Genomic DNA, 576716 nt, shown 5'->3' with positions numbered 1-576716 from the left:
AATTTGATCCTGAGACTGGTATTTCTCATCTAACAATGTTAAGGTCCAAAGCAAGCTCCTCATAACAGCTATGAGCATGAATTGATACAGAAGGGATCACAGGTGCAACAGCTTTCTGAGCACTAGAAGTAGCATTCTCTGAAACTTGAGCAGGTGTGGCTTGTGTAAACAGACTTCTCTTTTCCTAGGTTATAAAAAATGTAGGGCTTGATTCTCTGTTGCCCTGAACCTTCTGCAGTCACTTAAACCAGTGCAAAGCGGGCTCACAGTGCTACTGAATCAAAATAGTAGTACTTGGGACCTGCTCTGTGCTATTGCATATGACTACACAAGGTGCAGTGCTATCAAGAATCAGGCCTATGATGGTTCTGTGCATTCTGAATGGTTTATATAATGTTTAGCAAGACAGAGTGAAGCCTACTTTAAAGCTTCTGCAGTTCTCACATAAGCATGATTTTTCGGAAACCAAACTTTCCAATACCAGAATATATATATATGTGTGTGTGTGTGTGTGTGTGTGTGTGTGTGTGTGTGTGTGTGTGTGTGTGTGTGTGTGTGTGTGTGTGTGTAAGGTGTCTCATTATGGCTCATGTGAGTAGGAAAATCAAGTTCCCAGACATCCAGTTTAGAGCTTTGACCCCACATTTGTAAATAAATATGATCAAACCATATTCCTCTTATCAAAGATGCAGCAGAAACTTTTTTCCTCCTCTCTGTTGTTCCCCTCAAAGAGACAACTTTTCTAGGTAGATTTTAGGAGGAACGTGGGATATTAGTGTTCTTACAGGGACCACAAACTCAGTACATCCCTCCTTTCTGACACCGTAGTTCTCTGTACCTGAAGTGCTCCTTACTGAGATGTTACACAAACCCTGTGGATGAAGACAGAACTTTCTTTTATAGCTCATAAAGGCTAAATTTCCTAAACTGCCCAGTGCTTGCTGCTCCCAGCAATTTTCAGTTTTAAATATAAAATATTTTGAATGTCAACTGAAACCTAGATTTTAAATATTCATGTACAATAATTTAATATGGTTTACTCTTCTAGGTCATTGACTTCTCCTGTTCCTTAAGACCAGAGTATTTTCATGCTTACCATCCTAACATGTTGCTAGTGTGGGATACCAATGGAATATTACCTATAACTATTACACTCCCCTTTTTCCTGCACCTCAGCTTAACTCTTTGCTGAGGCACAGGCCAGAGTTCTGTCCTTTCAAGACTTTCTGTAAAGTATTACATCTCAGGGCTACTGTGTGTAAAACACCGCATATAGACATTAATAACAGTTCCTAGTCAGCTTCAAAGGGGGTACTATCCAATTTCTTAGTAAAAAAGCATTTAATACTCAAACATTGTAAAAAATATTCAGAATACTTATGAATAACTTAAACTAAAGCTAGGCAGTATGCATTATGGTGTTCTTTATACAAAATCCCCCCTTGTTGCTGTTACTGATATTTAAATGCAGAGTGTCAACATAATATTTACATTTCTATACTTTAGCCCATACTTATGAACACATTGCCTTCCGATCTTCTTCCAGAGAGGAATTCTCAGCCTTTATAATGTGATCATAATATGTCTTGTGACCCAGTTGGGCTCTTCAGAGCTTGAGCAGAAAGGCAGCATCTCAGTTCTTTTCCAAACACTTCAAAGCTTTGTTAATAAACTAAAGTCTGAGATCCTTACTGCTAGCAGCATTCAAGCCCTTGGGTTAATAGTGGACTGGTCTCCATTTCTGGTCAGACAAGAAATCTGTAGCCCATATCCAAAGAGGTACAGGTATTGAGATCAGCATATATGATATCCCTTCCCCAGATATCTATAAGGTTCTCACTCTACATGACAGTGTCTTTTCCCCATAAGCCCAGCTAAAACAGGTAAGAACTTATAAAACCTTCACCTCACTGAGCTATGTTCCTATTCTCTTTAATTGGGACCAAATGACACTTTAAAGCAGTTAACTAATAAATTCCATGGCCTGAGTAATCTCTAGGGGTGACAGATGCTCCTCTCCCAATTCTGCCTCTTGCTGTATAAAATACCACAACAGTGGACAAAATATTTTCTTAATGAAGAACTTCTCTAGTAAGTAAATCTAGAATGTATCCCCACAACTGCCATAGGGGTTTTTGTCTTGAGTGGTGTGGTGGGGGAAGAGTAGAGGCTTCTTTAAGGGTTGCTCCCATCTTGGGTTAGGAGACGGGTGTAGGAGAAGGAGAAGGCATCACCTGAGCAGGTGTGCAGGGCAGTGGAGTTTAGGTAAGCTGGAGAAAGGTACATAAACCCTGTCCCTCCAGCCAGACCCTTTCACGCCCAGATTACCAATACGAGATATCCAGGGTAGTTATTCATTCTGTAGCCAGTCCGTTAACCTGATAATCTGGAGTCAGAAGTGGATTTAGAGGAAGAAAACCCTTAAAGAAGATCAAGAATGGGATCTGGGCTATTAATGTCTGGTACAGTGAGAAAACAGACCCCTTTTCCCAGCCTCTTAATCCTTATGTATGATGGCAAGTATGATGGGTCCCAGCCATGGACTGGGGATCAGCTGTGAAGGAGTAGGCGGCTGATGGCAGCCCTCCACCAGGTGGGAGCAATTAAGAAAGGAATTATGACCTGCACTGTATGTGCTATTCCTAATAGTTCCCAGATAAATTCAATAAATAAAGTTGTAGCCTAATTAAACCATATTTCTCACTTTTTGTCTTTCTTCCTGTGTGTCTGGGACAATAACACCTCTATTCAAAGCAGTAGGGGAAGTGAAACCCATCCCTCACAGCAGACATCTCTTGGTCCTGCTTTGATCAGCTGCTAAGTGCACACAGGGCTATGTTTAAAACCTATAGCCACCCACTCTGAGTGGCTTGGTTCTCAAATGGTGAATTTGTGGTACCTACAAAAATATTTGTCCTGCATGAGAACTTCTTATGTAGCTTCAGAAACAGCTACTGAGCATGTCTAAAGAAAAGAACAGGAGTATTCGTGGCACTTTAGAGACTAACAAATTTATTTGAGCAGAAGTTTTCGTGGGCTACAGCCCACTTCATCGGATGCATGCAGTGGAAAATACAGTAGGAAGATATCTATATATAGATATACACACACACACACACACACACACACACAGAACATGAAACTATGGGTGTTACCATACACACTCTAACGAGAGTGATCAGTTAAGGTGAGCTATTACCAGCAGGAGAGAATAAAACATTTTGTGGTGGTAATCAAAATGGTCCATTTGCAGCAGTTGACAAGAAGGTGTGAGAAACAGTGGGGGTCGGGGATAAATATGGGGAAATAGCTTTATTTGTGTAATGACCCATCCACTCCCAGTCTTTATTCAAGCCTAATTTAATGGTGTCCATTTTGCAAATTAATTCCAATTCAGCAGTCTCTTGTTGGAGTCTGTTTCTGAAGTGTTTTTGTTGTAATATTGCAACTTTTAGGTCTGTAATCGAGTGACCAGGGAGATTGAAATGTTCGGCTGAATTTTGAATGTTATAATTCTTGATGTCTGATTTGTGTCCATTTATTCTTTTACGCAGAGACTGTCCAATTTGGCCAATATACATGGCAGAGGGACATTGCTGGCACATGATGGCATATATCACATTGGTAGATGTGCAGGTGAACGAACCTGGAAATCCTGGACTCCCCATCATCTCAGGCATTGTACCCTGACAGCAGGATTGTCTGGCTATGTAGACTCCCTCCTCAGGCCCTATGCTACCAGCACTCCTAGCTATCTTTGAGACACCACTGACTTCCTGAGGAAACTACAATCCATTGGTGATCTTCCTGAAAATACCATCCTGGCCACTATGGATGTGGAAGCTCTCTACACCAACATTCCACACAAAGATGGACTACAAGCCATCAGGAACAGTATCCCCGATAATGTCACGGCAAACCTGGTGGCAGAACTTTGTGACTTTGTGTTCACGCATAACTATTTCACATTGGGGGACAACGTATACCTTCAAATCAGCGGCACTGCTATGGGTACCCACATGGCCCCACAGCATGCCAACATTTTTATGGCTGACTTAGAACAACACTTCCTCAGCTCTCGTCCCCTAACACCTGTGCTCTACTTGCGCTACATTGATGACATCTTCATCATCTGGACCCATGGAAAAGAAGCCCTTGAGGAATTCCACCATGATTTCAACAATTTCCACCTCACCATCAACCTCAGCCTGGACCAGTCCACACAAGAGATCCACTTCCTGGACACTACAGTGCTAATAAGCGATGGTCATATAAACACCACCCTATACTGGAAACCTACTGATCGCTATACTTACCTACATGCCTCCAGCTTTCATCCAGACCACACCACACAATCCATACAGCCAAGCTCTATGATACAATCACATTTGCTCCTACCCCTCAGACAGAGACAAACACCTACAAGATCTCTATCAAGCATTCTTTCAACTACAATACCCACCTGCTGAAGTGAAGAAACAGATTGACAGAGCCAAAAGAGTACCCAGAAGTCACCTACTACAGGACAGACCCAACAAAGAAAGTAACAGAACGCCACTAGCCGTCACCTTCAGTCCCCAACTAAAACCTCTCCAGCACATCATGAAGGATCTACAACCTATCCTGAAGGATGATCCATCACTTTCATAGATCTTGGGAGACAGGCCAGTCCTTGCTTACAGACAGCCCCCCAAACCTGAAGAAAATACTCACCAGCAACCACAGACCACACAACAAAAACACTAACCCAGGAACCTATCCTTGCAACAAAGCCCGTTGCCAACTCTGTCCACATATCTATTCAGGGGACACCATCATAGGACCTAAATCACATCAGCCACACTATCAGAGGCGTCACAAGTACTCCTGTTCTTTTTGCAGATACAGACTAACACGGCTGCTACTCTGAAACCTGAGCATGTCTAGTAACTGCCACACACTATTACCGAATGCTTGTCCTTCTAGACTAAACAAGGTGAATGAGGCACCCCCTGTAGAACCCTCTAGATTCACTTGCATTTGTGTAATCTTTCATTCTAAAACCTAACAAAGCTGATGACCAGGCATCGTCTCTCACAACTAACAGAGGTTTGTTTCCTGGTCACTTCTGCTCTTACTATTTCCTCAGTTTCTTTTTCAAACTGATATTCTTTCTATCGCAGCTTCTTTTTTTCAATGCATTTAAATATTTTAGAGTCCTTACTTGACTACACAAGTAAAAGGAATTTGAGGGAAGATGATCTTATGCTCTCTTGATCGCAGCTTATGCATTTTATTAACCATTTTGTGTTGAAATTAGGCACAATCTGTTGGTAAAAATATCAGCAAAATTCAACACAGGCCTAGACATCCACTCTTTCTAGCCAGAAAGCCATTTGGTAGCACAGTATGTGTTTACAATCCTTTCCATCATTGGTCACACTGAGGGGTCCTATTTCGCCTTGATATACTCACATAGTTCCCATTAACATTAATGAAAGTCCCAGGCGCACACTGAGATGGGAATATAACCCATTAGTTAAAACATTGTGCTGCTGCAGGCATCATGCCAAAGGGAACAAGGCCTTGTTGACTGTCTCATAAGACTGGATTTCCAAAGTGGAAAAAGACAAATGTTAATCAAAGGAAGGAGAAAAAATATCAATAGCATAAGAAGTCAAGGTGCAGGAATGAGCCCTGAGAAATAACCTCTAAGCACTTGACTAGGGGTGAGGACACTTTGTTATATAACCAAGACTCAACTGTTATTTCAATAGAGAGGTCTCTAAATACACAACCCTTGACTGATACTTACAATAAATAAATGAGTATGTCTTTTCTTGGTCAAAAAAGGAAAAATAAATCTTACCACCATTATAGCATGTGTTTTATTAATTTTATATTGATCTCTATTCATATCAATAATAATATTGTCTAAACATGTTTTTAATTATATGGATTTAGATTTTTAATTAGAGTAAATTGTAAGTTTAGCTCCTTCTACCTATCCTTGGAACATGGAACTATATGACTTCCAAATAAACTGGATTCTACCTCTATTTCTTCTCTTCTTGCCTTCTCACTCCATTCCAGTTCTTTCTCATCTGCTTGCACATGCAGCCATGGCAAGAATTTGTGTATGCTTTACCACAGTGACCCCTGGCACTGTATCGTCTCTTTTCTTTGAGTAACCTTGAAACTACTGTTAAATCGTTTTCAGTTCTGATCTAGCCAGATTTCAGATGCTAAATATGGTTAGGCTTCACTAACACTTGTACTAGTTGACTATAAAGAAACACCAGACACTGCAGTGGAAGAACAGTCTTACAGTTAAGACAGTAGACTGGGAACCAGGAGATGGGGGTTTAATTCCTGGTTCTGTCACATTCTTGTGTCATTTGGGGCAAATCACTTAATCCTTTAGTACCTCATGTACCCATATGAAAAATGGGGAATCACTTCCTTTCTCCGATTCTTTGTCTGATTTGTCTATTTAGATCAGGGGTGGGCAAACTTTTTGGCCCGAGGGCCATATTGGGATTGCAAAATTGTATGGAGGGCCGGGTAGGGAAGGCTATGCCTCCCCAAACAGCCTGGCCCCCGCTCCCTAGCCACTCCTCCCACTTCCCACCCCCTGACTGCCCCCCTCAGAACCTCCTACCCATCCAGCCGCCCTGCTCCTTGTCCCCTAACCACCTCCTACCGGGACCCCCACCCCTAACCGCCCCCGGGACCCCACCCCCTATCCAACCCTCCTGCTCCCAGTCCCCTGACTGCTTGACTCCTTTACATACCCCTGCCCCTCGACAGGCCCCCCGGGACCCCACCCCTATCCAACCCTCCCTGTTCCCCAACTCTTATCCACACCCCTGCCCCGACAAGCCCCCAGAACCTCCGCCCCATCCAACTGACCCCTGCTCCCTGTCCCCTGACTGCCCCGTCCCTTATGCTGCTCTGAGAGGCATGGTGTCTGGCAGCCATGCCTCCTGGCCAGAGCCAGACACACTGCCATGCTGCTCGGCAGGAGCACACAACCCCGCCGCCCAGAGCACTGCCCATGTGGCGGTGTGGCTGTGGGGGAGGAGGTATAGTGGGGGGAGGGGCCAGGAGCTAGCCTCCCCAGCCAGGAGCTCAAGGGCTGGGCAGGACGGTCCCGCGGGCCAGATGTGGCCCGCAGGCCATAGTTTGCCCACCTCTGATTTAGATTGTAAACGCCTTAGCGGCACAGAATATTATGTGTAATCTAGAATCCCCAGCACAATGTGGCCTCTGGGAGTACTTTGTAATACTGATCACAATGACATCTAAATATTGCACAAAAATCAACCACTGACTAACAAGAACATTTCTATCTGAACCAGTTCTGTACTAAAATAGGACTGGAGTTGTTTTACTGAAGTTATGGTCTTTCAGACCAAAAGCTTTTTTTTAAAGTTCATATAAAAAATTCTCTCCTACCATGGAGAACAGATACATCTGAGGATTCATAAAAAACACACCCCTACATCTCACCCCACTGGACGTTTCAGGCTGGTTACAGTTCTTAATGCACAGGCTGAATTTCCTTCTCAGCCTGGGACCAGTCTTCTCAGTTCAAAGTCTTTGTGTTCCCAGCATTCTTGTTGCCTTCAGCATAGGTGGGGAAGGTGATAGGTTGTCTTATGATGCTATTGTCCTTTATTTTATACTCTCAGTTCATCTCCCAGGGAAGATACTGGCCCAGGCATATCCTGGTGGGCTTTGAGAGTCACAGAGTTGAGCAATCCCCATTGTGTGGTGCTTGCGCAACTGTCTTTTACAGAATTGTAAATCTCTTGTTTACAATTTCCCTGCTGATCAATGGTCATTAAATGCCTGCATGGGTGTGGGTCACAACCTTTTTAGTCTCTCCCAAACTCACAACATATTTCAACAACCACCACATAGCAAAATCCCATAACTTCATGCACAATAGTGATATACATATTTTGACAGAACAATGAGTTTCAGATGATCATGACCTTTCATATGGTATCTTACATGGTGTGCTTATATGAAATATCACAACCATATACATATGATGAACACAGGGGTTAAAGGGTGCTACTTTGAGGGCTAACATCACAGATGGTTAGAAATCTTCATCTAATTGCAAGTCTACACTTGTTATTGGCCAGTTTATATCCATTTGTTCTTGTCTTTGAAGTGATGTTTATGAGAGATACTTCTTTCTTGTGGCTGGAACTACCCACTGGTTCTGAATTGGGTTAGACAAAATGTGAACCAGCCTGCTTAACTTTCATGCAAGACTCCATCTCAACTCCCAGTTTCCAGAAAACGTAATTTCCAAACCAGAGAGGTTTAGATAAACCAAGGATAAACAGCTAAAAGTCTGGATGATTATCAAAACAAAATCCAACCAGATCTCCATGTTATTTTATGTTGCCCATACCTTATGCATAACAAACAATTCAGTCTATTCTAGACAAAATAATTAGAGTTGTTGCAGGTCTACTAATCTCTACACAGATCTTTGTCAGAGAGAAATGGCCAAGCATAGTTTATTAGATTAGAGAACTGCTGTTAGGAAATTCACTTCTTTCGTTAAAAATGTACTAATGCTGATTTATATTGGATAGATGCGCTGAATTTTCTTTAAAACTAGACTTTTTCCAGTGGAATACAGCTGGATTCTGAAGCTTACACTATAGCACCCAAATGACACCCATTCCCTCAGTGTTCTGCCACCTTCCACTGCAGACCTGTCAATGTGAAAATTGTTTTTCTTCCTAAAGTTCCTCTACAGAATGTAAAGAGACACTTAAGCAAAAACACACATGACTCAGCCAGAAAGGGAGGAATACGTCAAGGCAAATGAGACAGAGCAGTTGAACTACAGATAATAGTGAAACATCACTTTGTAATCTCAGTGGATAATATCTCTGAATTTCAGCATCTAGTCACAGAGCCCCAGGCTTCACATTCTAGTCATCAGAAACTTTGCATGAATGTTTAAAAGATTCCCTTGCCCCAAGTTCTTCACCTTCTATGCACATTGTTCATGGATCCAGGAAAAAGAGAAAGTAAAATCTAGAGCAGTAGTTCTCAATCTATTTACCATTGTGTTATGTGGGCCAATACTACCTGTATGGCCCTAAGGATGTCACATGGGCCGCAGCTCTGTGCTGATTGGGATGCAAGCAGCCTGTGGGTCACAGGTTGAGAACTAATGATATAGAGTAATAGCAGCATATCTCCTATATCCTGGCTAAAGGTTCTATAGGAGAAAAAAAAATCAGTCCAACACTAATTATTAAAATCAAATGAAGATAAAAGAGGATTAGAACTAGTCAAAATACACATACATTAAGAAAAGAGTGTATTTTTCCCTGTTGCCCTGCTACTTCTTGTCCATTTAAGAAGGGTGAGACAAATTAATGCCTGTGTTCTGACCACTTAAAATTGTTTCCCATACAACAGAAAGAGCCAACTTAAATCATTTGCCTTTTCTCAAATCCAGCTTTGTCAGGTGGTTAGAACAGATATGCCCACAATGCATATGTACGTGTAAGAGATCCTGTGCCATGCCCTCATGAATCAAGGGTAATAGGTAATAATTGGAGATATACCAATCTCCTAGAACTGGAAGGGACCTTGAAAGGTCATCAAGTCCAGCCCCCTGCCTTCACTAGCAGGACCAATTTTTGCCCCAGATCCCTAAGTGGCCTCCTCAAGGATTGAACTCACAACCCTGGGTTTAGCAGACCAATGCTCAAACCACTGAGCTATCCCTCCCCCCTTTACTTGTAAAGGGTCTTGAACCCTTTACAAGTAAAATTAAATACAAAAGTAATATGGAGAGGCAATGGGTCTAGTGGACAGGGCACTGGGCTGAGAATCAGGAGACCTGGGTGATATTCCAAGTTCTACCCCTACCCTACAATTTGATGGTGGACGAGTCATTTAATCTCTCTAGGTGAAATTTCCTTATATGTAAAATGAGGATAATGGTATTTCCCTTCCTTTGCAAAATGCATTGAGATCTATGTATGGGAGGTGCAAAGGGAAATTCTTCAGAATTCCCTTATTAAGCACAGCAGAATTCAGTGCACTCCTCTAAAGGGTTCCAGCAATCAGCTCTAGTTCTTTCTTGAGAGTTAGAAGATGAACACAGATATTCCCCTTAGGCGGGGTCAGTCCTGGATGTCCAAACAACAGGGATGCTTCCTTTCTCGGATCGGCGGGTAGCAATCGATTTCTCGGAGTTCGATATATCGCGTCTTATCTAGACGCGATATATCCAACCCCGAATGCGCTCCCATCGACTCCAGAACTCCACCGGAGCGAGTGGCGGTAGCGGAGTCGACGGGGGAGCCGCGGACGTCGATCCCGCGCCGTGAGGACGGGTAAGTAATTCGAGCTAAGGTACTTCGACTTCAGCTACGCTATTCACGTAGCTGAAGTTGCGTACCTTAGATCGACTCCCTCCCCCCCAGTGTAGATGAGGCCTAAGACTATTTTGTCCATCTTACTACCCCCCAGGACTACATAGAGGTAGAAGTTGTGCAGATCCCTGAAGTTTTGATTCACAAGGGTCTATGCAACTGCTTTTGCTTTGAGTTTCGGGTTCAAAGGCAAAATTGTGAATCAAACTTGGTCAAAATTGCTGGGTTCCACCTAGTTTATTTCACTCAGCCCTGGCCTACACTATGAATTTAGGTTTAATTTAGCAGCGTTACATCGATTTAACCCTGCACCCGTCCACACGACAAAGCCGTTTTTTTGACTTAAAGGGCTCTTAAAATCGATTTCTGTACTCCTCCCCCAAGGAGGGGATTAGCGCTGAAATCGACCTTGCTGGGTCGAATTTGGGGTAGTGTGGTCACAATTCGATGGTATTGGCCTCCGGGAGCTATCCCAGAGTGCTCCATTGCGACTGCTCTGGACAGCACTCTCAACTCCGATGCACTAGCCAGGTAGACAGGAAAAGGCCTGCAAACTTTTGAATCTCATTTCCTGTTTGGCCAGCGTGGCAATCTGCAGGTGAGTGCAGATCTCATCAGCAAAGGTGACCATGACTGAGTCCCCGAATCACAAAAGACCCCCAGTATGGAGCGAACAGGACGTACGGGATCTGATGGCTGTATGGGGAGACAAATCCCGTGCTAAAACCACTAATTGATCCAACCTTGCTCAGAAATGGTACCAGATTCACTTAAGATGTGCAAAACCTTAGAAACCATTTGGATTAACCTGATCTGAGGTTTGAGTTTGTAACAAAACCTTAAACCACACAAAGCTCAACTTGGGTAAGACTTTAGCAACTTGAGGACAAGTTATTAATTACAAAACTTGGTAAAAGCTGGCAGATAAATGAATGGCATATCTATAGCTGTAAATTATATGTACACAATGCAGGGGTGGTATCCATATTAGACTATAAACATTTACTGCATCCACTCTCTGACACTGGGCTATGCCTTGAATCTGCGATGACCTTCCCACAGGCAAACCCCTTCCATTGTACTACAGAAGGTGAGTAGTGTTCAATTACTTCAACAGGGGTCCATGAAGACATAGGGATCCATTCACCCAGAGCTCATTGTTCGGCAAAGGCCATAATTCATACTGTGCCTCTTTGTGCTATAGCTAATATTCTAGTGCATAGTTATGCCACTACTGATTTTTCATCTCCCTCCTGTTGTAACAGCCTCAATAACTGGAATATTGGCTCCTCTGTAAGCCATAGGAGCGATAAGCCAGATTCTTAGCCTAGCTACAAGTTCTGCAATAGTGTTCTCCCCCCAAATAACAGATTGAACATGCCACCATAATAATGTCATAAAATAAAGAAGCTGAATGGGTGGCTAAATGCAACCCCACATTATTGATAGGCTGTAAGTCTCTAGTGTTGTCAATTATATTTTGATACCTGGATATATCTCCTCTAGTGATATCTTTTTAGGGCTCTGCATAGTTGGCTCCTAATATCTTTTTGATATCAATAGCCAATCTCCTGAGATACTCCCTATACATATAAAACTCAGATAAACAGGCATACAATTTTTTTGCTTGCAATACATGTGTATATTGAGAGTCCTCATCTCAATATTTCTGACAAACTTCTTTAGTGAAAGGAATGAGTTCCTCAATAGGAGGAAAGAAATCTTGAGGCAAAGGTTTAACATTTTCTAAAGCTAACATAACTACAGGATCCATATAGAAGAAGATCAGACAAATAAAATTCATTATATCACGTCACTACTGAATTTTAAAGAATCACATCACAAGATGAAACAAAATATCTAGCATATAAAGTTCAACAGTGTGGATGTTACTCAACTTCCAGGAGTTTACTTGCAAAATACAAGGGTTTGTTTTTACACTCTGGAATATATCTATACATTTTTAGAATTTTTTCTTTTGTGAGACTCTTCACCTTCCTTGTTCTGTGGATGAGAAATATGAGTGTCTGTTTCCAAGAGATTCTGAAGTTAACCTGACAATTATTTTAAATACCATTTTATCCTTAAACTTTCAGGTTCAGTTCAATGGTAAAGTGTAACATGCATGAAAAATTTTCTACGGATGCTGCTTTTTAATGATGGAAGGTACAAACGGTGCTAAAGGGTTTTGTTGGTATTTGTCAGACAGTGTAACATCAGGGCCAAAACTACAGTCCTCACTCAGTCAAAATTTCCACTAATGTCAGACTTTATTTGTGGGGGTAGCTTGAGAAAGACTGTACATTGAAATCAACAGAAGTTTTGCCTTTGTGAGAACTGAGTAATGACTGCAGAATATGGCTTCTTGTAAGAATCTTTAAACCTAATTTTTTTCTTCATCTTTGTAAAGAAAATCAAAATTCAGTATTTAAATACCAAACGTTTCCCAAATCCAACAGCTGAAGCTTAGACTTAGAGATAAAAAATAGAAGGCTCTGAAAGACTTTTCAAGAGAGAGAGAAAGAGTATTTTGATAGAATGGAAATGCTAAAGAAGAGATTAGCAACTTGAAAAAATGGCCATTTCAAAGCAGCTCATTGATTTCTAAAGAACCATTCACTAAAAAGACATTTTAAACACAAATGGCAAAGTTTCTACCTGTAGGACAGTGGCCAAACCAAACCTGCAGTACTGTGTAAGGAGAGGGGAAACAATAATAATCTCACCAGTGAGTGAGCACTTGCGGGCACAGTAAGTGACAACACAGAGAAAAAAGGGTGCTACTAAATACAGCTGTTCCCAAATGCAGTATAACTAACTCTAAAATAATGTTACATTTTAAGGGAATTTAGTGGTTGTGAAAAATGCAAGGTTGATAGTACTGAAAACTGAAGTTCTTTATTCATAGAACATGTATATTATATGTGCAGCAGAACTAAATGATTCTTCACACTGCTATAAAATTTCTCTGACTTCTCTTCTAAAATTGAGAACGAAGGAACCAGTTAGTGCCACAAGATCAGAGTCATATAGTTGTGATCTTGTTTTTTGTGGTGTGGGACCTGTACACAGGGAAGTGGAACGAGACCATCACCATATTTCACACAGGACAATGAACAGCCACATCAGGTAGTAACTTTGTGGCTAGTACCTACTACTGTATGTTGGACTGTACTTAGCATAGTGACTTACAGAAACACTTCTTCTGAGCTATTCAGTCACCTCCCAGATAACATTTTAGAATACATTATGGAAGTGCCAGTCATGACACCATAGTGAAGTCTGAGTTCATTTTGCACTTAAAAACAGAGATACGGCATATCCTCCCCAAACTTACAGTACATACTCTGAGTATAGAATAAATTTTCCTGATGATTTACAAGTAAATCTGTTAGAGTTAAAATAAAAATTGAATCCTCTAAGAAATTTAGCTGCTGTGTCCATCTGTGCGTGTGTGAGAGAGTTGAATGATTTTTACAGAATGTTGCAGATTCTTCAGACTTTCAATGTATTTAATATTAATTAAAATCTTGTGTGTAGGCTAAATTTGAAGAAAGAGGCTCTACTTATGTCATTAATTAATATGGTATCTAATTGTTATGATTAGATAGCCTACAGGCAGACTCAGGTCACGAGCTCAGGCAACTCTCAAGAGTGGGCCATCGTAACTCAACCAATCACCATGCCTAATTCACCTACAATTTTATTGGTTATAATGAGTCAGTGACATGAGGGAGATTGAATAGTCCAGTCCTGCTTTAAGTGTAAAATGTGTTAAGATTTCTCAATGGTAAATGGCTTTGCCCAAATGTCACTGCTCTGCAAAACTTTCATGGCCACAGACTAACTTGGACATCAGTGCCTGAAGGCTCCCCATGATGATGGATTGAGGAAGTATTGCTAAGAGAACTGAGGCAACAGTGAATGGGGACCATTGAAAGACAGAGACATTGAGAGTCAAGAATGGAGCTCTCCCAGCTCCCTTTCACAAAGCATTGGTCTCTAACAATATTTCAATGGGCCTTATTCACTTGTCTGTTTTTGGCTGCTTTGCTCTGCTCTGGAGATTGTGTGGATTAGACACCATTTACACCTGGAGTGGGATCCTAAAGGCGCAAAGCCAAGAACAATGCATAGACTCTACCCATCCGCAGCAAGTGAAGAGCACATGGGATTCAGCATTTGGAGTCCCTCAGGACAGACTGGGGAGCATCCAACAGGGAGAACTAACAAGATCTGTGACAGTATTCTTTCTTATTTGATCTCCATAACCACTATCATTTCTACTTTGAATGTAGTTTACTTATCCCATTAGTTCACTTACACCAGGGGTGGCCAACCTGTGGCTCCGGAGCCACATGCGGCTCTTCAGAAGTTAATATGCAGCTCCTTGTATAGGCACCGACTCCAGGGCTGGAGCTACAGGCACCAGCTTTCCAATGTGCCGGGGGATGCTCACTGCTCAACCCCTAGCTCTGCCACAGGTCCTGCCCCCACTGCATCCCTTCCTGCCTCCTCCCTGAGCCTGCCATGCTCTCACTCCTCCCCTCTCCTCCAGAGCCTCCTGCATGCCATGAAACAGCTGATTGGGAGGTGCAGGGAGGGAGGAAGGGGGAGGCGCTGATCAGCGGGGCTGCCAGTGGGCAAGAGGCACTGGGAGCATGGGTGGGGGAGGGAGCTGATGGGGGGCTGCTGACGTATTACTGTGGATCTTTGGCAATGTACATTGGTAAATTCTGGCTCCTTCTCTGGCTCAGGTTGGCCACCCCTGACTTACACCATTACATTTAGGAAAAAACTCGGAGTTAAATTCACAATCACAAGTAGGACGAGATTTTAAAATTGCTAAACATGTATCCAGAGAGTCTTGTCTGAGTATAATGTTCCAAAATTATTCACAAGGTATGCAAGATGCTAGCATGACTTCAGACAGACAGGTTAAAGTGAAAATTTTTCAAAATCGCCTCACTTAAGAGCCTGTGTGACCTTGGTGAACGACAGAGATGTGCTCAGGATGTCAGTACTTTGAAATAGTCTTGTCATCAAAATGATGAGTTTTGCAGTAAGCTAATAGAAAACACTGAGAAGGTATATGACACTGTACATTTACTGCAAAGACCCCAGATAATGATTTTAAGCAGAAACCTCACAACATTATTGAATGTAGTCTATTCTTTTGTTGAGAAAATGGAGGACTATAGTACACTGAGGTTAATGATTAATGACTGGTGCACAGATGTGATAGAAATTGCTACCAATGCACACACAGGTTTCTGTCTGATTCCCCTTGACCCTTGTGCCTAAGTGGAACCCCAGTGAAGTCCCCTGCTCTGATCACCAGAACAGGTTGTGCCACGAAAACAGGAGCTACCATTTTGAAAATGTCATGTAATTAAAAGTTGTAAAGTGTTCAGACTTTAAATAAAGTGTAACAGTTAATCTGATTTTGGAGGGTTCTAAAGTAATTTCAAATTCTTAGATGAAACACACTATACAAGTTATAAGCACCATTTTTAATAAATAGTCTTACTTGTGCACCCAAATATTTGCCGTTGATTGACAGTAATCCAAATTGAATCTCAAGGCTACAAGAGTAAGTACAAATGATTCACACTTAGAAGTGCTCAGCATAATCAATTCAGAAATCTTAAGTGTGTATGACCTGAAACAAGCTTAGTTAATTGTTAGTCAATGGGATGTATCCTGGGAGAGAGAAAGTTTTGAAACAGGATATGGATAATAGTAAACCTCATATGCAGTCTTGGAAAAAGAGGTTAAAATACACAGCCTAAAAAGATTAGAGAGACACAAAGGCTTGGGAAAGACAGTATTAGATCTTCCTGTTTAATAGTGAATAATATCCCACTGTTAATACCTCACCACAGTTTTCACCTCTTTTTCTGGTTTAATAAAACAGACAAATCTAGGGGGGGAAATTACTTATTCTCTGTATTTAGTATATGCAAAGTGCATAGACATCAATATTTAAACTTTATAGCGTGATGCGAGTTAGCTGCTGGTTGCCACATTTGGATATTTGGAAATGCATTTAGAATTCTGTTTATAATGACTTAGTAAGTGTGGCATTTATTGTATGAGAAGTTTCAATCTCACAGAACTGCACATGAAATAAGACATGTCCCTATCATTTAGTCTGTAGTGTAGCAAACTGTTGCCCCATATCTTTGATGGATACACTGTGATGGAGTCAAAAGTGAGAGTCAGTAGGTGGGATTTGGAAGTAGTAAAGGGAAGGTGAATTTGAGAATTTAGATGGCAATGAATGAGATTTAATCAGCCACTTTATATTAGCATTATAGATTAAATGAAGCAGGGCCGCCCAGAGGATTCACAGGGACTGGGGCAAAGCCATAAAAAAAATTGGGGGCCCCTTCCATAAAAAAAATTTTGGGGGCCCCTTCCATAAAAAAAATTGCAATACTATATTCTCCTGGGGGCCCCTGTGGGGCCTGGGCAAATTGCCCCACTTGCACCCCACCACGGGCGGCCCTGGGAAAAATAAACCTTCCGCATCTCGGCACAAACCCAGTTTTGAGAAAACTTCTTTACAAGATATCACTGGTTCTCAGAATCAGCTAGTGCTAAAAGGCACTAAAGCTCATTAAAAGGGTTGGACAAATATTTTCTCTCAAAACTTTTTTTAGATCGAAAACTAGGGGTTTTTAAAAAGCAGAAAAAATCATGGAGAATGTCTGCTTTCCTTCAAAATTTGTTGTGGATTTTTAATTGAAAAGCTGAAATTAGTCTGCCAAAACCTGAATATGGTTTGGGGTTTCAGAAGCGTGTGGCCAAATATTTGCTGCTTGCTGTGTTTGATTGTTTAAAGAAGCAATAAAAAAATTCTGCTTAACAAAAATCCAAAACTTTTGAACTACCTCAGCTTGTGACCAAACGCCTGAGCACATCCAGTCAGAGATTTTTCCAGGTTTCTGATACTCTGTTGGCTTCCTTGACTCATATCTGTCTCCATAACTTTGGGTTCATTTAGGTTAGAACATAAGAACAGCCATACTGGGTCAAAGAAAAGGTCCATCCAGCCCAGTATCCTGTCTACCGACAATGGCCAATGCCAAGTGCCCCAGAGGGAGTGAATCTAACAGGTAACGATCAAGTGATCTCTCCCCTGCCATCCATCTCCACCCTCTGACAAACAGAGGCTAGGGACACCATTCCTTACCCATCCTGGCTAATAGCCATTAATGGACTTAACCTCCATGCATTTATCTGTTTCCTAGAGACTGGCTCCATGGGGTCCCTCACAAACTGGAGATGGTTACTGTGGGTTTGTCTTTAGTATAGCTTATGTACATACTCCATGAACTGAGCATTTAAGCTTGTTCCAGAATCTGGGATGAGCCTATCTTGTGAAAACTGACATTCTCAAAATAGCACATGCATGTGAATGGACACAGGGTGCTAAAATTAAATTAATCCAGGGGTTCTCAAACTGGGGTTTGGGACCCCTCAGGGGGTCACAAGGTTATTACTGGGGGTCGCGAGCTGTCAGTCTCCACCTCAAACCTCGCTTTGCCTACAGCATTTATGATAGTGTTTAATATATAAAAAAGTGTTTTCAATTTATAAGGGGGGGGTCGCACTCAGAGGTTTGCTATGTGAAAGGGGTCACCAGGACAAAAGTTTGAGAACCACTGAATTAACACCTCTGAAGCCTCAGGGAATGCAGGGGAGAGGGGTCTCCCTTGGTAGGGTTGGGAAGGATATTGCTCTTCTCATGTGATCCCTCCCCCAGTGGCTAATTTTAAATGAAGCTACCCTCCCCTGACATGAATCTCCCTATGGCACTGAAATTAAATGTAGACTATAATTTGGCATTTGAGAAGTGAAAGGGATGGTAGCCCTAATGGAAAAGCTAACAGCTTGGCTCTTCTGCAAGCCTCAAACTGCTGAATGAGTTTTAGGGTAGGGAAGGTTGTGCCTCCCAAACAGCCTGGCCTTGCCCCCTATCTGACCTCACCTACTTCCTGCCCCCCCAACTGCCTGCCCCCCTCAGAATTCCCAACCCATCCTGCTCCTTGCCCCCTCACCGTCCCCCAGAGACCCCCACCCCCACAGGACCCCACCCCTGCTCCCTGTCCCCTGCCTGCCACAACCCCTATCCACCCCCCACTGAGTCCTGACAGACCCCCCAGAACGCCCACGATCCAACCTCCCCTGTTCCCTGACCGCCCCCCCAACCTCTGCCCCCTCCCTGTCCCCTGACTATCCCCGGAACTCCCTGCCCTTATCCAACCCCCCGACCCCCCCCCCTCACCCGGAGCCTCAGCATGTCGAGCGTCCCTGAACAGCAGTGCAGCGTGCCTCCAGCGAGGCCTGAGCTTCTCCCCCTCAGAGCCGCATGGTAAGGGAGTGGGGCTGCGAGCTCCAGCGGGGCCTGAGGCATGCTGCACAGCTGTTCAGGGATGCTCCTGGATGCGCTGAGGCTCCGGGAAAGGGGCGGAGGCAGGGTTGGGCCGGGGCCGGAGCCACACCCGTTCTCTTGGGGCCCTTGTGGAGCCCGGCGCCTGGGGCAAATTGCCCCACTTCCCCCCCCCCCCCCGGGCGGCCCTGACATGAAGGGTTTTAACTGTCATAGGCAAATGTCAGGTACTCTGTTTTATATGCGATCCAGTGTGCAGTTTAATTTATACACAAGATGTGTAGTAATCTAAGTGAATTTGTGTCTGACATTTTTCTTAAGATTGCTTTCTCTCACCGGATCTTTTACATCTGTCAGATGAAGCAAATGCAGTTGCTGAATGCAGATTTTTGGTGGGATGCTCACTAATATTAAACATTCAGACAATGTGATTCTTATCTCTGGCATACTAAGAGTTCTGCATAGCCTCACAAAGATTAATTACAGCTCACATCAATTTTGGCCTCTAGATGTCATGTAAAGAACATAACACCAAAGAGGAAGCTGCAGAATTTTGATTATGTCCATCAGAAAGAGAGAGTAAGAGGAATGTAGTCCAATTTTTAACAGGTGTGGGTTTTGTTTTGGCTTTTCTTTTTTTCCCCTGAGCGGAGTATTTAAAATGCAAGTAGGAAGAAATAAGTATAGTGGAAGAAATGTTACTGAATGGACAGCATTTCAACAAGTCTGCTCATAAGATTAAAGGAAAATAGATGAGGTTAGAGAGCTCATGTACTTCACATCACTGATTTCCAGGACTGGAAATGATACAGATAAGAGTTGTCAAGGGGATAGCACAAATATATCTGTATGTCTGACCCTTTGTGGGAAACTCTACCTTACATTTCCAGGCTTTTTTTCAAAAGCACAAGTGAAATATTTTTCCATCAAACATTTTTATCCACATTTTCAAATCATGTGGCACAATATGCAGTACAAATACTTTATTCCTTGATACTTTTTATCCAAGAACTGCTTTACAATCAATAACTATATAAGACAGACATGTAAGTTTCCTAGCAGAAACTGATACGGACGAGCTTTTATGACCAAACTAAAGAATAGCTGTTGTGGACAATTACAATTTAGTAGGATTCTCTTTCTGTTTTAAAGCACACTTTCTATGGTGTTTGTAAAAGGTGCTGGATTGACAAGCCCTGGGGGCTGTGACTACAATAGTTAAAATAAAAGAGGGCAGTAACTCACTAGAAAATTTGGGCCATCAGGCAAAATCCAAACTTATTTTTGCTCTGGAGATCAGCTGCCAGATCTTTCTGCTGATTCAGACCAGGCAGGAGAATGGCATTTAGCTGCCCTGGGACTGCTCTCGCTTAGTACGAATGGGCAAGAAGGATTGTAGATGACCAAGAACTCTGACCTTTTAATGGGATCCCACCCACTCATGTTCTACAGCTCATGATGCAGGTAGGCACCCAGCTACTTATCTCACCCCTGGGGACCTCCTCTACCCTTCTTGCTCAAGCAGTCCCTGGAGAAAGGGCAGGCTCCCAAGAAGAGAAGCAGCTGAGGAGGCATGTGACTTTCTCTTTGGTGAGATGGAACAAGGAAACTGAGTCTGATGCTGAAGTTATTCTTGTGGCACAGCAGGAGAGAAACCAGTCTGGTCCCTCCTGCACCCAATAGCTTGCCCAAAATATAACAGTCCTATTGGCCTGTCTCCAGAGGGAATAAACTTTTTTTAAAAAAATATGCAGACTCCAAACAGAGAAAAAATCTAAATGCACATTACTCTAGTGATTAGGGAATCTTTAAATATTTAGCATTTAGATGTTTACCCAACCTTGTGAAGAAACCTCACCAGAGACCACATGCATTATACCCCTATGGAATTCCCTTTCACATATATATATATATATATCTGTCTATAATATTTTGCCAGACCTTTTAGTATTTTCAGAGGCCTGCCATGCTCAGCAACTGCCCCCCCACCCCAGTCACAGATGGCCTTGGTGGTATAAGGCCAATAAGTAAATTTACCTACACAGTCCCCACCTACACTGCAACTTAGAGTAAAAGAAAGCAATTCTCTGTTACTGTCATTGACCAATTTTTTTCCCTCACTGGCTCAGAACGAGAACACGAAATATTCTTCCTCTGAAAAAGTGTATCCACATCTCATCAGCTAATCTTCCCTTCCTGGTCACATGGAATAGATTCAATCTATCAGGGAACCAGAGTACTTTCTACATACTTTAAAAAAAATGGGATGAAATCGGAGGGCCCAGATAATCTTCATCCAAGAATATTAAAGGAACTGGCACATGAAATTGCAAGCCTATTAGCAAGAATTTTTAATGAATCAGTAAACTCAGGGGTTGTACCTTACGACTGGAGAATTGCTAACATAGGGTACGTCTACACTAAGGGATTATTCCGATTTTACATAAACCGGTTTAGCAAAACAGATTGTATAAAATCGAGTGCACGCGGCCACACTAAACACATTAAATCGGTGGTGTGTGTCCACGGTCCGAGGCTAGCGTCGACTTCTGGAGCATTGCACTGTGGGTAGCTATTCTGTAGCTATCCCATAGTTCCCGCAGCCTCCCCCGCCCCTTGGAATTTCCGGGTTGAGATCCCAGTGCCTGATGGGGCAAAAATCATTGTCGCGGGTGGTTCTGGGTAAATGTCGTCAGTCACTCCTTCCTCTGGGAAAGCAATGGGTGGCGATGCAGTCTGAAATCAAAATAAAAAAAGAGCTCCAGCAATGGCGTCTGTGTGGAGATTTTTTAAAAATGATTTTGAATTTCGTCTTCTGTAACGGAGCGCTGATAGAACAGATTTCCCTGCCCTTACTGCGATCACATCCGCATGGTCCATGCTGGAGCTCTTTTTTTATTTTGATTTCGGACTGCATCGCCATCTGTGCTGATCGGAGCTCCACGCTGGGCAAACAGGAAATATTCAAAAGTTCGCGGGGCTTTTCCTGTCTACCTGGCCACTGCATCCGAGTTCAGATTCCTGTCCAGAGCAGTCAGTGGTGCACTGTGGGATACCGCCCGGAGGCCAATACCGTCGATTTGCGGCCACACTAACCCTAATCCGATATGGTAATACCGATACTAGCGCTACTCCTCTCGTTAGGGAGGAGTACAGAAACCGGTTTAAAGAGCCCTTTATATCGATATAAAGGGCCTCTTAGTATGGACGGGTGTGGCGTTAAATCGGTTTTACACTCCTTAAACCGGTTTAAACGCGTAGTGTAGACCAGGCCATAGTTCCTATTTTTAAGAAAGGGAAAAAAAGGTGATCCGAGTAACTATAGGCCTGTTAGTTTGACATCTGTAGTATGTAAGGTCTTGGAAAAATTTTTGAAGGAGAAAGTAGTTAAGGACAGTGAGGTCAATGGTAATTGGGACAAAATACAACATGGTTTTATAAAAGATAGATTGTGCCAAACCAATCTGATCTCTTTCTTTGAGAAGGTAACAGATGTCTTAGACAAAGGAAACACAGTGGATCTAATTTACCTCAATTTCAGTAAGGCATTTGATACAGTTCCACATGGGGAATTATTAGTTAAATTGGAAAAGATGGGGATCAATATGAAAATTGAAAGGTGGATAAGGAACTGGTTAAAGGGAAGACTACAACGTGTCATACTGAAAGGTGAACTATCAGGCTCGAAGGAGGTTACTAGTGGAGTTCCTCAGGGATCGGTTTTGGGACCAATCTTATTTAATCTTTTTATTACTGACCTTGGCACAAAAAGTGGGAATGTGCTAATAAAGTTTGCAGACGACACAAAGCTGGGAGGTATTGCTAACACAGAGAAGGACTGGGATATCATACAGGAAGATCTGAATGACCTTGTAAACTGGAGTAATAGTAATAGGATGAAATTTAATAGTGAAAAGTGCAAGGTCATGCATTTAGGGATTAGTAACAAGAATTTTAGTTATAAATTGGGGACATATCAGTTGCAAGTAACAGAGGAGAAGGACCTCGGAGTATTGGTTGATCACAGGTTGACTATGAGCCGCCAATGTGATATGGCCATTAAAAAAGCTAATGCGGTTTTAGGATGCATCAGGCGAGGTATTTCCAGCAAAGATAAGGATGTGTTAGTACCGTTATACAAGGCACTGGTGAGACCTCATCTGGAATCCTGTGTGCAGTTCTGGTCTCCCATGTTTAAGAAGGATGAATTCAAACTGGAATAGGTACAGAGAAGAGCTACCAGCATGATCCGAGGAATGGAAAACATATCTTATGAAAGGAGACTGAACGAGCTTGGCTTGTTTAGCTTAACCAAAAGAAGGCTGAGGGGAGATATGATTGCTCTTTATAAATATATCACAGAGATAAATATCAGGGAGGGAGAGGAATTATTTAAGCTTAGTACCAATGTGGACGCAAGAACAAATGGATATAAACTGGACACTAGAAAGTTTAGACTTGAAATTAGACGAAGGTTTCTAACCATTAGAGGAGTGAAATTCTGGAACAGCCTTCCAAGGGGAGTAGTGGGGGCAAAAGACATATCTGGCTTTAAGACTAAGCTTGATACATTTATGGAGGGGATGGTATGATGGGATACCTAATTTTGGCAATTAATTTGGCAACTGATCTTTGATTATCAGCAGGTAAGTATGCCCAGTGGTCTATGATGGGATGTTAGATGGGGTGGGATCTGAGTTACTACGGAGAAATCTTTCCTGGGTGCTGGCTGGTAAGTCTTGCCCAAATGCTCAGGGTTTAACTGATCACCATATTTGGGGTTGGGAAGGAATTTTCCTCCAGGGCAGATTGGCAGAAGCCCTGGAGCTTTTCTGCCTTCCTCTGCAGCATGGGGCACGGGTCACTTGCTGGAGGATTCTCTGCAGCTTGAGGTCTTCAAACCACAATTTGAAGACTTCAATAACTCAGACATAGGTTAGGGGTTTGTTACAGGAGTGGGTGGGTGAGATTCTGTGCCCTGCATTGTGCAGGAGGTCAGACTAGATGATCATAATGGTCCCTTCTGACCTTAAAGTCTATGAATCTATAATAACTAATAAAATGAGACTGTAAACAAATCACAACCAACAAACTCAGCTTGAAATAGAAAAGTAACGTGAAAGTTTGTCATTCCAACATTTTTTTAAATAGATGAAAATGTTTAAATATTTGTAATATTGCCGCAGGTCTGTGAAAAGTGAGAAATGGAAGCAAGGCAAATTTCAATTAAAATTGTTGTGAATATTTCATCCAGTTTTTGTTACTCATCTGACATGAAGCCCTCTCCCTAAATACTGCTTTGCTACTGGAGTGAGAGATCACAAAGTACTGTGAATTTGAACTAACCACCATAATCTGTTAGTGTTAGTCTATAAATTATCTCTAAGGCCTGCAAAAAAGAAGCATTACAGAGTAGTCCAATAAAAACCAAACATGTCACCTTTATGACATACCTATTTGATCTTAACTATGTAGTTAGGTTCCTATCATTTCCCCATGACTTGGCCACCATCCATATCCCCCTACTACAAATTGACCAGACTGTATTTCATGCTCCTCCCCCCCACCCCTGAAACTATTACACGTAGTTTTGTTCTCATGCTGATCATTGCTGCAACTGAATACAAATCATATCTCTAAGACTCTTTGTGGATACCAATGTATCATGTGATACAGTCAAAACAGCTAATGTTATGTGACACTAGTTTGTAATGAAACACATAACAAAGCAGTTACATTTGTACAAATATATGGGGTAAATGATACCAACTCAAGGCCTTTCATAGATAATTGGCAGAGATTTCTGCTGGCAGGTTCTATTTTGAAGAGTCCCAGATTTCTGCTAAGTTATTTGGCATCTGGCACATCAATGCTTTGTAGGATGAGTTCAGAAATGTTTTGACTCATAATTTATAAGTGACCAGGTTTTTCTCTATAATATTGTGAAAAGAAGAAAAAAGAAAACTTTAAAAGACAAAGGAATCAAGTGATTTATGTTGCTGGTGATGTGTTCTTGTTTTTGCTTTAATAAAGGGTTCTAAATCTGAGAAAGAGCGAACATTTCTCCCATTGGAAGTTATTGAGAGTGAAATACAAATGTACTTCTAAAAACATTGGTTTTATATCCTGAAATTAAGTGAAAATATATAGTTCAACCCCTGGTTAATTTGATCCTCCCTTTCATTTGATCAAAACCTCAGGAATCATATCAGTTGTATTAAAAATAGCAAAACTTTCACTCTTTATTTTGATTAATTTTGACCACCTTAGGCAAGCAATATAGGATAATTTAATCACTGTCTATAAAACATCATCATTTTAATTAATTATGAAGATTAACATTTTGAATGAGATCAGAGATAAAAGCCCAAGGAAGAAAACCCATTTGGTAATAAAAATTACAACTAAAAGTTGTGCTATTAAGACGTTGTGACTAAAAAATGTTAGTCCTACTATGTTATTGCAACCCATTTCCTGCCACCTTCACCATGCCATACAATCTGTGATGTGCATCCTGACATCTAGTTATAGTGTATGGATACAGATGGTCAAGATTTCAATGAATATGATAGGAACATCTTTTATCAAAATAAGGGGAAATCAATGTGTGCTCCTCAGCTGCAGGTATCTCATGAGTATTTCTGGCTTTCTAAAGGCCATATTTTTAAAAGAGCTCAGTGTTGGGGGATGAAATATTTTGAAAATCTGGCAGTCTCTCTCTCCCACTCTCTTTCTTCATAGACATTGCTCCCAGAGATAGATATGGTGATAAGAGTGCTGGAAGCCACTAAAGGTTTGTGACTACTAGGGCATTGACACCAACACCAGTTTCATTTTGAACTTGTTCAACAAAACTTCCAACTTCATTACCCTCTCAGTGCCTTGCCTTATGGGAGTTGTAGTCTTCAGGCAAACTGGCCCCATAGAAGAGAATGGTGGGAGGAAGGGCTCAAACTACATCACCCAGTGTAGATTTCTGACAGCACTGCATCATAGGAGTTATGATCCAGGGTGCATTATGGGAGATGTAGTCCAACCGGGGAACCTATCTGGCCCATAGAGAAGAATGGGGGCATCAGGCTCCCAAGCTACAACTTCCATGAGATAACATGCTACTATAGGAAAATTCAGTATCATATTGAACAGACTTGAATCAAAGTGTTGCAGATAAATTCAATCAACTGAAACACTGGAAATAACAAAAAGTGAACATTTTTCAAAATCATCATGTTGCAGAAAAAATATGAAATTTCAATTTTTCATTCTTATTGGGGACAAAAATAAATGTTGAAATGTCAGAATTTCCCATGGGATGGGATTCTATTGTTGTGTAAGGATATGGGCATGGCTGAAGGAAACAAAGGTCATCCTCCATTTTGGTTGGAAGGGTTCTACACTGCTGAGCTCTGAACAGACTGTGGCTTACAACTACTGTGTTATGTACTGTTTCAAGAAAAATAATTTAACTAAGAAAATAAATTGTGGTAGTATTTATTTGTCTACTCATCCAGGCCTTCCTCCCCTTTCTCCCTTGCAAGCTCCTGCTCCTCAATACTTCCTCTTGAACCTTTTTACTGTTAAACAGTCACATGCTGACAATTCATATGAGGATGATCAATAACACGAAGCATGCAGCCATAATGATTTTCTTTGCATCAATGTAACAGTATCATTCTGGATAGCCATTGTGACTGAATTTTTAACTAAATAAGTTCCAAAATTTACTCTGGTTTTTAAACTGAAATTGCTGAAAGGCTCCAACATAGGATAATCCTTTGGAGTGGGCTCAGAATGTACTCAAACACTCAAATTCATCTTAAGTGAGAAACTCTGATAGTTGGGGGGAAAAATTCTCCCAGATTGGTACATCAGTCTAATTACATGTATTGTACATTGCTCAACTTTAATTGTAGTTGCTCAGTATAGCCCTAAGTATAACCTCTGTCCTCTGGTGCAGCATGTTTGCATCATAGCTTGTAAAATCATCAGTTGTTCAAAAGCATACGTGCAGCAGCTGATTTTACAAAAGATGTGTTCAGTTATGATGTGTACTGCAAGCAAGCCAGAATTGAGCCCTACATTTTGAGTAAGATTATTTACAGTAAACTTATCGTATGTTTTACATGCAGTCTACAATGATTATAAACAAGACAGTTTATCCTTCTTTCATTAAATTATCTTTTTTAAAAAAGAGTATAAGTTTTGATTATTAATCAATCTGTGGCTACAAAGATTCTCTGTAATTGATATGGGGACAGGGACAAGTTTGTTTTTTCACAAGCTTGCAAAGTTTAGGCCCATAGGGGAGAAAATCTTTCTATCTTTTGGTTCAAAATTGTATTCTGATTTCTTTTCCCAGCCTCTCACTACATGTTTTTTCATGAACAGAGAGCGCTGCTGTAGAGACAATGCTTGGAGTAACATTCACTGAAACATTCCTCCTCTTTCTCTCCTTCCTACAATGGTTATGCAAGCTACCCAATTTTTCAAATATTCTTAGTAGTTTTAGTATTTTAAATTCAAATCCCAAACACTATTGAAATAGATTGTTTAGGAAGAGTACCAGATTTTAACTTTAAGCCTTTCTTTAGTTTTGAAAATGTAAGTTTATAATATACTTTTATTATTTTTTAAATTTAATTATTATAAGAACAGTATCACCGTATTAAAACTTAATTACCTTACTCTCTTTTTGGCTTCATGACAATGTTCCTAAAGTGCTAAATATTCATGTAACATGCTACCTCACCCTGTAATATCACCATATTTATGGAAAGAAATTGTAATCCCCTTTACTGACTCAGGTTAATTCCAATAAAATATTAAATCCATTTTCTAATCTAAATGAGTTCATTAGGAGAGGCATGGTACTGAGAATACCATACTCTCTACAGAGTTCAGCTTCATTACATTTCAGCACTGTGCATTTCCAGAGATGATGTACTACATTTATGAGAATTTATTTGTACTGTTCCAAAAACATTCATCCTAATTCTACTCCTTCTGTGCATGCTAATCATGAATATGTTAAGTGGAAATACTAAGCTTGCAGCCAATCTCATCCCCAGATGGGTTCAGGTTATGATTACAGAAGCAAATTTGCCATAAGCACTCTTAAAGCAGGGCCAGTGAGGAGGAAATGAAGGTTTGGAGCTACACTGAAGAGAAAAAACAATTTGATACAAAGGAGAAATGTCATAAGATGCTTGGGGGACTGGTATTTCCAGTTTGCTGTAAACCATTTAGCTTGTACCGAGCTTTGAAATGTTATAAATAGAACTGTCTGAAAGAATATAAAACAAAGCTACACATTAAGGGCCAGATTCTGACACCCTACTGAAGTTGTGTAGCACCTTGCTACGTAAGTAGGTTCTATGGATTCCAATAGAACTACTGATGGAATAAGGTACTACTCAATGTAAGGGCCTCAGAATCTGGTTCTAAATCATCAACATTAGTTTCACGTAATCCATAAAGCCAGGCATGTTTGTTTGTTTATTTTTTACTACCGGCTTTACAAAAAACATTGTGGTAGCAGTGTTTGATGTTATTTCCCTATTAATATATTGGGCTTTTAAAAAGCTTAGGAACAAGCAATGGCCTAAATTTTAGGTAACAAAGGATATTCTCAAATCAGTTCTATTCAAGCAGTAAATAACATGCATTCACACTGTTTGCCAGTAAAGTAAAATGACCCGTTTCTTGCAGATACGTAGTAGCTTTTTTCTTTTCATTCAGGAGAAGAAAAAAAAATCATTCCCTTTACATTGTTGATGAGATTTGATTTGTGTGTCATGCTGCATCAGAGAGTCAATGATACTTTTAAACACACACACACACACACACGTGACAGAATTGCGGATGACAGCATGGGTTAGCAGTTCTCTCATTTGACTTACATTTAGGAACCGTACCATGTATTGTTAAAAACAAAGATCTTCTCAAGGAGACAAGCAGTGACTTTCTACTCCTAAGCAGAGTTCAGATACACATGGGCAATAAATTGGCTCTGTCTTCTACCTCTAAAGAGCGGAAGTGGATTGCTAATAACTTGGAAGACATCCATAGTGAAAACTCGTCAGATTAAACAAACTGGCCACTGGTTGTCACTGTTGTCCTATAAAACCATAGCTGCAGAAGCATGCTTTCAAAAGTGGCCCTTAAACACCAAAATTTAGAAACAAAATTTATTAGCTGCATACAATATTTAGAAGAGACTGATTAGGAGTTTTTAGATCATCTAATCACATGATCTGATATAAGCAGTCGCTGAATTCCAGTAGTTTTCCAAATTGTCTGAGGGTGTTAAATAGAGTAGGTTGTCAAAGACAGATGATTTTAATCAAACAAGAATATTCTGTTTAAGATTAGCAGGATGAGAGATCAATAGGATTATGAACCCTACATCCTGCAATATTCTGATACAATTCTTATTCTGCTGTTAGAGTTGCAGGGGGCACATGATATTGAAGGAACTAATTCCATAACCATCTATGAAAACCAGAGAAAGGGAGAGAGAAAGAGCTTGGCAGGAGCCAAGAAATCACTTTGACATTTTCAGTCATGGACTCCTACTTTGCCAGAGAGGGAAAGGATTTTAATGAAGTATGTTAGAAAAACAGATTGGGATCCACTTACGTGAGAGGAGAAACTAAGTTTTGAAGGTCAAAGAATGTTGATGGAATTTCTTTATGCAAAAGTGTTCCTGAAAATATGATTGCAATACTCCATCAGAGGGAAAAGACATACAATAACATCCAGTTAAATATCCTCCTGATAAGTGTCACACCTGCTTAATTGGAAGGACTACTAAGGCACACACTCAGTGCAGCATATTTCAGTGACTAATTAATGGATAAGTGGCACATCAAATCTACTTAATTGGTACTTCCAGTGTTGCCCAGTTGCATACTTTTTCACTGTAGTTATTTCCTCGATTCAAACTGCTTGAATATCTCCCTCTCACAGTATATTCCTATGAGTCCAAATAATCATTTGATTGACCCAATTATTTCTCAAGTATCAGAGGGGTAGCCGTGTTAATCTGGATCTATAACAAGCGACAAACAGTCCTGTGGCACCTTATAGACTAAAAGATGTATTGGAGCATAAGCTTTCGTAGGTGAATACCCACTTCACCTACGCCAATTATTTCTGTTTCCACTGAAAAATGCCAACAAACTGGATTCCACTATAGAGAAATTCTCATACTTCCAACACTGAAACTTGCTTTCTATGAGCTCAAAAGGTAAGAAATAAAAATGAAAAATAAAAATCAGACTAAAAGAAAATACACCAGACACAGTAGGTGATGGAATCACAAAAGTTTCTGGGGAATGAACGGGCCAGAAGACAACAAGCTTTCCATTTAATAACATACACAGTTCTACCTTAAAATAAAATGTCAGCTATAATTTATCATAACAATGTAGCTTCCTCAATAACCCAATGGCAAAGGGATATGAATTAATAGCTCATTAGAAATCCTTGTTTTCTAAAATGTGGAAATTTTCCTGTTCTTGTAAGAGAGGGATTCATCGTACTGTCTAGAGCCAGGTACAGTACAGTGATTTTTTGTGCACATTTTATACTATGCCCCTCACACCTGACCTTAATTATTATTCTTCGCTTACTCTAGTCCTTATTAACTCATTTGTGTATGTTGCCAGTTGCTCTGACTGAACTGTGTGGGGTGGTTTTGTAATGCAGGTGAGCATCCAGTGAGTTCTACAGTGAACACCTACTTTTTCTTGTAACATAAGCCAAAATTTCAGACTTATTGGGTTTTTAATAACTACCTTCATTTCAACTATATGTTCAGTAATAGGGTAAACATTTAGTTGAACTGTGGGAATATGTTTTAAAGCTCTATGTATATATGTGAATTTCGGATGATTCATAATTTTACGTTTCGTTATTTTCACTTACTTTCCCCTCCCAAAACAGCTGCTGTGGGTTTCTACAGTATGTTCTATTCTTATACAAACCATTTCAAGTCAGAAAAGAGGAACTTCTATGCCAATTGTTTTATTTTAACACTTTTAGAAAGAAGTAACAACAGTATAATCACTTTTCATCAGTATAGCAGAATGGAAAGTTGGTAGGGTATTCATAAGCCATATAAGATAATTTGCCCTAAATTTGATTCCTTCTGAGGTATATGCATGGTTCCCCATAAAACTAGTGGGATCCATGCAGATATATCTGAGGGCAGAATTTAGCCCTCAATATATCTCCATTTCCAAAGCAGAGAGCTCGGGATATGAAAGAAGTAGTACTGAAGTAAAAACCTAAGTACAAGAATTCTCATTTAGAGATCAAAATGACTCAGTTTAGTCACCCTGACATTTACAGGAACCATTAATAGGAAGTTCTTTCAAATATCACTTGCCATAAAAGTGCTGCAGACTTGAAATTTGAATTTCCCTTTTAAACCTGCTAGCTAATATGTAAACTTCTTGGCATACAATTTTAAATGGATGTTATAGGCTACAGCATTAGAGCCTCTTAATGATGTTTGTAACTAGAGCTCACTAGAAAAAAAAAATCCTTCTTCCCTGCCAGAAATTTAAACTTTTTGGCAAAAAAATAGAAACCAACCTTTTTTTGGTTGAAAATTAAAATTTGGATTCAGAAACATTTTTCCTTTGATTCATAGGAGTTGTCTCATACCTCATTGTCTTCTATGGGCCAGGCTTCCTGGTCAAACCACATCTCCTCTGATACTTTCTGGTGTCCCCCCTTGCTGAGCTACTGCAGTGCATCATTGGAGTCCCTGAGCATCAGAGGGGGACCAGGTTTTTATTAAGGTGGCCCCACATCAGTGACAAACCCAGACCCAATAGCTCCCCAAGGCTCTAGTGCAACAAAAGCAAAAAACACAGATTTGCAAGTTAAATCCATGCCAGTTTTTCAGAGTCATCCCACTTCCAGTAGCAAATGATCAGGTGCCACATAATCTAGATAGGCTCAAAGACTTAAATAGAGGCTGGACTACTGTTAAGAGAAACAAAAGGATTTTGCCACCTAGAAGACAGAAGAGGACGTTCCAGAGACAGAAGAACAGTTCTGCTCATATTCTTTTATGTAACCAGGCACTTCTGTTTTGTTGGTGTTTAAGCATTTAAGTAATGGGAAGGGAATGTTGCCAAAGACTGTGATGGGAGTTGGGTTCTTGTGTCCATCTCTCTACATGTCAGTTGCAAAAGAGCACAGTGAAAACTAAACCTGAAACTCCAATGAGTGTCTTGTCTTAACCTGGGCCACCTTGACTCCTAGCTCTGTCCCTCATTGCTAATGACATTTTAGAAACTGATTAGCTTCTAGATTCATTTGTATAGTCTTATTCTCAATGAAAAAATAAGGAATAAAAACATATGCGCCAATTCAGCAAAGCAGTTAAGTATGTCCTTAAATACTATTGAAATAAATGGATAACTCTTTTGCTGAAACATGGCCACAGTCAAGTAGCGGATGTAACAGGTCTGTCATGCTCCAACTTTGGGCTAAATCAAAATTTACAGAAAAGTGCCAAGTCAAGTACTAGGCTAAAGCAAACAGAAAATTCTCAAAAGTAGCAGCAGTTGAAAGCAGCAACAATTTTCTTTAAATGTACTCTGGTCATTTCTTACTGTTTATCTTAACTGTTTTATTTTTTCGAGTGTATTTAAGACATCTCTATAGGGACATTCTGGATTTTACCATACTCAAGTATAATCCAGAAAAAATTGGATAAAAACTAATCTATTTCCAACTCAGGAGAAGACTGCATTGCCAGATTCTCAGGTGTCATAACTCTATTGATGATGATTTCTCCAGCTGAGGATCTGGCCTTGCATTCCTCCTTGGCTCTCCAGACAGAATATGCTGACCAAGTCACAATAGCACAGCTCCAAACAGCTGCCTGCTCTGCACCTGTTTCTTCATCTCACATGAAGACATGCCCCAAGGGTCCACCACAGATCCATAATGAATCTCCTCCCTGCAGCAGAGCTCCTCCCTGTCAGCTCCATACCATGAAACAAGCTGTTCACTTACCTTACATATTAATACGTTAGAGCTCCCACCAAATAAAGGGCTTGTTCTCCAAGGACACTACCTCAGTCTTGCTCTGAATCCAATAGATAAGAATTACACTACATGAAAAGTCGGGAGGAAGAAGAGGCATTCACTCTGAAGCAGTCAGAATAGTGCATTTCCCTTCTTTCTCCTTGTGTTTCAATCCCCAGCCCAAATACTGTTTCAAAAAATTTTGGTCACTACTGAGCACGTTAGCTATTCTTTTGCATCTGTGCTACAATACTTCATTTCTCTAGTTATGAAGTGTACAGTAATTGGCTTAGCAGCAGCAAAAGCAGAGCCTGTGCCCATCCAGGTCCTCCCAACCAGGAAGATCCAAAACAAAGCCTTTTACCCATTCTGGTAACTGTTTACTGCTTAGAGGCATTTGACTGGAAGTGAGATTATGTTTCAGTCAGTTTACTGAGTGGTATCTAGAAAGGCCAGTCAGCAGAAGCTGAGCAGCCAAATGTGAGTGAAGAATACAGTGCAGGATAATGGAGAATAAGTGGGGAAAGGTCTAGGGCAAAAGCAAAGCGCACACAGCACAGTAGAAATTATTTCCTGAAAAGGACTAGTCAGTCAAGCCAGCAATTAAAGGAGAAACTAATTTCCAGTTACTAAGGAGGGAAACCAAAGTGATATTACTAGGGTCTGGGCTCATTCTTTTCACAAAGATTTCAATCAGAGTGGTACTGTATCTTATTGTTTAATTATCCATATTAAGAATTTTCCCCCTAAATCTACAGATATCACAAATAAAAAAAGTTTCACATCTACAGAGATAGACCCCAGATTAGATACAGTTTAATTGGTTAAAAAAAAACTCATTCCAAAATCTGTGAAAAGGAAATTATGGATAAAATTTACAAAACTATTGGAGGGAGGGATAGCTCAGTGGTTTGAGCACTACCCCTCTGATACTTGAAACCCAGGGTTGTGAGTTCAACCCTTGAGGGGGCTACTTAGGGATCTGGGGCAAAAAATTGGTCCTGCTAGTGAAGGCAGGGGCTGGACTCAATGACCTTTCAAGGTCCCTTCCAGTTCTAGGAGATTGGTATATCTCCAATTATTACCTAAGTGATTTAGGAGCCAAAGTCTTATTTTCAAAGTGACTTAGCCACTTGGGAATCCACAAGACTTGGCTCTGAAGTGTCTAAATCATTTTAGAAAATGAGATATTTTTGAAAATGTTTACTGTTTTTGTTGGGGTTTTTTAATTACATGCTTTTTTAAAATTGATAAAATGTTCTACTGAGTATAGTGTGTCTGTCTTGTGAATTTCATTGCTAACATGTGTGATGTATTTGTCAAACATATGCCAACAAAATAAATATTTATAAATGTACTTAATATCAGTGGGTGAATTGATCTCAGCTTGAGAAGTAGTACCAAAAAGCATATGAAAGATTGTGTGAGCAATAGCATGGGTTGCCCATTACTAATTCAGTCCCCATCTTTCCCTATGCATTTATTGCAACTTTTCCTAGCAACATATAAAAAAGGCACCAATTTGCTACAATGGTGCCTTTGACATTATTCAAAACAACAATACATGAACAACAAGAAAAAGTCAGCAACAAACCACTAGACAAATTCCAGCAAATTTTCACTCCCAAAACATCCTGAGAGGTGACATTTTCCGCACCAAAACAATCACCCTCAGTTAAGTCAGCCACTAATAATATTGACTATTCTCCAAGTAAATTATGCACAAATCGTGAAGGCCCAGAGGAAATACTGTTCTAATAAAGTGGTTGTTGTGCTATTATTTTCAACACACTTTTTGAGAAAAGTTTAGAACACACATTTCTCTCTCCGTGATTTCTGGAATATGTTCCACACTTAGAACAGGATCCCAGATATGGCTGTGTGATAACTTTGCATAAATTACAAGGAGTCCGGTGGCATCCATTTTTTGTGGATACAGACTAACAGGGCTACCCCCGATACGCTGAATAAATGTTGATCACTATATCTGTGCATTCTGAGCATGTTATTTCAGTGTTTGTACAGTATTGCAGAATCTGCAATTTCTCTCTAGTCCAAAACATGTTTTTTGAGGAATAGGCAGGAGAGAGTGAAAAAGGAGAGTGCAGTTTACCATATACCTTCATGAAAGGCCACTTTTTTTCTCTCCCCATCTAGCCTTCACCGTGATTTATGATGTTTCACAAAGCTCGGAACCAGATTTTCAGTATGCAGTTCCCACTCTTTCATTAGAAAAGCCTTAGTAATCATAGAACCCTGCAATAAGCATTCAGAACCAGACACACTCCACAGCACTAATCCCAATGCAACCTTTAGCCGTCAGGGTTGACATAGCAGTAGTTAAGGTTCTTCCCTGCTCTGCAGAATTGCAAGTAACTGCTGGGAAGAGAAGTCCTTACATTTTTTTTTAAAATTCTCCACAGTTCACTAAATATTTTGCTGCAATTCAGAAGATTTTTAGGGTCATAATGTTGCAAGACTTGCACTAGACACAAACTACAATGGCTGTCTTCATCCAGGCAAGTGGTATTCAAAACAAGAGAAAGTCTGTAACAGTCAAGACATTTTTTATCATATTTCCTGTTTGTCAAGAACTATTATTATAAGTGAGTTGCATATTCCTATCCCTCTTCTAGGATACACACAAACACAGACATTAGCATACTGATCATGACACATTTTTTCAAAAGTACTTAAGTCACTTTCAGTAGGACATAGGTGCTTTAGAAATTGGGACTTAGGCACATAGATCAGTTAGCTAAGAGCTTATTAAAAATTTACCCTACATGCTTTGTACACCTTTATTAACCTATTTTTAGAACATATCAAAGACACTCAGGTCTGATTTCAGAGACCCTGTTCTTTCTTGGGATATTTTAAGTGTCAGACTTTCAGACAAAAGTATGTCTTATACAGCACATTTGATTATAGATGGATGATATTAGAATCCTTCTAAAAGGACCCACCTAACTCAGTTACTGAGCCATTGTCTGTTATGAATTATTTTTCCACTGATAATATCTGACTGTTGAATAATTAAATCAACTCAGAGGTAATGCACCTTTCAAAACTGTATTCAAGTTCAGTATTTTCTTTCTGGACCTTTAAGTGGCGCCTTGAGAAAAGGAAATAGAGTACTTGTATGTTTGCTGATATAGCTGCCAATAATTGTACTACTGTAATTAAATAAAAGTATCCATAATTTTAAAGTTATGAATGAGTTTAGCGATTAAACAAAATTCCAGGGAGGAGCCAGCCCTGGCAGCCAGAGAAACAAGTCAGCAGGAGCACACACAGAAGCAGCTTTAGCAGGGATTGTTGGACACTGATGTCACCCGAGATTTCTATAGTTTTCTCTCTGGACACTTTCTCCCCTGTGCTGAATGCCTGTTTACTCCAATCCTCTTTCTCTGCCCCTTTCCTTACAATCTCTTCATTTCAGTCTCAGTTCATCGGCCCTCCATGCTCTCCTTCCCTCCCTCCCTTTTCTCTCTCCCCTACCATGTCTATTGCTCCTCTTCCTTTGTCTTTCCAGTTAACTAATCCCTCCCCAACAAAATCCCACCCCAGAAATATTAACAAAAAGCACCAAAACCCCAACCCTGGGGGGAAAACTGTGAAACTAAATGTTTGTAAACACTCACTCTGTTCACTCTGCTTGTGTGTTGTTTTTCTTCTGCCTCCCCTTTGTCTTGACTATTTAGATTATAAACATTTTGGGGAAAGACTGTCTCACAGCAGGATGCCTAGCACAATAGGGCCCCATTCTCAGTTGGTTGCTAGACACTACCATAAAACCCACTAACAATAATAATTTATAGTATTACACAGATCTGAAGTTATCATTGTGAAGAAAGATTAATATGCTAGCTAAAGAGATACTGAAGCCTAACCTCAATGTCTCATAAATATACTGCTTGTTGAGATATATGAATCTTTATTCAAAAGGATAAGCTGACTTTTAGTAGCATTCCTTTCAGGATGAAAAGACTAAATTATTACTCTGAAAGATGCAAACATTAGTGAATATAGATGAATTAGTTTCTGACCTTCCATTTTATTTCAATCCAATTTAGTTCAATCTAACTTTCAATCTACACCGATCTCTGGCTACTGCAGGAATGTTTATGTAGTGTGATGGGTTCCCCCCAGGGTGACACCTGAAACTGGGGTACCACTGAACCCCCAGACCGACCAACCTGGGCTCTCTTTTACACTGCACTGCTATGACAAGCTACAAAAGCCTTCCAGCCTGCACTTTCACCAGCATACATACAGGTAGGGACAGCCCTAGCTGCAGTTACAAGCAGGCTCTCTGACTAGCCCCTGCATGGGCAAGCTACTCCCAGCTACTTAGGCACGCACCCCGTCTAGAGTATAAACCCAAATTATATCGTCTTGTGCTGCACAAGGAACTGTACAACACAAGCTCATAAAATCTGTCCCCTCCCTCAATGCGGAGAAAAATATGCAACAGCCTTTTCCCCCCTGAGTTATGATTCCCCCCCACTGGTTTAGTTAAAGCAAAAATAAGTTTAACAACTAGAAAAGATAGATTTTAAGTGATTATAAGTGATAGCAAACAGATCAAAGTAGATCACCTAGCAAATAAACAAAAAAGGCAAACTAAACTTAATGTACTGAATAGGTTGGATATGAATAGCAGATTCTCACCCTAAGAGACGATACAAGCAGGCTGCAGATTCCTAAGGGGCAAGCTGCACTTGCTTTGCAGCTTGGAATCTCCAGGTGTTCCATTCACCCTTTAGCCTGGGTCCAGCACTTGCCCCAGTTTAGTCTTTGTTCCTCAGGTGTTTCCAGGAGTCTTCTTGGATGGGGAGCGAAGAACAACCAGATGATGTCACTCCCCCCTTATATAGATTTTGCATATGATGGGAACCCTTTGGTTCCAAAGCTTGGTTCCCAGACTGGTCTATGGAAAAACACTGACATCCCAAAATGGAGTTTAGAGACATGTGGTCACATCACATGTCTTTGTAGAATCATAGCAGCCATTACTCTGAGTCCTTCTGTAGCATTCTCAGGAAGGCTTCCCAGGTGGAGATAAACTTCTCCTAAGGCCTATTGTTTTTTTTCCTAATGGCTCATTGCCCTGAATAGGCCTTTCCCCCACACAGATATCGAGTCTGAAAGCATCTTCTCTAGTGGGCATTACCCAGATGTAACTACATTTGAAATACAGATACAGTCAATATTTATAACTTCAGATACAAAAATGATACAGGCATACAAATAGGATAATCATATTCAGCAAATCAGCCTTTTCAATGACATTTCACATGACTTACCTTGCATAAAATACATTATAATTATGTCATAATCATATCCTAATAATATCATTGTGAAGAATATGGGATGGAGTGTCACAGGCAGAATGAAATACTTCGTCTCTGATTCCTTCCTGATGACAGTTATAGTAAAAGAAACTAATCCAATTATTGTTAAGAGTCAGGACTGGGTATTCAGCAATGGCTGACTCAGCTGAGCAATGTTCATTTCAGCTGGGATTATGGAAACAAGTGCACAAGTTTCCATGTTCTGGCAAAGCTGGGGCTTTCCAAAGCTGGGGCTGACTGTCCCTAGTATAAATTAGTGCAGCCTAAAGGCTCTTCTAATCTATACTGGTTGTCAACAACCCCAAGAGGTTGTTCTGGAAGCCATAGAGTGGCTGGCATGTATGAATCCTATGCTACCTGATGACTTCCCTACTCAAGGGAATTTTCTGAGCTTTAGGACTGCTTTATGTTGCCTGAGTGGATGGGTCAAGGCCTTAGTGTATGTGGGAGGCCATCAATGAGAATGTTTGCAATACTGGTTCATATCAGTACAACTGCAAAAAATAAAGTAATAATGTTAATCATGTATTTGTAATTTCCACTCAGTCTCTGCTTCTATAGTTTATATTCTGGACACTGGCTGTTTGCTCCAACCCTCCCCCACATCTATAACTTCCAGAATGTACGAAGTTCTGAGAAAAAATTGTCTAAAATCCTGAGTAATTCTGGAAAATTCTGCAGATGCAAAGTTGCATAGAAGAAAAGTATTTCCTGTAATTCACCCTACCTGGTATCAGTGATACAATCTAAATACGTCAACTTTGATGCAACTTTGATGTTCGCTAATCCGGGAAGTCATAATATTAAACACATAACCAACGGTCTGCGGCTATGAATGCAGAAAGATTATAACTGCTGTGGCTTAGGTAGTGTAACCTGAACAAGGTGCAGAGCAGATATCTTTGGCTTTAAGAACTGAATCTACACATATATTATAACATTCTCTACAGAATTTGCTAGATCATTTAGAATAATAGGTTTTACAATTTTGGGTTTCTTTTATAAGTTTAACAAAATGGAATATGAGTTTACAAGCACACAAAATGGGTACATTTTGCAACAAAAGCATATATTGACCGTGAGCATTAAGTGCCATAAAAAATGAACATTTACTTCACCACACTATTGACTTAACCCCCAAATCTGTGATATTTCCTACTCATAACCTATCAAATTCAGCACCATGATAATCTTTTATAAAATCGTGCCCACTTGGAAAATGCTTGTGTCATCAGATAGAGTTAATCAGCATAATTATTTAGCAGAAGTTGCAAAGTTTAGTAAAACAACAATCACAATGAGTCAATTTTAGAGCTAGGTGAATAACTGATTGTTTAGTTCACTAGTAGTCACTGGAGGTTCTGAGGGTGGGAAAAACGATCAGTCCAGGTTGAACCAAAACAAAAGTTTTTGGAATTTTCAACTAAAAAAGTCAGAAAAAACAGCTTGGGGGTTGAATGAAACATTTTTTTCGACCTGAAAGAAAATATCTAATTGTGGGCACTTCTGATAAAAAACAAAGGAAATGAAGGGCTCTATTCACAAAACTGAAGGTGATGGTGCCACAGCTACACTTATACCACATATTCCAGTGGTTAGGCCATTCACCTGAGGTGTGGGACACACACACCCCACAAAATTCAGTCCAGCTGAATCCACAGATTTTGGTGAAAAAAAATTCATCTGGAAAATTTCACTCTGCTCTAGTCAATATTTCTTATGGCAGTATTTATTCAATCTATATTCAAAGTCAATGTTCCTTGTTAAGCCTGTATTATCTTCTTGACACTTTCAGGGAAAACCTACAAGTTACGCCACCAGTGTTATGGACTGGCTTTGCATATACTATTGTAACTGATATACCAGAGTCTCTCTCCTTCACAACTAAATATTTTAATCACCATGACCATTTTTAGGGGCTAAGAAGAGAATGAAAAGAATATAAATGGAATTATAATTGAGTATCAGGGTCCTTTTGCTAAGTTCATATTTTTAAAATAGCTGTGAAGTATGTTTATTAATCTTGTACCTATGTATCTGGATGTAATAGAAATATTTCTATCTTCAAACATTTGAAATAAAAAAAATAATTAATGGCACCATTATCCAGGGATAGGACACTAGGCAGACTTGGACCTGGTTATATTCCCAGGTCAGCCACTAACCCACTATGTGATGTTAGTCAAGTCACTTCACCTTTCTGTGCCTTTGATTCCCGTCCCACTCTGACTGCCTTGTTCATTCAGTTTGTAACATCTTTGGGGCAAAGACTGTCTCTTCCTGTGTTTAGATGGTGCCTAACACAAGGGGGCTCTGATCTCAGCTGGAGCTGCTAGGCATAATGCCATAATAAACAAAAAGCCCTAAAAATGTGAAACCTCTTGTTACACATTCCTCAACCATATCCTGAGGTTTAGCTCTTAAAATTAAGATTTGGGATGTTGGAATGAATCATGTTATTCTAGAAAAGGCAGGCAAACCTCCTAGTTATTGGTCTGAGATTACCATATCTGTGTATCAATCAAAGCAATTAACTACACAAATCTTTCCACTTACTATGGAGACCTACAGCTACTAGATCAAATTATTTTTTATGGTGAAAATATTTTAAGCGTGACAAACCTTGAAATAGCATAATTAATTTTAAACATTACTGATCTTAAAATACTAGCAGCCAGTTTCAAAAAAAGACTGCAAAGGAGATATTGCAAATACTATAGTGATGCATCTTAATATGCATTGAAGACACATATCAGAAGCCAGAATGAGCTGGGCAAAAAAAAATGTAACCTGACTATTTTGTAAGTTTCGACTCGTGCTTTTTGCAAAAAAAAACAGAAGCCAGTCTTAGTGGCAAGCTTCTGAAAACTTGCACAGCTATGATAAGAAAGGACATTTCTCATAAATATTCATTAAAAATTACCTTTTCTGGATCATGAATTTTTCAAGCAGACACTGATTTGACCTCTACAAGGAACAAAAGCCAACCTATAGCATAGTGTCTCCGCTTTCTGTCCCAAAAGTTTTTCCAGCTAAGCATCTACTTTGCACACTGCATATTATCTCAGGTCAGTTACCTTTGTGGTCCAAGCACTTCTGCATTAATATTAATTCAAATTACCATCTAAAGTATGGCTCATATTTCCTGGAAAAATTGATTGTAAGGCAGGACCAGGATTTGCATTTTAAATAATTTTCTAAACTAACATGTCTGTCCCTCCACAATCTACTGATTTGAACCCAGAACCATTTTACTTGTATTTGTAATGATTGCAGCATTTTCCTAATAATACAGTAATAGGGCCTGATCTTCCAAAGCTGCTAAACTCCTGCTTCCTTCAGTGAAGTCAGTGGGAGTGAACTGTGCTCAGCAAACCAATGGAAGTGCATAGCACCTCACAGGGTCAGAGTCCAGCCTCATCTCCCACTCTCACAGCATGAGGGACCACTTCACATCCAGAAGAGTCAGTTTGGCTAAATGCTGGGAGTGGGGGGGGGGGGTGAGCCCAGCCTCCTTTCTTCATGAGGCCACCTAACAGTGGCACAAATATTTCCACCCTCCCCGTGGGACTCAACAGAAGCAATTACATTTACGTTTGTTACACATACACACATTTTCTCAGTCAGACATTCCTTTCCATTTCTATTGAGTGCATACACAACACGTAAGTTTTGCTCTTAATAGCATCCATTGCATGTATGTACATAGATAAAAACAAATTGCATCTTCACACAATTTTTAATCATATTCAAACAGTACAGAAACTTAATGCACATCTTTTTTTTCCCTCCCTTTTCTCCACTTTTTCCCTTTCTTAGATCCCTAGCCTCAGAAAGGTTGCTGACCACTAGAAATCCCCAAGTGGCAGAGACCCTTCATAGCTGGATGTATACCTCACAATGACCCCAGCATAGAAGACATGTTGGGACTTGGCTAGAGGTATACAAGTGAGTGGATCACTGGTGCACTCCTCCAAACCACAGCCATAAAATGGCCTCTTGGGGTGGGATGGGGGGTGTTAATATACCAGAGCCTTGAGTCTAATATAAATTACACCAAGGGCTGAATCAGCCCCAAGGAATGGAGAAGTACAAAGATGGCTGAGAGCTGCCTCTGCTCCCACCCAGCCTCCTCATCTGCACAAAGTAGAGATCTGGTTCAGCAGAGGTTCTAGCCCTGTGTTTTTGCTTGTGCCCTCATATCTTTTCATGTCTCTTTTCTCCAAGTTTATTTTTTCTATTATTTTTTTCATAGCTTTTATAATTTTTACTCTCTCTCTCTCTCCAAACATTTTCATTTCATTTTTCCATTCTGCTTCCTGCTTCACATTTTACTCCTTTACTTTCTTTTTTCTCCCTCTATCCTCTGTTTCCATTACTTTCCCATCACTCAACCTCTCATTTACCTTTCTCCCCTTGCCCAAGCTCTCAGTTTTCACTGCCTCTCTTCTCCCTGCCCCCATTCTTCTCAGCTTCCACCCTCCTCATGCTCTGCCCTTGACCAGTTTTACAGCTCCAATTCATTTCCCCCTCCACTTCCACAGATGCTCTATTCTCCCATCATTCTGTTTTCACACTTCTCTGGCTCTTTTTCAGTCTTCTCTCCTTCTGCCCAGTCCCTTGTCTCCCCCACCTTGGGTACTTTGCCTCCCCTATTCCCTGGGTATGCCCTTCTCCCTTTTTGTGACAGATTTGGAAAATGGATTAGCCCTGTCCACACTATTGGACAAATCGTTTCATGCTTGGTTAAGAAATATAGAGGGGACAATGTCTGAGATCCATATAATTTCCTAGTGTTGATAAAGTATTGATACAAACCCTTCATAACTGGATGACTTCAGAATGGTTCTTCCTTCACTATTGACATTTTTCAGACTTCTTGCAGTTTGTTTAGACAAGGGACAACGTTGTTAAAACTGACCCTCAAACACAGTTTTTAAAACCTGTTTAGGAGTATTGGCCTAGATCTGTGGCTCCTTTACAACTGTGTTTCACTGCTAACCATCTGAAAAATAAGAATTCCCCTTGTGTAGGGGAATCACCAGATGGTATAAAGCAGGTGTATCAAATGCTTCTGGTCACCCTAACATAAGGGGTGTGATGGAGCTGGAACCAGAGTATGATGCAGTTCAGAGACCATTAACGTCATAGTGGCTCCTAGGGGAACGTTACATGCAAATGCTTAGGCTACCTAACTTGCACTAATTGATGGTTCAGGGCTTGTGATGATGACCTAAAGCCATATTTGTCTTCCTGCTCACTTAGCTTTGCCAAATTTAGCTCCAGAAGAGGTATATGAACTGAAATGCTTCTAAAGACATTAGTGTAATGGGGCCAGTAGGTCGCACTTCAGCATCTTATACAAAGTAGTGACTGAGTAGGGTATAAAGCAGTTCCTAAAATTCTGTTTCAAGTTTGCAGCATGCAGGAACAAAGGCACTGTACTTTGTAGCACAGTAGAGTGTATCAGCACCACATGATGCTTATATATCTAATTTCTGCATAGGATCTTGTATATAGGTTTTACAATCTACTGCACCTCTTCAGCTAAAAATCACCCCCAGTGACTTTACTTGATTATGAAAAATCCATGCAATGGAGGTATGAATCAAAACAGATAATATTTTTTTAAATGCCCAGGTCAATATCTCCTCTAGCTTCCATGATAGTGTCCTTTACAAATGGAGTTTTAAATGTGAGAACACTGACTAACAGGAGGGGGAAGTGGGGGTGGGGGTGGAAACTTTAGATTTTGGCATAAATAAAATTCAGTCTCCCACCCTGCCTCCCAAACCAGATTATTTTATTTAAGCAAAATTGCATGATGTGTTGGTTAAGAGGAATATAAAATCCTTCTAGTATGGAAACATATTGGGACATGTTAGCAGGATTTAAACTTATGTATTCAGACACTTTTAGCAAAAAGAAAAGATTGCATTAGAAAAATCAGACTATGAATTGTACCCCTTCTAGCTTGGTGGAGACATTTGCCTGCATCGTTCCACAGAGATCTAGGCACAATAATAGCTACATTTAATCAAATGCTAAAAACAAACATTCAATATTGAATGTATCCTTTACAAATGTTAATCTTGCTTTAACTTTCTTTTTACATGGCATTTTAAATTAGTCTGTGACAGACAAAATGTATATGGCCCGAACATTGAAGAAAGCCAATTTGTTTGGCATGGGAGGCAGAAATCTGACAGCGACTTTTATTGTATTTTACATTTTAATGCTTACATACAGCACTGAGAAGAGATGAAGCAAGCTGGTTGCCAAACATCTGAGTTGTGGCAAATAATACACTCTTCGTGCCTCCATCTGAGGCAAGGTGTATACACACATACCAGCTACTCTTTATGAACAGAATTGCTATTTGCCTATTTCAAATAGTATCCAAATGTGCCAAGCACTGCAAGAATACTGAGAGCAAAGAATGCTTAATATTCCAGCCCAGCTCACTGAAAAAAGCATTGAAGTGACAGAGCAGTGTTCTGTAGAGCAACATGATGTGTCTGCTTTAAATGGAGAATAATGGATTTAAGTTTAGTGCAGAACTAAAGGGCTCAATTACTATTCATGAATTCTGAAATGTTCTACTACAGAAATTCCTTTTGCATGAAATGTTCATCAGTAGCACTGTGTGAAACTACAAAAAACCCGTAAAGCTTGGCCCCTCGCACAATACCGTACTTACCTCGATTTGTGCATTTACAAAGAATATTTCTATGGAGTTTATCAAAAGTCACCCATGTCTGTAAACTAACCATTTAAAACAAATAAGTTTTGGATTGATGCTGTATGAAAAGAAATCCTACTGGTACCACTTGGAACCAGTCATTTTCCTATTACTAAATGGCCTACCATTTGTCTACAGGAGGACATACCCAATACTTTAGAAAAGCAGTTGCCATGGGGACTGAAGGTAACCTTTTGGTTAGCAAAGCGGGAATGTTAATTTGTCACTCCATAAAGGGATCATAATAACAGAATTGCATCTTTATCAGTAATTATTTTAACACTGAATGAGCTCCAGAGATACATTTTTCCCCATATACAAAAATAACCATTATTTAAAGAGCAAACTACCCATTCACCATGAAAACAACATTGTCATTTATGCTCCGTGCACTTGAGCATTTAGTTTGAAATACATGACTTGATCCTGTAGTTAAAATCCATTTAACTCAGTGAGAATCTTGCATAACTAATGTCTAAAGGATTGTGGCCATAGTATTTTGGTAGACTAGGACTTATGATCAATTCTTAGAACACAAGCAGTATTTATTTCACATCATAGGATAATTCTTGAAAACGAAAATACTATTAAAGGTTCAGCTTTTGTTGCACTTAAAATCACTGATACCCGATTTCAGCAGGACTGCTCACAGAGAAAGGTACTACTCAAGTTTGAGTAAGGGTGGCAAAAAATGATCCTAAAATAAGCAGTTTTGTATATCCATTTCTGATTGCTTGCAAATAGGAGTTTCTCTCCCCGCTTCATGCATGTGCAGCATAATGCCTAAGTAACTTAGGGCCAAGTGAATCCTCTATCTGCTTAGGAAACATCTTAGTATTTCTATTTGCATGCAAAAAATACTAATTATTCCAACATTTTTGTTTGCTGGGTTGTCTACTTATAATTACATTTCATGTGGTATTTTAAAAAATGTCCTATCTAAAAACCAAATAAAAAAAGGTTTGTTTGTTTTTTGTTTTTGTTTTTTTTTTTAAGTGTACAGGAGATTGGGAAAGTACTGAAGGCAGTTTCTAAAGTCTTAGTTAACTAGCTCCTTCTGTTTCCATATTCAATTCCTCAAAGTAACATATGCATAATTTTATCATCATTGTGTGCCATCTGGAGTATATTGATTGAACTGCAGTTTTAAAATGAGGTCTAATAGATAATTTGGTTGCATACATTTGGAAATAAAGTGATTATACTCAAACTGAATATAGCTTTTTAAGAATGGAGCTATAACTAAAAGATTAAACTTGAAAATGCATCCACTGTACCTGAGCAGACCAAGGAAGAAAGTCAAATCCTTACAGTTTTACACTTTACTATTATCTAATTTAAGTAAGAAAGGCTGTTTTAGGGAAGACTGCACCTTCATTTTACAGTGTATTATTGAAAAGGAGCCACTGTGATACTCTACTCAAACCCTTTAATTCAGACTACCTAAAGAGAGAGAGAGAGAGAGACACAGACAGACAGACACACACACACACAATAAGCTAGAACAATTTATTTTATACAATATCCTGTCAATTGGGCTTCACTTGATATTACACTACATGGAAAATTTTATCAGGAGTTCATCCATCCTAAACATTATAGTGAACTCTGTTGCTATAGGAACACAGGAATTGTCATAGCACAACAGAGGAATGGTACATCTAGTCTGATATTTTGTTTCTGACTGTGGCCAATGTCAGATTCATCAAGGAAATGTTTCAAACAAACGCCTCACATTTTCCCTCCTCTCCACAAATACTATTGGATTATCAAAACACAGTGGCCACAGGGTTATTCTGTAAATGAATATACAAAACTAAGCCAGCCACACACGTGGAAACACAAAAATCCAGTTCATAGAGCACAGAACGTCAGTTAGCTTACTGAAAGAGAAGTTTGCTGAACCTTTTTCCTGTTACTGAAGGCTAATTGGTCTATAATTCCTTGGGACACCCATCAAACACTCTTAGGTACATTTTGTAAAGATGGGTACAGTGTTGGTCACCTTACAGACAATGCTAAACTAAAGTTACATATTTCCATAGTAGCTCAGCTATTTTGCGCTCAGTGATTTTGTTCCATCAGAACTCTTGGATGAGTGCTATTTGATGCTGGTGATTTCCTTCAATTTAATATCTTGAATTGTTAACATCACTCTGATGCCTCTGTCTCAGAGATTGTCCCACCGCCTCTGCCTATAAAGAGCAACTACAGGCAGTTATTTTTCTTTTTTATCTGTGGTAAAGACAGATGCAAAGAAATTCAGATTTTTAACACCAAAAGCAACAATTACAATCATCTAGTCTGACCTCCTGTGTAACACAGGCCATAGAATTGCATTCTGAGTCCTGCAGTAAGCCTAACAATTTGTGGTTGAACTCGATCATGTCTCAGACATTTAGCCTTGATTTAAAGATGCCAAATAATGGAGATTTAGCAAATCTCTTGGTATTATGTTCCAATGGTTAATCACCCTAACTGCTAAAATTGTGTCTTATTTTTAGTTTGAAATTCACTAACTTTCAGTCACTGGATCCTGTAACGCCTATGTCTGCTAGATTAACATACCCTTGTGTGTCAGATATCTTTTGCCTCAGTTAGCACATATGGACTGTGATCACATTGCCTCATAACCTTTTCTTCAATAAACTAAATAGCCAGAGCTCCTTTAGTTTCTCTGCCTAAGTTGTATTCCCTCAGATTTCTGAACCAGGTTTTAATATGTTACGAAAACAAAGCAGAACTGACTTACAGAGTGAGGTTGTATTTTACCCTTCGAACAGCTTCACAATAAGTTTATTCTAACCAAAAATGGGACATGCAAATTGCAATTATTGAGATTATCTTGATCCAAACATACTCTTGCATCCTACCATATAATGAGAGTTTTTTTTCCTGACCCCACTGGATCATAGATATGCAGGGCTGGGAGGGACCTTAAGATGTAGTTTAGTCCAGCCCCCTGCACTGAGGCCAGATCAAGTATACCTGTCAGGATGGTCTAGGTGTTTGTCTAACTTGTTCTTAACTTCCAATGAGAGGGATTCCACAATCTCCCTTGGAAGTCTGTGCCAGTATATTTTCCTAATATCTAACCCAGGGGTTGGCAACCTATGGCATGCGTGCCAAAGACAGCACATGAGCTGATTTTTAATGGCACACTGCTGCCTGCCAGGACTCCATTAAAAATCCTGCCCTGCCCGGCCCAGCCCACTCTTCTCCACCCTCCGCTCCCCCCGGCAGGGCAGAAGCTTGGTCCTGCCGGCTCCCCTGCCTCTTCCCGTAGTGTGCTGGGTTCCTGCCCCTCCTCCGCCTTTCTGTCCATCCCTCTCTGGCAGCTGATCAGCTGATGGCCCTTGTGAGGGAGGGGAGGCTGCAGCTGTCGAGAGAAGTTCCTGGATGCGCTGAGGCTCCGAATGAGGCGGGGAGCCGGGGGTAAGGGCTGGGGGGGTTTGGCTAAGGGGCAAGGAGTCCTGGGGATAGGGAGGGGGCAGAGGTTGGAGGGGCGGTCAGGGGACAGGGGGTTGGATTGTGGGCATTCCGGGGGTCTGTCAGGACTCAGCGGGGGGGTGGATAGGGATTGGGGCAGTCAGGGGACAGGGAGCAGGGGCTGGGTTCTGGGGTGGTGAGGGGACAAGGAGCAGGATGGGTCGGGGATTCTGAGGGGGGTGGGAAGTCAGGGGGCAGGAAGTGGGTGGGAGTCGGATAGGGGGCAGGGCCAGGCTGTTTGGAGAGGCACAGCCTTCCCTACCCTAAAGTTCATTCAGCAGTTTGAGGCTTGCAGAAGAGCCAAGCTGTTAGCTTTTACATTAGGGCTACCATCCCCTTCACTTCTCAAATGTCAAATTATAGTCTATATTTAATTTCAGTGCCATAGGGAGCAGGGGCGGCTCTAGCCATTTCGCCGCCCCAAGCACGGCGGCATGCCGCGGGGGGCGCTCTGTTGGTCGCCAGTCCCACGGACGTGGTTGCGGAGGGTCCACTGGTCCCGCGGCTCCAGTGGATCTCCCACAGACGTGCCTGCGGATGCTCCACCGAAGCCGCGGGATCAGCGGACCCTCCGCAGGAATGCCTGCGGGAGGTCCACCGGAGCTGCCTGCCGCCCTCCCGGGACCGGCAGAGCACCCCCCACGGCATGCCGCCCCAAGCACGCGCTTGGCGTGCTGGGGTCTGGAGCCGCCCCTGATAGGGAGATTCATGTCAGGGGAGGGTAGCTTCATTTAAAATTAGCCACTGGGGGAGGGATCACATGAGAAGAGCAATGTCCTTCCCAACCCTACCAAGGGAGACCCCCCGTCCCCTGCATGCCCTGAGGTTTCAGAGGGGTTAATTCAATGGTTCTCAGACTTTTATACTGGTGACCCCTTTCACATAGCAAACCTCTGAGTGTGACCCCCCCCTTATAAATTAAAAACACTTTTTTATATATTTAACACTACTATTAATTCTTGAGGCAAAGGGGGGTTTGAGGTAGAAACTGACAGCTCGTGACTCCCAGTAATAACCTCGTGACCCCCTGAGGGGTCCCGACTCCCAGTTTGAGAACCTCTGGGTTAATTTAATTTTAGCACCCTGTGTCCATTCACATGCATGTGCTATTTTGAGCATTTCAGTTTTCACAACATAGGCTCATCCCAGATTCTGGAACAAGCTCAAATGCTCAGTTTGTGGAGCATTTACATAAGCTATACTAAAGACAAACCCACAGTAACCATCTCCAGTTTGTGAGGAACCCCATGGAGCCAGTCTCTAGGAAACAGATAAATGCATGGAGGTTAAGTCCATTAATGGCTATTAGCCAAGATGGGTAAGGAATGGTGTCCCTAGCCTCTGTTTGTCAGAGGGTGGAGATGGATGGCAGGAGAGAGATCATTTGATCATTACCTGTTAGGTTCACTCCCTCTGGGGCACTTGGCATTGGCCATTGTCGGTAGACAGGATACTGGGCTGGATGGACCTTTGGTTTGACCCAGTATGGCTGTTCTTATGTTCTAATCTAAATGAACCCAAAGTTATGGAGACAGATGAGAGTCAAGGAAGCCAACAGAGTATCAGAAACCTGGAAAAATCTCTGACTGGATGGGCTCAGGCGTTTGGTCACAAGCTGAGGTGGTTCAAAAGTTTTGGATTTTTTTTAAGCAGAATTTTTTTATTGTTTCTTTAAACAATCAAACACAGCAAGCAGCAAATATTTGGCCACACGCTTCTGAAACTCCAAACCATATTCAGGTTTTGGCAGACTAATTTCAGCTTTTCAATTAAAAAAAAACAACAAATTTTGAAGGAAAGCAGACATTGTCCATGATTTTTTTCTGCTTTTTAAAAACCCCTAGTTTTTGATCCAAAAAAAGTTTTGACGGAAAATATTTGTCCAACGCTTTTAATGAGCTTTAGTGCCTTTTAGCACTAGCTGATGCTCAGAACCAGTGATACCTTGTAAAGAAGTTTTCTCAAAACTGGGTTTGTACCGAGATGCAGGTGGTTTATTTTCCCAGAGCCGCCTGTCGGTGCGGAGCAAGTGGGGCAATTTGCGCCGGGCCCCGCAGGGGCCCCCACGAGAATATCATATTGTATAGTATTGCAATTTTTTTATGGAAGGGGCCCCCAAAATTGCTTTGCCCCAGGCCCCCTGAATCCTCTGGGCAGCCCTGCTGCAATGTGTAATAACCATGTCATTTTGAAGCCCATGCAGATCATCTTCCATGGAGTGCTGTTTGCACATCACCCCCCAAAACTTGTTTTCATTAAGTATTTACCTAATTTGAATATATTCAGAGTTGCAGCCTTTCAGCTGTCTTCCACAGACTGTTCCACACATTAATTATCCCCCTTTCCTTTTTTTTTTTTTTTTAAATAAAACTTATTTTGGAGCATGTTATGCTCTCCTGCAGTTTTGTTGCACCTGCCTTCTTTGTGTCATTCATAATAGTAAACATCTCAATCATGGCTTCTCTTAATCTCCCTTTTCATAATGACTTAAAGCCTAATTTGCCTATCCTTCCAATTATACCCCTGAAGCCATTTGTCACCCTAATGAAGATATGCTTCAATATTCCTTCAATATGGTGCCCAAAATTGTGCCCAGTAGTTTTTAAATGTGGTCTCACCAGCTTTTTGTATAGTCAGACTTATTACTCCAGGTTTCACTCATATATTGATATTTTTTGCTAATTGTTATCTAATATTGATATTTTTCTTATTCTCTTTTTAGATTAGAAACAAGTGACTAGAAAGACATTAAATCATCTTTAAATTGACCTAATTAATTTCAATAGCTTGGATTTTCCATCTTCAGTTCTATAGGCCATGTATCAGATTATGCCTCTGTTGCATGTGTAGGCCAGCACACAAACACAAACAAGTTTCTTTAGATCCAGGCTACCTCTTCATATTGATTTACCCTGTTTAAGAACATAAAAACAGCCAATACTGGATCAGACCAATGGTCCATTTAGCCCAGAATCCTGTCTTCTGACAGTGACCAATGACAGATGCTTCACAGGGAATGAAAAGAACAGGGCAATCCATCCCCTGTCGTGAAGCTTCTGGCTGTCAGAGGCTTGGTGAAAACAAAGCATGGGATTGCATCCCTGACCATCTTGGATAACAGTGTTGATAGACCTGTCCTCCGTGAATGTACATAGTTCTTTTTATAACCCTGTCATACTTTTGGCCTTCACAACATCCCCTAGCAACAAGTTCCACAGGTTGACAGTGCATTGGGTGAAGAAGCACTTATGTTTGTTTTAAACTTTCTGCCTATTAATTTCATTGGGAGAGCCCTGATTCTTGTGTTATGTGAAAGGGTAAATAACTCTTCCTTATTCACTTTCTCCACACCATTCAGATTATAACATTTTATTTTATCCCCCTCCCCGTCATCTCTTTTACTCCAAGCTGAAAAGTCTCAGTCTTTTTAACCTCTCCTCATATGAAAGCTGTTTCATACTCCCTAATCATTTTTGTGGCCCTTCTCTTATTTTTTCCAAATTCGAATATATCTGTTTTTAGATGGGGTGGCCAGAACTGCCATGTTTGTTGTCCCTCTCAGAGACCAGGGTCTGATTTAACAACTAAAGTTCAAAAACAACAAGTCTTCCCTAGCACCTTAAGCTGGGCACAACTGCAAACTTCTCTGGTCTATTCAGGGTCTTTCCTGCCTTAGCAGTATACTCCCAGCTCTTCTTGGCTAGTGCCACTGCCCTTGTCCCAGGATCTTCCTTGTAGGAGTCTCTCTCTCTCTGCAGTCTCTCTACAGCTCCTGAGCTTCTTTTCCATTTCTGCAATTTTCTGCTGCCCTTTATAGGAGTATCACCTCCTCCATAGATAGCTAGTTTTAACTAAATTGAATACTTCATCCCAGATGTAGCACCCAGGGCTAGACAGCACCAGACATCTGATCCTTAAAAAAGCAGGCCACACCTCTGACACCACTGGTGTTAGGTCTATACCAGGGCTGTCACCAATTCTACGACTGGTGTAGCTGAGCCAATTATAGTGCTGGTGTGTGAGAGAGAGAGAGAGAGAGTGTGTGTAGAATTCCATATTGTAGACAAGCACTAAGGGCATATTTTTTTTACCCATTGGCATTAATGGAAATTTTGCCATTGGCTTCAGTAGAACCAATCCATTTCAGCAGCTCCATTTTGCTGCTTGCTATAATACTTGGCACTAGTATGGCCTCTGGTTCCTAAGTTACATATGTCAACAGTGGCAAACGCTTTGGCGAGGCTTCCTCCTACTTTGGCATTTTGTAGAAAACTTACAACCTTCCATTGAATGCAACACACCTATTAAAATAGAAAGCCACAGTAAAACTACTTGCTTCTTCCTACGCCGCCACCTAATTTTTAATTTCAGGGAATGAAAATTAGTGCAGCTTCTACAGACAAGAAGAAGCCATCTCTTTTTCTCATCAGAGAAATCTTTTTCCCTCCAATCCAGTGAGAAAATTCTATAACTATGGGGCCTGTGACTCATGTCTATTACACTGCCTACACATCTGGTGATCATTAGCATTATGCTATTATGCACTTCGGCATGCCCAGGATAAAAATGCCTGTGAGATTACAATACACCTAATGTTATAATTAACACTTAAATAAGTTTTAAAACGTGCTTGTTTGCTTTTTCCTTTAAATCACAGCTGGGCAGTAGAATTATCTGTAGTCAAAGGTCAAATATTTGAGTTTCAAAATAGCCCTATATTTATTTAATATTTTTAAACATTGTTCTACCTTTTATACCAAGTACATGTTTCAAGGCAGATCTATAACATGGTCCAGATAAGTGCAGAGCATTCATGAAGGACGTGTCTGGCGATATTTCATAATTCTTGGGACTAATTAAGCCATCCAAATCCTTACAGGCGCTGATGCTCTGCGGGTGCAACTTGTCGATAAATTGTCTAGTCAATTGCTTGGCCACACTTTGGTTCAATATGTAATATATTCACAAGACCAAATAACCAATATCAGCCAGGTTCATTGCCAAAAGCCAATAAACAAACAACAATAATAAAGTATAGGAAGAAAAGTTTAATACCTGTTTCATGGAAGCCATCTCATGCAGTGTTATATTCACCTTATCCAGAAGATGTACTCCCAAGTTACATTTCTAAAGCCATTTTTTATAACCTACCTATTTACAAATAAAAGGTACAGTATGTCATCTGAAACTAGATTTACCCAATCAACTTTTTCCTTGTTTTTCTGATACCTTGGTATACTCTTATCTCTGTTCTGAACACATGCATTCCAGGTACCAAGGAGCATGAAGACAGCTCCTAGTTTTGTACCAGGTAGAAGATTGATATATCTTGTTCTTTTCCTTTGGGACATTCCAGTATTAGTCTGAGAATGTAACTCCCTACCTGTTACTATGGTAAAACAGTCATGTCCTGATCCTGACAGCATTCTGTCTCCTTAAGCCAAAGCTTACTACTTCAGCTAATGCAAAGTGTTAGGTAATACTTGACATGGATGAACAGAATTGTTAACATAACTTCCCAATACTTATATTAATACTATACCCAACATATGTATTGGCTAGCATCATCATATGTCTAGTGATTACCACGGGCTTCAGTGGAGCTATGACCATTTACCCCAGATGAAGATTTACCCCACAGTGCTTCCAGACATTCTTTGTACATGGACTATTACTATGTTTCCTTCTCCCAACAAGTTTAAAAGGCTTGTTCTATTACATAGTTTTCAATTTTAAAGCTTCTTGTTTAAAAAGTGTGGATACTTGGCCAAGTGTGTACTCTGTTAATGAAATAACGTATTATACTACGACATACAAAGAGGTTCCATTCCCACCGGCTAATTACTCTTATGCTACTATAACTTGCTTGAACTATGCAAAACAAGACATGGAATTATTCTAGCTATAACAAACTGAAACATACAGTACTGTAGTCTAAATATATTAACTCATAACCAGAGCTGAAATGCTGCTATTCTGTTCAGTATGCAAGGAATGTCATGCATTCCACAGCAGTAGGAACTGCATATAAAGTCCTATATATGTTAAATTTGCTCTAAGTGTTCTCCAATGACCATAAAAGGGAATAAAACTGACATTTTACTGGTTCTGTCCCTCTAACTCTCTACTGATCCTGGATAATCTTTAGATGCTATCGTCCTTTGGAGGTCAGAGTTAAAAAATAATATCTACTGTGTCCATATGGCAGAACATTAATAGAATCCATGCAACAGCATTTACTTATTTAACTATATCGCACTTCACCATCAAAAGAGCCAATCATCATAGTGAATAGGTTATTCTGGAAATGTTTAAGATGATTTTTCAATTTGATTTGGAGCCAACATACAGCCAATTTATTACAAGCAGCAATATATAAACACACACACACACACACACAAGCACTTATTCCATATGAAAATTTTGTCATTTTTCAAATCTTCTGCACAGAATAATTGTTAAGAGGTAATTGTCTCCATCATTTCATTTTACAAAAACCTTTGACAATTTTTTTCCATGTGTGAACTAATACTCCTAGAATTTTGAATTGAGGGGAGAAAAAAAATCTTGCTTTATTCTCAAAGAAACAAACTTCCCTTATTAATGTAGTTCTCAGCATGATTGGTAAAAGCCAGGAATAACAATACATAATGGTGGCAGACACTCAGTCAATTTAAAAACAAAAAGACATCCTTTTATGAATGCATCTTTGCCCTTGAAACAGCTCACTTTTAATATAGTGTTTGTAAATGCTCTCTACATTATGGTCAAAAAAACACTTATAAAGTGCAAAGCATGCGGAATACTTAAATCTTTATATTCCCTTCCCCCACACTGCATTTATTGTCATTCTTTGCCATACTGGGCTGACTATTCTGCTGAGCCAAGTTTGCACTGGGAGTATCGTAAAGCAGAGGGCCATATGAGAAATAGAAGTGCCCTCAGGCTGCTCTAATCTATGCCAGCTGGTTAACAAGTTGCTGAAGTGCATCAAGTTCCAGCCATACCCCATCTGTCCTCTGAGCCTATGACATACTCATGAAGTGTTGGAGGGGGAAGAAAGTGGGCATCAAAGCCAGATATTCCAGTGGAAGATTCCCTCACACTGAGAAATTCCCGTCTTAGAAGCACCCCCCACCTTACATCACCACCCCTCCCTCAACACTAGAAGGATACCAGTATGCTGTTTTAAAAAAATAACTATTCAAAGAAGAGAGGAAACAGTCATAAAATGGAAGATTTTATAATTGTTTGTAACATGTTACATTCTCAGGCAGCAGGCACATGATTTTAAGCACCAAGTCATGCATTAAGTAGAAGTCATGGTTTCCAGAAGAAACAATGGAATCTTGATGTATTAATTTATATAATGTCACAGGACGATGATACTGGGGAAGAAATTATGCCAAAAAAACAGAAAAGTGATTTCTAGAAAAGTGTGTACACATTACATAAGTTACTGTGGTATCCAGTATGAACTGTCACAGATACAGTTCTAAAGAGTTTTCATTCTAACCCCATTTTCACATGTTCTTAACTTTTCAAAATATTTACTAATAGGGCTGTTTCCATGTTTTGTTTCTGCCCAAAAGGTGACAATGTAGACAATTTTCTTTTAGCCAGTTTTGAGAGATGAGGAGATTAAAGGGCATTTTTCATGAAGTAATTCTTCTCATACTTTAGGGGGCAGATAATTCAAAACTGGCTGACCCTTTAAACTGAAAGGTTCAGCTGCTGTAAATTATCACAGCTCAAATTAAGTCACTGGAGCTGTAAGAATTTACACCAAAGATCTGCCTCAAAATATATATGAACATAGCCTATAATGGCAAATGTGTTTGCAAAATATGAAAGTTATGTGCATACTGAAATTAGGAAAATACACCATGGCATATCTAACAGCTATAATCTAAAGAATCACTGAAACGAGCCACCTAGTTATGATGGAGTACAGGGCAGAAGACAATCCCTCAAACAGACTGGTTCTATATTACAAATTTTATAGAAACACAGTGTGACTATGTTTACGTCTGAAAAAGGGGTCTTATCAGTGATTAGGTGCATTTCTGTGAGTAGCTAGAGAAGAGAACAAGCAAACCAGTCAAGTAGAAGTGACAACAGATCATCAGAATCTGAAGCCAATACATGACCATCAGCATCTCTGCTCTCAGAGAATATGTATGTCTTCTGCTTTATATGCAGCTAGCTTGTGGCTGTCTATCTTGTAAGTCTCATTTGTTGCATAGTTTAATATTTACAGTCTCCACAGGATAATGCTACAGAACATAGACATGCATACATTTGGCCTGAAAACTTTTAAAAGAGTGTTTTATATTATATAAAAGCAGCAAAGAGTCCTGTGGCACCTTATAGACAGACAGACGTATTGGAGCATGAGCTTTCGTGGGTGAATACCCACTTTGTCACATGCATCCGACGAAGTGGATATTCACCCACGAAAGCTCATGCTCCAATACGTCTGTCTGTCTATAAGGTGCCACAGGACTCTTTGCTGCTTTTATAGATCCAGACTAACACGGCTACCCCTCTGATACTTTATATTATATAGTCTCGTCAAATGGAAATAGGTCTGAAGGATTCATGCCACTAGCTCTTGATCACCTATAGATCTCAGTCTTCTAAGAGATACAAACCCTTAACTATCAAGTTTTATGCAGTTGCCCTCTTGTTTTGGACAGGCTGTCTGCCTATGCCATTCTGAGAACCTCTAAGACACATATGTTGTTTTATCTTTTTTTTACTATATAATTCAGCATACAGCTAACTGACAGAAAGGCCAGAGTGATAGGAAGCCACAATAAAGTGAATAAAGACTATCGCATATAAAAAGAATACCTGACGAATATGGCCCTACCAAATTCACAGCCCATTTTGGTCAATTTCACAGTCATAGAATTTAAAGAATTGTAAATTACATGATTTCAGCTATTTAAATCTGAAATTTCATGGCGTTGTAATTGTAGGGGTCCTGATTCATAAAGGAGTTGTGGAAGGGTCGCAAGGTTATTGTGGGGGCGGGTTTGCGTTATTGCTACAATGCTGCCTTCAGAGCTGGGTAGCTGGAGAGCAGCGGCGTCTGCTAGTATGGTATTGCCACCCTTACTTCTGCGCTGCTGCTGGCAGGGTGCTGCCTTCAGAGCTGGGCACCTGGCCAACAGTCACCACTCTCTGGATGCCCAGCTCTGAAGGCAGCACAAAAGTAAGGGTGGCAATACCACTACCTTAAAATAACCTTGCAACCCCCCTGCAACTCCCTTTTGGGTCAGGCCCCCCAGCCTGAGAAATGCTGGTCTCCCCCGTGAAATCTGTATAGTACAGGGTAAAAGCACAGACCAGATTTCACGGTCCGTGATGCATTTTTCATGGCCATGAATTTGATAGGGCCCTAACGATGAAATTAGAAGCTAAAACCTTGAGAAGGTGAATCAAACAAAAACAAATCAATGACGCTTTGAAGTTATACATTGTAGCCCCCACAATCAAGGCCCCTCCCCCCCCCAAAAAAACACACAAAAAAACAAAAAACCCTCGAGGGAGAAGAGTATTAGTCTGACTTTATAGATGGGGAAGGGAAAATGAACAGAGAGTTTACATGGTATTGGTTCTAAGGTCATGCAGGAAGTCAAAGGCATAGACAGGAAGTGAGTTTATAACCCCCAGCTCTCCAACCTGTGCTTTAGTCACAAGTCCATCCTCCCTTTTAAGGAAACCAAAAAAGGAATAATTTTTTGCATCTTTTATATTTAAATGGAATACAGTTGTGTAACCTCTGGCTCCCCCACCCTATCCTCAGAAAAAGATTACTGTTTCTCCTCCTAGCCTTCTGTGGATCCAGCCCATTGAAGGCTTCCAGGCTTGGTCACAGGAATTCCTCCATAATGATGCAAAACACTTTGCCACAGAATGAATACGCTGATGGCATAGCATTCCTCCAGGGTAACTGGATGAAATTCTGTGACTTGTGTTATATAGGAGGTCAGATTAAATTATCCATTCTGGCTTTAAAACAAATCTGTAAATCTAAATCTTAACCTAGAAAGGGTGAATCAGAACTAGGGGACACATTTTCTAAAATGCCCAAAGACAGGTTTTCAGATGCTCAGCACCCACTATTGAACTAAGTTTTCAAAGGAGCTCAGCTTCTATTTAGGCACCTACACAAGGGCCAGATTATCTAAAGTGCTCAGCACAGTAGCTCTCATTGTGACACAGATGGCCAGATTTTCAAAAGAACTCAAACCCCAATGAGCCTGGCACTTTTCAAAATTCAGCCACTTATTTGATGCCTAAATGGCAGCTGAGCAGTTCTGAAATTCTGTCCCCAAGGAAGCTCATGTAGAACTTTAAGCATGTGAGTAATTGTCCTATTTCCTGCCCCGCCTCCCCAGTGGAGCTACTCGTGTGCTTAGTGTTATGCTCATGCTTTGCTAATCAGAGCTTACATCTGGGTTATAAGCAGCACTATCCCACTCTAATTTCTCAAAGGCAAACTGTTCTATCATGTAAAAAGCAGACATAAGAATTACAGGAGAAACCTGTACTTAAGCTTTATATGAGGATCTTTTATGTAAAAAAATGTTGATCTATAGGTCAGTCGAACTAGGTTGACCTGTTCTCTTGGCTTTTTTTAGGCTTTTGTACTCCTCAGTCTCTGGCCCCTGCGCTCATCAATAAGTCTTTAATAACAAGAACATAATGAAGCATCATCTGTTTTGGGTAAATGCATGGTAAACACAGCTGTGCATGAGAAAACAAGGAAAGTAAGATGTCATATGCCATTCTCATGCAGAGGACAAAAGAAACAGCATCTGTTCACTAGCAATCTCACTTTAAACTAGCCTAGTATTTATTGCAACATTTAAAACATTTTCTTTACTGATATTTTAAGAAAAAATACAAAGTTCTCAAAAAACTCCCAAATGCCATAATTACTATGGACAAGAAAGTAAGGCAAAATGTACAAGTCTATTGCTTTATATGTTCAGCTTTTCTCTCCTCCCCACCCCCATCCCCACTTGCTTTAGGCACATGCACAGTAAAGTGTACAAAATTACAGAACATAAGAATGGCCATACTGGGTCAGACCAAAGGTCTATCTAGCCCAGTATCATGTCTTCCGACAGTGGCCAATGTGAAGTGCTTCAGAGGTAATGAACAGAACTGAACAGGTAATCATCAGTCATCCATCCCCTGTCTCCCATTCCCAGCTTCTTATAGGAGTCTAAGCCCTATTGACTTTCAATGAAATTTAGGCTCCTAAATGCCCAAGTCCCCTTTGAAAATGGGATTTAGGTGCTTCCAAAAATGTTACTCCTAATCTGAAAGTCAGTGTGACTTGTGCTCCTAACTCAGGTATTTTAGAACACACACACACACACCCATCAATGACATATTTCAGAGTTGTAGCCATGTTAGTCTGTATCAACAGAAACGAGGGGTCCTTGTGGCACCTTAGAGACTAACAAATTTATTTGGGCATAAGCTTTCGTGGGCTAGAACCTACTTCATCAGATTCATGGAGTGGAAAATACAGGTGCAGGTATAAATACATGAAAATATGGGAGTTGCCTTACCAAGTGTGAGGTCAGTCTAACGAGACAATTCAATTAACAGTAGGATATGAAAGGAGGAAAAAACTTTTGTAGTGGTAATGAGAGTGGCCCATTTCAAACAGTTGACAAGAAGGTGTAAAGTAACAGTATGGGGAAATTAGGTTTAGGTTTTGTAATGACCCAACCACTCTTTATTCAGGCCTAATTTCATGGTGTCCAGTTTGCAAATTAATTCCAGTTCTGCTGTTTCACGTTGGAGTCTGTTTTTGAAGGGTTTTTTTGTTGTTGTTGAAGAATTGCCACTTTTAGGTCTGTTACTGAGTGACCAGGGAGATTAAAGTGTTCTCCTACTGGTTTTTTAATGTTATATTCCTGATGTCAGATTTGTGTACATTTATTCTTTTGCATAGAGACTGTCCGGTTTGGCCAATATACATGGCAGATGGGGCATTGCTGACACATAATGGCATATATCACATTGGTAGATGTGCAGGTGAACGAGCCCCTGATGGTGTGGCTGATGTAGTTAGGTCCTATGATGGTGTCCCTTGAATAGATGTGGACAGAGTTGGCACTGGGGTTTGTTGCAGGGTTTGGTCTCTGGGTTGGTGTTTTTGTTGCGTGGTGTGTAGTTGCCAGTGAGTATTTGCTTCAGGTTGGCGGGCTGTCTGCAAGTGAGGACTAGCCTGTCTCCCAAGGTCTGTGAGAGTGAGGGATCATCCTTCAGGATAGGTTGTTGATCTTTGATGATGCGCTGGAGAGGTTTTAGTTGGGGGCTGTAGGTGACAGTTAGCGGCGTTCTGTTACTTTCTTTGTTGGGCCTGTCTTATAGTAGGTGACTTCTGGGTACCCTTCCGGCTCCGTCAATCTGTTTCTTCACTTCACCCCTAGGTATTGTAGTTTTAAGAATGCTTGATAGAGATCCTGTAGCTGTTTGTCTCTGTCTGAGGGATCGGAGCAAATGCGGCTGTATCTTAGAGCTTGGCTGTAGACAATGGATCGTGTGATGTGGTCTGGATTAAAGCTGGAGGCATGTAGGTAAGTATAGCGGTCAGTAGGTTTCCAGTATAGGGTGGTGTTTATGTGACCATCATTTATTAGTGCTGTAGTGTCTAGGAAGTGGATCTCTTGTGTGGACTGGTCCAGGCAGAGGTTGATGGTGGGATGGAAATTGTTGAAATCCTGGTGGAATTCCTCCAGGGCCTCCTTCCTATGGGTCCAGATGATGAAGATGTCATCAACGTAGCGCAAGTACAGTAGGGGCGTTAGGGGACAAGAGCTGAGGAAGCGTTCTTCTAGTCAGACATAAAAATGTTGGCATACTGTGTGGCCATGCAGGTACCCATAGCAGTCCCGCTGACTTGAAGGTATAAATTGTCCCCAAATCTGAAATAGTTGTGGGTGAGGACAAAGTCACAAAGTTCAGCCACCAGATTTGCCGTTGTAGTATTGGGGATGCTATTCCTGATGGCTTGTAGTCCATCTTTGTGTGGAATGTTCGTATAGAGAGCTTCTACATCCATAGTGGCTAGGATGGTGTTTTCTCGAAGATCACCAAAGGACTGTAGTTTCCTCAGGAAGTCAGTGGTGTCTTGAAGATAGCTGGGAGTGCTGGTAGCATAGGGCCTGAGGAGGGAATCTACATAGCCAGATAATCCTGCTGTCAGGATGCCAGAATCTCAGCTAAAAACTGGCAAATTTTGTGCTACTGGAAAACTATGCCTTATAGATGCAATGCCTCCCACTGAACTCACTGTACAGTTATTGGAAGGATACAGCCCTCATCAGATGGCTTCTGAGTCAGGCAGCAGAAGGAATGAGCAGGATGCCCTGTTACATAACTGCTTGCAGTAGCTTCCCTATTTTTATCTATTTGAAGAAACAAATTGTTGACAGAATGATGATGAACCTCTTAGAAGAACAAAGGAGCCTTAGGAAAGTTAGAAACCTAAGGATGATGGAACTGTAAATCAATCAGGTGGGACATGAAGACTTAAAGGATTGATGGTGTGATTTATTTATTTATTTTTAAAAAAAGATGCTCAAGCCCCTCTTCTTCAACATTTCAACTGCTTAGTTACTGTCTTCACCCACATAGCAAACATAATTAACAGGCCATATGAAAGCCTGATTGGTGGATGTCCAGTGCAGTAGTATTATATTGTCACTTTTTCCTCCTAGCTGAGAACCAAAGTCCAGAAATGTCAGCCCACTCTTTCCCCTATCTATAAGACTATAATCAATTCTATTTAAACAAAATAGCGTATACTAGACATTTTTAAGACTCTTCAGCAAAAAGGGTAATAGGATCTAAACATAGGCTTCTCCTGTCTGAGTCATTTCTAGACTTTATCAGAAAAAGCAATATTGTGTTACTAGTCATTTTTCTTGATAACCATAGATGACTGATTATTTTCCTCCTACTGGTGATAACATTTGGATGCATTCTATTCCTAGTAAAATGCCCTACTTTATCTGAATGACATTCTATTTTACCATGCAAGATCCTCTAACTCCAACCCTAAATGCAGAAGAACTGAGCAGAAAATAATTCTTCTGCTCTGCTCTTCTTCTAATGCTGCTATAGAAAGCTACATCCTTCAGGTTGGATTTTTTTTGTGTGGCTAAAGTCTTTAGGATCTAATCATAGGCTTTCCCATGATCCCCATAACCCCCATAAAAGGGCAAATGTCAAGCAAGGGAATTCTTTAATATTAGATGGGACAATTTTCAAAAAAATATATAAACAATCCTGAACTCATAGGGGAAAGGATTTGATGCTGAATTAATTATTTGCTCTGTCCTGGGTAACAGGTTCTTTCCATTTCTATCTCAGGAATCAGTGATTAACCTCCTCAAAGAAGTTATTGAAGATAATCAGTCTCAATGAAAGCATTAGGATTTTCACATATCCTTTTATTTGGACACTGTTGTTCCACAGAGGCCCCTTCTCCACCCCCATGTCTCAGTAGTCACAATCAATCTACTCATTTAGAGGTTGGCACTACAGAGTCTCTCCTCAAGATGGCAGCAACATTCTGTCACCAGGTACAAGATGTGTATAGTGTGCTATATTTTCCTCCCTTTAGGCAGAATGTGTCACCTTCTTGGCACACCCACACTCCTTTGCTAGGCTAGGTAACTTTATTGGTCACAAACAAGTTGTGGATATATCACATTTGTTCAACAGGCCATCAGGCTGTCCCTTATGAACCCCATTTTTAGCATATATCACCTACAAAGGAATCAACAACAAAAATGTGTACTTGAGATCACCTTGAACCCAAACACCACCTTAGACTTAAATAACACAAAAAAGGAGCAAGTATTTCATTTTATTCCTGTTCTATAAAAAAAACTTTTGTTTGTATTGCTACACTGTCATATTTTTGTATATCCACAGCATCAGCCACTAGCTTTCAGTCTTTTTCTGCATCAAGTTCCTACTCCTTATATGATGCCTTCTCCCTCCAGGTCAGTTCTCTTCTCTCATGGAGCGGCCACCACTTTGGAAACAGGCTGCCACAATTTGATTAAACTAGTTTAAGTTTTGGAGGTCACAAAACTAGTCCATATACAGAAATAAACAGATTCCAGAGATCAGCAAATTAGAAGCAGCCAAAGCCACTTGGGATTCCAGGATTAATCTGGGCTGCAAAAGTATTTCTGCATTGCAATATCCTGTTGAAGGGTGATTAATTTCCCACAGCCCAATAATAGAATAAAACATCCTAAACTCTTGCCCAAAACAATCTGAATCAGCTTCATATTATCTAGATTAAGCTAAATCACACCACTCTCACTCAAGTTTCTACATTGGTCTGACATCAGGGACATCACATTGTCTCACTCTGATGAATAAATACAGCAACAAGCTAAAGGCACCAGACGTAAAACTACTAACTGGTCTCCTATCAACCTATGTATGAGGTGTAGTTGTAGCTGTGTCGGTCCAAGGATATTAGAGATACAAGGTGGGAGAGGTGATATCTTTTATTGGATCAAATTCTGTTGGTGAGGGACAAGTTTTGAAGCCACATGGAGCTCCTCTTCAGGTCTGGGAAAGGTACACTCTATATCACAGCTAAATGCTAAACAATCTGTTCCGCCTTGCATAATTAGTTAACATACATATTCTAAAGGACCATTCATTTAACCTATCAGTCCTCATCCTCAAAGGAAACCTGCACAACATTTTCAAAAGGTAAGTCTGGAAACTTAAATTTATAACATTGCTAGACAGTCATGGGCTGAACAGAGACACTGGATATATGGCTTATTACAACAATCTATAACCCACTAAATCCCTCTTTTTGTCCTATGACTGCAGAGGTGTTAACAGGACACTCTCCTTTGAATGGTTCCTTAGAACATGTGCCAACTACTTATGGTAAACAATCTGTTCTGCTTTGCACTCATTTGTGACTCTTAGCATACCTTTCCCAGCCCTAAAGAGGTCTGTGTGGTTGGTCCAATAAAAAGATATTACCTCACCTCTGTGGTCTCCCATCAACATCACATACATGTTGGAGTGGCAAGGGAATTTTAAAAATACATTTTAAAAAATGTAATATGAGCATTCAAAAGCATCATCTTAAACAATTATCAATGTACAACTTACAAGGAGCATTCATGTCTGCTCCAAACTAACAGCAAGTCATCAAAAACAGACAAGCAGTCAAAATATTGTTACTTATAAGCTTCCTAACTAAAGTTAAGTAAACATGTTTTTTTTCCCCCACAATGTTGTAGAACATAGTAGGCATACAAGTGATAAGGTGTTTAGTTTTTTGGTATGACAGTAGTAGTGACAGAGCTCTCAAGATAGCTCAGTAATTATCCAATGCAGCTCCCTCAGGTCGCTCTAAAAGGAAAGAATGAAACCTAGCCACTTCTGCTGGGATCTATAATTGGAGTCCATGAAACATTATGCTGAAGAGAATCAAAAGCTGAAGACAGATCTAAAAGAATCAGCATGAATACCCGAACTTTGTCCATCATTAGAAAGTGATTAATATGGAGTGAAACGTATAGTACAACCAGGATTAAAACTAAGAGTGTGAGGACCATATATAAGGGGGTAGGAAAATAACTCTCCTTGATATCCATAGCCAAGAGAGATAGGTTGGAGACATAGCAATAGTTAGCAGATGCTTTCTGGGGCAAGGGCATAACAACCTTTTAAAAAAAGAAAAAAAGAAGAAAAAAAAAGACATTGGCACTCTGTTTATCCTGTGGAATGTGTTACAGATCTCTTCAAACAAGCCTAACCCCTTCTTTGTTCCTGATTTTACAAGCCCAAGGGATATGTGCGTCCAAACTGCAAAGTTAGAGGAAACCCCAATACAGGCACCTCAGCAGCACAGGTGCAACCTTTGTTATGGGCTGATGAAGGAGAAACTGAGTCAAACCCCTGCTCCTGGGGACCTACTGCTGCTTCTAGGCTCAGCATGCTCTGACCAAGTTGGTTCTTCTCCTGGTTCTGAGGGGCTTCTCCAGAAGCTTTCCTGCAACTCAGCAGATTCTCCAGCTCTTGCCAATCCTCCCAACAGCTCTCCTCAGAATGCAGCAGGTCCCAGTTATTCCCCTCCTTCAGCTCTTCTCCTCAGGCAACTTTTCTGCCACTTCTGTCTCTCTTTTGCTCTCAAGAAGCTCTCACCAGGGCCACCCAGGGGATTATGGGGACCTGGGGCAAAGCAATTTCAGGGGGCCCCTTCCATAAGAAAAAGTTGCAATACTATATAATATTATATTCTCATGGGGGCCCCTGCAGGGCCCGGGCCAAATTGCCCCACTTGCACACAGCCCCTTTGGGCAGCGCTGGCTCTCACCTGCTCCTTCCTGATTCTCCCAGTCTGCTCCCTTTATATGGCTCAGGTGCTCTCTCAGGCCCAATGGGTAGGCTTTTGCACCAGACCCTGCTCTCTCTTAAAGGGGCTGGTCACCCTGTGACAAGCAGGTGATAGGGGGGAAACAAATAGCATGGCTAGAAGCTGAGGGTACATTTCTTTAACCCTTACTTTGAGTAGACTGCGCAGATAGGAAAGCACTATTCAATGCAATAAGGGTTGCAGAATCAGGCCCTCAGTGAGCAAAACGTGTAAAAATTCAGTCTAAAAGAACATGGTATTGGTCTCCTCCAGATACAGACTTGTCCCAAGGGATGTGTGGTCCATCCATTCAAAACCTTTTTTTAAAAGAGTTAGAAATCTCATCAGAATTAGACATGTTTGATTAAGATTCCTGACCACGATAGACCTGATTCACCATACCTAGTACCCTTCATCCCAAAAGATCCTTATGTACTTTATAGGCAGAACGTTTAGACTAGTCATTCACAAATGCAGCTCTCTTGGGTATGACACATCAGTCACTTTGTATCAGCATCACTGCCCAACCAATTTTAGAAAGGGAGATGAAGAATATCTTCTCCAAGTGAAATTATAAAGGGAATTGTTTCATAGTCAGGATGTAATTACCCAGTATAGAATTTGGTCAGGAAACCAGAAATCAACACTCCCTCTACAAAAAATAAGTGATCTTTAATGGCCAGTGAGTCAGGGCTTTGTTTTGAGTCTCCTGTGAAATACACTTCCTCTAGAAGCACAGTGCCTCCTTGTATTATTTTCAAGTAACAGGTTGCTTTGGTATAAACTCAGAGGGCAGGGTGTCACTGACTGCAGTATGTGAATCTTTCCCACAGGACTCCCACCCAGATAAGCATCATGGGGCCTATGCAGTAACTTCTTTTTCATGAGACCCCTTAGCTTATGATATAGGACAAGGTGGTATGGATTTCTGTTTATGTAAATTGTGGTCTATGAAGCATCTCAAAGCCCATGAAAGAAGACAGTGGAGAAAAGGGGGGCGGGTATGAGGTGAGAAGGAAGAATTTGAAAACAGTATTTGTGATGGCTACATGACAGCACTATATTCTGAAATCAAATCCCCAAATTCAACCTTCCCCTTCTCAAATGCCCTTTTTTCTTTTCTTTTTTTAAATATTACCACCTCCTATTTTTCATATTCTCCGTTCTCCCTTATGGTGGCAGTTGTGTAGATCTGACAAATGCCTGAAAACTTTCAACTCTGTATTCTTCTTTGCTTTCTCAGTTCAATTACTGTTAACTTCTTAAAAGCTTTTCTCAAAAGCAGTCACTTAAGGTGACATGTTTCCAGATTTTTCAAGTATTACACAGGTAATATTGCTACTATTTATGTTGCTTGCCCTGTTTTAATGCATATCGTTATTGCTTCCAGATTACACTAATAGGCAGACACTTTATAGAATAATATTCACAAACGACCCCATTGTTCAGTATGCTACATCCCATCCATTTACTCATAGCAATAAATTCAATCACATTACTCCAGCTATGGCAGATTTACACCTGCTTCCTATCAGTCAATGCATTGTCTTTAAAATTTTACTCAGTTTTTCATTACCTATCTGAAGCATCCCTTTTAAACCTATCAGAATTGGTCTCCACTTACACATGCCCTCAATCCTTGCTTTCTAATAATAAATCTCAAATTCATCAGCCCCCTTGTCAGGTCTCTCATCCATGGGTAACAGAGCATTCACCTGTTATGCCCCTGAACTGTGGAATTCCCTGAACTAAACTCTCATCTCCAAATCCCTTGAGCTTTTAAAATACCTCTTTGATTCCTACTTATTAAAATTTGCTTTTAATATTTGATCCACTGCTGACACATGCTGTAGGCTTGACTGGTATAAAAATATATATATATTTTTATTTCCCTTAGTGCATGGCAAGTCCATTGACATTTTCTAGAACGAAAAGGGTTTTTTAATGCATTTTATTGGTGTTCCATACATTCAGTTCTCTTCCATCTTTCATTTCTGGGTTAAACTTTTCTTCATCTGCTGATGAAGTCTGATCTCTGACTAAAGTCAACTTATAATAATTCCAAATTGTTCTTGTAAACAGACCAGGAAAAAATACAGCAATGTTGACTAGCTCAATCTCTTTAGAATGCCTTGGTTGTGGAGGAGTAATATAATAAAAATAAAAACAGCACATCAGGGCATTTTACAAACATTAACAAGTTAAGCTCTCACCATGAGGGAATTAAGTATTATCCCCAAGGAAACTGAGGCAGAGAGAATGACTTGTCAAAGGACACATGCCAGAGTCTGTTTTGGAATTCAGGAATTCTGATGTCCCAGTTCTAGGCTTAGACCATGTCTGTTTATTTGCCCCTGATAAGTCTGTCTCTTTCCAAGCTATATTGAATTGAATCAGTCTCCATTCTATCACTTTTTGGAGAGTCATTTTTTATTGAAAAAGTTCATTATTTATTTGAATATTCTAAATTAAAGCATACACAGCTTTGAGCATAGTGGAATTATTATTCCTGAAGGCAGGTACAGTCTTGATTCAGAATCTTCACACAAGTAACTTGGCATTTCATCTCACTGATTCAGGGACAAGGCAATAGTTATTTTGAGAACTAATGACAAGCAGCAGTAAAAAGCAACATGTTTTTATACTTTGGGGTACTTGCTTCATCCTTGAAAGTGTTTTTTTAATCAAATTGTTTGGTATAAACTGCTGTATAGATGCCACACCATAGAAAACTAAAAACTCATTTTTAGGAATTGCCTGCAGGAGGAAGTTAATAGGATATTGTCTGCCTCTTTTGGTAAACTCACTGGGGTTTGGGGTGGAAGGTTAATATCAGAGTGTGATACTGTATGAAATTTAACAGCAGGTGGAGCTCCGTAGAGTATATTTGTAGAAAGTGAGTATGAGAGTGGGATTTATTGTCTGGTCAAGTGAAATGGCTGCTCTTCAAAATCTTTCTGTTCCCAGGATGTTTTTAAAAGATGGATTCAGCACATGGCAATTGTCATAGAATCATAGAATCATAGAATCTCAGGGTTGGAAGGGACCTCAGGAGGTCATCTAGTCCAACCCCCTGCTCAAAGCAGGACCAAACCCAACTAAATCATCCCAGCCAGGGCTTTGTCAAGCCTGACCTTAAAAGCCTCTAAGGAAGGAGATTCCACTACCTCCCTAGGTAACCCATTCCAGTTCTTCACCACCCTACTAGTGAAAAAGTTTTTCCTAATATCCAACCTAAACCTCCCCCTCTGCAACTTGAGACCATTACTCCTTGTTCTGTCATCTTCTACCACTGAGAACAGTCTAGATCCATCCTCTTTGGAACCCCCTTTCAGGTAGTTGAAAGCAGCTATCAAATCCCCCCTCATTCTTCTCTTCTGCAGACTAAACAATCCCAGTTCCCTCAGCCTCTCCTCATAAGTCATGTGCTCCAGCCCCCTAATCATTTTTGTTGCCCTCCGCTGGACTCTCTCCAATTTATCCACATCCTTCTTGTAGTGTGGGGCCCAAAACTGGACACAGTACTCCAAATGAGGCCTCACCAGTGCTGAGTAGAGGGGGATGATCACATCCCTTGATCTGCTGGAAATGCCCCTACTTATACAACCCAAAATGCCATTAGCCTTCTTGGCAACAAGGGCACACTGTTGACTCATATTCAGCTTTTCGTCCACCGTAACCCCTAGGTCCTTTTCTGCAGAACTGCTACCCAGCCATTCGGTCCCTAGTCTGTAGCAGTGCATGGGATTCTTCCGTCCTAAGTGCAGGACTCTGCACTTGTCCTTGTTGAACCTCATCATATTTCTTTTGGCCCAATCCTCTAATTTGTCTAGGTCCCTCTGTATCCTATCCCTACCCTCCAGCGTATCAACCACTTCTCCCAGTTTAGTGTCATCTGCAAACTTGCTAAGGGTGCAGTCCACACCATCCTCCAGATCGTTAATGAAGATATTGAACAAAACCGGCCCCAGCACCGACCCTTGGGGCACTCCACTTGATACCGGCTGCCATCTAGACATGGAACCATTGATCACTACCCGTTGAGCCCGACCATCTAGCCAGTTTTCTATCCACCTTACCGTCCATTCATCCAGCCCAGACTTCTTTAACTTGCTGGCAAGAATACTGTGGGAGACTGTATCAAAAGCTTTGCTAAAATCCAGAAATAGTACATCCGCTGCTTTCCCCTCATCCACAGAGCCGGTTATCTCGTCATAGAAGGCAATTAGGTTAGTCAGGCATGACTTGCCCTTGGTGAATCCATGCTGACTGTTCCTGATCACTTTCCCCTCCTTTAAGTGGTTCAGGATTGATTCCTTGAGGACCTGTTCCATGATTTTTCCAGGGACTGAGGTGACACTGACTGGCCTGTAGTTCCCTGGATCTTCCTTCTTCCCTTTTTTAAAGATGGGCACTACATTAGCTTTTTTCCAGTCATCCGGGACCTCCCCCGATCGCCATGATTTTTCAAAGATAATGGCCAATGGCTCTGCAATCTCATCGGCCAACTCCTTTAGCACCCTCGGATGCAGCGCATCCGGCCCCATGGACTTGTGCTCGTCCAGCTTTCCTAAATAGCCCCGAACTACTTCTTTCTCCACAGAGAGCTGGTCACCTCCTCCCCATACCGTGCTGCAGAGTGCAGCTGTCTGGGAGCTGACCTTGTCTGTGAAGACAGAGGCAAAAAAAGCATTGAGTACACTAGCTTTCTCCACATCCTCTGTCACTAGGTTCCCTCCCTCATTCAGCAAGGGGCCCACACTTTCCTTGACTTTCTTCCTGTTGCTAACATACCTAAAGAAACCCTTCTTGTTACTCCTAACATCTCCAGCTAGCTGCAACTCCAAGTGTGATTTGGCCTTCCTGATTTCACACCTGCATGCCTGAACAATACTTTTATACTCCTCCCTGGTTATTTGTCCAATCTTCCACTTCTTGTAAGCTGTTCTTTTGTGTTTAAGACGAGCAAGGATTTCACTGTTAAGCCAAGCTGGTCGCCTGCCATATTTACTTCTCTTCCTACACATCGGGATGGTTTGTTCCTGCAACCTCAATAAGGTTTCTTTGAAATACAGCCAGCTTTCCTCGACTCCCATAAACAGATAGTTAAGGGTTAAGGTCTCTTTTACCTGTAAAGGGTTAACAAGCTCAGTAACCTGAGGAACACCTGACCAGAGGACCAAGTATTAGAGGTCCTCTAATACTTGGATTCTTTTTTCAGGCCCTTTGGTAAGGGAGGGAGAAGCCTGGGCCTTCTAGCTCCAAGCAAGAAAGAGGACGGGCAAAGGAGGACACACACTACTTCCCCCAGCAACAGTAGGCATACACAGAGAACTATAAAAGTAGGAGTAGGGAGGTGGCACTGCTTCTGTATATGGCATTAGTGAGACCCTTAGTGGAATATTGTGTATAGTTCTGATGTCCACGTTTCAAAAACAAGGTTGAAAAATTGGAGAGGGTTGAGAAAATAGTTATATGATTGATTTGGAGATTCAGAAACCAACCTTATAAACAAGAGACATTTAGTTTATTCAAGAGAAGGTTGAGAGGTAACTTGATCACAGTTTCAAGTACCTACATGGGGAAAAAGTTAGAGACAGTAGACAGATATTTGCCTAATATAGCTGATGTAGCAGAAAAAGGCATAACAAGATTGACGATTGGAAGCTGAAGCCAGACAAATTCAGATTAGAAAAGAGTAAAAAACTACAGTGAGAGTAGTTAACCACTGGAACAACTTACACAGGGTCATGGTGGAGTCTGTCACTATGGCCTGTATTACACAGAAAGTCAAATTGCATCATCATAATGGGGCTTTTCTGGCCTTATCTCTGTCAGTGTGGGTCAACACTGGAGAGATGTTCTGTTTCCTGGCTTGATATCACTACTTCTCCCCTCTGGTTTTGAGGGAGGGGAGGGTTTGGATTACATTATTCCTTACTGGTTTCCGGTTTCTTTAGCTGAAGAGTTGCCGTAGCCACAGTGCTTGAACCAAATATGGCACACACCAATTTTGGTATTTTATCTGCTATGCATAGCTGCTTAGTTTAATATCACTTTTTTTCAGGTTATGATCCACATGCCAAAACTATCAACTCCAATTATCTTGATCTAGCCCAGTGATCCTCCTTACAAATATATTCTCCAAATGTAGTCCTCACCAAAGATTAGAAAGTCTCTTATGGAATCTCCATTAAATGTTTTCCACGTCCATTCATGCTGGGATTTGCTGCTTTGGATGCACTTTCAGGTTTTTTTATACCACATTCCCAACTTAAAGCTACAATGAAGGTATAAAAACAATGGTGGTCTCCCATCTCACATTTGCAGCTTACTTGCAAATAAACATTCCTCTCCCCTTCTCTGTATCTATCTGTTCTTAATTCACATCTAACTATGTTTTTCACATGGATTGTCTGGCTAGATGTGTTTAATCTGAATTCAGTTCACAATCTGATTTAAAAGAAACAAGACTTATTTTCTTATATTATAACTTCCTGTTAACATTGTTGTATGCTATATCAAAAATGGATTGCCTATGAGCACTTCACAGAGCCATCAAAGTGAACATAAAGAGATCTCATCTCTTTCTGCCTATTGTGTAGCAAGGTGGTCACTGTTTGTATGTGTTTGAATGAGATTGCTGAGGGGTGACTAGGAAGAAGTTGGTTTTAAATTTTGTACTGAAGATGGAAGTTGAGGAAATGCACAGAAAGTAGATATCAGACTCCAACTGTATACGGAAATCTAATTTGAAAAAAAGGCATCTCTGGGGGGGGGGGAGAAACCCTACATTTTATCTCTCAAATGATGCATGAGAACCTGCAAAGGTCAGAAGAAATGTGAAGCCAGTGTGTGAATCTAATGGCTAGTGTAGCAGTAACTGTTACAGAAATATAGGCAACAGAACTGCTTAAAGATAGACTAAACAGTGCCTCCCCTCCCTTTGTTAAACATTTTAATATCTTACAGCATCCAGAGCCCATCACCCCCCAAGTCCAGCACTGCAGGTAAGTGACTGGGTCACCTGTCCCTAAATCCGGCCCTGCTCAGTGCTACAGCTATTATTGCTTCCAGTACCACGTTGAACAAATCTTGTGATAATATGCATCCATGTCTCACTCCCACGGTCGTCTTGAAATATTCTGCCAGCTTCTTGTCTACTCTTATTGCACTCATTAACTCATTGATCAAGCTGATAGAAAATATCTACAATCTCTCGAGGATGCACATATATTCTCAAGATTTACCATAGTCCTTTCTGACAAATGCTATCAAATGCCTGTATAAGGTCTATAAAGTTGTTTAACAGGTTTGGTTGTGGCCTGTGTACTTCTTGGATATGTCTTATCACAAATAGCAGATTTATTGTGCTGTGTTCCTGGTGTGAATCTGGCCTGTTCCTCTGGAACCTCTTCATTCTCCTCAGCAATGTTTTGGGGAATGCTTTTTCAAGCATGCTCAATAAGTTTATTCCTCTGTGGTTCTTGCACTCACTGTTCTCTCTCTTTATACTATTATTACTTCGCCACCCCCTATTTGCTCAGTACTAGCACAAGCTGTTCAGCAAGAGTTAGAGTATCACCTTTACTGTGTGTTTCTCACCTGCTTGCAACAACTCTGTGGCTGTCACTTCCCCCGGTATCTCTCTTTTTCAAACTCTCTTCATTTCTTCTTTTAAGAATTCCGGCATCTGCTCTTACCCATTTATAATAGAAGCTTCTCCAGCACCATTTTATCTACTGTGTTCTGCATGTTGTACAGCTCTTGAAAATATTATTTTCATTGCTTATTCTTTACTTGTTTGTCCTCAGTTATTTGCCCCCACTTGTCTTTCACTATTGATGAACTCATACATCCCACTTAGTTCTCTTATTTTGCGATGCATCCTGTGTCTCATGTCTCTTCACGTATTCTGCTTCTTTACATCGTTCACTTATCCAGTTGTCTCTCTCTCTCTTCACTTACCTGTTTTATCTCTCTAGTCAACCTATTATACTCGGTTCTTAGACTTGCATCTTCCTTTTTTTTCCTCCTGCAGCTTCCTGTGCTTGTCACTCAACTGCAGCACTTCATCCGTTATCCACCTTGCTTCCTTTGTTCTGGCCTTGTGGCCCAACACTTGTTCAGCCGCTCTTGTAATCCCATTTTTTACACTATTCCATGTCTCTTCAACATTAATTTCTTCTTTCACCACAGACATGTATTTTCCACGTGGTTTCTTCGTATCTTTCCTTTGTATTAGTTCAAATTGTCCAAATTATATCTTAATTCTTGACACTTTTTGGTTGCTCTCAGCCTCAACTAATTGATGATCCAGTCCCATATTGACTGCAAATGATTTGCATGACAACACACTTGATTTCAATCTGTGATTCACAAGTTATGACATCATTATATTTGTTTGCTCACTGGGTGATATCCAAGTCTACTTCTGTGATGCTTCTCAGGGCACCCAGGGCTGGGAGTCATCTTGTTGCCACCTGCCGCCAGCAGGAGAGAGTCTTGCTGTGCCAGCTGGGTGTCAGCTCCCTAACACAACTAACCTCAGTCACTCAAACATTCTCCTCTGGGCTACACCAGCCCTGCCTTTGCCCTGCAGGTTGACAGATGCACGCAGCCCAAGTCCCTTCACAGTGTCCCTCTCTGATGTCCAGTCCCTGATCACTGGATACCCACAGAAGTCACAGATCTTCTTCTCTCAAAGTAACAGCGTAACTTGATTTACCAGCTTTTACTTTAGACATTTGCCATTTACCTTGTGACTCACTTCTACCAGAAGATAATTAGGGCATAATTTTCAATATATTTATGTTCTTTCTTAATTACCCATACACACATCTCATGATTATGAACATTAATAAATTACAAGCTTCCAGTAGAGACTTCACATGCTATCCTTTATGGATAAAGGCCATGAATGCAGTGTATTAGGTACAGTGAGTTTGTGAGGTCTGACTCACAAGTTGCTTGGCAAGAACTGTGAACCCTTTGCCAGTAGGCCCCAATGGGACTCTGTCACAACTTCCTCTGCAGCTCTCTTTATTGAAATAGCTTGTTATTATCAGTAGGATGTTCTTTATGTTATTAAATCTCTCCCCTTCTCCTCTTTTGGTTTCTTCACTGAGTCCGAATCTGCCAATTGCTCCAGCCCAAGAATTTCAGTCTGATTCTACTTTCTCTGTAAAATCTCCAACCACCACATCTTGTCTTCAAATTTCTCGTATTGCATTCTGTAGATCCTTATAAAGTTTGTCATTCTGTTCCTTGTGCAGTGCTGAAGTTGGCACATATACATGGACTGTCTTAACTGCACCAGATTTGATTCTGGGTCTCACCTTCAATAGATGAGAAGATATTGGGTTAAATGTCATAAAAGCCTGGCTCGCTGTCGGCTTTAAGCTCCGTGCACATGACGTCCATCATCTTCTCTTCCTGATGAATAAAGGATGTTTACATCATGATAGAATTCTCCTTGGCCTTCCCACCCTGCTTCACATAGACTAATGTCTTCTCATTCAGTGTCCTAATTACTGAGTTTAGGGGGGCACCACCACCAAAACCCAGAATTTCTCTAGTCTGACAAATTGAAACATTTTGTATTAGAAAAAAGTCAAAACAGTTCATTTCAACATTTCTTTTTTTAATATTAACCAAAACAAGAATTCACCTTTTTTCTTCTCCCAGAACAAAACACCCACTTGAAAAAATGTCACCCACTTCTACTTAGAAGGAACTGCACCAAATCCAACCCTGATGTAACACCTTTGAAATTAGTGAAATGCATAGATGGTCAGTGGGGTGAAGGAGTCCATTGGCATGGATTAGTGCCTATGGTTCTCTTACTAAAGATCCAAGGTACGTGAAGCAATATCTTTTAGTAGACCCACTTCAGTCTAGTAAAGTGAGAGAGAAACAAAGCTTTTGAGTTACACAGGAGCGCTTGCTAAGATCTGTGTCTAAAGATGGCACTTAAGTTTGATGAGCTGCCAGCTCAAGTGATCAGACCTAGAAAAATCAGGTCAGGCAATAAGGGAGCTAAACAAACAAACAAACCAATAAGCAAATAGCTATTTCTTAAAATGCTTCAACCAGAAGAGAGTTGGAAGCATTCAAATATTTCATGGAGGAGTGTATGTACTTGACACTCAGCCAGAAAAATGCAGTCTATTGTTTTCAGTCTAGACTTCAACAGCACAAGAAACAGCTCCCTAAATTGCTGTGACCCTTATTTTCATTTGTTAGGATAAGCTGACCACCTGCTGTGGAAGGAGAGAATGACTGCACTCTCTCTCTTATACTAGAGATGTTGGGTTTAAGCAAATAATCCCAGAATTGAAAATTTTTTAGATAGAGAAAGATGAGAGAAGAGGGTTGCCCTATTTATTGTCAGCAAAGTTTTATGAGGACGTCGGTTTTAACCACTACTCTTAAAAAGAAAAAGAATGTACAGGAAATAAACAGTCTTATCTAAAAGCAGTCCCATTCCTTTACATCATATTCGTGGCTCCAAGAAACACACTAGTTTCCCATAAGTCAAAATGTTTCACTGTATCTGTCATAAATGGTGCAAGAACACAGAAGAATGTTTCAAATGATCCTTTCCCTTTCCTCCCCCAATCCCAGCAACTAGCTTCTGAACTAGTTAGCTGCAGATGATAGTATTGAAAAGCCTGAACACAACTCAAAAACCATGAATGGATTTTACCACACAGGGGAGGAATTATTCCCATTTTCAGGTGGGAAACAGATACACCAAGAGATTTAATTTGCCGTCAAGTTCACACAAGGAATCTGATGGAAGACCTGGATTCTATTCCTGTCTCTGAGAACTAGGCTAGTGCCTTTAAAAACAAGACTCACTTTCCCCTCTATCACGTTTCCTCACAGGCACACTCATCTGTAGCAAATCCAGCCTTGTGAACAAAATTCATCATGAATCACAAAGCCCCCTCCACTCCTATATAAACAATTGTAATACATAGATGCTTACATTCTAAGACCATTTCTTAAAGTTGCTAAGCATAGAGAAAAAGAGATAGGAGTGCAGTGTGTTCCTTGTACGTCGTCCTCTTGAGATGCAGCCAGTGCATAGCACACCAAAATACGTTCCATGCCTTTTCATTAATGTCGGAACCTTAATAGCGAAATTTTCCACTAGCTGCAGGCATCTGATCTGACTTCCAGGCACGCCCACATAAAGTGTGTTTCAATAGTCTAACCCATTTTTCAACAAAAGTCTGAGATAATATCTAAAGTCATCCCTGAAAAGAGTAGAAAAATGAAATTCAAGTGACAGTACATGACTGAAGAAGTCACCCAAATTGTGAATTCAGCCTGCATCAGCCAGAGCCATGCATGTGAAGCAGCCATTTTCCACAAACCAGTGACCAGAACCTACCCGTATCCCTGCCTGGGAGAAGAATATCAATGGGTGCTGAGGAAAGATGTGGCGCAATAAGGGATAGTGCAGAGTTTAAAAACAAAATGGAGATTTTATACAGTTCTGATGTCAGATCATCTTACACATGGTTAATTTACAGCAGGGGCACAAGATGTGAAATTCTTGGGGAGCATGGTTCTTCCAGAATGTTTGCAACTTGGAAAGAAGATTGATGTTATGTTGACCCAGATATGAGAGCAAACAGGGTTGTCATTTTAATAGCAGAAGTGGATTTTGAAATTAAACATGGCAGGTAGCAACTAGATGCTGTAGAAATGCCAAAAAGGATAATTCATCTGTGCGAACTAACTATTCCCCCTACATAGAGCAAAAAAAAAAAAAAAACCAAACAGAAACAAAAAAGCCAACTGCCGTTGGTCACTGCCCTAGGGAGATCAGGGGGCAGAAAACAAGAGAGATCAAATTCATAGTGTCTCTAGTGTGAAGGAATTCAAAAGCAGGTTACAGAGACTTGAAAGATTTTTTTTTTAAATATAGCTGATCTTTCCTTACCAAAAAGGTAATATTTCCACATTTTTGAATGATCACACTTCAGGCAGAACACTAAGGAACATGCAGTCAGTGAGTGTCAGAGCAAAGAATTGCCTCCAGTATTCATGTTAGTGTCTATGAGAAGAGGTAATGGTTGGGTCACACACAGTAGAGCCAGGATTTTAAGGTGACACTTCATCAAACAATTTGAATAATGGTTCTTTTGACATGTAAACTGCTTCTCCAAAAAGAGCTGCCTTATCCTTCTCCCTACCTTCTTTCATACCGGAGAAGTGGAAGAGCAATTTCATATCTGATTTCCTGTTGAATTCTTTTCTTAGCTTAGTTAGAGCGAGCAAAGAGATAAAGTATTGTATTATCCAACTCCTCATTGCTTATCATTGTTTCACAGGAAAAACTTGTGGAGTTCTCCCTCTCACACACACACTTTTCTATAGGAATCTGATTTTTATTTTTACTTGTCTCCTTGCTTTTCAGAATATACAAGTGACTGCCAACAGAAACATACACAAACAACAAGCCTTCCATGTTTAGAAGACTCAAGAGAATTGATGCAAAATGAGAAATTTTAAATGGCCATTTTCCATTTTTATAAAATATAATTGATTTGAAACATAGGCCATGATTTTTCAAAAATCTTGACTAGTGGGTTGGATGCCTTTGTGGTAGTGGTGTTTTTTTAATATATATATATATATATATATATTCAGCATTCTACCACTTGAACAGCTAACCTTTTTAAGGTTTCTCAAATTAGGCACCCAAAAATTAAGGGACATATCACTTGTTATTTTTTAAAATCTTGCACAAATCTTCTTGAAAAGAACCAAAGTACCTTGACTTGGAAATGACTGCTAGAGAGGAGATGTCATATCTGGCTATATTAATGACTTTCTAGAGAAGCAAAAACCTATTTGCATTAAATTATACTCATTTTAAGTGAACTTTTATAAAAGAAGACCCTTCAACAGGCATAAAATCAAATTACATGCAACTAACTGTGACAGATATGGCAGTTTCCTGTGATATCTTTCGGAAATCTTTCTGTATTAAGTTTACATATTGTTGTGAGCCACTGATTGTATGTAATTCATGGGGGAGAGTAACTACCTCTCAGGGCCAGATTAATCTTTGGTTGTCCCCAGCACCCAGACTGTGGCTTCACCTGTGCTCCGCTCCAAGGCTCTGCACCCACTCAGCCTCTTCCCCCACCCACCGCTCATACAGGAGGGGAAGAAGAGGGCAGAGGAGCGAGCAGGGCTTTGGGGGAGGGGGAAGAGGCCAAGCAGGGGGCCATGGTCCAGGCACCGGGGCCCCTTCTGAGCATGGGCCCAGCACCATCGTGCCATTGGCACCATAGTAAACCCAGTACTGCCACCTCTTGGGGAAGGCTTCCCTAACTAATTCAAACTGGATTCTCAAGAGGCCAGACAGAGAAAGGATTTTTCAATTAACAGCCTGAGTTTAAACAGGCTCAGGGCCTTCTTGTTGATCCAGCAGATGGACAGGACCTTCTGGTCAAAAGGAGGCCCCCAATCCCTGAGGAAGGGTTGGATGGACTGACACCAAGCAGAGCCCTCGTGGAGATGGGGAGGGAGATGATCTCTGGTAAGCTGCACATTCTTTCATATGTTTTCTCTGTAACTTTTTTAATCTTAAAAATAAATGTGCTTGGTCAAAAAAGCTGTTTGGTAATTTAATGTGGGCAGTTACCCTGTTCATAGCCTTCAAAAGCAAAGCAGAGATGCAGGCCTGTTTAGGGAGCCTGCTTTGCTGGGGATAGCAGAGTGTAGGTAGGGAACGGGGTTGCCCGGAAAAACCCTGGTCAGGAGATGCAGGGCCCCACCGAAGAGAGGTGATAACTGGGAGCCAGAAGCCTAAAAGTAGGTGCACTCTTACTGGACCATAGAGGGGGAATACAGGTGCAGTGGCCCTGAAGTCTGACACTAACCATGGATTTTTTTTTAAATTAGGCAAGCCTGTGTACACAGTACAATGACAAGGTCCGCCAGGATGCTGGATGCAAGATGTAGCAATACCTACAGAAAATGGTGGGGAAAAGTCAAGACTCTTTAGTGGAAAAAAAAAATAAAAATAAAAAATAAATAAATAAAAAGGTTCAAGGCCAAATCTTTTACAGATTAGGACGTATGTGACAAGTTTTCCATTTTATAATCAATCCAGGTTGTGCAAAGTTTAAACTATAATTGTTTCTGCTATTGTTATAACTGACAAATATAGGGCTTTCTTCTGGAATTTTCAAAGAAATATAAAAGGAGTTATGTTAAATTAAATAGGCACATAACTCCTTTAGACCCCTTCGGAAATTCCAACTTAATACATTGTCTCCCAGTTAGAACAGGCAGTTGACTGAGCTAAAAATCTGCCGATTTATCTTATGTTTATTTGTCTCACTCTCTCAGATCACTTCTCAAGTACATGCTTTTGAATTTAGGCCAACTGCCATGGATTGAAAAGGCAAAAAACAAACAAAACCAAAACCTCCTGGTATGAACCTCAGTGTCACACTGAATTTGTACTTTTTAAAAAGTGAAAACAATTAGGAGGCTCCATTTTAGCTACTTGACAGCAATTAAGGAAAGGGGGAAATAGCTAGAGCAAATAGGAGGGAAATTATTGAACTCCATTAGGGGCAGATTAAAATGATTTTCAATTACTTGCTCTCTCTTTCTGTCTGCCTTCTGTAGCACATAACCAACAAGCAGCCTAGTGCATCAGCCACCTTCTTTGTGAATCAGCATATCACAGAAGGGGTCCATTACCACCAATATGTGGGGCTGCATCTCACATACTTCTGCTGAGGAGTAGAAAGCATCACATTCCAACACCATTAGGCTGCTTTCAACTCTGGTCTCTCCTATTGTGGTTCTTATACCACAGCTATCATGCCATGTAAATCCCAGATTTACACTAAATTGTGCTGGATTGTTTTACTTGATTTGTGCTTTTAAAAAGAGAAGAAGGTTGGTCTTGAGCAGTGGTGAGAAACCTGGGCCCACACACGGCCAATCAGGGTAATCCGCTGGAGGGCCACCAAACAGTTTATTTACATTTGCACGGCTGCCCACAGCTCCCAATGGCTGCAGTTTGCCATTCCCAACCAATGGGAGCTGTGGAAAGCAGTGGCCAGCAAGTCCCCGCGGCTCGCGCCACTTCCCGCAACTCCCATTGGCCAGGAACAGCGAACCGCGGCCACTGGGAGGTGCAGGCAGACGTGCAAATGTAAACAATCTGTCTGATGGCCCACCATGTGCGGGCTGCAGGTTGCTCACCACTGGTCTCGAGGTTAAGGTCCTTTCCTTGCACTCAAGAAGTCTAGGTTCAGTTATGCTCCCAGCTCTGCCACATACTCCCTGAGTGGCCATCAACAAGTCATTTAACCTCTCTGAGCTTCACTTCCACATCTGTAAAGCAGGGAAGAACTAGAAAGTAGTAGCTTTTCTCCTACTCTTTGACCATGTTGTCTATTTAGATTGTAAGCTCGTTGGGGCAGGAGTTATCTGCAGTAAGTTACAGCACTGCAATATTTATTAACAAAGATACCAGATCTCCTGTGTAAAATGAGTAGTTCAGGATTTTTATTTCTATACCTAAAATGATGATCATCACTACCAGACTGAATGCAAAAGGTTTTTAAAATGCAGGTAAATTGTTCCACGTTGACTGCAGAATATAGACAGACTAACAGTGGAGTATGAGCAGCACTGTGACTAGATTCTTGATTGCCAACAGCTGAGAGTCTTATAGCTAAAGAGGGAATTAGGAACTCTGACTGCCTTGTCTCAGAATTCCCTTGCTTTCTTGTTTAGTTCATCACCAGTGTTGTTTTAATGTAGCTTTCCTGTTTCATTTTTTACTTGTTGCAATGGTGTAGATGTGCATATCAGGCATTAGAAATATATGTAGTATTTCTTCTGAAAGCCCAGCATTTGAGACAGATTTAGGGTTTGGAATCCTACACCATTACTGCATCCATCAGACAGATTGTACCCCTGTGTTCACATTATTGTAATGTTTTTTGTACAGAGCATGTCTTGCACGGTATCATTTGAAAACTCATGATTTGCTAGTCAGTATTGACCTAAGAAGTTTGGTCAGTAATGCTGAAAGAATGTGGTGAGAACTTTGCTTTGACTTTAACATAGTTTGTTAAAATGCAACTGGTGCCTAACTTCTTTATTTTTCTTGTAACCATTTCTGCTTTTTATGCCTCATTACTTGTACTCACTTAAATTATCTCTTTGTAGTTAATAGACTTGTTTTATTATTTTATCTAATCCAGTGTGTTTAACTTGAAGTGTTTGGGAAACTTCATTTAGGGTGGCAAGTTGTGTGCATATTATTTCTATTAAAGAAATCATGAACTTTATATAAACTTGCATTGCCCAGGAGAGAGCTGGGCAGTACAGGACATACATTTCAGGGGAAAATCTAAGGTCGAGTGTATTGGCGTCACCAAGGCTGGTGAGAGCCAGAGCGTAACCCAACCATGGCTGACAAGCTGCAGTTACACACTCCGGGTGGCGCTTGTATCCTGGAAGCTGTTTGTGAGCAGCCCAAGTGGGGATTCCTTCGGCAAAGCATGGTCAGGTATCCAAAGTTGCTGGGCATGAGGTGACACAGCTACTCATTAATCTAGATTGTACCCTGGTATGTCACACCATTTTATTATCTGGGAGTAAATTACAAAGAGGGGGAAAAAACCACACACCCCCTTAACTGTTCAGAATTCTGACTCTTATTAAATCATGTTTGGAGCCACTTAGCAAGTCACTATTACTCAATCTAAATTGCCTTATAGGTGCTTGCTGAAAATTTGGCCTTTAGCAAGACATGGGGCTAAATACTGATGCAATTGGACTCAAATGTGTTTGGGCTTGGATATGGCTTTGCATGGGTAATTGAGATCTATGACTCAGATACGAAAGTGTTTTGTGCATAAATTGGCCTGATTTATGACAGACAGTGGCTTTGCATGAAACACATACAAATTAATATTTTTCTATGCAAACATGGCTAGATCAAAGAGAAACCTGGGGTGTACAACACTGCACAAAAACAAAACTGCAAATATTTTCGTACTAAATCCCATGAAACAATTCTGAATTTCAGACAACTGTAGAAGGAGGCCATTGGTTCTAATTCACCATTTTAAAAAAAGGCTTCAGGTTCGGTTGAACCAGCCGTGTGTGCTTGTAGCTAGCTTCACTGTTTGAGTAAACAATGCTTTGATAGGCAGATACTACTTGATCCCACTGCTTCTCAAAAGACTGATAAATGTCCAGTTCGGGCCTCTGTGGGCTAGATTTATGGTTCCAGATACAGTATCACCTTTACATGCAGGTAGTCACGCATTATTTAATTCAAAGTATTAAAAAAACCAGGTGGAGCTTCATCTACAGCCAGCTCTCTCCTCCACACCATCATAGACCATCATCAAATCCTGCAGTATGGACTTAGACTCGGAGGAACATAAACCTGGAAGGGACCTCAAGAGGTTATTCAGCCCATCCCCTTCCCTAAGGCCTGCCTCTTTCTTCAACAGATTTCAAAAGCTAGGAACTTTCGTACATAATAGAAATACATTTTCTACAAAACAATGAAAATGAATGAGCCTGCATTTTCCCCTCCTGCTGCAGATGATGCCAATCTTACTTGAGGCATAATTGCTAAAATGATCCTTCAAACCCATATTCACAAATTCAAGGGGGGAAACCCATTCCCTATCAAAACAAAAAACACCAAAAATAAGAGAGGCAAAATGTATTTCTAAATGTTTCCATCACAGTCACAAGAAAAACCACCATGGGGAAATCTGGTCAAGGTTAAAAGCAGTGCCAAAGAGCTGTTCATTTAGTAAACAGTAGATGTAATATGTAATTATCCCAAAAGCAAACTTTACTAAGAGGATAACTGTCAGAGCTGTTACAGTAAAAGGTCTCTTTACAATTTTAATCCGACAGGCTGAGAGTTCCCTGGTGAAAACAATTCTTATTAAAACCACAAATGCAAGAGTTCTTTTCAGCCTCTACTCCCCGCCGTGCCTCTTGTAACAAGCTTATAATGCAATTTAAGCTGACTTGCTTGCCACACTGACCATGCAGAGAACATGAACAATGGCCTTGCTCAGTATTATTTTACCAAAAAAAAGTAAATCAGATTTCAGAAAACAAAATCATTCTTAGTTTACAGGATGCAATGCTCATCTAAATTCTAATGGCTTCTTGTTCCAGCCTCTGAAAATGGGGATAGTTTTCTAAATTCACTTTTAGCAGTAAAGCAAAAAGGGTTGATCAGAATTAAAAAAAGCTCATTCCTTCTGAGAGCAGTCTTCCAAGCCTCAAAATGGGCCTAGGATATAGTTATCAGAAAGAGTAGGGCCTAATTCAGCTTTTATTGAAATCAATGGCAAAATTCTTATTGACTGCTATGATATAGCATCTGGCTGATGAACAGGTGGATGGGGTCCAGGTCAGGACAATACAGCCAGATGTGGGTAGTGAAAGGAGCCCCACAAGAGGCAAAAAGGTGGTGAGTACTGCCTATACTCTCCTTTTGTGGGCATTTTCACAAGCTTCTCGGTGTTCATGTTAATACATTTACTGTTGCAAACCGCAAAACAAAATGTCACCACTTCTGTATTTTCTCCAAAAGGCATGAGTGTCTCTGATTTTGCCATAAAGCTTGCAGAGCCATTATCAAACCCAATTAACTAGCCACATTACTCCATCCTAAAACTGCACTAAATGCCAAATGCTGATTGTGTAAAGGGCATTGTACTATGGACTAATGAACAATGAATTCCCAGAGGACCTTTCAAAGGCCTTGTTCCATGCAGCCCCTTCCCTGCATGAAGTCCCATTGAAGACAATTGATGATTGCTCACACATAGGTCTGTAGGATCAAGGCCATAGACTGCAACAGGACAAACAAGTCAGTCAATAAGATATTTCCAAGAGGAATATTCTCAGCAGCCTTTTCCATTTATATTTATTTAAAAAAACAGAAACCAAGATATAATATTTTAGCAAGTGAAGAGGCTTGGAACAACCAGGAGCAATCAGAAGCTTTACATCTCAAGGGATCCCCTTTACAAATCCCTGCAACACATGTCAAACTCCCTCCTGCTTCTTGAGGGGCCAAAAGGTCTTTTGACAAGGACTCAGAATTGTTTCATCTGCTTAAGCTGTCCTGTCTGAAGCAAGCAGTTCTGATGCGCTGAACATCAGCATTTATCTCTAGAGCTCCCAGTCCCCAAGGATCAGAATTTCTTTGAATTGAACAATCAGTGATGTTACCAGGGTGGTCTATTTAAAGACAATTTTGGTTTTGGTATGTAAGCTTAGTCCTATGACAGCTACTGTTCGATGGGTAATTCTTCTGATGTTGCTGCTGCCTATTATTTTGTGCCCAATTCTGTTGCTCTCAGTCAGGCAAAGGAACTGAAGGAAGTTAAGCATCTAGTAAGTATCCCCATAATGGGTATGTCTACATTGCAATTACACACTTATGGCTGGCCTACATCAGCAGACTCAGACTCACAGGGCTCAGGCTGCCAGGCTGTAAAACTGTGGTGTAGATGCAGGGTCCCAGAGCTGGACCCTGAGCTCTGAGACCCCATGAGAACGGAGGGTCCCACAGCCAGTCTCAGCCCTGCAAGCCCAAGTCAACTGGCCCGCCAACCACAGGTGTTTAATTGCAATGTAGGCATACCCTATATTTCTCTGTAATTTAGTTTAGTAACCTTTCCTTTGCCTGCAGATTGGTGGTCTGTGTGAGCATCCTAATCACATCACCTGAAGTGCTTAAGTGTCATCGTCTTCGGTTTCAGGGGCCTATCACACCATTGATTTTTAAGCAGAACTCCCTGTTGATTTCCATAGGGAGCTCTACTTTTTAAAAAAACGTAATCGATGGCATAATATGACCCTTAGACAGTAAACAGAACAAGAGAAATTGTTTGAAGATGATTCTAGCACTACAAAGTGAGCTTGGTTCAAAACATAAGAAAACCGAGGCAGCTACATAGTCTGAAGGTTTTATTGATTTTCGAGCACAAACAATGCATAAGAGGACCGTGAACAAATACACCAGAATAGCTCTGTCTCAGGGAAAGATACACACAATTTAGTAAGAACTGTGGTACCAACCCTTAGATGTGTGCACAGACAAAATAACTGCACAATGGGGAGATATGCAACAGCAGAGCATTCCCCTTCCCACTGGGTTGTGGATTTGCAGTTAAAAAAAGTATGGATTAGATGAATGGACTATAAGGTGGATAGAAAGCTGGCTAGATTGTTGGGCTTAACAGGTAGTGATCAATGGCTCAATGTCTAGTTGGTAGCCAGTATCAAGCGGAGTGCCCCAGGGGTCGGTCCTGGGGCCAGTTTTGTTCCACATCTTTATTAATGATCTGGACAATGGGATAGATTGCACCCTCAGCAAGTTTGCAGATGACACTAAGCTGGCGGGAAGAGACAGATACCCTGGAGGGTAGGGATAGGATCCAGAGTGACCTAGACAGATTGAAGGATTGGGCCAAAAGAAATCTGAGGTTCAACAAGGACAAGTGCAGAGTCCTGCAAGTAGGACGGAAGAATCCCATGCACCACTACAGGCTGGGGACTGACTGGCTAAGTGGCAGTTCTACAGAAAAGGACCTGGGGATTACAGTGGATGAGAAGCTGGATACGAGTCAGCAGTGTGCCCTTGTTGCCAAGAAGTCTAACAGGATATTGGGTTGCATTAGTAGCATTACCAGCAGATTGAGGGAAGTGATTATTCCCCTCTACTCAGCACTGGTGAGGCCACATCTGGAGTATTGAGTCCAGTGTTGGGGCCCCCATTACAGAACTGTGGACACATTGGAGAGAGTCCAGCGGAGGGCAATGAAAATGATCAGGGGGCTGGGGCACATGACTTATAAGGAGAGGCTGAGGGAACTGGGGTTATTTAGTCTGCAGAAGAGTGAGGGGGGATTTGATAGCAGCCTTCAACAACCTGAAGGGGGGTTCCAAAAAGGATGGAGCTAGGCTGTTCTCAGTGGTGGCAGATGACAGAACAAGGAGCGATGGTCTCAAGTTGCAGTGGGGGAGGTCTAGGTTGGATATTAGGAAACACTATTTCTCTAGGAGGGTGGTGAAGCACTGGAATGGGTTACCTAGAGAGGTGGTGGAATCTCCATCCTTATAGGTTTTTAAGGCCTGGCTTGACAAAGCCCTGGCTGGGATGATTTAGTTAGTGTTGGTCCCGCTTTGAGCAGGGGGTTGAACTAGATGACCTCCTTAGGTCTCTTCCAACCCTAATCTATGATTCTATTATTCTAAAACCTTAAAGAGCACAGTTCTGTCAAAGATAATGAATTACAATTTTTTGCTAATCCATTCTTTGTACATCCTAGTGTTGTTTTCTTATTGGATTATCATTACATTGCCTTTTGACCAAGTTGTCCCCTACATGATTAAGAGTAATCTTATCCCAGCCATGTGACTATAAGACTATTAGAGTTGGTTGGGAAATGTTTATCAGCCCTTGAGGAAAATTTTGACTGACAGAACACAAACCCAAAAGTTTTGGGGTTTTGTTTTTTCTACAAAGTCAATTTTTTCCACAGAAAGCAGACACTTCACACAAAAAAGTGTGTGAAAACCTGGTTTTCCAACATAAAAAAGCCCCTAAAACCTATTCTTTCTCATCTGTATCGCCTTACATTTGCAATAAAGGATTTCATCTGCCATCATGCTATCCATTCACCTCACTTTAGTAAGTGGCTCTAAATTTTCTCATTGTCTTCTCTACTCTATTTTTAAATCATCTGCAGATTTTATAAAAAGATATTAACAATGAGGTGGAAAAATCACAGTATTGAATACCCATCACATGTGACATACCTCCTTACCAAAAAGTTTAATAATGGTAATAGTGAACATTCCTACTCTGTGTTTTGTGGCATAACCAATCTGAAATCCATGGTGGCACTTCACCTCCCACCCTGGTATCTTTTTCTTAGTAGCCTCTTTGAGGAACTCAGTCCAAGTCTAATGTAAACTTATGAAAATATACACAGGAATGACTGGGAATTAAAAGCAACATTTTGGAAACATCTACAAACAAAAACCTCAAAATTATGGAAAAAGATTGAAAATATCTGAAGCAAGGTTAAAGCATTAGAGCTCAAAAGCCTCTCTGACTTGAAGTCAGAAGGATAGAAATATTTTAAGCAACAAGGAAAAATCTGTTCTCTCTCTAGAGCAATCAAAGCGGCTAACTTGACATTTCTGATCCCCAGACTGATCGAGATTAGGTTTGCCAGAGAAGCTACATTTAGTAATATTCCCCAGAGATCAATACATGGAACGGCTGCCATTCACATTAGCCTTCAAGAAGACCTGTAGCTCTGTCTGTCTAACCATAGGCAAAGTATTTCATAGACAGTCAAACTAGGAGGGGAGCAGTCTGGAGAAAGTCCAGGGAGAAATGGTAACCGCAGAATGATCTGTCGGTACTGCCAGTGCTCTGCTGTATACAATCCCCTGCTGCCAAATTAAGATTTATAGCTATGTCATTCATACCACTGCTTATCAAATATCTGCCAGGTTTTAATGATAAAACACTATTTTTGGTGGGTTTAAGAGCTTGGCTAAGTTTTACTCTAGAATGGATCATCATCATCTGATGTAAAGTAATCGCAGTTCCATTGACTTGACTAGCTGAGGATCTTGTCCAATGAGCTTAAAGTTATTAGGGTCTTGAGCAGGGTAGGGAACTATTTAAAAAAAACACACACACACACACACACAATTTTAATAGCAAAATGTAGAGGGTAAGAGACATCAGTACTTGGAAGCCATGGCTTTAAATAAGATAGTTTTACGGTAATTAAAAACATTCAGACCTTTTGCTCATAACGTGTAGGGGTTCGATTAAAACATAACAAGAACAGAAACAAAAGAAAAAGTAAGTCCCTCAAGATCTGACATCTGATCTTCTATGAGAAGTGTAATTCTACCGTGCAATTCCTAGATTATCCAGCCAGAGGGGACCATGATGATAATCTACAGTAGTTTGACCTCCTGCATAACAAGTCGGAGTTTTACTCTGCATCAAGCCCATAACTCTTGGCTGAGCTAGAGCACACTGTTTAGAAACAGATCTAGTCTTGATTTGAAGGCTTCAAGTGAAAAGGAATACTCCACATCCCGAGGGCTACATTTTTCCATTGGTTAATTATCCTCAAGGTTGTAAATACGCACTATTCCCAGTCTAAATTTTGAGCTTTTTTCAAGTTCTCTACAATCAGAAGGGCTAGAAATGTACTTTTTTTAAAAAAGGAAATGCAAAATTCTCATGTACTCACCCTTTTCTCCAGGAGCTGAGGCTTTAAAGTAAAACTCTTAGTACCCCTAGGCTCATATCAGTGGTGCAAGTAAAATCCATTTCTTACCGGTATGGGGGTGGGGGGGAGGAGGGAGACCAGTTAAGTTGGGCACATGACCTCCCCACATGACCCTCCTCACTACCTCCAGTCCGGGACCCCCCCACACACTCTCCCCATCCTCTCCCCACGTCCATCCCATGTTACTGGGAGGGGCAGGCTTTGTCCTCCTCCTGCTGCACAGGAGACTTTGGGGCAGAGATCTCTCAGGAACTGCAGTGGGGAAAGGAGCAGAACCCCCAGCCCTGCCCCCTGCCCTTCTACGGAGCTGCCTTCCTCCCTCTGTGTACCAAAGCAGCAGCCCTGCTGGAGGACAGGGCTGGAGGGGAGAGGCTGGGGACGGTACAGCCACTGGAGTAGCTGTTGGCATTCTGCTCCTTTCCCCACTACTGTCCTTCCCAACGGGGAAAGAAGCAGAACTCCCAGCCCCACCCCCCCAGCCCTCTCCTCTGATGGTGCACAGACGGAGACACAGCTCCATAGAAGGGCAGGGCCCTGCTGAGAAGGGCAGCAGGGAAAGGAGCAGAACCCCTAGCCCCACCACTCCACCCCCCAGCCCTCTCCTCCAGAGGGGCTGCTGCTCTGTCTTTCCGGTATGCCATACCGACTATAAATAGCTTACTGGTATGGCGTACTGGCCTACTTGCACTGCTTGCTCACATTAAAATAATTAGAATTGGCAACACTGATTGTTTGGTTGCTCTCAATCTAAAACAAAATAATTCAGACTGGAAGCAGCTATTTGATCTCTGCTTTGTGGAAAACATGCAAAATTTGTTGTCCTCTGAAATCTCTCTCAATTTTGTGATGTCTGCAAGGCCTACTCTGCCTCCATCCTGGCTCTAGTCCTGAGGCACAACGTAGCATACCCACATGGTTGTTCTGAGCTGCTTCAGCTGGTAACAGCTTGCACACACCCACCCCAAGGGAAGGGGCCATCGCATCAGCTGCAGATCAACTGGCTGCAGCAGCTCCCTGGCCACACCCATTTCACCTGGTCATGCACTGTTGTCCAGGGATGTGGAAGAAGGGGTTAAATGGGAGTCACTACATCATCCCTATAGACAGGGAAGCCAGTTTACCAGTTCCTTTGCCCTACTCCTGCAGACCAGTTGTTAGAAACCCTGAACTGTTTTCAGGTACTTAAAGGAGGTGGGAGGGGGGAGGGAGGAGGAATGTGACAATTTTTATTTTATTTCAGAGTGATGCTTGGAATGCAATGCCTTGTCCACTAAAACTTTCATGGGGATTTTCACCTTGCAGACCTAGTGCACATACATGATAGGTGAACAAGCTATGGATTTCAAGGTTTGTACACTCATGAATATGTTGCACTATGACTACTCAAAAAAAATCTATTAAGTCAAAAAATAGCTTTTTAAAGAAGTCCTTGAATACAGATGTAAACCAGGGTCTGAATGAGCTCTCCCCTACCATCTACTAATGAATTTGGGGAAAAGAACTCAGGAGCAGGCCAGATTTGCACAGCTACACCTACTTTGCATAGGTGATCAATTCTGACAAAGTGATCAACTTTGGCAGTTTGGGGTTAAAATTCACTTTAGTCTTGAATGCAGGGGTAATGAAATGTTATCATCCTTACTATATGACTAAAGGGCAGGAGAACAATACTTAATATACTTTAAGGGAAGGGGTCACTAACTTTAACCTCACTCATTAAACAGGGGGCAATGAGGCTAAATGCAAGCAAAAGTCAGAGAGGGTGTGGCTGTTACTGCAGTGTAACCAGTGTTGCAGTGAAAAAAAACCCCACAAAGGATGCAGTAGCAGTGAGGTTCCCCTCTAGCCATTGAAATCAAAGAACTAAAAATCATGAATATCTGGCCTAAGTTGTGGAGCCTCAGAACAAAGAATTGCAGGTAAAGTCTTCACCAAGCAGCAGCAAAGACAGGCTAATCAGTAGAAAGATAACAGTAGCAATGATGGGTGGCAGCAGGCAGCATCAGAAACAGTAGTGATCATCATCAAAGGTGGCAGAGGCAATGGTAAGCAGCAGTAGAGAGACCTTGCTTAAACCCTCCCACTCCTGCCGCCCCCTCAGAGGTAAGTGGGGAACTCATCCCTAATTTCTCAGAGACTTTGCTGACTTTGGAAATCAACAGTAACTGGTGTGGTTTGGATGTTAGAAGGGAGTGGTATGTTCAAGGAACATTGGTCTGTCAAAATTTCACACTGCAAGGGGGAAACGGAGGCAAAGAAGGCACACCTGCGATACTGACAAGGCAGTGTTTACTTGTGGCTTGCATACTTTGAAATAGTTATACTGTTCCAAATTAATGCTGAGATCACACTCACTTTTATTAAAAGTTAGTTATAGACAAAGTACTTGATGATAGACATGTATTGCCCCTTTAAACACCATTCCTGAGTGCCTCTCACCCCGCAGATTTCATGAAAGAGCATAAACCAGGGGTCATCAACCTCTGGCATGCGGCTCACCAAGGTAAGCACCCTGGCGGGCCGGGCCAGTTTGTTTATCTGCCGCGTCGGCCTGCCAGGGTGCTTACCCTGGCGAGCCACGTGCCAGAGGTTGCTGACCCCTGGCATAAAACACTTCCAAAGTAGATAGCTAATCAGATAGACAGTGTATTGTATGAATACACAATATTTAATAGTTTCTAAAAATCAGTGTTACATTTACTGGGCCAATTTTAATGGCTCCTACTGAGCAATTACGGTGTTCCAATTATGTTATTTTTAAAAAAAAATTCTATTCTCTCTCTTTTTTTTTTTAAATAAAACTGTATGTATGTTTTCAGGGTGTGCATCAAGCCACAAAAGCCAAATTCAGAACTGAAACTCAAGCTGTGTCATTAGTTGCTGTATCATACAAGGAAATTGGGGATTCCTGCTGTTCTGAGGCCAGCTGAAAGGAAATCCACATGATATGTGATCTTAAGCACTTTAGGATGAAACATTTTTTTTTAAAAGGTCATCCTAAATGGTATTCCTCAGTATCTGCAGATGCAAAGTGACCCATTGAATTTTACCTCTAACTCAGGTGATAGTCTGTCCCTGAAAATTGAGCCAGGGGAGTTTTCCTAATCTTTCTTTACTATTAAGAAAAGTGCTTCTAACATAGAGCTGAAATATTCAAAATATTCTATATGGTTCCATTCTTGCTGTTGTCTCAGAGTGTAAGTGTCACCAAATAACTCTGCTGTTATTTTCCCCCAAGTTATATCTTGAGTTAAAAGATTTGGCTGCTATACATTCCAAGGCTATGTTATTCCATTGCAATTCTTCTACTTTCCAGCTTACATAATTTATATTGTTCTGTCTGCAGCCTTCATACCCACTGTCTTGTTCGTAAATATTTAAGTAATATAAGCAACTTCCGGCCATTCTTTATACATAAAACCATATCATAACACGAATGCAACCCTTGTGTTGTCAAAGTACTACAAATCACAACGTACCCCACCTTTATTTCAATTCTGTTTAGCTTCCAGCTGAACTATTCTCACATACACAATTTTGCTTTGTTTACATTTGAAAACCAAAACAGAAGTATTACCAAATGGTACTCTAATCAAAGATGATTAAGCCAAGATGGATCAAATAAGTCATTAAGTTGGAGGCAAAGAAAAGGTTAGTACATGTTTAAAAAAAACCCCAAACATAAAATGGGCACCAAAATTAAGAAGAATTACCCATCACACAGTATCTGTCGTAGAACTAAGGTTACATAGCAACAACAAAAAAGTTTCTTTAAATAAACCACCTAGGTAACATTATCGATTCTTCAGTTAAAATAAATTCCGATCCTTGGGGACTTGAAATAAATGCTGGTGTTCAGAGCATCAAAACTGTTTGCTTCTGAGAGGACAGCTCAAACAGATGAAACAATTCTGAATCCTTGTCAAAAGACCTTTTGGCCCTCTAAGGAGCAGGGTGGAATTTGACATGCAGGGATTTGCAAAGTAGCTCTCTTGAGACGTACAGCTGGAGCTTTTGACTCATTCTAGATGAATGGATGTGGGCTTGGCAGCTGTGAGCCGGGCAGAATAAGGAGGCTTTGCAGCAAAGAAGATGATCTGGCACCATACAGAAAGAGATGATGCACTTGCAACAAAAGAAAGGGTCTCTGCATAAAACTAAGGTCAGCTTTTCACGAAAGCAGCGCCAGTTTTGCCCTGTTGCTCTTCTCTAAGCTTCCTCCAAATTAACTAGATTTTTTTCTAGTAAATGCAATGCCTAGAACTGAAGATTGTACATGTGGCCCCACTGTCACCTCGCTACTCGGCATTACATATGCAGCCTGAAATTTAATTAGTTTTTCTTGTAACTTATCTCAATCAAAATTATGTTTATGGTCCCATTGTTCTGGAACTAGGAGATAGGCAGGTGGATTATCTCCCTGCAAAAGTAAGAGATGAGAATAAATATGATTACATTGGATTATACGGTGGACAAACTCACTGATGACTAGAGTCTTTGGAGAGGGGGTGAGCCTCTGCAGTATTTGCGTGTAGCAATCAACAGCAATTAACAGGCAAAGCTTGCCAGCTCTCAGGCCTAGCACAAGACTCCTTTCAATTCACTGAAAGGGTTGTTGAACATCTGGGAGTTCCACATTTTTAATGATAAAAGGTTTGTTCATTACTAGTCAGCATGTCTACAATTAAAACATCAGCAGAGGCAGCAAAGTGCAGCTGCTGACTAATACTGCTGGATCCCACTTATTTTATTTTTCAATTTGCAAAAAAGTGGAAAGAGATCTTATTAAAACTTTCTAATACTCATGAAACATTGGGCCTTAACCTAACCAAATAACAGTGGTTAAAGGCTAAAGTTAAGGTTATAGGCATAATTGTTTAAATATTTGCATGTATCAATTATTTTAAGATGAGACAGGATGAATCTCAGTGGAGAGATTTTTTACAGCGATAATCAGCAGAATTTTAAATAGCTTCATTCCCAGTCCTCATCAGTGAATGTGTGATCTCTAATCATTGTTGCATGCGTAGATAGTGATGGAAAGAAAGCCAGGTGCGATAAACATGATGTTCTTTTGGACATTAAATAAATTTTTAATTGTGCAATGGTGTTTAGATTTGTTTAAGAACATTATTCAAATACGAGAATAAACATGCACACAAGATCCATTATTAGATAAGATTTCTCTCTCATTTTTGTGCATATCTTCAAGTTCAGCACTTCAGAAAATAAGTGATCTCTATGTTTAGAGGAACAAACATTTCAGCTGGGACAGTGTTCCCTGACGCAAATGAGTACTGAATACTAATTATGAAATACCATGCAGCCTTCATTAGTGTATGGCAACATTTTCTAAAAACAGTAATGTAAGCTTTAAAAGTCTACAACCTCAAACATCAAATTAGCCTATTTCTTTTAAAGAAAAAAGGAAAAGAAAATTATTTTCAAATTTCAACTATTTCTTACATGAAAAAAGAAGAAGCTGCACATATAGAATTCTGCCTTTGGCTAGAGTTGCTGTGACAAAACCAGCTCCCGATAATTATACAGTATCATGCAAACCCTCTCAGGATATGGATTCTATTATATTTTATTGTTCCTGAGTTCAGTGAAACTCTTTACAAAGAGCATTTTACTAATCAAGCTAACAGCATATGAAAACCTTATAGTGATCTGTATTGTTTATTAAGTATGCATTTGCTGACTAAACAAGTGACTTGTTTATTTCCACAGGATAACAATGCTGGTGCTTTACTCGTCTGAAAGTCTATTGCTTTATTTGCCGCAGCGAGAAAATAGGAGTTCTGGGAATGAACAAGATCTAACTGCAAAAAAACAAACCTTAATTTCATAGCAGCCACCTGATCACGCCATAAAATGGTTACATTCTGCTGTTCTTTATTAACAAGGCTGAACATTTAAGTCTATTAAAATGCATTTCATTACCTCTGCCAAATGCAAATAGCTTTCAACCTTTTCAGAGCTGCAAGATTTATTGTACAGTTTAAAGAATGATTGTGACTTCTTTCATACACAAACAGGATTTGTTTTCAGGAATGCAATTTAAAAGCTATGATTCAATGGGCTTGATATATTCCTGTAAATATTTGCTAAGGAATTTCAGTAACAGTACTAGCACACCTACTTTGATTTACCATAAGATAATTGAATCAGGAATATTACCAGGAATCACAGTATAGTTAACATTGTTGCAAGTGAAGTAACTCCAGTTATCATGAGTACCACACAGGACATGGAGGTAACTCACATCATAAACAAGGAAATTTTCTGGTAGTTCATTGGATGGAGTTCTGGCCAAAAGCCACTTTCCTAACCTCATCCTTCCTCCCACAGAATCTTGATTGGATTAATATAAACATCTGAATTTCTTCTAACACCTTTCATTTTGGTGGGAAGGGAAAAAAAACCTCTAGAGAAGCAGTAAGAAGGAAATAGTACTCTCAGACTCCAATCCAAGTTCAGAAAGCACATAGTTGTTCACATGACCTGGGCCTTAAAGGAAACAAGGAAACTGGTATCCAGATGAGCAGGAAATAGCCCATGATAAAATACCAGAAGCAGCCAACGCAGGTACTGCTGCACTGCAGGGGTGGGGGTAAAATGAGTTCCAGCCACAGCAATCCTCAGCGCTGAAATGTGTAGAGGAGACTACACAAACACACACACCAGGGAAAATAGGACCTAGATGGTGCACCTCCTCTCTCTCTTTCTCCCCTCCCAACCATGTAGCCATGGAGAAAAAACTGAGGACTTGGAGGAAGCCAGCCAGAGACTCCAGCTAGTTGGAACTAAGGTAGAAGCAGCAAAAGCAGGAACCTCTGGACATTGAGAACTTTTTACAGTTTTTCTGGATTTCTCTTCTGTATGCTGATTAGCTATCTACTCAAAGACTTTCACCTTTCCTTCCCCCATCCCTTCACCTCAGCATCACTTCACATCTGCCCCCTAACTCTCTTCTCCCCTGCCCCTCTCACTTCCTTCCCTTCAGCTCACCCTAACATGCAGGGCTGGCTCTAGGTTTTTTGCCGCCCCAAACAAAAAAAAATTCTGGCTGGCCCCCACCCCAGCCCTGGTCTCTCACCCCACCACCAGTGCCCTCCCCCACCCACACCTCCATTCACCCCAGCCCTGGGCTCTCTCTCCCCCCACCCACACCCCCTACTGCCCCAGCCATGGGCTGCTGCTCCAGCCCACCCCACCCGCACCCTCTGCCACCCCAATGCTGGGCTCTCCCCCCCACTCCATCCCACCCGCACCCCCTGCCACCACAGCCCTGGGCTCCCCCCTCCCCTCCAGCCAGTCCAGCGCTGGCAGGGTCGGGGTAAGCAGTGGGGCTCCCAGGCCACACCTCAGCCCAGGGTCCTCCAGCCAGGGCTCCCGCCTCCAGGACCGGCCGGGACCCGGGAGGGCAGAGCCAGGGGCCCGCCCCGGCAGGGAGCTGAGGAGCCAGGGCAGGGTAGCCCCAGAGGGAGCGGAGCCCCGGAGAGTAGGACAGCAGGCCCTGCACAGCAGCGCCCTGCCCTCTATGGCCCCGCTGCTGCTGCTTGTGGCTGCCCTGCTGCAGTCCCTGGGCAGCTCAGGCGGCTTCACCCAGCCCCAGCTGCGGTGCTTGGGGGTGGCTGCCCTGCAGCACCTGCAGGTGGCTCCGTGTGCCCCACGGGGCAGCCTCCAGCCCGAGTGTCCCCCGCTTGGAGCCTGCCCAGCCCAGCCACAAGGTGCGGGCGCTGCTCCCCTGCAGCGCGAACTGCAGCGGCCCCAGGGCGCCCTCACGCATGACGCGCTGCTGCTGCCAGGGCTGGCTCTAGGCTTTTGCTGCCGGAAGGAAAAAAAAGATGGCCGGAATGCTGCCCCTGGAAATGTGCCGCCCCAAGCACATGCTTGGTTTGCTGGTGCCTAGAGCCGGCCCTGCTAACATCATATTTGCCACTATCACATTGTGCACTCTCTTTCCGCCCCCCCTCCTCCCTGTGTCTGCTTTGTCTACATAGATTGTAAGCACAGGCCATCTATTACTCTGTGTTTGTATAGTCCATAACACACTGGGGGCCCCCATTCTTGGTTGATCCTTACCACCACCGTAATAAACAGTATTAATAAAGGCATCAAGACACCCCTCCAATCACAAAGGACATACTATTGTAAGCTTCACTTCTCTCCCCTCCCCTTCACGGATGAATATTAATTGAAAAATAGGATTACTCTAAGGAGTGGCCTATAGAAAGCATTGGAAATATCCCAGTGCCTCAGCAACTGCAGAAGAAAAGGAGCAAATAGCTATTTTTCTTGCCTACTAAGAAAAGTAAAACTACTTTCAAAGTGCACATTTATTTCATTGCTTTATTAAATTTGTATCTCTAAAGGCTCCCTTGCCTATTTCCTCATGGAATTAGGAAGTGTCTTTGCTTGAAATTAATTCTAAAAACTGCCTATTTGCAGTGTGCACCACTTGGTATAAGTCAAATGACAGCACTTTGAATTTAAATAAGAGACAAGCAGAGGGACCCTAAAGAAGATACAGGTCTCCCCACTGTAAAAAGAGTGCAATAGGCCTGCACTGGGTTATTCAGCCAGGAATCATCTCAGTTCTGTTTCTGATCCCTGCTAAACATCTCCCACTCTCAGATACAGTATTCTCAAACTTCCTACCACATCTGCAAAAAGCGACAGAGAGTCCTGTGGCACCTTATCGACTAACAGGCATTTTGGAGCACACGCTTTTGTGGGTGAATACTCACTTCATCAGACGCATGTAATGGAAATTTCCAGAGGCAGGTATAAATATGCAGGCAAGAATCAGTCTAGAGATAACGAGGTTAGTTCAATCAGGGAGGATGAAGCCCTCTTCTAGCAGTTGAGGTGTGAACACCAAGGGAGGAGAAACTGCTTTTGTAGTTGGCTAGCCATTCACAGTCTTTGTTTAATCCTGAGTTGATGTCAAATTTGCAAATGAACTGAAGCTCAGCAGTTTCTCTTTGAAGTCTGATCCTGAAGTTTTTTTCAGCAGGATGGTTACCTTTAAATCTGCTATTGTGTGGCCAGGAAGGTTGAAGTGTTCTCCTACAGGTTTTTGTATATTGCCATTCCTAATATCTGATTTGTGTCCATTTATCCTTTTATGTAGGGACTGTCCAGTTTGGCCGATGTACATAGCAGAGGGGCATTGCTGGCATATGATGGCGTATATTACATTGGTAGACGTGCAGATGAATGAACCGATGATGTTGTGGCTGATCTGGTTAGGTCCTGTGATGGTGTCGCTGGTGTAGATATGTGGGCAGAGCTGGCATCGAGGTTTGTTGCATGGATTGGTTTCTGAGTTAGAGTTACTATGGTGTGGTGTATTGTTGCTGGTGAGAATATGCTTAAGATTGGCGGGTTGTCTGTGGGCGAGGACTGGCCTGCCTCCCAAGGCCTGTGAAAGTGAGGGATCATTGTCCAGGATGGGTTGTAGATCACTGATGATGCGTTGGAGAGGTTTTAGCTGAGGACTGTAGGTGATGGCCAGTGGAGTTCTGTTGGTTTCTTTCTTGGGCTTGTCTTGCAGCAGGAGGCTTCTGGGTACATGTCTGGCTCTGTTGATTTGTTTCCTTATTTCCTCACGTGGGTATTGTAGTTTTGAGAATGCTTGGTGAAGATCTTGTAGGTATTGGTCTATGTCTGAGGGGTTGGAGCAAATACGGTTGTACTTCAGCACTTGGCTGTAGACGATGGATCGTGTGGTGTGTCCGGGATGGAAGCTGGAGGCATGAAGGTAGGCATAGCGGTTGGTGGGTTTTCGGTATAGGGTGGCGTTAACGTGACCATCACTTATTTGTACTGTGGTGTCTAGGAAGTGGATGTCCCATGTAGATTGGTCCAGGCTGAGGTTGATGGTGGAGTGGAAGCTCTTGAAATTGTGGTGGAATTCTTCCAGTGTCTCTTTCCCATGGGTCCAGATGATGAAGATGTCATCAATGTAGCGTAGGTAGAGAAGGGGCATGAGTGGACAAGACCTGAGGAAGCGTTGTTCCAGGTCAGCCATAAAAATGTTGGCACATTATGGGGCCATGTGGGTGCCCATAGCGGTGCCACTGGTCTGGAGGTATACATTGTCACCAAATTTGAAATAATTGTGCATGAGGATAAAGTCACAGAGCTCAGCAACCAGTCGTGCTGTGGCATCATCAGGGATATTGTTCCTGACAGCTTGTATTCCATCTGTGTGTGTGATGTTTGTGTAGAGAGCCTCCACATCCATGGTGGCTAGGATGGTGTTTTCTGGAAGATCACCAATGCATTGTAGTTTTCTCAGGAAATCAGTGGTATCACGGAGATAGCTGGGAGTGCTGGTGGCGTAGGATCTGAGTAGAGAGTCCACATATCCGGACAGTCCTTCAGTGAGAGTGCCAATTCCAGAGATGATGGGGCATCCAGGATTTCCAGGTTTGTGGATCTTGGGTAGTAGATAGAATAACCCTGGTCGGGGCTCTAAGGGCATGTTGATTTGTTCTGTGTTAGTGTAGGGAGTGTCCTGAGTAGATGATGCAGTTTCTTAGTGTTTCCTCAGTGGGATCTGAGGAAAGTGATCTGTAGCATTTGGTGTTGGAGAGTTGTCTGGTAGCCTTCTTTTGGTAGTCAGACCTGTTCATGATGACAACAGCACCTCCTTTATCAGCCTCTTTGATTATAATGTCAGGGTTGTTTCTGAGGCTGTGGATGGCATTGCATTCTGCATGACTTAGGTTATGAGGCAAGCGATGTTGTTTTTCCACAATTTCTGCCTGTGCACGTCAGCAGAAGCATTCTATATATAGGTCCAGACTGTTGTTTCGATCCTCAGGAGGAGTCCACGTGGAGGAGTTCTTCTTGTGCTGTTGGTGGGAGGGTATTTGTGTATCAGTGCGCTGTTCAGTGTTATCTTGAAAGTATTTTTGGAGTCGGAGATGGCAAAAGTAGGCTTCCAGATCACTGCAGAACTGTATCATGTTTGTGGAGGTAATGGGGCAAAAAGAGTCCCCGAGAAAGGACGACTTTTCTGCCAGGTTGAGTGTGTAGCTGGATAAATTGACTATTGTTGGGTGAGTTAGGGGTACCACTGTTGTGGCCCCAGGTGGCAGGTAGAATTTTAGACAGCTTCCTTTGTAGAGAGGTGAAGTGTGTAATGTAGATCTCCTGTCTTATTTTAGTAAAGTCTGTTTGTGTGGAAGGTTGGTTATTTATGAAAGTCTCCAGGTTGGAGAGCTCTTTTTTGATATTTTCTTGTTCACTGTATAGGATGCTGATCAGGTGGTTCCTTAGTTTCTTTGATAGTGTATGGCATAATCTCTCACTGTGGTCTGTGCAGTATGTAGATAGCAATGGATTTTTCACCTTCAGTTCATTTGGTATGATGTCCATCCATTTGCATTTGGAAAGAAAGATATCTGTCTGTACTTGTGCAAGTTTCTTCATGAGGTTGATGGATTTCCATGCCATATGGATAAATGCAGTGCCTTGCATGGTGTCAAGTATCAGAGTGGTAGCCATACCTCAGGACCAGAATTCAAAGAGAAACTGCTGAGCTTCAGTTCATTTGCAAATTTGACACCATCAGCTCAGGATTAAACAAAGACTGTGAATGGCTAGTCAACTACAAAAGCAGTTTCTCCTCCTTTGGCGTTCACACCTCAACTGCTAGAAGAGGGCCTCACCCTCCCTGATTGAACTAACCTTGTTATCTCTAAACTGATTCTTGCCTGCATATTTATACCTGCCTCTGGAAATTTTCATTACATGCATCTGACAAAGTGAGTATTCACCCATGAAAGCTTATGCTCCAAAATGTCTGTCAGTCTATAAGGTGCCACAGGACTCTTTGTTGCTTTTTACAGATCCAGACTAACACGGCTACCCCTCCGATACTTACCACATCTGCGTACAGCTGGATCTGGATCATAATTTTTAACACATGCTGCTGCCCCTTGAATCCACTGGAGAGGCAGATTACTTCATGAACCATTACTGTGGGCTTCTCGTGTATTGCAACAACTTCAGCATACTGATACTATTTTGTTTTCAGTTTTATGTTTGTAATGCATTTAATACTTGCAGCAAGGCTACTAGATCAGCCTCTTATAAGTACATGTCTCTCTCTATTTTGGTTGTGGGCACTTTGGGGCAGGATCTAGCTTTAAACCCTGTTTACCCTTTGGGCGGCGGGAAGGGTTGACAGATGTGCAGTTTTCAACCAGAAAGATGTACTGACTGGACAACAAAAATCCAGTTACCTCTGGAGGGAGGTAAAGATGGAGGGGTGCATCAGGTCATCAACCCACACCAGGCCCTGCTCAGCTGGGGCTGCCTCCTACCTGCATCTCATGGGCGGGCAGGCAAGCTCCATGTCAGGGGTGCAGCTCCCAGCCTAGCTCCGAAGCAGAGGGAGCCCAGCTGGGGGAGGGAGGGAGGGAGGTGGAGAAGCAAAGAGCAATGAGGAAGAGGGAGGGAGGAGAGCAGCGAGAGACAGGGGAGGGGGAAGAGAGGAAGGGCTGGGATCTCAGGCTGAAGAGTTGGAGCAGGGGAAGGTTCCAGCCGTCGTGCTGTAGTGTCGGGTTTCCAGAAATTAGAAAGATGGCAAGCCTCTGGCGGGTAGGGTTCATGTAGCTATAAGACTCAGCAATAGGCAGGCTGCATCCCCATCACCAAGATGTGTAGCCATATGCTGCAATGAAAGTTCCAGCAGGGAGGAGGCAGCAGGGAAAACGTCTAGCAGCTCCCCAGTGCCAGAGCCTTTTCACTGCCAAAACCTTTCCCTACTGCTTGGGCCTTTTAGCACTTCAGGAACCTTCTCTGCAGTGGGAAAAGGCCCTGGCAATGGGACACTGCTAAAAATAGCACGTAGACCTGGAAGACACTGCTTGAGTGCATAGAGATCTATGGAGGTCACCTTATTGTACTCACCTAAGGTGTGGCTAACTACACTGCTCTTTATACCCATGCTAGTTGGATGTGCAGTGTCTAGACACTGCTGTAAGTGTAGACATACTCTTAAAATACTGCGAACATTTACAGCACTAAAGGACAGATTTTCAGATTGGTCAGATCTGGCTTAGGCCCTAAATGAGTGGCCAGATTTTCAAATTAGCTCAGGATATTGGATGCTGAGCACTTTCAGGACTCTGGCCATTAAGTGTCACCCTGGCAGCTAGCTCCAATTGGCAGCACTGAGCACTTGAGAACCTGGACCTATGAAAAGATTAAGTTATAAATGGGGCTGTCACTGACTTTGCCCCCTATTTCTCTTCTTACATGTGTCAGAGGTTGAAATCATGCCTATGTATGTTCCAACAAGAGCCCACTATAGTTATATAAATACAGAAGTGGCAGCCTGTAATATTAAGGATAGGAGGTTTCATTCACTTAACTTTTAAGTCCATTCAGATCTGTAACTTTTTTGTGTTTACTATCTCCAGTGCTGATCCTTTGGAGGAGGTACCATGGATGTGGATCTGTTCAAAAGGGTGCTGGTTCTACAAGATTAAACCTTTAAATCAAGTCTCTTTCTGGCTCGATTTGAATTAGTGATCCAAAGTGCTGCTACCATTAAGTAGCATCTATGCAAGATGATTTATATCTCACATTTTCTTTCATTCGCACCATAAACTGTACACTTTGCAAGCATGGAGTTCAGGGTAGGTGGTGCCACCCTTCACATGTCTACATTACCACGTATGTCAGCAAAACGTACGGTGCTCAAGGATGTGTATATTCCACCCCCGAGCAACATCAGTCCTGTTGGTATAAGTGGTAGCGTGCACAGCAATATGTCAGTGGTGAAGCTTCTCCTGCTGACACCACTCATTGTGGGTGGTTTAATTATGTCGACAGGAGCGCTCTCTCCCATTGGCACAGAGAGACTACATGAGAGATCTGACAGTGGTGCAGCTGCATCAGTACAGCTGTGCTGCTGTAAGCTCACTAGCATAGACATGGCCTAGGTGGGTGAGGTAATATCTTTCATTGGACCAGCTTCTGTTGGTAAGAGAGACAAGCTTTTGAGCTCCACAGAGCTCTTCTTTAGCTCTGGGAAAGGTACTCAGTGTCTCAGCCAAATATAAGATTAGAACAGATTGTTTAGCATAAGAAGTTAACATATGTTCAATGGAACCATTCACAGTGAACTGCCCCATTAACATGCCTATATTTCTTGTCACACCTAGAAACTCTGCTATGCCACCCAGGGAACAGAAATGCCGCAAGGGATGCTGCACATGTATCCACATCTCCATTACGTAATAAGCAGCCAGATGAAGTCCAAGCCAAACACATGGGTCCTAGGCAGCCCCCTGATTTGGGAGAATCTCAGCTTTCATTTTACAATAGCATTTTTTAGCACTTTTCCTTGCAATGTTAGCTTGAAAACAAATATTAATGTGAGTCATTCGCTAGCGCTGTAAGGAACAATAATCTGGGATCCACTTGTGTAGCTGGAGTGTGGTGTAAAGCCTGAAGATTGATACGTAAGTTTAGTGTAAAATAAGTCAGCTATAATTGGGGCATGGGGGGGGGGGGAGGGAAGCAGATCACTAACACTGTCCAAAAATCTTAGGCCAATCCAGTGCATAGTGGTGTGATATTAAGTCTGTTAGAATCCACTATTTCATGGGATGGAAGTGAGGGAGGAGAAACAACAATGTTTTCCAGACTAATTCAAAAGTGAAAAGGCCATTTTAATTCACTCCATCCTGGTACAGCCCAGTTTCTCCAGGGTAGGTGAAGAAATGGTCAGCAGATCTTACTCCACAGTGGCTATGGTCAAGCCTTTAGTTTCAGTGCCCTTATAAACCTCCCTATTCTCCCCCAGGCAGAAGGAAGAATGATTCTGCCTCTTCCCAATAGCCGTGAGCCCAGCACTGCCCTGCTCCATGTCCTATGTTTGAATGGGCCCCGGCTGCAGAGCTCTCCCTATCACCCTTAGCAGTCCTGCAAGTTCCTCACTTCAAAGCAGTTTAACTCTTTCCTTGCTAATCTGTGCATAAAGTGAGATCCCTGCTTACTGTTTCATAGTTGTTTCTGGAATTTATCTAGTTTTGTACAGAAAGGTTGAGCAGTAGGGAAAGATGCAGGCGGGGCTCATAAAAATACACATACTTATCTTGAGAGGTTTAATCATCATTTGTCCATTCTGTGACTGCAGCTCAACTGACCAGACTTCAGCTGGTTGAGAAAATAGAAGTCCCTAGGATACATGAGAGATCATTGGTAAAACCATATCTTACCTTGATTATGGAACCAGATTGCACCTCAAGTAGAACAGGCTACATAAATACAGCTAATGGCCTAACTTCCAGAGATGCTGAGTCCTCACAGATCTAATTAAGTCAATGGGAGCTGTAGGTGTTCAGCACCTCAGATAATCAGGCCCTAAATCTTTCCAATGCCTCAGCCACAGATCTAACAGTGCCATTTAGCCAATGGACCTCCAGACATACTCATGCTAAATTCCAACAGAACACCCTTAAAACTTAGGAATTTTGTCTTAAATACACTAGGTTACTTCAATAATTGCATTGCCCCCTATGGTTTCTTATACTTTAAGTAGTGAATCCTGCAAATTCTGAGGTAACATTTGTTTCTGTGATGCAATGGCGGGTTTTTAAGGATAGTGGTTGCCATTAAAGAATGAGCATTTGGTAAACAGTGATATCCTCTAAGTATAGGGCAGTTTTAAAGAAAAAACGCTGGTCTATAATGGCAACCAGTACAAAACTGCTTCAAGAGGTAATAAATAATTGAAGGTTTCCATATACATGTACAACATCTATCTGAAATACCCCAGTGTGCTTCAGAAACTACACTCATACCACCACTGAAAAGCAGCTATTCACTGGGGCAGACAGCAAAAGTCAACAAGCACACTGTACCCAGTATAATAATAATAATGCAGAGTGGACATTTCGGTCAACACTATGGGCCATACCTACATTTATGAGGTCTACTGCATACCACATGACCATCCTTCTTATGTGCTCTAGCCATAACTTGAAAATTAGATGATGGAATTAACCTCATAGAATTGTAGGACTGGAAGAGACTTTGAGAAGCCAGCTAGTCCAGTCCCCTGCACTCATAGCAGGACTAAGTATTATCTAGACCATCTCTGACAGGTGTTGGTCTAAACTGCTCTTAAAAATCTCCAATGATGGAGATTCCACAACCTCCCTAGGCAATTTATTCCAGTGCTTAACCACACTGACAGTTAGGAAGTTTTTCTTGATGTCCAACCTAAACCTCCCTTGCTGCAGTTTAAGCCCATTGCTTCTTGTCCTATCCTCAGAGGTTAAGGAGAAATTTTTCTCTCCCTCCTCCTTGTAGCAATCTTTTATGTACTTGAAAACCATTATCATGGCCCCTCTCAGTCTTCTCTTTTCCAGACTAAACAAACCCTTTTTTTCAGTTTTCTAGACCTTTAATCATTGTTGTTGCTCCTTTCTGGACTTTATCCTATTTGTCCACATCTTTCCTGAAGTGTGGTGCTCAGAACTGGACACAATACTCCAGTTAAGGCCTAATCAGCACAGAGTAGAGCAGAATTACTTCTCGTGTCTTGCTTACAACACTCCTGCTAATACATCCCAGAATGATGTTTGCTTTTTTTTTTTTCCAACAGCATTACACTTTTGACTTATATTTAGCTTGTGATCCACTGTGACCCCCAGATCCCTTTTTGTCGTACTCCTTCCTAGGCAGTCATTTCCCGTTTTGTATGTGTGCAACCAATTGTTCCTTCCTCAGTGGAGTACTTTGCATTTGCCCTTATTGAATTTCATCCTATTTACTTTAGACCATTTCTGCAGTTTGTCCAGATCATTTTGAATTTTAATCCTATCCTCCAAAGCACTTGCAACCCCTCCCAGCTTGGTATCGTCCGCAAAACTTTATAAGTGTACTCTCAGCACAATCCTTTCTTTCTGCTAATAACAGCTGCCACTCATCTTCCTTGACTTCTATGAAGTCTATTTTTAAAAGGATCCACACAGTTTCATGATTTTTTCCATATCTCTTCTACCCAATGAGATAAATAAGAAAAAAAAGTTAAGAGCAAGGCAAACTTCTATAATGCACTGTATAAGGAGGTTTGGTCAGTCACTTTCCAAGTCTCATCTTCCATTAGGATACTATGGAAGTAGAGAAAGAACTGACAGGGATTTGTAGGGGATCTTAATGCAAGACAGTCTCTGTTAGCAAGAGTTAGGCTAGCTGTAACCCTACTAATGCGAGATTTGTAGAAGTGAGTATGGTGTGAGGCGAGTGGGAAAGAACTGTGTGAGAAGTTGTTGCGACCTTGTGTCGATAATGAGGAATGTAGACTGGCATCTAAATAGAAATGAGACAAATAAGATATCAAGATGGCCTATGTATAAACAAAATGCACCTGTTGCTTATTATTGTATGTAACAAAAAGTATAAATGCTACTGTAATTGTTTACCTGTAGAGAAACCTGCCTGGGACTGGGGCAACGCTGTGTCCTAGGGCACTCCCTCCCTCTATACTTTATTTTCTCTTTACAATTGTATCTGACTCTGCTGCACCCAACCAAAAAGTGAGAACTAAGTTTTTCTCCGACAATACATACAAGAAGGATTTGGCAAGTGTAGACTTTGTGGGAAGAGGGGCCTTAAATGTCATTTGAAAGTAAAAGTATGTGGATGGACATTTCCATTCAGCTTATTATTTTAAAGCTAGTCGAGTTGTTGTGCTCCTACTTGCAGATCTTTAAATGTGTAAAGCTCTATATATATGATAAAAATTATCTATGGCCATTCACAAAAGGAACATAATTTCAACTGGAGAACTATATACACTAGACTTCATGAAATGAAAACGAAGCAGAATGAAAACTGCAAGTTCAATATCACTTCACCAAGTTTCCTAAGTCATGTAATTACACCAAGGAACACTGAACTGGAGCTACAGCAGCTCATAATAATTCTATCATGGAAGCACTTAACTCAAGTGGATCTACTACCCTGCAATCCCCTTCCTAAGAGCATGTTACTCAAGTTCAGTAACTAATTTTGTTAGAGTAGTATAGCACCTCTCAGAGCATGGCTTGGGAGTGATGTTGCATTTTCATGGAGACATCCTTTGTATCTGAGCATTTGGTGTCAAACCACTATCAGAAGACAATTAGGAGAGCACTATACCACCCCAGTGCTCTTCAATCCATACTTGGAGATGGATTCCAGACTGACTTGTATTTCACCACCTGTAGGGTTTACTAATATTTTGGTAATATTATGACATAGGGACCATTAAGTCAAGTTAGGCAATGACAAGAATTTGCACCCCGCAAATGATCAGAAAGTGAGAGGAAGCATTCAGTGCATTAACAGGAACTATTTTGTCTCTACATGAGCCTATGAGAAACTGCAAGTGAGCAAAAATTTTCCTCACAGAATGAATAGTCTTTACCACAGTTTTACGATAAGGAATGATTCATGAATGATCAATAGAAATTCCCAGATATCTTTCCATCACTGTTAGCATGTAATAATATGATATTTAAATCTGAAGCTAACTTCATCATTTGAAATCCCAGAGTACAAAAAATGAAGGGGATGTTTGAGGCAAACTGGACAAGACATTTTACTTCTTTGAAAATGAGTTGGTTTTAGTATTTTGTTATTAGTTCCTGATTGTAGCTTGGGAGCTGGGATTGGATTTAGGGTTTGTGTCTCAAAAGGGCTTGGCATAAAACCTCCTCCAGTGACTTCCACGAGGACTTGTGCCTTTGGCTAGTTTAGGAGAATGTGGTGAGTTAATAATTAAAATATTGGTATGGCTTTCATGAACATTTATTCACTGAATTATTCAAAAGGGGTATTATAATGTTCAAATAAACCCATCACAGAGCAAATGTTAATAATAGATATTTCTAAGTAAGAGAATCTTTGCTATTAAAGTTGAAAATACATACTGGTAATCTCAGGAGAGATGTCTTAGAAGAATATCATGGTTTTTTTTTTAAATACACACATAATGCACATACATTATTTGACAGTTATATTGAATGATCACCATTTTTAGTTTCCATTCAGAAGTTAGGAGCATAAATACCTGTGATGACCTGGGCCCTGATCCCAAGCACTTGAGGCCAAACTCTGATGTGTGGGCTTTAACAGAGTCACACACATGAGGGAAGAGTTTGGTTCAGTGCAGAGATGTGCTTAAAAATATTAATTTGAAATCTGTCTCCCTCATTGGATGATACATGTGATAACCCTGGATAATATACTTTTTGCTGTTCAAAAAAAAAATCTATTAACTCCATATTCTTCTCCCCACCACACACACAGTCACATATCCTTCCACAACTCATCCCTTGACAAGCATATTTCAATCCCCGATACTTTCTCCTCCTCAGTACAACATCACAGTGGGTTTTCTAGATGGCTCCCTACCTGGTAGCCGCATGTCCTAGGGTCTGTACTGACAGGAGCAAGTAAACTTCTTGTGGCATCTGGCTGTGGATGATTGGCTGGATGGGATGCAGGTCCCTTTAAGTGTTGAGCTGGAGGGCCAGTTGGGGGATGGATCCTTTTTGTTCTTGATCTGTGTGGGTGGTCCCTGGCTAGCATGGAAAGACCAGGTGAGGGATTGGAGGATAGATGAATAAGGAGGTCTCATCTTGGTAGGGACAGGATGAAAGTAGGGGAGCAGGCAACCCCTGGATATCAAAAGAGCAGGACTTCATTGACACATAGGAGAAAAGGGATCAGCAGTCAGGTTCCCTCCCAGTATAGGTTCTTCAAATTCCAGGCAGGGATGCATCAGGTGGACACTGATGGCAGGGGAGGGAGAGGTGAGCTGCAATACTTTTATTCAATGTAGCAACAGATTGCCCTGCCTCCTATCCTCATGCACTGCTTTTGTGGCCTGTGATGGGAGCCGGGAGGAGGCACGGAGGGGGATGAGAACTACAGCCTGAATGCCCCCAGTGGTTAGAGTTGCCTCTGTGGCCTTCATTCAAGATACTTTCAAGAACTCAGTCGCCAGTGACCTTCTGAGTTCAGTCCTTTAATTCACTCTTCAGCACTTCTCCTCTTCCTGTCAAAAGAGGATACCAAAAAACAGAAATCCAAACAAAACACAAAGTTTTTCAGCTCATCTTCCCTTCTTTAACTTCCACTCACAGGCTTTATCTGGCATGGGCTTTCCAGGAACCAAGCTTCTTTCCCATAGCTGCCTCTTCCACCTGCCCCAGATCCACACAGTCTCCCATTTCTTGAGCTTCCCCAGCTTACTAGACGGTCTCCTGCCTCTAGCAATCTCAGCTACACTCTCTCTCAGCCACACTCCCTCCCTACAGTTTCCTTTTGTCTTTTATATTAGAATCACCTGGCCTCATTCCTCTCAGGTGGTGCTCATCTTGTAATCAGGGCTGGCTTAGCCCCTGGGCAAGCCACTCTGTTACAAGCCTGCACAGTCTCAGCTTCAGAAAGGGTTGAACAATTAACAATTAGAGCCAGCGTTACCATTTTCAGGCAGGCTTGTGAGAGAATAATATACTGTGCTTCTCCCTGCCAAATATAAATGACTCCTGTCTTCTATTGTCATACCCCTCTGCACAGGGCTAGCCTAAGGACTCTGGGGAGGGTTAGCAAGATAATTATTTGGGGTACAGTCCAAACTTAACTAACCCATTTTACATTAAAATTGTGTGTGTGAGAGAAGTGGAGGAGAAGGGAGGGAATTCTTAGGCGTTCCTATCTCATATTCCTGCAGCAGAAGCAGAGACGAGTGTACTGTTCTCTTTCATCCCAGTGACTAGTTTACAACATCTCTGTGATGAAACAGGCTAGAAACTTATTTTCATTTTAAATGAAAGCTGAGATTGTACTCAAAGGCTAGTATTGTTAAAAAGAAGGTTGTGCAAACCCATTCCAGTTCATAATTATCTGGAACAAGAATATTGTCCATTAAAATCCAGCTCGTGCAAAGATGTTTTCTTTTCTGTACAAAACTAGTTAAATTCCAGAAACTAAAGTGACCAATGCATTTTGTCATGGGAAACATAGCTAAATATTATGGCTATCTAATAAGTGGCAAAGAGAGCTTAATGTAAGGTAATTTCTAGACCCAAGAACATTTCTATCCCACTGTGAAAGGATTTTTTAAAAATGTTGATAGCTTTCTGTCCAATTTCTGACCGAGTTACACACACTTGCCTAACACCATACATTATGTGACCCAGATACGTAACTTACTGCTTTGCAAAGCACATTCTCCTGCACTGACAGATAAATCAGTTTCTTGTAGCTGCTTAAAAATAGCAGCTAGATGTTGGAGAAGTTCTCTGCCAGCACAGAGCAGTTGAAACAGAAAATTGTTAGAGCAATCTACTGCATTCTTGACATGCCAAAGGAAAACCTGATTCACATGGTATCAGACATTTGCATGAGCCCCCCTCATGCAATTCCATTGGCATAGCAACAAAGCTGAAAAATCCTGGAAGTTACAGTGAAGGGGTTCAACAGTTTAATATGATTAATTAAGGGGATCTGCTTGTTCCCCTTACACAAATCTGAAGTGCTAATATTGTTAACTTGAGCATTCCTGTTAACTAGGTCATGCCTGTTGTGGGACTAAAATAGACATAAAACCTTCCTGATAACATTTCAAAATCCATTCTAAAGCTGTCAAAACTAGTTTAATAATCTTGTCCTTATTTTCTTAGGTGTCAATATAATTGGGCTTGACCAAAAGGTAATTGGGTTACTTGGGCATTCAATATAGCTGTAACTTTTTGCCTAAGGGGTTTGTTCCATTTCACTATGGCATGTTCCATTAAATACGGAGTATAGCTGAATAGCTCAAAAGACTTGCCCTGATCATTCTCTCCATCTGACCCCCCCTGCATTTAGCACTCAGGAGGCAGAATGGAACAGAGTGAATGGGAAGAAAAGAGGCTCTTTTCATTTAATCAGATCACAAACTTGGCCCAGCGTTTCTTCTGAGGTATTTGCAAATGTGTCTAGACCACAAAGAAAGATTTTTGTAAACTGTAATGATATGAGCAGATTACAGTAGTAATAGTATTAATAGAATGAAAAGGAGGCTAAATTGAATACATAACTCCCCTTGGTCCCTTTGAAAATCCCCTTCTTCACAGGGGAAGTTTATTATTTTAAATTCTATGGTCTGTTTTATACAGGAGATCAGACTAGTTGATCATAGTGGTCCCTTCTGGCCTTAAAACAATATCTGCCAAAATAATAAAGGAAATTAACACAATATTCATTATGAACAGTCTATAATTTGGAGCCTGAAACGCTCTCCAGTATTTCTTTTAAACTTTTCATTGTTCCTGTCATGTTCAAAATTTGACTAAAATTCACAAACTTTAAAGTAATATAGCTATTTTTACAATGAACAGCAAGGAGATAAAGAATATTTCCTTAATTATCTGACAGCATATTAACACTTATGCCAAATGACACTAGAAATGAAGAGAGATGGTTATATTAATCTTCATTAAAAATGTCTGCATATAACTTTTCTGTAGCTCCATTCTGCCATGTAGTGGGGTGGTGGTGTTTTTTTTGTTTTGTTTTTCATTTGCCTCTTACAAAAATTAGTAGCCAGAACTTGGATAACCACCACTGGGTACTGATCTCAATTTTTCTGTTTGTTCCAGTTTGACTGGCTGTTTTTTGGATTTTCATGGCCCCATGTCCTACTTCGTACAAATGGCTTCAATACAACTGAATGGCAAACTGACCTTCTGTTCACCTCCTGAGGAAACCCCACTTCCTTTCATTTCCAGGAGCTTTTAAAACTAACCTCTTCAATAAAACACTTCTTCATTATTCATTGGGAACTAACATCAGACTTTTAGCTAATATTTGTTTTCTTGGTAGATTTCAATATTAGATTTACTTAAAAACTAAAAGGCAACCTCATGCTCTGGGTGTCTAATCCTCTGACTGCTAGAAGCTGGGCCTGGATGACAGGGGGATGGATCACTCAGTAAATTGCCCTGGTCAATTCATTCCCTTTGAAGTATCTGGCACCGGCCACTGTTGGAACACAGGATACTGGGCTAGCTGGACCATTGGTCTGACCCAGTATGACTGACCTTATGTTCTTACATAATATTTATATAATTAAGCCTCACATCATCCTTGTGGAATAGGTAAGTATTATTAATGCTGTGTTACAGCTGGGGAACCTGATGCACAGAGAAGTGCCCTTGCAAAGGGAATTAAAACTAATAGTAAAAGGTTCTATCACTGTATAAATAAAAAAACAAGGAAAGAAGTGGGACCACTAACTACTAAGGATGGTGTGGAGAATAAAGAATAATCTAGGCATGGCCAAACACCTAAACAAATACTTTGCCTCAGTTTTTAATAAGACTAATGAAGAGCTTAGAGATAGTAGCAGGGTGGTTAATGGAATGAGGATATGGAGGTAGAAATTACCACATCCGAAGTGGAAGTCAAATTCAAACATTTTAATGGGACTAACTTAGTGGGGAGGTGAAGAGATAATCTTGATCCAAGAATATTAAAGGAACTTTCACATGAAATTGAAAGGCCAGTAGCAAGGATTTTTAATGAATCTGTAAACTTGTGGGCCATTACCTATGACTGGAGAATTGCTAATATAGTTCTGTGACAGGTTCGGTCACAGAAACTCCCTTGGGACTGTGCTGAGACTACCTCTGAGCCCATTTTCCCTGCCAGCTTGGGACTTCAGTACCCTATCTTGTTGAGCCAGACACACTACTCAGCTGCAAACATAGACCAAGGTCTGAACCATGCCCCCAAAAGATGCAGACTTAACTGAAAACATCTTAAGAAGTGTTCCTGTCTCTAGCACCCAGATACCCAGTTCCAAATGGGATCCAACCCCCAAATAAATCTGTTTTACTCTGTATAAAGCTTATACAGGGTAAACTCATAAATTGTCTGCCCTCTATAACACTGATAGAGAGAGATGCACAGCTGTTTGCTCCCCCACATGTTAGTCACTAACTCTGGGTTCAATAATAAGCAAAAAAGTGATTTTATTAAGTATAAAAAGTAGGAGCTAAGTGGTTCCAAGTAATAACAGACAGAACAAAGTAAGTTACCAAGCAAAATAAAACAAAAACATGCAAGGCTAAGCCTAATACATTAAGAAACTGATTACAGATAAATCTCACCCTCAGAGATGTTCCAATAAGCTTCTTTCACAGACTAGACTCCTTTCTAGTCTGGGCCCAATCCTTTCCCCTGATACAGTCCTTGTTCCAGCTCAGGTGGTAGCTAGGGGATTTATCATGACTGCAGTCCTCTTTTGTTCTGTTCCACCCCTTTATATAGCTTTAGCACAAGGCAGGAATATTTTGTCTCTCTGGGTCCCCACCCATCCTTCTAAATGGAAAAGCCCCAGGTTTAAGATGGATTCCAGTACCGGGTGACCTGGTCACATGTCCTGTGAGACCCCAAGCATTCATTCTTCCCAGCCTGACTCACAGGAAGACTTGCAAGTAAACAGAGCCATCTAGAGTCAATTGTCCTTGTTAATGGACACTATCAAGATTCCAAACCACCATTAATGGCCCACACTTTGCATAATTACAATAGGACCTCAGAGTTATATTTCATATTTTTAGTTTCAAATACATTTATACAAATAGGATGACCACACTCAGTAGATTATAAACTTTGTAATGATATCTTACAAGAGACCTTTTGCATGAAGCATATTCCAATTACATTATATTCACACTCATAAGCATATTTTCATAAAATCATACAGAGTGCAACTTCACAAGTTTCTATTTTAAAGAAAGGGGAAAAAAGTGATCCAGGAAACTACAGGCCTATCAGCTGGATGTCAATTGTATGCACGGTCTTGAAACTGATTTTGAAAGAGGAAGTAGTTAAGGACATAGAGGTGAATAGTAATTGGGATAAACTACAACATGATTTTACAAACGATAGATCATCCCAGACCAATCTGAGCTCCTTCTTTGAGAAGATAACTGATGCAGTAGATCTGATTTACCTGGATCTCAGTAAGGCATTTGATACAGTTCCACATGGGAAATTATTAAAATCAAGAAACTGGAGATTAATATGAGACTTGAAAGGTGGCTAAGGAACTGGTTAAAGGGGAGACTACAATGGATCATACTGAAAGGTGAACAGGCAGGCTGGAAGGAGGTTACTAGTGGAGTTTCTCAGGGATCAGTCTTGGGACCAAACTTATTTGACATTTTTATTACTGAGCTTTGCACCAAAAGTGAGAATGTGCTAATAAAATTTACGGACAACACAAAGGAGGTATTGCCAATATAGAGGATGACCAGAATATCAAACAATATGATCTGGATAATCTTGCAAACTTAAGTATTAGAAATGGACTGAAATTTAATAGTGCAAAGGACAAGATCATGCATTTAGGGACTAACAACAAGAATTTTTTATATAAGCTCGGGACATGTCAGCAGGAAGTGACAGAGAGGGAGAAAGACCTGGGTACATTGGTTGATCACAGGAGGCCTATGAGCCACCAATGTGATGCAGCTGTGAAAAAAAGGCTAATGCAATCCTAGAATGCATCAGATAAGGTATTTCCTGTAGAGACAGGGAAGTGTTAATATCATTATACACGGCACTGGTGAGACCTCATCTCTAATGTTGTGTGCAATTCTGGTCTCCAGTGTTTAAGAAAGATGAATTCAAACTGGAACAGGAGCAAAGAAGGGTTACTAGGATGATCCTAGGAATGGATAACCTACCTTATGAGAGGAGACTGAAGGAGCTTTGCTTGCTGAGAGGAGATAAATTAGAGAGATAAATATTAGGGAGGGAGAGGACTTATTTAAGTTCATTGTCAATGTGGACACAAGAACAACAACAACTTTAGGTTTGAAATGAGATGAAGGTTTCTAACTAGCGGAGGAGTGAAGTTCTGGAACAGCCTTCGAAGGGGAGCAGTGGGGGCAAAAAATATAACTGGCTTCAAGATTGAGCTTGATAAATTTATGTAGGGGATGATATGATGATACTGCCTACAATGGCATGTAGCCCATCTGTGACTGCTAGCAGCAAATATCTCCAATGGCCGGTGATGGGACACTAGATGGTGATGGCTCCGAGTTACTACAGATAATTTTTTTAGTGGTGTCTGGCTAGCAGGTCTTGCCCACATGCTCACGGTCTAACTGAGCGCCTATTTGGGGTCAGGAAGGAATTTTCCCCTGGGTCAGATTGGCAGAGACCCTCAGGGGTTTTCACCTTCCTCTGCAGCATGAGGTATGGATCACTTGCACATTTAAATGAGTTTAAATGGTGGCTCCTCTGTAATTTTGAAGTCTTTAAATCGTGATTTGAGAAATTCAGTAACTCAGCCAGAGGTTAGGGGTCAATTAGAGGAGTGGGTGTGTGAGGTTCTGTGGCCTGCAATGTGCAGGAGGTCAGACTAGATTAAGGTCAGAAGGGACCATCATGATAAAGTCTATGAGACTTGCCTTTGGTCACACACTGAATCTGTGGCAGAGATGTGCATGAAATCCATATCGGTTCTTTGCTATATCATGCACCCTCAATAATACATCGCTCACTAACAGCGCTATTTTACTGTTTTCCAGCAATTCTATAATAGTTCAAGAAAGAAAGGCTAAAAACAAGACAACATTTAAATAACCTTAAGCAATATAAAACTGAAGTGACAGATTTTTTCATAGTCTGAAATTGTTTGCCTAAAGAATTTTCTTCTAAATCACATAGAAAAGGAAATTAAGTTTGCTTTCAAAAGTGGTCTGTTTTTGCAATTATTTGGAAAATGTTGTCAGAGGGAGGATTTAGAAGCCCAAGTCCCAGTTAATAAATCTCAATAAAAGCCAGTCTTTCCTGAGACTGAAGATGTGTGTTGCTTTTCCAAATTTAAAAAATAAAAAAAGTCTATAGGTGAGATTCTATGCTGCTTCTTTAAATGGCACAGCACAGAACTCACAGTGTGTGTGGCAGAGGGAGGACAGAGCGGACTAAGGCACCATTCAGTCCTCCTATTGAAAAGGGCTGTCCAGGACAGTCCTAATGCAACAGATACCCATCCCCAAGGAACTGTCTAAATCATGCCAGCCTGTCCCTGCCTGCCTGTGGAGAGACACTACCCAGAGACTCCACAATGCTGCCTGTTGTGGACTCCACAATGCCGCCAACAGTCCCCCCACCCCGTCCCCCAAGGCTATAGCCTTTGAGGGGGTTCTTGGGAGACAGCCTGTGACTGTCTTTCTCAATTCCTGAGCTAAATGAATTCTTTCCCAGCTGGAACTGGGACTTTTAGAGTCCCTTTCTGCCACTCCAGGTCTTTTACCAGTCTTCAGATCAGGAGTGAGAATTTCACTCTTAGCTTCCAAAGTGACATTCCCAACATACCATATATGTTATAAAAAAAACTGGACTCAGAATTTTAGTATTTGCTATAGATGAGTTGCATGGTAAGTAGTTATGGACCTGAAGCAAAGCCCAGAATCTGAAAACCCATCACAAATTTTGGAAATGTCAGCTTTGAACGTAATGTCTTGGGCTCATTTACAATTTCTAGTAGATTCATCAAGGAGCTTAAACAAAAAATTTCATTAGAACTGATCATGCAGCACTTTCCTGCCTGAATAGTTCCTTCCCTTTCTCTTGCTCTAGAAATATACATTAGCCTCACTAGGCCTTATTGTATGTCTTTAATATCAATCTCATGCTCTGGCTGTTCTCCAATATTGATCATGCCCCCAGCAAAAGTAAATTTCTGAATTTGCCAGCACAGATTTTAATCACACCTCAACTCTCCTTTGTTTTTATTTTTGTAAGGTTCAATTCAGAATACATTCATTTTTAGTTAGACTTTAAGTTGATGCAGCACATAAAAAAATCCATTATATCAACCCGCAATAAATACATTTTTCTTACAGATTTATTCCTTTACTAGGCATGTGTTCTTCTCTAGACACACTCCAAGGTTTATTGTAATACATCTGGCTAAACAATCTTGGTTTATTTCCTACTAAAAATTTGGATTCCCGCTGTCAGCAAAATTTTATTACACAAGGTAATATTTGTTCAGTATAACACCCCCTAAATCCATTCTATCAACCAGAAACCTAGGTTATGGGCTATTCATTTTGTCTTTTTATTCCTCTTAAGTAAATGTAATTAGAGCCCGAGCAGAAAGGCAGCCTTGAAAGAGAGATCTCAAGATACTCAAATGGTCTGCTTTCAAAAGAGTTGAGTTATGTAGCTTGCCCCTTAGGATGCAAGTGGTCAATGTGCCTCTCTTCCCCCTTAGTGTGAAGAGACTGCCTGTCTTGCATTTCCACTGCATTTTGGCAGCTTGAGTTCACTTTCAGTTCTCAGAAATGGCATATTTACTGACCAATGCACCTGTTCTTATTATCAAAGAAAACATATGAGCTAGTAACTCTTCTTTATTGAGGCAAATCATCTTCAATTCAGTGACAGTATTCTATATTCAAGACAATATCGGCTACATTTGAAAAACGAGGCTGGATATGAAAAATGTACAGTCTCCCCTACTAGGCCACATTTTCAAACACTTGTCTCAATTTTTGAGATTGCAAGTGTTGTGTACATTCTGGAGTTAGGTATCTATGTTCCTCATTTGGGCATGCACAAATGTAGGACTTACACATCTAATTGATCTAAATTACAAGCACAAGTAATTGTGGATGTTAATTAGCACATTAGTTAATCTGGTTAATGCTACGCTAAAAATATTTAAACACCGAGCAAGTTTGTGTAAGCATGTGCTGAATGCACAATGAAAAAATGATGGGTCAGATTCTGAGCTGTGATTGTGCTCCTTTTCACTACTCAGGCATCAAACATTTTCCAGATTCTGGCTGCAAATTATTCCCTTGAAAATCCCTGCTGGCATGAACCTGTCAGAGATGGCTCCTGTGCCAATTGTCCACCCCCATCACAGGGGTCAAGTCAGAGGCTAGGAAGGGGCATGGTGGAGGTCTTCCTCTTCATGGCTATTCTCCAGTGACAGAGGCTTGATTAAGAACCCTACCCTAGTGGCATAGGTTAGAGAGTCCCTCATTTACTCTGACTCTCATTATTGCTGATGGCAGCTCTAACTAATTCTCTGAGCTATAGGAAAGAATGTGAGAGAGCCCTGTCACAGAGGCATACCAGGCACAGCTGCTCATCAGTGACTGTAGTATGGGGACATACATAGCAGATTCAAAACATCAGCAGAGAGGTTTATGCAAGGACTGGCTGGAAAACAACAATTCTGTTTAATGAAAAATGTTAAGGTTTTGACATTTGTTTCCATTCCAATGCAGAACAAATACAAGGGCTTTTGAAATTTCGTGAAAAAGCATGACACCCACCCCAGAATAGCTAATAGTTTAATATTTAGGGTGCTCACCTGGGATATGGAAGACTCAGGGTCAGGTCCCTGCTCTGCCTGATCTGAACAACTTCCCTAAACACTAGGCTATAGAGTCAGTCTCTCACTCTCTCTCTTTGGCCCAATGATATTTAATTATTTATGCGAAGTGGAACAGTTTCAACATCAGAGTGTAAGACACAAAGCCTGAATCTATAGCCAGATGGTCTGAGCATTTGCCTGGGATCTAAAGCAGGGACCTGAACCTGAGTGCCCTAACCATCAGGTTATTGGCTATTCTGGGTCTCTCTCCATCATAACCGGAGAAACCTTCCTGATGAAATTTTAATACAAAATTATACATTTCTTTGAAACATTGTTTCTACCAATTGATATTTTTCAATGGAAAACAATTTCATCAAAAAATAATGTCAACCATCTCTAATTTATACCATTCCCCTACTCCTAAGGAACATTTTTCAACATGAGCAATTTCGATACTTAGCTTCCACTGACAATTAATAAAAGTTAAAATTCCACAAAGCAGTGGTTTTCAACCCTTTTTAATTTGCAGAGTCCTAAAAAATTTTGAATGGAGGTGCAGACCTCTTTGGAAATCTTAGACACAGTCTGCAAACCCCAAGGGTCCAAGGACCACAGGTTAAAAACTACTGCCAAAGGGTATTCTGAAAGAACATGCTTTAAGCACATCTTGTCTCCTGCGGCAATGGGTGCTGTAGATAAGATGAGCTTCAAAGAAGAAAGCTTCCTTAAAAATCTTCAGGCTGATTCTCCTCTCACATGTACCAGTTTTACACTGGCATAATTACACTGGCTATATCATAAGGATTTATTACATGGAAAGGAGTTTATACATATTATGTACACACACACAAAACTTTATTATATCATATAGTTTTGTACTCTACTCTGATCCCAAATGTTAAGCTTCAGTGACCACTTTTGGTTAAGAATATTTCAGCTGTACTATGTGTAGGTTAAATCTAAAATTATGTCCCAGTCAGACAGATGTTTAAGAACACACTAAAAGTAAAAGAGACGGGAGGATAAATTGTTGATCCAAGGAATAAAAAGTATGCCAAGACAAATGGTTCAGTTGATAGCTGAAACTGAAAGGAAATTTGCCTACTGATAAAATTATTATATTGGAAAGTCAAACTCTTTTATCATAAGATATAAGGGCAAAATGAATTCAGTGAGAGCCTTGTCTTAAATATGTTATTATTATTCTTTGTTCCTGGGAATACAGATTACTTCAGTTAGAAAGCCAGAGGAAAGAAATGTAGCAGCACATCACTAGCCTTATTTATACAAGAGGAAATATTGCATATATCACCTAGTGAATCTCTATTTAATTCACCCCATGCTTTAAAAAATTATTTAACATTTATCTTCTCCAAAAATTTAGTGAAAGGGACCAGATCTGGTCTCGGTTACACAGATGCAATTCCCACTTAAGTCAATAGGATTTTTACCATGCAGCAGAGAACAGAATTAGACCCAAAGTAATTAGACCCAAATAAAAGTAATTAGACCCAAATAAAAAGGTTGATAGAAGATACTGGAACCTATGAGTATTCTAGCCAACATTATTTTACAGTGTTGCCTAACCAGAAAAAAGCAGCTACTTACCTTAAGGATGATCTCACACACCTTCCTCAGGCAAGATTCAAATTCATTTCAAAGGATCACCACCCACAATCCCTTGAGCATTGCTGGCCTTACGCATTTTCAGAAGTGCAAGAATTCAACAGGGATTCAGTGCCATTTTCTTCAAGCCACACCCCTCCTCCCTATGAGCATGTTCCCTCTGCTATCTTCATCCCATGCAAAAGGGAACAGCTCCAAAATCTGACCACTAAAGAAGTGCAATGGGCAGGAAACAGCTCTAAAACTGACTCTGCTTATGAGTACTAGTACAATAGCCATTTTTCAAGTTACACAGCCTGTTTGAGTGCTGGGCTGAACCCTCACAGTTATTATGGGCCTGATTTGCCACTGCCTTGCACCAGGTGTAGTAACTTTACTTTTGTGCAGAATGCCTGTAAGATGCTACCAATTCTACTTTGGTGGTATTTTAACAGCACTTTGCACAGGTGCAAATGATTACACGAGGTGCAAGGCACTGGAGGCCTACAGCACTGATCTAGATATATCCATTTAGAGAAAAGCTGGAAGACCAGATTAATATTTATGCTTTTTATGAATGCTAGGTAGCGTAAACAAGACCGGGAGAGTTGAACTCCATTAAACTGAATGCTAAATGTTGTAGAAATATTGGATTCTAAAGAGGACTATAAGAACATGATAGTTTATCTCTAAGTCATTTAACAGATGTTGAGCTAAACACATACCAAAATCTGGCCGCCTGAAGGCTTCCTGCTGATGTTGTTCATATCTCAAATCCTGATGACAAGAGCGCCACCCTTATCTGCAGAATTTATTAAATCAAACATGGATCTGTGCTCAGAGATTTATGGGATTGCCAATCATCTTTGGTAAGCCTAGAAAATGTTTGCATCTCTCCATCTTGTTACGAAAGCAAGAGATACCCCTCCACTGATCTACAAAAAAGTGTCTATGAATTAATTCAAGCTTGTTGAAGGCCAGACCTTTGTTTCTTAAGAGAGAAATGTTTGTACAGTAAGAAGTATCTTGCATATCAGCAGGAGCAGCCGCTGAGATAAAATTGTAGGCAAAAGGGACACATTTCATTCCCATTACATCACACAAGGTGAATGTCAAATGTTTATATTTTAATTCTAAATGCAGCCAAAGGCAGTTCAATGAAATACTTATTTAGATGACAACCTCAAACTGTGGTAGCACCCAGCCCCTTTGAATATAGTGTGATACTGAAATCTCAAAACTTCAGGAAATACTAGGACTTATTGTTGGTGCCTCAGAGAGTGAGATTCACTGCTGGAGGCTGTGAAGCCAATCATACAGTTGTATTGTAAAATGCCAGGAAAGTCTCTTTCAACGCTAAAGCTTGGAAAGTATGTGTTAACCCATTTCTGCCAGCACTTTTTCCAGTTTCCCAGCCAAATAATTACTACATCAAGAGACTGATACTGGAGGATTAAAAGGAAAAAAAAAAGAAAGAACACCTGGTACTTACATAGAAAAAAAATCTCATAATTGTGATTGAAAGATGGTTCAGTATTCAGTGTTATTATAGTATTAATGTTGCATGTTAAAAAAAGGGGTGAGTAAAGCTATGTTCCTAAATCCATCTTGCAAAGTACTTAACATCAAGTACTGAGTCATCCCATTGATTTCACTGGGACTAGACACCGGCTTAAAGTTAAGCACATACTGAAGTGCTTTGCTGGGCTGTAGCCTTAGACATCTAAACAACATTGACCTGATTTTCAGAGACTTCCAGAATGGCTTGTCTACACGGGACAATTACATCAATCTGAAATACAACTTTGAGGAACCAAGGTAATTAACACCATGTTACACACACTGTGCTGGGGATTGTTATGTTTAACAGTTTCTACTGGCCATGGTTACGTCTAGGGTCCTGGTTTCCACAACCAACTGACACTCTGCAGTATGACAGCCCCTCTTGATACTGAGACCTTGCCATCACTAGAAAAAAATATATGGTCTTACCTCATGTTAGCTGCAATGTGATAACTAACATGAGGTACAATCCAAGAGAAGAGAAGGAAGTCATAGTATTAACAGATATTAGTAGGTTGAGGTATTAGTTGTATTACTGTTGGGCCAGAACCCCATTGTGCTAGTCAGTGTACCAACTGCCTGCCCCAAAAGGATGGACCCTGCCCCAAAGAGCTTACAATATAAGTAAATTCTGGGATCCCACTCTGAGTGCTAAATCATAAGAAGAGCCATATTGGGTCAGACCAGTGATCCATCTAGTCCAGTATCCCATCTTCCAACAGTGGCCAATGTCAAATGCTTCAGAAGAACTTAACAGACCAGGGCAATTTATCAATGTATCCATCCCCAATTGTCCATTCCCAGCTTCTGGCAGTCAGAAGTTTAGGGATACCCAGAGCATGGGGTTGTATCCCTGACCATCTTGGCCGATAGCCATTGATGGACCTTGTGACACTGTCAGACCAGGTGCCAGCTCATGCCAAGGCCCCAGTCCTCACTAAACACTGAAAAATACATAGTTGGAAACCAGTCTGATCCATCTCAGTGGTAGCATTGTTAAAATTAGATGTTAAGTTGATAAGAATATGTTTAGACCTTATGAATGGCTTGTAGGATGCATATATTGGTCTCAATTATCTGCACCCCATGTCAGAGAGTGATAACAAATGTTTGCATTAAAAACATCCGTAATTATGTAACTCATCAAACAGGAAAGAAGCATGAATTAAAGTAAAGTGCTCATCCTGCACAAATGGCCCAATGAAAGCATATGACCCATTGTGATGCATCCAAGGACAGAGACCTGGTTGATTGTATTCCTCACACCCACCAGGAAGACCTGCCCATAAACTCATCCCGTCAGCTTGGACTCTGGGGTGAAGGGGATAAACATTCCTGACAAAGAGCAACTTGGTTCTTTTTTCTGCTCAGACTCTAAAGCAGCAGCTGTTTTGCCTGGGTTAGACCCAAAGGACATATAGAGTCTACTTATGATAGACATTTTTCTTATCTTTTGAAACCCAAGACTATTAGTCATTTGTGAGTATGTGTGTGTTACCTGCTTTATCTTTGTAAATAACTCTCATTTCTTAATTAATCTTTAGTTTATTACAGGATTGCCTCCCTTTGGTTTGACATCTGACATACAATTTAACATGGGGTCCTTTGGGACTGGGAGTAACCTGAATATTCAAGCTTACCTGAGTGGCGAGATAGATTGGAATGTCCAAAGGGACTGTCTGAGACTCCACAGTAAGACTGTTATAGTTCTTTAGGAGTTAACACTTGTTTCTGTGTTGGTGAAATGTAATTATAAAACATACAACTAGTTTGGGGGGGGTTGCCTTGCTTCTTGACAATCTGCCCTGAGGTTGGCACTCACAGTCATGAGCCACTCCAGGCAGCATGACAGATTCTAATTGTCTAATTCTTTTTTAAACCCAGGTATATTTTTGGCCTTCAAAAATCCCCTGGCAATGGGTTCCACAGATTGACAGTGCATTGTGTGGAGAAGCACTTTTCTTATGCTTGTTTTAAACATACTGCCTATTGATTTCATTGAATAACCCCCGGTTCTTGTATTATGTGAAGGGGAAAATAACACTTCCTTAATCAGTCTCCATAGCAGTTATGATTCTGTAGACCTCTAATATATCCCTCTTTAGTCATCTCTTTTCTAAGCTGCACATTCCCCATCATATTGAAGCTGTTCCATTTTTATTGCCCTTTGTTGTACTTTTTCCAATTCTAATGTTTCTTTATTGAGCTGCGGGCAAGCAGAACAGTATGCAAGGTGTACCAGAGATTTTATATAGTGGCATGATATTTACTGTCTTATTATCTATTGCTTTCCTAAAAGATATTACCTCACCCATCTTGTCACTCTAATTTTGTTGCCCTGTCACCCAATTTTGTAAGATCCCTTTGTACCTCTTCACAGTATGCTTTGGACTTTAACTATCTTGAGTAATTTCATACCATCTGCAAACTTTGCCAACTCATTCTTTACCTCTTTTTTCAGGCCATATATGAATATGTTGAAAAGCATTCCTCCCAGTATAGATCATTGAAGGACCCTGGCTATTTACCTCTCTCCATAGTGAAAAATGACTATTTTTACTTTATACCCTCTGTTTCATATCTTTTAACCACTTACCGATCCATGAATGGACTTTCCCTCTTATCCATGACTGCTTACTTTGCTTAAGAGCCTTTGGTGAGGTACTTTGTCTAAATACACTATATCCATTGAATCATCCTTGTCCATTTTTGTTGACTCCCTCAAAGAATTCTGAGAGATTGCTGATGCATGATTTCCCTTTACAAAAGCTGTGTTGACTCTTCATCAACATATCATGTTCAGCTATGTGTCTAATCATTCTGTTCTTTATTTTAGTTTCAACTAATTTGCTTGGTATTGAAGTTAGGCTTAGTGGCCTTCAACTGCCAAAATTGCCTCTGGAGCCTTTTTTACTGGCACAGAGGCTGATTTGAGTGATAGGTTACATACCCACAGTGGTAGTTCTCTATTGACCCCTCAATCTGGGACAGTTCCTCAGATTTGTCACCTAAAAACAGTGGCTCAGATATGGGAATCTCTCTCATATCTGCTGCCATGAAGACTGGTGCAAAAAATTCATTTAGCTTCTCTGCAATGGCCTTGTCTTCCTTGAGTGCTTTGGTAGAACCTCGATCATCCAGTGGCCCCGCTGATTGTTTGACAGGGTTATGGCTTTTGATGTACTTAAAAAAAATTGCTGTTCATTTTTGTGTCTTTCGCTTTAGTTGCTCTTTAAATTCTTTTTTGGCCTGCCTAACTATACTTTTACACTTGACTTGTCGGGGTTTATGTTCCTTTCTATTTTCCTCAGTAGGATTTGACATCCTAGTTGTAAAAGATGTGTTTTTGTTTCCAACAGCCTCTTTTACTCTGTTGTGTAGCTATGGTGGCATTTTTTGATCCTCTTACTGTTTTATTTTACTTGGGGCTTATACACATACAGTTTGAGCCTCTATTATGATGCTTTTAAAAAGTTCCATGCATCATGTAGGCATTTCACTTCTGTGACTGTTCCTTTTAATTTCCATTTAACTAGCTTCCTCATTTTTGTGTACTCCCCCTTTCTAAAGTTAAATGCTACTTTTGTGGGGTTCTTTGATATTTTCCCCATTACAAGGATGTTAAATTTAATTACATTATGGTCAGTATTACTGAGCAGTTAAGCTATATTCACCTCTTGGACAAGATCTTATGCGCCACTTAAGACTAAATCAAGAATTGCTTCTCGCCCGGACTAGCTGCTCCAAGAAGCACTCATCAATAGTGATTAGAAATTTTCTCTCTCCATCCCATTTTGAGATGACAAGTTCCCAGTCAATATGGGGATAGTGGAAATCCTCCATTATTATTGGGTTTTCTGTTTTTGTAGCCTCTCTAGTCTCCCTGAGCATTACACAGTCACCATCACCATCCTGGTCAGGTGGCTGGTAATATATTCCTACTGCTAGACTCTTATTATTCAAGCAACAAATTATATCCATAGATATGCTGTGGTTTTGTTTCATTCCTTTAGAATTTTTACATTATTTGACTCAATACTTTCTTTCACATATAGTGCCACTCCCCCACCAATGTTACCTACTCTGTCATTTGACTGTTTCTCTTCAGTTGTTGCCTGTACTTTACCAACTTCGATACTCTCCTCTCTACTAGGATGTAGACAATCCCCTTTAATAAATCCTCCCCTAAGGGATGTCTCTGTCCAAACTATGTGCTCCTCCAAATTTGCTGGCTTTCCCTTAACCTTTAATGTAAAAACTCCTTTACGACCTTTTTAATTTGCATGCCACCAATCTGGCTCCATTTTGGTTTAGGTGGAGCCCATCCTTCCTGAATAGACTTCTCCTTTCCCAGAAAGTTCCCCAGTTCATACTGAACCTAAATCTGACCAGACAAACATCATTGTCTCATCCACTCATGGAGACCTGAATTTCTGCCTTTCTAACTGGCCTTATGCCTGGAACTGGAAGCATTTTAGAGATTGTTATCATGGAGGTCCTTGACATTGATTTCTTAAGTCCTGTTTAACATTGTGTTAGTCATCAAGATTCATCAAGGTTATGTTCTAACATGGTGTAATTTTCTCAAGCTTAAAATGGGCTGGGAAGGGGTAGAGGAATGATCCTGCACATCCCTACACACCAGCAAACAAAGCTGATGAGGGAAGAAGGAAATGGAGACTGCAACCTCTGCAATGCAAAGTAACCAAAAAGCTTCACAGAGCTCGCAGTGGGATGGTGACTCTTCACCCAGCACCCAAAGCATTGCTTTTGCCTAAAAGACATAATATAGTTGAAAATAATGTTTAATGTGATAAATGGGTATTAACAGAATAAATGATTTTGGACAAAACAGAGTAGAATAGAAGTGGATTTTTTAAACCCTGAAAAGTTGTTAGGTCAGGTTAATAAATTACTTGCCCACTTTGGTCTCTATAATATCTTTGGGAACATATTTGACCATACCCAATTTGACCGTACACAATAATTTATATGTAGATTCCCTAGTACTGAAAACCAGGACAGAACACTACTAATCAGACATACAAAGGCAGAATGCAATTATAAAATGAATTAGAAAATATCCACTACTCCTGTCAGTCTATTCTGAGATGATATTACTGGGGAAATATTAAGGAAGATCACAAGTGTTCTGAGAGTCACTCTGGGAGATATTCTCAAATCTTTAATCTTTTTTTCCTTTCTACTGGAGAGAAAAGATTTCCCCCCCTTTCTTTTTAAAACAACGGTAGCCAGGCATGTTGTAGAGGGGATGAAAATGTCAAAGCATGGTGTATGGGGAATGAAATGCTAACTAAAATGTGGGGATGAAAAGAGGGGAGCTTGTGGTGTTTCTCTCTCTCTCTATCTCATTGTTACTCAGTGCACACTATCCAGAATGATCACAAATGGAAGGCCTGTGTTTTCAAACACTACACTCAGAGTGAATTTCCAGCAGGGCTATGAGAGATTGGAAAAAATCACCTTCCAGGTCAGTTCATTTTATTTTTAAAAGCTCACCATGGTCACAAGCCCAAGAAAAGCTTAATTAAAGTCAATGTAAGATGCAGAAGTGAGGCAGAAAGAATAAGATGACAAGGAAAAAATCATTATTTAAAAATATATTAGATTATGATAAGCCAGAAAAGCCTGACCCCATCAATTTCGGAAATGGGTTAAAAATAAGGAATTAAATATTGTAGGAATTACAATGAGGCAAGATGGGCTGGGAACACCTGCTGCACATATATCCACCTTCTAATTCCACCAAAAACAATTAGGCCTGGAATTTCAAAGGAGTTAGGATCCCAAATCCCATTGGTTTTCACTGGGGAGTTAGACACCTAACTCTCTTATGCTTAGGGTGACCAGGTGTACTGATTTTATAGGGACAGTCCTGGTATTTGGGACTTTGTCTTGTATAGGCACCTATTGCCCCCCACCCCCGTCCTGATTTTTCACACTTGGTTAGGTGCCAATGAAAATCTCACCTTCATATTATAGAGCAGATATTTTAGTCTCTGTTTGCTAAATACTGCTGATAAAAATAGTAAATCTTCTCCCATACGTTAGAGTACCTAATTGTATGCCCCCCCTACTCTTAGAAAAGTCTAATTATAATTATTTGCTACCTCAGAAGATGAGTCTACATTTTCTTGCCGGCTGGGAGGTGGCTTGAGGAAAGGTGTTGGTAGTAGTGGTGGGACAGTAGGGAATGTGAATTAACAAACTAATAAGAAACTCCTATGCTTAAAGGGGATGATTGTAATTATTGCCTTTCCTTAGTCAGCTTCTATTCAGAAATGTTAGAGCCCTTAAGTGAGGCTATGGTGCCATGATATTCACACTCAGAGGATTCCTTTACACTAATATGTCTTGAACTGACAAGATACACCATTCATCCTCAATATCAGTGTCAGCAACTATATTCTCATCTGTTGTAGCAGTAGTATCTTCTGGGTGAAAAGTTTCCATGTTAACCCCTAAGAATGTCAATCGTTCTCCGCTGTCATGCTTCACTATAGTGCTCTGATATGTTATGTCATCCCTAATGACAGAGCCACAGAAGGTGGGCTCTAAATAGATGGTCACTGACAGCTATTGTTATGATGGCCCAGTTTTGAACTTCATAAACCAGCATGGAAGTGTATCGTGCTAGCAAGTTTGTACATGAATCTTGAAAGTCCTCAAGCATGAATTCCCACTGTAATCAAGAGGAGTTTCTTGGCTGGAAGGCTTGCAGGATCACATCCTTAGTCTTTTCAGTAGGATTATAGCACACGCATACCTTGTAAAAACAGCCCATGGGTATTTGTAAAAAGTGCCGTTCTCTTTTTATCAGCTCAGAGCTACAGTTTGGAAGCAGCATCTGCTAGAAATGGTGGAGGAGGCAGAAAGAGAGTTGATTTTCTTCATTTCCTTTCTAGATTCAGACTATGCTTTCTGAAGTATTAGGCTAGCAACTGATTTTACTAAACCCTCTCTGAATTTTTCCAAGTGTGTCTTGAATATTGTTCTTAATCTTAAAACTTGCTCTGACTAAAGTACAAATAAATAAGAATGAAAATGAAATTTAATTAGTGTTTTTCATGCTGAGGAAGCTGACATGCTTCACATATGACAAAATCACCTCAGCCACCACTGTAATGCAAATTCCTCTGAGGAAAATGTCACTGTTGCTTTATAGCATGCAGCAAAACCACACAATATAAGAGGAAAGCTACATCCATCTGAATCTACAAGAGGAATTTTAAGCAACAGGAATATTCTGGTAATTATTTGAGTAATTATTAGTCAAAGAAAGAATTTAGTCAGAGACAAGGTCCAATATTCCTACCCAGTTATTTTGGGCATGGAATCGTCTAATGACCACAGGCAGTCAGGGTCTTGGCTCTCATTGAAAGAAGCCACTTCTGGAAGCGAAGTGCCTGCACTGAAAATCCTGTACTGTCACTTGATCTCAGTGAACTACCTGCAGCAAACAATTTATTTAATGAATTATTCACATACATACTTTGATTTTTCTGAATTTGGTTGTTATCTATAATTATTTGGAGACCTCATGTTAACAAAGTTTAGCATATGGGTTGTTTGCAAATTTTGTTCAGTGACTATTTGTTACTATCTTATGGTAGGTCACCTACTTCTGTTTTTCTAGTGGGCGATTAACTATAATGAAGAGAAACGATATTCAAGTCACTGGGCATTTGATTCTCTCAGGGAGAGGGTATGAGCAGTTTGTGGAGTTGAAGGCACCTAGGAAATTCAAAGTAAGGATTATTTTAGGGTATTATAAATCTTTGTTATTCTGGACCACTTCAAACACCACTGCTAGAAAAAATAGGCTATTGTAATAGTATAGGCTGGAGTCTTTTAAAAATTAAGATTTAAAATTAATTCTCTTATCACAGTCCCATAAAGTAACTATATGTGCATGCATATCGTGAATGGAAAAGGGTGTGACCAGATCCTCGTTTGGTTTAAATAACTGATTCCAAGACAAGGCTCTGACTAGAGTTTTTGCACAGCCTTCATCAGAAGAGGTGTGGCTCCATTCCCTTGTCCCTCTTGTTTAAGTGTGTTTGTGCCAGGGCTGTGGGCTGGGATTTGGGGAATAGACTTACCCTGTGATATTGTGGTGGGAAAGCCCCAGGCAGCAGTTCTTCATATACTTACCAAGACCATTTATTGGATTTACTGGTTTTCAGCTTCCTAACACTCATCACATGCACCACACTGATTTTAACAACCAAGCAAGCAATAAACTCAGGAATATACAGGCAAGTTCCACGTAAAAGAGGTGCGGCCTTGTCCCTCTGATATCATCTGCTTAGGGCTCTGGCCAGGGAACCTTTCAGCAAATCTGGCCTGCTGTGTTAAAGCAATCTTCTGTTTGATATACCTTTCCTGGTCATCAAGAGTGAACAAGAGAAGTACCAGTAGAGAGAAAGAAGGGTCTGCCAAGACAAACACCCTAATGCCTCATGCAGACAGAGGACATTCCAAACATGGATACAACCAACACAACTACCTCTTCACAGCCAATCACTTCTGCTTGTGGCAGACCATTCTGATTGGCTGGGGGAGGAAAGAGAGAGAGATGAGTCTTTTTCACAAATTGGGTTAGAAAAGCAGGAATCTATTACTTCCACCTAAAATGAATTTGGTTTCTCCATGAAATAAATTCCAGTTGCAGGCTCCCACATCCATTTCCCATAAACTCTCATGTAAACAAAACTTCACACACAAGAATGTTTGCAAAGAGGAAATTTTAGAAAAGGCAAACATGGTGAGCTGTAGCTCAGTTTCTAATTCCTCAAAGTATTTCTCAATAAAATTTTCCTATTATTTGCCCAGCTGGCAGCTGTAACTGTCACTTTACAACCCACCCACCGACAGACAACTTTAGGTGTAGACCTAAGGAGTTCTGTTGAGTGGCTGTGAAGCTTGTCTACTCTAGCTCATGTCAACAGAGCGCACACTGTTTAATTTGTTCATCACTGTACCTAGTAATTCCTTCCAGTGATCTAGTGACTGCATCTGGATTATAGGAAATAGCTACCACAGTTTCAGGGTTAATTGCACCTTTGACTCCTCCTTCTCTCCAGTTTTCCTCGAGGGCACCGCTTAATGTTTTCAGCTCCCAGTCATCATCTCTCATATGGAGCCACATATTTCTCTCCCTCCAGACCAGGCATTCAGGCTCGCAGTCCCTCTACACCTTTCTGTGGTTTCCCCAGCAGGTCTGACTGGAGTCCAGCATTTGTGGTTAACCTCTCTCCAGAGGCTATAATGGTGTACACCAGTTACCAGCCAGTCTTCACACAGTAAACTACATTTATTCTTAAGGTAAAAAGTATTACAAGAGAAAAATTATACAAAATAATAAAAGTTCCTATATGCATGCTAAAAGCTTACCAGAGGACTCTCCCAACTCCAGTCTTTCAAATCCCACAACTGGGTTTGTCCCCTTGGTTACAAGTCAATTTTTAGATTAGCAACAAGAACCTTGACTGGACAGTTCATTTATACAGCTCAGGCCTTTGATCCCCAGTCGCCAGTCAATGGCCCTCTGCTCAGGGCACAGTTTCAAAAGGCTAAGCTTTTGCATAAAACTGGAGTTGTGGAAGTTGTATTAGCAGGGGCTCCCTGACTTAACACTTATTGTCCCAAAAGTCTATGCCTGTCTGGCACATCTCAATAATCTTTTTAACTCCTTACATTTCCCAGGACTCTCACCTGTCACAGTAACCTCTTAAGGTTCCCTTAATTTTGCATTAAGCTGCTTAGTTGACCTTGTCAGTATATTTGAGTTCTATTTTGTTTTGTCAATAGAACATATTTTAATTTAACCCCAAAATCTCCTTTAGTTCTCTAGAACTTTCAGAGTTCATTGCTAAACAAGTGCAGAAACTGGAAAGCTTCTGCCAAGAGAGATGTAATATTGCCATACTTAATATCCTGCATTGTCAGATTCAGGTAGCTTTCATCATAGCATAATGGGAACATTTGCCAGTAGGCCCTGCCCTTATAGCCATGCCTCCATTATCAGTGATGATAAAATAAGAAAGAGAAGAGCCACATTTACTTAGTGTTAAACTTTGATAGGGTAGCAGCTCCCATGAAAGCCAGAGCTGCAAAGCACAATTTGATTCTAAAAGTCATTTCAGTGGCAGAGATGGATGCTTTTTGGAATAATGCCCAGTGAACTGCAACTTTCATGCAGTCAAGATTTTGTCCTATTAAATCTAAAAGAATGGTTTGGCTGGTGTACGGTAGATGTTAAACTCACACTAGAAAAGTTACTTTGACTTACTGAGACATTTATCTATTGAAACTCTAGTCCACCTTCTGCTCTGTTCTACTGTACTACCATGCTTCTATTCAGGTTCTTATTTCTCTTTAGGTACATAAGTGCCCAATAAGTTAAGTGTCAGACCCAAAAATTGGATACAGGTCTTCTGGCTGCATAGTCAATGCTTAACCCACTAGACCAGAATACCTCGCATAGGCATATTGCAAAAGATGTCCTGTTGACATATGGCACTCAAAAGTAAATGTTACTGTAACCCCTGGGCTTAAGCTTTCTCTCTGTTGCCTGCTGCTTGGAGCAGCTTCTAGTGCCTGGAATATAAGTGGTGCTGTCTCTTGAGAAAATGTTTACTGTCAAATAATATACTAGCACTGTAGTCCAATAGGCTAGGAATAAAATAATTATCACAATCCCCAGAGGAACAATACAATTACAGCAGGAACTTTATTAAGTACAGGGAACAAAGGATAAGTGATAAGGAAAAAAATAGGCGTAAATAGAATAATAAAATATCAGTATCTTAAACACTCCACCTCCTAACACTAACAATGGACCCAAACCACCCTGCTCCCTCACAGCACTGCCTAGGCAGATAGTGAGATGAGAATCAATTGTTTTGTGGGTGATGCAGCACTGTAATCATTGGCTGGCTTATAACTTACAAACAAAATAAATAGACATGGGATTTCTTACAAGGTCATCACCTTTAAAAGGGTAGTATTGTCCTGAGGCTTCCTGGTCTGGAGTCAGGGACACCAGAACTGGGGGGAAGCAGGGGGACTATGGCCAGGCACACACTTTTTAACACAGGCATAGTTGGGGGGGCACTATGGGGATCCCCATAGTTCTAGACCCTCCACCTGCCCTGGGCACCCTAGCCCCCCGCACAGGGCAAGTGGAGGGTCCAGGGCTCCCCAGAGTGGCCTGGGCTCTCTGGGTGGCTCTTATCACAGCCAGGCTCCAGTTTCTGGCCACGGATGAGGTCTGGGGAGAAGAGAAGGAGTGGGGCCGGGCCACTGAGCGGGGCAGGGCCTTGTTTCTCCCCCACTTCTACCGAGGTTCCGGCGCTCCTGCCTGGCATCCAATAGAAAATTAGGCTGGATCTTGGGAGCCTGACCTGGAGTCATTTGTCAACCTCCTGGGTTGCTGATCTCTGCTGCATGGACACCTTTCAATGACCCAGTAACTACCAACGGAATTCAAAATTTACCTGTGGGTGGGGGTTACATTACCAGTATAGGCTCTCACCTAGCTAGCTGATGGTTTGCTTTTTACCGCCAGATGATATTGTTCTTTTCATGGGCACAGCAGCACTATTTCCACTTTTTTTGACCCTGCTCATCTACTAAGGGGATGAAAAATAAAATATTTTCAGCTTTAATAAGGGGATATTTTTCCTGTTCGTAGGACTTCTTTATTGGTTGTGACTTATTCCTCTCCCTGCATATTTTCTTGTTGAGTTAACTTTTTATGACTCTGCTTTCCTTCTTAAGTCACAATGGGGAGGGAGAAGGGAGAGCATGGTCTAGAATCTCTCCCACATTGAGCTACACATAGTGCGGGAGGAACAGGCTGTCTGGGAGCTAGTTACACCTCCCTGATTCTCATGATGCATCAGTGCTAGCCCCAGCCTGCAATATAAATTAGAGAATCGTACCAGCAGCTCTAAATTATGTCATCTCACTATGGTCCTCATGGGACTATACACCATTTGTGAACTGATCTAGTGCTGTTGCTCTCATCTCATCTCCATCAGGTCTGAATGTAAGGTCTGAGGCCTTCTTCTTAGCCATGAGCTAAGTTGCAGAAAGACACATTCTCACATTCCATCAAAATTCCACCAAAATAATGTAATACCAGATTGTTAAGAAGGCACTCCTGTCCTAGTAGTACCCACCATCACCAGATAAAGCAACAGATCTTAAGGTATAGCTAAGTAGGACCCAAGTTTTTACTGTATAAACTGGGGTCCAAAAGAAAGTTCTTTGGAACCTAACTTCAGGACACAGCCTAAGATCAGAGCTGCCAGACCTCAACACTCTGCCGACCATATCATGCAGAAACTGGAGCCCTGGACGATCTAATCTTGACTGGCCCTCAAGAAAAGTTCATCTGTCTTACTAGGAGTGGTGAGCATTGTATGCTTAGCATGTGTATTCTGTTTTGGTAACTGTTAATAAATAGAGGTTAAGGATATTAGTGTGTAAGCCTCTTTCACTAGTAAAAGGCCCTGCAGACCTGTAAAGTCCCGAGTCCACCAGGAATGGGTGTTAGCCCTGAGCCACTGGGAATGGGTGTTAGCTCTGAGCCTACAGAGGGATAGACCCCAGAGCCCAGAGAGAGGTAAAGTTGGGTCCCTTACTTCCCGAGAACCCGAGAGAGGGTAGAGGGGTGAGAGCTCTACATTGTGTGGATAACACAAACCGACACCATTCTCACTTCTGCCATCAGGGTGTCAGGGGAGCAGCTGGCGTAGGAGTAAGCTATACGCCCTCCCTTTAAAAAAAAAGCACAGCAGAGAGCTTCTTTACACAGTTAGCAACAGATTCTACCACTTTGCAGTGCCACCTGAGCATATTCACCTTTCTATTTTCAGTCTGAGACTTGTAATGAAGATTAAACTGAAATGGCAATTACGTCACAAGCTTGAAGTGCGTGTGTGGGGGAGGGAGGGGAGGGAAATCAACAATGTAAACAATTTGTCCCAGTTCTTCTTTAAAGTCAGACAAGAAAAGCAGATCCTGATGCTCAAACCCAGTTCTTGGTTTTAACAAGCAGGGGAAAATTACAATGAAGGGACCTGTACATTTCAAGTCTCAATACATCAAGCTGTCAGAAACAATGGAATCCTACATACCTAATCGCTTCCACTCATCATAACGCAGACAGTGCTATTATATTATTGCAGCAAACTGGCAAGAATTAGGGAGGAAATTAATGTAGAAAACCTATAAAATCTGTGTTCCAGTAAATTGTTCCATTTACTTTTAAAAATTAAATAAAGGGATATTAAGAAAGTATGAAATAAGTCAATTTCCTTTTTTCCAGCACTGGAAAGTGTGAGTGTGTGTACGCGTGTGTGTGTGTGTGTGTACGTGTGCACACACTGGTGAAATCATCTGTAATACCACGAGGGACAGAGAGGAAAAAATGTTCATATTAAAGCTAGATCAGACCTGTAATTTTAAATCCAATACAAAACAGCAAATAAATTTGATATGTCATGCTATGAATATAGATGGTTTGCAACAGATATGAAGGTCAATAAAAGCAATATTAAAATAGAAAAACTGAAACTATACACAGAAGATACAGTCGGTTTTACTCAGCTGAACAGCCTGTTTTTAAGCAGTATCTTTGCCCCCCTCCCCTTTTTTTTTGCATCATTTTCCACACTAAATACATTGCTGTCTAACAAATAGGTAATAGTAAATAATAAAGTAATAGCTTGAAATATCTAGCCTGCCTTCAGGCTCACTATAGTTACGGTAATCCCATTCAGAAATTTTTCAGCTTAGTTTTTAAGCTTCCAAAATTAATCTAGGATGGAGCAAGCATATATGTCTCAGTGCAGCCACACAGGAAATGAATGTGTGATTGTAGCACAGGTGGGCATAAAAATGCTACCTTTAATTAAGCAAGTGTAACAATGGTAGAGAAGGCACCCTAGCATGAACTACATTGTGAGCTAACTGACCCAGTACAAGCTAGATTAAAGTTAATGTAGGGCATGCCTATCTGAGCTACAATCATACCTTTATTGGCTCTGTAGATGTGCTCTCAGGTTTTAAACTCTTTGGGGTAGGAGGAGACTGTTGGTTTTTGGGTGGGGGGAGGGGCACCTAGCACAATGGGGTCCTGCTTCATGACTATGGCTGCCAGACATGACGACAATATAAATAATTAATAATCAGCCATCATTAATAATAATAAATAATAAATAAATAATAAAAATAAAAATTGGAGATATACCAATCTCCTAGAACTGGAAGGGACCTCGAAAGGTCATCGAGTCCAGCCCCCTGCCTTCACTAGCATTGTCATCCAAAGAACAATGGTTCATAAATAGCAACACTTCCACTTGTTTGACTCCAGGAACTGGAAGGAATTATCCTAATGGTGAGTTGTCCAGCACTACCAACTCAAATGAGATTTTTAAAAGATTTAGGAGTAAGCAAAGAACTGTGATTCATCAGGCCTTAGGAAAATCCCACATCTATCACAGTGGCGAGAGCTGAGGAACTACTTTTGTAATTTGATTCAGTTTTTGAGATACATTATTAAACACAATTGAGCCTTTAAAGGCATATTTAGATTAGAGTATATAGTCCTGTTTTAATTTGAGTTAATGGAATGACTCAAATGGTGTATATGATTGTATAGATTAGGAAAAAGTTTGGAATTAGTTAACAACTCAACCTTTTTTCCTTATCTGGATAAACCCAAAGCCACAGCCTAGGGTAAATCACACACATTTGTGTCCTGGAGTATCTGGTCTAGCATTTACAGTCTTTTTTATTAATAATCATTTTTATTATGGTGGTGCCCAGTGGCCAACCAAGAATGTGCTAGGCATTGTGCTAGGCATTGCATAAACACAGAGCAATAGATGCTCCTTCCCAGGAAAGCTTACAGTCTACATAGACGAGGCAGGACAGCGGGTGGGGAAAGAGGTAGAACACACAGACAGAGTGAACTTTGTGATGGTAGCAAATGGCATGTTAGTTCCACATTTTTTTTGAGTGGGGGAGGTAGGTTTAGTTAGGAGGGGATCAGCTAAATGCAAATGAAAGGGAAAGGAAGGGAAAGGAAGGGGTGAGGGGCACAGTCAAGGGAAAAGAGGGACAGGTATGAATTGAAATTGAGGTTGTGAGGAATTCAGAGGGTTGCAGCAAACAGCCAATCTGCACAGGACAGAGAAAGTCCAGTCAAAAGTGAGAAAGGTCTCTGGATGTCCAAAAGTTTCTACTTTGGCTGTTTCTGGTCCTGACATTTGGAGTTTCTTGTTGGATCTCTCTCATTTCTCCCCAAGGCATGGTGGTAGGAGAGGCACTACCTGAGTCTCTGTGCCCCAGAGTGGGAAGGGGTCTCCCCTGTGCAGTTCTGGATCCACAGGGCTCCAGAGAGGTGGCCCTGGCTGGGCCCCATTTTACCTCCCCCTCCCACAGTACAACAGTCTCTGTTTTGGCTGCCTCTGGATTTACCAACTGGAGTCTCTGGTAGTTAACTTGAGTTAACTGACAATCAGTTAACTCAGACTGAAACAGGATCACAAACTTTAATCTAAATTTATCTTGTTTGCTGTAACTTTGAACCTAAGGCTAGAGGGGGGTTCCTCAGGGCTATCTGAATCTGATTACCCTGTAAAATATTTTCCATCCTGATTTTACAGAGATGATTTTTACCTTTCTTTTTCTTTAATTAAAAGGTTTTTTTTTTAAAAAAAAACCTGATTGATTTTTTTCCTTGTGTTAAGATCCAAGGGGATTGGATCTGGACTCACCAGGAATTGGTGGGGGAAGACAGGGGGGATGGTTAATTTCTCCTTGTGTTAAGATCCAAGGGGTTGGATCGGTATCACCATGGACTTGGTGGAAAAGCCTCAAGGCTATCCAGGGAGGAGAAAGTTTTGGGGGGAAAGGGAGTGTGCCAGACACTGGAATTCTGGCTGGTGGCAGTGTTACCAGATCTAAGCTTGTAATTAAGCTTAGAAGTGTCCATGCAGGTCCCCACATCTGTACCCTAAAGTTCAGAGTGGGGGAGGAACCTTGACATGGTGGCAGAGCGGTGGGATCATTTTAAACCAAAAGCCAGTAGGATTTTTTTTCTCCTTTCTAGCTGCTTAGAAAGCAGCCTGAGGGCAGAGGTGTTAAGTTTTTTTAACAAGGGTCTTTGTTAAGAGAAGGCTTCAAGCTGTGAGCAAACAGCCAGCAAAAGGAATTTACAAGCTGAATTGTTTTTTTCTTTCTTTCTACCTCTCGGGTATAGCTAGTTAGAAAGTCTCTGTTAACCAAACTGCCCTGAGCTGAATACATCCCAGTTTCAGTGAACTGCAGAGGGGTGTGGCCAGCACAAGAAAGCAGGAAAATGAGTACCAGTGGCGCAACTAACAAACTAGAACTGGCTAGGCTGGAAGCAACAGAGAAAAACAACGAACATAGGAGACGGATGGAACTAATTAATGCAGAAACAGCCAGGGAAGAAGCTGCCCACAAGAGAGCTATGGAGATAAAACAAACAGAAATGGAGATGAAAGAAAGAGAGGGGAAAAGAGAGAAAGCATGAACTGGACTTAGCAAGGGCTAGGCAGGATGCACCAGCCAGCCCTAATAACCCTTCTCCAGGTATTGTTTCCCATCCCAGAAAATTCCCCACCTACAAGGCAGGTGATGATACTGAGGCCTTCTTAGAAAATTTTGAAAGGGTCTGCCTTGGGTACAGCATCTCTACAGACCAGTACATGATAGAGCTGAGGCCACAGCTCAGTGGACCCTTAGCAGAGGTGGCGGCTGAAATGCCTAAGGCACAAATGAACGATTATAAACTTTTTCAAACCAAGGCCAGAATCAGAATGGGGCTAAAACCTGAGCATGCCCGTCGGCGGTTCAGAGCCCTAAGGTGGAAACCCGATGTGTCATTTACCCGACACGCCTACCACATTGAAAAGAATTGGGAGGCCTGGATATCAGAAGCAAGTGCTAACTCTCTGGGAGAGCTGTCCTTCCTAATGCAAATGGAACAGTTCTTAGAGGGTGTTCCTGAGGAAATAGAAAGGTACATCCTAGATGGGAAGCCCAAAACTGTAACCAAGGCAGGGGAGATTAAAGCCAGATGGGTGGAAGTGACAAAAAAGAAAAAAACTACTAGCAAAGGGAGTGAATATCAGAGGGGGCAAACCGAAAATAAACCCTATCACTGGGGGCAACCCAAGACCCCACCTACAACCCAAGGAAAGCCCCAGACACCCTATTGTCCCACCCCACCAGTCTCCAGCAACCCACCTCGTCCCAGTGACCAGTCAGCTGGGCAATGTTTTAAATGTAATGAACTGGGACACAAAGGCTCACTGCCCCAAGAACCCCAACCAATTACAGTTCATTACACCACAATCACACCAAAGATCCCCAGGCACAGATGCCTCTCAAATACCCTTGGAGTGAAGGGAAAACTTGAGAGTGAGCGGAAAGAAGGTTATCATGTGGAGAGACATGGGGGCACAAGTGTCAGCTATCCACCAATCCTTTGTAGACCCCAAATTCATCAACCCAGAGGCCCAAGTGACAATTCACCCATTAATGTCAAAATCTGTAAACTTGCCTACAGCTGAGTTGCCTGTCCAGTACAAGGGCTGGTCAGGAATGTGGACTTTTGCAGTCTATGACAATTATCCCATCCCCATGCTACTAGGGGAAGACTTGGCCAACCATGTGAAGCTGGCCAAGAGGGTGGGAATGGTCACACGCAGCCAGGCCAAGCAAGCTTCCACACCCATCCCTGTTCCTGAGCCGTCCACCAGGGCACCGTCTGTGTTACCAGAGACCCAGACCAAGGTGGTGGAACCAGATTCCCTGCCAACAACTGAAACAGCCATAGTGCATCCAGTCCCAGAACCGGAACTGGAAAAGCAACCAGCACCAGAACCGTTGCCAGCACTGACTCCAGCGCTTGCAAGCCCATCTACAACTCCAACGCCAGAGGGCACCAGCGGGCCTGAACTGGCAGAAGCAGCAGACAACCCTCCCCAAGAGGCTCAGCCAGAGCCTGAAATATCACCTAGTGCACCAGCGGAGAGCGGTTCACAGTCAATGGAAACAACCTCATCACCTACATCGCTTTCACAGGGACCAAGCCCAAGTCCACAGTCTAAGGAGGAACTGATGTCTCCAGCATCAAGGGAACAGTTCCAGGCTGAGCAGAAAGCAGATGACAGCCTTCAGAAAGCTTGGATGGCGGCATGGAGCACCCCACCACCTCTCAGCTCTCCTAACCGATCCCGGTTTGTTGTAGAACAAGGACTTTTATACAAGAAGACTCTTTCTGGTGGACACCAGAAAAACTGGCATTCTCAAAGACAGTTGGTAGTTCCAACTAAGTACTGGGTAAAGCTCTTAAGCTTAGCCCATGATCATCCCACTGGCCATTCTGGGGTGAATAGAACCAAAGACCGTTTGGGGAAGTCCTTCCACTGGGAGGGAATGGGCAAGAACGTTGCTAATTATGTCCGGTCTTGTGAGGTGTGCCAACGAGTGGGAAAGCCCCAAGACCAGGTCAAAGCCCCTCTCCAGCCACTTCCCATAATTGAGGTCCCATTTCAGCGAGTAGCTGTGGATATTCTGGGTCCTTTCTCAAAGAAGACCCCCAGAGGAAAGCAGTACATACTGACTTTCATGGATTTTGCTACCCGATGGCCGGAAGCAGTAGCTCTAAGCAACACCAGGGCTAAAAATGTGTGCCAGGCCTTAGCAGACATTTTTGCTGGGGTAGGTTGGCCCTCCGCCATCCTTACCGATTTGGGAACTAATTTCCTGGCAGGGACCATAAAAAATCTGTCGGAAGCTCATGGGGTAAATCACTTGGTTGCCACCCCTTACCACCATCAAACCAATGGCCTGGTGGAGAGATTTAGTGGAACTTTGGGGGCCATGATACGTAAATTCGTAAATGAACACTCCAATGATTGGGATTTAGTGTTGCAGCAGTTGCTTTTTGCCTACAGGGCTGTACCACATCCCAGTTTAGGGTTTTCACCATTCGAACTTGTGTATGGCCACGAGGTTAAGGGGCCATTACAGTTGGTGAAGCAGCAATGGGTGGGGTTTACACCTTCTCCAGGAACTAACATTCTAGACTTTGTAAGCAACCTACAAAGCACCCTCTGACACTCTTTAGCTCTTGCTAAAGAAAACCTAAAGGATGCTCAGGAGGAGCAAAAGGCCTGGTATGATAAACATACCAGAGAGCGTTCCTTCAAAGTAGGGGACCAGGTTATGGTCTTAAAGGTGCTACAGGCCCATAAGATGGAGGCATCATGGGAAGAGCCATTCATGGTCCAAGAGCACCTGGGAGCTGTCAACTATCTCATAGCATTCCCCACCTCAACCCTAAAGCCTAAAGTGTACCATGTTAATTCTCTAAAGCCCTTTTACTCCACAGACTTAAAGGTTTGTCAGTTTACAGCCCAGGGAGGAGATGACGCTGAGTGGCCTGAAGGTGTCTACTACGACGGAAAAAGTGACGGTGGCGTGGAAGAAGTGAACCTCTCTACAACCCTGGAACGTCTGCAGCGGCAACAGATCAAGGAGCTGTGCACTAGCTTCGCACCAATGTTCTCAGCCACTCCAGGATGGACTGAACGGGCATACCACTCCATTGACATAGGTAATGCTCATCCAATTAGAACCCCACCCTACCGGGTGTCTCCTCATGCCCAAGCTGCTATAAAACAGGAAATCCAAAGCATGCTACAAAAGGGTATAATCCGCCCCTCTAACAGTGCATGGGCATCTCCAGTGGTTCTAGTTCCCAAACCAGATTGGGAAATATGCTTTTGCGTGGACTACCGTAAGCTAAATGCTGTAACTCATCCCGACAACTATCCAATGCCATGCACCGATGAGCTATTGAAGAAATTGGGATGTGCCCAGTTCATCTCTACATTAGACTTAACCAAGGGGTACTGGCAAGTACCGCTAAATGAACCCGCCAAAGAAAGATCAGCCTTCATCACCCATGCATGGGTGTATAAATTTAATGTGCTTTCTTTCGGGCTGCGAAATGTACCTGCCACCTTCCAAAGACTTGTAGATGGTCTCCTGGCAGGATTGGGAGAATCTGCAGTTGCCTACCTCGATGATGTGGCCATTTTTTCTAATTCATGGGCAGAACACCTGGAGCACCTGAAAAAAGTCTTTGGGCAGGCAGGACTAACTGTTAAGGCTAAAAAGTGTCAAATAGGCCAAAACAGAGTGACTTACCTTGGACACCAGGTGGGTTAAGGAACGATAAATCCCCCAATCCTTCTTAGGCTTGGCCGGATATTACAGGCAATTTGTACCACACTACAGCCAAATCGCTGCCCCGCTAACAGACCTGACCAGAAAGACACAGCCAAATGCAGTTAAGTGGACTAATGAGTGTCAGAAGGCCTTTAACCAGCTTAAAGCAACACTCATGTCTGACCCTGTGCTAAGGGCCCCAGACTTTGACAAACCACAGATGTGTCTGAACGTGGTGTAGGAGCAGTTCTAATGCAGGAAGGACCGGATCAAGAATTTCATCCTGTAGTGTTTCTCAGCAAAAAACTGTCTGAGAGAAAAAGCCACTGGTCAATCAGTAAAAAAGAATGCTACACCATTGTGTATGCCCTGGAAAAGCTACGCCCATACGTTTGGGGACAGCGTTTCCGGCTACAAACTGACCATGCTGCGCTAAAGTGTCTTCATACTGCCAAGGGAAACAACAAAAAACTTCTTCGATGGACTTTAGCTCTCCAAGATTTTGATTTCGACATTCAACACATTTCAGGAGCTTCTAACAAAGTAGCTGATGCACTCTCCCATGAAAGTTTCCCAAAATAAACTGGTTAAAAATTGTCCCTGAAATGTGAAAAATCTTGTAGTTTTACATAATTAGTAGTATATGTAAAGGTGCATGTGTTTTATTAATCTGTTTATTCTAAAGTTCTAGGAAGAAATCACCGTCAGTGTGGTTCCACACTGTCTGAGATTTGGGGGGCGTGTCTTAAACAGATAGTTAAGGGTTAATGTCTCTTTTACCTGTAAAGGGTTAAGAAGCTCAGTAAACCTGGCTGACACCTGACCAGAGGACCAATAAGGGGACAAAATACTTTCAGATCTTGGTGGAGGGAAGTTTTTTGTTTGTGCTCTTTGTTTGGGGGTTGTTCGTTCTCGGGACTGAGAGGGACCAGACATCAATCCAGGCTCTCCAAATCTTTCTAAATCAGTCTTTCATGTTTCAAACTTGTAAGTAATAGCCAGGCAAGGCGTGTTAGTCTTCTTTTTGTTTTCTCAACTTGTAAATGTTCCTTTTTGCTGAGACGATTTTACTTCTGTTTGCTGTAACTTTGAACCTAAGGCTAGAGGGGGGTTCCTCAGGGCTATTTGAATCTGATTACCCTGTAAAATATTTTCCATCCTGATTTTACAGAGATGATTTTTACCTTTCTTTTTCTTTAATTAAAAGTTTTTTTTAAAAAAACCTGATTGATTTTTTTTCCTTGTGTTAAGATCCATGGGGATTGGATCTGGACTTACCAGGAATTGGTGGGGGAAGAGAGGGGGGATGGTTAATTTCTCCTTGTGTTAAGATCCAAGGGGTTGGATTGGTGTCACCAGGGACTTGGTGGAAAAGCCTCAAGGTTATCCAGGGAGGAGAAAGTTTTGGGGGGAAAGGGAGTGTGCCAGACACTGGAATTATGGCTGGTGGCAGTGTTACCGGATCTAAGCTTGTAATTAAACTTAGAAGTGTCCATTCAGGTCCCCACATCTGTACCCAAAATTCAGAGTGGGGGAGAAACCTTGACAAGGGGAAATAATATCTCCCTGACTCACAGGGGTGGTGTAAGGATAATTGCATTAAAGATAGTGAATCAAGAAGATACCATGGTAATGGAGCCATATAAGAACCTAAGCTAGACAGACTCTTGTTCATGTGATTAAATCATCCAGAGGAAGATTCAAGGCAAAATGTAAAAGGAAGTGTTGATATTTCCCTTTAATAACTAAAGTCCCTGTTCTTAAAACCATAGATGTTAAAAGAGCTGTTCACCCATTCAATACTGATCTGGTGCATTCTGACTGGCTTAGAGAATGTAGGTTTTTTTCCCCATAAGAGTACAGGTTTGAATGTGTTTATGGATAGGCTGTTTTCTGGCTTGTGAAAGATTAGTCTGCGAATAACAGTCAGGCATCCATCAATCTGATTGGCTGGCACCCCAAGTCCTTTTGGTATATAAATTAGCAAGTCTTGGCCTTTTGTCGTTGTCCTTTTAGGAGGCTTGAAATTGTGTTTGTTAGGCCTGGTCTACACTAGGAGTTTATGTTGAATTTAGCAGCGTTAATTCAACTTAACCATGCACCCGTCCACACCAGGAAGCTAATTAGTTCGACCTAGAGGGCTCTTTAGTTCGAATTCTGTACTCCTCCCCGACGAGGGGAGTAGCGCTAAATTCGACATGGCTATGTCGAATTAGGCTATGTGTGGACGGAAATCGACCTTAGTAGCTCCGGGAGCTATCCCACAGTGCACCACTCTGTTGACGCTCTGGACAGCAGTCCAAGCTTGGATGTTCTGACCAGCCACACAGGAAATGCCCAGGGAAAATTTGAATTCCTTTTCCTGTCTGGCCAGTTTGAATCTCATTTCCTGGTTGGACATCGTGGCGAGCTCAGCAGCACTGGCAACGATGCAGAGCTCTCCAGCACAGGAGTCCATGCAATCTCAGAGTAGAAAGAGGGCCCCAGCATGGACTGACCGGGAAGTTTTGGATCTGATCGCGGGGTGATGAGTCTGTGCTTTCGGAGCTGCGCTCCAAAAAACGGAATGCAAAGACCTACGATAAGGTCTCCAAAGCCATGGCAGACAGAGGATACAGCAGGGATGCAACGCAGTGCCGTGTGAAAATCAAGGACCTGAGACAAGGCTACCAAAAAAATCAAAGCGGCAAACGGACGCTCCGGAGCCCAGCCCCAGACATGCCGCTTCTACGAGGCACTGCATGCCATTCTCGGTGGGTCTGCCACAACTGCCCCACCAGTGTCCATGGACTCCGACGATGGGATAGTGTCGACGGCCAGTTCCTCGGCGATTTCGCGGACGGGGAAGATAAGGAAGGAGATGAGGAGGAGGAGGCAGTCGACAGCGCTTACAACACTGATTTCCCCAACAGCCAGGATCTCTTCATCACCCTCACGGAGATCCCCTACCAACCCTCCCCAGCAGTTACCCCGGACCCTGAATCAGGGGAAGGATCAGTCGGTAAGTGCTTTAAGCATGTAAACTTTTATTATTAATGTAACAGGAATCTGAACTATGTGAAAAGGAGGTCTATATATATGGGGATAGAACAGAAATCCTCCTGGGAGATCTCCACGAAGCTCTCCTGGAGGTAATCGAAAAGCCTCCGCATGAGGTTCCTGGGGAGAGCTGCCTTATTGGGTGCTCCGTGGTAGCACACTTTTCTGCACCAGGCTTTCATGAGGTATTCTGGGAGCATTGCCTCCACGAGCATTGCAGCCCCTGGTTTGTGCTGGCTTTCACGCAGCATGCGCTCTCTATCTCGCTCTGTGATCCTCCTCAGGGTGATCTCGCTCGGAGACTCCTGCATTTAATTAGAGTAATTTGTGTACTGTTAGTATTGGGAATGCTTGACTGTTCCTTTGCATGACAATAAGCCTCCGTTTAGAGCCACATGGTGGAGGCTGCAGAGGGGCAGCATACAGGGATCTTTCCCAGAGAACAGCCGCGAGATGCTTGGAACAGGGGCAGAGTTTATGCTTTCCGGATTGCCTGCAGCAAGAGGACAGTGCCATACATTCAGTTTTAAGCAGCCTAAAGTCTATGGCTTACCATGCCTGCCTGCTGCACGGATTCTGCTGTCCTGCCCCGCTTGTCTGATCTCCAGTGCAAGACCCCTGGCAATGAAAGCGAAAGCCAAAAATTAGAACTTGTCCTGAGTCAGTGCTCATGAGATAGGTGCTGTGCATGGTCTTGTTCACAGAGACTGACTAGACTATGTTCATAGTTCACAAAAATGTATCTTTGTAAGGAATTCACTCCCTTTTTCCCATCACACAGCTGCCACTGTATCCAGACCTGTACCAGCATCCCCCTCACAGAGGCTGGCGCAGATTAGGAGGCACAAGACAAGGACAAGGGACGAGATGTTTGCTGAACTTACGGGCTGCTCCTGAGCCGAGGCGGCCCAGCAGAGCCAGTGGAGGGAGAACCTCTCTCAGTGCCAGCGCTCACACAGCGAACGGGAGGACAGGTGGCGTCAGGAGGACCAGCAGGCGACTCAAACGCTGCTTGGACTAATGAGGGAGCAAACGGACACGCTCCGGCGCCTTGTGGATGTTCTGCAGGACCGCAGGCAGGAGGACAGAGCCCCCCTGCACTGTATCTGCAACCGCCCTCCCCCGCCACAAAGTCCCAAACCCCCCTCACCCAAAGTTACAAGAAGGAGGGGCGACAGGGGCTGTGAAAACTGTCACTGCACCCCTGCAGAGTGCACAAATACAAGAAGGCTCTCATTCCCTAAATGTTGAGAAGTCCTTCCCTTCCTGGCTCACCCAAGCCCCAATCCCAGTTTCATCCCCTAACTGTGTAGTTGATTATTAAAAGTAGTTTGCTGTTAATTACTATTTCCGTCAAGTTTTTCTACAGAAGATTGTCTGTGAAGGGGGGGGAAGGGGGTTGTTAACTGCATAGGACAGTCACCTTTACCCGGGTACAGACATGGGGGCAGGATCAACAGCAGGTCACACACACAGTGCAGTCAGTAGGCACCCTGGTCGGTCTGGGAGGTGTTTTCCATGTTCTGTGTGGGTGGGGGTGACGTTGTGGCATGGGAGGGCAGTTACAGAACTTATGCAGCGGTCCTTGTCCCGGACCACAGAGCCACGCAGCAGGGGAATCTGTAACCGGAGGGATGGCAGGCTCCGTTGAAACAACCAGTCCGGCACTGCAGACCGCTCTAGGAGCAGGAGCCTATCATTCCTCGAGTGTAGAAGCAGTGTTAACATCACTGCACACCCTACCCACCACAGTCTGCGTCCCTGTTTCAACCCTTTAACGCGAATTCATTAATAAAGAAAACGTTGTTAATTAACAATGTTCCATTAACTTTATTTTTAAACGTGTGTTGGAAGGGGGGAAACGTGGTGAACGGGGTATGTAACCGCGGAAGGAAGTCAACAGTAACTGAAGCAGGGGCAGGGTCAGCTTCTGTGTAAAGAAACTGAACAGTCACAGGTTACCCTGCTCCCTGAGGAACCTAGCTTTCAAAGCCTCCCGGATGCACAGCGCTTCCCGCTGGGCTCTTCTAATTGCACGGCTCTCTGGCTGAGCATAATCAGCAGCCAGGCGATTTGCCTCAACCTCCCATCCCGCCATAAAGGTCTCCCCCTTGCTCTCACAGACATTGTGGAGCACACAGCAAGCTGCAATAACAATGGGGATATTGGTTTCGCTGAGATCCGAGCGAGTGAGTAAGCTCCTCCATCTCCCCTTGAGACGTCCAAAAGCACACTCCACCACCATTCTGCACTTGCTCAGCCAGTAGTTGAAGAGTTCCTTGTCACTGTCCAAGGCGCCTGTATAGGGCTTCATGAGCCAATGGCATCAGCGGGTAGGCTGGGTCCCCGAGGATCACTGTAGGCATCTGCACATCCCCAACAGTTATTTTGTGGTCCGGGAAGAAACTACCTTCCTGCAGGCGTCTAAACAGACCAGAGTTCCTGAACACACGTGCGTCATGAACCTTGCCCGGCCACCCGACGTTGATGTTGGTAAAGCGTCCCCTATGGTCCACCAGTGCTTGCAGCACCATTGAAAAGTAGCCCTTTCGGTTGATATACTGGCTGGCCTGGTGGGCCGGTCCCAGGATAGGAATGTGAGTCCCATCTATAGCCCCACCGCAGTTTGAGAATCCCATCGCGGCGAAGCCATCTATGATGACCTGAACGTTTCCCAGGGTCACTACCTTCGAGAGCAGGAGCTCAACGATTGCGTGGGCTACTTGCATCACAGCAACCCCCACGGTAGATTTGCCCACGCCAAAGTGGTTCGCTACTGACCGGTAGCTGTCTGGCGTTGCAAGTTTCCAGAGGGCTATGGCCACTCGCTTCTGCACACTCAGGGCTGCTTGCATCCGGGTGTCCTTGCGCTTCAGGGCAGGGGACAGCAACTCACAGAGTTCAAGGAAAGTACCCTTACACATCCTGAAGTTTCGCAGCCACTGTGATTCATCCCAGACCTGCAGCACTATGCGGTCCCACCAGTCCGTGCTTGTTTCCCGGGCCCAGAATCACCATTCCACAGCATGAACGTGACCCATTGCCACCATGATCTCCACGGCGCGGCGTACCGTGCTTTGTGAGAGGTCTGAGCCACTCTCTGACTTCATGTCCTCACCACGCTGCCGTTGCCTCCTTCCCCGATTTCTCAGCATCTGACTGTGGAAGAGGTGGACGATAAGGTGCGAGGAGTTGACAACGGCCATAAGTGCAGCGATGATCGCAGCGGGCTCCATGATCGCAGTGGAGTGCTGTGGCGTCCGCGCTTTCACTAACAGGAAAAGTGTGCGAACTGATGTCCCGCCGGCGGGAGTGACGGTTGAATGATGACAGTTACCCAAGACCACCCTCGACACATTTTTCCCCCCAGCATGCATTGTGGGGAAATCCCAGAATTCAAATGGGCAGCAGGGACTGTGGGAACTGTGGGATAGCTTCCCACAGTGTACCGCTTCCAATGTCGACGCTTGCCCCGTTAGTGTGGACTCACAAAGTCGAATTAGTGTCCTTACTGTGGACGCACAAATTCGACTTTGTAAGGTCGATTCCACAAATTCGAATTAAGTTAAATCGAACTAATCTGGTAGTGTAGACATACCCTTAGTTAACAATCATCCCTTGGGCTCCTCATAAACATTTTTCCTCAGTTATGTAACCGCCCAGGAAGTGCTCTGTGTGTTTTTTGTGAAATCATACCATTGTTCAGGGTAAAGAGAGCACTTCATTATACTGGGAAACACCTCACAGGATGGTGTTTTATGCATTTTTTAAATCCATTTTGCAGAAACAAACAAGCAAATTCATATTGGAGTGGCTAAGCCATTTTCATACATCCCTGTAATCCCAACATTTAATTCAAACCTAGAAAGATCATATTCTTCGTGAAATATTTTTCTCCTCCCATTTTTGGTGATTAGCTATAGAATGAAATAAAGTGCCTGATGTACCACATTAAGACATATTAAGTGGTTTACAAGTCTCAGTAATTAATGACTATTTTTATGACAAGAATATAGACTCCCTTCTTATAGCTATCTGAAACTCAATATAAGCCTCTGCAAGCCTCCAGGCTGCATAATTGGTGCAACAGAGCTGCAACGAGATGGAGGATATAATACAGCTCAAGTAATCCTGCCTTTAGCTGAAATGGAAGAGTGGAAGCTCCTAGCATCCAGAAATGTTGTTGTCACTAAGATTTAAAGCCAGCCAGCTGTCGGTTGCTGCAGTGAAAATCACATCATTTGCTTTCTTTAGTATATTTTAATTATTTCAAGTAACAACTGTATTTATGGGCATGATTTATGATAATAAATTAAACAGTTTCAATACTTTGCCTTAACTGATAAATTTACAGTTGTTTCTTGTTAAGGAGCAATTGAGTGCTATAGTCTTCCTATGAATTTCAGTTGAACCACTCTGGAATTTATTCCCATTTAAAGTTCCTGGGACTGAAGAAATTGGTTTTACCTTCTCTGTATGGTGGTTGTTAGAAATCAAATGCTTTTAAAATCATAATGGGGTTATAGAAGGTTTAGAGAAAGAAGGGAAAATGGAAATGCTTTATACAAAGGTGACATTTTAAGATTCAAAGATAAAGTGAGTGCTCATTATAAAGTGAGCTGATGTAATTTGGCAGATTGGGATTTACTCTTGTGCCTATTTACCACACTACTAAAAAATAATTTCAGCACAACCATCTGTCCTTACCTCCTTTCTTAGTACTACACATATCAGATTGGAATTTAGCGATGGTGAAATCATTAATCATTTTATGCTTCTTTATCACTCATAATAATTGAACATCCTCTCTCTGTATTCAGTAAGCAAGATCATTTTCTGGAAAAAAATAAATATATATCTATATATATCCCTGACTGAAAGTAAGGCATTTAAATTAGTGCAACTTGGAGGGGGTGGGGTCAAAACACATCTAAACATTCTTATGATTTTAAAGTTATAGGAGTGAAAGCAATGTAGATTTCAATATGCTGTCTGGGATAGGAGCCGTCTTTTTATTATATGTATGCACAGAGGGGGTTCTCCAGGGCACTGCTGTAATAGAATGATGTAAATAATAATAAGCAGTCTGCTACAGACAAGTGAAGATCAGTATAACCCCTTGTACACTGTGAATTCCAGAGATTGTCCTCATGTCCAAAATGCCCAGATTCCTTAGACTGTGACTATTGGTCTGACTGAACCCCAGACTTTGACTGCAACAGGAAAATCCCATTTTGTTTGTACAGGAACATACCCCATACTAACAAATCACACATTCTCCCCTTGGTGCCCTAATAAAATCTCATCACCAATAGAAAGGATGGCTTTCTGCCTAAAGCACAGGATGGAGATTAAGTAGTTAAGGTTTCTGTTCCTGACACTGTCACTGCCTCATTGCATACATGCTCAGGATTAATAGCTGACCGGGCCTCTCAGTTGCTGGTGAAACAGATGCTGGTGGTAGCCTATAGCCAAAGTACTACAGGGACTGGGACCCAGCCCTCACCGCAAAGGAGAGTCACTCACTGAACCTCTCTTGGTTCTGCATCAGCCATTGACTCCAAGGGCTGTTTTTAATTCCTGCATTTATAACATTTCCTCCTCTTGCACTCTGTTTGGAGGGTAACAAGTGTTACATCTACACTAGCATCTGTGCACATGTCCATGCACGTGGTTGTGCCATAAGCCCCCAATAGTCCACACTTAAACCCCAGAAGCATGCGTCTGAAGGTGAGTAACTAGAATGCTGGAGGAGTGTGGTTAAGTACACACCACCTGTGTGCCATGATCCCATACCCGTGTGCAGTGTGGACGGGGTAAGGGTGTGCACCAGCTCTTGAGTTTCAATAGTTTCCCACCTCCAGTCTCACAATGCATTGAACCCTTTTCTTCTGGACCCTTAACTAATCTATAAAGGCTCCTGTCCCACCGTTTTCACTGGTAGTAGCGAGCTGAGCTCACCACATCTGAACAGTGCACTCTTTAGATCAATACAGGTGAAAATGGATCCTGCTCTTAGAGCTGTTTCTTGGCCCACCAACTACGCCCATGTGCTTATCACTATGTGGTCAGAGTTCACCATCCTCCATGACTTCTTCCGGGATGGCAGGACTGTTCATGTGTATTGGGAAACTTCACAGAGGCTGGAGCAGGAGGGCAGCGAGCAAACAACTGAAGCTCCTTACAGAAAGGCCAAAGACTAGAACCATCTCTTTGGGAAGGCTCGTCATACATGCCTCCTTAATGATGAACTGTAGTGGGTGCTGTCAAAGGCTCCCAGTATGAAGCGGCTCACAATTCCCTCCTCAACCTAGCCAGCCTCATTGTCTGATACGATGCTTATGAGGGCCAGGGCGAGGAGGCAGCAGGGACCCTGGAGGAAGGCCCAGAAGCCCCAGAAAAGGAGGAGCATGTGATTGTGCACATCTACCTGGAGGAGCTGGTGGAGGAAGCTCCCCAACAAACCAAAGGAGGGCCTCAAGCCATGGAAGGAATCAGAACCTGAGACTATAAGTTACAATGGACCCTCACCCTTCCCACCAATATCCCCTCTTGCTGTGGTGCTAAATTCCTGATTTTAAGAACCAGGCATTTGAAGCACTGTGCACTGGTGTTTCCTCCCTAGGCAATATGCCATGCATTGCCACGTCTGTCTAAATTTGAACTGCAATGCTGAAGCCACAGCAATAAGAAGCAGGAGCCAGATCATCATCCCACCGCTCCACATCTTCCATCCATTTAGCAAGGAACAACAGTGAGAGGTGATGATCAGGAACTGCCATCAGCAAATGTGTGATGGTGGGGGACAGTGCCAAGAACACACAGCAAAGCGGTTCCTAGAGTTTCTCCCTGTGATGCACAGATCTCTGGACTACCACCCCTGAAATGGTAGCTCTAATGTAGCATAACACCAGCATTGTGGATGTGGGTATATGCACGTACACAGCATTATAGCTGTGTCCAGCACAGAATAATGTGGACACTCAGCATGGGTTTGGGGAGCATGTACAAGCATGTACATGTGTGCATGTCAGAGCAGACATAGCCTGGGGTATGACCTGCCAGATGGACTGCTCTCACTGAAAGCTTTCTATACAGCTTCAGAAACAGCTACTGAGTACACCTGTTAACTGCCATGCTTATTTCTGGCTGTTTCTCAACCTGTCTAGCTGAGTTGCCTTGCAAGACACAGAGTATTCCAGCTAAAATCCATGTTTTCTCCTCCTCATTGCTTCTCTCCCCTTCTGAAGGAGAAACATAGTCAAAAGCTGCAGTATAAAGCATGTGGCTTACACAAGCATTTGGCTTGGGACAGGAGGAATCAAGGTGCTTCCCAGCTTTTGCAGAGGTTTGTATCTGACTGCCTTCCCCCAAATGGCACAGGCTAAGCAAGCATGGTCCCCAAGGAAGGCAGAAGCTGACTGCCTCTCTTTTGTATTGCTCAGTCTGCCTTCATGAGCTACTCACACGGCTGAAGAACTACTAAGCATTATGCAGACAGCCAAAGATAATATAGAATATTTGCTGGAAAATTGGTTAATTAATACTTACATTAAATCAATGTTACCAAATATCTGTTTTAATATTTACTGGGGTCATATACCAATGCCCCCGCTCTCTCATTTTTTTTTTTTTTTTTTATGTTTCTGCGGTTTCCCCTGGATCAGATTTGAAATGCTGTGCCTGACTGTTGTTTTTGTTTTGTTTTGTTTTGTTTTCAAACTCCAGCTACACTAGGGATGGGTGAACCTTGTTAAATTGCACATTGTGTGCACCTCTCACATTATTGTTTTTGCTCACAAGCAGGGCCAGCTCCAGTTTTCTGCCGCTCCACGCGGGAAAAAAAAAAAAAAAAAAAAGATGAGCTGCAGCACTTCGGCGGCAGCTCAACCGCACCGCTTCTTCTGCAGCATTTCGGCAGCGGGTCCTCCCTCTCTTCCTCTTCGGCAGCTCAAAGATGAAGAGAGGGAATGAGGGACCCGCCGCCGAATTTCCGCCGAAGATCTAAATGTGCCGAACCGATACTGGACGGAGTGCCACCCCTTTGAATTGGCCGCACCAAGCACCTGCTTGCTATGCTGGTGCCTGGAGCCGGCCCTGCTCACAAGGCCAGTTTGAGTTTGTGAAACATTTTCTCCAGTAATTTAAACCCACTGTTTTGAAAGCCAATTCAACTTGTACAAGGTGGTCCTGTAAGCTATACCATGAACCTTCTGGAACTGTTGGCGACCAAAGCAGAAGTAACGTGGTGAAAAAGAATATAGTATTGCTACAAAAAGCCTCCAGCAGAGAAAATCTGCAGATGAGGAGTCAGGAATGAGTGGTCAGCTTCTAAGAGTAAAAGCTATAGAGATGTTCTCACAGATCTGGGTAGGCTCCTCCTGCTAGGAGCTCACTAGATTGCTGTGGGGGAATCCAACTGGGTGTTTTAAGCCTCCAGAATCTGATCAGAACCTAAACTCTGTTCCAGTTTTTGAATCCCCAGACACACACTCTGGGTGGAGATCTTCAGTCTAGCATTCTCTCCTGACAGCTGTGGCCACACAGCCTGGCTGCCTAGCCCTTACGCTCTACACTGGGCCCTTAAACTCAGAATCAAGCTTAAATACACCATGTCACGGAATACCACCAAACGTATGATCTTTTGGGCTACAATTTAACTTTCTCAGGGAACATGTGGTAGATGTATCTCACACTTGCACAGACATCTAACACATTATTGTTCTTTACTTAATCACACAAGAAATAAACATACAAAAATAATTAACTCTACACACATTTTCCTGCCTCCGTGTCCTCACTGCTCCAGAGAGACTATCTATTGTCCAGTCAAAGTGCAGATGTTACAGTGAAATACCTCCCCGACACACACAGTCCAATGTGTACCTGTTGCAGGTCTTGTCATGGTTGATACCCAATGACACTGGGGATTTCCATGATGCAGCAATTTCATGGTATCAATCAGAATTCATAAAATTGCACAGACAGCTCCCCAAATCATCACAGGTGTCCTTAAAAAAGACCATGTCTTCCAGTTTTATCTCTATGTAAGTTCATCAAAATCTGCACTTTTGTTTTGTGTCTGTTTTAATGACTTATAGAGAGAGAAGCACCACTAAAAGCTAGCGTAGCACAAGTGGGAGTCTTGTATATAGATGGCATTTCTTTATTAGAATATTCTCCCCCATCTTTCAATTGACACCTACACCTTCCTTCCCCCCCTCCCTGCTTTCTGCTCCATTTAACACTATTTTTTCTACTGGATTTATTTTTCTTCTCTCTGCTGCCTCCCCACCTTTTCTGTCTCTCTTTCCTTTTAAAACAGTCTCTCCTATGCAGAATGTGAACCCAATTATGTACAAATTAGCATCAAACACAGTACAAAACTGGGTTGGAATTTCAGAAAAAAAAATATTTCACCCACCTTTAGTTGTCTTAATAGCAATCAAAATGACAGCATTTCTGGAGGATTATATATGTATTTTTGCTATTGTATTTTAAGATGTTATGTAGATTGTTTATATAGGATTCTGGGCTCTGATTAGAATTTGGTAGCATGAAGGTAGCATGCAAACCCCCATTGACTTTAATTGCAGGATTGGGGTCCTAGGGTACACATTTTGAAGAAAACTTTGTTTTCTTGTAAGTCCACAAGAACCACACTGGGATACTCAGATTCTCTTTCTGGGACTTTAACAACACACTTCCCTGAGACCTTCCTGGATATCAGGCAGCAGGCAAAGTGGATAGGGCACCAGACCTGGCTTCAAGAAACTTGATTTCTACTTCCTGGTTGTTTCATCAACTATACAATGGGGTTATGAAAGCTATCCCACCTTTGTAAACTACTTTGAGATCTCCAGATGAAAAGGACCATTCATGATGCTCTACACAGACAAACTGAGTCACAGTTTGCCTAAGGACTCCCAGATTGCAGGAGGTGCAAGCTTTGGAAATGTGAGCCAAGCAAAGGAAGGTTTCTGCCACTGCCATTTAAATGTTTTGCCTGCCTAGCAGTAATTTCCACAATATTAATCTAAGGCAAGTCGGTGTTTACATTCATGACCTCATATTTTATTATTCTCTATTTTTTCTAATAAGCAGTGCTTTGTGTGACCCTGAATTAGACATAGTAACTTTTACAGAGGACAATCATTAATAGGTACTCCAGACAGAAGAGAATAGAGAGAGAATTTTATCACAGAAAAGGTGGAGTGAGGAAGAACATTCTGTGTTCTAATTATGTCTACCTGATCTTGGAATATTTCTGAGTTTGTTTATAGCTGCAGGCCTTTTTTTATCCTGACATGCTGTAAAATCATTTCTAAAATTAGTCAGGTAATATGTTTTTCCTGCTATGGCAGGCACAGCAGTATGAGAATAGGGAAGTTCGGAGACCACAGCTATGAACCGATGATTGAAAATCTCAGGCAAGTGTGTGTGTGCGGGGGGAGCAATAGAAAGGGAAATTAAAGTGCTCAAGGGGAAGGAACATACTTCATGCTGGGTACGGAAAGAAAACCCACTATATACAAATAAGGGGCTAGCAGACCAGTAGGGCAAGAAGAAACAATAGGATGCAGAAAAAGAAGGCAGAAGAGGAATGAAGGTAACAGAGAGAGTTAAAGTCCAGGATTAAAATATTTGCGATTTCTGACTAACACTACACTTTCCTCCTTTTGATATCTCCTTAAAGCTGATCTGTGCCATGATCTGCCCCCAAGGATTCAGACAATTAATAATGCTTGGGTCAGGGGGAGATGGTGGATAGGTGACACTTTAAATTATTTAACCAATATTAAATATTATAATAAATAAACTGTGTATGTCTCTTGCATTGTATATATTTGATTGTCTAAGCCTTCCCTTACACTTTGCATGTTGCCTGTATTACCAGAGTGTAAGGTATTGGAGGCAAGGACTGTCTTTTCATATTTCACAGTACAGCAGTTTACATCATGGGGCCTGATCCTGGTTGAGGCATCTGAGACTACTGCAACATAAATAGTTAATGAGTATAGTAGGGCAAAGGAAGGAGAGATGTCTTACTCTTGAAGGAGCACAACATGGAGCACTAATACTTATACACAGCTCCAATCTGCGGTTGATAGGAAAAGGACCTGAGAAATAAAACTTACAGGTTTCTAGTGGAAGTTCTGAAAAATACTTTCTTTCTCACCTTTCAACTCCCAGGCCATGATTGAGATCCAGCTCAAGTTCCTGTAAATTGGATGGCTCTCCACATCACGGGCAGGATTCCACATTGCTAAGGTAATAAACAGAACGTTGCTCACCATTAACCCTCTCTTCCCAAGTGATCAGGACTTGGTGAATGCCTCTGACTTGCATCCAGAGTGGCCTCCCAAGGCCATGTCTGCAATAGGGAAAAGACGACTCACGTTAACGTATCTCTGACAGTGGTCAGCACTGGATGCTCCACAGGAAGGTGAAAGAACCTCACAGCAGGCAGGGGCGGCTCCAGGCACCAGCACACCAAGCGCGTGCTTGGGGGGGCAAGCCGTGGGGGGTGCTCTGCCGGTCGCCGCGAGGGCAGCAGGCAGGTTGCCTTCGGCGGCATGCCTGTGGAGGGTCTGCTGGTCCCGCGGCTTCAGCGGACATCCCGCAGGCTGCCGCCGAATCTGCGGGACCGGGGACCTCCCGCAGGCAAGCCACCGAAGGCAGCCTGCCTGCCATGCTTGGGGTGGCAAAATGCCTAGAGCCACCCCTGATAGTAGGCAGCTGTGGGATACTCTGCACACACACACACACACACGCACACGCCGAGGTTTCATCCTGGTCCCTCATAGGCCTGGTCTACACTAAGGGGGGGGTGTCGAACTAAGGTACGCGACTTCAGCTACGCGAATAGCGTAGCTGAAGTTGAAGTACCTTAGTTCAGGCTACTCACGCGTCCAGACGCCGCGGGATCGAAGTCCGCGGCTCCAAGGTCGACTCCGCCACCGCCGTTTGCGGTGGTGGAGTTCTGGAGTCGACCGGAGCGCATGGGGAGTTTGAACTATCGCGTCTTGATTAGACGCGATAGTTCGAACTCCGAGAAGTCGAACTCTCCGCGTCGACCCGCGCGGTAAGTATAGACCTGCCCATAGTTAGAGATTGGCTTATACCCTGGAGCAGTAGGTTTAATATCCCTTCCAACCAGTTTGTCATCGTTAATTATGCTAACTCTGTGTATTCTTGATGTTCATATCAACCTCCAATACCCTTTGTGAATCTTAACTTTCAACAAGGCTTAGGCTCCTAAATGCCTGAGTGACGTCTTAAAATGGAATACAGACTCCACGTACAGTTTTTTACTCCGAGCCTAAGTGAGGTAGTAGTCATTAGCAGGGCAGGGTAAGGTCATCTACACGGCAGATGCCTCATTCTACCAAAAAGAAAAAAAATCCATTGACAGAAGGAAGGAGATAAAAACAATTTCCCAAGAAAACTTTTCACCCTGACAGACATGAAAAATGAAAAGGCAAATTAGGTATATTAATTTTTTAAAAATCTGATCTCTTTCATACCAGAAAGTAAACAAGTATTTCTAGTATTATACTAGAAAGTACAGTTGATGTTAGCACAAATGTTTGGCAAAAGAAAAAAGTAAATGTTTGTGAAATAAATTTGCAGGGACAGTTCATCTTCATCCTTCCCATAGCTGTGTCCATAACAAGAAAAGTACTAATTACATAAAACATCACCACATCCCAAGGAGACAGGGTTGGTCTGTAGAAAGGACAGTGTAAGTCAAGGGCAAGCTGATTATGTAATTGATATTCAGCCCAGAGACACATGATGTATATGCTAACAATTTATACAGTGTTCGATCTATTAGAGGACACCTTTAAAATAAATTTAATCTTTAATTGAATTGTTTGAAAAACTGTGGTTGTTTAATTGACTGTTTTAATAACAATCCTCTTGATGCTGACTTTTTGAGTGTTTGGACACTTAGTTTCCTGTTTTTAATTATTAATTCACTATAGCATGTGGAATTTCACTGTGGCAACATAGAGGTCTGTATGCATAGATGACTGGATAATTTAAAAACCCCAGGAATAGTAATCTAACTTTCATTACCTGTTAATATCCCTGTCATGGTTACAGGACTGATTGCATCTCTGTCTCCTCTCTGGTCTCTCCAAAGGCACTGCCTCAGGTGTTTGGGCTCTTGCCCATTCCTGTATTGGGATGGTATTTCACAATCCTCCCATCCAGATCGTAGGACCCTGTCCACTGCCATCTGCTTTATTACCATACAGGCCCAAGCAGACACCTGACTGATCCTCTCAGGAACCTGTGACCTTGTACATTGACCAACAACCTTTCTGAAACAAGTATGTACCTTTCTTAATAAAACAGAGCAAAGCTTTCGGGAAAATTATTTCAAAACATGCAGCCTACACCCATACTCTTCACTAATATTATGCTTCACTACAGACTAAGTCAGACAGCTTCCTTCTTCAATTACAGGGGAAAAAACAGGGGAAAAAACAAACCCAATTTACAGTCTTTTAAGAAGACAAGTAGCTCTTTTGGCTCCCTGCCTGGTCCCAGTTGTCTTCCAGACAATCTCCAACCATCTAATTTTCTTTTTTCAGGGAAGCTAGCTTTTCTCCAACCCACCCAACCCTATCCTCCCTGTGTACCTCTGGATCCTACTTGTTATATTCCTCAACAACCCTTGTTACAAGGCCCAGGTATGAAGTCTTCCTTTTGCCCCAGGCTTTCTTTTTCTCCAGATGACCAACCAGGCCTTCTAGGAAAATGTCTCCTTGATAGTAGCTCTTTGGCAGTTAGACCCATTCAGCCCTAACAGCATGAAATCACAGGGTTTGTGAAAGTGGGGGAGTGTGCTAAAAGTGTCTGTTCCCCTCTGACAGTCTAACACCCCATATCAGAAATCCAGTACATGAACCACATTTTGGAATACAGATCAATATTCATTATTGAGACACCCCATATTTGTCACCATCACAATGCAAAAAAATATTTTAAATGGTGTATGCACTCCACTTCAGATTTTTTTTTTAAAAGAACAAACCTCTTTTGGTTCTACACACTGACCCTAAGGTTATCAACAGGATGGCATATTTCCATAAGAACAGCCATATTGGGTCAGACCAATGGTCCATCTAGCACAGTATTCTGTCTTCCAACAGTGGCCAATGCCAGATGCTTCAGATAGCATGAACAGAACAGGTAATCATCAAGTGATCTATACCCCATCTTCCATTCCCAGCATCTGGCAAACAAAGGCTAGGGACACTGCCGAGTATGGTTTTGCATCCCTGCCCATCCTGGCTTATAGCCATGGATGGACCTATCCTTCATGAACTTCTCTAGTTCTTTTTTGAACCCCGTTACAGTTATTTAGCTCATCAGCAGACTTATTTGATTACTACACAGAAAATTAAATCACAACACTAGAAACTATAAAAGAGGTAGAGAAAATACCCTTAACTAATGTAAACACAATTAATCACATCTAGAGTTAAGTCTGAGTCAAAGTTTGGATCAGAACTTTGGATCTGGAGTTTTGAGACTATTGCTACTTAAATCTATGCATCATCTTTGTGTATTTGGGGCCTGGCAATGCCCTATAAAAATGATTCAAACTGCGGGCACTGTACCAAGATTTCCCTCTTCCCAGTATTATGTGAGAGTAAATCTAAACGCTGTAATTAGGAAACCTGCAGTTTGCTAATATTTACATCTATAGTAAGCCCTCAAAGAGTCCAAGATATCTGTGCCTTTTTGTGTACCCCACCCATTGTTTGTTTGTTTGTTTAAAAATACATATAGTTCTTACATACACTGCAACATACCCCCTAGCAAATTAACACATGACGTAAGCTTGTCTAAAGCGACTGTGTACTGTAGCTCATTGCAGCCAGTAGGGACAGAGGTAGCCAAAGCAGGGACTCTTGTGCTGAGGGGGGAAGGGAGGGGGAATGGGATTGAGCTGGGGCATCTCCTACCCCAGGCAAAGCCCTGGACCCAGAACTGTGCATAGGAGACCCACATCTCCACTCTAGAAACACCAAAATCCAGGCAGTATCCCCCTTGCCTGACACCGTGAGGACCTTAGAGAAAGTTACAAAGAAGAACCACCTAGAGACTCCAAGTTTTGCATTGGTGATCCCTTTCACACAGCAAACCTATGAGCGTGACCCTCCCACCCCCATAAATTAAAAACACATGTTTTATATTTAACCCTATTATAAATGCTGGAGGTGAAGCGGGGCCTGGGAGTGGAAACTGATAGCTCACGATCCCCCATGTAATAACTCTGCGACCCCAAGTTTGAGATCCCCTGCAGTAAAGGCAGAAGCAGACAAGACAGGTACCATTAGTCCTTTGGAGAAATTTTCTACAATTTTGACTGGACTTTCTCTGCCCTGTGCTGATTGGATGTTTGCTCCAATCTTCGCTGTTCCCATCCCTCAATTTCTTCACCTTAAGCATCACTCCTCTTATTCTCTTCTCACCTGCTCCCTAACTCTTCTCTTAAGGGTCTACCTCTTCCTTTCTTGTTAAGCTCCCTACCCCACCACAACACAAACAGTGGAACTAACATGCTATTGCTGACATTTACTCTGTGCATTATGCCTGTTCTCTCACCCTGTGTCACTGTCTTGTCTATTTAGATCATAAGCTCTTTGAGGAACGGACCACCCTTTTTGTAATGGAATGCTAAACTGTATTATGTTGTTTAGACCCTAGCTAGCACTGTGTAAAATATCTGATTTAAACTAACCTCAGCCACACTTGACAGCACATTAAAGGATCTTATGGTGACCACATCTTGTGTGAATAAGCAATCTCTGTACCCAGTCCTTATCTGGGGTAGAAGTACATGACATTTTTGTTCTGTGTTTGTACAGCACCTGGAACAATGGGGCTGGTGCACAACTTGGGCTCCTAGGTACTATAATAATACAAATTAACAATAACAACAAGAATCATAACAGCAGCTATGGAGAGCAATAATAGCAACTATTTGTGATGTAACTTTTCTCACTCTTACATGAAGGTTCAAGACCAACTTTTCTATAAAATGCATTGAATCACCAATGTCACTAAGTTTTAATTTAGTAAGATATTTCTAAATTTCAGATATTTTAAAGCCCCTCTGAGGATCATTACCCTGTTATGGTGGAGGGGCTTGCGTGTTCCAACATACCCCAGGGTTATGTTGTCTTGAGCCCAGTGTTCCTGATAGGGTCACCCTAGGAAAATAGGTCTGGAGGGAGGTTCCAGACTAAAAGCTATCCACCTGAAGACTCTCATGAAAGCCCCAAAATGACCATCTGAACCTCACCTGGACTAGGGATACCAGGACCTACCTCTGGGGGTGGTGTCAAGAAAGCATCTGGTGATCGGGCCACCCATGTAACCCAGCCGGGCCCAGCCTGAAATGGCAATGTGGACCCATCTTGTGGGCTCACCACCTATGAGGCAAAGGGTGAGGGTCAGGTGCGATGCCAGAATGGCAGCAGGAGGGACAGACCACAAAAACTGGCCATCCTCAGTAAAAACTGATTTTTACTGAGGATGGCCAGTTTTTGTGGTCTGTCACTTCACTGGCAGGGAAGGAGCCAAAGTTGATGGAAGAGATGGAAAGGTACTGACTAGATATAGTCGGCCTCACTTCCACACATAGCACTGGCTCTGGAAACAAGCTTCTCAATCAAGGGTGGTCTCTTTCCCACTCAGGAGAGGTCCCGAGAGGGTGTGGGGATACTCACAAGTCCCCGGCTGGGTGCCGCACAGCTGGAGTTTGTCCCAATTGATGAGAGGATTGCCTTGATGAGACTTTGGGTATCAGAAAGGAAAACCCTGACTGTTGTTTGTGCCTTTGCTCCTAACAACAGTTCAGAGTACTTGGCCTTTTTGAAGATGGTAGGATCGGTGCTCAATAGAGTGCCACCTACAGACTCTGTAGTTCTATTGAGAAACTTCAACGCTCCTGTGGGGAACGATGGAAATACCTGGAGGGGAGTGATTAGGAGGAACAGCCTGCCTGATCTGGACCCAAGAGGTGAGTTGTTATTGGACTTCTGTGCTAGTCATGGATTGTCCATAACGAATACCATGTTCGAACACAAGGTTGCTCATAAATGTGCTTGCTACCAGAACACATTGGGTCGAAGATCAATGATTGACTTTATAGTCATCTTGTCAGACCTAAGGCCATATGTTCTGGACACTCGAGTGAAGAGAGGGAGAGAGCTAGCAACCAATCACCACTTGGTGGTGAGTTGGATCTAACGCATGGGACACTGGCCGGATAGACATGGGAGGCCCAAATGATCAGTGCAAGTCACCTGGGAACATCTGGTGGAGGACCGTGTGTGGAAAGACTTCAATTCCTACCTCTGGAGGAATTTCTCCTGCCTTCCAGGTGAGGTCTTGGACATTGAGTCCAAGTAGACCATATTCAGGGCCTCAATTGTTGAGGCAGCCATGAAAAGCTGTGATCTGAAGGTGGTTTGTGCCTGTCATGATGGCAACCCTTTGAGTTGCTGGTGGACTCCAGTGGTGAGGGAAGCTGTCAAGTCAAAGAAGGAGGCCTTCTGAGCAATGCTTACAATATGGCTGAGAGGTACTGGCTGGCTAAAAGGGCTGCAGTTGTGGTGGTCATTGAAGTGAAATCCCAGGCTTGGGAAGAGTTTGGAGAGACCATGAAGAATGACTACCAGATGTCCTCAAAGGTGTTCTGGCAAGCCTTTCCTCACCTTAGAAGGGGTCAGTGGGACATTGCCAAGGCTGTATTCAGCAAGGGTGGTGAAACGCTAATCTCAACTGAGAAGATGAGAGAGAGGTAGAAAGATCACTTTGAGAAACTCCTCAACCCAATGGACATGCCCTCTCTCCAGGAGGCAGTGCTAGAAACCTCAGGTGAGATCGGATCTATTTCTGATGCTGAGGTTGATACAGCAGTAAAGTGCCTTCATAGTGGTAAGGCAGCAGGGGTGGACGAGATTCGCCCAGAGATGTTGAAAGCACTGGACAATGTTGGGGTGTCATGGTTAACACACCTCTTTAATGTTGCGTGGAAAGAGGGTGCAGTACCTCTGGACTGACAAACCAGAGTGGTGGTCCCAAACTTTAAGAAAGGAGACCAGAGGATGTGTTCCAACTATAGGGTCCTGGAGAGGAAGTTATGTCCATTAGTTGAACTTCAGATTCAGGAGGAACAATGCAGATTCTGTCCCAGCCATGGAACAATGGACCAGTACTTTGCTGTCTCACAGATACTCGAGGGGTCATGGGAGTTTGCTAATCCAGTCTACCTTTGCTTTTTAGACCTGGAGAAGGCATATGACCATGTTCCCTGAGATGTCTTGTGGGAAGTGATGTGGGGGTATGAGGTGCTGGTACCACTTTGTGTGTGCTATCTGGTCCCTCCATTCTCGCACAGAGAGTTGCATTCATATTCTTGGCATTAAGTTGAGTTTTTTCAAGGTGGGCATCAGACTCCGCCAAGGGTGTGTCTTGTCCCCATTCCTGTTTGTGATTTTCATGGACAGGATATCAAGGTGCAGTCGAGCTGGAGAGTATATCTAGTATGGGGACTCAGATGTGGCATCTCTTCAGTTTGCTGATTATGTTGTCCTTCTTGCTTCATCAGACTGTAATCTCTGATGCACAAATGAACATTTCACTGCTGAGTGTGAAGCACCTGGGATGAGAATCACCACCTCCAAATCAGAAGAAAGTGGACAGCTGAAGTAAGGGGGGAGCAGTTGCCCTTAGTAGACGAGTTCAGGTATCTAGAGTTCTTGTTCACGAGTGATGGCAAGCGGGAGCATGAGATCAACCGGCAGATTGATGCAGTGATGTGGGCTCTTTACTGATTCATGGTGGTAAAGCAGGAGCTGAGTTCTTGGACGAAGCTCTCGGTTTACAAGTCATTCTATGTCCCCCTCCTCACCTATGGTCATGGACTTTGGGTAATGACCAAAAGGACAAGATTGCAGGTACAAATGGCAGAAATGAGGTTTCTCCATAGGGTGGCTGGTCTTACTCTTCAAGAAAGGGTGAGGAGCTCTGTTATATGGGAGGGCCTCGGAGTAGAGCCTCTTCTCCTCCAGATCAAGAGGAGCCCCTTGAGATGGTTTGGGCACCTGATAAGGATGTCCCCTGGAAGCTTCCATTGGAACTATACCAGGCACGTCCCACTGGGCGCAGGCCCCGAGGCCGACCCAGGACAAGCTGGTTGGGAATGCTGGGGAATCCCCAGGAGGAGCTGAAACCTGTTGCGGAGGAAAAAGGAGGTTTGGTCCTCCCTACTCTTCATGCTGTCACTGCGACCCTCACGAGGAAAGGTAGCATAAAGGAAAAAAAGACAATATTTTAAAGTTTTTATTACAGTTTTGCCACATTCTGATTGTGCAAGCTACATTCTAAAGCCTAGTATCCCAGGTTTTACAGCTGACATAATGATAGCCCTGCCACATGAATGAAACATCCATTTCAATCTTGACAAGAGCCTTTGATATTTAATCAATGAAGGAATGACCTAAGGATTACAGCCCTTTTTGGGGAAAAGAAAAAAAATAGGTATCAGAACTCTCATTGTTCTTCTTTTAGGATGATTGCTGTCAAGAGGCCTATTGCACAGTAAACCCTATGAAATATTTTTCTATTACTGGCCTGTTCTTCAGAAGTGTTCATTTTCAAACAGAGGTTTATTTTGTTTAATATGCAAAACTTTATCTCTTCACCTGCAGAAATACAAACAGTCTCTAGGAATACAAATCACTATCAGTCTTGATACTTTGGACAATTATAGCCACCTATATTCACAGAAGAACATTTACCTATGGCTTTGGACTCATTTTTTTATACTATAAAAATAATGCAGAAATTTATTATAAGCTGTACTTGAAATGCCTTTTTGTGTTCCATGTCAAAAAGATTAAGTGTATACAAACTGAAAGACATGCCTTCTATTTAAGATTAAAAATCTCATATAAAAACAACAATTTAACGTGGAATGGCTTTACTAGATTTAGAAATAAAGAAAATAACCTTTCTACCTACTCCTTTGCCCCCAGCAAACAAACACACTCTCACTTATAAAGTGAAGCTGAGAACTAGGTTCATAGGTAGAACAAAATGCTTACAAGGGTGTTTTTCTGAAGACCTTGAAGCGTTATTTCTGCTCCGTCAAAAACCTCTAGATGGCATACTTTAGTAAACTTTTATAATTACAGACATTTTGGCCGCAGTGTTTTTGCCAATGTTATTTAATTCATCTGCTATAATGATTGTCAGTTTAATGAGTTATTAAAAGATATTGATGTTTTTGTAGTGCAAAGTGTAAATAAAATAAAATAAAATAAAATAAATAATGTTCTGTTTATTACAAATCTTCCTGAAATAAAATCTCTCTCCCATTCCTAACTGCATTGCAGACTCTAGGGAGAATAAAAACAACAGCAACAACAACAGCATTCTAAAGCAAGAAGATCTTTTCCAGAACAGGGACGAGGCCTGCAAAAAAACTAGAGTAACCTATCTTTCTCCTGCCGTCAATGAGGCTTTTGTAAAGAAGGACTGCAATCTGCTTAGATTGCTTATGTGCATACCTCTTTCTTATCCATACATCTTGGAGTGCTTTTACAAGAAGAATGTCTGATAAATAAAATTGTGACTTACCTCTCAAATTCCATCTTAGCAATTACACAAAACAATTGCATTAAGTGGTGATGGGTCCTGCTAAACCAGTAATATAATTACTCTGAAATGCAGGGAATAAAGGAAGAATTCATGTTTTGCACATGCCTTCCCTCACCCCATTCTACAGCCGATTATTAACATTGATCAAATTAAAGAAACATGCTCAAGGAAGGAAAGCTGAAGCACACTCAAGAAGCCCGGACAGCACAAGAGCATTCTCCTTCAGCTGCCTCTTACCAGATATACGCAAGCACAACGAAGGTGTTCCTGAATGGCTCTAAGCTAACCCTTGTGATGGAAGGCACTAGTGTTTGGCAACACAGATTCTATATTGAAGGTGGGCTGAGCACTTGCAATTCCAATTGAAGTCAATGGGATATGCAGAGTCATAGATTTTAAGGGAAGGAAGAATAATTAGGTAATCCAGCATTTCTCAAATGCGGCCACTATAGCCGCATATGGCCACCCGGGGCTTTTCTCATGGCCACGGCCTCTATCCCATTGTGGCCCTCAGACTGGGTCCTGGCCAATTGGAGCTGTGGGGGCAGCGCTTGGAGTGGGGGCAGTGTGCGGAGCCCCCTGGCTGCCCCTACATGTAGGAGCTGGAAGAGGGACATGCCGCTACTTCCAGGAGCTGCGTGGAGCCAAGGCACGTGTAGAGTGGGGAAAACCCCCAACCCTGTTCTCCAGCAGGAGCTTAAGGGCCGGATTAAAACATCTGACAGGCCAGATGTGGCCTGCGGGCCGTAGTTTGCCCACCCCTGCCCTACAGGGTCCATCAAGAACAAGGATTGGTGCTGGACACTTCTGAAAATCCAGCAACTTCAGTTAGGAATTTAATTGGGAGCTGAGCTCTTTTGAGAATCTAACCCAGAAGGATTAACCTTCATAAACACACAAGAACTACTGTAAAAAAAAAATCCTTAACACTAAGACTCTGTTCTTCCTGCTTAAATTCTAAGAGGTCAAGAATACAGTGCACTTTATTCAGAATGCCAAAGAAAAAGGGGAAAGAACAAATACTACATAAAACAAACAACCCCAGAAAGTCGTAGGGTTATTCTGGATGCCATGGCTTTTCACAGGTATTCTGGTCTTCATCAGCTCAGTGGGAAGTTACCATTTATGTTGCTCCAGATCCCTGGAAATTCTTCTGATGTAGCTATCCAGGCTAACAAAACAATGGATATTATCAAAAAGGGAATGAAAAGATACAAGATATTCGACTCGTAGACTCTTACATAGCTGCATTCAAAGCTGTGCCTGGGCATTTCAGAAATACTGTGCAGTTATTCTAGGAAAAATAAAACAGAAATTATTATATTTCCTTTGTGTCATGTTGTTGGAGGTTATATCATAATTGAACAAAAGTGGGCTCCTGAGTGCCAGATTACATTATTAATTGAAAAAGTGAAAAAGAAAGAGTGCTTACGAACCTATAAGCAATACTGATAGGAGCAATTGTTGTAAGAAAACTACATTTCTCTATAACATCACATCAGTTCAAGTTGACTTTCATCATTTTATTTGGTTTTTATACTGTGTTTTATGCTGTGTTTTATTGTTGCTGTACTTCAAATGTGGTGCATTGATGGGGGACAGCAGGGGAGCTTTAGACATAAAATTTAAGTGCAAATCTCAATGCAACCTTAATTATGGAGCCAATATGACATCTCCATAATTACTAATTATTACCCACTGGCCTTGCTAAAATGTTTCATAAAACAAAAGCAAGCTAAAGATCTTTGAAACAGGATACCAACACTCTCACTGAATGGCTAGGATAGGGCCGGACAAAGGGCACCATCCCGGATAATTAATAGCACATCCTGTCCTGTTAAGAAGAATTGAAGTAGGGTAATACTAGTACATTTCTCTCAAGTGCCAGGATTAGGGAGTACATGGCTTGGTGCCACACATAAAAGGCACAAGGTGGAAGCAGAACATCCTTGCTACAACTCACACTACTCTACCTGGCCCTTCCTTTTTCCTACTTTTGCAAACGTACAGAAGTTTGGTTATGGTTTTAAATCATGTAGTGCGTGATAGTGTTTTTGGCATTCATGAGGTTTCATTACGTACATGTGTGGAGGAACTTTGTAGTTGTAAGTGTAGGTCATTGGCAGTATTGCGAACTCCATTTATCAAAAAATCATGAGATCAGCTTGAAATCATGAGATTTAACACAATAATTGTTCAGGTTCTTCTGTTCCTGTGCCTTTAGAATTCATGTTTTCTCCACAACCAGGAGGGCTAGAAATATACTTTTTAAAAAATGGAAGATTCTCACAAGACAACATGACTAGGTGCTGGGGCCAGACACTCTGACACTTTGCAAGAAAATCCTAAGGATTTACAACACTGCCATTGCTCAGTTAATTTCTTTCTGGCTTCACAAGAGTACAAGGTTGGATGATACATACTGACAACAAATATTAGATTAACTTTACCAAAAACATGGTCAATGGAAAATGTCAATAATGATATTTTCCTGCCCTGGTAAAGGTCCATTCAGGACCCTTAACATGAGCTGCAATTTAAAGGTGCCTTACTTAACGTTCAGTTGTAGCAGGGCAGGTGATGGCCCCAGATATCATGGAAACAGATCCCTGATGCTGCAGTGAATGGAACTCTGATGCAAGAGAGAATTGACCACACAGGTTGCAATAAAAGACCTGGGCTTGTAGGGCTTGGGTTGCAGGGCTAAAAATTGCAGGGTAGACATGCAGGCTCAGGCTGGGCCCCAGGCTCTGAGACTGTCCTCCATCTTAGAGCCCAGGCTCCAGCCTGAAACTGAACACCTACATAGCAATTTGTAGCCTCTCAGCCTGAGCCCTGCAAACCGGAGTCAACTGACCTGGGTTCTGAGACTCAGAGCTGGGGGAGGGGGGTTAATCACAGTGCCCACAGTGTTCAGACATGGTTTTTTTTTTAAATCAAGATGTGATCTACAAAAGCAGCCAAATTTGGATTTCCATTCAACAGTTTTATCATTTAGGGCTGGCCAGTCCTCTGTTTCAGGCAACTTTGGCATTGAAATGATCTCAGTCTGAGGGCCACAATGGGGTAGAGATGGCGCAACATTCTAAACTACACTAAGTTTGAACAGCTATAAAAAAAAGGAATGAAAAGTTTTCACCTTGCTAGCTTGAAAAATGCATCACCTTAAACCTACTTAGACAATTTAAAAAAAATGGCTTACATTTGAGGCATCCTTAAGCCTAACATACCTTTATAATAAAAATACATTACACGCTTCTGTAGCACACTTTCCATCATATAACCTTGAAGTGCTTTATAACCATTAATTAATGCCTCCTAGCTATACACCTTTGAAACTAAGGCATAGAGAATTTAACTGGGTTTGCCCCAGGTCACACAATAAACCACTTGCAGAGCCATGTATGGAACCCCTCTGTCTTGATGTGCAGTCATGTGCTTTATGTATTCTCTGCTTTAACTCAGGCATTCTGAACGCTGAAGTGCCTGACATTTAAAAACCTCAGTGTGTCACAGCTGCCTCCCCACCTTCCCTCTACCCCAATCTTAAAGTTCTAAACTGCTGTAAATTTAGAAATAAACTTTGTGTGATCATTTTTCTTACTTTCCCCTAAATATCCAGACAGGCCATCACTTCTTTGATGCCTTTTTGTCAAGGCTCAGTGTAATACCTGTGTAATATCAGTTACTTCCTGCAAATATAGGGGAATGGATCAGATGACTGAACACATCTGTAGCAAACAAACTCATAAGAAAGAGGTTATGGGTTCGTGCATCTCTTTTGAAATAGCGCGTAAGGAAATACAGCACAAAGATCGGAATAATTGTTCCTAAATAGCTTGATTTCCCAATTATTTGTTTTCATGTGGCAGCAGTAGTTCTTTAAAGAAAAAAACCCTGATAATAGGGTTTTCTTTGTTTGTATATGAGAGGGAAATTATACACAGAAGTGCCTACTCCACTTCTTAAAATGAGATGATTTTAGGCACTGCAGAATAGTAATGAATGTCTAACTCTTCATGTGCCACATGCATAAGTGGATAAAGGCTTCCCTCCCACTATATATGTACCAGGGAAAAGGACAATTAACTTGATGACCTTTACAACAATAAGCTATTTTTCACCTGAGAAAGGAGTGAAAATTAGATGCACAGTAAATATAAATAAAATAGATTTTGTCTGTTCTGAGTGGACAAATTATCCTTCTTACCCTGTACCAATCTACAGTGATTCCTGTCGCTTTCAGATCGTGCCACCAGCTGTGGGGACTGTGCTAATTAACTGCAAGTGGCTCGCTGCAGAATTCAGCTATCAGCTTGCTTCTGCTTTTGAGAACAATATGAATGTTCTTGTCTGCCTTATCTCATCTTTCACCCCAAGCAAATGCAAGGTATTCACAACCCAGAATACACATGGATATCACTAACTAGAAATTAATGAATGATCCAGCCCCATGGTGCCAGAAGTGAGCGCTGAAATGGATCCAACAAACTAAGCCATTAGTTTCCTCAGCCACTGTACTGACAATAAGGCAAACTCAAATGTACTAATTCAGATGCACGCTGCTTTCAACTGCTGCTATTCCAGGGTGATGAGAGCTTCAGCAATTTGGTGTACAATGGTCACATTTAAAAAAATAATAGTAGTAAAAAACAAGTGTAGAAGGGTTAACTCAGCCTCGTGTCCGGGCCTGGTGTAATAGGCTTTTTTGTCTCTAGGGCAGCCTCTGCCTTTTCTTGCTCCAGTCCTACGGTGGTCTCTCTTTTTGTGACTCAACTCATGCTTTAGTCCCACCCATTCTTGAGTAACAGGAAATCCAACAGAAAACAATCCAATGTCTTTATAAAAGGTCTGTGGCCCTGACTGAACCGTGGGGTCCTCACACCTTTCAGGGGCTCTCAGTCATCCTTCTCCCCTTCTCCAGGGACTCATAGCACCTTCTGCAGCAGCTGGTAGGTGGCCCTGGCCATCCCATTACACTGGGTTTGTTTCAAGGGTCCCTATAACCAGCACTCAAGGTCTGCTCTGTCAAACTCCTTGCTGCTTCCTTCCCTCTTACCATAGCTTCTTTTCAGGCCTTCTCCCCACAACCTCTCTAGGTTCATCCTTTTCTCAGAGTCTGGAATACCCCAACAAAATCCCAAACTGAAAGTACAAATATAAACCCTCTTCTGCCCTCCTCAGGCTTGACTTTCTTTCTTCTCCGTTACTCAGGGTATAACTACACTATGGAGACTATACTGGCATAGCTAGGTCACTGTAGCTATGCTGGCATAATCTTGTAGTGCAGATGCAGCCTACAGTGTTGAGAGGGATTTTCCACCAATGTAGGGTTTTTTTCACACCCCTGACCAATGGAGCTATGTTGACCTAACTTTTAAATGTAGAACCGGTATCAGTTGAACACATTCCAGGGCTCACCCCCATTTCCTGCTCCACCACAGTGGCTGCTTTCAGCCTCCTGTCTGACTTTGCCACTCAGGAAGGTTTCCTAGGGCCAACTCTGCCCCTTGAATCCTCCTGATCTCTCTACTCTCAGAGTATCTGCAAAGTTTATCCCAACTGCACCTTTCCACTCATAGACTCAGACTTTAAGGCCAGAAGGGACCATCATGATCATCTAAGTCTGACCTCCTGCACATTGCAGACCACATAACCTCACCCACCCACTCCTGTAATAGATCCCTAATCTCTGGCTGAATTACTGAAGTTCTCAAATCATGATGTAACAACTTCAAGTTAAAGACAATCCACCCTTTACTCTAGTTTAAACCTGCAAGTGACCCATGCCCAATGCTGCAGGGGAAGATGAAAACCCCTAGGGTCTATGCCAATCTTGATCCCAGCAAAAATTCCTTCCTGACTGATATGGCGATCAGTTAGACCCTGAGCATGTGGACAAGACCCCCTCATCCAGACACCTAAGAAAGAATTCTCTGTAGTAACTCAGAGCCCTCCACATCTAGTGTCCCATCACCGGCCATTGGAGATATTTGCTGCTAGCAGCTGCAGATCGGCTACATGCCATTGTAGGCAATCTCATGATACCATCCCCTCCATAAATTTATCAAGCTCAAGCTTAAAGCTGGTTAGGTTTTTTGCCCCAACTTCTCCCCTTGGGAGGTTGTCCCAGAACTTCACTCCTCTCATGGTTAGAAACCTTCGCCTAAATGCAAGCCTAAAATTGTTGATGACCAGTTTAAATCCATTTGTTCTTGTGTCCACACTGGCGCTGAACTTAAATAACTCCTCTCTCTCTCTCTCTGGTATTTATCCCTCTGATGTATATATATCTTTATATCTTCCCTTAGCCTTCTTTTGGTTAGGCTAAACAAGCCAAGCTCTTTGAGGCTCCTCTCAGAAGGTAGGTTTTCCATTCCTGAGATCATCCTAATAGCCATTTTCTGCCCCTGTTCCAGTTTGAATTAATCTTTTTTAAACATGGGAGATCAGAACTGCACACGGTATTATAGGTGAGGTCTCACCACTGCCTTGTATAATGGTACTAACACTTCCCTGTCTTTACTGGAAATATTTCAGTTGATGCATCCTAGGACTGCATTGGCCCTTTTTTCACAGATGCATCACACTGGGGGCTCATAATCATCCTGTGATCAACCAATACACCCATTTCCTTCTCCTCCTCTGTCAATCCAACTGTTAAGTCCGGAGCTTAAGGCAAAAATTCTAGTTGTTAGTCCTTGAGTGCATGACCTTTCACTGCGCTATTAAATTTCATCCCATTTCTATTACTCCAGTTTTCAAGGTTGTCCAGATCTTCCACTTCCTCTCTCTATAGAACCACCCAGATCCTTCCCCATCTTTAATTCAGCTGGCTCTGTGCAGTCAGGTAGAAAACTGGCCTCTCAGGTCCATATTAAGCCTTTCGTTGCCTCTGAGAGGTACATATCGCATTACAAGAAGGCACAAAAATGTGTGCAATTGTATGCCCATATTTCCACCCAGACCCACAGTTGTAGATGTAAATGACAACATAGGTAGGTAAATGGACATTTGCCTGTGCAGATATATAACTGGGGACTGGTGTACACAGACACGGTAGTCATGCCCATAAATATGACTGCACCACTGTTTTTTTGTGTGAGTGGATTTTTTCCCCCTTATTGGTCTTGTGTGTCTGAAGTGACCAGAACAGCCTGGTTTGAATGGCCACTGTGAAGCTCACTCCCACTTCCTCATATTGAAGCACCATTTTCATCCACATGCTCTATTCCCATCCCATTCCTAATCCAGAGAAACTGCTCAAGCTAGGTGCCATCCTTTCATATGCCTCTTCACAACAAGCAATAGACAAATACTCTTCATGCTGATTTCCTCCAGATGCAGAGGGCTCCCGGAGAACAAATCAGTGCTGCATGCTTTCTCTTCCCACACTCTAGAAACTGAGGGTGTCATAATAATTCTCAGATTTAGTTGTCCCAAGAGTAATGTATTTGAAGGGTGCAAACAGCAAGGATAGAAAGAAATTATATTGGTTGGTTCAAGGAGGAATATGGCAGTAATAGAAGTAATAAGATGAAAATAAGAAAGGGACTAACTAACATGGATTCTATATCCACCAAATAAATACTCCCTGACCCTGAGATCTAGTATACTGTGGAACAGTTCTCTGTGGGATGTGGCAGAATTCACACCACAAAGGACATTTAGAACTAGACTGGACAAGAACACTAGACAGTGTGCTCAATGTAGTAATCCAATATGGCAGGGAGATGGATTGGATCAGGGCTTCTCAAGCTGTGGCCCACTGTTCCAACAACGCCACAAGGACTTTTCCGGAAGTCAGCAGCACCTCCGCTGTCTGATCTCAGCACAGCCTGGGGAATTTGTAAACATGGCTGCCTGTACTAAAAAAAATATTAGGTCAGCCCTCAATTCCACTTGATCCTAACAACTCATTGACAGGGGAAAAGGGGTAGCTGGTACAGAATGAGGAGCTATTGTGAAACCAGTTTCACCCCCACCCCTTCACCTTCCACAAGAAAGGAGACCTGGAGCTAGCCTTCTGCCCTCCTCCCACCAGGTAACCAACAGCTATAAAAGGTTCTTGGGGCTGCACTGAACTCAGCCTTGGGATCACTGTAGAATCAAGCTAGGTGTGCTTCTGTTGAAAGCTGGGGTCCAAGAGGAAACAGGCATGGTAGGCTTTGCAGCACAAACTACATTAAAAAAATCTGGGCTCTAGTCTCTGACACATCAGAGCAGGGTGTGAGTTCTCTTCTAGACTGCTTTTCTCTGAAAGTGCCTTGGCTCTTGTCTAAGGGCTTGTCTATATTTGCAGGGCTGGTGAAGACCTGCTAAGCTGATGGCAGAGCGCTCTCCCGTCAACTTCTGTACTCCAGCTCCCGGAAAAGCATAAGGTAAGTCAGTGAGAAAAGCATCTCTCCTCAACACAGTGCAGTGTAGACACCGCTGTAAGTCAACCTGAGTTATATCAACTTTGGTTGTGTAGCTTACGTAACTGAAGTAGCATAATTTAGGGCGACTTACCTCTGTAGTGTAGACCAGCCTTAAAGCAGGGGTCTGTCTGCTTCAGTGCCATAGCTGATTACAACTACCACAGAATCCCGTGGGGAAAAAGCCCTATTTTCTAAGGTTGCCATGACCCATAGCATGTAAGGCTTGAAAGGCAAAACCTTTCTATGATTCTGTGAAAACCGCAAAATGAATTGGAATCCAGTATGGATCACAGAACGCTGGTGTAACTAGCTCACTGTGAGAAATGCTGCCATGCAGCCAAACCATATAATTTTGCACTAGCTGTAGTTTGCAAGTTATTTTCCAAAGGTAACCTCATGCAGAATGCATTGCAAAAATCCAGTCTTGATTGGGTGAAGGCATAGCTGATTCAAGAGAGATTTGCATCTTGGGGTGTGGGGAAGATGGTTAATCCCTAGGTTTAAGTGAAGATAAAAACAGTGCTCTTTACAATTGTTGCTATCTAGACATCAGAAGCAGGTAGAGATCTAATAAGAATTCCAGGTTGTGAGCCTAAATGCCAAGCAAAATACTGCAAGCCAGCAGACAGTCTTGGGAATAGATTCACAGCTGGTGTAATATTAGCAGCATTGACTACAGTGGAGCTACCCCAGCAGAGGAACTGGCCCTTGATCTCTACATTCCCTGGAGTTGTTCCCAAATCTTGATCCTTTGTGCACTAGCACAGATCATAACTCACTATTCCATCATGCCAGTTAAAGTGGTGCTGTCAGGTCCAATTACAGTTAATGTAGTTGCAGATGCAGCAGCGTAATATCAAAGTGTGAGAGATGGGGAGGTAGCATTGTGTAGTGGCTAGAACACTGGTCCAAGACTCAGGAGTTCTAATTCCAATGCTGCTACTGGCCTCTTGGGTGACCTCACTTTCCTGTTCTGTGCTTCAATTTCCCCATCTGTAAAATGGAGATAATGATACTGACCTCCTTGGTAAAGCACTTTGAGAGCTACTGATGAAAAGTGCTATATAAGAACTAAGTATTAATTATTATCATCATTACAGACAGTCTTGAAGTTTATCAAGTCTGGGTGTAATTTTGAGGTAAAGTTTCATATTTAAGTCTTTCATATTTTTAAATGGAAAAAATAGGTCTTATTTTTACAGAAATTCTTGACTTTTCTGTTAATCACACAAGACGTATTTGATCCAGACTAATATTTCTTCAATGTGGAACTTAATTTACTTTTCACCATTCTTATTTTAATTATTGCCAGATTCACAAGCAAGAAGCTGAAGGAACATATTGATCTGGCAATCATTTAAAACGATGAGACAGAAAAATTATTTGTCACAATGTAGAAAGTCCTTAACAAAGGTTATTTGCTATAAATACTGGCTGACTTCAAACCTGAGAATAACTTGCATTGTACAACAGTCAATTAATTAGATATAGTCTGTCCATATCTGTGTTGTTAAACCTGACTATAAATATTGGAACTCATCAGCTGGCAGTACTTTGATTATAAGCTGCTGACTCAAGTGCCAAGAGACAAATCTTTCCAGGAATGCTATTAAATATACATACTATGAGACCTTGGGCAAGTCATGCCAGCTGTCTGTGCTTCAGTTTCCTCAGTTGTAAGATAATACTGTACAATGGAAAGTGTTTTGAAATCTGCAGAAGAAAAGCACCATTCAAGAGCTAAGGATTATTAATTTATTACTTGCCAGTCCAATCACCAGCCCCCGACTTATATGAAAAATTAAAACTGCCTTTGCTAATTTGCTACTATTTGCAAACAGATTGACTTTAGCAACTTCAAGCGAAAAAACCCAAGCAGAGCAACATCATATTTGGACAGAGAAATGTAACATACCAAAAGGGACGTTGATGACTACACGGTAGGAAAATATGCAAGTATTTATTATGTGATTTGTGATAGGATCTAGAAACCCCAACTAAGATCAGTAAGAAACTGTCCCTGCCCCGGAGAGCTTACACTGTAAATAGAAAAGACAGACAAGGCAAACTAGGAAGAAAAGAGTGGCTCTGACAAAATTTAGCCAAATAATCTTGTTGACTACAAGATAAATCGCAAAGATTTTCTACAGAACTACAAGATACATTACAACAGGAGCATTCATCTTATTGGAAGATTGGCTATTGTTGCAAGTTGCAATATTTTCACATTCTAGGAATGAAACACTGCAGTAAGAAAGATTTTTACTGCATTATTCCCATAGTTAATGTTTACAGTGGTAACTATCACTTGCAAATACATGTAAAACCAACAGCAAAATGAATTGGCAGCACCTGGTACCACAAGCAACATGATAGAAACCATCCCCTATGCTCCCTTGAGAGTTAGGTCTTTTTCTTGTCCTTGGCTATTTACACTGTAAATGTCAATACTTAGAAAGCACGGTGGAAAGAATCAAAGTCTGCACAGGTGTGTGGCACTGGCTGAGAACAGTAGTATTATAGTCCTGAAGCATAAGCTTTAAAAGACCCACTAATGCCTCAATGAATACTTTGAAGCATTTCCCATTGAAGTATTTTCCTACTTAGAAAGAATCCTCTTAATTTTTGTTTTTGATTCTCCTTCTCCACCCCAATTAGAAGGGGTATTTGCATTGCAACAATCTCTCTTTCTCCTTCATTCATTTGGTCAGCTGCTTATCTCTCACCTGGAGCCATAATCCCTTGTTTGTAGCTTCATAATCTTCTCCATTGCTAAAAGGATTAAGTATCCAGGTGAAGCATAAACAGCAGGAGCAGATGATCTCATAGGAAACAAATCCTATCTCTGCTTCTTTCATGCCAATATCCCTAGTCATTGAAAAAAAATCAGTTTAAAAAAAATCCCATCAAATGTATTAGCGGAAAAATGTCTCAATATAGAACTTTTAAAATAAGTAACTCTGCAGGCTTAAAATTGCAAGAAGCGGCAAAATGAGAGCTATGTCCCCGTTTTTTAAAAAAAGTTGGTGGTGGACTCCTAATGCTTTAATAAATTACTCCAGTCTCTAAAAGACAAGTATTTTCTTTCCTGAAAATTGATGCCTTCCTAAAGGGTGAGAAGACCAAGCATGAGGTTTACAAAGTTGCATAGAGTCCTTGCTTCTGGAACCACTGGTCTTCAGTTGGTAAAATCAAAGCTGCCTTTTACTAGTTCATCACAGTGTTCTTTATAAACTCATGGGACACATTACTACCTCTATCTTTCTTTAAAATATGATGCACCTATGGAAGCACAACCTTCTCTTGTGGAATAGCTGTAAAGTACATTCTGTTTACAAATGCTGATAGAGAAAAAAAGAATTAATCAGATTTCCAGCATGAGGGGAGCCTTTCTATAATCTATCTTTCTAAACTGTGAAATCTTATTGAGAGGGTAACATGCTCTTTCAGCAGATTCTGTTTTAACTGATGGTCATGGTCAGCCCACCCCAAGAGCAGACATTAAATACAAGACACAGCCTGTGGTACTGTAGCACGTTGCTTAAAAAAATTCAGTCGGATACAGTTTATTTTCACAAATTTAAGCCGACCAAAGCTGAAGCTTTGGAAAAGAAATGTGATCTTTCATGAAGAGCCGAGATGTGATGAATGCTATTGAAGCGCAACCATGCCATATGGAAGTGTTTTGTTAATTATAGAATGGAGCAATGAAGGCATGGGATTGGCCTTCTCCAAATAACCTGATAGAAGCCTCTGAAAAGTGATAACATTAGCAAAGCAAAGAATAAAATAAAGTTGCATTAAAATACTTTAATTTATACATTTTTGATACCTTCCCTCCAAATCACCACCTGTTTTTAGCTGCTAGCAAACCACCATTACTTTAGGCCAACAAAGTGAGTAACATGTCCCCAGAAAGTTAACACGAAAGTTCATATCCAATAGATCTTTTTTCATCAGCAGTGTGTGGGGATTTATAGTAAGGTAAGAAGGCAAAAATCCATCCCCAAGAAGTTTACCTGCTCTTCCATAAATTTCCTGTGCATCAATAGAACGCATTTCAATAAATCAGATGTAAGGGATACTAACTAATCCAACAGCATAATGTTCTTGTTTTAAAGGTCTGGAAAATTTGGATCAAATACAGAATGAGTCAAATAGTTTAAAGGTCTAAATCCCAGTTCTCGCTGAATGTTTGTTATTATAAAGCCATCACACAGTAGGCCATCAAGAGAATCCGGCGGAAGGAACAATAGAATTAGCAGCAGTGACAGTAAAAGTGCGTGGCTGAGCTGAGAGAATGAGTTTTCCCATGTCATGCCTTTTCTTGACATAGCTTTCAAATCTCACTTTTAACAAAACCTCAAGAAAGCTAAAATTCAAGAAACTGAGCTAGAATAAAATCTGGCTGTCCTATTTACTGCACCTCAAAGACAGTTCCAGGCATCTCAGTACCAGACAGTGAGATGTACTGGGGCACGGATGAGGAGTACCTGGCTGCAGCTCAATGCTGATAAGCCACAAATGATGCTGGTAGGATGGGGGAAGCACATCCTACCACAAGAAGATGATGCAAGGATTGAGGCCACCCATTTAAGTGAGGGGATGTGTCACTCCAAGATTAGTCAACCGCAATGCACACTACTTACAGCTATGTTTTAAATCAACAGAGAGTGACGCTAGTGCCAGAGGCCCCACTCACTAATTGGAGCTTCTTGCCATGAGCACGATACCAGCACTTCATGATATGCACTGGCTGTCTATTGGTTTCCAGGTGTAATTTAACATGGTTTTGTGAAGCTTGAAATCACTTTTCTCCCTGTGTGACACTGTCACAGCTGCGATCACCATAGGCACTTGGGCTGGAGCCTTCTCAGTTTGAGAAAGAAGGGGTTGTTGTTGACAGGGGGTTTCTCCAGGAGAAAGAAAGAAAGAATTGAAGATTGTTCAAGGAGGAAAAAAGGAACAAAACTGAAAAGACAACAGCCCCATAATATACAATTTTCTAGATTACTTTAGAAAAAAACAGAAAACTTTTTATAAAGTTTCTTAAACAGAATAAATGCCTACATAATGTATTGTGGGATTAAGTATGCAGTTCAATGCATGGAAAATGGAGACCTTTAACATTTTAAAGTTATGTTCTATTTTTAAAGTATTTGTTCAATTTTTTAATTGAACCACCACTAATATTAAACCAATAATATATTAAGCAATAGGTATTTTAGACATTTCAATCTGTATTTTTTTTAATGTCCAGCTTCTTATTTATTATGGCCAAAAATTTCAAAAGTTCTGAACGCCAACACTGTGAAAATGAGTTCCCTTTAATTGTTTCAGGTTGGGTATCTGAAAATTGTGGCACACAAATTTATTAGACTCATTACAAAATCTAGACCCTAAAGGCATTCACGAGACAGATCAATATAGGGGGATGGCTGGAACATTCCAGTTACTCTATTTACCTCTTTTCTCCTTTAACTGCTCTAATCTCTTTGTAGTAAGTAGAGGTAGTATACTAGGTAGATAAAATTATTGAAACAATATTCTGGTACACATGTCACTTAATATAGTAGATGTACACTAAAGAGATTGCTAATTATGGTAAGCAGAGCTTGACAATACATATGGCTCTTCTTATACTGTTGCTAACATGTTACAAATGAGATAAGGATATGTGCATTGAGAATGTATTGTTGGTGTTTAAATAAAACGGATAAAATTACACATAGTCTAATCTTCTTGTACCAGCAATTGGGGATATGTATTGGTATTACACATGACACTAATGGTTACAGACAACGGAAAACAAACAAACATTTCAAAACAGAAGAGGAAAATGTAGGCTGAATATTAAAAAGCCTAGCAGCAAGATATATTTTTCTGTGGAATAGTGTCTCAAGGGAAATGGTTGAAGCCCCACCACTTGACCCATTTAAAAGTAGACTGGGCAAAGCACTGGAAAAATATACTCTGGGGAACAATACAGAATAGATGAACTAATATATCAATTTCCAACTTCTGGGATAGGATCAAGCCACTGGAAAGTTGGATTTCCATTGCATCATGCAGAGGATGTATTGCATGTTAGCTCAAGTATTTAAGCTCTTTTTCTCTGTTCAGAAGTGTTAAATTTTGTAGTCCATCAATCCAGCCATCTCAAAGATGTTACTGAAGCTAGAAAACCTTAGAATGCAGGGGGTGAGGGGATTAAAAACAAATTAATGTGGGAAGATGAGATAAATCAAATAGTGAAGCCAAGAATGAATGATCAAAAGATCTTTTATCAAGAGTGAATACATTTTTCTTCTTCAAGAGGAACCCATTCATTTTATTTTTCATGTTTGCACTATTGTAGTTCAAGTAGCATACTGTATAAATAGACTCACTTGGATTTGAAATGTGTTTGATTCTAATAGTAAGCATCACAGCCTTTCAAAATTTAATTTTAAAAAATATATGAAGCATGAGAACATAAAGGAGTTGCCACTTAATGAAAATCAAGGAAAAGCAGGTATAATTGATAAACTGGAGAGGAGAGGACAACACCAAGAAATAAAGATTATGTGCCTGATCCAGCACTCCTTGATGTCAATGGGAGTTTTTCCATAGGCTTTAATGGGCTTTGCTTCTAGCCCTGTGGTCTCAGGTTGGAATTTTCAAAAGGGCCTAAGGGTGTTAGGCATTTAAATGCCATAGAAATTCAAAGGGACTGGCTGTGTAAGCCCTTTTGAAAATCCCAGCCTCCACTCTGCATAGTGCTGAGCACTCTGGCCATGACCCAGAAAACAACTTGAATACTTATTTTAAGCCATTTTACTTCAGTGAGAGAACTCACTTGCTTAACATTAAGCACGTGCTTATGTGGCTTGCTAGACTGGGGCTAGACTGCCGGCATCTTGTAGGACTGAGTCCTGTATACATTAACCTGCAATATGACTCTTGTAAATAACTTATACCCTGGACTCTGCTATATTCATCCACTTGCTACCTTGTAATTTTTTTTTCTATATCAATCCCATACATCTCTTTTTCTTCCAAAAGCAATTAGTGGACTGGAAAAGAAGAAACAGATCCCCTTGATCATAGCATTATATTAAAGAGGACTCTAAGGGTACATGTACACTGCAACTCCCCCTCCCCCCCCCCCCCCAAAAAAAAAGACAGCCTGTGGCAGGGAATCTCAGAGTCGGAGTCAACTGACTCAGGCTTGCAGGCTCAAAATAGCAGTGTGGACATTTCTGCTCAGGCTGGAGCCCAGTCTCTGAGACAAAACCCACATGCCATGTGCCAGAGCTCAGGCTCCAGCCCAAGTGGGAAGATCTACTTTGCCATTTTCAGCCCCATAGCGTGAGCCCAAGTCAGTTGATGTGGGCTCCAAGATGCCCTGCCCTGTGTATTGTGTTTCTTCCTTTCTTTTTTTTTTTTTTTTTTCAGTGTACACATACCTTTAGAAAATGATTCATGGGAGATTTTGTGTGTGTGCGTTAATGTGTACATAAACTATCCTAACGTATCATATTTAAAATGCAGTTCAAAAAATATAATTAAATCCACAGGAAATACATTAACCCTAATGATCACTGTTTAATATTTATATTGTGACAGCACTTAAAGGCCAACCACAATGGGCATCATTTAGGATGGTCCCTGCTCCAAGGATTAGGATGGCAGCGACAGGATAGCAAAAAAATTCTCAGGCTATCAGGAGCAGAAATCAAGACTTGCCACTTGCCTAACACTGTTATGAGATGGCAAATAATTGACTGATAAGTAACAATCCTGTAAGAACACACATGCAATTTAATCATTTATGGGCAGTTAGAAGTTTTATCAGCATCAATGTAAAAGTGGTTAAAATATCAAATAAAACTTCAGTCAATAATTTTTGCACCTGCTTTCTTCCACTTCAGGGAATTCTAGTTCTAATGTGTGATAAATAAGTTGCAGGGTCATCTACATTTTCACAGTTCCATGGCCCCAGTGAAGTCAATGAAAAAATGTCCATTGATTTTACTGGGTTTTTCACTTCCAGAACTTTCTTTAAAAACTAAAACAGTCAAGAAAGCTCAAGTGGTATTCAACAAACAAATGGCTTTAAAATGTATATACTACCTCATTCAAAACTATGCAATAACAATGGCTGCATTAGTAACCTGACAGGAACAGGAATACCTGTACTTATTTACCTAAATTTCAGTATAAAAAATAAATGAACAGTTCCATAATACTTGCATACACTTTTACCTTCCTTAATCCATGCATCATCTGCCAAAATTGCTCATTGGAAGAGCTCATCAGAAAAAGAAACCTGTATTTGGGCCCCTCAAGGCTACTCATGTGTAAGTTAAAAATGTTCTTATTTATTGTTTGTATTTCGGTAGCACCTAAGTGCCTCAGTCATGGACCAGGGACCCATTGTGCTAGGCACTATATAAACACACAGACACACACACACCAGTCCCTGTGACAAAGAGTTTACAAGACTAAGGCTATTTCTACACTTAGAAATGCTACAACAGCCCAGCTGCACCACTGTAGCAGTGCCATGTAGACACTTACTAGACCGGTGGAAGGAGATCTCCCATTGCTGTAGTTAATCCACCTCTTTGAGAGGTGGCAGCTAGGTCAAAAGAAGAATTCGTCCTTTACCTAGTTCTGCCTACACCAGGGGCTAGGTCAGCTTAAATAATCTTTTGAGGATGTGGATGTCTCACACCCCTGACAGCCGTAGCTATGCCAATGTAACTTTTCAGGGTAGACTAGCCAAGCGAAAGCAGGATTGGGATATTGATGAGCTTTGCCCTCACTGTGCAGTCAAAGGGTGAAGGCAGCTGCTGATTGTTGACGAGGAGGCTGTGGGCTGTATTTGGCCATAGAACCGCACTTTGGCCATCGCTGGCTTTAGACAAACTGGATTCTTGCTGAATGCAAGGTGAGACTCTTTTCCGAGTATGTAAATGAGAATAACAACTTTAACTCATTTCCTTAGCCTTCTTCAAGAGTCTCTCTTCAGTGACATTTTTTAGTTTTAGTGGAGATAAAAATGCATTTATCAATATTTTGCATTTTATTGTTGCCCCAGACACTAGGAAGTGTCCAAGAAACAGGGATTAGTGCATATTCCATTTATACAATCAAAAAGTCAACACTTCCTCACATGTTGGCAACAATGCATACTCAGGGCAAGACCAGGACTACTGCTTTTGTGCAGACATTTAAATAGAGATTTGTATGTGAAATTCATGAATTACATGAGTTCTGCTATTCAACTGATGTGCATCTCTAAACACCAAACTCACAGGGCAACTGTAAACACTGCAGCATTCACCTCTACATGGGGATTTCCAATGGAAATTATGTTGGAGACCGAAGAAATGCTCAGTACAATGATTAAATTGCCATGTTCTCCTTAATTCAGATCTTCCTGGCTTTTGTTAAACATTAAAAACCTAATGATAAACATAGATTTGTGTACTTAATTTCCTACAGACACAAGAGTAGTGATGCAGGGTGGTTTGCTGGTCACTGCAGCATAATGTGTTAGCTAGTTCACAGTAACAGGAAGTAGTTATTTTTTAACTTCCAGAAATGATAGAAGGAATGGGCATACTTAACCTTACAGTAACCATGAATACAAGGGAAAGGTGGTAAATTGCTAATAATCAGAAAAAAAGTATTAATACACATTAACTTCCCCCTAATTTTAGAATGAACAAAATATGTCTTCCCAAACTTGAGGCAGTAAACTGAATGGTTTCATTTAAAAAAAATACTCCAATAACTTAAAATAACTGCCAAATAGAGGATTTTTACAGTAGGCAAAGGCAGGAAAAAGGATCCCACTTTCACAAAGCAAGACCTTGTACGCTAATTTTCATCCACTTAGAGCAGTGGTTCACAAAATGTTACAGGGGGTTCTCGGGAAAAAATTCCCTAATGGCGGACAGAGCTGTCCCTAGGGATCCTGGGCAGCATGGGGCCAGCAGCCCGGAGCCCCTGGACTTCCAAGAGCTAAGCAGATCAAAGCAAGCATATCTATCACACTGAGGAGATTTAAACTTCAAGACTCCTTATAAGAAATGGAAAGGGAGGTGAATATTTTTTGCTCTTTTTAAAATTAAATAGGCAGCTAGTATTGTTTTTTAAATTATTATGAAGAACAAGTTTAAGCTTTTTTGTAATGTGTGCTGTTTGCCTGGACTGCTCAAGACCTGAATGCTTGTGCAGGACGAACTGTTTTGAGTGAGATCTTGGAAAAGTGAGATCTTGGAAGAGTGTTGCCGTTTTCATAATGTAATAACAATACTTTAATCATAAATAATAATAAATAGTGTGTAATAAGCATGTCATAAAAACAAATTTTATATTTCCAAGATCACTGCTTTTATAATTTATACTCGGGTACAGGAGAAAATCCCTGGAAATATTCATTTTTAAAAGGGGGTTCATGAGACTTGACGTGCTAGTGAAAGAGGTTCACAGGCTGTTAAAGTTTGGGAACCACTGACTTAGAGCAATTCTATCTACAGAAAGCAGTGATTATAGCAGTATGTTCATGCCACTACAACTGGTCTCTAGATTTGAAATAGGGATATATTACACACACACTCATGACTATATGTATAAACTATAGATGCATCAATTGTGGTTCCATATTTAAGACTGAGAGAAGTTTTGCAATTAAAACAGGGCCTTAATAATACATATATGTATACGCACACAAAACTGTCACTCCACACACAGCCCTGTTTTGAGCAGATTTTCCCTATATACTTATAATTAGGAACACAACTAGAACAGAATATCTGGGGGCTGGAGACAGGGCAGTCTCCCTGAAGGACTCTTGACTTTGAAATTTACTTCCCCCAGCTGCTGCAATAGAATTTGGACCTCTTGATTTTGGGCATGGCATGAGGTCCATCTGTTGATCCAGAGTTTTATTAGAGAAATATGGTTGGGTTATCCATACAATTTAATTATGGAACAAGTCAGTTTATGTTGCTATTGATCAATGTATGGGTAGCAGGATTTATTTAATTTTAATGTGCAAGCACTCAGGCAATTACAATGGTCACATTCTATATGTTTATAAATAAAAACATAAATCTAGATCAACTCTATGGAAAAATATAGCAGGTAAAAAGCCAAAGCTCATATCCTGTATCATATAATCTTCCAATGCTCCTTCAGGGGAACAGACTCTACTGGTAGAAGGCCAAATCGTCTAACACCAATAAAAGCCATATAGTATATTATAGACTAAGAATGCAGAAGAATGGATGTGGTGTCAATGCTTTGGATTCTGATTATTTCATACCAAGGGAGGGGAGCAAAAGCCTTTCCTTCCCTCCGTGCTATGTAACTCTGCTTTGTAAGGAGTCCTTCCAGACTGCCTTCCTATGGGAAAGGGTGGACCAAGGCAGGACCAGTGGAACAAGATCCATCAGCTTATTCCGATACATGAAGAAGGGTAGAGAGGGTTGGCAGCTGCAGTGGGTCTGCTGATGCTCCATGGACATAGGATTATTCCTTCCATACTATGCATGGGCTTCTCCCCCAGTGCATAGCCCATATACTTGAGTTGTGCACTGGCCCATATCACTTAAAAATATGTTAACATACAAAACCCATTTGCCTTCAGTTAAATTCTCCAGCTATATATGCCAGCAATATAATTTTACTAGGATTTGAAAGGAAAGGAAAGGAAAGGAAAGGAAAGGAAAGGAAAGGAAAGGAAAGGAAAGGAAGCCACCACTGCACAGTAGGATTTTCTTTGCCTGCAACTTCATAACACTTCTTCTCTGAAGTTGTAAGGAGAATCTTCTCTTGTTCTTCCTCCAGCAATAGAATGACAGCTGGGCAACGCCCCCACACATCACATATGCTGAGCAGCTGAAGGACACACACATCAATTCCTGGCATATGTTTTTTCCCCACTTGTGACATTTGGATCCAAGACTAGCTATATGAACTGGCTGGGTAACAACTGAGAACCTTTGAAACTCCCTTTGGGACCCTGCGTCACTGTGAAGTAGCAAATACCGAGCCATGACCTGCTAGATAACATTTGATACATTCTGATGCACCTGTAGTTTCACACGAAGGAAGGCTCCCATTCTGTATTAAATATCAAAATCCATTAAAATATATAAACATTTAACAGATGGGAAAAATGCACCCTTAAAGCCACTCTGCCCTTAACTCAAATGTATTGTACTAACCTGCCAGGATACCGCAGATGTTAGAGCATGCAGGCAACAGCAGAATGTGATCAGAAAACACAACAGCACCTAAGCAGACCAAAGTATGTGAAGGACAGAAAAGGTTAAATCTTAGCTAATTCAAAAATTATGAAGATTTATAGAAATGTTACAAGGGGTGTCTATGCATATACTTGAAGTGACCTTGACATAAATTAAAAGGAACTAAGGGTAGCAAATTTAAGAAAATTCACCACCAGAAAGCCACGGAACCTCACATCTCAAATCCACTTCCCCTCTGAACCTCCACCAACATACGCATACAATTTTCAGAACTCTGGAAGAAAAGAGGAGCTTGGCGGCATGCCTTGAGGATCATCAGACTGAGGCTATTTCAGACCAAAGGAAAGGAACAAATTCCAAAGCTGTGGGGGTCCTCTACCAGCATTCCCATCTAGAAAGGTTCCAGGTTGACTGACTGCTGATCACCACTGGGGCTGTTTGGTTTTCATGTGCTTCTTGTCTAGAAAGCTGTTTTATGAGACTTAAAAAGGGGTAAAAGGGAGGTCTAGCGAGACATTCAGGGATAACCAAAGTCTAGCACAGCTTCAAGCTTGGATACCATGGTAATGAGCGAGAACCCAAATAGATGGATAATATTGTATTCCCACAAACAAAATCACATCTAATTAAACTTGCACATCTCCTTTCCTTCACCTCCCTTATAAAACCGTTTTTACAAGGACATTCTAGTGACAGGACTTAGCTCATCTGGAAATTATCATTTAAGATTATCAGCGGGCATTTACATTTGCTTAGTGTTAACTGGTAAGGAGAGTAAAAATTATAGATGTACCAAAACATGCATTGAAGCAGCCCCAGAATTCTGGGGAAGTTCCACTCTAGATCTGAACTTTGTGGCTCAAGCCCATCCTTCTGAGTGACAACATTACCTCATTTAAGCAATTCAAAAGGAAGACATCGCAGCACCAATCTTTCCCTGCAGGAATGGGCAAGGGAAAAAAAGAATCTACTGCTCCATAGAGAGGTAGTAGAAGGAAAAGAAGACTAAAGAAATTCCCATTGAGACAATTCCCACCATTTGCAGAAGGCTTGTTTCCTGAGGCATGGAAACATGGGAGAACCAATGTCCCTGCCTCCTCTTTAAGAGGAATATGGAACTATTTCTCTTCCATGTCCTTAATACCCAAGGTTGCCTGTAGCATGTATCCTACTCCCTGTATCACTCACAAGGATTCCTTCGCCAAAGAAAGAAATGCACAGGAATCACAGTAGCAATTCTGACCTGAAATCGGAAGGAGAGGGGGAAGAGTCATTGACAGTTTCTCAGTGTGTCATTGTGGAGATCAAGAAACTAGTGCATAGCAAGTGAAAATTCTGCTGCCACCTGTCTGCTGTTGTGTTTTTGTGTGATGTAGTCATTTTGGCCAAGAACCCAGGCTTGTTCAAATTCTATGACTCTAGTACGGAAAGAGTTAAAGGAATTGGCTGGAACCCAGGATACCGAGGTCCAAAATCCAGCTGTGCCATGGACTCCCCATGGACAGGTCACTTAATCTCTCTGTACCACAGATCACCTGTAGACAATACTACTTCCTTTCTCCCACACTTAGCCTGTCTTATCTATTTAGATTGAAAGTTCTTTGGACCCCGACTCTGTGTTTGACAGTACTTAGCATAATGGGCGCCAAGAATGTATTACTGCTGCAAATTTTAAAACAGTGCTTTCTAGCAAAAATATTATAACGGGGTGGGAGTGTAACAATATCTGCACTTAATATCAGTAGCTGTTTGGGAACAGGAGGTCATTGGGAAAGATTAATGCATCTGATTAAATGTAAAAAACCAAAACCAAAACCAAACCAAGAGAGGCCTGAACAAAGAGGAAAAAAATGAAATATTTTTACTAGCTTCCCCACCCTAAAAATCAGCTCTGAATTTATTTTTCATATTCAGATTCTCTTATCTCCATTGCTGTAACCAAATGCACCCTTGTATTCACACACAACACATTATTGTAATAATGTTTGTACAACATATGCCTTGTGCTGCATCATTTGAAAGCTAACAACTCACTGATCAATAGTATCATGATGAAATATATGTAGCAACATTATATATAAATATATACACAAGCTAAAATCATGACTAAAAGGTGCTTCCCAGACAAATCTAGGGAGTGGGTAAACATATTTCTCAAAGACAAAGGCCAGGGTGACCCCTTTAGCCAGGTGTCAAAGCTGATGGGCCATCACTTATCAAGTGGCCATTCTTTGGCAAGGAAGGGGGGCAGGAACAAACAAATCTGCATCTTGGAAAGCAACAGCATGAAACCTCTTCCCTACCAGACTCCATATCTCTTTGCTCTCAGCTGGAAAGGACTTTATGGGGGGGGCACTCTCAGAAAAACACATTTTTAAAGGGTGACTGAACTATAAAAGTGAGGGGCAAAAACCACCACGAGTTCGCTCTCCCTGTCATTCTCTACCCTTTTCCTCTAAGATGACAAAAGATCCTGACCTGAAACGTGGTCGGCTATGTTGCTTGGAACCTCTGGTAAGAATTTCACCTTGAACCAAGTTTGTTAAGTTTAGAAAGAGTTTTATTTTTATTTCTCTTGTAACCATTTCTGACTTAAATGCCTTATACTTGTACTCACTTAAATTCTATCTCCTTATAGTTAAGAAAACTTATTTTATTCTTTAACTGAAACAAATCCCATATTGTGAATTGTTTGAATAACTCTATTTAAGGTAGCAGACTGTTGTACATTGACAAGGGCAATGGACCTAATATAACTGGACTGTCCAGGAGAGAGCTTTTTAAATGAGAGTGGGAGAATTGTGTGATTCAACCCCAGAGACAAAAAACATCTAGAGGCGGTCAGAGACCCCAGTGGTGCACTTGGACAGACCAGGAAGGGTCAGAAGTGCATTTAACCCAGGAACTGTGACACAAACATCATGAGTCTTGAATAATGAAGTAAACTCCTGTAGAGCTCAAATCTGTTGGGGAGCTAAGAATACCAATTATATGTAAACAAAATGAAAATTCAATGACATTCAAGGGTCGGATTTATCTTCATTGAAAGCCATAGAGCAAAGCTGACCAAAGCACTTTAAAGAAAAAGAATAATTCATACTATAAGTATTTAGGCTGACAGCATGCTAACAAAACACAGGGAATTAGTTGCTTTACTACTTAAAAAGAAAACGTATAAACGTTTAAAAAAGTTACAGAAATTTGGTATGATTCGCTTCTTACCTATTACCTCCAAAAAAGGAGTAGGGGTGAAAGGGAAGCAGCAAACATCCAGAACTCCTATTGGTAATGATTTTGTGCACTGAAATGTTACATCTACTGCTTCAATTTATAAATCTGCATTTCAGATGAAAAAGTGCAAAATAAGGGTTAGCAAATTAGATATTAAAGATTTTGCTTCTCTCTGCAGTTTCTGTTATATGAGACAAGCACATTATTTGCCTTAGCAGGCAGAAGAACAATGACTAAAGGCTGCTATTATAACAGAATGGCTACATTAAGATAACTAAAAATAATTGTAGATTCACAACATCAATTCTGTGTAAACAATTTAAGCCTCATTTCTGTGTATTTAGCTTCTGTTTCAATGTCACATTAAAAACAAGTGCAGGCTGTAAGGCAAGGAATACAAATTGACGTTGGTAAACCAAGTAAATTTGGGAGCAACTTCATTTGAGTACCTCCATGGTCTGGAGTATAGAGCTGGCTGGGAATTTTCCATGAGAATGATTTTCTGATGGAAAAAGCCCTTCTGGGAAAAATCAACATTTTCACAGGCAAATTTTGGCTTTGCTGAATAATTCAGATTTTTCCACCAGGAAAATTGCAATGACAGCTTCCTGGTGGCCCAGCAGGAAAGCTGTTGACAGCTGAACATTCACAAAGTGAAATTGATAAGAGACTTCCAAGAGTGCTGCGGAAGCTGAGCACCATGTTTCTCTGACGTTCAGTCTGCCCCAACTTCTGGATGAGTGAGGAAGCGAGCCCAGGCACTTAGTCCTTTGTCAGAATTTACAACAGTTAAAGGTCTTGAAAACAACCCTTCGGGAAAATAGCCATGCAGTATTTCGGATGCAAATAGGTCAAGAAGGCAGTATCATTCATGGAAATATTATGTAGTGGTATTGATGCACCTTCTGTATGGTATGGTGCACAAACAGCCACACAGCTCTAGTATTGCAGAGGGTGGGTATTTAAAAAAAAAATCAAATGTAACTGCATAACTAAGCTTCTCTGATTTGAGGGACATATTAACTGAAAATTAGGGAGGGGGAGGGGCAGTGGTAGCAACATCAAAAGGCCAGAGTTTATCGTCAATCCAGATAAACACCAAGAATATATGAAAACGAATGGAGTATTTTGAGTAACCTTCACCAGGCTCAGGCTCCTCCATCACAATCAATCCATCCCCAAACAGGCCACTCCCTACATACAGATTATCGTGCAACTATGTACTGCAGAGTATCTTGCATCTTCTACTAAAGGATGAACTACTGGTTTGTTCCACTATGGCAATTTCCTATGTTCTGATTCAGAGTTAATTAACAATAGAAGGAGGAGGCGGTGATATATATATATATATATATATGTGTGTGTGTGTTGTGTTTTTTTATACAGTGTGGGTAGCTAATGCATAAGGGTTAGATTTATTTAATCATTCACTGGAGGTTTGAAATGCAGCTTACCTGAGAAATACCCACAATAAATTATCTTTCATGTTCAGACACCTTCAAAATACATTTCCTTGCATGACATTTCTCTTAATATGCAGTATCTCTTCCTCTTACCCCCCCTCTCCCCAGAGTGATGTTAAGATAAGAAGGCATCATTATGACAAATTAATCTCATAATTACATATCTACAAGGCAAGACTTTCTAAGGGTAATTTTTGCAATTGTGGCATATTTGTAAATCAAGGGTATTCTCTGTGACAGTATACCCCATAAGGCTTTTTGGGGGGTGCTTATAAATGTATGCATGATATAACTGGAATAGGGTTTTGCTACATGTGCCAGGTAACACATCTATGTGAATGTTATGATCTACTGGCTATGTTCATCCTAGTTGTATACAGGCACCATTTGTGTGTTCAAAGTTATGAACATTGGCTATACATGCCTGATTTCTAAGTAGAACATTTGGTCACTTCTTGGGAAAGGAATATGCAAGTTAAGTGCTCAATCAGGAAGCACTTAACAGACAAAAGAGCTTGGAAGACTCCAATCCACCTAAGAAGTCGACCTGAGGACTTTCAAAGTAGCATGTGATAATGTCTGCTACCTGTAAGTCCTGAGTCATGCATGGACATGTGACTTGCCCACGTGATTCCGAATCTACATTTTGTGACTGGATTCTACACATGAGGAAGGAGGGGTATCTATTCAAAAGAGAAAGTCTATTTAAACCCTTAGGAGACCACTCCATTTTGTCTTCAGCTGGCTAAAGAGAGAGCCTCTCCACACCCCTCCCGCCCCAGGATACTGAAAGAAACTGGAATGAAGGATAGAGACTGCAAGGGGTGTGAGTGATTGCTGGACCGAGGCTAAAAGGAGATTAGTCTGTAAAAGGGAGCGGTCTGGAACTGGCAAGATTATCTGTATTCAGTTTGATTGGACATAGATTTGCGCATTTTATTTTATTTTGCTTGGTGACTTACTTTGTTCTGTCTGTTACTACTTGGAATGACTTAAATCCTACTTTCTGTATTTATTAAAATCACTTTTTACTTATTAATTAACTCAGAGTATGTATTAATACCTGGGGGAGCAAACAGCTGTTCATATCTCTCTATCAGTGTTATAGAGGGTGAACAATTTATGAGTTTACCCTGCATAAGCTTTATACAGAGTAAAACGGATTTATTTGGGTTTAGACCCCATTGGGAGTTGGGCATCTGGGTGTTGAACACAAGCACACTTCTGTTAGCTGCTTTCAGGTAAACCTGCAGTTTTGAGGCACGTAATTCAGACTCTGGGTCTTTGTTGGAGCAGACGGGAGTGTCTGGCTCAGCAAGACAGGGTGCTGGAGTCCTGAGCTGGCAGGGAAAACAGAAGCAGAGGTAGTCTGGGCACATCAGGTGGCAGCACCCACCCATCACACTCTCCCTCCATGTTTTGTACTAGGGATAACTTGATACTTTTGGAGGATGAGGAATGTGGCCTGTCTGGTAATGGTGGACAGGGATTTTGTTTCTGGTATCTAAATCCAGCAGACATCAATTAATCTATGAATGCTATCTATTGTATATGATTGTTGTAAGGGATAGGTATTGGGTAGCTGTATTGCATAACTGGGAGTTAGATGCAGAACTTAGTTCAATTTAATATCAGGCTGTTACAAAAACAACCAGGAAGGCCAGAGAATGGGTACCACTTCCTGACAAACACAGCAGGAGACCAAGCTGAGCTATCAATTGTAAAGAGCCCACTTACAGGCTGCAGCCAGAATTACACCACTGTGCAGTCTATGCTGGAATGTGGCCCCCTACAGAGGGAGGGGGATCTGTGGTCAAAAACTGCTCATATGGAGCAGACAGAGGCAAACCCCCCACAGAGATGCCCCTGCAGAAAGTTTTGACTAAGTTGGGCTACTTGACTGTCGTCGGGGCAGTGATAGATTAGACATCATTTATTATTTGTATCATCATAGAAGAGCCTAGGAGCTTTAGTCATGGATCAGGACCCCCTTGTTTTAGGTGCTCTACAAATAAAACAAAAGGACATTCAAAGGGACTGTACCATGAGCTCAAGTTCCCCTTTGTGGAGCTGCGTTCCTAGTGTGAAGGATAAGCAATACCTTGTTTTGGAGAAGACTGGCTGGTCACAATGCATTAACTGCTGTCACAGGCCCAAGGGAAAGATCTGCAAGGCCCAGTCACAATCAGGCCTGTTGAGTAGTCATGGGGCTGTAACCCAGGGTCCCAGACTAAAAGCCAGAGATTCTCCTCTGATGAGTTGCCCATCCCCTCTCTGGGATACAACCTAATGTACTGGGGTACCACTGAGCCTGCCTGTGGCTCCTTCACCCCGCCCTGCTGAGCCAGGCCCTCAAGCCTCCTCCAGCGCAACCCAGGTAGGGACACACCCAGCTGTAGAAAGACATAGACACTGAAATCAGCTCTGTGTGGGAAGACTCAGCTTGGGAATAGCCCAGCACTCAAGTGCACATCCCTTCTGGAGTGTAAACGCAAAATTGTATTGTCTTCCGCTGCACAGAGACCTATACAGTGTAAGCTCATGAAATTTGCTCCCTCCCTCAATGTGGATGAAGATATGTACTGCTTCTTACCTCCCCCCAGTTCTGAATTCCACAAATTGAGTTTGTAGTTAAGAAACATTTGTTTTCTAAACGGATAGATTTTAAGTGATTATAAGGGTTAGCAAACTAATCAAAGCAGATTACTGAGCAAAACAAACAAACATGCAAACTAAGTTCAATACACTAAAGAAACTGGTTACAGGTAGTAATTTCTCATCCTAAATGTTGTTTTAGGCATGTAGGCATTGTTTTAGGCCAGACACCTTTTCCGGCCCGGGCTCAGCTCTTCTCGTTCCCCTCAGTCCTTGTTTCTTAGATCTTCTCAGAAGTCATCCTAGGTGGGGATTCAGTGAAGAAAAGAGCCCTGATTAACTCACTTCCCTCCTTTACATAGGGTTTACATATGGCATGAATACTTTGTTCCCCAGTTTGGTCTCCATCCGCTTTGTGGAAAAATACTAGCAGGCCAAGATGGGGTCCAGTACCAGGTGACATGATCACATGATCCTGCAGTGTCAAAGTAGCATCCCAGGAAGCTTCTGAGGAAGGTGGGAGATTATCATATTCAAAGTCCTATTGTTCTCCCTAATGGCCCAATGACTAACCAGCCAGACTGATTGCATTTTGTCTGTTGGGCGTTCCCCAGGTGCAAATATTTTTTGTAACTGATACATAGTCCATATTCCTAACTTCAGATAAAGAAAAGATACTTGCATACAAATAGGATAATCATATTCAGTAAATCATAACCTTTCCAATGATACCTCACATGAACCATCTTGCAAAAAACATATCTTTGGTATGCCATATTCATATCATAAGCATATCTCTATGAAGAATATGGGGCGTAGTGCCACATCTACCCCTAGAAAAAACAGGCAGGAGGCTTGTCACCTAGGAAGGTGGTGGTGCATTCAGAGACCAAAGAATTGCACAGGCTTTAAGCTGTACAATCTAATAGAAATTATCAGGAGCTCATGCATATAAAATTCCATACTCTGCTTTCATAACTTAGGAGAAAGGGGTCTGGGAGATTTGATAATTACAAAAAATGGGCTTTACAAAAACTAAAAGCCAACAGCCATGTGATAAGATATTAATAGATTTGGGAAAGTTTAACAACAATTGCCCCAATCATACAAGGTGAAATTCACCCCTGCTCAGAGGACTAGCACTCATCGATGATCCATATAAGTCCTTAGACTAGGGTTTAAGAGATGCTAAGGCCTTGCTCTGGCTCTGCACAGGGATGAATTTCACTCACAGAGTCAATGGCAGAGCCAAGAATACACTGGATCAGTTCTGATGCTCCATCCCCTTTTCTAGTCACCAAAGTGCACTCCCTCTCAAGCCTGGACATGCCAGTCATGTGCAGTCGAACAATCAATTTGTTCCTTACCTATAAAATACACAAGAGCCAAGTGAATTCCTGCACTTTGCATATAAAAGGCAAATTTGTTTACTTGCCTCTTAGTGTGTGATATTTTTACAAGCCTGTTTTGGGACTAAAATGACTCACCACACAGAGTCCTTCAACTTCTTCAGTACAATGAATAAGCAAACATTCCTCCACTTCACACAAACAACCCTGCATGGAAAAATACATTTTATACTTGGACATGGTGTATTTTCCTAATTAGCTCTCCAAAGCTAATCTACAGGCATAGGCTTTTTTCATCAGTCAAAAAGGGCTTCCTGTCTTCTGACAAAAACATGCTACAGTAACAGAGAACAAAGTGATTACTAGAATTGCAAAAGGCAAGTGGGCTTTTTCTCAAATTATTATTGGAAACGGGTTTTGTCAATTTATAAGCAGCATCTGAAGACTGAAATTCCTCTTGCCTGAAGCTGACAGAGAGCAGTCACACCTATGTGTTATATAATCTAGAAAGGCTCAACGAATTTTATGTTGGCTCAATACCATTGTAACAAAAAACACACAGAAACAAAGGTCAGTGCATGAAAGAAACTCTGCAAAAAAGTAATGGACAAAATTTCAAATGCTACATGGGACACGCTTTCGTTGCAGTTAATTTAATTTTCCGCATCTTTACTGTAATACAGAGCAATCACTTGAAGGAAATTCCATTTTATTTTATTTTTTAAATGCTGGGTCAACTTCTACAAAGACAAATTAAGTGTGAAAGTTACTTATGTTTACAAGTAGAGAAGTTATTCACATTTGTCTACAGCTATAATCACATGCTGGCAAGCCTAGGAGTAACACAATTGACTTGGCTCAGAGCTAAAACACAAAAAAAGACAGCCCACTGGCTTTTGTCTTCACTGATACAAAGGTGCTTTTTAAAAAAAAAACCCCAAGATAATTAACATACTATAGTTATTTTGCTCTATTCCTGAATGGAAACAAGGCTCTTACAGTGTTTATTGCCATGTATCTAGATGAAGTCAGTACTATGCCACCTCCCTTTGGTGAACATTGCTTACTTTACCTGGCAGTAAAACTCCACTGTGTTTTTTCCAGTGGGATGAGTAACATATTCATTATCCCATGGTAAAAACAACACCATTTGGGGGGGGAGGGGTGTCAGTGAATACTCAGCCATGGAAGAGTTTTTCTTTCTACTAGAGATCCAAGTGGACCTTTAGGAATAAGACATATAAAAACATTTCTACATGGGGAAAAACAAAGGACACTCTTGCAGCAGTATAGCATTTGCAGTTCATTTTTCTTAACACTTCTATATCAGGGATTGGCAACCTTTGGCACGCAGCCCATCAGGGAAATCCGCTGGCAGGCCGGGACGGTTTGTTTACCTGCAATGTCTGCAGGTTCAGCCAATCACAGCTCCCACTGGCCACAGTTCGCCATTCCAGGCCAATGGGGGCTTCAGGGAGCAGCGCGGGTCAAGGGATGTGCTGGCCACCACTTCCCCCAGCCCCAGTTGGCCTGGAACAGCAAACCACGGCCAGTCGGAGCTGTGATCGGCCGAACCTGTGGACGCTGCAGGTAAACAAACCGTCCTGGCTTGTCAGCGGATTTCCCTGGTCGGCCAAGTGCCAAAGGTTGCCGATCCCTGCTCTACATAATCACCTTCTACTGCCTCCACTGCATGAATATGATTTAATATTTCGAAACATCAAACTGAGCAAGGGTATAGCCTTAGTTGTCAGCCAGCTTACAGCATTCTGCCATCACCTCATGAAAAGTTGTTTGGCAAATGCATTTAAACTGCGATTTGTTGAGGCTGCCCATAATAAAATGTGAATGAGCTTAGAGCTAGACAACAGTCTGAAGATGGTCCCACCATCTTATTCCTTGTGATGTCAGATGACTACTGCCAGAGCCAAATGACACTGGTGATCAGTATTTCCTTTGATTTTGGGGCATCTCCCAATATTATCTTGGCATACAGACATGGTCACCTTAGGCCTGGTCTACACTACGAGTTTATGTCGAATTTAGCAGTGTTAAATTGAATTAACCCTGCACCCGTCCACACAACGAAGCCATTTTTGTCAACATAAAGGGCCCTTAAAATCGATTTCCATACTCCTCCCTGATGAGGGGAGTAGTGCTGAAATTGACATTGCCATTTCGAATTAAGGTTAGCGTGGCCGCAATTCAACGCTATTGGCCTCCAGGAGCTATCCCACAGTGCACCATTGTGACCGCTCTGGACAGCAATCAGAACTCAGATGCACTGGCCAGGTAGACAGGAAAAGCCCCGCGAACGTTTGAATTTTATTTCCTGTTTGCCCAGTGTGAAGCGCTGATCAGCACAGGTGACCATACAGTCCCAGAATCATAAGAGAGCTACAGCATGGAACGTATGGGAGATACTGAATCTGATCTCTGTATGGGGAGATGAATCTGTTCTATCAGAGCTCCGTTCCAAAAGACAAAATGCCAAAACATTTGAAAAAATCTCCAAGGCCATGATGGACAAAGGCCACAACAGGGACTCAACACAGTGCTGCATGAAACTTAAGGAGCTAAGACAAGCGTACCAGAAAGCCAAAGAATCAAATGGACGTTCATGGAGGGAGGGGCACTCTCCGAAAATCATTTGAATTCTGGGTTGAGCTCCCAATGCCTGAAGGGTCAAAAACATTGTGGCTGGCGGTTCAGGGCATATGTCATCAGTTCCCCCCCACCCCATAAAAGCAAAGGGAAAAATATCATTTCTTGCCTTTTTTCACTGTCACTGTATGTCTGCTGGATGCTGCTGGCAGACGCGGTGCTGCAGCGCTACACAGCAGCATCCCCTTGCCTTGCTTTGTGGACGGCAGATGGTGCAGTATGACTGGTATCCAGCATCGTCGTCCTGTGGGTGCTCCTGGCTGGCCTTGGTGAGGTTGGTCAGGGGTGCCTGGACAAAAATGGGAATGACTCCCCAGGTCATTCTCTTCTTTAAGTTTTGTGTAATGGAGATTCAGTCCTGCCTGGAATATCATGCCAGCTGGAGGCTTCTGCCTCAGGCTGCTCTCCCAGTCGGCAGCACCGCACAGTCACACCTACCCCAGCCTACCCCTTGCTCCCATGGCTCACAATCAGATACTTAGACCTCTACATTTTGCTGCAAATAAAAAAATTAAGCTCCCGTTTAGAACTGTCCCCCAACAAACATATCCTGGGACATTTTGTATTTTACCAGTGTCAACCAAAGGCCCACACACAAATGGAGATTCAGTCCTGCCTGTGCTTCTATCCTAGTGCTTATCACAGATTTCCATTTTCAGCTATAGGCTGAGCAAGTGCAGAATGGTGGTTCACTCTACTTCGCTTCCACAACTGCCAACTGCCCTTCCCTCCCCCCTTTGATCTCTGCTTGCAGAGGCAATAAAGTCAGTGTTGTTTCTTATTCATGCATTATTTATTACTTCATCACACAAATGGGGAGATAACTGCCACAGTAGCCCAGGAGGGGTGGGTGAGGAGGGAAGGAACGGGTGGTGTTGTTGCAGGGGCACCCCCTAGAATGGCATGCAGCTCATCATTTCTGCGGGATGTCTGGGGCTCTGACCCGGAGCGGCCGTTTGCCTCTCTGGTTCTTTAGTAGGCTTGCCTGATATTCTAGGCAGGACTGACTCTCCATTAGACAAAACTTAAAGAAGAGAATGACCTGGGAAGTCATTCCCATTTTTGTCCAGGCACCCCCGACGGACCTCACCGAGGCCAGCCAGGAACACCCATGACAGCAACAGACGGTACAGTATGACTGGCAACCATCATTGCCAACTTGCAAAGCAGCAGACGGTACAGTAGAGCTGGTAACCATCTTTGCTAACTTGCAAAGGCAAGGGGATGCTGGTGTGTAGCACTGCAGTACCACGTCTGTCAGCAGCATCCAGTAGACATACAGTGACAGTGAAAAATGGCTGAACGGGCTCCATGGTTGCCGTGCTATGGTGTCTGCCCGGGAAATCCAGGGAAAAGGGAGCGAAATGATTGTCTGCCGTTGCTTTCACAGAGGGAGGATTGACTGACTACATTTACCCATAACCACCCGCGACAAATTTTTGGCCCCATCAGGCATTGGGATCTTAACCCAGAATTCCAATGGGTGGGGGAGACTGCAGGAACTATGGGATAGCTCTGGGATAGCTACCCACAGTGCAATGCTCTGGAAGTCGACGCTAGCCTCGGTACATGGACGGACACCGCCGAATTAATGTGTTTACTGTGGCTGCATGCACTCGACTTTATACAATCTGTTGCCAAAATTTGAAATATGTAAATTCCGAGTAATCCCGTAGTGTAGACATACCCTTAGTTTGAGAAGGGAGTTGTCTAGGAGAGGTCTATTAACTTTTGGAACTTGCTCAGTCTCCAGAATAGCTTTGTAGATGGGTCTCAGCTTGGTTGACACTTTCCTAACATAGTACTTGAACACTACAGATTATTTATTTTGGCCCTTAATTTATCTGCCAGTATGAGAGGAGACAGACTTCTCCTTACGGACTACATATTGCAGTTGTAGGTGACAGAGAAAAGGTTTCAGTTTCATTTGACAGCCTATGGTTCAGTTTCATTTTTACCTTCACACAAGCAGCCATATTGCCCCAGTTTGTTTGATGCTAGTATTGAGATTCAAACATGGAACCTCAGTAAGATATTTTTACAAAGTCATTTTTCCTGGCATGCTTTAAGTAAAAAAATATAGTGGCACAGGTAGTGAGGTCTACAGTTAAGGTTGCTCAATACTTTCCATTATAAGTCCTGTTTCTAGCTGCTTATCACATTGATAACCTGAGGCAGGCACCTGGCATGGAAAACTTCAGCCTGAACAGTCAAAGGTTAAGATTTTTGGAGAATTTCAGCCAGAATTATTCAGCCATTTTTGAGAATGAAATTAAGGAACAATTCCGTTTACCCATGTTAACAAATTACTGCAATTGTTTTGTTGTCAAGGTCTAGCACTTCTGGTTTTGTGGCAAGATCTTGATATTTGATATGGCAAGTTACCTTAGTGTCAAGGATGTGTCTTTTGCCACCCCTGAAAAAATTCACCCAAATGTGACCAAGTTATAAGCCTTTGAAAATTCTGTTTGCACATGCTCAAGACAGACTTATTAGTATAGGAGCTAAATACCATCTGCATTGATCATGTTCCATCCCTTCAGAGCTTTTATGTGCCGAACAGACTGCAAGTTCACCGCTCTCACAAAGCAACTGAGCACGCTCCATCCCGGGACTGCAGGGGGCCACTGTCGTGACGGGTACAGGAATTGAGAGCAGGAAGCCCCTCTCTGCTGTGCTCTCAATGGTCTCCCTGCAGATACCCAGACAGCACAGAAGAGGATGGAACAGCCTATCTTGAATGCAGGGCTGAGGAACAGATGAGATAAGGGGGAAGAGATGCAGGGCAGGGGGAGAAGGAATAGAAGCAAAAGGGGGACAGAAGACAAAGGAGGGATGAAAATAAGAACCAGGGTTGGGGACAGGAATAGAGAAAGGGTGAAAGATATGAGCTGAAGAGGATAAGGGTGGGGCTAAGGCTAGAAGAGTTTAACCACTAGAAAACACTCCCCCACAGAATCTGGAATTCAACCCTATCATCACAAGTCAGCAATCCTTTGCTGTCCAGTGAGTTCCTCTGGAACTCACTGGCAAGTGTGTTGCCACCTCCTTTAGTTGCTGGTCCACACAGAAGATAACAGACTTCAACAGCTACTGGCTTGTCTGTTATTTTAAATGGTAGTGGACTATGCCATGGATCTAAACTTTTAAGACCTGCTGATGACAAATTGGGGATGTGGTGGTGGGATCAATACGGTTCCACGTGATTTTTTTTTATCATTTAAGTTTTAAAAACTTTTTAAAAATACATTAAAAAACTAAATTAAATGAACACTAAGGATGCAAAATCAAGCACTTGAAATTTGGTAAGTGCCAGAATTAAGGTTGCCTGCCTGTGCAACCTTAGTTTGACCCCTCTGTGAATATGCTTTATAATACAGTCCAACTATATGATCACATACTATTTTTTCCTCATGACTGCTGCCCTATTCAGTCTACAGGATGGATAGTACTCACTGAACAGATGTGCGTTCAATTTTTTTTTTTATTCTCAACATTTAATGTATGGCCCCCAAACCCATTGAATACAGAATTATTAATTTCCTTATGGACTTTATTATGGTGGTCCCACTACAATATCTTAATGCTTTATAAACATTAATGGATACATCTTCATTGCACCTGTGTGAGGTGAGATTATTCTGATTTTTCACTGGGAAACTGAAGCACTGAGATTAAAGACACAAAACTGTCAAATGTATCAACTAATATTGCATGCCCATTCTGAGAAGCCTAGGGCCTGACTTGTATGAATACTTGGCATTAGATAGCACTTTATATATTCAGAGCACAGCTAACATCGGCCTCAGCTGCAAGTGCTCATCACTTTTGCAAAATCATAGCTCAGCTGTCACAAGCTGGATACCAAGAAAATGAGGAATGCAGTGGCCACTTGGTTTAAATGACTTGCCCAGCATCACACAGGAACTCTGTGGCCCAGGCAGGGACAGAATCTAATTCTCTAGGTGGTCATTTTGTTGGTTCAATAGAACACATTACCTCATCCACCTTCTCTCTTTAACTACAAGAGACCATCCTTTTGCTTCCTGCAATCCTCCTCCTCATTCACTATACATCTTCCAATGTCTTAAACCAATGAGGCAGGGGTCCTATAGACAGCAGCCTGCTTCATGACACAACCCTGATTCATCCTGTGCAACCAATGAGACAGGCATCCTATGGAAAAAAAAACAGCATGTGATCATGTCATTCAAGACTGTATTGTAATGCATACATACACGAAGGACAAATTAAGGTTGTACAGGCAACCTTAATACTGGCATTTCCTAACTTAAGTGCCTGACTTTTTAACCTTAATAGTCTTTTAATTGTTTTTAAATATAATCTTTTGTATGTATTCAGTATGTAAAACGAACAACATATCATTCTTGAGCAGCAAATCACTAGATTCCTTCTGAGTGCTTGAGGGAAATTCCTGATTTCAAACCCTACCAATAATATCTAGTGTTAGCCTCCAGTATTAGACTATTACACATTTTTTATGAGTGAAGACAACCACATATGCATTTATGTTTTACCCTTCTCACAGTTTATTTGCATGTAATTTTACAGTTTCTACTTCACATCACACATTTATTGCTTCTATTGCACAATAGTTTGACAAGGGCAATTGCCTTGCATTACATTTTGGAACGCTGGAACATGTGCCAGTAAAATCTACAGGATATATTAGTAGATCAATTTAAAGTAAATATAGCAGATAATTACATTGCTTTTTATTTCACTACAAAGTTTACAACTTTGGAAACAATAATTGGTTCCAGTTATTAAAACACTTCAGTGTACTTTTTTAAGCATAAGTATACGGGAATGCATTTATAGCTCATTAATGCACAATGAATTAAGGGGGGAAGGAGCTGTGACATTAATAGCACTGTTGCGTATGGTATTTGTCTTTCATATATCTGTTGCACAGAATACAGTAAGAATTGGGATGTTCATGAACCCCTTTTAATGTGAAATCATCAAAAGACTGGTTTCCCATCATGTTACATTATGCTGTCCCACTCATTCTTTTGTTTTTTTGAAATATATATTTCCAAGTTAAAGTTCTAGTAAGTATAATAAAAAACATGCAAGGTTTTTTTCCAGTGTGGGCATAAATATTTGGCCATTTAGAAGACAAAGCTTACATAGAAGATGACTGATGCATAGAACTATGAATTAATAAAACCCGTTGTGGACATTTTCTCTGCTGAATATTTCTGAATTAGAAAACTCGGAACTGTAAATCAAAATAGATCATAAAGCAAAATAAAACCTCATTTTGGAGCATATACAAATATGTAAGTCAACATGTTTTTAAATTAGTGTAGCAAAATAAAGCATTTGTCTTTAAATCTGTATGACCTTTTCAGAGTTAAAATGAATACTCTGCTGATACAATTTGAATATACAGAATCTTATTCTTTACTATGCTGGATTTCTTGTAAATAATTCACTTAGGCAACAATTTCAGCCAGCACTCTAAACCATTTACTAGCTTGAACATATCAAAAAGCTTGGTTTGAATAACATATCTATTTCAAATACTGTTTCTTCCCTGGTAAGCAAAATATTTTTTAAATTATAAAAATGCAAGATCAACATTACAAGTGCTCCAAGTTAAATGGCAGCTTTAGGAAGCAGCAAAACCAGTGGCTACAGGGTCCTTAGATTTATGAGAGAGTATGTTAAAGAATAAATGTTCTTTTTAAAATAGTTTCACTTATTGTACCATTTCAGTAAATGTAATAGTACTTAGCTCTCACAGACCACTTCTCACCCCAGAATGCTTTGCAAAAGGTAGGCAAGTATCATGAGACCCATTTTTCAGATACAGAACCTGAGGAACACAGAGTGAAATGACTTGCCCAAGATCACAGAACAGATAAGTGACAGAGACCCATGACTAGAACTCAAGTGACATGTGTCCCAGTTTATCCACTAGCTTTTAAATTTTACTGTGAAATTTTCATTAAATAAAAATGGCAGAGGACAGTATTCTTGATTGGAAAAACTGCACATCCTAGATGTATCTGGAATTGCTGCAGAATGGGATCCCTCAAACACAGAAGGCTGCCTTTTGTCAGATTATTTATGTTTGACTTCAACATGCTGTTTTTCTCTTTATCCTAACAGGAGACAATGATCTGTAATGAATATTTGAATTCAATACCAAAATGATAAAAAAGGATTCAAAGAAATTGCTGAAATCAGAGCAAGAACACTTTTGGTACAACATTGTTCCTGATAAGACACTGGGAATGACAGTTTAATTGAGAATGCCAGCTGCTCTGAAATGTTTTAAAATGTAATGCTGTAACATCACAAATGCAAAGATGCATTTTTCTTTCTATTTCTTTCATATATTGTCTCCTTGAATTAGATTTTAGCAACTTGAGAGCACTATAATTATATGTAAATATTAATCCTACATTTCAATGACCTAATATGACTATGTTTAGTTTCAAAAAGCAGCCATAGTGTGAATTCTGTGATGTTGAGTGCTGGAACAATATTTCTTCTCCACGTTTTGCTTCTGCAGTGATGGTTATGTAGTTCTTCAGTTCGGGATATCCATATTCTGGAGCACAATTGCCACTCTGCTTGGAATGTACGCCTAATAAAAGAACAACAGAAACAGAACATGAATCACACTTGACATGATTTTTCATTGGGGCTGTATAAATCACTGCATAAACACGCATTTGAGAGTGAAACATTTTAGGTCATTAAAACTTACAAACATTTTTGAAATGTGTAATATGAATCACATGTAAAGTATAATTATTGATTGCCCACTCTCCCATGTCAGAGTCATGCAAGGCAATCTTAATCAGACCCTCACTGTAGGATTTTTCCTCTTACTTATGATCAGCCATAGGGTGATATTTTTATGCAATTACCACTAGAGGGCTCCATTTGATTTACAATTGCCCATTTAAGAAACTTGGACATCTAGGTCGATAGACTGCACAGTGATAAATTACAAACTCTTACCACAGCATTTGAACAGTATTGTGTTGTGAATTAAAGCTGCCCCAAGGTCTATGATGTCATTTCACACAGGTAAATACAAGAAATATAACACAGCAATGCATTTTTACCATTCTGACATATATGGAACGTAAGTATCTGATAGAACAAAATGTTGAACATAGAAATTGATTCCAATTGATCACTGCAAAATTTTGATTTTCTAGTCAAATGATGTTTTTATTTACCCTTTGGATTATGATAAACAACTTGAATTATTTAAAAAGATTTCTCAAAGATGAAAAAGAATTTGTGACAATTATATTTATTCCTTCTAAGTACAGATTAGATTCACAATGGAAAAAACATCTTGACATGTACTGTTTACCAAATATTTTGCTATGTGGCACTCTAACCATTGACAAATACAGCTGCTCATATATGCGGAACAACTCATTAAAAATGAAATTATAAAAAGTAACACATGATTGAGGGTTATTGGTTTCAGTTTGACAATGCCCTTGTTTAAGCAATCTTTCCTTCCCTTAGCATTCTTAAAATTCTGCTATTTTCAGCCATGTTATCTCCAAGTTGGAGGTTGACTGACAGTATTGAAAGGCTTTCATAGTTTGCAACTGGAATGAAAGGCGTAAAAGAAAACAGCTTTAGGAAAAAGAGAGGAAAAAAACGAACAACTGATCTTCATCGAACCAGATCGTAGCATGTCCAATGCATCTCAACTGTCACTAGTAAACACAGTAATATCCCCTAAGGTTTCATTGATAAATAACTCCTACAAATCTGTTCAGGAGAAGAGGAAATACCAAATAAAGTTGGTTTAAGTCAACTAGCTCACAGAATAAGGTTTGTAAGTTACAGATTTACAGAGAAATTCATTATGTAGATTTAAATCAGAGAGAGCATTTCCAATTTCTTTTCCAATAAAAATGATTCCACAGATGTGAAAAGTTACTGCAGTTACAACTACAAAAATGAAGTTTGACAAAGGGAATAATGATTGCTCTGGTTGGTGTCCAAGTTAAGAACACGTCTTTAAAAATATCATGGGCCATGTGTTCAGCTGAAGTAACTGGCATAGCTCTGCTGATGTCAAGGGAATTATGTCACTTAACTCCAGTTGAGGAACTGGCCCAATGTGACCCCACTGCATTTTCCTACAAATCAGAATTTTAAACGTTTTCAAAATCAGTTTTTGTGGTTGGGAAATGTGCCATATTTAGAGAGTTTGGAACCAAGTCTTCCATTTATCCCCAGAAGAGCTGCAGCTCAATGAGCCCTACTGTACCTCAATTCCGCCCTGCCCATATGCCTGACTCCTGACTTACAGGAATTATTTCTAGTTACCGTCTCCATGATTTTTCACAATTCAGCCTCTTTCCTGAATCAAAGCAGTGACAAATATGCGGGCACCTATTCACTGAAAACTACCATCACACCAAGGGATTTCACACAGGTTACGTAGCACCCATTAGGTGTTTAATAAAATGTTAAAGAGCAGTAAAACAGTTGAGAGCAACTATGATAAATATGAATATAGATCAAGATTCCTTATAGTGCTACAGCAGAAGTTATTCAGAAGACTTTCCCCTCCAAACTGGTATACATAGGTATTTGAGAACTCTCATAAGAATTATAAGGGAAATTATGCTATTCCAGAGACTACTGTATGGCAACTGCTGGCACACGCTGACTTTTTAATGGCTACCATATGACACACATTATAATGAAACACAAAGGACATGACTGATCTCCTGAAGCCATGCGTTTAAAATTCAGTGACATTGCTCTTATAGCAGTCAATTTCTGAGTGAAATATTTATCAGCCTGACAAAAACTCAATGTGTCCAGCCAGGTGGAAGTCATAATGTTCAACTAATATAGATATATAGAAACCTGACAATACAATTACAACTATTTGATGGCTACAAAACTCTTGTAGGATCAAACACCTTCCAGATGAGTTACACAATAAAAGCCAACAAGAGAAGAGCTGATTAGCAAAAGAAAATACAGTAAATAGTTTCTAATGTGGGTTTGCAACCAATGAGCCTGAGTTATCTAATGTCAGTGGGCATTTAGCATAGAGTTCTGTGCAGATTGTGCTCAGCGCAGGGGTGAGGAGGGAGAAGGAAAAAGATGGGTTTGCCGAAGTCACGCTTTCACATCACTAACTGCCCCCTGGTGCAAGTATGTGCAACCACTTGGATGTTCTAACTTATCCTTGCTAGAATGATTCCCTAGTGATCATTTTGCCATTGTGGATTAATATATTATGTTTCAACTATCCCCTTTCTAGCCTTTACCACATATTCTATGCCTGAGCAGGGAAGTGGATACTGTAAGGCTGTCTTTATGCCACTGGAGGGTTTCCCAGTGCCAGGGAAATCCTCAGCTGTCCCTTTAGGGCATGATAATAGTGACTTAGCAAAACTCTGGTGGTGTAAAATGATTTTACAGGGGGCTAATAACAGAGATGTGAATCAGGCCCTATATCTTCAGAAAATGCATGTTTGTTAACTATCTTCAAACCCTCCTAGGTAACCAATATAAAATCTATGCATTTAAACAAAATATTTTTAGGGAAGTAGATTTTCATTCAGTGAAGGAATCTTCCTTTCCCTCTTTAAAACTTGCAATAGTCTGATTGGATACTACGGTGATGAGGGCTGTATAAGAACCTAATTAGAATAGAATAGTCCAATGTTGATTAAACCCACTCTTGCTGCACAGGACCTAATTAGTTACCACCTAGTATCAAACCTTCCATTCCTGGGCAAACTCAAAAGAGTAGCTAGCCAAAGGCCATGAACAAGTTCATTTAAGTAATGACAATATCTTAGACCCTGCACAATCTGGAGTCAGGGAAGAATCATGGGCTAGAAATAGCATCAGTGGCTCTGTTGGATGATTTCCTATTGTTGATGGAGAACAGACATCCAGTCTCATCCTCATGGACCTCTCTGTAGCATTTGACATTACTAATCATGAGATACTACAGACTTTCCTGAAGGAGGTTGCAAGTGGGAATGCACTAAACTGAGTCATTCCCAGATCTGGATACATTCTCTCTGGTGCTATTCAACATCCACGTGCAGCCACTGGCAAAACTGGTGGGACATCACACACACAATATGCAGACGATATACAGCTGTATATCCTTTATTGTTTATGATAACACCACTCTCACCAAGATAACCCAGTGCTTGGACGAAATTAGCACATGGATGAACACCTGGTTGAAGCTAAACTAAAGCAAGACAGAGGTTATGCTTGTTGGCAGAGTGTGATAAGGTAACCCCCATAACGGATGCCTGAAAATGTGGAAATGGCAGAGGTGCTTAATCACTTCTTTGTTTCGGTTTTCACCAAGAAGGCTGGTGATGATTGGTCGTCTAACATAGTGAATGCCAGTGAAAATGAGGTACGATCAGAGGCTAAAATAAGGAAAGAGTAAGTTAAAAATTATGTAAACAAGTTAGATGTCTTCAAGTCACCAGGGCCTGATGAAATGCATGCTAGAATATTCAAGGAGCTGACTGAGGAAATATCTGAGCCATTAGCAATTATCTTTGAAAAGTCATGGAAGACGGGAGAGATTTCAAAAGACTGGAAAAGGGCAAACATAGTGCCAATGTATAAAAAGGGAAATAAGGACAACCCATGAAATTACAGACCAGTCAGCTTAACTTCTGTATCCAGGAAGATAATGGAGCAAATAATTAAGCAATCAATTTCCAAACATCTAGAAGATAATAACATGCTAAATAACAGTCAACATGGATTTGTCAAGAACAAATTGTGTCAAACCAACCTGATACCTTTCTTTGACAGTGTAACAAGCCTTGTGGGGAAGCGGTAGACATGGTATATCTTGACTTTAGTAAAGCTTTTTAGTCTCGCATGATCTTCTCATAAACAAAGTAGTAGGGAAATGCAAGCTAGATGGAGCTACTATAAGGTGGGAGCATAACTGGTTGCAAAACCATTCCCAGTGTGTAGTTATTGGTGATTCACAGTCATGCTGGAAGGGCATAACGAGTGGAGGCCCGAAGGGATCAGTTCTGGATCCGTTTCTCTTCGATATCTTCAGAGATTTAGATAATGGCATAGAGTGTATACTTATTAAGTTTGTGGATGATACCAAGCTGGGAGGGGTTGCAAGTGCTTTGGAGGATAGGATTATAATTCAAAATGATCTAGACAAACTAGAAAATGGCCTGAAGTAAATAGGATGAAATTCAGTAAGGACAAATGCAAAGTACTCCACTTAGGAAGGAACACTCAGTTGCACAAATACAAAATGGGAAATGACTGCCTAGGAATGAGTATGACAGAAAGGGATCTGGGGGGTCATAGCGGACCACAAGCTAAATATGAGTCAACAGTGTAGCACTGTTGCAAAAAAAGCCAACATTCTGGGATGTATTAGCAGGAGTGTTGTAAGCAAGACACAAGAAGTAATTCTTCCACTCTACTCCTTGCTAATTTGGCCTAAACTGGAGTATTGTGTCTAGTTCTGGGCACCACATTTCAGGAAAGATTGACAAATTGAAGAAAGTCCAGAGAAGAGCAACAAAAATGATTGAAGGTCTAGAAAACATGACCTATGAAGGAAGATTGAAAAAAATTGAGTTTGTTTAGTCTGGAAAAGAGAAGACTGAAAGAGGCCATGATAATGGTTTTCAAGTACATAAAAGGTTGTTACAAAGAGGAGGGAGAAAACTTGTTTTTCTTAACCCCTGAGAATAGGACAAGAAGCAATGAGCTTAAATTGCAGCAAGGGAGGTTTAGGTTGGACATTAGGAAAAACTTTCTAACTGTCAGTGTGGTTAAGCACTGGAATAAATTGCCCAGGGAGGTTATGGAATCTCCATCATTAGAGATTTTTAGGAGCAGGTTAGACAAACACCTGTCAGGGATGGTCTAGATCAGGAGTAGGCAAACTTTTTGGCCCAAGGGTCACATCTGGGTATGGAAATTGTACGGCAGGCCATGAATGCTCATCAAATTGGAGTTGGGCCTGGGATGAGGGAGGGTGTGAGGGCTCTGCACTGGAGCCAGAAATGAGGAGTTCAGGGTGTGGGAGGGGGCTCCAGGCTGTGGCAGGAGGTTGGGGTACAGATGGGGGATGAGGGCTCCAGCTAGGGGTGCAGGCTTTGGGGTGGTGCTGGGGATGAGGGGTTTGGGGTGAAGGAGGGTGCTCTGGGCTGGGATCGAGGGGTTCAGAGGGTGGGACCAGGATCAGGGCCTGGGGCAGAGAGTTAGGGCATGGGAGGAGGTTAAGGGTGCAGGGTCTGGGTAGCACTTACCTCAAGCAGCTCCCGGAAGCAACGGCATGTCTCCCTTTGTCTCCTATACAGAGGTGAGGCCGGGCAGCTTTCCGCGCTGCCTCAGCCACAGGCGCCTCCCCTGCAGCTCCCATTGGCTGTGGTTCCTAGCCAACGGGAGCTGAGGGGGTGGCGCTTCGGGTGATGGCAGTGTGCGAAGCCCCCTGGCTGCCCCTACATGTAGGAGCTGGAGGGGATCATGCCGCTCCTTCCAGGAGCCGCATGGAGCCATGGCATGCGCAGAGCGGGGAACTCCCCTCTTTCCCAGCAAGAACTCGAGGGCTGGATTAAAACATCTGATGGATGTGGCCCGCGGGACGTAGTTTGCCCCCCCCGGTCTAGATAATACTTGGTTCTGCTATGAGTGCAGAAGACTGGACAAGATGACCTCTCGAGGTCCCTTCCAGTCCTATGATTCTATGCCCTTTTGCAGCAGGCCACAGCATGACAAGTGTGCCTGCCTCAGTTTCCCCTCAACCATAAAAGGAGCACAGTCTTTCTCAATGTCCAATTCAAAAGCCTGCCTTTAAGCTTAATTTATTCCTGTACTTGTTCAATAGGCCACAGAAGCCTCATGATAAAACCATTCTCCCCAAATCACAATGTACAACAGATTCACAGCTGTTTGCAATGACCACTTCCAGGACAACATTTCCAACTCACCCTCCTGAGAGTCTATCTCCAGTCTGTTCCCAGTCTCTCTCTCTCATCTTGTTCCAGGGTTCCACTCTCCAGGTCATTCACCTGATTGTTCTCAGATTAGCTTTGCTTCTTTTCCCCCAGTTTTTCTCTGGTAGCTCTAAGTCAAGTCTCCTGTGACAGAACTCCCTGTAGTGTTCCATCAGCCCAACCTCCCTGCCTGAGAGTCCTAACCCTGCTACTGTGATCCACCCTTCAGCATAAACCCTCTTGTTTTGTGCTGGTTCTTCCTAGGGGCCTCTGTACAAGCTCTCTGTTAGCTTGGCAGGTGTTCCCAAGTCTAGCCAGTCCTCCTTATTAACTAATTGCTCTTCCTAATGGCTCTCTTTACCAGCTTGCTGCTGCTGCTGCTCCTATTTCTCCCTAAGTTTCTCCTTTCCTACTCACGCAGCTTGCACCTGCCCCTTTTCTGGCTGATCCATCTGTCTCAGTCTCTCCCCCATTTAATATGGCCCAGGTGCCTTCTTATGGAAGGCAGCTAATCAATCACAGGTGCATTGGAACCTGCTACCTCTTGAAGGAGCCAATCACGCTGTGACACAGGGGGAAAACACTTTGCACTGTGGATGCAACCTCTCAATCTCCTCAGGCTGAAGACACATTTCCACAGTGACTGTAACAGTAGAAAACAGACTATGAAACAGGGCTTTCAACCTTGACTAGACCTGGTGGGACAATGAGGGTTATCAGACAAAGCCATTGATTTAACAACCCTCTGCCAGCAGTCCCACTTCTCAGGGCTGAAGCATGGAAAATCCCAGAGTAAGAAGAAAAAACAGAAAAGGTCTCCCAATGATTTTGAAGGAGACATGCTCTCTGTGTCACAAAGTCATATCACCAGCAAAGCACAAGACACACTGGAGGAGTGGGGCATGAAGGGCTTACCTTCCTCCCAGTGGACAAACCCACCAAGAACTCTCAGGAGGTGTGAGGACTCTAAGGTTTGTGTGGGGGTATTGTGTATAGGCTTTTTATTTTCACTTGATCTAAATTTCTCCTATGCTAAGAGTAAAGTGCATCTGTGTGTTTAAGAAGTTCCTTTGCAAAGTCTGTCTTCCTTAACTGTTGCTTTGAACAAACAGTTCAACTATAATCCAGAGTGCCCACAAAGACAGAGCTCTGAGGAGAGCATGCATAAGCTACTGGAAGGCTTGCAGGGGTTCAGCACCAGTCCCAAGGCCAAGAACAGTTGAACTGCAGGCTCCCATATCAGGAATCTGCACCTCAGCAATGTCCCTGCAACAATATCTGGATGCTGATCAGAATCACTTGGCTTGAAAGCACAGGGGATCCAAAGAGTGGGTCCAATACAGCTGTTTTCACTGTCCCACAAGGGGTGGGGGAAGGGGCAGCCAGGGCTGTAATACCAAAATACAGGGCACCACTGATTGATGCCACTAATGATGTAAATTTGATTTTTTTTAATGCCTTCCAAGACATGTTGTCCACTCCTAATTTAAAACCCTCTTAAAAATCTACATAATACACAGAATGCATTAATGTACTAAAAACAATGAAGCAATCAAGATGGATGAATGACATGCAAAATACAATTCTATGTTTAACTCTTGTTCTATGTCCCCTTCCTTTTCTTTTATTACTAACACTTGGTGTCCTATGCAATTTAGACTGGAAGCTCTTTTGCAGAGGACCAGGTCTTTATTTCTCTTTGTATGGTCCCATGCCCACTTTTAGGAGTTCAAAAACATACTTTGCATGCACACATACACTATTTCCTAAAATGTGGTGTTTACGGTTTTTCATTTTCAATTTTCATCTTCTTAAGGGCACTATAAGTATCAAAATATTTTAGCTGTGAATTGCCAACCTAGACTGTGTGCAAGAGACAGCAGAAGGTTATATGTAAACAATGATAGTTTGACAAATGCATGCATCTCTTACACTCTGTAGGATTTATATTCCTTTATTCAAAATACATGTACTTGTAATTTCTTATGAAGAACAGGAATGTTATTCAAATTTTTAATAGAGCATATAGACTAAACCATCAAGATCACTTTAGAAGCATCTATCAGATGCTGTGTCTTAAGCGGTACAAGACACAAAGAAGGATGTTCTGGCCAAAGTATCAGACGTACTTTAGCATAAGAGCATTATCAGGTGTTACTTTGAATAATTTAAATTTGCTGATGCCAAAAATGTTTTAAACAGTGTTAAATGTGTCCTCATTAGGGCTGAGCAAACCCTGCAGTATCCAGTTTGTGTTTCCAAGAACTAAGCTTTGCAGGATCCATTTGAGTGGACTTGTAACACCCAAACCTCCAAGCAAACAAGTTTCCTAGCAACTGTGCACTAAGACTTATCTTGTGCTCTCTCCTCACTTTGTTTGTTTAGGAATCCACTGCTGTGGGAAAGAGAACATCTCTCCTCCTCTACCCCTTGTTGCAGTAGGAGAAAGTACTTTGAAGACCTTAGGGACTAGAAAGCACTCAACCTACTTTGTGACTGCCCCATCCTTATAACTTTGTAATATTCAAGTTGCTACTGGGTCCCCGGAAGATTCTCCAGAGGTGGCCACCAGAATGCATCCAGGAGCTAAAAGGGGACAGGATAAACACACAAACCTTTTCCTCCCAAACAAAGTTGAGATTTGCACAAGTGGTGGGGATGCTTCTTGGCCTTAAGAACTGTATCAACCTGTCTCTGCTCAAAGTTTGTGGATTTAAGCTGATGCTTGTGCATTTGGCCAAAATTTATCCAGATTTCAGGTGAGTTCAAGATTACCATGAGCACAGACCTTGATCATGCCCCTCAAAGTCCTGTCTCCTTTCTTAAGCTATCAGATGGGTGTAATTTTTGTGGGTCCTCCTCCCCCCCTTTCATTCTCTTCAGGGGTCCCAAAAGGCTCTTACTGGCCCACTCTCCTCCATTTACACACTGTCTCTGCATTCACCCACTCACATAGTTTCAACTACAATCTTTATCTCCAATCCTGACCTGTCCCTTCCCGCCAATAGCAAATCAGCCTGTCCTTGAATCTCCTCCTTTATGTTTCATCATCAATCGAAGTTAACAAGAGATAAAACTGAACTCCTGGTTTTCCCTCCCAACTCACTCTGCACACCACCCATTCTGTCATTGAACACCTACACCATCCTCCCTGTCACTCAAGCCCATAACGTGGGGTTCACATCTTTGACGTCTCCCTCTCTTTGCATTTTACAAAATCAAGCTGTGTCCAAATGTTGCTGCTTCTTTCTCCATGATATTTGTAAGATCCACCCTTTTCTTTCTATCCAAAAAGTTTTAGGACACATCCATGCCCTCATTACTTCCTATGTGGATTACGGTATCTCCAGCCTCCCAAACACCTGTATCATCTCTCCCTTCTTCATAGAAAACTGGCTGCTAAGATTATCTTCTTTGCCTGTTCTAATCACTTCACCCAATTCTGAATCCTCCCACTGTATCCTCTTCCGATTCACTAGATCAATTTCCATCTTCCTGGTCTTCACCTTCAAGGTCCCTTCATAACTCTGCTTCCCATTCTGTCAGCTCTTGTCTCATCACATTGGCCCTTCTGCATGTTTGTCAGCTTCTCACATTACCTTCCCTGAACTAGTCCATAAGCTGACTATCTTCTTCTCCTTCAAACTTCACCTCTTCCAGAAAGCCTATGCTGCAGAGGGTTTAGACCTCTGTCCCTAAATCACATTTCAGAACAGAAAATGAATGTGGGAGGCAGAGTTGTATTAAGGAAAATACCTAATTGGAAGGACAATAATAAAATTGACTGGGACAAAGACATGCAGATTGGCATGTGAAATATAGTCTTTGAAAGGTGGCTATTAATCATTGAGGATACAAAGACTCTCAGCAATGTGAGAGAAAGCAGAAAGTCATGTTAGGACTTGCCTACATGGGGACACTCAGGAAAATTAATCTAAATTCATGTTTAAAGTGGATTACTTAAACCACGCTAAACCCCTCTGTGGATGCTCTTATTTAGAACTGAAGTGGCCTTAATTCGGTTTAACTTAATTCAGTGAATTAAGGTACTTTCACTGAATTGAACTAAACCAAATTAAGGCCCCTTTAATTCTGAATAAGAGCACCCACACAAATGTTTAAATGAGGTTTCATTAATCTATTTGAAAAGTATATTTGGATTAATTTGCCCGAGTGTCCCCACATAGGCAAGCCTTAAATCACAGATGAGCATACAAGATATATGGGGATGCTAGCCTTTTTATACTAACAAAAATTTGTAATTTTTATATATTTGATTTATCTTCAGAAATATTTGTATGTTATTTGTCTTTTTGGACTATAAGCTCTTTAGGACTATTTCTTTGTACATATTTGTATAGTATCTAGGACAATGCAACCCCAATGCACACTGGCCACTAGTGTAATACAGATATTAAACATTTAGTATAATTATTAAGCAGATTTGCATCTAGGTTCATGAGGTTCCATAAGCACGTTTCATTGATGCAAATGATCTCACAACAACACATATTGGGTAAAGGAACACACAAATGTACAAATGTTTTTAGTATTGGCAAGGGACGCAGATACTCTGTTCTTGGTCATATGCTATTCCCTAGGTTTGTTACTTTCATAATCTGGACAACAACAAGAAACAAAAGCTTAGCATAGCCAATATATAGGAAAACTTCTTAAATGCCCCCTCACATTGGGTTCACATTACTGTCCTTCTACTTAAAGGGTGCGATAACACAGATGACAGTTGGCACCAACCAAAGCAATCTGCATGAAAATCCTTTCAGATACTCAGTTGCTTAGGGACAAACTTGAGTAAATGGCAATAATTACAATGCTTTGTGCAAAATGAGCAACTACATTGAATGGAATCTGGGAGCACACCCTGACACACAGTATTCCCGAAATATAGAAAACCAGAAACTCTTCTAAAACGTGTAAGCACCCACTCAGCACTTTCTGATCACTCGGGCTAGCTTCACCATTAAGTAACTATTTGTTAACAGGAATGCTAACATCTGCCAATACCTCCAACACCAAACAAAATTGGCTGGAGTTGCAATGAAACCAGCCTACAACCAGGGGCTAGCTTTTTTGCCGCCCCCAGCACGGCAGGCAGGCCGCCTTCGGCAGCTTGCCTGCGGGAGGTCCGCCAGTCCCGTGCCTTTGGCGTACCCGCCGCCGAATCCGCGGGACCAGCGGACCTCCCGCAGAAACGCCGCCGAAGACAGCCTGACCGCCCGCCCTCACAGCGATCGGCAGGGCGCCCCCCCGCAGCTTGCCGCCCCAGGCATGAGCTTAGAGCACTGGTGCCTGGAGCTGCCACTGACTACAACTCATTCTGATGGCTTAAAATCCAATCTGAGAAGTTATTTCATGCTGATTTTTGCACTGGACGTAGTAATGACTAGAATTCACAGGTAGATATTATTGTGTCAGGCACTATAGGCAGCTACTGTGTACTGCAGCTGGTGGGTGCAGAAGACTGACAGCCGTGTATGTGCAACCTTTTCCTTAATTAAAATAAGGATTTTACTTGGAAATCATCTCATGTCTCTCTCTCTATATTTTTTTTAAACGGGCATTGATATTACAGTTAGAATATAACAAGCCAATAATTAAGATATTGGATAGTTTTGCTTTGTGTTATGTGTTAAGTCAAATATATTTAAAATTATGTTTTGTTACATGTTTGGCTTCAATAATAGGTACTCTGTAAGACTAAGAAGCTACATTTAAAGTAAAGTGAAGTTTTAAATGCCTTTTTAAAAAAAAATTACAGCTATAAGGCATGAATATGCAGAAAATCATTTTTCAGAATGGTCTCATAGACTCAAGGTAAAAAGGGACCATTATGGTCATCTAGTCTGACTTCCTGCACAATGCAGGCCAAGAATCTCACTCACCCACTCATGGTATCTGGGTTCACATACCATCATAATTTACCTATGTCTGAGTTACTGAAATCTTCAAATCGTGGTTTAAAGACCTCAAGGTGCAGAGAATCCTCCAGCAAGTGACCCATGCCCCATGCTGCAGAGGAAGGTGAAAAACCCCCAGGGCCTCTGCCAATCTGCCCTGGAGGAAAATTCCTTCCCGACCCCAAATATGGCAATCAGTTAAACCCTGAGCATGTGGGCAAGACTCACCAGCCAGCACCCAGGAAAGAATTCTCTGTAGTAACTCAGATCCCACCCCATCTAACATCCCATCACAGACCATTGGGCATATTTACCTGCTAATAATCAAAGATAGCCTAATTTTGGCAATTAATTTATCCCATCATACCATCCCCTCCATAAACTTAGCAAGCTTAGTCTTGAAAGCAGATATGTCTTTTGCCCCCACTGCTCCCCTTGGAAGATTGTTCCAGAACTTCACTCCTCTAATGGTTAGAAACCTTCATCTAAGTTCAAGTCTAAACTTCCTAGTGTCCAGTTTATATCTATTTGTTCTTGTGTCCACCTTGGTACTAAGCTTAAATAATTCCTCTCCCTCCCTGATATTTATCCCTCTGATATATTTAGAAAGAGCAATCATATCTCCTCTCAGCCTTCTTTTGGTTAGGCTAAACAAGCCAAGCTCTTTCAGTCTCCTTTCATAAGACAGGTTTTCCATTCCTCGGATCATCCTAGTAGCCCTTCTCTATACCTGTTCCAGTTTGAATTCATCCTTCTTAAACAGTTATGTAAAGTAACTGCAGCTGTTGTATACGCTATCACAAGATTTCTCTTTTGTTTTCTCTTGTGCTATTTTTCTATAATTTTGTTTACAGAAGAAAGGGGAAACAAGGAATGAGGTGGAACTAAAGAGAATATCATACACTAATGCAGTCTACTGGAAAAGTACCAGGTGTTTTAGAAGCCATTCCACTGTATATTTTCTTTCCTTTAGAAATCAAATAATCTAAGAACATGTATGAATAGAAACTAAAAAGCTTTAATCATCAGGTACACAATAGGAGGTAAAAATATCAAAAGAGCTGGCTGGTATTAAAGACCTAACCTTTATTTTATCCCCTTCTCTTTTAGAAACAGTTAATTTTCTAACTACAAAGCTTATTCTACATAATCGTTATGGTATAAAAAAATCCAGTCAGCTAAAGACTACATCAGGCCCTTAAAAATCAATGCACAAATCCTTGTCATGAAAGTTATGCAAATGATTATTTTCAAAGATAAGGGTCACAAAGTGCTTTAGATCATTTCACTCTACGAGAATGCTTTAAGTCTATCAACTGTCACAAGGAATGCAGAAAATTGAATTCTAGCACTGAATATTATATGTTAGAGCCGAAGTGAAAAGTGACAATAAGGATTTTTCTTAATACAATGATTCACAGTCAGTTCTATTTAATTTAAGACACTCTCAAAGTATATTATTTGGGGTTACTTTGAAAGTGTCCTAAATTAAATAGAACTGATTGTGAATTGTTGTATTATTTTAATATTATATATCAGAAATAGACTATATGAATAAGTGCCTAAGGAAAATTGAATAATTCCCTATCTTAAAAAAGGTGACTTTTTTCAAGCTAATTCAACACAACTAAAGCAAAAGGAAAGCCAAGTTTAAGTTTTACTGATAGATAATTATACTTTTTATAAAATCCATTCTACTTTGCCAGTGGCTTATCAATAAAGGCATCTTAGCTGCAGGACAATTATAATAGAGAGGATTATAGTACAGAATGGGCAAAAATATCAGTAAAATATATTTTGCAAGATCTACATATATTTCTATGTTTATAATAGACAACAACCATTGTGTGTGTGTGTGTGTGTGTGTGTGTGTACACATTGCTGATGCTCTGAAGCTGGGAATAGCAGAATTACTATAAAGACAATGGCTTTATATTTTCAGTAAAATGACTCACAGGAACAATTGTCAGTGTTGTTACTGTACAAGAAACCCTTAAACAGCTACAAGATTCACTGTTCCTTTATTACTTTCATCCATAAACCTCCATTAAAAAAAGCAATGTGCCATGAATGCAATGAATTTAAATAGAGTAAACACTCCGATATTTGGTAGGCATGATTTGGAATATTATTGAATATATGTTATACTTTTCTTCATTTGAAACTCCAAGTCTCTCACACATGTGCTGCCACCAAGTAATTTCCATCTCTGCTCTGTAGGTAAGTAACACTAGCTATAGAGCTGAGTGAACACTTGGTTTTTCAGTTTGGTGGCTTAACTGAAAAATCTGATTTTTGTTTGTTTGCTTTGGGTTGAACTACAACTGATTTTTTTAGAAACAGAAAAATGTTTTGTTCAACCTGAAATAAATCTCTTATTTTTTTAGTTTCATTTTTGGGTGTTTTCTTTACTCTTCGAATTTTTTACAACAAATATCACTAAACTTCAGAATGAAAAGTTTCAAATTAAAATGTAAAAATATTTCCCTTTGAAAAAGTAACCCCCCCACACAACATTTCAATTTTTTTAAATCTCTTTTTCTTTTTATTGAACTGAAACTATTTGTCAAATTTGACTTGAAGTAATAAATAGCTTTGATTGATAGAAAAATGTATTTTTAGGCAAAAACTATTCACCAATTTTTTTTCCTCCAGCTCTATACCTGAGAAAGTAGAAACGAGATGTAAGATGTTGTCACTTATAATGAGCAAGCACTGTAATTAGCGCCCCACTCCTCATCAAATTTTCAAAGGAAAGGATGAACCAACATAATTTACCTAGACATTCAAAAGGCTTCGACAAAGTCCCTCACCAAAGGTTATTAGGGAAAGTTGTCATGGTATGAGGAATAAAGTATTGTCCCATGTAGGAACTGGCTAGTAGTAACAGTAGTAATAAAAGATCACTTTTCATCATGACAAAAGGTTACCAGTGAGATGCCATCCACACTCCACTGTAGGATCAGTGGTATTTAATGTATTTTTTTAATGATTGGGAAATAGGAGTGAGCAATGAGATGGTAAAATTAGCAAATGAGAGTATTTAGATAGATCAACAATGGAAAAGGATTGAGTTGTTTTTTCTGTTTTGAAGCTCTTAATGGTTTTCAAACCTGCTCCCTGTGACCTTGACAAACAGGTATCTGGGTTCACATACCATCATCCCACTTGTAGTCAAAGTTTACTCGTATGAGTCCTACACTTCGGAACTTAATCTTCATCCTCTCTCTCCCCTCCACGTGTCTCACTTTCTTCCTGCTCATTTTCTAACATCACTTTGAAGATTTCCTTCATTCAATAATATTTTTAGAATAATTATGCTTTATATATCATCTTTCGTTCAAAATTAACCCTCCATGTTTATTTGAGCTTAAATTTCCAGGAATAGTCTTATTATACTGTATATATTTTTATTCTCTTATATAGTGCTCTCACAGGTGGCTTTATTTAAACAAAGCCTTTCAGATGCAATCTTAACTATGGTGCAGATTGTGTGCCACCATAATAATACTGTTTACTATTTATTATTGTAGTGGAGAAGAATTCAAACTTTTGAAATGAGGAACCCATAGCCCTCATGCATCTTCTTGAGAAGACAAGATGATTTACTCAATAGGAAAAAGTAACAGTTGAAAATGTCAACACCAAGTGGAGAAGGTAGCCGTACAACTTTGATTAATTTGAATGAGAGTTCTACGGTGAAATAAGTCAGATCTGAAAATATTAACTAATTTGTAATAATGCCCCCCCAAAGACGACTGTTTATACAAGGATTGGGATCTAAATTGGTATTTATATAGGCTTTATTTTAAAATAAGGATTGAAAGCTCCAGCTACCAAACTGGTTCAACTATTTTAAGTACTAACATTTTGCCTTGGATTTTTCTGTCCTTTTCCTAAACTTGGCTTCCTTTTACTGGCACTTTACCTCCAACTGGTGGCTTCTTACAAGGTTGCCATCAAAGTTGCTCTGTGAATTGAATTGCTAGGGGATATAAAAAAGTGAGGTGACTGACACTCTTGGGATTCTGATATTGATGTGCCATTGCCATGCCACAGCTTGTTCTCAAAGAAAATATTAACTGCTTTTGATGCCTTACATGCTTTTCTTCCACGTGCTCTTATTAAGTCCCATCTTTCCATTTCATGTCTGGACACGTCTGCTTTGCATTTGTCATATTCCTCATATAAGAATTTCAAAATGGTATTTACATTCCAAGTTGAGGTTAACAATTGTAAGTGTTATAAACAAGTTAGTAGCAGAGAGTTAATGTTCGCAAATGGTTACGGCAGTGGGTTGGGAGTAGAGGTTTGGAAGCTAGAATTCCTGGAGCCCTGTGTTGTTAAGGAACATTAAGAAATTACAACTTCCTGGTGCCTCAGTTTCCCTATCAGTAAAATCAATAGAAATACTTACCTGCACCATAAGGGCACATTAAATAAATGTTGACAAAAGTCTTCACGATCCTCTGAAGAAAGACATGATGAAGTGAAAAGAACTTTTCCGCAATGAAAATGGCTGAGAAACACATAATTCTCACAAAAACAATGAAACACTCTTCGCTGTCAATTTACAAAATTACTTTAGTGCTCAAAAAACAGGTGATGGGGACAGCCCTGGGAACCAAAGTCCTCCATTTAACCTCAGAAGAGGTATGGCACAGCAGAAACAGTACTGGCATTCACATGATACAGTGTAATCTATTACACTATGATATTATTTGTGGGGGAGGGATAGCTCAGTGGTTTGAGCATTGGCCTGCTAAACCCAGGGTTGTGAGCTCAATCCTTGAGGGGGCCATTTAGGGATCTGGGGCAAAAATCTGTCTGGGAATTGGTCCTGCTTTGAGAAGGGGGTTGGACTAAATGACCTCCTGAGGTCCCTCCCAACCCTGATATTCTATGATTATGATATAAATCTAGTACAGAGAGATATAGTACAAACTTCCTCATGCTGACAAACCAATGTGGCTCAGTTCTGAACCACATGGCTCCCTTCCAAGGGTGTGTAATAATATCCATACCTTTTCAAATCTTAGTTTCTACTAAGACTGAACAAGAGTGCCAGCTGTGTTTGTAGTTTTTAGTAATGTAGATACTTGCATACGTATCCAGTAGAAACTTGGCTAAGACAACCAAGTCACTTCACATATGCCACTCAAGAGGAGACAATGGTTATACAATATATTGTATCCACAGTCAGATATCATTAGTAGATGGAACAAAAAATCTCAGAATGGAAAAATGGTAAAAATAAAACAATAAATATTCTGCTACGGTGAAAGGCAGCTTCTGACAGAAGAATTATACAAGTTTTGGTACAAAGAAATTATTATATATACCCGACCCTATCTGTGGCAGTGTGTGGAACCCTTATTTCAGCCTAGAGCTGGAGCCCCCTCAAGTCATTTTGTGGGAATGTATGATGTCCATTCTACCTTACATAGTTTTTTCTGCCAGCTAAGGAAGTAGAAGCCTCTTGCAAACACATGATTTGCCCAGATCCAAATTTGTGGAGGGTGGTGGTGGTTGGGAAGTGGCAATGCAAAAACGAGAGTTTCTACCCAGCTCTAATCACAAGGTAAGCATGCAAAGTTACTCATACATGAAAATGAAGCAAATGAATATGGTGATTATCACAGTGATAACTCAAATGCACATTAAAATAGTTTCATGCATCTTTCTCTGCAAATAATATTTGAATATAACAATAATTTTGTCCTAGGAAGGTGCAAGCAAATTTAAGTGGAACGTCAAATTGAAAATCAAAACAAATCATACCATCACCAATGGCTTTTAATTTAATCTATTGCTTTCATGCAAACACTGATTTTGGAAGACTTCAATATCCTCCCTCAAAAAAACACCAACAGACAAAAACAAAATTTCAATATATCTACAGTTGTTTGTTGTTGACTCCAAATATATCAAAATTGCTTGAGAAATAAGTTACATAATTAAAACAGAAAGAAAAAACTTTTACTTACCAAAAGAGAATTAGATCGAAAATTATGTGAATATTGTTCACTGAAGTATTCTGTATTGTGGTCCAGTCTCTGATGTCCTCCATATTCTGGTGCATCAGAATCCAGTGCAATTTTATACTTAAAACAATTCATTAAGGAACTATCAGTGTTGTTAAATGTAGAAAAATGCTGTATGGCATTGCACATCAATATATTCCAACATTTAAAACAAAAAACATGAAACCATTCAAGAAGAGGAAGAGAGTTGAGGGGGATGGGGAAGAGATACTTAGTCAACTACAGAAACTCCATGCTTGTATCTTAGTGTTTTCTTATACATTAAGTTATAGCATTTCTTTTTCCTATTTACCGAAATGTCCATCTTATGACAGATTCTTAGGAAAGACAAATGTGATCTGCTGTCTTTTGCAATTTCCTGTCAGTGATATATATATATAAAAAGATATTTTTAAATATTTTAGTTTAGGCAGATATCTATGATTAACTACACCAATCATTCAATAGGACAAACAATGAACAAAAAGTGAATTGGATTAAAACCAGTATTTCTTAAAGTACCTTGACAGTGATAAATAGCCAAATATCATAAGCTACTGTGTCATCTTTAAACTGGGTTCAGTGAGTCTTGGATCAGGTGAGTTAATCTGATAGTGATGAAAATATATAGTTTTAGTCTAAATAAACTGATACAAAGTTAAATACAATTCTGACCAGAGGCACAGTACAGAAACTATTTGTTTTTATTTGGGGGACAAATAAATGTATTGTTAACTGAAAACATTTTTTTAAAACATAGTGTGTCTGGCCACAATTATACAAATCCAAGGATATAATTTATTACCACGATGTAATTGTCACACTCGTTGGAGTAATTCACAACCATGAGTGCCAGCCTCAGGGCAGACTGTCAAAAAGCAGGGCAGAAACCCCAAACTGGTTGTATGTTCTATAATTAGATTTCATCCATCTGGTTAAAAAAAAAAAAAGGTGAACTGAAACACTATAACAGTCTTACCATGGAATTACATACAGTCCCCTTGGGCACTCCAGTCTGTCTATCTTGCCACTCGGGAAAGCTGGACTCAGTGAAAGTTGGTTGCCATACACTAAAGTTCAGAAAAAAATCAGGTTGATTCCAGTCCTAAGAGAGAGACTTACCCCTGATCAATTTGAACCTCAGATATCACAACAAAGACAATGCTTGTAGCCAATACTATAGCAAACTAACTAAGGATTGATTAACTAGGAAAAAGAAATGAAAGAGTTATTTAAAGGTTAAAGCAGGCAACATATATACACAAATGAGTTATAGTCTATGGTTCCAAAAGGTGGCAGTTGTAATCTGTCAGGAAAGAATGTCTTTTAGGGCTAACCCAGGTTGATCCTAGGGATCTCTGCTTTATTTCCTAGCTTCAGCCCTCTGAGAATCCAAACATCAAAAGAGGGATAAAAAAATTTCTTATTTCCCTGTTTTATTTTCTTCTTCCAGCATTCAAGATGAAGGGATTTGCTTTTTGCACGTAGCACCCTTATGGCTGTGAGAAGGCCATTAACCAAGTCTTTGTAATGTGATGTTCCACAACGGTTTGTTCAGTTTTTCTTGATAAGTTGGGGAGACCACTCCTCCTGCCTGGGTTCACAAGATCAGAACAGGCACTTTTACAATTATAAAGTAAAACTTACATATTAGTGTGTGTGTGTGTGTGTGTGTGTGTGTGTGTGTGTGTGTATATATCTCACAGTTTAATATAATCTGGTGTCACATTTAGTCAAATGCCTTAATTGTAATCATAAGGTTGTTGCACACACTACTGGACAGAGCTTAGGTTCTTGGAGGGGATGGGGGTGGTTAATTGTATATTTCAATATCTTACCATGTTTGGATTTCTTTTAGCTGTAACCTTAATTTTTAATTTCCAGAATTTGTAAAGTTTCATTTTAGGACAACTAACACCCCTGTAATATTTTTGGCCCTTAAGTTACAGAAGCATACTTTCAATCTTAGCTAAACTGTACTATTTTTTGGTCTTGGAGTACACACAGCAGATAGGAACATGTCTGAAACAGTGTTTTGTAATCCACCCACTTAATTTTGAACCATAGAAGAATCTTGTTTCAATGGAGGCCTACATTAATAGGATTACAGCAGAGTAAAGCCACACTCTTTCATTCAATGGCTCTTAAACTGCTCTAAGGCGTCTGTGTTTGCTCAGCCTTTCAATAAAGTGCCTGCTCAAAGTCCAAGGATTTTGATGTTAGGAGAATTGCTATCATTTATATCTTTCTGCACTACTCTCTTTATATCAGTTGATGAAGCTTAGAAATTTTCTTCAAAGTTACAATCCACTCAATTTAAGTGCCTAGTAACAAGAAAGACAGTGCTTAAAAAGTGACAATACAAAAAGCAGACCAATCTAAAAGTAAATGAAATGTTATTTTGAGATATTTCAATCATTTAGTCCATGTGATTACAGTGATTTCTTTGGAAAGAAGAATGATCTTTAGCAGAAAGTCTATAAAATGTCAAAAGCAATTAAGCTTTTAATTAGGGACACCAATGACCTCCATGAACAGTACTTTCTGTGGGGAAGGCAATCACTGGAGTGAGCCAGAGATTGCTAAGCCACTGTGTGTTTTCTAGAAGGTTTAACCAGCTAATACAAACAGAGAACATTGGCTATCAGAGCATGCCCTAACAAAATCTCTTATTTTTTTTGGAATGTTAGCTAAATGGTACTTTATTGCCAGCTTCGATCCACAATGCCTTAGGTTACATCTGTACACTTGCACAAATATATCTGCCCCTTTATTTTATAAATATGTCCAAATTACCCCTTGTTTGTTGTCATGAACCACATAAATAACCATAAACTACAACTTTTAGTGGCTCTCCCTGGTACCTTTCCAAGCCTAGCCTCGGCAAAGGCTGCTGATATGCCACTGTATATTTTATGAACATGGCGGGGGAATGTCTCCCTCAAGCATTTCACTCTTTGCTTTTGTGATCTACAGTATACATTACATTTAATAATTTATCGATTTTGTTGAAAGCTTTGACATCTTTAATGATTCCTTTAAAACTATTTACAGCAAATGTAATCTTCATGGCTATGTTACCATTAAAACAAATTATCCCATGTTCTTAATTGAGGGTATGAAAATATCTCCAGCAAAGCTTTTAGATATCAAGTAAACACCACTCTCTCTCCTCATCCCATAACAAACATCCATACAATTATTCACGTTCTTGTTAATGTGATTCAAATGTGTTTTAAAATCCTAGCAAATTATACATTTCTTTAGGAACATGTATAGTTTGGTAAACTCATGATTCTCATTCCAATTTAGACCTCAGAGAGAGCTGGACGAGCTCATTCCACTTTAGACCTCATGGAGAGCTGGATGAGCATCCCAATTTGTGAACGCTGCCTTCATTAAAACTTCCAATGACTGCTATACCTTTTAATTAAGTGTGTAACAGAAGTATTTGCTTTTGCATTGTAGCCTCTTTTGTTTCAGCTACAAAGTGTTGGGAATACTAACTTGTCTCCAGACTATGAAATAAAGCCTGGTTTCTGTTCAGTTGGATGCCTTGACTGTAAATGTCCTAAAACAAATACAACTGAGAAAAGCAGCAAAACCAGTGAACCCTTGTATACAGAGAGCTTGAATGGAAAGGCTGTCATTATCTACCACGTTAATTACTGAATTACTATGCTTTTATGATGTTTTGAAATACATATTTTAATGCAAATAATTAAATTTAATCTTATGCATGCTTAATGACACATGAAACATCACTAAGTAAATGCAAATCATGTAAAATAGCATAATTTGTATTTTATGCCTCAACTTCACTTCTAACATAGAAACAGAATTCTACTATTTATGAGACACACAAGGTAGGTGAAGCAATATCTTTTATTGGACCAAATTCTGTTGGTGGAAGCTACAGATTTTTGAGCTACACGGAGTTTTCCTTCAGGTCTGGGGAAGGAAGCAGAGTGTCTGAGTTAAGAGCTCTTCTCTAGGCAGAGTTGATCAGAACTTGCATTGACCCCCTGTAAAATGATGTAACCCATAGATTATAAACTCTTCATAAAGTACCTATTCCTTTCCACAATGTCTGGTTCGACTCATATATGCACGCACGCACACACCCTCCCCCAAATTAAATATAGTAAAATAAAATAACTTGGCTCATCTCTATCATATATAAAAGAGTCCCACGAGGCAGACTTTAATGGCAAGTTCCTTACCAAGTTGAAGAGGCTCTCTTTTCCTCAGCTGGGCAATATCAAGTATCCGGATAATATTCCTTTAGAGACAAATTCAGCTGTCTTCCCCACTAACCAGTCCAACTGGTTTAGAGGTCACTAGATGCAGAGGTAGGGCTGATTTGTGGAACCTATACAGTCATGCAGGAGGGGGCTAAAGACAAATGTGCTCCAGCAGAAGAGCGAAGAGGTATGAGCACTCAGATCTACATTACTGACTGTAAAGAAGCTCCAGATCCAGTCTCAGGAATGAAGAGGGAAATAATTCATTGCCCACCCCTGAAGAACCCCAATACACAGCTTGACCACTTGGGCTGAACACACTGGGATCATTGCCACGTGTTCTTTCACCCCTATTTCAACCAAATTTGGAATTAATGCAACATTGCCATTACAGATTCTAGGGTGACCAGATGTCCCGTTTTTAAAGAGACAGTCCCGTTTTTTGGGACTTTTCTTATATAAGCCTATTACCCCCCACTCCCTGTCCCGTTTTTTCACAGTTGCTATCTGGTTACGCTAGAATGATCAAGACAAAAGCAGTGAAGAATAAAAAAAAAATACAGTAAGTGGGGAGATCTATGAAAAAGTATGAGCTGGGAGAGCAATATGCAGGAAATGAATTCAGGACTTTTATGGGTATATAAGCAAAATCAACTATGCTCCTTAAGCTATCTTCAATAAGACTGAGCAGTACTGGAACTATATAAAGATAACCTGAGCTGTAGTTAAAGGTTATAGGTCAGCCTACAGTCATATAAAAAGACTATGAAATGCAGGTTAATGCAACATTGCAGTTCAGATTTAAATCATACAGAAGAAGTGAAAACTTGCAGTTAAATTGACGAAACAGCTATACCTCTGGCATCCTTCCATAAATGTAGCATTTTCTATTCATACATCTGGAGTCAAAGATAAAAAATGTGTATTCTCTCTCTCTCTCCTTACTTAAAAAGATTTGATAGCTACATGTGATAAACCCCAATCTCTGTATGCATTTTTAAAACTTTTAAAATAATGGGTGGCTTAGTAATACTTGATTTTTTTCCCTCAGCTCTTGCTACCACTTCTTGACTGAAAGCAGGAAAAAGGGATACTGTCCTGAGGTCAAAAATAGGACAGAGAAATCAGCAGATAAAGTATTAGATCAAAAAATCTGCTGAGAAATTGCCACCAGTAAGAAGAAACAAAAAAATCCTTTCAAAGATTGAACTTAGGCTATTGCTTCTGCAAGAAGTGACTAGGGAGCAAGAATCATGACAAATGAGTGGGTGCTTCCTTGTTGCACAGTGAGAGCCACATGGGCAGAGAGAAGGTGAAAGCCTTTGATCCTTTAAGCAGTCCTGGGGTCAGCTGGCTCCTGTACCTGATGAAGATTGCAGTAGTCATGTAGAAACAGGAGCTGCAGAACTCTCTTCATCTACTTCTCTCCTACTGTCTATATATCTAGCATAGCAGTGGTATCGCCAGGGTACAGAGCTGTAAGCTCGACTTTTAAAATATCTAGAATGTGAAGCAGTCTAATGATACATCTTGGTGAATCCCCATCAGTTCACAGAATGAAGACTCTAATTATGGAACAAATACTGATTGTTGTATTTTTATTTGTTTAGTTGCCATTAGGTTTTTATCTGTGGCTTAAAAAAAATAGTTAAATAAATCCGAGGCCTTCCTCTTTATAAAAATCAATGATGCATCATCTGTATATTAGTCTCAGTTGTTAGCCGCCTTCTTTCTTTACTCTTGCTTTGCTGTGGACAGATATTTAAGTGGATCATTTGGCCCACTTTTTACATCCCTTTGCATGCCCTGCAATGTGTTCTTGTTTCTATCAAATGTCACTTTGTCATTATGTAGTGCGCAGTAAGTGGAAATTTCCCTGAAATACTTCATGATACTCTTTTTCCCCTCTTGTCTTGACTTGTCTTGTGGTAGCACATAGGAGGCAGCATTTTCTTCATAAAAGACACAGTAGTTTTAGGTCACATTCTTTATGATTAAGTAACTAGTTAAGATAATATACCTATTTTTGCCCTCTAACTCACCCTACATTTACAATTGGTCAGGTTCTGTGTCCTCATCTATATTTTAGTCTGATCATCCACCTATTCAAGAGTGGAGTATCTCTAATGTCTAGATGGAACTGATCCAGAAATGGTTTCCTTCCTTTTTCACTTTCTTCAGGCTTGCTTTGCCTTTCATCACATCCATTCCACCTCTGGACTCAAACTTCCCTGTCTTTCAGTGGTGACTACTCTTTGGGATTTCTCTATGTAGGCACCTTTCTTCTAGCAAATTAATTGCTATTTGCATTTCCCACCTCATCCTGTAGAGAGGACACTTGTGCAGGTGTCTTCAGAAATGAGGATTTCAGCTTCTGCATTTGACTGTCTTAGCTCATTTGGTAGGCACTATACTGCTCTTTTCTAACAACAATTTAAGATTTAAAAAAAATTATAAAGGGAACAAGAAATATTCAATCCTCCTTAACTAGGGAGAATATACTATGGGATGGTCTACATAAGTCTCTTTGATAATATTAAATCATGCACACTGTCACATTAACTGAAGTCACTAAATTGCATTCCAGTCCGAAAACAGATGGGATGTACTGTATATTCTAATGTAAAAAGTTATTCAACATTCCTGTGTTACAAGATTCTGCAATATTTCCATTAATTTCCTACTATAGATTTGTCCTCAAATTCTTTGTTATTTGGAGAACATCCATTATCTCTTTGGACAAAGTATTTGAAGTTTCACCTACCTCAATCAGACTTGAAAAATCTAGAGAATTTTGCCAGATTCTAAAAAGAAAATGCTGCTTAGCCCCATTTACTTAAAGGACCTGATCTTAAATCTTGTTTGTGTGCAAGAAAAGACATTAAAAAAAAATGATGAAGTCATCTTTAGTACAAACGATACAGGTGGATATGAGAAGCCATGTCTCTACCAGAGGGAGATATGCAAGTGAAACCTAAGAATAGGAATCACATTTAATAGAAAAGACTTAAAAATATTAGTCCAGGAATAGGTTTCTGAAACATTTGCCGAGATGGCTAGAAAATTTGTAAATAAAACAATCAAAACTTCTATTAGTAAAATTTTATATATAGCAGAAGTCCTTGTCTAATTATGAACATGAAATATAATGCTTAAGAATTCTGAAAGAACTATTTCTATTTTTTTAAAATACGAGACGCAGGAATTACTGCTAGTTTTGAAGATCTAGAAGCCTTTAATGTCTGACTACACCCCTAAATCAGCAATTAAACTGGATCAAACTTGCTTTATCCCATGAGATCTTATAAAGTAATCTACAGTATGGGTCTCTTAATTGGCAAAATATATGCAGGCAACTAATGAGATTTGAAAATGGAATAGTTTATTGCACCTCCCAAAGGCTATTTGGGAAAAGTTAAAAGAATTCAGTACTGGTTTTTACTCAGCACTATATTCTACAAGTAGACAATGTGAGGAGGCTTTCTTGTTTCAGATACAACTAATTACATTTAAAAAGAAATCACATTTTTAAATAGAATGAACATTTCTGAAACAAGTATTTCACGCTGAATAACAGTATTTGACACATCAGGGATATGGAAGCAAAACGCTAAATTAAATGATTTTCTGTTAAGCTATAATGTTCTTCCAACAACAATTAAAAACATGAAAATAAAAAATAAGTAATGCAACACAAAGAGAGAAAAAAGTCACTAAAAGATTTTCTTTTTAATAAAAATGGCACTAGGCCCATCTCCTAGCCATCCTGCACATATTCTCGCCACTTACTTTTTGTTGCAAGACACCATGGTGGGTTTCAATCCCCTGCAGCTACCATTAAAATGTTAACTGAAAGCATACAATTGGAGAAGGGCCCTCAAGGTTAACACCTTTGGCTGTGGTTTTGTGCTGAGCAGAGTTTTAACACACTTTAAGGGCGGCATTGAGCAATGCTTTCATTATATGGTAACTGCTCTGTTTTGGGTAGCTTTATGGGGAGCCTTTAAGCATTGTTAAAGTAATTTTTAAAAGTTGGGTGGTTTTGAGAGGCACTTCACACATTCCTTCCTCACAATGTTTTGCTCACAGGACTTATCAAGTGCTATTCAGGATTACTCCCGTGGTTTTCAGTGGTGAGCGTTTGGTGGTGGTGGAGGGGAAAGGAGGAGTTGTAAAAGTACATTCAGTGTCAGAAACCTTCAATGTTAATTTAGTTTTGTTTCCCTTGTCTGTATTATCCCATAAATTGTTAAAGCCACAAAGACGTTTCAGTTAACCTGTTTTCTGTTTTTCATTCTGGTGCTTTGGACAGCGACAGTTATTTCACTGTCATGAACCCCCTTAAATAAAACACATTAGCAAATGCATGGCCCAGGAGGGTGGGGAGAAGAGGGCTTATGGGAAGAATAAAATTGTTTGCATTTTAATGGCTGCAGACTTCTAAGAATTCACAGTAATGTGCTGTGAATTCTGCCACCCCATCCCAAACAGGCGAGAAGCATCACATTGATCATTCTCAGAAAAGAAGATGCACATACAAATGGAGTGAACAGTAACTTTTATTTACATAAAAACATTCATCGAACATAGATTCATAGATTGTAGGGCTGGAAGGGACCTCAAGAGGCCATCAAGTCCAGTTCCCTGCCCTCAGGGCAGGACCAAATATTGTCTAGAGTTAAAATGTTTTTAACAGGAACAAATTAACTAAAAAAAGTCAAATTCTCTGAGAAGTGGGCAAACACTGATGTCTGTGGACATCTCCTCACCTTTTCCTTGCCCCTCAGCTGACAAGAGGAGGTGGAGGGAAATGGATGCAGAATACTGTGCAGGGGGGCAACTGGGGATATATCCTCTGTGGGCTTGAGGGCAGAACACAGGCTGGGCTACAGGGCTCATTCTTCTTCTTCTCCTGAATGCTCTGGACTGGAGGGTTCCCCTGTGAGGGAGTTTGGATGCCTGTGGAGGATGTTTTGCTGGGCATGCTCCTCCCCATCAGAGTGGCGGAGGGATTCACTACTTCAGCCGCTGAAGGAGGAAGTAGAGGTGACAGCTGAAAGAGGAAGTAGAGAAGGTGGTTCTTATTCCTGGAGAGAAGCAGCAACCACAGTGGTGGGTGGGCTCTTATAGCATTCTGACACCAGTTGGACTGGGGACTGCATGATCTCATTCCCTCTGTGCATGCTCCCACTGCCTGTGTGCATTCTCTCCATTTGCAGGAATGCCTTGACCTTCTTAAGAGCCTGTTCCTCCCTTGCCCAAAGGAAGTTGAACTGCTCTTGACTCCTTTTATCTATGCCAAGAAGCACGTCTTCCAGGGTCCTTTTTCATCTTCCTCTGCTAACGCTGCAGTGCTGCTTATCCCGTACAAACGGAATGGTTTCCTGCACTACTTTTGTTAAAATGTTCTAATGCTCACAGAGACCTGTTGGGGTGTGGTTTGGTTCCTTCAGGGATAACATTACCAGTCACCTTTTTCCATCTTTAAAAGTTGACCATAGCAGTTTTGAATGTACCAGAATGCAAAAGAGAAGTGATTTTCCAGTACTGTGGAGGACCTCTGGCCACATATGCCAGAGAGATGTTTCTGTTAATGGTGACCCCGCAGTGTATTCCTGAGCGGAGGGGTTTGGTGAACCCTGCTGCGACACCTAAAGAACTAGCTTAAATTGCCACCCAATCCTATAAACATAATTCAGCAATTTGAGAGGAAACCGACTGTATTTTAAACTAGCATTTTGCGTTCCCATGGAAATGGAACAGAAAACCACAGAAAATATCCGCCTACCCCATAATCTGCCCTGCACTGACAGGAAGTCCAGCCCGTGTCCAGTGAACAGCACTGAAACATACAGGGAAACAGAGTGACTCCAGAAGCATATATTTGCTGAATTTTCCTTGACCTTTTCAGTTAACACTGCAAGCCAGTTGCCTCTCCACTGTTAAGGGACATGGTATTATGTTTGCGCAACCCCCGAAGTAGATATTATACCCACTCCCATTTCTCTCAGCTTTCGCAGAGTAGCTCAGCGCGGGAAGCTGGGAAAGAGGTTGTGTTGGATCTTTGCACAACCATAAGTGCCATGAAACTGGTCTTTCTCCCCACTTGAGCCCTTTAAAATCTGTTCCTTCCGTCTCTCACCCCCCACTCCCCATCATCTTGTTTTGCATTGCCCAGGGACCATCACTGTGAGTGCTGGCTTAGAAATCCAAAGACAGAGGCACAATGACTGCTCATGTCTGCTCAATGCTTTACATTGGTTCATGGGAGTTCACTAAAATCACTGAATTACAGCCCTGTGTTGCTCTGGGACCATGTTGGGATAGAGAGAGGGTGGAGCATCATGGAGGCCAGGCTGTGGTGAGTGCAGCAGCACAGCAAGAGGGGATATTGTTGGGGACAATGGGGACCCATTGTAAAAAACTTACCAGTATCAGATTCTGGTTCCTACAGCAGCTCTGGGTCTTCAGACTCTTCCAAGGGGTCTTTTTCAACTGGGTCTTCTAGGTAGAGATGCAGATTTAGATGCTCCTCTTCCTCCATGGCTCCTGGCATTTCCTCTGGGAATTCCTCCAAGGTCTCTGATGTCTCCTTGTCCTGTCCCTTATCAGTGTCCTGACATCTGATGAGGCTAGTCACTTCAGGCTCCGTACTTGCCGCCCTGGAGAGCACCCAGTCCAGCTCACCATAGCATGGGCATGTGCTAAGTCCCCTCCAGGGAAGACTGTTGGGAGTCCTTCACTCTCTGGTAAAGGAGCCTGAGCTGCTCCATGCACTCCTGGCACTAGGATGTAATGCAGTGAACTGCCACCTCCTTCAGCCTCCATGAAATCTCATGGTGCAGGTGAATGTTCCTGCTGACCCAGATGAAGTCATAAAGGGCAATCTACTGTGAACCACACATTGATGAGCACCTGTGCATACTATAGAGACCAGAAGGCTGCTCTCGAACCATGATTCACGATCACCTGTACTGACAATAGCTTTCAGCAGAAAACTGTTTTGAAGTGCTCAGCACAGACTGTTACTACCACTGGCGGTGTGGGGAAGGTGTCAGTGACATTTACACTTTTGGGTAAGTGTCAGGCAGCAAAGGGTATTGTGAGAATAGCCCTGGAAGGCTATCGACAAGTGACCTGGTATACACCCTTTTCTCCTGTGCACACTGCACTGTAAAATGGGTACAGGGCCATATCACAGCTGAGATGCCCTTCATGCATGGCAGCTGTTGTGAACTAGACTGTCCTTCAAGAACATGCTCCCAGGCTTCAGATGTGAACAATAGAGGGGTTGTGGCACAAGAAGTGCACATGTGTCAGTGTACAGTCAAAAATATGGATGCACTCATGGGGTGTTTTTTTTAAAAATATATATAACATCTACGTGAGTCGAGTGCCTAATTCCCTTTAGCACTTTTGAAAATCCCAGCCTTGTCCTTTGAAGAATAGGATTTGTCTGTCTTAAGTCAAAATGAACATTCAGTTCTCTGGTCTCACCTGAGCAAGATGACCCACAACCAGCAGCCTGCACTTGAGCAAGAGTCAGAAGTCCGAATAGCTAGATTTTCCCAGGTCAGGACAGAGGTAAAGTGGCAAGAAATTGTAGACTAGCATGCAACAGTATTAACTAGCCAATTATATCAATATCTCCAAATTCACATATCAAAAATATCACTCAGTGTGAGTCAACAACATACAACATAGAGTAGAAATTAGTAAAGGGTATGCATCACAAGTGTAGATATCTAACTAAGTCTATCATTAACTGACCAAGATTTCTTTTACTTCCGTGTTTTAGTCCATTCAGAAATGCAGTTTGTAATGGTATTTCAATAGTACTATTGCAATTCAAAATCAGGAATTACATTAACCAAAAATAAAGTTCCCTAACATTTGTCTCATGCTCTAGCTCAGGGGTCTCAAAGTCCTGGCCTACGGGCCATCTGCGGCCCGAGAACCTCCCCACTGTGGCCCGTGGAAACTTTAAAAAAAGTTCTTTCATCCAGCCCTAACAGCTGCCGCCTGAGGAAGGGGCAGTGGGAGGGGAGTGGGTAGGAGAGATTCATGTGCCCCTCCCCCCAATGTTGCTCCATCCTGCTGCTCCCGGGAACCTCCTAGGTGTTGCACTCGGCAACGTGTCATTCACCTCGGGCACTCAGCTCCCTGCAAGCAGTTCCCTATCCCTGCTGTTTCCAGCGGAGCCGTGGAAGAGAGACCCATGTAGCCACGCTGCTGGCTGTCTGCTGCAGGCATCGCCCCCCACAGCTCCCATTGGCTGGAGGAGAGGAACATAGGTACCGTCACTAGTTTCTGGGTAGAGTCAGCCATGGAGGTAGGGTCACTAGTCACTGGGCAGAGTCAGCCTGGCAGGGGCGGCTCTAGCAGTTTCGCCGCCCCAAGCACGGCGGCACGCCGCTGGGGGGCGCTCTGGCGGTCGCCAGTCCCGCGGCTCCGATGGACCTCCTGCAGACGTGCCCGCGGAGGGTCCGCTGGTCCCGCGGCTCCGGTGGCGCATCCGCAGGCACGCCTGTGGGAGGTCCACCGGCGCCGCGGGACCAGCAGACCCTCCGCAGGCACACCTGCGGGAGGTCCACCGGAGCCGCGGGACCAGCGGACCCTCCGCAGGCACGCCTGCGGGAGGTCCACCGGAGCCGCGGGACCAGCGGACCCTCCGCAGGCACGCCTGCGGGAGGTCCACCGGAGCTGCCTGCCGCCCTCCCGGCGAAGCGCCCCCCGCGGCATGCCGCCCCAAGCACGTGCTTGGCGTGCTGGGGCCTGGCGCCGGCCCTGCAGCCTGGAGAAACTAGTAAGTACCTAGAACAGAGGCAAAAATATTTTGAAATAAGAAAAGCAACCTTATATCTGACTTAGTATTTATTAATTAGACAATTTGAAATTACTAGGGTCGATGCAATAAGTTAAAACACAGGAACCACTTTTCCTCACTACTTTTTCCCCTTTGCACTTTTTGTCAAATTCCTCTTATGTAGAGAAAACAAAGTTAACTCTTAAGGCTTTGTCTGGCAAGTGAAAGATAAAACTTTGGTCATTCAGAGCTGTTAAAAAAACAACACCTCCTCGAAAGACAAAAGTTTTGTCGATGACAAGCACCAGTGTGAACAGTGTTTTGTAGGCAGGAGTCTTCTCCTGCTGACAATGCTAATGCCGCTTGTTGCGGGTGGAAGTTTTTTGTCAGCAAGAGAGCTCTCTCTTGCCAACAAATAGCGGGGGTGACAAGATCTCCCGATTTTATAGGGATAGTCCTGATTTTTGGGTCTTTTTCTTATATAGGCTCCTATTACCCACGCTCCCACCCCCAGTCCCGATTTTTCACACTTGCTGTCTGGTCATCCTACTACCATACGTGCTTTTTAGTGGCACGGCTGTAGTGGCACAGCCATGCCACGAAAAGCTGCATCGTGTACACACAGCCTTAGGCTCTTTATTGCAAATCGAGCTTGGAGTACTAATCTATCATAACAATTAAACTGCAGGAAGAATGTGACAATATTTAAAAAAAAGAAAATTATGAAAGCAATTCCATGTTAACTTTAAAAAGTCTAATGACAGTCTTATAGCTAGATATTCATAATCCATCTGTCTTCAACCTGAAGCAAGTTAGACAGGAAAAATGTGTTAGTCCAAATTGTCCACCTCTCATAAAAACTGCTTCTAAATGGCACATTTTATTAAATATAATCCAAATAGAAATGCTTCTTCCTTTCACTTACAGTATTAAATAGAAAGGAGGAAATAGCATGCACTTTTTCAATATCAAATAGATTCATATTATTAGAATCTTATGCCTTTTTCACTCCAAATAAAAGTTTTACATGATGCATTCCCATATTTGTATGCCATATTTTTTATTCATTGATATTAACCTTAACATATAAACTACCTTGATGGAATTTGGCATTTGGCTGATCCTAAATTAAGTTCTTTGTCCTCATTTGTTTTATAAAGCATGAATTCTAATAGGCTGGGACAGTTACATAACTGCACTTCAAAGCAGTCTGCAAACCAAGCAGCTACAAAGCAACATCTTTGCCTTCAGCAATCACACTCCAGTGACTCATTCAAGTGACCTTATTTGCTCATTAGAGGTTCTAGGTGCAGGTTGCAAATGTCAGAGAGCCTGAATTTGCATTTGGAAAAAATACATCTTGCAGCATTTTAATAGTAATATTCCTGAGATTTCAGGTCACATCTAATTTTATTTACCTATCTATATTTTTGACTTCAACTATTGTTATTCCTCCTAAATCCATGCCCACAATGAACATGCTACACTTTAGTATTCATTCACTCCAGCTTGTAAATGCTTTGATACTTTCATGCCATATGCGAAAAGGTAGACTTGTAATTAAATAACCATTTCTCCTGGCAACATTAAAATTGTGTTTTTTCTACCTAATCTTCAGCAGCAAATGGGAACTTGCAATGACAGAAACATGAACACAGGAAAAAAAAACAACACACATTTATTTAGGGATAGATGAGCTAATAGATATTCATATTGCACCACAACATTTCATAGTCTAGTGCCAGTCTCATTATTAAAATTGCAGCTCACCCTTCAATGAGTTCTTAGCAGGTGGACCTCTGGATGTATACAGAACTTATGGCAGGATTTCTAATTTCTCATACACAAATGAACAATATGCTCTGTAACAATAATATAAGCCAAAATCACCCATTTAATAAATGTGAACTTGGTGCATGTAAAAGCTGATGGACTGACAGCAGTAGCACAATCATAGGTATATAGTTTCTGAAACCAGAAGGAACATTGCATTCATCTAGTCCTCTAACCAAACACTAACATACATATGGGTAGTATAAGCTTCTTTACACTTCCCATCAATATACCTCAATCTTGCTCTGGAAGAACAGAATCGGTGAGTGAGAACATTTTACTCATCAAGCTTATTCAGTTCTAGACCTCTCAATCGAGACTGCCAAAATAAAAACCCACTGGCTTCCAAAATCCATCATCAAGCTCTTAAGTTCTTGCATTTCACACCGAAGTTCCAAATGAAGAATAAGGGATGGTTAGTGGAAGAAATGTTCAGAAGATTGAAAAACTCCTAAATGACATTTAAAAGTAAAAATACATAGCCATAAAAGCATTTTTAGATAAAAACAAAGCATGAAAGCATTTCCAATTTACAGAATCCCAAATATATTTTCTTACACACCTATCTATGGGTCAAGTGTTTTACTAGAAAACTGAATACAAAAATCCATGGCTTTAATTGCAGAGCAAAAATTATGAAAAAAGCCATTCCCACTTAAAAAGTAATTTTAAGAACTGAAGCCTAAAATCAGGATTTTGGATAGTTGAGAGGAGATAAAGAAGGTTAGGATAAGTGAGTAAAAGTATATAAGCTGTTAACATGCAGAACTATTTCATTTAAAATTGGCATTAAAAACATTTCTACATAATACTTATAATATAAATGTTGGACTACTATAAAAGATTCAGTTAAAATAGAAAAGGAGAAAATAAGCTTCTCTTTGTGATTTTTTTGGCCCATAAATTGTCTAAGTCAGCTATTTTTGTTGATTAATGGTTTAAAAAACAATCTAAAAACTAACAGTATTTGTAATGCTCCTAAAAGAAATCAAAGCACATAATTTATATCTCCTCTGGCTATACAGAGCATAAGTAAGGGCTTCCCACTGACTTGCTTAGCTGATAAAATAGTTTATACTCTTGACGTAAAGCTCCAAAAATAAGCTTAACTCCTCTAGAACTGAAATGCCATAAAGGTTTTTCACAGCCTTATCTACACTAAGGAAATTCTGGAATTACCCCCCCGCCCGCTCTCCCCACCTTTACTAACACTGGTTCTACCAGCACAAGGAACATTTGCAGCCCCAGTACTGATTGACCACTGGCTACCCATAGTATTTTAAGCCTTGTGTATGGTAGCACTACTTAGAGCATGTCTAATTGACACAGTACTTAAAACACTGCTGGCATCCAGTGACCCCTCTCCACTAGTATGCCCATTGTTGCCTTGTTTGATCTCCTGCAACTGAACAGAGTATAAATAGCTATGAGGGGCCTTTCAGTTCTGGGAGTGTTTCAATAAATCCCTGTGCCTTATTAATTCCAGCATTCATCTGTTCAAGGTTCATTGAGCCCAGGTTTTCCGCACATGGGAGATTCTGCCACATTGATGCATGCCTGGCTAGTGGAACATCCTACACAAGTCATGCTGAGCTCTCTATGGAGCCTGTTGAGATTTTTAGGCTTAATTCTAGCTCTCTTCTTTGGCATCTTTGGTTTGAGAAGTGGAGAAAGGAGAACCACCATCTTTACTTATGCTTTTCTGAAGGAAGAAGAGATACTCTTCATCTGCCATTGTTTTCTGACAAAATCTCACCCAACTTTTCCCCAGGAAGAATGGAACCAAAGTTTAGATATGCACACAATCTGCTCAGAGTGACTGTCTGCTGTCCAAGGTCCTAGTTAGAGATGGTCACTGCACAAGAAGTCATAGAGCATGCAGTTTAACACAGTGTGTTTAATAATATATCTATCTATGACAAAGGTTATGACCAGGAATATTTTCTTTAGGAGAAATGCCAGAACATAGTGGTGCTTGTGAAATAGGTGGTGGCATGTGAGGGTTTAAGACCTGCAACTGAGGTCTCAGAGCCCCTTCACAAGACACTCTTCAACATGGTCCTTGTGAAAGAAGTCTCCCTCTGGAGAGATCACCATGCCCTTGCCTAGGTAAGCAACTGCCGTGTCTACCTTTGGAATGGCTGTGAAAGACTCCCTTGACTCTTAGAAACCATTAAACAAACAAACAAACAAACAAACAAACAAACAGGCCTGCTTTGTGAGCTGGCTGTTTGTGGTTGTGCACCTGCTGGGAACCTCTGCCTGAGCATAGGTGGTGCTGTGCATTCCTTTTGTCTGCTTTAGAACCCCAGCTACCACAGAGGACAGAAAAGAGGGAGCCACACTCTTGATGAGACCCAGAAACCCAAAGCTAATCAGGCTGAGAGCAGGAGGGTCACAGTTCGCTCTCTGTTGTACTAGCAAATGGTGTACTTTCTGGACTTGCTTCTTTCATTTCTTAGACAGCTCTGCCATAGCTGGTAGAGCAGCGGAGGCTGGTTACAGGGAGCTTAGAAGGGAAGTCTTGCACTGGTGTACCCGAAGGGGAGGGAGGGAAGCAGACAATTGATAGAGATAAAAAAATAGTCACTACTATTCAAAAACTTATTTAAACCCCTCAGTTTTCAACATAGCACAATACAGCAGGAGAGCATCAACTCCTGACCTAATTCAGCAAATAGAGGCAGAATTTCAGTGGAAGTAAGCCCTGCAACAGCACTGAGTGCCCCGAATTCCTAGCAGAGGAGGCAGATCAAATTTATCATGGTTTGGGAGAAATGTTATGAACCAGAACCACCATATTTTAGGGGAAAATACATAAAATGGCATCTTTCAGAAAAATAAATCCATTAGGAAAAAAATAAAAATAGGCTTAAATGTAATGACACTAGTATTAGACTACTGTATGAAAAAGCTTTAATTCAGAATCTCAACGACAGCCTCGCTTGATCAGAGGTCTATTTGGCACTAAGCCTCAATTGTCCAGAGAGAGAGAGAGAGAGAGAGAGACACACACACACACAGCACAGGCAGGAGGTGTGCCTTGTGCAATGGGATTCTCATATTAAAAGAAACTGCTTATCAGATAAAATTGCAAAGTAATAATCTCTGTTCTTGTCCTTTTTATAACAAATTATGTTTTTCACATGCTTGAGCTATTCTCACTGTATGAAATCCTAATGATTTCCAGAGTCAAAATAAATGTAAAAAGCCCTACACACACACACACTCGTGTGTGCAACCAAAACCAACTTAAAAAAAAGAAACAGGAGAAATGCTACCACTGTATGAGTAACTCAAAACAAATTTTCCATGAATATTTGCTTGAATTAAAAAACAAAAACATCAATTTTCCTGTGACTGTGCCTGCATCCAAGATATGGTACTAAACCTGCCAAGATGCCCAAGACAAACTAGCAAGGGATGAATTTATTGAAACTCACGTGGAAGTGCACATTAAAACCAGTGAATGGAAGCTGTGGAATTTCCTGTATAACTGTTGTCATAGGCAGCAGCCCAGCAGAAGCAGAAGCAATACACCCTGGAATCTATGAGTACAAATCACTGTGTATTTGTAATGAGAAAGGAGCTACTAATGCTATAAATAGATACAGGCTATGTTTTTTTGAGAGGCTTGAAAAAAATAAATTCAGTTTGTGAAACAAAGGACACTGACAATGAAGAAAAAGAAAATATTTCTACAGAACTTCAGGAATCATGAACAGATTGGCCATAAAAAGAAATGTTGTTTATAAATTTAAAGGAAGCCAGGATAGTGTCACAAGTACTTGATGACAGTACCTCACCCATTTTGAGGTAGGGCCTGATACCAACAGGAAGGGACACAGTTTGGAATTACTATGTGTTCATTTTTTAAAATCTTGACCGTTAAACAACAATAAAGAGCGTTACATTGAATACAGAACTGCAGTACACGGGAACTATGGGAATCAGTTCAAATTAAGCAATTTTTAAATAAAACCAGCCAAATACACTTGGGAATAGAGGCTCTAAACTGAATACCACAGTAATTTTTAAAACAGTGACTGGTAATTCATACAGGTCCAAAAGCAGGTTTGAGTACTGAACCTTTGGAATCGGAGAAGGCTTGGAAACAAGGAGTGACAAAGCTAATATTCAGTTTGAATTTAATGATGGCTTACAACTGTGGTAGATATCCATAAAATTACACTATAAATTTGCAGGTCATTTGGCTTGCAGGCCAAGGTTGAATCTATTGCAACACAGGGCCTGCCAGTCTAGTCATACTAACTTTTCTGTTTCAGTTTTGCCATCTTTAAAATGCGCTTAATAAGAATTTTTTGTTTTCCATCTGCAGACCTCAAAGGACTTTATGAAAAATCAGGTAGTGCAGACTAGCTTAATTTTTACACAGACAGGTAACCGATGCACAGGTAAATGGAATAATTTGCCCAAGTTCACAAAGCAAATTGTCAGACCCAGAAGTTGTGTTCTGACTCGCCAGCCAAGGCTTAACAAGGACTGACGTGTGGGGAGGCTCCTCACAACCATCTAGTGGCTCAGTTTCCATACTTTAATAATAAGAATAACCACCCTTAGCACATACTAAAAACAGGGCATTAGAATAAGAACTGCACACGTTCTCAAACTGCTACTTCTACTTGCACTTCCTGTTAGATAATCATAAGTAAGTATAGTTAGGAATCTACATTCACTTTACAGTGTGTTTTTTTACTGTACACTATTCAATACCGAACGTAAGCTTATTTTGCAGATATAAAAAAGTAAACAAAACATTATTTCTTACCTTTTCATTACAGTTTGTATTCAAGTTTAAAATAAAATTAAAGGTAAGCTTTTTACTATTATGCTAGGTCACAGAAGTTAACAAAAGGATATTTTCCCGGAGTTTCAGCACCCACTCTGTATTCAGTATAGCTTTTAGATGGATGGAAATTGAATATAAAAATTAGATTTGCCCTCTCAAATATGATGACCTTATTCGATTCATGATTTTCAGTCACAAAAGCCTGGAAAGAAAATAGAGAGTTACATTTTAGTTGTTACAAAAATAATATATTCCTTATTTGTAATTAAAATGCACTACAACAGGAAGTTAAATTCAAGCAAAGTTGCAATGTAACTAAAGACAAAACTGACAAAAAGATTAACTAGTATCAATACAGCTTTAAACCGTGGACTCTCACAGAGTATATAACTTAATATAACATTTCAGATCAGAAAACTATATCTTTAATTTTTAAACAGCTAGGTAAGATGTAAAAAAAAAAGATGGAATAAAAGTCAAATATACATTTTATTGTGGCAACTGAAAAAAAATGACACCTGAAGAGAATTCTTTTGAAGCAAAGATAAATTATGCATCAGCGTCCACACACACTTTTTCTCAAAAATGGTGAGTTTTTTTGTTTTTGTTTTTTTAAACTAAAGGAAATTCACAAACTCTTTCTAGTCTGGATCAGCATCATTGCCACTGTGGGTCATTTAGAAGTTGAACGGAAGATTTGAAATAAGCAGGATGCTTTTTTGTACTGCATAATGTGCATATAGGGAAGGATCATTATTTGCCCCTTAGTGCTGAAAATGGCATTGATGATCAACCATGCTAGGATATGTATGATCTGCAACAAAAAACTATTCCATATATAATACCTTTGCTCTATCCATTTGTTAAAGCCACACACCAAAAAAAAAATAACTACATGGCCATTTCAAACAGTCCTTTAAAGAGAAAGTATTATGAACAGAATATACTTAGTAATACTTAGTGAGTATGTGCCCCAAAGCTATAATACAATCTAAAACTTATTTGACATTGGGAAACTACAGAAGGTCTTCTAGTCTGTAAAGTTTTATAACAAAAGAAGTATAATACAAGATGGAGGTATAACTGCAAATATAGCATTGACAGCTTTAAGTTCAGGAGACTATAACATAAGATACACTACATGGAAAGTGTTTTCCTGATGACAGAATACTTATTGACATGAAAAAAATTGTCAAAACAATTAAGACATTTCCAAAGCAATCTTTCAATTGGATTCCAGGCAGAGTTTTATTATTTGCTTTAACTAATCTGAATTAAAGTTTCTAAATGAAGAAGCAAAAATAATAAGAAAAAGCTCCCTGTGAAAGTAAACAGGACACTGTTTCAGATCTTCATTATCTGCAGAAGAGACTTCAGTGACATGTTTTGACAATCTGAAGTATGTAACAGGGCATTACAGTGTATAATAAAGTGCTATTTAAAATTTTTGCATATAGATTTTATATTCTTGTAATTCTGCACATTTACACTTCTGGTGACTAAAATATAACATTTTGCGTATATAGCTTACCGGGGGAGATGCAAGCCAGCCAAATCTTTCTTCCAATTTATTCATATCTCTGTCAAATGCGTTTAGGAATCTATAGCGAAGAATGTGATCATCAGCTAAATGAAACTGTCTCCTGGCATAATGGTAACTCTCATTGTTTCCTTTTCTGGGGAAGTCTAACCATTCTGGATGCCCAAATTCATTACCTGTATTTAAAAATATTCATTAGGAAATGGTAAGAAATATACATAGACATGATTAAGAGATACTGAGAACCTGAGCACACATTGTCCACAGCACTGCTACTCACCTGTTTCATTCTCTCTTTTTGTTTCAAAGTTAGATTTAAAAAGCCTTTTGCCTTTTTTTGTAAATTGTCAGCTCAGTGAGTGCTAAGATGACAATCAAGCATGACATTATGTGAGAGGTGAATTCTCACTTGAGATGGAGAGACAAGTGACAGAGTAATTGTGATTGAGTAATGAAAAGGGTATTCCTGTCCCAAATCTGAGCTACTTTTATCCATACCATAGTCCAAAACTACTCTTGATTTTTGTCTTAATAATTGGAAACTCTTTTGTCATGGAAGATCAAATGTTTTCTTAAAGTCCACTCTTATCTTATATATCATAGCTGGACTGCTTGCTCTTAAGACTGACTTTACAAAGCAAGACTATCCAGCTTCTCATGTTACCCAAGATATATGTCATAAAAACAAAAAAACAGGTATCAAAAATGATATATAGCCCACCAAAAGGATATAAAACCCACTTTATGAAAACCCTCCTGTCTTCAACAAGTTACCTAACCTTTTATTGAATTTCTACATTATATTAAACTCCCTTTTCTCTGTTAGAACTTTCAGTTCATGATCTGTTTTGTCTGTTTCAAAAAGGACCAGCTACTGTTTTTTGCATCTAGAGATTTGTATGCACTCTCTTCTGTTTTGGAAAGTGGAAATACTAACTTGAAGTCTTACTGTCTAATCCATTCAATATTATCTATAACTAGCTATATCTATATATTCATATTCCAGTGTTTACTTTTTCCTTAAATTGACAGATTTTGATTTCCTTATCTGCCTTCACAGCACATGTAGTATCTGACTTTTAAGGGTTTGGGGGTTTTTTTGGTTTTTTTTGGCCATCTTTCACTATACTATTCCATGTGCTCCAACATCTTTTAAATAATAGGGAGATCGCAGCTGGATACTAATTTGGCTCTTAAGAGAGTATTACATTTGATTAGATGCAAATTCTCTTTTATAACAGTAGCTCAATATCTTTTTTTTAATTTCCTCACCATATTGTCAATACAGTTTGTGTGCAGTCCACTATTATTCCAAGGTCATTGTCAAAGACCTTCTGTGATTCTGATCCATTTATTTCATATTTTTGTTTATAGTTTTGAGCTGAATGTGAAATGTAATGGTTATGTTTGTCAACATGAAATTTAATGTGCCAACACGTGGCATATCTCTAATGCAGATAATATTATTGCAAAAGATTTTACTATATATTTTCTGTAGCTGTCTCCTTTTTTCTTTTAATCATTTCTTTGACCAAACTAATGTTCCCATAGCCTGAACCATGGAAATTTACACAGGCCTGTTTGATAACCCACATTCACATCTGCCACCTTAGACATGTCCTCAAGGCCTTTCAGGTGTCACATATTGTGGAAGGCAGCAGATGTTGCTGCACATATAGACTAAGTATCCAGGAGATAGTTTGGTTTCCTCCTCCTCAACCAAAACACAGTGTATACTAGAGCTTGAGTAGAGGTTTGGTGAAATTTCAGTAATTCCTTTAATGTATTTTTCACATATTCCTTCATAGACTCTGGTTAGGGTCACAAAGACTATGGGAGTTAGTGCACCACCAGGACTGGAATAATGCTATGAATGTACTTAGAAAGTGAGGCACAGATCTCCCAGCAATCATATTTTCTTTTAATTTAAATAATAATTTGTCCTTTGGGACTTTTCTACACCACATGGAATTGCTGATGGCAATGCTATTATCTGCCAGAAGTAGTATAGGTGGACCCCAGCCTTTCCCATTATTCTTGTATCAGGTGCATTCTGGTAGCTGAAATGGGAGAGTCTCTCTCTCCCCACTTTTTTTTTTTTTAAGGGATTGAGGGAGAGGTGGAAATGGTAGGAAATTCTTTTTTTCTCTGTGGTGGACAGTTAATCAGTAAGGCCAGGAGACCCGTTCAGGTTTCGTGGTGCCCTCAAAATTATTTATAGCTCGACTGACACTGTCTTAATGACCATGAGCCTGATTGTTAGTTGTCCTGACTGGGTTCTGGGGAGGGTAATCTTTAAGCACTACGTGAACGCAAGGGGTAACCATCAATATAGGCAGCATATAGTGACTACTTGTGTGATCTGGTAGTCGCATCAGCCTACTGCAATCTTAATACCACATACAAAAGTTCTGAGAAGCTTTTCAATATTTTAAGGAATCTTTATGTATGGGGAAAGATGTTTAAAATCTGTGTTTTGGGGAAGGGAAATTGTTAAAGTATATTAAAATGAATGGTTCCAGTAAAGTATATGCTAGGTCACCCTCTCCCGTTTTTATTTCTTCCACATACAGCAATATTCATGTTGGAGTAATTATGAAAACCTCTACGCACAGAAGTGCTATTGAGATTTCTTTTCCTGTAATTAATTTTTTGCTGTTTGATGTGAAGGTCCAAATTATAAACTGACAACAAGCCAGCTGGTATAAGTGATGCAATGCAAGACAATGAAACTAATGGGGGAAAAAAAAGCTCTGTTAACTGAACATTTTGATTAGTGAATGTTTTTGCTTTGTTTCTCTACACTGTAATGCATAATAATTTTACCTAGGAATTAATTAAAGTGTACCATTGCCTACATGCTGTAGATATTATGCATTTATTTCCTGACACAAAGGGGTAAGCTGATGTGTACAAATTATCAATTGCACAATTCTAATGGGACCTATGCATTACTGCCATATTCACTGTGCTGTTAATTTACCCATCAATGCATTTGTATATTAAACTATAAATATATTTAAACCTCCAACATAAATTATTTTGCAATCTTTAGCTGGTGTTGGTTAGTGCTTGGCTGAAGCCCAAGGGGCTGCTAGAATTGTGTTGATCTTTTTCCTTGATGCAAAAAACTATTTGATAAACACTCAAAAAGGGTAAAATCAAACAGTGATAAAAAAGAAACTAAAATTTAAAATGTAGTTGTCACATAAATAAATACATACATGTTCTGCTATAGGGAGCTAGGCCCAGATTTTTAAATGTATTTATAGCGGTTGCTGTACTCAACCTTTCAACATTAACTGATTTAGGTTTCTAAATCTCATTTTCAAAAGGCCTAAGTTTCCTAAGTGCCTAAATCCCTTTTGAAAACGAGGTTTAGACACCTAAATCAGTTAGGAGCTGCAAGGCTGAGTGCAGGAACAACCAAGTATCTTTTAATAGTGTGGGCCCAAGAGTCTAATTCAGTGCTCACTTAAGTCAGTGAAACAACTCCTATTCATGAGATTAAATAGTTGTTTTGATCTACTTCATCTTTTAAACTGAGGCAAAAAAAAACACTACCTTTCCCTTTTCTCTGGGTTTGTTATTGACATTACATATTCTGCATGTACTCTAGTTAGTGGATCTCCCCTTCAAACCTTTGGCTAATCCCTTTTTTCCCTCCTCAGTATTATTGAGTCCATTACATCTCCTGCTCAACATGTATCCATACATTCATCGCACCCCTTTATACACCAAGAGTGCTTTCTCTTGTCCCAATCACTTTCTTTGCATATCATTCTGGAAGACGTATAGAGAACAGATATGCCTTGATTGATTAATAACTTTTCTTCCTGGCCCTCAAAAATTAGAAAAACTATCTGTGACACTCTGTACCTCGGGGGAACACCCTACACCCCCATGTTCATCTTTATAAAATGACTGTGTGGTATCCAATGCAAAGTTTGTCATGTTGGGTGTCTTCGGAAGGCTCATGATGCACTGAGCATGGTTGTTATAGTGATGTTATAGTAATTGTTACAGTAATGTTATAGGTTACAATTTCATGTACATAGTTATGAGGCTGAAAATGTATCCTCATGGCTTAAAATAAACCCAGGAAAAAACTCTCCAAGAGCTGAAAGGCAGTTCACACCTCATCAGGGCATGTATGGGACAAACCCAGCCCAACCTCACAGGAACAAAGGACGCTGGCCTAGACAGCAACAAAATAATCTGTTGTACTCTCAAGGGAGACACCCCACTTCCTTTGGTCAGTTTGGAACTGCAATGAGGTAATGCTCGCCTGACTCTGAAGGGGGCGGGGGCAAAGGCAAGAGGGAAGAAAGAACATGATAAAAGGGAGATATGTTTGCCATGCTCTTCCTCTCTCTTCCACCTACATCTACAGATACCACACCAAGCGACTGAAGCACTAATCAAAGGAGAAAGTCTGGCTGAAGAGCAACCAGCCAGCCTGTGGCGAGAAGCATCTAAGTTTGTAAGGACGTTGAAAGCGTTAAAATCAGCTTAGAATGAGTTTTGCTTTTATTTCATTTGACCAAAGCTGACTTGTTATGCTCTGACTTATAATCACTTAAAATCCATCTTTATAGTTAATAAATTTGTTTGATTATTCTACCTGAAGCAGTGCATTTGGTTTGAAACATGTCAGAGACTCCCCTTGGGATAACAAGCTTGGTACATATCAATTTCTTTGTTAAACTGATGAACTCATATAAGCTTGCAGTGTCCATTATATGACTTATATGTCATATATGCGGGCATAACTGGACACTGCAAAACGGAGGTTCCTAAGGTTGTGTCTGGGACTGGAGATATTAGCTAGTGTCATTCAGTTGCAAGTAGCTGGGAGCAGCTTACATGCCAAGAGTGGGGGTTGTCACAGCAGAGCAGGTTAAGGCTGGCTCCAGAGAGTCAAGGATTGAAGTGACCTAGCAGATCACTGATCCAGGTAAGACCAGAGGGGAACATCACACTATCCATCTGTTTTGCCCCATCAATATTTCTTTCACCCCCACTTAGAAGCTACATATTTACTTGCCTCAGGGGTCAGATCTACATCTCTCTGTATATATGTGGATAGTGTCTCTTCCACTGTTGCACACCCTAAGTAATATGAATTGCTTATGGACAAAGAATGTGTTAAGTATGTCCATATTTGAAGGAGATAATCCAAAGTTATTCCTTAATTTATTAAAATAAATTGCTTAAAAAGGGAGAAATTCCAATTAATAATGTGAGCTAATACTGAAATACAGTCCTTGAAATGAATAAAACATGAAAAAGCCTCCGATAAGAAAAGGATTGAAGAAATTAAAACGCAGAAATGTTTTGACAAAATGAGTTTTTGTCAGAAAATGCAGTTTCATCAAAACCAAAACTTTGTTGGAGAGAGGGTCATTTTGAACATAACTTTTCGCAGGCCCAGACTGGAATTCCTAGACCCACCTCAGAATAACTAATAGCCCAACAGGTAGGGCACTCACCTGGCATGTATTAGATGCAGGGACTAGGACCTGACTCTCTCACTTCATAGATAAATACTATAATAACTGGGCTATTGCCTATTCTAGGTCTGTGAGTTGGTCTGTCAGGTGTGTGGGTGTGGGATTTCATCTCCTGCTCGCAAAAAAAGATATCCAGAGATCTTTCTTTTGTGAGATACGTAATAGGAAAACATTTTGAAGTCTTCAAAATTTTCATGAGCTGGAAAAACTGTTCCCTGCCCAGCTCTAGAAAAATAATATACAACTACATGTACACTCACAACTATGTTGTCATCACAAACTACTTATGGTACATTGGCTTTTATTGCTTTTGATACTTTAAAAAAAATGGTAGACACTTGTTACTGACCTTTTCTCCTCCAAAGGAGATCCTTTTGAAATACATGTCACTTACAATGAATGTTTACTTGTCAAAGCAGACAGCAGTAAAGGCAAGCAGGCACAGGTTAATGCAAAGAAAATCATTATCAGACCATTTGCTGTATCTGATACCAAAGACTATATTTAAATTCAAGAGACTTCACAGGTTACTGTCTCTATCTCCTGCTGACGAATTCTTAGATGCCTGTACTCTTGCAAGATGATGTATTAATCTAATATTTATTCTACTGTTAAAAGGTCCAGCAGTCTGATTTTCCAGTTTAATATACTGGCTATTTCAAAGCCCATCAGGCTATGTCTTGGTACACAGGTTGTCAGCATAGATAAATACAGCTAATGTTTAATTCTGCTTAGATGTTATAAACACTTCCCCTCCTCTACCAGAGGGTCTCATTTCTTTGACATATACTACAGTCTGCAATTGTTAGGTTTTTTTTTTTAAAAAAAACATTTTGCTGATCACAGCACTTCCCAAGTTCACAGCGATAAGTACTCCTAAAATACTTTCTGCAAATCATATTCATTGTAATCTATTTCTGACAAAACCATTTAGCAAATAAGACACAGATAGAAACCCTAGTAAAGATATTTCTCTCAACCTGTAATGATACCCTGGCCTTCCCATATTTTTTGATTTAGAAGGTAAAAGGAACTGCAGTTTCAAATTCTGCTAAAATTTGAAAAACAAACAAACAAACCTATAATGTAATAAGAAAGCCCCCACCTCCCCACCCCATTATTCTTCTATTCTGCTTTTGTGAGATGCAAATTCTGCTTAATGGTATGATGGAGACCATTGTTATTCTTATTCAAAAGAACTGCTTACATATCTGAAAAGCTATTTTGTTTTACTCTTTAGCATGGTGGACAACTAGTCTCATGTGTTGAATGATGTAAATATTTAACATACATTGTGTGTAGATATAGATTAGAGCAAAAATATTTCAGAAAAACACACACGCTCCCACTCTAATCTCATGTTTTTGCAGATTTGAGTTTCCATTCCCTTAACTTTTTCTGTCTAGAGATATAACTAGTTATTCTGCCTCCTACAGCTTTGAATCCTTTCCATAGAGAGTTTTTTCCCTCCTATATACATCTTTCTATTATTTTCTGAATATTTTATTTCAATTTTTACATTTTTTTCTGAATTCCTTTTGCTCTAATAAATAATGTCAGTTCCAGGCTTTAGTTACTGATTTAAACTTGTTTACCAGATTAAGTCAAATCACATTATGAATTGGTAATTCACAACACGAAATTTTGCATTTTTCTATTCTTCAGCTTTCGTTGCGGACATCATTAAGTTATCTATCCTGGTTATGGGCACTGAACACTACTGAAAAGTATGTGTAGCTTGCTTGAGTGTTCTGGTGCACTCATGTGCAAATCAGACTTAGTTTGAAAAGTTATAGTTAATATTTTTACTGGATGAATGTCCTGAACAATGTAGCACAAGATGTTGTCATGTCTTTAAATATATCTGAATTTCATTAGTCACCCTTCTCCCCTCATCCCCAATCTACGATTTCTGCAGTTTTTAAAAAAAAAATAAATAAATAAAGCTTTGCGTTTTCTCATTTGTAATGTAAGAATTATTTATTATCCCTCCCATTTCTCTCTTTAGAATTATTCTACCTTCATTGTAAGACTCTACTGTGGGAGAAGTTATTGGATTGTCTTAATCAATACCATCACAAGTTTTTTCTTTTCTTTTTCCAAAAATAATCTTGTCCTACAGCCAATCCCTTTTCAGTTTCTCATATTCTATTTCTGATTAATTGGTCTCTTGTCACTGAGCCATTTCACAGCTGGCTTTGCATAGGAATTAAAAAACAAAACAGCCCCCCAAAACTAATGCCAGTAAAAGTGTTCAGTCCTCACATTCCAGGTAATTATAACTACACTATTCATTTTATCTGCTCAGGTACAAAAAAAAATTCTATTGAGAAATCTATAATGTCTATACATCGGAGTGCCAGGTGACTTAGGGCAGTGGTTCTCAACTAGGGGTCTATGTACCCCGGGACTCAGAGGTCCTCCAGGGGGTACATCAACTTGTCTAGATATTTGCCTAGTTTTACAATAGGCTACATAAAAACCAGTAGCAAAGTCAGTACAAACTAAAATTTCATACAGACAAAATGAGAACGTAAGCAATTTTTCAGGAATAATGTGCTGTGACACTTTTGTATTTTTATGTCTGCTTTTGTGAGCAAGTAGTTTTTAAGTGAGGTGAAACTTGGAGGGTATGTAAGACATATCAGACTCCTGAAAGGGGTACCGTATGCTGGAAAGGTTGAGGACCACTGACTTAGGGCTTGTTTACATGGCAAAATAAACTTTGCATAGCTATAGCAGAAAATTCCTTAAAGCCAGATCCAAAGTCCATTGAAATCAAAGGCAGCTGTTGCACTAGGCATTATTCAACCTGTCTTCTACTACTCCCCAATAAACCCAGATGCAACAAAAATATGGCTGCCTCATTTAAAGTGTAATACACACCAAAATAACATTTAATTAAAAAAAAAGATTGTTTCAACTTTAACACACTTATTTGGAGGTTTCTATCACCAAATACTTCATGTTAATAATATTCAGCAGAGCATTAGATGTCAGAATGGGACATAGATAATATTCACTGTTAATAATGAAGGGCAAAGAGTTGTATTAGAATATTTTAGTGAGTCCAGACTAATAACGTCCCAAATAAAGCTTCCCCCAATCTTTCTGCAGATACTTCAGAAGCCATTTTACTCATACATTTTAAATATGGAATATTTATGAATTAGAGTAGCAGTGTGAATTATTTGGGCTGCTTTGACATTTTTACACCACAACAATGTCCTGATCATTATTTCCAAATAAATAATGGCTTGTGGAAACGCATCTTACTAACAACAATGGCTTTCAAATTAACACGTCTTCATTGCTTTTAGTGCCTAGATATGTAGCATACATTATATAAAACTCACTTTCTAGAGAGTCCTGAAATATTAAGGAACATATGGTGGAAACATTCCACATCGTTTATGTTATTAAATTGCAAATGTCTTAGAGAGAGAAGTGATAGATGTTGAGAAAAAATATTATGAACTGAAGTTTTGACCACAGAAATTCTAAATATTTCCTTGTATGTATTGCACAAAACAAAATGTTGATCTAGCACTTCATAATTTCACAGATAATGGATTTTAAAAGGGAGAGTTAAACCAGGAAAGTCTATTGATTAATATACTGTGGGCATAATCCTGGCCCTATTGAAGTCAATGGGGAGTTTTGCCACTGGCTTCAATGGGGCCAGATATTTATGGATGAGAGAAACAAAATATAGAAGAGGAGGAAGACAGACACACACAAAAAGAAAAAAGAAAAAAAAAAAGAAACTCAGAAAAGTTATATAAATATTTTGGCTCTGAAACAATGTAAAACATTTTTTTTGTTTTGGTTGTTGCTACAGCTACTTAAGGCAGCTCTTTGAGTGTATTTAACTGGAACTGCACAAAAATTGCAAAGTTGAAAATTAAAGTTTGGACTGATTCAAGAAAGCCGTTCAAATGCAAATACCACCACCTTGCACGTGGGTTCTACAGAGCCACCTGATACTTAATTACATACAAAGAGGACTGAAATAGGTGTCAAATTAAGAAGCAACAAAGCTATCTCAAAGCTTCAAAACTCAGTGCAAAAATGGGTAAAACAACCCTGTCAGATATTTTTGCAAACTCCTCCAGATTGACTAAAAAGAGCCATTATATTTGTCATAAATTTTCTGCATCAAATACCTGAACATCCCAGTGACAGATATCAGGACTCATGAACATATAAATATTCATGAAGTAACAGACATTCAAAATTACCAATAGGGAAAATTATACTCAGTTTTATTTTAAAATATCACCAAAACCCTCACACATGAAGCTCCTACTTCATTGCTATTATTAACAAATATTTATATAGTACCATGACTTTTCATGGTACTTCACAGATGACCGACCAACCACATGATTCCTGTCCAAGAGAGCTCACAATCTAAAATCAGACCAAGGTGAAGACAAAGGAAAGCATTAAAGAAAGGAAGGATAAGACTGAGATGGAGCAAGGAAGGAGGCAAGTAACAGCACAAGAGCAGACAACAATGGACAGTGTAGAACAAGGTCAGTTTGAGGAGTCAGTTGAAGGAGGAATACATGCGGTTCCAAGCATATGGAAAGGAGGTACAAAGGAAAGTGAGAACAGAGTGAGAAGTGGCCCCAGAACAGTGGGAAAAATTGTGCACAAATGGGAGATGCAATGTAGGTGGGGGAAGAGTTGTAGCATCATAAGGCTCAAATTTATCATCCCCGTCTTCATGTTGAAAGAGACTGGGAGGCAGTGAGGTACATTTGGATACGGGCAAGAAGATAGTCAGCAGAGGCAGAGAAAAATTATTACAACTTATTACAGTGAAGGTGAGAAGTTCTCTTGCACATGCAACATTACCTTAGACTAAATGCCCAGCCTGATCATAGGTGCCAGTGTCTCTGAGCACATGGCCTGCACGGAAACACAAATGGGCCATATACATAACTTGTTGAGTCCTTTATCTCCAAGCATTAGTTCTGCAGTTACTCCTCAAAAAAAGACTCTTGTTAGCCTGCTCAAGAGTTCACTTTGCAACTGGCTTCCCTTTCCTGGAATCTTAAAGCCCACTAGAACAACTTCTTCTGTACCCATTTACTACAATTATCAGATAAGCTCCCCCATTTTCCAGTCACACCAAAACAAAATGTAACAATGAAGACAATAGCACTCAAACACTAGAAGTGGGAACTCTTGTTCCCCTGCCCTCAAATCAAACCAATCACATTAGAACACCACAAGGACAAAGGAGAAAAAAGAACTTGCACTCATAGGGCTTGTCTACACAGAAGTTGTCTTGTGATAACTATTCCAATATAGTTAAAGCAGTACCAGGCCCCTAGTGTGTACGCAGTTGTATTGATCTAAAGAGGAGTATAGAAGTTTATCTCTATAAAGGTACAGGAATGAACAATACTGTGCAGTTATATAACTGCATTCATACCAGGGGTTATATTGTTACAGTTAAATCAGTAAAAACAAACAAACAAAAACTCAAAGACAAAAGAAAACCTCAAAACCACATCCCTTATTGAAACAGTTCCACTGGTACAAAAAATTTGTAAAACCAATTTAAACCAAAAATAACCCAAGGATTTCAGCCAAACAAAACAAATACTATAATGAAACCTACATGACATTCTCCACATGCAACAGTTAAATTTACTAAAATATATTTTTAAAGATCTTTGAAGTTACTGTATAACATTTTTGGAAAAAAACAAACAAACAAACACACTGCAGTCATTCCTTTCCATTCTAATTTCTACCAAACTGTCAGTATGCTGGCTTCCTGTCTGATTGCTAATACTTCATTATATGCAAGGCAACCTGCCACTTCCTGTGTCCCAGGTATACTCGAATGCAACTAGACTGAACAATTATGATGTCTTCTAATACTCTGCATTTTATAATTGTGTTTTTCTTTCTTACAGACATGAAGAGTACTCATTTTGAAGTTCACAGGTACCATCTTATCATGTACCTTTTTATTATTAAAAAAGGCAACAATATAACCAATTGTTGACTTTTTACATGATCTTATTAAGGAAAAAAATATTTTATAGATTTAAAAACCATTTAGAATAGCAGGGATATTTATAAGGGATAAGGAGATTTACTTAATTATAGTGTAGGAGAGAATGTGCTTTCCCTTAACGAAGTCCGTTATTCTTTTAAATGGTGGCCATTGTTAGTGTCTTACAGAATACAGTACTTAAAACAATATTATTTATAATACACTATTGCCCAAGATGTGCTAGAGCACATTTAAGCTTATCAGGTGAAATAAAGAGAAATCCTCTCTAAGGAGGAAGAACAGTGATTGTCTATTTTTCATAATCCAAGAGTAGAATCTGTGTCAGGTAAATATCAGGTGGGGAACAGTTCAGTGGTCTAAGCCTCACGGTTGAAATACTTAGTATCAATGAAGTCACTGCTTCAAAACCTTCTAATCAACAAACACACAGCTTCTGGCTTTTTCCAAGCCAAAGCAGCATACACTATTTTTCACCACAATGCACTAAAGGTTTAAAAAAAAAAAAAAAAGCCAAATTGAAACAATGTCTTTCTAAGTAAAAAATAGAGCTGTCAAGCAATTAAAAAAATAATCACAATTAATCGCACTGTTAATAGAATAGATTATATTTAAATATTTTGGATGTTTTCCAAGTTTTCAAATATATTGATTTCAATTACAATACAGAATACAAAGTGTACAATGCTCACTTTATATTTATTTTTTTATTACAATTGTTTGCATTGTAAAAAGAAAAGCAATAGTATTTTTCAATTCATCTAATACAAGTACTGTAATGCAATCTCTATCATGAAAGCTAAACTTACAAATATAGAATTATGTAAAAAAATACTGCATTCAAAAATAAAACAATGAAAAATTTTAGAGTTTGCAAGTCCACTCAGTCCTACTTCTTCAGTCAATTGCTCAGACAAATGAGTTTATTTATATTTGTAGGAGATAATGCTGCCCGCTTCTTGTTTACAATGTCACCTGAAAGTGAGAACAGGTGTTCTCATGGTACTGTTGTAGCTGGCGTTGCAAGATATTTACATACCAGATGCATATGCTTCAATCCTCATTCCAGGGGACATGCATCCATGCTGATGGGTTCTTCTTGAAAACCATCCAAAGCAGTGTGGACTGACACATGTTCATTTTCATTATCTGAAAGGTTGATTTCCAGCAGAAGGTTGATTTTCTTTTTTGGTGAATCATAGAATCATAGGGTTGGAAGGGACCTCAGGAGGTCATCTAGTCCAACCCCCTGCTCAAAGCAGGACCAAACCCAACTAAATCATCCCAGCCAGGGCTTTGTCAAGCCTGACCTTAAAAACCTCTAAGAAAGGAGATTCCACTACCTCCCTAGGTAACCCATTCCAGTTCTTCACTACCCTACTAGTGAAAAAGTTTTTCCTAATATCCAGCCTAAACCTCCCCCTCTGCAACTTGAGACCATTACTCCTTGTTCTGTCATCTGCTACCACTGAGAACAGTCTAGATCCATCCTCTTTGGAATCCCCTTTCAGGTAGTTGAAAGCAGCTATCAAATCCCCCCTCATTCTTCTCTTCTGCAGACTAAACAATCCCAGTTCCCTCAGCCTCTCCTCATAAGTCATGTGCTCCAGCCCCCTAATCATTTTTGTTGCCCTCCGCTGGACTCTCTCCAATTTATCCACATCCTTCTTATAGTGTGGGGCCCAAAACTGGACACAGTACTCCAAATGAGGCCTCACCAGTGCTGAGTAGAGGGGAATGATCACATCCCTTGATCTGCTGGAAATGCCCCTACTTATACAACCCAAAATGCCATTAGTCTTCTTGGCAACAAGGGCACACTGTTGACTCATATTCAGCTTTTCGTCCACCGTAACCCCTAGGTCCTTTTCTGCAGGTGGTTCGGGTTCTGTAGTTTCCGCATCAGAGTGTTGCTCTTTTAAGACTTCTGAAAGCATGCTCCCTACCTTGTCCCTCTCTGATTTTGGAAGGCACTTCAGATTCTTAAATCTTGGGTTGAGTGCTGTAGCTATCTTTAGAAATCTCACATTGGTACCTTCTTTGCTTTTTTTCAAATCTGCAGAGAAAGTGTTCTTAAAATGAACAACATGTACTGGGTAATCATCCGAGACTGCTGTAACATGAAATATATGGCAGAATGTGGGTAAAACATACAACTCTCCTCCAAGGAGTTTAGTCACAAATTTTATTAAAATATTGTTTTTTTTAAACGAGCGTCATCAGCATGGAAGCATATCTTCTGGAATGGTGGCTGAAGCATGAAGGGCCATATGACTGTTTAGCATATCTGGAGCGTAAATACCTTGCAATACTGGCTACAAACGTGCCATGAAAATGCCTGTTCTCACTTTCTGGTGGCATTGTAAATAAGAAGAGGGCAGCATTATCTTCTGTAAATGTAAACAAACTTGTTTGTCTTAATGATTGGCTGAACAAGAGGTAGGACTGAGTGGACTTGTAGCCTCTGAAGTTTTACATTGTTTTGTTTTTGAGTGCAGTTATGTAACAAAAGAAAATCTACATTTGTAAGTTACACTTTCAGGACAAAGATTACACTACAGTACTTGTATGAGGTGAATTGAAAAATACTATGTCTTCTGTTTACATTTTTACAGTGCAAATATTTGTAATCAATTACAACACAGAATACAAGATACATGTGAAAATGTAGAAAAACATCCATAAACAGTGTAATTAATTAATTTTGATTAATCACAGGTTTTTTTAAAATCAAGATTAATTTTTTAGTTAATCGCATGAGTTAACTGAGATTAATCAACAACCCTAGTAAAAATCACTCTCAGCCATCACCACTATCAGCCTAAAGACAAAAGCAACAAACAAACAAACCACTACTCTAGTGTTCTAAGTGACAGTATATATATTAGGTTTGAGTCTAATTAAAAAACAACAAGTAGGTAGACTGTTACCAAGCCATGCCTGGTTTTACAATCTGGCCAGGCCTCTCTGGACCAACACCAATCTGTTGTGAGTTGCCCCAATTACTGGATCTGGTCACAGTTCCTAGTTTTGGATCCCTAGGGCAATTCAGCAGCCTCAGATCCTAGAACCAGAGACTAAGACTTCCTAAATTGCTGACACATGCTCCCCCCATAGATCCACCCAGCTATGAACACTCTGGCTCCTAGTTTAACCCCTTCAGAGACAATGTGACAGGAAAGGAAAACAGGCTTAGCAATGGAATTTCATAGTCACTTTATTCTTATAAAGCACTAGAGTAACTGATCTTTGCAAATTAACCACCCCAATCCCTTCAACACACACCCACCAAAATCTGGTCTCACCTTTTCTGTGAGTCTGAGGCCTTATCAGTATTTCATGCTAGGCAGAATCCCTCCTCACTGCTCTCTCTCCAGCGTGCTCTTCTTGCATGGGGTCATGGACAGTCCCCACATCTCAGAGCACACTTGCCCTTTTAAATAGTCTCCCCATATAGCCTTGTGCCCAGGCTGACAAACTTCAGCCCCCTCCCCTAGCCAGGCTTCTACTGTTCCATGTGGATGGCAATGAGAGACAGGCTCACAACACACACTGTTGTCTTGGGGCACGTCTACACAGCAAGCAGAATCCTGTAGCAGCATGTCTTAGAGCCCCCATCTACAGTCTCAGGCTTGTCAAGTATCAGAGGGGTAGCCGTGTTTGCTGCTTTTACAGATCCAGACTAAGAGTCTTGTGGCACCTTATAAACTAACAGACGTTTTGGAGCATGAACTTTCGTGGGCTCATGCTCCAAAACATCTGTTAGTCTATAAGGTGCCACAAGATTCTTTGCTGCTTCTCAGGCTTGTGTTACAGCACTAGAGATAGCTGTGTAGACATTCAGGCTCAGGATGGAGCTTGGGCTCTGAAGCCCACGTCCCTCCCTGTCGGATTGTTGTACATGAGAGTGTGAGAAACTGACATGCAAGTTTCAAGGATGAAGCTAGTTCTTATCTGCTGGGAGACAATAACAGGATAATAAATTAAAGGGTTGGCCAGGATGTTAAATAGCCAATGAAGTTACAGCTGTGCCTGTCTGCACCTTATTAACCAAATAGCAATTGCTTGATTGCCTGCATTAATTGTATAAATGAAATATGCTGGAGAGAAATAGATGACTCTGCTTTTAAATCATATTGGTGGTCGAGCTCTGTCCACGCACGCCTGCGCTGCAACACCTCCCAAGCAGGGCCGCCCAGAGGATTCAGGGGGTGCATGGGGCAAAGCTGGGGAGCTGCGGCGCTTGTACTCACCCGGCAGCGGCCCAGGTCTTCGGCGGCGGGGGGCCCTTCAGTCTCTCGCGTCTTCGGCAGCACTGAAGGACTTCCTGCCGCTGAAGACCCGGACCGCTGCAGGGCCAGGGCTCGTAGGGCCGCTGTGGGGCCCGGGGCAAATTGCCCTACTCCCCCCCACACACCCCAGGAGGCCCTGCTCCCAAGTCTTTATAGCCTGAGCACTGCAGCGTGAGCCCAGCGCACCAGTTTGTAGACCTCTGAGATTCACTGCAATGGGATCTTAGTTTTCTGTATAGACATACTCTTTTTGGCTTCTCAGGGACAGTCCTTCTAGTAGGTGTCAAGCACCTTTCCTGGGAAGGGTAGCTGACTGGAATACAACATAATAAACTTACCTTGGGCAAGCTTAGAAATTAGCTCAGCACATAAGACAAGATGGGTGTCCGAATCCAACATGGAAGTTACAGTACAAAACCAAGTTAAATTGGGAATATCTCACTCTGTCACACATGGAATCATAGCATGGCCAATTACTTCACTCCAGTGAGATGTGCAAGTGTTCTTAAAATGTTAATAAATAAACTCTCAAGCCTCTTGCTGTATACACTGTACAAAAAACTAGATAGCCAGGCCATCTACCACTCTAGCAACTACTATATAATCATGTCAAAGTATTTTCAAACAGTCAAATCTTTGTATAATGTACTTTTTAAAAAGTATAGACCAGTAGTTATTCATTATATTTCTGAAGTGTTCATTTGCATTTTGTAAGTAATATAGCAATTTACCAAAAAAAGTGTAACATAATACAATGCAACATGATTCCAAAATGCTGTATGCTGAATACTTAGTGGCTTTAAAAATAATTTATATATAATATATTATCTATAATGGCCCAGCACTACACATTAACAATATTTCAGAACAGGTAAAGGCTTTCAAACGACAACATTGTCACCATTTGTGCATCAAGTTTCATGTAAAATAGTTCATTTGAAGAAACAGACTTTCTTCAGTGAGCCAATGAATAAGCTGCCAGAATTCAGCACTCTTACTGTTTAGCATGGTGCATTCTCTTTCTACAACTCTTTCAAGTCCACCACTTAGCAGGAAGACATTTGAATTTTTATTGTATTTCTTCCTTTCAGCAAAAGAGTTTACAAGTTTGACACTAAATAATAACGCATGGAGGATTTAAAGCTAGATCACACATTTTTACAGTACACTGCAGATGAAAATAAATGCAGAGTACTGACACTAAAAAGGAAAGAGATTGGCCCAAACATCCTTTTTTGCTTCAGGGAGAATGTTGAGCTATGAATGGGATATTAACCATCTGTAAAAAGATGCTGTCGGAAGTATAAAAAGCCCAAATCCATCATTTTGAGAATATTTTAATTTTATATAACACAAAGTTCAAAACCATTGCTGAGATAGAAAATATCCAGTTTGCAGTTATACTTCCCTCCACAGGTATCACTCAATGCAAGAGCAAAGGAAACACAATGCGATTCTGAAACATGAGTGCAATAAAGGCATATGTATAAAACAACAAATGACCCATTTTATATGGGCTACAAAGGAAATAGGGCATCTATATTGTAACCTTCAATATGCCCTTGTCAAATAATTTATTTCAATAGGAGCAATATGAGCAAGTGGTAAAAATGTTTGATACTTCAGTATATTAGAGTTTAAAAGGTCCCATGGATAGATTGTTAGTTTGTGCCCACAAAAGAAGTTACTTCTAGAAACTAGAATGATACAGAGAACACAGGATAGAAATTAACAGGAAAAAGTTAAAAAAAAAAGTCATTTCAATGTTCTTGTTTAGCTTTGATAAAGTTATCAAATTTATTTGCTTTGATGCATTTCATTTTGACTTGCATCAAAATATAATTTTTCCAAATTTTCATTCCACAGGAAAATTTTGGCTTTTCGCTGAAATTTGTTTTAATTCCAAATTGCAAAAAGTGTCAGAATTTCCCAAGGAATTAACATTTTATTATTTATTTATTATGCAATTTCTAGAGTAGCTGGGTTTAATGCCCTCTTGGCATACAACTGTAGTTTACATGTGCTGTTTCTGGGCAGTAATTATGCATACAAAAATTAATTTAATATAAATAAAAACAAGTGTGTGTGTTTGTGTGTGTGTGTATATAGATAGAGAGAGAGAGAGAGAGAGCGCGCGCAAAACGTGGCAAGAGTACCAAATGTACCTTATCTGTCCCCTGGTTCTCCTACTCTTCTTTCAGAATTTTTAAAGATATCAAGGTTCTACTACTTTTCTTGTCCTGCTTCTCTCTTATTTTTCCAGATTATATTCTCGCTCTCACTCTCTCTCTCATTTTGTGTCTGCTATGGTGATGACTAAGTAATACCCACAGGCAATTTTTGTAAATGGCGCCTGTTTTGTAAACATTTAAAAGCTGCTAGTCATTATCCAATATAAGTTGTTGCAAGATCATGGCATTTATTGCATCTACCATAAACACGATTTGTACATTATATTTTATATACATTTAGCAATGTAGCTGTTTATGAAATTGTTGCCCCTTTGTTGAACGGCAGAGGTATCTGATGCCTGGCATGTCAGTTTCCTGTTTGGCAAAGTTTGGGTATTTTCTTGTACACCTTTTGTAAATCAACACATTACTCTAATTTGTCTGTTCCTTTGTACAGAAGTGGTAAACTGCACACAGGCAATGCCTTTTTGTAAAACAAAAAATAAACAACAACTTTCATGTGATGCACTCTTGTCTTGTATGAAGCAGCAGCTCCCTTGAGCCTCTGTTTCTCTCCAGGACTAAAACGGACATACAAATCCAACTACTCAAACACACTGCATTCTTTTGCCACCCTTAGCATCTGTACTTTATGGAAACCAATAGTTCAATGCTTCCCTCAGGACAGGTCTAAACTACTGCTTAAGTTGATCCAGCCTATGTCGCTCATGGGTGTGAAAAAGCCCTCCCCCGCCCCCGGCTGAGCACCACAAGTTTTGTGCTGTCCACACCGGTGCTATGTTGGCAGGAGATGCTCTCATGCTGACATACCTCACGTTTCTCACCAAGGTGGAGTAATTATGCCGAGTGCTCTCCCGTTGGCATAGTGCAGGGGTGGGCAAACTTTTTGGCGTGAGGGCCGCATCGGGTTTTGTAAATTGTATGAAGGGCTGGTTAGGGGAGAGGGTTGTGGCCCGGCCCCCACCTCCTATCTGCCCCCCCAGGACTCCTGCCCCATCCAACCCCCCTGTTCCCTGATGGCCCTCTGCAAATCCTGCCCCATCCACACACCCCTGCTCCCTGTCCCCTGACTGCCCACGGACCCCTGCTGCTCCATCCAACCCCTCCTCTCTTTCCTGACGGCCCCCTTGGGACCCCTGGCCGTGACTGCCCCCTGCCGTCCCACCTAACCCCCCCTTCTTCCTGACTTTCCCCCAGGACCCATGCCCCCATTCAATCCCCCATTCTCCCCCCCCACCACCATCCACACCCCCGCCCCCTGCCCTCTATCCAATCCCCCCCTGCTCCCTGCCCCCTTACCACGCTACCTGGAGCACCTGCGGCTGCCTTGGTGCAGCTGTGCTGATATAGCGCTATAGTGTAGACTTGCTTGCAGACTGCATGGTTTGGAAAGGTGGCATAGCCATTAATGCTCCATTTGTGCAGCAGTTCCTTAAAACAAAAGAAACTTAGAAAGGTCTAAAGCTCAGATTATACCCTTAACAATTTTCTGGGTAATGGTCTTCCAGCAAGAGAGGTGATTAGCCACATTCAAATGATCAAGCCTCATAAACGAGTCCATAGACAGCTCTGGAAGCAGTTTGGTGTAAATCTGAGTTGCCACTGGCAAACGATTCAAGTCAGCACTGGTTTACAGTACAGTCCACAGTTCATGACTTGTGCCCACAGTCACATTTTGTTATTTCTCATCTTCCAGAGATGCAATGTGTTCTGAAATGGTTCAGTGCTGACCACTGTTTTTGTGGTAGGTTGAAGCCTGGAATTTCATTTGTGAGGTCAGCAATCAGGTGTTTCTTTGGGGGACTACCATTATCAGAGAATTTTGTTGGGTGTGGTTACAGCATGGCATCTCTAATGCCTTCTATGATGATTTTGATCCGGTGTGCATGTTTACTCAAACGACCTTCAGTGTGGAAACCATTAGTAACTTTTACCATAACACCTTTGCCAATACTAATGGGATGTTCTGTACTTATGGAAAAATGTCCCCTGGAAACAGTTTGCTTTGCGAATAGATGGCTAGAGGTGGTGTAACAGAAGACCATGCGTATGCAACTTTCAAAGCTGCATATGCATAGAAGCAGCTGAAAGATATGGTGTTTCTATCTGTACAGATAGTGAACACTGCTGTGAGATGTCCCAATTAGAACAAGCTGAAACCTAGATTATGCATCTCAATCGGTGTTTCACCTGCAGTTAGGAAGTAGTGCCTCTGTAGGGATTCTTACCTTTGCAGCAGTGCTTCAGCTCTCAATGGATACAGCAGGCTTGTAATGGATTAGTGTGGATCCTATGCAAATGGATTCTATGACTTCACAAAGTATTCATTTGAATTTAATTGCCTTTGTTACATTAGTTTTCTTGGGATATAAACCTGATTCTAAATTAAAAAGAAAAATCAGAGCAGTGTAAAGAGGCCTGGAGTGAGAATCTGGCTCAGTATGCGCTTTCCTCCTAGCAGCTAAAACTACTCAAGAACACCACAATTCTACAGTTAGTTAATTATCCTGAACCTATTATGAGTGCTAGCAGAGACAAATATATTTTAAAAAGTAAAAGCCTGAAGCCAGATTCTTAGTTACCAAACTATAGGATCAGAGACCGACTAGATGGCTTTATAGTTTATAAAGCTACTTCTTGAGAAATTTCCAATGCTTTCAAGATTGGAAAAATGCAACCAGAAAGTCATCATCTCTTTCAGTGTGTTACCATCTTGTATAAGAAAGATAGGGTATGCAATTAGTGAGAATGATACCATGATGGGGGCTATTATAAGTATGTAGATAAACAGATACAATAGATTTACAAATGTAATTTAAAGATAGCCTTGATTCATGTGTACATTTAATCAGTGTCTACGCAACTGAGAAAAATGGATGTGAGAAAAATAATGACAAAAGAGAAAAATGCAATTTAACAGGTTTAGAGATAGCCCATCAACAGGCAGGCAACAGCTTTGGAAACTACAATGAAACATACTTCCTAACAAGAAGGCGGCTTCACAGAGCACAAAATTGGTGCTGTCGGCATCTTCGCTGCAAATAAAAACTTGATTTATAAAATACTCGCTAAAGAGAATAAGGTTAGAGAACAATTCTGCTGTGAAGCCTTCCTCATTGTGTGTTTCGGGAGAAGGAGAAGGATACAGTGTTTTAGTGAGAGGGAATTTAAAACCAGGAAGCCAAATGGAAAAGATAAAAGGGGAAAACACTTTTTAATAAAGTTAGAAGATGGGAGAAATTAAAGGTGAATTTTTCCATTGAATGAAGATGTTGAAATATTGTATCTTAACTATTTTACATATGGAGAAACTGAATGTTATCATATTTTTTCCTCTAAAAAGCAACAGTACTAGCAGATATGCTTTTTGCATTATGCCAAGTCTTTTATCTTTCTCTCCTTCCTATCTTCCATGAGAAAATACTAAGAAGAAACAGCTTTAAAGATTTCTGAAGATTCACAAGATGTACTACAGCTAAGTGACATTAGCCCATTCTCCATCTTTCAAGTAATCAGGCAGAAAGACTAGAGAAAAGATTGTGGCCATTTGTCTCCCAATAACATACCTTTTGATGAAGAGACTCTAAGAGCTACTTACAGTGTCATCAGCCAAACTCTGTGCCAATTTTATATGTCATCCACTGATTTTCAGTTTTTTTGTATAATAGCTACATAAATAAGTAGAAAAACCAAGCATCACTTAGGAGTGCTGATATCTTCTGATGGTTGAGCCAGGCAAGAAACTGAATACCAGACATATGCCAGTATGTGGAAGCGGAAGGTGCTCAGATACTATAGTGTAACACTTTAAGAGGCACAGAATCTGGATTTATATCATTTGTGCTCCCCCCATATTTATTTAAGAGGGGCTCCACATCTGTTTGAGTTAAAAAGATGTTCTGTGTATATTCCCTTTGGAGAGTTTCAAGTGAGAATAAGCTAAATTTTCCTCTTAAGGGCTCTGAGAGTCTAGTCAATACTGGAGTGTCAGTGTCAGGAAAAGGGACTAATAGCCATCAGACATGAGACACAACACTTCAGAAAAAAATGACGACCTATCTAAAAAACCAATATCTCTAAATATTTTGAGAGGAAAGCTAACTTCTGGTTAGAATAATTTCTACAAAATGGTACACAATAAGCCAGAGCAAGGCGAGAGCATGAACATCTGTCCTAAGAAGATTCTCACACATAAAGAGATGTTTTTCAGTAGAAACAAGCCATTTGGAAAACAAGTAATTGGATAATCCTGGACAGTCAAGATATGAGACCAAGAAGAAGTTGCCAAGAAACAAAGAAAAATCATGTTGGAAATGACCATTGGGTACCATCTCTTCTGTCTGGCTTCCATCCATTCTCAAATTGTGGTTCACCCTTCTCTTTGCTAAACCGGACAATATGCTGGGAGTACCAGAAATGGCAGCATTCAACTTGAACATCTTGAATTAAGGCAGCCACAACCTAGAACTTCTCATTTGTCAGTTGCATCTCACCACCACCAACAAAGGGCATGGTAAAATAGAGAAAGGGAAAAAAGAAAAGCATCCATCTTTCTGCACCAGCCAAAAATGCCCCCCAAACAAACAAACAAACCCTTTAACAAACTGGATTTGAAAGATTTTTATGTTATAGTTATTTTACTTATATATTGACAAAAAGATAATAAATTAAATTTAGTTTCACTTGCGAAACAGTAAGTTAGTGAAAAAAGAATAAAAAATTAAGTTGATACATGGGAATTAAAATGAAAAGAATAAAAATAGGAAAACAGTATCAAAGCTAAATTTCAGGTATTTAAATGCAGTATGCAGTTTTCAATTCTTTCTGAAGACAAAGTATCTGGTATGCACATTTTTTGTTTTAAAGAAGGTATTGATAGCAGGCAAACAACGTCATGTTGTTAGCAGGTACAATTTTTAGCTTCAGTAAAATCTTTTTCTTAGAGTTTACCTTATTGGTGTTAATTTGGTTGGAGCTCAGGATTCCATTTCTTTTCAAATAGTAACTGTCGGCTTTGTAGATTAAGTATAAAATCCTAAACCCAATTTACATATTGTTCTTATATGATGTTTTTCCAGTTCAACAACAACAAATTAGGAAGCCTTTTATAGTTTCTTTAGAACTCAAGTCAAAATGTATATTGCTGCCTTTGGTAGAAGGAAGCTTTCAATATTTTAAAAAGTTGTGCTGCCTTTAAAACAAAAAGGGTCTTTGGTTCAAAGCAAAAGTGAACTTTGATTTTCATAAAGAAGCCTGCTTAAGCCTAAGAAAAAGTTTGTACTAGAATTGTCCGAGAAAAGTACAGTAGCTGCAAAGCTCAGAAGTTTTTCTTCTAAAATCACCTCTATATTGAAATGCAAAATGACCACGCAAACAAAAAACCTAAACAATCCCTAAAAATAGTTAAGAAAGTCTGACATGTCAGTATTTTTCAGTCAAGACATTTTCATGGTCTGTACGTGCAATTCTTTGCTATTCGTGTGATATAAACTACTTGTGGACGATACAAACTTTGGATTTGGCGTTCTTGTTTACCAAAATAAAAAAAAAATTGTTTTTGCTGGAACAGCAAAAGCTAAATTTCTGTTGGCAGAATATTGGCTTACCCATGTCTAACTTGGCACCTATCTAGCTCTACTGACTTTTCTGCTGTTTTGGCCCTGGATTCTGCCAATTCCATTTTCCTTGAAACGTCTCAATTTCCTTCTGGCGCAAACACCTTTACCGCACAATTCTCCATGCTTGGAATATCAGCCCTAACCCCATAAATCATGCTACTTCACTTTCCTCTAAGACACTGCTAGCAAATATAATAATAAGGAAACTGACATAATAGATAGAATGTCAGTTTAGCAACCCCAAACCCTGACTATACATGCCCTACTTCTTTTCTCCTTAGGACAGAGCCATGAACTTAAATATCTATCTAAAGTTCCCTTGGATCAATACAGAAATATTAAATAAATCTATACTACCTACAAATATAAATACATATAAAAACTTAAACCAGCAGAATGAATTTGTTTTGCAAGGATCAGATAAACTGTGGCTGAAGTTACTCAAATTATTATTATTATTAATAAGGTAATTTAAAGTGAAAAGATTTTTCTCTGAAGCATGAGGATGGATTACTAGTTGATGAAGCCTGTTTTGTGGAAATTAACAGCCATAAAAAGTTACAGTCACCAACATGGCAAAGAGTCCATTGTTATTGATTTCTGCAAACAAAGTAGCAGATGTTCCAAATATAAAATAAGTTTCCATAAATTAAATACTGACTCAATTTAAATTAATTTAGCCATTATATTTGTGGATTTTATCAATCCAAAAACTTTGAACTGTAAGAAAAATATTTTTATTTAAAAGCCATTGGAATGTTTTGCCTTGTAGAATTAAAAAGCATTTTTGTTCATAAGAGTTTTAAAAGTTCTAATTGCCTTTCAGTTGGGGTGAGCATCAGAATTTTTTTTGAGCAAACAGCATAGCTGCCAAAATTAGGGATTGATGTCACAGCAATGGAAAAAACCCTTCTGTCCCTGTAGGAAACGTCTATGCTAGAATAATGTGGGCGAAGGGATAGCTCAGTGGTTTGAGCATTGGCCTGCTAAACCCAGGGTTATGAATTCAATCCTTGAGGGGGCCCATTTAGGGATCTGGGGCAAAAATCTGTAAGGGACAGTACTTGGTCCTGCTGTGAAGGCAGAGGACTGGACTCAATAACCTTTCAAGGTCCCTTCCAGCTCTAGGAGATAGGTATATCTCCATATAAAAAAGCATAGTTGCAGCACTGTAGTTGTGCCACTATAACAACAAAACTGAAGACATGGCCTTTTTAAAAAACAACAACAAAAAAACCCCTGTGGTCTTCTGGATAGGCCACTAAGGAATAAAGCAATGCTTGACAAATTATCCAATGGGGAGTAAAAATACATTTTAGTTTTCATTTTCTCTGAAACTCTTTCTAATAGCTCACTGGCACATCTGCCCAAGATAGGGGTAAAACTGACCACAAGAGGGAGGGATAGCTCAGTGGTTTGAGCATTGGCATACTAAACCCAGAGTTCTGAACTCAGTCCTTGAGGGGGCCACTTAGGGATCTGGGGCAAAAATCAGTACTTGGTCCTGCTAGTGAAGGCAGGGGGCTGGACTCAATGACCTTTCAAGGTCCCTTCCAGCTCTAGGAGATAGGTATATCTCCAATTATTTATTTATTTTATTTTAATCTCTTCACTCTCCTAGACCAGCTTTGCCTTAATTCTTCATGTAACCACTGCTATATTATACAGCTACTTGCAAGCATAATATACTAAGTGTGTATTTAGTTGGGAAGAGGTATCATAGTACATGTGAGGCCTCCATTAGGCCCAAGCATCCAGAGACTGAACAAACTAGGATTTTCCAGCACAAATTGGCCGTTAAGATCAGCTCCTTTAATTATCATTATCCAGGGCTATCAACCCTTACACATTTAGGAGGCTACATCTAATAGACCTGAACATGCTTCAAAACACTCAGCATCCCATTGGGGGCTGAGGGGAGGGAAGAGGAGGAGTAACACTGCATTCTGGTCCAAATGCCAAGACCACCATACACCATCAGGCAGAAATGAAGGGTACAGATGGAGGACACAAGGGGAAAAGGAGAGAGAGAACAGCTGATAAAGCAGAGAGGCAAAGAATGGCCAGATCAAACAAAAAAAAGAATGTCTTGAAGAAACAAAGCATTCTGTAGAAAAAACACTGTCTTGAAAAGTTGCAAAATTATAGAAGACTCAGTCTGAGGCAAACAAAACACTGAGAGTATGGTTGAGTGAATACTGTCCTCCCTACCCCCAATTTGCTGGCAATCCTAAAAAATAAACCATTTGGGGTCAAACAAAACATTTTGTTTGACCCAATACTAAATATTTTGTTCATATTTAAAACATTTTAAAAGTTTTTTTTTTCTTTTAGTAAAAGTAATTTCTAATGAAGACATTTCTAATTGAAGCATTTTGTTTAGAAAATGTGAAACTGAAACATTTAGATTCCACCATGACCTGGAGGGACGATTTGGCAAAACTGACATACATTTGTAAAACGTTTTGCTGTAACTCGAAATCTGCATGTTGGTGAAAAAAGTTTTGGTTGAAAAATTTCACCCAGATCTAATCAAGATGAATGTAGAAGGATAAAAATAATATAGAAAGAGAAAAGAAAAGGAAAGATTATTTGTATAGTAAGTTGTTTTATGCGTGTGTGCATGCATCTGCGAATTTGTGTGTGTGCATGTGTGTGTGTGCATGCATCTGCGAATTAACTGATCTGGCTACTCTAGCCAACTTAAAAGTGAAAATTTTCCCTATTAGGTAGGAGGGAGTTGAGTTTGGGTTCCTCAATCAGCATTATTAACTAAGTATTATTAACATTACTTTCTGAGAAGTTGGCAGCCATTATAAAGAGCCGCACACAAACAAGCTCCAACTGGTGGAAAAAACAAACAACCTGCTTTGTTCACTAAAATAAAATCCACACAAAATAAGAACAAAGAAAAGCACGAGCCAGATGGGTTTTATTTTCACTCTTTCATCAACCCTTCATACTCCCCTCTCCATTCTGTGCCTCCCAAATTAACTTAGGATGAGTCCACACTAAGAAAAAAGGTGTGTTCTTTAGCACTGCTTGGTTTCAACAAAACTTTTCTCAGGAATATTTCCCTGGTCCAGGATGGATTTCTGGTCAAAATGAGAGAAGCTCCCATCCCACAACTTTCTATAGGCTAGTGGTTAGGGCAGTCTTGGGGGAGACCCAAGTTCAAGTCCCTGGCCTGAATCAGGCAGAGCAAGGAGCAAAACCCAGGTCTCCCACATCCCAGATGAGTGCGCTAACCACAGGACTATAGAGTTAATCAGGGTCTTTCTGGCTCTGAGACTATTTAGCTATTCATAGAGAGTGGAAGTGCTCCAAAAGGAGAGATCGAGACATACCCAGCCAAGAAGAGCCAACAGTCTCTCCTACCTTATAAAGCAACATTGATTTAGGGAATTAATGACAACATTGAGGTGAACAAACTCCAAACTATTAGAAACCCAGAAGTCCAAATCCATGTTAGAACTTGTGTATGATCTTTTATGTAGTAAAAACAACATGTTAGCTGCTAAGCCATGTCCCACAATTACAGTTCCAGTGAATGATAAGAGAAGATTAGTTCTCTTTGGCTCTGCATTGCCTTTCGCAGAAGACTGTCTGAAGGGCTTTTTCCCATTTTTGGTTGTACTGGTTGCTCTAGTTTTGTTTGAGTTAAGTTGTTTGGGATCAAGGGGGGAATTTAGTTCACTTCTCCCCTCCTTCTGGAAGAGCTGGGTCTCTGCAGTTGGCAGAAGCATAATCAAGAAGGAACTTTTCCTCCTGAGTAATTTGGTCTAGCCAGGACCATAAACTTCAATTTATACAGACGGAAAATAGCATAGACAGCAAAAGTTCACTTTCTTTTCTAATTGGTTTATTTCCCTTGATCACACATTGATCTTGGAGGCTGACCAGGCCATACACTCCTTACTCAGCTTAGGGACTTTCTGGTTTTCCCCTAATCATCTTTGGCAGTACATTCTATATCTCCATGGTACTGATAACTTCCTCTTATCTATGTAATATCTTCCAATTTAGATACATTCTGTGGTCAAAATATAAACTCTGTTCTACACAGCAGCTGCAAGCATAATTGATCAAGTTTACACAAAGATAAGGCAGCAAGGCAACACACATGGCAAGCAGAGTTAGGCCAAAGCCAGCCAGCTTAGCAAAAGTGTTAGCCTATCCTGTCCAAACATAACGTGACCCATACTCTATGATGCCGCTGCCAACACTGACTGAAAGGTTCTTGTTTCACCTGTTCTTAAAAACCTTCAATGTTAGGGATTCCATAAACTTCCTTAGTAACCTGTTTGAGTGCTTACCCATTATTACCATTAGAATGTCATCGTCCCCCTCCAATAGAGTGATCCAATAGCTCTCCATTGCTGCATATTAAGCCTACTACTTGTTGTCCTACCTTCAATTGACATGGAGAGCAATTGCAGGGCTGCCGAGGGCGGGTTTGGGCCCCAGCGAAAAAAAATTTTCAGGCCCCCCAGCAAGGGCAGATCAGCTAAACAGGGCCGACAAAGCCGGACCCCCTTCAGGACCACCAGGCCCCAGAAATTTGTACCAGCTTCTCCCTCCCGCCCCCTGTCAGCCCTGAGCAATTGATCATAGTCCTCTTTACAAGAGCCTCTAACATATTTGAAGACTTATCAGGTCCCCTCTCAGTCTTCTTTTCTTAAGACTAAACAAGCCCAGTTTTTTTAACCTTTCCTCATAGGCTAGGTTTTCTAAACCTTTTACAGTAGACCCTCAGAGTTATGATACCGATATTATGAACCAACTGGTCAACCACACATCTCATTTGGAACTGAAAGTACACAATCAGGAAGCACAGATTAAAATAAATAAATAAATAAACCGCAAATACTGTATAGTATGGTACTTTGTTAAATGTAAAATACTAAAAAAAAAAATAAAGGGAAAGATAAAAAAAGATTCCACAAGGTAAGTAAACTGTTTTTGTGCTTGTTTCATTTAAATTAAGATGGTTAAAAATAGCATTTTTCTTCTGCATAGTAAAGTTTTAAAGCTGTATTAAGTCAATGTTCAGTTGTAAACTTTGGAAGGAACAACCATAATGTTTTGTTCAGAGTTACAAATACCTCAGAAATGGAGGTTGTTTGTATCTTTGAGGTTCTACTGTATCATTTTTGTTGCTCTCCCAAATCTAAATATATATTTCTTACATGTGTTAAAGTAGACGCACAGTGTCACAGATCTGTATCACTGCTATTAGTCTATGAGGCAAACATATTTATCTTATGTACCCAAGGGAATGAAACTAACAAGCCCTGGCCCAGGCATCTTTCTCTGGTGCACTGGTGCTTCCAGTTCTGAAACAGAATTTTTTTGATATTTGAATGTGCTTAGAAATTAGGTTTTAGGTGGGAGTTGAGGGAGAAAGACTTTCCAACCTTCTCCTCCCATTTATTATTTTAAAACAGATCAATCTTGTTCTACCACTTCCCTGCTAGTCTCCAGAATTTGCTTCAGGCAACTTTTAAAAAGATGTTGGTTCCAGTGAAGTCTCAATAAACAGACATCATAATAATAATTTGCACTTCGATAGAACTTTCCAGCTAAGAATCTGAAAGCAATTAATTAAGCATCACAATACCAGTATGGAGGTATGCAGCCATGTCATTTTTGAGAAGAGCAGTTGTGGCACAAACAATTTAAATAATTTGTTCAACAGAACACAAAGTTTCCCACAGCCTGGAACAGAGTTCAGACAGCCGGACTCCTTGTCCCACATTTTAACCAGAAGTTCATCCTTCCTGTCAGAATGAAGTGAAGTTAGGTACTTAATATACCCAGTAGCTCAAAGTGTGTTTTACTAGGTGTCATGAATATGGGGGGAAAAGGTAGCAACCTTTATGTATGCCAGCCCATTCAGTAGCATAAAATCCCTCCTGGGCAGCTCTACTGGATTGCCTTCCCTGTAAAGGGTTAAGCAGTTCAAATCTAGTTGGCACCTGACCAGAAGGACCAATGAGGAAAGAAGATACTTTCAAATCTGGCGGGGAAGGATTTGTTTTGTTGTTCTGTGTGTTGTTCCCTCTCGGACAGAGGGAGAAGCCAAGCAGTGCCATACTGACTCTTACAATGTTAAGCAAGCATTCACAGAGGTTAAAGGTCTTATTGGATTGCACTTCAGATTACCTCATTTTTACTTCCCATGAGTCTATCTATTTTTCATCTTCTGGCATTCACTTTACATAGTACACTATTTAAACTTCCTGAATTTAATAGCTGTATGCACATCACAGCAGCACTATAGTTTCCTTTGGTTGATTCTTAATGGGCTCTTCAAACTTTTATTTTTATTGGAAATTTTAATCAAACAACATTGCTACACAGCTTTCACTGTTCCTCTTCTTTCCTTTCCCTAGTCCCTTACTCCCTCCCCTCCCACTGCAATTAAAGAAAAAACACCTACTACATAGATAGCAAAGCTTTGCCTGTTCTTCACCATATTTGTTCATTTGTATGCGTTTCCCTATCCCCTGATCCTTCATCTATTTGCATCTCTAGATTATGAACCCTTCAGAAGAGCCATCATCTCTTTTCTAAAGATACAAACACAATGGGCCCCATTCCTACATGGAGTGTTTGGACACTAACAAATATTTAGCACTACAATGCCATTATCTCTTTTGCCTCTTGTAACAAATTGGGAGATATCTGCATTATTCTTATATGTCTGACAGTTTCCCTGTTCGATTTTGTATTTAATTACTTATTAAGCGAAAAGGTTAAGTCAGACTGGAACTGGGGGTTGGCTTTTTGGCCGGAAATGAAACAATGACACAGATAAGGCACTCTGTCAGATACCCAGCTTCACAGGATTTAAGATAACAATAGCTGGGCCATCAGTTGTGGGGAGAAGCTATTTAATTGGTTTCATCAAAGTTTGGATGTTTTCCTCTTCCCAAGGCTAAGCTTGAGCTCAAAAGAGACCTAAAACCTCAGATGCTAGGAAAAGGAGGGTTTTTTGGGGGGAAATGAGCTGGGTGTGCAAGTGAAAAAAAACAAAAAACAAAAAACGGACAGGCTGGGAGGACACAGTAACAGAGGGAGCAGACCATGAGCATTGCCTCCCACTCAAAGATAGGGAAGAAGTAGATCCACCTGAATTACAGATAAGCAGGTTGAGCTTATATGAGGAAATATGAGTCGGTCTCTGTTATTTTGAATCCACCTCTCAAAGTGCTGCATACCTTTTGGCAAAATAAAGCATGCTTTGTCTTGAAAAAACTGTTTCTGTATCATTGCTAATGTTCATAGTCACAGGATCCTACAGGAAAACTCTCTCAGGTGCCAAGCCTATTGGGCCTACTAAATAACACACCTGGCAAGCAGAGGGCTGTAATGCAGGTTCTGGTCCAAGCATGGGCAAATTGTGGAATTCCACCCAGGACAGGTAAAGGCCCAAGGTATGACATCCGTTGATGGTGCAAATGGTGAGACCCCAAGAAGAAACAGTGATGGGTAGACATGGCATCTCTCACTGACAACCTGTTGAACAATAAAACTGCTTCCCCATTTATTTTAAATGGACTGAGACTCAAATCCATTTATTTGAATGAATCCCAGCATGAATCCATACCAGTTAACACTGACAAACAACTTGAGAAAGCAATACTTAATTAGAACTCCAATTGCTAAATCTTCACCTCCCACACATAAAATTGCTACACTGAAAAATATACCGTGTACTGTACTATTTTTTTTTTTTTTTTACTAAACATACATTAAGACTATTCAGCTATCATGAGCTGAAGTGCTGGACTGCTTATCGTAAAGATTTCTTAAGTGTAAAATAAGAATAATTCATCTAAAGTTTTGCAAACAAGTGTTTGTGAAGTTTTATTCAAACTATACCATCTACCCTCTACCAAACTTATATTTTTTTAACCAAAGATAATATGTTTGTCTCTTATTTAATAATTAAATGTATCTAAGAGAAAGCAGGATTATGAACAAAGACTACCCACAATGACTAAATGAGAATTTTTGGTAATATGAATGCTGACCAGCAGTAATATTGATGAGGCTGGCAATCACCTGCGACTAACTGATATGATCATACCTGTCTCTAACGTTACCCTGTCCTCCCACCCACCTCCCATTAATTTGATTATTGACATATTGCAGGGTTTCTCAAACAGGGGTCACCGCTTGTGTAGGGAAAGCCCCTGGCGGGCCGGGCCGCTGTGTTTACCTGCCCCATTCACAGGTTCGGCTGATCGCGGCTCCCACTGGCCGCGGATTGCTGCTCCGGACCAATGGGAGCTGCTGGCCTGGAGCAGCGATCTGCGGCCAGTGGGAGCCGTGATCGGCTGAACCTGTGGATGGGGTAGGTAAACACACCAGCCCAGTCCACCAGGGGCTTTCCCTACACAAGCGGTGACCCGTTTGAGAAACCCTGACATATTGTGTATCGTCTAAATCCAAGGCTGTGAACTCCAAGGCAGGAATTGTCTGTGTTACTTATTTGTATATAGTGTTTATCATAATAGGGCACAAATCTCTATTTGGAACTCCTAAGTGCTACCGTAGTAGAAAAAATAAAATAGCATGGACCAGATGTTTATTACTTGAGCATTCTAAAGAACTAAACTACATTTTGTAAGTTAGGAAATTCAGCAATATCAGACTCTTGAAAACACAGTAACTTCTCAAATACAAAGGAATCAAACATCTAAAAGGGGAAATCTGGAAAAAAAACAGTGAGGATATAGGATTATTTCACTAGTTTAAATCTTTCTCAGGAATAGCAACTAGGTGAGAGCTAATCTGGCATTTTTAAGCAGCTGTACACAAAGAAAGCCAGGCTTATTTATTTTTTCCAATTGCCCATTTAGACTGTTTTGAATTATATTACAATTGTATGCAAAAGTGCACACCCGTGGATATATAAAATTAAAAACAAACAAAAAAAACAGTAAAAATACTTGTGCCACTGAATAAAATCACCTACCACAAAGGCCTGCAGGACACTATCTTTCAAAAGCAATTTTTGAAAAACAAGCTGCCATTTCTGTCAGCATCTTCATGGTATTGAAGGGTTGTGTGGAAAAGAAGGAAGTGGATGAAAAGAGCGTGAATTGCTAAACTACTGACATGCTGACTAAGAGCAGAACGTTACAAGAAGAATGGCTGTATCCTGTAAAGTTCCTAATACAGTAGGCAAGATTCATTTGTCCTCTCACAGTAGCTAAACAGCACTAATGTGTCTTAGGAGCCTGTTAAAATCTCAGCCTGGTATGGGAGTGGTGATGAACAAGCTTCAATTAAAGTAAGATTATGGCTCACTGCCTCTACTTCAGAGCAGAGATACTAAACAGACATTCCCCACACTAAACAAGTATTATAGAATCCCTCCCTCTTAACTGTAAATTGGTCTTTCAGAGACAGTACGTACCCCACTACAGAGTGTTCTTGGATTGTCATGCTCACATTCAGCCAGAATAAGCATATGCAACTATTTTTCCTTTCTAAACCAAGCCTTTAGAAGAGCCAGATGGGTGCCTAAAGCCCCAGTGATTACTTGCAAAGCTGTAGACAGAACTGAAAAACAGGATACAAAAGGGAAGAATGTTCCTGAGGGTTTGTATTATGAAGAGACCAATTTACAGACCTTACACAATTGTCCCTATTCTCATTCAAGTTTTCATGTGTCAATGCACATGAATTGGGATTTAAGCAGTAGGGAACACAGGGAGGGAAAGGAGAGTGCCTGCAAATGATAATTGGATATCCAGAAACATGAAAAACAAGGCAAAAAGAGATATTGGTAACTTAGCTACCAATGTACAGAAACACTGGCTGCTTATTGATATCTATGATATGGATGGAGAGGTATTCAATCTGAGAAGTCATATTAAAGATCTCTTGGAGAAAGCTGCTAAATTGGACTTAGTGAAAGACTAGCAATATCTTTAGGTCACAACCTTCAGATACATCCCACAGGAAGCTCTGTTTCTCTCAACAACTGTGGCGCTGGACTGCCATACAGAGTGCTCTGAAATCCAAAACATGGGTCTGACGGGTGCTGTAGTTCTTTGTTTAGACCTTCAAACAGAAATTAAGATAGTCCTGAGGGGAGCTTGGAGCAAAGCCAGACTTAGCTTCTCACCATCAGAAAAACATACCCCAGGTGCACTGATCGGCTGTGACAGGAGATATCACATGAGATTGTGAAAGGGTTTTTATATTCTGAAGTGAATACCCTAGCGAACACGCAGGTAGTTTTGGTGCCCTTGACACTTAGCTGAGCTGTAAATTGCTGACTCCAGAACCTTTATTTCAGGAGTTAAGTCACTGTGGCTATGAAGACCAAAGTAGAAATTTTAAGAGTCCTGATTCAGATATGGATTTATGTAAGCATTTCAGTACTGTTGGAGAGATTGCAAGAAATACAAGGAGAGAACTTCAACTTCATCCCCCATCATACTAGAAGACTCCCACTGCTCATTCTCCTCCCCAGTACTCGTTCTAGGAGGCTGCTTTCCCTGACACTCATGGCACTTTTATAAATTTAAACAAAAATAAAACAAACAAACAAACAAAATCTAAAAACACAGCTACTTCAGCTTATTTTATTTGCTTGAATAGACAGCATGACACACAATTATTTTAAGCGTAGTAGATAGAAGGCACTCTGGACTTGTGTTTTCCCTTCCATTATCTATTGTAAACTTCTCTTTTTACATACAGTACATTTTATCAAAAATTACATTTACTGAAAAATTTCATACACACTACAAGCATACACAGTATTAAGCTCTCAATCAGCCTGCACTGACATTCCAAATTTAACATGCAAAGTCGACTTCCTGCAGTTTTTCTAACCTTACCATGCCAATACATGGCAGTGACATCTCTAATTTAGTAAAAACATTTTCCAAACACCTCCCTCCTTAGCTAGCGTACTTAGTATTGTGAAAAGACTAGCTGATGTAACTTATTTCTATTTTGATTCCTGCATTCCTATATTTCGCATAAATATTTATTACCTTCATTTTTCTGCAGTCAGAAAACACTTTATTGAAAACAATGTTGTTCAAGCTGAATAAAAAGCTTATTAAACATGCAAAAATTATTTCACATTATCTGTGATATAGTTAATATAGTGTATAAACTTCACAGAGCATAAGAACGTAAGAATGGTCATGCTGGTCAAATCATTGGTCCATCTAGTCGAGTATCTGCAGCAGTCAATGTCAGAGGTTTCAGAGGGAATGGACAGAACAAGGAAATCATTAAGTGATCAGTCCGATCATTCAGTCCTAGCCTCTGGCAGTCAGAGGCTTATGGACACCCAGGGCATGGAATTGTGTCCCTCACCATCTTGGCTAATAGCCACTCAGGGACCTATCCTCCCTGAACTTGTCTAATTCTTTATTGAATCCAGTCATATTATTGGCCTTCAAAACATCCCCAGCACAACTAATGCCACGGGTTGACTGTGCATTGTGTGAAGACGTACTTCCTTTTGTTTTTTTCAAACCTGCTATCTATTCATTTAATTGGGTGACACCTGGTTCTTGTGTTATGTGAAAGGGTAATACTTGCCTATTCACTTTCTCCACACCATTCATGATTTTATAGACCTTGGTAATATCCCCCCCGTCGTCTCTTTTTTAAGAGGAACAGTTCCAGTCTTTTTAATCTCTTCTTATATGAACACTGTTCCATACCCCTAATCTTTATTTTTTGGACCCTTTCTGTACCTTTTCCAATACTAATACATCTTTTTAGAAATGGGGTGACCACAACTGCATACAGTATTCAAGATGTGGGCACAGCATGGATTTATGAAGCAGCATTATGATATTTTCTGTCTTATCTCTACCTTTCTTAATGGTTCCTAACATAGTTAGCTTTTTTGACTGCCATTGCACATTGAGCAGATGTTTTCAGAGAACTATACACAGTGACTCTAGGATCTCTTTCTTGAGTGGTAACAGCTAATTTTACCACAACATTTTGTATGAATAGTTGGGGTTATATTTTCCAATGTGCATTACTTGAATACATAGAACTGAATTTCATCTGCCATTTTGTGGCCCTATCAGCCAGTTTTGAGAATCTTTTGTAACTCTACACAGTCAGTTTGGACTTACCTATTGAGTAAAATTTAGCATTGTCTGCAAATTTGCCACCTCACAGTTTATCCTCTTTTCAGACCATTTATGAATAAGTTGAGGAACACTGATCCTAGTACAGATCCTTGGGGGATCCTGCTATTTACCACTTTCCATTGTGAAAACTGAACATTTATTCCTACTTTTTGTTTCCTATCTTTTAAACAGTTAATGATTTATGAGAGGACTGTCCTTCCTATCCCACAACTGCATACTTTGCTTAAGAACTTTTGGCATGGGACCTTGTCAAAGGCTTTCTGAAAGTCCAAATACACTGTCATTGGATCACACTTGTTCATATGTTTGTTGACCCCTCTACAAATTCTAATAAATTGGTGAGCCATGATTTCCCTTTACAAAAGCGATGTTGACTCTTCCCTAAAACACCATGTTCATTTGGTGTCTGATCATTGTTCTTTATAATAGTTTCAACCAGTTTGTCTGGTACTGAAGTTAGGTTTACCAGCCTGTAATTGCCAGGATTGTTTATTTTTAAATGCTCCAGAGGCAAGCAGATAAATAAATAAATTAGCGTTACATTAGCTATCCTCCAGTTACATGGTACAGAGGCTGATTTTAGTGATAGGCAAAGGTTTCTAACTAACTATCAAAGGAGTGAAGTTTTGTAACAGCCTTCCAAGGAGAGCAGTGTACAACAGAGCAAAAAGTCTAACTGGCTTCAATATTAAGTTTGACAAATTTAAGGAGCGGGCGGTATGATGAGATTGCCTACAGCGTCATGTAACTGATCTGCAAGTGTTAACAGCAAATATCTCCAACAGCCAGTGATAGGACACTAGATGAGGAAGTTTCTGAGTTACTACAGAGAATTCTTTCCTAGGTGTCTGGCTGGTGGGTCTTGCCTGCGTGCTCAGGATCTAATTGATCACCATATTTGGGGTTGGGAAGGAACTTTTCCCTGGATCAGATTGGCCGAGACCCTGGGAGGTTTTAGATTCTGTTACCTGAAGTCTTTAAATCATTATTTGAGGACTTCAGTAACTCAACCAGAGGTTATGGGTCTATTACAGGAGTGAGTGGGTGAAGTTCTGTGGCTTGTAATGTGCAGGTCGTCAGACTAGATGATCATGATGCTCCCTTCTGATCTTAAAGTCAACAAGCCTATCTGGTTTTGATGAATTTCATTAATAAATGTGTTCCAAACCCTCTACTGACACCTTAATCTCGTATGATTACTCAGATTTATTTTTATTTATTTATTTTTTTTAAGGTGACAAAAGTTGTGATGAGGCAATCTCCCTCACATCCTCTCCAGTCAAGACTGATGTAAAGAATTCATTTAGCTTCTCCACAACGGCCTTACCTTCTTTGAGTGCTCCTTTGGCACTTTGATCATCATGGCCCCACTGATGGTTCAGCAGGCCTCCTGGTTCTGATGTACTTAAAAACATGGTTGCTGTTTATTTTTGTGTCTTTTACTAGTTGCTCTTCAAATTCTTTTTTGGCTTGCCTAATTATACTTTTACACTTGCCTCTAATCATCACTTTTAGCCACAGTGGCATTTTTATTTTATTTTTTTTTGGTGGGGGTGGAAGGGGTGAAGCAGGCTTTTCTTGCTGTTTTTGTTCTTTTTTTTTTTTAATTTGGAGTATATATTTAGTGTGAGCTTCTATTATGGTGCTCTTAAAAAGTTTACATACAGTTTGGAGGCACTGCACTCTTGTGACTGTTCCTGTTAATTTCTGTTTGACTAGCCTCCTTGTTTTAGTGTAGCTCCCATTTTTTTAAATAAATGCTGCTGTCATGGGTGGGTTTATATGGTATGTCCCCTCTACAAGGAGGTTTAAATTTAAATTACACTAGGGCTGCTATTACTGAGTGGTTCAGCTATATTCAACTCTTGGATCAGAACTTGTGCTCCACTTAAGACTAAATCAAGAATTGCCTCTTTCCTTGTGGGTTCCAGGACTAGCTGCTCCAAGAAGCAGTCATTAATGGTGTCTAGAATTTTTATGTTTGCATCCCATCTCAGATGACATGTACCCAGTCAATATGGGGAAAGCCGAAATGCCTCATTATTATTGGGTTTTCTGTTTATTTAGCCTTTCTAATCTCCCTGACTATTACACAGTCACCATCACCATCCTGATCAGGTGGTCAGCAGTATATTCCTACTGCTATACTCTTATTATTCAAGCATGGAATTTCTATCCATAGAGTCTTGGTAGTTTGATTCATTTAAGATTTTTACTATATTTGACTTTTTACTTTTTTATCATATACTCTGCCATTCCCTCACCAGTGTGACCTATTTTGTCATATTTATACCCTGATATTACTATGTCCCATTGATTATCATTCCACCAAATTTCTGTGCTGCTTAGTAGATCAATATCCTCATTTAACACTAGGCACTTAAGTTCACCCATCTTAGTATTTAAACTTCTTGTATTTGCATATAAGCCATTATAAAATTTTGAAAATATTTAGCTGTATGCCTTCATTCGACTTTCTCTTCAGCTCCTACCTGTACTGTAGCAACTTCTATTCTCTCCTCTTTGCTAGGATATAGACTATTCCTTTTAATAAATCCTGCACTAAGAGACATCTCTATTTGAACTGCATGCTCCTTTGGACCAGTCAGCTTTCCCCCAGCCCTTAGTTTAAAAACTCCTCTATGACATTTTTAGTTTTACATGCCAACACCCTTGTTCCATTTTGGTTAAGGTGGAGCCCATCCTTCCTCTACAGGCTCCTCCTTTCCAAAAAGGTTCTCCGGATCCTAAAAAATCTAAAGCCCTCTTTCGAACATCATTGTCTCATCCACTCATTGAGACCCTGCAGTTCTAATTGGCTCTGTCTGTGGAACTGCAAACATTTCAGAGAATGCTGCTATAGAGGTCCTGTACTTCAATCTCTTACCTACCAGCTTAAATTAGGCCCCTAGAACCTCTCTCCTACCTTCCCCTATGTCATTGCTACCTACATATACCACAACCTCTGGTTCCTTCTCAGAACTGCACATAAGTCTGTCTAGATGTCCTTATTCCTTCATGAAGGAAACAATATATTGTATCCACCATAGATTATGTCCGTTATATCCATCATGAGGTTTCATATGGATGTAGATAGGTATTTGTGGTTCACATCATCTGCATGATGAAAATTGTGTGTGTGCGCACGCACACACATTATATTATATATATATAAAAGTAATCAAGGCATGGAAATGAATTCACATGCTTTAAGACTATACCCTCTTGAGAATTAGTGAGTGTCTATAAGTAACCATTATAGTTGTCCTCTGCTAAAAAGTTGGTGGACAGCATGCACAGCTTTGAGAGTTAGAGGGAAAGAGAAGGTAGGCAAGTCTTTTATTTGAAGAGTGTTTTTGTGTTTGTGAAACTCGTACTTCAATATTAAACTGAAGCAATCTCAGAGTTGCTATACGAATGGTAATTTAAGTAACAGGAAGTTACTCACCTTGCAATAACTGAAGTTCTTTGAGATGTGTGTCCCTTTGGGTGCTCCTGTAACGTCAACTACTTTAACACTTATTGAGATTAAAATATTTTTTGTAAACTCTAGAATGACTCAATTTAAATTTTCCAGTTGTAGACTACACTACATCTTAAAAGAGACTATTGTCTTTTGAAACCAGATTAAAAAAAGTCAACTATGTAAAAATATATAAACTGAAATCTCCAACGCTGTGATAAATACTGCAATTGCAGGATGTTGTCAGGTCATTTTACTTCATCACAAAGCCTACACGACAAAAGAAAATGGAGACTTTTAGCCAAGATCACTTACCCATGAAGTTGAGATAGCCCTCTCCTCCAAGTGCATGAGTAATGAGGCGAATCATTTTATGAAGCTGTATTCCACGATCAATAATCGGAGTGAGAGGTGAAAGTACACTCATATTTGTATACATCTCTGCATCCATCAGCCGAAATGCCAACGTCTTATCACCAACAAGGGCCTGGAGTAATAAAGGAATGGAGGAGGGGACAGGGTGGAGAGGAGAATCCTCAATGTGCCAAAAGAGCTTCTTAATGCAAATTGTTAAAAACAATGTGTGTTCTAGATCAAGTGACAAGTACATTGGATTAACAATAATACATTACAAGAGTTACATTTTAGGAGCCTCAGAGAAAACAAGACAGGAGATAAAGATTACTTAATAAAGTATCTGGAACAACATTCAAAAGGGATATTAACAAGGCTTCCAATTTAAGGATTCTTTAGTGAACAATGTGAATGCTTTGTGTACACACAGCTAAAGATATACAATTGTGTTTTTAGGATTTCAGCCCAGAGAGAAAAATTAGGCTTCCAATTCTATCTGAAATCAGCAATTGCATGAAGCTATTACTTCTGTTCAAATCAGCCTAGTTCAAGTTACCCCTTAATCTATAGTAGTAAACACTGCAAATGTTTTGTCTGTTTAGCTGAAGATTTCCATTTGACTTATTTTGGAAGCTATTTCAAGTAGATTTTTCAGACAGGCTTACACATTCGCTTGATTTATTGGTTCAGTAGCAATTCCAACATTTAAGCCATTTATAAACTTAACTGTGTGTTAAGTAGGTATTCAGAAATGGAAAACTGAATTATCAAAATAATCTTCTTGTTTATAGATACCAGAAGATGCATTTTTATGTAAAGATGATTTAAATACAATTCTTATTTCAGTACTTTAAATTTAGTATCCATTTTAGTAGCCTAGACAAAGGAAATCACCCCCTCACACACAAAGAGTTGACTGCCATACAAACTCAGATTTTGTATAACAGAACAATATGTACTTAATAGTAAGTAAATCAAAATGAGCACTGCACATATTTATATTGTACATGCTAAATGAGTGTTTTGCATGTATTGTGTTTTATATGCTACAATCCCCCCCCCAAGCACTGCATTTGACAGAACGGCTGTAAGAGAGACATGGTACTCAGTAAAATAATTAACTTGATAACTACTGTACTTATGCCACAGGATAAGTATTAATCAATTCTGTGGTTAGGGCTTCCTTTCTCTCAGCCTACAGGAGAACAACCACAGAAGTCTTTTGCATACCTGTACATAGTACAGAAATGGAAAAAGCAGCCATAAGAATATTTTGAAAATTCAAAAATCCATTGAAATGCTGTATTGTGTAAATATTTCCCAAGATTTAGAGTACACTTGTAACATATGCATTACACAACTATAGCATTATCCCCATTTTATAGCTCTGGAAATGGGGACATGCAAAAATTCTGGCCCCACTGAAGTCAGTGCAGTTTTGCCATTGATTTCAGTGGAACCAGGATTTCACCCAAAGTGCTTTGATGACAGAGCATAAGCATCAGAAGATCACTTGCTGTGTCCACCAGATCAAGCAGCTGTTTCAAGGCCGATGAAAAATGGCTAGTTTTGTAGAAAGCATGTGTAAACATTGCAACTAGCTATTTATTCAAATGCTACTAACGTTGCTGTTTCAGATACCCCCAAAGCTGTTGCCTCCATAGCTTGTTAATGGTACACTAAATCTTTATGCATAGATAGCACAGAATAGGGTATTCCTTCCATCAAGCACTGACACTTATTCTAGAAAATAGCTTATTGGAACAAGAATATTGGCAAATCTATTGAAGGAAAGATTACTTAATTTATTGTTTAAAAAAAAATTGCTAATGTCTATTCCTGTATAAAAACAATGTCCCATAAATGCTGTCTAACCTGGTTTATTTTAGTACAGCTTTCAACTGAACATCCAAGGATTGATGTAAATATACTTTTTGTGTGTTCACAGATCGCTATAATTTGGGTTGAATCAGTCCAATTTCCATTTTATACCCTATTTTGAACTTTCATTTTCTCCTTTATACAATAGGTTGGGTAGTTAAAAACGCCATGTTGGAAAGCAAGCCATTTTCCCAGTAAACTAAGATAATAAAAGTAAAAGCTTATCTTAATTTTCTCAGTATAAATGTTTTTTTTTTTAAATGTCTGCCATCCAGTTATGATTTTTAAGATGGAAAACAAAAACACTGAAGCCTAAAGTCTAACATAGCTGTATAGGATATTGAAAACACAAAGAAAAAACCCACAAAAAGAAAACCACCCACAAAAAAACAGTACCGGGTTTCAGTTTACCAGGGAAAGAGTCTGTCACGACAAACTGGTTACTTCATTTGCATCACTGTCCATAGTTAACTCAAAAACATACTGTAGCAGACAAAACTTTGCAGAAGAATAAAAGCTATGGGTTTTTTCAGTCCAAATTGTGTACTATTAACTATAATGTTCAAAACAAAATACTTTGCTATATGAGAAAATAAAAACAACAGCCAGGATCCAGTCCATAATATGAAAATTAAAAAAAGAGAGTATTGATATTTTGTGATCTAGGTTAAGCAGCCATTTTTCCACATGAAAAATCCGGATGGGGATCCAACTTCCAAGGGAATGAATAATCACAAAATAATATGCCTTTTGCAGTAGAATCCACAGTCCCAGTCAAGATCAGGACCCCAATGTTCAAAGCACAGTGAGAAGCTCTATGTAAAGAGCATCAGCTGGCTTTAGAGAGGGGAAAAACAAGCAAGCAAACCTATAAGGTGGGGACTTCTGGGTGCAAAAGGATATAGTGAAACTAGAAAAGGTTTACAAAAGAGAAACAAAGAAAATCAAGAGTATGAAACAGTTTCCATATGAGGAGAGACTAAAAAGATCAGGGCTGCTTAATCTACAAAAGAGACGATTAAAGAGGGATATTACAGAGGACTATAAAATCACAAAAGATGTGGAGAAAGTAAATAGGGCAGTGTTATTTACCCGTTTCCACAACACAAAAACCCGGGGTCATCTGATGAAATTAACAGATGGCAAGTTTATTGCAAACAAGAGGAAGTACTTTTGCACACACCACACAATTAACATGTGGAACTTGTTGCCAGGGATGTTGTGAAAGCCAAAAGCATAATTGGGTTCAAACAAGAACAAGACAAGTTCATCAAGGCTAGATCCATTAGTGGACATTGGCCAAGATGGTCACGGAAGTAACCCCATGCTCGGAGTGCCCCTAAATGTAGGGAGCCAGAAGGAGAAGACAGGGCTGAATCACTCCAACACTCCCCCTCAACTCTGATACTGGCCACTGTCGGAGATATGATTCTGAGCTAGATAGAACTTTGGTGTGACCCCGTATGACAATTCTTATGTTTTTCAACTGAGGAAACTAACCAGATACTTAAAGAAAGCTTTCAAATTATTTATAGCCTAAATAAAGCCTCTTTCAAAGTCTAAGAATTTGTTTCCATTAACAAAACAATTTTAAGAGATATGTTTGATGGATGAAAGATTCCAACATGTCCTATAAACAGGGGAAGCTTCATTTATGGTGGCTGTAGAAGGTATCAATATGGCTGGCCATTTTGGTATGTTCTCACTGGATACAAATAAAAATAAAACATTTGCTGTACTCTGGGCCATACAGTCTAGATTTAACTGGATTTGATCATGTGAATATCAGCCAAAAGGCTGAAGACTTATTATCGAAAACTTAAATACACACAAAACCAGAAAATTAAAAAATGACTCTCAAAGCAATCTTATCTTAACTTACATGGTATTCAGCATACATAAAGCATACATTTAAACAACATACATAGTATTAGAGACTATTACATATATGCAAGTAAGCTGATGTACACTTGCTGTGGGACTTTTATTTACAGGACTTCGGTGCTTTGAAGTTTCCAGCCTTAACGTTGCCTCTTCCTCTTTCATTCCCCAACCCCAAATAAATTGCTAAAGAATGATTAACTAGAAATTAAATTAGCACCTGGTTCTGCAGCTCTTACACTGGTGATTCTTCTCCTTGAAGACAATGTGATACTCACATGAGCACTGTTTTTGTGAATTAGGTTAACAGAAGGACTCCAGGTGGCAAACCATATTAAAAAAAAATATATATATAAACCAAGATTGTCACAAATTTTTGATGTTCCACTCGATTTGCCTTAACAAGGCCAGGATTTTCAGATTGCGCTGACCATTCACCCTCTGAAAGTCACAACCCCTTTATAAAATTGTCCCAAAGGGCACTGGGCACAGAAAAAAATCTTGACTATGGTAATCAGTTTTTGCACTTACTTATGTAAAGCATACTAATTTGCTCCTCCATACAGTTTTTATCAAAATATTTATAGTACCTGATCATGGCTCTCCGCATATGCAATGTATTTCTCTTCATATCGTCTGTTTGTCAGCGTATGCACTATATTGCCCATATTCCAGTCTTCATCTTTCAACTCTTTAATTATCTGTTAAAGGTAATTCCAACATTACTTTTGTTTCAACTACACTGCATTCTATATTTTTTCCATGGCATTTAAAGTTTTCCCTAAATAGTAAAATGGTGGTATTATTCTTAGTCACTCCTAATTTAAAAACAAACAAACAAAAAAACAAAAAAACTAGGAGTGATGCGCTTCCCCTATTTGATCTCCCAAACAGGATTCCTTTCTGAACTCGCTTTAATACTCTTTAGAATTTCTAAACCCATGTTTCATGTTTTCTGCCATATCAACTGCCAACTTTTGATTAATAACCATAGCATGTCAACATTATTCAAACTAATCTCTTTTCTGCTTTATAAAACATTAAGGGATACTTGGCACCATTTTAATGGTCGACTACACAGAGTAATTTCAGTGTTGAAGCCCTCTCTCTTCTTTGTTACACAATACTTCATAAGCCTCCATTGACTGTTTTTTGTTGTAGTTTAACCTTAAAAAATAAAATCATTTCTGAAGAATATCAATTAAAATGGTATATTAAAAAATTTCAGTAATATATCCAGGGAGTTTAACATTACACTATATCGTTAAAAACCACTGCAGCAGCCACCTGGCATGCAGTCAAGGAAGTACAAATTAACAGATATGTAAACAGACTAACCTGCTGTTCCACGCTAAATACTTTGATCACACAACAATGAGAAGGTAGATACCATTACTCCAAAGTCACTAATTATAAGAAAATTCTCAACAAACTGGGTTTGGCTTAATAGAAGCATACATGGCATATATCTTATTAGCCTATTTTTTGGAATGAGTATTTCTGATTTATGAGAAAACAGATGTTGTTGACCCTCCAGTGGAGTTAGGAATGGAAACAAGCAGTAATCTGAAAAAGACGCATCACTTGTTCAATTGTCAGCAGAACTTGTTCAATTCATATATCAATGTTCTCATATGTGATATAAAGGCACCAAAAGGTACCTTATTGAAAAGTCAAACTGCTTCCTTGTCTCCAAGAGGCTGGTTTGCTTCTTACTACTCTAGAGACCATCCATCACTCCCTACCCAAAACCGGCTCAAGGAAGCTGATGGAAAGAAAGCTCTAACCAGCCCTCATTAGCACTGGTTGTTACTTGCTACTCCAAGGATATACTTACAGAACTTCATGAACATCAGCTGGGGCTTGTTGGTGACATGACTTTCAATTAAGAAAAACATCCCACACACCTAATGGCGTTTACAACTGTGAGTTTCAGGACACCACCCCCTCCCTGTCACACACTTTTGCGAGTAAAGATACTAAGGACAATGAAACTCACATTTTATTTTTCTTTAAGTTACTCGCTGCTCTTATTGAGGTCATTAATGCTCATATGAAATATTTATTGCTTTAAGAAGATCATGGTATCATTAGGGATTTGCTTCTAATCTTACACACAAAATCTTACACAGTCTAATCTTATGTCTAATTGAAAGACCAATTCTCTGAAGGGTCTGCCAGCCTTTTGAGATTGTTTATTGTTTTATTCCTTTTTTGGGGGATTCCTTGTATTAAGGAGAAGGTGATTTAAATCCATTTCTTATATGAGCTATTGCAGTTTGTTAAATGTATCATTGATCTTTAAGCACATTTACAGTTTTTTTATTCTTTTTATAAACATTGTAGTGGTTGTTGGTGTGTGGCACAGCATGTTCTTGTGTATGTATATGTTTTTTGTTGTTTGCTTTTTAAGTTGTGTTAGATAAAAGTTGCTACATTCAACTTACAGAGGGCTCATTTCATTATCATATCTTGTACATAAATATACAATTATTATATACACATTTATTTCAATTTTCAGAGATAAAAAGAGCTGTTGCAAGAGATAGGCTTTTGGGATAGAACTTAAATCCAACAAAGCTGTCTATGCTCACCAGTACAAAGAAAAATAAAATCAACCAGAACACAAAGACCACCCACCAACCTCACACCAAAAGCCCCAGGTCATCAAAAAGAAGGGCCTGAGCCATAATGGTGGCATGACTCCCTAATCCAACCTCTGGAGTCCTGGCTAGAGACTATGAAGATTTTAAAAAGTGTGTGTGGGGGGAAGGTAGTGAGCAGAGGGAACCGCTAAAACTGCAAACTAATGTATTCAACAGAACAAAGTTACCTGTAATATTTAGGTTTATTTATATAAACACACCTCAATAGCGGAAAATACAAAAGCGAATCTTGTTTTCTCACCTGTATCCATTTATCTGGAATTGCCATGGCCAGCCGATAATCAAATCCACCTCCTCCCTGGGCAACAGGGCAACAAAGAGCTGGCATTCCAGAAACATCCTTGAATAAAGAATACATTGCAACATTATTTTGCTAAAACTTCAAGTGGTTCTTTACATTTTCCACCCTAAGAAAGCTTCCTATTAAAAAAAGGCATCAGATATCAAGTTCCAAACATTACTGCTATACAAAGTCTACAGGTGCAGAGCATACAATTACACTTTAATGTAATGCTGGTAGTTTCTGAGCTGAGGGTGAGACTCCCAGTTTAAGGAGACATACCCCACGCTAATTCTGAATGAGCTAGAATGCTAAAAAGAGAGTGTAGCCACGGGAGCGCCGGGGCTAGTCACTCCAAGTATGAGCTCATCAGAGACCACAGGAATTTACTCAGGGCAGCTAGCCCTTCCTACAACTTGCACTGTCATAGCTACACTATTTTTAGTGTGATGAGAGCTAGCACTGATTTATTTATTTATTTTAAGACTACTTGGATGTGTGTAAACTAAATAATCCAGTCAACTAGCTCTAACAATTAGGATATGCTCATAAAACTCAATCCCAGATTCCTTACCTTGAATCCAGTGGGATAATTTCCTTTAACACTTTAATGGAAGTGCCCAAGGAATTCAAATCAAAAACACGGATTGAAATTCTGATCAGCTTTGTTCTCTCCCTTAAAATGTAATTCAAGCTTGTAAATATATCATTTATTGAATATACCATATGACTGGTCACTTTCAACACATAGCATTGTTTCTGAAGGGATGGCCCCCACTTTATAAACACAGAAGAAATTTCCAACCCTTCAATTATGGCATCTCTCTAAACATTTGTGGTTTTTTTTGTTTTTTTTTTACTATTGGATGAATAAAAGATTTTCAAACAAGCTGTAAGAGTATTTCCAGCGCAACTTTTGCAATGTCAGCACACATTTTGCCACATTCAAAAAAGTAACCACAATAAGCCACATTTCATGTGGGAAAAAAAAGCCTTTTTGCTACATTTGATCTACTCTAGGAGAAAGCTGCCCCAGTTTAGAAGATCCAGGTGGATGATATATGGTTAAATGCGATAAAGTGATCGAGGACCTTGCATGGGGATTTTTCACTTTGTTTTATGTCTACACTACCTGCCGGATCGGCGGGCAGCAATCGATCCTGCGGGGATTGATTTATCGTGTCTAGTCTAGACATGAGAAATCAATCCCCAAGCCCTCTCCCGTCAACTCCTGTACTTCACCACCACGAGAGGCGCAGGCAGAGTGGATGGGAGAACAGCAGCAATCAACTCACTGTGGTGAAGACACCATGGTAAGTCGATCTAAGTACGTCGACTTCAGCTACGTTATTTCCCCAGTGTAAACCAGGGCTAAGTGTGGATATTTTTATTTAAACACAAATGTAAGGAACCCTGAAAGTGTTAAAATTGGTTGACAAAAGAGTTTCTACACTAGTCACAAGATTTTCTACACTTCTGGGCTCTTCCCACATGGATACCTTCCTATAAGGTGAACAGACCCAACGAGGTCCATGGAAGTAGTTCTCCCTTCCCAAGCAGTTAAGGCAGTGTGGAGGAGGGGAGTCTAACAGCTCTCCTAAGTTGGTCAGGCACATGGCATTCATGGCTGCTCACCTGCTGAAACATGCAGGGCAGTCTCTGGTAAGCAGGGCCAGCTTTTTTGCCACCCCAAAGGGCAAAATAAATAAATAAATAAATAAAAATAAAAAAAATAAAGCCGCGATCGGCGGCAGCTCTACCGCGCTGCTTCATTCTTCAGCGGCAATTCGGTGGCTGGTCCTTCCTGGTACCTGGATTCAGCCCTGCTGGTAAGTTCCTGACAGCATGATGTTCTGAAGTCTATGAGGCTTTGAGCTTTGCCAACCAAGTAACTACTGTTCTCTCTCAAGCTAATGTCTACAGTTTTAAGTGCCAGAATTTTTAAACATAAAAACTTGACATAACATATTTGTCTACAGCAGTGGCATAAATAGAAACATTAGTGCTAACTTTGTTCACATTTTTAAACTAATAGCTTATGCATACCACTGTGTTTAGATTTACAGGCAACTCAAGTTTGAAGTGTAAAAACTCATTTGTTAGTTGGAGTGCAGCAATACATTAGATATCAGGCCTAAAATTTCACAGAGAAGTCTGATGCTTTCCTATACCTGAAACTACTAATGGATTTATTTGTAGCCTTCCAGAAAATCAATGTTTTGCATGAAGTGTCTGATGTAATTTTGGTTATTAACATTTGTTTTCATTATTACCAAAATCATTTAATTCTCACTTTAAATGAAAGGCTGAAGGAAACCTTAATCAGCCAACATACTATCTACTTCTACACTGTACTCCTGTCTGGCAGCAGTGTGTGTGTCATCCTGCATGGTGTGAAACAAAGAACAGAGGACACTAGTAGCCTAACAGGCTGGTCCCAGTAGCACTATTTGGCCTATAACAACTTCTATTAGCACCAAAAAAAACCAGAGATGGGTAACCAGCCATCCAGATGTAAGGCAACATTATAGGTACAGTTTTATTTTTTTGTCGGTGGGAGTTGAAGGATTTGGTCAAAAAAGGAATCTTACGACTCTGAAAGTTACCTTGAGCATAGAAATTATTAAGGGAAAGCTAGATGGGGAATACACAGAAAATTACAAAATTCTTTACTTAAAGTGATCAGACAACTCTTCAAGGAGCATACGACAATTTGTCATACTCTAGACAAAACCTCTCTTCTCATGAGGTACTTATTCAACTGTCATTACATGCAAGCACAAATTCATGATAACCATTTTAATTTAAAATCATATCAATAGTTCCTCCACCCCAATCTCTTTCTATCATTAGCATGTGGTTCAATTCCAAATTTTGTATATAGACTCCCCCTTGACAGAAAAATGATGTATTGAATTGAGGTACCGTAGTTTTCAATTTAAAGAGAATAAATTGAAGACCAATCTTGTTTAAAAAAAATCTTAAACCAGATAATACAAACAGGCTGAATTCAAAGTGTCATTGGTAGGAATGCTGATAATCTGACTATCATTCCCTAGATGATGAACCCATTTTACTTGAAGTGAACAGAAAGATCAATATAGCCACCTTACGTTTTATGCATCAAATAATAGCTTCTTTTCATCAGTTGCTATTTTTGATTCCTGATGTCATTAAGCTCTTAACAGCACTTTGGTATACAGTGGTCAGTTATATATTAGGATGCCACATACAACTGAAATTAGCCTTATTTTATTTTCTGAAGGCTGAAATTGGAATTCTTAATAAAATTGTGTGGATTAAAAAATAGGCCTTCACATTCCTCATGTCACATCAGATGCATCCTGCATCTTGCATGTGTCTTTTCTAGGTGGCTGGAATGAGAAACAAACAAACAACAAACCCAGATGCATTACACAGTACTATTATACTAACCAAGAAATTCTTATGAGTTTAGAGTTTCTTTTTCTTAACATAAACATCAGTGAAAAACACCCAACGGTCAATTAACAGAAATTTACTGCTTTGGAGTTTGATATTACCATTAGCTATTCTGCATGCCAACAATCTTTTGAAACCAAAAACTGACCATTGACAAGGCTAACAAGGTCTTGGCAGCAGGGGCAACTGAACTGTTTCCATGTAGACTGCAGCGTATGCATGCCCAGTGAGAGACGGCTGGCGCAAGTGTTCTTTAACCCATGCAGCCTCGTATCAGTCTGTTCCAAAAAAAGAGACCATTCCCATCGAATGGGAGGTCCTGGATAAAGGTCTGCATCTCTTGGGACAGGCAGGCGGTCTGAAGTCAGGAGCTGCACCTCATGACCACCACCAACATGACAACCCTAGCTGCCAAGTCCACCGCATCTGTAGAGAGCCCTTCTCCACCAGAGTGCCAAATTCCCAGGCCAGACTCTGAGGGAGGGACTCCTTGAATTTATGGAGGGAGTTTCATAACTTAAAATTGTACCTGCCCAAGAGAGCCTGATGGTTCACCACCTGGAATTGCAGGCTGGCCGTTGAATAAATTTTTCTCCCGAAAGGGTCCAGTCTTTTGGCTCTTTACTTTTGGGAGTTGAACTAGTGTGCTCCTGCTTGTCCTTTTCATTGACCACAGAGGCAACCAGTGAGCCCGGAGTTGGGTGGATATAAAGTTATTTGAACCCTTTGGCCAGGACAAAGTACTTCTTCTCAACCCTTTTGGAGGTAGGAGGGATGGACTACAGGGTTTGCCAGAGGACCTCGGCAATTTTCAGGATCTTGTCATGCACCGGTAGTCATGCAAGGTGCCCGCATGCTCGGCTATTTCCTCCATCTGTAGGCCCAAGTTCTCAGCCACCTGTCAAAGCAGGGCCTGGTGATCTTTAAAACCCTCGAGGGTCCCACGACTGCCTCATCTGGGGATGAAGATGATGACTATATTGCCAGGGGAGGCTCTGGCACATCATCTCCCATGGGAGAGGGAAGTTTTAGGGTGGGCACTGTCTCCTCTACCCCAACTTCCAAGTAGGTCTCATGCACTGAGCCTGCTGCTGCTGGTGACGCCAGTGTTGCTCTGAGGCAGTGGCAGATGAGTAGTGCGAAGGGAGCATCATCACAACTGGCATGCCCCACGCACTCCAATAAGGCCACTGGCCATGCTGCCAAGGTAGCGCCATAGACATCAATGAGGCCTCAGGTGCCCATTTGTGCCAGTGATGTCTTAGCGAGGGGCTGAACTGCCCTTTCGTGCCGGAGGAATCCCCTTCCAGTGACCACAGAGGGGCTGTTGACGCCTGTGTCTGCCTGCTGACCGTCGCTGCCGGAGACCGGTATTTGGAATGAGAGGATTGGTGCCAGGGGGACTGGAATCATGACGGGGAGAACTCCCACAGGGCAGACGACCAAGATCAGCGCTTAAGGACAACTGAAGGGAGGGAAAACAGTGCCTGTGGAACAGAGACCGGCGCCTTCCCCAAGGCGATCCATGTAGAGATGGCAGGGATTGTGATCGCAGTGCTGGTGACCGAGGGTGAGCCACAGAGGATCAGGGCTGCGACGCTAGAGATCTGCAGTGCGCTGATGGAGAGTGCTGCCTTGTCTCGGCGATTGGCAGTGTTCTACCACCTCTGGAGGGGTTTTAGCAGCTGGCTTTCCCTAGTAGGGAGTCTGCCAGCAGCATGGGCAGAGGCCTATGCTCACTCAGTGCCGGGGGAGTTTGGGTCCCCTACCCAGGAGTCGGTGGTGGATACTTTAAGGGGCTAAGGGCCTTGACTAGGAAGACACATCCAATGTGGCTCCGGAGTGGCTGGCGGCCCGAACTGGGTCCTTTGCCTGATGCCCCATGGCCTTTTTTGCACGGTGCAGGAGAGCCATGCTCCTTCATTTTCTTTCTGGACACTGGGGATAGGGAGCAGTGCTGCATGGAGCCAGGTGCTCGGGGTGCAGTGCGCACCGAGGCTGAGGTAGTAGGCGAGTCTTAGAGGGATGATTCGGAAGCTGGACAAAGGGCAGCCTCCATGAGGAAAGCCCGGAACTGAATATCCCACTCCGAGTCCTGGGTCAAAAATTTTTACAATGACACTTCTCCTTCACATATGATTCCCCCAAGCACTTCAGACAGCACTTGGGGGTCACTTATAGGTAGAGGTCTGTTACAGTTTGTGCAGGGCTTAAACCAGGGGTCTCAAACACGTGGCCCACGGGGCTATTTCCTGTGGCCCTCCAAGCAGCCCACGCCCACCCCCCCAGCCTACCTCCAGGCCAGGGGTGGGCAAATTACAGTCTCAGGATTGCCCCCCTCGAGCCCCGCGCCGCTCCCTGAAGTGGCTGGAATCACATCCCTGCAGCCGGGGGAGCTAAGGGGGGTGTGGCGGGGGAGAGCAGAGGGCTCCGTCTGTGTGTTGCCCTGGCTTTCAGGCACCGCCCCACCCCCCACAGCTCCCACTGGCCGGGAACGGTGAACTGCGGCCAATGGGAGCTTCAGGGGAGGTACCTGGAGGTGCGGCAAGCAGCATGCGGAGCCCTGCATCCCCCCCTCCCCAGGGGCCGCAGGGACATGGTTCCATCTACGTCCCGGAGAGGAGCGGAGCGGGGCGGGACTGGGGCTGGGCCGGGGCCCAGTGTGCTGCATCCCGCCCTCCAACCCCCTGCCCTGAGCCCCCTGCCTGCACCTCAACCCCCTGCCCTGAGCCCCCTGCTGCATCCCACACTCCTTCTGCACCTCAACCCCCTGCCCTGAGCCCCCTGCCTGCACCCCAATCCCCTGCCCTGAGCCCCCACTGCATCCCACACCCTTCCTGCACCCCAACCCACTGCCCTGAGCCCCCTGCTGCATCCCACACCTCTTCTGCATCCTGAGCCCCTGCCTGCACCCCAACCTCCTGCTGCACTGCAACTCCCTGCCTTGAGCCACTGCCACACCCCTCATGCACCCTCTGTGGGCAGGGAGGGGGCAGAGTTGGGGTGGGGTTGGAATGGGGGCAGGGAGGGGTGGGAAGAGGTGGGGCCTCATGGAAGGGATGGAGTGTGGACAGGGCCGGGGGCAGTGAGGGGGAGTGTGTCAGTGATGCGGCCCTCAGGCCAATGAACTAGCCCTCATGGTCTTTTGAGTTTGAGACCCCTGGCTTAAGCCTTGGAGAAAGGGGCATGGAGCAAAGTCCCTGCTGTGACTCTAATTTCTAACTCCTAACTACACTTAAGAACTACTTAACACTAACTACTATAAACAACTATTTACAAATCCCTAAGGCTCAAAGTCAAAAGAGACAAAACTGCTAGCCCTTGCTATGAAAGGAAAGGCACTTCAACTAACCACCACAGGCAGTAAAAAGGAACTGAGAGAGTATAGGGCCGGTGGCGCCTGATATACCGACACATGAGCGCGGCACTCAAGTGGGCGCCACAGCTGGCACTATGGATACCACTAAGGCAAAAACCTCCAACGACTGGGCACGTAGGTGCACACACACCTAGAATGGAATCGACATGAGCAAGAATCCTACTTGCTCGAAGAAGAATCCTACTTACTCAGAAACCCAGACAATTTTAATGTTAAATCTAAATTAGCATAAACATTTAAGAAACTTCAAAATTTATCATATTTAGCACAGAGGGGAATTATCTGTTATGCACATATTGAATTATATCAGCATATAATTGTCAATTATGCATATATTGAATTATATCAGCATAGTCTTTGGGACTGTTAATTGTGAACATTTGGTACCATGAATAACTAGTCAACATTTGGCAATCATAGAGCAATAACAAGCAAGCAAAGCAATGATATCTAAACTAAGAACCTTCATACAAGCTAACCCACAGCATCCATAATATCCGACCAATGGAAAGAAAAATCATCATTAATACTTAATTTCTCCCCTCCCCCCCGAACACACAGATGATTGTATGAAGAAGGAACCAATCCACCCTTAGTATTTATCTGCTGATATTTTTCTTTAACAAAATTGTCACTAATAACTAGCAGGTAATGTTCACTACAATGGAAATTGATTCATTTTAAATGATGTGAAATATACGAATAACTAAAGAAGTTGTAATAAAGTCAGACTGACATTTCAAAAGTACACTTATTTACTGATACTATAAACTTTTATTCGGATATAAAGAAATGGCTAAACTTAATATTACCTCAGCTACTGTTATAGATTCTGGATGCAATAAATGAATCATGTGGTTGGCCATTATTAGATAAACGAGGGCATCTTCATCCACATGTAGACCAAAATATTCATGGTAATCTCCACTGAAGCCCGTACCTAGTGACCAAAAAAGATCAAGGCCCAAATATAATGAGTCAGATTTACAAGTGTCAAGCATTTTTAAAAAAAAAAAAAACATTTGAAATAATCCATTTAATTGCAGCACAGCAAAAGATTAACAAACTTGCTATTTTAAAATAGCTTAAATGTAGATCTACCCAGTGCATCTTTTTGTTATTACCATTTCCTGAAAAGTACCACAGTAAGACCAAGAGGCAGGGTATTCTTTAATTAAAAACTAGATTGATTTATCTACTTACCAATTCCATGATGGTGATATAGCATAGATGTAACACCATCAAACCGGAAGCCATCAAAGCCATATTCTTCTATCCACCATCTCAAATTAGAGAGAAGGAATCTCAGAACTTCCCAACTAGAATATTAATAGGAACAATTTCTAAAGTTTAAGACATGAAAATATACAAAATTTCCTAACACAATGTATTCTCTACTTAATACTTGTACCAGCCATATTCTACTGGATGTTGTTCCATCATAATGAACATGTCAAACAACGTTCTTCATTGTTTTTCCATACAAAATTTCATTCTACCAAAACAATTTTCATTTTAACAGCATGCAATTTTAAGATGGAGGAAGTTAGGCTGAATTTGTTTTAGAAATGACTAATCCAATATAACATCCATGTTACTTTTAATCTAGATATTCCTTACTACTACTTTTCTTTGTTTCTCAAAATGTGGTTAAATCCAGTGAAATATGGTTTATGCTGTACTTGAAAAATCAGAACCAAAATTTCCTACTAGCCAAGGCTTAGCTCCAAAGTAAATTATACATTTCTGTGATTTGCAGACCAATAGAAAGCAAACATCTTACATTAAAATAATTTTAAAAACTCATTTTCGGCATTGGAAGAAGAAAGCTACCAATAACTATACTGCCTTTAGCCGGTTTAAAATTGTGACTAAATTATCAAAATTCAGGAAGTTGGAAAATTAAGGTTTCAATAGCAATGCTAGCTCAATTACATGGCACAATCTATATAGTTTATGCTACATATTGTACAATAATAACAATTACAATATGAATGAATATGTTAAATGACATATTTACACCTCAATCCTGCAATGCACTCTGTCTTTGCAGAGCCCTACTGAAGTCAATTGGGTTATATTGGGACTGCCTGCCCGTATAAAGAGAATTCCAGAAGCACGCTCTTACACACAAACCACAAATAAATACATACTACTATATATATATATATATATATATATATATATATATATATATATATACACACACACTTACTGGTGCACTAACCTTTTCTTTGATTATAAAGTCCATTTATTTTAATTGCACATCTTTTTTTGGCCATAAATTTTTCTTTATTTTAGCAGAAAGAAAACTTTTAAGGCTGCCTATGCATTTAAGCTGCCTGAGGTGCTTAAAATGTTAGAACACAACTTTTAAAACCTCTTTTAAAAAAATATCTACAGCAGCATAAATTGCTAATACACACCGACAAGCATACTTTTATTAAACAACATAAACTGTTTACAGTCCTCAAAGTCTTCCAACATGCACTTCTTGAGTACAAATAAACCAGAGAGATATGCACAGAGTATCTGTAAGTGTAAATGTAGGCTGCATCTACACTGCAACCAGGGATGTAATCTGAAGCTTGTAGACATATCCAAACTTGCTTTAATCTACATAACTCATTAAAGGAGCAGAGAGGACACAGTGACATGGGCTGTACAAGCCTGCTTGGCTCCAGTGATCTCCACAGATTAAAAAAAATGAACTTGTGCCTTTTTGTGTTTTTATAATGGGTAAAAAGCACCCTGCAAGTTGTTCAAAAAATAACTTAAAAAGTAACCAAGTTTTTTGTTAATATTAGAAATTCAGGTCTCACCAACCCTAGAAAGCTACAGCAACTGGATAGCCGGTGAAATCATCACATCACAAGAGTCAAAAGCTGAGTGAGAGCTAAAGGAATTTTTAGTAAGATTCTTTGTTTGTTTTTTGACAACACCTATGTAATTTTAATGGACTACAAAGCACTCTAGACAAAAGATGCCTTTGTTAAAGAATAAGCATCCCTACCCTTCAGTTAAAATGTAATTGTCATAGGTTTCACCCCCACTCTGAACTTTAGGGTACAGATGTGGGGAATTGCATGAGAACCCCTAAGCTTACTTACCAGCTTAGATCTGGTTGCTGCCACCACCCAAATTGTTTAAAACAGCTATTTATGAGTCAGATGGGAAACTCTGTCTTCCCCCTGAAAATCTCTCCCTCTCAAGTACTGTAACCCTTCGCTGGGTAACCTTGAGAGACTTCTCCACCAATTTCCAGGTGAACACCGATCTAAACCCCTTGGATCTTAAATCAAGGAAAAAAATCAATCAGGTTCTTAAAAAGAAGACTTTTAATTAAGGAAAAGGGGTAAAAGAAATACCTCAGAGATTAGCATGCAAGCTACTCTCACAGACAACAGATTCAAAACACAGAGGATGTTCCCCTGGGGGAAAAACCTTAGTTACACAAAAGAAAACCCAATTTGATTATCCCTCTAATGCAAAAAGACAAAGTCACAAAAGAAAATAAACATAAGCTAATTCATTCCTTCTCTAATACTCACTACCCTGGGTGATTCCCTGATCTTTTCACTCCAGCACAGAACTTAATGAATAGAACAAAGGAAGAACTTCCCTCCTTCCTCTTGAAACATCTTGTCCCCCCATTGGTTCCTCTGGTCAGGTGTCAGCTAGGCTAGGTGAACTTCTTAACCCTTAACTGTCTGTTTATGACAGTAATACTTAAAAACCCTCAAGAAAGTCCTTCAGAAAAATCTTATTTCAAATGTGAAACATGAAAAATAGAGTAAAGGTGAATTATTTTAAAAGTTATAAATACAGTAGAACCTCAGAGTTATGAACACCAGAGTCACAAACTGACCAGTCAATCACACACCTCATTTGGAACCGAAAGTACAGAGCCAGGCAGCAGCAGACAAATTTTTTTTAAAAAGGCAAATACAGTACAACACTGTATTAAGCAAACTGCTAAAAAATAAAGGGAACATTTAAAAAAATATATGACAAGATAAAGAAACTGATTCTGTTTGTTTCATTAAAAATAAGATGGCTAAAAGCAGTATTTTTCTTCTACAAGTAAAGTTTCAAAGCTGTATTAATGATATATCATATATAGAAGATTGTTGTGGAATAATATATTATACATCTTGTGCCTTTTCTATTTGCAGCAGAATTCAAATTCAAAGTCCAGAGACAATTAACATAAGATCTTGATTAAGCAGTATTCTAGTTAAAAAAAAAAAAGACATTAAAAAACTTCCAGTAAGCACAGCAGCTAATTTTATGTATGTTTTGTAACATTGAGTAATTTCAGTGTATTTTCAAAAGAAATAGCTGACTTATCCATATAACTTAAAAACACAGGACAAATATGTTATAGTATGAGATGTACTAAAGGTCCTTAAACTAAAATAATATATTACATTGCATTCACTAAGATGAATTAGAAGGAAGAGTAAGCTACTATTTTCCACCTATGTAAATAGAACCAAATCAATTTTATCACTTTAAGCTGTAAATTAGGGGATCTCTGACTGCAGAACAGTTTTGAATGTTCTCTGACTTACACAATAGGAATAAAGAAAATACTTGCTTTTTGTTGATTTAATCATGTTAAAATCCCTTTACACATTATTCACTTAAAAAAAGAAATTAATTCATTTCACCCCAGCTTTGCAGATATGCAGTTCTCATTATGTAGTAATCTGTACTTTGAGTCCTACATCAGACAGGACCTCATCTGGGAAGAATCAGGAAAAAAACAGAAGCTTCTGCCAAGCGATAAATCATTCATGGTGATGTGGCCAGCTCAAAAGTAACATTTATTGATTAAAATATTTGAAAGTGCACATTTAGTGCCTATTCCTACTTAATTATTTTGGGGCAGGGAATTCCTTATTTGTTGGTACACTGACCTTTGGTTATAATGTAATTATTTACAGGTTCTGTTCAGGCTAAATTTGCCTCAGCAGCTGCTGGCATATAGAGACACCACAAAACTCTCATGCTATACAGATGCAGAGGCTATTTTGCAGAGGTAATCCTCAGAAACAGCCACCTAATGTGTACCTAGTATTGTTCTCTCTCTCTCAACTAATTGGAATATGATCCAAGAGAGATCACTCCTCCCCAAAATTAGGGAAATTTAGATACTAATCTTTCTAGATGCAACCAACCTTTGGGGGCTCAAATCCAGTAGTATAAATGAACAACTCTGTTTTCCAGCAGAGTTGTGCTCTTTCCTGGATATTAAAAATTAAAAATACATTTAGTAAAAATTAGTATGTAGATCTCTCAATTTAGAAGACTGTTTTAGAATAATCTGGGAGACAATGTTTTTTAGTTAATTGATTCAGAGATACATAAGAAGATAAATAGAACAAAGTAGCACCTTGAACAGATTAGTCTTCTATAAAATGATAAGTTTCAAATGTCAGAAAGCAAAGTAAACTATCACCACAAAACTATTGATATCTCTATGTTAATCTTCACAAAATACAAAAAACGGAGGCCTCTCACATGCAAGTGCCCTTTGCAAGTATAAATCTAACAACTGCTCCTACTGAGAAGTATTTAAATACGGTTAATGTTTAAGTGCTCATGCTGTGAAGATAGGAAGGTTTTGCAAATATGCAGTTATTAGGCTTAAATCAGATACTAATATAAAAGAATAGATGAATGCTATATTTTTATTGAGAGAAATGTGCTCCAATATTGCCAAGACAGACAAGTGATTTCTGCTTTAGCTAGCACATAACTCAAATCAATGCTAGTTTTTGCTTTCCTGTCCCCCTCCACGCCTGCAATTACAGATTAATGGCCTTTGAGAACATGCTTCAATAAAGAGTATCTTTATCACTTCCTGAAGTGTAGTTCACCATTCTTAGGGCATAGTCTCTCTTTTACTAATGAAAGTTTAATAAGGGAAAACATTAATAGACATACGGCTGTTACATTTTTTTTTGCACTATATTAGAGTGATGCTTTATCTTCCTTGAAAACTTGCGAGTTTTCATGTCAGAAACCCGTCTCCCCTCAAGTAATTTCACAATAGGCATTTATATACCCAAGTTTTTAAAATGGATAATCATGCTTAATACTTAAACGTTTCAATTAAAAAAATAAACTGAAGTAAATTCAGGGCTAAACATATTTATATTGTCTATCAATTTTTATAATGCAAAAGACATTTGTACTCCAGACAGCTGAAGTGGGAGCTAACAAGCCTGAATAGTCCAAGGAAAGACACACAGCTGAAGTGAAATTAAAACAGTTCTATTTGACATCTAGTGTTCTTTATTGATTCAAGGATTCTTTAGGGGATTAAAAAGGGATCTTTCACTCCAATACCAGATCTGAAAAATTATACAAGAGTATCTTCATCATTATCATCCACATATGGATAAAGAAAGATGGCAGGCTCTCTATCTTCAGGAATTGCTTGGAGAGGCTGAGGGAATGTTCTATGAACTCTCTGCTCTTGGGGATGAGGCCTGCTCAGAACTAAGCAGTAATAAGATATATTTCAATATTTCTGTTCACATATAATGTTCACTGACACATTACAAATGCCTAACAGCAAATAATAATGAAAGGAAACTTTTGCCAGACAGTCTTAAGAAGGAATGGTGGACACCTCCTGTAGAATTTGTGACGCTAATTCAAAACACAACCACACACTGCCAACCCCTAATTACATGCAGTTCTTATTAAACCAGGAACGAATTTGTTTCTATTTTTATTGAGTTGATTTACTACTCCATAACCCAAAATGGGTCATACTCAGTGTACATCACTGAGATTTTACAACATGATTTTGGAAAGAATATATTTTTCATACCAGATGTTACTTCCAGAGCATTTACTCTATGAAATTTTCCTTTGTGCATAAACAGAAAACTAGCCATTTAACCAGTACTCTGAAATTTCATTATTAGACAAATGTTGTTTAACATGGAGTCAATTTGCTTTAATAGCATCTGACCTTAGCGTCCTTACAATATTTCATAAAATGTCAGAAAAGTCATTTTAAAATGTTTTGTCTTTTGCTTTCATAACAGCAACACTCTCCTCCCCTTCCTCTGAGGTCCAAGCTTCTGTTGATATCTTAGAGGTGTAATGGCTTGTCTACATGGTGCTGCAGTCCACACCAAAGGGGTATAAATTATAGTCTGCACTAGCATGTCATCCACTAACCGAACCTTGCTGGAGCGCACTCAAAGTTTCATAGTGCACATTAATGTAGTCTTGTTTCAAACAATATTATGTTAGCTTGTGCTAGGGAACTTTCAGTGCATATCAGCAGATTCCAGGTGGACCAGTTCATGAGCCACACACTAGTACAGACCAAAATTTACATTCCTCTGCTGCAGGCTATAACATTGCCTAGACAAGCTCTCAGTCTAGAGATGGTGGCTGTCACACGGAAGTATCTGAGCAAGAGAGGAGCCCTTGCAGTTCCTAACCACCAGAGACAAGAGGTCATAGGTGATATTCTACATGGCTGGAGATAGATGACTATAGGTAGACAGTGGACACCAGAGAGAAGAGAAGCAGAAAGAATTCCATACAACTATAAGTTTCAAATCAATGCCAGGTCCTCAAAATGAAAACTATGGGAAGATACTGTGATGCTGTATGAAAAGGATGACGACTATTTATATCATTGTTGCTACCACTCTTACATAGTTGCAAAAAGTCTTTACATGTAAGATATCATTTTAAAAATTATACTCTGCTTTGTAGGATTATCACATTTATATGCCTGTATCCTCTTTTTATATGAAGTTATGAAACTTTGCTGTGCGTCTGTATCTCAAACATGTTCTGTTCCTGGGTAACTCCCAGCAGACAAATTTACATTCAAACTAGCCTTCACTGGTTGATGGGGCATCCATGTGGTGATGGGCCATTGAAAGGAATACGCTCTTCAGGGAGCCTTTCCTGAGGAGGCCTCGGACAGTGTGGAGCCAATGGCTACCCCTATGATTCAGCAAAGCATGTAAGGACATGTGACCTAAGATGCCATCTTTTACCAGTAACTTCTCATGCTCATGTGACCATGGACCCCATATCAGCCAGTAGCTTTCCATTGCACATGGGTTGAGCTATAAATTGCAAGCTGTGACATCAATGCTTCGTCTTCATTCCTGCTTCTCTGGACTGTGATTTTTTAAGGAAGATTTGAATGCAGGACTGAATAACTCCCAACCTGCTTGGGTGACCCAGAGAAACTTAAACTAGCAGATTTAACATCACTGCAATTATCCTGACCTGCAAACTCTGAAATCAACTGTAATGTGTAGGATTCTTTTAACCATTTAAAAACTCTTCTTTTCTTTTTTATTATTAAACTTTTTAGTTACCGAAGGAATTGGCTTCAGCATGATATTTGGTAAGATCCAAAGTATACATATTGACCTGGGTAAGTGGCTGATCCTTTGGGATCAGAAGAACCTTATATATGATGAATCTGGTTATCAGTAACCTCTCATCTGAAGACCAGATGTCTGGGTGGTGATAGGGGCTGGATTGCTTAAGGAGACACGCAAGGATCCAGCGGTGATTATTCATATGTGCCCTAGTGACACTGCATCTTAAAATATCGCACAGATAATACATGATTTCAGGGAACTTGGAAGCATACTGAAGAAATATGTCCAAATGATCTTCTCAGAGACCTGTTAGTTTCCACAGTCAACAGTTTTCATATCAAACTACCCTAGAATGCCCAGCAATACTAACAAATTTTAGACAAGTTCTTGGAAATCTCTCTATATTTGTCTGTTTTGTGATAGAACAAAACAAATCATAGTTTTGTCACACAGAAGTGTGACTTTTAAGGGAAAATACAATATTTTTAAGTCTATTAAATTTGTTTTTAAGGTCTTACAGTTCAGCAAGAACAAGATGAGAGGAGTACTCTAAAGATTCAGTCTTCATTAACGATGGAAAAACTTTAAGAGTAGGAAGTTCAACAATATGGACATTTATTGAAAAATAAGAGCAGTAATATTCCCTTGTAAAAACTGTAAAATAAGGTGGATAAAAAGTTAATAAAGAACTGTTTTCTGTTCTATTATATTATCTGAAACTTATTATGGAAGAGTGCTGGTGACTCCATAGTTAAGGTTAAGTGGAATTTGCTGTTTAATAAACAATTTTTCAAAGTGCCCTAAAATCCACAAGCACATTCAGGTCATCTTGACAATTGCTATACTTCATCTGGTCTTAAAGTAAGGTTAGTGAGGCAAATGTTGAACCATTATGGTCCTGGGAGTCCAGAGAATGAGGGGTGAGGCAGAGTGGGGACCCTTTATTTTATTTTCCCCCTTCTTATAACTTTGAGCACACTTGTGGCTTAAACTCTGGCACTGACTTTCAACAAATGGAGGTTACTGGATTAATTTTACTTCAGCTAGTGTCCAGTACCCAATTCCAAGTCAGGGTAGCAATATTTTCAAAAGTTACAAGAGGAGCTTTCTGGCTATATAAATTGTTATGCACTTAGGATGCACACCAGAAAATGTGATTTGCCCATGGCATCACCAGACTGGTATAAAAAGCTTGTAAAGATGATCAGCTCATTTCACACTCACTTGGTGGCTTAGGGGATCAGGCCATAGTCCTTAAATCACAGAACCATCCACAAAGCAAGAGTTCTCAAAGAAGGACTTGAACATCTGCTATTTTCAGCTTGCCTTCCATTTCAATGCTTTTGAAAGTTTTTCAACAAGTGTAAACAATACAATGGGGTAGCCTTTGGGAAATCATTTTTAAGGTAAAGCACAACTTTTTGTTTAGGAGATGATTTTTCAAAATGCTCTGAAAATCCATGTGCATAGTCAGTTGTTTTGAAAACTGCTGTGCCACATGAGGGCAGGGATAGACTTAGGGTACGTCTACACTAAGGGACTATTCCGAATTTGCATAAACCGGTTTTGTAAAACAGATTGTATAAAATCGAGTGCGCGCGGCCACACTAAACACATTAAATCGGTGGTGTGCGTCCACGGTCCGAGGCTAGCGTCGATTTCTGGAGCATTGCACTGTGGGTAGCTATTCCGTAGCTATCCCATAGTTCCCGCAGCCTCCCCCGCCCCTTGGAATTTCCGGGTTGAGATCCCAGTGCCTGATGGGGCAAAAATCATTGTCGCGGGTGGTTCTGGGTAAATGTCGTCAGTCCCTCCTTCCTCTGGGAAAGCAACGGCAGACAAGCATTTCGCGGCTTTTTTCCCTGGATTGCCCTGGCAGATGCCATAGCATGGCAATCATGGAGCCTGTTTTGCCTTTTGTCACTGTCACCGTATGTGTACTAGATGCCGCTGACAGAGGCGATTCAGCAGCGCTACACAGCAGCATGCTTTTGCTTTTGCATGACAGCAGAGATGGTTATCAGCCATACTGTACCATCTACCAATCCATAAATTGGTAAAAAGATGAGCATGGTTACCAGTCGTTTTGCACCATTTGCTGCTGTCATAAGTGCCCCTGGCTGCTCTTAGCCAGGGGCGCAAAAGCCAAAATTGGGAATGACTCCCAGAGTCAATCCCTCCTTTTTGGTATCTAAAAATAGAATCAGTCCTGTCTAGAATTTGGACAAGTGTATTAGAGAACCACTGTATCATAGAACCAGAGAGCACAGCTGCTCTATGTCAGATCCAGCAGAAATAATGAGCTGTATGCTATTCACAGGGGGTGCTCCTGCAACAACCCCACCTGTTCATTCCATTCTTCCCCCAGCCTTCCTGGGCTACCGTAGCATTGTCCCCCCACTTGTGTGATGAAGTAATAAAGAATGCAGGAAGAAGACACAGTGACTTGTTAGTGAGAAATGAGTGGAAGGCAGCCTCCAGCTGCTATGAGAGTCCAGACAGGACAGTAAGGAGTGTGGAGGAGAGGAGCCCAGCATCCCTCTGCTAGTCCAGGGGCAATTCAATCTTTTCTTTACACATGAAGGGTGGGGGCTGATGGAGCTCAGTCCCCTGTTGCTATGATGATGATGGTTATCAGCCATACTGTACCATCTACCAGGAAAAATTAGGACCAGGCGCCCTTCATTGACCTCACTGATGCTAGTACGCATGGTTACCAGTCCTTTTGCACTGCCCCATATGCCAATAGGCTGATGATGACGATGGGTATCAGTCTTATTGTACCATCAGCCACCCATAGCGGGGCGGGGGAGCAAGGATATTGGCGTTGAGTGCTGCAGCATCGTGTCTATCTGCAGCATTCAGTAAAGATAGGGTGACATGTAAAAGAGTCAAGAGAGGATTGTTTTCCCTTTCACTTCTGGGGGTGGGGGGGTGCGTAAATTGCCGAGCTATGCCCTGACCCACCGCTGACACTGTGTTTGACCCTAGAAGCATTTGGAGCTCAGCCAAGAATGCAAATACTTTCGGAGACTGCAGGAACTGTGGGATAGCTTGAGTCCTCCAGTCCATGAGCGTCCATTTGATTCTTTGGCTTTCCGTTACGTTTGTCACTCAGCAGTGCGCTGAGCCCCTGCTATGGCGTCTGTCTGGAGATTTTTTAAAAATGATTTTGAATTTCATCTTCTGTAACGGAGCGCTGATAGAACAGATTTGCCTGCCCTTACAGCGATCACATCCGCATGGTCCATGCGGGAGCTCTTTCTTTATTTTGATTTTTAACTGCATTGCCACACGTGCTGATCTGAGCTCCATGCTAGGCAAACAGGAAATATTCAAAAGTTCGCGGGGCTTTTCCTGTCTACCTGGCCACTGCATCCGAGTTCAGATTGCTGTCCAGAGCGGTCAGTGGTGCACTGTGGGATACCGCTCGGAGGCCAATACCGTCGATTTGCGGCCACACTAACCCTAATCCGATATGGTAATACCGATATTAGCGCTACTCCTCTCGTTAGGGAGGAGTACAGAAACCGGTTTAAAGAGCCCTTTATACCGATATAAAGGGCCTCTTAGTGTGGACGGGTTTGGCGTTAAATCGGTTTAATGCTCCTAAAACCGGTTTAAACGCGTAGTGTAGACCAGGCTTTAGTGATGCAAGTTTGGAATCAGTTGGACACAGGTTTCTTCAAAAATATATTCCCCAAAGAAACTGAGCTGATTTTCAAATCTTACAACTTTTTCACAGAGATAGGGGGAACGGCGTGACTTTGACATTCATTTAAAAACAAAACAAAGAAACAGAACAACCAACCAACAAACAAAAACAATGGACTGCCCCTGAACTCAGCTATTCAAATAGTACCAAGAACCAGTTTAGAAATGCAAAATTTTGAAGTTATTACACTACAAAGTTTTTAACGCTTCTCTTTACAGATGATTCACAGCTCTGGAAGTTCTTCAGACTCTTTGCAAATGACACAAAGGAGAAAATATATTAGCCTTGAACCCCAAAATTATGAAACTGAATCTGCTCTTTTGGAGATTTGAGTGCTGGGTTCATTAGCACTCAACTTGCTTTACTGGGCTCATTTTGGAAGCAAGACTGTTGTCTGCAGTTTTGAGCAAGTGTACATTAATGCTATGTACACATCTGCCTGAGTCCCACCTGAGAGTCTGACAGTCAATACTGTATCCAGGATATGAAAAACAGGCTACTTCACACTTCTGTGAACCTCCTATGCTATTCCCCCATGGAAGCCCCTTGTAGCCTGCCCACAACTGTTCTGTAATCATGCCTACCCCACTATACAGTTTTAAGAAAAAACAAGAAACAAATCACTGTCAAAACACTGCTAAACAGAGAGAGTTAAATATAGCTGCAATACTGCATATCATTCCAGACCATAAAGGGTGACTAAAACCTAAACTTTTGAAAATCGGGAAATAGAATTAAGATAATGTCTCCCACACAATTTTAACTCTGCCCCATTTGAAAGATACCCCAATGGGTCTCAGAGAGATTGTAAGACTACCCTTCTAGAACTTGTAGAGGGCAGCAAGGAAAGTAAAACAAAGCAGGGTATTCTCACCTTGTCTTTATGATAACAGTAGAGTTAGACTAGGGTTAGTAAAGATGAGCTATCTAGGCATGACAGACCACTTTGTCTATTCCAGAGATAAAACCACCCAGAGATGCCAGATGTTATAATATATGGAGATATACCTATCGCATAGAACTGGAAGGGACCCTGAAAGGTCATTGAATCCAGCCCCCTGCCTTCACTAGCAGGACCAAGTACTGATTTTGCCCCAGATCCCTAAGTGGCCCCCTCAAGGATTGAACTAACAACCCTGGGTTTAGCAGGCCAATGCTCAAACCACTGAGCTATCCCTCTGTTAACCATTCTTTATCCTAAGGACTCCCTCTGGGATTCCCCCCAAGGCTAGCCTTGACAGAGCCTGGCGGTGCATTGGGATGTGTGCCTAACAGCAAAACCCCACAGAGGAACAGTACAATGCAAAGGATAGAGAGGGTGCATGGCACTGCATAAATGTCAGTATAGGCTTGACATTCTGATGGGTATTGAGAGAAAGCAATGTAGCAAAACACTCTTACCTTCCCCTTTCTTTCTGACATATTTAGTGGAACGTGGGGAGGTGACTGACAGCCATATCCTACAGAGGTTGGTTTTTTTTGTTTTGTTTTGTTGGTTTTTTTTAAAATCATATATTGATAGATTTTAGAACTAAGATAGATCAGCGGTTATCAAACTGTGGGTCTGGACCCCGTTTTAATGGGATTGCCAGGGCTGACGTTAGACTTGCTGAAGCCCGAGCCCCACTGCCTGGGGCCAAAGCCCAAGCCCAAGGGCTTCAGCAGTGGGTGGCAGGACTCAGGCACCTCACCTGGGTCTGAAGCCCTGGAGCTTCAGCTTTGTTCCCCCCACCCAGGGTGGCGAGACCTGCGCGGGCTCAAGCTTTGGGGTCCCTGCTCCTAGGGTCATGTAGTAATGTTTGTTGTCAGAAGGGGGTTGTGCAATGAAGTTTGAGAAACTCTGAGATACAATATTATGATAATCTTCAGCCTCTCAAATATCAAAACTCCACCACAAAGCCTACCCCTCCCACCAAAAAAGGAGGATCCATGATCCTTCTAGATGCAGCTGCACTTTCTTTTCTGATGGCAAGGTCAGGCAACCTGCTGCACTTAATCCATGGATCAGTACAGCTACGCCTAACATGAGGAGATGTGTGAGACCACGAATAAGAGACAGTATGGAACAGTGCAAGACATAGCTCATACATCATGGAAAGTGGCAGATTTTCTTAGGATGTGTCAAATTTGGTCCTAATACCTACTGCAACTGTCTCCAAGGGGACAGAGATGAGATTGAATGGGGCTGTGGGAATCATTACCTAAACTCTCTACTTCCCAGTTTTCAGAAGAATAAACTTAAGCCATCCTACATATTCTGGAAGGGTACAAGAGACTGCTGGGCAACTTTAACTTTGCATTTGTCAAGGCTAATTCCCCACTCTGGCATTTTGAGCACAGAAGGTGGGGGCCTGCAAGGACTTCAAAAATTAATACTGGCCATTCCAGGCTTGTATTAAACTTCCAAGGTTACAGCTTTTCTCTCACCTTGGATTGGTAGATGCTGCCACCACCCAAGTGCAAAACCCCTCTGAGAACCCAGGAAAGCGTGCTTGGGAATTCCTTCCTGTGGGGTACCCTCAAGCCCTTTCACACACACACCCATGCTCTCCCCCCCCCCCATGGAAGAGCTGAGAAAGAAAAAACAAAGGAAATCAGCAGTTGCCACCAGCTAATTAAACAACATGTGCACAAATCTCTTAGGACACAAAAATCCAATTCTGTTTTTTAAAAAAAGGTACATTTTATTAAAAAACAAAAGGAAGAAAATATCTGGGAACTTAGGCTATTGCTAGATTTCAAAAGAGCAACTACAAAGATTAAGCATCAAGGATAGTTTTTTGAGGTCTAGCTTAAAGGTTACAAGCAAAACAAAACACCTGGGGTTAGCACAGAGGAGTCCACAAGCCATAAAGAAATAAAAGGGACAAACCTAATCACGTCTTCCTAGACATTTCCTGATCTACTTACATATCTGGAGTTTTAAAGGAGTAGCTTCTAGGTATGATCCTGATTATTTTCAGACCTGGCCCCAAACTTCTTACAGCATAGTTCTGCCCTATCCTCTCAGTCTGGGAGAACAACCAGACAGACAAAAGGGGAGTCTTGTTTCAATTTTTAAAAAGTTCTAGCCTTCCCATTGGCTCTTTTGGCCAGGTGCCCATTTACTTCCTTTTACCTATGCATAGTAGTGACTTTTAACCCTTTACAGGTAAAGCGAGTAAAGAACAGCTACTAAGAGGGATTTTATAGCTAACTGGCTGGGTGGGTCCATAAAAGGGAGCTCCTCCCTGTAACCCCTTCATTTATCATAGCATTAAATAAATAAATAAATAAAAATTACCACTTTTTAGCAGTGAAATATACATATAGTGATGTGTACATGACATTTAGCTAATACACTGCAAGACAAGGTTATTGCCCTGAGCAGCTACCTCAGACAGTTACAAAATAAATTATCAAAGTTTAGGCCCGAGATTAAAAGTAGACTGGATGAGATTATTTTCCCTTAAAGCATAGGATCCTGTGGGAAAAAAAAATATAAAGATGATTCACAGATCAAGTAGGCACTATTAAGATGGGATAAAGATATAAATTGGTGTATCCTGGAAAGGATAGGGCAGGTGAAATGTAGGTATTATTAAATTCTAAACTATAACACTGCATACAATGCCTCCTACCTCCATTTCCGTGCTAGTACTGTATACGTGATGTAAGGAATAAATTAAATACCACAAACCAAAAAGACACCAGAAGCTTTTAATGTAGAGAAGAACAAATGTGTGAAGTAACTAGCTGTCAAGATTGTTGAGGCAACAGATCAAATGTTACTGTAGAAAAATTACATCCAGGGGAAACGTGAACAAAAAAAAAGGAGGGGGAGTGGAATGCCTAGCGGCCAAATAGCATTTACTTGTTCTAATCAAATTCTAATATTCTAAATATTCTAAATATTCAAAGTGTTCTCCCTTATGCAAACAGTAAAAAGAAAATGCATGTATTGAAGCCTATTATCTGTAGTTAAAGTTTGCAAAACATACATATTTTAATGAAAGCAATCTACTTTTTAAAAGTAGGCTTTTTCTAATGTTGATAAAAACCGTGAGAACCTCAGTTATGATTGGGACACCATTAGCACTTGAAAACAGTACTTTCATTTTACAAGAGCACTTTATACTTTTTAATATAATGGTTACAAACTATAAATTTTATATTGAAAATATTTCCAGTTTTCCATATACAAACTCTACATTAAAAAAAAAAATTTCCTAACACAAATGCAAACATTTATTCATAGATTCAGTTCTGCTTTAGTCACCTTTACATTTCTCAATTTTATTTTTAAATTGGTTTGCAACTTTAAGTTCCATTCAGTCCAGAATATGATTTAGGATTTTGAAACTGAATTAGTTAACTATTATTAAATTCTACCCATGGACTCCATAACTGATTTGAGATCTCAAACAGTTAAACAGCCTTAAATTCACTTTTAAATTAAGCCTGAATAAAATGGAGATGACAAGCATGAACAATTCTTTACCAAATTAAACTGACATACTCTTAGACATCTGACAAATATGTTTTCTATAACTGATTTGACCTAATGACATCTCATTCCTAACCACATCCTCTTCACCCGCCAAAATAGGTGCAAAGTCGAATAAAAAGTGTGGGCTGAAGATCAGAACTGCAACAGAATTTTAATTACATCTCTACCCTGATATAACGCTGTCCTTGGGAGCCAAAAAATCGTACCACATTATAGGTGAAACCGCGTTATATTGAACTTGCTTTGATCCACCAGAGTGTGCAGTCCCGCCCCCGGGAGCGCTGCTTTACCGAGTTATATCCGAATACGAATTATATTGGGTCGCGTTATATCGGGGTAGAGGTGTACTTGGTGAAAGTGACAGTACTTCAGACATCTTTACTATTCTAGTTATAGCATCTCTCTTATCTCAGCTTGCTACTAACAATACCCTTTGTAATAATCTCCTGTGGCCTACTAATTATATAACATACGAAATTCAGCATTGAAATAATGCATACTGGATCCTGAAGGTACAGATACAACCTTTTCCTTTGCTCACACAGATTGGAGGATCCAAAATATACATTTCCTCATATCATAATGACAATTCTGTCACACACCTCAAAGTAATCCACACAAGTCCTCATATCAAAAACATACCTTTACCAAGCAGGCCAAACTACTGCCTCCACCAGTTAATGGAAGTACAACTATCACAATGATTTAATCTGCAGCGAACACAAATAATTCTTATCGGCTACTGAAACATCTTATATTCCTGTTCCCATCACTGTGGGAGGGAATTCCCCAGCTGACATGACAGAGCAATTTGGGGCACATAAAAGATAAATGGTTGCACTGTGCCTTTTTGGTCATATAATAAGAGAGGGACTCTAGTGCAACTGTTTTGTTGGGAGCGCAAGAGTTGCTTCAGTTAGCCCTGGCAGTGCATTTAGTAAAATACTATAAAAATTAAGATTAATTTATACATGCCTGCCGTCCATCACCTTTCTGTAGATCCAACATGTAATGTGAGTTTTATAAACAAAAATATAACGGTAAGGAAATCTAAAAGAGTTCCAATAGGATATGCACTGTATATGAAGGATTATGAATTTTAAATTACATAACCAAACAAGTAGTGTGGTGTGACAGTAAAGCATGTTTGCTTCCCATCCCTCCATCATGCGCACCTCCAAAAACACAAACAAAAACAATCTCTTCCGGTATGGTGGGCTTTTAAAAAAAAGTTTAACTTAGATCTTCAGGGATTTAATTAAAATAAGATCTCATTTTGAACTGTAGTCCTTAAGGTGGAAACTTGCATATTTTACTGCTGTTTGTTTTGGGATTTCATAAAACCATTTTCACAAAGGGGAATTGAAAAACATGCTGATGCTGAAAAACATTGTTAACTGTGTTATATTCTTTCAATCTTCTTACTAGATACTATTGTTTAAACTAGCACTACTTTATCTTCTAAATATTAGAAGCCCTGTCTACACTGGCAAGTTTCTGCACAGTAAAGCAGCTTTCTGTGCTGTAACTCCTGAGGTGTACACATTGCCAAGTCACTTAGTTCACAGAATCTGCAAAGTTGTAGCGCTGTAAAACAAACACCCTAATGAGAGGCGTACAGCTTACTTGCACTGGGGCTACGACACTGCGGTACCAGTGTAGACACTCTGGTCAATTAGAGTGCTGTGATTGGCCTCCGGGAGGTGTCCCATAATCACTGTTCTCGCCTCTCTGGTCATCGGTTTGACTCTACTGCCCTGCCCTGCCCTGGCGTGACCAACCGTCATCCCCACCCCATAAATTCTTTTTGAATGTTGAAAGTCCCCTTCCTGTTTGCTTGTTGACATGTATAGTGGTCTCAGCGCATCTTTCCAGGGGGCATGCCTGCTCCATGCACCAGGTGATCCCCTGCTTGGAGCAATGCCGAGCTGCTGGACCTCATCAGCGTTTGGGAAAAGGAGGCTGCCCAGTCCCAGCTGTGCTCCAGATATAGAATTATGATACCCAGGGCCGGCTCCAGGGTTTTTGCCGCCCCGAGCAGCAAAAGACAAACAAAAAACGTAGTATGAAAACAGTGAATTAGAAACATGCAAAAGAAATTAAAGTCTATGCAATGGACTAGTTCCATTTAATACACAGCATAGTCTTCAAGTTTAAGCCTTTTTGACAAGATAGCTAATCAATTAATTATTGTATTTATAGGTTAGAACAAACAGTTAAATAAATTTTAAGTTTTTCGGCAATTCATTCATAATCATTCAACAGTATACAAAACAGACTTTGCAATCAACTATTTAGATTGTACCCCACTGAACAACCCCCCCCACAGACCTTATATGCACGGAACCCATTCCCCAACATATCCCCCAAAGAAAAGCAATCCACTACAATACCTTGCCACTGATACTAGTCTACAGCTTGAGGATAGCAATCAGTTTAAAACTTGGTCTATAATTCATCCAACATTAACTAGTGCCACAAACATATTTGGCTGCAAATGTAGAGCAGGATAACCTGTGGTTCAGCATTGTTTCAGAGAATCTTAGGTAAACTGTAACTATAGACCAGGACAAACTATGCAGATTTATTGGTCGCTCAAAACAATTAACAGGAAAGAACATTTTTAGCCTAAGCTTTTAGACATTAGCTTTCCCCAAAATAGAAAGTTAGGTGCAAATACTACCATAGTACTAGCAACAGCAGATGTTATTTATTGCTGACTATCTAATATCTTATACACAGAACGTAATAAAGTTGCATATGATAGAGGAGATCAATATTTTTCTTTTGTTTGCAGTTCAACACACCAAAAAAGCCCAACCTAAAACAAACACTGGTCAAATTCACCAGTACAGCATGATCTAAGTTACATGCACTACACACAACTAACTTATTCCCTATGTTCGATAAAGCACTACTCTCTCTAATCAATGCTAACACAGGGCAATAGTAGTTAGTCCCTCCAGTTTTAAGGTTGCTACCTTAAACAGTTTCCTGTTAGAAGCCAGATTTTCATCCTCCCTCCAACTCAACCAAAAGACAAACTGGTTCTCCTTAAATTTCATAACCCAGGTTTCCAGATAAAATTTATTTTTTCTGTGAAGTTTAGAAAAAAGTCAAGGGATTTTTAAGTTATGGAGTTTCCAAGATTTCCATGTTTGTTTGGTTTTTAAATAAAACACAAAACAACAAAAACCCACACAATTTTTGGCACCTTATGCCTCCACAATGGTTTGGATTATAAACTCGCATTTTCTCCTCCTCGCAGGCCTGGCCAAGCAACAGTGCTTTTTGTTTTTTGGGGTTTTTTTCAGAGGGAGGAGAACAGTGAGGAACTTGTATACGTTATAAAGAACTGTTTTGGCTTTGTAGATATAAACATTTAATATTTTTAATAGTTTATTATCAGTTTACTTGCTCCTATTGGGCTGAATCTTGCCAAGTAGGAGACTTCATTGTCCAGCCTAATTTTGCCAAGTCTCACAATTCTAGCAACACCACTCAGGAGCTTATCTGCAGGGCAGACAGAAAGACCCACTGCTCTCTACAGAGCATGCTCTTCTTTGGGGACTCAGACCCTTTTTCCTGCCTTCCAAAAGGAATTCCACTCCTAGCGCCCTCACTTCCAGCCTTACTCGAATAGCCACTGTCTAGAGGTATACATCCCTTTATTTCCTCCAACCATAGTAAACAACTGAGATTAAGGAGCATGACACATGTTCCCGTTCCCATATTAACTTCCACGGAAACTGCTCGATAGAAAACCAAGCCACTTATTTAGTTGCCTAAATCTAGATTTTAAAAACAGGAAAAAAACAACAAAACAAAACAAAAAAAAAAACACACCAACAACTTTAGGAACCCATTTTTTTAAATCTTGGCTCAAGGGTTACTGAATATTTTATATTTAAATTATTTAACAAAGAGAAAGAACACAAATAGTATTGCAATGCAAAGAAGTAGTGAAGTGATGCAGATGTTCCTTACAAGTGGTAAAAAAAGACCCACTGGTAGTTTGGGATGTAATCTCTGATATAGCCTCATGCCAAATGTTTGGATCTCTGAGCAGTCATCTGTATGGCTCAGATGGTCACTGCTTTTTAGATAATTTTGGACTTGGAGCATGGAAACACTCATTTCTTAAGAGACAATCCCCTTACAGAATAATCCTAGGGGAAAAGACAGTAATCTTTTCCATAACTGGGGCTCTTCGAGATATGTTGCTCATGTCTATTCCACAATAGGTGTGTGTCCTCGCCACGTGCACTGGTGCTGGAAGTTTTTCCCCTACCAGTACCCATAGGACCCTAGCGACCCCTGGAGTGGCGCCTCCATGGCGCGGTATAAAGGGAGCTGGGTGCTCCCCCCACCCTCAGTTCCTTCTTGCCAAACAACTCCGGCAGAGGGAAAGGAGGGTGGGATGTAGAATAGACATGAGCAACACTTCTCAAAGAACACCAGTTACAGAAAAGGTAACTGTCTTTTCTTCTTCGAGTGATTGCTCATGTTTATTCCACAATAGGTGATTCCAAGCTGTATCCGTCGGAGGTGGGAAGGAGTTCACAAACTCTCGGGACGGAGAACAGCCCTGCCGAACCTGGTGTCCTTCCTGGTCCGAGAGACAATCGCAAAATGCGAGGTGAACGTGTGAACTGAAGACCATGTGGCAGCCCTATAAATGTCCTGAATGGGGACATGGGCCAAAAAGGCAGTCGGCGAGGCCTGCACCCTAGTCAAGTGCGCCTTCACAATTGGTGGTGGAGGGATTCCTGCCAAACAGGTACAGATGCACGAGGTGATCCGGTTGGAGAGCCGCTGAGTGGAGATTGGCCATCCTTTCATGCGCTCGGCCGAGGCGATGAACAGTTGCAAGGACTTTCTGAATGGCTTAGTCCGCTCCAGGTAAAAAGTCAGAGCCCGTCTCACATCCAGTGTGTGGAGGTAGCGCTCCTCAGTGGATGCATGGGGCAGAGAACCGGCAGAAAAATGTCCTGACCCATGTGATAGGCAGAGACCACCTTCGGGAGGAATGAAGGGTGTGGGCGGAGGTGGACCTTATCTTTATGAAACACTGTGTATAGGGGCTTGGAGGTCAGTCGATGCAATCGCAACCAGGAAGGCCACCTTCCACGAGAGGTGTGACCAGGAGCATGTGGCTAGCGGCTCAAATGGAAGCCCCATGAGACAGGTACCAATACAAGGTTCATGTCCCACTGCAGGACTGGGGGCCTAACATAAGGGAAGAGACAATACAAACCCTTAAGGAATCCGCCAGTCATAGCATGGGAGAATACTGTGTGGCTCTGCACTGCCAGATGGAAGACCGATATGGCCGCCGGGTGCACTTTGACTGATGAGGGCGCCAGGCCCTGGGCTCTAAGGTGAAGGAGGTAGTCCAGAATAAGCTGGATCAGGGCATCCAATGGGGAAACACCCTGCTCATCCACCCATCTGGAAAACCGAGATCACTTTGCCAAGTAGGCTCAGCGCGTGGAGGGCCACCTGCTTTCTAGGAGGATGTGCTGAATCTCTCCCGAGCACGTCCTTTCCTCCCTACCTAACCATTGAGCAGTCATGCTGTGAGGTGGACTGCTGCTAGGTTGGGGTGAAGGAGGCGGCCCTGGTCCTGGAAGAGCAGGTCCAGGCGGGATGGAAACGGCCATGGAAGGGCGACTGCCAGGCCCATGAGGATGCCATACCAGTGCTGACTGGGCCATGCCAGGGCAATCAGAATGACCTGGGCCTTGTCCATCTTTATCTTTTCCAGGACCTTGCCGATCTGCGGGAATGGGGGAAAGGCATAGAGAAACTGGCTTGACCAGGACACGAGGAAGGCATCGGAGATAGCGCCCTGTCCCTGGAGCAGAATGGTTCTGCCGAGTCGTGAACAGGTCCACCTGGGGAGTTCCCCACACTTGGAAAAGTCTGTACACTACCTCTGGGTGGAGAGACCACTCATGCTGAGAGGAGAAGTCCCGACTCAAGCAATCCGCCCGTGCATTCCGGGCGTCCAGCAGATGGAAGGCCTGCAGGCAGATGTCGTAGATTATATAAAAGTCCCACAGCCTCAGGGCTTCGCGGCAGAAGGCAGAGAAGAGGGCCCCACCTTGCCTGTTGATGTGGAACATCGAGGCCGTGTTGTCCATGAGGACCCTGACCACCCTGACGCCCAGGTGCGAGCGGAGGGCCATGCACGCCAGCTGTACTGCCCCGAGCTCCTTGACGTTTATGTAGAGGGTCAGATCCCGAGCCGACCACAGACCTTGGGTCTAAACCTTCCCCACATGGGCGCCCTATCCTAGGTCTGACACGTCAGACACCAGTTCCAGCGACATGGCCCTGCCCCTGAATGGGATCCATTGGAGCATATTTCTCGGGGAGGACTATCACCTTAGGGAGGTGATCACTGGCTCGGACACCATGAGGACTTTGTCCATACTGTCCCTGGCCTGGGAGAACTCCGAGGCCAACCAGAGCCAGAGGGGCCTCATCCTGAGTCTGGCGTGATGAACCACATACGTGCACACAGACATGTGACCCAAGAGCTGGAGGCACACTCTGATTTGTCACTAGAAACCTCGTGACCGTGTCGATGAGCCCCTTCAGCGTCTCCAACCTGTCCGGTGGGAGGGAGGCTCTGGCTGATGAGGCATCCAGAACCACCCTGATAAACTCTATGCGTTCTACCTGGAATAACGTGGACTTGGTGTTGTTTACCAACAGGCCCAAAGTGGTGCACATGGACAGAAGGTGCGCCACATGATCCCGCACCTGCGACCGGGAGCTGCCCTTGACCAACCAGCCGTCCAGATAGGGGAAGAACTGGACCCCCCAGCGCCTGAGGTAGGCCGCCACCACCGACATACATTTGTGAATACCCTGGGGGCAGTGGACAGGCCAAACGGGAGGACCGTAAATTGGTAGTGTTCCTGCCCCACCATGAAACAGAGGAAGCGTCTGTGCCCCTCGAATATATGAATCTGGAAGTATGCATTCTGCAGATCGAGGGTGGCATACCAGTCCCTGGGATCCAGGGAGGGGATGATGGAGGCCAGGGAGAACATGCGGAACTTGAACTTCACCATGAACTGGTTCAGGCCTCACAGGTCCAAGATAGGGCTGAGCCCCACCTTTGACCTTCAGGATAAGCAATAGCAGAGTAGTACCCCTTGCCTTTGAACTCCCAGTACTGCTTCCTCCGTTTCTAGGCCTAGGAGCCGCCCCACCTCCTGCTCAAGCAGAGCCTCATGCGAAGGGTCCCCCAGGAGAGATGGGTGGAAGGTGGTTGGGCGGGGAGGCTGTAAACTGGAGGGTGTAGCACTGGGAGATGGGTGCTGAGGACTCATCAGTCTGAGGTCAGCTGCGACCACTCCGGGAGGAAAACATACAACCTATTGGAAAAGGGAAGCTTTATTGAGGGTGGATCGCTGATGAAAACTGGCAGGTTGCCCCTGGACATCCTGTCAAAACCATCTTTTCCCCTCTAGCTTGCCCTTGGAGGACCCAGGCTAGGGGGCAGGCCGAGACTGCCTCTGTGGGCGCCTCTTATAGTCCCGTGACTTCTTATAAGCAGTCTTGTATTTTGAATGGGTGGCCTAAGCAAGAGTCTGCTGTGGCTTGAACTTAGGTTTAACCAGAAGCAGGAACATAGAGATCCAGAGTCTGGAGAGTCGTGCAGGAGCCTTTCAGGCCATGCAGCTTTGTATCCATTTGTTCTGCAAACAGAGCTTTGCCATCAAACGAGAGGTCCTACAGGGAGGTCTGTGCCTCTCTGGACAGCCCAGAGAACAGGAGCCATGATGCCCTTCTCATGGACACCACGGAGGCCATGGAGGGCGCGGCCGTGTCCACTGCATCCAAAGCTGCCTACAGGGTTGCCCTGGCAGTTTCTGTGCCCTTCTCCACCAGCACTTTGAACTCCTTCCTGTCACGCTCCTGGAGGGAGTCCTCGAACTTGGACAGGGAGCTCCACAGACTGAACTCATACTGGCCCAGGAGAGCCTGGTGGTTCACCACCCATAACTGGAAGCTCGAGGACAAATACATTTTTCTCTCAAATGAGTCCAGCCTCCTTGAATCTTTATTTTTTTGGGTAGGAGCTGGTTGGCCCTGCCATTCCCTGTGGTTGACCAACTTGACCACCAGGAAGTTAGGAGCAGGGTGGTTGTATAAGTATTCATGCCCCTTGGCGGGTACAAAATACTTGTGTTCCGCTCTCTTAGAGATGGGGGCCCAATGAGGCTGGGGTTTGCCACAGGGCATTTGAAATTTTTGCCACACCTTCATGGAGAGGCAAGGCCACCCTGCCCGGTGCCGAGGAGGAGAGTACATTAAACAGGGAGTCTGAGGGCTTCTCCATCTCCACTGCTTGGAGATGGACACTTGATGCCACCCTTTTTAAAAGAGTTCTTGGTCCCTGCAGGATGGAGGGAGGAGGGGCTGTAATCACCTCATCTGGGGAGGGCGAGGAGGCCGGCGCGATACTGTGTGTGTCCACTAGCACCGGAGGGTCCACCACCTGGTCAGTCTCCAGGCATGGTGCCGAAGACTTATGTCCCACTGACTCCTTCCTTGGGGGTCTGGAGAGGAAGGCCGATGGTCCTTCTGAGGCTCTGGCCACCGAGTGAGCCCCCAGCAGGGGCCATGGTGCCCACTGGTACCATTGGGCCAGCCACAGGGCCTAGTGCTGTGGCACTGGCAAAGCCAACTGTTCGGCCTGGCTGGCCTGGCCCATTGATGGATGACTACGAAGGGAGGCCAGGCTGACATACGACCTGCCGCTGTCCCTGGACCGGGAGGAGCGATGGCACCGAAAGCAATGCCAATCCCAGGACCGCAATCCCAACGTGGAGGACTGGTACCGTCGGTAACAGCTGCTCTGCGCTCGGCTCCGTCAGGCAGACCTGCGACGGTGAGATGCCTGGGGCTGTGGAGGCAGTACTGTGGCGGAGTCCTGAAGCAGGACGAAGAACAGGAACCAAGTCGATGTTCGTGCCGTGACCGGCTGCGATAGCCCCTCCGAGATGAGGACCTTTGGAGTTGTCTGCCTTGGTCCCGTTGGTGTTTGCTCCTCGAGGCGGAGCGGTGTCGAGAGTTTAGGTTAGTCGGAACTCAAGCAGACAGCCTGGTGGGCATCGAGGGCGATCCACGTGTACTTTTACCTGAACGGTTACTGGGCAATGAACTGCGTCGGGAACATTCCCTCGACCTGATTGGTACCGAGCCAGGAGTGACTGTGGAGATCCCAGCAGCGGCTTGCCTCTGGAGCGTGGGGCCAACATCGGCGATGCACCTGGTATCAGCATGGACATAACATCCCAGGCCGTTTGCAGAGCTTCTGGTGTGGAAGGCATCTGGACATCCGGGAAGGCCTGCTCCGAATGGGCTGGGCTACTCCACTCGACTTGAGTTGGAGGCCTAGAGGCCAGTGGGAATCGAGGGCTGCCCAACATGGGTCTCGCCTCTGTCCTGAGTTTACTCCAGTGCTGTGGCAAAGAAGGCCTCTTCCTAGCCTTCTTGGTGTGCCCCGCGAACGGGGAGCAGTGTCTACTAGTCCCGGTGCTGACTCAGAGCGGGACACCAGAGCCGGGGTCAGCGCCGACTCCATCAGAATAGCTCGGAGCCTAATGTCTCTTTCTCTCTTGGTCTGAGGCTTAAACGACTTGCAAATCTTGCAGTAATCACTGAGATGGGTTTCCCCAAACAGCGTAAATAGTCCGCGTGTGGATCACTCACTGGCACAGATTGCCTACAAGTGTTGCACAACTTAAAACCCAGGGCACAGGGCATGCCCCGGCCGGGCGCTCTAGCTAAACTAAGCTAACTAAGCTAACTAACTAAGCTAACTAAACTAAGCTAACTAACTAAGCTAACTAACTAAGCTAACTAACTAAGCTAACTAACTAAGCTAACTAACTAAGCTAACTAACTAAGCTAACTAACTACAGGTACCATACACTGAACGAACAAGCAGTTTTGGGGACAAGCTACAGCAAAGCTGGAGCAGAGCAGTTCCAAAGCACCTTCACTGGCGGCAAGAAGGAACTAAGGGTGGGGAGAGCGCACAGCACCCCTTATACTGCGCCATGGAGGCACCACTCCAGGAATCACTAGGGAGCTCCCCTACAGGTACTGCTAGGGGAAAAACTTCCAGCACCGGTGCATGTGGCGAGCACGCACACCTACTGTGGAATACACATGAGCAATCACTCGAAGAAGAAATTTGTCTTTCATCCTGGCTAGTTTCAGTCAATAATAAAAAACTTAATTTTCCCTGCAATGAAAAAAATAAAAATAAAAAAAAAACCTAACTCTAAGGCCATGGCTACACTTGCAAATTTGCAGCGCTGCAAAGCGCCAGTGTGGTCAAAGCCCCAGCGCTGGGAGCGCGGTTCCCAGCGCTGTACGTTATTCCCCACAGGGAGGTGGAGTCTGGCGCTTTGACTACACTTAGCGCTTCAAAGCGCTGCCGCGGCAGCGCTTTGAAGTGCAAGTGTAGCCATAGCCTGAGATTCTGTAACAATAGAAAAAAAATACTTCAAGTATATTGTTCTCAGAGGGATAATTATCTCATAATTCTACCTCCTGTTGTGGTTTAATACTTAATGGATTCACACCTCAAAGGCATTCATTTCTCTCTTACAGGTTTACTTTCTTAGAAAAGAAGTTTAACATACTGTGCTGGGATGATCTTGTCCTAAAATGTTTTTTGAAAACTGACATCCTCATTGAAGAATTGCTAAAGTGCTAATAAAGAAAGTACAAGACACTACAAGACAGGAGTCAGGGGAGCCTCATATTGAATGGCTTTGAAGACTACTATGGATGTTAGCTGGTCTAGGAGTGCTCAGGTATTGCAGCTCTGCAAGTTATCTATGATGCAAGTGCTCTGAGATTAGATAAGGAAACAGTTGCTCAGGAAACATATTTTGCCATTGGATAAGAAGGAAATTGTTACTTCATTCTGCACGTTGCAATAGCTTAGAGAATTAGGGAGGGTTCAAATAAACCTTTTCTTCTCTGCCTGCTGAGAATTAATGATTCAATTGTGTTTAATTGCTTGGGTGAAGAACAATTAAAAATGCCCTAGAATGATGGCTAAGGGACAAACTACTCTTTGTATATGCATAAGGAGTGAAGTAGACAATAGTATATGAACACCTTGATGGAGAAGTCCCTTAGACCCATACATTAAGTCAGAGGTTCTCTGACACAAGTGTCAAATACAGAATTATTTACTCTCTAAAGATGTACAACTTTTGAGTTGTTTCCTCAACTGATTGATTGAAAAGTTTCCTGCAAGTGGGATTTTCTGTAATAATCTGCGGTGGGTTTGCGGTCACATACATAAGATTATTTTTAAATTGAAGAGATGCATTTTGTAGTCCCCAAGAACAGGAACAGTACTAATCAAGTAAAAGACACAACATGACAGTAGCAAAGAAAGCTACATATTGAATGGCTTTCAAGAGTACCAGAGTACAATGTGTTGTGAGTGTAAGGAAACTGATACAGGAGCAGCAGGCTGGGTAACTAGATGCCATTATTTGTACAGTACCAGCAGCATGTGTGGCTCTTAAAAAGACCGCAATGTAGGCAAAATCCCTGCCCTTAAGCTTATCGACCAAAGACTTAGCAAATGAAGAAGAGGGGAATGAAGGAGGTATCTGAGGGAACAAAAAAGATTATATATAGTGAAATTAAGTATCTTGCTAGTTCCACACTGAACTACTTAGGAGTGCTAAGTGGGCAAAAAAGAATACCACCTGCTGATTATGGCTGTACCATTTTACAGCAGATGGGATTTCTCCCCTTGGCTCAGAAGTCAATAGGTGCTCAGTACAGCTGAAAATATCTCTATGCTCCTTTTTCCATCTCTCCCCCAGAAGAGGCTCATTGCTTAATTATTCTTGGGAACATGACTTTTCTGTAATGCCGCATATATTAAACAGAAATTGAGATTCTCTACTTTTTAATAATTGGTATTTTTCTTATTTTTTTATTGCTTCAGCCACCTTACCATATTTATTTTAATTACTCTTTTCATTAATAATTACTATTCAGAATGGGCATGCCACCTTATAATTGCTTGTATAATCTGCTGCACTCATCACATGAAAAATTTTTGGAAGTTACAAATGTCTGCAGTGAACATTGGGTCTTCGCTGATGTACCCCACCACGCAAAATCTTTGTCAAAGTGTCCATACTTAAGATGCTACTACATCTTCACTTAATTAATTGTTCAAAAGTAGTGACCATCATAATGTATTTAAAATTCAGGAAAATTGGGTGTAATTTTTCAATGCCACTTCTCAATGTATCAGTACATCACTTAATTATCACAAAATCATTGTTTTTGCAGCTATATTTGAGAGACTTCGCACACAGCTGTGTTTGCCAAGTTGGGAGTTAATAAAGGAAACTGGATACTTCAAAGGAAATTATATGTTCTCACAAGATCTTCTACGTTAAAGAGCATCTGTGGCTTTAAAGTCTATGCTGTCATATCAATCTAAGCTTAAACCATGAAACAAAATAAGCTTCTAACAGCAGCAATGTGTATTAAAAATTAAAGCAATTCTTTCAGTGATATGTAGTTTGCATATATTATAACCCATATGTTCAGGGCTGGAACTTTTTTGTGTATTATTATTTTAATGGTTAGTGCATTACAAAAATTTAAAGCTGCAGTACATAATTCCTTCTCTTGGTAGGTCCAAAAATACTCTGAGTCCACACTAGGCGGCCTTTAGTTCTAGCTGCTATTCCCGTTGCTAAGTCCATAAATATGTATCTGCAAATAAACTGCTCGTTTTCATTATGTAAAACAAAACATAGAAAAGATGCGCACAGATATTAGTCACTTTACTATTTTGGTCTTGTTTCAAAATTAGGATTTAGAGGTTCTAATGCATTTTAGGAAATCCTGACTACTGGAATCAAAGTTATAAAAAAGTAGCATACTGTAGCTGTTAATCACATACCCAATTTACCTCGAGTACAAATGAGTGTAATACATTAATAGGAGAAAGATAAAGACTAAAGGCTTAAAGTAAACATCTGTGCTGTAAAGCAGTAACCTTACTAATCCAAAGCTTTCAAGTTTCCACACCAAATATATAACTTTCCAAAAATAATCAAGAACAAAATCAACACATTTGTATAAGTTTATACTATACTTATGAAACACAACATATAGTTCCTTTAAAGTAATGCTGTAACGGCTCGAGAGTCTACATTGTTCCAAAAACTTATAAACTCAGCATACTTATTAATTCAGTGATGGGTTGATAGTTATTCTGATCATCATCTTTAATCAGTGATATAATTTTCAAGATATCCCCAAGGAATACACACCTGTGATAAATCTGACCTACCACTGTATGTAATTGCTACAGCATAAATGCAGTTGAAAGACCCTTAACTGTATCTGTAAGTAAAGAGCGCTGAAAAGTTCAGAAAAGAGTATGCTTCAAAAGGTGTACAAAAGATGGGTTTGAGAATTCAGCGCTACACAAGAGAATCGTCTTGACATGCTGCCTTCACTTCGATGTATTAGGCAAAGCGCCACAATCACCAGCACAGTACCAGAAAAGGTTTATAAAATGGTACAAAGTATTTAAAAAGAATATAACATTTTAGCACATACATTAGAAGAGTGTTCCTTTAAAAATAAATGCACCCTTTTCTAACCAGCTGTCTGCTGTTATGGACACCAGAAGTACTCCCACATAATTCATCAGGTTTTCACCACCAAAGTGCTTTGAAATTTAGAGCAGTTGAATATAGAGTTTTTACCGTATTACAGTTGGAAGGGACCTCAGCAGATCATCTAGTCCAACCCCTTGCTCAAAGCAGGACCAATCCCCAAATGGCCCCCTCAAGGATTGAACTCACAACCCTGGGTTTAGCAGGCCAATGCTCAAACCACTGAGCTATCCGTGTCCTGAATCTAGAAACGTGGCTATTAATACTTACCAAAAAATAAGATGCAGATTTAAAACAAATAAATTCATATCTGAGAAGCATATCTGAGAGCTGCCATGCCAGGAAAGGACAAGTCCAGTCCCTCCCCAGCCCAGCCAGGACTTGCAGCTATGAGTCCCCTAATTGGGGCACTCCCGGCAGCCAGGGGAAGACCAGATTTCACAGGGAAGGGCTTATTTCACGGTAATTGAAACAGTTTTCATGACCATGAAATTAATAGAACCCTATCTAAATGCCAGCATAGATTAAGTATTAATCATATAGGGTCAGGCCCTGAACTCATGTAAATCAGCATATCTGCAGCAAAGTCAGCAAAGTCAGCAGAGCCACACAGACTTACACCAGTTGAAGATCTGGCCCAGAGTGCGTTAAAGTGTCCATATTAACATTTTGGCTTAATCAACACAGAAACCCAAAAGGTCACATGACTAGAGCCAAAGATTTAACTTTTAGGAAGAATGGTGAGGTGATAATGGGGGGGGGGGGGGAGAAATCAAGCCACACATTTTAATTAGGTATTTTAAACATGTTTGCACCTAAGATAGGGAATTTTGAAACATCTCAAATATTGATCAGCTAACATGTTAGAACAACTATTAAAATCTGTCTCTGTCATGTTTTTTCACATCTGGTTAGCTCATTTACATTAGTAACCCTGAGGTTAAAAAAAAAAATCACGTATTTGTATTAGTGAAGATAAGGCCAAAGACAAGGCAATTTGTAGGGTTTTTTGTTTGTTTGTTTTTTACACAGATTAGCAGGTTAAGGTAAATCCTATGCTCCCCCATAGTCTTTACCATGCCCTGCTAACCCACGGGAAAGCTACAAATTTGTCTTCACTAGTTAGATAACAGAGTGAGTTAAACACACATCTCCCCCCTCCCCCTTCCTCCCTTAATAAAATCCCAGTCACAGGAGAACAATCCTTCCTTTCATTCCCTCGTGCTCTCTATCCCCTTCAACTCTAGACTTTCAAAAGTGAATTCCAAGATATATTGCACTTTTTCTGGAGATTCGGAACACAGGTCACCTATGTAACTATTGATTTAATTAAAGTTACTCCCCATTTAAACCAAAACAGGTGACAGGACAATCAGACCAAGAGATTTCAAAATGACACCCAAGGTACAAGTCACTTGTTTTTGCTTTATATGGAAGTGTCTACAGATCCTTGCCACTTTCTATTATGTTTAGCATTCACAGTCACACTCCTACCCAACTGAATAATCTTGCAAACCTTGTGAGACAAATTATATTTCTTTAGGTCCTGGATTTCAAACTGAAATCCAGACAGATTAGGTTGATAAAGCAACTGCTTCTTAATCTCTTTCATGGCACAGAACTAGTTACTCTGGATTCTGAAATAAATTTTGAATTTGTTGTATTAGAGGTTTGAGTAGCTGTAGATTTAACAGTTGTTCCCAGTAGAGAAGAGAGATTTTGGTGCATGTATTGTATAGTAGAAAAGTTTATATGAACAGAAGACTGAGGAGACTGTCTAGGAAGTATAACTTTAGTATGTTATTCAACTGTTTTTCCTTTTAAATAAAAATAGAAATGGAAGTCTGAAGCCTTGTAAGCAGTCAACTCCCAACTGTTCTTACACGTGCCTGTTCTGGACATTAGATCCACTCATGTGCCAGCGTGAATGTTACCATGCCATGGTAATCAGCACCAGCAACAGCTGAATAAAATAGGTCTTAGTTTGACCAAAACTTTGATTCTAGTCCCACTCTGTTTTTGTTCAAGCCATATTCCCATATAAGGAAATCTTCAACCTTTTCTGCATAATCTAAATGAAACATGTCAAGTACTGAATGTTTTGACACTGAACCTTTGCTATAAATTCCCAGTATAACATGGTTGAGGCAAATATCTTTGTTACAACTAATAGGATTACATTAGGCAATTTTGGACCTAAAGCCAGGTCATCACATGGCGTTAACACCTATAAGAACACACACAATTTTGGGGAAAAAAAGATGATCTAATTTACTATAGATACATTTTTGATGAGGAAACAAATCACAGAACATTAATTTTACCCATTAGCTAACAAATCAAGCCACAAAGCTCCTCCCCGTCAGAGCACAATGAATGACTCAAAGTTTGCTTAACCTTTGAACCTCGAACTTTTATGAAGCAACACATGTTGAAAACGAAACTAAAAGTTGATCAAGTTGTATGAAACACAAGCATGAAATATAAGCATATTCTCTGTGTCATTACATGACTTCAGGAGGGCATTAAGTTCCTTTCTGGAAGGAGATATTTAATTCATCCCTGGCCTCAAGTCTTAACTATTCAACCTTTTTCTTTTTTTCCCTAGTTCATTAGAGATGATTCGTCACAATCCATTTGTAGGTCTGCTGAACTCTACTATGGAAACATTTATCTCATCATACTGTCAGGAAACGTAAAAAATAACGAAATTTTTTAGAGTTATATGACACCTCTAGTAATGTCTGAAGGTGAAATAAGTGAAAGTGAAATAAGCACCTGAAATTATCAAGTCTTTTTTCCCCCGTGGAAATAAAAGATGATGGATGATGAACTACTGTAAAAGAAGGAAGGAATGTGACACCTTCAAACTGGATTTGAACGTTAATCTGAAATAGAGGGGTCAGCTTTAGTATGCCATACAAGTTCCACTGTCTTGACCCCTCTTCTAGAAAGACCAATTAGTTGCCTCGTTCTGGAGAAATTTATTTAGTGCATTTGTTTAGCTATAATATGTAACATATGTACATTTCTAATATGTAACCATGTACTGAAATTAAAATTTTGGGATGTGTCATAGCAAACTGTGACTCAAGTAATCTGAATATGGGTTTAGAGAGTAACTGCAAGTCTTGTAACACCAAGCAGTTATGATTAGCAGTAAAGACAATACATCCCGTTGTCATAATTAATTTTAAGTGTATTTGTTAATTAAGGTCTAATTACCAAGAAGTTATTCTAATCAGAAGGCAAGATACAAACAGTTCATCCTATTTAATGGCACAGTGCTTATGTTATGTATCACATGACACTGATCGCTCACTCAATACCTCAGTCTTCATGGCTCTCTCTGAGATTGGCCTAAGTTACCAACAGATTTCCTCTGAAACAGTGACCTCCCTAGAAGGTTACAATCCTTAGAAACTATGGCACTGTCAACCTCAAGCATGAAACTTATAGAAGCAATAGGAGGAGCTGTGATGGCAGCTGTCCCAAGCCTATGGAACTCTTCTCTGAAAGTGGTGAGATTTGTGGTCATCACTTGTGCAACTAAGCTTTCCCACAGCCCCATCATTGAAATAATCAGTTTAATATGGAAAAAAAGACGACTACTATATATCAATATCTAATCCTTGCTGCCTCGGGAGAAAACAAAAATGTACCAAATGTAAACCTTTATGCTGTAGTAATGATGTGTTAGGAACACAGCTAGTATGGTAAGAAGGATGATATAAATGCATAAACACACAAGATTAAATGTACAGCATTACCTAGGTCAGGGAAAAGCCCTGAATAACTAGTGAGCAGTAGCTATTGCTCAAGAGCTATTCTGCACTAGCTCCATGGGTGGAAACTCTTATTCCACGCTAAGAGCACCTTTGGCTTCACCTAAACTACATACTTTCAAAGTTAGGAGTTAGTGTGAAGTAACTATTGCACCATGAGTCCACACCATAGCTGTTATGCACTAACATCTCTGTGAATTCCCCATGTAGACAGGCCCTTAGACTGCAGACAATACATTTTGTGTGTGCAAACTGTTGATATGCTATATTTACAGTATCAAACAAGTGTTCTAATTTGGCAAAAGTTCAATTTTTTGTATAACTGAGAAAAAATAATTACCATTAAAAACTGCTAAATGGTTTTGTACGTACTTTGAATAGTCAAAAAGTCTGCTGTCCCAAAGATTATGAGTTCCTCTAGGACCGGAATGGAAAAAGCAGGAATCTGTACCATCAAATTTGTTCAGACCATCCTCAGAGTTATTTGATGCATGGCTGTGTACAACATCCAATAGAACAGTAATTCCTAATGAGTGGGCAATGTCAATCAATTCCTTCAGATCATCTGGGGTTCCATAACGGCTGCAAGCAGGAAAATACAATGCATTAGGCAGAGGTAACCTCATTTTTTTTAAAAAAGGCTGAATACGGTTTATGCAGAAAACTATACATTCATAGAGTTAATAGATAAAAGCTTAAGTAATTTACTAGGGAAACTCCCATGTAGTGGGAATGAATGATCTTCAGATAGTCACAATTTCCGCCTGTTGGAGTAGCAATTGTGCAATACAAACTGACAATAAAGACATTTAAACAAAGTAGTACACTATATGCTGACTAAATTATAAATCATAATTTAGGCATGTTCAAAGTTTTAAAAAAACAGAGTTGCCCCAAATTTGAGCTTTTTCCCTCCATTCACTTCAGGGGGGAAAAAAAGGCTTGGATAACCCTGGTTTATGAAAAGTATTCCAACTTTTATAGTCTTACTTTTAAGCAGTTTAGCACACTTTGAACCTGTACCTTTCATATTTAATGTAAACTATTTTCTTGTTTAGTATACAAACTTCACAAATTTCTGTACGATTAGAATTAAATAAATAATCCATGATGTGGAAACTACTATGGATTCAAATGAGTACGAAATAATGAAAACAACACACCCACCCCAAATTTGCCACCTGTTGCAAGTTGGTATCCGACTTTTATTTATTTGGTGCCATTATTACAGTTCAATTAATTTTTTTTAAATCATCAATGGCTGTCAATATAATGTGCATTTTGTTCAGCTAATTAAAACCAATTAAAGCTTCCTAAGTTTTTTCAGTTTGTCCCTTTTCTTCTTGATGAAGCTTAAACATAACATTCAAATTTACTTTCTTGAACAATTTATCTTTAACCATCACCTATTTCTACAAACTGATGGACCTCAAAGCCATCTAAATACAGTCTGCTATGAGTATGAAATAAATTATTTTTATATGATATACAACTTATCATTTCATTATATGACTACCCTTTTTGTAAAGCAAAACTATTAGGCAATACCTATTATGAACAAGCACCTTAAAGATGCTTTTATTTACCACAAAAAAACATGCTGGACATCATTTGTGCTCATTCTCAATTTTGCACAACAGTCTATGGATATAAAAAATACACAGCTGAGGTCCTAAAGTGCAGAAGCTGGGATCAAAATGCTTTGCCAATTAAAATTTCTAATGACCTTTCTATTATACTGTACACTATATTAAACTTTTATATAGAACTGATAATTCTAGACAGCTGGTTTGATAATTATAGAAGCTGGTTTGATTTATTAGGAGGGAAAAAAAACCTCAATACAAAGCAAGGTCTGGATACGATGCCAGAATTCTTATAGTGTGCTATTTGCCTAAATTGTGCTATTTGCCTAAATTTAAATACTATTTCACCAGCCACAGAAAAAAAGTGAAACGTGTGCATAGAAAACCTACCTTGATGCCGCAAAAAAACTTGTGATTTGATAACCAAAACTGGCATAGTAAGCGTGTTCCATAATAGCCATCAGCTGAACACAATTGTATCCTGTTAAAAAAATCCCACAGTTACATGTCTAAATAATAATTTGATACACATATTTGATATACTAGAAAAGTTAATTATGTCTAAACTGCTTCTCTTTCCTTATTTTAGCTGGCTTTAAATCTCTAATGTCCAATTAATAATTAACCACAGGCTCAGTTTTTCTTAAAATGTAATGCCATTTTAACATTTCATACTTCTATGACCTTCCCATCAAAAACAGGAAGGTCAATTTATCAGGTGATCTACATATGAATAGATATATTGAACCTATCAGTTTGAACAAGCAATAAATGATATGCAAATATAATCTTAATTTGACTTCAGAATATTAACGACACCAATCTGCATGTCCTGAACTTCAGCTGCACTTTTGATATTTACAGTGTTGTCATGAAAGCAAACTAAGAGTAACTGATTAATAGTGCTATATCTTGTGCTTTACCAAGATTTTTCTTAATATTTCAAACACATTTTATTTCTATCTTTAATCATTACATATTTTCTTTCCAAACTCATTTCCCTCAAGGAATCTTTCAAAAAGAACAAACATTAAAGCCGTATAATTCTGCTTTGAGCTTACTGAAGCTGCTGAGAACGAAGAAAAACTTTTTTTTTTTGGTCCTTTATTCAACTCCAAAGTGTTTCACTATGATATTAAATGAAGAAAATCTAAAGGGAAAATTATATTTTAATGATGAAACTGTCGTACTTAAAACAAATCTCTGCTAAGCTAACTCTAATATCAGCAAATAAATGCCCTACCAGCAAGCAATAACCTTCAGGTCTATTTGAAAAGTCTGTTGAGACCACAGCTTCTCTTTATTATTCATTTTAACTCAAATCCTCAGCATATCATTTAGCCAATGCTTCAGCCTAACTTTATCCTGTTTATTTAATTTATCTGTGATGTCACTTTTGCCCTCAAAATCATTATAGTTACTATAAAAAAAATGGGCTGGCATTAACTTAGCAATTTGTCTGAGGTATATAGCCATTTTATAATTGAGGATTGTTGCATGGTTACCCACAGCATTTTTGTAAATAAACCGTACAAACTATGTCAAATGACTATCGTTTTATTTGCTTACTATTTATCTTGTTGTTTGCCATGTATATATTTCTTCACACTTTTAATATTTCAGCATTCTGACAAAGAAAGAGTGCCCCTTAAGAGAATTATTAAAAATAACAAATCCTTAAGTAGGTCTGGCTACAAACAGGTAGATAAAATTTAAATCAGGCATACCCGTAAATGACTGATACTGTGCATACATTTATATTATTGTTATTTTGAAGTCTGAAACCATTTTACATTGTATCCATGACATTCCTCCTCCCCCTAAGGAAAAATCTGTAGGCAGGGTTGCATGCTTTCAGACTTCCATTGAAAACATTAGCCTCCTGGAAAGCAAGAAATTAGTTTACAAGAGAAAAACAACATCATCACAAGATTAAGTGTTACATTTGTATTTTTAGCTGGTTATGGATGGGGGTCCCCAAATACAGAAACTCTCACTCTGGCAGTCAGCTTAACTTTAGTGACAGGTTTCAGAGTGGTAGCCATGTTAGTTTGTATCAGCAAAAAGAACAAAGAGTACTTGTGGCGCTAACAACTGCAGGGCACACACAGACTGCAGTCACTAGGCACCAGGGACAGTCTGTGTGGTGTATGCTGCCCCGGGTCTTTCCTTGATGTGTATGCTTGTGCAGGGTCCTGGTGCCTGACATCCCAGAATGTAAAGGCAGGCTTCCCTTCACATGCACTTGGAGTAGTCACGATCCTGACTTATTAAGGTCGAATCCACAAATTCGACTTAAGTAGATTCGAAATAGTCCTGTAGTGTAGACAAGCCCTTAGAGACTAACAAATTTATTTGAGCATAAACAAATTTGTTAGTCTCTAAGGTGCCACAAGTACTCCTTGTTCTCTTAACTTTGACAAAAATGCCTTTCATCATTCACTAAACACTGACTTTAATATGAATCATTTTATTTATGGTTGGCTTGGTTAATATGTGGATGAGCGCTGTGTGTATCTAGTGTTTGACTTCATATCTGGTTTTACTAGGTGCCATTAATATGCCAACATTTGCCATAGATACCAAATAAAGTTAGCATAGTTATTTCCAGTTCCAAACACAGCAAGGCATCTCATCATTGTACGGTAACAGCTAGCAAGTGCTCATGTAATCTTTTATGTGTCAAAGTGCAACTCTTAAAGCACAAAATAGTAGGCTCTTTTGTTGTTGTTGTTGTTGAGATAATCATTCCAACAATTTCATCTACAGTCTATACAGTTACAATAATACACCACAATTCTTTCCTAAACAGAACTGCTCATGTTAATTGCTGTGTAATACTAGAAGAGAAAGTTACTCACCTTGAAGTAACTGAGGTTCTTCGAGATGTGTCCCCCTGTGGGTGCTCCACTGTAGGTGCTATTGATCAGAGATCTTCGGTAGCAGTGCCTGGTCGGGACACACGCTCAGCTGGTGTCTCGCGGTCTCGTTAGAATCTGCCTGAGCGCGCGCATCTCACACCCCGCTCAGTTCCTTCTCTACAGTGGAGAAATCATACTAGTACTCCAAAGTAGAGGGGAGGAGGGCGGGGAGTGGAGCACCTACTTTCTCTTCTTCTTCGAGTGCTGTCCCTGTGGTACTCAATTCTAGGTGAATGTGGAGCAGTACCCACTATGGTTGGCTGGACTTTGGAGATGCGGCAGTGAGTGAGTACTGTATGACTACTATGGTGTCTGCCATGGTATCCCGCGTGATAGCCTAATGTTTGGCAAACGTGTGTTCAGATGACCATGTAGCCACTTTACAGATGTCAGGAATGGGTACGTTACGTAGGAAGGCAACGGATGTCAACATGGCTCGAGTGGCATCAGTTCTAATGCCTTCGGGCGGTTGAATATTTTGGATGTGATAGCAGGATCTGATGCAGTCAGAGATCCACTTGGACAGGCGTTGCCTAGAGATAGCCGTACCTTTCGATATTTTGGTGATGGAGACAAAATGTCGCGAGGACTTACAAAATGGTTTAGTCCTGTCTAAATAAAAGGTGATTGCTCGCCTGACGTTTAGAGTATGCAGAGTTGCCTCGTGTGGATTCTTGTGAGGTTTGGGATAGAAAGCAAGTAAGTATATCAGTTGGTTAAGGTGGAAGGCGGACGCCACCTTAGGGAGAAACTTAGGATGTGGTCTCAGGGTGACTTTGTCTTTGGAGAAGATTGGGTAGGGAAGACAGGCCATCAGGGCGCTTATTTCTCCTACTCTCCTTGCTGACGTTATTGCAACTAAGAAAGCTACCTTAATGGACATATGAAGAAGACAGAAGGTAGCCAACGGTTCGAATGGAGGTTTCATGAGACTGCGGAGAATGAGGTTAAGATTCCATGTAGTTGCCGTTGGATAAATTTCCGGGTAGAGATTTTGTAGAAATTTTGTGAGAAATTGTTTTATGATGGGGTGGGTAAAGAGTGAGTAGCCTTCTAACAAATCAGGGTGGTGGTAAGTGCAGCCAGGTGTACTGTGATGGAGCTGAGCGAGAGTCCATCCGTTTCAATTTTAGAAGGTAGTCTAGGATGTTAGGGAGGATTACCGTAGGGGATGTTAAGTGATGATGTGAGCACCACAGGGAGAAACGTTTCAACTTCTGCAGATAAGTTTTATGAGTGGAGTCTTTTCTACTGTGCAGGAGGATGTATCGAACTTGCTCGGAACAAGCTAGTTCTTGGGTTTGGAACCATGAAGAAACCACACTGACAAGTGGAGCTTCTGGAGCTGAGGGTGAAGAACCTGTCCTTTGTCCTGGGAAAGCAGATCTGATCTGCTGGAGACAGTCCATGGATGACGGGAGGACACGTGGAGTTGGTATGGATACCACATCTGTCTCGGCCAAGCCAGGTCAATAAGTATGACTCGGGCCTTGTTGTCTCTGATCTTGCGAAGAAACCCTGTGTAGCAGAGGGATTGGTGGGAAGGCATACAGGAGAGAGTTGTTCCATGGGATGAGGAATGTAACTCCTAGGGATGCAGTCCCGAGTCATGCTCTGGCACAAAACAGACAACATTTGCGATTCTGGGTTCTGGCAAAGAGGTCTATTGACAGGGTGCCCCAGAAGGAGAAGAGCTGTTGAAGTATTGCGGAGTGGAGTTCCCATTCGTGTTCTGTCAAGAAGTGCCTGCTGAGTGCATCGGCAGTAGTGTTGCGGCAGCCAGGTAGGTATGAAGCAATGATTTGTATGTGATGATGTATGCACCAATTCCAGAGCCGGATGGCTTCCATGCATGGGTAATGTGATCGGACTCCCCCCCCGTCTGTTGATGTAGGACATATATGCTATGTTGTCTGTTAAGACCCAAATAGATTTGTTCTTTATGAGGGGAAGAAAGTGAAGGCACGCGCGTCTCACTGCTCTGAACTCTAAGAGATTTACGTGTAGGTGCGTCTCTGATGTGGACCAGTGGCCTTGTGCCCTGTGTCCTCCTAGATGTGCTCCCCAACCAATTAGGAAAGTGTCCATGGTGAGTATGAGCATTGGGGATCAGCATCCTTAGCGGGAACATAGTATTTATGTTCAGCCTTTTTGGAAGTTGGTAAGAGAGAGGTTGGCGTCTGCCAGAGAGTGTCAGCTGGTTTCAGGAGTGCATCATTTATGGGGAGATCCTTGTGGGCACACAGGGTTGGAGGATTTTGAGAGGTCTGCGTTGTGTCTCCTGAGCCTCTTCTAAGGGGATGTCTTGGCTGAGTGCCACCCTCTTGAAAAGTTCTTGAAATTGTTTACAGTCATCCACATTCTGTGGAAGCGGAGGGAAGAGGGATCCATCTGGAGTTGATAGAGAGTTAGGGGTCAGTGAGTCATGATATGGTCCGTAGCTCACATTCTCAGGGGGGGAAGGGGCTCAGGCGCTCTAGAAATGGACAGAGCTGGAGATCGAGGCACAGAAGGAGGTAGAGGTTTGGTGGAAGGGGACTGAGGGTGAGTGGCAGTAGGAGGTGGCCAAAGGTACCACTGAAGCCAAGGTATAGGGTAGGAGACTCCAGGTGCTGCCCATGGGGGGGCGAAGTAGGGAAACTGAGGCTGGTGGTTGTGAGCCATGACCTGAGGTGGAAAAGGTTCTGGTGGAGGAGGAGGAGACAGGTGGGGAGAACTCTACCTGCTGCTGCATAACAGGTTCGCTGTCAGTAAAGTTAGCAGGTAGGAAGAGCAGCTGTTCAAAAAGTGAGCCCTGTGTATCCAGGAGCAGGGAATTAGGCTCAGGTGCCACTGAGAAGTCACACTGACTGAGAAACTGTTGCTCCTGCTCTCTGGGCTGCGCTGAGCATGATCTGAGTTTTTCCAGTGCCGTGGGTCGCTTGGAGGTGCCCTGCAGCAGGCAGGCTCGGTGCTGATGTTCTTTTTGGCACCCGGGCAGAGTGCACAGTCGGCACCGCATCTGTTTTCGGTGCCGAGTGGACCGGTGCCGAGGAGACCTTCCCGGTATGGGAGATCGGGTCCCTGTCTCTGTGCTCCGTGGGAACCGCAGCTGAGGCACTGTGACAGCCTGAGGCATCTGCCTTCTGCACTGTCAATAGAGACTAAGGATCTAGTGGGAGACCCTTTACCCTTGTTAAATTCTCTCCTCGGAGACTGTTGCGCTTCTTGCCTCTGCTCCTGAGAGGGTGAAGCCATGCTCCCAATTGGTTCAGATCTGGCTGGGGAGCGTGAGGGAAAGGGTTTCACCTACCCAGTCTCCGAAGGCGGCTATAGAGAGTTTCCATTAATAGCATTTAAGCCGCAGGTCCCTGTTGCAACAGGCCGTGGTCTTGAGGCTCATACAGTGGAGGCACTTTGCAGAGACGTGTGTTTCGCCAAGGTACTTCACACAGCGTGAGTGCCCATCAGACCTTGTCATGGAGTCCTGAAGGGAAACACATTTCATAAATCCTGAAGCCCCTGGTGTTATGAATTAGAAATGGCAGGGGAGAGTGTCTCAGCGGGAGACAAGCCTGAGGCAAAAGAGGGTTTTATTTTATTTATTTATTTATTTTTTAAACTAAGTAACTAAATGATGTAACTATTCTAAAGGAAGGGAAACAACTGGGGTGTTACTAACAACTATTCCTATGCTCTTTGCAACTGTTTCCTAGAGTGACCAAGGAAGAGAATCAGCACTGCCCCGAGTACTGTCTTATAATAATAATAATATATGGAGATATACCTATCTCATAGAACTGGAAGAGACCTTGAAAGGTCATAAAGTCCAGCCCCTTGCCTTTACTAGCATGACCAAGTACTGATTTTGCCCCAGATGCCTAAGTGGCCCCCTCAAGGATTGAACTCACAACCCTGGGTTTAGCAGGCCAATGCTCAAACCACTAAGAAGGAACTGAGGGGGGGCGCGAGACGCGTGCACTCAGGCAGATTCCAACGAGACCACGAGACACCAGCTGAGCATGTGCGTCTTGACCAGGTACTGCTACGGAAGATCTCCAATCAACAGCACATTGTCACCTAGAGTGGAGCACCCACAGGGACAGCACTCGAAGAAGAACATTCAAATTAATCACTTTAAAATTGTCATACTCCACATGGTAAACTTAAAACTAGATACAATATTTTTTTCTATATACATATATAGAAAAATAAAATGTAGCTGGTACATTACAAATAACTGAAAACAGATTATTTAAGTCTCACACTCAACCCCTCCCCCCCACAACACTCAATTATCTTTTCCAATAAGAGCAGAGACGTTTTACAAATTTCTCTGCACACTCATTGTACCAAGAAGCATGTTACTTACCAAGATCCTTTATTTTAGGTAGTATGTTGTATGTAAAGTTTTTATAAGAAGCAACTTTCCCTTCTGGGGAAGCAATTCCCACATGAGATTCATAAATTCTTAAGCTTTTTGGTTTCTTTGGTTGAGGATGTTTGCGCTATTGAATAGAAAATAGTTGTCATTAAAGCACAGCACTGAGAATGTCAATCTTGTTATAGAAACACACTGTTTACACAAGTAAGAGAAAAAAGAACCAGTATATTAATTTTAAAATCAGGTAGAAGAATTGTTATGCAACATATTCCCTCTAGATTAATGCAATTAAAATTGTAAATACCAAAAAAAAAAAAATTACTTCAATATTGAGATTGAAAAAAAAATCAAAAAATTGATCACTCTTTACTTGACATCCTCACGATCAGTACTTCAATGACTTCTTTGTGCCAATGTCTTGAAGTGCTGATTTTGTGTGAGAGTTTAAAACAGCAGAAAGAAAACAGGTCTGCTGATTGTATTCTTAGTCAGGTCTGCTCAACTTAATGAAAAAAAGATTTATTTATTTATTTATTTTTTAGGAAAGCACATTTTTGTGGTTAGTGCAGGACATAAAAATTCCTTTGTTGATGCCAGTTAGAAATATTCCCCAGCTGAGTGGAATTAAGTTTCACAGAATAGAAGCATTAATTAAGTACAGTTCTAAAGACCACCTTTCAAATGTGACAACTAGAGTTGGTTAAAAAGCCTCTGGAAAAAAAAAATCAAGTAAGGAGTTTGTATTCCAAGTTGATTTTTTTCCCAGGAAATTTATTGGAATTAAATTCTAAACTTGGAAAAAAAATTCATTCTCTCTCCTGCCATGCCTTCCTTTCATTCTATTGCATTCAGTGTCAAAAAGAACTCTTGTCCAAGGTTTTCACTATCACCAGCACCCACACAAATACACACTTTTACCCATACTATCTTTTCAAAATTTCTCCAAATTTGGAAAAGGTTACAGGGTGGCAAAGTCACTGCATTTCATTTTCCTTTTGCCAGCTGAACTTTTCAAATTTGGAAAAAGTTTTGAAATAATGTGGAGAAAGAGGGATGAAAAAAGCCCAAACAAATATTTTACTGCACTCAGTGACCAAAAAAAAAAAAAAAAGGGGGGGGGGAGGGAATAAAGGGGGGAAAGACGGTGCTTTATGCATAGATACATGGATTTCAACTTCTCTGCATACAACATAGGTAAAGTCTGGCATATTGTGAGACATGGGTGCAGAAGGCCATGTGACCAAAGAAGGATGTATATGCAGAGTGAGCCTGCAGATGACCAATGAGTCCTACTATTGTCTGGCACCTCTCCTATGGTAGTTAAGCTCTTGCTGACCTCAGATATAATATTGCTCCTATATATTCTGTAGTTTGGGTTACCAAAATGAGGATTTCTCCCTGTTCATTTGGAGACCCTATATGGTAAAAAGCGGTAAGACAACGTGACTTGATCACCTGCTGGGAAAATTTTACCCAGATCAGCCAGTTGTCCAATTCTGACTATACCAGACTGTAATGTGTTCTTAAGTGGGCGGATCCTGCTACACTCTTGCTGAATATGTGTTGGTGCCATGCAAAGACTAAAGGACAGGACCATGTATTGGTAGAAAGTCTGTCACTATGAAACTGAAGTATTCTTTCTGTGATGGGTATATGGATAGATGGAAAGAAGCATCCCAAAGCTGAGAACCACAAATCCATCTTGAGTATTTAATGAGGGGATAATTGAGGCCAGGGTTAGCATCCTGAACTTGTAGTTATGGATGAATCTTCTGTGATATCAAAGTCTATAATCAGATACCAATCTCCATTCTTTGGGAATAAAAAGTAATGAGAGTTGCAAGTTGCAAAAGGGTATCTAAGTCTTGATTTAACAGTATCTTTTAAGAGGGGTCCCTGGAAAGGAAAAGGGAAGAAGGGTGGGGCTAGTAAGGGCCTGGAATTGGATAAAATACCCCTTTTTAAAATAGTTTCCAGGACTCGGTGGTCTGAGGTGATCTGGTTCCAGGATTCCCCAACAATTTAAAACAAAAGTGGCACTAAGTGTGTGTGCATATGTGGGGGATGGAGAAATGAAACTCCTGAAATGGTTCTGATTAGCTCTTGATGATCAAATCAAATTTGTTGCTGTGAAGTAGCATGCACCAAGGATGCAGTGGGAGAGGGCTTCCTGCAGGGGAGACTTTGTTCCTTCCATTGTCATTCCAACATTATCTGTGGGTGACAGTACTAAGGTGCAGATAGCCTCAGCCTGATGATGCTTTGGGATGTGGTCTGCTTCCTCCTTGGTGCTGGCAAGAATATTGCTCAATGAGCAGAGAGTGGCTCTCAAATCCTTTAAGGCCTTCAACTGTTTGCACACTAATAGATCACAATCTTCAAATTATTATTTTTATTCCTATAGCACCTATGGGAGGTCCTCTGTTGATTTCAGACTCCCTGGGTATTCCACAAGAGTGGAGCCCTGAAGCCCTATGATGAAGCAGCCCATTGTTACGTTTGGGCTATTATATGGAGATATACCTCTCTCAAAGAACTGGAAGAGACCTTGAAAGGTCATTGAGTCCAGTCCCCTGCCTTCACAGCAGGACCAAATACAGTCAGATTTTTGCCCCAGATCCCTAAATGGCCCCCTCAAGAATTGAACTCAAACCCTGGGTTTAGCAGGACAATGCTCAAACCACTGAGCTATCCCTCCCCCTTAAAGGCTATTAACTGTCCTTTGAGCACTACAGATTTTAGCTCCTCTCTGTGTTCCTACGGGAGCTTTTACATGAATTGTGACACCCTTTTCCCAGGTGAGATAGTTGTATTTTAACAGAAGAGCTTGATAATTTGAAATGCACATCTGGAGACTCTCCGGGGAATAGATTTTTCTGCCAAAAAAGTCAAGTTTGTAGGGTCCTTCTCCACGTGTGTCATATTTGGAGACCATCACTGTTTGGATCTTTCATTCATTGCTGTCACCACCAGCCTATTGAGACTCAGTAGATGCAGAAACATTACAAATTTCTTTGCGGGAACTTCATAACATGTATCAGCTTACTTAGAAGTGGGTGCCACAGATGCTGGTATCTGCCACAATTTCTGAGCTGGTTCCAGTAACTCCTCATTGACAGATGTGGCAAGCCTACCATGCATGGAGGAGGGCAGAAGATCTAGTCATTTGTGGGATTTTTCTTGCACTATTTCCACACGAATTTCAAAGGTGTCTCCCATGCAGCATAAGAAGTCTCAGAAGATCCTAAAATCATCCAGCTGAGTAGGAGTAGAAGGGATGATTGATTGAAAACAAAGATATTGCTGCTGGAAATAATTGATACTCCCTTTCCTACATGTGTTCTTCTGACTAAGTTCACACTTTACCATAGCAAAGTGAAAACTGACCAGTCATTTTAGTTTTCACTACAGCTATTCAGAACCCTGCAGACAGCAGAGATACTGAAAAGAATTAGATTCATTTGACTCTGCTGCTGAATACTGGATAAGAAGAGAGGCTGGGGGAGAAATATAATATCCAACACTCTTCAGCACTCAAGTGGCTCAGGGAAGAGAAACTGAAGACAACACTGGAAAAAAACCACTGATCAAGTATGAGAATAATATCTTGAGTGAAATCAAGATAGCAAAAAACAAAAGCAGAAAAACAAAAATATTACATTACACTTAAAAGAAAAAAAATACTAAAAAAAGCAAGTTGATCAGCCAAACAGTATTCAATGAGCAGTACACTCCCACATATTCCTTTAAACTGCAGGGGACAGGTCCATGCGGGCATGGCAGCACTTTTTTTTTTTTTTTAAACTATGGCTTTAGGACTCAGTCTGTGCAGACCAGTAGATTTCAAGTATCTACCCCCCTCCCCCCGAAAACGATAAGTGCATTAAAATAGGCACTTATAATGGAAGTGTCTTCTCAGGCTTTTCAACAGGGGTAGGCAATCTATGGCACGTGTGCCAAAGGTGGCACACGAGCTGATTTTCAGTGGCACTCACACTGCCCGGGTCCTGGCCACTGGTCCGGGGGGCTCTGCATTTTAATTTAATGTTAAATGAAACTTCTTAAACATTTTAAAAACCTTATTTACTTTACATACAACAATAGCTTAGTTATATATTATAGACTTGTAGAAAGACATTTTAACATTTTTAGAAGGTATGACTGGCACGCAAAACCTTAAATCAGAATGAATAAATGAAGACTCGGCACACCACTTCTGAAAGGTTGCTGACCCCTGCTTTACTATAATATTGATACACCATATGCAAAGTAACTCACGTTATAATTAGAACGCACCACTCCCAGCTTCCCCCTCCCAAAAAACGAACTGTGGCATGACAGAAATCACATCATAAAACATGTCTTGCATGCACTTTTAAAAGCTTTTGAAATATAAAATAAAGCTTACTAGATATGGCAGTGGTGGGTCCCAGTGTATCCAATCATAATTCACATTGGTACCTACGCGTGCTACATATTTTGCCCAAGGTGAAATACGGTAGAGAATCTCTCCATTTTTACTACGGATCACCACCTAGAAAATAAAATGAAGACATAAGAGATCACTATAATTTCATATGTACACAAGCACCCTTACAGAAACCAAAGTCTGTTCTCATGACCAGAGCTTCAGAGGAGAAAAGGTTCTCATGTTAACTCACACAGATAACAGTGTTAACAAAAAGTAGCCAGAGTTTCTTATAAACTAGAAGCCAACTGTGGCAATCTATAGTACGTGTTTCTTTTAACATAATATAAAAATGCAGCTTTTTACTAAGGCAGGGCTTCCCAATCATCACTTGCAAAGATGGGTTAAGCACAGCAGATGGAACAGAAAAATAAACATATATAGTGAGAAACCTGAAGATTAAATAATACAAAAAATGAAACTAGGGGGTTGCACAGTTTGAGCTCTCTCTGTTTCACCTCCCAATTCCCAGTATTTCTGGGGCTCCTTGTAGCCCTCTTCTCCCCCATCTTTCATGCCAGGAGCTATGTACCCTCCATACTCTACTCCACACCCACCCACCCAAGGAAGGGACTACATGTGGACCATCATTCTTCCATTTTCAGACAAACAGAAAAACAGGAATACCAATGCCATTAAAAATACTGATAAGCAATAAAAATCCATCAGCTAATTTTTTGGATATTACAATCATAAATTCCTGTTTAATAATGATTCCTAGCTCTTATATAGCTCTTCTATAGTTTAGAAGAAAGTTGGAGTGATATTATATAGATCAGAGTTGCTTATGAACAGCACAAGCCCATGGCAATGTCCCTACCACAGACAGGGTAAAAGGAAAAGAAAACCTATTTGGGGACCAAATCTGTCACAGGAAGAGGGCAGAAGAACACTGTTGCCCTTCACTCCACATCTTGCACAAACAGTGGGGACCCCCTGGTGATAAGGAGAGATGGAGGGGAAGCAATGACAGTGCCCATCCTACAGCATCATCCCTAGGATAACACACAAGTTGGTTGTCAAGAGTAATTTGTGTGAACTACTTTACATTCTGGACCTTTAAAACCTTCCCTAAAGAGACAGAGATGTAGGATTTAAGCAAGGCATTAGCAGGAAAGTAATAGGAGCTCCTGAAAGAGTAATGCTGCAATTGGGTGGCTATGGAAACAGTACTGAAGAGGTTCTAGGCCTCGGAGGATGCCTCGAAACATGTGATTTTCCAACCAAGAGGTAGATATCTATGAAGTAGGAAAACCACACCCTTTCCTCTACTACTTGAAATTGCAGGAGCTCGGTGGCCTGAAAGTCAACATTTTCCAGCTTTTGTATCTTACACATGCATTTATTTACTTACATGTGCATTTTGCTTGCAATTAAGTAATTTACTCCCACATCTTTCCAGGATTCTGGCTGGGACCCATCTTGACAATGGTTGTGGGAGGGAGGTTAAGACCTTTCAATGGAGTAAAAGAGTGATAATTCATATGTATAACTTTTTCAAGACTGACCAGGTTGGCATCCAGTCCAAGACTATACTGTGGTTATATCCTGATCTATAGTGGTGTCCTTCTTAGGCCCTCAGGAGCTATCTGCCTAGCAACCATAGCCCTGTTCCTGTACAGCGATACAGGTTATTGAGCGGGTTCCATTTCATCACCATATTAAAAAGTGGGGGGGTAATAGAAACACTGACTGGGCTCTCAGTTGGTTACCAGGGATTAGGTTGAGCTCCTAAAATTAAATAGGATTGCAGCTCCCAGATTCTTGCCACCTGTCTGTGTTGCTGCTGCTGCTGCGGGTGTGCCATAGTGCCTTCAAGGCCATTAGGGCATGAAAGAGTAGCAAAGTGAGTAAATGGAAATGGTTTAATATTAGTTGAGGCTAACAAAGGATAGGTGATTAGGTATGGGAGGATCATTTTAAGGGTGTCCACACTTCTTCAGAGGCATAGTGCAATTCTGTGAAACAGGCCAGATAATTTGAAAACAGACATTTAGCTGAGGATGGAACAGACTATGGTGACACAGGAATTTCCAGATTGGATTAGTGGTTGAACAGCAGAACCACTACCAGATGCTTCAGAGGAAGGAAAAAGAAGTTCTATAGCACACAGTGATAGAGTAGCCTGGCCAAAAGAAAATTTCCTCACCACCGCTGCAGTTGTTGGTTGACTTGTATACCCTGAAGCAGGCCCTGTGAAAAACAGATATTTAATCCTAATCAATGTAACTCTGGATGTTCTCATTATCCATATAAATCTCCTCTTTTTAATCCCAATAAATTTGTCTTGTGACAATTCATGTTGTTCACATTAGCTAAGATCAGTGTGCGTGTGTGTGTGGGGGGGAAGTATTCTAGTTTCAAATGTGTTGCCTTCCTGTTTCACTGAGTGTCTTCACTGGTTGTTTTTGTATTACAAGAAAAGGCAAATGAAGCACCTCACTTACTTTTCCCATACCATTCTTTGTCTGTCTGGTTTTTTTTTGTTTTGTTTTTTTTTTAAATAACCCCTTTAGTTAGAGAGGAGGTGAAAGATGGCCAACTTTTTTTAATCTCTTCACACAAAAGTCTTTGTATGCATCTAATAATATTTATGTCTTTTTTAAACATGAGTTGACCAAAAATGAATATGGTATGGCCTCAATCTGGGATACTATTGTTTTATAATAGTATGTAATATACTATGTTGTATGACAAAAACTGGAATTGAAAATAATCATAAAAAAATTATAATCAGACTAACCTACTAGTCTTTTTTTTTGTTTGTTTGGCCACATTGTACATTGAGCAGAGGTTTCAATGAGCTGTCCACAATAATGTCCAGTCTGAGTGATTACAGAACCAAACAACATATGAACAATTCAAATTATCCCCTCCATAGTTCTTTACTTTGAGTTTGTCATTAATGAGCTTCTTCTCCAATATAATGTACTGGGGCTTTCAAAAGACATCCAGTGGCATAATTTTCCTTTACCACAGCCACACAGGTTTGTTCTTAACCCCTCACATTACATATCCTGTACAAATGTCTGGAGGAAAAGGCATTAGTCAACTAACTGCTAGATATTTTGAGAATCCAACTTATTTTCAAGTAACATATAGTTATTTGAACTGCACAGATTTTTGGTTTCCAAAAAAATCAGTTGAGAATGCAAAAGTATTACAAAAATCAACTCTAAAGTGCTAAACACAATATTCAAACTAATTTTAAATCTAGTAAAATGTCTTATTTAAATCAAATTATGTAATGAAAAATGCTCAAAGAAACTTAAACTAGACTCATACTTAAAATTCACATTAACCCAATTCTTTGGCACTTAGCTAGTTCTACTGTCTGATACATTTAGATAAAAACCACAGTTAACCATCAAACCACATTCCATGCATTTGGAATCATTACAGCTTTTTGTATTTCAATACCATGGAGATTCCAAAAGTCATTGTGCTTTGACCAAATTTCATATATATAAAAAAGACTAATTGAATGCACTTGGTTAATATGATTGTAGAAATTTCTTCTGAAGAGCTCATCTCATTTCAGTCCCCAACTCTGCTGCTTTCATCTGAAATAGCTATTGGAATAATACTTATTTAAGGGAGTTGATAGGCTCCTTAGTTAATAATTATATACCTTTACATCTAGAATCCTCAACAGGTAAATAAATTGCTTTTCAAAATATTTTATATGTAGAATGAATTTGTTTCTCACATACTACTCTCAACATGCAAATGTACATAGGATGTGCTAATGCACAACAATTTACGTTTCTGATCTTTACACAGCTTTATAAAACTTGAAATGAATGATTTATATTTGAAGGAGTAAGAGAGCAAACTATTAATCTAATTCATTTTTGGTCTAAGCTTTTATTCTAGGACAATTTAACTTTTAACATTATTATGCAAAGATATAAAAGACCTCTTAGCTCTAGCGAAAAGGGCACATTTATTGAAGAAGAGAAGACACATAATTTAGTTAACTTTGCAGATACCAGAAGAGTCTCCTAAGAAGGGCAATTATCTTAACAAGTAATCAGAAAGTGTAAGTCTGGCCTCTCGCACTAAATGATTTTCCTCAGTAGGGCTCTCTCTCAACAAGGAGCATTTTCTAAAATTTTCCTAACACTGTTGTACTTGATTTAGCCACACCATTGTTAACAGCACTATAAGCCCTACTGTTGCCTGAACCAGCTGCTGCTGTCATTTTAAACACCATGATGGAACTGTGCACTGAGCTGGAGCTTAATACCATGTTGATTGGACAAGCAAGTACACCTAGCAGCATTAAAAATAACAAGCATCCAGAGCCCAGTTTACACAACAACTCACAATGCTCCTAATGCTAGAGGAGCTGAACCCACGTTAATAAATGTTGTGAACTCTTTATGACCAAAAAAATCTTCAAAGACCCACATGTCCCAATCTTAGGGAGAAAAAAAAAATCTAAGTGCAGTGACACAAATATCCCAGTACCTATGAAATGTGGAGAGCTGGCTGGTTGATGCTCAATCCTGACAAGAACATAGTACTATTTGTCTGTTGGAGGAAGCAACAAGAATAAATTGATAAGGATTATTTCAGCACTTCAAATGAAGCATTTCTGTTATTTGTCACACAGGCGAACAGCTGAGTGGTTTTATTAAACCAAGGGTAACTGAGGATAAAGGTAGTCACAGTCATTTTACATGTGCTCTGAGCAAAGAGAGTATGACTGTTTCCTCAGGAGGAAAAAACTGATTACAGAGAATCACAACTATCACTTAGAGACTTGATTACTTCCATATAAAGTGCATTACAGTAAACTTTGGACCCCTTTCTGAAGCTGGAGTAGAAGACAGTCACCCCCTTTATTAAGTGGCATTTCACAGAGGCAATGCTCCATATTCTGCTCGGAGCACCAGAGGAACAAGATCAAGGAGCTGGATGTTATAAACAGATATAGGGTCAGCACAGCAGTCCTCACCCATTTACCAGCAAGTGAAATATTGCACAAAGAAAAGTCTGTTTCCTAGAGAAGACTTTTTTTGTCTTTTCTACTAAAGTTTCTGCTTATCAAGTCCATTAGGGATTTCCCTCATCTGGGATGTGGAAGACTTGGACACAGACTCTTCAGTATTCGGAGAAATAGTAGGCTACATTCAGGAGTATCTTCTGGTTTATAAACGCTACAAGTAAGTGTTTACTAGAACCTTGTGTACTTGATAGGACCACCTAACAAACCAAACAAGACCCTTTTACATTTGGATGGGTTTTTAGCTTATAGCGAGATCATTCCCTGGGCCTCACTCTCACACTCATGCCCATCATTAATACGGCCCATTGGGGCACTTTGATGCTAGATTGCCCTTTTAAAACATATCACCTTGTAGTTGTTTTTTTAAAAGAAAGTAACCACATACAACACAAAAATATTTTTTTCTAATATAAGATTTTAAAAAGCAACAATGTAAACACTTAATTAAACAGAGAACGCATATTCTTTCCTATGTACACAATGATCAGACCTAGAATTACTGTTCTATATTTTTAAAATTATTATTTATGTAGACTTGTTCACTCTAGAAAAATATTACACAAACAAAATTTCTCAGCTTTTCCCCAATAACTGACGTAAACAAACTTTCACCATTTATTTCCACAACAGAATTTCCTCCCCTTTTCACCAAAGCACACATTCCTCACTGATGAAAGCATACCTACCACATTTTAAACTGAAAATATGAGTATATGTGGCTGGCTAATTTTGAGCATGAGAAGTATTTTGCCTAAGGTAAACATTCCTAGAAAATAAAGGCCAAACAAATATGCCTAATACATACCCAGAGTATTCATTGTCAAATAGAATATTGCAGCTGTTCCATTAGGCTTTCAGTTAATGTTACATGTGACATCATTAACATTCTTTGTATGGCAATTCTACTGCTACCACAGCAGTTTGATCTGGGATGAAAATTGTTGTGTTAAAGTGCACTACTGTGCAGAATGAGATTGTATATTACAAAATAATTAAAGCAACTGCCTCTTCCAGAGTGGGGGGGAAAAAAAAACTTTACAAACAAACAAGGGAAGACAATCTCTATCCCAAAGAATGAAAAGTGAAGTGGCTAGCACATATATTACAGCAACAGAGAAATACATTTTTTTAAAAGGCAATTTAGTGTGAAATTATTTACAAATGAACTAAGTTCGTCCCATCCACAACACACACATCAGGCATAACATTTTACATCTTTTACAGTAAGGTAACTAATAATAATTTTAATGTAATTAAAAAAACATGTGCTTGAGTAGCTCCAAAGGAATTAATATATTTAATACTCTCAACATTCCTCTATCCCAGCCTTTTTTTTTTTTAAGTTTGATCAAGAACTGCATAAAGGGGAATATTATGAGTTATCACTCCATTTAAAGTGTCAGCCATTCAAACAAACACACAGTTACCAAATATCACAAAAACAATAAGGCTTATGTACTAACCACAGTAGAAAGAAAAGAGGGGAGCAGCAGTATTAGATGAATCCCTATTTAAATAATATTGAACTGATCTCCAACAAAGTCTAAAAGCTAAGTGCATGGATTCTTTACCAGTAAAGGAAGCATTTACAAAATATTTTGTATTACCAGATCCTCAATGTCACAGAAGAAATATACATTCAATTTGTACCTTTGGATAAAGTGATAGAATTGATCAAAGGAACTGCTAAAAAGCTGCTGCTAGTATACTACACAGAAAATCCCTAGTGAATCAGTTTAAAATCTCTAGTGCTAGGCTGATGATAAAAATAGTTTCAAAAGAGGTTTACTGTATAAAAGCTGGAGGCTCTGGAAGACCCAAAAGGTATTTTCTATTCTCCGGAGTAAATTAAAGATTGGTTCCTAACCCCACAGATCTTCTCAAAAGTACCTTTCAAGGGACTGTCAAGGTTGAAATGGCAAAAATACAATTCTTCCCTCATTAAACAACAATTAAATACACCATTGTATGTTCTTGGAACTAACAGTATTTACCCTCTAAGAATCCATGCTGTAACAGAACCCAAAGTAAATGTGGACAGTCCATCAACCCAGCATTTTCTTCCATTCTTATTAGCACTCAAATGCTTGTCATTCTGCTCTGTCTTTGGGAGCGGAACTAAAATACATAGATGATATTTCTGTTTGAATGCCTTGAACTAATACAATATCTAGGTTTCAACAATTAGGTTAACTTTTTAAATATGTTAAACTATTTTTTACCCTAAAAATTAGTAATCAGAAAAACACTCAATAAAATATTGTACCATTTCCAAGACTATAAGAGTTCTAAGTCAAAGTCAAGCTTTCTAACCCTTTGACACTGTACTATTTATGTGAATTAATAGAGGAAACAGATCTTTACTCACTAACAATATGGAGGGGCTTTCAGGGCTTGGATAGCTACTAAGACTGCGACCTTTTCTGAGAGCTCTCACAAGCTGGCTGAAACACTATTTAGATAAGATGCAAGAGTTTAACTGGATAGAAGAATGTCAAGAGTATATGAAAGGGTGAGAAATTAAGAGCCAGACTTTCAAAATGCACTCACTACACCACGGCAGATAAACAGTTAAATTAAACGCTAGATAAAAATCAATCAAGTCACAGACTCCAGAACAAGAGGCCCAGATTTCAAGATGCACCGCTGAGGAAGTGTAGTTCAATAAATGCAGACCAAGGCATGAGGCAAAGGCATTGTGCTTCCAAATTTTGGGTTGATTTCAGGCCAGCACAATGCAGCAACAGCATAAATTAGAACAATTCCAGGTGGTTTCCTACAACCACCCTAAGGTCTCTGAAACCCAGAATAGCTGGAGATTAAGGCATTTTAGCCACACCCCTCCCATCCTAGCCCCATGTTAGGGACTATAAACATTGTTACCAACTCATGCACCATTTACTTCAAGTAACATGATTATGACCCATGCAACAGGAAGTCTAGTGACATGAAAAATTTCAACCCTCACGTGATGTTTGCGAGTCATACGTAGATAGATAAGACACCACCTCTAGAAGAAGGTTCATCAAACTGTAATCCAAGACACCATGAATTCTAGTTACAGCTCTTCCAATTACTGCTGTTAATGTGTGTCTTTCATAACTTTTATGAACAAAGGTCTTATATCTTAGGAGGCAGCAGTCACTCAATTTTATTTCACAGCTAAAATAACCAAGAGCATGTACAGATCATGTCGGGCAAAGATGGGACCCAGTTCTCAAATATAAACAGGGCCAAATCTCATCAACTTCAGCACAAAATCTTTCAGAAAATATAAAATTAGGAACTTGTGTAACCCATAGTAACTGTGGTTCTGTGTCACTAGCAGCAAGACCAACAAGATTCATGTTGCTGCTACTGCTTCCAGACAGAGAGATCTGGCCCTTCAACTCCAGAGGTAGAGACTTGTGCTTTCATATCCAGAGGATCCAGTGTTACTTCTTTCCAGATGATCCACAAAGGAGTGCTGCTACGCTACCTGTAAGAGCTAGTCCACAATCTATTCCCACATCCAGGAAGAGAAACCAAGAATCGTAAAGCCCAGCGGTTCATTTGCATCTCAAATACTTGTGTACCCACTGTCAATATGTGTGTTGATCCAGGAGGTAACAGCAAGCTTTCCCATTTCTCCTATATAGTAGAACACATCTGTGTAGTGGTGCTGGAGTTTGTGGGTTTAAACCTTGCAGATGACTCAGATGGGCAGTAAAAAAATATATACATATAGAATCACAGAAATGCAGGGCTGGAGGGGACCTCAAGAAGTCATCAAGACCAGCCCTCTATACTGAAGCAGGACAAGTATACCTCCTAGACCATCTCTGATAGGTGTTTGTCTAAACCCTGGCTTATAGGTCAGGATTTCTAAACTTTTTTTTTTTCCCTCCCTTTTCTCATCTCCTCTGGACTCTCCTCTGCTCTCCTCTGGACTCTTTACAATTTATCCAGATCTTTCCTAGAGCATGGTGCCCAGAACTGGACACATTACTCCACTTTTATCATCTGTATTTTGTTAATGGGAGTGGTCCCTTTATAAATAAGGTGTGGCAGATAGCATGTTTGAGACAGACCACATGAGAGATTTTTTGCTGGAAGATCCTGCCTGCTTAAGTTCCAAAACATGATAATTTGATTCATAAGCTTTTCTTTCTAGAAAGAAAGCTGTGTTCTCAAGGGGGGACTGAATACCTCGGAGCATTGCTAATAAATTAGATATAGCTTGTCACCTGTAAGGTATCCAGTATGAATCCTGCCACGCTCAGGAGGCAGTAAAAGTTGTCCCCACATAACATCTGTGAGAAAGGTTGTTTAGTCCCAGTTCCAATTTCCAAGTATCAAACTCACTACTATGTTTGCACTAGATTATACATTTTTTAGAGCAGGGTCCATCTTCTCCTACATATTTGTACAATGGGACCCCAATCTCAGTTGCCTCCTCTCCAGCAAGAATTCCCAGAGTAGGGGCCAAAATCAGGTAACTATAAATTTACAAGATGGATACACTGTTACTCGCTTTCGGACTGGACAGGGGGAATACTAGTATCAAAAGAGATCAAACCCCTAATTTTTAACACTTTTTTTTTTTGAGCCAATCGCATAATTTTTGGCATGTGACATGATTTAAAATTTCTGGGGGTGGCAATACTGTATAAGGGAAATTATATAAGATCATTAGGCAAATGAAGCAATTCATCAGTACCAAAATAATTATCAGCTGAGGGAATCTAGATTGGATCTGGAATCTCTCATGGATTGGTAACTGGTTAAAAGATAAAAAACAAAGGGTAGATATAAATGGTCAGTTTTCAGAATGGAGAGAGGTAAACAGTGGTGTCCTCTAGGGATCTGTTCTGGGACCAGTCCTATTCAACATATTCATAAATGATATGGAAAACGGGGTAAACAGTGCTGTGGCAAAATTTGCAGATGATACAAAATTACTAAATATAGTTAAGACTCAGGCAGACTGCAAAAAGCTACAAAAGGATCTCTCAAAACTGGGTCAATGGGCAACAAAATGCCAGATGACATTTAATATTGATAAATGCAAAGTGATGCACATTGGGAAGCATAATCCCAACTATACACCTAAAATGATGGGGTCTAAATTAGTTGTTACCACCCAAGAAAGATCTTAAGAGTCATTACGATAGTTCTCTGAAAACATCTACTCGATGTGCAGCGGCAATCAAAAAAAGCGAACAGAAAATATCATGTTGCCTCTCTATAAATCCATGGTACGACCACATCTTGAATACTGTGTACAGATGTGTTCACCTCATCTCTGAAAAGATACATTGTAATTGGAAAAGGTCCAGAAAAGGGCAACAAAAATTATTAGGGGTATGGAATGGCTTCCGTATGAGGAGAGATTAATAAGATTGGGACTTTTCAGCTTGAAAAAGAGACAGCTAAGGAGAGATATGATTGAGGTCTATAAAATCATGACTGGTGTACAAAAAGTAGATAAGGAAGTACTGATTACTACTTCTCATAACATGAGAACTAAGGATCACCAAATGAAATTAATAGGCAGTAGGTTTAACACAAATAAAAGGAAGTATTTCTTCACACAGTGCACAGTCAACCTGTGGAATTCCTTTCCAGAGGTTATTGTGAAGGCCAAGAGCATAACAGGGTTAAAAAAAGAACTAAAATTCATGGAGGGATAGGTCCATGAATGGCTATTAGCCAGGATGGGAAGGAATGGTGTCCCTAGAGTCTGTTTGCCAGAAGCTGGGAATGAGCGACAGGAGATGGACCACTTGATGATTCCCTGTTCTGTTCATTCCCTCTGGGGCACCTGGCACTGGCCACTGTTGGAAGACAGGATACTGGGCTAGATGGACTTTTGGTTTCACCTAGTAGGACCATTCTTATGTTAATCTGGCAGCCTACAAGAGTTGGAATATGATCACAAATTGGGCTCAGAATCTTAGAAAGCTTTCCCTGGATGATGTGAAAATGGACACTGCAGATCTAACAAAAGCCACAAATGAAATAGGTCAGAAGACAAAGCATCTCCAGGTCATAGTACAATAAAAAACAAAGTTAAATCAGGCTAAGAACATCTCTGAGATACTGATATGGAGATGGACTATATTAATAAAATACTAATCCAGTTGAACCTGGAAATAAGACGAACCCAGTATTAGTGGTACCTTATCAAGGTAGGGGTGTCTGTCTCTAACTCTCATGGTTGTGTTTTATATGTCTATGTGTATTAGCCATATAATTTTCAAGCCATTGGGGTGCACTTGGTCAAATTTTAAAGGTTTTCTCCACAACCATCTGAACTAGAAACTTTTGTCTTTTTAATTTTTATTTATTTATTTTTAAAGATGAAAGCTGAAATTCTCATGTAATCACAGGCCTCCAGGAGGTGATACTTTAAGTGGGGGGAACCAAATATTGTAAGACTTTCAATAAAATAGTAATTGGCAACATTGGGACCCTAAAAATATAATCTATCACAACCACTTACCAGAGAGGAAATCTGCAGCTAAGTATAATTGGAACATGGTGTCTTCTACTCTACATGGTTCCCAAGACAGGGCAGCTGGTAGCTGCTTGCAAATAGGAGTCCCTTACACTAGAAGGCTTCTCTGTATTGATCTTTCTAATTCTCAACCTCATGAAATTGCTCTCTTTAAAGCGGTCAGGTGGTCATAATTGTTATTGGTTTTTGTAAGAGACTTTGGGTATATCTACAATGCACACTAAATCCTGGCCGAGATTCATATTTGAGACAGACTCCCCTTCTGCCCACACACAAATTAGTCTGACTCAGGTCAGCAAGTACTCAGGACACAGGTCCTAAGACCCCGCTAGGAGCGTGGGTCACAGTCCAGGATGATATGAAGACGAGGTCATGAGCAGCCAGCTTAATAGCTAGAGCTAGGGTGGGACGTCAGGAATTGGAGTCGATTGTCAATCCGAGGTCAGGAACCAGTTGTAGAAAAAGAAGACCAAGTCAGAAACTGGGTATCAGAGCCAGCAAACAAATGCCAGGGTCAGAAACCAGGAATCAGAAGCAGAGGACAAGGCTGAGTCAGAAACCAGGCATCAGAACCAGGAAGGAAAGCCAACATCGGAAGCCATGGATCAAGAGCAGCACAAGAAAGCAAGGTCTATAGCAGCAGCTACATGGGGTTCTGCTTAGTTGCACAGAAAAACTTCCTGTATCCTCCCTAGGTTTAAGTAGGCTGTCCAGACAATCAGGAATGTCCTGTCAATTGGCCCCTCCCTGGGTGGCACATCTGTGATGTACATGTGGACCCCTCAGGCTCATGACTGGTTAAGTGTTTCTGCTGCTGCCGCCACCAGAGCTGTTAGGTGATGATGCAGAGGTGGCTGCCACTCAGGGAATCTACAAACCCAGAGTCTAGACCCGCTGTTCCTTACAGCCCTGCTATAACTTGCGTCCAAGCCCTGTCATTCTGCAATGTGAACGCCAGTTAAGCGACAGATCCAAATCAGGTAGTCTGTGTAGTGAAGTACAGACATATTAGCACAACTATGAGACCCAGGTCCAACAACTGTAAACTTATGGTTACAATGCAAAGTGGACATTCAAGCACTGGCTTGGAAACATCAAGTCCACAAGCACAGGTCCCACAAACTGGGTTTCAGCGTGCTATGTATACATATCCTTTTGTAATGAAGGTATCACTGCAGGAAATGTGTATCCTGAAAAGCATAAGGTGGCCTGTGCTGACACAATATATGAACTGGGACTGATACTGCTACATATTTTCTGGCATTTTCAACTTCAATAGCTAAAGACAAGACACAATGGCTAATGTTTGTTAGCAGTTACAGTATTAAGGATTTCCTTAGAACACTAACTTAGACACTGAAAATATTTTGTACTTCTATTAATAGTCTTGCCAAAATAAAGCCCTGGTCTACACTACGAGTTTAGGTTGAATTTAGCAGCATTACATCGATTTAACCCTGCACTCGTCCACACGACAAAGCTGTTTTGTTTTGTTTTTTTTTACTTAAAGGGCTCTTAAAATCGATTTCTGTACTCCTCCTCAGGGGAGGGGATTAGCGCTGAAATCAACCTTGCTGGGTCAAATTTGGGGTAGTGTGCTCGCAATTCAATGGTATTGGCCTCCGGAAGCTATCCCAGAGTGCTCCATTGTGACCATTCTGGACAGCGCTCTCAACTCAGATGCTCTGGTCAGGTAGACAGGAAAAGGCCCACAAACTTTTTAATCTTGTTTCCTGTTTGGCCAGCGTGGAAATCTGCAGGTGAGTGCAGATCTCATCAGCAGAGGTGACCATGACGGAGTCCCAGAATTGCAAAAGAGCTCCAGCATGGACCAAACGGGAGGTACGGGATCTGATCGCTGTATGGGGAGACGAATCCGTGCTATCAGAACTCCGTTCCAAAAGACAAAATGCCCAAACATTTGAAAAAATCTCCAAGAGCATGAAGGACAGAGGCTATATCAGGGACCTGCAGCAGTGCCACGTGAAACTTAAGGAGCTAAGGCAAGCCTACCAAAAAACCAGAGAGGCAAACGGCCGCTCCGGGTCAGAGCCCCAGACATGCCACTTCTATGATGAGCTGCATGCCATTCTAGGAAGTGCAGCAACCACTACCCCAACCCTGTGCTTTGACTCCATCAATGGAGTAGCACACAACAGGGATGCAGGTTTTGGGGATGAGGAAGATGAGGAGGAGGTTGAAGATAGCTCACAGCAAGCAAGCGGAGAAACCGTTTTCCCCGACAGCCAGGAACTGTTTGTCACCCTGGACCTGGAGCCAACACCCCCCGGAACCCACCCAAGGCTGCCTCCTGGACCCGCCAGGCAGAGAAGGGACCTCTAGTGAGTGTACCTTTTAAAAATATTATACATGGTTTAAAAGCAAGCAAGTTTAATGATTAATTTGCCCCGGCATTCATGGCCAGTACAGCTCCTGGAAAAGTCTTAACTTGTCTGGGGATGGAGCAGAAATCCTCCAGGGACTTCTCCATAAAGCTCTCCTGGATGTACTCCCAAAGCCTTTGCAAAAGGTTTCTGAGAAGGGCAGCCTTATTCTGTCCTCCATGGTAGGACACTTTACCACGCCAGGCCAGTAGCACGTAGTCTGGAATCACTGTATAACACAGTGTATGGTCCCGGTGTTTGCTGGCATTCAAACATCCATTCTTTATCTCTCTGTGTTATCCTCAGGAGAGTGATGTCATTCATGGTCACCTGGTTGAAATAGGTTGATTTTATCAAGGCAACATTCAGAGGTGCCCGTTCCTGCTGGGCTGTTTGCCTGTGGCTGAACAGAAATGTTCCCTGCTATTAGCCACGCGGTGGGGGGAGGGGTGAAGCAATCATCCCAGAGAATTGTGTGTGTGTGGCGGGGGGGGGAGTTAGTTGGGTTTGTGCTGCAAGTTAACCCGAAAACTGCAGCCCCTCCTTTTAAATTGCCAACCCATTTTAAATGGCCAACCCAATGGCTCCTTGATATGGGAAATGAGGGTGCTGCTGTTTGAAACCATTCCCACATGTTCTGAAGGTTAAAAGAAGCCAAAAGACTGTGTCTTACCATGGCTGTGTGCAAGCTGAATTCTGTTGCCTGGCCCTGCGTGAGTGATTTCTCACACCAAACCAGCATACCCTCAATAAAAGGCAAAATGTGATCTTGTACCGAAAGCACCTTGTTAACATCAAGGCTTACAGTGAAAGAGTCTACCCATTGTTCTCTAAAATGTGTTTTTTTAACTCTCTCTCCCTTTTTTCCCCTCCACCAGCTGCAAACATTTCAACGCTCACACTAGCTTCTCCTTCCCAGAGGCTAGAGAAGATTAGAAGGCGAAAAAAATGCACTCGTGATAAAATGTTCTCTGAGCTCATGAAGTCCTCCCACACTGAAAGAGCCCAGGAGAACGCATGGAGGCAGACAATGTCAGAGTCTAGAAAAGCACAATATGAATGCGAGGACAGGTGGCGGGCTGAAGATGATAGGTGGCATCAGCTTGCTGACAGAAGGCAAGAGCCAATGGTGAGGCTACTGGAGGAACAAACTTATATGCTCCAGCATATGGCTGAGGTTCAGGAAAGGCATCATGAGCACAGACCGCCGCTACAGCCCCTGTGTAACCAACTGCCCTCCTCCCCAAGTTCCATAGCCTCCTCACCCAGACGCCCAAGAACATGGTGTGGGGGCCTCTGGGCACCCAACCACTCCACCCCAGAGGACTGCCCAAGCAACAGAAAGCTGGCATTCAATAAGTTTTAAAGTGCAGTGTGGCCTTGTCCTTCCCTCCTCCCCCATCCCACCTGGTGCTTCCCTCCTCTCCCGGGCTACCTTGGCAGTTATCCCCCTATATGTGTGATGAATTAATAAAGAATGCATGAATGTGAAGCAACAATGACTTTATTGCCTCTGCAAGCAGTGATTGAAACGGGGAGGGGTTGGTGGTTAACTTACAGGGAAGTACAGTGAACCAAGGAGGGGCGGGGGGTTCATCAAGGAGAAAAACAGAACTTTCACACCATAGCCTGGCCAGTCATGAAACTGGTTTTCAAAGCTTCTCTGATGTGCACAGTGCCCTCCTGTACTCTGCTAACTGCCCTGGTGTCTGGCTGCACGTAATCAGTGGCCAGGCGATTTGCCTCAACCTCCCACCCCACCATAAACGTCTCCCTCTTACTCTCACAGATATTGTGGAGCACACAGCAAGCAGTAATAACAATGGGAATATTGGTATCGCTGAGGTCTATCCGAGTCAGTAAACTGTGCCAGAGAGCTTTTAAACATAGAATGTACATTCTATCACCATTCTGCACTTGCTCAGCCTATAGTTGAAAAGCTCCTGACTACTGTCCAGGCTGCCTGTGTACGACTTCATGAGCCGTGGCATTAAGGGGAAGGCTGAGTCCCCAAGGATAACTATAGGCATTTCAACATCCCCAACGGTTATTTTCTGGTCTGGGGAAAAAAGTCCCTTGCTGCAGCTTTTGAAACAGACCAGAGTTCCTGAAGATGTGAGCTTCATGTACTTTTCCCTGCCATCCCATGCTGATGTTGATTGAACGCCCCTTGTGATCAACCAGTGCTTGCATCACCATTGAAAAGCACCCCTTTCGGTTTATGTACTCACTGCCTTGGTGCTCCTGTGCCAAGATAGGGATACGGGTTCCGTCTATCGCCCCGCCACAGTTAGGGAATCCCATTGCAGCAAAGCCATCCACTATGACCTGCACGTTTCCCAGAGTCACTCTCCTTGATATCAGCAGCTCTTTGATTGCGTTGGCTACTTGGATCACAGCAGCCCCCACAGTAGATTTGCCCACTCTAAATTGATACCTGACTGACCGATAGCTGCTGGCGTTGCAAGCTTCCACAGAGCTATCACCACTCGTTTCTCAGCTGTGAGGGCTGCTCTCATCTTGGTATTCTTGCACTTCAGGGCAGGGGAAAGCAAGTCACAAAAGTTCCATGAAAGTGCCCTTACGCATGCGAAAGTTTTGCAGCCACTGGGGATCGTCCCAGACCTGCAACACTATGCTGTCCCACCAATCTGTGCTTGTTTCCCGGGCCCAGAATCGACATTCCATGGCATGAACCTGCCCCATTAACACCATGATGTCCACATTGCCAGGGCCCGTACTTTGAGAGAAGTCTGTGTCCATGTCCTCATCACTCTCGTCACCGTGCTGCCACCTCCTCGCCTGGTTTTCTTTTTGCAGGTTCTGGTTGTGCATATACTGCAGGATAATGTGCGGTGTTTACAGTGCTCATAATTGCCATAGTGATCTGAGCAGGCTCCATGCTTGCCGTGCTATGGTGTCTGCGCTGAAAAAAGGCACAAAACAATTGTCTGTCGTTGTTCTGATGAAGGGAGGGGCAACTGATGACATGGCTTACAGGGAATTAAAATCAACAAAAGGGGTAGGTTTGCATCAAGGTGAAGCACACACAACTGTCACACAGAATGGCCCCTTCAAGGATTGAACTCAAAACCCTGTGTTTAGCAAACCAATGCTCAAACCACTGAGCTATCCCTCCCCTCACTATTCACGGAGGGAGGGAGGGGGGAGAAAATGAATACAAATGAATACAAAACAAATCTGGTGTCTTTCTTGTTTTGATCCACTCACTCTCTCTAATACATCTTAAGCTGGCAGCAGACAGTGCAGTACAACTGCTAGCTGTCATCTCCTGGCTGCTCGGCAGAAGACTGTGCAGTACGACTGTAGGTAGGACTGAATCTCCATGAGACAAAACTTAAAAAGAGAATGACCTGGAGTCACTTCCATTTTTGTCCCATTTATGTCACTCCCATTTAGTCACGGAGGTCTGCCAGGAGCACCCATGTCTGCCCAGGCACCCCGACCAACCTTACCGAGGTCGGCTAAAAGAGCACCCAGGAGACGACGACGACGGCTACCAGTCGTAATGCACCGTCTGCTGCCAAAAGGCAATGAGCCGCTGCTGTGTAGCAATGCAGTACCACATCTGCCAGCACCCAGGAGACGTATGGTTACGGTGAGCTGAGCGGGCTACATGCTTGCTGTGGTATGGCGTCTGCACGGATAACCTAGGAAATAAGGCTCAAAACGATTGTCTGCCGTTGCTTTCACCCGCGACAATGTTTTTGACCCATCAGGCATTGGGAGCTCAACCCAGAGACTGCAGAAACTGTGGGATAGCTACCCACAGTGCAACGCTCTGGAAGTTGACGCTAGCCTCGGTACTGTGGATGCACTCCACCAAGTTAATGGTCTTATTGGTGTTAAGTGGGGACACACACAATTGACCGTATAAAATAGATTTCTAAAAAAATCGACTTCTATAAATTCAACCTAATTTCATAGTGTAGACCTTACTAACCACTCAGGAATTGCTCCTCCTCACCATATAGCCAGCACTAATAAATACAGTAAACAGTTGCACTGTAATGTAGGTTTTGTTAGATAACTAATCTATATATCTATAGATATAGATATTTACTGAATTCTGTATAAACATTGAAATATTGAAGGTTTTGTTAATGCATAGAATTTGTGATTGAACTTTTAAACAAGAATAACTTTGTTTGAACACATCTACCAACATCAGATGGCAATTGTATTGTTACTGCTATGAGAAGGGTTAAATTTGCAGCAGTAAGAAAATAAAAGGATTATAGATTAATTTTTAGGCAGTGAAGCTTCTTTAAAGACATAATCTACATTTTTTTTTACATTTATAGAGCACTCTTTAAATAATGTGCTCAATTCTCTGCCCCCAGCCCCAAGAACTCCTCTGCTCTCCTATGACTTAAGTGTTTCTCTTCTGGTCAACCCAAGGTATGCTCAGTCCCACCTCGTCTCCGTGTGTTTGCATCTGTATACTGCCTTTTCAATTTCAATATTGTTGCTACTGCACTACCTAGAGGAAAACATGCATGTGATGAACTTCTCCCAGAGCAGTGCAAGTGAAACAGATTATGCACAAAATATTCCCCCCTTGTAATCTTTCTATTCCAGTAATTTTAGGTTACTTTTAACAGTACATGCCAAGTTTTCATTAGGAAATATAATTTTCAACAGAACCATGTCCCTTTAAATCCTAGAATGGAATAAATTAATCTGCTTCTGCCACAGACTTTTCACTGTAGAGGATATGGGTTTGAATGGAAGGAAGGCAGGAAGAGAAATATTTGAAAATAGAGAGCTGCTATCACTGAGGCCTTGTGGACTATTTGTACTTGAGAGCCAGTGTGTGCAACATATCTTCTACAAAATTTCAGGAATTATCAAAAATTGGTATGTTTGCAATTCAGCAAATCTGTTACAAACTATATTGTGGTTTGTAACACAGAATGAAAAAAAAAGCAATTCAGAAAAAATAGTGGAGACAATTAACTTGGAGATTTCCAAAAACAAGCTAATAAATTAGCTGCTCTGAAACACTGTGTATTATTTCATTACTTTTATAGCTTGAGAACACTTGAAATGATGGTTGGTAAATGTGGCTTTTTAGCCAGTGACTAAAATAAATTGGCCATCACAGACTAACAATATTTAGCATAATGATAGAGTGGACCCAGCTTTAATATAAATATGCAAATGTCAATGAGTTATTTACAAGGACAGTAAATAAGAAGCTATTATCTCTATATTCTAGAATTTATAGCATTCCATTAGCTTCACATTTGTGTATTTATGAGACAAGATTATCTGAATACAGAAACCACAACAGCTTGGGCTTTGCATTCAGAAAGCACATACCTCAAACAGATAACAAACCTGATCTGAAAATAAGCATGATCAGACTACTAAAAACATAGTATTGCCTTCAAACAGTGGGAACATGCCCATACCCAACCTAGGTAGTTAAAGCATATAAATACCAAATCAGTTGGAGATCAAAAGCAGTAAAATCCTGGCTGAAGGTTTAGTTTTAAGAAATACAACTCCAGTTCAAATGTATACTTTTAATAATATAAATTGCTACTGCTCTACCTCAATCAGCATTGTAATCCTAGGAGTTCCCCTTGCCCATTTTCCTCTCCCTATGTTGCTCATCCTTCTCCATCTGGCCACTTCAAGTCACTAAAGAAATAAAAGCAGAAAGTTCTGTAGCCACTGTGGAGACTCCTCTCCTTAGCTCTTTAGCTCCCCCATTACCCAACAGACCAGGTATGAACCTTGGTTTTCCTTCTTGAGCAGTACTGGCCTTCTCCTATTTCCAGTAGATAGATGAGCAGTGAACAAGCTTTTAAAAGCCCAGGAAATTGATATTTGACCATCACTATCCTCTGCCCACAGTACATACATAAAAATGGATGGGATTGTATTGGTAGTTCTATCCCCCTCTATATGTGGGCTATAAATCAGTTGTTTTGACTTTTGAGCAACAGCACAGGTCAATGAACTCAAACACAAGAAAATAAGTTAATAAAACTGACCTAAATAGAGTGAAATAACCCACTTCCAGTATGGAGCTGTGTAGTTTTCCTACTCAGTCTCAACACAAAGTAAGAGGAACTACCTAAGACTTGATGCAGTCTGAATAAAAGGATGTGTTCAAGTGCCGTGTGGCTTCTACATAGTTTGAAATTTAGATACAACTTCTAAAAAAAAAGTTTACATAGTCACATTTGTCCAAATCTAATTCACTGAAATTCGCCCTCTCCAAACTCTCTACTCACAAGTTCACCAGATGAAGTCAAGGCTGAAAGTTTCTGCAGAGAAATCTCCTGTGAACAAACCCTAAGCAATAAAGTATGTGTGGGGTGTGGGGTGGGGGTGGGGTTGGAGGGAGAGAGAGACAAGTTTAACTTTAAACTTAAAAAAAACCTATTGGGTATAAGAGGTCAATTTCTTATTGTTTCTTAAATTATGTATAAATTCCATATGGAAATTTAATTTGTCAAAATAGTCTCCAGGTGTTTTTTAACCTTGTTACTGGTATACATCATATTTTATAAATGTTGCTAATCATTAGCATTTGTAGTAATTATTAATACTCTAATATCTGCTTAAGAGGACTTTGTATTTATCTGCTCTTATACAACAAATGTATCAAAGGAGCAAAAGATAATCTCAAACAGGTCATGCCTTGATTTTCCAAAAGAGGGAGATATAACTCCATTTGTAAATTAAATGGATGCTTTTATTGCAATGAGGCACCAAAAATCATATTTCAGTAATTTACTTGAATAAGGTAACTTCTCTATTTATTCATTTATTTTACTTTTGTATTATTAGTTTCACTTGTGCGGCTTCATTTTCCTGCTCTAAAAAAATATACCAATAAAGTCCATAGAAAAAAAATCTTATAACCAAACTATGCTATATTAACCGGAAAGATGCAGAGACTAATTTGCTATAGAAAAAATCATTTATGCAGATCTGAATTACAGTACCTAAACACTACAGGGAACTCCAATATAGTGTCTGAATCTTGAGAACTGCAGCACAAATTGTACTATTAAAAATGGCAGCAATCTCTTCCAATCTCTGCCCCATTGTCTTCAACATAGACTCACCTGGGTCTATAAGATACAAATCAGAAGATTACATAAACTGCTTAGAGGATGCCCATTAGATAACACAATATGCTACATAAACAGTGGCTTAACAAGATGCCACTTGTTGCTATTCAGTGAAGATAATGGTCTCTTTTCAAACAAATCTATATTGCAGAACTAGCATCTTTCTACAGAGCCTTTAAAAATTCTGACTCCTCAACTGTTAATCACAATCCACACTTCAATATCAAACAAGTAAAAACGTGGGCAACTTGTAGTCCCTGGAATAGTTGTGAAAGAAAATAAATCAATTAGTTTTAGCAAACTAAGTCACCATTACAATGGCAGATTTAGGGTCAGAAATTTGCTTCTGGCATGTTAGAGATAAACAAATTCTTGCATATATAATAGTGTGAAGATATTTTTCAAAAACAACCTTTGGAATGAGATACAGAATGATACGAGTTAGATTCACAATAACTGTTCTAAGCCATTTCAGGAGGAGCAGGAACTTCTAAATACAATTATGACATACCTTATGTATTACCACCTATCTCCTGTGTGCCTCAGATAAATATTCCACACAAACAAACACTTAATCTTAACTGCACTGCTATTAGAACTATCATCAAGTAAGCATGACGATCTAATACCCCCTATTTTCCAACTCTCACACTCCTGAAAATGTGGAGGATGAGATAGGTTTGAAAAAGTTAACATTAATACAGATCCCAGCATATCAGAGATGTGGAAGGACCCTTCAGAATACTGCAGGTATTTTCCTCCCTTACAAAAAAGCTCAATACTGTCTTTGGCCTATCATTATCTATCTTGCCAGAATCTGACAACTTTAACCAGTTAACAACCTCTCCTAAAAAATGGGATTTGTTGCCACATGTGGATTCCCTAACTCTTCAAATCATATTTGAAGACCCTTCTCCCAAACCCCCTTCATTAACGCAAAATAGATTAAAACTAAAACCAAAAAAAAATTTAATATTCATTAGAGGGCCCCCTGGTTTCTCCATAAAGACAATTTGCTCCAAAACCCACTCATCCCCACTGAGCACACAGTACTGTACACCGGAAGAGTAGTAAGGTAAGTCATTTAAGAGGTCTTTTGTATTTTATATTAAATCTGAAGCTACAGAATCAGAAATTAGGTTCATAAATCACAGGAAACCTAGATTCCTTCATTGTTAAACTTGTCCTTAGCAGAGAGACCTAAAATAATTTTAACACAGGGTGTGCTGATAGTAACTCCTATATTTAGGTTGCCTAAATGATCAGAGATTCCATTATCAAAAAGATGGACTTTTGGGGGGGACACTCCCAATACTTTGTTTGCAGAAAACACTTGAAATTCAGTAGGCACAAAGTCCTGAGGCAAGAGACATACTGTGAATAGTCTATTACAGTCAATTCTGGTGTGACAGTTAATTTCTTACAACCACCATCTCCCTTCTCTGAGTTGAGTTGCTCAAGAAAATTGGCAACCTGCCAAAATAACATCCCAACAGGTATATTCTAAGATACTGGGCTCATGCTGTCACCACAGCAGCAGGAGCACACACTATAGTGGCAACTGCAAGAGCATCTGTAGCAGCAGCAGACAGGGTTAACAAGTGCAATCCTTACCCCATCCCCTCCTAGACCTCACACGTGACCCTGGTAGCCTGTTCCCTTCCCATTTTCTGGCCACAAGTGAGCACGACTTGGTTTTCATTTCATGCAAAAGATGGCACCTCCAATAGTACACCATCCTGTCATGATGCCAGGGCATCAGTTTAGTACCAGCCTGCTACCATGATGTCTTGCAGCATCTACATGGAAACTTTTCTAGGAGCATCTAAGGCCTGACTTGGTATAGACTTACTGATCTTAAGAGAGCTGATCACTACACTCTAGGGCATGGGTTGGCAACCTCTGGCACGCGGCTCGCCAGGGTAAGCACCCTGGCGGGCAGGGCCAGTTTGTTCACCTGCCGCATCGGCAGGTTCGGCCGACCGCAGCTCCCACTGGCCGCAGTTCGCCATCCCAGGCCAATGGGGGCGGCGGGAAGTGGCACAGACGAGGGATGTGCTGGTCGCGACTTCCCACCACCCCCATTGGCCTGGGACGGCAAACCGCAGCCAGTGGGAGCCACGATCGGCCGAACCTGCCGACATGACAGGTAAACAAACTGGCCTGGCCCACCAGGGTGCTTACCCTGGCAAGCCACATGCCAGAGGTTGCCAACCCCTGCTCTAGGGATTCCCAGTCAGCAGTGGTCAGCCCCAACAGCATCTAGTACAGTGTCAAAAGTTAAACCTGGTTAATTTGTTGTAGGTGGCTTCAACACAACCCCCATTTGCCTGATCCTGTTTGGTTTAAATGAAATGGGGGACAGTCTAAAATGGAGTATAGAGAGTTCTACTATTAAAGGAGCCAATATGTTGCTAAAAATTATAAACAAGTAAACAGGGTAGGTCTATATTTCTTAGGCATTTCTAATCATAGCTACCAAGTGCATTCAGCACAAACTATTTAAGCACACCCCTCTTTCTGCAGGTAGCCCTTAACATTACTAAAGGTTATGTATTTGGCCCTATGGAACCCTTAAACTATTCGATTGCATTAAAGATCTGAAACTGGCTTAGTGAAAAAAATACATCTTAACAAGTATCTTAAAACAAATACCAAATGTAGATACTAAGTAGCCAGATCACGACTGTTCCAAGATTAAGTATTAAAGCTGCATACTGTGGAGAGTCAATATTTCTTTGGGTGGAAGGTAAGAAATGGAAAGAAGCATAAGAGGGGGGAAGTGTTTTGCTAGCACTTCTCTCTGAAGGTGACCTTCTCCGAGAAAACTTATGTTATTTGTTCCCTGAGCTGTATATGATTAGTTCCTTCATCATACACAGACAAATTAAGAAGGCTACTGTGGTGCCCAGAAATCTGTTAAACGAAGTAAAAATTAATGATAAAATTGAGTTCCCTTTGTGTTTGATTTTCATCTATCTGCATTCAATTATAAACGAGCTATCAAAGAAAGCTACCCATTAGTAGTTAGTTCATGATGACTTCAAAAAACAATCCCTAAACCACCACTGATATTTTACTGACAGCCTCCTAATCTCTGCAGGTTTTTGGTAAAAGCTACATTACACAGGCTTGTCATCAATCCTGACTGTTGCCATTATAACTCAAAAGAGAAGCACTACTCAGAATCACTTGCATTAAGCTAGATTTAAAGCATATACAGGTAGGATTTAAAACACTGTATATAACTATTTCATGCACTGATCTAGCACCAGCATCTACAGTGCAAAATGTCAGATAAATTTGTTATGAATACATAAAACTCTAACTCATTTCAGCAATCAAAAATCTACTGTCATTTATATAAAACTGAACTGATTTCTTTTCCCCACTGCATCCCATCCAAACCACAGGTATTCAGCTGCTCCAGGGCCTTGATAGATTCTATATTTTCCATTCTATGTTCCAGGACAGCAAACAGCTCAGAATCCCTGAGCCCCTATACATTAAGAGTGCTGAACCCAGTACCTGCTCTGATTAAGTTCTGTGAAAAGTTTTCAGAACTCCCCATCAGTCTTAAAATTGGACGCCATCTTATCAGATTTCTCATTAATTTCTATTTTTCCATATGGCTATAAATATTTTTTTTTATTTCTTTTCACATGGCAGATAGCATATAAAGAGTAACAAATGTCCTGCTCTATATAGAGCAGGACTTCTTTTTTTTTTTTTTTTTTACTAGTATTGACCCCATTGCTGCAACAGGATCTGAACAGGTCAGCCCTTAAACCTACAAGAATACTGTGGCAGGACTGGAGTCTTGGGGAGTACAATAAAAATACATATGATTGACAAATTTTACAGCTTCTCAAGAACTGATTTTTTAATTATTTATTACAGCTGTTCTCAAACTTGGGTCTGCGGACCCAATAATCAACTCCTCCCCCTCCTTCCTAGTGCCTCCTGCATGCTGCAGAACAGCTGTTCAGCAGCATGCAGCAGGCGCTGGGAGGGAGGGGGAGGAGCAGGGATGGGGTGCGCTTGGAGGAGGGGCAGGAAGAGAAGGGATAGGGGTCGAGTGGGGCAGGAAGAGGGTGTGGGGTGGGGCCTTGGGGGAAAAGGATGAGTGGGAGCGTTGCCTGGGGCTGAGCACCACTGGAGAAAATTAGAAGCCGGTTTGGGGGTCTGGGAAAAAAGTTTAAGTTAAAATGGGGGTCCTCTGGTTGCACAAGCCACTTGGACAGAAGGAAGGAATATTTTAGCCATTGCTTCAGTAGTGTGTGCACTTGACCATTTGACTTCCAAATAGTGCTATTTATGGAATAAGTAGGAAGCAGCAGAAAAAGAAAATGTTCCAATCATAACTGCATGTTGTGTTTTGTACAATATTTGAGAGATCAAGGGGGAAATCCTTCCGAATGAGTGGTAGGTTTTAGTATGGAGACTTGCTCAGAAGTTCAAGCAACCAGTAAGGTGCCCCACAGAGAACACAAACAGCCAAGGGAATGCTGAAAGGGATGCCTATTGTTTGTATTTCAAGTCTCATTGTTTACCGCGTTAGCCCCTTGGCGATAGTGCTGAGATTCAGAAGAGCACTGGGGTATTGAGGGTGGGTGGCTGAAGTTTAGCATCCCCTATGTGCTTTTGCAGAAACCCATGAATTCTTTATCTTTGTTTAAAGAATTTTCTGTGTTAACTGCAATGATAACTCACAATAGAGGTACTGTGAATTATTTTTATTATGAAACAATAAAAATCAAGTTTTCATGATAGAAATGGAAAAATAATATGCTGGATATACATTTAACTAATCAATCTACAAAATAACCAACTATACATAAATCTTTAATGAATGCAACAGAGGAAACAGAACTCAAAGTGCAACAGTAACAACAATTTAGGGGTGGGAATGTATAAAGTTACAGGCAGGTGTATGCCTTGCCTCTGGCTATTCTAGTCCCCAGGGGTTCTGCAGTTGAACGCTGCAGCTCAACATTTACTCCTGGGGGAATTCTGTGCCAAAAAATTAAAAATTCTGCATAATTCTGCATATATTTTGTCACAATAATGCAACATAATCCAGCTAGTTTACCAAAATAATTTAATTTAAACTACAGTACAATGGACGGAGAATGGGAGTGGGGAGCATTGGAAGATATCCCCAACCCGCCTCTGTAATAGTCATGTAGCTAGTACTGGTTCTTTAGTTCTAGTTATTAGTCAACAAATATATGCAGCTATATGCTCAGTGTTACATCATAGGCAATTGAAGAGCAAGTGATGGCTCATGGAGCACATTTTGATAGGTCCCAAAATTTAGACCAGTTCTAATCACTAAAGCACCATAAGCATTTATAAGGCCACACTGTCCTTTACAATAAGGCTCCTTTACACCATTCTGGCAATGTAAAGGAACCTAAAAAAAAAAAATGTACTGCTGTTTTATGCTCCTGGGGGAATTCACTAAAAACAATGGGAACAATTCATTAAGCAGGCAGGCCGCTGCATTCTCCTCTGCCTGAGGGAATAGACTGCCCCACGCCTACTTCTTCAGAAATACCTCAAAGCCCTGCCCCTCCACGCTGAGCATGCTGCAATAGCAAGTGAGAGGGACAGAGTGTCTCTCTCTCTCTCTCACACACAATACCTACATCTCCACACCCCCACCCCCCAGGCGGGGGTTTACATCTCTACTGGCCTCTCTGGGTGCTCAAAGCAACCTGTCTGCACTGCCAGGGAGTGGGTGTGTGACCCTTCTTGCGGCTTCCCTTTGCTTCTGCATCAGAAGTCATTTTTCTGCAGGTAAGCAAAGAAATCTGTGGGGAGTGGGGAGGGGGGCATGAATTCTGCACATGTGCAGTGATGCAGAATTCCGCCAGAGCTCAAAAGAGCTGGACTTCCAGATGTAAGTATTCTCAATGCTCAGAGATTCAATATGATAGGTAAATGGGAGTCAATGGAAGCACTGCTGAGAGGATTTGGCAGTACAGGGCTGCTGCTTGTCCCAGTAGCCAGCATTGTCCAATGGCTGAAGGACAAGAGTGGACCCCAAGTTATGGGATTGCAGAGTCTGCCGGCCTAGAAGCAGCACATTTTGGAGGAAGGAATTCTGTCTCAGGACAGCATTCATGTACTGCTTCTGCATCTGTCTTTTCCCATGCTCTTCTTTGCTATTGTGATACTGTCCTTAGCCACAACCATTGTATTCTTGGCCACTGCTACTCTCTCAGACAGCTGCATTTCTTTCTCCTTCTGGGTCTTCATGTACAGTCTGCACTTCTCAGCCAGCCTACTTTTCCTCTGTAACTCAGCCATAAGTTCTGCAAACATGTAGTTGCAAGTCTTCCTTTTTTTCTGGTTTGGCAGCAGATAGAGGCCCTTCCCTTGGTAGTCTGGCTGTTGCAGGTGCTATGGCCATAGAAGTGGGGACAGGGGAGTGAAGGTCACTTGTTCATATCCCAAACAAATCATGATTGCTTTTTTTCCCTACATATATATGTGTGACCTTACCTCCATGAGAGAGACTTTCCATTATTTGGAGGGAAGCTCAGATATGGTAAGCGGTCAATGTGCACAGAGGGTGCTAGGTGCATTTGGATTTCAGTCTACTATATCTGCTTTCATGGTGCTAGGGGTGGGGTGATTGGAGCTAGGTCACCTGATTGTTCTGCACTGGAGACCCTCCTATGGCAGAGAAGGTGCAAAGGGAGAGTTGGGGGTCGCCCCCAGGGCAAGCTGGATAATAATCCCCTCCACATTCCCTTTAGGCTGTCCAGACTCTCAATAATATTATGCTGAGGCCGGTAACTTGGGAATGGTCTTATTTAGAAAGTCAAAAGAGCAGACCAGCAAGATGCACTATGAAGTTATTCACCAGGTGCACTGCAGTAGTGGAAGAGGCTTTCAAGCTATATCTGGGGGCATGGGCATGTGGCTATTCCCTATAATGTGTGAAACAATATTGATCAATTTCTCAGTCTTAAGTTCTAGCTCTCACAGACGTGGAGAAAGTGCAGCAAAAAATAGATAGGGTCCTGCAGCAATTGCCAGCTGGAACACATAGTATGGGGTATTTATACCTCAGTGGGTGCAGTACTGTTTGTGCCTTGACTGGGCATGGAATGTGCACTCACACCTCATGTAAACTATGAAAACTGACCATATTTCTTTTTTCCGCTATCACTGCCTCAATAAACACAGGCATTTTTCACAAATTAAAGATTTTTGTATTCAAATCTGCCTCAGGAGCGGGGTAGAATTGGGCACGGTACAGAGTGCAACTGTGCCATCGTTGTAGGCACCATTTTGTAACAGCAGAGAAACAGGGGAGGAAGAGAAAGCAGGTGCTACTAGCTTATATCTGCTGACAACAATAATAATAAATTGTAAAGATAGGTACTTACCTACCAAAGTTCCCTCCAGTGGATATGACTGTCCAGTCCAGGCCTGGGTTTCCAGCTGGGAATTCAGCTCAGCCAAAGCAGGACAGGGAATCAGTCCATTGTAGAAGGATAGGCAGGGGCAGCTCCAGACCCCAGCACACCAAGCGTGTGCTTGGGGCGGCATGCCGTGCGGGGAGGCAAGCGGCTCCGGTGGACCTCCCGCAGACGTGCCTGCGGAGGGTCCCACACGGCTTCGGTGGAGCATCCGCAGGCATGCCTGCGGGAGGTCCACCTGAGCCGCGGGACCAGCGACCGGCAGAGCGCCTCCCGCGGCATGCCGCCCTGCTTGGGGAGGTGAAATGTCTAGAGGCGCCCTTGAGGATAGGACTGTCATTAGAATCTTGAATACAAAAAGAATTCTGGCTGGCAGGAGGCAGCTCCTCTCCAGCATCCTTGTGCTCATCATCCGATGAGTCAAGCCAATCATCCTCAATGTGGGGACAACAGCGTGGGCAACAAGCTCTGAATAGTGCCTGGGACAGATCATGCCGTAACTGTGTAGATTCCTGGCTAGTTCATCAAAAAATGTTCACATATCCCCTGCCCGATTGGCTCTTTTTATCCCTCGATGTAATATACTTTCTTCTGAGGCACTTGCTGTTTATCAGGCACTGACTGACATCCCAATCACAACCCCCCCGTGATTGGGATGTCAGTCAGTGGACTTTGCAATGTCCACAAAAAGGTCTTTATTCTCATGTATGGCCACAAGAGTCTCCTGAAACAATGCTTCTTCCCAGACAGCAATGAGATCCAAAGTATCACCACAGACTCCAAGGCTGCTCCATGAGATGCATTGTGGACCTTCAGGACTGCAATTGCAACTGTGGTTGTATTGCCACAATAATGATGCACTGGGATCCAGGAGCAAATAAGCAAAATTTGGGTTTGTACCAACTTTGAAAAAGGGGAGAGTGCCATCCTGAAAACCTGACACCAGGGCAGGGAAGGCGTACAAGTAAAGAGAGAGGTCAGCGCTGTGGGACAGCCATTGGAAGCATTCAAGACATGGCGCACAGCAATTGTGTGTACAAGAACAAAAGACTGAATTAATGCAATTTGAAGCAAGCACAGTCCACTTTGCAAAAGTACACTAGAGTTCCTGATAAATGTGGAGTTAGTGCACAGTTAAGAGGTGCATCATCTATATGCAAGTATTTTCAAAGTGAATTAACTCGATTTGATCTGACTTTAAAAACCCTGTAGACAAGCCCTAAGTGCACTCTTCTCCAGGAGGTGACTTCATTTTGTGAATGGATATTATGTAAACTTGTAAAGGAACTCAGCCTCAATTGTGTTATGAAGGTAAGTCCCTTGGGAACAGAAGTGTAAGAAATTCTATCAAGGTGTTTTTGTTTTGGTTTTTTATTATCCACTTTCTTCAGTGTTTAATAATGACAAGACTGCCTAGAAAACTTAAAGTAGATAAAGTAATGCTACTAAAACCGGCCACATCTGTGGCCTTTGTTTCTCATTTATTTTCATATGAAAATATTCTCTGACCTGTTGTAAATTAGCGTCATTATCCACCACTCCATCCTCTTCCCATTCTGATTTTAAAATTACTAAAAAATAGAAGCTGATTGACCTTGTCACTATTTCAAAACTCATGCACCACCATGCAAGAAATAATAATAGTTTGCTAGCTCCCTTCAGGATCAGGGCCCCATCTTCCCAGATTATACATTCTTTTCTTAAACTCCTTCAAGCACAGATTAAACAAATTAGTGTTACAACCAAGTTTGGGTAGCTGGGACAAGGATAAGAGGAATAAGATCTCATTGATTATAGACATGAGTACATCTTAATAGTTCCAAATCAAGATTTATTTATTTTTATGATGAATACCTATCAGCATTCCTCGCGAATCCTCCACTTGCCTTCAATCTAGCTGCCAACTATAAAACATATGAGCAGTTGTAGAATCAGGCCTTAAAGGGTAAAGGTAAGTGCGCTCAGTGGTTGTGAAGATAACATATAAAAAAGTTAAACTTGAAAGAACTTAATAAGCAGTAATTACAAGCAGAAAGTACATTTAAGATTTTTATACTGTAAAAAATATTCAGTTACATTATTTAAACTCAAATTATTAAGCCATAGCCATATCTTTGATTTGTATGCAGCTATTTCCTTCTCCCCTTCTCTTTTCTGGCCCTATAAAAAAAAGTTTCTTCACAATCAAATATTCCTACTTCTGTAGTGTGTTATAATTTATAACAGTCTGTATTTGTTAGCACAGATAAGTTTTATTTTAGATATCACATAAGAATGTAAATTCTGAATAGGCATTCTTCATGTATTTTATCCATCAGCTAATTTATCTGGGTTTTTTTTAAAGCTCACAGCTTTATGCGAAAATTGAGCATTTTTTTTAAATTAATTTTGTTGTCAGCTATCATGACATCAAACCAATTTTAGAGAGAACATATTAAAAGTTGTCTCCTTATTAAAGTGTGAACTTTAAAAAGAATATCTAGAGAAGTTGAGATATCAAATAAAGAGTAAACAAAGCAAAAATTTCATTTCTGACTGGATAATCCACTACTTCTAGGGTCACAGGGTCACCTGCTACACGTTCCTAAGTGAAAAAAAGCAATGTTGTGTGGAAGAGAGAGGAGAACAAAAGAAAACAGAGGTTAAAAAGGAGATTTCTAAATAGAAAATTAGCATGTATTCTTTTAGCGTTCATTATTTTTCTGATTTGTACTTTTTTAGAAAGCTGGCATTTCCCCTCATCTGCTTATTTGGTTTCTGCTGTTCTGATTGGATATTGATAAAGTCCCAAACTACACTTACAATACGTTCTCAAATATTTCAATGACTGAAATCTTAGTTTTACCTGGGAAACCTGAACATACTTCTGGAGGCAGATAGTTGTCTCTACGTATAGGTGCATTTTTTAAATGGAAATGGTATGAAACTTCCTGTGGGATCAGCTAAATGCAGCTTCCTAATATTTTTTGGTAAAAAAGTTGCTTTGTAAATAAATTCTGATTGGATATCCTGAGTTAAACACTTATGACTATGGCAAGTTTTCCTGTATTTTTCTGTATTTAAATTAATGCTTTGGATGGCTTACAGGGACCTGGTGACCATTGATAGGCTATGTTTTTATCGCACTCTTAAGCAATAGAATACCAATTGACATTTATTAAATATTTTGGATGTTTTCTGTGTTGTACTTGAAATCAAAGTGTATATTATTTTTTATTACAAATATGTGCACTGTAAAAATGATAAACTAAAGAAATAGTATTTTTCAATTCAGCTCATAGAAGTACTGTAGTGCAATCTTAGTCGCGAAAGCGCAACTTACAAATGTTGACTTTTTTTGTTAAATAACCACACTCAAAAACAAACCAATGTAAAACGTCAGAGCCTACAAGTCCATTCAGTCTTACTTCTTGTTCAGCCAATCGCTAAGACAAACAAGTTTGTTTAAATTTACAGGAAATAATGCTGCCTTCTTATTTACAATGTTACCATAAAGTGAACAGGCATTTGCATGGCACTTTTGTAGCCAACATTTTAAGGTATTTACATGCCAGATATACTAAACAAATGCTTTGGCTACCATTCCAGAGGACATGCTTCCATGCTGATGATGCTCATTAATTAAATTTGTGACTCAACTCCTTGGGGGAGAACCTGCTCTGTTTTATCCACATCCTGCCATATATTTCACGTTATAGCAGTCTCGGATAATGACTCAGCACATGTTGTTCATTTTAAGAATACTTTCATTGCAGATATGACAAAACGCAAATAAAAGTACCAATGTGAGATTTCTAAAGATAGTTACAGCACTCGACCCAAGGTTTAAGAATCTGAAGTGCCTTACAAAACCTAAGAGGTCTGAGGTGTGGAGCATGCTTTCAGAAGTCATAAAAGACTCCCATGCATAAAACACTCCTATGCAGAAACTACAGAACCCGAACCACCGAAAAAAGAAATCAACTTTCTGCTGGTGGCATCTGACTCAGATAATGAAAATGAACATGCGTTGGTCTGCACTGCTTTGGATTATTATTGAGCAGAACCCGTCATCAGAATGGACGCATGTTCCCTGGAGTGGCGGTTGAAGCATGAAGGGACATATGAATCTTTACCGCATCTGGCACATAAATATCTTGTGACGCCGACTACAATAGTGTCATGAGAACACCTGTTCTCACTCTCAGGTGACACTGTAAACAAGAAGTGGGCAGCATTATATCTCCTGCAAATGCAAACAAACTTGGTTGTCTGAGCGATTGGCTGAAGAAGAAAGAGGACTGAGTGGACTTGCAGGGTCTAAAATTTAACATTTTTATTTTTGAATGCAGTTTTTTTGGTACATAATTCTACATTTGTACGTTCAACTTTCACGATAAAGAGATTGCACTACAGTACTTCTATTACGTGAATTGCAAAATTCTATTTCTTTTGTTTTTTTACAGTGCAAATACTTGTAATAAAAATAAATATAAAGTGAGCAGTGTACACTTTGTATTCAGTGTTGTAATTGAAGATGTTGCATTTAAAAATGTAGAAAACATCCAAAAATATTTAAATAAATGGTGTTCTATTATTGATTAATTGTGCGATTGTGATTAATTTGTTTAATTGCTTGACAGACCATTTGTTTTCCCTTTTTGTTCTCCAGCCCCTTCTTTTGTATTGTCTAATGTAGTTTACTTTATCAGTGTCAGGAAAATATTTTTGCAAAGCCTGGTGTACACTTGTTACATCAAAAATATTTTACCTATTATTAATCTTTAAGATAATTACCTAAAATATTTTCTATATGCTAATACTTTTCTGGATAAAATCAATCTTCCTCTAAAGTGATATCACTCAGGTATGTAGAACCCTTTGCTATAGAACCATCAGGACTAAAAAGTTTGGTACAATTTCATAGGGTGATCCAGAAGCTCTAATAATTGAAAAGTATTTCAAGTACTGGCTGTTAATAATATAGTTGTATGTTTTCTTCCATCGTCTTATGCCTCAGGGAGCCATTTATGAGGCTGAAAATAAAATGTGATCTGAGACCTCATACTATTACACTTCCTGGATGATAGAAGTAAAGTGAAAAGACCAGATCTAGCATTCATTACTGCAGTCCCACAAATAGCTCCCTGAAGCAAAACAGTTATGAGCAAGATATTCAGGTTCCAGTGGAGCCTTAACAGTTAAAGGAATTGTACAAAATATAAGCCAGAAAGTTGTTGGGTTTTTTTACGAGTTGTAAGTCATTCTTATTTTTCTTTTTAATAAATTCTGAGTGTATATTCCATTCTATTTTCAACTTGTGACATCATCTCAACCATATATAAATCTTCTCAACATAAACAAACCTCAATCTTATTGGATTTCAAAAATCCAAAACCACACAAAGCATTATATACTCATTCAGGACAGTATGTACAGGTAAGCACATCACTAAATGTGCTTGTCTCAGTTTTCTAATACAAATTATTAAAAAAAAAAATTAAAATGCCTTAACTTAAAATCTAAACTCTAAACTATACATTCAAAATTGATGAGAAAAATTCTAGAACCTTTAATTTTGATCCATGGGGCACAGGCGAGAATCCATCTTGTCCAGGTGGGATGATCAGTTCCCATTTCCCATAATCCATTTTCTTATATGGATGAGAAAATGGATTCCAGCCATCTGCAATAGAAGAAGAGTATTACTGAGATTCATCCTATTCAAATGTACTAAAATATACATTTACTTTTATTGTCTGAAAGCAATCTTACTGAAAGTGGGTACTGAAAAACAAATTGTTTTCTTTTACATTTGACACTACTGCATAACACTGGGTCAGCTTCAGTTAACAGAATTATCGATTCTTAAGAGAGACCAGATTCCAATATTAACTCAGCATATAGTTAAAGTTATATTCCTGCTTTAACTTAATTCTGACAAGGGAACGTTACCATCATACATATTTTTCTACTGTCGTTAGCTATTCTGCACTTTAAAATCCACAACTAAATCTGTCCATAGAATATCAGGATTGGAAGGGACCTCAGGAGGTCATCTAGTCCAACCCTGTTAAGGAGAATCACTGCTCAAGACAAAATTACTTTTACTATAAAATATGATCTTGACCATAGCAGAACCCAAATTTTGCCAGTTTAAACAAAAACTATCTGAAATTTAACTTTGAGACACACTATACCTCAAAATAACACCCTATACCCCATATTCACCACTTACATATGGTTATGATGTATTTTGTACAAAGTATGCCTTGTGATGTATCATTGGAAAAGTCAATCTGTTGAACATTACTGTGCTGTTGAAATGTATGTATCATAATTGTACATGAAGTTATGAGATTTTGCTCTATGTTTGTTACTGAAACATGTTGTGAACCTGGGAAATGCCCACAGACAGGGGCGGCTCCAGGCACCAGTGCAGCAAGTGTGTGCCTGGGGTGGCAATCCGCGAGAAGGCGGCCTGCCGGTCACTGTGAGGGCGGCAGTCAGGCAGCCTTCGGCGGCGTTTCTGCAGGAGGTCCGCCAGTCCCGCGAATTCGGTGGCGGGTACGCCAAACGCGCAGGACCAGCAGATCCACATGGCCGGCCGATCTCCTGCAGGCAAGCTGCCGAAGGCTGCCTGACTGCCATGCTTGGGGCGGCAAAAAACAGAGCCGCCCCTGCCCACAGTCTAGTTCCCTAGAAATAACAAAGAAACTAAACACAAGCATTCCATGTCAAGCCTCACTTATACAGAAGGTGCAAGCAAAAATGTGAGATTTATATGAAGGACTAAGTGTGAAGCACATAAGTAATGAGGGCTGCCTAGCCTCAGGATAGAGCATGGATCGTTCCAGCATCTGAAGAGTATAAAGTAAGGGACAGTGACATCATCAGACCACCTCTCCTCCCTCACCGATACTGAAGACATCAAGATCATTTGGGAGACAAACATTGAACTGGGGGACGTGGTCCTAACTGGAAAACTTTCCCGTTAGCATAGACTACTACAGAATTTTGGGTAATAGATACCAGTATTGGCTTAGCCTGGTAAAGCTCAGGAAATAGCTTATTTTATTTTTTTGTAACCAGTCCTGATCTTCTATGTCTATAATCGCTTAAAATCTCTCTCTGTAGTTAATAAACAATGTTTTATCTAAGCCAGTGCATTTTTTATTGAAATTTGGAGAATGTACTCAGGTTACAAAGGCTAGTGCATATTCATACCCTTTGATGGAATGATGAACTAATTAATGAGCTCACTGATAAAGGGGGTCTTGAGCAGTGCAAGATGCACATTTCTGGGGTGCAAGACTGGAACTAGGGTGTCACCCTATATGGAATTCAAGAGTGCTTGGTATAGCTTTCTGGTAGTTTGTCTGGGGATGACTTGCATAGAGGTTGGGGTGAGTAGGTAGAGTGGCAGCTCACATAGCAAAGCATGGTATAGTGCACAGAAGATTGGAGGGTTATGGGGGCACAAAAATCAAACAGCCCAGATTGTACCCTGAGGCATGTCACACACTTACAAAAAATATGCCAGGAAAGCTTGAGGGGAAAAAAAAAAAAATCAGACAAGGATTTCCAGTTCAAGAATGGAGTTATTTCTCACTCAGGATTTTCTTACTTTTTTGGCTTATACCAAGAAAAAAGCTCAAGCATGAAACTATTAGTTTTGTGAACCCCAAAGAGGGTAAGCACATGGGACTACCTGAGACGTTTGGAAGTTTAGTTCTTTAAGGTAGCACATACTTACACAGTAGAGATCTCTGAGGATTCTTAGAGTTCCACTGCCAGAGGGAAAGACCTACAAAGGCAAGCTGGTTTGGTGGACTGAGCAGAAGGCAGGAAAGCAACTCCTGAATTCCAATGTCCACATAGTAAGGCAGAGTAATCTTAATACTGCATTTATATAAACACCTTCCATCTAAAGATCTCAGTTTTCACCCAGTTACTAATAACTGTGGTAGCACCCAGAAGCTTCAAATCAGTATAAGGACTCCACTGTGCTAGGTAATGTATAAACTCACAGGTTAAACCAAAGAGCTGCTTTAATATTTATATACATACATACACACACAGCTTTAAGATCATTTTCATCTACAACTTTGTACTAATTATTGCCATTTCAAGGAACTGTTTGCAAACAAACATTCACTATACATTGTTATGTATAAATCTGTTCACATGTGCAGGCAAGTGCTCCAAAATATTCTAACCAGAAAATATTGCCCAAAATATTATGATTAGAAAAACACAGATATGCAGATACCATTCAAGAAACGCAGTGTCCTAAAACTTCACAATTCAAATGAAGGATTTTCTCCTACCTCATTATAACTCACTGGCCCCTCACCTCTGCCCCTTCAAGTCCCCTCTATTATGCAAGGTCTTTCCAAAGGAAAACAAACAGTTAATTCACTTTCTTGGATGTGGCCAGGAAAAGAAATAGGGAAAAGTTTATATTGTTAGATAAAATCCTTATAGGGACTGATGCTGCCTCTTATGCTCAGATCGCTCACTGTTGCTAAGGAGCCAGGAAATAATATCCATAGCTAGACCTTAACATGACAATGGATTACAAGGAGGAAAAAAAAAATTGTGGCGGGGGGAGGGGGAGGGCGGAGAAAGGGGAAAAAATATAATATCAACTGCTCAAGCCTTATTGACCACTTTAGGAAGAGTCAATGAAGTTCACATTTTATTGTTATTTGTATTACACTAGTATTTAAGAGATCCAGTCATGGACTGGTACCCCCATTATGTTAGGTACAGTACACATACAGAAAACAATCCCTGCCCTAACAAGTTTTTTCTGAGACAGGTGGAACACACGGGAACAGTAGAATAATGTTGATCGGCACGACAGGCAGTGCTCTCAGCACACCAGCTGCCTAGCCATTGTCAAGTTTTTAGTAGCTGAGTTTTAAGGAGGGATTTGAAGGACAATAATGAGGTAGCTTGGCCAAGGTTTACAGGGAGCTGCTACCATGCATGAGAAACAATATGGGAGAACGCTCAAAAATGCTTGTATGAAAATTTAAACAAGTGGGCAATGAAGGCTGGCTTCATTGCCAGAGTGGAAGCAACATCTTGATAGGCAGGTTGTGAATGTCCTTCAAATGAGTGAGTGAAGATATTTCCAGGCTGTTCAGTGCCAAGTTCAAGGACGAGCCAACAAAACAGCAAGGAGCCATAACATACATCAGCCTTAAAAGTCCAAATTTCTGTTTTCACTTTACCGAGGGTGCCTTTGAGAAGTCAACATCTACATCCGAGATATTGCCCTTCTTTTTTTGGAACAGAGCGGAGAGTAAATATTGACTTTTATGGTGGCTAGCATATATCCCCATAAAGATGGGGTTTATAAAGTAAACATTAAACAACTGCATACTGATTTTTCTAAAGAGGAATTTATTACAATCAGGACAAAACGTAATTGAGAAAACATCTTAAGTAAACACCCTGTCTAGTCTAACCTCACCTCAAAGGTTATACATCTCAGATTTTCAGAAATGTAGCTTAAATAAAGTCTCTGCTCACCAACATCCACCACTCTGAACGGATGTGCTATTGATAGCTGCATTCATGAACTGTTTAGAGTACAAAGGGAAAGTGACTAAATTGCAGACAAACTTAACATTCAGGGCTGTCTGGCCAAAGGAAGAGTCAGATGATGGCAACATAATCTAGCTCTTATTGTCTCATGGAGGAATGCAATAGCTATTTATGTCCAGCAAATCTAATAAAACCAGATTCCCTCTGCAGATCAAGGCTTTGTCAAATACGCTTTACTAGATCCTACAGTTTAAGGTTCTTTGCATCCCTTTGAGTTAGAAGGCACTACAGATAGGAGTAATCACCAGGATAAGCCAAACAACTTAATCATATAGTCCAATGCCTTTTAGAAGATATCACCCGTTTTCAGTATCCCCCTCAAAGAAACATTTCCAGCGGAGGGTGTGGATAGAGGGTAAAGGGGATTGTACAAACATGTAACACTGCTGTACTTGCTCTGAGTGCAGTGCCCCACGTTCTCATCTTGATCATTTGGCAGCTGTCTACAGAGCTTAAGAAAGATCCTAACCACTAAGTTTAAACCTAAAATGCTCCACATTTCATTCTTACATGGTTATTTCTAACATGGGGGGAGGGGAATATAGATTCTTACTATGTTTGCCTGAGTACAAGTTGAGTTCACCTATTGCATAAATTATTTCCCAAACTTACGATAGCTTTGGGTTCCACTGCATTCAGAGTTATGCAACACACAAGAATACCAAGTATGAAAATTAGATAAAGAATCTAATCCTCAAAAGAAACATCCATTGCAAGTACACATGATGGAATGAGTTGCAGTAACCCATTGTTTCAACATTCCTTTTTAACCATCAATATGGGAGGGAGAAGGAGCTCTCTTTAAATAAACTTTTATTTTTTTCTTTAAAGACAACTGGAGCAATAGTAAGCATATTCTGATAGTCAATAGTTTATACCTAAACCAAAGTAATTCCATTGCTGTCTTATCATAAGACCTGTACTCTTATAAATGTGTTGGAACAGTTTCTAAATAGAAAAAATGGCTTGTGGCTATGGCATGTGTTCCTTAAGGGTAGGTACACCGGATAATGAACAGGTCCAGCTGTCCACAATCATACTTTCTTTCATTATGCTAGATGGTTCTGGACACCTATGCAGACACCGTTATTTCCCTCTATTGTAATGTGGTATAGCCATTTAAAAAAGGAAACTACTTTACTATGGAAATATGGCAGTGTGGGGCATTCACCTGCATCACCACTGTATGAGCATTTTCAGTCTCTCACTCATTTTGGAAAATCAGTCTGGTGCCAAGCTTGAATGAATCATAGAATCATAGAACTTAAGATCAGAAGGGACCATTATGATCATCTAGTCTGACCTCCCGCAAGATGCAGGCCACAAAAGCTGACCCACCCACTCCTGAAATAATTCTCTCCTTTGACTCAGCTGTTGAAGTCCCCAAATCCTGATTTAAAGACTTCAAGTAGCAGATAATCCTCCAGCAAGCGACCCCTGCCCCATGCTGCGGAGGAAGGCGAAAAACCTCCAGGGCCACTGCCAAGCTACCCTGGAGGAAAATTCCTTCCCGACCCCAAATATGGCGATCAGTTGAACCCCAAGCATGCGGGCAAGACTCTCCAGCCAGACACTCAGGAAAAAGACTTTCAATATCCCAACATTGACCCTCGGTACTAATTACCAGTGGTCGCATGTTATTGACAATGAAGACAATGACGCAGTGGAAATCAATACATGGATTTGTTAGTAGAATAGCAATGCTGCTTTGAGCTTTCTGTGAAGGCAGCCTGTGTGGACTTAAGTCTCTGCTTAAAGCAAAGGAATACCAACATTCTAGGAGCCAACTTGGCAGGGGCTGGTTGAGCACACTTTAAATTAGATAAGGAAAAAGGATAACTTGAATTCAAGTAGTGTGGTAGACACTCCCCAATATAAAAATAAGGTAGAAACTGAATTCAGAAACAAGAGAAAAATACAGTATTAAATATACAATCATGTTTCCCGGACTCAAAAACCAGAAGTACAAGAAAAGTGTTACTATACAGACTGGTCTAGACTTGAGAACATAAATATGACGGGATTATTCTTGTAACTGGAATATCAATGTAGAAAGATAATATTTATGGTTAAGACAAAAATGGTAGAGGATGTGACATATGACGGACATATGGAATAGACAAAGACTATAAATCAACTTCATAAGTGTCATATCTGTATGGCCTTTTGATTGTCTTCTATTCCTGCAGGAAGGAACTAAATCACAGAAGGGTAGTGATGAACGCAAATCCCTAGACCAGTAACACATCTGGAGAAGTGTCATCCTCCTGGGGAAAACTGCCCATTGTAATTTGACCTGGTTGAAGAAGCTGGGTAAACAAAGAACTGAATAAAATGATCACCACCCTGATGTGGGGCAGAAGTCATTCTCTCTCTCTACCACACCCAGAAACAGACACCAAATCATAGAATATCAGGGTTTGAAGGAACCTCAGGATGTCATTTAGTCCAACCCCCTGCTCAAAGCAGGACCAATCCCCAGACAGATTTTTGCCCTAGGTCCCTAAATGGTCCCCTCAAGAATTGAGCTCACAACTCTGGGTTTAGCAGGCAATGCTCAAACCACTGAGCTATCCCTCCCCGCCAGTGATCACTAATGTACACAGATGGTGTGTAAGAGATCTGAACTACTTTGTCCCTACCAGGGTCCACAAGAGGAAGATGGATGGCTGCCTGATAAGCTAAGACCTGCATGTAAAGCTGTTCATTGCTTGCAGATCGGTTCTCTGTGTCATGCATTTGTTCTAAATAAATACTTGGCTTTATGAAGGCTGGTTGGTCACTGGTTAACCCTGTTATAGCCCCTGTGGGAGAGCAGGATGACAAGTGCTGAACTGAACTCAGACTTGCTACAGTGATCACAATGAAATGCAACCTAAATACCAGGTCTGCACAGAGATTGCAGGTTCCATGCCCTGAAAAAGGTGATTGCTAGAGGCCTGAGACGCAGTGGAGTACCCTATAGAGGCTATGAAGGGGTGAGAGGTGCAATTACTTTAGGAATTATGACAGTGGGATGGTAGTATGTTGGGATGATTTAGTAAATATCTATCTGTATCAAACTACAAACTCCATTTTGTTTTGTGAGGCTCACCTGTGTCTTCCCTGTTGTCTTTTTGCCTTCATCTTGAATGAAATTCCAAAAGGTATTGACAAAAAGCAAACAGTGCAGGGCAATTAAAGGTCATTATCCTTGAATAACTTTCCCCTGGCAATATTTTGGGTATCCTAAAGAATGTGACCAATCCTTCAAGAAATCAGCTTTTCCAAACTGGGTTTCAGGAGGGAGCTAGCCAAACCACAGATCATCTGAGAGAGGGGAACCTTGATTCCAATTGGCTCATACCTTAGTTCTCAGTTAGATTCCTAACTGAAGCCAGGTTTTAATTTTTTAGCTTCAGCTGTTCAAGTTTTGAAAACAAATTAGGGAAAATCCTCTTCCTTTTCACTCCTTTCACGAACTCTAGCATTGTGGAAATGATTTTAATTGTATTAAAAATGAAATGTTATCTTCAGGTAGAAACCAACAAAATAGAAATCGTAAGAAGCTGGAAATCTTAGCCATGCATCAATTTGCTAAACATATGGATGACTAAATAAGGTATTAGCATTAAGTTGGAATGCAACATGGACTATTACAGTGGAAAAGCAAGCTGTTTGACCATTGGATTAACATACATACTTCTAGTGTTTTAAACTATCACATTTAGAGCCTAACAACAAAATTAATTTTATTTTATATCTATATAGAGATATAGATAATATACAGCCAGCATAAAGCAAACTAAATTAGAGGTAAATTCAAAGTCTTCTACTTCCCCAATTTTCAATTCTATAGATTATGCTCAAAAGCTACATTTACACTACATTGTAATGAATTGGGCCTTTATTCTGAAATAGTGAATTCTAAAATAGTGATATACTGCCAGTACTCACTTAGTTGCTTAGCAATAAAATATGCAAATAAAATATTCAGTGTTATCGCATAGCTTTTAAAGGAGTCTATAATGTCAATACTGCCTCTAGAATCAAAATTTCAGCTCATTGCCTCATACATTAATTTACTCAGCTGCTAAAACCACGAATTGACAAATCTTATTCGTTTTGGATGTGCATTTAATATTTTAAGTGTATTTTCAGATGAACAATGGAACATCATTAGGGAATACCACGAGGTCTAATATCTAGATCTCAAAATGTTGAGGGAATAAAAGAAAAAATTCAGGCTTATATTAAGGGTGGTGTGTTTTATTAAGTTTATTTAATGAGAAAATATTTCACATATTACTATTGCTTGATTTTAGCATTTTCAGCAGGAAACAATAATAAGTTATCATAGAGAACAAAAAGGACTCATAGCAGTGTCGCCAGAATCATCTGTCTTGGGCCAAAATGACATAACATGATACCAGAAAAGTTCTTTATTTTTAAAAAAACTACATAGGGCACAAAATACTATACCCAGAGGATTTCAATATAGCAGTGGGGGGCAGAGGGGGAGATGTACTGTGTCTAACTGTGTAGAGCTGTATGAAACAATTAAATCATGCATATACTTAGCATAGTGTGTGTCAGTTAAAGTCAGTCTTTTCATTCAGAATCTCATAGCTCAAGCTTTAGGTGGAAATTCTCCAGGGTGTGTATATTCTCCAACATGATTTTTTTTGTAAATATTTGGATCAAAAAGCACTCTGCCATTTTTTGAATAGGAGGAAAGCAGAAACTACAAACTTTTCTTATAACAAAAAAATATTCAAGTGTCTTTACCTAAACAATATCTCTGCAGCCAAAATAGCAGTGGCTGAAAGATTTGGCAAGGAAATACCCTTTATTACAGAACGTAGCTAGCCATATTCCTGAGAAACGGATTTTGTTTTGACTGCTATCCACATCTGAAAAATTACTGAGTATGTGCAGCAGGTTCCCCCTCCCTCTTCATTAAGTTCTTAAAGCACACAACTACATACCACTTATGTGTGTGTGCTAAACTGCACATCACCCATGAATTACTGCCAACAAGTCAAGAACCCTTTTTAAATGCTTGAGAGAAACACAGGAATAATTTTAAGGGATCTTTTCATGCTGCTGTCAAGTTGTTCCCTTGGCTTAGGAGACTTTAAACAGGGCTGCGAGCCAGGAAGTCCTGTGCTCTGTTCATACCTCTTTCACTTACTGGCCTCAGTTCTCTGCCCTTCCAAGTAGGTTTTGTGAATTCTCACATCACCCTCCCAGGAACTGAGCAAGGACCACTACCCTCATTTTCCAGATTAGGTTCTATAACAGAACCCAGCCCTTTGTAAAACACCAGTATTTTAGTCATCGACTACAGCAGAGTGCTTCTTTGGAAATATAGTATCAGAGGGGTAGCCGTGTTAGTCTGGTTCTGTAGAAGCAGCAAAGAATCCTGTGGCACCTTATAGACTAACAGACGTTTTGCAGCATGAGCTTTCGTGGGTGAATACCCACTTTCTATCTGCGGGTTTAATTATGCCATCAGGAAAATATGGCTATTCAAGCATATCCATCTTTGTCCAATACTTTAAAGCTATGTAATTGCATAAGCACATTTTACCAATGGGAACACAGACCAGTTGACTGATTTACCAGAGCACAATTATGGGGTAGGGCATTAGACCTTGGGCTGTGAGCTAAAAGATGCAAGATTTAAAACCTGTTTCACAATTTTATATGCAATCTTGGACAATTTGCAACCTCCCCTTTCCAACTCTATGAAAGAGAAATTAATATTCACCTACTTATCCCCCAGTGGGCTAGAAGGATTAATTAAGAAATCATTGTATAGTTCCTTGAAGATATACAACTCTATATGATAGAATGATGAATCACAAACTTACTTGTTTTAGCGTGAAGGATAACCACTAAACACATATTTAATCCAGCTAGAGAGTTATTCAAGCAAAAGAAAAGTGGGCTTGGGTTAAAACAAAACACACAGCACCATATTCCAAAGGAAGATAGATAACTAACTAAGGACACTGAAGAAAAGAGAAGTTAGTCTTGAGGATTCCATGGGAAAGTGACACCTTTGTCCTGACAAGAGAATGAAGAATTCATGTTGCAATAGTGTTGTACAGAGAGTTGCATACTGTATCTTAAAGTTATCTTTGTATAAGTAGGTGGGTATTTTTGCTATCTTATTTGGATTATTGTTAATAAATGTGGATCCAACTAAGGTAGAATTGATATATAGCTGAGAAAATCACTGGCTGGATATCTAGGGGCTGGGGGAGGGGGGGGGGAGAGAGCGAGGAAAAAAATAACTAAAGACAGCAGAAATAGGACAGATGTCCAGACAGCCACAGACCAGGAAGAAGATCCTACTTTGTTACAGTACCTATGCCTCATGAAGAACAGGAGTATATAAGGTCCTTAAATCAAACATTGCTACAGAAGAATCCATTCCTGGATAACATTTCAGTTTGATATTCTGCAAGACAAACTGAAAGACAGTCCACATTAACCTGCAATGTGTTTTTCAATTTCAAAAGTGAAAGTTACTTAAATTCCATATTTCTTTGAAAACTTTTTTTTTTGTATAAAATCTCTTTTTCTAGTGGTTCAGTTAAAGGTCTCTTTATGGAATAAAGTTTTTTTATGAAGAATTCATATTAAAAGCAACTCCTGAATTCAAGTAAAATACAGCACACTCAAATTTAGTTTGAGATTTTAACCTGTTTGAAACTTAAAGAAAGATTAAAGTTATCAATTTTTAATTAAATATATCTAGAGCAACTTAATTCTAAATCTTAGGAGTTTTGCAACCCAATTTCTCATAAGAATATTACTAAAACTCATCTGCATTGAATGACACACTTCCATTCCTGACTGCATTCTTTCTCTTGGGAATGAATACTTTACAATGTCTGATGATGAATAAGAAATACAGGACAAATGACGCACTTTTTCATTTAAAAGACTACAAGGAAATTCACTTTGGACTCCTTACTGCCGCGTTTCATTAAAATCTAGATACAGCTATTCTAAGATATTAGTTCTAAATCTCAGCTTCATTTGATAAAAAGTGATACATGAAATACTTTAAAGTAAATTAGAGTTTTCAGAACAAAACACTACAATTTTTAAGCTGTCATACTATTTCATTATGCATGAGCATTTTTCTTCCTTTACAATATTTCAATTCTTAAATTACCACTCCTCCCACACCAAAAAAAATTGACATTAACGGTAACTTTTCAAAAGCTCATATAACTCAGTACTTGCAACATACTTTGGTGTATGTTTAAAATGATCATTTTCTTCTACTCTTGTCCTCTTTAAAAAAAAACAGAAAAAAAAAAAGACAACTTATCCATCGTGATGTCAACACTGGCATGCATAGTGAACTATTGGATCATATACATGCTCATGCATGCTTCCCAAGAGTCCATATAGGCTGGTCTGGATAAGGGTGCAACACAGTGTACATGCATTTACCTACATCCACACTGCTGCTATTATGCACTGTTAGCACTACCATTTCAGGGGCAGTAGCCCAGGGTTCTGGGAATCACAGGGAGACACTTGGAGAACCACTTTGTGTGTTGCTGGTGCTTTTCCCTACCTTCACACTTTTGCCAACAATAGTTCCTGTTCACATCTTTATTGTTATTCCTTGGGAATGATCCTTGGGAAGTGATGGAAAGATCTCACTCTACTCCTGCTCCTTATTGCGATTACACAGTGGAGTAGCCAATTAGCCAGAGGGAATTTGGACACAACATTCTGACACAAGAAGCACAACCTTGAAGGTCCATGACAATTAATTCAGCTTTCATGGTACAGATATAGTGAATGCTGGTATTGCCACAGAAAGCGCTTGAGTCAACCATAGCTTTTGGCGCAGGAGAAGCAGCACAGTATGGTGGAATCACACAATTGTGAAGCCTGAAACAAACAAACAAAAACGGCTTCAGAACTTCTGAATGAGGAAACAGGTCATCGTGGAACCGTGTGAGGAGCTTGCACCAAACCTCCAGTGCCAGAACACTCGATTCAGGGAAGCCATAGCAGTTCAGAAATGGAATGCTATTACTCAGGGGAAGCTGGCTACAGACTACTACAGGTCTATTGCAAACTACTTTGGGGTGGGAAAGTCCAATGTTAGGGTTGTGATTGTGCAGGTTTGTGAGGCAATTAAACATTCATTTACTCATAAGTGATTACCATATGAAAAGTTCCAGAAATAACAGCTGGATTTCAGAGAATGGGGTCTCCAAACTGGCACCCATATCCCTATAATTCCCCCCAGGGCCAGTGCAACCCATTAGGAGACCTAGGCAGTCGCCTAGGGCGCTAGCATTTGGGGGGGGCGGCATTTTGGGTCCTTTGGCCGCCCCGGTCGTCGTTGGCATTTAGGTGGAGGGAGCTGGGGCAGGGGGTGCGGGGAGGGCCGCCTGCAGCAAGTAAGGGGAGGGGGCAGCACACAGGGGACTCCCTGCCCCAGCTCACCTCTGCTCCGCTTCCTCCCCTGAGCATGCCGCCCCGCTCAGCTTCTCTCCCTCCCAGGCTTGCGGCACCAAACAGCTGATTGGCGCTGCAAGCCTGGGAGGTGGGAGAAGTGGAGTGGAGACGGAGTGCTCAGGGAGAAGGTGGAGCAGAGGTTAGCTGGGGCAGGGAGCTGCCGGATGGCTCCCTGGGCCGGGGGAGCTGCCGTGGGGGTGGGGGGACACAGGGCAGAGGGGGGAGCTGCCGTGGGGGGGGCACCTTAGGGTGGAGGGGGGGTGGAGAGCTGCAACAGGACTAGGCGGGGCGCACAAGGTGGACGTTTCGCCTAGGGGGCGAAACATCCTTGCACCCACCCTGCTTCCCCCACAACAAGGGGCGAGTATGTGAACTGAAAAGGTTACTATCACTCATTCTCCATGGCTTAGTGGACCACAGACACAGATTCATGAATATAAATGTGGGAAACATGATACGGAGATCAGGATTGGACTAGAAGGGAGAGGTGAGGAAGGGAGAAGAGACTTATTCCCCAGAAATGATATTGTTCTGTGTGGTGTATCCATGCCAACTGTTATTCTTGCGGACCCCACATACCTGATCCTGACTTGACTCATGAAACCGGACCCTGATATCAAGGACTCTGGAAAAAGGGAATTCAATTGCAAGCTCAGTAGCTGCAGAATGGCTATGGCGTTCACATTTGGAAGAATGAGAGTTTGTTGGTCTCGTTATGCACCCATTTGGATGCCAACGTGGCCAACACCATTCACATAATCATCATCAGCTGCTGAGCATTCAATAACATTTGTGAGGGTAAATGCAAGTGCTTCTGCCCTCAGTGGACAATTTCAGTTTACCAACTCTGTACCAGAAGCCAGATCCCACCAACATACACATTGGTCCTAGTTGCCAGCAGGCAAGGGAAACCAAGCGTGCCCCACATCTTGGAATAGCAGGAAGGAAGAGGATGCCTTCTGCCTGTACTGAAGGACACATTCACATCCTGTACAGCTGCCGGAAATGCAGGAGGCAACATTCATACATATTTGTGAATCCACATAGCTGTGTGAGGGTTTTGTTCCTTCAGCTGACAGTCATTAGCTATTAGTTCCTATGACATTCCAAACAACCAACAGAATATCTCCACTGGGTTATCACCTTGGGTTCGGTTTGTGTTGTGGCAGCTGAGTTGTAATGTGGTCACTGTGCAACATTTTTTGTCTTCTCTGTTCACACATTTTTACAAACTTCTTATTGGAAGCACTCAATCTCTCTTAACGACCTTATCAACATTTGCTTGGGAGCAGGTGGTGGTGGTATCCAGCCTGGTTTTTTGTAACTGTTTATTACCAGCGGTACTAACTGCACTTAGCCCCTGTTATAAAGCACTAAACCCTGCCATAGCAAGGAAGGGCCACAGACAAACCAACGAAATTATAACGTGTAATAAAAGTATGAGATGGAATGTGTACCTTAAATATCTTTAAAAAGAAATTTCATCAACAAATCTTTACAAAGTTAAGTGACAGAACACCACCCAAATGTTAATGGCTCTGCATCATCTATCTACTTGACCTCCTCCTGAGAAGGACGGGGAGCGGGGGTGGAACAAATGAGGGGAGGCGGGGGAGAGGAGAAATGACCAAGGGGAAACTGGGAATGTCTCTTGTGAGGTGTTTGGGAGGCAATTTTGTAGGTTTTGAGACTCCTGCGGATTGTTTCCCACCTGATCACTCTTGGGGCCGAAGGTTCTGCCAATTCGAAGACAAGGGTACTATTATAGCACATAATATAAAACTTTGCTCTAGAAGGCCACACTTGGATACTTTTCAGTATCCCAAGAATGCAACTGTTAGACTACCCTTGTTTCTCAAACAGCTTTTGCAGCCCATGAGAAAAGAGCAGAGGCTAATAGTGGTAGAAAAACTGTACAAGTAGTTTTTACACGTTTTAAATGTCCATATAGTCTCTCAGAGTTGGGAGGGGAGGGAAGGAGAGGGGAGGATGAGAGAATGGAGGGATAGTTCCTTCCAGGGCCTGTGTTACCAGTTTGTAATTTCTTCTTTGAAAGTTGGCCAACAACTGGAAAACATTGTAGTTTTCAATGTACCAGAAAGGAAAAGAGAAGGAGTTTTCTAGTCCTGTGCAGGACTATGGCTATCTATGCCATAGAGATGTTTCTGCTAATGGTCATCCCTCTACATATTACTGAATCATGGAGTTTGATCAGCTGTGAAGCTGGACCAAGCAGATTTGCACTGCCATTTAACCACAAGGCCAGCTGGACTGTCTGCTACATCAGAAGTTTGCTGACATATTTGCAGGTAGAGCTCTGAAAATCTGTGGATATCTGCTTTATACCCGAGGATATCTGCAGACCATGTTTGTGGATCACAGGTAGATATGAATCCAAATGTTATATCTAGAGCCCTTCAAATGTGCAGATACCCACGGACTGTGTTTGTGGATCGGATGTGGATACAAATTTTGTAACCGCACAGGGTTCTACTGGGAGATACAGCTAGACATCGACTATTCTCAGCTTGCATACAGAATTTCCATACAAAGAGAGATCTGAAGCTTGAACACCAACTTCCCTACCCCAGCATCACCAGATAATTCTGTCTCTGAGACAGACTAACAATGGTGAAATGGACAAGGAAAGAAAGATACCCCACAACTTTATTTTGTTTCCTGAAGTTTCAGTTCAACATCACAAGCCCCTTTCCACTGTAAAAAGACATTGCATGGTGTTCAACCAATCACCAGACAGGATCTTTCTCCCATGTCATCTTCCAAGGGAGAAAGAACTGCTGTGACTAACGTTTCCTCAGACAAAGTGTTCTACATCTGTGTTTTGGTCCCTTCCCAACTTTACCCCAACTCCACATCCCATCCTGACCCCTCCCCCATTTGTAAGGGGATGTTAAAATCAGGGAGATGGGGGAGGGAAGAAACACTGGAACTGCGTAATCTTCCAAGGAACAAAAGATGTTTGTTTAAAATTAGTAACAGCTAACTAACAAGTTTTCTACAACTGTTTCATCCGCAATTAGCCCCCTGCCTGCCCCTCATCTGCAACCCTACCTACCTGACTGTTAGGCGAGAAGTGTGCAGACTCAGGGGCCCAATTAGCCGGAGGGAATTTGGACACAACATTCTGACACAAGAAGCACAACCTTTTTCCTTAATAATCTGTTTAAGAAATAGCTTTAGCCATATGCATAATAGTGGTTCACTAGAAATGGATAAGTCATTCATTTATAACCATGTTTTGCTTGGGAACCATTTTGGAGTGGAGATGTGGGGGGAAAAGGTGGAAGAGTTCAAAAAGAGAATGGGGCATGACAATACCATATCTTCAGCACTGCAGATCAAACTCAGAAGACATGGCAATGCATGGTATATTGTCCAGGGAGGAAATGTCAGTTCACAGTACTTCAAATGCCCTGATTCTTAAAATCAGGAATTTAGCACCACAGTAAGAGGGACTATTGGTGGGGATGGTGAAGGTCCATTGTAACTTACCAGCCTTGGGTTCTGGTTCCTGCCGCAGCTTGGGGCTCTCCTTGGGTTCATCGGGGGGCGGGGGGGCTTCCTCCACCAGCTCCTCCACATACTACTCATTTTCTGGGACTTCCTCCACATTCCTGCTGTCTCCTCCACTGGCCCTCATAAACATCACATCAGAGAATGAAGCCAGCGAAGCTGAAGAAGGGATTATGAGCTACTTCATGTTCTGTAGTGGAAACCCTTGACAACACCCAGTAGAAGCTCCTCGTAGAAGGCATGTATGACTTGAACAGTCGCTCCAGAAGTGCTAGTCTTTGGCCTTCCTGTATAGGAGCTTCAAGTGCTTAATGTGGTCCCAGCTCTTGTCAGAATCCCCTCATAGCCCTCCTTCTCCAGCCGCCATGAAGTTTCCCAGCATAGGTGAACATTCCTGATACTCCAGGAGAAGTTGTGGAGAACTGTGTACTGGGACCAAACAAATCAGCACCTAAATGTGGTCAGCAGGCCAGGTAGCTGCTCTCAGAGTAGGATACACATTCACCTGGATTGATCTAAAGAGTGCAGCAGAAAGCTGTTCAAATGTAGTCAGTGCAGCTCGCTACTAGCAATGAAAATGGAGAAGGGGGAGGATATGGGGCAGACAAGGAACTTTACAGATTGGTAACGGTCCAGAAAAGCACTGAATGCATTCTCAGAATGGGGGTGGAGAACTATTGACATTTGAAATCTGGTACAGACCCCTTATCCCCATCAACACTACACATGGGCATGGGATCATGCTATAGAGGAGGTGCGTACTTATCCACACCCCTCCAGCATTCTAGCTTACTCACCCTCTACTCTCCTTTAGACAACACTTCTGGGGGTTAGGTGTGGACTACAGGGGGCTTATAGAACAACCCCATACATAGGCAGTTGTATATAGCCACTAGTGGAGATACATCCTCAGAGACTTTAATAAAACTCACCATTTTAAGAATTTAGATATACAACTCCTTAGCACCCATGAGTAAAAAAACCACCCAAGATTTAAAGTTCAGCTATTTTAAATTTTTCCTGGCCCAAATGCCTTAGAAACAGCTTTGGTAGCTGGCATCAGATAGGTCTATCAGTAGATAAACCATATTTATAATTTATCATTTGATACTAGCATTATTCCAGCAAGAAGGAAGCGGACACATTTGACTGCCACATTTCCTACCCATCCATTCTGGTAGAAATACAAGCAATGTTTGAACAAAAGTTCGTTGTTCCCCTTCCTCCCTCCATCAGTTGGGTTATTCTGACCAAATGGGAGCATGACTGAATGCAGTGTTACTCTACTCTTCTGCTTTACAACTTTACATGGAATATCTTTAAGCACTAGACAGAAGAGGAGGTTACTTACCTATAACAGGAGGTTCTTCAAGACACGTGGTCCCTATTTACATTCCAAAGGTGGGTGTACATGCGCACCATGCGCCGGAGCAGGAAGGTTTTCCTAGCAGTGTCCATTGACCTTCATGTATGTCGTGTGTTCCCCTTGTATTCGTAGCCAAGGCTATAATAAGTTGTGTGGGTCGATGCCACTCCAGTATCCCTCTTACTGCTGATTAGTTTAACCCACAGCAGAGGGGGAGGAGGACCAGTATTCGAATCCAAATAGGGACCACACATCTTGAAGAAACTCCAGTTATAGATTAGTAACCTCCTCCTCCTCGAGTGATGGCTCCCATACAGATTTCAAACACGAGTGAGAAGCAAGCAGGGATCAGCATGGAGGTGGGTGAGACGAAGTATAGTCTATAGTACGGCATGGCCTACAGCTGCATCTGCATCTGCAGCCGCGGCGATGGTGTACAGAGACACAAACGTGTGTAAGGAGCGCCATGTTGCTGCACAACAGAGGTCATGCCACGAGATGTCCACGAGGTAGTCTGATGTAGCTGTGTGCGCTCGCGTAGTGCATGCCAGGACTCCATTAAGCGGAGGTACATTGGTGCATATATGTAACATTTCTGACTGCACCTGGAGACCCATTTGGAGGTTTGTTGTGAGGAGAGGGCTTGTCCCTTGCATCGATCTGCAATGGCTAGAAAAGTCTTTGTAATGCCTGAAAGGCATGGGTACGCTGGAGGTAAATGCCAGTGCAAGGTTGTCATCGAGGGAGTGTAGTGCTCTCTCTGTGTGGGAGACATGGAGTTTGGGATAGAAGACTGAGGTGGATGCACTGATTAAGGTGGAATTCTGACACTACCTTAGGTATGAAATTTGGGTGAAGCCATAAGGAAACCTTATCCTTGTGGAAGACCACATAAGTAAGAGGAGTCTGCTGCCATGGCTGCCAGTTTGCTGGCCCATCTAGCCAAGGTGATGGCCACTAAGATGATCACTTTCATGGAGCAATAAGAGAGAACACATTGCCAGGGGCTCGAAAGGGGGCTTTGTGAGGGAGACTAGAATGAGATTAAGGTCCCATCAGAGTGTGGGCTTGAGGACTGGTGGGAAGGTATTGAGTAGACCCTTTAGGAAACAGACGGTAGGGTTTAGGTTGTAGGGTGTGTGAACACTGAGGCACCATCCATTGAGGGAGAAAGGCACTGAGCGCTGCCAGGAGGACCCATATGGAGCTGAAAGCCAAGCCTGACATTTTGAATTCAAGAAGGTAGTTGAGGACAATAAGTATGGGTGTTGATGTCTGTGGGGCCATGAGGTAATCACTTCCACTTCACCTGGCAGCAGGCTCTGGCAGATGCCCTCCTGTTTGTGTAAGGATATGTCTCACCGGGGCAGAGCATTCCTCGCCTATCCTTGAGCCCCATCCAAAAGCCAAGTTGTGAAGTGAAGTGAAGGCCCAATCTTGCATGAGGAGATCCAGTTGTGTGTGAAGGCAGAGAGTCACAGGAGGTCCGTGAAACAATTCTGATGGGGCCAGAATGGGGCTACAAGTATTACTGTAGCTCAGTCCCAGCGAATTTTGTGTAGGACTTGCGGGAGAAGAGGAATGGGGAAAAGGTGTAGCGTAGGTCTCTGGTCTAGGGGAGAAGGACGTTGCCCTGCGAGTCCTCCCCTCTGGAGCAATAAATGGGCAGTTTGTGGTTCTCGTGGGTCATGAAGAGGACCCAGTGGCACTGTGAAATTCCCACTCATGGTTCACGTAGACAGTCCTGCTGAATGCATCTGCCAGGGAGTTTTGAGTGCCCAGGGAGGTACGTAGCCTGGAGTAGGACTTGATGTACCAGTTCCAAAGGTAGATGGACTCAGAAGAGAGGGAGAGAGACTTGATGCTGCCATCATTATTCATGAAAACTACCGCTGAAATGTTGCAGGAGAGCAGTTGAATGTGACCAGACCGAAGAGAGGGAGGAACACCTGCCATGCGAAATGGACTGCCCTCAACTCCACAATGTTGATATGTGTCTTGGCCTCTCCTGTCAACCAGACGCCCTCCTGGGCTGTGTGATGGTCTAAGCGGGCTCTCCAACTTGCAAGAGAGGCATCCGTGGTGATGGTGGATTGTGGGGTAGGATATGTAAAGGGAGTACCTGACCATGACCTTGGAAGGGTCAGTACACCATGTGAAGGAGGCCAGAATCTGTTAGGGAGCAGGATTCTGCTCTCCAGTCTCTGTGTGGTCTTTAGATTCAAAGAAGGCACATCTGTAGGCAACACAGGTGGAGCTGAGCATGCGGTGTCACTGAGGCACAGGATGCCATATGTCCAAGGAGAAAGTGCGAGCAGCACATAGTGGTACTGGGTTGCAGCGTAGGTCTGCAATTATGGAATTTAGTGTGGAGAAGCTTTCCTTCAGGAGGTAGACTCACGGAGTGATGGAGTCTAGTCATGCCCCAATAAAGTAGATTTTCTGGGTAGGTACAAGCACCGACTTCTCCTTGTTAATGCAAATACTGAGAGATGTGAGGAGAGCATGAAGAGCTAAGACAGCTGAGATGAGGCCTTGTCGTGACAGCACAACAAGGAGCCAGTTGTCCAGGTAGGGGAACATGGAGTAGCATCTGTGCTGCTATAGCAGTAAAGACTGTTGTGAAGACTCGCAGTGTTGTTGCTATGCCAAAGGGAAGGACTCTGAATTGGTAATGGTGGTGTCCCACCCTGAATTGGAGAAATTTCTGGTGGGCCAGGTGAATTTCAATGTGGAAATAAGTCTCCTTCATATTGAGAGCTGCAAACCAGCACCTGGGGGAGGGAGGGTATAATCAACGCGAGCATCACCATATGGAATTTGGCATTCCTGATAAAGGCGTTGAGCGGTTGTCCAGAATGGGGCACCACCTTTCACACTTCTTTGGGATGAGGAAGTATGGTGAATAAACCTCCCATCCCCTGTAGTGAAGTGGGGCAGGCTCTATGGTGCCCTTAAGGAGAAGGGCATCAGCTTCTTGTTGGAGGATGCACTGCTGGGATGGATCTCTGCAGGAAATCCACGGTGGGCAAGGAAGCAGAAACAACAGGAATTCTATGGCGTATCCATGATGGATGATCTTCAGTACCCCATTGTCTGGTGATTTTGCCCCAACTGTGGGTGAATAGGGCAAGAGAGCCCCAAAGACAATATGGGGTGCAGTAGGGATCAGGAAAGGTTTGCTGTTCTCGACCTGTGCATCAAAACTGATGTTTTCACTGCTGCTGGGAGAGGGTCAAGGTGATGGCAGAGGTGGGGTAACGTGACCTCTATGACCAGTGTCATCTATGTGGCGGCTCCTGCTGGAGTTGGTAGTATGCCAGGCAGGGGCCGTGGCCAAGGCACCTGAGAGTGGTTCAAGAGTATGAGAGAATGGAAGGACTCATCTGTTTTGTTGTTGAACAGTTTGTGTGTGTCGAAGGGGAGGTCCTCAGTGGTGGTTTGGACCTCCTAGGGGAAACAGGACAACTGCAGCCAGGAGTCCTTGCGGAGAACGAACCCGACTGCCAGAGAATGAGAGGCAGTCAGCAGCATCCACAGCAGCCTGGAAGCCCACCTTCACTGGTCTCCCCTCATCCAGCAGCACTTGGAACTGCTGCTGTCTGCCTCGTGGCAGCTGGTCTTTGAACTTAAATAGTTCGGTATAATTGTGAAAGTAATTTCCCCAAAATAGCTTAATATAATTGGAGATATAAAATTAGAGCCCCACTGAGGAATAGACTTTCCTGCTCAGCAGGTCGATCTTCTTCACCGCCCTGTCTTGGAGAGTAGATTTCTGTGGCTGCTGGCAGGCCTGCTCTGCCGCTGTGTGGACCACCGGGGAGTTGGGAGGTCAGTGGGTAAACAAAGTCTGCTACTTTCGCAGGGAAAAAGTACCTCCTCTCTGCCATCTTGGGAGTGGGGGCCACAGGAGACAAGAGTGTGCGACGCTAAGAACACGAAGGGACAGGGGCTCCGACTCCATCCATGAAGCGTAAGAGGGAACTGGAGTAGCATCTACCCGCCCAACCTATTGTAGTCTCAGCTGCAAACAGAAGGGAACGCACAGCACATGTGCAGGTCAGCTGACACTGCTAGGAAAGCATTCCAGCTCCAGCACATGGCACGCATGCACACCCATGTTTGGAATCCATATAGGGGCCATCACTTGAGGAAGAAATAAGTATTTTCTAGATTCACACACACTGATTTTGCTGAAATATTTTTTTTATCTGTTTATATCCATTTAGCACTGTAGCAGTCAGTCAGAACGTCGGAACTTGGAACCGCAATCTACTCCATTGCAGGGCCAAGTATCGTAAACGCGAAACCTACAGTCATAAGTCGAATCAGGGTGTCAATGTAGAAGTGTCTTAAGTGCCACTCGTAACTCAAACATCGTAAAGTCGAGGACTGCCTGTACACTGGTATAATGAGAGGATGTAAACTGGTAAGCGAAACAATGCTAAATGGCAAAGAGTTACACTGTCTAATTTTGTCATCTGTATGTAACAGTCACATATTTGAATGCTAAAACCTTGAATACAGTACAGATTAATAAAAAATGAATTCTCCTAGATTTTGTTTAAATGCAGGCTTGATAATAGTCACAAGCAACAAACTAATCCAAGTACACTTTGGAGTTTGCTACAATGTAAACTCGTTTTTCTCTAGACAGAATCTTGGGGAAGTAGGAAAAAAATTAACAAGGATTTGAAGGGGATTTTAATGCATGTCAGTCAGTTAGCAAGAGTCAGGCTAGTAGTTAGCAAGAGTTAGGCCACACTGTAACTCTAATGACGTGAGACTTGTAGAAGCGAGGATGGTGTAAGGCGAAAGAAAAAGAACTGTGTGAGAAGTTATTATGACCTGGCAACTAATAACCAAATATGTAGACTGGCGTCTCCTAGAAGTAAGAAAAATAAAATACCAGGATGGCTTATGTATAAACAAAATACAGTTGTTGCTCATTATTGTCTGTATTATTGCTTGTTATTGTCTGTAACAAAGGTATAAATGCTTGCTGTAATTGTTTACCTGTTGAGAGACCTGTCCAGGACTGGGGCGACCCTGTGTCCTAGGGCACTCCCTCACTCTATTGTAATTACTGGAGAAATAATAAAGTATTTGATTTTGCTGCACCCAAAATAAAAAGCAAGAACTGAGTTTTTCTCCGACAATTTGGGGGCTCATCCGGGATGGCAACGCCCATGGACCCACAGACAGCTACTACGAATCGTTCCCCATGGCGCCACATAAAAAGTGTAAGACCTTTTAAAATCTCTATTGGGGTATCGAAAAAAGACTGTCCGTAAGGACGTCTGTCTCTGTTGGGCTCACGCCATCTAAACTTATTAACTGTGCAGCAAAATCAAATGCAAGTGGTATTGGGGAAAGGCCCCAACAAGGTTAGTTTATAGCAGTACTGGAGAACTGCTGGGTTGGCCAACAAAGTTAATGCATAGGTAAATGCATTAGGTAATGCATAGGTAAATGCATTAGGTATGCACCAGTGCTGAGGGGTTTTTACCGCCTCAAGAGGGTTTGTCATACCGCCTCATGGTATTAGGTCCAAACGTAAAATAAAAATGCATCGTGGTAATAAAAAATAAAGGCCTTAATGTGTGTGTATGTACACCAGTGTAAGTGACTGTTACCAAAAAACGCCCAAAGTACCCTGTAAAGCAAAAGCTCGTAACCAAAACTCCTCTAACGCAAGCCCAATAACTAATGAATCTTTAAAAAAATCTGACCCCCGGTGGGCTAACTTGGCCTGGCATCGTCCGGCAAAAAAGCTACCTAGGTCTAAAAGCATGTAAACCCATCTTCCCTCCCCTTTCCTTTCCATGTGGGCTACTAACAGTCTAATCATCTAACTGGACGCAATCAAAGTAAGCAGCGCCGTCTCCCAAAAACTAGCCAACGCTCTTGGCTAAAAAAAAAAAAAAAAAAATGTAAAAAAATCGTGGTCATCCCCGTTAGTCTCTCCTGCGTAAGTACCCTGTAAAAAAAATCCTTAGTTTATAAGCCGCTAGCGCGGACAGAGCACCCTCCCTGTGTGTGTGTAAGTAAAAAATGGGTAAAAAACAGTCTAAACATTCCAACTCATCCCCTAAAAGTACCCCAGCATATTACATGTACGTACATTATAGTCCTAAAACCTGCAAGTATTTAAAAAATTAAAATCTTTACACGCGTAAAAATCCCGTACAAACAATAATATTTTTATAGCAATAATATAATGGGGATGTTGTACAGTTTTGGTTACAAAGCACAATATATTATACTTAGTACATTAAGTAGACACTTTATAAGCTGTATGAAAGGCATTTTTTTTAGTAAATGATATGATTGCCTGCAGCAGTGGTAAGATTAATATGTATATTTTGCAATGTGGTGGTTTTAATGTAAAAACAGCTATTATTGGCTTGAAAAAGTGGGTGTTTTGTTAGGCTAGTTTTTTTACCTTTACCCTTTTAGCAAATATTGTTATAAACAGTGACAACTTTTTTTGGCTTTAGTTTTTGTACACACTGAAGCTGTGGTGGTTTTAACGGCCAAAATGTTTATTGATTTTTTAACCCCATTTAAATATTAGCTGTAATTTTAGGAGCACTAACTAAAAATTGATTAGGCGAATTAGGCGGTTTTACTTTTTAGATATTTTGGTGAATTACCCAATTTTATATGCATTTTTTTTATGGACCTGGTAGGATTTGGTATGTGGGAGCCCACACCCCCTTAACCGGTTTATATGCTTGGAAGGAGCGCTGTGAATGTTTACACTTTTATTTAGAAAGTTTTTAAGTATGTTTTTATGGCCATAGATTAGATGGTACTTTTGATGTGTCTGTAAGGGCAGTGGGCCAAGTTTGGTGCTTAAGATTATTTTGAATGGCCATTAGCTGGTGATTTAGGAAATTTTGAATTTTTGAACATGCTAGATTTTACTGCAATGCCTTCTTAGCCTTAGTGATATTTAATACCATTTTTTTAAGTAACTTTTGGGTTATAGAACTAAGGGCGGAAATGACATGTAACTTACTAACTTTAGCCTATACTTGGGTTAGCTGAGCTTTAGAAATAAGGCTAGTGGCCTTTTAGTTGGCCCAATTTTTTATTATGTTTTTGGCTTTTAAGAATATTTTAAATCGCTGCTGCATTATTGGTCCCAGCCCACAGGGATTTGGTTAATTTTTTTAATTTTTTAGGGGAAATAACCCAGGCTTTTTGTTGTGCTAATTTAATGGCAGCCCCTTGTGAGCAATTTGGGTATGTAGAAGAAGTGATTTGGAAACTGGATAAGGGCAATGTTATTTAAAATTTAATTAGGGAGGGCAATATATGCTGAATATATGCGCAGCCTGTAGAATAAACCCCAAAATTTAATTAATATTACATTTTTAAGCAGAGGTTTTACAATTTTTTTTTGCCAGTGTATAATTTTATTTTATTTTTTTTAAACCAGGATTAGTTTTTATTTTTTTTTTATTAGGAATTTTTGGATTTTGGCAATGTTAGTGGAGTGGTTTTTTTTTTTTGGTTTTTTTAAACAGTTGTGGTTTAGCATTTTACAGGGGAGAGGTTACCAGCACATTACTTTGTAATGTATTGCTTTTTTTAGAAAAATTTAAAGGCACAGTAGATTTGTTAGTGGACAAGGGAGAGGTTACTAGCACTTTACCTTTTTTTTTTTTTTTTGCTGTTTAGAAGGCACAGTAGAGCTAGAAGAAGGAATAGGCTAATTATTAGTAGGAGAATTTTTTTGAGGTGGAGGGGTTTTTTGCAGTGAGAATTATGGGTTTAAGCAGTTAGTTTTTGGCACTTTACAGCGGTGTTAGTAGTTAGCAGGACTTAATAAGGGCCTTTTTAGCATGGAGCCAAAGCAGTCTTTTGTTGGTGGACCTTTATATAAATTTAGTTTTTTGGTTTTTAAGGAGTGGCAGGGCTGCTAGGGTTTGTGGGTAGTGCTTTTTTACCTGTGAGAAAAGAAACCTAACACATTTTATTAGTGCCTGGCAGTGTTTTGCAGATTTTATAGCTGCTTGGGCACATTTAAGCCCCCCCTGCTTTTTTTTGGTTGTTAGCCATGTTTTAGCTGTGAGCGGTGTTTTTGACTGGAGCCAGTGTTTTATTTTTAGCCTGAGCTTGCTAGCTATTTTTTTTTTTTAAGTTAATTTATTTTGGGTTTTTTTGGCTTTTTTTTAACCTACAAAGGAAACTTTTACTTATACACCTTTTTTTATATTATGAACACAAACATTGCCGTTATATAGTACATTAGTTTTATTATTTAATGTATGCCACATATACCATTTTACTAAAATAACTTTATTACAGAGCTTTGGAGCAGCAAGCCAGGACAAGCACACCCACTTTGAGGAGTTTACTTATTAAACTAAAGATTATATTAGCTTTTTACCATTTTTAGCCCCCTGGCTAGAAATTTGAGGTAGCCAGAAGATTTTATGTACAATATGGGGAGTGGGTTAACTTTTTATGTTTTTGCTTTTAAAGACTGTTGGTATGCAAATTTTAACAACAATTTTTAATTAACAATTTGACCAATGAAGTTTTTTTTTTTTTTTTTACTTAAGGAAATGTATTAGACTTTAGTATATTACATTTTTTTATTTATTTAAACTTTGTATTTTCAAGTTGAATAAAACAAGTATTTGCATTTTAATTTTTTTCTTTTTTTTTTTAAACTAGACCATTTTATGAAAATATTAAACACAATAATTTTGGCCATGAGATAAACACCACAAGACAGGACATAGAACACAAAACATAATTTTTATTGTGCCAGTAAATGCATGGTACGCTAAATGCTGTTTAGCTGGCATCAGTTTTTTTTTTATTATTTGAAAGACAAAAAAAACCAGAGGTTTACCACTTTTGGGCAGTTAATTCTTGCTTAAAATATACAAATACCCTTGTTGATTTTAGGCAAAATAGAGGAATTACCCCATATTCTTTTGTATTTGTTTTATAGGCAGCCCATGTTTTAGTGGCTTTTACCTTATTAGTTAGATAATTGGCATTAATACAGTTGCTTTTTGGCTTGCTTTTGGATTTAAAGCTATTTACAGCTTAAAGATTTTTACCTTAAAAGGGACATAATTAACTTTACCAGAATTTTGATGGCTTTTTTTTAACTTTTAACTTTTGCTTTTAAACACTGAAAGAAAAGCACTTTTTATAGTGCCCCTTAGAGCCTAATTGGATTTTAATTACATAGCACAGTATACATTTTTTTAAGCTAATTTGACTAAATTGTTTATAGCCAAATAATTGCAATTTAATAATTTTTTTGACTGAATTTATTTACAAACATTTTAAAGACACCAAGAACTTTTTTTTTTTTAAAGCATTTTTACAAAGTTTAACTGCTGGGTTTTTTTGGTTTTTTTTAGCAACTACAGAGTTAACTTTTTACTTGTTTTTTTAAATTACTTGCTTGTTTTTTAAACAGCCATTTTTATTAACTTAAATTACCATTTTAAGTATTGTTTTGGGTATTTGAAATTTTTATGCTTATACTTACTTTTTTTTTTTTTTTTTTAATAATGAGGCATGCCATTTGGGCAAAAACGCATGGCCCATTGGCGTTTAACTATTTAATTTTTTTTTGTAGCAAACACACTGCTGTTACGACATATGCTGAGCACAAATGGTTAAATTTTAACAAGTTTTTGAAGGACCGGTACTGGCTTAGCCAGGGCTTTTTTTTTTTTTTTAACTCAAAGTTTTGTTTTAAGGCCTGCAACTTGCCCTGCGCGCAGGTTTGAGTTGCTGCCTGGTTTATGATTTATGCTTTTAATTGCTTAATTTTAGTTAAGTACACATTTTTTTTTAACTACTTTATTGCCCAGTTTTGCTACGACTGGGGGTAGATTTACCTGCCACCCTTTTTGGTTAACCAGGGTGGAGAGAGGAATGCCAAACCCCTTTTTAGTTTTTAGATTTACTGCGGCTGAGAGTGGGCACACCTTTAATTATGCAGTTTTTAACATATTACAGCAACAGTACCAAATAAAGCAAACATAAAATAACAAGGGTAAAACAAATAGATGGTGTAAATTTTGCAGGGCTTTTTTATTTTTAATTGCTTACCAAACTGACAAATTTTTGTTACTAATTTATTTTTTATGTTAGGTGATTAGGCTGACACTGCAGGACGTTGGGAGAAGATAAAGAAAACACACCATATAACCAAATAGCATAGTTTGCATTGATTTTTGACTTTGAATGCAGAGCAACTTTTTTTTTATTTTTGGGCCAAGCTGAATTTTAAATTAACCCTTTTTTTTAATAGACAAATTGCTCACACTGTGTTAGAGGCTTTTTTTGGTGATTAAAAGCTTTTTTGAGATCTATGATTTTATTTAGATTGAAGGCACCTTTTAATGGGCATTGTTTAGATGGATTTTTACATGTGTAAAGATTTTAATTTATACATGTACATTAAAGCCACCACATTGCAAAATATACATATTAATCTTACCACTGCTGCAGGCAATCATATCATTTACTAAAAAAAATGCCTTTCATACAGCTTATAAAGTATCTACTTTATGTACTAAGATAATATATTGTGCTTTGTAACCAAAACTGTACAGCAACCCCATTATATTATTGCTATAAAAATATTATTGTTTATAGTGCTGTTAATTAGCTTAAAATTATGTTATTATTGTTGTTAAAAACATAATAGTAAAACCTTTCATGTCCATGCTAATCATGCATTGTCATTACATCCAATAAAAACCCCTAAAATTAAAACATCTAATATAAAATCTAAAATCCATAATTTAATGCAAATTAAAAAAAATTAACAAGGATTTGAAGGGGATTTTAATGCATGTCAGTCAGTTAGCAAGAGTCAGGCTAGTAGTTAGCAAGAGTTAGGCCACACTGTAACCCTAATGACGTGAGACTTGTAGAAGCAAGGATGGTGTAAGGCGAAAGAAAAAGAACTGTGTGAGAAGTTATTACGACCTTGCAACTAATACCCAAATATGTAGACTGGTGTCTCCTAGAAGTAAGAAAAATAAAATAGCAAAATAGCTTATATATAAACAAAATGCAATTGTTGCTCATTATTGTCTATATTATCGCTTGTTATCTATAACAAAAATATAAATGCTTGCTATAATTATTTACCTATTAAAAAACCTATCCAAAACTAAAACAACCCTGTGTCCTAGGGCACTCCCTCCCTCTATTATAATTACTAAAAAAATAATAAAGTATTTAATTTTGCTACACCAAAAAAAAAAAGCAAAAACTAAGCTTTTCTCCAACAATCTCAATACTTCAGCTAGTTCCTAAGGTAGTCCACAGGAATGAAGTTTTACAAGTTCCCTTTTTCCAACTCAATATTATTGTGATGACGTTCAGATTTTGAAATCCAGTCTGAATTTGCCATTTTATGTAACAGTGTATTTGTTTTTAAATCCAAAGTATGTCAACAATACCAGATTTCCAAACAGATCACACACAAAAAAAATACAGAAATTACTAAGACAAAAATAAATAACTTAAGGATATGTATACCAATTGAGTTACATATAATTCTAAGTGGAAAAGACTTTCCTATGTTTAGCAGAAGTGTTCGTAATTTATATAATCTTGCTCTTTTGAACAATCAGTCTGCACATTCAAATGATCATAATCAACGTTAGATATTACTCCATCCAACTCTTTACAAATAAATTAGCAGCTGTAGCCTGACATTTTCTGACACCTGGAAAATGAGGTTCAACTACCATTTTAGTATGGCTATAAAAACTTTTTCTTTTGGTAGTTTATTTATGCTGACCCCACACTCCGCAAAAAGTAGTGCTATAAAAAAGTTTGAATTTCACACATTACCAAGAAATTCATCTGAAATGTAAAAGTGATCTGACTGCAGGTCCAAAAGAAACAAATGATAGTCCAGTTATTTCCTCACTACTGAAGTTCATTACCAGTTATTTTGTAAAGGGATTTAAGTATACATTTTTTTTAAGACAGAATGCTCAGATGTAGTTTTGTAAGTTTGTTTATATTTTAAAACAATGATAAAATGCATTTTCTCTTAGCTAAGGCCTGAGTTCAAATTTCTTCTGCAACAGCCAATGATATCTGAAACATGACTTTGCTCTTTTAAATGATCTCTACATGTAGAAAAACATTCAATGGATTTTCAATATTAATCTAGGTCAGGGATCGGCAACCTTCGACACGTGGCCTGCCAGGGTAAGCCACCTGGCAGGCTGGGATGGTTTGTTTACCTGCCGTGTCCGCAGGTTCAGCCAATCGCGGCTCCCACTGGTCGCAGTTCACCGTTCCAGGCCAATGGGGGCTGCGGGAAGCAGTGCGGGCCAAGGGATGTGCTGGGGAGGGGAAAGGATGGGAGCCAAAGACAACACCACAAGGAGATGACCTTCATTATGGACAGCTGTCCTCATCTCAGTAGCTAATTAGATGTGTTTCTACAAAATCTAGATTTCCAAGCACAAGGTAAACTCTTTTCACATATTAAAAAAAGTCAGAGGCAATAAATTCCAGACTCTTATGTAGACTCAGGCTGTATCATATGGATGAGTGCTGGATGGTATTTGAGCGAGATATCTGGTTAAGTACTGATAACATCATACCATGTGAATCCCAGTCATACTTTTAGGGAAGGAAATTTAAGGGGAAAAATAGAGTCTTCAAGCACTTATGAAATGCAAGTTCATTGCACTGAATTTTATACTTATAGTTAGTGATTTGGGAATGTTGAAACACCTTCATCCTACATAAAGGAGTTCTGTAGTTCATATTTAAGTCAAATGGGAAGGTTTCACCACATCACCACCTCCCTAAACAAACTGCCCATTGTTTACAATCTTCCAAATCCATTAGTGAAAACCAAATCCAGAATAAGACACAGTGCAACAACTTGTAAGGATTCATTTCTGAAGAGGTAGAAGATTAAATGCTTCTACAGGTATTAACCCTTATGGTAAAAGCATGAACTGTGTAAAACCATATTTTAAGATTAGTTTCTGAAATACAATGGGTATTAACAGCTTGGTCTCTTCTCCCTTTCTATGAAAAGCTTCAGATGCCAGGATATTGGTAAAATGGTAACTCACATCCGGAAACTTGTAAACCTATTTTAGATTTTGATATCCTTTTCATTAGGCTGTCAATTAATTGCAGTTAACTCAAAAAAATTAATCAAAATTTTTAAAATCATGATTAACTGCGTTTTTAATAGCGCTGGTAATAAATTTCAATGAGTATTCTATTTTTAAGTATTTTGGATATTTTTCTACATTTTCAAAGACATTGATTTCAATTACAACACAGAATACAAAGTTTACAATGCTCACTTTATATTATTTTTATTACAAATATTTTCACTGTAAAAATGATAAAAAACAGTTTTTTCAATTCACCTCATACAATTACTGTAGTCAATCTCTTTATCCTGAAAGTGCAACTTACAAATGTAGATTTTTTTGTTACATAACTGCACTCAAAAACAAACCAATGTAAAACTTTAGAGCCTACAAGTCCACTCAGTCCTACTTTTTGTTCAGCCAATTGCTCAGACAAAAAAAGTTTGTTTACATTTACGGGAGATAATGTTGCCCACTTCTTATTTACAATGACACCTGATAGTGAGAATAGGGGTTCACATGGCACTTTTTTTAGCCGACATCACAATGTATTTACATACCAGGTATGCTAAACATTCACATGCTCCTTCATGCTTCAGCCATCATTCCAGAGGACATGCTTCCATGCTGATGACGCTCGTTAAAAAAAATGTGTTAATTAAATTTGTGACTGGACTCTTTGGGGGAGAATTGCATGTCTCCTGCACTATTTTACCTGCATTCTGCCATATATTGTGTGTTATGGCAGTCTCGGATGACAACCAAGCACATGTTGTTCGATTTAAGAACACTTTCACTGCAGATCTGACAAAACGCAAAAAGGTACCAATTTGGGATTTCTAAAGATAGCTACAGCACGAGACCCAAGATTTAAGAATATGAAGTGTCTTCTAAAATCTGAGAGTGATGAGCTGGAGAGGATGCTTTCAGAAGTCTTAAAAAGAACAACACTCCGATGTGGAAACTACAGAACCCGAACCACCAAAAAAGAAAATCAACTTTCTGATGGTGTCATCTGGCTCAGATGATGAAAATGAACACGCGTCAGTCTGCACTGATTTATATCGTTATTGAGCAGAACCAGTCATCAGCATGGACACACATCCTCTAAAATGGTGGGAGAAGCATGAAGGAACATATGAATCTTTACCACAACTGGCAAAAATATCTTGTGATGTTGGCTACAAAAGTGCCACATGAACATCTATTCTCACTTTCATGTGACACTGTAAACACCAAACAGGCAGCATTATCTCCCACAAATGTAAACAAACTTGTTTGTCTGAGCAATTGGCTGAACAAGAAGTAGGACTGAGTGGACTTCTAGGCTTTGAAGTTTAACATATTTTTATTTTCAAATAGAGGGTTTTTTGTATATAATGCTACATATATAAGTTGTACTTTCATGATAAAGAGATTGCACTACAGTACTTGTATTAGCTGAATTGAAAAATACTGTTTCTTTTGTTTCTTTTTAGTGCAAATATTTGTAATAAAATAAATATAAAGTGATTATACACGTTGTATTCTGTGTTGTAAGTGAAATCAATACATCAGAAAACGTAGAAGACGTCCACAAATATTTAAATGGTATTTATTATTCTTTACTGGCGCGATTAATTGCACAATTAATAGCGATAATTTTTTTTAAATTACTTTTCACTTAAAAAAGCCAGACAAATCTATATTATGGCAATAGATCTGGCATTATAAGTGGGGAGAAATACCAAAATAGAAAAATCTTTAAAAATACTTACTGAAGTCGCCAGTAAGAAACACTGCTTCTGCCCCTGGAGCCCACTCTTTGCAATATAGTCCACCATCCACAAGTTGATTGACTCCAAACGTTTTGTAACTTTTTGAAAATTCATCAAGGCCGCCTTCATTTTCTTCAATGTTCTTCAATTGGTCATGAAACAGGGTATACCTTTCAAACAACAACATTAAATATATTTTAGAAAATTTAGCCATCTTATTTATAGTAGGTACTCAGATCTACACATGACAATTTCTTATTTTAATGCATAAACAGGTGTATTTTCGATTAGGCAGAGTACAGTGGTGTTTCCTCAGACTATGGTACTATACATCCCTTTATGTATTAAAAAAAATAACAGATATTTACTTCATGCTCTTGAACTTATCTTGCCAATATTTTTGATACTGCACAAGGTTTACAGTACAAAAAAGCCAGTCTCACTTCCCCCTACAGTAGGGGTAGTCAATAGATGGACCATGGTCCAAATCCGATCACCAGATGCTTTTGAATGGACCCAAAAACGTATTTAAATTATTTTCTCTGGGAACCTTGACAAAAAAAAATAATTGACTACTCCTAGCCTACAGTTTCTTCACTTTACAGGAACAGTTTGTGGTTTAAGCTTACACACCGAAACTTGTGATTGACAGCCCAGAAGTCATAAGGTTATTAAATAATAAAAGGAGGACTTCACTCACACTAAGAAGCCAAGCAATTTTCCTCATGTGGCCTATAACCAATAGGATATAGGAAGATATCCTATAGGTTTGAAAATTTCTACTGCAAGTACTGTAAATACAATAGGATCTTAATTAAGCTTAGCATCCCACAGGTCATGGCCAGCAGCAGTGCAAGACATAGGCAAGAGACTTTTAATACCAGAAATATTTGAGAGCTACTGGACAAAGAAATAGTACTAGGTGGTTGCAAGTTATGTGAACTTTGTTCAATTGCTCAAAGGAGTCTCACTGAAGATTAGTAATGCCACAATACCATTAACGTCCCAGCCTTGAAGTGATCATTTTGATCTTGGTGGCAAATTCTGTCACCCTTACCCTGAGTAGTCTCACTGTTTTAAGGAGGTAAGAGGTCAAGTGTGAATAAGAGCAACAGAATCAGGCTCTTAAAACTTGAAATAGTTCTCACATGGATTTTAATCACTTAGCCTTCCCCCACACACCCTAGTATTCAGATGGGTGGTAGTTTGCTAACAAGTCCAAAACGAGTCAGACAACCCTATTATATGTTGAAGCTTGTATCCTTTTTAGGAGAAGATAAAGATTTCTTGGCTATCCAACCGCAAAATGGTCTACTCATCTGCCAAATTGTAATTTACTGTGTTACCTACAAAATTAAAATGCCAGAAATACGCTGTCTCCAAAATTTACTTATGCCAGTACACTTAAAGCTACACCCCCACCATCTACTCCCCAAAAATAATTTTAAGATACTATTTTTTTATTTGATCGTAAGGAAAAAATAGAGAATGGCAGCACTGGAGTATAATAGTGAGTTTTATTAAAGATATCCACTTTGAAGAGTCATTCATTCAAAAAGGACCATCAGTCATAGTGACAACTAAGATATTACACCTTGAAGAAATGTCAACATCTGGACACCATTCTGAGATTAATTTAAAGTTTCAGTTCAGAATTGGTCTCTTCAGTGGCAAAGAACGTGTGATAGAAAGGTTCAAGATGTTCCATTTGTTGGTTATTTCAATTGAAACAGGCTTATTTATATTAATGTTTACAGAGAGTTTTATTATTTTCTTAAAATTAATCTCCCCAACAGCTTTTATTATGAAGACAGATATTCACCGTGAAACCACTGTGACTCAAAAGAGGAAAGCCCCAGGATATAGTAAACAATATACTCATACCTCCCTAATGCCCATCCCCTAGTATCACTTCTGCAAATTTGCTCATGGGTGTCATGCCTCAAAATTGAGTCATGATTCCTGCTCCGTCTAAGATCAATTTCATTTATAGTGCTATAGACAGAACAATGTGTCTTACAGGCCTCTGAATATAGAGATGTCATTTTCAAGAAAAAATGTACAACAGTTGATTTTTAACTTTTTTACAATTTTATTTGCATGCATTACATATGTCAAACACAAACATAGAAAAAAGATTTATAAAAAAAAAATTAAGAGAAAGGTTAAACACACCAGTAAAGAGCAACTCACTGAAACCTGCCTCAAAAGTTCAGCATCTGACATTTGGCAAGTTTATTCCATTATCAATAGGATCTCCTTGCAAGTGGAAGGAGCATTCCATTGGTTATAGATATTATATACTGCATATATAAATTTCTCGTTTGCTATACAACAGCATACTGAATGTGCCACACTTCAGTCTTAAGCCACACAGAAACCACCCCAAGAGAGCTGTATGCAACATTGTTTTTAAACTAGTCATACTGCAGTGGCACCTAGCGACCTTCAGACCCACTATAATGCATATGAACTTAATTAGGCAGTCCCCTGCCTCAAGGAGGCCCCACTGAGGTCAGTTGGAGTTTTATCATTGACTTTACATAGAGCCAGGCTTTAATTTCACGGGTGTCTGTCTGTCTCTCTCTCTCTATCTCTATATGCGCGCAACAACAAAAAAAATGGTTACCTACGTAACAATGGTTACTGTTGTTCTTCGAGATGTATTGCTCATATCCATGTGCGCGGCCAGAGATTTTTGCCTTAGAGGTACCTGTGGGGATGGCTGTGGTGCCCTCTGGAGTATCATACTCATGCGGCATCATCACCCCCTCTGTTCCTTCTTGCCGACAACTCCGACAGAGGGGCAGGAGGATGGGTAATAGACGTGTTGCTGATGTCCATTCCAAGAACAACAGTTATGAAAGGTAGGTAACCGTTTTTTCTTCTTCGAGTGATTGCACATAGGCAACTCACAAGCAGAATCAATAGAGGTTGCCATTCTAGACAACTCACAAGCAGAATCAATAGAGGTGTGTGCACAGTTCACAGTCTCGCAGCATGCAGCACTGCTTTGCCAAAGCCAGCATCGTCTTGAACCTGCTGGGTCAGTGCATAGTGCGATGCGAATGTGTGGATGGACGACCAGGTTGCAGCCCAACAGATATCTTTGATCAGTACCTGAGCCAGAAAGGCAGCTGATGATGCCTGTGCCCTAGTTGATTGAGCTGTCACGATCGCTGGCAGGGGCAGCCTTGCCAGCTCCTAGCAGTAGCAGATACAGGCCATGATCCAAGATGAGATTCTCTGGGCTGACACTGAGCAACCTTTCATCTGGTCAGCTACAGCAACAAACAACTGTGTTGACCTATGGAACAGCTTTGTTCTATCAGTGTAGAAGGCCAGCGCCCATCTGACGTCCATGCGCTCCTCATCCATTGCATGAGGCTTTGGACAAAAGACTGGTAAGTAATTGTCTTGACCAGTGTGGAACTGGGAAATGACTTGGGCAGCAAGGCTGGGTGCAGACACAGTTGGACCTTGTCCCTGTAGAAGACTATCCAGGGTGGCTCCAATGTGAGCACCCTAATCTTGGACACCCTACGGGCCGAGGTTATAGCGACCAAGAAAGAGACCTTCCAGGAGAGAATCAGGAGGGAGCAGGAAGCCAAGGGTTCGGAGGGGGGTGGAGGAGAGAGGGTGAGCCACGACAGCACAAGATTCAGGTCCCAAGGGGGGGACTGGGTCTCAGACATGCAGGTAAAGGCGCTCCAAACCCTTCAGTAAATGCCCCATCATGGGATGGGCGAAGTCTGACCGGCCTCAAGGAAGAGGATGGAACTTCGAAATGGCTCCAGATCTATCATGATTGAAAACAGCGACAGACCCTGGTGCTCAAGGTGCAGTAAAAAGTCCAGGATGTCCTGCATCAGGGCCTCATCCACGTGAATGTGTTGGTCCATGGCCCAACATATGAACAGCTTCCACTTTGCCACATATATAGCCCTGGTGGAAGGTTTTCTGCTGCCAAGCAAAACCTGCTGGATATCAGTGGAACAGCCCCGTTCGTCCGCACTGAGCCACACAGCAGCCAAGCCGTCAAGTGTAGCAAATTCTGGTGCGAGTGCAGCAGGTTGCCGTGGTTCTGTGACAGCAGATCTGGCCGATGAGGTAGCTGCAGCATGCCAAACCAATGGTGACAAGGCTACAACAGGGCTATGAGGATGACAATTCACAGAATCTTGCTCAAGACAAAGCAATGAACAGCACCAGCAGGAAGGCATACATCAACACTCCTGACTACGGAATGAGGAATGTGCCCAACAAGGAGCCCTTGACCCTGCCCTGCAGAGAACAGAACACGTGGCACTTCCTGTTCTGTCTGGACACAAACAGGTCCACCAGCGGAGACTCTCACCTGTGAAAGATTAGGGTGACCACCTCCGGATGGAGCGACAATTTGTGGCGAGATGAGAAGTCCTGCTGAGGTGATCTGCCATGACATTCTTGGCTTCGAGCAAGTGGGCAGCTAGCTGCTCATAAGAAGGGTCCCTGGAGAGGGATGGGAAAATGGGGCTTGAGGGGCAGGAAGGAGGAACAGCCAGGAAGTGCAGGGTATAGCCTTGGGCCACTATGTCCACGACCCAGCGGTCCAACATAAACCACGACCAGGCCGAGCTGTAGGGGTAAAGGCAGTTGAGGAAAAGGTGGGTAGGATCTGGTCAACTGACTAGGTGCGTCGCTCTCAGGCGCACCCTCAAAACGATCACTTCTGGCCCCCGGGTGTTTGACTACCCCAAGCTTGGTTGGCGAGTGGGAGGAAGAAGGGCGATGACGACTAAAACTAGCAGCCCTTCTCCTCATAGGTCCTTGATCAGGCTGTTAGGGTCTTGGTAGCAGCAGTGGTTGGAAGGGCTTCCTGGCTGATTGTGGCATGTGCATGCCCAACAAGCGAAAGGTAGCCCTAGTGTCCTTCAATCAGTGTAGCTTGTCATCTGTTTTGTCTGAGAACACACCAACGCCATCAAAGGGGAGGTCCTGGATCGAAGCCTGCATCTCCTGGCAGAGGCCTGCAGTCTGGAGCCAGGAACAATGTCACATGAGCACTATCAATGCAACCACCCTTGCTACCAAGTCCACCACGTCCCATGCCATTTGCAGGGAGCATCTGGACACTGCCCTGCCCTCCTCCATCAGCATGCCGAACTCTTGGGCCAAACCCTGAGGGAGGGATTCCTGGAAGTTTTTGAGACTGGCCCAGAGATTAAAATTGTACCAGCCCAGCAGGGATGGATGATTCGCCACCCAAAATTGTTGGCTGACAGTAGAATAAATCTTTTTCCCAAATAAATCAAGTTTCTTAGCATCCTTGTTTTTGGCAGTCTAGGAGGTGGGGACCTGCTTGTCTTTTTCATTGGCTGCAGAGACAAAAGACTAGTGAACACCTCAGCCAGCTGTCTATGGGATCAAAGGGACCATCATCTGATTAAGTGGCCACTCTTCCATGGGGGGCGGGAGGGAAGGACACATCTATATTTTGTCAAAGAAGCAGGTCCCTGGCCACACAGACTGTCTCCTGAACATCAGTTGGAGAAGATTCTTGCACAAGAGAAAGGGTATAAGAGGAGAGGGTAGACACCCCAAATCATATCTCCCTTGCTTTCTACTCATGGCATCAACAACAGCCGAGGAACAAAGAAAGCATAATTGGACTACGGGGGAGATCCTGACTGAAAGAGTTCCTGCAGTTTTACTGGCTGAACCATGTGGGGAGATAGGCCTTTGTTTTGTGTTCACTTAGCTTGTTAAGTGTTAATCACATTTTACTTTTTATTGCCTTGTAACCAATTCTGCCTCATTACTGGTCACTTAATCTCCCTTTCCATAGTTAATACATTTGTTTCGTTGTTTTAGCTAAATCAGTGTGTTTGGATTGAAATGTTTGGGAAACTCCATTTGGGATAACTAGATTTGTACATATTTTCTGCTAATAAATGACAGACTTTACATGAGCTTGCATCATCCAGGAGGATGGAGGACAGTACAGGATGCACATTTTTGTTGTGAAGTCTGGGACTTAGTTTACTGGTGTTGCTCTGTTATGTAATTAATGAGTGTCTGCACTCATACAGGATAGCTGGGAGTGATTTACATGCTGGAGGCTGTGTGAGATCAGGCCAGGAGTGGTTACTCACAGCAAAGCAGGGTAAAAGGCAGCCCAGCATGGAGCATTGAGGGGACATAGCTATCCATCAGTCCAGATTGTACCCTGGGTAATGTCACAAATGCTCACCAGCAAGATCTCTCAGCTTTCCCTTTTCCAATAAATTCAGTAGTAACCCTCAAACATACCCCATTAACCAAAATAAAAATAAAAAAAAGTGTTAGCACAGCATCCAAATTCACTACTAAAAATGTTTTACAATATAAAATAATTCTAACAAGTTATTCCAGAATTCTCACTCCAACATATTAGTCCTCCATCCCCACTCTATGTTTTTTCAGCAGAATTTTAACTCAACCTTCAGCTCCCCAGCACAGACTTCTTCAATCTGCTACTGATATCGGTGAAGTGGAAGGGGAAAGGTAGGCTGCCTGCCTCTGATGATCAGGCCACAGAGGGAGACACCATACTTGACTCAGGTAGATAACCATTTGTTACCTAAGATGTCAGCTATGAGGACTCCTGGGTTCTGTTCCTGACTCTACTGGTTATAGACAGCATAGACAAACAATCTCCTTGAGTTATACACAGGAACTGAATCCAGGATCTCTAAATCCTAAAGCATTAGCCTCTATGACTTGAGCTAAAGGATCACATCCATGGAGGTACTAGCAGACTCATAAGCCTCTATATCTCACTGACCTAGTCACTAGAGATGGACAAAGAGAATGCTGTTAGTGTTACAGAAGCACATGGATTTAGATTGCTTCCAAAAGCCAGCACGGCAGAGTGGGAGAGACATAAGAATGGCCATACTGAGTCAGACCAAAAGTGCATCTAGCCTTGTATCCTGTCTTCTGACAGCGGCCAATGCCAGCTGCTCCAGAGGGAATGAACAGAATAGCTAATTATCAAGTGATCCATCCCGTCACCCATTCCCAGCTTCTGGCATCCCATCTCTGCTTGCAGTGACCAACCTACCAGTTATCATCTGCAAAATGAGTTAAAGGTAATTGCCTGCCCCTAAGGGAGGGATATGTGCCTGGTTAATAAGGGCCCCGTGCAGTGCACAGAAGTACTGGGATTAGAACCCCCGCACCTTTGGACTTGTAGCTCTCAGTGTCTGTTTGAGAAAGGGTCACTCATGCTCATGTTACCAATTGTGCAAGAAAGTGAGAAATGCATAAAAGATGAGCAACACTTCTCAGGTCTGTTCCTGCTCCTGCTGCAAACCCTACTCTATCAGGTCAAAACCAGATTGATATTGAAAGGAAAAAATTAGATATGATGCCTATGTTGGAGCATGGCAAAAAACTGGGATGAGGGTGTACCCATCCACCAGTTCATTGCAAGGGGATTTACAACAGCAACAAAAAGGCTGTGGACCACTCCTTCAAGCCACTGCAATGCAATGTACTGCTGACACTCCTTTATCATCACAGTAACAGTTCACCTATTTTTGTCACTTACGTCTAGCCTTTACCTACATCTGCTTTGCCATATCTGCTGAAAGGTTTGAATTCGTATTAAATAGCCACTTTATTCCTTTTAGTCTCCACTTGTTCTTTCCCCATTTTACTCACTCTTCAAGTCCTATTCAATTCAGCTTATATATTTTAGAATAGGTGAACTAACATTTGTGCAGGAGTGTAACGTATAAAGTGAACAGAAAAGATTAATGTTCAAATGTTTAGAAGCACCAAAGGTCAATGGCTGACTTTACACAGATCAGCCCATTGGAGGAGCCTGTCACTTTGCTTTTCCGATAAAATGGACATTTCACTCATTTCCGCAATGATCCAAGGATGTCTATGTGTGGGTGAATGTGTCCTTTCTCTATAAGTTCTAGCTGCACTATTAAAGTCATTCCATATGCAAATACTTCATCTTTCCCTCTTCTTTGAGCTATTCATTGGAATGCCATGGAACCCATGGTGGTTTAACATTACATTCATCCCTCCATTGATCACCAACAGACAGCACCAATCTGGAATCAAAGTTAAAAGTTCAACATTTTGCATAGATAGGAATGGGTATGTTTTATTTACTGTAAAAGTCCTGATGTCCCTTTTATGTTTTCCAATTCCAGTACATCATTTGTCATTTTCATTTAAATGAGGTACAAGGACTTGTGAGCTCTTATGGAAATTAATGTTTAGTGTACAGTAAATCAGAATGGAAGCCTTGTATGAGGCACAGTTAATTAGGTCAAATTTGCGAGTATGTGATAACTATAAAAGAGTCTTCTCCAGAAAACACAGCCTTGTAGTATCCCACTATAACTAACTGAAATTATTCTACATTTCCTTTATTGTCCCCCTATATACACAATTTAAACTATCCCTACTGTCACTTCAGCCTGCAAGGTTTATTATGCCTTTCACCTTGAGGGAGTGTCTGCGGCTTCTTAAGCAGGTACAATCTCTCAGTAGTACAAATAGAGCAGGCCAACAAAAGCCTATGGCGGGGCTAAGCAGAAGCTGTATTTTAATTACCTTTCTTACCTCCATTAAAAATAGGGAAAATGTTTACTGCATTCTCCTCATCTCCAAACCAGTAACTAAGTCTGCAGTAATAATGGAAGATACAAACTGGACACAATGTTTAAAGTTAGACAAATTAATTCATTTATACTATGAATAACTAATGAGCAATTATTTGTTCTGCCTAAAGTTCTCCATATAGAACATCTGATTTTTTTTTTAAAATAAATAAAAAAATGCAGTAACATGCGAGTCCTGAAATATATCTTAATTTCCACAAATATGATGAAAAGAATCGAGAGTACTCGGAAAGATTAAATGATAATTATAAAGTTTTTCTTGACATTTCCAGTCAGCAGCTGCTAATTCTGGTAGAGATATAAATACTAATAAGCAATTAAATTTAATAAGTAAGCAGTTTATTTTAATAATATTTCAGCAAGCAAACCATTGCTAACTTTAAAATTCTGGCACAGTGTTTTCTTAAACATGGAGTAAATTAGTTAAAATTGTAACCCTTTCCCTATTTTATTTTCTCATTAATATTTTACGATATTAATGACTGTACTGACAGCAATTTGGCAGTCAGTGCATCTTGCAAGTTTTTTCCAGTTGCCTAACATTCAACATCCACACTGTTAATTCAGAACTAAAAGGTGAAAGTGATTAGAAAAAGATTTAAATCCTGATTTATTTTTTTCATAGGTCATTTCACTGATTTTTCTGATCAGATTCCAGTATTTGAGAGCTGAGTTACAAATATTTAAAAATTTACCCTTCCCCAATATCAATTTCTTTCTACCAGAAGCCTAGAGAACTAGTTACTAAGGGTAGTTACACTTACCTTCCGGGTCAACGCGGTGAGTTCGACTTCTCGGAGTTCGAACTATCGCATCTGATCTAGACGCGATACTTCGAACTCCGGAAGCACTGCGGTCGACTCTGGTACTCCACCACTGCAAACGGCGGTGGCGGAGTCGACGGGGGAGCCGCGGAGTTCGACCCCACCGCGTCTGGACGGGTGAGTAGGTCGAACTAGGGTACTTCGAATTCAGCTACGCTATTCACGTAGCTGAATTTGCATACCTTAGTTCGACCCCCCCTTCTTAGTGTAGACCAGGCCTAAGGTACCAATCCTGCAAAAATACATGCACATAAACAACCCCATTTGCTTCAACACGGCTACTCACCTATGTAAATCTTTGCAGGATCAGGGCCTAAGAAGCATCTCTAGCCATCTGAGAGAAATTCTGGGATATCAAGTATTCCATTTGAAAATGACAACTAAACTTGGTAAAATAGTGCTCTGAGTCAATTTCAACATAAAGTTATTCTGCATTTATTTTTCATGGTAATCAGAGTAGTTAGACTACATTTTTCATTTACAGCAGTCAAAAATAGAGTTTAAGCTTTCATTGTATATACTTTCCTAGTACATACTGGCTCCATTTAACTATGTAATATTTCCTGTTTAGTCCATTGTTGTATAAAGATATTTTCCTACAAACATTTTAAGTTGAAGAGCAACTATTTCACTCAATGCTCATTGTTTCAATATACCTGTTTAACATCTAAATTGTAGATGGATTGCATATGGAAACAGGGCTGTTTGTTTTTGCTATAAACATTCTCTTCTCTTCAGTGATTAACACGGCAGGGTTTTGATTTCTGGTTTTGGGGTTTTTTTTTAAATAAACATAACTACAGAGAAACCACATCACATTTGAGCAGAATGCTGTGGAAAATGTAAAGCTTTCTTTCTAGAAATCAGTAGACTAAGACTGTGTTAGCTCACGTTTGATATTACACAAGAGAAAATAAACTGAAAGGTCATCTCAACAGTTACAGCATTGCCCTTTTCCAAGGCAATCAGCAGAGCATGTAGCAAAGACGTGAACACAAGCGTGACTGCAAAGACAGTAGCTGATAAAGAGGCATGCTGCCAAAAGTACATGGGACAAAATACTACACTTCCAATGCCAGCTGAGGAGTGTGGCCAATTGAAGAGTGTGGCATTGGTAATTCTGATTTATTACTTTAATCTGAAATTGTGTTCTTGTTAAGCATTCAAGTTTTCATATTGCCAAAAGACACCAGAATGTTTAATACTAACATTAATCACATACCTAGGTAAACTGAAAGAGCAATATAGTTATTAATTTGTTTGCAATGTTGAGACAATACAGTCATTAAAATTAATTTATCTAGTTTACTATGCATGTTTACTGTAACTATACAAGCTCCTTTTGGAATTCAACAGGGTTTAAATTAAGTACTAGATGGTAAACCTTTTTTCCATATTAAAATAAGCCGCTTAGTTTCTTCTCAGCACAGAATACTTACTGCTGGAATCTTCCACACAGACTTCTCAATCATATTAAAATAAGCTTTAAGAGCAAAAATAATTCAGAGTCAACCCTCTTAAAAGTTTTATTTACTTGAAGTATTTTAAATGGAGCTGTAAGTAATAACATAACAATTCCCAGTTGAGTCCACTGTCAACTATTGCTAAAGGACTTATTTTGTATTATCAGATATCAAGGTTGAGTCTGGAAAAAATAAACTCAACAAGTCCCACAGCAACAATACTGACAGCTACAAAGTCCGAAACAAAACTCAGACTAAAATAATGGCTGCACACAGGCTTTGGGAAAAAACAGGGATAATGCTGATCACTTCTGAAGAGCTTTTTTGGTTGGTAATCCCTACTATTCCATAAAGCTTAAGACTTTCTTTACACATTGACAAGGCTAAGGAACCCAAATATCAAGGGAATGGCAATGGGCACTATTTATAAAACTTCCTTAAAATATTTTTTGTATGATTCAGCACACCTCTACAGATTGTTAAGGACCAAAGTTCTGCACATAGTGACCTTGGTCCACAGCACTTTATTTCTACTGCATTTAATTTTAGTTGGTTGCAGTGTGGAATGTGATCTTTAAATGGCCTTTATTGGTTTGTCACAGCAGCGAACATAAGAAGTTATCTGTTTCTTCTCAAATTTGGACTCCTTGTGTGCTATATTAGTTTGGCTTCAGTTTTCTTGTTAATTCTGCAAGTAATGTTATTATCTTAAAGGAGCACAATAATATGCTGAATAAGATTTACCTTTCTACAGTGATACTGAGCAAAATAAGCTTTATACAAAAATCTTAATTCCCTACCAGAAGAGGAGTGGGGAGGACATCATCCCACGTCAGAAATTCATTCCTTGCCAACTTCTCCCAAATCAGCAGGATTTTGACTGGCACTGCTGGTTATGTTAACCATGCATCCCCCTTTTGAAGGAACATTGCCCAAACTTACTCCACTGTTTAACAAAAAGCACTATTGCTAAAGAGAAAGAACAATGAAGCAGCAATAGCTGCTCCAGCTTCACTATGAATTTCCATAATAAGCCTACTTCAGGTCCCTCTAGAAGTCATCAGATCACTATCTGGTCTTTGAAAAGGGTCAGTACCAGTTACTTAGCGGGAGAGGCAAGAAACCCTGCTGCTGTGATAAAAGTCTGTCCATGGGTGCGGGGAGAGAAGAGTTTCTTCCCAACTTCTCTCCATCAGTAGTTGGTCTCTGCTCTGAAGTATGAGTGTTTATATTCCCAATACTTTTTGGTTGCCTAGTGTAATTGTGGATGTTCATTATTCATACAAAACAAATAATCCTTTAAATCCTACTGAACTCAACCTCATTTACATTGCAATGAGTTCCAAAGGTTTATTATATATGATGTACAAATATTTCATTTTATGTGCTTTAAATTTGTTCCCTTTCATTTTAATTGACTTCCCCCTTGTCGTATTACAGGGAAGAGTAAATAGTATCCAATTTACTTCCTCTATACTGTTCTTTTATTATATTGTACTTCTCACATTCCCTCTTATTAACCTGCTTGCCAATAAACTTTCCACTCATCCTATGGACATTTTTGCAAGTCTCTAATCATTTGTCACACACTTCTGGATCACTATCTTTTTGCTTTAATATGACCAAAACTGCTCAGTTTTCCAGGCAAGTCAATATAATGCCATTATATTTCCAACAATACTTTTCTACCCCATTCCTTTCACATTCTAACATTTTAGGATATTCACTAACACTGCACTTTTGACAAAGTGTGTCTACACTCTGGACAACTCAAGTAAACTCAGTTCTTCCAACTCCCAAAATGTGACTGACTTTACAGACAATCATTTTAGAACCCAGTAATTTGTATGGAGTTGTCCATATTATTTCTTCCAGAATAGAGTCTCTCGTATTTGTTTGCACTGAATTTCATCCATTATCATAGTGTCCATTTGCATACTTCTGTTAAATATGAAGTCTTCCAACCTGACTAAATTGTGTCATCTGCAGATATTGCCCCTTCAATATTAACCCCATTTCCAGATTAAGATTATATTAGAACGCTGGTCCTAGCACCGATTTTGAGGCTTGTCACTGTTAATCTTGTGCCATGTTGAAAACTGACCATTTATTCCTTCTCAAAACATTTCCTACTCTTAAAAAATATTTCTCACCCCCTCACTACTTAATTTTCTTAGAAGCCTTGTGAAAAATAAATTTGTCATTTCAACTAAATTACAACTGTGGTTGTGACCTAAAATCCCTGTAAACTGAGTGGCTGGGCAGTCACCCAGCAGGCTATCAAGTGCCATGCAGTTCAGGTGTCCCTCCTCCCACTGCCATGTGCTACTCCTGCCCTCTGCCTTGGAGCTGCTCCCAGGAGCCTCCTGCTTGCTGTGCAGAGCGGGAGAGGGTGCTGATGTCAGTATGTCCCTGTACCCCACCTCCACAGAGTGCGGGCGGGGGGGGGAAGAGAACACAGCAGGGCTCAGGATGGAGGGAGCTTGCTGGCAGCTCTTGCTGTGTCTGAACTTACTGATCTACTTAAAAGGGCAGCGTACTTAAACAGGCAATGCACGTCTCTCTCTCTCTCTCTCACACACACACACACACGTCTTTCACCTCCCAACACATACTTTTACGGTTGTTATTTCTTGATACTTCTTTCAAAGTGTGTTATTTTAGTTTTTTGACTGGTCTATGTATTTCATAATTTTTATTTCTCTCAAAAATTTAAATTTAAATTTTTGAGTAGTGAGTTCTAAAATGCCTAACCTGTCCTGGCTACAGTAATTATCCCTATGGTAACTTTTAAAATATTATATATTTATTTTATCTAGGTTTTTGGTTTCTACTGGTGGCATCTGCACATTACTTCGATATGGTGCACATAAAATTCATTCCGCACATAGACTGAAAAAATTAGAGGGAATACTGGTTGTGACCGGTCATAGATGTATGTCAGATTTTACATCCTCTCTGAAGCCAGAACGAGACTTCTCGTATGTGAAGCACAAGCTGGCAGCTATGCTGGTAGAAGAAAAAATATTGGATTCAAGGGACAAGTAAAGACACTACATCACACCAGAGAAGCTAAGGCGTTCTTGGACAGCCAGATTAAGGAAACATTACTACACTGGATTCAAATAAAGGAATAATGGAAGGGAAAAAAAAAAGTCAGGCAAAATAGACATCAAGGCCTGGCATTCCTGGCTAGTATTTGTGTAGCAGTGAGAGCAGAAGTCAGGCTTCCAGAAAAAGAGCAGAGACAGCATTTAAATTCTGATAAGCAGAACTACCACCTTGCTATTTTTATTTATTAATCATTTTGACTTGTCAACTAAATCAATTGCAAACACAATACTACTTTAACAGAAGTACCACTGAAGAAACTTCATTAAGACAATAAAACAAAACAAGTCAAATCTGAGAACATATGTCTCCATCAAGCAATCAAGTGCCTTAAGAGTTCATAAGATTTGTTAAAAAGGACAAATCCTCATGAGAGTTTACTGTTCAATATCAGTTTTTCAAAGTTTCTCTTTGCTTCATCTATTTAAAAGGACATTACATGCCCTCTTTTGGTGTCGGGCTGGTGTGCTTCAGAAACGGAAAATCCTCAACTTCTGTTTCCTTCAACCACTCCCATCTACCAGGAACATCTTTGGACTATTTTCTTCCTGTTCGGAGAATGAGTAACAGGCATAAATTATAGTGGGATGCTTTTGATAGTGGGATAAGAGACCCCATCTGATACAGAAGTGGGGAAGGTAAAATTTGTAGAGGTCTGCATGGGTATCCAATATCATAGTAAATAGATCCTCATCCTAATTTCAGAGAGTAAGAAAAAGTGGTGAGATTCAAAGTTTAAAGTGGATCTGACATTGGTGGGTGCTGTTTAGGCAGGTGCAGGTTGGTTTGCACCAGTTCTCTTGTTGCCTGTCTCTTCAATGGCCACTTTGAGATTAAACACCACTGGGAGTGAAGAAGGGGTGTCAAGGAATAGTGTTTTAACAGGCCAGGGGAGAAAAGGGTGGCTTAGATTAGGAGCAGGGAGAAGAGATGTCTATTTGTGGTCTTTTAAGTGAAGTTTTCCCACTCTGTGTGTGATAGTTTTCTACTAAAACAGAGCACTGGATGGGCACTTTTGATGTATAACGTTAAACAATAAAGGTTCACTGATGTAAAATTTGTCACCCATTGCTTAAAAGGGTTGTTTCTGTGCTTAGCAATTCCCCCACAGCTGCACTAGTTTCATGAGTTTTAATACTCTTCTCACTCACAAAAGCAGTCTGAGCAGAGATTGTGCCACATCTCTGGTGCTTGTTAAATCACAGAATCATAGACTTTGAGGTCAGAAGGGACCATTATGATCTAGTCTGACCTCCTGCACAATGACGGCCACAGAATCTCAACCACCCACTCCTGTAACAAACCCCTAACATATGTCTGAGTTACTGAAGTCCTCAAATCGTGGTTTGAAGACCTCAAGGTGCAGAGAATCTTCTAGAAAGTGACCCGTGCCCCCCCGCTGCAGAGAAAGGTGAAAAACCTCCAGGGCCTCTGCCAATCTGCCCTGGAGGAAAATTCCTTCCCAACCCCAAATATGGCGATCAGTTAAACCCTGAGCATGTGGGCAAGACTCACCAGACAGCATCCAGGAAAAAATTCTCTGTAGTAACTCAGATCCCACCTCATCTAACATCCCAACACAGACCATTGGGCATATTTACCTGCTAATAATCAAAGATCAATTAATTGCCAAAATTAGGCTATCCCATCATACTATCCCCTCCATAATCTTATCAAACTTAGTCTTGAAGCCAGATATGTCTTTTGCCCCCACTACTCCCCTTGGAAGGCTGTTCCAGAACTTCACTTCTCTAATGGTTAGAAACCTTCATCTAGTTTCAAGTCTAAACTTCCTAGTGTCCAGTTTATATCCATTTGTTCTTCTGTGCACATTGGTACTAAGCTTAAATAATTCCTCTCCCTCCCTGATCTTTATCCCTCTGATATGTTTATAAAGAGCAATCATATCTCCCCTCAGCCTCCTTTTGGTTAGGCTAAACAAGCCAAGCTCTTTGAGTCTCCTTTCATAAGACAGGTTTTCCATTCGTCGGATCATCCTAGTAGACCTTCCCTGTACTTGTTCCAGTTTGAATTCATCCTTTTTAAATATGGGAGACCAGAACTGCATACAATATTCCAGATGGGGTCTCGCCAGTGCCTTGTATAATGGTACTAACACCTCCTTATCTTTACTGGAAATACCTCGCTTGATGCATCCCAAGACCACATTAGCTTTTTCCACAGCCATATCACATTGGTAGCTCCTAGTCATCCTGTGATCAACTAATACTCCGAGGTCCTTCTCCTCCTCCTGTTACTTCCAACTGATGTGTCCCCAATTTATAACCAAAATTCTTGTTATTAATCCCTAAATGCATGGCCTTGCACTTTTCACTATTACATTTCATCCTATTACTATTACTTCATTTTACAAGGTCAGATATGATATCCTGGTCCTTCTCTGTGTTAGCAATACCTCTCAGCTTTGTGTCATCTGCAAACTTTATCACATTCCCACTTTTTGTGCCAAGGTCAGTAATAAAAAGATTAAATAAGATTGGTCCTAAAACCCATCCCTGAGGAACTCCACTGGTAACCTCCTTCTAGCCTGACAGTTCACCTTTCAGTATGACCCGTTGTAGTCTCCCCTTTAACCAGTTCCTTATCCACTTTTCAATTTTCATATTGATCTCCATCTTCTCCAATTTAACTAATAATTCCCCATGTGGAACTGTATCAAATGCCTTACTGAACTCGAGGTAAATTAGATCCACTGCGTTTCCTTGGTCTAGAAAATCTGTTACCTTCTCAACGGAGGAGATCAGGTTGGTTTGGCACGATCTACCTTTTGTAAAACCATGTTGTATTTTGTCCCAATTACCCTTGACCTCAATGTCCTTAACTACTTTCTCCTTCAAAATTTTTTCCAAGATCTTGCATACTACAGATGTCAAACTAACAGGCCTATAGTTACTCAGATCACTTTTTTTTCCTTTCTTAAAAATAGAAACTATGTTAGCAATTCTCCAGTCATACGGTACAACCCCTGAGTTTACTGATTCATTAAAAATTCGTGCTAATGGGCTTGCAATTTCATGTGCCAGTTCCTTTAATATTCTTGGATGAAGATTATCTGCCCACTCCCGATTTAGTTTCATTAAGATGTTGGAGTTTGGCTTCTACCTCGGATGTGGTAATATCTACCTCCATATCCTCATCCCCATTTGTCATCCTGCCATTATCCCTAAGCTCCTCATTAAGCACTGAGGCAAAGTATTTGTTTAGATATTGGGCCATGCCTAGATTACCCTTAACCTCCACTCCATCCTCAGTGTTTAGCGGTCCCACTTCTTCTTTCTTGGTTTTCTTCTTATTTATATGGCTATAGAACCTTTTACTATTGGTTTTAATTCCCTTTGCAAGGTCCAACTCCACATGGCTTTTGGCCTCTCTCACTTTATCCCTACATGTTCTGACCTCAATAAGGTAGCTTTCCTTGCTGATCCCTCCCATCTTCCACTCCTTGTAGGCTTTCTGCTTTTTCTTAATCACCTCTTTGAAATGCTTGCTCATCCAGCTTGGTCTACAACTCCTGCCTATGAATTTTTTTCCCCTTTCTTGGCATGCAGGCTTCTGATAGTTTCTGCAACTTTGACTTGAAGTAATTCTAGGCCTCCTCCACCTTTAGATCCCCAAGTTCTTTCCTAAACACTTCCCTAACTAATTTCCTTAATTCTTTAAAGTTAGTTCTTTTGAAATAAAAAACCCTAGTTCCAGATCTATTTTTGTTTATCCTTCCATCTAGTTTGAACTGAATTAGCTCATGATCACTCGAACCAAGGCTGTCCCCTACAACCATTTCTTCTATGAGGTCCTCACTACTCACCAAAACCAAATCTAAAATGACATCCCCTCTTGTTGGTTCTTCAACTACTTGATGAAGAAATCCATCAGCTATCGCATGCAGAAAAATCTGAGCCCTATTATTATTACTAGCACTTATCCTCCAGTCTGTATCTGGGAAGTTAAAGTCTCCCATGATCACACAATTCCCATTAGTGTTTACTTCATTAAAAACATTAAAGAGGTCTCTATCAATATCCAAATCGGATCCCAGTGGTCTGTAGCACACCCCAAGCACTATCTCAGGGGAGGCTCTAGAAGCTCTCTCCCCCAATGTGATTTTTGCCCAGACAGACTCTGTCTTATCCATTCCGTTCCTTCTTATTTCTTTACAGTCTACCTCATCATTGACAAACAGTGTTACTCCACCACCTTTGCCTTTATTTCTGTCTTTCGTAAACAGCACATAGCTTTCAATACCCATACTCCAGTCATGACTACTATTTCACCACGTTTCTGTTATCCCTATAAATATCCGGTTTCACTTCCTGCACCAGTAGCTCTAGTTCCTCCATTTTGTTACCTAGGCTCCTCGCATTAGTGTACAAACATCTTAATTTTTGCTGTTTGGCTTCACTGACATTCTTTACCTGATTAGGCACAGACATTCTACCACCAGTATCACCTATTAGACTGGTATCTATACTACCCTTCCTCCTTATGTCCATTCTCCTACCTACGGCTGTATCCTTTCTTACTTTGTTTTCTTCCCTCTCAATGGTAAATTCCAGCATGGAGATTACCTGGACTCTCCCAACCATCTCCCCCTAATTCCTAGTTTAAAGCTCTCTTAATCAGTTGTGCCAGCCTCCATCCTAGAAGTCTATTTCTCTCCTTACTCAGGTGAAGTCCATCCCGAGAGAACAGTCCTCTGTCCATGAATGCTTCCCAGTGGCTATACATCCCGAAGCCCTCCTTATAGCACCACTGCCTGAGCCATCTGCTGATCGCCATAATCTTGTCACACCATTGTTGCCCTTCTCTATGAACAGGCAGAATCCCACTGAAGATCACCTGAGCCTCGATTTCCTTAAGTGTCTTCCCCAGCCTGGCACAGTCTCCCTTGATATGTCCCAGCAAGAATGTAGCCGTTATCATTGGTTCCTACATGAAGGGCAATCAGCGAAATTCTTTCCCGCTCCCATTAGGATCCTCTTCAGCCTCAGGTCCACATCCCATATCTTAGCACCCGGCAGACAGCATGTTTAGGAAGTGATATTTGAAATCTTCTCCAACTCTTCTGTGAACTTTTGAAGTACATTTTAAAAATAGAAAAACCAACTGAGCAAAGATACCATATCACTGTATATGTATTGTAATATATTACATCTCTACACTTGTCCAAATATAAATATTAATATTTTCAAAAAAATATGTAGAATATAAATGCATTAACCCAAGAGGAAAGAGACAGACATAGGACACTCCTTATTCTTGACAGAAGCCTAGAAAAATTCTGCTAACTCTGTACTGTGAGCCCAATTTTCAGCTTGGAGAGCTGCCAAAGGAAAGCCTTCCATCTGAAGCCAAGCAGGATTATAGGTTAGTCCCCTAGCTTCTTTGACAGTGGCTGCAGCTTTTGGATTTGATGTATACCTGATATATTTCCTGGTGCTGTCGTGTAAGGGGAAGATATGAATTAGAAACAAAGATTTGTTAATCAAAGTTAGTCAAAAATAACCTCTTCAGTGAAGGCCAGCCATTCAAGGAAATAGTTTGCAAACTCCATGCACACACTGTGGAGCAAAGAGCATTCAGAGGCTCCTGATTTTTTTTTTATTTTTTTTTTTAAAGCATCTGAGGTCATGAGTTATACTATATTTGTGTGTCTGCAATCTAAGCTCTACAGGATAGGAAAACAGTTTTACATATTTAAACTAGTCTTCAGTTTTATAATGTCACATATCTACAATGTTCATTGCTGCGTTTTATGCCAACGTCTCCTGCTCATGCACATTTATTGTGCAACACAGATTTAATCCAGCAGCAGAGCGCTGTTCACAAAAAATAGAAATAAAACAATATTATCATCATCAAGAAAAGTGAATGACAGCTGAAACAAATAGGACAATTCACAGACTAAATTAATGAGTTATAGAATTACACCAACATGGAAGACTGTGGGCAAAAGCTTAACAGGAAAAAATTGGTTAGTTTTCATGGGTAAAAGTTAACAAAAATAAAGGTTCCCTCATTATCTGCATATTTGCTTCCACTTACCTATTCACAGAAATACTCTGAACACTGAAGTAAAGTTACTTAAGTTGTTAGCTCTAAAACAACTGCCAAGAGAGAGAATCCAGTAAATGAACATAAGTTCAGCACAGGTGTACTGTATACGCAAATCAAACAAAAAAACCCACCATCAGACTGATTCCCATACATTGCTGAGACAGTCAATACATTTATGGTGAAAATACATGGCTACTGTCTGAATAGTCAGGCAGGCAGACTTTTTGCTAGAGAAAGACCTTACTAATGTGTATATTGTCTTTGTGCTATGTATTTTGGATCAGTTAAAGCTGTTACTGAAGTGTGCAAGGAGAACTTTCACATCAATAATGTACTCAGGTATATGAACTGATGTAGTAATAAAATATTTATTTATATGTTACTTTTCCTGGTTATTTGCATTATTTTTAATTACTAGATTTTTAACTTATTTAGTGTATGTATTTTGTAAAATGATTATATTACTGGTGCAACCTTAACCGTAAGATTAAAAAAAGTCAAAATTCCCTTTTAAGGAAAAAAGTAAGGAATGCCGCAAATTTAAAAATAGACTGGTTTTCACAAGAAACATCCCACTACAATTTTCTCCAGCTCCCAAGAGATCCAGCTAGGACACTTTATAACCACTATAAGGTTTTCTATGGACTAGGGTGCATGAGAGGATTGCCTCTGCTGAAAGTCTCCAGATTTCTTTTCTATGCATCTTGGGAGAGGAACAGCAAAGATTATCCCCTCCCATGTACAAGGCTCCTAAGTACTCCTTCCTGCATAGCTAGTAACAGGAAGGCAAAAGTTCCACTGTGGTATTTCCTAATATGTACAGCAGACAAACTGCTACTATGGACCTCCTCAGATATGTGAGAAAGGAGCTCCTCTCCTGCACAATTTAAGAGATGCTGCTGGGGAAGGTTCTTGTCCAATGCTCCAGAGCACCATACTTAAGAGGAGTTCTGCTCAAAACTCAACATGTCAGACACCTCAGTGTCTTCAACGAGATTCCTCACCGTGTATAAAGTTAAGCAAGCACACAAGTCATTGCAGGATTGGGGCCTAATTCTTATTAAAACTCAAGAGATCCCAAACAAAAACAAAACTGATACCAGCCCTGAAATTTGAGAAGTTAACTCTGAACTTCCAAAAAGTATTTTCCTGTAGCTTCACCAAAAAAAAAAGAATTAAAGGGGAGTAGGTATGTTTGAGACATTTTCAAAGCTATCAACTATGTTCTGGTTTTTAAGATTCTCATAATACACTAGTCCAGTTTTATTTCATCTCATGAATCCACTACAGCCAAGTGTAAACTCATAAATGCTCTTACATTTTAGTCCAAAAAAGCATAGTGTATTTTTTTCTTTAATTATCTACTGGATTAGTGACTACATTTCTATCTACAGCAAGGAATTCAAATATAAGTGGGTGCTCTCTGACATACGATTTAAAATGGATTTTTTTTCCCTTTTATAGTGTACATAGTGTGTAGTGTAGGGGCCACTGGATGACTGAGGTGCTAAAGGAGCACTCAATGAAAAATGAGGCCATTGCAGAGAAGCTAAATTAGTTCTTTGTTTCAGTCTTCACTGCAGAGAATGTGAGGGAGATTCCCACATCTGAGCCACCGTTTTTAGGTGACAAATATGACACACTGTCCAAGATTAGGGGTCAAAGGAGGCGGTTTTGGAATAAACTGATATATTAAACACAGTAATAAGCCACCAAGACCAGATGGTATTCACCCAAGAGTCCTGAAGAAACTCAAATATGAAATTGTAGAACTACTAACTGTGGTATGTAACCTGTTGCTTAAATCAGCCGCTAGAGGACAGCTAATGTAACACTGATTTTTAGAAGAATACTTGAGACGCAATCCAGGCAATTACATGCCAGTAACCCTAACTGGTTGAAACAACAGCGAATAACAGAATTATCAGACACAGATGAACATAGTATGTTTGTGGAGACTCAACACGGCGTTTGTAAAGGGAAATTATGCCTCACCAATCTATTAGAATTCTTTAAGGGGGACAACAAAGAGGTAGAAAAGTGTGATCTAGTGCATATCGCATACTTGGACTTTCAGAAAGCCTTTGACAAGGTACCTCAAGGATCTTTAGAAAAGTAGGCAGTCACAGGATAAGAGGGAAGGTCCTCTCATGGATCACCAACTGGTAAAATACAAGAAACAAAGGGTAGGAATAAATAGTTTTCACAATAGATAGATGTAAACAGCAGGGACCCACAAGGATCTTTACTGGGACCCTATGTTGTTCAATATATTCATAAATGATCTGGAAAAGGTGGTAAACAGTAAAGTGGCAACGTTTGCAGAGGATACAAAATTACTCACGATAATTAAGTCCAAAGCTGACTGCAGAGAGTTACAAAGGGATCTCACAAAACTGGGTGACTGGGCAACAAAATGGAAGATGAGATTCAATGATAAATGTAAGCAGTGTCCACTGGAAAACAGAATCCCGAAGATACATACAAAATAATGGGGTCTAAATTAGCTTTCACGACTCAAGAAAGATCTTGAAGTCATTATGCATAGTTCTTTGAAAACATCTGCTCAATGTGCAGCATCACTCAAAAAAAAAAAAATCTAATGCGAGGAATCAATAGGAAAAAAATGGAGAATAAGACAGTAAATATCACAATACCACTATATAAATCCATGATATGTCCACACTGAACACTGCATTCAGTTCTGGTCACCTCATCTCAAAAAAAAAAAAAAAAAGTGTATATATTATATACATACACACGCGCACGAAAAAAAAAAGTACAAAAAAAGGGCAACAACATGATTAAGGGTATGAATCAGCTTCCATAAAGACTGGGAGTGTTTCATCTTGGACATCGGTGAGGCCTCATCTGGAGTATTTTGTCCAGTTTTGGGCCCCATACTACAAGGAGGATGTGGAAAAATTGGAGAGAGAGTTCAGCGGAGGGCAACAAAAATGATTACAGCACTAGAGCACATGATTTATGAGGAGAGGCTGAGAGCACTGGGACTGTTTAGTCTGCAGAAAAGAAGAATGAGGCGGGATTTGATAGCTGCTTTCAACTACCTGAAAGGGGGTTCCAAAGAGGATGGATCTAGACTGTTCTCAGTGGTAGCAGATGACACAACAAGGAGTAACGGTCTCAAGCTGCAGTGGAAAGGTTTAGGTTGGATATTAGGAAAAACATTTTCACTAGGAGGGTGGTGAAGCACTGGAATGGGTTAACTAGGGAGGTGGTTGAATCTCCTTCCTTAGAGGTTTTTAAGGTCAGGCTTGAGAATCCCCAACTAAATCATCCCTTAGTTCCTGCTTTCAGCAGGGGGTTGGACTAGATGACCTCCTGAGGTCCCTTCCAACCTTGATATTCTATGATTCTATTATAATGAGACAACCCGGGGGGGGAGGGGGGGGAGAAAAGAGAACGTGGAGGATATGACAGAGGTCTATAAAATCATGAATGGGGTGGAGAAAGTGAATAAGGAAATATCTACCCCTTCACAACACAAGAATGAGGTGTCACTCAATGAAATTAATAGGCAGCAGGTTTAAAACAACAAAAGAAATTACTTCTTCACATAATGCGCAGTCAACCCGTGGAACTCATTGCCAGGGGATGCTGTGAAGGCCAAAAATATAACTGGGTTCAAAAGAGAATTAGAAAAGTTCAAAGGATAGGTCCATCAATGGTGATTAGCCAAGAGAGTCAGGAATGCAAACCTATGCTCTAGTATCTCTCAGGGCATGGCTACACTTGCGAGTTAGAGCGCATTAAAGCAGCCCAGTGTGCTCTAGCTCACGACACAACCACACTAGCAAGGCGCGTAGAGCGCCAGACTCTGAGGCTAAAGTGCTCCTGGTACTGCACCTCGGTGAGTGGAATAACGTTTGATGCGTCCCAGCTGGAGTGCCGCAGCACCAGTGTGGACACCCTGGTCTGTTAATGCACTCTGATTGGCCTCCAGAAATGCCTATTCTACCCACTCTGGTCATCACTTTGAACTCTACTGCCCTGCCCTCATGTGACCAACCGTCAGACCCACCCTTTAAATTCTCTGGGAATTTTGAAAATCCCCCAGGCGTGGAGTGCTCTCAGTGAATCTTTCCAGGCCTCCACGGGCCAATATATCCAGTATGGATCAATGGCGAAGTGCTGGACTGCATCAGTGTTTCGGGGGGAGGAAGCTCTCCAGTCTCTGTGCTACAGCCATAGGAATTACGATACCTTCAGGCAGATATCAAGGGACATGATGGAAAGGGGATATTACTGGAACGCACTGCAGTGCAGGGTTAAAGTGAAGGAGCTGGAAAATGCCTACCGCAAAGCCCGCGAGGCAAACTGCCGCTCTAGTGCTGCCCCCACCAGGGCCGGCTCCAGGCACCAACCCAGCAAGCAGCTGCTTGGGGCAGCCAACGGTGAGGGGCAGCACGTCCGGGTCTTCAGCGGCAAGTCCCTCACTCCCTCTCAGAGCGAAGGACCAGCCGCCGAATTGCAGCCGAAGACTGAAGCAGCGGCAGCAGAGAACAATCACTGCTTTTTTTTTTTGGCTGCTTGGGGCAGCAAAAACCCTGGAGCCAGCCCTAGCCCCCGCAACTTGCCATTTCTACATAGAGCTGGATGCGATACTTGGGGGTGACCCCACCTCCACTCTGAGGACCACCAGGGACACTTCAGAGCTCAGTTCAACAAGGCAGGAGGAGGAGGAAAGCAGGAACGAGGATGCTGAGGAGGGAAGACACGCCGGAATCCCTAGATGCATGTAGCCAGGAGCTGTTCTCAAGCCAGAAGGAAGATAGACAGTCACGGCGGCCAGTGCTTGGGGAAGGACCAACACCAGAGGAGGTTTTCGGTAAGCGGCTTTTATTTTGGGAAGAAATTTATTCAGTGTGGGCACTTAGAAGTGGAATAGGGCATCGATGTGCTCTCTCACATCACGGTAATCAGCCTCAGTGATCTCTTCAAAGGTCTCATCCAGGAATTGGACAATGCGCTTGTGCCGGTTTCTTGGGAGAGCCACTGTGATCCTTGTCCCAGTCGGCTAAGATGTCCACACCACTGCGTCGTGAGGGGTGGGAGGGACCACTGCTGCACACAGGCAAGCTGCATACAGGCCAAGGTGGAAGCCACATTGTAGTAGAAGACTCTCCCTTGCTTCCCAGGGAACCCTCAGCAGCGAGATATCTTCCAGAACGAACTCCTGTGGAAAATGTGGGGACAATGTTCAGTATAGGGCCTCCTGCAGCTGTTGGCTCTCCCAAAAGCACAGAAACCCAGAGGACAATACGGCTATGAAACAATCAGTCCCCCTTGACCCTGTGCTTGCCATTTAGGGGTCCCATGGGTTGTACGCACTCGCTTTGGGATGGGCAAATTATGCTCTTGTGTAGACTGTGCTTGTCTTTAAGCATGGGGGAATCATTGCTCTGTCTGGTGTGAACAATGCTGCCTCTATTAAGTGATGCATTTTGCCTTTACAGATGCAACCTTGAGATCTCAGCTGTCCGTGTTATCTCCAACCGAAAGACTCCAAAGAATTAGGAAGAGGCCACATAGAAGCAAAGAAGACATGCTGCATGAAGTAATGCAGCAGTCCCTTAATGAGAATCTAAAAGCGCAGAAGTGGAGGGAGAGTGAAAGGAGGATCCGCCAGCAGAATGAGGAGCGCTGGCACAAAAGCGTGGAGCTCCGGCAGGACAGCATGAATCAGCTGATAAGCATCATGGAGTGCTAAGTGGTCTCAATCCAGGTGCTCGTAGCCATGCAGGCGGAGTACTACTATGCCCACCGTCCCTGCAGCCCTTGTCCAAAAAAAAAAAAAAAAAAAACCTTTCCCTTGTGCCCCCAGGTCACCTCCAACCCACTTTCCCCAACATCCAGTTTCTTATCGCCACCAGCTACCTCCAACACCTGTAGCTTCACCACCCAGCCCTGAAAACTATGACCCTTACCCACTGCACTCAACCCCCATCACCATGCATTATAGCCATCCTGAAGTGCAGCAGTCATTGCACAGCACTCCAGACAGAAAGGCTGAGTATGATAACAGGACATACGCAAATCTGTGATTGTACCTATCCCCACTCCACCCCCTTGCCCTTTCTGTTTCCCAAGCAGTTGTGTTTCTTTTCAATAAATGGATTTTTTGGCTTTAAAAAATGCTTTATTATTGCATAAAGTAAAAGATGCAGTGCCTGTTGCTTTCCTGGGCTAAGGTAAGTCAGTGTAGCTAACACAGATTCCTACTAACATTGGAACCACTGCACTTCACTCCCATGCAGGGCACCAGACATTAGTGGTGGCTTTCAGCCTCAAATTACTCCCTCAAGGCATCCCTAATTCTTGCAGCCCCACGTTGGGCCCCTCTAATAGCCCTGCTCTCTGGCTGTTCAAATTCAGCCTCCAGGTGTTGAAACCTCCGAGTTCCATGACTGAGTGAATCTTTCACTCTTGCCTTCACAAATGTTATGGAGGGTACAGAACATGGATATAACCGCGGGGATGTTGTCATCGGCCAGGTCCAGCTTCCCATACAGAGAGCGCCAGCAGTCCTTTAAACAGCCAAAAGCACACTCCACAGTCATTCTCCACCGGCTCAGCCTGTTGAACTGCTCCTTGATGCAGTCAAGGCTCCCTGTGTAGGGTTTCATGAGCTATGGCATTGAAGGGTAAGCGGAGTCTCCAAGGATCACAGTGGGCATTTCGACTTCCACTACAGTGATCTTCTGGTCTGGGAAAAGTGTCCCGGCTTGCATCTTCCTGAACAGACCAGTGTTCCGAAAGATGAATGTATCATGCACCTTTCTGGGCCAGCCTATGTTAATATCAATGAAACGCACACAGTGATCCACAAACGCCTGGAGAACCATCAAGAAATACCCCATCCAATTAACGTATTTGGAGACTAGGTGGGCTGGTGTCAGAATTGGAATGTGTGTCCCATCTATCGCCCCTCCACAGTTAGAGAAACCCATTTCTGCAAAGCCAGCCACAATGTCATACACATTACCCAGAGTCACGGTTCTTCTGAGCAGGATGCGATTAGTGGCCATGCAAACTTGCATCAACACGATTCTAACAGTCGACTTCTCCACTCCAAACTGGTTAGCAACCGATCGATAGCTGTCTGGAGTTGCTGGCTTCCACCCTGCAATAGCCACCTGCTTCTCCACCGTCAGGGCAGCTCTCAATCTTGTCCTTGCGCCACAGGATGGGTGCGATCACTTCACACAGTCCCTTGAAAGTGGCTTTTCCCATCCGAAAGTTATGCAGCCACTGCTCATCATCCCAGACTTGCATAACTATGTGATCCCACCACTAAGTGCTTGTTTCCCTGAGCCCAAAAGTGGCTTTCCATGGTGGTGAGCATGTCCATGAATGGCACAAGCAACCTCGTGTCGTATGCGTTACTCGAGTCGATATCATCTGAGTCCTCACTGTCAGTTTGGATCTTAAGGAGTAACTCGACTGCCAAACGTGATGTGGTGGCAAGACTCGTCAGCATATTCCTCAGCAGTTTAGGCTCCATTCCCACAGACCGAAAGGGAAGCCAGTACAAAAAACGTTGAAAGATGGTGCCAATTATGGATGGAAGCAGAGGGATTGCTGGGATGCGAACCGATGCATCACAGGGTGTTGGGACAGGACCCAGAATGCCCTGCACCCCCTTCCCACAAGCCACAGCGCCAGAATGGGCCAAGGCACTCTGTGGGATAGCTGCCCATAATGCACTGCTCCCAATGCTGCTGCAAGTGCCACAAATGTGGCCACGCCAGTGCGCTTGCAGCTGTCAGTGTGGACAGATTGCAGTGCTTTCCCTACTGCACTCTATGAAGGCTGGTTTACTCAAAGCGTTCTACATTGGCAAGTGTAGCCATCCCCTCAGCCTCTGGCTGCCAAAAGCTGGGACTGAACAACAGCGGATAGATCACTCAATAATTGCCCTGTTCTGTTCATTCCTTCTGAAGCATCTAGCATTGGCCGCTTTTGGAAGACAGGCTATTGGGTTAGATGGACCATTATTCTGACCCAATAAGGCCATTCTTATATACTATACAATCATATCCAAAACAAAATGGAAAACAAGTGGTCATCTTCAATTTGTCAAGTGAGTTGCTGAAGGAATATTTCCATTAACTCATTATTTCAGGACTGAAAGAAAAAGCACAAGCTTTTGGGCAGGTAATTAAGAAAATTCATGACGACAAACAACCTGATTAGAAATATCTACAATCAGGTTAGATATGAACAAGAAATAAAAGTGGTGGAATTAAAAACATGCAATTCACTCTCCTGTAGAATTATCAACAGACCAGGGCTACAACAGCACTCCACAGATTTAGCAAAAAGCTTTAAATGCTAATATGTTCCAGTTGGGTTATATCTAATACAGTAAAAAAGGGCTCGTAATGTAACATTCCCAAAGTGAAGAAACAATTCAATCAAGTCAATCTTTATATGTCTGACAGCTAAGTTTCATTTATCCTCCTCCCCCCTCAAAAAATGACGTTTCTAAATACTCTTCCCACTAAGATACTCATGCGATGATCCTATTATGCACTGAATGGCTGACCAAAAGAAATCCCAGTGATTGATGGGGTGCTAAGGAAGTCATCCATGTGCTTCAGTGGCTAGCCTATCAGGGGAAACTGCCGAGCAGCTTCTGACCCACAGATTTCTAACTAATTTTGACACTCCCTTATGCATAAGACAGAAATAGACTTAAAACTAATGTTTAACTGGCTGTTTACCAAGCATACTGCTACATCCACAACAATAAATGGAGCTGCCTGAAATTCTTCAGCAGAGCTTTGTTTTCCAGAGACTTCATAGAAATAAAAAGCCATTTAAACAGCAGTCAATTGTGTATGTCCCCACTAAGCGCATTAAGATGGTGGAGTGCGTCCTCACTACCATGGCTAGCATCGACTTACGGAGCCGTGCACTATGGGAAGCTATCCCACAGTTTCCACACTCTCTGCTACCCACTGGAATTCTGGGTTAAGCTCCCAATACCTGATGGGGCAAAAAAAAATTGTCACGGGTGGTTTTGGGTACATGTCGGTCTCCCTTACCTCCCTCCCTCTGTGAAAGCAACTGCAGACAATTGTTTCATGTCTTTTTTCCTGGGTTACCCGTGCAGATGCCATAGCACAGCAAGCATGGAGCCCACTCAGCTCACCGATGCTGTTGCGAGCATTGTAAACACCTTGTGCATTATACTGCAGTATGTGCAGAACCTGGCTAAGAGACGGCAGCACGAAGACAATTGTGAGGAGGACCTGGACACAGGCATTCCTGAAAGCACGGGCTGTGGCAATTGGGACATCACGGCGGCAGTGGGGCTGGTTGATACGCCGATTCTGGACCCAGCAAACAAGCACAGACTGGTGGGACTGCATAGCGTTGTGGGTATGGGATGATTCCCAGTGACTGCGAAACTTTTGCATGCATAAGGCCACTTTCCTGAAACGCAGGAATACCAAGATGAAAGCTGCCTTGACAGTTGAGAAGTGAGTGGCGATAGCCCTGTGGAAGCTTGCAACGCCTGACTGCTACGGGTCAGTTGGGAATCAATTGGAAGTGGGCAAATCTACTGTAGGGATAGTCAGAAACAGTCCTTCTGCCGAGGAGTTTACAATCCAAAACCCATATTTTTTTTATATATTGTGTATATTATATATATACACACACACACACACACACACACACACACACACACACTTCCCAGCACAATGGCAGAGCCTGGTCTCAGTTTGGACCTGTTGATACTAATGGAATACAAATAATAAACAAACTGTCCCAGATTGAGGTGGCAGTAGAGGTGGTTTTGGAACAAAATTGATAAATAGTAATAAGTCGTCAAGACAAGATGGTATTCACCCAAGAGTACTGAAGGAAGTCAAATATGAAAGTACAGAACTACTAACTGTGGTATGTAATCCATCACTTAAATCAGCCTCTGTACCAGATGACTGGCAGATAGCTAATGTAATGCCGATTTTTAAAAGGTGATTAGAGGTGATTCTGTCAATTACAAGCCAGAAAGCCTAACATCAGCACCAGACAAACTGGTTACAGCTATAGTAAAGAAGAGAATGATCAGACACAAAGATAAACATATTTTGGGGAAGAGTCAAGATGGCTTTTGTGACGGAACATCTTTGAGGGGGTCAACAACAATGTGAGTAAGGGTGGTCTACTTGGACTTTCAGAAAGTTTTTGATAAGAGCCTTTGGTGAGGGACCTTAAGTAAAGTAAGCTAGCAATATTAGGAGCCATTAGGAAAGGAATAAATAAAACAGAAAATATAATGCCCCTATATAAATGCAAGGTATGCCCACACCTTGAATACTGTCTGCAGTTTTGGTCACCCCATCCCAAAAAAGTTATATTAGAGTTGGAAAAGATACAGAGAAGGGCAACAAAAATGATTAGGTGTATGGAACAGCTTCCACACAAGGAGAAATTAAGAAGACTGGGATGAAAAAGTAGGGGATATGATAGAAGTCTATAAAATCGTGAGTGGTGTGTAGAAAATGAATAGGGAAGTGTTGTTTAACACAAGAACTAGGGGTCACCTAATGAGATTAACAGTCACCGGCTTTAAAACAAACATAAGGAAGTACTTTCTTCACAGCCCACAGTCAACCTGTGAAACTCATTGCTAGGGAAAGTTGTAAAGTCCAAAAATATAACTGGGTTAAAAAAAATAGATAAGTTCCTAGAGGATAAGTCTATAAATGGCTGTTATCCAAGATGGTCAGGGATGCAATCCCATGCTCCAGGTGTCCCTTAATCTCCAACATCCAGATGCTGGGACAGGATAACAGGGATGGATCACTCAAACTTGTCCTATTCTGTTCATTCCTTCTGAAGTATCTGGCACTGTCCAATTTCAGAAGACAAGATACTGAACTAGATGGGTCATTGGTCGTAATCAGTAAGTATGTTCTTAAGTGAATGATAGTGTAATGGTGTGAATGTGTGTATGATAATGTCCCCTAATAGCTGACCCAAAGAGGCTCAGAAACTAGTCACTAGTAGGTATTCTCCTTCAGTTGCAGTGGTAGAGAGGGGGGGGGAGCCCATTGGTAGAGAAGCTTCACAACCTGTAAAAGAAAACTATGTCATCGGCAGCCCTTCCATGTCAGAGTGTCTTCACAATGGGTGTTCCCTGTCTCCATGGCAACTGAAGGCAGACCAAATCTTTGCTTTGAGCCTGGGTTTAAGACCACCCCTCAGGAAGAACTTTCCAGAATGCTCTGCCTCAAGTGGCACATATAGCAGACTTCAGGTCTCCCTCCGGAACAAAGGTTTCAAAGGATTTTTAACTAAATATTTGTTTCTTCTATGTCTCCTTAGAACTGCTAAGGAGATCTCAGCGCTCTCATCAAGTCCATAAAGAGATCAATAAACCCAGGTGGAAATGTTGAAATCCATTGTTATAGCACTAGCTTTCCAAAACTTCAGATAATATGAAAATAAACCTCCTGGGGAGCTACTGAAGATATGATCAGGAAGAGTCAATCAAATGCTTTAGCTTCTGCTACAGCAAGTAGTATTATAAATACAGAATACTCCTTTTTGGACTTGTAACCACTACACTAGTATTCACAAAAGCCATATTATCCTCCTTCAAGTGAAAGGGGTACATGTCTAGACATTACAAAGGGGTATATGTTGCACAAGGCCCAGCAGCCAGTGGTTTGAGTATTGGCCTATTTAAACCTAGGGTTGTGAGTTCAATCCTTGAGGGGGTCATTTAGGGATCTGGGGCAAAAATCTGTTTGGAGATTGGTCCTGCTTTGAGCAGGGGGTTGGACTAAATGACCTCCTGAGGTCCCTTCCAATCCTGATATTCTATGTTTCTATGATTCAGAAGTAGCCAATGCAATCACTGACATTCTGCTATCAAGGGTAGTGACTCTGGGAAACGTGCAGGTCATAGTGGATCGCTTTGCTGCAATGAGGTTCCCTAACTGTGGTGGGACAATAGATGGAACGCATATCCCTATCTTGGCACTGGACCAATCAGTACATAAACCGCAAGGGGTACTTTTCAGTGGTGCTGCACGCACTGGTGGATCACAAGGGACATTTCACCAACATCAATGTGAGATGGCCGGGAAAGGTGCAGGACGCTCGCATCTTTAGGAACACTGGGCTGTTTGAGCAGCTGCAAGAAGGGACTTACTTCCCAGACCAGAAAATTACTGTTGGGGATGTTGAAATGCCAATAGTTATCCTTGGAGACCCAGCCTACCCCTTGCTCCCATGGCTCATGAAGCCATACACAGGCAGCCTGGACAGTCGTAAGGAGCAGTTCAACTATAGGCTGAGCAAGTGCAGAATGGTGGTAGAATGTGCCTTTGGACATTTAAAAGCTCGCTGGCGCTGTTTGCTGACTAGGTTAGACCTCAGCACAACCAATATTCCCATTGTTATTACTGATTGCTGTGTGCTCCATAATATCTGAGAGAGTAAGGGGAAGATGTTTATTGCGGGGTAGGAGTCTGAGGCAAATTGCCTGGCTGCCAATTTTGAACAGCCAGACACTAGGGCTATTAGAAGAGCACAGATAGGTGCGCTGCGCATCAGAGAGGCTTTGAAAACCAATTTCATGACTGGCCAGGCTACAGCGTGACCGTTGTGTGTGTTTCTCCTTGATACAAACCCGCCCTCTCTGTTGATTTTAATTCCCTGTAAGCCAACCACCCTCCCCACTATGATCACAGATGGCAAAGGAAATAAAGTCACTATTGTTTTGAAACCATGCATTCTCTCTTTATTATTTTTTTTTTAAAAAGGAAGATAACTGATAAGGTATCCTGGGTGGGGTGGGGTGGGGGAGGACGGAAGGACAAGGCCACATTGCTTATTGTAGCCACACTACAAATCAAAACTGTTTGAATGACAGCCTTCTGTTGCTTGGGCCATCCTCTGGAGTGGAGTGGCTGGGTGCCTGGAGTCTCCCCCACTGTGTTCTTGGGCATCTGGGTGAGGAGGATATGGAACTTGGGGAGGAGGGCAGGCAGTTGTACAGTGGATGCAGCAGCGCTCTGTGCTCTTGTTGGCTTTCCTGCAGCTCCACCAGATGCCTGAGCATGTCCGTTTGCTCCCCCATTAGCCTCAGCATTGCATCCTACCTCTTCTCATCATGCTCACTTAATGCTTTCCTGGACTTTGCCAATGAATGCCTCCATGCATTCAGCTGTGCCCTATCAATGCGAGGGGACTGCATGAGCTCAGAAAACATGTCATCACGAGTAAGTTTTTTTCACCTTCTAATCTGTGATAACCTCAGGGACAGAGATGATGGGGGAGCATAGAAAAATTTGCACCTGTGAGGGGATAAAAACGGAGAGTAAAATTTAAGATGATACATTTGAGAGAACAAAAGGGAGACTTTCACAGTGAATCAAGCAATTCACAGCAGACAGCACATGTTCTTTAGGTACAATGTTGCATTTTGCCTTTTATATTGAGCGCCTGCCGGTATGGTGATACATCACACATTGCTGGGCAACAGAATTCGGTTTCCAGGCAGCCATGGTAAACCAAAGGGTATGAGGGTTTGGCTTCTAACGCCTTCATAACATGTGGGAATGTTTTCAAACTGTAACGCCCTCCTTTCCCAAACCAGTTGGGTTTGCCATTTAAAAGGAGGGGCTGTGGTTTTCAGGTGGATGTTTAGCACACACCTTCCCCCACCCTCCGCATGGCTATTTGGGATGATCCCTTCACCCCTGCCGTGTGGCTATTCTAAGGGATGATCCCTTTTAGCCAAGCACAAACAGCCCAGCATGAACGTGGCACTTTTACTGTTCCCTTACAAAAATTCCCCTATTTCAACCAGGCGACCACGAATGAGATCACTCTCCTGAAGCTAACACCGAAAGAAACAGACCGAATGTTGCTTGAACGCAACCAAAACCCAGGACCATTCACTGCCATGCTTTGTGCTGCAATGATTCCAGACTACTTGCTACTGGATTGTAAAGTATCCTACCGTGGAGGACGAAATAAGGAAGCCCTCCCCAAAAACCTTCTGCAAAGGCTTTCCAGAGTACCCCCAGGAGAGCTTCATGGAGATGTCCCTGGAGGATTCCCGCTCCATCCCCAGACATGTTAACAGACTTTTCCAGTACTGGTCATGAATGCATCCCAAGTCTTCAGGGCAAATCAAACATTAAACACTATTGCTTTTAAACCCTGTACTGTAGTTACAAATGTGCACTCACCAGAGGTGCCTTCTCCGCCTTCAGAGTCAGGGATCCCGCCTTGGGAGGGTATTGGCTCCAGGGTGATAAAAAGGTCCTGGCTTCCGGGGAGAACAGATTCACCACTTGCCTGCTGCACAGTCTCCTCCTCCTCTTCCTCAGCCACAAAAATCCTCCTCCGTGTTGTGTGAAACACCCCACTTGCAGGTGTCCACGAACAGGAGTGGGGTAGTGATAGGGCACCTCCCCCCGAATGCCATGCAGCTGATCATAGAAGCAGCATGTATGGGGCTCTGACCCATAGCAACCGTTTGCCTCCTTTGTCTTTTGGTAGGCTTGCCTAAGCTCCTTGATTTTCACACAGCACTGCTGTGTCCCCCTATTATAGCCTCTGTCCATCATGCCCTGTGTGATTTTGGCATATATATTAGCATTTCTTCTTTTTGAGTGGAGTTCTGCCTGCACAGATTTTTCTCCCCATACAGCAATCAGATCCAGTGTCTCTCATTCGCTCCATGCTGGAGCTCATTTGCAATTCTGGAGAGACTTCATGATCACCTACGCTGCTAAGCTCGCCAAGCTGACCAAACAGGAAATGAAATTCACAAATTCCCAGGGCTTTTCCTGTGTACCTGGCTAGTGCATCAGAGTTGAAAGTGCTGTCCAGAGTGGTCACATTGGAGCACTTTGGGATAGCTCCCAGAGGCCAATAATGTCGATTTGCGTCCGCACTACTCCCAATTCAACCCAGCAAGGTCGATTTTAGCACTACTCCCCTCAGCAGGGAGTACAGAAGTCGATTTTAAGAGCCCTTTAAGTCAATGGAACAGGGTTGCTTGTGTAGGTGCATTCATTATAAAAAGCGACCTAACGTGGCTAAATTCGATGTAACCCTGTAGTGTAGACCAGGGCTAAGTCAGCTCCACATTAACACTAAGACCAATGAACTTGCTGCATAATGCTTTGCATCAAAATGAACAAGATAAGGAACCCATAACTCAATAAGGGGAGAAGAGACACTACTGATTTAGTCAGCCCCATTTCTGGATCAAGTTTCTTGAATGATTAAATATAAAAAGCATCCCACATTCTACAGGCTTATTATATTCCCCCCTCCCCCCCCCAAAAATGAAGAGTTAGAATGGGACAGAGTTTTACTTGTTTCCAGAGAAGTGCACTAAGGACTCTACAGCTCCAGAGTTTACCACAGAATTGTGTTCCAGAACTTCAGTTTTATTAAGGGAAGTTTTTAGCACTCCCAAAAATAATAAAGAATGTGACCTAAAATAAATAAATGCAGCAATGTCTTCCCAAGCCTATAGTCAGTAACTTGCGCAGGTGGGAACTGCCCTATTTATCTTAATAGCTTAGTAACTCTCAAACCTAAAGATAAGGATTTGAATGCCAATATTTACTAAAATGATTAGTAGTTAATATTGGCATTCAAATCATCTATTCAAAACATGAGACTATCCCAGATTCCTAAACTGCCTCCATCACCCTCTATGCAGCTGCCAGAACTTCTAGCTTCCTCTTCCTTGAATTCCTCCTCTCCTAACAGCTTCTACAATGAACTTAGGTGGGGGGAAAGGGGAGGGTTTAGTCGACAATGCCTAGGACACTGAAAACTGGAAATGTTTGGACATTCTAAGGTATTGTCACAATCATATCAATCTAGCAGGTCTGCTGCACTGATTTAAATACTCACTTTTTTGTAATTCTTTCAAAAAGTTTTTAAATTTACGTGAAGCTGTTGCAGTGTTTCCACCACAACAACCGGATGCTTACAGCAGACTTTAGTACCAGCTTGCTGCTGAGTGCATGGGGCTTCAATCATGCTTCCACCTCTCCATTACTTTGTTCTTTTATTCTAATTAAAACTCTGGAGGGAACTTCTTATCAACACATGGTGGGCTAATGAAGAGCAATGAAGTGCTGCATTTCTATGCAGGAGTGCAAGATTTGTGATCAACTTTAGGATCCTAAGCTCTCCAGAGGATATGAAATGTAGATTTGCACACTTCAAATAGAATATATACACTATAGATTACAACCTGTGTGAACAGTACACAACTAATGAATACTTACTAGGGGAAGAATTAGCAGCTGAAAAATTGCTCTGGAGACTGGAGAACGAGTCTGAATGAAGAAACCAATTTAAACAAGTAAGTATCAGAGACTGGAACAGCAATTCTAGACATCTGCAAAGCCTTAATCACAATAGTTACATGACTTATAGCGTTACTCCACCTGTCGGGGTGGAGTACCAAATTCGAACTAAAGAGCCCTCTAGTTCGAATTAAATGGCTTCCTGGTGTGGACGGTTGAGCGGTTAGTTCGAATTAACGCTGCTAAATTCGAATTAAAGTCCTAGTGTAGACCAGGCCTTATAAAAATATCTATTAGGTAAGTAAGAGTAGAAACTAGAATACAAAGTCACTATGTCTGTATATATCAAGCCATAAGTTTGTTGTGACATTTTGGAATACAACTGATGGTACTACCAAGAGTACATGAGACTTCTCCACATTTTAAGCAATTACACACATTTATTTTTGAGTTAGGTGGTTTTATCACCAGTCCCCTATCTACCAGACCTCCAATGTAGATATCCCATACCAGAATACCTCATTTTTAATACCACACCAAAAAAATAATTTCTATTACATACACCATATCGCATACAGATTGAAGAGAGAGATTATTTGGTACAGAGCACCTAACATTTGACCACATTTTTTTGAGGACTTGATAAAACAAGTTAAGCTGTGCACTTCTTTACATATAGAAACAAACTCCTCTGCAATATCTAGTAAGGAGAGTTTTGAATAGCATATCCTTTTATTCAGTTAATGAATGTTCACAATGTGCAGCTCTAAAACTTGGTACCGTATAGTCTTGAATACAGCTTTTGTAGAAAAAGCATCCAATCAATGCTTCATCTGGTAGGGAGGAAAAGTGATGTTTCTTAGAACTAAGAGAAAATTCTCTCTTCTCCAAAGCCTAGGGTTCTAGACAGGAGAGATCATATTCCATCCCATCAGAATCATGTGTATATTAGGGAGATCTAATGGCTACATCACCTATTTGACACTATGTCATACCAAACAGTTTTTCAAGCTCTCCAACTTCTTTTGACTGAGTGCCTCTTCAGCTGTTAAAGGTGGGGGACCAAACAGTGGAACAAGCCAGCAAAAGTGATATTTCATGTCAAATCTCTCTCGGTCTTTTGATGAACTGCAATTATTATGTCATTACAATAACTAGTGCGAGCAGTAATATTACAGGTTGCAACCACTATCTGCTTGCTCCAACTATCTTATTATGTCCTAATTGTTCTTTATAAAGATTTCCCCTTAATGTTCTGAAGGCAGCTAGAACAAGGCAGCACAAAGACAAAGAATATTTTGTAGCAGGCATCTTCTACATACAGCTTGTAATTTATTTGCCTTAATCATATCTTCATTAATCTGCTTTCTGAAAAGAGAAGGCCTAGTTTTTGTCATTCTTCCTAGAGAGGGACATTAAGACTCTGCACTCTTAAGATTTTTTCCCCCACAACAGATTTAAATAGTTGCTTTGGTTCCCAATACAAATACAGAAGTTTATCACGTAAGGTAAGGTACGGTAAGGTAGGTTGATAGACTTTAATGAAAAATTCTGATCACTTGTTTCATACTGATGTGGTGGAGGGAGGAGAGGAGAGACGGTTCAATCACTATATTTTTTCTAAAAAAAGTTTCCCACTAAAATAATTACAGCCATTTAATAAGTAGTAGTCAGGCATTACCATGACTCAGAGTTATAATGGTCTTTTACAACACCATTGCTAGTGATATAGCTGTGTGTTCTATTCTTAGAATGGATCAACGTGAGAGCTAGCTCAATAACTGTTTCTTTCGGTGCACTAGAGGTTCCAAGAAGGTTTCAGTTCAGGTTGACTCAAATCCAAAAATTCTGCAAAAAAAACCTGCAACAAATTGAAGAGTTTATTTTGGGTCAAGTGGAACATGTTTTGTTCAAACTGGAATCTTTTGTTTCTGGGCATTTTTAAAGGGCTGTGGGGCAAGCCTCTGTCCTTCCTTTCCCACATAACCTACTCCTTACTGTTTGGTAGACCCCACCCCTTTACACCACATAGAATATTATGTACACTCCTCAGCACAGAGCTTATGTCTTGATCAGTATTGTAAAAGCACACTACATGTCTTAGGTGCTGTAGGAAATAATCAACAGTAGCAGGTATGCCACTTTGATTAGCACTTTTGTAAGCCAATACATCTGGCTCTTCGCTACTTTATAGTACTTAACTTCCCTGCTTGTTTGCTGACTGTGCCCTGATGAAGCACTGATTGGATACCTATCTTGCAAAAGCTTTATTAAAAGGAGAATATAAAGGATTTATTTATTTATTTATTTTAAAGGGGGAGAATAGGAATTCTCATCTTAAGTAGAGACTGTTCAATAAAAAGCTCAGGAAATAAATTTTACAAAATAGGTACATTTTCACCCACAGATCCTCTTTATTTAGTTCTGATGTTGAACAAAAATACAAGTAACTATGCAACTAGGTTTACCAAATCCCATCCAAAAAGAATGTGTCTTTGAAATATGAGGACAGATTCTAGAAGCAGAATGGAATAAATCCAAATAGCCTTACACAATATGGTGGCAATTCCCTACTACAAACTATGTTGGACAGAAGTATTTTCTCTTACTTCAATAACTATGTCTAGTATTTGGCTACCAGTCAGTGAAAAATGAGTGCATACTATCAATATCACATCTACTGAGGAAAGCAAACAGTGTGCACATTTATCTGGAAGGGGGAAAAGCCCCCTGTTGCATATAATCTGGTTCAGCCATAGCTGGCATAATAGCAAGTATGTATTATATGCACCTTTCTAATTAAGAGTACCTGAAGGGTCTCAGTTACCAGTCCACAAGAATATGCATCCTTATATTCTGAAGGACACTGAGCAGCTTTTAAAAATTTGAGCCTTGACAACTGCATTCTCCAGTTAGCCAGAGAAAAGGTAAGGCACCTGCAACAACAGTGCTAACTCCCACACACTGATCTGCCAACATTCCTCAGTTATCACTGAGGGGGATCATTTTCTCACCTTGCCTATTTCATTCCTGGCTCACCTTACAAAGCTGGTTGTGCAAATTGTGATGGTGTTTGTTTGTAAACACAATGTGGACAGTTAATAGGAACTGGACTAAAACAACCAATTCATTTTATACAAGCCATTGGACAGCTGGTGAGTGGTAATAAATTAGTCACTAATAATCAGAGCTCAATTTGAATTAATGACCTTTAAGTGGTAGGTTCATAATCCCTTAATGCAGGAATGTCGAACATCAGCCCATTTGAAATATTTATGCTGCCCTGTAGACATATATGGATCTTTCAGAATCTTCGACTTAAAAGTTCTTTTAAAAAAAATAAACAAACACACAACCTTCATGGTTGCAAAGCCAGCTTTCCAAAATGCGTACCAAGGGTAAACCAACATAGTGCTGTCTGCCAGAGTATGAAGACAACCTAGAACAACAACTGAGATGGGTCAACTCCTCTGGAAGTTGTTGGGTTAACTCTAAAGACCAATGAAGACATTTCAATAATCAGCATGATCTATTTCATGTTTTCCCACCGAAGAGTACTGCAGGTGGCAAGAGGTAAGGACCAAATAATTAAGTTGCTACCAACAAAAGGCACTTTCTGCTCATCACCTTTGTGCAAACATCCCCTGATAACCAGTGGGAAGTCCACCGTGGTCCAAGGGTAGTATGTAGTCCTTAACTACTCATCAGAATTAGAAGTGGAATTCTGCCCTTACTACAAAACAAGTTTTGTACCCCTGCCTTAACCAAACTTGAGCCATCTAGTCCAAACTTGCTTGCATTTATGAACACTGCAATTCTGTTAGATCTTCTTTGTCCCCTGGTTCAAATGTCACATTAACAACAGAGTGCTGGCTCCCCCACTTCTGCATTAACTGAAGGTTCCAGATAGCCCTAGGCGGGTTGCATTACAACTTCAGACTTAAGAAGGGCATGGTGTCTAAATCCTAGTCTACACTACAAACCTACCTCAGTATAACCAAGTTGCTCTGGGTGTGGAAAATACCAATCTAACGTCTCGTGTAGACAATGTTAGGTCAACAAGAGGGCTTCTCCTCTCAACATAGCTACAGCCGCTTAGGGAGATGAAGTACCTACACCAATAGTAGAATCTCTCCCATCAGCGTACGTAGCTTCTTCACTAAACGCAACAGCAGCACAGCAGTGTAAGTGTAGACAAGCCCTAAGATGTCACTCTCCTAGCCAGTTTAAAGAATATACTGCTAACACAGAAACATTATTTACATTGTTACTTTAAACAATTACTGAATATCAGCATACAAATGTGAAAAATATTTTACATCAGGAACATGCTTATGCTGAAATTTACTGTAATTCACGTACTATGGAATATAAGGCATTTGTAAAAAGGTGACCGCAACATTTTTCTTTTGGGGGCAGATGAGGGAGGGAACTTCTCCTCCCCCTCCGAAAACCCTTTCAAATAAAGGGCTGCCCTTAAAGGAGCAAAAACCATTTACTTCTGATGGCATTGTGGGATAACAGTTGGTAAGTTTTTGGACTAACGATAACTGTATGTCATGAATTTCAGAAGCTTATCTCAGAAATACATAAAGCCCAGTCTGCTTTTTCATTACTCCTACACAACTTCACTGATGGTCCCAGCAACATGAGAATTGTGGAAATGTGAAGGCAGAATTTGGTCTTCTAGTTTAGAGATGAATCCTATAGTCAAACATTTGTTGCTATGCATCTTGTTAAATAAAATAGAAACCATATTTTTCAAAATAAATGGTGAAGTGTGTCTACATCTATCTCAAGCTTGAATAAGTCTCAATTTAATACTCTGGGAGCCAAGCAATGAAAGCTTAAGCGGTCATTAAGATTGTACTGTAAATTATTTCTTTCACAAACTACCTGGTGATCATCCCTGGTGCACTGACTGGCAACAGTGCCTTTTGTACATGAAGAGAGTCAAGCAAAACAATGTTTAAATTAAAAAAAAAAAAATTCTACAAATGCACTGTTCAAGTGATTGTCAAACTCCCAGAAACATGCAGATCTTTTTGTAAGGCCAGGTCCACACTACAAACTTTTGGTGGCATAGCTACGGAGGTAAGGTGTAATGAGGTGAGATTTGCAACAAACGTAGGAGGGTGTCAACAGAAGCCCCTAGGGTACACGCAGTTATCCTGGCAAAACTCTGTATATATCTGTACTGGCAAAGCTTTCCAAGTGAAGATCTTGCTTACGGCCTGGTCTACATGACAAAGTTTTGTTGACAGAAGCTGCCTTTTGTTGCCAAGGGTTTTCATGCATCCATACCCACTTCTGATTGCAAGGGGTGAAACATAAATGTCATCACTAAAATAAAAACAACTTCCTCGATGGACAAAAATTCTCAGATGTACTTGCACCAGCAAAATGCTAGTGCAAACATTACATTACCTGTATAGTAAAGACAGACAGTCTTCCAGCAACAGCCTACAATGCCTCTATCCCTGGGACTGCTCCAGTCATAATTTTGAATACCATTGCCCCAGGGATCACACAGAGACTGGAAGGGCTCCCCCACACCACCCTTTTAAAATATCCAGTGAGTTTTGGAACTGTCTCTTCTCCTATTAGCCCACAGTCTGAGAACAGACAGGTATGGCTCTGCCTAAAGGACAGAGCTCCAATTAAGCCACATGCTCCTGTGTGGATCAGGAAAGTAGTTCCGGGTCTCTTTGGCCTGGGGAGACAAAAGGCAAGTGCCATCCCAGCTGTTGGGCAACTACAGGAATAAGTGTTTGAAGACGATGCAGAGGGGATGCATCTTTGTTGTAGAAACACCGGGCAAAAGTGGAGGAGTTCCAGCAGTCATACCAGAAGGTGAGGGAGGTCAACAGAAAATCTGGGACCACCCTCCAGACCTACCACATCTATGATACTGGGCAGGGACCCCCTTCACACACAATTTAACAGTGAAAATTTTGTGAGACCCAGAGAAAAGAATTGCAGCAGAGCTCACCAAGGGCAATCTTGTTGAGGATGGAGACAATGAAAAGGATGCAAGACCCTATGGAGAGCCAGGGGTTCTTCAATATCTAGACTGACCCAGCAGAGACCTAGAAAAGCCCAGAGACAGAGCCCAATGAGGAAGGGAACGGGAACACTGATAGGTGTAGTTCTGCACAATTTTTTCTTCAGAGTCTGATGCCTCCCCAATCACCATGTCCCCCTGCCCCTTTTTAGATGGTGACCATTCTCATATGCTCAGCAAACAAAAGAATGTACTTCTATAGTAGCCAGTTCATCTTAAAAACCATGTACTGGCAATAAAATAAAATATAATTTGGTAGCCATCACATCTTAGATATGTCTTATAATAACTGAACTTCTAATATAGTAAAAAATAAGACTGCAACAGACATACTGAAACAATTACCTGAACATAAAATTAAAGTGCATAGGAAGTTTAAAATATTCCTTGCAAGCAATCCAGTGACTGTACCTGATTTTTTTTTATTATTATTATTAAGAGTGAGCTTTTACAGTAAATGTGATGTGCATACTACAAGGCAGAGTTTATAACATTACATATCAGCTCCACTTCTGTCACAGTAGCTATTATAGAAAGTGTTATAACCCTCAACATTTATTGTTAACAAGTTTATTCATTTATTTCAATAAAACTGTGCATGCGTGGGAAGGAGGTGGGGGGGGGGGGGTATTTTAAAATCAGTGTATATTTATCGGCTCTTATGAAAGAAGAGTCACAGGCCAAATTGCCACCCCTCTCAATGTTATAACAGGCATTTACAAATCCTTTTAAATCTCTATTGAACCACAATACACAAACTAGTACACAAAAGCAGCACTCTGCAATACAGCATCACACTGTTAAAGTCCCAAGTTCTCCCTCAGCTATACAGTTCAGTTGCATCTGATGAAGTGGGTTCTGGCCCATGAAAGCTTATGCCCAAATAAATTTGTTAGTCTCTAGGTGCCACAAGGACTCCTCGTTGTTTTTGCTGATACATACTAACACAGCTACCACTCTGAAACCAGTTCCTTGACAGGCTCTCCTAACTGGCCTTTGTTTCTGATGATTTTGAACAACCAAGCAGTCTTCCCACTTCACCCTTCCAGTAACATTTCCCCCTTTGCTTCACAAAGATTACGTAATATAAAACATGCAGCATGAACAGGAGTTTTTGCCTCAGAGATTCAACATAACAAGGAAGCACCATCACATCCTTTCAGTCTACCAAATGCAGTCATCCCACACCTGCTCAGATGCTAGTTAAATCTTTTCTTCCAGTGTGCCGTTTCAAAGCCATGGAAGCAAAGGGTAGACAAGGTCCGCCACAATCACAATTGGCATTTCAACACCACCAATGTTAATGTGCTGGTCCAAGAACAATGTTCCTCCTTGTATCTACCATATTCCTAAAGATGAGAGCAGTGTCAGTGAAGTGTTGCTGTGCTCCACCAGAGACTTCATAGCCATAAACAAGTACCCCTTCAATAGCAACACATTGGGGAAAGGTGGGAGAGCAGTAGAACCAGGATCTGCATCCCATCTATCACCCCACAACTGTTCAGGAAGCCCATTACTTCATAGCCCTCTATTTCCCGAACATTGCCCAGTGGCACAATCCTGTGCAGCAGGAATCAATGACTTTGCACAGCTAGATAAAAGACAGTTACCTTTTCTGTAACTGGTGTTCTTTGAGATGTGTTGCTCAGGGGGGGAGTACTGCTAGGTTGGGGTGGAGGAGGCATCCCTGGTCCTGGGAGAGCAGGTCCATAACGGTAACGGCCGTAGTGAGGCGACCGCCAGGCTCATGAGGGCCCGTACCAATGCTGCCTGGGCCACACCAGGAGGACTCAGGACCTGTCTATCTTTTCCAGGACCTTGCCAATCAGTGGGAATGGGGAGCCTGATGGTTCGCCACCCACAACTGGAAGCTCGAGGATAAATAAATTTTTCTGCCAAATGAATCCAGCCTCCTTGAGTCTTTATTTTTCGGAGTGGGGGCTGGTTGGTCCTGCCGCTCCCTGTGGTTGACCGACTCAACCACCAGGAAGTTAGGGACAGAATGGGTATAAAGTATTCATGCCCCTTGGCAAGCACAAAATACTTGCGTTCCACTCCCTTAGTGATGGGGCGGCAAATGAGGCCGGGGTTTGCCACAAGGCATTTGAAATTTTCACCACCTCTTCGTGGAGTGGCAAGGCCACCCTGCCCAGTACCGAGGCAGACAAGACGTTAAACAGGGAGTCCGACGGCTCCTCCACCTTCTCTGCCTGAAGGCTGAGGTTTGACACCACCTTTTTCCAACAGCTCCTGGTGGGTTTTAGAATCCTCCTGTGGGACGGAGGGGCCGCAAATCGCCTCCTCCGGGGATGGGGAGGAGGAGGAGGAGGCAGGTGCGGTACTTTGCACGAACTGGCACCGGAGGATCCACCACCTGGTTGCTCTCTGGGTACGGTGCCAAAGATGCACGTCCCACCAACTCCACCAGGAGAGTGACGCCAACGGCTGTTCAAGGCTCCGGCCACCAAGCAAGCCCCCACCAGGGACTGTGTCAGGGGCCATGGTGCCCACTGGTACCTTTGTGCTGGCCATGGGACCCCGTGCCACTGCACCTGCAGTTGCACTGGTGGAGCAGGCTCTTTGGCCTGGCTGGCCTGACCCATCGATGGATGACTCAGAAGGGAGACCAGGCTGACATATGACCTGCCGCTGTCCCTGGATAGGGAGGAGTGGCGGCGCCGGGAGCGGTAACAATCACGAGACCACGATCCTGACGTGGAAGAAAAGTACCGCCGGTAGCAGCTGTTCCGTGACTGGCTCCAGCAGGTGGATCCACAACAGCGAGATGCTGGCGATCGACGCCCAGGGCTGCGGGAGCAGTGCCGTGGCAGGGTCCTGGAGCGAGACGACGACAAAGACAACAACCTGGAACAGAGTCAACAGCAACTGGCTACGATAAACCCTCTGAGATGAGGACCAGCGCTGCAATGCTTATTCCCCATGCAGAGCCAGGTGTACGGCCAGCGCTGCAGCCAGGGAGTTGCAGCGCTGGATGTGCCCTGCAGGTGTGGACACTTACTAATTGCAGCGCTGGAAAGCCTCCACCAGCGCTGCAACTCGCAAGTGTAGCCATACCCTAAGTGTGTTGACTTCAGCTACATTATTCACATAGCTGAAGTTGCATAACTTAGAGCGATCCCTCCTCCCCCTGCAGTGTAGACCAGGCCGCAGTTCAATCACTTGCTCAAAACATCATCAGCAACAGGCTTTTGTAGGCATCCTGAAAAAGGAGCCTTTAAAGATTTGCACTATAAAGGCAGTGAATGCACAGATTATACAAGTGGAGATTCTCCCATGCCTAAGGGGTATAAGGCGTTTCAGGGAGACTCTGACAGGAGGTGATAAAAGGTGAGAATTGGTGCCACAATAGATTAGATCAGCCAGGTGGAGGGGGGATAGGGGTTAAACTGTGAAGGGCCTTAAAGGGAAAGACAAGAAGCTTGTGTCTGATGCAGAGATTAAGGGAGAAACAATGAAGCAACTCTGTTGCAGTCAGAATAATGAGCCAGGAGGATGATTTCATTAAGTACATGATATAAAGGCAGCTCTAATTCCTAAGCAGCTATGAATGTGACATCTGCTATGATAGAGCCAGAGACAGTGCTGCAGGGTAATATAACAGTATGACACCAGAAGTGTCAAGTAAAGACTTAAGAGCCTAGAAATGTAGATTGTAACAACTGACATCCCAGAAGCAAGATGCTCAGGGCATTTTATGATAGTTAATGACCAATACCTTGACTTTTCAAGTGCTAACACCAAGACACTGAACCATCTGTTAAGAAAACAAGCCTCACATTGGATATAGCAACACCTCTGGATGCCTAAACAAAAATAATTCATTTAGGAACATTACAGTTCCATGTTCACTAAATAATTAGGTTTAATGTACCTCCCAGTGGATCTGAAGAGTTTTTCAGCAATTAGGGATATGAAGTTTTATTCCTATAAATTTAAAAGACAAGATGTAGGAAATAGGGCTTCTATGCTGTGAACTCTGAGACCATGTTCTTAATTCATCATCTAGTTAAACTTTACATGTTACACTTTTATGGATGCCATCATATGTTTTTATGTTAGCGACTGGACACCAAGTGGCATAAAATAATTGAAAGAATGGATGGTTCACTGTGTAAAGCAACAGAACTTAAGGGCCTAGGTTTTCCTTAACACATATTACACATTGCCAGGAAACACTGAGTGGACACTCTGAGCTTAAAGCATGAAATTTAAAAAAAAAAAGTCACAAGTATAAGATTATAGCATTTAAGGGGAAGGCAATACCTAGCCCTTTTTTCCCACGTTATCAATTAATTTCTGAATTTATCAGGTATAATATTAGGGATTTTGTTTGAACCCATTTACTGCTGGCAGCCCTCTGCACGTGCAGTGCTACTCCATTCCAATTAGTGGTATGAGGGCAACCTGTCACTTACACACCATTCAGCAGTTTAGCAAGTGCTTTGTACCCGGACATTCCTGGAACACTGCACAGTAGTTAAGAGACTGAAATAACCACATGCCTCAAGGGAAAGGAGAACTGGATGTAAGTTACCTTTAGAAATTGAACTATGTTGAGTATTTTGCAAAGTTTCTTTGATCTGATGCTTGGAGGATTACAAAGTACAGCGGGAAATAAAGGAATGAATTAATAGCTCATATTAGAAATGAACTTGATAAAGATTGATGAAAATCACTGAGGAGTTAGGAGTGAAGCTAACTAGGGGTTAACTGTGTTGTACTACTGTTTAAGTCATCTCTAATTATGTGATGTAAGTATATATCAAACACACACACACACACAATGCTGGGAATAATTAAGAAATGGATAGATAATAGGACAAAAAATATCACATTGTCTTTATATAAATCCATGGTACGCCGACGTCTTGAATACTGTGTGCAGATGTGGTTGCCCCATCTCAAAGAAGATATATTGGAATGGGAAAAGGTTCAGAAAAGGGCAACAAAAATGATTAGGGGTATGGAATGGCTTCCGTAGGAGGGGAGATTAATTAGACTGGGACTTTTCAGCTTGGGATGACTAAGGGGGGGGATACGATAGAGGTCTATAAACTCATGACTGGTGTAGAGAAAGTAGATAAGGAAGTGTTGCTTACTATTTCTCATAAGACAAGAACTAGGGGTCACCAAATGACATTAATAGGCAGCAGGTTTAATACAAATAAAAGCAAGTATTTCTTCACACAACGCAAGTCAACCTGTGGAACTCCTTGCCAGAGGATGTTGTGAAGGCCAAGACCATAACAGGGTTCAAAAAAGAACTAGATAAATTCATAGAGTATAGGTCCATCAATGGCTATTAGCCAGGATGGGCAGGGATGGTGTCCTGAGCCTCTGTTTGCCAGAAGCTGGGAATGAGTGATGGGATGGATCACTTGATGATTACCTGTTCTGTTCATTCCCTCTGGGGCACCTGGCACTGGTCTCTGTCAGAAGACAGGATACTGGGCTATATGGACCTTTGGTCTGCCTCAGTAGGACCATTCTGATGTATATTTGCACTAAGAAAATTAGTTTAGCACATTAAGATAGGTTTAAAACATTGTCAACTGGATATCAATAACAAGGAAAAGTAATGGAAGGGCTGATATGGGACTCTTTATTAAGAGTTGAAGATCATATAATCAACATAGGTTCCTAGAAAATAGATCCTGTCAAACTATCTGAGTGAGAGAGATTACAGGTTTGGTTGATAAAATTATCACTGATCTTCACAAACTTCCCTTCCCCCCACTAGCTTGCTGTGAGGTGATCCAAAACACTGGCTCCCATGTGCCCCGTCAAACTCCTCTGCACTCTATCCACCACCACCCCTGCTCCCTGCCTCCTTACCGCACTGCCTGGAGCGCTGGCGGCACAGCTGTGGCTGGAGCCAGTCACGCCACCATGCAGCACAGAGCACCGGGTCAGGCCTCGCTGCCCAGCCACCCAGAGCATTGCACCAGCGGCGGAGCAAGCTGAGGCTGCGGGGGAGGGGGAACCACAGGGAAGGGGCCGGGGGTCACCTCCCGAGCCAGGACCGTCCCGCAGGCCGTAGTTGCTCACCTCTGATCTAAGGACAAAGAATACAGGCCATATTTACTGGATGAGGAACTATCCTGGGAAGTGGTCACTCTGAAAAGGACTTGGGAGTCCTGGTGGATAATCAGCTGAATATGAGCTACCAGTACAACTGCGTAGCCAAAAGTGCCAATACAATCCTTAGATGTATTAATAGGAATAAAGCAGGGATACTATATTATCTCTGCACTTGGCACTGGTGCTACCACAACTGGAATACTGTGTCCAGTTCTAGTGTTCACAACTCAAGAAAGCAGTCGATAAACTGGAGAGGATTCAAAGAGCCATGAAAATAATTAAAGAATTGGAAAATGTGCCATATAGTGAGACTCTAGGAGCTTGATCTGTTTAGCTTAACAAAGAGAAGGTTAAGGATTTGATCACTGTATATGGAAAAAAAATATTTGATAGAGTGATTCTTCAATCTGGCAGACAAAGATAGAACAAGATCCAATGGCTAGAAGCTGAAGCTAGACATATTCAAACTGGAAATAAAGCACAATTTTTCAACAGTGAGTATCATTAACTGTGGGAACAGTCATCAAGGGTTGCAGTGGATCTATCACTGGCCATTTTTAAAAAGATTGTATGTCTTCTAAAAAAAGATATACTCTAATTCCATCAAGAATTAATTCAGGGAGGTCAGAATAGATGATGCAGTGGTCCCTTCTGGCTCTGTAATCTATGAATCTCTTCAAGCCACATTCATTTTTCTGCTTGGACTTTCCACAATTGATATTTTTAGGGTGCAATTTAAATCTGCAAATCAGACATTCCATTCTGATTACTAACCTCCTACTTACCCTGCATCACTTTTGCACAAGAGGAATGAAGACTAAAGAGAAACCATCTCCAGTTTCCCAGTTACAGTAGATTCTTCCCATTACTTTTCAAATATTTTAAATTAGTTTACATTAGTTGTTTTAATTACAGCTACTAGAAGGCCCATTCTGCCATCCTATAACAGAGTTATAGCCTACTCCAAAAATATTCCCACTGAATGCAGCATCTTGCATTTGATGAGCAAGTGGTATGGAGACTGGCTTTCATATAGAGAATATACCTATTAAAAAAAAAACTAGCACTTGGTATATTTTCTTGGACTGGATATCATGCTTTTAGTTTTATTTTATATACAAAGTACAGATAAGAAATCCACCTAACACTGGTTAGGCCAGAGGAGCTGGTCCATGCATCAGGGGGCTGTGCAGGACAGGCGAAGGCACAAAGGTGGCTTTCAAGAACGCTTACATGTCTCTGATCCCAAGACCAGATGGGGCACTGTTTGAGCTTGTCACAGATGCCATTCTTTCACCCCAATCTGATTAACAGCAATTGTGTGAAACTGTAGACTTAACAGATCTATTGCAGCCTCTATCAGCTGCTCTATCCAAGACAACATTTGAGATCCTTTGATCCTAACAGCAGCATTAGAGAATGCACTGTTTGGGAAGATCAATTTCAACTTTAACCAGGTTGGAATAGTTTTAAGTTCTGAATAAGCATAGTTAAGCTACATGCACCAAAAAAGCATCAGCGCTAGAAAAGGAGCTAACCTATAATTTTTTGCAAACAAAGTTCATTTAAAAATAAGTTTCTAGTCTTAGTGTTTGTTAATATTGGCAGTGTTATTTTCACAAACAATACTGCCTGCCTTCCTAAGTCAGAACACAGACAGCTCAGTGCTTCTCTTGCTGCTCTTGGATCCAGCTACAGCTGAAATTAACAAGACTAAGTGTTTGAATAAGTCTACACTGCAGCTGGGAGCCCGCTTCCCAGTGCGGGTACACCTGCCCACACCAGCTCTGCTTGAGCTAGCATGCTAGAAATAGCAGTGTAGCTGGGAGTAGCATGTGCGGCAGCTCAGGCTAGCCGCTGGATATAAAGCCACCTGACCCCCTGGAAATATACTCTGGCAGCTAGCCTGAGACTCCACCGGTGCTATCCCTGGCTACCCTGCTATTTTTAGCCCAAGCAAAGCTAGCACGTGTCTACTTGCACTGGGAAGCAGGCTCCCAACTGCAGTCTAGACATACCTTTGGGGAGACTGGATTACAGCTAAAACAATGGCCCTTAAAAATCTCTTCTTCTGCTGCTGCAAAGAGAGAAAGAGTGAGTGTGTGTGTGATGCTTTAAACATTTTACACACCAAACTACAATTTTTGCACTTGACATGATTATTTTTTTTCTCTAATCAATATGTATATAAAGAAATGTATGCTGGTGTTTAAGGCAAGGTTTTAAAAGTGCAAGTGAGCTGATGGGATAGCATAATGATTGGACCCCTTCTGTAGAAATGTGGAAAATATAAAAAGACACTACGATTACAAGACAGGATGAGAGCAAGTAGATGTGGAAGGTGTGAGAGAAGAGGATGAGTAAAAGGGTATTAACTTTGAGAGGTAGGGGGCAGCTTTTGGAAACTAAGTTGTCAATTTTAAAAGTGCTGTAGAATGCAAAACAGTACGATCCCACTTTGTAATTCAAAAGTAGCAAAGTGGAAACATTCTTGACTCCTTGAACTAGAACAAGAATTTAGAAAGACAGTTGGAAGTGATCTGCAGTAGTGAAATTAGGCTATGATTAAAGTCCTGATCTTACCTCTTTTCCACACATTCAGACTTCTGTAATTGCTGAGACTCCACTGACTTCTACAAGGGTCATGTCATGCAAAGTCAGCTGCAAAATCAGGGCCGATGTCAGTTCTAGTATATTCGGGTAAAGATTAATTATTTGAATTCGGGTAGTGACTATACCAGGGGTGGCCAACCTGAGCCTGAGAAGGAGCCAGAATTTACCAAAGAGACACAGTAATACATAAGCAGCCCATCATCAGCTCTCCCCGCCCCTCCACCCAGTGCCTCTCACCCACCAGCAGCCTGGTGGTCAGCACTTTCCCCTCCCTCCCTGCACTTCCGAATGAGCTGTTTCATGGCATGCAGGAGGAGGTGTGAGGGCATAGCAGGCTCAGGGGAGGGGGTGAAGTGGGGGCAGGGCCCATGGCAGAGCCAGGGGTTGAGCAATGAGCACCCCCTGGCACATTGGAAAGTTGGCACCTCTAGCTCCAGCCCCAGAGTCGGTGCCTATACAAGGAGCAGCATATTAACTTCTGAAGAGCTGCATGTGGTTCTGAAGCCACATGTTGCCACCTCAGACTATATCTTAACTGCTTGTCTTGTTCCTCCTTCCCCTGTGTACTCTTATTTTTAGAATCAGCAGACATTAAGCACATCTTCACTGAGGAATTAACTTGGGTGATCAGCAGCCTAGTGAGCCCAGTCCAGCTGCAAGTAGCCACAGCTGATTTACTATATCTTCATACTAAATATTCATCCGTGCATGTCACTAGGACTTCTGGGGACATATCCCATGTTTCTTAGCACTGAAGTAAGATGAGCTATTCTCATCCTTTCCCAGTATATTGTGGAAGAGTTTACCTGTCCCTCTGGGTATACAAAGGGAATTGTGGGACAGCATCAGTTACAGGGCAAGCTGTACCTTGGACCCTTCACAATTCCTTTCAAATGCACCCTCAGGTGACAAGCTTTTCTCTTTTCACTTCTCTCAAGGATGGAGCCTTGCACTTCAGCCACTCTTAGACTGAATCTCTGGGCTACAGTCCCCATTTCCCAACCACATTAATATGAAGGGCCCAGCTGCATTTTGCACCTGCCAGAGACTTCCCTCTGGGAGCCTGGGACCAGCAGCTGATTAAAAGGACTCAAAACAGATTATTCAAAACAAAAAACATATTGTGTATTGCTTATTCACCCGAAGGAAAGTATCAGAAAAGAGGGTTAACAAAACAGAAGACCTACATAGGCTGGATCTTGTCTAAAATTTATCATTTCCCTGAAATCTTGGGCAAACCTACCTTTACAGACTTATTGCACAGAGCCTGTATCACAGGTCAATCTCTGACTCTCCTTGAGCAGCTATACAGACCACTGAAAACTACCCTCCCTATTATTCATTAGCATTACAAACACCTTGGGAATGGAGGTTGTTCGTAACTCTGAACAAAGAACATTATGGTGTTCTTTTTTAAAAATTATAACGGAACATTGACTTTATAGAGCTTTGAAACTTTACTGTGCAGAAGAAAAATGCTGCTTTTAACCATCTTAATTTAAATGAAACAAGCAAAACAAGTTTCCTTATCTTGTAAATTTTTTTTTTTAAACTTTCTATTTTTTTTTTTTTTAGTAGTTCACATTTAACAGAGTACTTACTGTATTTGCTTTTTTTGTTTTGGTCTCTGCTGCTGCCTGATTGCACACTTCTAGTTCCAAATGAGATGTGTGGTTGACCAGTCAGTTCATAACTGAGGTTCTACTGTATGTACTATTTCAGTGTCTAAGAGCCCCATACATGGACTTACCTAAAGACAGACTTTAAAAAAAAAAACACCTGTTTAATGTCCTTTTAATCTTAAGCCCTAAATTTTTGGCAAACCGTCTTTGTTACTCTTCCTGGGGGCCTGGAAATAACATCTTCCCAATTAATTGCCCAGCTATTGTTCTCCTTAACTCTCTCCAAATTGTTCACTCAGAGGGGGTATTGCTTCCTGCTGTTGGTGTCACTAGGCATAAATCTAGGTAACTCGGGAGGATGGAAGACCATGAGTGTCGATGACGTCTTCTTGCTCTAGGCCTATGTGAACCAAAGTACCTCCATGTTAAGCGCTTTTTTTAGCCTTAGTAAACTTTTGTAACCTCCTGTGCTATGTGCTGACTGCTGGCAGCTGCAAGGCCGGTTAGCACTAGATGCAGCCAATACTAGATAAAATAGGCAGAAAGCAGATGCTGTAATCAAGGTTATATGCATGAGAAAGTAGCCCACACAGTGGGAAAGTACAGAAAGAGAAAAACAAAGTGGGTATAAATACTGGGACCCCGCCTGCGTGCGGATGTGCAGGATTTGAGATTGCTATTTCTCCCTTGCACCTTATTTGAGCTCAAATAAACTTGTGTTAGCTTCTCCACCCTGGTGTGTTTATTGGCACGACGCACACCGGGCAACGAACCCCACTGTTGCCCCCACTTGGGCACTCTGTGCCGGCAACACTTCTTAGCGCCCAATGTGGGGCTCAAGGCAAAATTGTGCCTTGCCCGGACTCCTCCGACGGCCGGCAGACGACGATCGCAGCCGACGCCCAGCGCGCACCAGTGCCTTTACTGGGGGCCTTGTCAGAGACTCGTCAGGCCGACCTCTGAGGACACAACGGTGCAACGCGCTCGAGTAGTGGAGAAGCTGTTGTGGGCGACGGTGAGGAACCGGTCCCTCGGATAAGGTAGGAACAGTCCAGTGGTGTGGACTTTTGCCCGAGGCTGGGGACGCCCAGTCGTTGTAATTCCCGTTAGATGACAGAGCATCATATAATGGGTCAAGGGCATGGTATGGGGCGGAAGGTACAATGTACTCCACTAGAATGCATTCTCAGGTATTGGAAGATCTTTAGATCAGATGTGATCACGAAAAATCAATTAAAAAGTTCTGTACAGTAGACTGGCCTCAATATCAACTAGAGGACCAGGAAAGGTGGCCACCGGAAGGATCACTTAATTATAACACGATCCTTCAATTACTCCTGTTTTGTCAGCGAAGGGGTAGCTTCTGAATCTGTTTGTATGGAGAGCTCTTGTAAAAATCCCCCACCATATGTCCCAGAGCCGCACCGGGAGGAGGACAATTTTGTTCCTGTTCTTCCCCGTCTGGTGGAGTGCAAGAATTCAAAAGCAGGTTAGGGACAGTTCAGGGACAGAGGAGAATCAAGGGGGAGCTCAGAGTATGTTCCCTCATCTTCAGAGAAATCAGGCAGCCTCACTCCCTCTGTGCAGCCTCCAGCCAGCCTTTCGCAAACTTGGCCAGGGACTGCTTTTCAAACACTCCCAATATTACAGCAGCCCTCGTCCTCGCCCTTGTGCATCCCCACTAGGTCACTTAACTCCATGAGGGAGAATGTTTCTGAGACACCCCTGATATTACAAGCCCTGTTGAGAATTTATCTGGTTCCACTGGTTGCTGGGAAACATGAGATGTTTTTTATCCATACCCTGTTTACAACTTTAGATTTGTTTGACTGGCAGTGCACTATCCCTCACTTATGAGGCAATCCTGAGGCAGTGGAAAAATGTTCTGCATAATCTTTTTCATTCATATGCCCATTTGGGCAAATGTAATTGCTTGTGTTCAGTGTTCAGACAAGCACCCCTCTGACTTTTGTGCTTGACTGATTTGTGAAATTAGAAAGCATGAGAATTTATATCCTAAAACTGATCATGGAAAGGAGATGGTTAAAATGGTTTTCATGTCACAATGGATATTGCAAAGAAATTTAAAGAGCATCCAAATGGTATGCAAGGGAAAAGTTTGTCTACAGTAGTTAGCATTGCTACTAAAATGTTTAATGGGAAAGAAAAAAAAGCAGCAAGAGGCAAAAAAATGTAAAAAAGAAGTTAAAAGTAGTAGTTGTCATTATTGTGGTGCAGAAGGACATTAAAAAAAGTTGTTTGTGAATGAATCTGCATTTGTTCGTGAAAGAATCAGACACTCTGGATATGCAGTTACTAGTAGGCAGACTGTATTAATAGGGAAAGCTCTCTCCCGGGGTGAGTGCCCAAGCTGCAGAGTTAAAAGCCCTAACCGCAGCCTGCTTTTATGCTAAGGGAAAAGGGTTAATATTTATACAGACTTAAAATATGCTTTTGGGGTGTGTTATGCCACTGGGGTGCTTAACCCCTCTTCCTCACTTCTCTGCAGCCCCTGGGGTTTGTGCTCCGATAAGGTGAGCCCTAACAGAATAAGGAAATACTATCTGGTTCTAGTTGGGGGCCGGGCTCTTATCTGGTTCTGTTTTGGTTAACCGGTTAATGTTTTTCTGCTCTGTTCATTTGGGCGTTAGGTGTGTGGGCGGAACTGAGCCTCTCGTTTGTAATTCCTCGGGGTGGAAGCCATTGCGTGCAATGAAGCTCTGAGGTCGAATTGAGATCCTTCTGTCCCATCCCCTGTAGCGGTCAGTGTATAAAAGTGGAAATAAACCTGGATTAAACTGTAATTCCCTCTGCTCTCTATGTAATTCTCTTTTCTGTTTAAGTGTCAGACGACAGATGGCTGGGTCTCTGGGTAAACCCTCTAAAGGGGTTTTGATTATATGTTAAGTAAATGGCCTTTACCCAATGGGCCATGTGTTTTTGCCCAGGTGGCAAGCCTCACAAGGGAGGACTTGGGCCCTTATTAAGTCCTGCTGACTACCAACACCGCTGTGAAGTGCCAAAGACTGACTGCCTGTACCCATGATTCTCACTGCAAAAAGAGCCCTCCACAACAGGAGAATTCTCCTACTGATGATTAGCCTATTTCTCCTTCTAGCTCCACTGTGCCTTCTGGACAGCAGAGAAAAAGTACAAGGTGAAGTGCTAGTAACCTCTCCCTTGTCCACTGACAGATTTTCTAGAAGAACCAAAACCATTACAGGGTGATGTGCTGGTAACCTCTCCCCTGTAGGATGCTGAACCACGACTGTTTCGGGAAAGAAGACGGAACACTCACTCCACTGAAATTGCCAAAATCCAGAAATTACTGACTAAAAAAAAATATTGAGAACTGACCCTGCTGAAAAAACAAAAAATTATACACTGGCAGGAAGAAATTTGTGGGACCCCTGCTTGGGAATGTAGTATTAATTAGATTTTGGGGTTTATTCTACAGGCTGCGCCCTGTGTTCTGGATAAATCCTTCAGCATGTATTGCCCTCCCTAATTGGATTTTAAATGACATAGCCCTTATCCAGTTTCCAGATCACTTCTACATACCCAAATTGCTCACAAAGGGCTGCCATTAGATTAGCACAACAGAGAGCCTGAGTTTTGTTTTTTTTCCCCCAGAGGAAATAAAAGAATTGACCAGATCCCAGTGGGCTGGGGCCAATAGTGCAGCAGCCATTTGGAATATTCTTAAAAGCCAAGAACATAATGAAAAATTGGGCCAACTAGAAAAGGCCACTAGTCTTATTTCTGAAGCTCAGCTGTCCCAAGTACAGGCTGGAGTTGGTGAGTTACATGTCATTTCCACCCTTAGTTCTATGACCCAGAAGTTACTAACAGAAATGGTATTGAATATCACTGAGGCTGGGAAGGCATTGCAGTGGGATCTAGTATGTTTGAATTGATCTTGAGCACCAGACTTGGCCCACTGCCCTTAGAGACACATCAGGATTACCATCTGATCTGTGGTCATGGAGACATACTTGGACACTTTCTGGGTGGAAGTGTAAACATTTACAGTGCTCCTTCCAAGCATTTGGACTGGTTAGGGGGATGTGGGCTCCCACATATCGAATCCTGCCGGGTCCATGGGGAGGATGAACGTGGGACTGGATTATTCACCGAGACATCTGGGAAATTAAACCACTTGGTATACCTAACTGATTTATAGTCAGTGCCCCAATCCCTTAGTTGTTAGATAAACAAGATTCCACTCTTTTGTCCGTGCACTCATTCCTGGGTTGGGGGTGACTAAGCTCAAGAGAGCAGTTGTAAATATTTCTGCAGAGCTTGATTGCAAAATAAATGTGTGCTATTGTTTGCCTCCCGCTCACTGGTATGGTGTTGTGTATCGTTACTCTCCTCTTGCTTGCTTGCTGTAAAGCACTCCTACATAGAATTTGTACCTCCTGTTCCCCAGGAAATCCCGCTATACCCCCTCATTAATGACCCCAGCTCCCTAGAGCTTAATCGCTTTTTGTCCTCAAAGTATGAGAAAACTCAGCCAAAAGTTTGTTAAGTATTCTCAAACGGGGGAGTTGTTGGTGTCACTAGGCATAAATCTAGGTAACTCGGGAGGATGGAAGACCATGAGTGTCGATGAAGTCTTCTTACTCTAGGCCTATGTGAACCAAAGTACCACCATGTTAAGCGCTTCTGTTAGCCTTAGTAAACTTTTGTAACCTCCTGCGCTATGTGCTGACTGCTGGCAGCTGCAAGGCCGGTTAGCACTAGATGCAGCCAATACTAGATAAAATAGGCAGAAAGCAGATGCTGTAATCAAGGTTATATGCATGAGAAAGTAGCCCACACAGTGGGAAAGTACAGAAAGAGGAAAACAAAGGGGGTATAAATACTGGGACCCCGCCTGCGTGCGGGTGTGCAGGATTTGAGATTGCTATTTCTCCCTGGCACCTTATTTGAGCTCAAATAAACTTGTGTTAGCTTCTCCACCCTGGTGTGTTTATTGGGGCGACGCACACCGGGCAACAAACCCCACTGTTGCCCCCCCCGCCCCCTCGGGCACTCTGTGCCGGCAACACTGCCATTGTTTCACTTCCTGTTTGCTCTTCCCAACAGTCCCTTTTGATTCAACTCCATGGAGTGCGAAAGATCAAGCAGATAATCTGAGGTACACACAATATTCATAAAAGATACACATCCCTCATTCTCCACAGGGGGAGTCCATACCCAATGATGGGAGTGCTAGCTCAGGTTGAAAGCACAAAAAACATGTCAAAGATTTGCATGTGTTGATGGGAACTAGCTGAGGGACAACACCTGACTAAGAACTCAAGATAATTCTTAAAGAAGCTATGAAAGCATATCTAGAGTTAGAGACACACAAGAGACAGCAGTGTACAAAAAAGGGGGACACTTCAGATACACACACACACTCCACACTATGCAATAATACAAATATTATCTGAAACAAAAAGATAACAGAGCTTTATAGAAGGAGATGGCTTAGACAGCCTATTTCTTTAGCTGTACATTCATAAGGAATAGGAACAGCACTTGGAAGAGCCCCTATATAGAATTCACGATAAGGTTTGATTCAAGTTACCCTAAAAACCCCACAGAACTAAAGTTTCATTTCTGTTTATTCCCAAGCCACTCTGCAGCAGAAAAATATATCCCTGTTAAACGCTTTGAGATTTTTATAGAGCTTGTGAATTAAGGCCATGATTTTCTATTTGATCCTATAACATTTTTCCTTCAGGAATACTTCTCAACTGCACTGTCTGACTGTTACTGGCATTGTTAATTTAAGTCCCAAATTTGTGGCTATTTCCCATCTCTTCTGGATGCTCATCTTGGACCCTTTAAAATCCTAATTAATCCAATATCCCTGATGTTTGATGCTACTAGGCCACTAAAATTTATTTCTGAACCTCTTAGACTTATGATATACTTATGGTTCACCCAAAGGCAAATGTGTTTTTCAAAATTGATAAAGCACGTGTTAACTATTTCACTACACAGCATAGTTCCATGGTAGCAGACTGGTATCAGTTTGAAGGATAAAAGCTGTGTAACTTATCTGACCATGCCGAGTGTGACGTTGCACTCTGTATGTTTATGGAAATATGCTTATAAGTGTAAATATAACATCTGGAATATGCTTTATGCTAGATATGCCATGTCACATCTTTGCAAAGGTTATGATCTACTGAATATATTCATCCTATCTGTATGCATGTATCATTTTTACATCTGAAGTTACGAGCGTTGGCTCTATGCTTGTATTTGAAGTATTTGCTGTAGGAAACATAAGGGAAGTTTGGCCAACATATTGTTAAGGGGCTATTCAAGTAACTGGGAGTACTTAACTAACAGTGGATTTTGGGAGACACCAATACACATCTGAGCTTACCTCGGAATGTTCAAACTAACATGTAAACAATGGGGTCGACCTGCAAAAAGCTAAATCATTCATGAACATGTGACTTGCCCAGGTGGCTTAGAAGTCCATCTTGTTGCTGTGATTTTGCACAGAACAACAAAGGGGTTTCTGCCCGCGAGAAAGAGAATATAAAAGGCCCCAGAAGCCTCTCCATTTTATCTTCAGCTGGCTCTAGATCCTTGGTGTATTAAGTTAGCCTTGTGTGTTCGGATTTATTTTATGTAGTAAGTTTGTTCTGTCTGTTATTACTTGAAACCACTTAAATCCTACTTTTTATACTTAATAAACAAAAAAGTGATTTTTATTAATTAATCCAGAGTAAGTAATTAATATCTGGAGGAGCAAACAGATGGGCATCTCTATCAGAGTTACAGAGGGCGGACAGTTTATGAATTTACCCTGTATAAGCTTTATACAGAGTAAAACAAACTCATTTGGGGTTTGGATTCCATTGGCAGCTGTGTGCTAGAGACAGGAGTACTACTTAAGCTGTTTTCAGTTAAGTCTGCAAATTTGGGGGCATGGTTCAGACCCTGGGTCTGTGTTGCAGCAAGCTTGCGAGTCTGGCTCAACAAGGCAGGGTTCTGGAGGCCCAAACTGGCAGAGAAAATGGGCTCAGAGGTAGTCTCAGCACATCAAGTGACAGTCCCAAGGGGGGTCTCTGACCAAACCCGTCACACTGAACACATCCACAAACTTTGACCCCATCCCCCACCCCCAATGAACTTAAACAATTAAGGCTATCAGTGCTTCTCTATGCTTTACAGGCTTATTAGCTTTAGCCCATAAAAACATTATGATATCGTATCATACATTCCACAAACCAGATGGTCACCGAGAGAGAGCTATATGTACTATGGTGAAATTTTCCATCAGCGTTTAGTTTTGCACCATTTTCTTGTTTTATATTCATTGTAAAGATTGTGTTGTATAATCAGTATTTTCCAGTATGAGTTAATATGTTGCCTTGAGAGAAAACAACAAAACATAGCACATATGCAAAAAGTCATATCCTATTCAATTTTTTTCTTCTTATCAGCTGTTATTCCAACCCTCCCTTTCGCTCCTCCCACACACCTTTCCCACCCTAGTTTCCTGATCACTGAGATTTCCAGTTCCATAAAGCTTTATTCCCTCCAAGTAGGTCCTATTTCTCACCCTGACTTCCCAAATTCTCTCCACTCAACTGTGCCAGCATCATCCCCCTTAAATCCCATCAACTCAATTCTCTACTTACCTTCAGCATTTCAGTCTGCAGCACACACTAAATACCTTTCCCAGAATCTTGTCACCAAAATATCCAACCAAGGGAGCTACATTCCCAGGAGAAACATCCACTAACATAGCAGCAATTTGAGTAGAAATAGATGTGCCTTCATTGTTTCAATGGCAGTTGCATAACCGTTCTCTCTTCTTGTTAGTAACACATATGGAAATGAAAACTATGAACCACTTTATACATACTATGCTAGTTCATCCAACTACAGAGACTGCTGAATTGATTTTCTCAATCCTCTGAGCAAGGAGACAAAACAAAATCATACATCAAGAATTCAGGAGAATTGGACCATCACTATTCTCTCCCCATGTCTTCTACTTCCAGCTTGGGTTCCACTCCCCTGCCACCCCAGCCCAGATTTAGGACCAAGCCAGCAAACACCGATTATCTTGATTAATGCTGCAAACAGCAGCACAAATTACAGACTGAAAGACTAGGAATTCATTCCTAAACAGCTCCACACAATAAAACGAGCTAGTGGAAAACATGTGCTCAGGAGCACGTAGTTAATAAATTGTGGAAGCTGCAAAAGCTGGTGAAATACAGAAAGTGCATGTTGGTAATAACAAAGGCAACACTTTCGGACACCAGTTTGTAACATCGTAAAATGCTATTACACTACAAGCATTAATACTGACACCTGAGCCACTTATGTGGTAAGAAGTAAAAGACTGAAAATATATACTAAATAACGTAAGTCTTTAGTTTACGTAACACTCAAGTGTTAACAAAATATTTGAGATAACACACATTTCAGAGCTATTTGGGTTGTCTGGAACATATTGCATAATGTGGTGCATACTACAAAGTGGGGCTTCCCAAATCTTGACACTAAGGCCTTCTTAAATTCCAAAGCTTTCCAATATGTTATCCGTACAGCTCCACGAAATTTTTATTTTTATATTTTGGGGGGGAATTTCAAGTTATTTTGTTTTATCAGTTCTTCCAACTAGTTACCTATATTAACAAGGCAGCCTCATAGCCACTCTTTATTAACATAGGTAACTACAGAAGCCTGTTATTTTCAGATCTGGAACCCATCTGGATTCCCTCCGTGACTTACAGCCGCAGAGGAGATGGAGAAGAGGGGAATTATCCAACTCTGAAGCAGATCAGGAGCCTGTTCTTTCCCAGCAGTTAACCTAGTAGCCCGCACTCTACCCCTGGGAATTTCACTAGACCCTGGTGTGAAGATTTGGGAAGCTGCTTTGTTGTGACAGTGTTGAATAATGGACTGTGCATGTTCCAGATAAACCAATTCTCTCGGTGAAATGTTTTGTGTCTCACAAATATTTTGCTAATACTTATTTGAGTGCTAAATCTTTGGTTTTGTCTTCATTCACACAAAATGTTTGTGGGTTTTGTTTTGTTTTTAAAACCAATGAGATAAACAAGTTATTTGCCTCATTGTTAAATCCTAAGTGGAGACAAGGTACTTGCAGCATTTATTGCAAGGCAGTTAAGAGACCTCAGCACTAACACACCTTGCAGGCAATCCATGTGACCTCACCTAGTTTACCTGACAGTAAAACTCAAGTGCTCGTCTCCACTGTATTTTTTACATCAGGACAGCTAAGTGTCACACTTTTGTCAGTGAAGCCATAGCTTTAAACTAGACCTGCTAATCTAGAATTTCCTCTCAAGCTAGCTAATCAAAGATAAAAACACACCTTTTTCCTAGTGAAGACAGAGCCTGAAAGAGTCAGGTCAGTTTTCTAAGTAGTAAAGGGTATCTGAAGTAAACAGGTGGTGAGGAGAGACTACTACAATTGGGGCTTGTCTACACTATGGAGTTTTTAGCAACAAGGCTGTGTAGCTAAAAGTCAGCGAGTGTTAACGCTCTTTTGCGGTATTTTGTCAGCTGACAAAATACTTCCAGCCTCGCAAGCAGCATAAGCTTTGTTGGCAGGAGAGAGCTCCTGCCAACAAGGCCGTGTTCACACTGCTGCTTGCGTCCGCAAAACTTTTGTCTTTCGCCCAAACTCTATTGTAGCCCCTCTTCATCTCCACAGTGAGCTAAGCCAAAATTTAGTTTTCCTGAACTTGCCTAGGCTGGCTCAAAACACACACATGCACACAGTGCGCCGTAGTATTTTAAAATCCTATTTAGTGAAGATTTCCATTTTCCCAGTTTTAAACTGATTTTCCTAAAGTCACACATTACTTTGAGAAATCTCATCATCAGGTTAAAATAATTTTAAAAAGACCATTTTTGTTAAAGCAAACTTAGCTTACTTCGCTCAGTGCTCTCCAAGACCTTCTTTCAGAATAATGACAAAACTAAGCTCTGGTGCTACAGCACAACCTACTAGAAAAACAGCACAAGATATTCCAGTGTAGATATTTTCAAAAGAGCCACAATTTTACAGCTTTAAAATTGGTCTCTTGCAAGAAATTCCCAGCAGCTCAGGAATTCAGCCAGTGCACTAACTGATGCCGCAGTTCTGACTGAAGCCACCACTAGAAGACTAGCTTTGGACTGCTGTTTAGAGTGACCAGACAGCAAGTGTGAAAAATCCGGATGGGGGTGGGGGGTAGTAGGAGCCTATATAAGAAAGACCCCCAAAATCGAGACTGTCCCTATAAAATCGGGACATCTGATCACTACTGCTGTTCCAGCTACCACCACCAGAGGACATTGTTCTGCTTTCCCTATCCTGCAAAGCAAGTCTCTGCTCCCCTTCCTGTGCTGAACAGCCCCAGGGCAAGGAGAGAAAGCAGAGAGCTAGCTTGGAGGCAACTCCTAACCATAGTCTCCCTCCCAGCACTAAGTGGGGATGAAAGAAGAAAAAAAAATTGTTCCACCCCAGCATGACTATTGTTTCCTAGAACTGGCCTGGGGCAACATTAAAGGGGTGGGAAAGGGTAGGCAGAAGCCAGGAGCTCCTGGGCAGAAGAGGAACTGAGCAGGAGGCAGAGAAGAGGAAGAGACAGTATCCATGTATGGGCAGGGGTAATACCCATCTGAAGTAGAAAGAGTGAGGCATCCAAAGGCCATTAGAGGGAGGAGACTGCAGAGGACAGGGCACAGAGGCAACAATACAGAGAAGGAGAAGGGCCCCACCTATCAAGCACAGATAAAGGTAGAGGCCCCACAACTTGTATACTTTTTCAAGAGGCAAACTTTGTTTGTAAATGAAGGTGCAGTATTCTATAACTGAAACTTGGCATTAAAAACTCTCACCAGAGTAGTACTAAAACAAATTAAAATGTTACCACTTCTGCTCTGTATTAAATCATGCACATTCATTCACACTAATCCTGTTTTGATAAATAAGAAATCTTCAGTGCAAGTTGTTAGCTTCTGTAATATCTAGTTTGAAATAATTCTCTTACTATGGAATCTTAGCAGTAACTGCAGTACCTCAGAGCTGTTTTCCTCCAAAGGTTGTCCAAAACAGAGTAATATTTCCTATCCAGAAAGCCTGACAAACATCCATCTTCTTACCCAGGCAGTTGCTACAGCCACTAGGGTGCATGGCAAGTATAGGATTGTACTGTGCCCTATAATTTCAAATGTACATTTCTTTCTGCAAATGTCTCTTCCTCCATTAACGCCTATATACAAGTGTATTTCCTCTCAGTCCACAGCCCTTCAATAAACTTCATTGTAGTTATACAAGTGGTTTTTTTTTTGTTTTGTTTTTTTTTGCATATCCAAATGAGTTTTCTAAAGTGTTAACACACAAAAAGGCCCAATTTCCATGTCAGAGAGAAACATCAGAGAAAAAGCAGTGAGTTTCAAAAGAAATTTCGTGATCACCAGTAAAAGTTGGAATGTAGCTATTATTCATGTGTTTTTGCTACTGTCATAGTCATGTTGCATAATATTTTGACAAACTTCTGAATTCTAACTACAGTATAGCTTCTACCATTACCTAACACTGATGGAGTGAATTACAGCTTTTAGCATAGACATGTCCTGTATGCCAGCCTTACCAATTTCTATGGCATAAATTCAGATGTGAACAAAATGGGAGAGGCAGTCAACACACAGGAAAACAGAACCTAAGGCCAACATGATCTGAAGAGCTTAGAGCAGTTGGGGGGAAGGGAATTAGGTACTTACCAGTGTGAAGTCTTTCTGCCAGGGAGAGGTAACAAATAGCTCTAGAAGAAGATAGGAGACTTAACCCACGCAGCTACTGAACCCACTGAATTAAAGCTGGTTTATTTTCCTTTTGCTTCCTAATACCAACATAATATGTTTTCAAGGATCTAAGCACTATACTTGCCAGATGGTGGTATAAGAAAAGGTTTGGGAGGGAAGGTTTGCATAAAAAGTCTGTGTTAACTGAACCAAAGCATCTCAGCAAATCTATCAAAAATAGTTTTTAATCTAAAGCAGTTTTCTGTTCAATATTTACAGTATTGCCAACTATTACAATTTAAAGCATGAGTTTCACAATATTTGATATTTTTCTCCTTAAGAGTCCCAGCTGCTGGAATCCAAAGATTGCATGACAACCTCCATGTTTTTGTTTAAAAAAAAAAAAAAAAAACCACCATCAACCACACTCCTGATTTAAGATATATTGGTGATGTACAAACATATAGGGTTGCCAAACTCTATTTGATCTTTTATTTTTAATTTTCACTCCCAGTCACTCTCTTCTGTTTAGCAAGTTTCTAGCCAATTCCACTTCAAGGTTATCAATCTAGCACAATGCTGCATGTTTCAGTTGCAAACATTTTAAGAGTGTTTATATTTAAAAGTCAAATTTTACCCAGTATCTCTAACATTTAACAGTTGAGGGTTTGAATTTACTCCAAGGAAAGCTTAAAATTTTTCAGCTGGTTGATTGTTTTGAGCAGTTATTTACATCTTCCATCAAGTGGCTAGATGAATTCACAAATAAATCCAACAGTTATTTCTTATGTTGAAGACCAAATCCAAGAATTATTTCAATACTGAGAGTGAGGACAGCCAGCCAAGTTCAGGAAATATTCCACTAGAAATTAAATCTCCACCATGGTCCACTGGTTAGGACACCAGATTGAAACTCTTGAGACCTGGGTTCTATTCCTTCTAGATGTTTTAATGGAAAGTGATATTAGCTAATAGCTGCAGAATTGCTCCCAAACCTGAATTGTTTAATCAGGTAACAATGATCTAGGACACTTATACTATGATTTTTGAAAAGCAAAGATTTAAGAAGAAATCAGATTTTATTACAAGGAAATAAGCATGGTTAAATCTGTAGTAATCTGATCAGCTTCATCCCTATTGCTATGGAAAGCCTTCTAGATACAAGAGTGAAACTCAACAGTTGCTGTCAGTTTCAAAGGGAAAGTGACAGGGCAGCAATTTAACCCTCATCCTCCATTCACAAGGAAGGAACAAAGGTGAGCAAGTGAAATTTTTCCAGTCTCCTTTTTCTTCCTCTTCCTCAGCAGCAGCATTTCATGCCTCTGCAATTCACGGCTTTCTGGAACTGCACAGTGATTTTTACAATAATTTAGATCATTTTATTCTAAGTGGTCAGGCAGCAACAAGTAAATCAAATGAGATTCTTTTGTTTCCCCATGTCATAAGAACTGCAGAGACACAGGAAAGAACTGAAAGCGACAGTGCCAGAAGGAATTTGTCTGCACGGAATTCTCCCCTCTATCAACAGTTAGGAAGGGAGTTGGGCTCCCCCCCCTCCCCATGTCTTTATTCTGTTTCCCCCATTTGTACCATTGTAACACCACTTCTCTTCTGCATGTTTCCAGGGCTTGCAAAAACAGAAACTGCAAATGGGGAGGACACCAAAAACCCAAGTGCAGATATTAACATAGGATGGCCTTACAGCTCTGATGCTAAATTAGACAAGTAGTGAGCCTTAAAATAACTCCAATCTCCTCCTGCTATGATCCACTTTAACACATACTCCATATCAGTGGAACTTTTGGATTAAGATATGATCTATTTTATACATATACTTAAGTATTTGTAGATGAATTTATTTCTACTTCTAGTTAACTCACTGTCTTATTTTGCTTCATTCTTAAATATGTATATGTGTTGGAACCATCTTGTTTTAAGCCTGCTGCCAGGGAATACACATTTCCACAGTAATTTTGTAGCACGTTACCATTCATTTGACCAGAATGTAACAACATACCAAGGGTCATAGGAGGCCGATGTTTCATGGACAAGCCAGGTACATTGCTAAATAAACTTCAGTGTCAATCTGAAATTGGCAGGGCCGCCCAGAGGGGGGGGGGGGGCAAAGGGGGGAATTTGCCCCGGGCCCCGGGCTCCGCAGGGGCCCCCAAGAGAACAGCAGAGGCTCCCGCCTCCGCCCCTCTCCTGGAGCCTCAGCACTTGATGTCTCCGGCAGAGCCCCTGAGCCCCGCCCTGCTCAGAGCCACGTGGTGAGGGGGCGGGGCTGGGAGCTCAGCTGCCTCCGCTCGGCGTGGAGCTCCCAGCCCCGCCCCCTCACCACACGGCTCTGAGCAGGACAGAGCTCAGGCCCCGCCGGCCGCACGCTGCCGCTGTTCCGGCGAGGCGCTGAGACTCCGGGTGAGGAGGGAGCCGGGGGTAAGAGGCTGGGGCCGGGGCGGGGGGAAGCGGGACCCGCCGCCGAAGCGCAGCCCGGGGTCTTCGGCGGCGGGGGCCCCTTCCGTTCCGGGACCCGCCGCCTTAGTGCCCCGAAGACCCGCGGCGGGGACCCCCCCGCCGCACTTCGGCGGCGGGTCCCGCTTCGACGGTAATTCGGCGGCGGGGGGCCCCCGCCGCGGGTCTTCAGGGCACTTCGGCGGCAGGTCCCGGAACGGAAGGGGCCCCCGCCGCCGAAGACCCCAGGCCCCCGGAATCCTCTGGGCGGCCCTGGAAATTGGCACACAGTGGCAAATTCATAGTGTTTGAAGACTATGGCTATAGTGCTGGGACAAAAATAGACATGTTATTCCCTACAATACACATTAAAACAGTAAATGCAGTCAGATTTCTAGCACTGAATCACACCTGCCAATCTATGCCTTCTAAATAGCATTGCCACCTCACCCTCTGTTCTAGGAAATAGAAATTTTACCTCATGGCATGCATGGTACATACTTATCTAAAACTAACTTTTGGTTTTTAAGACCAAGAGTGGCTTAAAAGACTGTTTTCCTTGTGTGGTGTGTATTCTTTACCTCAGTAACAAGCTCTCAAGGCAAAAAAACAGTTAAACCAATGAAAACATCCTGGACTCTGCAGACTTACGCAGGAGGTGGACTGATGAACAGTCAAAGTGATGCAATTTGCGTATTTTGCAGTGTGTATGTACATACATTGCCACAACCTGCTGCAAGCCCCCATACAGCCATTCAAGGTCGCACAGTAAGTGACCCTTTCATTCAATCAGAAACAGATTAAACCAGAGATAGGCAAGCAAATATGCAACTCACTCACAATAGCACAAGGACTGTGTCACAACGAGGGGTGGGGCCAGAGAATGATTTAGTAGCAGTAACGCATTCATTGAAATGCAAGTCAACTTTAAAGGCAGTTATAGGAGAGAACCAGAAACACCCCCCCCCCCCCGCCTCGCTGCAGTGAATGACACTGATAAGGCACGTCTGAGCGTAGTACTGAAAACGCCGGCAGCAGCCCACAGCTGCTTGTGCGTTCGCCTCTGCTCCGGCGATATAAACAAAAAGTTTCTTTACCAACGTCGCAACCCAACAACACGGTAGATTATGAAAAGGGAACGAGTGGTGAAAACGCAGGTTACTCGTCACCACCGGGATTCACCTGTTCTCCGGCATGTCCCACAGGAGAGAGAAAAAAAACTGCTACCGAGTCAGTTTCGCTTTCCCGTGGGAGCTGCCGGCTTTGGGGGCCCAGGCGTGCGGGGCAGCGCGGGCTCACGATCCGCGGCTCTCACCGCGGCGGGTGTAACGGGGATGGCTGGAAACACGTGCTGAGAAGCGCCCCACCCCCGCCCCGCTGCCCACGCAAGGCCGAGTGGCGCATTGCCCCGGCCCGGAGGCGCGCGGGGGCGGCGGCGGCGCCGTGCCGATGTGGGCCAAGCGGGGTCACTAACGTTGCTGGGGGAGGGAGGCAGAGGAGCCCCCCCTCCCCCTCAGTGCCCGGGGACCCAGCGCCCCACACCCGAGCACCGACTCCCAGCTGAGATGCGATCCCATCCCACCCCCCGGCCGCGGGCCCAGCCTGACCGGGGGGAGGCGGCTCGGGGGCGGCCACCGGCCCCCGCGGAGGCGGCTGGGGGCGGGGAGGCGCCGCCCCGGAGTCTGCCTCCCGCTCCCGGGGCTGCGGGCTGGCGCGACCCCCGGGCGCGGGGCTGCGGTACCTGCGCTGGAAGTCGGGCGCGAAGGGGGCCAGGTAGGGGTCCCGCGCCAGCAGCCGCGGCAGCTCCGGCACCGACACGCCCCGCGCCACAGCGGCGGCCATTTTACCCGCGGCAGCGGTAGCCGGGTGGCTTGGCCCGGCCTATATACACCGGCGGGGGGGGCACGGACACCCCGGCCCCGCCCCCAGCTGGGGGGCAAGGCCTGGACACCAGCTCCCTGCAGGGCCCCTCCCCTGGCGCGCCCCCCCCCCCGCGGTGCCACCCAGGGGCCCCCGCCCCCAGCCGTGTAAGGGGAGAAAATGCTGCTTCATGGCCCTGGGCGCGATGGCGCCGGCTGCTGCCCTGCAGCGAGCGAGCGAGCCCCGCGCTGGCCGGGCCCAGGGAGTTTCCTTCTACCCCCCCCCCCCCCTCCCGGCCCCCCCACGGGCAAAGGGCGGCGGCGGCGCGCGGCCCCTTCCCGTCTGAGCCCCCCCCGGGCTCGGAGCCGAACGTCTCAGCTCCCTGTTGCGAGCGAAGCAGCCCCCAGCTCCACTCAGAGAAGCCGATGCTCATTACACAGTCAATTAGGGTTGCAAGCCTAGCCACGCCCCTTCCCTGAGGCCACGCCCCTCCGCTCACTACGTTCCCCCTCCCTGACTTGCTCTCCCCCCTTCTCACTCACTTTCACTGCGCTCGGGGTGACTCAGGGCTCTAACTGGGGGTGTAGGCTTCAGGGTGGGGCTAGAAATAAGGGGTCCAGGGCGTGGGAGGGGGCTTTGGGCTGGGGCAAGGGATTGGGGTGCATGAGGGGGTGAGGGCTCTGGCTGGGGGTGCAGGCTCTGGAGTAGGGCTCAGGGATTTGGAATGGGGGAGAGGGATTTGGGTTGAGGCAGGGGATTGAGGTGCAGGAGGGGGTGTAAGCTCTGGGCTGGTGGTACAGGCTCTAAGATAGGGCAAGGGATGAGGGGTTTCAGGTGCAAGAGGAGACTCTGGCTGGAGTAGAGGGGGCAAGCTCCTAGTGACTTAGCTTCCCGGCCAATGGGAGTGCAGAGCCAGTGCTCAAGGTAGGGGCAGCACGCTGAGCCCTGTGCACTCCCCAACCCAGGAACCAGACCTGCTGACCACTTCTGGGGCGCAGTATGGTGCTAGGACAGGTAGGGACTAGACTTTCTTAGACTTGCAGGACCACTGACTGGATTTTTACCAGGCTGGTCAGCAGTGCTGACCAGAGCTGCCAGGGTCCCTTTTTGATTGGGCAGTCTGGTTGAAAACTGGACACCTGGTCACCCTAAGTAAAATACTTAGAATCATAGAATACCAGGGTTGGAAGGGAGGTCATCTAGTCCAATCCCCTGCTCAAAGCAGGACCAATCCCCAGACAAATTTTTGCCCAAAGATCCCTAAATGTACTCTCAAGAATTAACTCGCAACCCTACGTTTAGCAGGCCAGTGCTCAAACCACTGAGCTATGCCCCACCCTTCTTACCTACACCTGTTCCTTAAATGTTTGGTAGTGTGCTGGGCATACCAAATGCTCAGAGGCAAGCACAGTAAGTACCTGGAGAAGGAGGCCTCACTCTCTAGCCCAGGGGTGGGCAAACTTTTTGGCCCGAGGGCCACATCTGGGTATGGAAATTGTATGGCCCTTAATGCTCATGGAATTGGAGGTTGGGGTGCAGGAGGGGGTGAGAGCTCTGGGGTGGGGCCAGAAATGAGTTAAGGGTGTGAGGGGGGCTCTGGGCTGGGGCAGGGTGTTAGGGTGCGGGCTCTGGGGTGGGGATGAGGTGTTGGTGCAGGAGGGTGCTCTGGGATGGGACTGAGGGGTTCGGAGGGTGGGAGGGGCAGCAGGGTGGGGCAGCAGGTCGGGGTACAGGCTCTGGGGGGCGCTTACCTCAAGCAGCTCCCAGAAGCAGCAGCATGACCCCCTCTCCAGCTCCTATGCAGAGGTGCAGCCAGGCAACTCTGCGCACTGCCCCATCCGCAGGTGCCACCCCTGCAGCTCTCATTGGCCGTGGTTCCCGGCCAATGGGAGCTGTGGGGGCGGTGCTTAAGGCGAGGCAGTGTGCGAAGCCCCCTGGCTGCCCCTATGGATAGGAGCTGGAGGGGGGACATGCCGCTGCTTCCAGGAGTAGCATGGAGCTGGGCAAGCCCCCAACCCTGCTCCCTGGCTGCAGCAGGGAAAGCTCTAGACCCTGGGAGCTCATGGGCTGGATTAAAACATCTGGAGGGCTGGATGCAGCCCCCAGGCCATAGTTTATCTACCCCTACTCTAGTCCCGTCACTGGGTTACTCTCAACACTTACAGCATCTGATGAATAAGAAAAGGTTGCTTTACTAGGACTTCCAGAAATAAACACTGCAGTTAGTTACCCTAGGCACACAAACAAAAGATGATAAACACAACCTGTGCCCCCCCTACATAAAATAAGTTGCTTTCCAGCCATCTTTCAGCCCTTCAATCCCAGTTCTTAGGTGCCTGGATCCTCTACCGTCCACTGTCCTGCAGCTGCCTCCAGCTTACTGCCAGGGTTGCCAGGAAAACTGCCCAAAAGCAAGCTTGATTGGTCCAAAACCACACAAAAACTGCAAAACAATAGGGACTAGTGGTGGGTGCAGCAGCACAGCCTCAGCCTCCCTCCAGAGCCCTAGTCCCTTGGCAGTACTTCTCGTTTGTGCATTGAAGGGATTATGGAGCTCTCTGCTGGATGGTTGTGCACAGGGGGGTTTACTGTGCCCAGTAAGGAGAGAGCAGGTTCATTACTGTACTTTATTCAAGCTGGACCAGAAACAGGCTAGATGTAGCCTCCTCTTCATCAACAACATGTCTGTTTAGCTACACGGACTGTTTTCCATGACTCATCAGAGGAAAAAATAAACTTGTCTTTTTTATGGGATACAGCTATCATCCTTTCAATGTGCCAAGAATCAGGAGGTTGCACAAATACAGTACCTCCAGCAGCAGATACACGTGCTTTAATTTTTGGAGGAATGGAATAGAATCTATGATATACACAAAAATATCTATAATATCCAGGCCTGGCAGAGCAGAGATTTTATTTTCTACATCAGGGATCAGCAACCTTTGGCACACGACCCGTCAGGGAATTCTGCTGGTGGGCCGGTACAGTTTGTTTACCTGCACTGTCTGCAGGTTCAGCCGAGGGATGTGATGGCCGCCACTTCTCGCAGCCCCATTGGCTTGGAACGGTGAACCGTGGCCAGTGGGAGCTGTGATCGGCTGAACCTGCACACGCTGCAGGTAAACATATTGTCCCAGCCCGCCATCAGATTTCCCTGATAGGCCGCATACCAAAGGTTGCCGATCCCTGTTCTACATGATTCACTATTTATGGAGGCTCTTTTCCGTTTAGGATTATGAGGAGTCTTTGATTTTTAGATTTTATATGATTCTCAAGTCAACCTATGTATTGATGGGCCTAGTGTCTTTATTAGACCAGAGATTTTGTTAATGTAATATATCTCCATCTTGTCTTCCTACTTCAGGATAATACTATACACTCTATGCAGCATGTGTTCCACTGTAAATGTGTCTCCACCATTCTCAGTGTATTGTCCACAGCGAAGACCTTAAAAGACAGAGATTTCACTATATTATCAAGGGCCAAGAACTTGCTTTCCACCAGGGCTTGCACTTCATCTATGTTCTGTTTTAAAGCTTCCAGCAGTTCCTATTGGAGAGGTCACCTGCTGCTGAAGCATGGGGAGGAAAGCAACTCCTATAGTCACTGCACGCAGTAGAACGGGAAACAGAAGCTTTATTTTTTAGGACTTTTCCCTTTGTTTTTCCCCATTCTTAGACAAGCAGTTCACATAACCATTATCAGCTGTCTATAAAAAATGGGAGAGCTTCATAAATCAGCAATTTGTAAGTGAACACTGAAGATCTAGCTGTGAGTCTTCACTCCCTGATCATCAGGAACCAGCTCCAAGCTCCAGACTTCTAACACAGAAGGCTTTAAATAGAGAAGACATTGAGTTCAAACCTCAGAAGACACTGACCAAACCTTGAACCTTGGGAAAGTTTGAATTCAGATGCAATTTTTTCAACTAGACTGCCTGTACAATGGACCAAATCAAAATCCTGTAATAAATATGCTGAAAATTGGGAAAATCTGGAACAAAATTCTTGACGCAGGCCCATGTTAATAAATTCAAATTAATACACATTGGAAAACTGACTAGATAATTAATGGAGTTGCATCTTCTTGGTGCTCTAACGGAGTTGTTGTTGCTGTCCCTATGAAAATGAAAAATTATCATCACTTCAAAATTGATTACCACTCTAAAAAAAGGCCAGTTCCTAGGTTGAGTAACCTACCTTACATTTGTCTTCAGAAGGAATTTAAGTATGAACATTTCATGCTTCAGTTCATCAGGGTCCAGCAAAATTAATTCTGTAAGAGCAGTTCATAGAAGATAACCTTGAGCTAAATCTTGCTAGTTTGCTGGGATCGTTTCATTGATTCTAGAGCCCAGACCACTAAAGGAAATCTTTTACCACCTGACATTCCTACCCTCCCTCTTAGCTAATCCCTCTCTCTACTTATTTTTGTGTGTTCTGTTTGCTCTCAACAGAACCAAGTGGTTCCCTCTACTGAGGGTTAAGAAGCTTCTGGGTGTCTTCTCCCCCTATCTCACAGCTTCAATGAGATGGCCAGATAAAGTTCACAGCCCACCCACCAATTCATCTTGGTCTTCAGAGGTTAGAAAACCGTCTGCCTGACCCCTGCAGAACAGTAGGCAAAGATAAACTCTCTTGATATTGTTGCAACTGACATCTGTAAGCATTAGATTACCATTCGACAGCACCCTATTTTCTCCAACCAAATGTTCTAAGGTTTATGGCCAACATGGCATTGCTTAGGGAAAGGAGCCCAGTGGCTGCAGCAGTAGTTTGTGGGGACGGGATGAGGTGGTTCTCTTGTTGCTCTGTTGTGAGAGAATTTGGAGTCAAACTGAGCCAGAGTTTCAGTAATGGCATTGGGTATGCTTTATTGACAGTATTTTCTCCATTGCTGGCCCACAGAGACCTAGAGCCCAATTCTCCACTGTTTTATTCCAATTTTATTCCAGCATAACTCCACTGAAATCAGTGGCGCTACAGTAGCATAAAACTAGAATTGCATGTTGGAGAATGAAGCCCCTGATGTTTATCATCAGGTTAAATATGGTAAGTAGTGGCTTACTGATTTTTCAAGGTTACTATAGTAGCTGAAATATATAGGCAGCAGAGTAGTTTAAAACTGAAGGCAGTTGAATGGTAAGTTCCAAATCTGTCATTCAGCTGCTTAGGTAAAGCATCCATAAATGGGAGGAATTGTGAACATTTATAATGCTATTGTCCCAAGTCTCACAATACACTCGGCCTGCCATTTAGTTATTTGACTATATAGCATACTGAAAACCTTACGCCAACATCACTTCCCATTTGCTTTGCTTTTGCAGAGTTTGTCAAATGTATGTTCACTTTGACACTGGCTTTGAAAAACTACATTTTATCAATTCAATTTGGCTATTGGCCACAAGCAAATCAGTTGTGGTGTATTGTTGTACTGGGCTGAAATTATCTCACACAAATCTGCTTCAAGAATATTGTGTGAGATGCTAAACTCTGCATCCTGTGAAGAATGAGGGAACATAGCTTGGCTTTTCCCAAACTTTATGTTTCCAGAATATCCAAACAATATAAGTAATACTGGTAGGAAAAAATGAGTATCATATTGATTGTCATCCAGTGAGCCTCAGTAAACATGCCTAGTGTTTTACAGTACTTTCTTAGGAATACAAGCCTTGTTGACATAATGTTCTTAGCTGGATTATTTATGTTATTGTTTTTGTAACAGTATCCTAACAATTATGAATTTAAGAGATCTTATTAAGTATACTGATCAGCATGTCTAGTCAGGGATGTGCACAATAGACAAGTACTATATCAAGGTGCTAATTAAGAATAAATGCCTGAGCTCCAGAAAAGCATCCACACTTTGTACTAGCTCCATCAAAACTCAAAACCACAAACTTTACTGAGATCCATGCCTATGATTCACATCTCAGTCAATATCCTCTCCCCTGTGCCTTTTCCAGTCAATTCATTGATTTCTGTGAACTTGAAAAAGTCCTCTCTTGCTGACATTATTGGGCAGGTACCTTAAGCAAAGGGTTATTGTGATGCTTTTTCACACTTGCATCTGAAGAAGTGGGTATTCACCCACGAAAGCTCATGCTGCAAAACGTCTGTTAGTCTATAAGGTGCCACAGGATTCTTTGCTGCTTTTTCACACTGTGCGTTGTTTCACCTGCAGTTACACTCATAAAAACTTTGAATTGTTCTTACGAGTCATAAATTAGCCCGGTATTTCTTGACCAATACACTCAGTCAGTTGTCTTATTATTCTCCAACTCCTTGTTACCAGTATCAACACATGCATAACAAAAAAAAAACTCATGCAGGATTCCATCTTTCTGAGCTGAGTCATTTTCTAAGGCAGAACCATCATCCCTGACTACGAAATGATATTCTGAAGAACTCAAGCACAAGTATTACCCAACATGATTTTAAACAGGACCTTTCAGTTCCTCTCACTCTCATTACAAATGATTTGTCTAACTTACAGCTAATATCAGATCATTGATCAGTGCTCACTGTGAAGTTCCTCTTATTATTTATATTGTGGTAGTGCCTTCTCAGTTCTTCCTTCTCAGTTCTGCACTTTTTTTTTGCAATTACCCATTTTGCTGTGATCTGAGTAATCTCAGACCCAGCACTTTCCTGAAAATCTTTAAGGATTTTTTCATGCATACCACCCAACTTTTGTGAACTTTGACCCAAAAAGCACAAAGTTGTGGCAATGAACACTCTTCTGCACATTAGAAGTATATTCCACAGCTGATTCCAAATGTGCTCATGACAAAAATCCTGGCTTGGGTCCTCCACTACACCTAGTTTCCACTGCTGGGGACATATTTAGAGTAGCCTGAAAAAGCAAGGCCAATTGTTTAGTTCTAATGCTGTCTTCAACCTTCTCCATAATGGTATAAAATGGCATATAAATTCTTCAGAATTAAAAGAAAGTTTCTTCACTTCATCAATAATCTGATCTCTGAGGTTGTCGTTCATATTTGCTTCAATAGATGGAAACAATCACAGAACTTTTTAAAGTTCTTAAACATCATTATTCTTTCCCGTGATTTCCAGTAATAGCTCATCATGTCCAGCATTCCAGGTTAGTTTTATCCTGCTGGGTTACTTATGTTAGTTAAATAGTACATGTAGCTGTTTGATGAATATCTTAGTCAAGTAATATTGTATGGCTTGAAATACAACTTCCAGCAACACTGTAATCTTCTTTCTATTTGTTGGGAATTTTTTTTGATCATGCATTTTTTACAGGTTGAAACTCACTGCCCCCGGCCCCACCCCACTCCACCCCTTCCATGAGGCCCCTGCCCCACCTCTTCCCACCCCTTCCCTGCCCCTTTCCACCCCCTTCCCCAAAGTCCCCACCCCAACACTGCCCCTTCCCTGTCACCAGGGGGTGCAGGAGGTGTGCAGGGTGCAGCAGGGGGCTCAGGGCAGGGAGTTGGTGTGTGGGGTGCAAGAGGGGTGTGGCAGGGGGTTGGGGTGCAGGGTGCAACAGGTGGCTCGGCAGGGAGTGCAGGAGGAGTGCAGGGTGCGGTGGGGGCTCAGGGCAGGGAGTTGGGGTGCAGGAGGGGTGCGGGATGTGGCAGGGGGCTCAAAAAGGGTGTGGGGTGTGGCAGGGGGCTCAGGCCAGGGAGTTGGGGTGCAGGAGGAGTGGGGGGTTCAGCAGGGGGCTCAGGGCAGGGAGTTGGGGTGCAGGAAGGGTGCGGGATGTGGCAGGGGGCTCAGGAGGGGTGTGGGATGCAGCAGGGGGTTCAGGCCAGGGAGCTGGGGTGCAGGAGGGGTGTGGGGTGCGGCAGGGGGCTCAGGGCAGGGAGTTGGGGTGCAGGAAGGGTGTGGGATGCGGCAGGGGGCTCAGGGCAGGGAGTTGGGGTACAGGAGGGGTGTGGGGTGCGGCAGGGGGCTCAGGGCAGGGAGTTGGGGTGCGGGGTGTGAGCTCCGGCCCGGCGCCGCTTACCTAGAGTGGCTCCAGGGTGGCAGCGGCACGCATCAGGGCCAGGGCAGGCTCCTGGCCCCGCACCGCTCCACTCCGCTCCAGGAGGCAGCTGGAACCACGGCCCTTGGGGGAGCAGGGGTGGGCACAGGGCTCCGCTGCTGCTCCTCCAGGTACCTCCCACAAAACTCCCATTGGCCTCGGTTCCCTGTTCCCGGCCAATGGGAGCTGCCGGGGGGGGGGCGGTACCTTGAAGCAAGGCAACGCAGGAGCCCTCTGCCTCGTTCCCCCTCCCCTCCGGCCCGAAGGGACATGCTGCCAGCCACTTAAGGGAGCGGCGCAGGGCTCGTGGTGCCACGCGGGGCAATCCCGCGGGCTGTAGTTTAACCACCCCTGGGCTGGAGGTAGGCAGAGGGGCAGGGAGCTTGGCAGGCCGCACAGAAGAACCCCGCGGTCCGCATGTTTGAGACCCCTGATCTAGTCTGACCTCCTGTATAACACAGGCCATAGAATTCCCCCAAAATAACTCCTGGAGCTCATATTTTAGAAAAACATCCAATCTTGATTTAAAAATTGTCAGTGATGGAGGGCCTACCATGACCCTTGGTAAATTATTCCAATGGTTAATTAGTCTCACTGTTAAAAATTTATGCCTTTTTTCCAGTATGAATTTGTCTAGCTTCAACTTCCAACGATTGGATCATGTTTTATCTTTCTCCGCAAGACCAAAGAGCCCATTAGTAAATATTTGTTCCCAGGTAGGTACTAAGAGACTGTACGTAAGGGTATGTCTACACAGCCGACATTAAAGAGCTGTCGTGGCAGCGCTTTAACATGGCTGTGTAGTCGCAGCTCCAGCACTGGGAGAGAGCTCTCCCAGCACTGTAATAAAACCATCTCCATGAGGGGAATAGCTACCAGTGTTGGGAGCAGGGCTGGCTCCAGGTTTTTTGCAGCCCCAAGCAAAAAAAAAAAAAAAAAAGGGGGTGGGGCGGAGTGCCGCTGCTGAAGCACAAAAAAAAAACAAAAAAACCCTGGAGTGCTTGAAAAGTGTCGCTCCAAGAACAAGCTTGGAACGCTGGTACCTAGAGCCAGCCCTGGCTGGGAACATGGCTCCCAGTGCTGTAGCATATCTACACTGCCACTTTACAGTCCTGAAACTTGTATCGCTCAGGGAGGGAGTGGGGGTGTTTTTTCACAGCCCTGAGCGAAGAAAGTTTCAGCGCAGTAAGTGGCAGGGTAGACAAGGCCCAAATCATCCCTTCACCTTCTCTTTATTAAACTAAACAGAATGAGCTCCTTGAGTCTGTCACTATAAGGCAGGCTTCCTAATCCATTAATCATTCTCATGGCTTTTTCTCTGAACACTCCAGTTTTTCAACATCCTTCCTGAATTGTGGACACTAGAACTGGACACAGTATTCCAACAGCAGTCGTACCAATGCCAAATACAGAGGTAAAATACCCTCTCTACTCCTACTCAGGATTCCCATTTATGCATCCAGAGATTGCATTAGCCCTTTTGGTCACAGTGTCACACTGGGATCAATCAACTGATTATCCACCTTGACCCCAAATATTTTTCAAACTAAATGCCATCTAAAACACAGGTAGCATAACAGGACCATCAAGCAGATGTAAATTACATTTTAAGGCCCTTTGCCCAACTAGAACAGCATGAAGGGGCCTTACAGTAAATAGAAATCAGGAACTAATAAGCCCAGATCCTCCACCTCAATACCTTTGAGGATCTGGGCCTATGTTATAGATGCTGATGCACTTCTATTTATTGCACTCTCCACTAAAGAGTTTTGCAAATCTCTTATCTTAGTTAATATGCTTAGAGTTTTGCTCTCTCCTGTTCTTACCCTTTCTTAAAATCTCTTTGAGTAAGGGTCTTTTGTATTGGCAGGGTGGTGGTCCTTTTAGCTGCATTTTTGAAAAATATAAAGTTTCTCTGATAGGATTCAAAGGATTCCCAGTATGTTAGAGGGGATTCAACAGTGCTTTTATTGTCTTTTGCCTCAGATTGTAAAGTCTGGATAGTTAAGCAATAAAATATCTCCTCCAAGGAATTAGTTATCTGTCTAGCTGTAAATTTAATAACGCCATTGCATGGTTGGAGATGTATACTGAGGTTATAGTTGTGTGAGGTTTTTAGAAATCAAAAGTAGTTCAGTCCTACAGGATACAGGATGCATGGAGGAGCAATACATAAATTCCCTCTCTCTTTTGAGAACATATCCCTCTAAAGGGTAACCAAATATAATTTTTTCATGTGATGCTGTATAATTAGGATGACTTGGAATTCCCCTTCTTGTAACACCTGTGATCTAGCCATTAAGTTTGACAGGGTAAGGTTAAAATCTCCTCTTCCTATCACGGGTTAGGAAATTCTGTAAGTTCTAAGAATAGCTCACTAAAGGAAAATGGAGACTTTCCATTTGAAGTTTACACATTAATTAAAATAACAGTCTGTGAATTTATCTGTGCTGACAGGGTGACATACCTTCCTACTTTATCCGGTTTTATTTCACATAAATTATTAAAATTGTCACTCCCCTAGAATAACTAGATCATGGTGAAAGAAAATGAAACCACAGTCACCACCTTTTTGTGTCTTTTTGCTGAAAGACTTTGTTTTTTCCCCTTGCAAAAGAATATCATCCTGGTCTCTGTTTTATAGCTAATTAATTCCTCACGTTCCACATGGATACTTTTAATCCTGTCATTAGTCATATATTATGTATTATAGATAGCTGATTTGTGATCAAATGTTTAACCTCTTATCCTCCTCCCAAGTTTCTTTTCTAGAAGTATTTTTATATTTTCTTTTCCATAAACAGCTCATTTTCACATTTGAATAAACTAGCCTTCAAAAACTATAGGTCCCATTCCTGCAAAGTTGTACACATTTACAGCTAAGGCCTACAAGATGCTGAGCATTGACTTCAATGAGTGTTGTAGACACTTAGCACCTCCCGTGAGTGCTCAGTATCTTGAAGGATCAAACCTTTAGTGGTTACTAATGTTATTAGTCCCCTTGAAGTTAACAGAACTATTTGCATGAAGGATTTGCAGTACTGGGTTCCTACTGTCTTATCATTAATTTTTCTTCATTATCATCATGCTGTACTAAGGGTGGAGGACTAGATTATGATTCTGCAAGGCTGGAGTGAGTGTCATTCAGATGCAGCTCACTTCTAATTTAAAACAGTCCTTAGTTGTATTTTTCTCTATACACAATTGACCTTTAAGACTTATGATTGACAGAGGCTTCTCATCCAAGTGAAACTCTCTGGAAAGTTCCACTCTGCTCAACAACAGTCAAGTATGCGAGACAAGCTTTGTAAAACTATTTTAGTCTGGGTTGAAGCTTGTAGAACAGCACAAGATTCCCTCTTCTCCTCTTACCCCCTGTCTTGAAAAGGAAGCTAAATTGAATACTGAACTCAACTGAGTTTAACACAACAGAAGACAGTGGATTCAGAGAAGCTGGTTTCCTGTTGCCCTGCAACTTGTACACCTCTACCCCGATATAACGCTGTCCTCGGGAGCCAAAAAATCTTACCGTGTTATAGGTGAAACTGCGTTATATCGAACTTGCTTTGATCCACTGGAGTGCACAGCCTCGCCCCACTGGAGTGCTGCTTTACTGCGTTATAGCCAAATTCGTGTTATATCGGGTCACATTATATCGGGGTAGAGGTGTATAGTCATTTACACTAGTGCAAAAAAGTAAGTGTAAAGTGGGTATAAAATATTACCATTCTGATTTGGCAGCATTTTACACCCACTTTGCACTGGTGTCATTGACTGCACGTGCTGCAGGCCAATGGTACTGGGCCCAGCTTCCAAATGTTAATGTACAGCCTGAGCAATTGTGCTGTGAGCTGGTGTTTTCAGCAAGGAATGCATGATGGAATCACAGGAACTCCTGCAGCTCCATGATCCGGGGCAAAAATATTGCTTTTTTTAACCATAACACCCGTGTCCTGCAGCTAATTGCCCTCTGTATGGAGGAATGGTTGGTAAATGTGTGTAGTGGCAGATCTACATCTTCACTTTTCTTCAAGGGCACCCCTACCTGATCCCCATATTCCTTCACACCTGGACAGAAGGAAGCCACTGCAGCACTGTGCTCTGTTACACAGATGGTACAAGAACCTGTCCTCCTTGGTCTTCACAAATCCCCCTTTGTGTTCCTACTCTTCCCAGTGCAGAAGCATTACAACAATTGCAATGCATTGGGGGACAAAATTTGTCTCTAAGAAATCCTGGGTATAATGCAGCCTCAGATTTTCAGTTACTGAAATAGTTTCTCTGAAGTCTAGGCATTTGGTTTCCTGTATTCTAGTGGACTTACTCTTTGTAAAATTAATGTGGAGTGACAATTATAGAAGAGTTGGGAAGTGCCACCACAGCCAAAAGAAAAATGAGAACCTTCACAACACTGGATATGGATGTTGCTTGGCAGGAAATCCTCATGGCTCACTCTTTCTGTCAAGCAGGGAAATATGTCTGTACAATTTTACCCAATAGAAAATGCATCTCCCCATCAGCAGCGCCAGAAAGTGACAAAACAATCAAACTGTGGAAGAATGACTGCCCAACATTTTCAACAGAGCTCAGACATTGCACCAGGGGAAAAGAACATTCATGCAAGAAAAATAAACCCAGCATAGTCAGAGAGCTGAAGGCCTGCTAAAGAGGGTGATTGTCAGTCCTGTCCCATAGAAAATATTCACTTCTGCTTCTGCACAGTGAGTCTAACAGAAAAATCAATATTTTAAAAAAAGGTTTATTTTCATTATTTTAATAAACATCTACCATAGATATGAACTGCTCACTAACAACTTGTCCAGTTTTTCTACCAGCAGTAAATCAAAACATAATTTAAGAATATAATAATAACTCATGTTAGTGTTGGAGAGAAATACAGCACATTAAATAATTTTATATTAACAGAGAATCATTCATTCATCATTTGCTGGGGTGGGAACCTGACTTCATCTTTCATGTGTATTTTGGAGATTATGAGAAGGAAATACATAATTTATTCAGCAAATTTAGCCTGTTTCTTTTTGAATTGTCTGTAAGTTTTTTTTCAATATTCATTATTTGAAATCATGTCTATAAATAACCCTGGGGCTGTAGATTGTCCAGGAGCAATTTGTGGACAGTATTCAGTATCTGAAATTTGATCTGCTTTGGTTTATTTTGAATGGACATAATATTCTGGGTGGCCCCAGCAGAATGAGAATAAGTCTTAAAATTAAGTAATTTTCTCTAACAGTTTAAAATTTGCATATTCCCACTGACACACTCAGTCATTATAATATTTGTGGAAAGCAAACATAAAAATAGCATGAACATAACTTAAGCAGATTCACTATTCGATTTAACAAAATGTTTACTCAAATAGTTCTGAGTCATTCCCTGAGACCTAGAGTCTGATACCCTTATTTACATTATCTCACACCATACTCCATGTGATGGCTCAGGGACAAGCTGTACCTTTCTCTCCTCCAGTCTTTCCTATGGGCATTCTTTCCAAGTGATAGGCCCTACTCATTCTTCTCCCAGAGCAGAACTTCACTGTTCACTCCACGTTAGTCTGGGTCACCGGACTACAACACCCCCTATTCACACTATCCTGTCACAGTTACAAGATGCTTTAGATCGCAAGTGATAAGAGACAGGAACTTAAGGCAACAGGAATAAGTGCACTAGCCGCCCGCCAGAGGCTGGAGTAGGCATGCGCTGTGCATGTGACAGGTTCCCCTACTTTCAACAGTCTCAGAGCGAAACCCCACAGTAATTACATTCAGACTGGGTGCTGGGGTGGCAGCCCCCTGTTTTCAGCCATGTTAACCAGACAGACCCAACATACTGGTACCTTCTGTCAGGGAACCTATGACCAATGGCTAATTAAACTGATTCACAACTGCTGCTTCTAAATAGACACCTTGCCTATAAGTCCAAAAGCACTACGCAAGATAAAAGGATTAAGAACCCCAAATAGGTTTGCCTCCCTAGGGTCTTGCCTAAAGGCTGTGACCTCTCAAATGTCAGGCAAGCCCAGGTGCCACAGATGAATGCTGCAGACTCTCTGCCTCATCCCTGCTGCATTCTCTTCCCATCTCAGGGTATTTTTATATTGCAAAAAAAGAGCTAAGCTACAACCCACCTATTCACACCTCAAAAGTGAGTCTCAGAGCCAGGGTCACCTGTCTCAGACTTGCGCTATGGTCTAAAAATAGACATTTAGATGTTTAGTCCCATAGTGCAAGCCCTGTGGGCCCAAATCAGTTGCCGCGGCCTCAGATTCATTGCTATGGGTCTTTTTTTTTTTTTCAGTGTAAACATACTCTTTGTTTCTCTCACCTGAACAGCTGCTACTGGTCACCCCACTTCCTCTCCAGGCAAGTGTTTTAATGGTTTAGTGTTCTTTTGAGCTTAGGGCTGGAATGGTAGGCTTTCCCAATCAAGTCTCTACCATTGGAGTGGCCTCAGGCATTGGTGTATCTTGGTCCTTCCAATCTCTGCCTCTGGCACATAATAGTTTAGTCTAAGGGTTGTAATACTTTGGTCCAATTTCAGTTGTTGGGTTTAGTGTATGGGTGTTGGTGACCTGTGATATACAGGAGGTCAGAGTAGATGATCTGGTGGTCCCTGGCCTTAAACAGTATGATTAGCTCTCCCATTGTTCTCATAAGGACCCTTTGTATTTTCCTTGACGATGTCTAATCTCTCTTTCCTGGTTGCTCATGTTAACAGCCCCTTTGATTTAACTCCATTCAGTCAGTCAGTATATCATCAAGCAGTTAAACTGAGGTACATAGACTATTCATAAAAATAATATGGATACCTCCCTTGTTCTCCATACTTCATGACTTCTTCCACTGAAGTCAATGAAGTGACCTGTGGAATAAGGTACAAATCAGCAAAATAAGAGGATCAGCATCTGGCCCCAAATTACAGCTATTGCAGAAAACCTGCCAGACTGCTTAGTGTGTTATAACTCAGAGGCTATGTTAAATAACTTTTATATGCGAAGGATTCCTGGTGCCGTCACAGCTGACAAAAAGGAATTATTTACAAAGGGTCTGATCCTGTTGCCACTCCAGATACAACTCCCATTCCATTGTCTTCAAAGGAAATTCTACATGGAGAGTAGCTGCAGCACTGGGTTTCAAAATAGTTCTTAAAATTCTGTTCTTGAAAAAGAATACTAAGCTCACAGGTAGAGCCAGTTTATTATAGTTCATTTCCTAATCTCCTTCACTCTACAGCATTAGCTTCATCCTTTTCACCCTCAGGGCAAATTTTTTTCTTCCTTCCATGCCTGACAGGCAAGTTGCAGACCTCATTTAATCCTAAAGAGCAAGAATGTTAATTAGGTTGAGAATGGTAATGATGCATCTAATTCCCTCATATATGAAGCACTCTTTCACCTCTCAGAACACCTCACTATTTCTGCATCACAGGACTAAGATTCAAGAAAATGAATATTTTTCTGTCTTCTAATATCAATTCTTTCTAGCATTTGGGACCTATTACCAGTCCCAAATATACACAAATGAACCAAGCCTAGTCCCCTCAGTATTTCCTCTCCTCCTATTTCTTCATAGGAGCAGATGAGAGGTAGGATTTTTCCAAACAAAGGATTATCCTTGGTATTCAGTTCCTGCAGTTAGACTGAAGTCAGCTCCATAAAAATCAACAGGGATAAACTATCTTCATTCATCATGGGACCTCAATTGCCCTCAAATTTCAGGACTTCATTTGGTTCCTCAGCAGTTCAAGATGCCTGTCAAGGACAGTACTAACCCTACAGTCTATATTAGAATAATACTTGCCATTACTAATAAATAGCACTTTACAGCATTAGCTAATCCATCCTCACAACATCCTCTTAAGGCAGGCAAATAAATATTATTATTTTAATTTTACAGACAAAGGCCATATGTCAAGTCCCTGTCACAGACAAGATTAGAGTTGAATTACTTCTGGCTTCCAGTCTTATGGGTTTCTAGTCTGGGTTTTTAAGGCTGCTCATTTTGGCCTGAATAAGGTGGCAATACCAGATTAAAACAGAGTCTTCAAGTTTATGGGCATGGAGCTGAAGAGGGTGCCAGCGCTATCTCCTGCTAGGCTCTGCCCCCCAATCTCTAAGATACAGCATTTTAATATTGGTTTTAACATCATGAAGAGCATATTCTGGCCACAAACCCTCCAGTCTCCTATCCTGCTGCGAGGGGGGAGGTGAGAAGGGGAAGGAAGAAGAGGTGTTGTAGAGCTTTCTACATCTGTTCTAATCCAGTCAGGGATTTCCTCACATTGGGGGAATCTTCAGCAACTCCATTAGGGCAACTTTCCAGGCCCTAGAGATGAAAAAAAGAGGCTGGGATCCGCCTCCTTGTTTATATATCAAACATGACTAATATAGAAGTGGTAGCCTGCAGACTGGTTCTATAGGGTCTTACTCTGTGGGCCACATACTTCTGGAAACCCCAAATGATGCCCACTGTTAGCAGGAAGACAGCTACCACCTGCAGTGGCTTCAATGATGCAAAATTTAATCAGAGTATATTTTTCTCAAGTTCACCCATAGTTTTGGGAATTTATCAGGCAAACTTTCAGATTTCTGTACTGTATAGAATGGGTGCACTTTTCTCTTCCTGCTGTACTTGTAACTCCCACTTGGCAGCACTGGGAATTGAACTATAATCTCTTAAATGCAGTAGGATTTCTACATTAGCTCCCTAGATTTATTAAGTCAGCAGCTCTATTTCTTAAACTTTTAATTTTCCATGTTGGACAAATAGTGGATTTAGTCTGCATTATATGATTCAGCCTGATGATTGTATCTATCCATCACCTGACTGACTGATGTGCAACACAAATCTTACTCTGCAGACATAGCCATTGACAAATGAGAACATAAACACAACAAATAGCGTAACATACACAAATCAATTAAAACATATTGGAACTGCAATGTTATTTCATTGTTTCGTTGCAGACAGGTGTTTTTAATCAGAAAATACATTGGCTCTCTTTGGTCTCCTAAGAACCTATTCTTCCTCTTCAAAAATATCAAACAGTGAACCTCAATGTGCAACTTAATTCCTTTTAATAGCCAATCAAGACTTTTTAGATGTAAAGAGTGGTGACATTCTGGTTTAGTTTTCTCTGTACCATAAAAGCTGTGATTCAACTGCAAAATGTGACCAAAGGAAAAAAAAATCAAAATAAACAAATCTTTGGAGCTATAGTAGCACAGTTCATCATCAGATCCACAAATCTGTCACTCAAGTCTGCTGTGTCATTTCAGAAAAATCTGAATTTGACCTGGTTTTTGGAGCCAATACCTGAAAACTGATATACTGAGATGTTATTCATTGTTTATGTTAAATGAGTATTTCAGTATCAAGCTCCCAGCTGATGAATTTGATTCTTAATAAGCATTTGTGACACACTAACATTTAGAAGCAGGATTTTAATTGGTTGCCAAGTTTTCAGCTGAAGGTGATTTATAGATTTTTTTCTCACAAGTGTGGAAGTTTATATGCACACTTACCAAATACACACTAGCACTATGGACTGTATAGTTCATTCCTTGAGTTCATTTCATATTGTTTAATTTAGTGCTTGCAAGTCACCTGTAGATATCAATATCAAAATTATTCAACAAGCTTCTGTCTACCATCTCTTTTGGATTAGCTCAATTTTTCATTACCAGCAAAGAATAAAAACTTATTCAAGACAATGCTTAGTTCTTGGGTATGTTTTGTTGGCATATTGTTGGTTGATGCTGCCAAAGAACTAAATATTTCTTACTGTCTTTTCTCAAATTTATACAGATATAAATAAAGCCCTATAAACCAAGAGGGTCCTAACAACATTAGAATGCAGTATACAGTTAATCTGTACTACTGGAAAGACAAAACTTGTCTGAATGGCAACAGATGTGGTGAAGCATTCTGAAGCATGCTAAATATTATGCCATACCACAATTTAATGTGTTTAAGGGCTTCACAGCTTTAACTACATTTTAATGACAGCCACCAAGTTCCATTACACACTCTGCACCTTTGAAAGAAAAATATTCATATCTCTAGAACCATATGGCTATACTTCCACCTCAACTGCTGCTGGGAGTGCTTAGGGAGTCTGGAAACATGCCCAATAAATGCAGAATCAGGGCCTTTTGAAGTGAGGGCTGGGAAGTATTGTAGATCATAAATATAACTTATATAATTATAAATAAAATAAAGAGGAAGTAGGTGGAGAGAAAAAACAAGAATTGAAGAGCAAAATTACATGACAAAGGCAAAGGTACATCCTTGCAATTTGTAAACAGAAAGTTCCCCTACCTGGGTGTCTTTATTTTAATATACACCCAAAAGCATCAAAATATCCCCATAGTCCTGTGGATTACTCACTGGATACTTTTTGGAGGTGTTCTCCCTGTAATCATGACAACACAAAGAATTACAAAAATAAAAAAATTAAAAAAGGTGAGTTTACTGCCCACATCTTCAAGGAAAAGCCATCAGAATAGCCTGGCACCCTTATAGACCTATAAGATCTAACTGTCCTATCTTATGGCAAAGGCACTGTTTATATACTCCCTTATTCCCATCATGCCTTGCTAGAAGCTAGGACTACTAACATGGCTACCTTAATGGACTATATTTCCCAACCTGCCCTATTTTCCTAGTTCTGAGAAAGAGATTGGCAGGAAGATATCCAGTTTGATCTCTTGCCACTGAGGGGGAAAGAGCACTGGCCAGCCCTGCTCATGGAAGTCTCAGCTTGGCCCTAAAGCCACAGCTGATAGTGTGGGCTTCTTTATAAACTCCAGATTTCATCCACCAAAGTGGCAATATCCCTGCTCTTACAGAGAGTCTTGCAGGAACGGTGTTACAGGAGTTCTCTAGCTGTATGTATGCAAATAGTTAATAGGTAATATCCCACAGAGGCTACTCAACAATATGGAACGTAATTCCTGGGGTTTGTAGAACCATAAAACTTGTGCAGTGCAAGTGACTTCCCCTGGCTGCGCTTTGCATAAGTTCTTAACACCTGGATCTAGGCTTTCCTGGACCAGTAGAGTTCCTCTGATAGGTCTATAAAGATCTGTGTGCCTTGTTACAGAGACTCAAAGAGCAATTTCATCCCCCTATGCAGCTGGTCTCGAGAAAGTCAGCATGGGGAGTGCTGGGCACATCATGTTCTCACTCTCCCCAAATCCTTCAGGAAAGCTGGCCAAGAATTAATGCAGTGTGTGGAGTCCATTCTAATTTAATTTTGTCCCTAGGACTCAGGTGTTGCCTCCCCTACAGTCATCCCCCTTGCCATTTGGCCTTGATGGAAAAACTGCAGAGAGGAACCATCCAGATAGAACAGCTGCAGAAGCAGCCAAAGCAGGGACCTTTTGACATTCAGATAACTTTTTACAGTTTTTACTGGAATGTCTCTGCCTTGTGCTGATTGGCTGTCTACTCCAACCCTCACCCTCCTCCTCCCTCAAAGTCCCTTTACCTCAGCTTCACTCCACAACTGCCTCTCTTACCTTCTTCTCTCCTCCCCTGTCTCCTCTCCTTTCCCTTTTCTTTTCATTTAGCTTATTCCCTCTGAACTAAACCCACCCCATATAAATAAATAAAATTGAATAAAAATCATGGACCTAACATGACATTTGCTACCATCACACTTTTCATTCCGCTTGTATGTTATAGCCCTCTTTCCCCATTCCCCCACCCAATGTGTTTCGTCTATGTATATTGTAAGCTCTTTGGGGCAGGGATCATCTATTATTCTGTGTTTTTACAGTCTCTAATGCAATGGGGCCACATTATGATAGTACCTAAAGATCAACCAAGAAAGACATTAATAATTAAATCTCTTTCATGAATATGGGCCCTTTTTTCAGTTATTTTTCTATTTGTTTTTTTATTTGGCTCCTGATACACCCTCTACTTCCTTGCTGTTACCAGTTAATTTTCTTGTCAAGAAAGTCTTGGAAACTGATCCACAAAGCACTTTAACACATGCTTGGCTTTTGATCATGGGAGTAGTCTCAATGACTTCCATGGGGCTACTCACAGGCTGAAAATTAAGCATGTGCTTTGTCTGGTCAGAGCGTTAGTAATTTTTCCCCCCTCATTTATTTTCAGGCCCTCCCTCCAGTTCCTTAAAATTGAATTGAAATCCATGGGTGCTTGTGGTATTTCAGGGTTTGGTTTTGTCCCCCAATTCTTTACTATTAAAACACAGCAATACTTTCATCTACTTCCAGGTTCCTCTCTTGAGTTCAATAAATACCCCAGATCACCATGTACAGTCAAGTAGAATATTCAGCTGTGCTTTCAAAAAAGTTAAATTCTGTTCATGGTGAGAGAACAAACTCAATTAGCATCCAATTTTGAAAACCGTATTCACATTGAAAAGTATTTACAAATGCAACTACTTATGCTCAGCCAGAAGTTATAGGCTTGATGCAGGATTTACTGGGTGAAATTCTACAGCCTGTGTTATGCAGGAGGTCAGGCTAGATAATCATAATGGTCCCTTGTGGCCTTAAAAATCTATGAATCTATGTTGAAATCAGACCAATGATGAGGAGCCAACTTAATTTAAAAAATGCAACCCGATGGGGATCATTGATGCTACACTAGATGATCACTTGAAATTATTTATATAATGTACTCAACATACCACACAATTTTAGATTCCTATGCCTATCTCAAGTTCCAATTTTACATATGGAAAAATAAAGTAATGAAATAGACATTAGTATGAAAAAGTTACCTTATAGTGCCCACCCAATCCCCTCATTATTTCATGGTGCTTTCAAGTAAATCATTTCATGTAACTCACTGTTTCTAAGGGGATTTGATGGTTATTACTTTCCATAGACTTCTGAATGGATTGGGTACTGAAAATAAAAAGTAATGACTCCCAGCTTACCTTTCATGACTCTGGAGCTGAAATAGTAAATATTTAATAAGGGAAGCTCTCCTTCCTAACTTTTGTTCATTTTTCTCTTTCAACTGTAATGAATTTTTAAGCACAGAGTTGTACTGATATTACAGTCAGGGTTAGTAATTCTTCCACGTGGACTGTATGGGCCTGATCCTCCAAACACATGTGTGAGTAGCTTTACTTGCAGGAGTAGTCCCCTTGAAGTCAATGAGATTTTGCCAAGGAGTAAAATTACATAAGTGTGTATTTGAAAAATTAGGTCCTGTATACTTAATGCCCTAGCTGTTTGCATTTTTAGCCTTTGAATGAAGGGACTATAAGATTTGAGCATCTACTTATGAATAAAGTTATAAGAAAAAATGTTGAGGTATCTAGGCACTATCCAATTGTAGTGATAGGGATGTACTCAAAACAAAACATTGCTTTGTGTGTTTTTCTGAGCACTTAGGGCTACATTTTGATGATACCAGACATTTGGAAGTGCAATATATGCATTATGTATATACTAACCTGCGTACCTAGCTCTTCCGGTTTGGGTGGGAGAGCCTAATTTTTCAGATCAATTTCTTGCTTTGTTGTTGTCACCAGCACATCTTGAATTTGTGAGAAAAGTTTATTATACCTAGTAACTAGTTTATTTATCCACCCACCTCTCCATATCAGCCAGTGGATTGGGCCAGTTACAAAAGGCAGCATAAACTCCCTGTTCCAGTGTGCCTCAATCCATGTCTGTGCCTAACTGGCACAGTCTGGCCCAGAGTTTGGGGATGTTTAGGCCCAAGATTTCGATTGAATTACTATAAAGCTAGGAGACCAGCCATGAAGTTCATACTTGATCTGGTTTCCTCAAAGTTCTGGGATGTTTGGATCCAATGTTTTTTGTTTTTTCCCCCCCTGAGCCCTGTCTCTAATCCAGATCTTTTTGTCTCTTCCTAAAAGACTCTGCAATTTAGGGAGGTGAATTTCTCCATATGCTTAGCTATTTGGAGGGGTGGAAAGGGTTCCCCATGAGTAACCTCCTTTAGATATTTGTTTGTTTCTCCTGCACTTAGTAATCTCAACCAAATGATTCTGAGACAATTTATCAACATTTTGGTGAAGTTCTTAAATTTAATTTGTATGACATTTCCAACAAGAGTTTGGCTGCACTGAGTGGAAGGAAGCTGTTATTTTGTATTGCTGACTACCTCTGCCTAGGAATTAAAAGACAAATCAGTTTATATGTATCTCAGTTTTTCTGTAGTGTATTTTTCTCCTTGTACTGATTGTTTTGGAGTGTAGGGGGAGGTTTTACCTAGGTTTTACAAGAGTGCCAGCGTATGTTACAGCCCAACATAGGGGAGTTTTCCCTGCCAGGTATTTTAGTTTTTCATTTCAGTAATCTCTCCCAAGATGCAGTGATAATGTTAACAAAACCTGGTGATGCACTCAGAATAACATTATTAGTGGTATTACCTTCAGTATTTCTCTGCAAAAATGGGTAGTTTGGGAACTTAGATATGAAAAGCAAAATGACAGTGGTACTATTGAAGGCATTAATGGCTGTACCTCGTTATGGGCTCAGTACTGACTACAGGAGTTGAACAGAACACAACTTCTTATATTTCCTAATGCTAGACTTTCTATATAACTAATCAGCTAGCTTCCAGTTACAGTAACCCCAGTTTACAGTAACACTAATTTACATTCTACTTTAGTAGGCTTACACTTTCTAATTTGTTTATGGGGCTGAGTATGTGCAAAATTAGTGTAATCATTGACCGAAGGCTTCACTGGGGTCAGCACTCATATGTAGCACTGCTATAGCATTTTTCATCCATTCATCTCCAAGAGCTTTACAATGGAAGCTAAATAGTCTTATGCCTAATTTTCCCCACGTGTAAAATGGGAATAGAGAGGTCAAGTGCTTTGTGTAAGGTCACACAGCAAGTCAGTTGCAGAGCTGGGAACAGAAACCAATTTCCTGTTTCACAGCCCAGTTACCCTATCTATGGGACCAGTTTGCCAACAAGCGTGACCACTGCATGTACACTGAAATAGCACTGCTCGTATGGTCTAGTCTCGAATTCAATTTTACATCACTTGCTACCAACACAACTGTGTCATTGCAATTTGACATGCATTTTGTTGATGTGCTCTATATCTCATTAAACTCATATCTCCACAGCCAATGCCATATGCTACTCGTCTGCAGCAAAGCTCTTAAACATAAACATAATGAAAAGGGTATAATCACAAATGACAAAGTGAATGTCAACAGGCAGTACTATGGGTATTCTATGTTCTATGTCATCATCCAAAGCTAAATTACACTCTAGGATCACTCTCCTACAAATCAACTTCTATGAAGAATTATGCACACGTGGAAATTAGTTTAAACATGCAGATCATAACAGAAAAGGGCTGCCTCTTCAAAAACATCAATACTAGTAGAAGACTATGATCTATTACAAGACTCAAAAACATGTAGATGTTGGGGGCTGGCTAGTTCAGGGGATCAGCAGCAAAATATGAACTCTTTCACATCTAGGTCACTGGTTCAAATTCAGCCCAGGTGTCAAGTTCTGCCCTCAGGTACATGAGTACAGTTCCCACACAAAGCAGTGGGAGTTGGAGACTTATTATGTAAAGACAGGTTGAGACCTGGAAATGGACCCATTAGAAAGAGAAAAAAAAAACTTATAGCACAGATGAGAATCACTCTCAGCTCCTCTCCTGGATTTCTCTCTCTGGTCTTTCATCCTAGGACAATGGTGCTGGACATTAGTGACACAACATTTGATCCATCTTGGGCCTGCCTTAATTAGGTAACTGTCAGCAGCCTTGATCTTGCAAGGTGTTCTGTGTGCAAGGACCCCTACATCCACACAGAAACTTATTGAAATCAAAGGGGCCCTGCAAAGTTATGGTATTTCATACTAAAACAGCCAGTTGCAAAATCCAGGTCACAGCCAGTAAAACACTGAAGCCAAACTTCCATAGGTTAGTAGCAGGCTGGGAAATCCAACAACATTAATGTAATTTGATTAGTATTAACAAATATTGGCAGGAGACGTATTCTGAGTGTGATCCATCTTTAATTAGATCTAAATTAAATTTCACCAAGCAGAATTACTAGCGTCTAATTTTTAGGCTTTGTGATAAATCCTGATGCTAACTGGGTATGTACTAAAGACATATATTCACCAAAAAACACCTTTGGCTCTGGTCTAGTCCTGGTGTATTAGTTCACATCTCAGGAAGCATACAGTAATAGGTTTTTCGGAATAGCCATCCTGATGCTGTTTTAAACATTTATATATGCATATGAGCTAGTTATGGAGACATATTGTAAAGTAGCTTTGGAAAATATCAAGGCTCTTGATATGAGAGAATGACCATCTAATCTCAGAATGTTGATTTATATATTTATTATTTAATGGCAACTTTCGCAGTTACATGTATCTCATGGGTTTGGATCGCCTCATTTCAAAGTTTCTAAAAGGACCTAATACCTCAGAATGGTGTATTACACAATGGTCTCACTAATATTATTTTCCTCTTTTTTGTCAGTATCATATTTCTCATACGTTCTTTTTCTCTGGCAATAAATTGCATTGAAATCGGTAGGCTTTTGCAGTTGCACACTACTAAATGCTTAAGTCTTGCTCAAGCACTCTTCTTTTTATTAAATTATTTTTCTCTTGAGAGGTTCCAGATATGAGTTTGTTCCTTCTAAAACATGCACAGATTACTTGTTTTAGCTGATTTAGTTTCTTTTTTACATTTATAATCACTTCTGAAGGACACAAATGAGCCTAAGAAAGCTACTGGGGATTTTTTTGTGACTAAGAAAATCTGATATACAGATTGCTTTTCATTTGTTAAATATTCTCTTCCTTGCATATTTACATATTACATGAATAGCAATCAATCAATCACTTTGTGAATCAAATCCTATAATTTTTAGTAGCAAAATAAATATTTTAAGTAACACATTGTTAATCACTTCTAATAAGCTGGTATTGGGATAAACTGGCTTATGAAAAGTGTGAAAATAGTACAGTTTGCATATGGGCCAAAATTTCAAAGACTACTGGTGATTTTAGATAGCTTGTTTTTGGGTGCTCAACTTGAGACCCTGTAAAGGGGCCTGATTTTCAGAGGGTGAGTGCCATAAGGTGGACACCCCAAATTTAAGATAGCCAAAGTTACTAGTTATATTTGGAAACCTTTGCCATGGAAAATAACACCCCCCAAACTAGACTCTTACCTAGGTGTGCAGAGCTGAAGATAAGGGCTTGAAAGGAGCCCTGAACAGTGATACTGCGCACACAATCAAAGTGCTTACACTGGAGTCTCAAGTATTAGCACAAATCACACCGTAAGTGAAAGGGGTCTAAAAAGCAGATGTTGTTTCTAAAATTTCAAATAGTTGTAATGTTTAACTCCTTCTAACTTCTAAACTAAGAAAGGGATTTATTTGTAACTTTCCAGAAAATTAAATCTTTATCCTAAAAATAAACAGTGTAATTTTGATCATGATTATCTTTTAGGTGGGATTTTCAAAGGTGCCTACAGGAGTTAGGCCACGGGCTTTCAAGAGTGGTTGGATGCTTACCTTGGAAAAATCTCATTCTTCATGCTCAACACAGGAATTCAACCCCAATTTTAACTTAAAAACTGAACACAACCTTAACTATGGAGTTGCTGCTGGTACCTTTTTATTATTTAATACTTATATCATAGTGGTACTGAGAGGCCCCAATCAGGTAGTTTTATTTTCCACTTGTGGGAAGAGCAAGGCAGTTGCAAACATTCACATTGTGGTGGAAAAGCTTTATCAAAGAACAAGGCAAGCAGCATGACATAAAGGAGCTCAATGAACTGGACAAACATTGTACAAAGTGCTGTGCTTAAGTGTTTGATGAAACAGTTGGTCCCTGCAATAATAAATATTGGTTTCCATACATTGTTTATAGGCTTCAATCTTTTCCAACACCCAGCCTAGAACATCTGTCTCTCCACCAAGACAATATTGTCACCTACTTCTTGCTGTCAGGTAGCCTGGAGTTTGAATGCAGTATTATTTATTAACAGTGACAACTACTGAACTTCTAGGGGTATGTCTACACTACAAAATTAGGTTGATTTCATACAGTTGATTGTGTATGTCCACACTAAGCGCATTAAGTCGGTGGAGTGTGTCCTCACTACCGTGGCTAGCATCGACTTATGGAGTGGTGCACTGTAAGTAGCTATCCCACAGTTCCCGCAGTCTCCGCTGCCCATTGGAATTCGTGGTGAAGCTCCAAATGTCTGATGGGGAAAAAACATTGTTGTGGGTGGTTTTGGGTACATGTCGTCTGTTGCCCCTCCCTCCATGAAAGCAACTCCAGACAATCGTTTCACGTCTTTTTTCCTGGGTTACCTGTGCAGACGCCATACCACGGCAAGCATGGAGCCCGCTCAGCTCACCGTCACCACCAATTCTTGCTGTTGTGGGCAAGTCTACTGTGAAGGCTGCTGTGATCCAAGTAGCCAGTGCAATCATTGACGTTCTGTTATCAAGGGTAGTGATTCTGGGAAATGTGCGGGACTTTTTAGATTTTAGGTGCATCATAATCCTGTCCTTTGTCACTGGTGAAGAAGTCTTGCAGGCATACATTCCAGTCTGGTTGGCGCTGTAACACCCCATAGCACTTCTGTGGTTGACGCATGTAAAAGCTCAGGGCTCTTGCTCTTTTGCCTTGGTCAAGGTACCTTGCCCTACCCGGACATCCCAGCATTTGACACAGCAGCAGCTCCTTGCCTTCGCAGCAGATAGTGCAGTAGGACTGCTAACTGTTGTCATCCACCGCTTCCGCTGCAACTCTGCTCTCCTGCTCCCTAGTGACAAGTTCTGGGGATCCGTATTGGTCCTCCTTGGTGCTGCTGGGAACAGACGGTGCAGTAGGACTGGTAACCGTCCTTGTTGGACATGTAGCTTCGCCGGGGGTTCTGGGAATGTCTTCCCTGCCCAGCTCCATGCAACTTCCAGGGCATGATATATGGCTCCATCACTTCCCCTGCAACTCTGCTCTCCTGCTCCCCAATGACGAGCTCAGGGGATCCGTTCATGAAGCCTGGACAGTAGTATGGAGCAGTTCAACTATAGGCTGAGCAAGTGCAGAATGGTGGTAGAATGTGCCTTTGGACATTTAAAAGCTCGCTGGCGCTGTTGGTCAGATATCAGCGCAACCAACATTCCCATTGTTATTTCTGCTTGCTGTGTGCTCCATAATATCTGTGAGAGTAAGGGGGAAATGTTTATGGCAGGGTGGGAGGTTGAGGCAAATCGCCTAGCATCTGATTTTGAGCAGCCAGACACCAGGGCAATTAGAAGACCACAGCAAGGTGCTCTGTGCATCAGAGAGGCTTTGAAAACCAGTTTCATGACTGGCCAGGCTTCGGTGTGACAGTTGTGTGTTTCTCTTTGATTCAAATCCGTCCACTTTGTTGATTTTAATTCCCTGTAAGCCTACTCCCTTCGAAATAAAGTAACTATTGTTTTGAAACCATGCATTCTTTCTTTATTAATTAAAAAAAAGAGAGATAATGGACAAGGTAGCCCGGGTGCGGTGGGGGAGGAGGGAAGGACACGGCCGCATTGCTTATTGTAGCCACACTAAAAATCAAACTGTTTGAATGACAGCCTTCTGTTGCTTGGGCCATCCTCTGGAGTGGAGTGACTGGGTGCCCGGAGCCTCCCCTCTGCATTCTTGGGCATCTGGATGAGGAGGCTATGGAACATGGGGACTAGGGTAGGCGGTTATACAGTGGATGCAGAGGGGGTCTGTGCTCTTGCTGGCTTTCCTACAGCTCCAATATGTCCGTTTGCTCCACCAACAGATGCTTCATCATGTCTGTTTGCTCCCCCATTAGCCTCAGCATCGCGTCCTGCCTCCGCTCTTCACACTCATTTAATTCTTTCCTGGCCTCTGCCACTGGATGCCTCCATGCATTAAGCTGTGCCCTATCAGTGCAGGAAAACATGTCATTGCGAGTGCGTATTTTTTTTTGCCTTCTAATCTGTGATAAACTTAGGGACAGAGATGATAGGGGGAGCGTAGAAACATTCTATACTCTATGATTCTGGGGGGACTGTATGGTCACGTGTGCTGAGTTCGCCACGCAGATCAAACAGGAAATGAAATTCAAAAGTTCCTGGGGCTTTTCCTGTGTGCCTGGCTAGTGCATCGCAGTTCAAAGTGCTGTCCAGAGCAGTCACAATGGAGCACTCCGGGATAGTTCCCGGAGGCCAATACCATTGATTTGCATCCGCACTACCCCAAATTCAACCCAGCAAAGTTGATTTTAGCACTACCTCCCTCGCCGGGGAGGAGTACAAAAGTTGATTTTAAGAGTCCTTTAGGTCAACGGAACGGGATTGGTTGTGTGGATGCATTCATTTTTAAATGACTTAAAGTGGCTAAATTCGACCTGACCCTATAGTGTAGACCAGGCCTAGGTTTTATAACATAAAACAGTGAAGGAAAAATTATCCGGCCTCCCTTTGTGTTGTTACACAAAACTATTACCCATGAAGGCTGTTATCTATAGCAAAGGAGCTAACTGCTTAATTCCATGGGTCTTTTATTATTATTTGTAAATTGATTCTTAAGTAAAGATGCTTACATATGCCTCGTGCTCCAGATGGTGCAGTTCAACTGCTTATTTTACTCATGAGTGGTTTTCTGCTTTAAACAAATATTTAACCTAGAAATGGTCTTATGAAGAATTCTCCACTTACAATTGAAATCTAAACTGCAGTGTTACTTTAATTCTCACATCAGGGAACTTCCTATCTCACAGCTCAAAAGTAAGGAATGGAGGGAGTGGAAATCTTTTAAAATTTCCAGTGCACAATTGCTGTTTTAAAGCTGCCTGCACCTTCTACCTACAAAGAATCAGGCTGCACGCTAAATCCAGACTCTCCTCGGGGATGGCAGAGGGCAGCAAAATCTAGAGTTGAAGTGACTGGGCTGCACCAATAGTGGAGCAAGGCTGTTTTGCATCACACTCTTGGCATAACCTGGACACGGAGTTTGTGCACCAGGCGCCATGATGATCACGTCAGAACAAGGAAAATTCTTCAGCAGTGTAGAGCATCTTATGCAACTCCTTCTCCCTGGTGCCAGAGAAAAGCGGGGTTTATTGGGATACCCCCTTGCTGTACTCATCTCTAGCCTCAGTTTTGTTCCCCATGGTCATTATCATCTGGTATAATTCTGAACAGTAGTAAAGCTTGAATTTTTAAAAAAAAATCCTGAAAGCATTTCCATACAACTCACTTTCTGTAGAAGCTTGTTTTTACAAAACAAAAAACGGTTGGGCTAAATTTGAATTGAGAGTGTCCCTTGGAACTTTGCTAGTAACTTTGCTAGTGAAGAAATCTTGGAGCCACTGGCAATAATATTTGCAAACTCATTGATGACAGGTGAGGTCCCAGAAGACTGGAGAAGGGCTAAAGTAGTGCCCATCTTTAAAAAGTGGGGAAAGGAGGAGCTGGGACACTATAGACCAATCAGCCTGGCTTTGATACCTGGGAAGCTACTAGAACAATGTATAAAACATTCAATTTGCAAATACCTAGAGGATGAAGGGGTGATCACTAGCAGCCAACATGGATTTACTAAGAAGAAATCATCCCAAACCAGCTTGATTTCCTTCTTTGACTGGTTTGGCGGATGGGGAAATGCAGTTGACGTAATATACCTGGAGTTTAGCAAGGTTTTTGACACAGTCCCATATGACATTCTCATAGGTAAGCTGGAAAAAGGCAGGCTCATTAGAGCTACCACTAAGTGGATCCATACTTGGTTAATCAACCACAAACAAAGAGTGACTGTTAATGGAATGATGTTGAATAAGAGGGAGGTCTCAAGTGGGGTTCCACCGGGACCTGTTCTGGGTCCGGTGTTTTTTTTAACATTTTTATTAATGACCTGGATGTAGGTATAGAGAGCATACTGATCAAGTTTGCAGATGACACAAAGCTGGAGTGGGGGAATTCCCAACACTTTGAAGAATAAAGCTAAAATTCAGGTGGTTCTTGATATAGTGGAGAACTGGGCTATAGACAACAAAATGAAGTTCAACAAAGATAAATGTAAGATGTTACACTTAGGGAAGAAAAAAAGAAAAAGCACAAATACAGAATGGGGTATAACTGGCTTGCAGCAGCACTGCTGAGAAGGATTTGGAAGTTGTGGCGAATCACAACCTCAACATGAGTCAGCAATGCTGTTGCCAAAAAAAAAAGCAAATTCAATTTTAGGTTGCATTAACAGAGGCACAGTATATAAGGCATGGGATGGGATAGTACCATTCTCCTCAGTGCTGGTTAGGCCTCAGCTGGAGTACTGCATCCAATTTTGGTCACAATGTATAGAAAGAATGTAGAGAAACAGGAAAGGATCCAGAGGCAAGTGACAAAGATGATCAAAGGGATGGAATGCACGTCATATGAGGAAAGGCTGAAGGAACTGGGTATGTTTAGTTTGGAAATGAGGAGATGGGTTCAAACTACAGCATAGCAGATTTAGAGTAAATCTCAGAAAAAACTTCCTAACTGTAAGAACAGTAGGACAAAGGAACAAACTGCCTTGGGAAGTCATGGAGTTAGACTTGGTGACTTGATGACCTTTGAGGTCCCTTCTACGCCTCTGGCTCTACGATTCTAAATCACTGAAACACTGCTGTTTCATTTTAACTTCTTCAGCTCTGAAACATCTGCCTAGCTCAATTAGGAACAGAACAAGAAGTTGAATTCCAAGTGATTATAATTAGAAACGGAATGTTTGTCCAACAAAAATGCTGATTCATCTAAACTGATTTTTTTTTCATGGGAAAGAGTAGGTTTTGATGAGTTTCCCATTTCGAAAAAAATGTTTAAAAAGTTTTGAAAATGTTAAAACACCCTGTTTCAACATTATTAAAATGAAAAATTCCATTTTCAGCTAGATTCTCAGTCACTAATAAGTGAACATGATATCCTAAGCCTATGTAATCATCTGAGAGTAAACCTATAGTATCAGAACATTTTCTTATACAGTTTTGAATCCTATCGTTAAGGGGGGACTTAAATGAATTTGACAAAATCAATAATCAATGGCAAAATCAGTGCATTTCAATAAAGAAATCAGTCCCCTTTGCCACAACAGCAAAGAAAATATTTTAAGGAGCTTGGTACATATAGAAATAATAAATATCTGACGCTATAGTGGAAGATCAAAATCTTCCAAAATGCAACTAGACAACTGTACAATGTAGCACATGGGTGAATAAATTCCTTGCTGACCCCTTAGGTGATAAATTTATGGCCTGAAGCATGGGTTTCATTACCCATATCATTATCACAGCTTGCATGGGTCCACTTTTAATGTTGGTAATTAATTTGTAGAGATTTTCACTGAGAAATTTGCTGTATGAGACTAGCCAACTACCTCTTGATCACGTTGTCTCAGCTTTGTAAAATACATATATAAACAGTTTGCATGACCATATATCTACTGATTATGAGCTTGGCCAGATTTAACACCCACACAATAAAAGGACATGTCCAAATGAGCATTAGAAACAGAGACAGATTAGGCATGCAGCAATTGTGCCTACCAGCCTCATTAGATAACCTTGACCATCCTTCATGCTTCACAGAAATGCTGTCCGCATTTCAAAAAATCATTAATGGAAAAAACTGTTTGGGATCTCAAATGATTATTTCCATGCAATTTTTCTCTAATGCATTCATTCCCATGAACCCTGTAATATCAGTAATTCCTTCTTCTCAAACCACGAGTGCCATTCTTGCATATTAAAACTATGGTACACGATACATATTATACAATGATAAACTAAAGCACAATGGTGGCACAAGAACAACTGGCTATAAACCGGCCATGAACAAACTGAGGCTGGAAACTAGAAGGTTTCTCCCCATCAGAGTGGTGAGGTTCTGGAACAGCCTTGCAACAGGAGTTGTGGAGGCAAACAACTTAATTAGTTTTGAGAGAGAGATGGACAAATTTGAGTGTGACTGTATGACTGGGTTGCTTGAGATGTGGGGGAAAGGGCTTGGCAGTCCTGGGGGTCCTTTCTGGTGTGTGTTGAATGTTCCTAAAAATCTCATGCTTCAGCTGGTCACCTGCAAGGCCCAGGAAGGGATTTTACCCAATATTTTTTATGTATTTATGTATGTATTTATTTATTTATGTCTGTCTCTTTCCCCTGAAGCATCAGAGACAGGCACAGCCAGAGATGGGAAATTGGACATCTGACGTGGCACCGAGCATTCTCTCTCTCTAACTTGCTCTTTACACATGCTCAGGGGCTAACTGATCACCATATGTGGGACTGGGAAGGAATTTCCCCCCAGGTCAGATTGGCAGTGACCATGGATGTTTTTCACCTTCAGAGCTGGATGCGGGTCACTTGCCAGGATCTTCTGGATATATGTCACTTAATCAATTCCCTGACATTACAGGGGCTTCACGCACTGGTGCACCTCAGTCCATCCTATCTCTGCCAGTGACACATCAGGTTAGTCTCCTGTGAGCTGTAATACCATAGTCTAATTTCAGTTGTTGGGTTTAGTGTGCTGGTGCTGCATGTTGTTGATGGTCTGTGATATGCAGGAAATCATATCTAGTTTTCCCTTCTGGCCATAAATTCTATGACTCTAAGTGGAGTACAGAAACATCAACACACTATTATTTTTTAGAAGAAATATGAGATCTGTTTAGAAAAAGTGTCACATTCTCCAATTGCCTCCCCATAACAGGAGGATCCTGCCATATTCCCATACGCTTCCCACTATTCTCTACCTTTCCATCTTTTTTGTTAAAAAAGAAAAGAAACATTTCATTGCAGTCTCAAGTGCTTTGATCGTTGAGGGGCACTATGCACATAGCACTACTGCATAGTTCACAAATCTCTAGGGGTATGTCTACATGGTATGCTTCTTTTAGCAGTGTGTAGTGTACATACATGTATAGCCCTCCTAGCATGGGTATAAATACCAGTGTAGACCATGAGGCATGGCTTAGGTGAGTAAAGTAAAGACACCCCTGAAGGCTGTGGATATGTACCTGAGAACTTGCCCTACAATCTACTTGCCTAACCCCTGTCCCCTGTCTACATTGCTGTTTTTAGCAATGTAACATCCCACTGCCTCTCCATTGCAGTGCAAGACTCCAGCCAGAACCTTTCCATGCCTCAGTGAAAGACCGAGGCAGCAGGAAGCTGCATCCTCTCTGCCAAAGCATTTCATGGACACAGGTAGCTACACACTGCAGCATGGACACAGTCTGCTTTTCACTGCAGTGGTTAGCTATACATACACTACATGCCACTTCCAGAAGCATGTAGTGTAGACATGGTTTAGGACTAGATCTGCAAAACACATATACCTCGGAATGTACTAAAGATTAACAGAAAATGACAATGTTTCACAGCAATTTTCAAGGTTTTGATATTTGTGTTCATTGTGCAGCGGAATGAAAACTGAACCTCTGGAACGCTTTTGTGAAAACACATTTGTGTCAAAGTGTTTGGTTTTGGTTCAAAACCTGAAATTTCAGATTTGGGAAGGGTGTACGTGTGAGATACTCGATAGCCTGGTGCTTAGGGCACTGGCCTGTGGGAGTGTTATGAGACAACTGTACTTAACATAACCTGGACTTGACATAACCCACATCCATCTTGTGTTCTTAGCCACATTAAGATGGAAGCAAGGACACCATGTAGTCAGGAAGAATTTGGCTTGCTTAGGCAGACACAAACAACTGCACAGCTCCAGCATTACTAACAAGGATAGATAAAATAAAGTAAAAGATTCATGGGAATGGAAGTGTGACTAGCTGACCTTGAGTCTGGGTGTCTCTGACTGAGTTGTTCTTGCTGTGAGCTGCTTTACTGTTAAGTAGAAATTATGAGGTTTGTTTTTTTTTTACACTGTTGCTAGGAGAATGGTCTGCCTACTAGAGATTGTGTGAGTTATGTGCTTTGTTTTAAGTAACCCATAAAAAGATTAGTTAAAGAGAGTGTACTTTGGAGAAGTGTGGATGTTTTATGAACAAGGAGACACCGATATCCATTTCCCCAGTGGCTAGGAGGAAGGCTGGCCACCGGAGACCTGATGCTGCCACTTGACACCACCTCAGACTGTAGGTAACTATATCTGGGGTGCTTTAAACTATTGCTATTTTAGATGTGCGCTTTGTACTCAGTAAAAACAAGGACATTTGAGTGAAAGCACTCTTGTGTGTATCAGTCATTTATGAGACAAAGGAGCTGTGTCTCCATTGATTTATGTCCTGACAGCCCATCTGGAAAACACCAAGTAGTTACCATAGCTTCAGATTCAGATAACCCCGAGTAACAGATTTGCTCAACCAGTTGCCAGGATCTGGTGGAGAAGTACCAGGGCCGCCCGGGGGGGGGCAAAGGGGGCAATTTGCCCCGGGCCCCGGGCGCCGCAGGGGCCCCCAAGAGAACAGCGGAGGCTCCCGCCTCCGCCCCTCTCCTGGAGCCTCAGCGCATCAAGCACCGAGTCTCCGCCGGGGCCCCTGAGCCCCGCCCCGCTCGGAGCCGCGTGGTCAGGGGGCGGGGCTGGGAGCTCCGGGCTGAGCTCAGCTCCCTCCGCTCGGCGTGGAGCTCACAGCCCCGCCCCCTCCCCACGTGGCTCTGAGCGGGACGGAGCTCAGGCCCCGCCGGCCACACGCTGCGGCTGTTCCGGCAAGGCGCTGAGACTCCGGGTGAGGAGGGAGCCGGGGGTAAGAAGCTGGGGCCGGGGCGGGGGGGAAGCGGGACCCGCCGCCGAAGCGCAGCCCGGTCTTCGGCGGCAGGGGGCCCCTTCCGTTCCGGGACCCGCCGCCGAAGTGCCCCGAAGACCAGCGGCGGGGACCCCCCCCCCCTGCCGAATTACCGCCGAAGACTGGGCTGCGCTTTGGCGGCGGGTTCCGCTTCGGCGGTAATTCGGCGGCGGGGGGTCCCCGCCACGGGTCTTCGGGAAACTTCGGCGGCGGGTCCCGGAACGGAAGGGGCCCCCCGCCGCCGAAGACCCCGGGTCCCCGGAATCCTCTGGGCGGCCCTGAGAAGTACAGATCACCACAATATAAATAGGATATGAAAAGCTGAATTCTTCCCTTCCCCCATGCCCATTTATCATAGCTTTGACTGTCACAGATATCAAGTTATCTCTTCCTAAACAAGAGCTCACACCAGTTCAGCCCCCTTGCAAACTAACATTCTGTCACACATCCAGACTAACTACCCATCCTTAAGTAAAATCAACAGCATGGGTTTTGCCCTGCCTTCCACTATCGCACTATACCTATCTGTCTTACACTATGATCACCAGCTCGAGTAGCCATACTCGCACTAACTCTCATCAAGCTAGCAAGCTAAAAATAGTAGTGTAGCTGCTGTAGCACAGGCAGTGGTGGCAACAGGCTAGCCACCCTAAGTATGTACCCATGGGGTCTGGTGGGTTTGTACTCTGGTTGGCTAGCTGATTTTCTTCTTTGAGAAAATAACTGATTTTTTAGATAAGGGAAGTGCAGTAGATCTAACATACTTTTATTTCAATAAAGCATTTGACATAGTACCACATGGGAAATTATTAGTTAAATTAGAGAAGATGGGGATCAGTACAAGAATTGCAAGGTGGATGAACAACTGGCTAAACTGGAGAAGGCAACAGGTTGTGGGGAAAGGTGAATTATCAGATTAAAGGGAGGTTACTAGTGAAGTCACTCAAGGATCAGTCTCAGGATCAATTTTATTCAATATTTTAATTCATGACCTTGGCACAAAAAGTAGATGTGTGCTAATGAAATTTTGTGGATGAGCCTAAGTTGGGAGGCACCATTAATACAGAGGAGGATCAGAATAATATACAGGAAGATCTGGATGATATTGAAAACTGCAGTGACAAAAATGGGATGAAATACAATAGTATAAAGTGCAAGAAAATGCACTTGGGTTCTAATAATAAGAATTTTTGCTATAAACTAGGGGCTAATCAATTGGTAGTGACAGAATAGGAAAGAGAAATGGGTTGATCACAAAATGAATTATGAGCCACCAATATGAAAAAGGCCAATTCAATCCTAATATGTATCAGGCAAACCATTTCCAATAGAGACAGAGAAGTATTAATGCCATTGTACAAGGCACTGGTAAAATCACATTTGGAATACTGTGTATGACTCTGGTCACCCATGTTCAAAAAGATGAAATTTAACTGTAAAACATGTAGAGAAGAGCTACAAGGATGATCACCGGAACAGAGGGCCTAGCTTATGAAAGGAGACTGGAAAAGCTTCACTTGTTTAGTCTAGCAAAAAGAAGGCTGAGAGGGGATATGATTGCTTTCAATAAATACATTAGAAGGGTAAACATCAAGGAGTGTTAAGAGCTATTTAAGCTAAAGGACTATATAGGGACAAGAACATATGGATATAGACTAGCCTGGAACATGGCCACATGTATGAATGTGATTTTGCAATGGAAGGGAGCTAAGCTCAGCAGCCCTGGGGCTCACTTCCGGTTTATAGAATCATAGAATCTCAGGGTTGGAAGGGACCTCAGGAGGTCATCTAGTCCAACCTCCTGCTCAAAGCAGGACCAAACCCAACTAAATCATCCCAGCCAGGGCTTTGTCAAGCCTGACCTTAAAAACCTCTAAGGAAGGAGATTCCACCACCTCCCTAGGTAACCCATTCCAGTTCTTCACCACCCTACTAGTGAAAAAGTTTTTCCTAATGTCCAACCTAAACCTCCCCCTCTGCAACTTGAAACCATTACTCCTTGTTCTGTCATCTTCTACCACTGAGAACAGTCTAGATCCATCCTCTTTGGAACCCCCTTTCAGGTAGTTGAAAGCAGCTATCAAATCCCCCCTCATTCTTCTCTTCTGCAGGCTAAACAATCTCAGTTCCCTCAGCCTCTCCTCATAAGTCATGTGCTCCAGCCCCCTAATCATTTTTGTTGCCCTCCGCTGGACTCTCTCCAATTTATCCACATCCTTCTTGTAGTGTGGGGCCCAAAACTGGACACAGTACTCCAAATGAGGCCTCACCAGTGCTGAATAGAGGGGAATGATCACGTCCCTCGATCTGCTGGAAATGCCCCTACTTATACAACCAAAATGCCATTAGCCTTCTTGGCAACAAGGGCACACTGTTGACTCATATTCAGCTTTTCATCCACCGTAACCCCTAGGTCCTTTTCTGCAGAACTGCTGCCCAGCCATTCGGTCCCTAGTCTGTAGCAGTGCATGGGATTCTTCCGTCCTAAGTGCAGGACTCTGCACTTGTCCTTGTTGAACCTCATCATATTTCTTTTGGCCCAATCCTCTAATGTGTCTAGGTCCCTATCCTATCCCTACCCTCCAGTGTATCAACCACTCCTCCCAGTTTAGTGTCATCTGCAAACTTGCTAAGGGTGCAGTCCACACGATCCTCCAGATAGTTAATGAAGATATTGAACAAAACCGGCCCCAGCACCGACCCTTGGGGCACTCCACTTGATACCGGCTGCCAACTAGACATGGAACCATTGATCACTACCCGTTGAGCCCGACCATCTAGCCAGTTTTCTATCCACCTTACCGTCCATTCATCCAGCCCAGACTTCTTTAACTTGCTGGCAAGAATACTGTGGGAGACTGTATCAAAAGCTTTGCTAAAGTCCAGAAATAGCACATCCACTGCTTTCCCCTCATCCACAGAGCCGGTTATCTCATCATAGAAGGCAATTAGGTTAGTCAGGCATGACTTGCCTTTGGTGAATCCATGCTGACTGTTCCTGATCACTTTCCCCTCCTTTAAGTGGTTCAGAATTGATTCCTTGAGGACCTGTTCCATGATTTTTCCAGGGACTGAGGTGAGACTGACTGGCCTGCAGTTCCCTGGATCTTCCTTCTTCCCTTTTTTAAAGATGGGCACTACATTAGCTTTTTTCCAGTCATCCGGGACCTCCCCCGATCGCCATGATTTTTCAGAGATAATGGCCAATGGCTCTGCAATCTCATCGGCCAACTCCTTTAGCACCCTCGGATGCAGTGCATCTGGCCCCATGGACTTGTGGTCATCCAGCTTTTCTAAATAGTCCCAAACTACTTCTTTCTCCACAGAGAGCTGGTCACCTCCTCCCCATACCGTGCTGCAGAGTGCAGCTGTCTGGGAGCTGACCTTGTCTGTGAAGACAGAGGCAAAAAAAGCATTGAGTACACTAGCTTTCTCCACATCCTCTGTCACTAGGTTCCCTCCCTCATTCAGCAAGGGGCCCACACTTTCCTTGACTTTCTTCTTGTTACTAACATACCTGAAGAAACCCTTCTTGTTACTCCTAACATCTCCGGCTAGCTGCAACTCCAAGTGTGATTTGGCCTTCCTGATTTCACTCCTGCATGCCTGAGCAATACTTTTATACTCCTCCCTGGTTATTTGTCCAATCTTCCACTTCTTGTAAGCTGTTTTTTTGTGTTTAAGACGAGCAAGGATTTCACTGTTAAGCCAAGCTGGTCGCCTGCCATATTTACTTTTCTTCCTACACATCGGGATGGTTTGTTCCTGCAACCTCAATAAGGATTCTTTAAAATACAGCCAGCTTTCCTCGACTCCTTTCCCCGTCATGTTATTCTCCCAGGGGACCTTGCCCATCAGTTCCCTGAGGGAGTCGAAGTCTGCTTTTCTGAAGTCCAGGGTCTCTGTTCTACTGCTTTCCTTTCTTCCTTGTGTCAGGATCCTGAACTCGACCATCTCATGGTCACTGCCTCCCAGTTTCCCATCCACTATTGCTTCCTCTACTATTTCTTCCCTGTTTGTGAGCAACAGGTCAAGAAGAGCTTTTCCCCTAGTTGGTTCCTCCAGCACTTGCACCAGGAAATTGTTTATGTGGTATGTTCCTAAAAGCTCATGCTTCAAGGTTTCACCTGGACACCCGAAGGGGTCAGAAAGAGATTCCCCCCCGCCCCAATGTATTTTCATTTATTCATAACCTTCCTCTGAAGGAGGGATGACTATGGCTGGAACTGGGACATTGGGTGGGGAAGGCCAGTGCTCTGAAGTGGCATAGAGCATTCACAGGTGCTTGTCTGGCTGGTTTATCACTCACATGCTCAGGGTCTAACTTATCACCATATATATGGGGTTGGGAAGGAATTTTCCCCAGATCAGATTGCCAGTGACCTTCAGGGTGGGGTGAGGGTGGGGAAGGGGGTTTGCCTTTGTCTGTAGCATGTGAGTGCAGATCACTTGCCAGAATTATCCAGGTATCTCTCACAATCATTTCCCTGCCATTGTGGCTTGAGCATAGGTGCACCTCCTATTCTTTATCTGTGGCATACAATAGTCTAGTTTCCTGTAGGCTGCAATACATTGGTCTAGTTTTGGTTGTTGGGTTTAGTGTATAAATATTGGGGGGTGGTGGTGGTGATATATAAGAAATCAGATCAGATGATCTAGTGTTTCCTTCTGGCTTTAAACTCCATGATTCTGTGACCCAGGCCCACAGCTTCCACTGACTTTAGTGAGAGCCTCAGCATCTTGGAAAATAAGGGCAATTTTATTTAGGTGCTTAACTTTAGGTTCCCAAGTTTGATGATGTCAGTAATTTATATAATATCTCTGAAATCTATCTGAATGATTTGAACACAGGGAAAAGGACTTTGAAAGAGAAGGACCCTTTTTGGCCAACAGGCACCTAAGGACTGTAAGTTGCCCTGCAAACATTTTACATTTAAACTATAACCTGCAGATGTGCAGATACTGGGAAAGTCAGATGAGGAGGTTTTGTTTTTTCTCCACCAAAAATCAACATAAAATATTCTCTGAAGCTTTCATTTATACATCAGGAGTTTTCAGACAACTTAGAAGGGCTTGTTTGCAAGAGTTCATCTCTCATAAAAGACTTGCAGCTGCCCTAGAAATGAGTAAAATAGCTACTGATAAGATTCAAATCAAGTTCTACCTTCTCAGTCATTAATTGTAAACATAATTCATAGTCCCTTATGCTTTGGAAACCAAAGGAAGTATTCCTTTTTGTATCCCACCTTTTCCCCCAACATTATGTACTCACAAGGATCAGTTTCACTCCTCTCACTTGAAATGCAGCTTAGGACATGCAAAAATTAACCCCAACGTTTACATTTAACTTTAATTCAGATTCAAAAAGATTTCCCTCTGTCAATATGTTTACACAACAGAGAAGTAGTATTAGCATCTAATACATATAAATAACAATTGTTTTAAAATGTTGCTTAATTCTCTGTGTGCATTTACATTAGTGAGACAGGCCCAAACCAAAATTTTAGGACCAAACATTGCTAAACTTCGGGCTAGTTCAGTTTCAGAGCCAAATCCAAATATTGTAGCTCTAATATCTTTTAGTGTATAGCTGCATTAGGGCATTTTAACAATTGCCATTGAAATGTGATCTCAAAATTGAGGGGTTCTCACTATTCCTCTTCTTTTATAAAGCCAATGTATTTTCCAATCAAGAAATGCATCCTAGAGCATTCCATAGATAGGAAAGACTTCATAGAGCATTCTGCAGAGAAGTTCAGTGGTTAGGATGCCAGCTTGAATGTCAGACTAAGGTTCAATTATCTGCTCCACCTGTTTGATCTTTGGCAAGTTACTTCATTTCTCTGTGCCTCCATTCTGTGCCTCCATTCCCCATATTTAATATGGGGGCAATAATAATTCCCTACCTGACAAGGGTATTGTGAGAATAAAAGTAAAACTTTTCATTGTCTTTCTATCTATGGCATATTGTTCCCATTTCTGTGGTAGCTGTTTCATGTACTGCATGCTGGATAGTAACATACCAAGATTCCATGTTTCTAAAACTAAACTGGCTCTTTATTAAGAGAACTATTTGCAGAGATATTGCAACTGCTGCTTGCATTCCAGCCACATGTACACAGACTGGCTTCCTGGTGCCTCCTCCAACCTCTTCTCTCCTGAAACCTGTCCTCCATCCTCCAAGTTTCATGAAGGACATGCAGCCATAAGATTTGACATACTGACAATATCTTGTAAATATTCTGAACAAACCATATAAAATTAAGATAACTCAATAAATCTTAAGTTAAACCTTATTGAATTAGGGTTAATATATCTGAGGTACATTGCATTAAAATGCAATTGTGTGTCTGGCATCATACGTACCTTCTCTAGTAAGGAGTGGGGATGCTAATGGACTTCTTCGACTAGCCTTTGACGTTACCCCTTCTCTCCCCCCACCCACCCCAGGGGAGAAATGCACATACTAGTCCATACTGGATTCTCCACAGACCAACACACAAAGAAAATACAGTTGGATAAAAGCCTGAGGTTTAACCTGAGTCAGGGTCTTCTTCCTGATCCAGACAATGGACATGAACCCTGATTCATGGAGGGTCCAATCTTTAGGGGAGGATTAGAAGAACTGGGCCTACTGAGGCCTTATAAGACTGTGTGCTAATTCTCAGCTGAAGCTCTAAACTTGTAACCACAAGGATTTATCCTGCCAGAACCTATGTTAGAGTTGAGTTGAACTCTGGTAAGATTATTAGCAGGCGTGTAGGTTCTTTTATTGCTTTTAATATATTTTATCTCTAATGCTTTTTACCTTAAGAATAATGCAGGATTGCTTAGAAAAATGTGTGGTAATTTTATATCTGTAGCAATCACTCTGTTCTAAGTCTCTGAAGAGAAAGCAAGCAGGTCTGTGCATAGGCAGACTGTCTTTGTTGGGAGTAACACAGTATAGTGGGGAACTGTACAACTTGGAAACATCCCAGTCAGGATTGAGAGAGACATGTCTCCACTCAAGAGAGGCGACAGTTGGAGAACTGGAAGCCTGAGAATGGGAGCTCTTACTGAACCACTGAGGGGTAACAAAGGTACAGTTGCCCTGAACTGTGACAGAAGGGTCTAGTGTTCCTTAAATAATCACTACGTATCAATAAATTCAATTGTGTTAGCACAAAATTTCTGGCAGTCTTATTGCTGGGAGACTAGTGGTCAGGGGAATATTAGGAAGACACATGTCAGTAGCTTAGAGGGTGGGTATTATACACCTGCAAAATATTATTATTATTATTATGTCTAATTCTCATTTAAAAAGCAGTCTATCATGGGCCAAATTCTCTGCTTGCATAAATCTACTGACTTCAGTGGAGTTACTCCAGCAGAGAATTTGGCCCCATGTAACTACTTGCACTACACAAGCACAAGCAGAGGCTATATAGAGCGGTAGATGAAAATAACTTAAAACCCTAAATGCAGTCATCTGCATGGAATGGAAGAATGTCTTAAGGCCCCTGCAAGCTTGCTCCCTCCCTCCTTCTGAAGTAAGATGGGTAAAAATTGGAGGGAGGGGCAGAGAACAGACTTGTCTCAGGGGACATGAGTTCAAGCACAGTCTTCACCCACTCTGCTAATGATGTGTTTAGCTATTCATTAGGACTGACTCTTATCACTAGAGAAGGGCAATTTGAGGCTGTGAGAGAACGCTCATTAATGTTGAATGGATTTCCCTGAATCAAATAGTTCTTATTCCACTAATAATCCCTCAAAACTCAGCAGAATCCTATTAATCCCTTAATTCGATGGTTTTGGTGGGCTTTGCATGATGCCCTTAGGCCTCAGCTCAGCAAAAGAAATGCTTAAGTACCTTGTACTTCATTGGGAAGTAAGCATGTGCTTAAGTGCTTTGCTTAATTGAGGCCTTTGTCTCTTCCTCATACACCTGGCTTTGTACATCCTTTCACACTGCTTCCTACACTGGGAGTAGCCTCCCCACACCCCTCACTCTCCTTCTTCAGATCCTTCCCTTCAATCTACTTCTATAGGGAATTCTATTGACACTGATTGCATGCATTACTGCACCACCATATGCTCTGTGCTAAACCCTGTATGTAGTTAAGTATTAAATAAATAAGAAGTGCACATTTTAATAGGAATAAATAATTAAACATTATTGTAACTCTTATTAAGTATTATTCACAATGTGTGCAGTAGTTAAGTGCTGTTAAATTAAGGGGCAAATTCTATCTCCCTTACTCACACTGAGTAGCACCATACTTAGCAACAAATTCCACTGAGGTTGGATAACCCATGGAAGTAAGTGACTATTCAGTGTGAGTTAGGGAGTCAGAACTTAGCTCTGAGTAATTAAATTATTGAACAAAAATAATGAGATAAGAATTAATGATCATTGAGTTTTGCCTACTGCCATATAGTTAACACCTAATAAGTATCTAATGGATTATTGCAGAGGAGTAACTAATTAAACATCATTAATTACTTATTTTAAAATAGTTTTATAACAGTACTAAACTAAAGCCGATGCAGGCAGTTCTCAAATACAGTATAATTTCATTCCTGCCTGCCTGATGTAGAAGTTTTGGCTATCAAAGAGAGGTGAAAGAAGCTGGTTAGGACAGAAAGAAAGAAAGATTAAAAAACTCCTTTGGACCACTTAAAAAAACATGGTGGAAGTGTAGAAAATAGCCAAGCTGTTAAATGATTACTCTGCCTGTCTCTTTACAGAGAAAGGGCAGGGGAGATTTGCCCAGCATAGAGGATCAAGTTGTTTAGAGATGACAGAGAAGTAGCTAGGCAGTGGGCAGACAGCAGAATTGTTTGGGGAAAGAAAAGATGCACATGAAGCAAAACAGAGCACTGAGTTCAGATAGCATATACTCAGTAACATCTTCACTCATTTAAATGATCATTTGATTCCAAAAAAATTGTTGAGATTTTAGGTGGCAAACAGAGTTCTATTGATTTATTTAAAAACGAAAAGATCACAAGATAAAATATGAACGTATATAGGCCAATAAGTTTAACCATAGTCATGGGGAAAATCTTTGAATCTACCTTATTATTTGTTGTAGAGAAAAACACAGAGCCTGGAAAAACAGTTTGTCTTAAGGAAAGCCAACTATAGACAGTCAGGCATAGGAGGCCATGCTTAATTGATTTTTGAAGATATTACTGCCATGATGGATAAAGGGAACATAGTGATGTGATAGACTTAGATTTTCCAAAATAATTTGACAATTTTCCAGTTTGGCAATCAATAGCTAAAAGTCATGGAAGGGCAGGGGTGTGGTGGGATGGTTAATCAGGTACTAAGAACAAGAGACTCAGGGCTTGGCTACACTTGAAAGTTGCAGCGCTGGGAGTTACAGCGCTGGTCATGCAGCTGTGCAGGAACAGCGCTGGTGTGTGGCCACACTCACAGCTACCAGCGCTGGTGTGTGGCCACATTTGCAGCATTTACAGCGCTGTTGGGAGTGCTGCATTATGGGCAGCTATCCCAGCATTCAAGTGGCAACAACGTGCTTTTCAAAAGAGGGGGGTGGAGGGTGGTGTACTGTGACAGGGAGCGGGGAAGATAGAGAGAATGGATTTTTGGAGCCAACACTGTGTGTTAGCTTCCTGGATTGAAAAATCACAAAATGTTCGCGAACCCTTAGTCTTAATTGCAAACAGCCTGCATCCAACGCTGTTTCTCTGTCAAGCAAACATTCACTCCCTGCCTCTCATTTGATCGTTCACAGCCAGGTACAGATAGCTCCTGTTTGCTGTGATCAGTGTTTGTTTTTTTAGATAAGCAGTTCAACGGAGCTCCCATCGGAGTTGACAACAAAACAAAGAGAGTAATTTAGTTAAAAGCATTCTGGGATATCTCCTTATTCCCTGGAGGCCAATAAAAGCGCTGGTGTGTGTCCACACTTGATGAGCAGCGCTGGATCACCAGCGCTGCAACAATCGCTACACCCCAACCTGACCAGGTGTACAGCCAGCGCTGCAGCCAGGGAGTTGCAGTGCTGGATGTGCCTTGCAGGTGTGGATGGTTACTAATTGCAGCGCTGGAAAGCCTCTACCAGCGCTGCAACTTGCAAGTGTAGCCAAGCCCAAAGAGTAGGCATAGATTCAAACTTTCAACCAAAAGGGTGTTAGAAGAACTGTGAAGATGGAAGTTCTGTTTATGAAGCATTCTGAGATTTCTTAATCTGGCTTGATTTTGAACTGGAATGAAAATTGATAATCTCAAAATTCTTCATGGAGGAAAATTCTGAAAAAAATCCAGTTTTGGGTCGACCAAAATATTTTGTTTCAACAAAATTGTTTCATTTTGATTTTTGAAATTTTGTATTACAGAAATGATCTAAATCAGTGTTTCCCAAACTTGGGATGCAGCTTGTGTAGGGAAAGCCCCTAGCGGGCCGGGCCGGTTTGTTTACCTGCCCCATCCACAGGTCCAGCCAATCGCGGCTCCCACTGGCTGCGATTCGCTGCTCCAGGCCAGTGGGGGCTGTGGGAAGTGGTGTGGGCTGAGGGATGTGCTGGCCACCTCTTCCAGCAGCTCCCATTGGCCTGGAGCAGCAAACCGCAGCCAGTGGGAGCCGCGATCAGCCGAACCTGCAGATGGGGCAGGTAAACAAACCGGCCTGGTCTGCCAGGGGCTTTCCCTGCACAAGGAGCGTTCCAAGTTTGGGAAACACTGATCTAAATGATAGAAATACCTTACCCATATAATACATTTATCTTCCTAATAGAAACAACCCAGCAAGTCCCCTACTATTGGCTAACCACTAAGGCCGAAAAAGAGGTGTCAATGTGTCTTTTTCTACAATAGCCGATTCTTATAATTAGAGAATTACATACTGTCCAATCATATTGGTGTGAGCTTTCAGGGGACAAAGAGAATTGAATAGTTTAAACTAATAAAATCTCATCCACCTTTATTTTATTTTTGTAACAGAAAATTCCTTAAGATGATAAATTGATAAATAAAATGGAAACTGTACTTGAATTTATTTTTAGAATAAATAATCCAAGTTCTCATTTAAAGCTGTTCTCATTCTCACCTATGACCTGTCACAATGGACTAACAAGCTGACCAGCTACCTGTACTGCACAAGGCATTGTTAGTGCACCAACAGCCACCACTCATATCCAGCCCACTGTAATGTAGCTTGTGTAACGCCAGAAATCATACTCCTTGGAGCTTTTGTGCACAAACCAATTAAAATAGCACAAGAACCACAATCAGTATCTTGTAGAAACTAGTAAAGACTGTTGAGTAGAATATCTGACCTGGAAAACAATTTATGGATTGTGTGTGCATCTCAATAGTTCTTTTAATAAGCACAGGTAAATTGGAAAGCAAGCAAATAGTGTGCTAGATAGCCAGTTCCACTTGCTTTTTTTATCCTGTCTCCACTGCATAAAAAAATTAAAAAGATATTTGAAGTAACACAACATGAGCCAATCTATGAATTTAATGTCCCAGAGCAGGTTCAGCATGCCTGAACAAGAACACAATGAGGGAAAAAGTTAATCTAATTATAAAACTTATGACCATTAAGTTATTTATGTTGCAGATATTTGCTGAAGCTCTTTGCAAAGCTTTAAATATGTAATCTAAGAAAATAATTTTTCTGGAAAATGACTTAGATAAGTAGTAATAACAAATTAAAATGAATTATGTAGAAGCCACTGTACAGTAACATTAGATGCAATTCGGCAAATTGCCTTAGTATTGTGAGCAGTTAAAAAACACTTTTCTCAAATGATCAACATCTATTTCCAGAACTGTATATTTGTATAATATGCAGTTACAAATTACGATGAACTTTCTTCCAATAAGCAGTTCAAGAAAAGATATTCAGATGAATAAAAGTTCATTTTATTAAGTGCCAGCTATTTACCTTGAAGGTAATCATAGCAGACGAACAAAATAGAAGGCCACACATTGTAAAAAATATATTTTATGGGACTTGGGAAAAAACAGGTTCTAAATTTCCATTAAAGGTAAACAATAGAGGGACACATTCGGTAGGACTGCATAGAATCAAGACAGCAGTTGCCAATTTCAGTCTGTGTTACTATTAATGCATAGCCTAATATTTACCACACTACCTTCCTGTCATTTTGGTTTTCCTCTTAATAAGATTCTTTCATACATGGCCACTACTGAGCCCATAAGTAACTAAGGGCCACCGAAGATGATGAAAAGACTCCACTGATTTCAAATGGTTTTGAAACAAACCTATAAGGAATCTATTTTCCAGTTTGGCTCTGAGCTAGCTCCATTGTAGTTCATTATAAACTCCCTGGGCTTAATTCTATCCTCTGATAAATCAAAGAGGTGATTGCACAGGTGCAATATCAGAATTTGGCCCCGGTTCCTTAACCCATCTTGCTCTCTCTCTCTCAAAAATAAAATAAAATAAAATAGGTGACTTCTCTGCACCCCTGGTGTTTATTTCTATGGCACCTGTCACCATGTTATCCATGAACCAACATGTAGATCACTACTTCATTACATCATCAGCCTTTTTCTATTATCAATTACTATTATTATTTAGTTTGCAGTGGTACACACATCTGCTAGAAATTTTTCATGTGCAGAGGAAGACACAGTCCCTTGTCCTGAAGAATACTTTAATGAGGGAATAATTTGCATTCCCAAATTTATTCTTGTGCTTGAAGAAGTCAAAATAAGTTTAGGAGAAAGTAATTAGTCTCATGAATTCTAGTTTTCTGTTATGTGCAGCATCCATTCTGCATTCTACAGTCAGAAAAGCAACACAGAACAGGCTGTACAAAGTTTTTTACCTCAGGTGGTCTTCTTTCCCCCTAAACCTACATTGATTTGTATGGGAATCATTTGTTTCTGAGAGCAAAATTTGCCCACAGGTCACTAGACACCCTTTTCAGAAGGCCACTGCTAAATTATATTATTTTGAAGAATGTATGACAGAGTAAAGAAAAATTATTCAGCATTCCATGAAAGTAAAAAGTTATTCCTCTGGAGCAGAGTGGATCAAAAATTCTCTGTCAAGCCAATTTTTAAGTTAATGGATTTCTTTATTATTATTTTATGTAAAATAATTTTTTTGATTAAATGAAATATTGTGAAAAACGTTTTTGTTGAAAATGTGGGTTTTGAAAAAACAATGAAAAACAAACCCAAAAGCCTTCCAGTTTTCAGTTCTTAAAAAAATAAAACAAAACTCCAAACAAACCCCAAAACAAAAAATTAATTCAATTTTTGATTTTTCAGTGAAAACCTGAATTTTTTTTTAAAGAAAATATTTGCCCCCTCCCGCCCAAAAAAGTGGTTTTTGACTAAATGTTTCACAGGAAAATAAATTTCTCAGTCAGAACTAATCCATGGCTCATTCTGTTGGAATTGCAGCCCCTAACCTGGAGATCTGATTCTCACTAGATGTCTTAGGGCATTGACAAGGGTAAAGCCACTTTTGCACTCCTTATATGCTGGACCCATACCTCTTAGCCCCCTCTATAAGTTAGAGCATTGTCATGGCTATTCTAAATTATGCTCTGCTTCCTAGGGCTCTCTGTGGGCCTTGGGAACTAGAGAACAGGCACAGTGAAGAGCACTCCAGCCACAACCCTGATCTGCCTTACGGAAGGCTTAGAGTTGCTTAAACCAGCTCTATGCTGGCTGGTTAAGTACTCTACAATGGGAGGTTTTGTTACTCAGCAGTGACTGAGGTACCTCAGTATCTCCTGTTCTAAGTCTTGAAAGATACTTCAATTGCTACATGTGCTTGGTGCAGGGAACATTGATATTTTGATAGTCCCCACTGTACCATATGGCTGGTAGATTTGGCATGCTCCATGTCACAGGTACCATATATCAATTATGTCTCTAAGGTCAGTCTGTCACTTTTTGCTAGAAATAAGTGGCATATTTTCATCTTGTTACTTAGAGATTGAGGTGTGTAACTCCTATTCATGTCAATGATGGTTACACATGTAAACCCCTATGCATGAAGATGAAAGTGCTATCTACCCATAAAAGCAGTAGTGCAGATGCCTTTTATTCAAGTATAAACAGAAAATCAGTTATGTAGCTCTAGATATACTGCATATTGCTGATGGCAGTGCTAAAAATAAGTAATTTGGATAAAACATTTTCAACCCCAAACATATTATTACAAACAATATTATCTAAGAACTCTGTTGGGTTTAATGCAATTTGTCCGAGTACATGGACTATTTCCCCTTCTCAACATAGCCTTAGGAAGTGAAGAATTTTAAAGATGACCCATGACAAGTTTTAACTGGTTTTCTATTGGGTTATTTACCACACATTATTATTATTACCCAATAAATCCTATGTACAAAGAGTATTTATGAAGATAAATACATATGATGAAATAATATTTAAGTTACTGTGTAACAGACTTGACTGGCATTCTCGATAACTAGTTATTAAGGACTTTTTAGTGTGGTGAAATATTTGAACAGCTTCACATTTCTTATCTTGTGTAACCATTGAATCCAAATTGTTGTTTTCCCCACAGCTGCCAAAATCTTATGGGGTGCAAGCTGTAATGTTGGGAAGCACCACCATTTGAGGGTGAACAGGTATGGCAGTTGAGGCAAGATAGTATAAATGATTGGAATAAGGGCAAAATGGATTAAAAAGGCAGGTTACTTTGTCCGGGGGCAGAATTTTATTGTTCCATGCTCATCTGTAATGGGAGTTTTGCTTTACTAATGAGTCTGCAAGACAGGGTACTCATGTAGGAACTAAGTTTATTTTCAATTACTTCTGTGCAAATGTAGTGAATCTGGATTCACACTAATGTAAATGAATGCAGAATTTGGCCCACAGCAGTTATTTTGGTTGAATTAAAAACAAAATGCTTAAGAATCAAATCTCCAGCTCTCATTTGCAAGAATATGCCATTTAGCATTTTTGTTTTTTCAGTGACATTTGGAAACAGGTTAAAGCAACACTGAGGAACAAAGATTTTGCCTTCCAGTAAAGTCACAGCCATCACATTTCTAGACTTTATCCACTAAATGAAAATAACTTGGAATTTTGCACAGTCTAAAAATATGGTACAGTGTCTCCACATCACACATCAGTTACCCATTTTTTCCTCAGTGGTAAAAAAATTTTAATTGCAGCCTTGAAACTGAAAACTGAAAGATATAGAAATAGGGAAAACCAATCATCTATTGCAGAAAGCTGAGGGCATTTCTAAAGTTCAAGAAGCTTTTCAAAAAGGTAAAATGAATGTAATCTTTAGGGGAAATGTCAATTTTATTCTGGGCAACAGCAGTCAAAACATGATGGATTTTAGATGGAGTGGTTAAGGAATGTACACTCAGAAAACTAAAGGAAGTAAATAATAATACAGGAAAAAGGTTAACATCTTGACATTAAATTAGAGTTTTACTAAAACTCATGGTATATATTTTTTTATAATTAGGTGCCACTGACTAGTGTGGCAAGTAATGAAACAATAAGAAAAGAGTAGATTCATCTGTCAATCTTTTGGTTTGGTATTGCTCTGCAGGAAACCTGCATGTGCAGCCTTTTGAACTGAGTTAAATAGCTGTGTGAAATAAAACCCTTTTACCTTCAAGTCACTGTGATGGAAAATATCATATGCAGACTGGCTTGTTTTGTTCCATAGTATTAGTATGGAAAACTGAAGACCAGGTTTCAGACACTGGTCTCTCTTTGTGCCCAGAGGCACAAATAAATGCATGTACAAAATAGTTTGAGTACTGCTTTGGGATCACAACCAAGATTCTTGAACCTCTAAGGACAGGTCTACACACAGATGTTGTGCCGCTGTATCAATTTCAGTTAAGGGATGTGGTTTTTTGTTTTGTTTTTTTGCCTAAATAATTATAAGGGCACAATCCCTAGTGCTGGTGACTTATACCAGTATGCTATTGTCCTTCCCATATGTGAATATTCCTCACTGGAGGTTTTTAAGAACAGGTTAGACAAATACCTGTCAGGGACAGTCTAGGTTTACTTGGTTCTACCTCAGTGCAGGGAGATGAACTAGATAACCTCTCAAGATCCCTTCCAGCCCTATGTTTCTATGATTCTATGCTATACCAAAATAAGCACTTTTATATTAGTAAAACTGTGTCCACATACAGGGTGTTGTACCAGTTCAGCTATAATGGTATAGTTAAAACAGTACAACTTGTGTTGTAGATAAAGCTTAAGGACCAGTTTTTCAAGGCATTTAATCACCCAACGATGCTGATAGGTGCCTAGTGGGATTTTCAAAGGTGCCTTAGCAGGGTAGGCACCTAACTCTTGTTGAAATCAATGGCACTTTTGAAAATCTCATTAACTGTTGATCTACGTTTTTAGAAACTCAAATAGCTTTGAAAATCAAGCCCTACATCTTCTACCCTGCATATATTCATTGTGAATGACTTTTTACACAGGAATAGTCCCAGAGAAGTCCATTCAAACTACTCACATGTTAAGTCTTGTCTACACACAAAAACTGTACTGCTTTAACTATACCAGTGTAGTCAAAGTGGTATAACCCCCACTAGTGTGGATGCAGTTGTGCCAGTATAAAAGTGCTTATACACCTCTACCTCGATATAACACTGTCCTCGGGAGCCAAAAAATCTTACCATGTTATAGGTGAAACTGTGTTATATCGAACTTGCTTTGATCCACTGGAGTGCACAGCCCTGCCCCCTCCCCCGCCCCCGGAGTGCTGCTTTACCGTGTTATATCCGAATTCATGTTATATCGGGTTGCATTATATTAAGGTAGAGGTGTACCACCATAACTTATTGCCATATAAGAAGGGGAATAACGATACTGGCGTAAGGCACCTTTGTACTGGTATAATTCAATCTACATGAGGGTTGTAACTATTGGGGGTGGGGGGAGAAGGGAAATCACCCTTCTCACTGACATAGTTATAATGGTACAATATTGTGTGTAGACCAGCCCTAAGTGAGCTTAAATGCACCTGTAAATTAATAACTCCATGAAGTTTTGTGGTTGCAAAAATCCAGGTACAAAAACAGAGGCCCAGCTAAGGTAAGGCTGGAAATATGACTTTTAAATTGATCTAGCTACATTTATATACCTTAGGATTCCTTGTCTCATTTTAGAAAGGGTAGCACAGAATCAGAGCCACACAGAGTGTTGCTGTGTTTTTGTCTTTTTGTGAGGAAAGGGGAATTCTTTTTGAAGTAATGCTTTTGCTTCAGCAAGTTAGCATAGTGTATAATGATAAATAGTAGCAGAACTGCATTCTTTCTTGAATGTGTACTTCTTATGTATTACTTGTTACTTAAAATATTCAGAAATGATTTAGTTAAATAAATACAGGCTCCTTTTTGACTGAGGGAAAGATTAGTTTATTCAAATGCATTCTTCTTGTTCTTGTTCCATAAAATGAAACTGTTAAAAGGCACAAGTGCCCATTATTTATTTACTTACTGTACACTCTACATTGATTTGAGTAGGAATCTAATCAGTTCCATTGTTTGCAATAACCATTCAGAAAACTGAAATTAAAAATGTCTACCCCTGACAACTTTTTTTCTTTTCATTTGAGAAAAACAGGGGCCAAATTCTGTTCTCAATTACATCTTGATACTACATTGAAAACTCTGGATTTGCATACGACAGTGCAAAATCTGACATTTAATGAGCTGTCTTGTGTTTCAAATGCATTTGGACAGTGGATTGTTGAACTGGGTTTGCCGAGCTGTCATTAATTGCATAATATTTCCTTATGTTATACATAATATCAGCTAACTATATCTTAGGTTCTGTTGATTCCATTGCAATATTAAGTTGGCTTCAGGAAGCTAAATATTTATCAAACAGCTGCAGCACAAATTATTTTTGAAACTGAAAAATTATACACCACAAAATATCTTCCAAAATGTTCATCGGACTTATGCTTTCAATATTTTGCTTCAACCAAAAGAAGAAAATTAGTAATAGCCTCCACTTTGGAATTGACAGTAGTTTTGTCCTTTGTTTTACAACTTTATCCAACATCATATTACACATTTGGACTCTAGCAAGTTGCAAGGTATGAAGTCACTATCTTGTTTTCTGGGCACCAAATCTCATTCTGAGGCCCAGATAGTGATGCTCTAGAAAAAGTCATTAATTAGCCTAAGCTCTGTGTCCAGGTACACAGTGGTGCTTAGTTAAGCACCTTCAATGAGAAGGTCATGCACTGCCAAGTGTGAACTGCTGCACTATGTTCTGAGCTGCAGATCTCTGAAAATGTAGCCAGCTGAGCATCTGAGGTGCTGACAAGCAGCTCTTGTGAATAAATCACACTCTGATGGTATTCTGCCAACATTCAATGTGTCCAGATTGCCAGAGCTTCATGTCTTTAGCTTTGTTGATGGTGGCTCTCTCAAAAAGGAGCAGAGTTAAATGTTGCAACCCATCTTGGCCAAATTTATGACACTGTGGGCTTTACTGTATATATTTTATGATTGTAATGGTTATTATTATGATACTAGATTGGAAGACAGATATTATATTTAATTATTTTTCCAAGCCGTTTGTATTTTGGAAAAGGATTTGGATGTTATAATTTCAAGCAAAATTTACTCATTCCTAATAAAATGCTAATTCCATTTACTATCCTAGTATACATTACATCCAGTATAGAAATGCATAATTGTTTTCTCCCTAAATGTGCTTTCACTGGAACAAACCTTAAGCCCATCTTTGCTAATGCAGACATCAAAGGATATTTTGAGTACTTTCAGTGACTTTGCTTTATACAGTAGGGTTTCATGCTGTGTACATTGTGTATTGGTGTGCAGGTGATAGTTCTAGTGTTTTTGATACACTTCTCCATGATCCATTTCATTAAAACCATGGGAACATATGGCCCTACATAATTAAGCAGTTTTCACACGTGTATTTGTTAAAGATACATCACAAAAGCAAAAGTAGAAAAGGATGAAATAATGGGGTGAAATCCTGGTCTCCTTAAAGTGACAGAAGTATTTTCATTGACTTCAATGAGGCTGTCATGGGTTCCCCCCGGGGTGCCACTGGAACTGGGGTACCACTGAGCCTTCTGATTAACCCGCCTGGGCTCCCTCTCACACTGTGCTGTGTGACAAGCTGTAGACCTGCTCCTACACTTTCACCAGCATTCACACAGGCAGGGACACACCCAGATGCAGTTACTTGCAGGATCTCTGACCAGCCATTGCATGATCCAACAATATAGAGGCTACAGCCAAGATAACCTCCAGCCCCATAGGCACGCATGCCCCCCACTGGAGTATAAACCTAAGATTATATCGTCTTGCACTGCACAGGGAACTGTACAACATAAGATCATAGAATTCATCCCCCCCTCAATGTGGAGAGGAAATGCAATAGCCCCTACTCTTTGAGCTAAGATTCCCAAGCACTTAAGTCCAAACTTACTGGTTTAGATTAAAACATAAAATAAATTTATTAACTACAAAAGATAGATTTTAAGAGATTATAAGTAATAGCAAACAGATCAACGCAGATTGCCTAGTAAATAAAACAAAACTGCAAACTAAGCCTAAAATATTGGAAAGATAGGACATGAATTAAATTCTGACCCTGGCTGATGATACAAGCAGGCTTGCAGACTCTCAAGACACAAGCTGCACTTACTTTGCAGCTTGGGATTCCCAGGTTTTCATATATAGGCTAGAAATCCCTTTAGCTTGGTCCAGCACTACCCCCAGTTCTGTCTTTTTATTCCTTAGATGTTTGGAGTTTTCTTGTGTGGGGAGTGAAGAACCACATATGATGTCACTCCCTGCCTTATATATCTCTAGCATACGGCGGGAACCCATTGTTTTAAACTTGGTTCTCAGACCAGTTTGTGGAAAAATACAGACATCCTACAATAAAGACCAGAGTCATGTGGCCTGGTCACATGCCCTTGCTGAGTCATAGCAGCCATTACTTACAGGCTGTCTGGAGCATTCTCAGGAAGTCTTACCATGTGGGAGATAAGCTTCTCCTAAGGCCTATTGTTTTTCCTAGTGGCCCATTACCTTGAATAGGCCCTTCAAAGCCAGCTATCTAGACTGGAAGCATTTTGCCTAGTGGGTGTCGCCCAAGTGTAACTACATTTGAAATACATATACATAGTCAATATTCATAGCTTCTGATATAAAAATGATACATGCATACAAATAGGATAATCATATTCTGCAAATCATAACAGTGCCAATGACACCTCACATGACCCATCTTGTACAAATGCATCATAATTATGCCATAATCATATCATAATATCACTCTGAAGACCTTGGGGTGCAGTGTCACAGGGGCCATGATGTAAACCAAGGAGGGAATCTCATTTTCATAATTCTTTTCCTTATTATTCAGGGAGGGTTATAGTGATACATAATCAAATCTGAGAAACTAGAATAAAATATCAAAAGTGATTAAGTCACAATGTAGATTTTTCCTTTACATAGTTTCATTCTTTGAAGAGAAGAGATTTGGAGCTTTGCAAGTAGAACAATGAACTGGGTGTTTTGGATGCTTTATTAAAATGAAGTGAATTTAAAAAACACTGAATGGATTTGTATTTACAATTGAGTTCTGAAAAAAGTTTTAATCCATGGCTGAGACTTTGTGTCAAGTTTCAGTCCTGATCAGTTTTTTACTGATGAATTATAACCTTCCAAATCATGTCTGATAAGGAAAACTGCATAGCAACCTTAACTACAGTGCCTCAGATACAATATTTTAATAGATATTAATTAACATCCAACCTTGATGAAGAAGCATAATAGGGAATTGTAGGCTGTCACAGGGTGATCTCCCTTATCCTGGATTTTTCTTTGGAAACAGTCCTCACACACTCTTACGGAGGTTTGCCACCATTTTATTTACAGTGTCTTATGCAGTTTCATGTCCCATCACCACAAGGCTTTGCCTAAGCTTTAAGATACCTCCTAAGCACAGAGTGAGAGAGAAAGGGGAAAAGTCTCACTGATCCTGAGCTTCTTTGCTTTCCTTCCAGCTTTCCTCTCTGCCCTCCTGGCTCCCATTTAACAGTCCCCACCTGACAAGCTGAATCCTCTTGTTAATTGGTTAATCATTAATCCTAATCAATTGTCTTCCAATATGGCCCATTGGGGCCACTTACAAAGTGCACAGAGTGGTAAGCCAGCCTAGGCTACTCTCATTCTGTAGCATAGACTCAGACTGCATTAGGCAACATTAACTTGTCAACAAATTAGGCAAGATTTACAAGACTATTTACTCTGCTAATCAATAAAAAATGAGAGGTTACCATAGCAACTACCATATCACAGGTGTAGCTCTTATATAACCTCTGGGATACAAGTGATTTTTCATACAACCCTGACAATTTAACTGGTGTTCTTCTGCACCTTAGGCTTTAACTCGAGCAAACAACCAAACAACCAAATATAAGAAATAAAAATGTGCATTCTCATTTAGTTAGCTCCTGCAAGGTGCTGAGCACATTCGAGAGGCATAGAGACACCTCTACTTCTTGTGAAGTCAATAGGACTGGAGATTGCTCAGCTCCTTGAAAGACTGGACCTTTAATTTGTTATGTGGTAGTACCTTTAGGCATTTAGAAAAATAAAAGTTTCATCATGGCAAAATCAGAGCTCTGAATCTTTCCCTAGGAAGTTTTCCCTCCTCCCTCCTTTCTCAGTCACAGTTGATACCACCACAATCCTTTCTGTCACTCAGACCTATAACTTGGGTACTATTATTGATTGGACCTCTCCAGTGATGAGCTGCCAAAATTTTAACAACCGGTTCCCTATAAAAAGTTCTGATTTAAGTGGGGGGAGCGGAGGAGGGGCCGGGGCAGGTGGAGACATACTTGTGGGGCCGGGGGCCCCTGCAGGGCCTGTGGCAAATTGCCCCACTTGCCCCCCCCAGCAGCCCTAGAGCTTGCAGCCCCCTCCCCCCTTACCTTGCTGGCAGCTCAAAGCAACTCCGGAGCTCAGCTGAGCTGCCCAGCTGGTGCCGGCGGCTGGCCACGCTGCAGCTGGGGGGAAGCGGGGGAAGGGCCGGGGGAGCCTCAGCCTCCCCAGCTGGGAATCCTGGGAGCAACAGGATGGTCTGGCCCACGGACCGGAGTTCTTTGCCCACCCCCTGGCCCTTTAACAACCGGTTCTCCATGGAGGTCTAATTTTAGCAACCGGTTCTTGGGAACCTGTGGGAACCTGCTCCAGCTCACCACTGGACCTCTCTTTATATCTAAATCTTACCCACAGATAAATAACTCATCTAAGCCCTCATCATCTTGTCTCTTAACTACTGCAATCTCTTCCTCTTCAGCCTTGAGAAATGCAAACTTGTCCACTTATATGTCTTCTAAATACTGCTGCAAACTTCATTTTCTTGGCTCATGCCTTCAACCACAACTCCTCTCTTTGTTCCTTTCCACTGGCTCCCTCTTCTGCATTGCATCAAATGCAAATCATTGTCTTTACTTTTAAGACCCTATCTCTATCCATGTTATACCTATCATAGACTATTGTGACACTGATCTTCCCTCTACTCTGCCAACAGTTCCAGCCTTCATCATCAACTTGTTACATTTTCTGTACTTTCCTTCATGCCACCCCAAAACACGGGAAGAGCTCCCCATAAACCGGAACAAAGCCACCACAGTGTTCTCCTTCAGTTCCCTCCTTGAACTCTCCTTTGCCATGATGCCTACAAAAAACTTGTCAACAGTTAGTCATCTAGTGTGCCGAGGCCACTGCCTATCATACTGACTAGTATTGTCCCATTATTTCCTTGTGCTCTCCCTGGCTTTTATTGTATCCACTTATTCTCTCTTGTCTTGGATTGAAAACTACTCAGGCAGGGACAGCCTTTGTGTTATGTTTCTGTGCAGGGCCTAGGACTGTGGGGCTCTGATGTAGGATTGGGGTAATTAGCTACTACTGTAATACAAATAAATAAATAGTGATAATAATTATAACAATAGGTACATTGAAGATGGCAAATACACACTGGAAATAAGATGTACATTTTTAACAGTGAGGATAATTAACTATCGGAACAGTTTACTAAGGGCCCTGGTGGATTCTCCATCACTGACGATTTTTAAATTAAGATTGGATTTCCCCCCCCCTAAAAGTTATGCTCTAGGAGTTATTTTGGGGGAACTTCTATGGCCTGTGTTATATGGGAGGTCAGACTAAATGATCCCTTCTGGCCTAGGAATCTATGGAAATAGAGTAGAACATATAATATGCACTTTAAAAAGTGTTCATGAAAAACGAGTGCATGCTTAGCAATAAAGTCCTACATGTTAAAGATGTTAAGGTCAAAGGGAAGTTTGTTATTGCCATCTAAAGAAAGCAGGCTCAGACCCTGAAGTTGTCACAAAAACTGTAAAAAAAAAAAAACCCTAAAAAACTAGAAATGTAAGCATAAGCAGGAATTTGCACAACTCAGGAATAGTGTGGGGGTTTTGGCTATGGAGCCAGCAGGAGGAGTTTAATTTCTTACCAGACTGTAGTAATTGTAAGCTACACCATATCATATGTAGCATTGTAGCCCTTGGAATAGTGCACCTACATTTGAAGTCTAAGATTTTCAATGGGGGGTTAAGAGGGTCAGGAGCTCAGCACCCATTGAAGTCAATAGGGGTTGAGTGCCTAACTCCTTTATCCCCCTCTGTAAATCTCAGCTGAATTTCTTAGAGTTTGCTGGTTTTCATCACAACTATTAGATTGGTTAGATGCAGAGATTTGTGCATAATATTTTGATATTTGGTATCTTGTCCTGTGATTTACCAGTAATTAATATACTAAATAGTTAAAAAACTGTAGCTAATCCATCTTGCAAACAATTAGCTAAGTGATTTTCTTTGCCCACCAATTGGTACAGGTGTTGGAATTTCTCTCTCCGTATATATTTATTCTCCTCAGTTCATCTGCTTGTTTGCAGCTAACGAATGGCCGAAGAATAAAACTTAAACACTAAATACATCCTGAGAGCCTGAGAAACAATAAAGAACATATCTTACCAAACGTCAGTCCTATTCGCCATAGCCATGTTATTACCATTCTTCCTCAGAATACAATAACTGATTGGTGCATATTATACATACGTTCTGTACAGATATCAATATACAATTTATACTGCTAATAATGGAATAATCTGATTCAATACATTGTGTGATTCTGAGTGGCATGGAGAACAACATCATTATTCTTTGTATTCCATTCTTAGAGCTAAATTAATCATTTCCACTGTTCTAACATCAATTGTCTATTCATATTTCAAAATCACAGTGTCTGCATTTTAAAAGGTATTGTACTGTATTTGTTTTACGACAGCTGCTTGGCATTATCTATAGAGGAAAAAAAATCTGCAAACACATGTAAGACATAAGGGAAGAAACTTTCAGAAACATTTGCTTCAGGCTGAAACTTGACATAAGGAACCAACAATTCCCTGATGTAACATCAAACTAGATTTAAGAGGAATTATAGTGGGGATTAATATGGCCCAAGATCTCAACATAGAAACAGAAGTTTTTAAGCTAAATCTTTCCCTGAATAGAAGATAGCAAGTGGGAGCAAAGATGCTGGCTGGTATATTCTGTGTTAGGTATCCTCCTTTGTTGAGGCAGGCCAAAGGAGGGGTTGGGGAGAATGTCCCATGGAACACACATTGCTGATGCTCTGAGCAAAAGCAAAATATATCCCCTACTTTGTGCCAGCTAGTTCTTACTGATGAATGTCTACATATGTAATTGAAAAAATTGAAACAAAGCATTTTGATTAGGTGAACACATTCTGTTTCAACCTTATCTTATATTATAAATGTGCTAAATACGTGGACAGTTTCCTTATTCTGCAGAGAACCTGCGGGGACATGGTGGGTGGGCAAGTGAGTTATCCAGCAACCATTCCGTATGCTCTCTTGCTTCTGCTGGTTATGTGTTTGTGCGTGTGTAAGTGTGTTGGGCTGCGGGGGTAGAGACTCTATTCACTTTCGCCTGTGTACACCACCACTTCACCACACAGGAGCTGTACTTAAATCTGGTAAAGATCAGTTCTTTACAGAGACACAGTAACCTCTCACCATAGTTAAGATGGCAGCTAAATTTGTCTTCAAATCTGATTTGTGAATCCACCTTAAAATCCACATACACACACACACACAAATCAGTTCAGGATGAAAACTAGTAGTTCAGGTCAGGAACATTGGTAAACTTGGTGGGAGAAAGTCGAGGTCAATTAATCAAGGGGTTCCAAAACTACAGCACCTAAAACAGCAGCTCTTTTTCAAAGCTGCCAATAATTCTTAACATAACATGGGCCATTTCTGGCAGAGCCAGGAATACAATCCAGAACCTTCAGATAGTGAAGCCAACTCTCAGAGGGGCGGCTCCAGGCCCCAGCACGCCAAGTGCGTGCTTGGGGCGGCATGCCACGAGGGGTGCTCTGCCGGTTGCCGGGAGGGCGGCAAGCAGGGTGCCTTCGGCGTCATGCCTGCGGAGGGTCCGCTGGTCCCACGGCTCCGATGGAGCCGCGGGACCAGAGGACCCTCCGAAGGCACGCCTGCGGGAGGTCCACTGGAGCTGCAGGACCGGTGACCGGCAGAGCGCCCCGTGCTCTGCACGCCGTGCCGCCGTGCTTGGGGCGGCGAAGTGTCTAGAGCCGCCCCTGACTCTTATCCACATAGCCACATACTTTTTCTGAAAGATTAGGCCAAATCTTTGTTTTACTATGAGGCTACTCCTGTATATCCACTTCTACAAAGCACCATGACACAGGCAGATATATTTCCCTAGCAATTAGCTGCACACATTGGAATTTCTTGTAGTCAGCACATGGGATAAATATGGCAGGTGCCTGCTGGAAAATAAAGAATGGACTGTAGCTAATGCAATGGATTGGACCCCAAAAGAACTGTGCTTGTGCTTCTCTTGTAACATTAATGTTCCTTTGGAGGATATATGGGATGTTAGGATCCACTTCAGCAGCACATTCTTAATTTAATTACATGCTTAAGTCTTACTGAAGTCAATAGGACTTAAGCACAAGATTAAATGCTTTGCCAGATCGGGGACTTTATGAGCATTTCCTGGTTTCCTAATATTTGAGTTATGGATTTGAAGCCGCACATTTCAGAAGGATACCAGAGTACAGCAGCAATCTTTACTCCACTTTGACTGAGGTTTTTTGGTATTGTGCAGTGAGTTTGGAGTAAATTGATTTCAAAGGAATTTATTCTGGGTTTATGCCAATGTAATTGAGATTAGAATTCTGAGAAAACATTGGAGTACAATATAAATAAATAAATAAACGATAACTTTTAGCAAAATTCTAAATTATTATATTTATGGTTATGCAAAGATGGCAGGACTGATACCACTGGAAAAAAGGTGATTATGTAGTGCAATCACAATAAAGCTGTCTAACCAGCTGTAAAGCAATAAAATGAAATCCAGTAAAGAAATATATTAAGTTAGTTATACAAAAAGAGTTAATCAAATAAAAAATATAGAGTGGGAAAATACTGGCTCCTATCAAGTAATATCATAGCAGGGAAGGATAGTGGCTTTTGTGGATGATTAACTGACTATGAATCAATAAGTTAATACTGTTATAAAAAGTGATTGCATTAATAGGAATATCTCTTTTAAAACAAATGGAGTACTTGGTGTTTTCTACTGGGCACTGCATTTTAAAAGAAGCAGACAAAGTAGAAACAGTTTAGATGAAAGCAAATTTTTAAGAAAAGGTTTAGAAAATAAAATCTTCTGGCAAAAGTTAAGGAAATGAAATATATAAAATCTGGTGAAAAGACTGACAGGATACTTGAGAGGATTCTTTAAACCCAGAAAGGGAGGTTACAGAGAGTACAAATATCAGTTGCAACATGGAGAGAACAAGAAGAAATGGGCTTGAAATGCAGACATGAAAGTTTATATTAAGCATTAGAGAAGAGTGTATAACAAAGAGAGAGATTAGGCAATAGACCAAGCTGCCAAGAAAGGCTGAAGAATCAGCACTACTGGTGTTATTCCAGGCTAGACCAGAGAAAAGACTTTCATCAGCTATGCAGGTTAGTAGTGCACATTAGCAAGATCCTATGCTACTCTCCCCCACCCTTTCTTTTGTAAATTGCAAGTAAGTTTTTAAGCTTTTAGCAAACCCCTTGCAGTTCACTGTTATTTCCCAAACAAACTCCTACTGCATCCTTCTTGCTTCCTTCTTTCCTCAAATGCTTCTAACCGTTTCACTAAGAGACAGCTGGAGAGTTTTCATGAATTCTACGAAAGCTCTCCAACTTCCTAATACACAGCATCCCCCTGAAGAGCGTTTACCTCCTCTAGCTACAAGCAGTAATAGTGAAACAGCCGTGTACCTCTATTTTAAATAATTATTATATATATTACTAGATATTAGAAGCTCCCCATTTGGGCCCAGGGCCCTGTTGTGCTACATACTGTACATCATATAATCAGAAGACAGCCCCTTCCCTAACAAGTTTACAATCTGTACCAACCACTATGTCAGCAGTTCAAATCTGACCTAGATAGGTAGTGACATACATTGCCATTTGGTGGATGTTTTTTTAGCTTGTTTGAAATGGATTAGTGGTCTCAGTCAAGGTCCTTTTTAACATGTGTCCACAACACAAGACCTACAAGTACTACTGACTAGACTATTCACTCCTCTGTTAGTGATGGTATAGTAATAAAGAAATCAATCCTTTATAATACAAGAGGCCAGACTGAATGATCCATTACCCATCTGTTCCTCTATAAAAGGGCACTACAGTGTTTTACAGCAATGGTCCAAAACACTATAATTTACAAGACTGACATTGAAGTGCAGAGCTGCAGTTGAAAAATGTTCCGATGGAATATTTTAGTTTAGTTGAAAGCAAAACGTTTCATGGGACATGTCATTTTTGATCACATTTCATTTTAAAAAATTGAAAAAAAGCATTTTGATTAGGTGAACACATTCTGCTTCAACTTTATCAGAGTAGAACATTTCAAAATGACTTTTCATTTTGAAATTTATTTTCTTATATTATAAATTATAATTTAAAATAAAAGTCAAAATTGGAATGAAACACATAGATTTGATCAAAATGGAATGTTTTGATTGACCCAAAAAGTTTTTCAAAAACTTCACTTTCACAGGAAATTATGAATTTTTGATGTGAGAATTTCATGAGGGACAGAAATTCCAAGTTCTGACCAACAGAGTTTTGGGCTATTACTGCAGAACACTGTGGTATTTTAATTAGGGTTTTATCTGGAATTACTCTATCATTTAAAATGGTTTCAAATGAAAAACTAAACATTATGCAGGTTCTCCAAGTAGTGGACTGATCCCTTGTACTTTTTTTAAGTGTTGGGCTATTGATATTTACATTACAAACCATTAGAAGAAACTACTCTTTAAATTAGGATTGTTAGCACCAGCATATTCTAAGCACGTAGAGTACAGTATATAGATTATACCTATTAATCAACAATTTATCACAAAAAATAAGTGTAAGGACATTCCCTCTTTCAACATCTTCTCCCCTCAGTGAGCCAAAAATGCTAATATCATGACAGACAGGTATTTTCATTTTTTCTTATGCTAAGAAGTGCACTTGAACCCCATTATCCCAAGAGTCTTCTTTCTATGTTTCGCAAAATGTTTTAAACTATGAATGGCCACTAAATCACTATAATCCCTGGGACATGATAGATTTTAACAGCTCCTCAGGATTTCTGCAATATGTCATGTCCACAACCTTCAGATTAAAGAGTTTTAATCTGATTAGGGGCCGATTAAGGGTGCATTGACATGTTAGAATTACAGTTTATCCTACTAAGTAGTCCTGGATTATGGGATTTTTTTCTTTTTTTTTTTAAATAGTGTTAGAAATGAACATGAATATATTATTAAAAAAAAGAGTTGCCATTCAAAATAAAGTTGTCTTGTGATGTATTAAAACACAAACACACACACCTCAGAAAACTCCACTATGTTAAAATAATGTTATTGTTAAAAACAAATTAACTCTGTCTGCAAAAAAGAAATTAATATAGAACTGGATTGTTACTTTAGGAATAGTCCTGAGATAGGACTGGTACATAAACTGAACCATACTAGCAATTGCCCAGGCAGACACTATGACTCAAACATATACTCTGTGTCACAGGTCTTCTCCTGCTTCCTCTCTGCATCTGATGGGGGTGGTGATTTGCTCTTGGCCTATGCAATTCGCATGCAGCAGCTCACTGCACTACCCAATGAAAATAAGGCGAAACCAAGGCTTTGCCCACGAACCTCTCCCCTCTCCCCTCTCTCCTCTCCCCTATTCCCTGCACATCTGCTCCAGGAAGTAAACAGATAGCTCCTCCTTACCCCTATGTAGGATGCCCAGCTAGCAAGTGTGAAGAATTGGAACAGAAGGGGTGTGTGGGGGGGGGGTAATGGGTGCCTATATAAGAAAAAGCCCCCCAAATCGGGACTGTCCCTATAAAATCGGGACATCTGGTCATCCTACCCCTATGTGCTACACAGAGATGTAAGAGGATGCTTTCTTACTACCTCCTACTACCTTGTACAGACACATAGTCCAAGCTATAGACTAGCTCATAGAGTCCCCCTCCATTCCTACCTTGTCATTTGATGCTAAAATTTTGCAACACACATAGTACCTAAACTGTGGTGCTGTGGGGGCAAACAGGCGCCCTCCCAAGCAGTAACAATTGGAGGGATTATGCCTGCATAGTGCTTCTATCATGATCAGTGCAGTCAGAGGACACATGTTCCCTGGAGGGAATGTTATTGAGGGGACACCAGGAAAACGGAGTTTGTCTGGAAGCATCTCAATGCCATGGAAAGAGCAGTGCACAGGGTTTAATAAAGTTCCACTTGTTCAACTTAGCAAAGAGCAAAGCTGAAAACAGGTTAATGAAAGATGGTGGTAGAAGCTGACCTGTGAGTTCTCTGTAGGGTGACCAGATAGCAAGTGTGAAAAATTGGGACAGGGAGGCATGGTGGTGGTGGTGGTAATAGGTAGCCTATATAAGGCAAATCCCCCAATAGTGGGATGGTCCAGATAAAATAGGGATATTTGGTCACTCTAGTTGTTGAAAGTGCAGCAGAGGGCTGCAGGAGCCATAGAACTTGGTCTGAAATGCTTTAGAGCCCTGGATTTTGCAGACATAAACCCAGCGATGGGCCCAGTGGGAGGAGGAGTTTGAGCTGTACACAGCCCTACCTGCAGAAAGACAACAGAAGCAGGAAAGTAAAACTGTTATTGTATTTTACCTTATTAAGGAACAAGGCAGAAAGGTCTGCACCACTCTGAAATTCACCGCTGCCTTAACCTTCCCAGCAGTCCTAGAAGCTCTGGAGTTCTAATGCTCCTCAAAGCAGAACAAAACTGTGGAGCAATTCATGTTTTTTACTAGAGACCAGTCCAAACGGGAGGGGATAGACTCTTATGTTACAGCCTTATGCAACAAGCTGCTACATGCAATTCTGGGGTCTTGACAGACTCCTTGATTTGATATAGGATGATCCCAAGTGCTGCAGACAGTTATCTATGGGAGTGGCTGCTCCTGGAAGGTAATCTCACATTAGACAGATACTTAGACATGGAGTGTGCAGTGGATACCTCAAGAGAAAGGGTGAAAGCCCCAGGCAGCACATCACCCCCAGAATTACATGCTGTGGGTCAACTGCAAAGAGGAGAAAATGGCCAAGATTCCATACCCATAGCAAGATACATTTACCATAGGAGACAGCATGAATGGCTAAAGGAGAAGGGCCCCACACGAGGACAGCATTGCAAGGAATGTGACAAGTTGAATCACGTTTGCGGTGTGGACAAGAGCAAAGTCGAATCCCAGAAAGGTTCAGTCAGACTTGTACAAGAGGGGGGACAACACATTAGACTGCAGTGATGACATCATGACTCTTTCCTTGAGTCTGAGAGCATATCAGGTTCAGGTTGTTTGAACAGGAAAGCAACAAGGAACAACAACAACAACTTCCATTCATACAACAATGTTAATAGGGAAACGCCTTGTACGATTTCAGCGGGATCGTGGGGCCTCCTGCAATATGATTCATTGGGTGAATTGGACTTGAACACACCCCTTACAAAGGGCAAACACACACTAATAATGCACAATGAGAGCATAATGCTGCCTGTAGGAAAATGTGATCTGATAGTAACTAATCTGAAAAATAACAGATGGCACCAACTGAAGTGTGTGGTGATGGATGGTAAGCACCACAGACCGCTCTTGAGGAATACAGACATACATGGCATTGAATCCATTAACATGCTGCACTATTTCCCAGTCTCAGCAGCAAAGCTGTTGGAAATCAACGAGGCTACAGAAAAGGACATCCAACTATAGGCAGTCAAGAGAGTGATACTAGCAGGGTGGCCAGAAGACAAAAGTACCAGTAGGAGCAAAACCATATTTTCAAATTAAAGATGAGCTGAGTGTGCGTGGAATCATATTTTAAGGACAGAAATCTGTTGTCCCCACCTCATTATGTAAGAATATCATGCAAAAAATACATGGTTCACACTGGGCATTGTCAGCTGCCTTGGATGGGCTCAAGAATGTATTTACTGGCTGGGAATTTACACAACTCTGCTCCTTTATAGAAGGGTGTGACATCTGCCAGTTGTGTGATAACTGCCAACAGAAGGAGACTCTCCTACAGGAAATGCCCACTTGACCACAGGAAAAAGTGGGAGCGGACTTATTTACTTCAAGGTAAATCAGTACTTGATGATAGTGGATTACTACTCAAATGTTTGGGAAGTCAATGCCTGCCTGATACAGAAGCAAGACAATGTGTGGCAAACTGAGGGCCACATTGCAAAATATGGCATTCCAGACCATGTATTCTCTGACACTGTAGCCCAGTTTGCCTCTGAATAATTCAAGAAATTTGCACGGAAATGGGAAGTTTGACTCTCACACCTCTTCCCCAGTACCCCTATAGTAATAATAAGATGGAATCTGTTGTGAAAACTACTAAGAGATTGTTACACAAGGTTGTTTCTTCTGGTTCAGACCCCTTGTTAGCATTTTTTGGCACACAGGAATACCCCATCACAGCAGTGCCAAAAAAGTCCAAATGCAAAAACTGAAGGGATGAAAGACCCAGACCCTGCTACCAGTGAGGAAATACCTGTTGCAGCCAGAAGGATGGGGATACTGTTGAGAGGAGATGGTGTGATGAAAGGGGAATGTTCTTAATTTTTGTCAGAATATTGTGCTTGTGCCTCAGTTTCCTCCATATGTTATTCAAATATCTAGGTGGTAGGACAAGGGTGTGTGATCGTTACAGAGATCCCTAGTGGGCAGGTATGACTGCTATCTGACTGCATGGGCACAGATAATGGCTGACAATCTGTATTCTGGCAACTGATGGCTGGGGCCCATCCTCTGCAAGAGCCAGCTGGAGGTGTTGGAGAACAAAGACATAAGTGGAGGCCTGTTTGCCTGGGAAAGAGACAAAGGATGGAGGAGGAGCAAATGGGCATGATTGAGGGTGGCCTGCTGAAGCGAGTCAGTCTCCTGGTTTGGTACACTGGGGGAGAGCCCAGGGTTCTAGATCCCACCCCAAGATGAACTTTGCAGTATCTTCCTGCTTTCTGTGCTAACAAGAACTGTTCTACGCCGTGTTCCAGTTGATTAATAAACTCTTCTGTTTTACAAGGCTGGCTGAGAGTCACTGCTGACTGCAAAGTTCGGGTCATGACCCCTTTGGGAGCATGTAAGGCTTTCCCAGGTGTCCTATCGAGGTGGACTCACTGCAGGAAGCTCACGGTGTGAATAGGGGTGCTGAACACTCTTAGGTCAGACCCAAGGAAGCTTTCTCTAGTGAGAGTGTGCCCTGAGGGGTAGTCACTCTACCAGAGAGAAACCTCATTCTCAGAGGTTCCAGAGCACCGAACCTGTGCACTCTGTGACAGATGGTCAACAGTGAGAGAAAGTAGGCACTACGGTACAACAGTTCAGCCAAGGGCCTACCTCCTATGAGGATCTAAGCCCTTAGAGAGACACCAGAAGGAGTGCACTAAAGGAGCCATGAGGGGAACAGTGTAAATCAGGTCATATGAGCTGACTATGCAAGAGGAACAAGTGATCCAAAGGAACAGGAGGCAAAAGGCACCAGACAACACCCGGAGAGAACTTACAGAGAGACAGAACCCTCCAAGGCTAACCCCACAGGAAGGGAGGAGGCTCCACAGAGAGAATTTGCTACACTTGGAGACAGGTGACAGAGATAGGCCATTTCCAGTGTGGTTGCCGGTTGAGGAGACCAAACTATCTCAAAGATTGCATAACCAGCTAAATGTGTGGTAAAGACAAGATTCCAACTTGACTATGTGCTAGCAACTTCTGGCCAAAGAGACAATAATTTGTTTTAATGTTTATATTAAAAGGTTTGTAAAATAGGAAAGATGTATCATGAACAGTGGAACTGGAGTCAGAGGGCTCATGTTCCTTTGAGGGACTGTTATTGATGGGACTCAAGGCAAACTGGGAACATGGGTAGTTAGGCTGGAAGCAACTCAGCCACATGAACAGAGCAGAGCAAAGGGCTTAACAAAGTTTCTCTTGTTCAACCTAACCTGCATTCAGCTTCACTCTACAAATGAAACAGGGCTTGTCCATGGGCAAAGAGCAGGCTGTCTGCTCAAAGAGCGAAGTGGCTGTCTAGGTCCTTTCCCCACCTGGGTCCACCATAAATTGTCCAATTGTATGAATCAGAGTACACTAATCTCAAAGCTCAGCATTACATATTCATATAATGAAGTAGAAGTCAGATCTCTGATTGGTTTGGGGTTTGAGTTTTAGCTTTGAACTCACTCCAGTTAATAATGTGGGCTACAAGAGGGCATTCAGAGTCTATTCCTTTAGGATTTTAACTATATATTTGTGCCCTTTGTTTGCTTACGTTGCCTTATGCATGTGATGTTTGTTTTCCAATATTCTTCATCCACACAGAGACAATGAGGCTATTCTTCCTTTTATGCAGAAGATGGAGTCAGAAATCAATAAATGTTAAGTGATATAATTTCTCGCTACAAATAAGGCTTGCCAGACCAGAAATCATGTAATTTTATCATTCTTCAGCTGGTAGAAGGGTTCTATCTGGATAGCTCATGGCATATGATCATGTGGATGCCTAAATAAGATGCTTGACAGGAGTATCATTTCCAAGTTCTTTAACGATTAGGTCAAAATCTTCCCTCATGCACATAGCACTTGAGATTCTGTTTCTGATGTTGTGGACCTGGTTGTGGTTATGGGAGGGCTTTGAAAAATCACATTGCCCTTGCACAAGGTCAATGTTCAGGCAATAGTTGAGGCAATCTCTGGGATATACACATACAAGGTTCAGGATCCCTTCCCCAAGCTGACTGACAATCACTGGACTCCATTGGCACGATTCGCCTCTCATTTACACTTGTGTAAAATTATGAGTAAGGCCATGAAAGTAAATGGAGTCAAATCTGGTATAACAGAAGAATCAGTGTTATGCTCATACAAAGCACACAGGATCTTTTTTTTTGGGGGGGGAAGACAAATACGCTGTATTTATTGAATATACAACAGTTAGCATATGCTTTTCAGTCACACACACACACACACAGAGTCCTGCCAGTTGATGTTTATAGTTACCAGTCTGTTGTAGCTCGAGTCAATCTAATGGCCAGTTAGATTGAGCATGAGTGTGGAGCTGGGCTCTGTCGGTAGCGATCCGATGCTCTGAGGTTTTGCAAGACTGAACCCAGAGTTCCATGGCAAAACACCCCAGCTTTATAGTTTTAAATTCCCATTTGAGTCCATGCATTTTGCAATGTCATCCTGTAATCATTAGTCCTTAAGTGTTGTTATCATTTGATGGTTATTGTCGGGCTTCCCATCATTATCTGCTATTTGTTGTCTCGCCTTCGGGGGTGTCTGCCTCAGCTCTGAGGTAGTCAATGCTGCTAACATGTTTAGCATTGGATACAATGTCTCCTGGTCTTTCCAAGTCTCTCACTTTTTCTTGACCATAGGGACATTTGTAATGGCTTTCACACCTTATCTTTTCCTGATGCATGCATTCCTCATTCACACAAACAATCTCTTACAGAAACCTTCAAAGGTATACAGACAGCAGTATTTTATATTCAGCAAAATACACTGTAAATCAAGCCTTGCTAAATCTTATAACTAAAACAATTCACATTGGGGTTTCAGGCCCTCAATATTCCTCTATTCTCCTTAACACAGATACAATACAAGATCCTGTCTCTTACTTACTAAAACCTTAAAACAAAGAAATGTATATTTAACTAGCGTGCCTAATTTGTAATACATATAGGAAACCAGAATAGACATTATTACTTATCCTAAAACAAAAGGGTGACCATAATCAGTCATAAGGATTGTTCTGGTCTGTCATTCCTTTCTGCTATTCAAAAAGGGGGGCTGGCAGGATGAAATCAAATCATACATTAATTTTCATAGTACAATTATAAAATCCTGCTCCTACATCAGGCCCCTTATTAATCTTCTATTTCTTTTTTTGTCAAAGCATGCCTTCTGTTTTGAAAACACTGGGCTTGATGCAGATATGCAACTGGTATGTATCCCTCTCTTGCATATTGAAATGTTCAGAAAAAGGGCTATTTCTGCCTTGCAATTCAAAGAAAATACCATTTCTGGCTTAGATTTGACAGGAGGATTTTGCCTATAAAAAGGCTTAGAAAAGTGGGAATTGTCTGAGCTCAGCCTCCGAATCATCTAGCCTTTCTCCAATGTCAGGCTAAATTCTAAATACAAGTCATTGGGTGTCTGGATCTCTATAGCCTTTGAGGTATTTTTATGCAGAGTTAAAATTAACCCCATTTTCTACCCATTCTTTTTTTCACTACATGCCCCCTCCGCCCACATACATGTAAAGCAAAGCCAGTCTTTTTTATGTCAGACAACAATTTGGAACCAGCATGAGGTTTTAAATATTATTTATTTATATTACCATCGTGCCTAGTAATTCTAGTCATGGATTCCCACTGTGTTAGGTGCAAACACAGAACAAAAAGACAGTCTCTTGCCCCAAAGAGTTTACAAGACAAAGGAGAGCTTGCAATCTAAATAAATATGGTTCTCCCCTTGCTCTGGTTCTTTCTTGCCCCTCTGGCATTGCCAAGGGGCTGCAAACTGACTGTATCTTACTGAGAATTTCCCTGGCATGGGACAGTGCCAGTTAACATGGAGCCTGCTCATCTAACTCCTTGGCTGCCTAGACTGCAAAGGACGCAGTCTAGGAGTGGAAGGAGTGTGGCCAAAACTATGCCCTTATTGGACATTATCAATTGATGCAGTTTATAGCAGCTTATAGCAGTTCGCAAAGGAATATGGCTGTAACAGAAAATCTAGGCCATATTTTTTGTGCTGCTTGAATGTAATCATTGGTGACACTTAAAATCTGTGACTATTCTAGCTAGTCAGTAAGGCTTAAAAATATACTGATATAGCCACCACATGGTAATACTTTAACATACTATCTTCTGGACCAAGGAGTTCCAACTCATTGGAATTCAACTAATGAAATGCTTGAGCAATTCCTGCAAACCACGAAAGCAGTGCATGGACACATAGGCAAGTATAAAGTGAGCAAGGCAGATATTGTTCCGATTCCTGCTCCTTCCTATCTGATAGCCAGTTTGGTTATTCTTTGCTCCCATTTGAGCTAGTCGCAGTTATAAAATAAACACTGATGAATCATCTTTAAGTCAGGTGATTCTACTGGAATGGATTAGACAGATGGGCATCTTTTGCTTCAGTAAACCTAATCCTAAAGACCAGAAAGATACCATTGATGTTTTGCTGGAATAAGACAAAGCTTTTAGGTTCTACACTATCATGGAACTATATATGTTTACAGCACTGCTTGAGCTGCATTTTAAAAAGTAAAATTGAAAGAACACTTTCCTTTGGTACAGAGATTTATCATTGAAAGGAGATGTGTGTTTCTCGGGGGGGCGGGGGGCGGGTGGAGGGGGCGGGGGGCGGGTGGAGGGGACAAAAAAAACCATTCTCCTCGAACAGAGAATTGCCAGGAAAAAGAGATGTCTTTAATTTTCTGTAGGTTTCAAATAACTTCTTTTGCAGACAGAAAAGTTATAAGGACAGAACATTGCGGTGTCCACTCTTCATCTCCATCACAGGGTCAATTCCATATCTGGAACAACCACCAGACACATTGTCTAATTCATGCATTAACAACAAGCCCTAAGTAAGAGGACCTGAGATTAAAGCAGCTCAGAGGATTAAACAAAATATTAAACCAAATGTGGCTGATATTTTACCACTGGAAAGAGTTCTACCTTTCAGCCAAGATTTTCAAAAATATAAGACTACGGTTAGGCTCCCAAGGCCATATTTAGGCACCTGTCTCATTTGCAAAAGAGCTGAGCACCCAGCAGTTGCCAGTGAGCTTTTATTCATTAACAGAGTTATTCACCTCAGAAGTACTGGCATGCCCACTCCATTTACTCTGGTTATTTGCATTAGGAAGTGAGTGTGTTATAAGGAAGAGAGAAGCTATTCATTAGATTTATTTAAATCAAATAGCCTGAATAGTAATGAGGAGGAAAAGAGAGGACAGAGGGTCAGGAGAGGCAATACTGTACTCAAGCACCAGAAAGATCATTTGAATATGCTCCAGCCCAGCACCGATGGTTATATTTCTATAATGTGGACACTTTATAGCAATAAGGCAATGTGCCCAGAAACCCAGGCCAAAACCCTGACTTTAACACAGTTAATACAGTGACACATACAAAGGTAGATGGCCACCATATATCTGTTTCAAATGGGACTGAATAGGCACATGAGAGTGGTGTCTGATGAATAGTTAGAGATAGCATGACATACAGTAGAGACCAGTGGATCCATTCCATACACTGGATAAATATATGAAATAGCATATGTTGTGATGAAGCCCCAGCAGCTCTCTGGAGCCCCATAGCCAGAGCCCTAGCAGACATGGAATTAAGTGAGCCTAAGAAGAAGGTGGCCCTCAGCCTTTGCAAGTATGACTGTGGAATCCATATTTGGAGAATGTGGGACCCACTCCCCTGTACAGCCTAGTCCATTAATAAATCTACTACAGCTACCAGCTAAAGCACTTTCTCCTTTGGCTCAAGCAGCAGAGGCTCACAATTTTTCCAATAAAATAGCCAGGTTTAAACCTCACCAACAGCCCAAGAGGAGACAGTAATAACTAAAAACGTTCGCACTTGGACAATTAGTTAGTGCAAATGTGATGACAGAAAGAAGAGTGCAAAGTCTTCTTTAAACATTTGCCAGTAAATCTCTCCCCCTCAATCCGGGAAGAACCTATCTTTAAAAATTGTCATTGACTTATGTAGCCAAATATAATGATCTTCCATGTCCAAAAGAGGACAGGAAAAGATTTAAAATGTCATAAAATTCCCTACAACTGCTTTTCTGCTGATATGTCTCTCTCTATAAAGTGCTTCCTATGCTCTGCCTGAAATATTCATTGCCCTAATGATTTCTTCAGGCATGCTCCTGTACATAAAGATTAATTCCTCCTATCAGGGAACAGAAACAACTCCAGGGAAACAGTTAGTGGAAAAACCCATAGGGCCCAAATAAGTTTTTAAAAACTACGGAATTTGCTTTTCTTCATCTGTACCTGAAGAGATGAGTTGACCTTGTCTTTCAGCTGTGGATTTCACTATTGTTATCCATGTCTTTACAAGTAAAACAATCCCCATCTCTCTCTCTAATAAGTAATAATTTTATGGGATTGTCCTACATTTCAATGTTATCCATAATCTTCCTCCTCCCACGTAGATGTAATATATACCTGTACCAGTGTTGGGCCAGACACACTGAGAATCACCTCATCACCTACATTCCAGACACTTTCTCTGCAGCTCCCATGATAATTGGAAACATTTCAGTCTGTTGCTTAACATGACCCCATTTTCCCCTATTTTTTTCCATTGTGCTAGTTCATGCAATGTAGAGGAAGTAATTCCTTGATCTTTAGCTCAATGTAACAGCTGAAGGCCTGTAATGTATGGTAAGAACTCAGTCTGGTTTGCCAGGAGAGAGGGCACAGCAGTTCTATTAGCTGCACTGACAGCAACCTTGGAGTGAAACTATTCAATCTTCTGGAAACCTTTAGTTCAGAGAGAAAGGCTGAACTCGTGGCGAAGGCACTGAACTGGGACTCAGGAGAGCTAAGTTCACTTCCTGAGTCTGCCATAGACTTTCTGTGTGAATTTGGGCAAATTACTTAATCTCTCTGTGCCTCAGTTCCCCACCTGTTAAATGGGGATGCTACTTCTTCTTTATGTCTATTTAGACCTAAGTGTGCTTGAACAGTGCCTAGCACAAAGGGATCTCTTATCTCAGATGAGGCCTTAAACATTATTGTAGTACAGATTATTAATAATAATTGCTCACACTGAGCATATTTAGAGGGTTACCACAAGCAATAGCATAGTCACTCCCATACTAACATGACATCATCATTTCATTAGCGTAGGCACCTTCTACACCAATTTGTGCAAAATGCAGTGATTTTTATTATATGGACACATGCCTATGATATACTAGATTAGACTACATTAATATCTCATAGCACTCCAAAGAGCCATTAGCTGCTAAAACTTTTGGTCAATACTGAGCAGGGATGGATTTGAACTGGTGGACTAGAGGTGAAAAGCATTATTCCATTTACCCCAAAGTACAGCCACATGAAAAAAACTGTGGGATATAAGGGAGCCAGAACAGAGAGAATGCAAGAGTCCTGCAGTCATGTTCAGAAGTATATCAAAAGGATTGTAAAAAGGCAGAGAGGGTGGATCTAAACCATGCATTTGACAAATAAATGCAATAGCATATGTTGTTATGAAAACAAAGCTACCCTCTGAAGCCCAAGGGCCAAGGCATTGGCAGACATGGAATCAAGTGAATCAGACAAGGAGGTGCTCTTTCATATATTTGTTAAGTTCATGGAGTGAATTTCCAACCCTTCTCCGTGGTTGTGCTTATACTGTCACCAACCCCCTGAGCTACTGCATCTTCCAAAGCAGCAACAAAAAAAATCTCCACATAATTCTTAGGTTCTTACTCAGTGTTTACTAGACAAACTCCCATTTATTTCTGTTGGTGTTTCCCTGAATAAGTAGAAGTACAAACTATAAGTAAAAGCCAAATAAAGACCTCAGGGTTTGTCCCAAATAGTGACCACACAAGCAATAGAAACTAAAGAAGGTTCATGATAATGAGGAATATTTCAAATAGAGATGATCCAAAAAAACATTTTTTTTCCCAAAAGGTCAAAATTTTCCTTGGAAAGACAGTTTCCATTCATATTTTTGTTTAGCTGAAACCCTGATTTTGACAGAAAAATTTTGACCAGTTCAAATATCAGACAAAATTGTATTGGCTGGAGAAAAAAAGCTAGTTTTGTCAACACATTTCGCAGGCCCAAATTTTACTGTCTTACCTCTAAGTAAAAAGTTTTTTAAAAGGAACATCATCCCACAGTAAAATGTGGTTTTATTGTCTCGTAGTTAAAAATGTATAATTTTAAAAGGTCTAAAGACTTAAAAAAGAAAAAATACTAGTCTGAGTTTTAAGTACTGCTATTTGCTTAGCACTGTGCCCACTTATTCCAATCATCAGACCCTGGCAGGGTATTTCCAGGATATTCAATGGCCTGATAAACACATTAGACTTGATTCTGATCTCACACACAAAAAATTGTCGCTACTGTAACAACACTGACATCAGGAGGATTGCTCTTAATTTATTCTAGTGTAAATGACAGCAGAATTTGGCCCACAGTACTTGCATCTTCTAAATTAGAGTTTAAGTGACTTGGTAGCTATTTTTTTAACCCACTAAATGCAGAAGCATGGAATAATTTGGGTTACAATGGACCTTAAGTGGGTTATGTAGTTCAACCACCATGTAATGTGAACAAATATTTAATAACTATGTGGTTACACAGGGATAAATTCAGAATGCAATTACATTGGTGTAAATGTAAAGGGATACAACTGAAATCAGTGTTTATATGCTAAAAAGCTACATATATGCTTTTGGTGCAAACTCATTTTTGTGCCCTTAATAACTGCTAGTGTCATAGAATCATAGAATATCAGGGTTGGAAGGGACCTCAGGAGGTCATCTAGTCCAATCTCCTGCTCAGAGCAGGACCAATTCCCAACTAAATCATCCCAGCCAGGGCTTTTTCAAGCCTGACCGTTAAGACGGTCTCCTTCTTTAGAGATTCCACCACTAGGTAATCCATTCCAGTGGATATCACCCTCTTATTGAATTTTTTTTCCTGATATGCAACCTAAACCTCCCCCACTGCAACTTGAGACCATTACTCCTTGTTCTATCATCTGCTACCACTGAGAACAGTCTAGATCTGTCCTCTTTGGAACCCCCCTTCAGGTAGTTGAAAGCAGCTATCAAATCCCGCCTCATTCTTCTCTTCTGCAGACTAAATAATCCCAGTTCCCTCAGCCTCTCCTCATAAGTCATGTGCTCCAGCCCCATAAGTCATGTGCTTGTTGCTCTCCACTGGACTCTTTCCAATTTTTCCACATCCTTCTTGTAGTTTGGGGCCCAAAACTGGACATAGTACTTCAGATGAGACCTCACCAATGTCGAATAGAGGGGAATGATCACGTCCCTCGATCTGCTGGCAATGCTCCAACCTATACAGCCCAAAATATCGTTAGCCTTCTTGGCAACAAGAGCACACTGTTGACTCATTTCCAGCTTCTCATCCACCGTAACCCCTGGGTCCTTTTCTGCAGAACTGCTGCCTAGCCACTTAGTCCCTAGTCTGTAGCAGTGCATGGGATTCTTCTGTCCTAAGTGCAGGACTCTGCACTTGTCCTTGTTGAACCTCATCAGATTCCTTTTGGCCTAATCCTCTAATTTGTCTAGGTCCTTCTGTATCCTATCCCTACCCTTTCAGCGTATCTACCACTCTTCCCAGTTTAGTGTCCTTTGCAAATTTGCTGAGGGTGGAATCCACACCATCCTGCAGATCATTAATGAAGATATTGAACAAAACTGGTCCTATTAAGAGAGTTCTGGGGTTCTGATTTGCTGGGGTGTTGCAGTCCAGAAGTGAGGTGTATTGTCAAAAGGTGCACATCACCTGTTGGTATTATGACTGGCTGTATCCAGTAACATTAATAGTTCTTTACTCTCATGAACACAACATTCACAAAATAGTTTTAAGAAACAAATTAAACCCACTTCAACTATAACAAGAAAGGGAATGGGTTGGTAATAAACCAAGATACTGTTGTTATATAAATGATGAGCCAGTTCTGTGACGGGGCCCCCCATAAGGCTTTATGGAATATGCTTATGAATGTATATGTGACATAACTGGAATATGTTTTAGGCTACATATGCCATGTAACATACCTATGTAAAGGTTATGATCTACTGAATGAATTCATCCTATTTGTATGCATGTATCATTTTTTTATTCTAAGTTATGAATATTGGCTGTGTACTGGCTTGATTTTAACTAGCCTAGTAGAGAATTTGGTCAGCTTCTTGAGAAAAGTGCAAATTAAGTGCCCAATCAAAAACCACTTAAATCAACAATGAACTTGAAGATGCCAGTCCACATCTGAGCTTTCCCAGGAATGCGACTTGGCTGGTAAAAACTGAGTCATGCATGGACATGTGGCTTGCCCATGTGACTCCAAAACTCCATCTTGGAGCTGGACTTTGCATAGGAGTGAGGAGTGGGTCTCCACCCACAAGAGAAAGTCTATTTAAACCCCTGGGAGACCCTTTCCTTTTTGTCTTCAGCTGGCTAAAGAGAAAGCCTCTCCACCCCCAAGGATACCTGAAAGAAACTGGAACAAAGGACAGTAACTACAGGGGGTGTGAGTGATTGCTGGACCGACGTTTATACAGGGTAAAATGGATTTATTTGGGGTTTGGACCCCATTGGGAGTTGAGCATCTGAGTGTTAAAGACAGGAACACTTCTGTAAGCTGCTTTCAGTTAAGTCTGCAACATTGGGACATGTGGTTCAGACCCTGGGTCTGTCTTGGAGCAGACTGGTGTGTCTGGCTCAACAAGCCAGGGTGCTGGACTTCTAAGCTGCCAGGGCAGGAAAGCAGGAGCAGAAATAGTCTTGGCACATCAGTTGGCAGTTCCCAAGGGGGTTTCTATGATCCAACCCATCACAAGATCCTCAACTGATATAAATCAGCATGGCTTCACTGGCATTGATGGAGTCATTCTGATTTTACACCAGCTAAGAATCTAATCCAATATGCAGTGCTTCCAAATCTAGGGGAAAACATTTTTTTCTTGACTGTAGTACACTCACTCTTCATAAAAATGTGGTTAAATATTCAAAAGGTTACTTAATGCATTTTCAAAGTAAGTGCATCTCTGCAAATCAGAGTTAGCCTACTGCATGGGTATGTCTCGGATGATATGAGTGTTGCTAAGGTAACTACTAATTTCTACCCCCAGAGTAAACAGTTACATAAAGCTTGACAGCTTATTTCATTTTGTAAAATAGACTCTGGGGCAGGGCATGCATTTTATTTCCTCCTGCACATATTGACCCTAGTTTGGGTTGTGCACCCCCTTGTCTGCTTAAATCAGAGGTCACCTTCACCATCTGCCAATAAAACTCTGAAGGTAGCAGCCAATAACTCTGATCCCTGAGGTCTGTCAGCTTCACATAGCCTTTGCTTTTTGTTCCATGTCAAGTTTATGAGTCAAATTTCTTGACTTTCACAGTGAGGTGTAGAAAGAGTTTCTTGGCAAAATCATGTGGCAGGCTTCTAAGTAAAGATACATAGCTGCTCCCATCTGGTTTCCCCCTTTAATATGAATTCCTGCAGGAAGTGAGCCTGTTATTAAACTGTTGGCATTCAATTAGTGGAATCCATTGTTAGAAATAATGGGCAGCTGTTAGTAATTAATAGAAAATGCACAGCACTGCTTAAATGTTTATTGGAACCCCTTGTAAAAGCCCATATTCCTGTCAATGTTTATGACCAGCTAATGTTCTAAGTCTCTTTCTTTTCCCCCTCTTCCTTTTCCCTTTATTGTCAATCTCTCATGTTTGTGGAATTTTGTGTTTAACACCATTCTTTTTTCCTCTTAAAGAAATACCATACTGTACCTGACACACTTTACTCTTGTCTTTGCTCTTGGGTATATGAACTAAAGGCTAGAATGGAATATGCAAGATTTGTCACTTTGGGTCAAAGAGGAAAATAGCCTAATATCAGGATCACCATTACCAAGCTTTACAATTGCTATGTGCAAGTTCTTAGGGTTACCACAATATTCTATATACTAAGTACAGGAAAATGCCATGACAGTGTTGGCTGGCAAAAAGATAAAGTTTTAAAGATTTTATTTGCAACTAATACAGGCAAGATAATTCTCTAGATATGGAAGTGAAGGAAAAGGCAAGGGAATTGGTCAAGTTCTAATGAATGTCATATCAGCGTTCTATTGATAAACCAGACTCATGTATATGGGCACGTCTGTGTTATGAAAGATGCTAAGGGACAGAGAGGCATTAATTTTGTCTATCTGAATATGATCCATTTAGCAAAAGGCAAAATTATTGTTGGACTTCTTATTAAAATATCTCCTCCACATTCCCAGAAATGAGGTAAAAGATCTTACCAATTGAAGAGAAACTGAGGTTCATGTGCTTAAAGAGAGAGCAACTGAACTGGGTTTTGGTTGGAGGACCTTTCCATTAGAATCAGAAAATGTTAAGTCACTGTGGCTTAGGCAAGTCAGTGCCCATGACACAGTAATATCCTGTGGTAAAAGTGACCTATTTTGGTTTTTCCATATACTGTATTAGCGCTTCAATTATTATTTTGGGGGAAATATCATGTACTTCCCAAAGAAAGCAAGTAAGAAACACCTTTCAGTTAGTTTAGTGTTCAAGAGGGACTGAGGTCTGAAATCCTTGATTGGTTCATAGAATAGTTTCAATAGGCATCATGGCAGTGCAGGTTGCTTTGCAGTACCTGGTGCACCTGGGTTCTTAACCCAGACTTGTTATGGTGGGAGTGTAACTTGTTTTCTGTAGCATTCAGTCTTTGATGTCTAAACCAACCGTAATGATGTTTTTATAATGTGGATACATGTCCCTTACAAACTGGACTGAAACTATCAACTCCTTTGACATAAATTTATGAAAAAGCTGGCAGATGGTAATGACCATCAGTCACCATGCTAGAGCTGAAGTAGTGAATTGTGGGGTAGACAGCTGAGTATTCCACTCCTAATTCCCTGAGCCATCCAGTTCCCTGTATTCCTCTCCTTAAGGATAGATTCTCGATCTGATTCTCCTCCTAAAGTGTTAGATAATTAACATTCTCCTCTCAAAACCATATAATATCTGTACAATCAGTCGAGCTTCTCTGCAGGCATGATTGACTTTTGCAAAGAAACTTGAGGAATAAATCCTCCTCCTTTAGTAATAACTTTGTTGTTATGATGGTGAAACCATCCCTTTCTAAGAAAATCACTTTAGAAGTAGCAGTTCCTATCTATGTAATATGAATATCATAAAGACTGTAGATGACAGAAAGAAAAGGGTCATGGGCTTAAGGTGTTTTGGAAAATGAACATTTCTCATGTACCTGACCAGATAGCTTCTATTTTATTGGTGCCAAAAATCTTTACTGTGCACTTAAATCCCTAAAAATATTTTTTCGCCACCCCCCAAATCTTAAATGTCTTAACTCAGACTTCTGTATATAATGCAAATCAGCAAACAAAGAGTTAATGAACGTAGACTGATTATTTTAACACCCCAGTACTGGCAGTGCATGTAAGCAGTTAATTATACATAGTCTAATATGTATTTTAAATTAACATATTATTGCACATGTACACATCAATATCCATGCAATAGAGTTATTGATATAGTGAAAAAGGAATTGCTGATTCTCACAAATGAATCTGTCTTTATTAAGAATGGTCATAGGATGATCATTTTTACCAGCATCCCAAATTTGGTTTCACTAATGGCCCAAACTGAGAGACTTTCCAATATTTGACAATATGTCTTGCTGTATGCATTAACTAAGCTATACTAAAGATGGTGAAACCCAGCAAACTGTGCAATTATATTCTGCTATTACTCATGTGATGGACAGAAGTTAGGCACAGTCATAATCATGTACTACACACAATCACAATGACCTAACTATGGGGCTGTGTAACCACATACGGATAAAGGTACCATGTAATCAAATGCATACCAACACATCTTTACGGACATCCCTTTATTCCTTAAAAGATACTAGACTTAAGGATATGCTAGGTAGGGAGTCAATGCATTAGGTCTTGCATTTTGTTATCAATAAAAACCTTTCTAGCACTCTCAAAGGTTTTTTCCCTTTCTGTTCAAGTCCAGCTGAAGATCCAGATTCCACTTTTCCCACGAATCACACAGTGAGATGAGCCAGAACTCTGTCTTCAATTATGTTACAATATAGAGCTGAGGAACCTATGGAACACATCTTTGTAACTGTAAGACTTTCTAAGGTCAAAAGCCTAACTTGGTTTCCTTGTGGAGCACAAGGTCTGTGATTATTCCAAGCCCCTGTGAAGTGGGATAAGTGGCAGAAAGGGTCCTTGTAGCCTCTTCTCTAGCTGTATACCCATGAAGGGCCAGAGCCAATCAAGTCTATAGTCTGCCCTTGCTGGGTGATGGACCTGATCATCTAATTGACCTTTTCTATCTCTAACTACTTTGATCTTATAATCCTCTCCTATAATCATTATTTTCTTCTTCAGTCCCATGAGGATTTATACAATTGCTGATAAAATAGAGCAATTTATCAGCTAACACCTTTTGGATCTTTGAGGGAAACATTTTGGTTGTAGCTCCTTTCTGCATAATTATCCTTTCTGGGGGAAAGAAGAATAGGTGGATTGGTCTAACGAGCAAATTTATTGTGTTGTCTCTGCTATCATAATATTTAGTCATAGATTACTAAGCTTCTTTCCCATATCCGCTGTTATACTCTTTGTAACATTGCCAGATGGCCTGTGGCCACTTGCAGTTTAGTAAATAAAGAGATCCCTGATCCACCAGAACATTTCTATAACTGTCTCAGACACTCAATTTCCCTGCATAAATTATTGTCCTCTATAAGTCTCTTTTTACAAGTGTAGCTATAAATGAAATACATTATTGCTTTCAGAGTTTTCTATTTAAGTGAAGAGGTATATTTTGCCAGTGAATGTATCAGAGGGAAATTTTTTATTTCTTGTCCAGTCAGGTCAGTGAGTTCTTGTCTCTTCTGAGGTGGGGAATAACATCTCCATACCATTCAGTCAGTCAAGATCTCTTACTCCTGAGAATGAGCCAATACTTCTTGAGGATCAACATCACAACACAGCTCTGGTAAACACACTGTAAAATAAATCAACATAATACATTTCACACTTAAAACTACATTAAAAGAACATTAAGGTTGCAAAGTCAAGCACTCAAAAGTTAGAAGTTCCAGAATTAAAGTTGCCATATGGCTCCCTTTTTCTTATGCTTTATTATACATTTTGTAATTACAATGATCACCTACTACTTTTCCCACAGGATCCCTGCCTTATTCAGTGCACCGGACCAGCAAAAGGCAAATCCTTGACAAAAATTTGTCTCCAATTTGCACACCCTGCTCCAAAAGATGAGTGGGATCTGGAGCACAGTTGCCAATTTTCACATGGTAAATAAGCACCCCGAATTTCACAATAAGCCAAAAATCAAGCTAATCCCATTTCAAAACAAAGCCAAAACAAGCCAATCCCTAAGAACACCAACACATTATGTGACTAGATCCTCCCAGTGTGCAGTCTGGGACTATGGTGGGCCCTCTGTGCACCCCTGATTCTCTCCCCGCCTTGCTCCTGCTTCCTGGGAGCCGATCAAAAAAGAGAAGCAACAAGCTGCAACAAGCCAAACAAGCAACAAGCTACAAACCAAAAACTAGCCAACAAGCAACTCACAAGCCAATTAAGCCAAAACCAAGCCCAATTTCTGCATTTATTTCATGGGTTTGGCACGTCTGTCTCAAAGAAGTTGCCAGAGTTTTATTAATATGGCCAAAACAATGTTTTTCCCTAGCCTTGTTCTCAGAAACAGCCAAACCATCATGGGTGAAATGTTTCAAAAAACCATCAGTCAGACGCCCACCAGGGAAAACTTCAGCCTGAAGGTTAAAATTGGACCAAGTTACAAGCAATATAAAATAGGTTCTTATAATGGGAAATGTCAGGCTCTCTTAATTTGGGCTAGCATCTATAATATACAGACCTATAATACACAGACATAGAACAATGGGCAATAAGAAACATATCTATACAACTATGTGACTAACAAGTTCTGTACAACAGCCATGCATCTGAAGAAGTGAGGTTTTTTACCAACACGAAAGCTTATGTCCAAATAAATCTGTTAGTCTTTAAGGTGCCACTGGACTCCTTGTTGTTTTTGTGGATACAGATTAACACGGCTACCCCCTGATACTTGCTGGGCTGGCTCCAGACACCAGAGAAGGAAGCAGGTGCCTGGGGCAGCCATTAGAAAGGGGCGTCAGTCCGCTCGTTGTTGGGGTGGCACGTCGACATCTGCAGTGGCACTTCGGCAGCCACTCAATCGGGTTTTCCTTTTTTTTAAATTTTTCTTTGCCGCTTGGGGCGGCAAAAAAGCTGGAGCCGGCCCTGGATACTTGTACAACAGACATAACCTCTTCAATTAAAGTGTAGATTATCCTGGCCCCACTGAAGTCAATGGGAGTTTTGCCAATGATTTTAGTGGAGACAGGATTTCACCCCCATCCTGTTACAGAATTTGATTTAAGATGTAGTCCCTCTTTTTTACATTGTATGCTCTTTGTGGCTGGGTCTTGATCCTCCTCCTTCTTTGGGAAGTGCCTAGGACATTTGGGTGCCATCACAAAATAGATAATAAATATCAGTGCAATAATGAATGAAACATCAATACCACAGGAAGTATAAATATTAACTGATAATAACCCTCCAGCAAACAAGTACCAGATTCCCCTTATTATGATGCTTTCTAACTGTTCTGATCATGGTTCCCCCATTCTTTCCTGACCTCTTTTGGACTGGACAACAAGCTTACCCTGCACTCCTGAACCCTTTGAGGGTAGGTGACTAGCCTGATGCCCCATCTTCAAGACTGCAGGAAAAATGAGGATTTGTGCCTCCTCCCAGATTCACTCATACTTTCATTGGCGAGGCATTGGCTAGGTTTCCTTGTTTCCTTTTAATATTAATGGGAAAGCCCTCACCCATTCCTATGCATGGGAATGGAACAACTTTCATTATGACAGGTTATCACATCAAAGGAGGTTCGTGGAGGTCGCTTCTACCCGCGGCTGGTGATAGGGGGTATGTTCACCAGCGATAGTTCATATGTTGTCTAGTGGCCAAACTAAGGTGGTACTCCTAGAAGACTTGATTACCAAAGGTAGTTGAGCACTTCCAATTCATTGTAGTGAGTAATAACAAATGGGGCAGAATTGTTTCCCACTCTGTTATTAGCAAATGGTTTGTACCTTGAAGATTGTCTGATTGATTTGGGGATGGCCCTTTCCTTTTCTGTCCATTCCACTGTAAATGAAGATGGAAGAGCTGAATAGACATCTAGGTTCCCCAAAGGGTGTGAAAGGCCACTGGGGCACCCAAAGACATCAAAAGTGAGTGAAGTGATGGAGGGAGGTGCGTGGTAGTGGGTTGGAGTCATTTGTAAGAAAGACTTAGAGTATAAGCATCCTTAGCAACAATCCAGAAGTAGGGTACTGCTTCCCATCACCACACACACTATCTTGAGGACTGGGCTCCCTCCCTTTTGTGTTTTATCTGAATTACTGGCTTCCAGGCAGGGATGCAATGGTGTTGGTGCAGTCTCCCCCTCCATCTGGGGAACTGATCTTCCAGATTCAGGGGAGGTGGAATGCCCTGAGAAGTCTGTCTACTGGGCAGGCCACAGAGTACAGCTAGGAGATCTAAAAGCCTCTGATCTTCTGTTTGACACTCTCAGCAGTATATGAGGGTAGAAGCTGGGGAAATGAGAACCAGTCATACCATATACATATCAGCTGAAAATATCTGTCCATATCTTGCTTTCCTCACATAGAGCAACTACTGTTCACGCTAGCTGAGAAGTAAATTATTTCATTCACCCATCCATGAAAATACAAATTATAGCATTTTTCATTTGTAACCTCCTTTTTTGTGCTCTCCCGTGGTAACAGAGATGCATTTCTATTATAGTTACCTTGGTTTACCAGATATTAAGTATGTTACCTTCATTTATATATCTTGAAATGCTCAATGCTTGAGTTAAAAATAAAAGTTAAAAAATATAGAAGCAAAGACTATTGTAATGAGTGTTCCTGCAAATGAAAATTAGAAGCAATTTTCAAATTTCACCAGAATTAAAAAAAATAAAGGAAATATATTTTCTAAAATTTTGGGACATTTATCTGCCAAGATCCATGTACATAATATTGTTGCTTGCAACACTAAGATTATATAGTGGAAATATTGGCTTGTTCACACAAGTTTCTTACTTATAAATTTGATGTGTGTCTGACATTTCCTTTCTGCTCTGGGTTTTATTATAAATCTCAACATAATTCCTCCTTGTTCTGCCTCAGAAGTTCTAGACTGTTGGAATTTTCAGTAGATTTAACATTGCAGATTTCAAGAGATCCTACGAATACAAAAACAGTCTGCTTTTCAAAAAAAGCTCTATTTTATTTAAGAAAAGCACAAAGTAGGATTTTTGACAGCATAACTTCTTTGGACCACAGTATCTTACAAGTGTATTTAGTGTTACATCTCATTGATTAAAATCAAAACCTCTCACTCCTGGCCCAAAACATGCAGTACAAGACATAAAAATATAATAGAATTATTACTTGTAACTAAAGGAAATGATTTCAGGATTGATCTCTCCTCTAAATTTTCATATGTACAATATAACTTGTACCAAAGTTGCATAGATTAATTGTAATGAGTGGGGACATAAAATGAAAATAGATATCACATATACAAAGACAAGTTATTAATGCTTAAGAAATGTTGGTTCATAACACTTTAGATAACATATTGACAAATTTAAATGGACCTTTAAGGTGCTTTTGCAATTTTGTACATAAACCTCTTTTGTCTGAGTTCTTGCTCTTTACCAATATTCCCTTCTCATATACCTGTGCTGTGTCCCCACAAATCAGAGTCCTCTTTTTGCTATTCAGAGTTTTCTTTCTTCACCAAGTAAACTACATAACTGATTAGTCTGACATATTTCTCATGAATGTGTGCCCAATTTAAGAGTTCTACTCGCAAAGTAACCTCATGCCCAACATCACTATAGAAACAGTGTAGCCACTATAACACTGCTTCTAAAAGCCATCATATCACATAAGGAAGCAAGATATCCCAAACATACTGGATTCACCTCTATAAATAATGATAGCAAAAAGAATGTCCCATTTAGGGGCTCTACCAACCCGGCCAGCTTGAAGTGTACAGAATTGATCTAACTATGTATATGCATTTCTAATATACACAGTTAAGGGTTAAAATTTGGAATCAAGATGATTCTATAGTCAGTGTGCAAGTAACACAGGTCTCCAGTTCTGGGGGAGGTATGAAGGGAAAGCTCTTCAAAGACCCAACAACAGTTTGGGCTTTGCATTTGGGAAAAGGGCAGGCTTCTGCCAATTTGAAAGCTAATCTGCTGTTATCAATATACAGAATAGTAGTTGCCCTTTTCCAGCTTATGGCAAAACCATGCCATCCTTTGAACATGGCACTTGGCATTTTTCATGATCCACAGATCATGCAAGTCTTGCACTATTTTTTTGTTTTACAGATTTACTTTATCCTGGCCCAACTCTGAATTTTGGGGACAGTTTTTCCCGCTCCCAGGAGGGCACCAGTTTGTGATATGGATGAACTTTAAAATTGTATGTACAGTTAGTGTTTAGATCATTGCATGAGACTGTACCTTCCTTTGCACACTTGTGCTTTACAAACTACTAAGATACAATTCAAGTCAGAAGCCTTTCCACTACTTTAGCTCTAGGTCTGTTTCTGCTAATGCAGGGGTTTTTGTGAATTTCTTCTTCTCCATCTCCTCAAACAGAAAATCTTAGGGTCTTGTTTCTGTAAATCCTGGATGTTCAATAATCTCTCTCCTTCATTTCCAACATAACACATCCCAGTCTAAGGCTGCTGCTAGCATCTGATCACATGCTTCTGACTTACAGAGCTCTTCTTGACAAGCTATCAGCACGCTTATGCTGCTGGCCTGTTCTGTTTGGTACTGAAATTCAACTAGCTGTTCAATGATTTTGCTAATTCTTGTCCTTGATGATGGAAGCTAGGCAACCAACAGAGTGAACTATGATCAATTCTGCACAGAAATTGCTTTCCCAGGAAGAAGTGTTTCAAATATCTGGTGAACATCACAACAGTTAGTAGCTCTTAATAGCCAAGTACCTGCATTTGGCTTTCTGGTAAAGTGATAATATTTTTGAAGTTAAAAAAAGCAAAAGCAAAACAAAACAAACAAAAACCCAAATCACACTTCTCTGATAATATGTTTACAATCACAAAATACCCATAGAAAACATGTGAGCTGGTATTGCTACTGTCAGCTAATGATTGAACACTGCATATTTCTCAGAGAGGAGAATTTCTTCCAGTAACTTAGCATCTGAATGAATTTATAGCAAAACATTGTATATGTGTCATTAACATTCACTCTGACCAAAACAACAGGTTTGATTATGTCTACAATAGAACTGGGCAAAAAATACATACTCAGAGATAAATAAATGTGAGTCAATTTTGCTGAGTTGGTTTACAAAAAATCTGTCTACACTTAAAACTCTGCAGCTGTGCCACTATAGTGCTTCAGTGTAAACATTACCTAGGCCAGGAGCGGGCAAACTTTTTGGCCTGAGGGCCACATTGGGTTTCAGAAATTGTATGGAGGACTGCTTAGGGGAGGCTGTGCCTCCCAAACAGGCAGACGTGGCCCGGACCCGCCCCCTATCCGACCCGCCCCCTCTTTTTGCCCCTGACAGTCCCCCAGGACTCCTACTCCATCCAACTCCCCCGTTCCCTGACGGCCCCCCCCGATCCCTGCCCTGTCCACCCCCCCGATCCCTGTCCCTTGTCCGCCTCCAGACCCCCTATCCCTAACTGCCACCCGCCAACCCATCCAACCCCCGCTCCTTTCTGACTGCTCCCCTCCCCCCCCCGCGGTAGGGTGACCAGACAGCAAGTGTGAAAAATCAGGACAGGAGGTGGGGGGTAATAGGAACATATATAAGAAAAAGCCCCAAATATCGGGACTGTCCCTATAAATCCTCCTCCCCCGCTGGCTGGCAGCGTGGCTGCACCAGGACAGGCAGCTGTACCACCTGGCTGGAGCCAGCCACGCACAGCACAGCACAGAGCACCGGGTCAGGCTGGGCTCTGCAGCTGCACTGCCCCAGGAGCTCGCCGCCCCACCGCCCAGAGCATTGCGCAGGTGGCACAGTGAGCTGAGGCTGCGGGGCAGGGGGAACAGCAGCGGAGGGTCCGGGAGTTAGCCTCCTGGGCCAGGAGCTCAGGGGATGGGGAGAACAGTCCCGTGGGCTGGATGTGGCCCATGAGCCATAGTTTGCCCACCTCTGACCTAGGTTGATGGGAGGGCTTCTTCTGTCGGTGTAGGTAACTCATGTCCCCAAGAGGTGGTGACAAGGTCAACGGAAGAATTCTTCCATCAACCTAGCATTGGTCTATCTTGATATAGCTACATCTCTCAGAGGTGTGGATTTTTCACACCCGAGAGATGTAACTGTACTGAAATAAATTCCTAGGTAGACCAGGTCTCGGTTGTTGCCATTCCCCGAGCCAGTGCTCCCCAAACCAGTGCTCAGTTTCCTCTTCCCACCCCACCCCAGCTCTAGATCTTCTGATTACAACACTTGCCTTGAGAAGCTTCCTCGGGCTTCTTCCAGTCTCACCATATGGCTGCACAATTGCCTCCCTGCTGGAGTCCTCTCCTTTTTAAGACCTGTGCTTGGCCACTCTTTTCTCCCATCCCTTCAGGGGCTGTTCTTTGCAGCAGCAGCTCTCCTGGGCGCTATCTGTAGCTGCCTCTCAGGTCCTGACACCTGGCATTCCCTTTCCAGCCATCTCCTAGGCTGCTGCCCTCAACCTGCAGTTCAGACTCAGGCTTTCTGCCCTGAAGTTCCACATCCTGATCTCCTTGTGCCCCCACCTCCTTTTCCAAGTCAATCTGGATCACACAGAGCTCTCTATCAACTAGATAAACTGGATTTCTGCCCCTTCTCGGATGGCCTGAGGCCCATTCTTTTCCAGCCAAGTCGTTTTAAAGTGGCAGCGGTACCTAGTAATGATGCTTGCTACAATATTTATCCTATTAAGATCATATGGTGGCATTTGGTTGATCGTATGGTGGCAGAATAATTTCCCAGACAGCAGGTCTCTGCAAGGAACTGACAATGGATGTACGTATACACATGCTATTCTCTGCTACCCTCCCACACCAAAATTAATAGACGCCCCAGTCTGCCGTGGCTTCGAGGAGTCATCCATTAGGTGCAGTGGCTGGTCTGAAAGAAGTCCCCAACTTCTTCAAAAGCTACTAAAAAAAATGCATGTCGATCAGGTTGCACCATTGCACATGGCCTGTTCCATTAACATATGCCAATCAGCCCTTAATAAATACTACTGCATGCCCAAAAGGACACAGCACATAAGGCATGAAAAGTCACATGCATGCAGCTGACTCAAGTGGAACCCCTTGTCGGAGAAAAACTCAGTTCTCGCTTTTTCTTTGGGTGCAGCAAAATCAAATACTTTATTATTTCTCCAGTAATTACAATGGAGGGAGAGAGTGCCCTAGGACACAGGGTCGCCCCAGTCCCGGACAGGTCTCTCAACTGGTAAACAATTACAGCAAGCATTTATACCTTTGTTACAGACAATAACTAGCAATAATACAGACAATAATGAGCAACAGCTGCATTTTGTTTATACATAAGCCATCCTGCTATCTTATTTTTCTCACTCCTAAAAGACACCAGTCTGCATATTTGGTTACAAGTTGCAAGGTCGTAATAACTTTTTACACAGTTTCTTTCCCTCTTGCCTCACACCAGCCTTGCTTCTGCAAGTCTCACGTCATTAGGGTTACAGTGTGGCCTGACTCTTGCTAACTGACTGACATGCATTAAGATCCCCTTCAAATCTTGTTAATTCTTTCCCTGCTTCCACACCCTAATGGTGATCCTGCCTCACTCTTGTCTCCCCCAGAAACACACATGCTCTTAAGCACACCCTGCACCATCCTGAAAATAGGCTTTGCATATCTGGTCCAAAGGCCATGATTATTACCTCCTCCATTTGCCCTCTCCTGTGCTTGAGCATGCAAGGGATCTCACTGTGACCAGCTACTCCTGAGAAGTCTGTACCCATAACTCTCCTGCTTGCCACCCGCCTCTCCCTCCATATGCATAAAGGGATTTGTGCCTGAACAAGATTTTGAAAACGTGAACCTTCATTTATAAATCTTCTCATTTGGGTTGTTTTCTATACACTTAGCAAAGTTGACAAAAGAAGGAAAGTAATTTTAATTCTGTCAAGACCTCTAAATCAAGCAAACTACTTCAAATGTTAATAGATTTCCAATGCAATACTAGATAAGCTTCCACTGTCAATTTATATACAGGGAGAATCACCTACATTGACATGTTTAATGTGCTTTTCGCAACCATGCCACTTCAAACTGTGCTCTCATCAGCTCTCATTAGGCAAATAAAGTTGAGCTCATCAATGTTTGGATAGGAGACCTCTAAGGACATTGGAGGCTAGAGAAAGCTTCAGCAGGAGAAGCATGTTCTGTGCTTAAAACTCCAGAAATATGGATTCAATTCCCAGCTCTGCCATGGATATCTTGAATGATCTGGGACAAGTCACGTAATCTGTCTTTGCCTTGGTTCCTCATGTGTAAAATAGGAAATACTGTCTGAACAGCACTTAGCACAAAGTAGTCCTGGTCCATGACTAGAGCTCTTAAGTGCCACAGCAATACAAATAAATGATAATAATTATCCCCTTCTATTATTTATCCATGTTGTCTATTTAGACTGCAGTATGCTGTAAGATAATCTTTGCTCCACATATGTTTGAATAGCACCTAGCACAATGGGACCTTGATCTCAGTGTCAACCTTTAGGCATAGCTGTTACACAAAAATAAGAAATGATAATTGTGATTCATTCCAGTAGGTGGCACTTTTCCCTATGAGTTAGTCTCCAGAGCGTGGTGACAGGGCACTGCGCTAATAGAGGTCTCATCCTCAGATAAGACATGAAATGATATCTGACTTGTGGTCATTAAAAATCCCTTGGCACTTTTTCACAACACTAGAGTTTAACACCAGTATCCTGATCATATTCCAACTTGGGTAATTGCATTCTACCTACTTAATTCCCCTGATACGTCAATTGACTTCTCTTCTTCAGTTCTTGTTCTTTAAACAGTTCTGATGTACTGCTGGTGCTGCCAAGATTACTCAGCAGAAAGCCCCACTGGGGGCAACATTTTGGCAAGTACACCTATCCCTATATACATAATGTTTGCAATTCCCTAAAGCACCTTGGTGCATGTGAAAGGCGCTATATCAAAATCAATCAGTAACAATAACAAGAGAAACCTGATGCAGAAAGGGTTTTCAAAATAAATTCAATCATCTTCTCAGATCATCAAACAAAAAGTCAGGTAATACAACATACACAAATTCATATCTTGGTCAAGTGAAAAAGTAAAAATTCCTCTAATAACGGAGAGCATAGCTATAGATTTCTTAAGAGACAGGGCACAGCATCCTCCAGCAATCCTATGATTAAATAGCAAACTTCAGCTCTAGCATCAACGTCTCCTTCAGTTAAATAATAATAAAAAAAAAATCAGGGAATGTTTGCAGATTCCTAGAGCTGTTTCTCTGAGTAAACTAATAAAAAGTAAATATTTCCTTTAGGGCATTTGATCTAGTGCTAGATTATCCATCCAAAGCTGATCATTTCTATGATGGGTAAGAAGTTACTATCTATTAGCCTTGTCTTATTACGTCTGTGAATCAAAATAAATTAAAACTGAGAGTAGCCTTGCGGCAGGTCTTTCTACAGTATTATGCAAGAGAACAGGTTTCCTGCCCTCACAATTTCTGATCCAAAGCCTACTTAAAACCAGTGGGGGCTTTTTCCACTGATTTCACAAGGCTTTGGATGAAGCCCTTGCACACTGGGACAGTAGGGGGTGGGAGGATTCAGTGCTTCTGTGATCAAAAGCACCTCTGTATTCACACCCTACATACTATTGTAATATTCTGTGTGCAAAATATGCCTTGGGAGGTATCATTTAAAAACTAACACCGCACTGGTCATCAATATTTTTGTGTAATGTATGTATGAAATGCATATTAAGAGTTATGAACATAAGATGAAATTATGACTACAAAATGTTTACCAGATAAGCCCAGGGAGCAGGTAAATTGATTTCTCAAAGATAAAGGACTAGCTGATGTCTCTAGCCTGGTGTCATCAGAGTAGATGGGCAATCACTGGTCAAGTGGCCATTCTTTGGCAATGAAGGAGGGCAGGAACAGACTGATCTGCATTTCAGCAAACAACTATCTGGAACCTCTTTCACCACAAGACTTCATGTCACCATCCTCACAGCTGTAATGAACTTTATCTAGGAGTAATCCTTAGGCAAATGCATTCTGAAGGGTGACAACTATAAAAGTGAGGGTCAGAAAACATCCCAGGTATTCTCTCTTTTTTTCTCTCCTTATCTCTTTCTTTCACCTAAGATGGCAAAGGAACCAGCTCTTTGACTTTGGGGGAGTTCCTGACCTAAGGAACATGGTCAGCCATGTTGCTGGGACCTTGTGGTAAGGATTTTACCTTGAACCAATCAATCTTGTTAAATTTTAGCTACCAGAAAGCATTTTATCTTGATTTCTCTTGTAACCATTTCTGACTTTAATACCTTATACTTCTACTCACTTAAAATCTCCCTCTCTGTAATTAAATAAACCTGTTTATTTATTTTTCATATAAACTAATCCAGTGCTGTGTTTAAACTGAACTGTTTGGTAACTTTAGTTAAAGTAGCAAACTGTTGAATATTGACCCTTTACAGGGCTAACGGACCTCTGATATCTGAACTGCTAAGAAGAGGGCTGGATAGTTTTGGGGAAAATTCATGACTGAGCGTGTGTTGGGGTCACACTGCAAGTAGTAACCAAGGCTGCAGGAAGCCAGACTGTGACCAGAGTGTTGCTGGCAGGCCGCTGGGGTCAGAGCTGCTGGACCAGGGCTGTAGCTATACTCAGGATGTGACCTGAATGCTGTTAGGCTGTTTGTGAGTGGTCTAGGTTCAGTGCTCCAACAGCAAAATATTATGAGGCTCCTAGGGTTATGGGGCAGCAGTGAAACAACATCGCACTGGTCTGGATTGCACCTCAGAAAGTGACAGTTTAGGAAAAGGAGTACTTCACATAATCCATGAGCTATCTTCCTGGATGACAGAACAATTTAGATGAGATTCAAAGGGAATTTCACCCAGTCTTCAATAAGTTTCCTCAAGGTGGTGAGGCTTTAAAGATGGTAGAGAGAGGTGTTTAAATATTTTAATCAGTGAACTCTGATAAACCCATATATTTAAAGGCCCCCTAGAACAGCCATTCAAAGGCAGGGCATATTCCTGTGTTGCTTCTTAAAAGGAAATGGACAGGATAGGTAGGCTGAAAAAGGGATTTTTTTTAATCAAATGTTGAAGCCAGATATTATAATTTATCAGTCTAATAATAAACATCATACACTACTCTCTTGCATTGCTTCTCAAAGCATCCCCAAATGCTTTATGATTATACCAGAATAATTCCCTCAACTGTGGATTAAATGGTGCACAGCAACTATACAAAAGTCTTCAGGACAGGGAGTGAAGGACAATATGCAAATAGACAAACGTTTCCCCTTTCTATTATAATAACAATATGAAACTGGAACATTACACATATTGAAGTTACATATATAATTAAATGAGGAACTTAAAAGTGACGAGTACAAGGATGTCTAATGTTTCTTTGCCTCCCTCTAGCAGCCCATCTAAATCATCAAACCACACAACATTGAAAATATTGCTACTTTGGGATGTTGGCTGCTACCAGAGGCAGTTTCTAGGATAGGGTCAGTAAAAAGTTTATGAAGTTAACACTTCTTAATGATTATCCCCAGTTCTGTCAGTGAAGTCTAGGGGCAGTGTCACACTCTGAGCCAGCTGTGCTACTGGTTCCTACAAGGGTCTGAGGAGTGCTGAGAAGAAACCTAAGTTGTTTCACACTGCCCCAAATCTGCAATTTCCCCATATCCCACCATTCCCTGCCACCTTCCTTGCTTCCAATTTCCCTCTTCCTCTAATCTCTTTTTCCTCTCCCTTTCCATACTCCTGTGCTTGCTTATCAAACACATGCTTATAGCTGGTTGAAACTCAGAGTTTCCATTATACAGGAAATTCTCACTTTCTGATTTTTTTCATCCCAAATTGGAATGAAAAGTTGATTTGGGAACATTGAAATGACCTTATCAAAGTCTTTTATTTAATTGTTATCATTTTGATTTTTATATTATAATATAAATTGTGAAAGAATTATAAATTATAATAGATACATCAAAATAAGGTCAAAATGAAGCACTTTGGTGAAACTGAATTTCCTGTGAAATGTTTTGCTTTTGTCAAATCAGCATTTTCTGATGGAAAAACATTCTGTCAGAAAATATTCAACCAGCTCCACCCAGTCTCCTTTCTGCCCACCTCAAATTTTATCCCCCTGCCTTCAACAATCCTCTCCTTATTCCCACAGTTTTGGTTTCTGTCCGCCTTCATACTGACCTGCTGTATGCTCCCACCCCTTCATCCGTCCACCCATCTATAACCCTTCTGCTTCCTCCCACAAACTCCTGCTCCATTCCCCACCTTTCAAGCCCCAGGAGAGTCTTGGAGCTAGGGAGTTGGTGATGTGTTTGGGTCTTAGGATGTGGGGGTAGTAAATCAGACAAACTGAAGTGGGTCTGGATTTTCCCTGTCATTCAGGCTCATAACCTGTCATATTTGACATGGCACTCTCTTAATTTCCACACAACCAGGCTATATCTAAATGTTGCTCACCCTTCTAGCACAACACCTTTAAGATCTTATCCAGGCCCATCTCATGTCTCAACGTTTGTAACTTCCTTCTCTCAGAGCTTGACAAATGCCATATTTTCCCACTTATATCCATTCAAAATGCTACTGCACAGATATTTTTCCTGCTCGTTGTTTTCCCTTCTCTTTCTCCCTCCACTTCACTGTGACAACAAACTTATCTTCACTTTTAAGACCTCACAGTTTCAGGTAAATGCACCTGCATTACCCCTTTATGGTTCCTCAAGGACACCTACTTAAAGGTTTCTGGTGCCCAGCTGTTCTCTTCTGGGCAGAGATCTACATCTCACTTACTCCTGACTGGGGATTTTAAGACTGCACAGCTCCCTGATCTACACTGTGATATACTCAGGAAGCCAGACTGCCTAAAAAGGCCAGAGTTTTTGCTTTGCTTTCTCTGAGGGCTATGATCAGTATATTGCTGGTAGTTATGTTACCTCACAGCGCCTTCTAAGTAAGCATATCTATTCGTAAGATAAAAGCATTACAGAGAAAACATGTTAGAATAATAAAAGAACCTACACATGCTATCTGAGCTTACCTGAGGTCACCCCCAACTCCATCCTAGGGCGCTGGTAGGATTTAGTCTTTCAAAACCCACAAGCTGGTTTACCTCATGGTTACAAGTTCATCTGTCTTAGATTCAGAACTAGAATAACAACATGGTAGATCAGCTTTTTTTTTTTTTTAAATACAGCTCAGGTCTTTGATCTTGGCTTTCTGAAACAGATCATCAGCAGACAGTGAACCTCTCCTCAGGAAGTAGTTTCAAAAGGTGGGTTTTTGCATAACTGGAGATGGGGAATTTTCTCTAACTTCTTGTGACCCTAAGAACAACTCAATGCCAGCTGGGAAAGGGTTCACTGTTCTGTAATAACAACTCCTAACAGGCCTGACAAACTCACTACACCTAGCATACTGCTTTCATGGCACTGACCCATAAAGAATGCGTTGTGAGGTCTTCATCAAAAGTCAGTGTCACACTGGTCATGAATGTCACTGGGAAACATATGTACAAATACCATGTAAGAAGTTGTGTGTATGTGACGCACAAACACACAGACACACTGAAAATATGTTCCTAAGAATCTGAATCAAGGTAGCGTTGATAAACATGTTTCTGCCACACAACGGATGTATGCACATCTGCCTGCCTCAGTTATCATGTAAAATCATCATTGGAAGGCAGTGGTTTTCAATCTGTGATCCATGGACCTCTGGGGGTTTGCAGACTATGTCTAAGGGGTCTGTGAAAGGTTGTTGTCATATAACAGTGGTTTTTAACTTCTTGTCCGCAGATCTCGGGGGTCCACAGACTATGTCTAAGAGTTCCAAAGGGATCCACACCTTCATCTGAAAATTTTTAGGGGTCTGCAAAGGAAAAAAAGGGTCAAAAGCCACTGTTGTAAGGGAACACAATGGAAGTCCCATTTGCATACAAAGTCAACATGAGGATGTGAAATCAGTAGGGATTCCCAAAGGGAAAACGGGACACCATGTGAGGCTAGCCCACGTCCCCCTGACCCTCCCATGTGGTGCTGGCCTGAAGTGCTTGCCCGAGCCCTGCCTGTCCACCTGTGCAGGGCTGGCATCACTGCTTACCC

At 41.2% G+C, this 576716-nt stretch overlaps 1 protein-coding gene and 1 long non-coding RNA gene across 4 annotated transcripts; one reads left to right on the top strand and one right to left on the bottom strand.

Annotated features, from left to right (window-relative positions):
- Window positions 1-202412: 202412 nt before the first annotated feature.
- GBE1 (1,4-alpha-glucan branching enzyme 1) lies at window positions 202413-479912 on the bottom strand. Of its 3 annotated transcripts, none has more exons than XM_045002099.1 (16): window positions 479788-479912; window positions 410941-411110; window positions 378619-378734; window positions 344562-344687; window positions 340142-340277; window positions 333260-333350; window positions 331656-331865; window positions 298408-298523; window positions 298017-298144; window positions 290346-290444; window positions 288029-288139; window positions 283638-283809; window positions 244047-244231; window positions 242587-242717; window positions 222787-222904; window positions 202413-204508 (listed from the first exon to the last, which is right to left on the bottom strand). In XM_045002099.1, the coding sequence occupies exons 1-16, from the start codon at window positions 479886-479888 to the stop codon at window positions 204452-204454; spliced, it is 2067 nt and encodes a 688-aa protein (XP_044858034.1). In that variant the 5' UTR covers window positions 479889-479912; the 3' UTR covers window positions 202413-204451. The 3 variants fall into 3 exon arrangements, with proteins under 3 accessions (XP_044858034.1, XP_044858035.1, XP_044858036.1); XM_045002100.1 differs by lacking the exon at window positions 479788-479912 and adding an exon at window positions 479229-479257; XM_045002101.1 differs by lacking the exons at window positions 378619-378734; window positions 410941-411110; window positions 479788-479912 and adding an exon at window positions 364099-364125.
- Window positions 479913-488517: 8605 nt separating this feature from the next.
- On the top strand, window positions 488518-492828 carry LOC123355357. Its single transcript, XR_006575087.1, has 3 exons — window positions 488518-488617; window positions 489233-489315; window positions 491936-492828. It is a non-coding gene; the product is annotated as an uncharacterized LOC123355357 (long non-coding RNA).
- Window positions 492829-576716: the final 83888 nt, after the last annotated feature.

This window comes from Mauremys mutica, chromosome 1 (assembly GCF_020497125.1).
Source record: "Mauremys mutica isolate MM-2020 ecotype Southern chromosome 1, ASM2049712v1, whole genome shotgun sequence".
NCBI classification, from domain to species: domain Eukaryota; kingdom Metazoa; phylum Chordata; order Testudines; family Geoemydidae; genus Mauremys; species Mauremys mutica.
The sequence above is the reverse complement of the archived record's forward strand: the minus strand, read 5'-3'. Positions and strand labels throughout refer to the sequence as shown.

What these genes read in the sequence shown, in the direction of transcription:
- GBE1 (XM_045002099.1), bottom strand. Translation starts at nt 479,888, where the DNA reads ATGGCCGCCGCTGTGGCGCGGGGCGTGTCGGTGCCGGAGCTGCCGCGG. An exon ending in CCCATGGATCAAAATTAAAG is followed by an intron (nt 344,688 to 378,618) that starts GTTCTAGAATTT and finishes TTTATTTTCTAG; the next exon opens with GTGGTGATCCGTAGTAAAAA. An exon ending in ACCTAAAATAAAGGATCTTG is followed by an intron (nt 333,351 to 340,141) that starts GTAAGTAACATG and finishes TTTTTTTAACAG; the next exon opens with GATACAATTGTGTTCAGCTG.